The 553,896-nt window shown below is 45.9% G+C and overlaps 4 protein-coding genes and 2 pseudogenes across 10 annotated transcripts; 4 read left to right on the forward strand and 2 right to left on the reverse strand.

The window, feature by feature from the left end:
* The first annotated feature begins 21,397 nt into the window (after window positions 1-21,397).
* On the forward strand, window positions 21,398-51,868 carry NSG1 (neuronal vesicle trafficking associated 1). 3 transcript variants are annotated; one of them, XM_034951972.4, is made up of 6 exons: window positions 21,398-21,683; window positions 22,159-22,213; window positions 22,644-22,798; window positions 26,507-26,623; window positions 44,323-44,433; window positions 50,045-51,868. In XM_034951972.4, exons 3-6 carry the CDS (start codon window positions 22,670-22,672, stop codon window positions 50,243-50,245), a joined length of 558 nt encoding a protein of 185 aa, XP_034807863.1. In that variant the 5' UTR covers window positions 21,398-21,683; window positions 22,159-22,213; window positions 22,644-22,669; the 3' UTR covers window positions 50,246-51,868. The 3 variants fall into 3 exon arrangements, with proteins under 3 accessions (XP_034807863.1, XP_034807864.1, XP_054967145.1); XM_034951973.4 differs by lacking the exon at window positions 22,159-22,213 and having other exon boundaries at window positions 21,400-21,683; XM_055111170.3 differs by lacking the exon at window positions 21,398-21,683 and having other exon boundaries at window positions 21,976-22,213.
* Window positions 51,869-52,287: 419 nt separating this feature from the next.
* STX18 (syntaxin 18) lies at window positions 52,288-174,593 on the reverse strand. 4 transcript variants are annotated; one of them, XM_008969538.4, is made up of 11 exons: window positions 174,257-174,593; window positions 104,103-104,170; window positions 91,843-91,958; window positions 89,880-89,978; window positions 89,669-89,735; window positions 71,235-71,350; window positions 67,607-67,695; window positions 58,007-58,065; window positions 56,359-56,428; window positions 53,714-53,794; window positions 52,288-52,960 (listed from the first exon to the last, which is right to left on the reverse strand). In XM_008969538.4, the coding sequence occupies exons 1-11, from the start codon at window positions 174,422-174,424 to the stop codon at window positions 52,865-52,867; spliced, it is 1,029 nt and encodes a 342-aa protein (XP_008967786.3). In that variant the 5' UTR covers window positions 174,425-174,593; the 3' UTR covers window positions 52,288-52,864. The 4 variants fall into 4 exon arrangements, 3 of the variants coding, with proteins under 3 accessions (XP_008967786.3, XP_003816527.3, XP_063459752.1); XM_003816479.6 differs by having other exon boundaries at window positions 89,901-89,978; window positions 174,257-174,526; XM_063603682.1 differs by lacking the exon at window positions 58,007-58,065 and adding an exon at window positions 86,100-86,152 and having other exon boundaries at window positions 89,901-89,978; window positions 174,257-174,525.
* LOC100990831 (small ribosomal subunit protein eS7-like) lies at window positions 139,547-140,574 on the forward strand (annotated as a pseudogene).
* A 2,635-nt stretch (window positions 174,594-177,228) lies between the features above and the next one.
* On the forward strand, window positions 177,229-402,526 carry LOC100991167 (uncharacterized). 2 transcript variants are annotated; one of them, XM_055111168.2, is made up of 5 exons: window positions 177,229-177,358; window positions 280,772-280,904; window positions 281,168-281,337; window positions 392,471-394,003; window positions 396,175-402,526. In XM_055111168.2, exon 5 carries the CDS (start codon window positions 401,787-401,789, stop codon window positions 402,519-402,521), a length of 735 nt encoding a protein of 244 aa, XP_054967143.1. In that variant the 5' UTR covers window positions 177,229-177,358; window positions 280,772-280,904; window positions 281,168-281,337; window positions 392,471-394,003; window positions 396,175-401,786; the 3' UTR covers window positions 402,522-402,526. The 2 variants fall into 2 exon arrangements, with proteins under 2 accessions (XP_054967143.1, XP_054967144.1); XM_055111169.2 differs by lacking the exons at window positions 280,772-280,904; window positions 281,168-281,337 and having other exon boundaries at window positions 177,242-177,358.
* Window positions 402,527-491,306: 88,780 nt separating this feature from the next.
* MSX1 (msh homeobox 1) lies at window positions 491,307-495,567 on the forward strand. Its single transcript, XM_003816493.7, has 2 exons — window positions 491,307-492,015; window positions 494,339-495,567. Exons 1-2 carry the CDS (start codon window positions 491,547-491,549, stop codon window positions 494,779-494,781), a joined length of 912 nt encoding a protein of 303 aa, XP_003816541.5. The 5' UTR covers window positions 491,307-491,546; the 3' UTR covers window positions 494,782-495,567.
* Window positions 495,568-525,881: 30,314 nt separating this feature from the next.
* LOC100989126 (L-lactate dehydrogenase A chain-like) lies at window positions 525,882-526,891 on the reverse strand (annotated as a pseudogene).
* Between the last annotated feature and the right edge of the window lie 27,005 nt (window positions 526,892-553,896).

Consider the following 553,896-nt stretch of genomic DNA (forward strand, 5'->3'; position numbering starts at 1 on the left):
TAAGGCAAGGTGTTGGCAGGGCTGCACTCCTGAGGCCCTGGGAGACTCCATTTCCAGCTCCGGGAACTGCTTTCTTCACATTCCTCGCATTCCTCAGGTGGCGACTCCTTCCTCCATCTTCAAAGGCAGCAGCGTCACATCTTGCTCCAGTTTTTCTTCTGCATCAAACCTCCCTCTTATAGGGACACCTGTGATTACATTCAGGGGTCATCCGATAACCTAGAATAAGCTTTACACCCAAAAACATTTAGCTTGGTCTCAGCTGCAAAGTCCCTTTTGGCATATAAGGTAACAGCCATAGGTTCTGCAGATTTGGACGGGGATAACCTTGGGGGCCATGGTGCAGCCAAACACAGCCGCCATTAAAAGCTTCCGCTTCCCTTGGCAACATCAGCTCCTCACCTTCCCACATGCCCCATCTAGCCCTGCTTAGATGTGCCAAGGGGCTGCTCCTTCTGGAATGTTCTCCCTGCCCTTCCTCAGGGCCCTTCTGTCTGGAGACCTCATGAATAACCTCCTGGTGGCAATTCTCAGGCACCCCCAGAGCATCGTGTCTGCACACCTCACCTCTCATGCAGAATCTGAATCCTGGGCCAGTTCAGGACTCACACCAGAAGGGACACATTGATGAGGAAGCACATGTCTTACCTGGGGTGACCCTGAAGGTAAAAGGTTAGACAGGAAGGTACAGCTAGGTAAAAACAGTTGGAGGTGCTGAGAATGCCTGGAGAAAAGAAATGCCAGGGGCACAGTCTCTGATGGGTTAGCACGAGATTAAAACTCACAGCTGACACTGGGCTCTTACTATGTGCCAGCCACATGGATGATTCTAACTTCATCTTCCCAACATGCCCAAGTGAAACTAGTATTAGGTCCATTTTATAGGTGAGGAAACTGAGGCACAGAGTTTCAATAACTTCCACAAGGTCACACAGCTGGTGACCTAGAGCAGAGCTGGGCTCTGATCAGGAAGCCTGGTCCCAGGGATGGCACCATCCAGCATGATGTGACAGAAAAGAAGGCATGGAGGTAAGCCTGGAGCCCAAGGGGGCAAAACTCAGTAGAGGGGAGTGCCCAGGGAGTGGCTACCAGAGTCACACCTGAGGCTGTCACCCAACTAGCTGTGTTGCCACTCTTGGTAAGTGGTAGCAGTTATTGCCCTTGATGGGAAAGTTGCCAGAAGTAGAAACAAATGACATGATACAAGAACTCAGCTTCCAATGAGAGGCGCATGGAGGCAGCCTGACCACCATCCAGTCTTCCTAGAAGCACCCAGGAAGGAGCCTCTACCAGGGGTCACTGAAGGGCCCTCCCAACTCAAGGATCTCCAATTCTGTAGGACAGGAGTGAAGCCATCAAGTGCTGAGGCTCAGAGGAGCGTCACTGCCAGAGGAAGAGAAAGGAGGCTGGGAGCTGGAGCATCATTGCTAAGGGGAAGAGAGAGAAGCTTCTAGCAAGACTGGCCAAGGAAAAAGAGAGAAGATATGTTACCAAGACCCAGAATGAAGATGGGTAATCACTACAGGTCATACAGACATTAGCAGGATAAAATGGATATGTCTCATATGATATGGTTTGGCTGTGTCCCCACCCAAATCCAGAATTGTAGTTCCCACAATCCTCACATGTTGTGGGAGGGACAAGGTGGAGATAATTGGATCATGGGGGCGGTTCCCCCATCCTGTTCTGATGATAGTGAGTTAGTTCTTATGAGATCTGATTGGTTTTATAAGGGGCTTCCCCCTTCACTGGGCACTCCTTCTTCTCCTTCCTGCTACCATGTGAAGAAGGACATGTTTGCTTCCCCTTCCACCATGATTGTAAGTTCCCTGAGGCCTCCTCAGCACAGAGGAACTATAAGTCAATTAAACCTCTTTCCTTTATAAATTACCCAGTCTTGGGCGTGTCCTTTTAGCAGCAGGAGAAGGAACTAATACGCCACAAATTTTACATGAACCAATTCGTTGAAATCTACAGACTACCAAAAATCACGCATGAAGAACTAGACCATCTGAATAGTCTTATATTTATTCAATAAATTAAGTTCAAAATTAAAGATATCTAATAATGACATTTCCAGGCCCAGATGGTTTTGTTGGCTAACTTCACCAAATATTTGAGGATGATAACTACTCTGCAGAATCTCCTTGAGAAAATAGAAGAACACTTCCCAACCCATCTCATGAGGTTAGCATGACTCTAATACCAAAACCAGACAGAGACACAACAAGGAAACAAACCCCTACAAACCAAGATTCTTCATGAACATAGGTGTGAAAATCAACAAAATATAGCCAACCAATTTCAGCGTGACCTGGGCAAGGCACTTAATCTCTCTGAAACAAAATTTTCTTTGGCTTAGGTGAGGACTGAAGCCAGATGAGGTGGCACAGGCCCACAGTTCCAGCTACTTGAGAGACTGAGGCAAAAGGATTGCTTGAGCCCAGGAATTTGAGAGTAGCCTGGGCAACATAGTGAGACTCTGTCTCAAAAAGGAAAAAAAAGAAGGTTGATGACGTCTTTGTGACATCATCATGAGATAATAATGCACCTTAGAATACTTAACATAGAATTGGCATAAGTGTCCAGGGAATTTTGTGTTGCCTTTAGTTTGGCCTAGTCATCTTCCTCACACCACTCTGGCACTTGTCACATGTTGTGCTTGTGAACTTATTGGAAGACAGAAGCTACTGCTACTGAAGTGGCTTTTGCTGTTGATGCAGGAGCCCTGTGGAGCTTCAGAGTATCCCTCCAGGTCACCTGGGGAGACCTGGGCTGGAGCCAGGTTCAGCACACTCCAGGAGTGGCACAGTTGTCAATTGTGTCATTGGGGCAGTCTCTGATCAGTGCTGTTTTATTAGCAAATACTGAATTCCACTCCAAAAGATATGGCCTGAGCTCAGAGTTTGTTATGGATAAAATCATTCTTCATGAGCAGTAAATATCTATCTCTGGGGGTATTCAGCATCTTGAATGGGCTGGCTTATGTCTCTCTGTGAATCGATTTGGGTCAGCCCTACTTCCTACCCCTCATTTCCCTGAGCCCACTACGCTCCTAGTTCCCAAAGCCCCCTGATAAATTATTGCACCTGCCTCTTTTCTTGATGGTTTGGGAATCAATAGATTTGTTTTCCTTTCTTCCGCAATGGCTGATATGGTTTGGCTGTGTCTCCATTCAAATCTCAACTTGAATTGTATCTCCCAGAATTCCCATGTGTTGTGGGAGGGACCCAGGGGGAGGTAACTGAATCATGGAGGCCAGTCTTTCCCACGCTGTTCTCATGATAGTGAATAAGTCTCAGGAGATCTGACGGGTTTATCAGAGGTTTCCACTTTTGCTTCTTCCTCATTTTTCTCTTGCCGCTGCCATGTAAGAAGTGCCTTTCACCTCCTGCCATGATTCTGAGGCCTCCCCAGTCACGTGGAACCATAAGTCCAATTAAACCTCTTTTTCTTCCCAGTCTCAGGTATGTCTTTATCAGCAGCTTGAAAATGAACTAATACACTGGCTCAGAGTGCAACTGGGTGATATCTCTTTTTAAAATCCCATAGCCTGAAAAACACTTCCTTAATGTAGGATCCAAACCCACCTCCCCACTCCCAGGGCTGGGCTTTGGTTCACACATCCTGCTGCCCACCTTTTCCTTTCAGCCTCTCTGACCCAGAATCAAGCCATTTTCCACCACCGACCCCTGGGTTTGAAAAGGTCCATCCACCCTTACAGTCACTGAGGGCTGGCATAGAGCTGCAGGGGCCTCTCTGGACATGAGTGTTCTCACCTATAAATTGGAGACACTAATACTCCTCACCTCCTAGGAGGAGCTGAGAGTCACGAGAGATCAACCAGACAATCACCAAGGACAGGGCCTGACCTATTATCAGTGCTCAAGGAAGGCTAAGACTTATTATTGTTATTGTTTGGGGAAAAAATAATGCTTCCTGTTGTGTCCATAGTGCTTGTGAGTTTGCAAAGTGCTGATTTGTTTTCATTCCATTCCAGCTGGGAGGCAAGCTTGCAAGGGCGGGTCAAGGAGCGGGAAGGCCTCTGATCACAGATGAGGAAGCAGTGCTCCAGCCCCATGGTGGAGTGGGACGTAGCCCAGCGGGGCTGCAGGTCGAATGCCTGACAGCTTCCCACATTTCTCTAGGGGAAGGACTGGCCAGCCCTTTAAAGAGGGAAACTGGGACTTCCGTGATGGGGCTTGGAGAGCAGAAACTGCACCTATTCATTGTGTTCCTGATGCCCCGTGCTGTGCCTGGTTTGAAAGGATAGACCCTCAGTAAAATATATTGGATGAATGAATGAGTGAGTGAATAAGGGCAAGGCAGGGTGGCTGAGTCAGGGATGGGAGATAGTGGCAATGGAGGGCGTGTGCTTAGCAATACCCTAAGCCCACTGAGTGCTGGGCATAGAGCCACACTGAGCCAGCTTGCATGACATCATCACTGGGATCATCAGTCCCGTTTTACAGATGAGGAAACGGAGACCTGCTTACCAGCAGGGAGTCAGCGAGTCCTACATCTGAGATTGAGTTCAGGCCTGTCTGATTCCCATCACACTTCCCAAATATCCCAGAGGTGTATGTGATGGCAGTTCATCAACGTTCGAATCAGGGCCCTGTTTTCTGTATAACTGCAATGATCCTGCTCATGGGAACATAAGCCTGAAGCCCCAGATCAAGGCCCGGCAGGGTCCATTTCTGGTGAGGGCTCCCTTCTTGGCTTGCAGACAGCCACCTTCTCACGTTGTCCTCCTGTGGCGGAGAGAGAGGGTGAGCTCTGCTGTCTCTTCCTCTTCTTACAAGGGCACAGCCATATTGGATCAGGGCCCAACCCTGACGACCTCATTTCACCTTTATCACTTCCTCACAGGCTCTATCTCAAAATATGTCACAATGGGGATTAGGGCTTCATCACAGGAATTTGGGGGAGACACAAATATGTAGTCCAGATTCTGAGGTAGGCTGAACAATATCCCCCAAAATCTGTCCACATCTTAATCCCCAGATCCTACAAAAGGCTTCTTAAATGGGAAGAGGAGCTTTGCAGACGTGATTATGTGGAGGACCTTGGAACAGAAAGATGATCCTAGGCTATTGAGGGGGGTCTGATGTCATCCCAAGAGTCCTTATAAGAGGGAGTCAGGGGGAAACAGGCAGAGGGAAGGGCAATGTGAAAAGGGAAACAGAAATTGGAGTGATGTTGGCTGGGCATGATGGCTCACGCCTGTGATCCCTTGCACTTTAGGAGGCTGAGGTGGGCAGATGACTTGAGGTCAGGAGTTCAAGATCAGCCTGGCCAACATGGCGAAACCCCATCTCTACTAAAAATACAAAAATTAGCTGGGTGTGGTGGTGTGTGCCTGTAATCCCAGCTACTCTGGAGGCTGAAGCAGGAGAATCGCTTGAACTCAGGAGGCAGAGATTGCAGTGAGCCGAGATTGTGCCACTGCACTCCAGCCTGGGCAACAGAGTGAGACTCCATCTCAAAAAAAAAGAAAAAAGAAAAAAGAAATTGGAGTGACGTATTTCAAAGAGGGGGGAAGAGCCACCAACTAAGGAATGCCAGTGCGCCCAGTAGGCAGTGAGAAAGGCAGGGAAGCGACTCTATCCCAGCATCTCCAGAGGGAACCAACACCTTGTCTTCAGCGCAGTGAAGCTGAGTTTAGGCTTTGAGCTCTAAACGGTAAGAGAATTCGTCTGTTCTGGGGTCAGCCTCTCCATTTGTGGTAGGTTGTTACAGCGGCAACAGGGAACGAATACAGCCAGGATTAGGTTTGACAGTGAGCAACAGGAAATCCCAACTATCAGTGGCTTCAACAAGATAATTGGCTACAAAGTCTGTAGGTGGTCCGGGGCCATGGAGGGAGGGGCGCTGCCCCCTGGGGTCCTCAGGCCTGGCTCCTCCCAGGACCCTGCTTCACCATCCTGGGTGGGAATCTTAACCTCATGGCCCAAGATGGCATCCACCCAACAGGTGGCACGAGGGAGAAGGGGACAGCAAGACAGGGAGAGGGCTGTGCACCAGTGTCCCTTCTGGAAGGTCACTAGAGCTGCTGCATACTTCTGTCATCCCTCTTGCCAGAATGTCATTACAGGGCCACACCTTGCCAAAAGGGAGACAGGACAAGGGAGTTCTTATTTTCTGCAAACGCATGCCTGGAGGGAATTTTTATTGCAATGGAAGAAGGGGAGAATAGACGTTGGGGATAACCCACATCTCTGCTGTATTTCACCTGTCTGAGCCGATGCCAGTTAGGAATGTGCTCAGTATCAAGGAGCAGAAATCCTGCCCCAAAAGGGCCTAAGCAAGTAAGACTTCGTTATTCTCACTGAGCGAGAAGTGTCTGGGGGGTGGTACAGTGCAGTTGGCCCAAAGATGACCACACTTTGAGGGTGGGTTTCCAATCTCAGATCTGTAGCCTCAGGGATGGAAGAAGGCAGCTGTGGCTCCAGGTGTCATTTCTTTTCTTTCTTTTCTTTTTCTTTCTTTTTCTTTTTTTTTTCTTTTTTTTTTTTTTTTTGAGAAAGAGTCTTGATCTGTCACCCAGACTGGAGTGCAGTGGCACTATCTCGGCTCATTGCAACATTCGCCTCCCAGGTTCAAGCGATTCTCATGCACTTGCCTCCCGGGTAGCTGGGATTACAGGTGTGCACCACGATGCCCAGATAATTTTTGCATTTTTAGTAGAGATGGGGTTTCACCATGTTGGCCAGGATGGTCTCCAACTCCGGACTTCAACTGATCCGCCTGCCTCGGCCTCCCAAAGTGCTGGGATTACCAGTGTGAGCCACTGCGCCCGGCCCAGGTGTCATTTTTACATGTAAGGCAGGAAGAGGGATGAAGAATACTGCCAGACGTGTATGTCCCTTTTCCACAGGAGAACAAAGGCTTTCCCACACACCCCCAAAGACTGCATAGAGTCCCATTGGCCAGGAGGGGATCTCCTGGAACCCCTCTCTGCAAGGGAGTCTGGAAAGCCAAGGATTTAGCTGTCTAGCCTCTCTATTACATAGTAGATGAAAATCCTTATACCCTTGGCACACTAATTCCATTTCTAGGAATTCCTATACCAACAGTTTCTATCAAAGATGTGCACAGAGAACATGCCCAAAGCTGCTCACTATAGCGTTACTTATTGTGAAGAACCCTAAATATCCCAAATGCTCACCCTGTGCTGTTGGGTCCCAAATTGGGTCCCAGTCATTCAGTGTCTGGCCCCAGCACCTCAGTTACTTAATCTGGAAAATAGAAGAAAATGTGTTTTACCTGTTAGGACGATGGTGAGGACCAGAGATAAGAAACAGAGCTTGTGTGTAGCTGGACACAGTGGCTCACGCCTGTCATCCCAGCACTTTGGGAGGCCAAGGCGGGCGGATCACGAGGTCAGGAGTTTGAGACCAGCCTGTTCAACGTGTTGATGCCCTGTCTCTACTAAAGATACAAAAAATTAGCTGGGCGTGGTGGCACACACCTGTAATCCCAGCTAATCGGGAGGCTGAGGCAGGAGAATCGCTTGAACCTGGGAGGTAGAAGTTGCGGTGAGCCGAGATTGCACCATTGCGCTGCAGCCTGGGCAACAGAGCAAGACTCCATCTCAAAAACAAAACAAACAAACAAACAAAAACGAAAGAAATAGAGCTTGTGTGGTGCATGGTTGCTGCTCAGTCTCCAACCCTTCCTCCAGCACCAACGCATCTTCACCAACCAAAAATATGGGGCCAATGTCAACATGTTCGAAGCACCTTATTCTCTAAGATCTCAGGAGAGTGGAACTCCGCCCTCCAACTCTCTAGACTCTGGAGTGAGAGTTATCTGTGTGACAGCGTGGGGACAACACTGGCTTTGGGGCAAGCTGTCTAGGCTCACATTGGTGGTTAGGTGACTTCATGTTCTCTAATCCTATGGAGGGGCCACTCAACCATCTTATCTGTATAATGGGGCAACAGTCCTGACCTCACAGGCAATTGTGAGTTTTCACACACACAAAAAAAGTGCCCCCAAACAGGGTCTGGAACCTAGTAAGCCCCCAAAGAACCACTGGCCTTTTGACTCCTGACAGCCGGTATTGGAGGAAGCGCCCATCTCCTCTGACACAGAGGCACCCACAGTAGCAGAGGGAATGCTGTAACACAGAGTTTCCATTCCAGCTGGAAGTTTCCTTGGCCTAGGGCATCCAGGGCTCCTGGCTAAAAGGTGACCTAATTATTAATGAAAGCTCCAGAGATGAAAGCTAAGACATAATCCGCCCCTGAATGGACTCGGAAGGAGCAGATAATGGGACAATAAAATTAATCTTGTAGAAAAACACAATTAGCTGTATCATTTATAAATCTCATCTCCTTCCACATGGGGCAAAGAAAGAGCAGCACAGTCACAGCGCTCTCGGCACAGCCTCCCATTTCGCACGCACAGATGCCCCTTTTCCTGGGACAACATTTTCCTTTCACATTCAGGGGTCATTGTTGGAGGTTTAAAGACAATCTTCAGAAACCAAGATGACCCAGAGAACAAAGTGAATGGCGCCATCCTATATCCCCCCCGATTTCTTGCCCGTTTTCCGTCTCTTCAATGCAATTGAAGGACCATTTAATGAGAACATGGTGGGGAACAGGCCCTGCACTAGGCCAGGTCCTGGGGGAATGAAGGAGCTCCCTTTCTGCCCTCCCAGGGCTCACAGACCAGAGTGGGGAAAGGAGAGGGACAGAAAGCTGGAGACAGGCAGACCCAAGCCCAGCTCCTCCCTCCCAGCTGTGTGACCTTGAGCAAGTGCTTCACTTCCCTGGGCCTCAGTTGACTCACAGGTAACATGCAGCGAATGAGGGTGCCTCCCTCACTCCCACAGCTGGGAGAGGATTAAAGGAGATAAAGTCTGCAGATCGCTCACCGGCACAGGACAGGCCCACGGCAGGCTCAGTCGCTGCAAGTTCAGAGTGATCCTCATCCCTGCCATCCCTTGTCTTCCTCCTCATTTTACTTCGACCATCTCTTTTGAAAAATTAAGATACACCTGAGGTCAGGAGTTTGAGACCATCCTGGCCAATATGGTGAAACACCGTTGCTACTAAAAATACAAAAATTAGCTGGGCATGGTGGCACGTGCTTGTAGTCCCAGCTACTTAGGAGGCTGAGGCAGGAGAATTGCTTGAACTCAGGAGGTGGAGGTTGCAGTGAGCTGAGATCATGCCACTGCACTCCAACCTGGGCCACAGAGGGAGACTCTCTCTCAAAAAAATATAAAGTCCTTAAAATGACCTAAAATTATTAAAAATTTTCAAAAAAGAAAAAAATTGAGATATAACAATTCACATACCGTAAAAACGCACCATTTCGAGGCATAGAATTTGCTGGGGCTTTTTAAGAGTGTATTTTACGGTCATGCACCTATCACCACTATTTAACTCCAGGATAGTTTCATCATCCCCCCGAAACATCCCATACCCAACAGCAGTCACCTCCCACTCCCTCCACTCATCTGTTTTTTGTCTCTGTGGATTGGCCTCTTCTGCATGCTTCACATAAACAGAATCACACAGCATGAGGTCTTTTTTGTCTGGCTTCTTTCACTTAGTCAAATGGTTTCAAGGTTTAATCATGTTGTAGCATGTGTCAGTGCTCCATTCCTTTTTTATGGCTGAGTAATATTCCATTGTACAGCTAGACCACATTTTGTTTTTCCCTTAATCAGTGTATGGACATTTGGGTTCTTTCCACTTGTTGGCTATTATGATTAATGCTGTCATAAACATTCATGTACACTTTTTTGTGTGAACTTGTTTCAATCCTCTTGAGGGTATACCTAGGAGTGGTGTTGCTGGGTCATAGGATGACTCTATGTCTAACTTTTTGAAGAACTTTGTTACTGTTTTCCATAGTGGCTGCACCATTTTACATTCCCATCAACAACGTATGAGAGTTCCAATTTCCTTGCATCCTTGTCAACACTTATTATTGGCTGGTGTTTTTTGTGACCATCCTCTGACCATCTCCTGTGTCTCTCCCTCCTGTCCATCTCCATGGCCTTACCCTCATTCCACCCTCACCTTCTCCAGCTTGGACTGTGGGCGCCACCAAGAGTTTCTCATTCCAGAACTGAGCTCCTGAGGATCTCAGGGTTCCTAGGTCCTCCCATGGGCTTCTTGTGCTTGCCTCCAGTAACGGCAAAGGCTTCTGAGCTGCCCAGTCACTCAGCAGTCAGTAGCATTGCATGGTTCCTGGAACATACTCATTCCCTTTTGTGTGCCTCAGTTTCTCTACCTGTAAACTGAGGTATTGAACTGGATGAGGGGCTCACACTCAAGCACCCACAGGGCCAGGCAGGCTGGGCAGCCACGGTGAGTGAGGCACAAGTCTCACGTCTAAGGCAGGAGAGGGAATGGTGGGTGCAGGAGGTGGGCAGCCATTCTCCCCATGGAGCTGATTTTTGCCACGTGGGAATGTCTTTGTTGTGAGGTCTCTTAATTTTTCAGAAGGCAGTAAATTTGCATGTTTCATGAAATCTGGTTTTTAAGTGTTTCCAATAAAGGCAATTTCCTTCCCTCCCTTCCTCCCTCCTTCCCTTCCCTTCCTTTCTTTCTTTCCTCCCTCCCTTCCTCCCTTTCCTTCCTTCTTTTTTTTTTTTTTTTTCTGAGACAAGTTCTCATTTTGTGGCCCAGTCTGGAGTACAGTGATATGATCATAGCTCACTGTCACCTCAATCTCCTGCACTCAAGTGATACTCCCACCTCAGTCTTCCAAGTAGCTAGGACTACAAATGTGCTGCACCACTAAATTCACCCGATTGTTGTTATTATTATTATTATTATTTTGTAGAGACAGGGTCTCATTATGTTGCCCAGGCTGGTCTTAAACTCCTGGGCTCAGGCAATCCTCCCACCTCGATCTCTCAAAGTGTTGAGATTATGGGCATGAGTCATCGCACCCAGCTGGCAATTTTCAAAACATACAAATGAGTATAGCTCACCCTGCAGAATTCCCGTTTACAAACCCAGAACCGATGATTCTGAAACTTAAGTGTGCATCAGAATCTCCCTGGAGGGCTTGGTAAAAAGCAGTGTTCCTGATTCAGCAAGTCTGGGGTGGGGCCTGAGCATCTGCATCTCTAACACGCTCCTAGGAAAGGCTGATCTGCTGGTGCGGGGACTGCACTTTGAGAACCAGAGCCCTGGACTAATGCTTTCTGGGATCCACCCCAGCTCTCCAATGCAGGTTTATGATTCCAAAACCCAATGTAGAGGCACTGTGCTCAGAGAGAAGAAGCACCACATGCTGGCTAGGCTCCAGACAAGTGCAGCAAGACCCATCCCTGTCCTGTCCTGCAAAGGCCACCAGGGAGGGACAGCAGCATTGAGCGGGGACCATGCATCTTCCCTCTGCTGAGCTCTAATCAATCTGGGGAATTTGGACTCGTGAAATGCTTCAAAAACTCTAAACAATGCATATGATGTCCAAATATGTAATATATTCAAACATAAAGGGAAAACACATTAAAAAGTAGAAAAGCTATCTGGGCTCGAGAACCTCTGTATTCATTTCCTGGGGCTGTCATAACACATTACCATAAACTGGGCAGCTTAAAACAACGGAAACCTACTGTCTCAGAGTTCTGGAGGCTGGAAGTTCAAAATCAAGGTGTCAGCAGGGCTCCGTGCCCTCTGAAGGCTCCGGGGAGGCTCCGTTCCTTGCCTCTTCCTTAGTTGCTGGAGGCTCCTGGGGATCCTTAGCATCCCTTAGCTGTGGCCGCATCCCTCCAGTCTCTGCCTCTCTTGTCCCACAGCCTTTTCCCTGTGTGTCTCCCTGTGTCCTTTCATTTTTTCTTTTTTTCTTTTTTGAGACAGAGTCTTGTTTTGTCACCCAGGCCGGAGTGCAGTGGTGCTTTCTTGGCTCACTGCAACCTCTGCCTCCTGAGTTTAAGCGATTCTCCTTCCTCAGCTTCCCCAGTAGCTAAGACTACAGGCATGCACCATCATGCCTGGCTAATTTTTATATTTTTAGTAGAGATGGGGTTTCGCCATGTTGTCCAGGCTGGTCTCAAACCCTTAGCCTCAAGTGATCTGCCTGCCTTGGCCTCCAAAAGTGTTGCGATTACAGGCTTGAGCCACCACACCCAGCCATGTCCCTTCTTCTTATAGGGATACTAGTTATTGGATTGAGGTCCACCCTACATCCAGGATGCTCTCATCTTAAGATCTTTACCTTTTCTATCTGATTGGACGTATTTCCATAAGGTCACATTCTGTGGTCCCAGATGGACATGAATTTTGGGGGGACACCTTTCAACCCAATACAGCCTCTTTCAGATGTCATTCTGATAAGTTCAGCAATTTGGACTCTCTGCCCATAGCAGATTAGAAACAGTGCACTGGAAAGAGCGAGGGGTGCACTATGAGGATCGCGTCTGCAACTGCTGTGGGGACGGCGGCCACAGAGGCAGCGACAAGGGCAGGGGCAAGCCTAGCCAAGCCCACAGCCTGTGGACAGCCAGTGTAGTACACGAGTCCCGGCCCATAGCACCCAATCCAGTTGGGTCTATGGTGTTCATGAAGCTGACCTGATTCTTCAACAAGAGGTTAAATTCTTTCCAACGTCCTCTGTTTTGGAAAGCAGGACGACGTGCTCTGCATTTTAGAATGACTCTGGTCCAAAATGAGGAAAATTAGACCTAGAGGGATAAAAATTCAATCTCTGGAAAATCTGCTCATGAGGACCCCACCCTTATTCCTGAGCTGGGCCTGAGAAACAAGGGGAGAAAAGGTGACAGATTATGAACGTTAAAAAAAAAAAAAAATCATGTCATGGCCAGAAGTTGCAGGACAGCTCAGGGCCTGTGGATCAGGGCTGGCCTAGGGGTTACGTGCTAATTTCACTGTGCTGTGGCCACCAAGCCCCAGCCCCAGCTGCACGGATGGAGGCATTCCAGACGGAAAAGCCCCAGTAGGTCATCGCTGCACCGCCTGCAATGCCGTTCAGCCTTCCGCTGTGTAATCTCCAGCACACTCCGGGGAGCCTGTGAATTTTAGACACTCTCCCAGGGACCCTGGCTCCACAAAGCATGAAATGAATTGCATTCATCCATCTGTGGGCTTTTAAAAAATTCAATAATTAATTCAAGCGTATGGCGGTATCACTGTTATTAGAATTTGGCCTTTCTGCGGTTCTTCACTTTGGCAAAGTGCTTTTATAATCATTTACTGGCTAAATAATTTAATATGAGTTATTGCTACAAGCTCGAAATCTGGTACTTAGCTGGTGCTGAGGGACATTGGACTGCTTATGAAAAAAGCAGGGGAAGGGCGGAATGGAATTATGTGGCCTTCGTTATTTATCCCCCCGGTCACGCGTGGTCACTTGCTTGACCTCAGTGTGTCCTCGATAACTTTGGATCTGATTCATCCTGGGCCATTCTTGCCATCGTGACAGCGAACACAATGGAGGGGGGGCACTTCTCAGGGGGAGGAGAATTAAGTTATTCTAGTCCAAACCCCTCATTGTATGGAAGCGGAAACGGAGGTGGGGGCACGCTTTGCCCAAGGCCACATGGCTAGTATGAGGACTAGCATCACCTCAGGACCGGAGGAGAGTATTCGGCTTTAGGGGATCCTCCCTCCCCACTTTATTACAGTCAAGAAGGGAAAGAGAGGCATAGCTAGGTCTCCTGTCAGCCAGCATGGGCCGAGAGCAGGGCTGGGCCTGGGGACAGTAGGGGGCTGCATTGTTGCTCGGGAGTCCACCCCTCTGACCGAGTTCTTTCTTTTTTTTTTTTCCTTGAGATGGAGTCTTGCTCCTTCGCCCAGAGTGGAGTGCAGTGGTGTGATCTCGGCTCACTGCAACCTCCACCTCCTGGATTCAAGTGATTCTCCTGCCTCAGCCTCCCGAGTAGCTGGGATTACAGGGGTGCACCACCATGCCTGGCTAATTTTTGTATTTTTAGCAGAGATGGGGTTTTGCCATGTTGGCCAGGCTAGTCTCGAACTCCTGACCTCAGTGATCCTCCCAACTTGGCCTCCCAAAGTGCTGGGATTACAGGCGTGAGCCACCGCACCCGTACTCTGACCGAGTTCTTGAAGTGCTTGGTTTTCTCCCTCCTGCCAACATATCTTCCCAGCATGTTCTCTTTTTTTAATGTTTTTATCTGCATTATTATTTTTAATTTAATTTAATTCTAAGTTCTGGGATACATGTGCAGGACATGCAGGTTTGTTACATAGGTAAACCTGTGCCATGGTGACTCGCTGCACCTATCAGCCCATCACCTAGGTATTAAGCCCCGCATGCATTAGCTATTTATCCTGATGCTCTCCCTTCCCTCGCCCTCACAACAGGCCCCACTGTCTGTTGTTTCCCTCCCTTTGTCCGTGTGTTCTCATCGTTCAGCTCCCACTTATAAATGAGAACATCCAGCATCTTCTTAATAATCATCTGTCACCCAAGCCTCGGTGGCCTTATCTGAGAGATGGACTATGAATAGAAACAGCCCTAGAATGTGGGTTGAGGGCATTGGGAGAAATACCTAGAAAGCACTTTGGTGCTCCCTCTGTATTCCCTGATGACACATGCTATTAATATGGTCATTTACACCAATGATGATCGTTACCTTATCTGAAAAATGGGTGTAACAGTATCTGTCCTTTCTACTTCAGAATTTTTGTGAAGCTAAAAAAAACTAAGATAATGACAGGGAAGGTATTTCATGGTCATCATCATCACCTAATTTTTCGCCTGGAGGATGGTTAAAGGGGGTTTCCTCCTTGAGGCTCTAGGGGGCTTCAGGGAGCAAGAAGTATTCTCCTCAGCATTTGCATCAGTCAAGATACCAAGAGGCTGCAGGGGCCACGCCAAATGGGGTCATTTGAGGAGATGTATTTCAAAGAATTGTCTGCAAAGGTGGCCAGGGTGTAGGGCTCAGAAGAAGCGTTCAGTGGCCTGGGCTTGCAAGGGGAGCTATTACCATCCCTGGGCCAGCAGGACGAGGGAAGGGGGTGAGACAGGGTTCTGGAAGGGCTGAGGCTGCCTTGGAGGAGAGGTGGCGTTTTTTGAGGAACAGGGTCAGCCTGAGGCAGCCAGGGGACAAATGCCTGTTGGCCAGAGGGCAAGGGAGTCCACTGCAGCGGCCACAGTCCATCCAGCCCAGCTCCTGTCCTAGAGACAGGATCTGCCGGGCCAAGGGCAGAGGCCCGCACAGCACCATTGGTGGATCAGAACAGCGAGGGTGCCTGGGGGTTGCGAGCTTTGCTGTGGAGGCAGGAGTCTGGCCTGGTCTGTGAGCCCCCCTGCCGTGGCTCACTGGGGGTAACTGAACAGGCAGAAGTCCAGGGACAGGCTCCACCTCTCCTCTGAGTGGCCGGCAACAATGCACCTTACTCCCTGCTGGCCCAGGTATAAAATGAAGGCATGAACTAGAGGATTATTCAGCCTTGGAAAAACCCTTGACCCTAACATAATTGTTCATTCAGTCCACATTTCGCCCCCTCCCCTCTGCAAGACTGTAGAGCTCTATCTTCTGAATTTGACCCTCTCCCAAAAAAAGGCATATTGGATGCACTCTTTAGAAGTTCACATGTGCGGCTGGGCGTGGTGGCTCATGCCTGTAATCCCAGCACTTTGGGAGGCTGAGGCAGGCAGATCACTTGAGGTCAGGAGTTTGAGACCAGCCTGGTCAACATGGCAAAATCCTGTTTCTACCAAAAATACAAAAAAATTAGCCAGGCGTGGTGGCAGGCACCTGTAATCCCAGCTACTCAGGAGGCGGAGGCAGGAGAATCATTTGAACCTGGGAGCTGGAGGTTGCAGTGAGCCAAGATTGTGCCACTGCACTCTAGCCTGGGTGAGACAGCAGGACTGTTTCAAAAAAAAGAAAAAGAAAAAGAAGTCCTCATGTGCCTCCCTCCCCTGCCTCTGCTGGGTTTGGGGGCTGGGCTGCTTCTCCACCCTCCCCTCCACCCTCTCCGTGACGGAAATCCTAGACAGGGAGAACATTTCTTGACCTAAATATTTTTCTACTCTAATGTCCTTAATTTTAGAGTTGGACAGGTTGGATTATTTGAAAATAGCCTGGGTTGTGAGAGGAAAATGAGCAGGCCAGAGGAATTTGGAGCTGCCAGCATCTTGGAGGTGAGCATCCAACCAAAGAACACTCAGCTTCTGCTGCCTTTATGCCCATCGATCACCCCACGTTGCAAGGTTCTCATCACAAATCCAAAAATAGGACTCCAATGGGGAGTATTTGTAAATCATCTTTTCTTAGATACCAAATCCTGGAGCTGAAAGAAAACATGTGTGACCATTCTTGTCAATTTACAGATGAGGAAACGCAGGCCACAGAGGGCTTTTCACCAAAGCCTTTGGCTGTCTTTTTCTTGCTCCCACTCCCCCAAGGTCAAGTGCCTCACAGCCAAAGCAAAATGGATCTTAGCAATAATTTGGGAAAATCAGGAATTGCTGAGTGGTTCATTAAGACTATAAGACAAAACAGCAACAACAAGCAAACAAAATCCCCAAACCCCCAAACTAGACACGCAGACACAATTCTGTTTAAATACATCATCGGTCATCAAATGATTCTGAGCCCCATAATCGTATTTACCCAGTGAAAGCAAAGAAGTAGAGTGAGTCCATTCATTTCTTAGCCATTTACTGAGCGTCTCATGTGGCCAAGCACTGGGAAACACAAAGGTAAATAAAATGCTGGAGAGCACTAGAAACTATATTTATGATTTCATTTATATATTATGTATTTTAAATAATAACATTTGGGGTTTTCCAGAAATGGGTATTTTGCAGTAAGGTGAACTCTAAGAAGAGAGCATCACAACGATGTCATGGGCAAACCTGCCTTCGGTTTTAATTAGACCATGAATTTGCTTTTCTTTCTTTTTTTTTTCTTTTTTTTTGTTCTTGCTCTGTTGCTGAGGCTGGAGAGCAGGGTGCAATCACAGCTCACTGCAGCCTTAAACTCTTGGGCTCAAGTGATCCTCCCACCTCAGCCTCCTGAGTAGCTGGGATCACAGGTTTGTGCTACCACACCTGGCTAATTCTCTCTTCCCTCCCTCCCTCCCTCCCTTCGTTTCTTTCTTTTTCTTTTTCTTTTTTTTTTTTTGTGGGGGTCCACTTTGTTGTCCAGGTGGTTCTCAGACTCCTGGGCTCAAGGGTTCTTTCCACTTCAGCCTCCCAAAGTGCTGTGATTAAAGGGATGAGCCACCAGGCCTGACCTGACTTTCTTACTATGCACTTGAATTCGAATTTACACCCCTGATGTTCACGTCTTACTTTACTGTGAATGTAAGCTAAGTGGATGCCTATTCAATTAAGCAAACATTTCCTGATTACTAGGCCATGCTCTAGAAAGGGGGGATATGGAAATGAAAGATTAAGTGGTTCTGCCTGATTTGCTCATGATCTATATAGAAATGTAAATACCCAGACTCCGGGAGAGAGGAGCATAAAGAAAGGCCAAGCTTCAAAGAGGAGGCAACATTGGATCTGGGCTTTGGAGGATGAGGAGCAGTTTGCAAAATGGATGAGGAGTGGGGAAGGCAATCTAGGCAAGAGAAGCAGCATTTGCAAAGGCCTGGAGGCAGGCACTTGGGGGAATGGAGAATTTGGCTACAGGACAGGGTTTAAGGAGAAACAGGGATGACTTCACCCAGGTGGGCTGATTCTTCACATTGCAAATGGATTGTCCCATTTGCAGAAAGATCCAGAGCCTAATGTCTCTCCCGATTCTGTGTCAGTGTGCCGGCTGATCCCAGTGTGCCGGCTGGTCCCAGCGTGCCGGCTGATCCCAGTGTGCCGGCTGGTCCCGTGGATTGAGAAGTGGACCCAAGAAACTTAAAACCATCAGAGATGAGGATGTGTGCAGGGAGTGACTGCTGTGGGATACAGGTTTCTTTACGGGGTGATGAAAATGTTCTGAAATTAGTGGTGATGATTGTACAACCTTGTAAATATACTAAAACCAGTTAAGCGTATACTTTAAACTGGTGATATCTGTGGCATGTGAATTACATCTCAATCTAAAAACAAGACATTTGGATGAAGCATCGCTGGATCGACGTGGCCAGGCTGCAGAAAAACAGAGCAGAACCTCTGCTGATCACCTGCCACTGAACCTCCATAGGCTGACAGCACTGGGTGGCCACCCCCTCCCAGCAGGACGTCATCCATCCTGGAGATCTGGCTGGCTGTGGGAGGCCTGACTAGAGCCTGCAACCCATCCCAGCTCTGCAGGGAAGCCTGTGGCTGTGGACTCATCATTTGACTTCTGTGACCTGCAAAGAGGCTCATGAGGCCTCTAGGGGAAGAGTCACCTTAGTCACTCTGAACACTTGTCACGTAACCAGGAAAAGTGTCTATCACCTCGCCCTGGCTCCAGCACCGGCTGCTAAGAATAGAGACCACAGGAGTACAGAATTAGAGGTCAAAGCAATAGTAATACCTAAAACAGGCACTTAAAAAAATAAGAATAGCTCATTTGATTCTCACAACACTGCTCTGATGGAGGTATCATTATCTCCATTTATAGATGGGGAAACTGAAGCATAGAAAGGTTAAGCAGCTTGCCTGAAGTCACACTGCTAGGAAGAGAGAGACAGGATTCAAAATCGGGCCACGGCTTAGCCACTGTGTCACATTGTCTCTTGCTGTGACAGTCTGGACTTCAACCAGTGGGACAAGGGAAGTTGCTAAAACGCTTGGACCTGGAAGTACCAGGGTCATTAGAGAGCAGCGCCTGGCTGCCCTGAGGAGAGGGAGCAGGGTAGGAGTTACAATCGTACAGGCAGTGATGGGTCTGTGCCTGAGATCAGCAACCCTGGAAGTATTCCTAAAAGAGTCATTTAGGGCCAGGTGCAGTGGCTCACGCCTGTAATTCCAACACTTTGGGAGGCTGAAGCAGGTGGATCACGAGGTCAGGAGATCAGGACCATCCTTACCAATATGGTGAAACTCCGTCTCTACTAAAAATACAAAAATTAGCTGGGAGTGGTGGCACGTGCCTGTAATCCCAGCTACTCAGGAAGCTGAGGCAGGAGAATCACTTGCACCAGGGAGGCGGAGGTTGCAGTAAGCTGAGATCACGGCACTGCACTCCAGCCTGGCGACGGAGCAAGACTCCGTCTCAAAAAAAAAAAAAAAAAAAAAAAAAAAAAGAGTCATTTAGAAAAACTGAGTATGTGTCAACAATCTTCTGTGGCACTTGGATTTTAAATTGTTGGTGCTGGGATGAAACTGGTCCGGGGGAGATCGCATCCCATTGATTTTCCCTTTTTGTATGTTGTGAAAATACCTGACATCTGTTTGACCTGCAACCACCATTGCAGCCTCAGCCATCCCCATTTTGGTGGCTGTGGCTTCTTCAACCTAATTTCTGCCACCCTCGGTGAATGACTTGGGTTCTCCAAATCACCACACCCTTGCAAGCTTAATGCCTGTAGTGAGCTGAATGGCGACCCTTAAAAGATATGTCCACATGCTAACCCCAGGAACCTGATTTACCTTACATAGTAAAAGAGTGAACATTATCTTATACGGCAAAGATAGGATTAAGTTAAGGATTTTGAGAGGGAGCCCTTATCCTGGATTATCCCAGCAGGCCCTAAATCCTATGATGAGTGTCCTTATAAGAGACACAGAGAAGAGGAGGAGCCAATATGACTGGAGTGACATGAAGGCAGAGATTGGAGTGATGCAGCCACAGTCAAAGAATGTCTGGAGCCACTGGAAGCTGGAGGGGGAAAGAACAGGTTCTTCTCTGTGGCTTGTAGAGGGAGTGAGGCCCTGCTGGGACCTAGACTTTAGACTTCTGGCCTCCAAAGCCAGGAGAGAACAGGTTTCTATTGTTTTAAGCCAAATTTGTTCCAACAGTGGCAGGAAGCTCATATACTGTCTTAACACATTCTGTTCTCCTACCTGGAATGCCTTCCCCTCTGCACGCACCTCTCTCAGGCCCACCTGTAGGACGCTTTATCCACAGTCTTTACCCACAGTCTCTGGATGTCCTCCCTCCTGGCAAGAGGCAGAGGCCACTCTCCCACAGGGCCACTGCTCCCAGCAAAGACTTGCCCTTGTCCGTAGCTCCCTGCGGGTGGCGCTGTGTCTCATGCATTTTGCATTGTCCATGCCCTTCACAGGGCCCAGATACAATCAGCAGAGGAAGAAAAGCACAGGATGAAACAGTCCCAACGACCAGCACCAGTCAAGACCCAAGACAGCACAAAAGGCCAGCTAGCAGAGAAACATGATTGTTCACCGTCCATCTCTGGGACAACCTAGGTCCTGCTTGCCTTTCTGTTCTCCTCAGTTGACAGAGTCTTTAAGGGAGGGGCAGGGCCTCCACTTTGCTCCTCCTGGTGTGGAATTCTGACCAAGTGTGTGTGTGTGTGTGTGTGTGTGTGTGGGTGGGTGCGCGCGTGTGTGTGTTGGGTTCTGTTAAATGCTTCAGCCTGAGACGGGGGGGGGGGGGGGGGGCGGGAAAGCCATTTCCTTGCTTAAGCCCAAAGGGTTTCTCCTGACCAGTGGGTCACTCTCATGGCAGATGCCTGGGCAGATTTCTGAAGTGGAGCAAGAGAAATCTTCTCTTCTTCACCTGCTTCAGGGAGGCATCAAAGTGCCAAAAAGGTGGGTTCTGTGGGTCCCTGAGGCCCGTGGCAGGGGCCAGAGTCTGACACCCGCTTTCCCTGGGTTGGGGGCGGGGTGCCTCTGCCAGGAGCCTGGGTTCAGACCAGGCTGGCCTGTGGTCAAAGGCACACTTAGACCCTGGCTGGAGAGTCGGGGCGAGTTACGAGAGACCCACTAGGTCACCTGTCAAAGACGGCTAGCCCTCCTGGGGATTTTGAAATCAGGGCACCCGCGGCAAGTTCCCAGGCTGTGCCTGGGGCTCAAGGCGGTGGCTGCTCCTGTGCTCTGGGCTTATTCCCAGGATTCTCAGACGGCTGACGGAAAACGCCCCGGACCCTCCGTAGTGCCGCGGGGAAGTCCCCGGAAAGGGTGTGAAAAAGTATCGAATTTGGGTGATGCCTCCTCCTCGTCCAGCGCCTGACAGGGCCCAGCTCCTGGCCCACGTGCCCAGGAGGCACCGATCCCCGCAGCCGGCCTCCTCCCGCGCGGGCTCCACTCCCATTTCGGCCTCGCCCCCACACCCCATAGTCTTTCATCCGTGAGTCCTGCAGGCAGGACGGGTTGGAGGTCTGCAAACAGGACCCTCTCTGGGAAGCCGCGACAGCGGCTGAGCTCGGGGTTTGGGGGCGCAGGTCAGGCTAGAACCACCCCCCTTCTCTCTGCGTCCGGGCATCGTCCCAGCGGCCCCTCCTCTGTGCCCAGGATGCTCGGGCGGCGGCTGCAGTGGGACCTCCGCCTTCTCTGCCAACCAGAGCGGAGGAACCTTTCCGCCTCCCTCCGCGCGGCGCACTGAGCGCTCTTTGCCTAGAACGACTTCCCTCCCGCTGCCTGGGGCAGCCTCACCCTGGGCGCCCACACCCCAGCCCTGGGAGAGCGCTACTCCGCCTCCCGCACCACCGAAAACCTCCTCCTCCTTTTCGGGCCGCGCCCCCTTTATACGCGGACGCGCCCTCTTTTGGTCGCCCCCTCCCCAACCCAGCACTAAGGAGCGCCCTGCTCTGGTCTCCGCCACCACCCAGCGCCTCCTGGACCCATCCCCCCAAACCCTTGAACGTCCTCAGGACCCCCAGGTGAGCGCGGCGCGCTGCGGGCGGGGACCCTCTCTGCACCTCCCCGCACCCCTGGGGGTCGCTCTGTCCCTACGGTCCCCGCCTCCCCTTTCTCCTTTCTAAGCGCCTCGCGCCCAGGCCGCCGCCCGGGGTGGCGCAGCCCGCAGCCCTCCCGCTCCGGGCGCCCTCCGCCGCTCCGAGACCCCCTGCGGGCGCGTCCTCTCCCGCTCCCCTGTTCCCTCCCCCGGCTCAGGGCGGGCGCGTGGTCCCAGGGGAGGCTCCCGCCCAGCCCCGCACTCCTTTGTGCGGCCGGGCGGGCGCTGCGTCAAGGCGGAGGCGCGGCCACACGCGCGCACCCACCCGCGCGCACCCAGCCCCCGGGAGAGGCAGGAAGGGAGGCGGCGGCGCGAGGAGGAGGGAGCGGCCGTGGAGCCCAATCGTTCGCTCCCCTTCCCCGGTCCGCGCGCGGCGCCGCCTCCGCCATTGCTGCGAGCAGGAGCAGGAGACGCGGAGCTCGGAGCGCTGAGCTGACCTGCCGGAGCCGGGCGTGGGTGAGTGCGGCCGGCCGCGCCTGGGCTTGCCGAGGCCAGACCTTGCCCGCCCAGGAGCAGTGCCCGGGGGATGCCCATCTCCCCGAGTACGCGGGACGGGGCTGTGAACAGCGGGTCGCCCGGGTGCGGCGGCCCCAGGACCGGGGACCGGGTCTGGAGGTGCTGGGCAGGGGCGGCGCCCCCTTCCCTGGCCGCGGTGCGCCCTTGCGCCCGGCGCTTGGGTCCTGCGAGATGAGGGTCTAGAAATACACAGCACCACCCGACCCCCGCATCGGGCCGTGACCACCGCGTCCCCGCGACCCCTCCCCGAGACGAAGCGGGGCCGGGGAGCTCGCGGACGCCGGGACGCCGGTGGGTGTGGGTGCCCACTTCCCCCCCGCCCCGCCCCGGGTCTTGCTTGTGGTGACTCCCCCCGGCCCTCCCGCCGCAGGCTGCAGCCTCGGAGCTCCCGGAACGATGGTGAAGTTGGGGAACAATTTCGCAGAGAAGGGCACCAAGCAGCCGCTGCTGGAGGATGGCTTCGACACCATTCCCCTGATGACGCCCCTCGATGTCAATCAGCTGCAGTTCCCGCCCCCGGATAAGGTAAGCCCCCCCACGCCCCTCCACGTTGCCGGGTGTGCACCCCCAAATCTCGCACGGCGGGCGCAACAAAAGAAACGCGCCGCGTGCGCTGGGTACGCGAAGTGGGGGCGGGCTCGGGAGGCCGGAGGGAGCGCGGCGAGGACAGTGTACCCGCGCGGGATTCTGGATCGCGGGATGCTGGGCGGGAGAGGGGAGCCCTGCCTTAGATGATATTCTCGTCCTGACAGTGGAACGCGGTGGGGCAAGATTCCTTCGCGTTTTTCCTGGGAGCCTCATCCGAGAGGGCCCTGGCCCCGCAGCTGCCCTGCTCCTCCCTTGCCCCGTGGCCCCAGGGGCTCTGGATCGGGGGTGAGCCTAGGGGCGGGCGAGGCTGCCCCTGTACCTTCCCGGGTGTGGCAGTTCAGCCCGACTTGCCCCACCGAGGCGGGGGAGCGTTCTCCTTGGTCAGATGGCCCCTCCCCAGGGCTGAATTGTTCTCGCCCTTTCTGCCTGCCCCTGCCAGGCTGGCGCTAGGTGCAGGAGGGTGTGCGCGCTCACACAGGGTCTCCTTCCTCTTTGTTCCTTTTGTGAAATCTCCAAATAAGTGCCCGGGCTCGCTCAGTATTGGTGTCACTGGGAAAAACCATTCATCAACCTTTCCCCAAAGTGTTTTCTGCTGAATTTAAAGAATTCTTTTTGAATGTAGCATCCAATTAAGTAGTTTCTGTTTGCTAAGAATAATATTTCCAAGAGTTAACACTTAAAAATGTAAATAGATCTTTGCATGTCTAGGCAATTGTACTGTAAAATTCACATCTAAGACCATAGACACAGCATCTACTCTCAGCATCTTGCTGCCGCTTACAAACCACCACAGCCACGAATAATTCCCGGAAGTGCTTTTCTATTTATTTTCTCATTCAGTCCCTGGTGAAGGGGCTCTGAGCCAGGGCTCTGTCTTCGTTCCAGCAAGTTGGTGATTGCTGACGGGGTGGGTGTTGTGGGGTGGGGGTGTCCTGGTGGGGGCCCTGACCCCTGTGAAGGTGTCCTCCCAGCTTTATTGTGTGTGTTGTCTGGGGAGGGAGGCAGGAGCCGGGAAGAGGCTGGCAGCGGGGGTTTCAGTTCAAGAAAGGGGGATCAGCCGGCCACACCTGTGCCCCCCAGGCCACGGTGGTGCCACTCTGGGCCACTGATGGTCCAGGCTAGGCTTTGCAGGAGGGGAAGGGCTGCCTGAGGCCTCAGCTTCCACTCCACCCCTCCCTGTCTAGGCATCAGACTCGTCCAGTTAGCAGGGCCTGGCCCCGAGGCCCCCACACCCCCTCCTGCCTGGGCCCCCAGCTGCTCGGCTGAGGAGCAGTGGCGCCTGTGCCAGGAACTCCGTGTCCTGAGGCAGCACCTCTATCAGGTGATTCCCCTCACTTGGCCTGAGCCTCCTCTCTTGTCCTCAGTCTGTTCCATTCCAGAACCATTTGGCACGGTTGGTTTATACAGGGAGGAGGGTTTCAGGCAGGTATGAAATCCTCACCAACTAATTAGGTCGACCAGGAGTAGCCTAGGCAGCTCGGAAAGGTGATGAGTCTGCTCTCTCTGCAAGCGTCCAAAGCGGGGCAGCCAGCAGGGATGCTCTTCTCGGGTCCAGCCAGACCTTCCATCCAGGACTTCCAGCCGGGACTGAGTGTGGGTACAAGGGTTATGGCTCTTGGGATCATTTTCCAGAAGGCTTCTAAGGCCACAATGAGGAAACTGAGCCTCAGAGCATTTATGGGACATACCCAAGGTCACTGGGCTGAAGGTTACAGTCCTCCAGGATGCAAAAGTTTCTGGCAGTGCCTCTTACTCCACCGTGCTTGGAGCCAGATGTCTCTCACGTAAGACCTCTCTTAACCTGAACAACAGCAACGTGTTGCTAACAGTCAGAGTTCAGGGAGGCGATGTCACCTGTTTCAGGTGACATGGCTTCTGAGGGGTGGTGACACAGTTGGGTTATAAATGAGAATCTGTTCTGAGAACGTGTATGGAGTGCTGAGGTGCTGGGGTGCAGCAGTGACAGCAGTCACAGTGCTGGCAGCAGAGTCAGGGCTGGTCTCCCCTGACATTTGCCAGACACTTATTCTGCACCAGGAACTATTCTGCCAGTTTTACAGGTTTAAATTCTTTTAATGTGTTGATAATGCCATGAGGTCACTACCATGTTACCCCCATTTTGCAGATGTGGAAATGCAGGCACGGAGAGTTTGAGAATTGCCCAAGGTCACCTAGCCTGTTAGTGGCAGGTGGGGATACAATCCAGGTCGACAGAATATTGATGGGGCCCCCACATACGGGAGAGGTTTCCATGGGTTTCCTCATCCTCAGCAGTAGCCTTATTTCCCATTCATTGGCCAGTCTAGGCCTGCGTGCTCAAGGTCACATGGCTAGTTGGGTCCAGTCGGGGTTCGAGGATGGCAGGGTGACACCCAACCACTGGCTCAAGCAGAGTGCCTCACAGGGGTGGGTGCCCAGGCCAACCCATGCCAGGCACCCCTCCCTCTCCACCGCAGGAGCACTGGGTGGAAAAGGAGTTGGGGTCGGAGGCCAAGAGTGTGGTTACAAGGTTTATGGCTCTTGGGATCATTTTTCAGTGACCCTGGAATGGGCTCCGCTGTTCTTTCTCCCCAAGGCTGGCTTTGGGGGTCATAGCACCGGATGAGAGGCCCTCTGGCTGCCCGCCTGGGGCTGACCATCCCCAGTTGCTGGGGTCTCTTTGTTCTGTCCTGGGCCCCACCATCGTGGAGAGCAGGTGACGGACTGCCCAATGAAGGGGACTTGTCCCTCGGAGGAGAAAGAGCTTGGAGGTGGCTGGCTGTCTCTAGTGCAACAGCCTCTCCTGGAACCTGGCTTGGGGAGTGGGGTTTGGGGATTAGAGACCTATAACACCTTGACACTGCTCTTGAACACCTCCCAGTCCAGTGGGACAGAGAAGTAAACAGTCCCTGGCAACGGGTGTGGTGAGTGATGAAGGCAGCGCCGCTGAGGCCAGGGCCGTGAGTGTCCAGGGCTGGGAGGCTTCTTGGGTCCATCTGAAGCTGCTGGGGTGTAGGGCAGATGCAAGGGCTGGTTTCCAGGTTGGACAAACATTGTTCTGCTTCACAGTAGGGGTGGAGGGGAATGAGAGCAGGGAGATCCTTTGGGGGCTGTGGCAGGGGTAGGGGGAGAGGAGGATGTGGGGGTGGAGACAAAGAGGTTGATCCTGGATCTGTTTCCAGACAAGCTGGTGGCAGCTTCTCCAGCCAGTCCTGGAGGGCTGTGGGCAGTACCCTCAGACCTCCTCTTCTTGTGCCCATGGTGGCACAGCAAGGCCAGTGAAAAGGCAGGTGCAGCCTCCCAGCTTCCTGGGCCAAGCCAGGCTTTGGCTCTGGTGGGTGGAAGGAGCACTGGGTTAGGAGTCAGCTGCCAGGCTGCATCCCCGCCCTGCCGCCTATAAACCGCATGACCTTGGCCAATGAGCTTAACTTCTGTGCCCCTCGGTTATAATATTTCCCTCCTGGGACTGCTATCAGGATTATGAATGGGTCATTTCTCTGAAAGTCCTGCCACAGAGGAGATTTCCAAAAAGTAGTGGCTGTTCTCGTTCTTGTGAATTTCTTCCTGGTAAATGGTGACTTTGAATATGGGAGTTCCCAGACCCACCCTCTTTGGGCAGATATGTCTGAATGCATCTGACTTTTGTTTCTCTGTTTCCTGGATAAGGTGGTCGTGAAAACTAAGACCGAGTATGAACCTGACCGCAAGAAAGGGAAAGCACGTCCTCCCCAAATTGCTGAGTTCACCGTCAGCATCACGGAGGGTGTCACCGAGAGGTTTAAGGTGAGTGGTCCTGTGCTGGGTGAGATGCTGCTTTTGCCCCCAGAAGGGGTCTGCTGAGCTGCATGGATGCCCTGCAGGGAAGGCCAGGGTTTGACGCCGTTTGTCTGGGCTCATCCCAGCTGTGCACACCCAGTAGCTTGTAGCTGCCTGCCAAGATGTTGTCCTTGTGCTTTTTGTACATTTCTTTTTTCTTTTCCTCTTCCAAAATGATCACATATTACTTATTTTTATAACAGGGAAAACCCACCCACAAACTGTCTTTTAGGCAAAGATTACAAACATATGAAAAATCACTTATCAAACATTACAATATTTACTTAACAGTTCCAGGAAGGAAGCAGACAATAACAAAAAGATAACGCACAGCACTGATCACATGCCAGAAAGGGGTCCCAGCCCTTTACCTAGTGAGCTCATCTGAGCAACCCTCCTGGCACACCAGTACTATCGGTATAACCCATTTTACAGATGGAAAGGTTGAGGCACAGAGTGGTCACAGCTCTACACAGCAGAGCCAGGATCCGATCTGCAGGGGGTCTGGCTTTGGGCCTGTGTGTATCCTCCATCCTTCCCCACATCCCGATGGGATGAAGGGGTGCTGCTGAGAGCGGGAGGGTTCCAGCCTGTCTCGGTGGGAGGAGCCTTCTTGCCAGCCTGGCTGCCTTCAGAGGCCACGTTGGTTGAAGAACAAGTTGGGATATTGATCAGGAAACTCATTCTTTGGGAAACGAGAGAGAGAGAGTAAAGCGGTAGCCTCATCCAGATTCAAGGAGGTGAATTGAGAGACATCAGTGGGCCCCAGGCCTTGCAGAGTGGCCCTGTCTGGCTCTCTGGTCACCCTCCACTTGGCAGTGTGAGCAGTTTGCTTGTGCTGGGGGCACAGGGACTCCCACCCCCACCCGCTACAGTTTCCAGAGCCCCTGTGGGTATGGCATCATATTGGATCTCTGTGACAACCTTGTGGATGACAGAAGGTGGGACTGGGAGCCATCCCTGGTTAACAGATGAAGCCAAAACCACAGAGTGACTGGGGAAGCCAGGGCGTAATCTGACTTTCAGTCCCTCCTTCTTCCCGTTGCCACACACTGCCTGTCAGGGCCTGCCTGGTCCAGCGGGTCCCATGAGTGTTGCTGTGGGGCAATTACTTGTGTCAGCTCAGCAAATCCTCCCAGCAGCCCTCTGCCGGCTCCCTACTAATAGTAGGTACTATTTGTATTACCAGTGTTATAGATGGGAAAGTCGAGGCACAGAGCAGTCTGTGTCTGTCCCTGCTGGTATGTAAGGATGTCGTGTGTGCTGAGAGGCTCTTTTGGTGGCTCCTGGCTCGGCCCATCGTACGTTTTTGAGGTTCTTGGCCAGGACCAAGACATAGTGATCCGAGGTCAATACCTGTCTTCTGCGCTGGCCAGTGGGATTAGCGTGTGCCTTATCTGCTGCCACTCACCTGTCCTGCCCCATTTGCACCCTGGGTTTGGCTGCTGCCCCTGGTTGAGGCAGGAGTGGCCTTGATTTCAAGGTCACGGTGTCCTCTGTCCTGATGGCTAAACGCTGTGTGAAGTCTGAGTGTGTCTGGGTTTCTCAGGCCCCACTTGCCCTTTGCTTTCCCAGCCCCGGCGTCTTAGGTCCCCACAGAGCAGGGCGCAGTGCGGCACTTGAACAGCTATTCCTTCATCTGTTGAGTGTCTATGATGTGCCAGCCTCTGTGCCCGACCTCTGGTGTTCTTCATTTGTACTTTTCCCACATGACCACCTGAAGCAGGTCCCCACGTCTCTTGCCTAAGGAATGGGTGATGCATATTTGTCACCAGGGCCCTTGGCAGCCTTGGCTGGGACTCTGTGGTTACCTGGCCCCTGTTGCCCAGAACCTGAAGGCTCAGAAGACCATGGGTGATTATGCTCATCCCAGTAGACTGGCTGCTGGCAGCCGAAGCCCTGCCTCATCTCCCTGCCTCTACCTCCTGTGGCTGTCTGAGAAGGCGATGTATGCAGTAGGTGCTCAGTACATGACTGTACTGGACTAAGTCTGCTGGGTGTGTTCCTCTGCTTAGTTTTCTTTTCCTCCTTTATGATTCACAACTGCCCTAAAGGGGTGGCATTGGCCCCTTTACACGCAAGGCTGTTGAGTCCCAGGTGGCCCCAGGGTGGCTGGGGTGCTCCCTCTGTGACTCTCTAGCTTCAAAGCCAAGGCCTTCCCACCATACCTTGCGCCACATCCCTCCCCACTCCCATGGGACGCCTGCTGCTTCCCAGACCCCATCCCTTCCATCTCCTCCCAGGGCAGGTGCAGATCACACCTCTGCCAGGAAGCCTCCTGGGTCCCTCTCATTTGCAACAAACCTCACCGTCCTGTTTCCAGTGCCTTTTGTAGCCAGGCTGCAATGGCATCTAACAGTGACGGAGTGATCCATGAGCTAGACTCTGCTTCACACTCCTAATGCTCATATTATCTCATTTAATCTTCATAAACACCTCAGGAGGTAGGCGCCCTCATAGCTCCATTTTACATAGAGGGGAAACTGAGGCAGAGAGCCTTGGCAGCCTGCTCTTGGCTGTGGCACCAGAGGTCCTTGGTTTCTTGGAGAGGTGGGTTTGTGTGGGAGCACTCACCCCAGGCGCCATCGCTGTTGAGCCATTCCACTTCTTCAAATCCTTTTCCTTTGTTGATTCAAAACCCTTGCTCTGCTGCCTTGAGCCACACAGAATGTGCGGCGCCCTCCTTCCCCATCCCCAAGGCCTTCAGAGACATGGCAGGCACAGGTACCCCGGAAGCCTCCCCAGTGTACAGCTTCTTTCTCTCTTGTGTCTTCCTGAGTCCTGGTTTCCACGCTCCCTTCCCCCAGGTGCTCTCTTTTGAGGGTCTGGGTTGGGCTGTCTTCTCTTTGGGTGTGAAACCTGTGACTGGGTGTCCTGGCAAGGTCCATTGGTGTGGCCCTTCCAAGCATAGGCCCCCTCGACCTGAACTGGTGACCCGAGGAGGGGAACAAGGCCATGGAGACCCCCTGAGCCAAGAATGTCAGCCAAGAATGAAGGCTTAGGGACTCTTTGTGCAGACAGAACTTACTCATCAGCCGCTCTATGCCAGCCACGGTAAGAGCTCCTTGATATCATCTCTCTGGCGCTTCTTGCACACACAGTAACAGCTTGATAAGTAAATGGATGACTAATTGTGCTGCTGGCCTCCCATGAATGGGGGACTTGGCGAGATTTCCTGGGTCTGCCCGTGGGTCCTTGCTTGTTGAGTAAGTTCAGCTGGCAGCTCATTGGATTGAAGCCTCTCTCGGGGCCATGCTTACGCGTAAGCCTCTAACAGGTGATGCCTGTCAGCTCTCACCAAGTCAGACAGGTGACCTGCTCAAGACCACACAGTCAGTGAGTGGCAGAGGCAGAGTAGGAGCTGGGCAGCCGGCTCTAGAAGCCTGTTGCTGTGGCATATTTCAGCCCACTAGCTTGCCCAGGAAGCCTGCAGGCTGGACTTTCGCAGCTGAACAACTTGCATTCTAAGGGCGTCTCTTCTCTGTGTCTGCTCCGAGCCCCTTCTCAACTGGGAAGGAGATTTACCTAGCTCCCTGCCCGCTTGCTGTGGGGTGGATGTGAGAGGCAGCCTCCAAAGTGCTGCTTCCCCAGGTGTTTCTGGAGCCACCTGAGTCAGCATCACCTGAAGTTTGATTTTAACTCAGGGACCCTGAACCGCAGGGAGATGCTTTTTGACAAATGCTTTCCAGGTGATCCTAATGTGTCCTGAGTTTTCGAGCCTTTCCGATGGGGGTGCATTCTAGCACAGAAGCTGGGAAGGATGAGGAGGGCTGGTGCCTTTTGGGAATGCTAAGGGTGCCCACCTTTCTGGAATGTTCTCCCAGCTTTTTATTACCCAGTTAGATTTCTGGCATCCCTGAACGCGTGCACACAATGAGGCGTGTGTGAAGCTGCAGCTGGTTGAGGGCTGGGCGGGTCTCTCTTTCTGAAACGGGAGCATATGGGGAGCAGGCTATGCTGGAGACACGGGCATGATGGAGGGTCCAGAATAGAGATTCACTCTCCCTGGCTTGTGTACCCCCCTGCCAGGGCCCAGTCGAAGCTGTGGTTGGGACAGAGCATCTTCCTCGTCCCACTAGTGACTGGACAGCTTCTGTGCAGCTCCCTGGCCCAGCCATCATCTTAGCTCTTTCATCTCCGTGCGTGAATTGCAGGAATGGAGTCTCGCCTTTCCGATCTTGAAGTGACAGGTAAATCGTTTGTCCCCTCCTCTCTCCAATTTGTGTAGCTCAGAGGTACCTCATCTTTATAGGCGTTTGGATGGCATCCTTGAAACGGAGTGTCTTTTTGCATGCAGCTTTCTGATTGTCACTTGGGGATTAATCTCTTGGCTGTGAGGTTGCTAGGCTGGTTGCTAGGTAACTGCTGACTGGGAGAAGGTTCTGAGAGACTCCGCCACACAGGATGGCAGGAGGACTCCCCCAGCGGCGGCCAGCGGCTTGGGCTTCCAAAGAGGTTCTTGTCAAGGAAAGCAGTCGCTTAATTAACTGGAGGCATATTTACGGTGAGAATAAACACTGGCTGAGATGTTTCTCAAATTAACCAAATCTAAACATTTTTGAAATTGCACTTCCCCACTGATGCCTGCAGAGTGGCGGGTCGGGGCTGCTGGGGCCGCTGCTTGCAGTTCTCCTTCCGGTCTGGAGACTGTCATTAGGGGCCGTCATCAGGCAGGTGACAGGAAGGCTCCCTCAGGGCCCGCTCCAGCCCTTCGTGCTTCGTGGTTCCGGTGATGACTGGTTGCTGACGTTGGAGAGGTCTCCACACCCTGTTTGCCTGTGATGTGAGGTCAGGTTTGGGTGGTCCAGCCTTGACCCTCACCGGGTACCATGTCACCCTGGGGCCTTGAGAGATTTGAAGGTTGGCTTTGCACAGAACACCTTTCACCACCAGCACAGGGCTGGGGAGCGACTTGGCAGGAGAGCCCTCGTTAGTCTGCGTGGTCCTCCTGCTTGGCAGTCCAGACTCTGGTGGGGATGTCCCTCTGCATCCTGTCGCAGAGGACTCTGTGGGTGGTTTGTGTCTTTTCTTCACATCCCTAATGACCTTGAGCTTCCTGCGTGCCCATCTGTTTCCACACTCTCCAGTAAGCCCCTGGTGTGTTTCAAGATGCATTTCTTAAATATTTATGAACAGTGATGCCGTTTCCTTGGCATTCAGCAGTGGGGGTGGGGGTTCTTCCCGTGGGGGTGGTATTGGAGACCCTGAAAGTGTGTGTGGACGCCCCCTCACCTTTAGCTATGCGAGCATCTTGTAGGATCCTGGGGCTGTGGTTGCAGAGCCCACCTTCCCCAGGCTAGCTGTAGTGTGGGGGCTTCGGCTGGATCGGATACCACGTGGGTTCAGTCATCTGTGTGTGTGTGTGTGTGTGTGTATGTATTCACTTTTGTGTGGGTTACCTAAAATATTTAGTGCTGTAAACGCTTGAAGATGTCGGGATTCATCTTCTTTTTCCAAGTTTTTTCCTTTTTTTTTTTTAAACTGAATTACTCAGCAGAAATGCTCATTTCCTTCTCCCTCCGCCTGAGGGTAGGAGGATGGGGAGAGTAACAGCAGCCACCCAGCGCCGTCGACCTGGCGCCATCGACCCGGTGCATGCCTGGGCTTGGGGCGCCATGAGCACTGTCTCGTTCACTGTTAGTCTCTGATGGTTGACCCTGCTGTCCTGATTTTGTAGGGGGGGAAATAAGGCCAGAAAGGTTAAGGAACAGACCCAAGGTCACCCAGCTAATGAGGGTGACACACCAAATCCCACTGTGCTCCATCCTCCATGCCAGTGGGGTGTGCAGGGCAACTCCCCTGCGGACCCTGAGCTGGGCAGTGGCCCCACACCTGAGAGGGCAGACGGGAGCACAGCCAGTGCTGAGGCCGCTCACGCTTCCCTGTCCAGACGGTGAGCGTTCCGAGAACAAGGCCACGGGCCAGTGCCTTTCACGTGAGTGACCATGTAACTCCTGGCCCAGGTGGGGCCCTTCTGTGAGTGACAGGAGACACAGTGAGTGGCCAGGATGCTGGGTGGCGGCCATCACCCAGGACCCCCAAGCCTCGAGGACACACATTCCCTCCTTATCAACTCGTTATAAACGCACCCTGAGGCCCAGATCCTGTTTGTATTTCTCTGTTCCCGGCTGTTCTTTCCAGAAAACACTCTTCAGGTCTCCCTTGCCTTCCACTGGGGCTCATGGCCTCTTGTCAGCACCCCCACAATAGTGTGCGACACCTTCAGCCTCCCGCCTCTCTCCTCTGGCCCATTCTTTATTTTTTTCTTTTTCTTTTTTGAGATGGAGTCTTGCTCTGTCACCCAGGCTGGAGTGCAGTGGCACGATCTCGGCTCACTGCAACCTCCATCCCACCAGGTTCAAGTGATTCTCCTGCCTCAGCCTCCTAAGTAGCTGGGATTACAGGCACCTGCCACCATGCCCGGCTCATTTTTGTGTTTTTAGTAGAGATGGGGTTTCACTATCTTGGCCAGGCTGGTCTTGAATTCCTGACCTCACGATCCACCTGCCTCGGCCTCCCAAAGTGCTGGGATTACAGTTGTGAGCCACCACGCCCGGCTTGGCCCATTCTTTAAATAATTGTGGTAAAATATACAAAATATAAAACTTACCACTTTAAGGTAAGTGCCATATTAAATTCAGTGCCATTTAATACATTCACCATGCTGTCCAACCACCATCACTAAGCTAGTTCCAGCACATTTTTATCACCCCAAAAGGAGACCCCATTCCCATTAAGCAGTCACTCCCATGTCCCTCCCCCCAGCCCCTGGTTAGCCACAAATCTGTTTTGTGTCCCTGTGATTTACCTATTCTAGACATGTCATAGAAATAGAATCTTGTAAGATGTGATGTGACCATCTATCTGGCCTCTTTCACTTAGCATGCTATTTCAAAGCTCAGCTACGTTGTAGCACTTAAAACTGCTTCATTCCTTTTCATGGCTGAGTAATATTCCATTGTACCGATAGACCACATTTTGTTTATTGATTCATTGGTTGATAGACATTTGGGTTGTTTCCACATTTGGGCTGTTGTGGGTAGTGCTGCTGTGAACATTCATTTACAGGTTTTTGTTTGAATACCTGTTGAATTTTTGGGGGTATATGCCCAGGAGGAGAAGTGCTGGGCTGTGTGGTAATTTGATATTTACCGTATTGTGGAGTTACCAAACTTCTCCACAGAGCTGTACCATTTTACATTGCCATTAGCAATGCACAATGGTTTCAATTTCTCCACATCCTCACCAGCACTTGTTTGTTTTTATTTTATTTTATTATAGCCATCCTAGTGGATATGAAGTAGTATCTCATTGTGGTTTTGATTTGTATTTTCCTAATGGCTAATGATGTCCTGCATCTTTTCATGTACTTGTTGGCCATTTGTATCTCTTCTTCAGAGAGATGTCTACTCAAATCCTTTCTCATTTTTTAATCAGTTTGTTTGTGTTTTTATTGTTGTTGTTGTTGTTTTTGAGACAGGGTCTCACTCTGTCACCCAGGCTGGAGTGCAGTGGTGGGATCTCAGCTCACTGCAGCTTCGACCTCCTGGGCTCAAGTGATCCTCCCACCTCAGCCCCTGGAGTAGCTGGGACTACAGGCATTCACCACCACACCCAGCTAATTTTCATATTTTTTGTAGAGGTGGGGTTTCACTATGTTGCCCAGGCTGGTCTCAAACTCCTGGACTCAAGCAATCCTCCTGCCTTGGGCTCCCAAAGTGCTGGGATTACAGGTGTGAGCCACCTCACCCAGCCATGTTTTTGTTGTTGAGTTGTAAGAGTTCCTTATATATTTTGGATACTAAGCCCTTGTAAGATATGTGATTTGTAAATATTTTCTACCATTCTATAGGTTCTTTTTTCACTTTCTTGCTAGTTTCTTTGATAAACAAAATCTTACATTTTTGGTGAAGTATCATTTATTTTTTCTTCTATTGCTTGTATTTTTGGTGTCATAGCTATCTAAGATAGCGGTCCCCAACCTTTTTGGCACCAGGGACTGGTTTTGTGGAAGACAGTTTTTGTACTGACCAGGGAGCAGGGGATGGTTTTGGGATGAAACTAGATCATCAGGCATTAGATTCTCATAAGGAGAACACAACCTAGGTTCTCATAAGGAGAACATAACTTGCATGCACAGTTCACAACAGGGTTCATGCTCCTATGAGAATCTAATGCTGCCACTGATCTGACAGGAGACAGAGCTCAGGCAATAATGCTTGCTCACCTGCCACTCATCTCCTGCTGTGCAGACCAGTTCCTAACAGGCCATGGACTGGTACTGGTCTGCAGCCCAGGGGTTCGGGACCCCTGATCTAAGACACCATTGCCAAATCACATGAAGATTCTTCCCTTGTGTTTTCTTCTAAGAGTTTTAAGGCTTAGCTTTTATATTTAGATATTTGACCCAATTGAATTCGTTTTTATATATGGTATGAGGTAAGGGTCACATTCTTTTGCATGTGGTCCTAACAGCATTGTTGAAGAGACTGTTCTTCCCTTATTGAATGAATGGTCTTGGCCCCCTTATTGAAAATCAGTTGACCATGGACTTATAGATTAGTTTCTGGACTCTCAATTGTATTAGATGGATTTATATATCTCATCTTATGCTAGTACCACTCTGTTTTGATTATCGTAGCTTTGTAGTAAGTTTTAGAATTGAGAACTCCTCCAATTTGTTCTTTGTTTTCAAGACTGGTTTTGAAAACAGTTTTGGCTCTTTACGGTCCCTTGTAATTTCCATTTTCTGCAAACAAACAAACAAAAAGACTTTTGGGTTGTTGACAGAGATGGTTTTGAATCTGTAGAACAGTTTGGAAAGTGTTCCCATCCTAATAATAATATGTTTTTTAATCTGTGAACACAGGGTATCTTTCCTTTTATTTATATCCTCTTTAATTTCCTTCAAAAATTTTTTATAGTTTTCAGTGTACAAATTCCTTCACTTTTTAATGTAGGCAGTAAACCACAGAGGTATTAGTAGTACTTGTGACTTTGTCACCAATGCACACCAGGTGTTTTTATATCACATTGCAGCTGTGGGACAATGTGATCTTGGGACAGTGCTTATTGCTCATGGTTCCTTTGAAGCCACAGTATCAGATCTTGTTCAGTGTGTTAATAAATGCATATATATCACAAATTTATATTTTTGTAATATTTCGATACCAGTATTTCAGTATAATCAGTTTTCCTTGCAAGTGTATGTATTGTGTTTTATGCATTTAAAACATCATTCTAAGGATTTGTGGTTTCACACAGCTGCCAAAGAGGTTAATGACACAAACCTGGTGGAGCCCTGCACCCGCTGCTCCAGTGCACTATCCCTTAACACCCACAGCAGTGGGGGCTGGGCCACCTTGGGCCACCGTGGGATGCACAGCAATGAGTACAAATCCCTGCCCAGCAGCTATAATCCCATTGCCCCTGCTTTAGAGCTTTTACTGCCAGCTGCACAGAAGTGATGTAAATTTTGGGATAATGTAGACCCTGCTGTAATACACACATGCATGCATATCAGTGGTAGGCATCTGTCCTTCAGATGACTGCTTGTGCTGTGAGAAATGCTAGTTTGTCACAAAGTGGCAGTTGCTTCCTGGGGTCCTGAAACACCCAGGACCTGTCTGCTTCCAGTGTCTTGGTGTGGCAGACAGGCATCTTTGTCGCCGGGCTCGTGTTCCCTCTCCTGCAGGATGTGCGATGATGCAGCCACACTGGTCATAGACACTGGGTTTTTTGATGCTTCAGGCCCGTGGCACAAACCCTTTCTTCCTGCTGGACTCCCATTTCCCTCCTCCCTGGTAAGCTCCTCCTCCTTTGGGACATGGACACCTCCTCCCAGAAGCCTTCCCTAGCAAAGTTAGCGGGGCTGGCTCTTAAGCAGTTCTCGGCCTGTGTTGGGAAGAGTTAACACCAGGGTGACGCTGCGGGACCCTACAGCCCTGCAGGGCTGCTCAACCACGTCAAATCACCTGAGAATGTCCCCTGGCTGCCTGGGGATTCCAGTAAGAAGGAAGAAGGCAGGGCCTTTTGGGACTGAGGTGCTTTGGCCATCATGGACCCCTTCCTTCATTAAAAAAAGAGAAAATTTTGACTGCTTTGATCTAAAGATGAATATAGTCCAGGCTGGGTTCCTCAATATAGATTCACCAGTGTCAGTATGATGATGATGATTTTTTGAGACAGGGCCTCGCTTTGTCACCCAGGCTGGTGTGTAGTGGCACCATCTCGGCTCACTTCAGCCTCAAACTCCCAGGCTGAAGTGATCCTCCCAAATCAGCCTCCTGAGCAGCTGGGACCACAGATGCTTACCCCCATGCCCAGCTAATTTTTTTTTTTTTTTTTTTTGGGCAGAAATGAGTTATCCCTATGTTACCCAGGCTGGTCTCGAACTCCTGGGCTCAAGTGATCCTCTCGCTTCGGCCTCCCAAAGTGCTGGGATTACAGCATGAGCCACAGCACCCAGCCTGGTTTCTTATTTTTTCCTTTGATTTTTTTTTTTTTTCGAGATGGGGTTTTGCTGTGTAGCCCAGGTTGGAGTGCAGTCCATGATCTTGGCTCACTATAACTTCTATCTCCCGGGTTCAAACGATTCTTCTGCCTCAGCCCTCCGAGTAGCTGGGATTATAGACACACACCACCACGCCTGGTTAATTTTTGTAATTTTAGTAGAGATGGGGTTTCACCATGTTGGCCAGGCTGGTCTCGAACTCCTGACCTCGGGTGATCTGCCTGCGTCAGCCTCCCAAAGGGCTGGAATGACAGGCCTGAGCCATGGTGCCCAGCCTTTCTCCTTTGATTTTGAAACAAAAACTTGAACATGTTCATGGGTTCCTGCAGGCATGGTGGGCCCGGGTGTGGGCCCCGCACTTCCTGTGCCTGGCGGAGACATGCGCCCTGGAAGAAAGGCCCAGCTTCTAAGGAAATGCGCTTCTCCCAACCTAGAGACTGCCTGGCCCACCTGGAGAAGCCAGGCATGGGAATCAGACACTGTCTATCAACCCACGGGGCGTGGATGGAAGAGCTGCCCTGGATCTGCTTCCTTCCCAGGCGAGATCATTTGCTTAATAAAACCAAGACAGCCAGCACCTCCTGCAAACTAAATCCACGTTCTGTTCGATGTGTAGACGTTATTCTGGGTCGGCTCCAGGTGCCCAAGAATTGTTCAGTGTGTGTTCATTAGGAGATGGAGTATCTGCTGGTTGTACTCACTCACTCAGTCACTCACTGAACGTGCAGGAGGCATCTTCTCTGTGCCAGATGTGTGAATCACAGCCCTGCCCTCAGGGGCTCCATCTGTGGGAAGATGAACTGAAAGGAGAGGTGAGTGTAACAAATTACCACCCATGCCATGGCTGAAGACGGCGCACGGGCATTCTCCCCAGGCCTGAAAGTCAGAAGTCCTAAGTCAGTTTCATTGCACCAAAATCAAGGGGTGTGCCGGGCCCTGCTCTGTCCGGAGGCTCTTAGGCAGACACTGTCTCCCTGCCGTTTCTGTCTTCTGGAACCGCATGGGGCTCATGGTCCCGTCCTCCGCCTTCATATCCTGTAGCGCAATGTCTTCAAGCTTCTCCTCTTTTCTCTGTCTTCAAGTCGCCGCCGCCTCAGCAGGGGCACCTCCCTCTGCTCCCCTGCTAGGAGGACACCTGTGATTACCTTTAGAGCCCACCTAATCATCCAGGATAATCTCTTCTCAAGGTCCTTGACTTGATTGAATCAGCAAAGTCCCTTACCATATACATTTCCGGGAGTAGGACCTGGGTGTCTTTAGGGCCGTTATTCAGCCAACGACAGCCAGTTTGCCTGGGCCCAGTCATGTACATCTGAGCCTCAGTTTCCCCATTTGTAAAACACAGTCAGTAATACTGCCTTGCAGGTGTTGTGTAAGGAGTACGCAGACTTTAAATGCTGACCAGAGTGCAGAAGGCGGCGGACGTCTCCACAGCTCCTCCTAATGGTAGTGTTTTGTTGTGAGAATATAAAGTCTGGTGGGGGGTGTAGCTCGAGAGCCCCCAGGAATTCTGCCCAGATGTGGAATCCTTTGTTTATCCCCTTGCTTCCAGCTTAGGCTACATGTGGGAGGCATCTGGAGAGTTTTAAACTTGCTATGCCGCTATCGCTACTTGGAGTGGAGTCCAGATGTTGGGGACATTAGAGCCTCCCATGATTCTCATTGGCAGCCACAGTTGAGTCCATTTTGTACCCAGGCTGGAGTCACTGCGAATGGCCGCCACCTCTCTTTTTGCATAGCCAACACCGGCCTCTTAGGATCACCTGGGTCCTGTTGGCCGACTTGGAGGTGCTGCCTTTTCAATGACAAGGCGTTTGTTATGTGTAAAGAAAGGCGTTGAATTGGACGGTCTCCAGCTCCTGCCCAGCATGGAGACTGCAACATTGTGTGGGAGTGGGGCTCCCATAGGGTAACAACGGCTCACCCGGCTCACCGTGCCCACTGTTTGCCAGCCATGGGGTCTCCTGCACACCCCATCATAGATGCAGGTGCTGGGCCGGCATCCCCCTTTCACAGGAAACCAGGCGTTGGGGCGGATGCCCTTTGCAGGGTCACTGCGTGTGGCCGAGCAGGCCAGGAACCCGGGCTTATCTCACTTTTAGTCCCTGGCAATGAATGGCTGGTTCGTCCATCAAGTATTTTCAAATTGGTTGAACGATGGAGTTGCTGGTGGTCATGGTTCTCCAAGATGCTTCCGATCATGGCATGTTGTTGTAGAGGAAGCTTAAAAGATACTGCAAGGTCCTGGCGGAAACGCCGATGTCTGGCTCAGTAACATCATCCATTGTTCCAGAATTCTTCTAAGTATCTCATGGGGAGGGGGCAGGGACTTAGGAAAGTCTCCAAACTGTGACACTTTTATTTCACTTTAATTAGGAAAAAAGAGATGCTGGGCTCCTTGGTGCCTGCATTCACGATTGGTGTCCCGATAGAGGCTGGGATGTTCCAGAGCCTTCCTGGGGCAGGGGGCCTGGCCAGGGCTTTGAAGGGCAAGGAGAGAGGGCAGGGCAGCCTGTCATGGCGCGGAAGGAACGGGGTAATGGCAGAGAGAACAAGTGTGGGGGAGGGGAGCCGGTCCTGACCCCTGTGAAGTCACTCTGCTGTTAGGGGCCCTATAACAAACTACCACAAACTGGGGGGACTCAGAGCAACAGAAATTTACTCCCCCACTACTGGAGGCCAGAAGTCTGAAATCAAGGCTTCGGCAGAACTGTGCTCCCTTGGAAACCTGCAGGGGAGACTCTGTCCTTGCCCCTCCTAGTTCCTGGAGGTTGCCACCATCCTTGGCTTTGCTGTGTAGACACAGTGCTGTAATCTTCCGTCCTCACGCGGCCCTCTCCCTCTATGCGTGTCTGTCTACATCCAAATTTCCCCTCTTTATAAGGACACACCAGTTTGGTTGGATTAGGGCCCACCCTTATGGCCTCATTTGCAAAGATCCTATTTTCACATCAGGTCCCCTTCACAGACCCTGGGGGCTGGACTTCAGCATCTTTTTTTGAGGGGCACAGCGTGCTCTCAACTCGTGGTCTCTTGTCCTTCTCCTGAGATGCGTCAGGGTGTGAGGCATGGTTCCCCCACTTCGGTGATGAGATGTGGGGCCCAGAGAGGCCAGGTGACCTGTTCAAGATCACACAGGCAGCAGCTTACAGGATTCAATTCCGAGCCAGTTTCTGGAGAGGCCCGTGGCCCTCTCTCTCCTTAGGCCATGGACGCCATGCTGTGCCCTGCAGTGGCTGAGGAGACCCCAGCTCCAGAGTCTGCACAGGGCAGGGGGAAGAGAGAGCTCAGCCTGTAGGGGAGCTCTTTGCCACACCACGGGCCGCCCGCTGACTCTCCCTGGATGTATTTCTTTGCCCTTCTCCCCTTGACTGTTCCAGGGACTCTCGCGTTCTCATTGCATGGTTCAGCTGGCTCCGCAGCCATCGGGCCTGGGATCCTGGAGGAAAGCCTTGGCCAGGTTTCGGAGGACACCCCCGAGGAGGTGGTTCCCCCACAGCCCTGCAGGAGAGAATGGGGGTTCTTTTTAAATCTAGACAAGTGAGGTGCCAGGAGCCAAACTGATGTGGCTTCCCAACTGGAGAAACAGGTTTAATGATGCCCCATCTCTTCAAGGACTTGAAACCCTCTTCTTTTTTTGAGACGGAGTCTCACTCTGTTGCCCAGGCTGGAGTGCAGTGGCGCGATCTTGGCTCACTGCAACCTCCACCTCCCGGGTTCAAGCGATTCTCCTGCCTCAGCCTCCTGAGTAGCTGGGATTACAGGCACTCACCACCACGCCCAGCTAATTTTTTATATTTTTAGTAGAGACGGGGTTTCTCCATGCTGGCCAGGCTGGTCTCGAACTCCTGACCTCATGATCCACCCGCCTCTGCCTCCCAAAGTGTTGGGATTACAGGCATGAGCCACCACGTCTGCCCCTGAAACCCTCTTCTAACAGGACATCTTCACCTGTGGTGGCTTGGGTCTCAGAATAGTGTTTTCAGATGCACAGAATAAAATACAAAGGGTTACGAAGGAGGCCAGTTAAATGGAACCAAGTCCTTCTGGACCACCCTGAGTGAGGCAGCCCTGCAGTGTAGACTTGGAGAAAGGCAGGTAGCTGGAGCCTAGGCAGGGTGGCCCCGGGTGAACATGCGACGGGGCAGCTGGTTAGAGGGTTGAGAGCCCGCTCTGCTGTCTGCCAGGCGCCACCCCAGGGCCAGTGAGGAGAAGAGAGTGAGGATAACAGCAGCGACAGCAGACATCCGTCATGCTCCCCCCCCACCCAGGTGCTGTTCTCAGTGTCCCGTGACTGTCCCTGGAAGGCGTTCCTTTCACTGCTATTCACAGGCTGGAGCCAGGTGCTAGACTCCCGGCCAGTGAGCTAGAGCCGCAGGGTCTGTGCTCCGGCCCCTGTCCAGAGCCTGTCCCAACCCCAGGCACCATCAGGGCTTGCGGCTATCATCGCCAGGCAGCCCTCCCTGGCTGGGCTCCTGCCACTGCCTCTGGCTGCCACGTGCCTCAGACGGCTGCGCCTTCTTTCTCCGGCCAGCTCTGCCTGCTTCATCACAGCTCTGCGCTCTGCTGCCCTGGCCCAGGTGCTGTGCGCTGGCCTGTGCACTGCAGCTGTGATCTGGACTAAACGGCGCCTTTCCCTGTGGGCACTGTGGCCCTGGGGAGCAGCCTGGCTCCATCCTGTGTCCCTTGTCAGGCACAGGCTCCATATGCACTGTAGGCCATCCCAGTGGACTGGAGTTTCTCTGGCCCTTAGAGAGGGTGATGGCCCTGAGAAGGCAACCTACGGTCGGGGTTGGGGGAGTGGAGGCGGGAGATGTGACTGAGGAACTGGCAGGACCTGGGGACCAGGAGGATGGGCCTCCTCAGAGGGGATGTGAATCTGCCTGCCAGGGGCCTGAGGGGTCCCTCCCTAGGTGAAGGGACACAGAGGGGACAGGTCTCATTGGAGTTGTAGTGGGTGTGAGCTGGGGAGATGGGAGGGCGGGCGGTGGGATGTAGGAGGTAGCCAGGCGGAGTGCGAGAGCAGCCTGGGCTGGGGTCTCAGGGTCTTGGTGCTGCCCTTGTCCTGCTCCGGGCACTGTGCTGAGAGCGCCTGGGACCGATGAATCTGGCAGCACAATGGACAGGAATCTGACTGCAGAGAGGCCACGTCCTTCAGCTCTGAGCCACCCCATTCAGCTGGTCCTGTGGCCAGGGCTCCCTGCAGTCAGGATGCAGGCTCGGGGACAATTGTGAGGCCTGGAGATGAAGACCTCCGGGAAGTGGAGGCAGGGGATGAGCTGCAGTGACTAGTGTGGCTCTCCAGGCATCTGCAGCCTTGCAGAGACGGGGAGGTGGTGGAGGTGTCGTCCCATGTCATAGGGAAGGAGTCTGTGGCTCAGAGAGGTTAAGGGGCTTCCAAGGTGGTGAGGCTGGTAAGCTGCGAAGGTGCAGAGCTGCAGGCAGAACCTGCATCCTGGGCCCTGGTGCTGGGGCCTGAGCGGCTTGCAGGGGGTGCATAGGGGCTCCCAAAGAGAAGGAGGGTTAGCCTCAGCATTCACGGCAGGGTGGCCGCCCGTCTTCCAGGTGACCATGCTGCGCGGCTGATAGGACCCTTTCTCACGCACATCTCCTGCTTCCCCAGGACCAGTGCCTGGGATGCCCTTGGTCTCCTATCACAGATGGGAACTGGGGACTGCATGGTGTTAGGGGACTCCAAGCCTAGAGTTCCTGAAGCGGGCAGGGCTCAGGAGGGCACTCTGCTGGAGGGTCTACCCAGCTGAGCTTCGGGACTGCAGCCTTAGGAAGCAGCAGAGCTCCCCAGTTCTTTAACCTTGTTGGCTGTAGGGTCTGTATGTGGCCAGGGGAGAGTCCCAGCCCCTTGCAGCCCCCAGGCTGCTGGGAGGGGTGGTGGGGAGCGAGCAGCTCTGTGCATGTTCATACGATTATGGAGGCCCTGCCACGTGCTGGCACCTGGCATACTCCCACCCGGCCAGGGAGCCCCATCGCTCTCTCTGCCTCTCTGGGCAGGCGGAGGGCCATCTGCACGCTGTTTTAGCTTTTTATTGATTGATTTATTTTGAGGTAGAGTCTCGCTCTGTCATCCAGGCTGGAGTTCAGTGGCACGATCTCAGCTCACTGCAGCCTCTGCCTCCCGGGTTCAAGCGATTCTCCTGCCTCAGCTTCCTGAGTAGCTGGGATTACAGGTGCGCACCAACATGCCCGGCTAATTTTTATTTTTAGTAGAGATGGGGTTTCGCCCTGATGGCCAAGCTGGTGTCGAATTCCTGACCTCAGGTGATCCACCCACCTCGGCATCCCAAAGTGCTGGGATTACAGGTGTGAGTCACCACGCCCAGCCCGTTTTGGCTTTGAGACATACTCTCGTCCCTGCCAGGCTCCTTGGCAGCCGGGTGAGTGCCTTCAAGGTCCGGGTCCAGTGTCATCTAGTGACCCATGCCCCACGCCCTCCAGCCGGGGCAGGCTGTCCCCCTCCAAGCCAGCTGTCTTGCAGCTGTCGTGAGTTCATCTGTAAACACCAGCTGAACACCTACTGTGTGCTGGGGCTGTCTAGTGCTCAGCATACCATGGTGAAGAAAACCGAATCCCTGTCCCTGAGGACACTTAATTAACCACATGGGAAACCGCCGAGGGCAAAGGCCAGTGGGGCTGCAGAGGTTCTGTCTTTCCTGGTCCCACGCAAAAGCAGGCTGGTGTCCATGCGACACTGCGTCCCAGCACTGAGGCCAGGGCTCAGGACACATTTGCTGAGCGGATGCTTGGCTGGTAGCTGATGCACCACCGCCGTGATGGGGCAGTGGGCAGCCCAACCCCACTTCTCAGACATGTGTCTTAGTGGCCCGAGAGCTGCCTGGGCAACAGTGGGGCTTCTTCATATCTGTATCCTGAGCTCTCTATGCAGGACCTTGGGTACTAAAAATAACTAATTTAAAATGAAGGTCACTTATGAATATGGTGAAAAATTAAAATGTTACCAAAAAATTGCCCAGTGAACAGTGATGCTTCTAACCTCTCGTGCCCAGCTGCCCTTCCCAGGTTCTTCCAGAGATAGTCTCTGCACATGCTGTGTGTGGGGGGGCCTGCGTGTGCGGGTGTGTGTGTGTCTGTCCTGCTGCCTTCCGGCCACCCCTGACAGTCCTGCCTCTGCCCACAGGTCTCCGTGCTGGTCCTCTTCGCCCTGGCCTTCCTCACCTGCGTCGTCTTCCTGGTTGTCTACAAGGTGTACAAGTATGACCGCGCCTGCCCCGATGGGTTCGTCCTCAAGGTAAAACTCCGTTTTCCCCCAGAGGCCCTGGGACGCCTTTGCACCCCATGTTCTCTCTCTTGAACTCAAGGCTGCTCCTGCCGTCTCCCCCAGCTGGCCCAGGGACAGGCCTTAGAGCAGCAGGGGGCCAGTGTCAGGAGTGTCCCTGCGGAAGGCCCACCTGGAGAGCAGGGCAGGTAGGCAGGGGGCACATGAGACCCACAGGAAGGAAACTCCCGGACTTGGCCCCTGGGAGCTGACCTCAGCAGTCCGGGGAAGGGCCCTCCTCGAAAGTGGGCCCAGCCAGGGTCTGCCGTGGGAAATGCCCAGGATGACACCTACCGGATCCCGGCGGATTGCTCTGGGGGAGGGAGGGAGAGAGACGGGACCATGTCCGCCACATGAAAGAGGAGAGGATGTACTGGGGGAAGCCAAGTCCCACAGAGAGGAAGGCCTTGCCCAAGGCCACGCAGGGAAAGGGGAGCAGGGCTGGGGGGTACACCCACCCTCCTGACCCGTGTCCCTCTCCTGCCTGTCCCACCACAGGAGCCACACTGGTGCTGGGCTCTCTACAGGCATGGAAATGCTCGCTTTGCATATATAATGCTCATTCCCAAAAGCCCACAAGTGACATGCAAGGCAACGGGATTAAAGGGAGGGGAGATAAGGGTGGAAAGAGAAGACGGAGCCAGGGGAGGCCTGGCCACGCATCACTTAGTGACGGGAATACGTCCTGAGAAACGCGTTGTTAGACGATTCCATCATTGTGCCAGCCTCACAGAGTGTCCTGTACACCCACGCGGCCCAGCCTGCTACACACCCGGGCTGGAGGGTATGGCCGACTGCTCCTAGGCCACAAACCTGGACAGCATGTTGCTGTACTGAACGATGTAGGCAGTTGTCACACGATGGTAAGTATTTGTGTATCTAAACATAGAAGAGGTCCAGTAAAAACACGGTATAAAAGATAACACATGGTCCACCTGAATAGGGCAGTTCCATCATGAATGCAGCTTGTAGGACTGGAAGCTGGTCTGGGTGGGTGAGTGAGGGAGTGGGTGGTGAGTGAATGCGAAGGCCGAGGCATGGCTGTGCACTCCTGTAGACGAGTGAGCGCTGGACATGTGGGCTACACTCCATTCATAACATACTCTTTCTTCAGTAATAAATTAACCTGAGCTCACTGTAACCTTTTTACTTCATAAACTTTTTGTGTGTGTGTGACGGAGTCTCGCTCTGTTGCCCAGGCTGGAGCGCAGTGGTGCGGTCTTGACTCACTGCAACATCTGCCTCCTGGGTTCAAGCGATTCTTCTGCCTCAGTCTCCTGAGTAGCTGGGATTATAGGTGTGCGCCACCACCCGGCTAATTTTTGTATTTTTAGTAGAGATGGGGTTTCACCATGTTGGCCAGGCTGGTCTCGAACTCCTGACCTCAGGTGATCCACCCACCTCGGCCTCCCAAAGTGCTGGGATTACAGGCGTGAGCCACCACACTCGGCCAATAAACTTTTAAAATGTAAGTTTTTGACTCTTTTGTAATAACACTTAGCTTAAAGCTCAAACATGTTGCACAACTGTATATTATTTTTCTACATGTGTTTTTTCTATTAAAAAATTTTTTAATTCTTTTTTTACTTCCAACACATTTTTGTTAAAGCTAAGGACACAGACACACACATTAGCTAGGCCTGCACAGGGTCAGGATCCACAGTATCACCGCCTTCTGCCTCCACACCCTGTCCCACTGGAAGGTCTTCAGGAGCAGTGACAGGCACAGGGCTGTCATCTCCTAGGATAACAATGCCAGGCCAGGTGCGGTGGCTCACGCCTGTAATCCCAGCACTTTGGGAGGCCTAGGTGGGTGGATCACCTGAGGTCAGGAGTTTAAGACCAGTCTGGCCAACATGGTGAAACCCCGTCTCTACTAAAAATACAAAAATTAGCCAGGCATGGTGGTGCGTGCCTATAATCCCAGCTACTCAGGAGGCTGAGGCAGGAGAATCGCTTGAACCCAGGAGGCGGAGGTTGCAGTGAGCTGAGATCGCGCCACTGCACTCCAGCCTGGGTGACAGAGGGAGACTCCGTCTAAAAACAAAACAAAACAAAACAAAACATTGCCTTCTTCCAGAATCTCTCTTGGAGGAGCTCCCTGAAGCTCTTTTAGAGTTAACTTTTTTTTTTAATAACTAGGCATGCACTCTAAAATACTGATTAAAAAGTATAGTATGGTAACATAAACAAGTAACATACGCGTTTATTGTCACTGTCAAGTATTATGTTCTGTATGTAATTGTATGTGCAAGACGTTTATACAGCTGACAGTGCAGGGGGTGTGTGTATACCAGCACCTCCGCAAAGTGAGGAGTGTGTTGTGTTCCGTCTACACAGTGGCTGCGAGGTCACCAGGCGACAGGAGGTTTCAGCTCCGTGACAGTCTTATGGGGCCACCGTGGCATGTGGTCCATCGTTGACCCGAATGCTGTTATGCCGCGCGTGGCTGTAAAACGCACTTGCTGGTTCCCCACAGGGAGGAGGGGGTGGCTAAAACTGCCTTCCCTATCCTGCAAGCCCAAGTCCCGCTGGATACCTGGCCTGGGTGGGAGATGACCCAGGAGATGAAGCCCCAGTCCTGTGTCCGGCTGCAGATGAGACTGGCGGCCACAATGGAAGGGGCCTGGCACCTTTTGTTTAAAAGGCGCTCCAGGTGATTCCCATCCACAGCCAGCCTTGGGAATTGAGAGTCCCCTGATAAGTTGTTCTGGAGTGATGTCCTGTGGGACTTTGGCATTTTCCACTAGCATCTAATGAGGGGGTGTCCTTTCCGGAGAAGGCATCTAGGAGGGCCAGGGAGCTGCTGGTCTGTATCCAGCTGCCCTTGGCCGAAGCTGGAGAAAGGAGAGGCGTGAGCTCATGAAGTCCCCTTGATCTCTTTCCTCCATATTTGTGCGTGTGTTTGTCACACACCAACGCTAGGCAGCTTGTGTGGGGCTTTTACACCTGTTGCTCACGGAATGCATCCAGAAGCCCTGTGAGGTGGATGCTGTTATATCCCCATTTTACCAGTGGTTAGAGGGTGTACAGAGGCTCTTTGTGGAGCCCAAGGTCACGCCCTTCAGTTCACTTGGTACAGTCAGCATGTACTAAGTACCTCCTACTGTGTGCACACTGGACTCGACACCTTGAGGGCAGGGACCTCAGAGCCCCAGGCAGTGGGGAGGGGACAGGCTCTTTCTGGACAGCCACTCCCAGTGGCCCCAAGCTGAGGCATTTCGTGAGGAGGGTCAAAAAGGCAGACGTGGCCCGAGAGGACACTAGGTTTCTACCTCTGCCTTTAAAAAAATAAAAAAATAAATAAAAAAAATAAAACCCATGAAATTACTACATGTTTTATAAAAAAGTTTTAAACATAATGGGGAAAGTGCCCCAAATCCCACATTTTTATACTGGCTTTTCCCTTTATATTGGCCATTCTTTTTTTTCATGTAGACAGGTTACACGTTCTTGCTATGTTGCCCAGGCTGGTCTCGAACTCTTGGGTTTGCTCAAGTGATCCAACCTCAGCCTCCCAAAGTGCTGGGATTATAGGCATGAGCCATCGCACCCGGACCTTAGTGGCTACTCTTTTCCAGTGCTGACTGAGTGCTGGGTGCTGGGAACACACTTACTTAGCTACCTCAGTCCTCCCGTGCCCCACAAGACAGGTCCGTCATCAGCTTCACTTCACAGGTGAGGGAATGAGGCCCAGAGAAGTTGGGGAACCTCCCCAAGCTCCTCCATGTGCAGGCCCAGCTGAGTCACGCTCCCCTCGAGGCACACACCCCACAGGTGAGGGTGGCTCTGTATGAGATGGGTTTGGGGGGCGGCAGGAGCCTCTCAGAAAGCCTTCCCTGGCCCATGTGGGCTCACGGCAAGGCCTCTGCATTCTGCTTCCGCTGGGAAGCCCTTCACCCCCTGGGGTGCTCGCCACCATGGGCACCAAGGTGCCTCCCCAGCCTTGCCTTTGGGCAGCCACGTTGTCTGGGAGGCATCTGGGGACTCCATCTGTCCTTTTCCCTGGGCGGGGCACCTGTAGGGCAGGGCCGTTTCTGAGCCATCTCGTATGCCAGCCCTGAGCGGGGCCGCCACTCCACAGGTGTTGGCCGCATCAGGTCTTGCAGGACTCTGCTGGGTGCCGAGGTGGGAGGGAAGAGGGGAACCCGTGGTCCGTTTCCCTGAGGGATGACGAGCAGCAGATGGAGAGGACAGCGTGAAGGGGCGTGGCGGTGAGGCTGCAGGGGAGTTTGTCTGGCCTGCAGACCCTCCTTCCTGATGCACGCACTGCCGGTCTGAATGGGCTGTTTGTTCTGTAGCGTGTCAGGTGCTTCCCGACGTCCTGGTGGGGCTGAGATCAAGACGCTGTTGATAAAAGGGCTGTACTTCAGTGGTGTCTTTTGGCTTTATCTTTTCTGTCCACACTGTGACCTGGGGCACATCCTGGCTTCTTGAGCCACTGTGCATTGACTTGAGTCCTCAGCAACACGGTGGTGTGACTCATTAGCCGCATTTTATAGGTGAGGGACCTGAGATTCAGAGAGAAAACACTCCTCACGTGAACTCAGCTGGTACGGTGGGCCTGGCTCCAAAGCTTCCCTTCTCCTGTAGCGCCGCCCTCCTGCCAGTGGCAGCCCCTGAACACTGGATGCGGGGCAGTGTTGGTGAGAAGCACATTCCATTTGTCATTTCTCTTCTGAAAATAGCTCTTTGTTCACAAGGGCCTTGCAGGTATAAAGTATTCTCATCTTTAGACTTCAGGGTTTAATGAGCTGGTAACAGAGAATGGATTCCCCATGGGGGCTGGGTGGCATCAGGAGCTGATCCCTTTACACCTGCCTTAAGCCCGTGGAGGTGAGCCACTCACCTCAAGGACAGGCTGCAGCCACAGCTGCCAAAACAGGGAAAACGCCCCCGGCCCTGCCTGAACCACAGGGCCTGGCCTGCAGGGAATGGGGGTGTGGATTTGCTGCCAGAATCCGCTTCCTGATAAACCTCTGTAAGACCCAAGTGCTGTCTCGCACACCCCCAACCCACGGCCCCTCCCTACCCCCTCGCCATCTTCCCAGCCCCTAGTCGTGACCACCTAGTGGCTCTGTGTGCCTCTTCTGACTCCCGCCCCAAGGCCCCTCTCTGCTCTGGTTTCCTTTGCCTTGAGTGCTGCCCCTCCCTCATCTCACCTAGCTAAGGGCTGCTGAGAACCTAGCTTAAGGGAAGCTCTTCTCACTTCCCTTCCGTCCTCATTTGAATTGGTTGTTTTGGGATATTTCATAAGTGTTGTTGTTTTCCAATTGATTAAAAATGACAACTAGTGCAAGATCTTCAGTGAAGTAAGGCCTGCTGTCCCATTACACTGGCACCCTTGGAGCCCAAGTGCCCATCTGCCATGGCACTCACCAGCCAGTCTATTAAGAATAATCAAGGCCAGGCTTCCCCTGTGCTGTGCTCTCTGAGGGCAAGATCCATGCCCGTTTTTGCTCATCACTGTATCTATTCCTCCAAGCTCAGGGAAGGTGCTCAGTAACTGTTGGCTGCCAACTGGAGACACACTGGCACCCCGTCTTGCACCGACGCGTGCTCTCAATGGCCTCTTGTCTTTCAGAACACCCAGTGCATCCCAGAAGGCTTGGAGAGCTACTACGCGGAGCAAGACTCCAGTGCCCGGGAGAAATTTTACACAGTCATAAACCACTACAACCTGGCCAAGCAGAGCATCACGCGCTCCGTATCGCCCTGGATGTCAGTTCTGTCAGAAGAGAAGCTGTCCGAGCAGGAGACTGAAGCGGCTGAGAAGTCAGCTTAGCGGGATGGGCAAGTTCCTTACAATGTGTCACTTGCAAATAACAAAGGGACTTTGAGGGACATTTCATTAAATATAATTACTGATACTTTAGAGGTTACTCATTTACGGTGCAATTGCTTCTGTTTGCTAATGCTGCTTTGCAAATAAAACTTGCTGCCGACCACCCACGGGCATAAAATCAAGTGCATTTCAGCATTGCCTAAAGAGCTCTGACACCACTTTTCATGTTAAGATCTTCATTTAGCTCCTTTACTGGGATTTATTGGATGCTGTCAAAAAATAAATTTACACTGGATATGCCAAGGGTTTGGATCTCAGATAAATGCATTTTGTGGAATTGATTTTCTGAACCGATCCTGCTGTCTGCAAACCTTCCTCCATAGCCATATCTAGAGTGATCTCTCGCTGTGCTAAGAGCAAGCCTACTTCGCATTTCTTCCTCGGCCATCAGCGGGTAACAGTGCTGACTGCTACCAAGGTGCACTGTAGTAAGTAAGTGGCATAGAGAACGAGGAAAAAGACCCACCCGCCCCTCCCTGTGCTGACTCCTGAGTCAGGGTGGGACGGCCCTGCAATGTGGCAGGCTCGGTGTGGATTGACTACTCCCTCCCCTCTGACTCTGGCATCTTGGTAAGGAGGGAGGGGCACCACCCATCTGGGTGGAGACAGCTGGGGTTCGCTCCAGTGTGTGTAGACTGGCAGAGCATATGAGGGAGAGGGCTGGGAAGAGACGGCCCTGGGCCCGTGAGGTGCAGAACTCTCCCTGCAGGTAGTCTGTCTGCTCTGTGATGTGCTGATAGGAAAGAGCCCCCACTGGCCCTCTGGTTCACTTCTATTATGAATAAATTTGCACCAATAGCCCCATTAGTTTTTAAAGAAATGAGCTGGGTGGGAAAAGTGGAAATGTAATTTCTGGTAAGCTTGAGCTACTTTAATTTTTATTCTATGAAACTGATATCCCTTGATGTGGGAAACAGGCAGGAAAGGCTGTGGGGTGGGGGTGGGGGACTGGTGTGGCACCGTGCAAACAAAATGACAAATTTCAACTCACGATCTTTGTAAGAAAATTGTTCCAGTTTGAATCTTGATATTAAAGTTTATGTTTACAAAATTGCCAGTTAGATGAACTAAGTGTGTAAAACAAATAGAAAAGACATTCGCAGACATTTCTTCTATGTTATTGAATGTGTTGTTTCTGGTGTATATGTCAAAAGTTTCAGTTTTTTAGATCAGAAATAAACGACAAATAGTGTGAGATGTGTTGTGAACAGGCATGGTGACTGTGGTCAGCGCCACTCTTGATTCCTGAAATGTGCTTCTAAGACAGAAAATGTATTTTCTCATCAAGGGTGTCTGGAGACACAGACCGTGACCTTGGCGCAGCGGTGTGCATCAGAGGCGTGTGCTGAGAAGGGTGGTGTTCAGCTGTGGAAAATGACTCAAGAGCAATAAATCAGTGCCAAAGCTTCCCTGCGCATCTGAATAGACACAAGTGAAGCCCGTGTGCGCACAGTGCAGAGGCCGAGCCTGTATTTCCAGGTAGACGTGGACTTTATTGACTGTGAATTCATTTACATGTAACTTCTGACATTTCACTCTGTGCAAATAAAGAACATGAGGATACCTGTGCTGCCCAGTGGACTGTCTGTACACACACGCATTTCACCAGGCGCAGTGCAGACTGTCTCATGCCCATGTGGGCGCTGGGATGCTTTCTGTACAGATGTCTCACGCCTTCAGTTACACATAGGTGTTCCTGTTTACAGTTCCTGGAGGTCAGAAGCACAGGCACGGGAGAAGCAGGCCCGTTCTTCCGTGGCCCACTTCTTCCTTTGAACAAAGGCTCCTTGGACCCCGTGGCGGGAAACTGGCCCTCCCACACCCCCTGCCTGCTCTGGGGGCAGCAGTCTTTGGAGGAGTAATGCCAGGCAGCCCCTCACTGAGGGCCCCAGTCTCCCCTGCATTTCTTCCCTGATTGATTGATAGGAGGTGGCTGGGCTGCCACTGAATTTGTCAACTTACTTAGACTCATTGACAACACATTAAGGGGCTGTAATTATATTTATTAGATTAACAAGGCAGATGTGAATTTTCTCTTCTATAATCCAGTAAGTCTGTGTATTCGTTGACTCAGACAGACAAGAAGCCACAAGGAAACAAAGAAGTAATCATTTGTTGAGAGACGTTATTAACTATGATCTTCCCTGAAGCTACCGGGATGGGAAAGGTCAGTGTCTTCCTTTGAACCCTGAGACAATTAGGGGCTCTTGAGGCCTGCTGTGCCCCTGCTACTGGAGCAGCCCCCCTGCCAAGGCAGCCTCAAGTTCAGGAGCAGCTAATCACCTGCTCCTGCATTCAGTCTGTCTTGCCTGATGAGGGCTACGCAGGCTGCCTCCCATTGGTGTGCACTGTTTCCTTTTTCAGCTGCTAAATGGGCTGAACACCATTGGCCTGGGGTATCCCTTTTTGGGGAATACGTCTGTCTGTCTGAACTCCTTTCCCTTCAAATGGCACTGTGATAAAATCTGGTCATACCATGCTCCAGCACTGGAAGTACACGAAAGCACGCAGTCTGTGAGTGCCCATGAGGACTCTCCTGCTGGGCCCCCGTGGCCCCGGCTAGCTGTCGTACCAGTCGAGGAAGAGCAAGGAGAAGGAACACATCACGAGGAAGAAGAGGATCCACACGCGGAAGCCAGCGTTGTTTTTAATGGCCTGGGCAGGGACGGGAGCACAGGTGTTTTTATCACACAGGATTTTGGTTTGAGCAGCCCTGAAATGCCCCCCTCTTCCCACGTGCTCTCCTGATCCTGGCTGTAACTATGGGTGTCGTTCCATCTGTGCTTACCTTGAATAGATGGCTTTTGAGATCCACCAGAAGACAAATGGGTTCTATTTCCCTCTGTTTGGCCATCATTTGGGTCCTGCACAATTCTCCCTCAACACAACTCTCGGAATCACTCCCTTCTGTCCCAGGGTTAAAGGCCCCGAGCAGAGTGTGACCGCAAGCTTTGTGTTTCCCAGTAACACGATGTCCGTGGTGACCCAACCCTGAGGACTGAGCTTGGGAAACAGTCCCCTCAACAGGATGGCTGCAGAGTCCTCGGTAAGCAAGGGCCAGGCTCTGACCCCTCGGTGGGGCCAGCGAGCTACCCATGTACACCCCTGGACATGAAGAGCTGGCCTGACCCTGCCAGGAGTACCCCACCCACCCTGGATGGCTCTTTTGGAGGCTGCTGAGCCACTGCCTCTCGAAAGCAGCTGGAGGTGGGCGACAGGTGGTGGGTCTCATGAACACACGCAGCTCCGCTGGAACGGACCGTGGCCTCACGGTCACACAATTTTGTGATCAGCCCTGTGAGCTCTGCCCAGCAAGGCTCCTGGGCAGCTGTGCCGGCGAGACTAACACCCGCTGCTGGGACTCAGTGCTGCGCCACGTCGCACCTGGGGAACCTACACAGTGCCTACCTCTCTTATGTCTTCGTTGCCTTCCTTGATATTTTCAGTTGCCCCCACAACTAACTGGTGAATGCTGTCAATCTCAGCTTCCTGTGGAAGAAAAGATAAATACAAGTTGAGTATCCTTTATCCAAAAACCTGAAACCCAAAATGCTCCAACGAGCATTTCCTTTGCGTGTCATGTCAGCACTCAGAAAGTTTCAGAGTTTGGAGCACTTAGGACTTCACATTTTGAAGTTTAGGGATGCTTGACATATACAGCCACTTCCTCCACCCTGAAGCGTATATCATGACAAGAACAGTAGCCGTCACCAAGGGCTAACGGCTTTACTTGCATAGCCACAAATCCTCACAGCACCCCAAGAAGTAGGTATTTCCTCTATTTTATGAAACGGAAACTCACGGCTCAGAGAAGTTTACTAACTTGCCCAAAGTCACATCACACAGCAACCAAGTGGCAGGACTGAGACTTTTTTTTTTTGAGACAGGGCTTAAACGATCCTCCCACTTCAGCCTCCCAAGTAGCTGGGAGTATAGGCATGTGCCACCATGCCTGGCTAAATTTTTAACATTTTTTGTAGAGATGGGGGTCTCCCTATGTTGCCCAGGCTGGTCTTGAACTCTTGAGCTCACACCATGCTCCCGCCTCGGCCTCCCAGAGTGCTGGGATTACAGGCATGAGCCACCGCGCAGGGCTGAGACCCCATCTTGTTGCAGTGCTCCTTCCGCCGCACCTACCATCCCTCCTGCGCCACTCGCTGGTGACAGGGACAAAAACCTAAGAGCTATTGTTTGTGGAGCAGCCACCATATGCCAGGGGCTTCCCTTCTAGTCTCTCATTTCTTTCTGAAGTCCACAGAAGTAAGCTTTAAAATGTATGTGCTTCGAAATACATATGCTAGCTTCAAAAATAGTGCTTTGTGTTTTACTATCATATCTCTTAAAAAACAGGCTAAAATTTAAAAATCAAAATAGGATGCAGGATGCTTACAGAAAACGTTTACTCCAAACAAAGCCTTGAAAAGCTTGAGAAGCGTGGGATAACACAGGGGGCGTCTGGCCCCGCAGGAGCAGAGACGGTGCTAGACGTCCTTACAAGCAGGAGTGCCTGCTTCTCTCCTCCTTTCGGTGGTGGTGAAGCTGCTTCCTAACAGGGTCGGGGCAGAATGAATGCTAGTGTGGGTTTTTAGAGAAACCTGACTGACACATTGTAGGGAGGAAGGCAGTATGTGGCCTCTGATTCCCAGCAATGAATATTACCGGGATGGCTTTGCCTCATCATCACCCCTTTTTAGAGAGTCTCAAAGTGTGAACTAAGTGACCACTGCCAAGGTTCCAATGAGAGAATCAATATGAACTACAATGCAACACTGATGGAAAAAACAAGAAAGACACATTGTTCCTCAGGACTTAGGAACTCCCAGTGGGCCGGGCGCAGTGGCTCTCGTCTGTAATCCCAGCACTTTGGGAGGCCAAGGCAGGTGGATCACCTGAAGTCAGGAGTTCGGGACCAGCCTGGCCAAGATGGTGAAACCCCGTCTTTACTAAAAATACCAAAATTAGCCAGGCGTGGTGGCATGCCTGTAATCCCAGCTACTCAGGAGGCTGACTGAGGCAGGAGAATCGCTTGAACCTGGGAGGATGAGGTTGCAGTGAGCCAAGATAGCAACATTGCACTCCAGCCTGGGCGACACAGCAAGACTCTGTCTCCAAAAAAAAAAAAAAGAAAGAAAAAAAAAGAAAAGAAAAAGAAACTCCCGGTGAGCCAAGGCAAGGCTCTGCCTATGCTCTGCACGCCCCTCCCAGGCCCCCTGGAGCCGCTGGGAGGTTTGAAGCAGGGTAGTGTTATTAAAAAGGGCAACTCCTATGAACCCGAACTTCCAAACCACTGTTAGACTTAATGTACCTCATTTACAATGATTTCACTCTGGCTGTGTGGTTTATGGAAAGTCATTTTGTGAGTGAAGTATCTTAAGTCAAGTAGTCCAGTTTAAAATACTGGAGAAAATTTTGTCTTTCAAACGTTCCCATAGTCTTTGGGTGCTAAAAATAAAAGGGCAAATTTATCAGGTCTTGAAAAGTTTTGCCAGTTATTGGCTGGAAGAATTTCAGAAAATTCACTTGAAAAGAACAATCCTATTTCCCACGCAGACACCATCCCTGAGGTGGCATGGACCGTGCGTTGTGAGAGGCCTGGGTCTGAGCTCCTGTAACCTACTGACTGAAAAGCAACTGCCCGTCAGCATCGTGCTGGGTGCTTCTGCAGTTATCTCTCAAGAGAATAACCCTGCAGGAGTCCCTCCCTCCTATAGATGGGAAACTGTAGCTTGTCGGGGCTACCTAGCTTACCCAGCACATCCAGAACCCTGCCTGCCAGGCCTGGACTCTCCTCCCACGTGCCACCGCATGTGCCACCACATGGGGTGGTCAGTGGGTCCCCTGTGGGGAGCTCCTCCTCCATCACACGTGTGCAGAGGCAGCTCTGGGTAGTGAGAGCTTTTCCCTGAGAAGCTCTGCGCACACACACCTGCTAGCAACACATGGCTCTGCTCCTGGCTGTGTAGAGCAGCAGCCTTTGGGAAAAATGTGTCGTGCTCTCAAGTACATTCCCCTTTGAGTGAAAACATACAGCTACTTTGTTTTTGTTTTTTTACCTGTTGCAAAACCTTTTCCGTGAATATCTCTTGGAGTCTGGAAATCTCAACCACTCTCCCTTCGATTTGCCTTCATAAAAAGAATAGATTACATATTAACTATTAGCACTTGGTAATCTAACAGGACTGTTACACACTTCTAAAGAAATCCTATCTTCTACGTGAAGGTGGGAGACACAGAGGGGGCACACAGTGTCGGCTGGGGGAAGAGGAGATGGGAGAGGAAGGCGAACTCTCCTTACTGGGTCACCTTCCCTGTCTTCTGGCATAGCCTAGCACACTGGTCTTTTTGGAAGTCCACTCTACCATGCCAACTGACCCTCAGTCCCAAGAGGTGGGTGTGTGCAGTGCCCTTTGCATTCTGTGTCACTGCTCGGGGAATGGGGAGGGCCTGGTTATGCCCCAGTTACAGAAAGCAGTCTCCAGTAAGTTCTCTGCCTAGCCTCATCACCATGGTAACACATGGTGGGGATTCAGAAGGTCAGAATATGCTGATGATCCAGCTTTGTTAGTGCTCAGCAGGTTAAATAAAAAAGTGTATTTACCTTCAAACCAACTCCCTGTTCCAAGAAAAAAGCTCCTCTGATTCATTTAGAAAATGCCATGTCTTGGTTTGGCAACGGAGTGTTCTGTCGGATCTGAAACACTTGGGCTAGCCATCTTCCTGGTGTCAGGGGCAGCATGGGCTACCCTGGGGGGCGGGTGGGGGCACATCTATTTAGAAACAGAAGCTGGCCCAAGCTGAAGTCAACTGCTGTTCCAGCACAAAGCAGCGACAGGAAGTGACAGGAGGCAAAAAGTGGTGGGAGCTGAGCTCCTGGCCAGGTGGAAGCAGTGATGAATCCCAACAGTATCACAGTGGCAGGGGGCAGGGGAGGCGATGTGGGAAGAAAAGCCAGTGAGTATCTGGGCATGGGGGAGTAGCGGGGTGGGGGCGGTAGTGGGGCAGAGAGTGAAAGCTAGGCTGTCAGAGGAGGACTAGGAGGTCCATCTCTGAGGGCAGAAGGCGAAGAGCCCCTTGGAGGCTGACACCTACACTGAGAAAGTCCTCAGGCTGTGTGAGTGCAGCATCAGGATTGATTTTATTTGGGGGACATGTCCACAATACAACAGGCTCTGCAAAGTCCTGGGCCTTACTTTCAGCATGCTCCAAGCCTTCCCACAGAAACTAGAGGCTAATGGGTGCACGTGTGAGTGACCAAGGCTTTGCCTTCTGCATTCCTGACTCCCTGGTGGGTACAGGAGCAGGCAGACCCCAGTGGAACCATTTGCAGAAGAGGGCTTCCCTTGGTTAGCTGCCCTTCATGAGGGCCCCATTTCATTTCAGAGTCGCTGCGTGGAAACAGCCCGAATGGTGGTGGAAATTACACGCAGGTAATCTGTAGTCACTCCTGTATCTCTCGGGGTGGGAAGCACCTGGGCCCACCGCAGCAGTGGCAGCAGGCAGGAGGTAACCCACAGGCCCACAAGCTGAGGGAGTTGTGGATTCAGGACACATGCCCACCCCAGCCCAGTCAAAATGGCTGAGGGGGGCTGCACCAGCCCAAGGGCCCCATGGGGATGCCTGGGCACCAAGGTAAATAAAGTTCCTAGTTCCTGGAAAAGTTGTAAAGCAGGCTATCAGCTCACAGAGGAGCTACAAACATACCTCACTTCATCAAACAAGCTGTTCATTTCACCAATTAGTCGCTGATTTTCCTGTTCAAACTGTGAGGAAACAGACACACTCAGGATGACATCATAGTGAACTTAGGCAAGAGTCTAGCAAGAAAGCGGACCTACGCTCCAGGAATCACTGCCGAAGCCCCCATTTCCAGCTGCAGCAACGTGGCAGCCGGTGCTGGACGACCGTTAGCATTAGTGTGAACAACGTCCCTGCTTTCAGGAGAAAGTTTTAAAAAACAGCTGTGCTGCCTGGTAATTGACTTCTCCATCTCAACCACTGCACTCCAGGGGTACAAGCTGACTGCTATGGCTGTAGCTGTATCTACCTACCCGCTCTCCCCTGGGATCCCACGGCCTGCTTCCTGACTCTGGTACCATTATTAAGAAAATTCTTTTGTTGTTGTTTTCTCTCATGAACTATACTGAAGGACTATATATATTTTTTAATATGGAGAAGGATCTGGTGTGGGGAGGGTCTGGAGAGGAAGGGGAGGTGGGCAGCTTGGCCGAGCTGCCTCTGGGCCCCTCTGACTTCAGAGCCTGGCCACTCCACTGCTCAACAGGGACAGAGGCCCAGAGCCAGAGGAGCGTGTTTCCCAGTGCTCAGGCTGGGTGAGGACGGGTGCCCTGACACCAGGGATACATGGGAGCTTCTTGGAGCTGAGTGAGCTTGGCACAGACAGTTGCTCTCCCAGCCATTCTTGCCAGTTTGATATGGGCCAAAGAAAAGGATGGAAGCTCCTGAAACTCAGCACAGAGAATGGACAGGAACAGCTCCTTGCCCTCACTGCAGGCCCCCACAGCCCTGTCCTCGTGTGTCCACTCAACTCCCGCAATGTGCAGGGAGTCAGGGGCGTCCTGCATTTCCTCCCCGATGCATCCCGCAGGCCCCACTTCTCCAGGACACCTACCCTGGCCCCTAAGCTCAAGCTTATTTCTCATATTCCTATCCTTGGCCTACCATTTTCTGAAAATATCTTAGGATAGTAGCACCCAACGGTCCCTTTCTGCCTTGTAATAAACTGTGCCCATCCCAAACTTCCCGTGTCACCCTGAGCTTCCTGAGGGCGGGAACTGGGTGGAACGTAACTTTGCAAAGGCATTCCAGTTATTCTTTCTTTCTTATAGATTAAAGCTGCCATCAAATCCACAAGTATTTTCTGAGGCATTCTGTAAGCAGGAGTGGGAGGGATACATACAAGCAAGCCTCTGGAGGCTCCGAATCGATGGAAGATCTGGCTTATCACTTGCTTAGTAAACCAAAAATACAAGGGAAACAATGGTTATGGGAGGCAGCTGACCACCACGGGCTATGCTGGCACTTCATGCAACAGCCTGACCTTGTTGCCATTGTCCTAGGGCGGAAATGAGTTGCAGGGTCTCCCCAGCAGCCTCCTTCCCACCCAGGACCCCTCCCCTCCAAGTACCCCAGCTGTGCTCTATGCAGGCGCTCTTCACACACACGCCCCTTCCTAAGTCCACCAGTTTCGCCCCTGCACATGCACTTGCTGTATTCAGCCCTTCCCCTACCGTCCACATTCCACCCTCACCGTTTCTCACTTGCCTCCAACCTGTTATCCAATCCTTGGTCAAAGTGATCTCAAGTGCTGGTCATGCCAGAATGCCTCATGGTGGCCTTGCCCGCTGACCCTACAGATCAGGTCTAGGGCACACTGTTATCCATGCCCTAGCCACGTGACATCTCCCACCTCAGCTCTGCTCTGACAGGCTAGTTTCCTGCCTGGCTGCAGAACTCCACGTGGTCCCTCAAAACCCCAGGCATCTTCCTAGCGATCTGATACCTCAGGGCAAACTGAATCACCTTCTCTTACTTCCTCACTCTTGTTACCAAGTTCCCCTGTACTTGGCTCTTCAAGGACATTTCTCACACTTGTTCAGGGGGCTTGTCTTCTCTCTGTGGAAGGCAGCTGTCCTCCGTTGGACCCTGAGCCCAGCCCAGGGCCTCACACATGACAGAACACCAGTTCTCGGCCCCAGCTACTCAAAACACAAGGAGGCATCTGCTGCACTCCAGACCCACCGGGCCAGAAAACGGGGAAGGGGCAAAGCTCTGGGAAGGGCGGAAGTGCCAGGAAAGCTCCCTGCAGGACCACCTCATCCACAGCAGGGGGCTGTGCTGGCTGCTGACACAGAATTGCTTATGGCCCCTTTAATTAGGCAAGACAAAGGCTATTTAAGAGAGTAAAACTTTCACTTTTGAGTTTGAAAGTATCCGCTCTGTTAACTTCAACAGTTACTTAAGAGGACAGTATTTAAGGAAAACATGTAATTACTAAAACATGCAGGCGCCAATTCACTTTGGCTAATTCAGGTACTACTCAGCTTTTCCTGGGTGGCGGCATTTTCTTGAATTTTTCTAATGACAAAATATGGCCCTGGCCCTGACCTTTTAAATCCACAGTCCCTTTTATGCTTTGAAACTGTTCCTAAACAAAATTAACTGGTGGTTTGGGGTGATTCATTCCTGGACTGTTCCTTGGGAACAAAGCTTTTCTTGTTTCCTCCCCAACTTGAGGGCCTGTGGTATAAGGCACTTAGGTGCGGCACCTCCTCTTAGGCCTCTTCGTAATTGTTACTTCTGATAGCTCCATGTCCACCCTCCACTGCACTCAGGAGTGGGATCAGATGCTGGCTCTAATTTCCTTCCACCCCACCTGAAAAATACCTAGTCCCTAGAGGAAGAGAAGCAGGTGCCTCAAGATCCGGATCAAAGGTGCTAAGGGCTGAGGAGAGAGGTTTGCCAACGGCCAGGAGTTTTAATGGAGAGCCGCCTCTGTGTTTAAAAAACAAAAGGCCTATTTCCCAGACAACTACAAGGTCACTATTACTTGAGGCTGGCAGGGCCCAGGACAATTAGGTCATGGCAAGGCTGCTGACAACACTGACTTGTACCAGGTTTCAGGATGGCTTCCAACGCTGTCTAAATGGCAAACCTGTGTGCCTCCCTTCGTCTGTTGCCAGGTGGCAGGCATAGTGGTGGATGTACCACGTGGATATGGGAGCCAGTTCTGGGGGCCTTATAGGAACCCTGGGGCAATGCTGGGCCAGTCACTGGCTTCTGGTGGGCCTGTCAGTTTCTTTGGGGACAGATGTGGTGATTCTTATCCTTTTCTGCCTGACCCTGAGGATGCAAAGTCACGGCTGGACTTCCAGCCCCTCACCTTCTAAGCAGTAAGCTGTTTTGGAGGTAACAATCTCTGGGCGTCTCTGTCTTTGTCACTAAAATGGGGATAGTAACAGTACTTAAGTAGTGGGGTTGTTAGAAGGAATACATGAGTGAATACATGTGAGTTGTCTACCAAAGTGCATGGCATATAGTAAGCTCTCGGTGAATGCTGTCTATCATGATTTAATCTCTTGGGTATCAGTTTCTGGATATGCAAAATGAGCGGTCAGATGCTGTGGGACCCGTTCTACCCTCTAGTCTCAAAATCCTAGAGGCCTGCTGTGGCTCTCAGCCATTTCACTCTCCCAGGCACTGGGAAATGCACCCATAGCATCTTCTTCCAGAGCTCGCTGAGCCTCACTAGCTAGTATCTGTCTCTTTGTGGCCACACTTCGCAAGGTGCGGTGCTGAATGAAAGACCTGGTCTCCAAGGTCAGCACGACAGATGGGTATCTAGATGCTTTGTGAAGACAAACCTGAACACAATCAAGGAAATTCTTATTTTCCTATGGAATTGCAAAGGAAGGTGAGAGGCCTAGATGGTGGGTACGGTGGGCAGGTTGGGCCCTCCATGCATGGTGGTTGCCAGCCGCTGCTCTGGGCTCCCTGCATTGGCCCATCTGCTCTACGCTGTTAAGGTCTCCTACCAAAACACAATGCTTTCCTTCAGCTAGACCAGCACTCTCCCCCACCCTCCAACCATGGCAGCACAGCATCATGTTGAACAGCCTAGGACTTGGGACCTATGTGACCTAGGGCTGGTGACTTAAGCTCTCTGTAAAACGGGGCCAGCAATACTCTCTCCATATGGGTTGCATAAATGAACATATGCTGAACGGCTCAGAGCAGTACTTGGCACATGGTATGTGTCACATGCGCGTTAGACAATATCATTATTCAACTGCTTTATCCCATGTAGAAGTCAGTTAGACTTTCCAATCAAGCCCTGCTAAAAGGTTTCCAATCTGGTTTAAAGGATACAAATTCACATTGTGAATATATTGTTATAGAAATCCTTTTCTAATCTAATCCTCTTTACTATAATTTTCAAAAGAAAATCACTCCTACAAAGGCCTTTGAGTATAAAATGACGCCAAGAGAAGTATTTGTGTCACAAAGAGCCAAGAAAAGCTGAGGAGCACAGGGGGACCATCCCAGAAAGCCCTCTGGCCCTCATAGCTCAGGAGTCCCCTGCCCAGCTCCTTCTGGACTCTTCCAGACGTGCTTTCTCTGTACCAAACCCCTTCACACTTCTGGCTGTGTGACCCTCACCTCGATCCCCTATGATCCCCATAATGTGACAGTAGACGGACTCTGCCGTATCCTTCTGGTGGAAGCCAGCATTTGCTGTGCCCCTGTAAACCTGGAACCTCCCCAAGGTCTGTCCAGCTCTCACTATGTGGTATTCAGATTCCACCAATCCTTGTTCTAGATGCATGAGCTGAAAACTGGCGAGCCCTGCCAGCCAGCCACTGGGGGTTTCTACAGGCCTACCTCAGGGGACAGGGCCTTGGAAGATGCCTTTCATGTGGATTTAAGAAACAGAAGCCACATTCATGTTTTAAAAAATTATCCCAAGGAGTACATCAATAAATGCAGGTGGTTTTACCTGAGGCAAGTAAAGTGAATGTGTGTTTAGAAAGGGAGAAATTTTCTTGATGTAACTTTGGAAAACAATTTGGTTCCACTCAGCCTGACCACAAACACCTGCAAACTCAAAGGCATTAATATACCTGTATCATGAGTTATATACGGAAATTTATTGTGCAAATCATATAATACCCTGCAACCATTTTGAAATATGTAATAACTGTTCCTTTGGGTGAAACAATGAATTATATTGCTATTATTGGGCTTAATTCATTATTTTACCCTGAGGAAAAATTCCGAAACAGTGATTATGAATTATGACCACGATTTGCTACAATATTTTCCAATTTAAAACCAACAGTGTTGTATTTCTTTCTCTTTATTTTCAAAGTTAAGCCTTTTAAATAAGATTTGAGTTAGTCAGACTATAAGATATGGTACTTAGCTATTATTCCCAATTAAGAAAGAAGTTAACTGGACATTAAATAGCCTGTCATAAAAGTACTGAACATTACAGCCTTCTGCCCGATCCTCTTGCAGTAACACAATAAAAATTAGGAAGTCCTGCTGATTCTGATTGCTTTAGTCATTGATACTACCATGCTAGAGCTACCAGTGTTACTGGGAGTGGCCGCTGGTGTCTTTAGACAATGACTCGGGACAGTGGAATGAAACAGAAGCATGCTGCATCAACCTCAATGTGGGAAGAGGAGCCGTACTCTGACATATCAGTTGCTAAAACACGTGCAGGGAATGCCACAATGCACAGACATGGCAGTATCCTTCTGGTGGGAGGGAGTCACCATTTGCTCTGCCCTGCCCTCTGCTGGGTGCTCTTACAGGTGCTACTGCATCCAGCGCTTGAGACAATTCTGTGGGGTATTGATTCTGAAGAGATCACTGATGGCAGTGATTTCTTGCCTCAGCTTACAAAGATAGTAAGTGGTATAAATTCATAGCCAACTCTGTCTAGTCCCAAAGCCTATGTTCTTTCATCATCCCTCCACAGGATGAGAGCATCAGGTGATTACGAATATCCTCACTGCTAGCCTTCCTCTGGTCCAACTCTCACACCTACAGGCTGCTAAGTCACGCAGCTGTAAAGGTTAACATACTTAGCTCACCATTGCCTGCCAGAGAAAGGCAAAAATCCTCAGACAAACAACCCACACTATTGTTATTCTAGCTATTTCCTTTATGAAGAGTGGTGGAGTGCATTAAAAAAGAAAGAAAGAAAGAAAGAAAAAGCCCAACACAGAAGGTAAACTCTTCTTAAATACAAACGTATTCTTTCTTAATGAAGAGACAGAGCTGTACACATTTTTTGTCTAGCAAAGAAATGGGGCAATGGTATAATATTTGGGGAAACGACTCATTTCCACTAATACAAGGATTTCATATAAACCGGTGAAAACCTAAGAGATTTTTAAGAAACTTCTGCCATTATTTGGCTGTAGGACGGGAATATGATCCAATCCCTCTTTACATTCCTTTGTTGGCTTCTCCGCCCCAGCCTCCCTCCAGTGGAGTGTACCCCAGGGTGGTGTCCATGACCCCTTCTCCTTTCTCGCTGTTCATTTTGTTTCTAGAGAGCCTCACGCAAGCCCATCCTTCAAACATCAGCTGTAAGATGTCTCCCACATGCGTTTCTCTAGCCCGAGCCCTGGAGCCCATAGACACCTCTCATGAATGTCCCACAGGCGCCTCAAACTCACACCTGTCTACATGAAATTCATCATCTCCTCCTCAGCCCCAGCCTGCCCACCTTCTGTGCACCCTCCCTCCTCCTGATGACCCACGTCAAAAAGCTCAAGGTTCCTTCCTCATCTCACACTTCAGTGCAGGCCATTTCCTACACCACAGCTCTCAACACTACCTTCACTGCCACTCCCGGCTCAAGGCCCTCCTCATCTCTCAACCTGACTGACAGCAATGACTGCTTGGAATCCCTGCAGCTGTCTTCCTCTAACCACCGACTATACAATGTGCACCTCGAGGGCCTAGGTCCCACATTTGCTGGATTTGGTGAGCACTTATTTCAAGTCATAAGGTGAATTCTGGAACATGAAAGAAGCTGGAAAGGAAGGCAAGGACCTTGCAGGGCACTTTAAGGTGTTTGAGTCATTTTCTTAGTTCAGAATTATTTTTGTCTGTAAAGGACAAAGACAGCTCTGCTTAGTATTCCAAAGAAAATATCACAGGCTCTGAAGGAGAACCCCCAAAGCAAGTCTCAGGAAAGTCAGGGCTAATGGTACCATCACTGGAATCAGTTTCAAGCTCCCAAGGCGATGATTTTAAAGGGGAAACCACTCATCTGAGTGGATAAATCTGTGTGAAACTGAATTGTATAAGAAAGGCATATGAAAATGGTCTGAGCTCCAGCTGCCATCCTGCATGCCCTGACCCTGCCATGATGGCATGCACGCCACAGTCCTTCCCTGCTCATGGCACACGGGCAGCTATGCCCAATCTCTTCCATCCTGTGCAGTGAGAGGCTCTTCTGCCTCTTTGTACAACCTGCCACTCTCAAGGCTAAAGGAAGGGGAAACAGAATTTTTCAAGCACCCCATGTGTCTGGCTCTTTGTTGCATGCACCTCATGGGCCAGCTCACTCAAACTTTAGCCCCACCTGTGGGGTGGCCATTTTTTGCCCATCTCACAGATGAGGGAACAGAGGTCCAGAGCAGTGAGAGGGCCCAGGGCTGCAATGATGAGGCTGCGTGTGGACTCCAGTCAGACAATACACTGTTCCCACTAGGCTGTGCTACCTTTTGGCTTTTTTGTCTTCACATGTCCATGCCATTTTTAGGAAAGAGATTTGGTTTCCGTCTTTTATTTCAGGCATGGAGAAGAAACAGGAAGTCCAAAGAGCAAGAGGATGCTGAGCCAGTCCTCTGCCCTTGGCGGCCAATGCTCACGAGAGCAGACATGTGGACCTGGCCATCCCTGGAGGTCCCCAGCCTGCACAACTATGCTTACAATGACACTTCAGTGGGCCGGCGCGGCTGTTCTGACTTCTCTGCCTGGCTGGCCTGTGTCAGTGTGCCACGCTGCTCCTGTGCAGCAACACTCGCCTAGACCACCTGAACCAACTGGAAAAAAAGCACAGGTTGGAGCCAAAGGTTGGCTCTGCTGCTCTACTGGTTCTGTGACGTTGGGTAGGGCTTTAGTTTTTGTGCGTCATTTTCTTCAACTGTGTAATAGTGATAATTCCTACTTGACTGGATTGTCATGAAGATTCAACAGGACAACATATGCAAAAGGCTTGGGATAGAGAAGGCATTCATAAGTATCCATAATACTAGTAATAACTGAACACTAGAACATTCTAATAGTTATTACTGATGATCCCATTTTACCATTGAAAACAACCTATAGCTTTTATGTTATACTCATCAAAGTCACTCATGCATTCAACAAAGAATTCCCCTGCGGAAGGCCGCAGGGTCCTCTGCCTAGGAAAACCAGAGACCTCTGTTCACTTGTTTATCTGCTGACCTTCCCTCCACTATTGTCCTATGACCCTGCCAAATCCCCCTCTGCGAGAAACACCCAAGAATGATCAATAAAAAAAATAAAAAATAAAAAAAAAAAAGAATTTCCAAACACTGTTCTGGGCTCTGGGGGAGGAAAACAAGACAAGATTCTGCTCTCACAGAGCTTGTGCTCTATGCAGGAAATCAAGTAGGGTCATGGGACACAGTATCTGGGAGCTGCTGTAGGTGGGGTTGCCGGGTCTGTCTGAGGAAAAAACACCTGAGACCTGTAAGACATGCCAGGAGTGGATAGAGAGAGCTTGAAATTTCAGGTGGCTTAAGCAGCAACACAAACGCCTCAGTCTGAGAAGCTCAAGGCTGGGGAAAGACTGGATCCCATTCTTCCTCAGCAGAGCTGTCTTCACGCTCCACTTCTTATCTTCTTGAGGGCTGGAAATCCAGCTCTTCCCTGATTAACTAGGGGACTCTGGGCAAGACCCTTTGCTGCCTTTTGCCAATGTTAAAATGAGATGCTAATGTTCCACCACCTCTTTGTGCAATTATTAAGAGTATCATGGATAAAATGAGAATCAAAAAGTTTTGTCTACTGCAAACTGCTGCACACTTAAAATGCTATCACTTGCCAGGCAGAGTCACTGGAGGCATGCCGTGTGGTAGTCACATTCCCCACGTCTTAGAGGACAGTGTCACATCCTAGCAGCTCTAGGTGACATCTATTCCCACACACAGATAGCATATTCCATCTGGCTTCTGTCACACCAGTGTCCAGATGAGCTGCACACAGACACTGCTGGACATGAGCTGGCAGGGGCTTGGCAGACCTATCAGTTCCTTTTGAAACCCACCCATAGATGGCAAGCTATAGCAGCTGGAAACCAGAGGGCAGGTAACTAAAAGGAGGTGCTATCAGTAGTTAAGGTGTTACTCTTTTCACTTTTCAGTCATTATCTTACTTTTTTCACATTACCATAGCACTAGCAATTCAAAAATTAAAAAGCATCATAGTGGCATTTATAAAAGACCCATTTAGTCTAGAAGACTATTTTACTGTTGTCGAAAAGACATCTATTATTAGTAAAATTCTTCCAAGGCAAAATGTCTTCTTTAATTATGCTACTGCAAATTTAAAGCATATGAAAAGCACAGTAAGAATTAGGAAATCAAATGGGAAAGTGTATATAAAATACACATTTATAATTTTTAAAACTCAGTATAAAAATAAGGGCAAGGGCATTGAGGATGAGTTTCTCCTCAGTGAAACAGTCTTATGAAAACCAGTTAAAAATAATTAGGCAGAGAATAGCATTACCATTTGTATTTCTTCTGGGGATAACTCATCTTCGCCTTTGCCATCTCCCCACGTTCCCAATTCAGGTTGTGTTTCAGCCAAAATCTTTTCTGTTAAAAAAAAAATTGAAAATAGAACACCAAATATGTGTTTTAGAATAGGCTGGCTTAGGATGTAGTCATAACACAAACAAGAGATGGAACAGAATCTTACAGCTTTGTCTATATATTTCATGATCTTTGGGCTAATATTCAGGCACTGCAGACATGATTCTTTCACAACATTTAGGCTTTAAATTGTCTTTGTGCAGGCACGTGCATGTGTGTGTGTGATGGGGAGGGGGACCTATGCACGATTTCAGTATCGCACTGATGTCAGCAATGGCTGCAAACTAAATGGACATTATTCAGAATGTCTTCAGAATTCTTCAGAATGAGTCTTAAAGTATGTTTTACTTCAAGACACATACACCCCTGTCTACTTTTAAAGACTGTAAGACATATTTTTATTGTAAAAAATACATATGCATATATACATACATATATATATATACAGGAAGTGATATACTGTTCTCCAATCCTATTCCTCTCCCAGAAGTTACTGCTTTGATGTAGCTTCATAGATTTTATCTAAAGATATTCCCATACAAAGATATATGAGTCCCTGTCTACCCATGAAATTCAAGTAATACACAGTTTTGTGTGTATGGCGGCTTGCTTTTCACACAGATATCAATAGTAACATGCTGTTCTAAAACTTGCTTTGTATGATTTATTGATACATCTTGGAGATGGTCCAAGTAGATCTATCTTGTTCTTTTAAATTGCTGCATGATATTCCATCGTGAGGATACGCTGGTCTTTAGCCATAACTACGCTGACAGACCTCAGTGGTTTCAGACTGTTCGCTGGTGTCATGGTACTGTGTCCCGGTCTGTGCTTTGTGCACATGCTGGAGTGACTCTCTAGGACAGATACCCGGGCATGGAACTGCTGAAAGGGAGCGTAGGAACATTTTAATCTGGAGAACTTTTTCATTATGATCAAGGAAAGGTGATGCATCCTCCATTGAAGCATGTCAATACCACAGGCCCCTAGAAAGGACTGCTGCCGCCCAGGATGACGGTAAGAGGTCTGTGCAGTTCATCAACGGGGTAGGGTTGGGAGCAGAGGGGAGAGGGATGGCAGGGATGGATCCTCGGGGGAGACTGTAATGAAGTCACTTTGTGTCTGTGTCTCAGTGGTGTCTCAGGGCTTATCAGTGAGCTTCCAAGTACTCAAAGGCAAATACTGCTTCTTTTTCCTTTTTTCCTCAATCTCAGTAAATTTCCTGTAGTCAGTCTCAGCCCCATGAGATGGCAACAAGTCCAGATCTTTAAATAGGGGAAGAGAACGTAATGATAGCAACAATGTAGAGAAAGCTCACTAGGCAGGCCATGCCTGAAAGTTATGGTTATTTATTAGAAATATATCTTTACAAAAAAAACTCCATGTCATCCACAACTTAGTGCATGCAGGCTTTTAGAAAAATGGCTGTTTTTACCAGAAGTGTCATTATAGAAAAACATGTGTTTGTAAAAGGTTGGCTAAAAGTATCTTTAGAAATGATCTGGTATTTTCCTGAGATGACATTCTTTGGGTAGGAACATTTGTACTTTCATCTACCCCCCACCCCCACCTTATGAGCTGTCTCCTACTTGTCCTCATTATGGTATCCATTTCAAGCTTTTACTGTTGTTGATTTCTTTTTTAAGGAAAAAAACATCAAAATTAGAAACAGAAACCTTGTTCATATCTGAACCAAGCATAAATTAACTCTGAGCTAGAATGGGAAAGTTTTCTTAGCAGAACTCACACTCTACAACATGCTCATTTGTGGCCATCAGAAGCCTTCTTGACAGGCTGCCCTAAGCATCAGCCTGAAGCACAGCACCCACCATGCCAGTCCTCTGCCCAGGCCACCCGTGCACCCTGGTGCCACAGAGGCAAGTCCAGACTCCCTACTCTGGCATTCAAGGCCCTACCCACCCTTCCAAGCTTACTCCCACCTCTCCTCCCACTGATGGGCTTCACTGATCCCTAGGGGTCTCCTTTACTGACTATATTCCACCCAATCTCCAGGCTTTCTGGCCTCTGAGCATTTGCTCGTGCTGCTGCCTCTGTCTAGAACTTTCTAAGCTTTCATTTTTTATTTTTTCAGGTCCAGACTCACTTTTTTTTTTTTTTTTTTTTTTTGAGACGGAATTTCGCTCTTGTTGCCCAGCCTGGAGTGCAATGGCATGATCTTGGCTCACTGCAACTTCCGCCTCCCAGGTTCAAGTGATTCTCCTGCCTCAGCCTCCTGAGTAGCTGGGATTACAGGCATGCGCCACCACACCTGGCTAATTTTGTATTTTTAGTAGAGATGGGGTTTTTCCATGTTAGGCTGGTCTTGAAGTCCTGACCTCAGGTGATCCAACCCGCCTTGGCCTCCTAAAGTGCTGGGATTACAGGTGTGAACCACTGCGCCCGGCCCAGACTCACTTCTTAGTGCCACCTCCTCTTGAAGTCTCCCTGGCCCTCTGCTCTCTCTTGAGGTACTACTTACTTTCTCCCAGGGGCTAGAGTCTTATCTTTCCCATCAACTGTGAGCTCCCTGAGGGCAGGAATCACATCCCTGAAACTTATTGAGCTCCAATGTGACACCCAAAGGAAATACTCATTGGAGCTTTCCAGATTTTAGTTTTCAGATTAGAGATGCTCAACTGGTAAGGACAATGCAAATATGCAAAAATTTGAAAAAACCCTAAATCCAAAACACTTCTGGTCCCAAGCATTTCAGATAAGAGATACTCAACCTGTAATTTCTGTGACATGTCCAGGACCATGCCTAGCATCTGGAAGACAAGAGTTAATAAGAACTGCCATGAGACTACGGAGAAGGATGCTAAAGGGGACTCCCAGGTCTCTCCTGGCTCCAGCACGCCATCACCCTGTGATTCACACAAAGAACCCTGCTCCATTCTGCCTTTGAGATACGGCAAACTATGCAGGCATCCCTACGCAGGGGTACCAGCCAGACACACAGATCGCAAACATCCATGACCACACTGTGTATGTCCCCCTACATTTTCGGACTTCATGGAGACCCTGTATTTCTTCTGCATCTCCTGTGCATCAGGAACTATTCTAAGCCATGGGCCCTCTAGTATCTGTGGTGATAGGCAGCACATCAATTCAGATTTGCATTTTGTCCTGTTGGTTTGACTGGCTGTGAAACGCTGCTGAGGTTATACACTCTACCCGGATGCAGGCCTGGCAGCTCAGAGCTGACATGCAGGGCATGGCTGCCAGGGAGGCAATGCTGCCTCTCCTGAGGCCGGCACACAGGGCTCCTGAGGCAGACAGCTCCCGGCCTCACCCCTCCAGCAGGCCCTTTCTCCCGGACCCCGCCAGCTCCCAGGTGACTGGGTGAATGCACCCCCCGCCTCCGTGGCACTCACGAAGATCAACTGACAGACACAAAGGCTGCCGCCTCCTGCTTCCTTTGCTTTATGCAAATACAAACACCAAAACATGTCCGAGACTGTGCTACTTCGTTCCTGTGCTGTACTCTTGCCAACATGTCACAAGGAAGAAATGCAAGGTGAGATTTTCATCTCAATTCGTACCTGGACGTTCTTCAGTGGCAGGGTTTTCTTCAGAGTCTTTTGAAGGACTCTGTGAAACTTTCTCAGAAGATGTGGATTCTCTTGTCTTTGTATTTGGTTCTGGTTCCAGCTTAGATCTAAAAATAAATAATTAGCCGGCAGGTATTTTATTTCCATAACAGGATTCCTTTTTGAAAACAGAAGGAGTCACATGTGACCCTGCGCTTTTGCTCTGTGTCCCTGTACTGGAGAGCAGTCACTGCCTCTGGGCCCAGTGGCCATCCGGATACACCTCCACTGGGGCACTTAACACTGGCATTATTGCCTGCAGGGTAGAGATTGTGCATGCCCTCTGCATTTGCAGCCACAGCACAGTGACCAGCATGCAGGGGGAGGCTGCAGTCGGTATGTGCTGAATACACTCCATAGACTGACACACCGCACTCAACAAACCCAGGAAGCTGGATTGATGCTTACCCAGTAGTTGACACTAATGCAAAAAGATTGCTGAGTATGTTATTAATAATAATATATAATACATATTATACATATATTCATATATATATATACCCCCACACACATATATACCCCCAACACATGTATACCCACACATATACACACACCACACACATATATACCACATATATATACCCATGCACACATATATACATACCCTCCCACATATATACCCACACACATATATACCACACATATACCCCCCCACACATACCTCCACATGTATACACACAATATATATACCACATATATATACCCCCACACATATATACCCCCTACATACACACATACCCCATATATATACATACATGCATGTATATCCCCCACATATACACACACACCACATACATACATATATTCACATATACTCACCCACATAAACACACACACATATATACACACACATATACCCACACATATACATACCATATATACACACCCACATACATATACTACATATATATACCCCCCACTCACATATATACCACCTACATACACACACCATATATGTGCAGATATGTATATATACCCCCCACATATACCCTCCCACACACACATATATCTACATACACATATATACATACACACACACTCATATATACCCCCACATATACACACACATATACTCCCACATACATATACTCCTACATACACACACAGAAACACACACATACCCCCACCCATATATATACACACACACACACCCCCACACACATACCCCCCAACATATATACTCATACACAAATATATATATACCTATACCCACACATGTATATGTTCTAAGTCACATCTTAATATAAGTTAGCTCTGAAAGCACAGGTCCTTAAATACCCACTTGAAGGCACAGACTCGTTTCAGGACTGAGTCCTCTGCACTTGGCATTCCCGTTTCTTCCCCATGGGCTCTTCCCAGGGCATCGTCTTCCTTCCCATCTACAGGGCTGAGCTCAATTTCACCTACTCAGAGAGGCCACCTCTGACTCTTCTGTCAAGGAAAGGCCGCCTCCCACTCCTCTGCATCTGTTTTCTCCATAGCAGTTATCACAGTCTATAATCCCCCTGTTTATTTATCTGTTGGTTGTCAGCCTTGCTCCTAGATCCCAGATTCTGGATTAGTGCCTGGTATTCCATTGCATAAATATATGTTGAATGAATGAGTGCATTATAAATACAAGTAACTGGTTAATAAGAAAACATTTTGGTTATGCAATAACAGGCTTTGTAATAGCTTTACTAGAATCTACATAAATGCTATAAAATTATAGGCAGAGTGCTATCTAGGATAAATTCCATATTGTTAGGCAGAGAGACTGTAATTAAAGGAACAATGTAAATGCATATTAGGGTGATATTACTAATGCCAGCTAACATTTGTTAATGGCTCATAGAGTGGACATTTTTTCTAAGCAATTTGTATGGATAAATTTATTTAATTTCGAATATCCCCATCAGGTAGGTACTAGTATTAACAACCTTTTAACAAAGGAGGAAACTGAGGTGTAGAGAAGTTAGGAAACTTGCCCAGGTCACAGTCAGCAAATGGCTGGGCTGGGACATGACCTCAGGGAACCTAGCTCTGAAGCCCATGCTCGTAACAACTGCTCCATGTGGGGTATATTCTACCCATCCTGGGCTGTGGGAAAGGACTTCTGTGGTCGAATCAGTCTGAGAAAGTTGAGTCAAAGCTAGATAGGTGTTTCACTATATAAGTTTTCAGAGCCTTTAATATGCTCAAATACATTTTGAATTTCCAAAAAGGATGGTATTTGCAAATAACCTGATTGCAGACACTCTCTTCACAGAGTTTTTTGAGAGCAGTTTTCTCAAAAAGACTATTTAGGAAATGGTCCTCTACAAAATTTAACAAAAAATTTTTTCAAAAGTCACTGTTATCAATCTTTTTAATTGTTCTGGTTACTACAGCTGAGTCATAAAACTTAGTGCCTTGAAACAGTGAGATTTATTACTGATCACTGCTTCTGGGGTCAGGAATTTGGGAACACCTTGGCTGGGTGGTTCTGGCTCTGTGTGTCTCAGGAGGGTGCAGTTAGAAGGCAACTAGGGCTGCAGTCATCTGAAGGGCTGACCAGGGCTGGAGGGTTCACTTCCAAGGAGGCCACACACATGGCTAGCAAGTTGGTGCTTGCTGGGAGCCTCATTTCTTCTTCATGGAGCTGCAGGAGTGTGTTACTGGTGGCTGCCTGCAGGGCTGGCAGTCTTAAAGACTTTGGTGGAAGCTTCAGTGCCTTTCATGACCTAGCCTTAGAAGTCAGAAATCATAATTCTGGCCATATTCTACTGCCCAACACATTCACGATTGTCCACTGGAGTTCAAGGGGAAGAAACACAGACTCCAATTTGCTTTCTCAGTGGAGCAGTAACATCACTTTTTAAGAAGAGCATGTGGTATGGGATCTATTTGGGGGCAGCTTTCTTTGGAAAATATAATCTGCTATTCTAAGTATCACAAATATGCACAAAGGTAAAGTTATAAGGATATTCACCACAAAACTGCTTATAACAACAATAACAAAATGACTTCAATGTTCATGATAATGTACCTCATTTACAGTTGGAAGATATAATGAAAGAGAAGATTCTACTTGCAATAGCCAAAACAAAACAAAAGATAAAAAACTAACAATATCAACAAAAACTTTAAAATAAACTTAAGCCCAAAGCCCATATGTAAAAAACCAAAAAAGATTCCTGAAAGACACAAAGGAAAGGACACATCATTCTTGGACAGAAAAAGAAATATAAAGATGTTGGTTCTCCCTAAGTTAATTTATAAATGTAATGTGATCCCAATAAAAAAAATCACCAGGTCCCATCCTGAAGCCGGAAAAATCAACTATGAAATTCATCTGGAAATAAGCAAGAATGGTCAGAAAAACTGTAAACAAATATTGAACTCTAGTTAATGATATGCATACTAAAGTATTGAAGGGGAAGGGCACTGTTTGCAGTTTACTCTGAAATCTATTTTAAAAAGAGACTAAATGCATATGGAATGATAGGCAGGTAAAAGAAGCAAGTATGGTAAAATGTAAATGCTCGAATCTAGGGTATAGGTATATGGGTGTTCACTGTAAAATTCAATTCTGCCATATGTTTGAAAAGGTTTATAGTGAAAATATCATGGAGATTAGGAAGGGGAGGCAATAATAGCCAAGATAACCCTAAAAAACCAAGTGTGGTATTAGAGCATGAAAAGATTGACAGACCAATGAATAGGATATAAAATTCAAAACCAGACTCAACTGCATATATGTATTTAATATATGATATGGTTTAATAAGTTGCACTGGGATAATCGGTAGTTATATGAAAGAATAAATGTTTTCCCTCTCCCTACACTGTACACCAAGGTAAATTCCAAATGCATCAGAGATATACACATAAAAAAATGAACCACACATATGAAAAAAAAAAACATGGGTGAACTGGGTGCGGTGGCTCACTCCTGTAACCCCAGCACTTTGGGAGGCCGAGGAGGGCAAATCACTTGAGGTCTAAGCCCAGCCTGGCCAACATGGTGAAAGCCTGTCTCTACTAAAAATACAAAAATTAGCCGGGCGTGGTGGCACGCACCTGTAGTCCCAGCTACTCAGGAGGCTGAGGTGGGAGAATTGCTTACGCCTGGGAGGTGGAGGTTTGCAGTGAGCCGAGATCACCTACTGCACTCCAGCCTGGGCGAAAGAACGAGAGTCCGTATCAAAACAAAACAAAACAAATGAAACAAAGCACCATGAGTGGTGGGGCATGTTGATGGCTATTGGTGGTGAAGGCTATTAGTGTATTGGCGGGTGGGGAGGACAGTGAAAGAGGTATATGGGAACTCTTGGTACTTTCTGCTCAATTTTGCTATGAACGTAAAACTGCTCTTAAAATAACAAGTTTATTAAAAAAAAAAAAAAAAAGCCCCACCATAGGTAAAGTAGACAGAGAAAAAGACCAACAGCCCTACAGTAAACTAGGCAAGAAAGATCACACAAATGCAAATGGCTTTTAAACACATGAAAAATGCTCAATCTTCCTCATAAGAAGATGATGCATATTAACAACTACACTGCGTCATTATTTCTTGCCTACTGGGACTGGTGAAAATACCCAAATGTGAAGACATACTGGGTAGGTCAGGCTGTGAAGTAGGCACTTCCGTATATTGATGGTGAGAGTGCCAAACAGTGTGACTCCTATGGAGGGGACCTTGGTAATATCCTGCAAATTAACATGTATTTAATCTCTAATCCAGCAATCCCACTTATGGGACTCTATCCCAAAGATATAACAATAATATGAAAAAGTTATTGATTATAGCAATTTCGTAATTCAATTTTAATATGGCAAAGGCCTAGGAAAAAATCCACATGTCCATCAACATGGAACTGGTGGAAGACACTCTGCAGTACTATGGAGCTGTAAAATAGAATGTATACCTTTATACACTGCTCTAGAGCAATCAAACAAGATGGGGAAAAGCATGTATAGAAGGGATCTTCCTTAATCTGATAAACACGTACAAAATCTACAGTTAGCATCATACTTTATGATGAAAGCCTAAGTGTTTTCCCTAGGATGAGGAACAACGTAAGGACCCAGTAGATCTGAACAACAGAGGAAGAGAAAACAATTACAAAATCATTTTATGAGGCCAGTATCACCCAGATTCAGAAACCTATGAAGATATTACAAGAAGAGAAAATTAGACACATATCTTCATGAACATAAAAGCATCCTTAATACAAACTGATTTTAGCAATATGTAAAGACAATAATGTATCATGACCAAATGAGGTTTAACCCAGGAATACAAAGTTGGTTTAACATTTGAAAATCGATCAATGTAATACACCCCCTCAACAAAAAAAGAAAAAAGCCTATATGATCATTGCATTAGATGTAGAAAAAGCATTTGAAAAAGTCAAGATCCTCTGATGATAAAAACTTTCAGCAAACTAGGAAAATAAGGTATGCAGTAAAGGGATGACTCAGCAGGTTTGTGGTGTTCAAATTCTGCACATTCCAAGGAAAAAACTGGCCCTTGCTTGGCTCCTGGGAGATAACCTCTAAGCTCCTAGTACGTCTTGTCTGATGAGAGTATCTTTGTATACCTGGGGGCATTCCAGATAGTTTATGCTAACAGAGTGATTTATGACTGGGGGCCTTGGGCCACTGTATCAGTGCATGGCAGACACACTTGATGGCAATTTAAGTAATGAGGGCTGCCATGTGGAGGTTGCTTGGCGGGAGGGTGGCTAAGTGAATGTGTATATAAACTACATTCTTTTTACAAGCAGTAGTGGTTCTCCTGTCCAGCCCACTGCCACTGGACTGCTCTATAAATAAGTTCCCCCAAATAAACTCTGTTTTGTTTGTTGGCTCGGGGTCTCTTCTTCAGCCTCTTTGAACCAAGTGCCATCCCTACTGAAGTTAACAGGGGTCTGGCATGACCATCATTTTGACCTCTGGAGGGGCTGGAGACTGAGTTAACTACGGCCTGCTATGCTAGCACTTCACATCTACATCACTGACCCCCAGTGAAAACCCTGAACACCAAGGCTCAGGTGAGCTTCCCTGATTGACAATACATGGTGACACAGGTATTGGGAGTCACATATTGGGAGAATTAAGTGCTGTCTACACTATTCCACTGGGAGAGGACAGCTAGAAGCTTGTACCTGGTCTCTCCTGGAGTTTGCCCTATGTGCCTTTTAGCTTTGGTGATTTTAATCTGTATTCTTTCACTATAATATACTGTAACTATGAGTATAATAGTGTTTCTGAGTTCCGTGAGTTCTTCTAGCAAATCCCTCAATAAGAAAGGAAATTTCCTTAACCTGATAAAGAACAGCTACATAATACCTACTTCTGTGATATACACATAAAAAAATGAACCACAAATATGAAAACAAACAAACAAACATGGGTGTGCTGGGTGCAGTGGCTCATGCCTATAATCCCAACACTTCATACTTAATGGTGAAGTATTAAATCCTTGTCCCTTAATCAAGAGCAAGGAAAAGATGTCCATCCTAACCACTTCTATTCAACATGGTACCAGAGGTCCAGGCCCTAGCCAGTGCAATAAAACAAGAAAGGAACAAGAAATAAAAGGCATAAAGATTAAAAAGCAAAACTACTGTTATTCACATATGGTATGATTATGTATGTAGAAAATTGATAGAATTTACAATAAAAAGGTCACATGCAGTGGCTCATGCCTGTAATCCCAGCACTTTAGGAGGCCGAGGCAGGTGGATCACCTGAGGTGAGGTCAGGAGTTCAAGAACAGCCTGGCCAACGAGGTGAAACCTTGTCTCTACTAAAATACAAAAATTAGCCAGGCATGGTGGTGGGCGCCTGTAATCCCAGCTACTCAGGAGGCTGAGGCAGGAGAATTGCTTGAACTCGGGAGGCGGAGGTTGCAGTGAGCCAAGATCGAGCGATTGCACTCTAGCCTGGGCAACAAGAACGAAACTACGTCTGAACAACAACAACAAAAACAAAAAACAAAAAAAAAGAAAAGAATTTACAAAAAAAGCTACTAGAACTACATGTAAATTAATCAAAGTTGTAGACAGGTCAATATACAAAAATTAATTGTATTTCTATATACTAGCAATGAGAAACTGGAAAATAACATTAACAAAATGGTATCGTTTACAATAGAATAAAAAAAAAATCCAGGAATAAATCTAACAAAAGATGAGCAAGATGTCTACACTGAAAATAACAAAATATTGCTGAGAAAAAGAAATTTAAAAATAAAGTGGAAGACAGAAATAAATGCAAAGATATACTATGTTTGTGGATAGATGTTAAGATGTCCATTCTCCCCAAATTGATCTATAAATTCAACATAATCCCTATAAACATTCTAGCAGATTTTCTGAAGAAACCGAAAAGCTGATTCTAAAATTGATATGGAAATATACAAAAAATCTAAAATAGCAAAAACAATACTGAAAATTTAGAAATTTGAAGGATTTACAACTAGCTGATTCCAAGACTTATGATAAAACCACAGTAATCAAGACAGTGTGGCAGTAGAATAAGGACAATCAGACCAATGATACTGAATAGAGTCCAGAAACAGACATATACATGTTTGGGTCAACTGACTTTTGATGACGATGCCAGGTCAATTCAATGAGAAAAAGAAAGTGTTTTAAACAAACATTGATATAATAAATAGATATTTATATACAATAAAATAAACCTCAACCCCAGTTATTTATATAGAATAAAATAAACCTCAACCCCATTTCATCCTATCAAAAAGTTGGTCTGAGACAGATGATAGACCTAAACGTACCACCCAGAATCATAAAGCTTCTAGAAGAAAACATAAAAGAATATCTTAGTGACCTTGGGGTAGACAAAGTAAAAATTAATAAAATTCAACTTCCTCAAAATTAAGCATTTCTGCTCACCAAGAGACACCATTAAGAAAATAAACAAACCACAGAATAGGAAAAAATATTTGCAGCATGTATATAAGGATATGTATGCAGAATATACAAAGAACTCCTATACAAATCAACAGCCAAACAATCCTCCAATACAGAAATGAGTAAAAGACTTGAACAGATACTTCACAGGAAGAAAATGAATAGTCAATCAACACATGAAAAGGTGATTAACAATATTAGTCAGTGAGGAAATGCAAACTAAACCCACAATGAAATACCACTCCACATCAAGTAGAATGGCTAGAAAAAATGGCCAATGCCAAATCCTGCCATGTGGAGGAACTGTAACTTTCATACATTGCTGGACAGTGTGTCAAATGGTGTTATCACTCTGGAAAACTTAAGACAGTTTCTTACTAAGTCTAAGAAACATCTCTACTATGACAACCCACTTTTAGTTGTTTACCCAAAAGAAATGAAAAGATAGATCCACACAAAGGCCTATAAAAGAATGTTTACAGCAGCCTTATCCATCATAGCCAAAAAAATGGGAACACCTAAATGTCCACCAACAGGATGGATAAGCCAGTGGAGTTACTTTCATGCAATGCAATATCATTCAGCAATGAAGAAGAACATAGCAAGGGTAACTCTCAAAAATAAATGTGTTAAGCAAAGGAAAAGCCAGTTAAAAACCTAAAAGAGAAACCTATTTAAAGATAAACTGAGGATCTGCTCCATGTTTGACACTAGGTATATACATATGATTATTAAATTTAGCATCTATGACTTAATATTTTACCTCAAATATTAGTTTTGGGATGTAGGAATTGAGCAACCTGACACATTAGCAAATTTTCAAACTAGCTTGACAAGATACTCATCTGCCAGAATTTTCAGATTTTTTTTTTCCAGTTACTAAATGACAAATAGCAAAATTTCTTAGCCTGTTTTCCCACCTATAAAATGGGGCTCTGACTATCTTTCTTGTTAGAGTTACTGCTTTATATGTAAGTGCTAACTCAGCACAGTCTACATCACATAGTAAGAGCTCAAAAAATTAGCTATTACTACAACGATTACACTACTGCTGCTGCTGCCATTATTACTGTGAAATAACAAAAGGCAGAACGGTTTAATAAGATAATTTTTTTTGTGAAGTCTTAAAGCAATATACATTTTTTTCCACTGATAAGATGCAGACCGATGGAGGAACAGAAGAAAACTGCTGAACCAACCCATAAATAATGCAAATAATTCAGAGAAAAGAGTACACTTGTACAATCTGTACAAGGGACTTAGCAGGGTCTTCAGTGCTGGCCCAACTAGCTGCTGATCTTCTGAATGTCACTGTGAAGAGGGAAGGACTGAAGGAGCCTTGACAGAGTAGCAGGGCAGTGGCCTAGGGTGGTGGCCAAAGGCTACTCGAGTGGTGGGGGGCTTTCTCCTTGGCCACACTGCACAGCAGACTGACCTGATGCCCTCCCAGGCTGTCTTGGCTGTCAGGTTACTCCAGCAATTCTGTAAATCCCATGGCAGTCTGGAGATGAGACTCCTTAAACCACTGGTTTACTGACTGCCTTGAAAAAGACACATTTACGATGGGATTTGGAGCCAACAAAGGGCTTAAATTCTAGAATGCCACTTATTTTTAGTGTGGCCTTGGATGGGTTTTATTTTATGCTTTTTTTTTTTTTTTTTTTGACAGAGTCTCACTCCATCACCCAGGTTGGAGTGCAGTGGCACGATCTCAACTCACCACAACCTCTACCTTCCAGGCTCAAACGATTCTTGTGCCTCAGCCTCCCGAGTAGCTGGAATTACAGGAGGGCACCACTACACCCAGCTAATTTTTGTATTTTTAGTGGAGGTGGGGTTTTGCCATGTTGACCAGGCTGGTCTCAAACTCCTGATCTCAAGTGATCCACCTGCCTCGGCCTCCCAAAGTGCTGGGATTACAGGCATGAGCCACCGCGCCCAGCCAATTTTATCCTCTTTGTCTAAGTTTTCTTCATCTGCAAAATGGAGAAAATACTATCTTTCTCAAAGAGTTCTTTCAAAGATTAAATGAGATCACCCATGAGAAAGTGCCTGGCATGAAGCCTGGCACACAGTAGGTGCTCCCCTGGTTTACCACCTAACCTCTAGGCCTTGGTTTTCTTAACTGTAAAATGGCTTTCAGTATCTTTCATTCCAACCCAACACCACAGGGTTCATTCTGGCTTTATCCCTTTCATTTTTCTGAGTGAGAAACCTGGCTGCCAATATCCTTCCAACAATATCTACTACTAGAGTTGTTGCAAACACTAAAAAAGTAGTAGACCAAAAAAAAGTTATGACAAATATTATTATATTACTTCCATTTCTCCCTTGGACCCCATTCTTTTTTTTTTTTTTTTTTGAGATAAGGTCTCACTCTGTTGTCCAGGCTAGAGTGTAGTGTTGTGATCATAGCTCACTGCAGCCTTGAACTCCTGGGCTTAAGCGATCCTCCCACCTCTGCCTCCTGAGAAGCTGGGACTACAGGTGCATGTCACCACACCCAGCTAATTTTTAAATTTTTTGTAGAGATGGGATCTCACTATGTTGCCCGGGTTGGTCTTAAACTCCTGGCCTCAAGCAATCCTCCCACCTCGGCCTCCCAAAGTGCTGGGATTATAGGTGTGAGCCACTGCACACGGCACCCCCCCACCCCACTCTATTTTGACCAGTTATCTCAGTAATATCCTTTATAACAACAGCATCACACACTGCTCCTAACTAGTACTTCTCTTCAGTCTCCTTGTTTGGAACAGCTCTTCAGTCTCTCCTTGAGTTTCACGGCCTCAACACACAATAATGTGTCACTTATTCTGTAAGAGATCTCTGAATTTGAGTTTGATGTTTCCTCGCGGTTGGATTCAAGTCATGCTTCTTTGGCAGAAATCACAAAAGTGATGCTTTCTTCTTGCTGCATCCTATTAGGTTGTGTGTGATTTCCCTTTGCCCACTTGATGAAGGTGGTGACTGCTAGGCTTCCCCACTGTCAAGTTATTCTCTTCCCCTTTGTAATTAGTAAGTACCAGGGGGAGCAGTGCTTTGACACTATGTAAGTATCAATTTCAATCTTTCAATTTATTCATTTATTTATTCCTATTTAGATGGATTCATAATGTCCTATCTCATTGAATGTGTTATAATGTGCTACTGCCATTTATTTTTATGCTTAAGTTATCTCTAATTTGGCCAGTAGACACCGCTTCAAATTGATGGCTGTGTCCTTTAGACACGTCCTAACATTCTGAGCCCTTCCTTGTTCCAGGTTTATATGTTCCCTGCTCCAGTTTAAGAATCAGCCATTTCCCTAAGAGGCCTGGCTCCCTGAAGGTGAAGTTGGTATTTAGAAGACAAGATCTGAGTGCTAACTACGCTTATTGCTATTACAGTGTCACTGTTTCCAGGCCTCCTCGGTGGCCAGAGCAAGAAAATATATGCATGCATTTTCATACACGCGTATAAATGTGTACATACGTACACATTTACAACCATAGTTACTTCTGTATTGATCTTTGGAAATTGAAAACCGTGAATTCGTGCCAATCTTTCATTTCCACCCAAGACCACAGACAGGGCTTTTCCCCTTTCACTTCTCCTATAGTGAGAAACCTAGCTTTCAATATCCTCCTTTATTTATTTAGAGACAGTGTCTCGCTCTGTTGCTCAGGCTGGAGTGCAGTGGCTCAATATCAGCTCACTGCAACCTGCACCTCCCGAGTCAAGCGATTCTGGTGCCTCAGCCTCCCACATGGCTAGGACTATAGGTCGTGCTAATTTTTGTTTTAGTAGAGATGGGGTTTTGCCATATTGCCCAGGCTGGTCCCGAACTCCCGGCCTCAAGCAATCCACCCGCCTTGGCCTCCCAAAGTGCTAGGATTACAGGCGTAAGCCACTACATCCAGCCTCCTTCTGTATTTATTATTTGATCTATTCTCCTAAATGTAACCACCCGCCTCTACCACCCCTCTCCATCCCTCTCCAGCACGGATCAGTCCCTCTCCTGGCTTAGGCTATGACTGCCCATGCTAAGCCACCCTCTCCTCCCTGCCCTGGAAAACTGCTGCTCCCCACGACTGCAGACGCCCACCTTACCCCTGCCTCACTGCATGGCTTCAGGACTGACTTCTTCAGGAAGTCAAAGGGCTTCACTGACTTTTAAAATAAAGGACTCCTTTAATGTCTGTCATCCTTTGTGTCCAGAGGATGCTAATGTACAAGTTTCCAATTTAAAAGGAATTAAAGACTACAGTGCAGCAGACTTAGACAAAGTTGAGTGCCTTTCTTTTTTTAAGTGATAAAAACAGATTCTAACTATATACAGAATGTCTACTAAAGTCCCCAGGGAAATTACAAATTAACTAGTTGAAGCCAATTTGGGGGAAAGAAAGCAATTTTTAAAAAGCCATCAGAAAGATCAGTTTATGCCCCATGATTTATTTAAACTGATTTCTCTGACTGAAGGCTGAACATTTCAGAACTGCAATCAACACAGTTTCTACCTGGCCAGCATCTGCTTCCAGGTCCCTTACTTGAAAACCCTCAGGATTTTATTTAAAATTTAAAGAGAACATAAAGAGACAGAAGAGAGACAGATTTTTTCAGTTTTGAAACAAGAAAATATGTGGGAAGTTTTTGCAAACCTTAAATACAGCCTGCTATAATTATTAGACAAAAGTAATTGTTTCAGATTTCAGCGTGGCTCTTATACAGCCATACCTTGTTTCAGTATGCCTTGCTTTATTGCACTCTGCAGATATTGCATTTTTTGTTTGTTTTTACAAATGGAGGGTTTGTGGCAACACTGCATGGAGTAAATCTATTGATGCCATGTTTCCAACAGCATGTTCTCACTTTGTGTCTCTGTCACATTTTGGTAATTCTCAAAATACTTCAAACTTTTTCATTATTATTATATTTCTGATCTGTGATCAGTAATCTCTGATGTGACTTTTGTAACTGTTTTGGAGTGCCACAAAGCACGTTCACATAAGACGGCGTACTTCATAAGTGTTGTGTGTGCTCTGACTGGTCCCCGGCCCAGCTGTTCCCATTTTCTCCTCTCTCTCCCTCTCCTCGGGCCGTCCTATTCCTAGAGACATAACACAGGCCAATGAATAACCCAGCAGCGGCCTCTAAGTGTTCAAGTGAAAGAAGAGTTGCGTATCACTCACTTGAAGTCAAAAGCTAGAAATTATGAATCTTAGTTAGAAGGCAGGTCAAAAGCTGAGATAGGCTAAAAGTTAGACCTCTTGTGCCAAAGAGTTAGCCAAGTTGTGAATGCAAAGGAAAAGTTACTAAAGGAAATTAAAGTGCTACTCCAGTGAATATCCAAATGATAAGAAAGCAAAACAGCCTTATTGCCGATGGGAGAAAGTGTGAGTGGTCTGGAGAGATCAAATCAGTCACAACATTCCCTTAAGCCAAAGCCTAATTCAGGGCAAGGCCCTAACTCTCTTCGATTCTGTGAAGGCTAAGAAAGGTGAGGAAGCTGCAAAAGAAAAGTTGGAAGGCAGCAGAGGTTGGTTCATGACATTTAAAAAAAGAAGTCGATTCCATAATGTAAAAGTACAAGGTGAATTAGCAAGTGCTGACACAGAAGCCGCAATAAGTTATCCAGAAGATCTAACTCAGATAATTGATCAAAGTGGCTATACTAAACAACAGATTTTCAATTTACATAAAACAGCCTTCCATTGGAGGTAGATGCCATTTAGGACTTCCATAGCTACAGAGGAGAAGTCAATGGCTGACTTCAATGCTTCAAAGGATAGGGTGACTTTCTTGTTAAGGGCTAATGCAGCAGATGATTTTAAGCTGAAGCCGATGCTCATTTACTATTCCAAAAATCTTGCGCATGGTGGCACATGCCTGTAGTCCCAGCTACTCGAGAGGCTAAGGTGGGAGGACTGCTTGAGCCCAGGAGTTCAAGGCTGCAGTAAGCCATGACTGCCACTGCACTCCAGCCCGGGTGGCAGAGTGAGACCCCAACTCAAAACAAACCAAAAAACCTCTCATTTCATAGGCTATAGCTGCTATAGATAGTGATTCCTCTGGCAGATCTGGGTAAAGTAAATTGAAAACCTTCTGAAAAGGTTTCACCATCTTAGACGCCATTAAGAACATTCGTGATTCATGGGAGGAGGTCAAAATATCAACTTTAACAGGAGTTTGGAAGAAGTGGATTCCAACCTTCCTGAATAACTTTGAGGGGTTCAAGACTTCAGTGGAGGAAGTCACTGGAGATGTGGTGGAAACAGCCAGAGAACTAAGATTGGAAGTGGAGACTGAAGATGCGGCTGAGCTGCTGCAATCTCACGATCACACTTGAATGGATAGAAGCTGCTTATTATGGATGAACCAAGAAAGTGGTTTCTTGAGATGGAATCTGCTCTTGGTGAAGAGACTGTGAACATTGTTGAAATAACAAGGAAGGGCTTAGAATATTGCATAAACTTGGTTGACAAACAAGCAACAGGGTTTGAGAGGACTGACTCAAATTTTGAAAGAAGTTCTGCTATGGGTAAAATGCTATCAAACAGCACTGCACACAATAGAGAAATCTTTTGTGAAAGGAAGACTCAGTTGATGCAGAAAACTTCATTGTTGTCTTATTTTAAAAACTGCCACAACCACCCCAACCTTCAGCAACCCCCACCCTCAATCAGTCAGTAGCCATCAACACTGAGGCAAGGCCCTCTACCAACAAAAAGATTACAACTCACCTAAGGCTCAGACAAACATTAGCACTTTCAGCAATAAAGTATGTTCTGATTAAGGTATGCACATGATTTTTTTTAGACATAATGTTATTGCACACTTTATAGTATAAACATAGCTTTTATATGCACTGGGAAACCAAAATGTCTTTGTGACTTGCTTTATTGTGATATTCACTTTGTTGCTGTCTGGAACCACACCTGTGATATCTCCGAGGTATGCCTGTCCTTCTTTTATGCCTCCAGCAAAGGCTCTGGGTAGAAAGAAGATATTTTTGATATATAATATCATAGTACTATAATTTTAAAACTAGCTTTCAGACAAATGTGTCCACTCAGGCACAGGTACCGTGGACCCCCAAAGCAGGAGATGCTTCACACTACCTCAATGAAGCCACCTTCACCACTACTCACTCACTGAACAGATATTTACTGGGCATACACTACATACTAGGTGACTTTCTAACCCAGTGCTACTCCAAGTGTGGTCCATGGAACAGAACCAGACCATGGACTGTTTGTTACTGGTCTGCTACAAGATAAGTACAAAAATGAAGAGTAAGCATCTAGAAACATTTATAGCATAAATGACACTGCCATTTAATCAGTGGTCTCATTTCGCTGGACCGAGTATAGACAAGCTCAGGAGTTGTCACACCACTGTGGTGAGTTACTGTGGCTGTTGTCCAGGCACATGCCATACTGTCTAGCCTTTGTAAGACATGGAAGCAAGGGAGTGATAAAATCACATGTACATTTTAGGCAGATGCCTTCTGCCTAAAGATGAGGAAAGGACAAGAAGGAGGGCGCTGAACTACATTGTGAAGGGTCACATCATTATTTCCCTCAAGGTCTTTTGTGCAAAGTAATTGGCACAGGGCAGCTAACTATGTGGCAGGAGACAAGGCTATACTTCGCTGTCTAAATGAGAACAATTCCCATCTGACTGATACTAATTTGTATTTTAGTCAAGGCCTCTGCTGAGAAACAAGAACTAAGGTAGCAGCAAAAATCTCTTCTTACTTTACTTGGGTACCTGTGAAGTCCACTTGGGATAGTGAAGGAGAAATCCGCATTCCTCTCCCTGGTGAGTGTGAGACCCAGTGACCACCACAACATCTTGATGACAAATCATGCATCATCAGAGGCCTACCTCCTTCTCCGTAATGTCTTGGAGCTAACTGGTCTCATTGTGCCCCAGATCTTCAGCTCAAACTCTTCCCCAAGTCTGGACTGCTTTCTATCTCTCTAATTCACACACCCAGATATTTTTCTTTTGACAGCCAACACAAATCCCATTGCTTGAGAAATCTGCTCCAGTTACCCTGAGATTCAAATCTTGATTCAGCTGTGATGCTGGACAGCTAACCCAAATTTGCTGAGCCCCAATATCCTAATTTAGAAAATGAAATACTAATATTTAAAGATATGGTGGCTTTTTGAGGATTAATGAAATAAAATAATATACTGCCTGGCACATGGTAAATGCTTAGTGGTAGATAACAGTACAAATTAACATTTATTAACTCACTGTAAGTGTTTTATATGTATCTTCATTTTGTTCTCACAACAGCACTGCAAGTTAGGTACTATGAGTTTTCCCATTTTATAGGTAAGGAAACAAAAGCCCAGAAAAGTTAAGCAACCTGCTCAAAGTCACACAGTTTGAAAGTGGCAGAGCCAGGATTCAAACACAGGCTGTCTGGTTGCAGAGTCTGGCTCTTAGGCATTATACTATGCCACCTGATCGTACCATTTCCCCCTCTGAGCTTACTACCGATTTCACTAATTATGACATATCCTGATTAAGCTGACTAATTTTTCATGTTTAATAGCAACCCAGCCTGCTTCTAAGCTCTCTAAGCACAAAGACTTAATCTATGCCTTCTCTCAAGCTACCCTCTCAGTGCATTATATAATAGTAGCTGTTGCTGACAGATAACTTGACTGATCTGCTTACTATCTTCCACAAATGCTTCTATTTGTTGGCATTAACAATTTCACATCTGTTTCACAAATGTGCAGAAAAGGGTTCATGTAGTAGGCCTGAGGCTGCTATCCTTAGAAAGGCCTGCTTGCAAGGTTAACCCTTGCCTGGCGTCTGAGAAGTTGGACTTTGGCAGAGTTCATGCCATCCTAATTGATAAAAACAGCTCGCCGTGCCTGAACTGTTTTGCAAAACATGCGGTTTGAATGCAGTTCAGTGCTGAGCACCTGCTTTCCTCCTGGGAGTCTAGAGTTTCGGTAGATGCCAGGTGTGAGGTGCCTATGTGACCAGCCCCTAACAGAATCCTTGGGCAATGAGTCACTAATGAGCTTCCCTGGTAGACAACACTTCACGTGTTGTCATAGGTCACATGCTGTGTGACTCCACTGGGAGAGTACTCTTAGAAGCTCATGCCTGGTTTCCTCTGGACTTTTGTCCCACATGCCTTTTCCTTTGCTGTTTTGCTTCGTATCCTTTCAGTGTGACAAATCATAGCCAGGAGCAGGACTGTATGTTGAGTCCCATGAGACCTCTTAGTGAATCCTAGAACCAGAGAGTAGTGCTGGGGACCCCTGACACAGTAAGAATTTAAAAAATGTGGGCCAGACATGGTGGCTCACGCCTGTAGTCCAGCACTTTGGGAGGCAGGGGGATTGCCTGAGCCCAGGAGTTTGACAGCAGCCTGGGCAACATAGTGACATCCCACCCTTATAAAATAAAATTAAAAAATAGGCAGACATGGTAGCACACGCCTGTAATCCCAGCTACTCGGAAGGCTAAGGTGGGAGGATTGTTTGAGCCCAGGAGGTCGTGCCACTGCACTCCATCCTGGGAGACAGGGTGAGACCCTGTCTCAAAAAAAAAAAACAAAAAACAAAAAAGAAAATGTGTCCCCAAACAGTTATGTGATGTTATCTTCTGAAAGAACATCCTAAAACATTTCTAAAGCTAGTCTAGAAATGGTCCAGGTTTGGATACTTGCTCACTGATGTATTCCATCTCCAAGACTGGCTGAGTTGCAGCGGGAACGACTGTGAGGACACAGCTCTTGCATTCCAGATGCTCATGTGAGCCCAGAGGGGAAAACAGGCAGGCGCCATGGGAAATACAGGAGCCTGGCCCTCCTGCTTCCTGTGGCCTTGGATGAGTCATTTACCCTGCTGGAGCGTCAGCGTCCTTACCTGCTGACAGGGCTCCTAATAGTGCCTGCATGGGACAGGTAGTGGGGTTGGAGGGAGGTGTGCACTCAGAGCATGTGGCATCGAGCAAGTCTGTCACAGGTGACCTGAGGACAGCCTTGTGGTGGCCTGCTTGTTGTGCCCTCGCTCTTCTCTCAGGAATACACTTTCAGGGACGACAAGAAGGGGTATGGGGGTCAAAGAGATTGAGGTAAAATGGCTCAAGGTGTGCCAGCCTCATCGGGTTAAGAGACAAAATGGGCAAGAGCACAGATTTTGGACCAACAGCCTGGGCTCAAACCCCAGCTATGCTACCTGTGGGACTGTGGGATCTAGGGTGAGTGGCCAAGCCTCCTGAGCCTCAACTTCCTCATTTGTAAAATGAGGGAGGAAACAGTACCTGCCTCATGGGGGTTTGTTGTGGGCCAATAAAGTGGCTGGCATGGTGCCTGGCACACAGTGAGTGCCCGGCAGCGCCAGCTATGGCATTTTGTGAAGAAGTTCAAACACGGTACGTTGCATAGGGTAAGTGCTCTACAAACTTTAACTGCTATTATTAGTAGTACTATTATTAATTAAGAAACACCAATGAAAGCAATACTTACAATCTTTTCTTATCCACCACTCTTTTAACTCGGATGGCTCTCTGTTCTGAGTAAAGTTTACATACTCCTGTTGCAGAAGAAAATACCAGAAGAGAGATTGCTTAAAACAGCTTCTCAGGCAAAGCCATCATTAAATATAATGAGATACTACAGTCTTCAGCTAGCAAAGCTAAATTCTGCATCACATCTATTGTGAAATGTTACGTTTGACCTTTAAAAGAAAATGAAATACTTTTCAAGTAATCTTCAATGAAATCCAAAACAGCGGTCCTGTGCTCCTTCACTTGCTGGGAATGTATCTCCTTGTGAGCTGTAACAGAAAAAGATAATGTTCAGGCCTTCGCACTCAATTATCCTAAAGAGCAATTCATCAGCTTCCTCACAACACTTTCTTTATTGAGAGTATTTTTTAAAACACAGCTATAAAACAAGTCTTGTGCCAAGTGACACTACATTTTTAAAAGAGTAAGATGTATCAGGCTTCGCAAGAGTGAAAGATTAAACCGGTAGAAAATCTATAGTCAAATAATTTATGGTTTATCAGAACACTTAGGGATAGTATTTGATGCAGCCACTTCTTGAGTGCTGACCCCATCTGTGTTAACAGCATCCAATGCTCAAGCTGACCTTCAGCGAACATGTTTAAACAACTGAAATCACACACTCCTCCCTGCTTGAACCTGTGCTGCTTTTCAGCCTGTAGTGCCCTATCCTCTCCCCTTGGCCACTCACATTCTAAGGGTCCCTTAGACAATGAGTCAAACTTTCTGTCTCCAGGAAACCTATGACTCCTAGCCACAAAGATGCCTTTCTCCTGGGAACTACCACACAGAAGTGTGCTAAAAGGCCTTACCAGACCTAAAGTCTGTGCCACTGGTTTTGGTAAGATAGTGACCACTGACTGAGAGATTGAGTGCCTACTGTGTGCAGGTACTCTGCTAGCACTTTACATATGTACTGCTAGTAATTACAATAGCAATTCTGAGTTTCCTGATTTTTACACGTGAAGAAACTAAGGTTCAGAGGCAATAAATAGCCCAAGGTTAGATGGTTTCATATGTAAATGTAGGTTTTGTTAAATATTCCTGTGTATTTTTTAGGTCTCTCAATGAATGTATATGCCCTTAAGGGTAGAGGGCATGATTTCTGCCTTACTATAGGGCTGCTTAACCCAAGATTTGTGTGGGGGACTCAGGAGCTCTGTGAAATTGCATATAGAATTTTGTGTATGTACATTTTTCTGGCAAGAATGCCTATTGCTTCCATCAGAGTCTCCAAGTGGTCCATCAGCATTCTAATAAAAACCTCCCCAACAAAAGTCTGTGTTGTGAGCACAACAGCATCTGGCAGCTTTGAACTCTACTTACTATTTAATGTACTCTGTATCTGCCTAAGCAAATTAAAAAATAATCAAGAAAGAGGCGTGACTTGGGAAGCCATCTCATTGTCTCAGTGAGAATTAAACATCAACGAAAGTGAGATAATAAGCGCTCTTGTGCCAGACACAGTTCTAAGCATGCTGTAGGAATTTAACTTAATGCTCATAACAACCCTAGAGATACGTTCCCTAATTGTCTGCATTTCATAGACAAAAAACAAGGCCCAGGGAGATTAAGTGACTTGCAGAGGGCTATATGGCTCGGACGGGTGGAGTTGGGGTGCAACCTAAGCAGCCCTGGCTCCAGAGCCTTCCTCCTAACCTTGAAGGTTTGATAGGAAAGTTTACTTGAATATTACAAGTAGAGCTTAAGTACCCCAGGCTGCTGTCAACTCCCATCCCACTAAATGCCACATAGAACAGAGGCACACATGTGCATACACACATACACACCCACACACATACAATTTGCCACACAGAACACACACGCGCACACACACACACCCACACACACAAATTTGTCTTCACTGTCCTTGGCCCCTAGATATATTTTTGGTTCTGTTTGGAGAGGTCCTTTCCATCTCCCTCCTCTCATTGGTTTAACTTGAATGATACAGCCTTTTCAGTACTTTTAACAGCTTTGGTTAAAACACTGATCAAGAAAGAAAAGATTTTAACGTTTTAAAACCTAAATCGAAATAAGAAGAGGGAATTTTAACTGGCCGCACCATATGCATCTTGTTTAACTACTTGCTATATTCATGGTTGCCTGTTTGCATCTTTCAGAGCACTTTACCTTCTGTTCGTAGTTGTTGAATTGCTTCTGAACAGGTCCTCATGAATATCTGGGCATCCTGGTCTATCTGGTCTCGTTCTGTGTCTGTCATCCTCCCATATTCAGACATGGTATGGCTAAAAAAAGACAGCAAAGGAAAGGGCAGCAGCAAATGAGAACATAATATAGTCTGAGTGGGATGGGAAGAGAAGAAAAGGCCTCCCTGATCAGGTGACATTTAAGCTGAGACTTGAAGGGTGAGGAGGAACAGGCCAGGTGAAAAGGTGAGAGAACCATCTAGATAGATAGTAGAACACATATGAAGGGTGTGTGGTAGAAAATCCTCCAGAATAGACCCAACTGACGTAAGCCAGATGGGGAGAGGGAGAGGGAGAAGGAGCGTGGAGTCAGGGCTACAGCATAAGCTAGGCTTATGAAGAATGTAGGCTCCGCTTTTGAGAACAATGGCGCAGCTACTGAAGGGTCTCACACTACAAAATGACTGAATCAGAGGGTGGAGGGTGTTCCCTAAACATTCCAGGCACACTTCCACCTCAGGACCTTTACATGTGTTGGTTGTCTCCTCCTTCTGGAATGTTCTTTCCCCAGATAGCTGCATCAATGCATCCCTTACTTCTTTTAGGTGTTTACTCCATGTTGCCCTCTTAATGAGGCCTTCCCTAATCCTTCTTTATAAACTGTCCCCGCCCTGACATTTTCTATCCCACTTCCCTTCTTCCTTCCCCGTAAAGATACTTACCCCACTCTAACATTCCATATATTTTGTGTAATTATTTCTTTTCTTGCCTGTCTCTCCCCTCTAAAAACGTAAGTTCCACAAAGGCAAGGACTTCTGTTTGTTCACTGCTGTATCCCCATCATCAAGAGCAATGCCTAGCATTTTTAACAGGCTGATCAATTAATAAATCAGTAATAAATACTTTTGAATGAACGGAACCAATGAATGAGCCTGAGTTGGAGAATATGCTTGATACACAGCTACGACTGTGCTCCCTAGTAAGTTCCTCCTAAACCGATTTTTCCCCCCACCCCAAGACAGGTAGGCATCCCCCTCCCAAAGCCTTCTCTAGGAAACTTAAGGCACAAACAAACAGGGAATACATCCATCCTGAGGACAGGCCCTTCTAAAAAAGAAAGGGGTGAGATGAGCACGAAGTCCTTCTCACTCCCAATCACCAGATAAGCATCCTCTCCTCCCTTGGAGTCACCCCTATCCCACGGCCCCTACCCCACTTCCGTATTTTCTAAGGAAGAGTTGGAAAAAGAAATCCCACAGCCTCCAGCCTCCTAGGGAATAGATGATCCTCTCTCAGTGGAACTTGAAGAGTGACATGGAATTAGCTCCTTATTCCAATGCTCCTTAGGATCTTGTTCTATTAGTTACTTAGGCTTGGGATGGCAACCATGAGAGAATGGACTCTGTCCGAGGGAAGACCCAACAGTGAGACAAAGGCGCTAAGCCAGCAAGCTCAATCCCCTCTCCCCAACCCCAGCCCACCTCCAACACCAGATGAATGGCTTCCCTCTAGGGAGGAGCCAGAGTGGCAAGCAGAGGGGCCAAAGCCTTAGGTTCATCCCTACTAGGAACCTTCTCATCGGAAATAGAGGCTAACGGGGTCAGGGACAAATGAGTCAGAAAGGTACCAACTCAGTGAATATGTACCCTGCAGACAGAACAGACCTAGAAATGACTAGTTCCAAGAACATTCGATTAACATCCTCCTACTCTATATTTTGATTTAATGGAAACTCAGCTCAGTGAAATTGAAAAGGTCTAAAGGTTAATTTGATAAAAGTGATTATTTAATTAAAAGGTAATGTTCCTTTAGGAAACATTACATATATACATTAACCTTCTAAATTGAAAATTGACAGTATGGTTATTCTATTAGTAAGAACAACAGAAACCAAGAAAGTTTTTTCTCCCAGATTGTTTTGTTGCCAGGATATTGTGGAAAAAGTCCATCTACCAGAAGTGGAGACATTATTTTTAATTAAAATCATTCAGAGATCTAGCCACAGGCTATCTAGGTTACATGCTGTTCTGCTCTAGTAAAATGTCATTATTAAAAAAAATTAAATGGGTCAATAAAGTCTGAGCTCTACATTCTGGAAAAAATTACAGCTTCCTAATTATGTCAAACTAACAAAGCCTCATAGGTCTGAAGGCAGTATTTCTACACATATTCTTTCAATTCCATGATCATACTCCACATAAAATGTTCCTAGGAGCAGGCCAAGGCTAGCATATTGCACTGGGAGGGCAGAAGAGTAAAAAAGAAAGGCTTTAAGCAGTCTACCACCTTTGGGAGGGAGAACTTGATGAGAGACAATAAGGGTGGCCTTTCTCCACCTGGACAGAACCTGGGCTACCGGGAGGAATGCTTATTCCCTAATCCTCATGTTTCTGTGGGAACCAACTTCCCCAAATGACACCTTGCCTCCTCCCAGAGCCTCCTCCCTCTGGCCCCCTGGCAGAAAGCATGGGGTGTGCATATAGTCACCACACCTTTCTCTCCTCTCTTTTGCCTACTTAGAGACAGCAGAGGTTCTGCTCTGTTCCTCTCTCTCCTATGTTGCAAAGGGGCCTGTCCCTGCTGTCTGTGCTCCAGGGGCTGCGGCTGCTCAGTGGCACTAATGCCTGAGTGTGTCTAATTCAAGAGCAGCGTATCAACAAGGCCACCCGCCTGCAAACCAAAGCTTTGTTTGCTGACCTAGATTTTACCAATGATAAAGCTGATATGACACGTGGGTCTCCACTGTGTTGATCTGACTCCTGCCTCCATTTCTTTCTTTCTTTCTCCCTCCTCCCAACTCTCTGGCAGGAAACAGAGGTGGATTTTGTCTTGTTCAATAACCAACACCCTCCAACCCCCTGCAACTGCAGCATAGGTCAAATGGGGTTCCAATTCAATTATCATTCACCAGGAGACTTCTATGTGTCAGGAACTCTCATACCCACCTAATTTAATCCTCACGAGAACATCATCCACATTTTATAAAAAAGAAAACTAGCACAAAGGCGAGTTATATTCATTCACATGATAAATACATGGCAGGATTGGGACTGGAACTTAGGTGTGACTGACCCCAAAGCCCATGCTCTTTCACAGGGACCAAAACAGGGGGTGGAGTAGAATTCAGTGTGCATGAGTTGGCAATGAACAACTGGCCTCGGGAAAATGAGTAAAAGACTGAGTTTCTAGCTGGGTATCATGTCATATGCCTATAGTCCCAACTATTCAGGAGGCTGAGGCAGGAGGATCACTTGAGCCCAGGATTTTGAAGCTAACCTGGACAACATAGCAAAACCACCTTAAAAAAAAAAGACTGAGTTTCTAGAATGAGGCGATGGACCTAACAAAATGAAGAATGCCTCGGGGACAACAGTTCTATCTTCTGAAGTTATCTGCCCTTAAGTGGCAGAGCTGGCACTGGCCCCTAGGGAACCCAATCCTCAGTCCTAGCATTTGCTGCCCTTGTAGCTGGGAAAGGGGAAGGCTTAGGCCCTTCTTTACTGTACTAAGATGAGAATCCATGCTGCAGTAGTCTGGGAACACTGAAAAACAGTGTGCAGGAGCCTCCTTTTGCTGTTTGAGTATAATAATTGCCTTAACATCACTATTACATCGAAAGCTTAAAACAACTGCAAAGTTGCAGAAGAACACCCGGATGCCACTGTGTTGTTCTTTTCACATTGCATTTGAATCATACTGTCGGCTTTGAACCTCTCAACTGCTTCCTGAGTGAGTATCCCTCCCACTGTTGGCTTTGCAAACTTTTTCTGAAAAGGGCCAGAGAGTAAACATGTTAGACTTTGTGGGCCTTGTAGCCCATCACAGCTACTCAACTCTGCTGTTGTAGCATAAAAACAGCCCTAGACAATATGTAAACAAATGAACGTGGCTGTGTGCCAATAAAACTTTATTATGGACACTGAAACTTGAATTTCACATAATGTTCACATGTGATAAAATATCCTTATTACTTTTTCCCCAACATTAAAATATGTAACTACATTTAAAAGTATATTTAAAATGTAGATTTGGCCTGTGGCTGTTATTTGCTGACCTGTAGCATTAGAGGAAGACACTGAGTTTCACAGATTCACATGGTTCGTAAGGAGTGGTGTGAATCAAACCAACACTCTAAGCATTTACTTTGCTGGTTTTCTTTTCAAGGAAAAGGGAAGTTAATAAGCGATTTGTATGAAAGATATTTACAACCACCTCGTCAACCTAACTTGTCAGATACTAAAGAAAGAAGCTACAAATTGAGAGCTTTATACAAGTTTTGTAAAGTTTTACAAAATCGCTGTAGCTTCCATTTTTTACAGCCTATCAAATCAGTATTTGATACACATACACACCTTTAGAAATAAAATTGACACTGCGATCTAGTGTTAACCAACTATTTTAACTCAGAGCTTAAAAATAAGGTTTTCTTGGTACTATGCATCGGAATAATTATTTTAGTACACTCCAAAATAATGCAAATGAAGTGCATTTAAAAGCATAAAATTGCCTATGTATGTTAAGTGCAAGTAGACAAAGCATCAAGGATTATTTAAAATTCAACTAGGGTATTATTATTTTTCTCTGTTGGAGAATTTATAAGAAGTATTTCCATTTTTGCATATATTGACAAAGTTTAAAAAAAAAAAGCAGGATTTATTTTATATTCTCTATCTTTGTGACAGGAATGCTTCTGAAAGGCAACCACCCCTCGTTTTATAAAGATGAAATCCTAAAAAGATGCTCCTAATGATGTTATCTTATCTGTCAAATCCAACTTTTTCATTAATTTACATAATACATTTGAAGATGAGTCCTACGGTAAAATGCCATCCTAAAGCCAGTGCAAATGGAGCTAGGGGAAGAGACGAGACAAGACACCTGTACTCCCACTGTCTATGGAGAGCTGGAGTCTATTCCAGAAAGCGTTTTAGAAGTGTTGCTTATAATGTCTTTTTCTCTTTTTCTTTCCAAATGGCATTTTCGATGACTTGCATCATTCCTTCATCTGCTCGATAAATATTTAGTGTGTGAGAAACTATCTTTTTCATCTCTGCATGTTTCACTATAGGACAGACGCTGTCCGCAGCGTGTATGCACGTGCCAACCCCTTTGCATTTGGATTCCCTTCCTTCCTTCTTGCTTTACCTAGGTAACTCGTACTCCTTCAGAGCTCAGCTCAAATGTCACTTCTTTAAGGACACTTTCTCTGACAAGGCTAAATTCCTCAAAAGCTACCTGTTTGCAGTAGTTTCAAAGAACTTCTTGATTTCTGCCTTAATTTCATTATTTACCCAAGAGTCATTCAGGAACAGGTTGTTTGATTTCCATGCAGTTGTATACCTGTGGGGTCAGTGGTGACATCCCTCTTAACATTTCTAACTGTGTTTATTTAAATCTTCTCTCTTTTCTTCTTTATTAGTCTAGCTAACAGTCTATCTCATTAATTTTTTCCAAAAACCTGGATTTTTCCAAAAAAGTGGCTCCTGGATTCATTGATTTTTTCGAAGCGTTTTTTTTGTGTGTGTGTCTCTATCTCCTTTAGTTCAGCTCTGATCTTGGTTATTTCTTGTCTGCTGCTAGCTTTGGGGTTTGTTTGCTCTTGGCTCTTGTTCTTTTAGTTTTGATGTTAGGTGTTAACTCGAGATCTTTTTAGCTTTTTGATGTGGGCATTTAGTGCTATAAATTTCCCTTTTAACACTGTGTTAGCTGCATCCCAGAGATTCTGGTATGTTGTATCTTTGTTCTGTTGGTGGGAGCATAAATTAGTTCACCCACTGTGGAAGACAGTGTGGCGATTCCTCAAAGACCTAGAGGCAAAAATAGCATTTGACCCAGCAATCCCATTACTGGGTATCTACCCAAAGGGATATAAATCATTCTATTATAAAGACACATGGACAAGTACGTGTATGTTCATCACTGCATTATTCACAATAGCAAAGACATGGAATCAACCTAAATGCCCATCAATGAATGATAGACTGGATTAAGAAGATGTGGAACATATACATCATGGAATACTATGCAGCCATAAAAAGGAATGAGATGATGTCCTTTGCAGGGACATGGATGGAGCTGGAATCCATTATTCTCAGCAAACTAACGTAAGAACAGAAAACCAAATACCACATATTCTCACTTATAAATGGGAGCTGAATTATGGGAACGCATGGACATGAGGCGGTGGGGAACAATACAAACTGGGGCCTGTTGGAGGGTCAGGGGTGGGAGAAGGGAGAGCATCAGGAAGAATAGTTAATGGATGCTGGGTTTAACACCTGGGTGATGGGATGATCTGTGCAGCAAACCACCATGGCACACGTTTACCTATGTAACAAACCTGCACATCCTACACATGTACCCCTGAACTTGAAAGTTGGAAAAATAAAAAGCTATCTCTACTGTTTTTGCAGTACCTATCATATCTGCAATGTTACCTGTTGACATGAATACCTTAGCAGCTCCATGAAGGCAGGGACAACCATGTTTGTGTTTGTTCACTATTTTATACTCCATGCCTGGCATAGTCTATGGCACATGGTAGGCACTCAATAAATAACTGCAGAATGAATAAACTGATTAATGAATCAAATTGATCAAACCATGGCACTATAAACATGCAGAGATGAGTAGGACGCAGTTTTTCACCTCAAGAAATGTGGTAGAAGTGATTATGAACAAATTACTCTTGACCAGGCACATGCGAAAAGTACCATAAGAAAAGCACAGAAAAAGAGCTGTCAGTATTCAGAGGCAGGAGAGATGGCTTTCAGATAGGAAGGCAGGGCCAGGGCAGGCTCTACCGAGAAGGTGGTGGTGATAAATGGGTCTCTCAGGATGGAAGCATGTGAACATGTGACATGTGTGGATTGGAGTGAAGAGCAACAGGCCAACCTGATAGTGTGAGTAGAGGCCTGGAGGCAGAACAAATGTTAATTCTGAATGCAGCTGTAGGGCACATGAAGGAAAGGGGTAGGATGGAAAAGTGGGTGAGGGTAATGAAAAGTCTTGCTTATCTAAGAAGTACGGATGGGCCACATCCTGCAGGCAGAGAAGGGATTTGAAGAGGGAAGCACGTGATTCCATCTACGATGATAAGGACTACACCTGTGCCTTCCAGACAGACCAGGAGAGGAAGGGACAAAGAGCAGGGAGTTGAGAACAAAGAGATCAGGCAAGTGACAAAGGCTGCACTGAAGCACTCTAGAGTGGATGGGAGGAGCGGGCAGCATGCATGGGAACGGTGCTGCTCACAGGTGCTGGCCGAGCAGGACAGTGGCAACGGGGACTGGGAGAAGCCTGTGCCCATGACATGCATTTAGGAACAACTGTAATTGCCCAACAGGTTCATCTTGCCCACCGCCCAGATAGAGCCGATTTATCAAGACAGGGGAACTACAATAGAGAAGGAGTTAAATATACATAGAGCTGTCTAAAAGGGAGACTGGGGTTTTATTATTACTCAAATCAGCCTCCCTGAAGATTTGGAAGCTGGATTTTTAAAAGCCAGTTTGGTGGGCAGGGGGCTAGGGAATGGGGAATGCTGACTGGTTGGATTAAGGATGAAATCCTAGGGAGTCGAAGCTGGCCTCTTGCACAGAGTCAGTTTCTGGGTGGGGGCCATAAGACCAGATGAGCCAGTGTCCTGGTCTGCATGGGTGCCAGCTGATCCATCAAAATGTGGGGTCTGAAAATACCTCTAACATCAATCTTAGGTTTTATAGCAGTAATGTTATCTATAGGAGCAAATGGGGAGGTTAGCAGTCTTCTGGCCTCTGGCTACATGACTCCTGAGCCATAATTTCTAATCTCGTGGCTAATTTGTTGGTTTTACAAAGGTGGCCTTGTCCCCAAGCAAGAAGGGGGTTTGTTTCCAAGAGGGGCTGTTATCACATTTGTTTCAAAGTTAAACTATAAATTAACTTCCTCCCAAAGTTAGTTTGGCCTATGACTAGTAATGATCAAGGGCATCTGAGAGGTTAAAGGCAAGACGGAGTTGATTAGGTCAGATCTCGTTCGCTGTCATAATTTTCTCACTGTTACAACCTTTGCAAAGGTGGTTTCACTACTGGCATACTGGTGAGAGAGGAAGCCACAGTAGGTGGTAAGAATGTGTGGTGGGCAAGGGCAAGGATTCCATGGCCAGCCCTGGCTCAGAGCTCACCAGCTGTGATCTTCAGGTTATGCCATCGCTATGCTTTCATTGCCTGCCTGCCACACAGGCTTAACAGCAGTGCCTTCCTCATAGGGTTGATGTGAGGAACAAATGAGATAAACTATGAATAACTGGTGCTTATCAGAGTACCTAACACAGAATAAACATTCAGGATGGAAAGATAAGGTGGGCATGGGGGGTGGGTGGGAGGGTAGCTAGGTAGGTAGATAGAACTTTTTTTCTAAGCAAAGTAGAGACAAAGAAAAGAAAAGGGCCTGAAACAGAGCCCCGGAGTTCTTACGGGACAGATGAAGGACAAAGAGGCAAAAATGAGTGGTGAGAGGAGCCAAAAAAATACTGTAATGGAAGTCAAGGGAATAGGAAATTTCAAGAAACTGATGATGGTCAACAGGATCAAAGGCTGTGGCAAAGTAGAAGAGCTGAGAAAAAACCATCAAGGCGCTTAACACCGTTCTCATTAGAGAAGGACACACTTCAAGTACAGTGACTTGCCATTTCACATTTGTCACTGGAATTAGACAGGCTAGCCTGAAAGTGCACTTTAAAACTTTTTATCCCTTTTTCTCTTTTCTCCCTAGTCTCAAGATGTAATCCTATGGCTTACTGCAGAAACCCTTTTTTTCCCTCCTTAGTCTTAGAATACAGCCTTGAAACGTACTTTCTCTGAAACACCACGTCCCCTCCCTTTCTCACCATACATTCCCTTACACCACGCACATTTACCTAACTGTATGTATCTAATTATGTGCTTACCTGGAAGTTGCAGGGGCTAACTTGAAATAGACTGAGCACGGAGACCTAACTGCAAAATTCCAGAGATTACCTCAAGGCGGGTAGTCTACAACCCGGCCATTGCTGACATGTCGCCAGCCTGCGATGATAGCTACCAGAAAGAGACACACAGACCTAGTACGCAGCATCGCTCCTGCCTTCCCACTGCTTGCTCTGGAAATAAAGTCACCTTCCTTTCGTCCTTGTTATTGGCTTTGCAAGCGGTGAGCAGCCAAGCCTGTGCTCGGTTACATTATCATGGTTAAAACTGAAAAGCCTATTTACACCAAATGTTGGCAAGGATAGGGAGCAATTATAACTCACATGCATTGCTACAAGGAGTGAAAAACCACTTTGGAAAATTGCTTGGTAGTTTATTTTAAGGCTAAGCATGCACCTACCATTTGTATGACCCACTAATTTCACCCCTAGGTATTTATTCAAAGGAAATAAATCAGTATGTCCACAAAGAGACTTGTAGAAGATGCTACTCACAAAGGCTTTATTCCTAATAGTCTCAAAGTGGAAACAGCCCAGTATTCTCTATTAGATAAATGGATAAGCAAACTATGGTAACGTCACACAATGGAATATTACAAATAATAAAGCAACAGAAAGGAACAAACTACTGGTATACACAACATGCAAGAACCTCAAAAACATGTGGAGTAAAAGAAGGTAGACACACCAGAGTGTGTACCATACAAGTCTATTTATATTCCCCTTGAGGAAAAGCCACTGGATTTGGTGATTAGGAAGTCACAGATGAGCATTAGGAGAAAAATTTCAGAAAAGTGAGGGAAACCGAGCCATATGGTTGGCGCAGAGTAAAAGGTGAGGAAGCAGAGGTCACGTCACCTGCAGTGTGTAGGCCAAGTCTAGCCTGCAGGCATGGCTCCCTATGGTCTGAGAACTAAGAATGGTTAAAGGTTTTTAAAGGTTGTAAAAAAAACAAAACAAAAAATATGTGACAGAAACCATATGTGGCCCACAGAACCTAAACTATACTACCTGGCTCTTATAGAAAGTTGGCTGATCCCTGATTAGACTTTCTCCCCATGTTTGGCACTGACGTGAAATGAAGCGACAGGGCCTGTGGCTTAAGGAGCAAGCAAGGTCAAATGTATAAACTAAAAGGAAGAAAAGAATCAGATGACCAAAAATAGCTGGGAATCATGAATACAGTAGTACCTGAGAAGCGGTGTGAGTGATGAGATAAAGGATGTGCTTGTACCACTTAATGTATAAACTAAAGGGAAGAAAAGAGCCAGATAATGAAAACTGGCCAGGAATCATGAACACAGCGGTACCTGAGAGGCGGTGTGAGTGATGACATAAAGGATGCACTCACACCACTTCTCAGGTACTGCTGCATTCATGATTCCCAGCTATTTTTGGTCATCTGGCTCTTTTCTTCCCTTTAGTTTATACACAAGTAGGACAGTATCCTTAAAAACAAAGAGAGGGGTTTCTCTATGACAGGTGGAAAGAAGGTGATGAGGTGAGGAGGAAACTGAGAGATCCTATTAGAGGTTCCAAACTTTACCGAGGAGTAGGCTCTGATGCCACCTCAATGGGGCCTTCCTGACTACTCTGTGTAAGAATCACAAGCTTTCCCAGCACTCCCGATCCCTGTTACCTTGGTTCTACTCTTCCTTTTCTTTCCATAGGACCTATGACCTAATGTACTATACACGTAGTGCTTGTCGTTGCCAGCCCACGAGAATGCAAATGCCATGAGGGCAGGAATATTTGTATTTTATCCCCAGATGTGCCCTAAGCATCTAGAATTCAATAAACCTGTGACGAACCAGGAAGTTTAATCTGAAGTGAGGGGTCAGGCTGCAGCAGGGGATCTCAATGTCAGCACCTCCTCAGTTTTGGGCCGGGTAAGTCCCTGTTGTGGAGAGTTGTCCTGAGTTGTGCACATTCTTGGCCTCTACCCACTAAATGCTAGCAGTACTCCTCTTCCTAGTTGGGAAAAACAAAAATGTCTCCAGACATTGCCAAATGTCCCCTGGGGTGCAAAATCACCACAGTTGAGTGCTGCTGGGCTAGTCATGGACTTTAGGACTAGGAGGAAATCATTCATTCAACAAGTATTTACTGAGTGCCAAATATGGGTGAGGAACTATGGAAACACGATGGAAACCTGACAAGGTCCTTGACCTCATGACATGTACAGCCTGGCGACAAAGACAGATAATAAACTGTAACTATTAAATAATTACAAATTGTGTTTTGTTACTGAAGAAAATATACAGGGTGGAGAAACTAACAGAAGAGACCTACTTTATAAAGGGTAGTGAGAGAAGGCCTCTGGGAAGAGGGACTATTAAGTTGAGCCTTTAAGTTTGAAAAGGAAACCACCATGGGAAGAGGAGGAACAGCATAGGCCTGGGCCCTGCACCAGGGAAGGGCATGGCACCTTTAAGGAAGGCTGGCATGGCTGGAGCACCGTCGTGGGAAGGCGGTGTTTGAAATAAGGCCAGGGGCTAGATCAGGAGTGGGGAGACCGCAGTGTAGAGGCTGGTATTAATGCTAATTCCAATGCAGTATTCATGGTGGGTTTACTCAGGTGGTGACATAATCCAATTAAAGTTTAAAAAAGACTCTGGCTACTGAGTAGAAACTAGACCTAGCCACCAGAAGGAATGTCAACATGAGTAACATTAGGGGATGAACAGAAGGATTCAGCAAAAGTGCCCTAAGAAATGAAGGCTATGCCAAAGTGGGTGTGTAGCTGCCTCTAGCAGGTGTCAAAAGCCTGGGAGAAGGACAAAAGAAGAAAATGGCCATCAGGACTCAGGACTGGGAATTGGCGAGGGAGGCATGATCCAGCGACATGAGGGTAAGGACTGAAATGTGCTCATGAGAACGTCACCAAAACAGCAAAACTGGTGTCACAGACTGGGACCGCAAGAGATGGGCAAAAATAGCTTAGCAGAGGCTTGAAAACTTTGTTCTTCCACAGGTTGAAGGCATACAAATACATGTGTCCCCAACTTCAAATACAGCTCTGTAAGTACTCATGGAGTGTCATTTGACAGGAGATAATGGTACATAGAGAGATATAAATAGACTGGAAGATATTGCTGTTGTGATTTCATGACTTTGAGGACATGGAGTACAGCAGAGCCTTTTGCTTTGAGGAGATTTTTCCACTGCCAAACTGGTCTTCCTCATTACAACTCTGAGTTATTAAGAAAAAGGTGAGGGCAAAAAGTGCAAAAGAAATATAGGTGTAGAAAAGAACACAGTCACCCAAGTCCTGGTAAAAAAAAATATGTACTTACCTATAAGCATTAATATAATCTTTCCTGTGTTCCAGAAGAAAATCTCTCAGTTTGCCAATGTGAGAAATCTAAAATTAAAAAAGAAAGCCAGCAGTTTATATAGATATGTTACACTCATGTAATGAATTTTAAATTAATAGAGAATAAAATGCAAATTGCAGAAAGATTCTGAAGCTACAAACTGAGCACCGTCGGTTTTGGACTCTTGTACAGTCACAAATTAGTTACCATTCCTGGGCCTCAGTCTCTCATCGATGGTTCCTTCTACCTCTAATTATTAGGACCTATGACACTATGAGTAGGTGATTTCTAGGTAAGTTAAAGACGAAATGAGATAATGCACGTCTAGTAATTACATAGCATGTGTTCAATAAGGTTAATTCCTTTTCTTTTCTTATAGCTAAAATTGCACAGCAAGTATTCCTTCTTCCAAGTGTTCTAAGGGACAGTTCTAAAGCTGAAGCTGTTGGGTTTGTAAATAGGGCCCATGCAGAGCAGCAGAGTTAAAGCAAAGATTCAGGGGTAACAATTTATCCCCACATAGCAAATCTCTGTCTTTCCTATGGGCTATTTCCATGGATGAAGAAAAAGAACTCAAAGGTACAGGTACAAAGCACTGTGTTTGTGATGGCTGTTTCTAGTATAATAAAAACCTATTCTAAAGCACCTACTACATGCCAGGTACTGTGCATGGAACTAGCAATTTACAAATAAATAAAAAGTGGTGGGAAGAACGCTCAGACCACAGTCAATAGGGACAAACGTGTTTCCAGAGGGAGAATGATTACTAGCCAGTGGCCTGCTGGTCCTCTGACGACGTCTTACTCCAGCTTCCGACTCACACACTTTGCACTCGTTCCAAACACACGTGGCCCCAGCCTTGCAAGGTCTGCGGAACTTTCATCTCTTCCATGGAAGTTTTTCTGTCAAGGCCAACCCAGGCTAATTTTCACTTTGCTCTGATCTTAAAAGGACTTCTGCACACCACACTCTTGGCACTCAATTATTCATGGCCATGTACTCTGACCTAACTTTTATATACACACTTCTTTGTCAGTGGCAGAACTATGCAAGGAGGGGCTGCCCAGCTTTCCCTACAGTTGTAAGCACAACAAGAAGCACAGAGGTGATCAATAAACACTGTGGAATGAGTATATGCCTAAATACAAAATAGCATTGATCACAAAAGAAACATCCATGGTTTGTCTGGAGATATGTCAGTTTGGGTTCAGCTAAATTTCCCACATAGTCTAGACTCTTATTATAAATGTGATTCAGAAAAACACCCTAAGGCATTGTAAGTAAACAAATCAAAGAAAAAGAATTAAGTATGGTCACAATATTCATTTATTTCACAGATAGCAAATCAGGACTGAGAGACTGTCCACCATCCCTGACACTGCTCAACACTTTCACGTACATGGCCTATTTCTCTTCCCAACAACCCTGCTGTGCTATGATTCTTACTGTTCTCATTAACCAGTTTGGGAAAAGCTAAGTGACTTGTCCAAGGTTACACATTTAGTATGTGAGCTTGGTTTCAAAAGCTCAGGACTGAGTCCAAATTCAGCGTGTTTCCCAGTGCACCACCACGCCTGCTTGCCTTACAATCCTGTTCCTGCTTTCCACTTAGGCTGCATCAGGAAATCTGACTTTTTTTTTTTTTTTGAGATGGAGTCTTGCTCTGTCACCAGGGCTGGAGTGCAGTGGTGCCATCTCGGCTCAGTGCAAGCTCCACCTCCCAAGTTCACGTCATTCTCCTGCCTCAGCCTCCGGAGTAGCTGGGACTACAGGCACCCGCCACCACACCCGGCTAATTTTTTTGTATTTTTAATAGAGACGGGGTTTCACCATGTTAGCCAGGATGCTCCCGATCTCCGGACCTCGCGATCCGCCCGCCTCGGCCTCCCAAAGTGCTGGCATTATAGGCGTGAGCCACCGCGCCCGGTCGGAAATCTGACTTTTAAGTCTGTTGGGAAAAAAATTAAGAGATACGCAAGCAAGGGGTTCATTCCATCACATACAAGATTTGACCAAGCTACTCCTCTGTTTCAAAACCTTCAATGGTTTCCATCTCCTTACCTCCTTCCCCTGCCTACCAGGGGTCAAACACTCAACTACTTCCAGGGGCCATGTGAACAGCATAAATGAGCAAAGCAAGGGAAATGCGTGGGTAGAATACATTCGACAGTGGTGAATTCTGGTTTCAAAATACACTGCAGTTAAAGGAAGCAGCTCTGCATGCTGATTTGCCAAAGGGAAGCCAATGAGTCATCTCAGTGTCTAAACAACGGGAAAAAGTCCAAACTCCCAAATGCAGCACTCAAGGCCCTTCACAACTCAGCGCTGAAAGTCCCTGCAGCACACCCCGCACCATTCCAGCCTCCATCCCGCACCACTCCAGCCTCCAAGTCCCAGGCCTTCCCCTCACTTGCATACTCATATGGTTCGCCCTTTCCCTGGAACGCCCTACCCATCATTCTCTCCCAGGCAAATTCTTCCTCCTCATTCAAGATTCTCTTTTCCTCCTCATACTCACCCTACACTCCCAGCTGCAGTCAGATCCCATTCCCGCACAAAACGCTACATGTGCATCTATTTCAGCACCTGTTCCTTCATGATAACAATGACTAGTTCATAAACTGATTTCCCTTCACCAGACTGCAAGCTCTGAGAGGGCAGAGAGTCCTCTCTCTTTCCCCAGAGCTTGTCAGGCACAGTTCCTGGCACAAAGCAGACCCTCAGAAACTTTTACTAAATATTGAATAAATAGTGGGTACTGAATAATCCCAGAAGGATTATACCTGCTACTGTAGGCAGAATAATGGTTTTCCAGCTTCCCCAGGCCCATCCCCCTGTAAGATGTCCAACTCCTAATCGCCAGAACCTGTGACTATATGGTGTTACATGACAACAGGGCATTAATGCAGCACATGAGTTAAGGTAGCTGATCAGCTGACCTTAAAGTAGAGAGATTATCCTGAATTATCTGGGTAGGCTCAATCACAAGGGTCGGTAAATGTGGAAGTGGGAGGCAGAAGGGAGAGTGAGAGTAATGCAATGTGAGAAAGACTCATTCCAATGTTGCTGGTTTTGAAGACGGGGAAAGGAAGCCAAAGAATGTGGGCAGCCTCTAGAAGCTGGAAAGGGCAGGGCAATGGGCCTTCCTTAGAGCCTCCAGAAAAGAACACGGTCCTGCCAACACCTTGATTTTAGCTCAGGGAGTCCCATTTTGGACACCTGACTTATAGAACTATAAGATAATAAATCTGTGTTGTTGTAAGCCACAAGTTTGACGTAATTGGTTACAGCAGCAATGAGAAACTAATACACCTACTAACAGCCTTACTATCCACAACAGGTGTTTTTTTAGAAGCCATAAAGTTTTCCATACAAAGTTTTGAAAAGTCCAGAGGAATCTACTGTACAGGTTACATCCAGCTGCCCACCCCTACTTTTAGTTAGTTCTATTCTACAAGGGAGGGATGGTGCCTAGGGATGAATGCCAGCAGCAAGCAAGCTCCACAGAGGCCCACAAGCACATAATTATTATACAAGAGGTTGCAGTTAGTCTAACAAATGGGATCCCAACTTCATATGCTCTGTAATGGGAAATTTCTATGAAACGAGGTTATTAAAACAGAGTGCAGGTGGTTCAGGATTAAACAGAATTCTCGATAAGAGGTGTGTTAAGTAATTACTGACTAAATAACATCAGTATAATAACTCAATACTTAACAGGAACACAATGTATGATATTTTAAATGCTGAGAATGAAAAAATAAAGGAACATTAAAATTTCTTTAGAAATTTGAGAGCTCTGAATTTTCTATTAATTTCTTTAAAAAAAAAACAACAAAAAAAAACATGACAAATCAACAACAAAGAAAAAAGTTCAACAGATCTTTGATTTATCTACATAGGCATACCTAAGTCCCCAAATAGCATAATACAATTATCTCTGCAGAGAATGATTTGACTGTTTAATCACATGACTACCATTAACTTTATAAAGACTCTTGGCCAAGCTTAATCTATTTACTGTTAGGCTCAGTCCTATTTTTCAGAATAAACTGGCAAAGACCGCGTATTATAGCGCATACAATTCTGATGTGCTCATTACATTTTCACATTTTTAGAGAGGTTAAGTAGTTGTATGCTTTGGATTTTTCTTTTTTCTTTTTTGTAGATATGGGGTCTTGCTATGTTGCCCAGGCTGGTCTCAAATTCCTGGGCTCAAGTGATCCTCCCCCCTTGGCCTCCCAAAGTGCTGGGATTACAGGCATAAGCCACCATATCCGGCCTATGTTTTGGACTTTAAATGTTTCCACATGCAGTGCTAATTTTGGAAGAGTCACTTAATATGATAAAGTAGGAATAAGTATATACATAAAGAGAATGCCTCTTACTTGAGGTGTGTTCAGAAGGTGCAGCATCACCATGTAAAATCTACTAAGATTGGGCAACCTAACAGCTTCACAAGATCATCTGTCCTCACAAGTGAACAGTCTTCCATCAGACTGATGGTCTACCATGGAAAAGAGTTTTCATCAGTGAGCTACGGTTTGATTACACCGCCATATTAAATATGTCTCCATCAGAGAGGAAGGGTATGGACAAAGAATAGAGAATTCTGTATTTCTAACATAAAGTGTAGTTTAAAACAAGAATTGAACTGTAGATAAAAGAAAAAGGAAAGGAATGTAATATTTATTTAATGTCTCCTCTATACTAGTTACTGTAAATGAGTTATTTCACTTAACTCTGATAACCTGTGGAAATAGATATTCTTAGTGGAAAGAAACCAAAGCTCAAGACTGACTGAGCTGGAACTAGAACCCTTAATCATTACGGGGAACTAGCATGGGCTCCCTCAGTACTGTTAAATTAATAAATATGTTGGTGTTTTTTAGTTTTATTTGATGTTAAAGTCGTTTTAATGTCCACTGTATATTGTTATTTCACTAAAGAATCTCCTACTTAATATTTAGTGATATTAAGGAATAATAAATTTCATTTAGGTGTCATAATGATATTATGTATTAGGATTATGTTTTCATTTATCTTTCTGTTTTTAGAATCCTTATATTTTATACACAGAACAACTTACAAGTAAAATTATACAATGCCCAGGATTTGCTTCACAATAAGACAGGGGGAGGTAACAGATGCAACAGGATGAGTCCTGAGTTGCTCAAGGCTGAAGGTGAGTACATGCTTATATGGGGGGTTCCTTGTGCTATTCCACTTTAGTATATATTTGAAATTTTCCATAATAACATGTTATTTTAAAAAATCTCGGGGCTTGGGCAGTGGCTTAAGCCTGTAATCCCAGCACTTTGGGAGGCTGAGGCAGGCGGGTCACCTGAGGTCAGGAGTTCAAGACCAGACTGCCCAACATGGCGAAACCCCGTCTCTATTAAAAATACAATTAAAAAAAAACAAAAAACCAAAACAACAAAACAAAACAAAACAAAAAAACTAGCCGGTGACGCACATGCCTGTAATCCCAGCTACTCGGGAGGCTGAGGCAGCAGAATCACTTGAACCTTGGAGGTGGAGGTTGTAGTGAGCCGAGATCGCGCCACTGCACTCCAGCCTGGTGACGCAGCGAGACTCGGTCTCAAAACAAAACAAAACGAAACAAAACAAACTCATGTAGTACTTTCTTCTTTTAACATTTTTAGTCATTTTGAGGTAGAGATTTTCTGCTACCAAACTAGGAACAACCCTTACTTAGTAACAACTAAATCCCAACAATCTCTGGCTACTTTATTTCTAAGTACTTGCAATCTTTGCTTAAATTCCATGTAACAGGATCAATGCCACCAAAAAACAACAACAAAACTTTCACTGGGACCTCACTCCCAGTCAGGCGGAAGTCCAAAAAAGCTCTGTGTGCGCTACTCACCCACTTCTCCCAGCAATGCCCAGGAGCAGTGACAGCATCATGGCTGCCCCATGGATGAGAAAACTGAGTCAGAGAGAGGATAAGGAATTTCCTCAGGGACATGTGGGTTGAAGCCTGGATCCAATCCAGCCAGTCTAAGTACCAGTCTTGAGTTCTTAACTGCCAAATTTACACAGAATCCTGGCAAGTCACAACTACAGTTTTCCAGTGCTATATTTGCAAGGAAACACCTGGGAACTGAGAAAAAGCCTCCATGTGGGCAATATCAACATCAACCTGCTCTTTTCTTTTTGTACTACATCTCTATTCAACATGCAGTACACGCTTGATTTTACCCAATCGTGATCGCTACTTACAGAGCACCCGCCACGTGTGTGCCAGGTAGTGCATAAACTGCTTGACGTGTGCTCTGTGGTTTCCACCCCTCCATAACGATCGTACGAATTAGACATTACCTCCTCCTGCCCCACCTAGTAAACATGGAAACAAACCTAAGCAAGGTCACAAGGCTAATAAACGGAAGAATTGGCATTGATCACAGATCTGTATGACTCACAGTGTTCATGTTATGTTTAGCTTAGTTAGGTCTGAATTTTTCTTCATAGAAAGAAACTGAGCTTCATGAGAGTATTTGTATTTGTATATGTTGATTTTTTAACAAATTAACTACACTGGATACAGAAAGATCGGCAAAAAAAAAACGTTTTCACTGATTGACATTTGTCTCCTCTGAAGTTGGCTACTACTGTTCCTTGTGTTTTACGACATGGGGGGCTTTGGATTGGCAAGCCCATAGGGGTATTGAGAAGAAGGTTCACAAATACAGCAAGGAAAAAGAATGGTCAGAAAGACTGGCAGTACAACGGTGACCAGTGCATTTTGAGTATCTATCATCAAGCCACCTGAAAACATGGTTTAAACAAGTAATGAAAGCAACATCCAGGATTGTTCATTCTCCCGTTTGAGTTAATCTATATTCAGTTTTTAGCTTAGAATAGGGTAGAGGGCAGAGGAGAAATTCTGGGCAAAAGACTCTGTGGGGGGCCTGGATGAATCAGGGTGGACAAAAGAAAGATGGGCATGAAATCCAGGGAGTTGGCCAAGGTGCCTGGGTTCTACTCCCTGCTTTGCCACTTACTGTGAAGGGATTCCTTATTCCCCACTGCCATGCATTGTGTGGAGGGACTTCAGCTGGACCAGTCTTCCTGGCCTATCTCCCAACCTTTATTCACTCTTCTTAGAGGGAAGAGGAGAGAGCTGTGTTCAGATTTCGAGAAGGGAGAGCATGCTGCCCTGTCCTCTCCTCTTTTCAGATCGACCAGCCAGCAGAGAGGGTATATTCTGGCCCATGCCCCACTCGTATTGGGCCATAACTCTAAAGTCAGGTTCTCCACTTGGCTTTTTCTTCCTGACTCCTGTATTTTTCTTTCAGGTAGTTCCACTGGACTGGGAAGAAAGGGATATATTTTACAAGCTCCACTAAACTTTTAACCTTTGCCAGCTGAAATTTTGAGCAAGTTGCTTAATCTCCGTGGGCTTCACTACAAAAGGGAACTGGGTAAAAACTATTTTTAAAAAATAGTAGTGGTACAAGTTAATAGTCAATTTTTATTGAGTACTACATACTATACCAATCTAAATGCTATGCATCTGATTTGCTTCTCCTAACAATCCTTTAGGGTAGGTATCATTATTACCCTTTTGCAGATGAGAAGACAGTAAACTAACACATCCTGTATAAATGGTTTGAAATAAATACAAAAATAAATTTTTGTTTGGTATGTCTCAAACCGAGTGCCTGTGTGCTTTTAGCTTCTGCAAGTCTACCCACAAAGATGACTCTGCTGTCCCATCTGAGTACAATTAAGTCACTGCAGGTCACATTTACCAGACCTGTAGAAGGGACATAGTGAGATCTAACTTGTTCAGGTGAAAGGCACTGTCTATAGCTATGGGCCAGCACAGAACTAACAGCCACAATCCAGGATCAGCCAGGCTCTGGCTCCTTCATTAGGCTAATACTTAACCAAACAAGTTATTTAAACTCCATTCTAAAACTACAGGCATTCATCTGACTCATCCCATTCTTTCTCCAAAGATAAATCAAGTTTACTTTTTAACTAGCTATATTTTAATGACGCTAATTTCCTAGATCATCAAGACATTGAAATTCTCCATAAAACCCATCTACCATAAAACCAAATTAATTATAAAACAGCAGTATGGTCCCTACATGAGATGCATTTGACAGGGGGAAAAAAAGACTCTCTTACATTATCTGCTCTTATACACATAAAGGTTTTACTAGGAAACACCAAACAAAACAACACAGCATCCCAATAGGCAAACAGGTCTCCTGTGAGAGCTGGTCCTATCAGTGGATCTACACAGTTGACATGGACTCAACACCAGGAACTACTAACATGGATGAAAGTCCCATAAGCATATTACCTAGTGGGGAAAAACTGAGACAAAACAGAGGTTGCCCAAAGCATGTATGGTGTGACCCATATGCGTGAAACATAGGAAATGCACACCTAGAGCTGTATACATACATAGAGGGGAATCTAAAAGACTGCTCATCAAGGTATCAATGATTGTAGGTGGTAAGATTTGGAGACTGCTTTCTTCTTCATACTTTTTGCACTTTAAAATTTTTCTACAGTTACTACGTAAAATCCTTATAATCAGATAAAACATGTTATTAAACAATCAAAAAGGGTGAATCTTCCCACATACTTCCTTGACTAAAACTGTACATTACCTTCCCCTTTAACCCAGGATAAGCCCACATCCTCATGCCCAAGGCCCGCCAGTGCCCTACGCTCTGCTGCTGTCTCCAGACGCAAAGCCCTCCCTGCTTCCCAATCCTGTCTTCTGACTCACTCCTATGCATGAGGCTCTGCTCAGGTGTTACACCTCCTAAAGGCTTCCCTGCTATCTCCAGGCCAGGTTAAGGATCCATCTTGCAAATATATCCCTTGCAGAGATGTCACCATCTTGTGAGTTTTTGAATTGTTTTCATGTCTCCCTGACATAAGCTGCTGAGGCATCTGCCTAGCCCAAAGTGGCTCCTCAATAATTATTTAATGCTCCACATGGGATTTTCTTTTTTAAAAAAACTTTTTGAATTGATTTTCTATCCCCTTCAAGAATCAGTAATAGGGTAAAATAAACTCCAAACATACTAAGGCAGCCACATACTTCCCATTATCCACTAGATGGCAACACAAGTATTAGAGCAGCAGTAATAACAGGACCTCTCAAAAACAGCACAATTTTTTCCCAAGGACTTTAAAAATTTATCTGATTCTTTTGATCTGGAATCAAAGGATTAATAAAGGTTCACCATTCTGTGCAGGAGGAAGCTGAAATGAGATTGTTTTTAAGCATACATATGCACTACGGATGAGTTGAGTCCAGGAATATTCTGAAACACTGCACTCTAGGCAGATTCCACACAAAGGGAGCTCTGGGAGCATGGCTGCCAGCTGCCATCCCAGGCGGCAGGCCCAGCTTTGTTTTTATGTGTCACCCACAGAACAGCCTTGCTAGCTGTTCCTTCGTGGGTGTTTTGTGAATTACCCAAAGCACGATATACTGTACAACAAAAACCCTGGTACAAAATGATGGGATTCTTCTCAAAGAGCGACCGCATTCTGACTGTGGGGAGAGTTCAAAGCAGTCGGCAAGTGTCCTTTGCTGATCACAGCAGTGGTTTGACTTGCAAACCCCCTCACCCTTCCCAGGATGATAGAACTTCTGTTCTGCTGGCACTCACAACACTTCCAACAAAGACCTGATTGATTATGGAACACTAAGTACTGATTTGCATAATTTGCCTCTGCAAGAAACAAGCATTGTTCAAGATTAAAGAGACTCCACTAGGTCCCTCTGGCATATTGTAAAAAGTTCCCTGTAACACAAAATCATTATTTTTTTTTCATTCAATCAGTGGACACAGCTTGCTGTTCAGTTAGTATGCAGCCAAAGGCACAGCCAGAAAAACCACTGCTGTATGTTTGCCAACTATTGACAAGTTAAAGTGATTTTTCACAAGGATCATGTACCCAAGTTTAATTTGGAGCCCACTGACTAAATTCCGAGTCTAACTCCTTTCACTCTTAATTGAAAAATGCATCAATAGCAATTACTAAGTCAGAGCTAAAAGTTCAGAACTAACACACCTCTGGAGCATGTTGACCTGCTGATGTCACAGTGGGGACTGTCTGAGTCCTATCCCTGTGCAAAAGAAGCTCCCCAGTGACCAATCACCCACAAAAGAGGCTAGCACAGCCACAGATATTCCACTGTGCTCAGGACCACAGCAGCAAGTTTGTTGAGGGAATACATAAAGGAACTGTTCCTTTCTCGCTTTCTTCTTTTCTTTCAGCAGTTGTTGAGTAAGCAACTCCTGTCACTTTCCCCCAATTCCTACTGAGGGGGACACTCTTCACCAGGCCTCACCAAACTCGGATGGCTCTCCTCCCTGCTCCTGCCTCCTCCTTCCTTGTCCCCTCCTGAAGCACTAGCCTCCCTCGGGTTCCAGAACACCACTGTCTCTAGGCTCTTTTCTAAAACCTATAACTCCTTTTCTTCACCTTCATTCATTCCCTCTCTGCCTTTGTTAATCTCTGAAACTTCTTGTAAGTTCAGCCCTTGGCTCTTTCTTTACATGTTCTTGCTAAGCTCACTCATTCCAATCCATAGCTTTATTTACTGTCTACATGAATTGTCCACCCAGCCGCTGCCTCCCTCCTGTGTTCAAGCTGAGTGTATCCAAATGCTTTTTAGATACTGCCACTGTGTGTCCCACTGACGCCTCAAAAGCAATATGTCCCAACGGTATCCTCATGCAGCCACTCACACCCTCTGGCTTACTCCTAGTCCCTCCTGTTCTGACGGCCCCAAAGAGAAAGTCTTCATCCTTTCTAGATTCCAAGTTAGAACACCTTGGCCATTTTACACTCTTCTCTCTTTTTCGCCCTACAAATGAAATTGGTCAGTCAGTCCCATCCACTCACCTTGTTAAACATTGGCTAAAGGAGCCAGCTCCATCTACCAGCTTCTGTTCCTGCACTTCCTGCAACCACCTGCGTGCCAGACCACAGAGCCTTTCCTTAAGCAAGCCTGCTCTTCTCTGCCCTGCACTCTGGCACCTGCTTCTCTCTGCCCAGAATGTCTTCATTCCCATCACTCAACTTCTACTCAAAATTGCGGGCCCAAGGAGGCTTTAAAATATAGTATTCTGGGTTCACTTTCCACCTTCCTTGAGGCAAGCTGTAAGTGATAAATGTTAGCTGAATATATCAAGTTCTTTATTCCATCAGTCTGGAAATCTTACCAGAAAAAATAAGTAAGGCCATCTTAACCTAGGAAAAGTATAATCAATAGCTAAATAACCTATTGCTAAGAACCAATACTAATCTTACGGGACTGCGGCTTCCAGAATTCAGCATATGTCTTTTTAGAGACAGAAGGAGAGAAAACATGTGCACAAAAGAGGAGACTGACTTTTCTAGATCCAACCTTCTTACTGCAGAGAGTCTCAAGTAACAGACAATGAGGCTGGTTAACAGGGGGGCATCGGTGGTTAACACTAGGTAGGTGGATTTAGCAGTCTAATTTCTCATATTAGCAACTAACTTTCTAACAACCTGGAACGTATAGCTTCCTTTCTAATATTAAGCCCCTATCATCTTTAAAGAAACCCAGAAATTAAAAAAACAAAAACCTAGAATCTTAGTGTTGATGACACAAAGAACTCATGATTTAATTTCAAAAGTTGAGTGGCACCTTATAATGCTTAAGATTCCCATTAAACTCAATGCAACTTCCATTTTAAAAGACTTCTAGGACTCTTACACCCATAGAAAAAAACAAATGTTTATTATGTACTCAACTCTTCCTCCTCACTCCTTCTTCCAGCCCCAACTTACTAACTTCAATCTAATTAAACATCTTCATTCCCATTCTTCTAGTTCCCCAAACTACAATTATTTGGCATTACTGAACACATTCCCACTATTTCTGAAGCTCTGTCCACTCCCGGTTTACCTGACCTTACTATTAGCCTAGAACAGGCTAGATGACACACAGAGCAGTGACTACCTCCCTGCTTGGATGGTTAAGACTAGCAAGGATCTAGAAGACACCTGCTTTGCCAAAAGAGCAGCATGATAGGGCACCCACTGCCTCTCCCTGGCCATCCATTTCACCTCAGACAGTAAAAAGTTCTTTCTTACTCTGAATCGAGGTCAGCTACTGTGATCTACTCCACCTGAGTCTTCTCTCTTCTCCAAGCTAATCATTCCCAATCCTCTCAGAAATTTTTTTTTTCCTTTTTGAGACAGAGTGTCGCTCCTGTTGCCCAGGCTGGAGTGCAGTGGCGTGATCTCAGCTCACTGCAACCTCCACCTCCCAGGTTCAAGTGATTCTCCTGCCTCAGCCTCCCGAGTAGCTGGGACTACAGGTGCGTGCCACCATGCCCGGCTAATTTTTTTGTATTTTTAGTAGAGATGGGGTTTCACCATGTTAGCCAGGATGGTCTTGATCTCCTGACCTCGTGATCCGCCCACCTTGGCCTCCCAAAGTGCTGGGATTACAGGTGTGAGCCACCGTGCCCGGCCCCTTCCTCTCAGGAATTTTTTATATGAAATACATCTGTGGCTTCTGGCCATACTTACTACCTCTGAATATAGTTCATGGGCCTCCCAAATAAAATAACAGTTTCCAGAATAGAATCAATACTCTCTGTGTCAGCAGGAAGTGCAGAGGAAAACAGAACCATTGCTTCCCTTGTTCCAGACTCTGGGCTTCTAGTAATGCCACTTAAGGGCATGCTCACTTTCATGTCACTGAGTCGAGCTGAATTTACATCGACTAAAATGACTTTTTCCATGAGTGCTGCTGATAAACTAGGTCTTCATTATATGCACATTTTTCCTGGCCTCCTGTTATTTGCAATTCTGATCATTATGGCATTAAAGACATCTATAACGAAAAATCATCATTCAAAAAATGAGATGAAAATGGGATATAAAAAGTAGCAAAGAACCAGAGACCCCTCCCTGTAGACAGCCAGCTCAACTAGTCATGAACACCCTAAGGGTCTATTTTAAAAACATTTCCTCCACAAAAACATCACGGAGAGGCTTTGCTAACTACTGCCGTCTAAAAACAAATATTCTCCTCCCTTACCTGCCTAACAACCCAATCCAAAACTACACAATAGGCTGGAAAGACATGGCTCAGGCTTCTGAATCCCTGCCGGTTAATAATGACTACTTTCTTTTCTGTGTGCTTGGAAAACTTTCTTTCATTTGTTCACTTGACAAATATGTAAGACCCAGCATGGGCCAGGCACATTAAGGAAGGAGGTAATAAAGAGGAAGGGAGGAGGGAGAACAGAACAAGAAGTTCCAACCCAAGCATCCGACCCAACTTCGCACTGCTTTGCGTTTCAATCCAAACCCCATCTGGTCTGGAGGCTGTGTGTGGAGAGTGTGCATGCATGCTGCATTCTTCTGAGTCTCCATACTGCAAAGGATGAAACCAGGTAAAACAGACCTGGGTTCAGATCCCAGCTCTGCCACTTACTAGTGACATGGCTTTGTGTCACTTAACCTCTTCCAGCCTTCATCTCTGAGGTATAAACTTGAGACAATAATAATGCTGAAGGTGACTACAGGTCACTGATGAAAATAATGTCTGTGAAGAGTCTGACACTGTGTCTGGCACACAGTAGGTGCTCAACTACTCTAAGTTTTCTTCTTCATTTCATCACTATTTCAGTCTCACCCATAGGGCAAGGTGAACTTTAGTGCATAAGGTGAAAAGCATACACAATTCAAATGACAATTTTAAAAGGCCACAAGGCCACTCTGGACTTCAACACATTCTTGCAATGGGTTCAAACCAGCCAGTGCCCCCAGCCCAGTGTTGGAAAAGACTGCCATTTCTTCAGTTGTGAATCAGAGGAAGTGGCTGGTTTGAGTTTAGGAGACATGATGGCAGTGAAAATGCTAGACTCGCAGGCAGTAAGCAAGATACTCTTAGTAGAAGAGGCCCTAGGGAACAAAACCAATGATGGGAACGGCAGATTCGCAAGCCCCATCTCGCCCTCACCCCAGAGCTCACACACGCTGGGTGGACGGCAGGCACTGCTGAAACAGGCATTTCTTTTCTGCCAAGCACACATAGATAACCTCCTACCATTAGGTTTCTGTGGGATGCACCTACAGCGTGCAGCCTGTCCCTGCCCTGCCCCCTATGCGCTCTCCTCCATATCTTTTCTCCTGCTCCCAAAGCTCTCCTTTTTCTCGATGCTACTGGTACTTTCCTGCACGGAACAGTCTTTGACTCACCACACACTTTTTCTGGGATCACTGCTTATACTAGAATTCCATGAGCAGCCTATATCCTTTGCTCTCTTAGAAGTACGAGTGGTGGATGGTCAGCACGCAGGCAGAGGGCGGGGACAGCGCCTCCAGGCACATGGTAACTCCCAGCTGGTTCTCTGACTTTGGAGTCACCGGGTGATGTGCAATTCCTCACTTGTGTGATTTGAAGGTTGCACGGAAAGAACCCCCAAATGCTTTCCAGCTCAGAAATTCCAAGATAATTTTTGGGTGTTCAATCAATTTGAAAGCTCCTACCACCAACCCCGTCAGTTTCTTTCTACTTTTATGCTTTCCAAAGCTTCCAAAATCATTCTAAGGCTCCAGGTACATTTGGGATTCTAGTTACTGAGGTTATCAGACTTAGGGCAATTCAGCTGCAGAACTTTGGAAAGTCTGCTCATAAGAAATTAGAAATGTCATTCACATGTCAATAAGATGGAGGTAAAATAGACAAGAAAAGAATTACCTTGACAATTCATAACAGACAACGAATGTGGATACATTATAAATGTTTTTGAGTGAATATGCAACAAAAATGATCACCGCAAACACTATTATAGTACTTACTATATGCCAAGAAGAATTGTAAGGGCTTTTTACAGATTATTGCATTTAATCCTCATTATAAACTTAGGAGGCAGGTACCCCTAGCATTCCTCTTTTACAGAGAAGAGAGGCCAAGTTAACTGGCTTGAGGACTCATTAGGAAGTATCGGAGCTGTATTTGAAATTAGGTCTACTCCATAGGCTGTATTCTTAACTTTTCCTTGCTCTTAAAATTCTTCAGAACCTTGAGAAGAGGGGCGAGAGGAAAAAACATTTTACTCATATTTGAGTTCCTCAAAATATCAACTCTATCTTTAAAATTATTTACATATCTTCAAAAACAAATAGTGCAAAATTCATATTTGAGTTTCACTTTCTAAGAGGGGACTATATTTTAAATTTCTCCAGTGGCCTTACACAGAGTCACGAACATCTAAAGTATAGTTCTTGACCTTTTTAGGGGCACAGATGCCTTTGAGATGCTGACAAAAGCTATGAATCTGATCTCTTCTATAAAAGAAATAAACATATACACAGAAACAAAAAACTTTCTGCCTGTCATTTTGAGTTTCAGAGGCTTTTGGTTCATGGAGCTCAGGTTAAGTGCCTCTGATTGTAAACACTGTTCAACACACACACACACACGAGACACACGAGGGTACACTCTTTCTGTAAACATCATCTGCATAAGGAAGAACTTTGAACTTTCTAGCTCAGCACCCGCAGACATCTGCTGGCCATCAGTGGGGGTTTGTCTGCATGGTCACACTAAGCAGGGATCTGGGGCCTGCAGGTGGTGGGGAGACTGAGTGCACCATGAGAACCACCTACACTGAATCATCCAAATCATCATCATAATAAACTTCCAAATCATCATCATAATAAATCATATTGAACATTTAGTGTTTCCTATGTGTCGGACACCGTGTTAAACCCATTGTATAGACTATCTCATTGAATCCTCACAACAAATGAGAAAACAGATGAGTACACTTGCCCAAAGGCATACACCTGGCAAGTTGAAAAGCCAGGGTCCATACTCTGGAATAGACTCTAAGCCTGTGCTCTTAAATTCTTCACTCTATGCCTCCAAACTTGGGCTCTCCGAGGATAAAATTCAGTGAAGAACGAAACCAAAGAGGTGTTACCTGCAGCCTTCTGTCGCCTCCCCCCTGCCAAACCCATGAAAACAAACCCATCAATTTTATTTAGCAGTTTCTTCAAAAGCATTTGCTAAATGTCAGAAAATATTAAGCAAAAAAATGTATTTACACCCCAACATAATACATCCCACATCCCAGGAATACGCTCACTCCTTTTTGTGTTGAAGAATTTTAAAACTTTAAAAAATTCTAAGTCCAAAAAGAACTATGTCTTCTTCACTTTGGATTCCCAAAGCCTGGCATAGTTCCTAGCTCAACAAATGTCTAAGAACATTCAACAAACGAAGAGGTGATACATTTTATCAAGAATTTGACATTCTAAAATAAATATCAAGGAATGGCTGTACCTAAAATTTGTGGTCATGATGTGTTAAAAGTTGTTTATTTTTTAAATGTGGAATTGTTTCATCTAATTTTTGCAAATATTTTAGTACACTCAAAAGGCATATAGTCTCTATGACAAGCAGGTAACAATTTATGACCTACAGTTTATAATCAGCAGCAACTCCTCCTCTCGTGAGGTGAACAGATTAGCAGCATAGTATAAAGTTTGTGGCAACAAACAGCTTCTATCCAAAGCCATCTCTTACTACCGAGGTTGAACATAAGCACTCAAAAACACAAAATTCCCAAAGACTAAATACTACCCTACTGACATTTAAAAAAAAAAGTTTTGTTTGAATTATAATATCAGCTTATAAGAATGTGGAGATGTCAAGCACCAGTACATACACCTATAGAAGTGCGAAAACTACAAAGAAAACCGACATATCTCACAACTACTCCCAATCTCATTCTCCTGGGGTCCTAGTGCTAGTTAAAAATATGTGCTAGGACGATTAAAAATCACTTATTTGCCAGACAAGGGCAAGAGTTACATCAATGTAGATGAAATCTCCTACACAGCCCATCAAGTATGGGTCCCATCCACTAGGTGGTGCTCTCCACCACACTGTTCCTCAGTGAGCAGTACAATACATCAAAATGACAACAGCCTAGTTTTAAGATGATTTGTCTCTTGAGGATATACATTTGGTTTAAGTTTCTACTGCAAAGTTAAAGTTCTTAAGATAGGTCATGCAGACCAATTGCTCCTGTAATCTGAAACTCAAAAGAGCAAGTAATATCTAAACAAGGGGAGGGGGTGGCCCTGAGCTTATAAGGGTCTCTAAGAGCCAGGAGACAGTCAGCCTGGCTACCTCTAATCTCACCATCAAAACTGTTACCTTGTTCATTTTCTGCTTCACATCAGCAAAGAGAATAGCAAAAGCAACTTCAAGCGGCCCATAGCAAGAACATACATTCAACATCCATTCTGCTTGATAGATGTCAATAATTTAATCTCAACTGCTTTGTTATCATTCAAACCCCAAAAGTAGAAATGTTTTTGCTTTACTCAAACTGATTTTTTTTCTCTTTTAGCAAAAACAAAAGCAAAGGAATGAATGTTCATTTTATCTCGAAGTTCTGAGAAAGAGGGTTTGGTAACAAGACATATGTGCTTGCCTCCAAAGTCATCTTTCAACTAAGTGAATGGGAATAAAATGCAGAGTATGCTGGCCTTGACCAATAATACAAATGTCCAAATTCCAAGCAAAGTCCAGGGTCTTGCTTCATCATTCCCTGTCCTCAAAAATATACAGATCCCTTTTTTCCTTTTTCCTATAATGAGGAAAGTCATTATGATCGTCTTTGGAGTGAACAAGGCAAGAAACTCAAAGCACTTCAATACACATGCAAAATAATTTTTTTTTTTTTTTTTTTTTTTGGTAGAGACGAGGTCTTGCCATGTTGCCCAGGCTGGTCTCAGACTCCTGGGCTCAAGCAATCTGCCTGCCTCAGCCTCCCGAAGTGCTGGGATTATAGGCATGAGCCACCACACCCGGCCAGAAAATATTATTTCAAGAGATAAGTTACAGAACGTTCTAACATCTTGTTTGGAAAAAAATGAAAAGGTAAAACTTAGTGGTCTCTAGAATTTAAAGAAACTAGCAAATTGCCAACAGCTTAGTTTTACAAAATGAGGGCTCAACTGCTAAAAATGGATTGCTACTTAAGTGTACAAAGTAACACAAAATAATCACTCCGTAACATAACATTTGCCGGAAAAAAATGTGTGAAAACTACTAGAAAAATAATAGTTAGGTCCTGAGCAGTATATTAAAGATCTTGATTTTGAGACTCAAATTATATCTTTTCATTCTACATGAGTTCTTACTTTCTTTGGACAAAAAATTTAAGGTCCTGTATCTGAATTCAGCTCAGTGTGAAAGCTTTAAATGTAAAACGAGTATATGCAATTTAAATCCCCTTTAACAGTTTTTCAGACAAGTAATTAGGTAAAGCATTTGAAACACCATACAAAAAATTTTCATTCATATTGCAATGAATTTCACTCAAAATCACATATCAAATTGTAATAAATTTATAATAAAAATGTAACACTAACTGCCCCCCACAAATACATATACACTTTTAAGAGATACACAGTCATGTACCTAAGAAAGGAAAGTAAAACTTCACAATGTTCAAGAAATCTTTCGAAAGCTCTACAGCATTAGTCAGCATTATCTGATCAAATATTAGCATGACCACTATTTTCAAAAGGGCCCATATGTAACAATAGCCAAAGGGGCATCTTCCTAAACTTACAGTATTGCTCTAATAGAACAGACAAATTTCCTTAAGAATTGGAGTTGTACTGAACACAAAATGCCAATTTGCAATTATGAGGTCAATCTCCTAACAATGAGATTTAAAACAAATTTCAGATTACGGTTTTAAATTTCTATTCATTCTCTATACAGTGGTATATTTCAATAATTACATAAACTGAAACGTTTTCCCTCCTATTTTTTCTCCAAAAGATTCTCTACAGATGCTTACTTCGTAAAATGCAGCTTAAAATTTATTGGAAACTAAGAATTTTTTTACATGGAATCTATAAATACATGCATAATTTCTGTGCCCATAATTGGAAAAGGGCACAGAGGCTCCTATAACAATCACTAAGGAAGCTCTTAAAAACAAAAAACTTCATCCATGTTCAGGCTGAAGAATTCACATTTAACCTTTATTTTAAATTACAGCCAAAGTCTTTGTTTCAAATCCACATAAATCACTGTTCTTCTCTCTGCAAATACATTTTTAGAGAAAACATTATTTAATGTTACATCTGACTTTAATAGAGTTTCCCATTTGCTTTTGCATGTTTATTATCAAACTCTAATCATGACATTTCCAAACTTATTTATACTTTCACACAAACTTCCAAAGTTTTCCCAACTTAAATAAAAACCCACAAAAACTGTGGGAAATGTTTTGCTTGAAAGATAAAAGCAACGTGGTCCAAATGTACATTTGTAATAATCAGTGTTTACTTTTGTTGTTCAAACATTCGGCTTATAGCACTTTCAATATACGCATTCAACTTAATTTTCTTGTCTCTTAAAAAGAAAAAAAGAAGGAAAGTGTTTTCTTTCCCTGTTTTGCTCTCAAAATATAAACTCATTTAATGCAAAGCATTCCCGGATCAGGCATGTTTTAAACTACGAGCACGTCTAGCCTCAACAGCATTCATCCATATTATATACAAAATGCCATTTCTTTCAAAACTTTAGTCTGGACATTTTATAAATCTAATTTCACTTTTCCTAAAAACATGAGGATATTTTACTATATAAGGCTCAATTAAAGTTTTAGTAAATAAAAATAACAAAAGAAATGATACCATAATACTAACGTAGGAAAAAGGATATATATTAATTTCATTTACTGAAAACGTTGAGGGTTTTTTCCTTGAAGTGTCTCTACTATAGATTTTACACTACATTTATTAAAATATGACAAACCTTTAACCTGGGAACAATTTACCAGTTAACATCATCTACCGAAAGAGGAAGTATACTTTGGGTAAGTAAGACACTGGAAACGATTTATGCCGCCTTTTTTCAAAGCTGCTTAGAAAATGGCTATGTACTTTTAAAAAATAATCATTAAAAACAGTCTAACGGTTGTCTTGTGATATCGTTGATCATAAGCCTAGCGATGCCATCTAATTCTAAAGACTGAAATGTGCCTCTCAAAGGGATCTAGCGCAGCCACAGTGTAATATAGGTTAAAGGTAATGAAACTAAAAAGTAAGATTTCCTAATAGAATGAACATATTTTAAAGTTTTTATGATTGACAAAAGACTTCTTTTTTTAGCCATTAAAAAACTAAAAGTATCCTGACAAGAGATTCTGGTTTTGAAGTATGTCACACCCCGGTTACCCAGCCATGAATCTCAGTTCATTTTTTAAAATGAGGTCTATTTCCTGTAATTTTAGATATTTTAGAGTACAATTATTTTACATTTTTATGATGCCTTTGGGGTATCATTACAAATATTTTTATGTGTTTAAACTTAGGAAAGAAAAATTAAGTAATAGTTTCTCTTGTAGGGAGCTGTCAACTCTCTCCTGGACAAAAATCTTTGTTTTAAAGCAATCTAGAGATTTATATCCCTAGTAACCATAGAAATTAATCTTAAGCTTTAGAAAAAAATTGCATAAAATGCTCTTTATTTAATTAAAATCAGAGCTCATTCTTAGAAATAAGAACCTTCTTTTGAACAGAAAGAATTTTCCACAGAGTATAGGTGGTACTCTTTGTGATAAATGAATCACGCACATTTAATTGACTTTTGAATTGTGTGCATAGAAAGTTAAGTACTTTGTTGGAAAGGATTCGCTCAGGGACTATATTCACTGAAAACTTTTCATAAGAAAAGAAAGTGAAACACAGGATTCAAACAGTGTTTGTAGATTATCTGAGTGTGAGCAAGAAAAAAAGCATAAAGAAAAGCATTTAACAATAACAATTAGGAGAATCACTCATGGGGAGGTCACTTTGTTTTTATTAGGAAACTGAAAATATTTTTCAGCGTGCCTTAGTATGACGATCCATCAACACATCATAAATCAAATTTCATTTTGTGATGACTATCACTTTCTATTTCACATGCATTAAAAAAGGGACATGTTCTGAATTCTGCTTATCACCATATGACTAAGAAGTTTATTTCAGATTTAGAAAACAGTCGAGGATGTCTGGGGCAGTCAACAATGCTCTGCTTAGCCACTCTCTTCCCTAGCAGTCTGAAAAAAATGTGTGCATTTAAGAGATGGTAATGACAAACTCCTCAAATATTTTTAAAATGTCAAAGTTTTTAAGGCTTATAAAATTCAGATTCTGGGCAAATCTGTGTACTTCCAAATTTAACTTACATGAGATTTAAAATTCATGGCTTCAGATTTTTCTCTGCATAATAAATAATTTTAAAAGTTAGCCACATTCTGATTCCATTATATTTTTAAAAACCCACTTATTTGGAAAAAAAGATATTGCTGATCATGTCATACAATATTAAATATCCATAAAGTGCTCAGAAAGTGTACTGTAAACACCAAGTAAAGTCAAACTGCAAATATTTCTGCTTTCAGACAATCAAAGTCTTTGGAGAGGCCTGAAATAGGTGTTTCTCTACACACATTTAGGCACCACTAAAAATGCTAAACATTATCATTTTCTCTAAGCAACCCCAATTTTTGGAAAAGGCACAGGCATTCCCAACGCCCCCTCCACTGCCCATGGTTAATTTCATAGTCCTACAAAGAGAAAATTTACTAGGCACTTAAGGGAATCAAGACATCGTGGTACACGTAATGAGTTGCAGAAAGAGACAGAAAGTGATTAGGAATTGTAAATAGTAAGAATAGGTAGTTTCCACTGTATTTAATTGACACCACAGCATATTCACCTGGTAGTTCTAAAAATGATTCCTCTATGATTAAAAAAATTGTTTTTGTTTAGGTGGGAGAAATATTGATTCAAATGACGCATCTTATTATCTTCATTGTAGGCTGCACACTTCCACAGCAATTGGTCCTCCAAGTAAACAGTACCTATGATGAATTTTCACTTTTAATTCAAATTATAATAATCAATGATACTAGAAATCTAAATCTATACTAAAGCATCAATAGAAAATATTGTTAATAATGGTTTTAAAATAATTGCAAAGCATAATGCTGTTTTGAAGTTTTTACAGTATGCTTAGAAAAACAAAATGTAGGTGTTCTACTAGAAATGTAGCTGGAATATCTTCATTCCCCTCTGTTTTTAACCTTATACATGCAAGAAATTATGAAGATACAACAGCCTCATTTTCATGGGAAAACAGAACTGGAAAGAAGTTCGTGGGCTTTCAATCACATGTGGTTTGAATGTCTTTAACTCTTTTCCCTCTCATGCAAGAAAAGTCAACAAGGTAAATATATGTTATTTTTCAGTACCTCCATAAGCCCATATCCCATGGTGGTATCCTTTAGGATTTTATCTCAAAGTCTTACACTGGGGTCAGGTAAGCTAGGCCTACAAAATTGTTTTGAGGGTTACATAACATATACATGAGCACACTGAGGTGATAGAGAAGACAAATGCTACGAAGTAAAAACTGATAATGATCACAGCACCAAGAAAGTATTTATTAACTATTTGTACACTACATATTGTACAGTATATATATTTGGGCTCACAGTGTACCCTTGGTCAAGTTCCTTCTCCAGGCTTCAATCCTTGCTAATAAAATGAAGAGACTGCATTCCCTGATCCCTAAGGTCTAGTCCAGCTCCCCAAATTCCCTGGCTTCTTGCATTTGACTGAAGACTGAATAGTATACTTTCAAGTGATTTTTCATATCCAAGTCTCGGTGCTGTGCTTCACTTACAAGGCAATGGATTTAGCATTCATTTCTGATGACTACATTACAGAGCATATTCCATATTTCATTGAATCTTCACAAAAGTCCTCTAATATTATCACTTCTCCCATTTTATAGGTAAGAACAGTGTGGCTCAGATATGTTAGAGTTGCTATTTAATCCTAGATCAAACTATGCTTGTTCTTCCCCTGATGCAAAAATAACAATATATTGAAACACATGCTGAGGAATTAACAATCAAGCTCCAGGTTATGTGTAAAATGCTTTGCGCAGGTTACATACAGGTGGGAAGCATCTCCCTGTCTCCATGGTGCCTGTCTTACAGAGCTAAACCAAAAAGCTGTGTGTCCTTAATTGCAAAAGGTCATTAGGAGCCCCACATGTGCCAAGAAATCAAGGAAAGAAGAGATTACAAAGGTCTAGAAAACAGAGAGAGAGTGACTTTTAACCTGAAAGCAGGAGAAGAGGGAAGATCTGATTGGTCTCATGTAGGGCCCTGTAAAAATTATTTATCCCTTCCCCGCCCTGCTCCATAAGGCCCCCGGATGATTCTAATGTACAATCAGGGTTGAGAACCACTGATGTAGGAGCCAGAGGAAAGAGGTTGAGCATGGACTTTGGAATCAGACTGCCTGGATCTAATGCAGGCTGATATTCATGAATTATACAGCATTCCAAACTTACTTAACCTGTCTTTGCCTCAGTTTCCTCACTTGTAAAATAGGAAAGATAATAGTACATGCCTCAGAGTGTGTGTGAGGATGAAATGCAAAGGGCCTAGAAAAGTGCCTGGCATATATAATTACTAGGCTAATATTGGAAGACCTCAAATGTCTAGTGAAGGATTTCTGTAAGCCAACAATGTTAAAATGTTCTCTTACAAATGATGGAGACGCAAGATGGCAGCTTTTCTTCTTTCTTTTCTGTCTTTCTTCTCTCTCTCTTTCTCTCTGAGACAAGGTCTTGCTCCATCACCCATGCTGCTGTGCTGTGACATGATCATACCTCAATGCAGCCTCAAACTTCTAGGCTCAAGCAACCCATCTGCCTCAGCCTCCCAAGTAACTGGGACTACAGGCACGCATGTCTGGCTAATTTTTTTTCTTTTCTTTCTTTTTTTTTTTTTTTTTTTTGAGAGACAAGGTCTTGCTATGTTGCCCATGCTGGTCTCAAACTCCTGGCCTATAGAGATCCTCCTGCCTTGGCTTGCTTTCTTTTATATTTAAATTGTACAATTAAATGCAAAAACAAAGATAATCTTGTATTAGTCCACCTCCAGCACCTCCCCCAGACCAAATTTTTAAACAGGAAAATGATCTAATAAAATTCATTTTTAGGCAAATGAATTTTGTTGAGTAAACTCAAACAAGTTTTTAATCCTAGTGCAAAGAAATGGAACAAGTTAAAATGCAAAATAGAATAGCAGAGCAGTGGTACTATCTGTCCATATTCACATTACAGGCTCTAAAAATTATTCATGTTTGAAATACTGGGAAGGTGAATAAGAACATCTATGATTATCAGATAACGCAATTTTTTAATCCTATAGTTGAACTATATTTCCTCAAATAATGTACCTTCATTAAGACACGTTACACTTTCCATATACACTTTCAAAAATGAGATTTCTCTTTTTATAAATTCTTTACATTTCCAAGAGAAAGGTAAAGCAAACAATCTAAGATCCTCCATTTAAAAATGAAGAAACTGAGTGTCAGAGGGACTTGCCAAAGCTGCCAATAAGCGAGATGAACACTGATTTCTTAAATAGCAACGCCAGTGGTAAGGTAACAGAGAGGCCTAGGCAGCAGGATGAACTAGCACCCAAAAATCGCTGAGGCTCTCACAACTTGATAATCCCCCATCTCCAAACACAGCCCAGTGAGATCCTGTGTCTTGGTTATGAGAACAACCTCACAGCTGATCACTGTCTCCTGCTGAACCATTGCAGCCAACCCACCATCAAGTCCTCTAGCTTCTACATCTTTAAGGGCTCCTAAATTCACCCCCTTTCGCTCACCCCATCAGCCTCGCTCTTGGATTCCTCACTTGTGGCCCTGTCTTTGCAGTCTCTACCCTTTCTAATGCAACATCCACTCTCCCACACCACCCACTGAGCTTACCCAAGCCTTTGCGCTAAGGAGGAAAAGCTGAGGCCTAACATATTTGTGCTATTTTATAATCAGGAGCTTCTGCATGTCATTCTTCAGCCTTGGATGGTGCTGCCCAATCCAACTGTGGGTAGAAAGGTTGACATCTTCTCTCTAATCCTTTCTATGCTAAACAGCTGTCTCACCATGAGTTTGGAGAAAAAATTACCACCAGTCATGTTACACTATGGTGTCATGCAGGAGACTAAAATTCAGTAAGCTTTAAGCACTTAGGATGCAAAAAAGAACAGATGCCTGAAATAACTACATGATATGCATGGGAAGCAGCGACTTACACACCATTTCAAGGAGGTGGGGAGAACTCCTTCATAAGGCCAGGACAAACTAGCCTGCATCTAAGGAAGACTTAAGTAGAGTGCCTAGACAATGTCAGGGTGGGCTTCCTCATGTTTTACGCGAAACAAACCCCACAAAGCCAGCGTTTCAACCAGAGCAGTTTGTGAGGATGATGGCTCCGAATCTAGGCCCTGGATTGGCTGTACTGGCCCACGGGGGACACTGTCCAGGCTCCCCCTCCAGCTCCAGGGCCAGGCGAGGGCAAGACAAGATGACTCCCACACTCCCCAGTACAAGGTCTCCTTGGTATGGGGTCAGGATAGCTCGACCTCCAATTTGCTCTCAGAGGCACAGGGTGAATTCCCAGGATTACTGGACAATATGCCAAGGAGGAGCACAGACTTCTGTTTTCTAAAATGCTTATAATGCACCATCAGGGCAGAAAAACCAGGGGGAGAAATGTTGTACTTAATCATCACTGACTGATCAGGCCCTGGAACTAGAACATGTTACTTTATTACAACATGTGATTAAAACCGAAAACAGCAATGAATTAACTAAATGTCTATTCACTCATTCAGTATCACTTATGTAACGCTATGCACCAGAGTTTTATACTGTCCTACAAACATTAACTCATTTAATTCTCATTAATGACCTAATAAGATTGTCATTATTTTATACATGAGAAAACTGATTATCCTGATTTTACATAGGAGAAAACTGAGGCCCATAAAGGTTAAGTACTGTGCTCAATATCCCTCAGCTAGTACATAGCAGAACCGGATTAAAACCCAGTTAATCTGTCTCTAGAATCTTTACACCTAATTACTGTCCATATTGCCTACCATGTTATCACTGTCTTAAATACAAATAAGGCCTGCCAGTAAAAAAATGTGTTCGCCGATCCTCAGGATCACCTTGTCCTATTTTCCTGAGATATATCAACTGTATTTAGAATAAAATTTGTCTTGTTCCTGCAGAGGTAAACTAACATCAACTTTACCTTCCAAGACACAAGAATGTAAGGAGGTAATATGCCTCTGTCCAGAGAGAATGTATTCACAGGTGCCTCCGTCTAAGGCCTATAGTCTGTCAAAGAAAGGGATGATTACCAATTCATGTAAGTGGGCGATGTTGTGTTTTCCTACGTACTAAAAACAGTCACATAAGACTTTAATAACGATATTAATTAGGAAATTCAAACTGAGTCATCCTTTTCTAGATAAGGGGAATTCTTGTTCCACAGACACTCAGTGCATACTGTTTCTCATAAAGAAAAACTTACAACTCATGTATGTATGTCTTCCCTAAAGTTGAGGGCTTTTTTTCTTTTTAGATTTTTTTTTTCCCTGAAGGGAGGCACTCCCAGCAAAAAGAAGCAAGTAGATTTGCAGTGACTTTTCTTCGCAAAATAGTACTGGATAATAAGATCAATGATGATAATATACCCCCCAAAATAATATTACTGCCAATATATCAGAAAGGTGTCCTTATTAGACTTACTACATCTTAAAACACTAAATTAGAACACAGTAGCACTGGTGGTTTTTGTTTGTTTTGTATCTTCAATCCTCAGCCCAATGACTGGCACATAATAGGTACTCCATTAATATTTACTGAATAAGTAAATTAAAGTAAGCACCTGTGTTTGGACTATCTATATCATTGCTCCAATCCAAAATCAAAGACTTCATTATCTCTCCAAGGAGAACAGTTTTGTGATACTAATTCGCTGGTGTACAAACACTATTGTCAGAGCAAAACTATCAACTAATACAAAATAGGCAGTCAGGACATTTAAGGAGCATAATAAAAAATAGATTATATTCATGTAAGCATAAATCAAATAGCAAAGCAGTTTAAGTTTTAAGAAAAAGATCTAGGTTTTTTTATTTGATAAAAAGAGAGAGAAAGATGTGGACAACGAAAGAAACTAAACACTAGGAAGAATACAGAATTTCTTTCTCTGAAGGTCTTTAGAATAAGTAAGACATCACCTGTTTCACAGAATTTAGGGTTATTTTTGCAAGAAGACAAAGTTCACCTAGATAGCATATACTAGCTCTAGAATTCCTTGGTTATGGCATATGAAACAAAACATACAACTAAGCCAAACCAGCAAATGAAGAAGCTGAAAGTGCCACTTCTTAGGAGAGGAATAACAATTTGAGGCTATCGTGAATTTACATAAGACAAACATTTCAAAAATTTATCCTAGTGCCTAACAAACTTTCCTTAAAAGATCTTTTCTTTCAAATTAAAAACAGTAGCTTTATTAATGCACAACCCATTTCAAATTTGAAACACAACTCTAAACCGTACCTTGTGGAATGGAAAGCCATAATTGTAATGTGGAATGAGACCAACTGAAATCAATACAAGAAATTTGAAGTAAGTAAATACTTTTCTTCCTGGGGGTAGTATAAAATGTATGAAATTACAGTAGTAAGAAGTTATTAATCTGAAATTATAAAGTGGAATGGAGGACTTCAAAATATTCAAAGATTTTTCAAAGAATTCTGAAAGCAAAGAAAACCATACTGTGCTCTGGAAAAACTTACCTTTTAGAAAAACAGCATTTCATATGCACAGATGCTTGCCCACGTTGTACTGCAAAGAAACAGCAAAATGGATCCCAGCAAGCCTAGCACTGATTAAAGCTGCATTTTCAGATTCATAGGTATTCACTGACTGGCTTCTACACAAACATTCATTATTCAATAGCTAATCCAACTTAATCATTAAACCTGAACCAGGTGAGAACAGGAACTGTCAAGTTACTTACACAATAGAACATTCTATCAACGAGATTTATGAAAACTTCAACAATCACTGGGCAAAAAATCACTAGTAGCAGAATGTTATCTTCAGGTCAGAGGAACTAACTAGTAGGCACTCCGAACTGCTTGCTAAATAAAAGAATAAAAGAATGTGCGTTCAGTCGGGGGAAATGGCTTTTCAAATCGACTTTTTTTTTTTTTTTCAAATAAAATGACTGCTGTTTAAAACAGTTATTTGTGGACTTGACCCAACTGCTCATGTTCCAAATGGGTCACTGTCCCTGACCACTGGGATCCTCACCATGGGGGCAGAGGTGAGGCAGCTGTGTGTGACTATCCCAGCACAGGCATCAGGGACTATGTGTCTATGATCCTATCTTCAATGGGATTTTTAGAGTTTTCTATCACTTGGTGTTACAAAAAAAATTTAGCTCGTCAATTCTTATTTTCTCCAACCTTATTTTCTGCTTATAGTGGAGAGTTTACGAGATATGCAAAATATAAGGGGGAAAATAAAATCAGTCCATAATAACACCACCTAGAAAGAAACTCTTTTATCACTCTAATAATATATTCTTTTCCATTTTATGCACATAACTTGACCCTGTGTATCCATGGGTTCCACACCCACATCCGTGGATTCAACCAACCATGGATGGAAAATATTTTTTTAAAAAGGATGTTGCACCTGTACTGAACATGTGCAGATTTTTTTCTTGTTACTATTCTCTAACCAAAACAGTATAACAACTATTTACGTAGTACATACATTGTATTGGGTTTTATAAGTAATCCAGAGAAATAAACAGTAGGATGTCTGTAGGTTATACACAAATACTGCACCTTTTTACCAGCAACCTGAGCATCCACAGAGTTTGGTATCCAGAGGGAGTCCTGAAACCAATCCCCTGAGGATACCAAGGGATGACCATATAGCCCTCATATAAGTTAAACCATATTATATGTAATTTCTGTATTCTACTTACTTTACTCAACACCATGAGTACATGTAATTACAAATTCTTCTAAAAAATTACCTTCAATGGCTACATAACATTTCATTGCTTAAATTTACCATAATTTGGCCAGGCACGGTGGCTCACACCTGTAATCCCAGCACTTTGGGAGGCCAAGGTGGGTGGATCACCTGAGGTCAGGAGTTCAAGACCAGGCTGACCAACATGATGAAACCCTATCTCTACTAAAAAATACAAAAATTAGCTGGGCGTGGTGGCGGGCGCCTATACCCTCAGCTACTCGGGAGGCTGAAGCAGGAGAATTGCTAGAACCTAGGAGAAGGAGGTGGCAGTGAGCCGAGATGGCGCCATTGCACTCCAGCTGGGGCCAACAACAGCAAGACTCCGTATCAAAAAAAATAAAGTAAAATAAAAAATTTACCATAATATAACAATTTCTCTGTTGTTGGACACCTAGTTTGTTTCTTCTAATTTTTCACAAGGACAAATTATGCTGTAATGAACATCTTTTTGCTAAACTATACCAGAGTATTTTTGTTCACTGAACCTGTGTCTGATTTTGTCATTCCTTAACATAACAGCTTTAAAAAGGAGTTACAAAGTTAAAAGTTAGGAGCATTTCTAAAATATAGCCACATTTTTGCTACATGGTTTCTCATTCTGTTTGCCTCACAGCACCCCTCCCAGCCTCCTAGGCAGGCAGGCCACACTCCAGGACCATTGCTGCCACCTCTCTCTCACTGTCGGTCAGAATGACTGCATTTTAAAACAGTAAACAACATGATTATTCTAATGCAATTAAACCCAATTCTTTCACTCGTTAGTGATTATTTTATGAGGGAAAATCTATATGAGGGAAAATAAGACCTCAGTTTCCTCATCTGGAAAATGAGGGGAGTCACACTACATGACCTCTCAGACTGTTTTGCGTTCTAACATTTTATGATTCTTATCTTTTGCTGTGGAGATACCGAGTGTTTGGGATCACAGGACACTAACAGAATAACAAAATGTAACCTATTCACTTAAAGCTGTTCAGCTGTTATTTAATCTTGCTTCTCTGGAAGCAGATCATGAACAATAACTCTGCAAATTGGAAATACTTAAATACGAATGCCATACTGTTTTATAAAAAGAAAGATAACATTTACTTCTGGTATTTAAATACATAACCCAGTTTTTGATTCTCAATTCAGGCTCCATAAAACTAGATGCCACAGCTGGAAATTCTGATTCAAACTTGCAACCTCACAGAAAACCAGATGCTATATTAAAGATAAGGTTTCCTGGAGAAGTATAGCATTTTAAAAGGCAACTGAAAATCTGTATTAGATTTTCTCAGAAAAACAGAAAGCTCCAGGATACTCCTAAGCATTAAAAACCTGCACATTAATGGAAAGATGAAGCTGCCAATCTGCAGTTAATATGTCTAAACAGCATAGAACATACTCATTTGATGTACACACAAAGACCTCTATTAGGTGTAATATACCTAAAAGTATCTGCCAGATACCTCGAAAGCACTATAGGCAAAAGGGAAACAAATGACAGCACTTTTTTTTTAATTTGGTGAAAATTACATTAGTATAAAATGTACCAAAACCACCCTAACATTGTTTTAGTAAAGAATTTGAGTGGAACCTTCTTATTACCTGAAAAACTAAAAATTACCTAAAACAATGTAATTGGGAAAACAGAGAAAAAGAATTTAGGGAAATGGGCAGTGTTACTAAGTTAGCAAGAAGCTAGGAGTCAATAAAAACTGTCCTTGTAAAAGAATATTTCTGTTCTTGAAAATTAACTTCATGGCATAAAAGACTACTCAAGGATAAAACTTTTCCTTTTATATCTTTTCAAATGAAACTGAAAAGGTTCACAGGTTTGGAGTCAAATTTTACATAGAAAGTTTTTCCCTGTATTCAATATCAGTGAAAAAAAAATATTGAGTTCTTACTGGATGCCTTGAGTTGAGGAAACTGTGTTGAAGAAAAAAAAAATACACAGCTCTTTGCCCTGTTGTAGTTGTCAGCAGCAGTCCACACAACGGAGGGATGGGTATCCCTGGAAGTGGAGGCTGAATTGCTAAGGTGTGTGTGTGGCACATGTAATTTCAAGGGAACTGATGTCTAGGTGCCTAACCTTCATCTGTCTTCCTACGCAGATCTGCATGAGAATCTGCCATGACACACACTTCATCGGCTCTACTTTCCCACATGCCCGATGCAATCTCCTTCTCCTACTTCAGAAAACAAACACAGAGTTCTCACCAAACCCAACCCCACTATGCTGCACTGTCCCGGATATAAAAACCTCAAACAAAACAACGCTCAGAAATCCTGGGGAAGCTGAGAACGTGAATGACTCTAATGACTGGACAACAGAGCCTCTCACAAGTCAAGGGCTCCCAATTTTTTTCCATCCAACAAAATTAATAGAGAATCTAACTGAGTTGTCGTCTGGCAGGTCACTAAAAAAAGTTAATGACAGTTTCGGCATGTAATTCAGAGGAAGTTCCAAGAACTGCGTGGGGTGGCAGTGCCCTAACAAAAGCTCCCTTCTTATCTCCTTGTTTATGTAAATGAGGGTTCTCAGCTCTTAACGTCACTAAGAAATGAAAGTTAAGAATGAAATTGATATTAAACCTTGTCAGATTCTTTAAAAAAGTAATATTCATCTACTTGCACACAACATCAGTAGAAAAAACTAAACCTATGCATCACCTTGAGAGGCTCTTCTGATAAAATAGTGTATTTTTATTGTTGTTGTTTAATCCACACACACTAGTAATAATTACAAAGGTAACTCAACACAGAACAACTCAACATACAACACTTAGAGACTTTCGGTCATCACTGGAAATTTTTTTAAAAATTAAATTTCAATTTGCATATCTATTTCTGTCACACAGAACTATGATAAAATGATCAATAAAAGATTTCTGGGTCACAGGAGCACCAAAATCTCAGAAATCACCACTAAAGAACTTATCCATGTAACCAAAAAACCTGTTCCCCAAAAATTACTGAAATAAAAATTTTAAAAATATTTCCAAGCATAAACCGGGATAGGATATTATGTGGGGAAAGTGAAATGGAAATGTGAGTTCAAGGAGGAAAAGGTTGTAAAATTGATGACTGTAAAGTTTTTTGAGAATGTTTTTTTCAACAAATGATGGTGGATATCAAATACGGTATTCAGATTCCATGAGATATATTTAAAAGAGTGATAAAAACTTCCACTTTAAAATGTCAAGTTTTATAGCACACTGAAAACTATATCCTTTGCAATTATTTAAACTTACAGTAAAGAATTATAGATGTCAGATTAATAGATACATATGAGCGGTTACTCAGTTTTTTTCAAAATTCTTTTAGGGGATACATGAATAAAAATGTGTAAAGGTCACTGACTTACACATCTGGTAGGGAGAAAAACACTAAACACGTATTTACAAATAAAATTCTATGAAGCAAAAACATAAGCATACCATGAGAGCTGCCTGAAACAGAGGAACAGCATTTGTAAAGGCTGTGAGGTGGAGGAGAACATAAAATCTTCAAGGAATCAAGCTGGATCATGCCATGCTTTCTAATCTAGAGTAGAGATTACTTATTTTTTTTTCTAAAGAGATATCTGGAAGGGAGTGTTTTAATCAGGAAAATGATCTATTCAGATTTACTTCTTATGTATTTATTATCTCTCAGAAAAAAATCTGTTGCTTACCAGTAAAAACAGGGAATTCATTCATTCATTCATCCATCAAATCTTAACTGAATATCTGTTTTGTGCCAGACTTTATTAGGCACTCAGGATACAGGAGTACACAGACAATAAAGCTCTGATACCTCTCGAAACTTAGCAAGAAGTATTTACTTTCAGAGAAGGAAAAGTGAAGTTAAATGGGAGACTAAGAGAAAATATTTGCAAATTATACACATGACAAAGGACTTGTTGTTCAGAATGTATAAAGTACTCTCAAAGCCAAAACTAAGAAAACAAAAAACTAAATTAAAAATGGGCAAAAGACTTGAACAGACACTTCACTAAAGAAGGCAAGGGGGGCACATGAAAGATGTTTGGCCTCATTAGCTATTAGAGAAATGCTAATTAACAATGATGTATCACTACACACCTATTAAAATAGCTGAAATAAAAAATACTAAAAATACCAAGTGTTGGTGAGAATGTGAAATAACTAGAATTCTCATACATTGTTGGTGGGAGCACAAAATTGTACAGCCACTTTAGAAAATAAGTAGCTGTTTAAAAAAAAATAGTAGCCTTATTAAGCCCTAATTCACATAGCAAACAATTCATCCATTTAAATTGTGCAATTCCATGGTTTTTAGTGTATTTGAAAGTTGTGCAATCATATTTCCACAATCTGTTTTAGAACATTTTCATCACCCCCAAAATCCCATACCCATTAGTGGTCACTCCCCATTTCCCCCAACACCCCCAGTGCTGGGCAACCGATTTACTTTCTGACTCTATGGATTTGCCTGTTCTGGACATTTCATATACAGCAGTTCCTTCACTTACCGTGGGGTTATGTCCCAATAAATCCATCATAAATTGAAAATATGGGAAGTCAAAAATGCATTTAATACACCTAACCTACCAAACATCGTAGCTTAGCCTTGCCTACCTTAAGTGTGCTCAGTACACTTACAGATGTATTTACCTACAGTTGGACAAAATCATATCCAAAGAATGCTGGCAACACAGTACACTGCAAAGTATGGGTTGTTTACCCTCATAATTGCATGGCTGACTAAGAGCTGATGTCGAGCATCAAGAGGGAGTGTCGTACCGCACATTGCTAGCCTGGGAAAAGATCAAAATCCAAAACTCGAAGTATGGGGATGGGTGTGGTGGCTCACGCCTGCAATCCCAACACTCTGGGAGGCCGAGGCAGGTGGATCACTTGAGGCCAGGTGTTCGAGACCAGCCTGGCCAACATGGCGAAACCCCATCTCTGCTAAAAAAAAAAAAAAAAAAAAAAAAAAAATCAGCCAGGCGTGGTGGTGCACATCTGTAATCCCAGCTACTCAGGAGGCTGAGGCATGACAATCGCTTGAACCTGGGAGGTGGAGGTTGCAGTGATCTGACATCAAGCACTGCACTCCAGCCTGGGTGACAGAGACTCTGTCTCAAAAAACAAAAACAAAAACGAAAAATCGAAGTATGGTTTCTACTGAATGCTTATCACTTTTGCAGCACTGTGAAAGTTGAAAAATCATGTCCTGAACCTTAGTAAGTTGGAGACCATGTGTAAATGGACTTATGCAATAAGTGGCCCTTTGTGCCTGTTTTTTAATTTAACTTAGCATATTTTCAAGGTTTATCCATATTGTAGCAGGTACCAGTACTTCATTTTTTATTGCCAAATAATATTCCATTGTATGGATATACATTTTATTTATCCATTCATCAGTTGATGAATACTCAGATTGTTTTCACTATTTGAGTATTATGAATGATGCCGCTATGAACATTTGTGTACAGGCAGTTTCTTATACCATTAAACATACACTCACCAGATAACTTAGGAATCCCCTAGGTATTTGCCCTAGAGAAATGAAAATGTATGCTCATGCAAAAATCTGTATACAAACATTTGTAGCAGTTCTATTCATAATTGTCAAAAACTAGATACAACACAAATGTCCTTCAACAGGTGATAGATAATTGTAGTAACTTCATGTAATGGATACTACTTAGTAATAAAGAAGGAACTATTGATACACACACATCTAGAATCAACCTCAAAGGCATTATGCCGACTAAAAGAAGTCAGTTTCAAAGGGTATATATGATCTCATTTATATGATGTTATTGAAAAGACAAAATTATAGCAATGGAGAACAGTTTGTGGGTTCAAGGGAGTGGGTGTGACTACAAAAGGACAGCATGGGAGTTTCTGAAGGGAGATGGAACTGTTCTGCATCCTAATAGTGAAATGGTTATACAAAACACACATACACACACAGGGACAGAGTACAAGACCCCCAGTGGATGCCTGAAACCAAGGATAGCATTGAACTCTATAGATACTATGTTTTTTCTATACATACATACCTATGATAAAGTTTAATTTACAAATTAGGTAGAGTTAGAGAATAAATGCAATAATAAAAAAATAGAAGAATTCTCACAAGTTATGTGAATGTGGTCTCTTTCTCTCCAAGTATCTTATTGTACTGTACTCACCTTTCTTTTTGTGATGAAGTGAGAGGATAAAATTCGAACCACAGTTGACCATGAGTAACTGAAACTAGAAAATTAAACTGTGGATAACGTGGGGGATGGGACTATTGTACATAAAATGCTAAAATTCAGAGAACTGTATTAGCAAAAAGGTCAAGCTTACTGTATGCTAATCTACAAATAACACTTAAAGTTTTAAAAAGCAGCTCTTCCTAAGCCAGTGCTCAGCAAGGAGAAGGCCATGTTCAGTTGGAGCGCCAAGATCGTGAAGCCCAATGGCAAGAAGCCAGATGAGTTCCAAAGAATGCTAGCAACACAGTACAAGATGGCACGACACTCCCTCTTGATGCTCAGCAGCAGCTCTCAGTCAGCCATGCAATTATGAGGGTAAACAACCCATACTTTACAGTGTACTATAAAGAGTCCGGCATCTCCCAGGCTCTTCTGGAGCTGGAAATGAACTCGGACCTCAAGGCTCAGCTCACAGAGCTGAATATTATGGCAGCCAAGGAAACTGAAGTTGGTGGTGGTCAGAAAGCTATCACAATCTTTGTTCCCGTTCCTCCACTGAAATCTTTCCAGAAAATCCAAGTCCGGCTAGTATGCGAACTGGAGAAAAAGTTCAGTGGAAAGCATATTGTCTTTATCGCTCAGAGGAGAATTCTGCCTAAGCCAATTCGAAAAAGCCGCACAAAAAATAAGCAAAAGCGTCCCAGGAGTGCACTCTGACAGCCGTGCACGACGCAAGCCTTGAGGACTTGATCTTCCCAAGCGAAATTGTGGGCAAGAGAATTCACGTGAAACTGGATGGCAGCCGGCTCATAAAGGTTCGTTTGGACAAAGCCCAGCAGAACAACGTGGAACACAGGCTGAAACTTTTTCTGGTGTCTCTAAGAAGCTCACGGGCAAGGATGTTAATTTTGAATTCCCAGAGTTTCAATTGTAAACAAAAATGACTAAATAAAATATATTCACAGTAAAAAAAAAAAAAAAAAAAAAAAGTTAAAAAGCGGCAGCTAGCTAGAAAAATATACGAGTCTCCTAGTCCCTTATGTTCTAGCCTAGAAAGGAAGCATTCCGTATTTACTGCCTGCTTACCACTGACTGGTCACCATGCCACAGAGGCAACCTCAGAACAAATGACCTTGGCTATCCTAACACAAAAGTAAAAGGTATTCTGAGTCCAATTATAGGATGTTTTAACTTCAACACTAGCTGGCCTTCCATCACTGCTCAGGAGAATTATTAATCACTATTAAATAAAATGGATCATGGCTGACACTCCCCCTAGTGCACAGGACACTGAAGTGCCCGTGTGAAAAGCACCTGCTTTTAGGACTTCAACTTAGGGCTCATATCTGAAACCACTGTTACTTTGTTTTTGTTTTTTGTCTGTTCATGGTGTCTTAAGTATGTCATATGTGGACCTCACCATATCCCCCGTTTTTGCTTCTCTAGAATACAACAACCTATCTCTTTGAACTGTCCCTTCTTGCCTCCCATTTATGGCATATATCCTATATTTCACTTGAGAGGATCCCAAAAATCTGGTGAAAATCTTGTGTTTTTTGTGTGTTGCACAAAGATTATATATAAAATATACATGAGAAGTTTGTTACTTGGAGACCAGGAGTGCCAGATTCTAAAATGTCAGGATTATTTTGAAGTTAACAAGAAGGAGCTGCTGTGTAACAACAAACAATTTTTTTTCTTCAACTTTTATTTTAAGTTCTGGGGTACATGCGCAGGATGTGCAGGTTTGTTACATAGGTAAACATGTGCCATGGTGGTTTGCTGCACAGATCATCCCATCACCCAGGTGTTAAGCCCAGCATCCATTAACTATTCTTCCTGATGCTCTCCCTCTCCGTAGTCCCCACTTCGACAGTCCCCAGTGAGTGTTGCTCCCCCACCATGTGTCCATGTCTTCTCATCATTCAGCTCCCACTTATAAGTGAGAACAGGCAGTGTTATAAGGTTTTCTGTTCTTGTGTCAGTTTGCTGAGGATAATGGCTTCCAACTCCATCCATGTCCCTGCAAAGGACATGATCATGTTCCTTTTTATGGCTGCATAGTATTCCATGGTGTATATGTACTGCATTTTCTCTATCCAGTCTATCATTGATGGGCATTTAGGTTGATTCCATGTCTTTGCTATTGTGAATAGTGCTGCAGTGAATGTATGCATGCATGTATCTTTACAACAGAATGATTTATATTTCTTTGGCTAGATACCCACTAATGGGATTGCTAGGTCAAATGGTATTTCTGCCTCTAGTTATTTGAAGAATTGCCACTGTCTTCCACAATGGTTGAACTAATTTACACTCCCACCAACACTGTAAAAGCATTCCTTTTTGTCTGCAACCTCACCAACATCTGTTGTTTTTTGGCTTTTTAGTAATCGCCATTCTAACTGGCATGAGATGGTATCTCATTGTGGTTTTGATTTGCATTTCTCTAATGATCAGTGATGCTGAGCTTTTTTTCATATGTTTGCTGGCTGCATGTATATCTTCTTTTGAGAAGTGTCTGTTCATGTCCTTTGCCCACTTTTTAAAGGGTTTTTTTTTTCTTGTAAATTTGTTTAAGTTCCTTGTGGACTCTGGATATTAGACCCTTGCCAGGTGGATAGATTACGAAAATTTTCACCCATTCTTGTGACAAAAAGGCTGTCTTGTAACAAAAATTTAACTTGGAGTCGAAAGACCCTAATTTAAATGATCATGGGTTTTGGTTACAATCCAGCCATATTTTAGACAAATAATAAACAATAAGTATAATCAATATGTTAAAATCAATAATAAGTGTGTTAACAAAGTATGGTAAGTGGTGAAAGTGTTACGAGACAAAAAGCAAAAGTAATGTAAAGTAAGGGAAATCTAGGAAGAGTGTAGGGAAAAAAGTGAATTCTAATTTTCAACAGGGTGGTCAGGATGAACTTATTGAAAAGATGACATATAAGAAAATGTTTGAAGGAGAAGTAAAAGTTATGCAGGCAGGTATCTCCAGGCAAATACTTGGGGAAAATCATTCCAAGGAGAGGAAACAATAAGTACAAAGGCCCTAAGACAGGTGTGTATCAAGCATGTGTGATGAACAGCAAGGAGACTGACTGTCTATTAGATACTCAGGTAACAGAAATAATGTCAGGTAGGTAGACAACTATAGATGTTTCTAAGTGTAGGGTTTCAAAGAGGTCTGACCTGGAAATATAAATCTGGGAGTTTCTGGACTACAGAGAATATTTAGAACTAGCGGGCTGCAGGAAATCACCACGCATCGTTTTATGAGCATTTTATAATGGGTGCCTACTATGTGTCAACTGTGTGCAAAGGAGAGAGACACAAAGAGAAACTTAGCTTCACAAAATACTCTGCTAGTTTAATTTTAGTTTAACCAAAGCAATGGAGGAAGGCAGAGGAAAAGAAACACAGATCATCCCCAGTCATAGTTTTTAAAAAAAATTAGTCAAAGAAAGTTAAGAAAAAAAGATTGTGTGTAAAATATAAGTAATCTTAAATCTGGGTCTTAATGTAGGTGATTAACTGCAGGTACCTGCTACATGTCTCAGATCCTCCTTGTCAAGTTATTCATTAACATTCTTTTCATCAATCTGTCCATCAAGAAATCCATGACATGCAATTATTAAAAAGTCAGGAAACAGAGATGCTGGAGAGGCTGTGGAGAAATAGGAACGTTTTTACACTGTTGGTGGGAGTGTAAATTAGTTCAACCATTGTGGAATACAGTGTGGAGATTCCTCAAGGATCTAGAACCACAAATACCATTCGACCCAGCAATCCCATTACTGGGTATATACCCAAAGGATTATAAATCATTCTACTATAAAGACACATGCACAAGTATGTTTTTTGCAGCACTATTTACAATGGCAAAGACATGGAACAAACCCAAAGGCCCATCAATGATAGACTGGATAAAGCAAATGTGGCACATATACACCGTGGAATACTATGCAACCATAAAAAAGAATGAGATCATGTCCTTTGCAGGGACATGGATGAAGCTGGAAGCCATCATTCTCAGCAAACTAACACAGGAACAGAAAACCAAACACCACTTGCTCTCACTCGTAAGTGGGAGTTGAACAAGGAGAACACATGGATACAGGGAGGGGAACAACACACACTGGAGCCTGTTGTGGGGTGGAAGACAAGGGGGAGGGAGAGCATTAGGACAAATGCCTAATGCATGCAGGGCTTAAAACCTATATGACGGGTTGACAGGTACAGCAAACCACCATGGCACATGTATACCTATGTAACAAACCTGCACATTCTGCACATGTATCCTAGAACTTAAAGTAAAATTTAAAACATTTAAAAAAAGAAATCCATGACATGGCTTGAATGTAGGTTGGAAGATGAATCAAAGGTACAATGCATTCTGACAGTTTCAAAGAGGAATGTAGCTTGTCCAGCCTATGCTAATGTGGACTCTCACAGTTCCTTGTGCCAGCAATGCTTTATCAAGGACTTCATATGACAGCTATGTTTTGTTCTATCAAACTGAACACTTGATTTTTATCATAATCATTCCTAAAAATAGTGATTTCATCTCTAATACATGAGTTGAATATTAATCATAAAACAAATCTTAGGGAGGACAGCATAATTTTGATGCAATCCTAGTAGCAATTTCTGAATAGCCTTTGCTTCAATAGTTTGGAATATGTATTGTTTAGGTACCCAAGGCAGTCTAGAAGTAGCTATTTGAATCTATGTGGTAGGGGAATCAATAGTCCTTCTAAACCTGGGTGATGGTGTATTTGTATACTAGGGCAGCTATAAACTGAAAAATCTTAAATATGGGACTGAAAATACATACAATCACCAAACAACACTCATGATTAGTGTGTGTGTGTGTGTGTGTGTGTGTGTGTGTGTGTGTGTGTGTATGCCCCTAGGTTAAGGTCCTCTTAAGCATAAACTAATTCTAGCTAGCTTTCCAAAACAGAAGGAGAGGAGATTTGAAAAATACTAAGGTAATATATGAAGGATGGGTTAAAGTTCAGGTTTTATCAACCTAAGCCCTATTGACATTTTGGGCTGGATAATACTTTGTCTGGGGGCGGAGGTGGGGGTGTTTGTGGGAGAGCTGTACATTGTAGAATGTTTAGCAGCATCCCTGGCCTCTTTCTGCTAGATGCCAGTAGTAGCCCCCTAGCTGTAATAACCAAAAATGTCTCCAGATATTGGCAAATATCCCCTAGAAGCAAAATTGCACGAGCCACTGGTTTAAATGATCAAAAGATGGGAACGGCAAGGATACAGCTAGCCTCTGCAACAACTAAACCAGTTATTTAAAACTCCTCTAGAACTCTCTTAACTCCTACTTGTTTTGTCTGCATTTTAGCCTTAATTTTCTCATTGCAGCTCAGCAATGAAAACTGGCCACCAACAGCTCCTGAGCTTTGTTTGCTGAAATCCAGGCCTCCGGACTAAGAATAATTCTTTTTCCTAATTCCAATTAAAAAAAAAAAAATCTTAGGAAACGATTCTGATTGGCCTGATTTGAGTCTGGTTGCTACCCCTGGTCCATGACTTAGAGAGTAGAAGATACTATGGAAACACAGCAGCTTGTACTGAAACCACTTGATTGAAGCCAGAGTGGGGATCAGTTCCCAGGAAGAAGGAAGGCACTATTGTTGACAGAAGGGTGGTTTCAGGACCAAGAATAGGTATGTGCCACAATCATCTACTGCTGATTAACAAGCACACCATAGAGCAAACAGCCAGGACATTACCAGTCCTGTATAATACTGAACTAGATTTGCTTTTCTGCATTTGAGGCACGTTTGTGAGTTAGGTACTCTGGGAAGCATGAGTTGGTAAGCAGGTAAGCAGAATACACAATATCTAAGCTTGAAGGCTTTTTCACCAACGTATCTTACAGTGACTTCCTGGATGACACATTTAAGTAATCCACAGATGAAAACTGGGAATATTGTTACTAAATATTGCTCAAAGTTAGACATGGCAAAAAGCTGGCAGTTGGTATGCTTTGTGGGCTATTAATAAAATATACTTTTAACATGCGACTCTGCCTCAGTCAACAGAAGACCATAATTGACCAACCATTGCTCAGTTTGTGGGCTGACAGAAAACCAAATGTTTGCCTTGAAACTCCAACTGGGTTCAAGAATAAAATCCAGGAATATAATAATAATATACATATCAAACGGACATAAGGGTATTCAACTTAGAATTTAAAGAAGGAAGCAGTCTAAGCTGAAAAAATTTAAGACTTCCCAGAGAATGAGAGGAGACAGACACAGGAAATCCTTCCCTGGTTGTCTCTTTAGGAAACCTCAGAAATTCGGTTCTATGTTAAGTAAAGAAGTACCTGTACTTTGAGAGTGGAGATTCTGATAGAGGGGGGGACCCTCGTCTGGCCTGGATCTCAAATCTCAGCTTTGCCTTAGGCAAGCCAGAGCTCATGGGGTTTCCCATTCATCTGGGATCTTCCAGTAGAAGTAGACTCAAGCGCCTGATTACAGCTTTATCCCAGAAGCAGCACCACTTTATCCAGCCAGGAGCCAATCATAACCAAAGGATAGAGAAAAAGGCTTGAAGAAAGAAAGGAAAGTGTGGGGGATTTCAACCAACAGAGTCAAAGACTGCTTCGTGGAAGTCATCTAATGGTCATGGCCCTCACTGCTCTGTTCTTGGATCTTATGGTTGCTTTTAGAGGCCACATTCCCCAGTGAGCAACATACTCAAATAGACACTACTATTTTCAAAAGTAGATTATTTAAATGTGACACACTGAAAATCTCTAAAATCAAGTTAGTAAAAATCACACTGCTACATCTTAAACAGATACCCGACAAAACAGCATGGCCAATGAAATCTTTAATGCTGAGTAAAAACTACCCCAGCACTCAATCTTGACAGCAAAGCCAGAGGTCTGGGATATCTCCTTGCTACTGCAGTAATGAATTGCCAGTTGACTGTGATGAGACAATCATAAACTTCTATTTTTTTCTTATAAAGACTGATGTTCCATCACTGCTTTTATAAATGATGTGATTTCTTCCCCTTTTAACCTGAGGGCAAGGGTGTGATAAAGACACTGAAGTCCTTAGTGGGGGTAAGGACATGCAATTACGTTAAGAGTCAATACTGGAGAAAGAACTCTTGAGAGGGCACCTTCCATTGCAGGAGAGAATCCAGCCTAAAGGAGACATGACATCAACCACATACTTCAAAATCCACATGGCCAGGACTTGTATATCATGGCTTCACTGTATCAAGCGGCACCTTGAAAGTAGTAAGTATTCAATACTGTTTACTGACTATTTCTGCAAGGCTTCTCCAAGAATCATGAAGAAAAGGATATACGTAAATATATGAATCAGAAAAATGTTTCTCAGTCTTCTCACTGCAGATGGAGAAAGCAGTTCCATAAAAATTGCCATAAGTAAAGCTATCAACTTGTTAAGCACAGCAACAGATAGTGCAGCTTCAATGGAAAATGGAGACTTCATGAATATAATTCATTCTATCATTGGTCTCATTAAAAACATTTAAAGTGAGAAATTTTAAAAAGTTCTATTTTCAGTTATTTCGTTATGGCAAAAAAGAGAGTTATATGTTATTTAGATGTGATTTCTACTAACTTTTAAAAATTCTTCACTCCTACCTTTCAATACTAAGATTCCGAATGGATGATCCACTCTGTCCTCATTTGGTCAACAAGGAGCAAGTGCCTGTTACAAGCCAGGCACTGTTTTAAGCAGTAATACAATGGGATAGGATAACATCCATCTAGTCTTTGATCCGAAGGAGCTTACAATCCAATAAAAGTGGCATAAACAGGTTAATCAGAGAATATAAAATCCAAACCACCAAAGGAGGTACCCATACATTAGGTAATGAAAGCAGGAACTAGGAGGGGGCTCTGGTCTGTGGGAAAAAAAAAAAAGAAAGACTAGAGAACTCTTTCTTTGGATCAGATAAGGGGGTATATGAGAGAGGATCCAAAGGGTCTCTCAAGTTCCTAGTTAGGAAGACTAATCTTTTGCTTTCTCTATGAAGATCCTAAGAAGCATACAATGGAGGCTAATTATAACAATAGTTCCATAAACTATGGGGAGAGGAAGGAGGGAAGGAAATCATATTATCCAAGTTTCACAAGTAAATGTCTCATGAAAACATTCAACATAAGGTACTTGTAATCCTCTTTAGGTTTCACTTTCTCCATAAAATTCTCAGAAAGTACATTCATGCAACCAAATAAAACTGCTTCTCTCCCCAATGACAAAGTCCTTAAAAGTTCCAAAGGATAGTGAGACCTAAATGAATAAAACTTTAAAAAATAATAATATAATATACTAGGAATGGTTGTAAAATTTCTAGAAAAATTCATGGTCTAATATGCAATGATTACTTCTAATAAATACCTCAAAACATTTGTTTCCAGTGATAATTGTAATGTGAATAACTGTAAATACTAAATAATGGAAAAAAAGAACTTTGACTACCACATAAGCAGTTCTAAAAATTGTGGTCATCATTTGTTTGCTTTGTGTTTTAAGGAAAACTTGAATAGCCAAGGTTCCTGGATAAAATTTAAATACTTTGAACTGGCTGTGGTGGTTCATGGTAATTAATTCTCACTTAAAGATTCATCAGATCATAAATTGACTTTATTAAGAGACATGATTTGAAATGGACTTTGAATACTATACACTGTATTTTATACTGGATACCAGTCTGATTAGTAAATGCAATAAAAATGTGTACCTAGAAAAAACGATAAGACATTTGACAAAAGAGAGACACACGTGCTTTAGCAGTCTACATGTATTTTTGGAGACATTAAGTGTACAACCCAACTGGAAATTACCTATAGTTTTCTAAATTTAAGAGGAAAATAAATTATTTTTTCCTAGCACATAAAAAAGAGTTATAGTCAGCAGCAACATTTTAAAGGCTACTTAAGAAAATACTACTCACTGGTAAAATCCCCTCCCCCACCCCATGCAGTCTTTTCTGCAGTGCAAATTATTGATTTGCAGGCAAGAGTAAGTATTCCGAAAACAGCATCTGATTACAGCATAAGCTATAGCTGATACAAAAGCTTTTGTGATGAGAAAAGGCAGTACCTCAAATCTAAGAAGGTAAAACACCAAGTAGCAAAAATGAATCCTTTAAGAACTATCAAACCAAACAAAAAATAAAATTAGATATAAATTCAACTTTTAGACTGTGGTCAATTGAGGTCTAGACAAAACCCTATGTTTGTTCATTGCCTAGTCTCCAGTCTGCTCCAACTTTGAAAAGGTAATTGAACACAGTCTATAATTACTGGATTAGACACAGATGGGCTCTGTACATTTCAGGGGGAAAAAAAGCACTGTTTTGATTCATTTTATGATTGCCTGTAAGGTCAGACTTTTCAAAATGTACTTTCATCTGTTAAATGGTTTCTCAAATTCCCTGGGGTATATCTTCAATAACTGTGATGTTTTAAGCAATTTGGGCCTATCAGATCCAGTCTTTGAATATAACTAGCTGCCCATTTTCTAGTATTATAAATGTGCATGTAGGTTAATTGCTACATCTCGTACATATTTTCTGAAGTTGCAGTTTTGGAGGAAAAAATTGAAAAATTATGGCTCTTTTCTGACAGGAATTGGCCATATCGATGATTTTCATGTAAGAAAAAAATCTTTAGCTTATATACAAAGTCCATGAAAAATATTTTCTAACTGACTCAAGTGAAAAACAGAAACAAGGAAACATCAACATTCTGCATTTAAGTTGTAAGTAAAGTAATCTTAGATACTTGCAACTGAATAATTTATAAAACAATACATTCTTGACTAACGTGCTATGCATTTTTATTTAATAACTATAAATAAATAGGAAATATTTTGTCTGTGCTAACATTAAAACTATTTTCCAATCTAAAAAAAAAGAGAAAAACTCCAAACATAACATTTTGTATCACTTGCAGTAACAATGATGTTGTTATATAACAACATATTATAAATTCATGGTGAAAAACAGTATCTAACTTGGAGAATTCAGTATTTGGTCCCTTCAATGTAGTACCTATCTTATTTCCAAACATCCCATATTAAAACGATTTATGCAATAGCGCTATGCACAAAATTTTTATGAACATTTGTGGCATACTCAGTAGCATCGGTTACAATGCCACAGTGTCTTCTTTGCTTAGTATGCTTTATCACAGAAGGTTGGTTCTCAGGCTTTAGATTTGGTCACGGGAGCTCCCGACTGTATCAAACAATCCTTTGGAAAACAGCTATAGAATTCCCAGGGCTGTTCTGAACCAGCGGTATTGGGGCTCGTCAGTACATTCTTCCCCTGATTCCCACCCACATCATGACATTAGGTGCTTCTGTTTTTTCAAAATCTCCTTTCCAATTATAGCTTCATTTTCTATTCCCAAAATTTACTTCAGTTAGCTACTGTGATACTAAATAGAAACACCCCAACATCAGAAAAATAAAAATAGTAAGACAGTGTAGAATAAAGAACAATCCCAAAAAGTTTGTATATTTTAGGAAGTTGGTTTCTTGTTGGTGTTGTGTTTTCACACAGAAGGAAAAGGGGAATTTACAGTCACATAATTAAAACCTAAGTTGACATTCTTCATAAAGTCACACATGTATGTAGAAAGCTTTATAATTAAAACAAAAAGATTTACAACCATGTTCAAGAAAATCTAGCAATTTTACTAACACTCTTTACAAAATGCATAAACGTGATTTACTTATAACCTCTTCCTGTCATAAAACCAAGGAGTTTCTAAACCACACAGATAATCTTGTGTTTTTAAAAACCACTAATTTCAAAAGAAGATAATATTTTACAGAGACAAATGTTCATATCACTACCTACATGAATACAGCAATCATCATTCCCTTTATAAGTGTTTTTTTTTCTTTTTTTTTTTTTTTTGAGACGGAGTCTCACTCTGTTGCCCAGGCTGGAGTGTAGGCGTGGTCTTGGCTCACTGCAACCTCCACCTCCTGGGTTCAAGCGATTCTCCTGCCTCAGCCTCCTGAGGAGCTGGGATTACAGGTGCCTGCCACCACGCCTGGCTAATTTTTGTATTTTTAGTAGAGATGAGGTTTCACCATGTTGGCCAGGCTGGTCTCAAACTCCTGACCTTCTGATCCGCCTGCCTTGGCCTCCCAAAGTACTGGGATTACAGGCGTGAGCCACCACACCCGGCCTATATGTGTTCTTATAAAATGTTGCAAATATAATGATCTCGCATGTGCTAAGGAAGTGGCTTTAAAACTTAAATCTATTATAAATGTGTTATATCTTCATGCAAAATGAACAACTGCCCCAATTTATATTTCAGATATATGTGGATTTTCTTATAACGGTTTGTTAAACGTAAGATATACCTGTATTAAGTGACTAAAAGCACAGAGAACCATGTAAATGTTGTAGAAAATTATTAACAATGTTCGTCCTTACTCTCCTGAGAGCTCATGCACAAAGCCAAGATAATATCAGAATAAGGCATTTGTATAGAAAACTATGACAGAACTTTGGCCTTGTTATTGTGCTGTTTAATTCTTTCTTCGAAAGGGTGTATACAAACTGAGTGCAACAAGCCAATCTAAATGGTAAAACTCCCAAGAGAGGAAAGTTTCTCTAAGTAAATCTATTTGTGAATTTAAATGTGAGTTTCACAGGACTGGTTACCAAAAATTGTGCCTTAACGTAGATTATAAACACATCACTACTTAAGAAAACATAAGGGTTTTAAAAAAAAGATATACAAGCTATAAATTAATTCCTTCCTCTCTCTTTTCCTTTCTTCCTTAATTTCTTTAATTTCATTTCCAAAGTCACAGAAAACATATCTTAAAAGATTATAAAATAATGAATTTGATATTATCTGCATCAACAACACCCAGTTCTAGCCTAGCTCTAGCTCACAACGGTTTACTTATACACACGTGCACTTTATTTTATGACATTAACGCTCTAAATAAATTGGGAGCTTAAAATCATAAAACTGACTATAAGAAACAAAAGAAAGCCTGGAAAGATTTCTTCTTAGCCTTTCTCGAAAAAGGTCTTTCCCTTTTTAAACAATTTACATGATGTTTTATGGTTCTTTTAGAAGAGAATTATAGTAAATGGCACTCCAAGTGGGTTGTGTGAACCCACAAACCACTCCTCATAAAAACTGCTATAATTTTCTAGGACAGAGACAATAAAATATCATACATAAGCCAATGCAAAATCACGGTGTGACCACAGTAACAAACACATTATTTTCTTGAAAATTAAGCATGATAAAGCTGACAAAAAGATGACAAAGAGAAAAATCTTGACAGTTTACTCAATATGCTTAACACACAAGCATTTACAGAATTTTCCACCATTCCCTAAGTGACTTGAAATACAGGTGCTAATCTAGGACTGAAGTTTTTATATGTAGTTCATCTATTTTTAATAAGAGATTAAGAAAATTATTAACTTCATCTGTAGCTCAAGGAACACTTTAAATAACCTAATCAATCTATCTAAAGCTACTAACATTTTTGTTTCTAGTCAAATGTTAAGCTTTATGGAAAGTCCTGATGAAATTTTCAGGGGATGCATTTCCCATTTCAGACCACTAGGGACCAATAGGTGCCTTCCATTCCCGAGTCAGTTACTGAACAGTTAATAGAATTAACATGCTGCGAAAATAAGCATGTATTACCTTCTCCCTAATAGAACCAAATCATTAGCTGTAAAATAGCTGAGAAGAACTGAACACTATATAGGCAAAAAAGGGAATGCTCACATGAGATTTTAAAAGGACGACTAGTTCAAATGGTGTAGTTGTTAAATCATCATCTACTCTGGAAAACTTTCTACTTTCCCTTTCCCCATGGTAGAATTATTGAACAAGAAAATTGAAATACTAAAACCATGCTTTTCTAACTTAAAGGTGGATGAAACTGCAATACCACACTGATACAGAAAAATAAAGCCTGCCTAATACAATTCCCTGTAGCTGATCGCAGCAGTTTATTGCTAAGTCAGGCATGATACTGAAATTAGGATTGGTGAGCCAAGCCAAAATATCTATAAAAGAATATCAGTTATCTTACGATGCAGGAATAACAGTAAAACAAAACAGCATTTTCTACTTAAACCTGTTCATAATTACAAATTCCAGTTACAACAGATGATTTAAAATATTTGCAACATTCCTTCACAGTAAAACATTGGAAGAGAATTGAAGTGAAATAAACATGAAGCCCAGAAACAAGCTAACTAGTACAAACCTTAACAGATACATTTTATTGCTTTTCAGACTCTTACATTAAAATGGTTGCTCATAACGAATTATGCTGAAATTAAATAGTATTTTTGCATATAGCTCAAAGATCCCAACTCTTTCCCAATAGGGTGCTGTTAAGGAGTATCTCAAATTCCAGGAGAATATGGCAGTGATTCGATTAAATCTGTTAAGACATTTTACACAGAAATTTGGTCTCCTTCCTTCCACACACACAAAATATAATAAGTGCAATTCTAAAACAGTGAGCTAGAGAACAAAAGTTGAAGACATGAAATGTGAACTCATCAAATCCTTTCACATAAAAATGCACTTTAAATATTTTTGCTTCTATATCAGACTTAAAGGAATAAGATACCTAAAAAGCTATACTATTAGATGTAAAGAACAAATAGCCACTTTTAAATAATGTGCTATTAAAAATGAATTCATTATTCTTGAAGTTAAAGTTTTGTATTATAAAATACATCATTGTACTTGTTCAGACAGTCTAGCTGGCCTTTGTTTGTGTTTACTGAAAATGCCTTCCATATATATACTTAAGGCCCCAAACCAAAGCTTCCCAAATGGAATCTGCAGAGAAAAAAAAAAACACTGATTCCAAAAAGAAGACTGTGCAAACAATACATAGTTCCAAGATAAATAAATGTACTCAAAGCAACAAAACTTCCTCCAGGTTAATCAAAGACTCCTGCCTAGTGAAATATATCTTTCAGAAAACATAAGATGTCCACATGTTGAAGACTTACAATCAAAATGATCTTTAGTATCTAAAAAAATTCATCATCCCAAAAACAACATTGTACAATTTATCTAGTCTTCCAAAAAGACTTGAACAATCTTTGAAGATGCAAAACATTTTCACCACATCCTACAAAATCCCACCTGACTTCATTTACCAAAGACTACTCACCCATCTAACCCACCCCTCCAACCCACTCTACAGCTCTCACTAGACTCTGTTATTTGTCCAATAAAATGCAAAAGTCTGGCAAAATCCTCATAGGCAAAAAGAAAAAGTTACTGAATCTCTTTTGACTCCAAGGCCTGGTTTCCTTTAGGTCCCCTCACTGACATTTCTTTGGCCCCACAGCATGGGGTACAGGCCGATCTGCATGGCTGGCTATACAGACGTAAAATGCAGCCTTTACAATTGACCACACAAACACAATACCACAATGTAGGTCAGCTTCTGCGCTCAAATGCCAAAGTGAAGCTTATAGGGAAGTAAACTACAGACATAAATCTGCAAGGGTAGAATTCCACCCAATGATCCTAAAATTATTTCAAGGAATCAGTCTCCAAGTATGCATCATGAAATCAGAAGAGCCCAGTTGAGCTTTTAGAGGGGGGGGATAAGGAAGAAAGAAAATGAAGGACTTAAGAAGAGGCAGCAGAGGTTTCAGCAATCATTACATCACTGAGGGGCTCAAACTACAGATGAAGTTAGAATGCAGATGATTGTAGAAAGCGTATTTAAAATTATTAACTGATCAAAAATTTGTAGTTGTCATTAAAAGAAAAATACAACTTAGCAATTCAGTTCAGAAAGAAGAATATCCCCAGGAACATACACATCTGTTTAATATTACAAGCCAACTGTCAACATCCTAAGTGAAGTTTTAATTTAATATTTTTTCTTTCTTGATGTTTTACCTTTAATCAATGCCTCATGAGAGTATCAACTTTCTATAAGAAACTGTTAAATATAAAGAAATGTTATTGTAGCATGTTTATAAAATCATAGTTCGAGAACTTTTTATTTTTCCAAAGCCTGACCACAACTTAATTATCTGCAGGACATTCCAGGCTCACAATTGCAAGCTCCAGTTCCCAAGCAATTTTAAACAATATCTACTGTACAGGACAGAGGGTACACAAAAGACCGCAACATGGTTATATTTCCAAAAGTCAGCATTAGGCCCTTTAGACATGGTTTTTATTTTCATTAAACAATATTTGTTTCCTCACTAATCATTAAATGGTTTTCATCACTATTGCCTGCTTTCCTTTCACATGTCAGTTGTTAGCATCAGTGTTTGTGTTCATAATAAATATAAAAGTAATCCACCCCATCATTTAAAAATGAACACACACGACGTCTGGTTCAATGAGTGTTAAGAGACTTAGCAATACACTCACACCCTGAATACTGATCTATTTTAATCTAGACACTTAAAAAAACGTAATGGAGTAATAGACTATACAGCCCTCTCCTTTAAATCAGATTTAAGCTTCGTGCCTGCTTATGTTATTGTGGGCACACAGATCTAATCAGTGGTTCAAGACATTTACTTGGGAAAATGAAAGAAGAAGACAGTAAGTTCATATCCCCGACCATAATGGGGAGGAGTTGAGAATATTGCCAATTCCTTTAGATGCATGAGAAAACTAGCCTGATTAAAAGTAACACACTAGAAACTGACCGAAATGTGGAGGAGCAACTCACAGAGCACTCCAGAACTTTAGGAATAATTCTGAGAAAGTAAATTTTAAAAATAAATAAAAGCTGTATGCTATAAAGTATTAGGAACAATAAAAAATATGTGAAGTGTGGAAGAAACAAAGAAAAGTATAACAAAGTCAGAGGTAAAATTAATCATCAGTAGAAAAAAATAATCCAGTAAATAATCTGGAAAACCTTCAAGAAGTCAAGATACTTGCATTGTTGCATTGGAACTAGCAGAGTTTCCAGAAAATCAAATTATTTAAGTACAAATAAACTAATTTTGGATTTCAGATTAACTGGCCAGCAGCTATGTGAGTGCAGAGAGACAGAAATGTACAAACACATGTGTTTACTGGCGTATGTGTTTATCAAACATTCTATAGCACTTCTTATGTGCTAAGCACTTTCAAGGTGCTTTACTCAAATTAATTCTCCAAAATTAGGTACTACTTTATTCCCATTACATAGATGAGGAAATGAGGTTAAATATTTTACCCACAGATCAGTTGCAGGAGGTGGTAGAGCCCAGAGTCCATGCTCTTAACCATCATGGCACAAATCATTCCAGGTGACATTACCTCTAATCCAAGTAAAAACAAGCTTATTACTTGGAGGGATCCACAGGCCTACGTTCTCCATAGCTGCCTCCTCAGACTTCTTATTCTCTGCTGGCTTCTCAAATGTAGTCTTTTCCCAGGGACTACTCTGAGGCCCTCTTTTCTTCTGACTTGAAATTCCCCTTGGGTGATCCCACTCTTTCCTCAAGGCTTCAATCTCCATTTACATTCTGATGTCTTCTCCAGTCTAAATTCCTGGCTTAGAAATCTCTCCTCCAGTACATTTCTATATTTACAACTGCCTGGGAAACGTGTCCCTTGGGTGTTCAGCAGGCACCTCAAGTAACTACAAAACTGAACTCATCTTAGCTACCTACCTATCACAATGAAAACCTCAAAGTCATCTATAACCACTGATTCACATCTCCTACATTGAACAAGTCCCAGCTCTTCTCAAATATATCGAGTCTACTCCCTAGCTCTATAGTAACGAGCTGAGTTCAGGTCCTTGCTGTATCTTGACTAGACTTGATTACTGCAACAGCTCAACTGGTCCTCCTCCTTGCTGCCAGTCCTTCTCACCTCTGCCGAATCCACCAACTGCCAGCAGAATGATCTTTCTCAAATACATACCTAACCACATTAGTCCCCTACTGAAAACTCTTTCTAGTGCACCATGGCCTTCGAGATAATGCTATTCCTCTCCCATTCTAGGGGAATCTCTTTTTACCCTTCAAGGCTTAACTCAAAACTCACCTCTCCTGTTATGCCCTCTCCCTTTAACCCCTCCCACTGAGTTCTTCACTTCCACCTGTGTCCATAGACACTTTGATAGCAGCACTTATTAGAACATGCTTTAGTTATGTGCCTCTAAGTCTATTTTTTCCCTAGATTATGTTTCTCAAAGTCAGACATTGTCTCACTCACGTTTGTACACCTAATACCTAACCTAGTTGTATGCCTGGCATATAGTTGGTGCTTAACAGTAAGTGACTATGAGTAAGTGAATAAATAATTCATTCTCAGAGATACCTTCAGTTCAAAGTGGTATTTATAATGCCTAAAGCAGAGTGAATGGGCACAATTTTGAATGCAATGTACATCTCTTGTTGGCCACCCCCATGCATTGCTCCCCTCCTTCTGGGAACAGCTCCCCAAATTTCCTTTGGAAACAATTCGTCCCTGATTCTCAGCCAAATGTATTGGGTGGAAGTAACATACTGCATCAGATGCAGAGCTGGGTCCTAAATGGACCAAGCTAGGCAGTATATCCTTTTACTGGCAACAGGAGTGGATTGAGGATAAGAATATCACTCAATCTGAGCCAGTAAGAGAAAGTGAAACCCAGTCAAGGAAAGAGCCTCTCTCTTCCTCCAGAGGGGGCATTATGAGAAAGTGAGGCCTGCAAGTGCTGCAGCTCAGTGGCTGCCACAAAGCAAGGGCGTTAGAGGCGCCTTAAAGGCGCCAACACTGTGTGTGCAAGGCAGAACAGAGGGAGTAAGAAAAACCAGGCCTGTGGTGACACTGTTTGGTTCACCGAGTCCAGCCATGCCAGAGGTTAGTCATACCACTAGACTTTTCAGTGATATAAATCAATAAATTCCTTTGATCACTTAAGCTAATTTGTGTTGGATTCTCTGTAACTTATAACCTTAGTAAGACTTCTGATAAAGCAAGTTAGTGTTTATGGGAAGAAAATCAAGCCACACATTTGAAGAAATGTACAGAAAAAGGAGACAAACAGGGAGAGGGTGAGAGTGGACCGCAAATTAAATTTGATAGGATACGAAGAAAAGAAAAGAAAAGAAAAGAAAAGAAGCTAACAAGGTACAACACAAATAGAAGAATGAGATTCCAGATGTGGAAGGAAAGCTTTCCATTCCAGACAGCATCAGTAAGGCCCACATAGGGGTATCCTGTGGTACATTTATGAAAAGAATAAAGTTTTATAAAGAGCTAGAAAAAGAAATTTTAAAAGTAACCAATGTTTCTTTTTGAAAAGGCCTTTATGAGAAAAAAGAAAAGACTTTGGGATAATTTAATCTGGAGAAAGCGAATCCTAGAGGCAATTTAACTTGTTGAAGGGTTATTTATAAGGAGGTGACTAAACAGCTGTTCTCCAATTTCACAGGGAAAAGAATGAGAGGGAATTGATTTAAATTTCAGTATGAAGCTCAAGGCAGGCAAAGGAGAAGTGCTTGAGGGAGAAGTGTTAATGATGAAAAAAACTAAATGGAAAACTGGATTTTTATGGCTTTTAAAAGATGGAAAATTACCTGTGTTGATTCATTTAGTTTGGGGGTAAAACTACTAAACAAATATTTGAGGTGTGCCTTCTGTTCATTTATTCAAATGCCATGTATGAATCCCTACTATGGGCCAGATGCTCTGCAAGGCACTAGGAATACAAAGACCAAGAAGATATGGTGTCTGTTCTGTCTAAAGGCTGTATTACTGGGTACAAGAGCCACTGTGCTAAATACAAAGAAGCATGAAAATAGAGTCCTGCTCTCTCCTTTTCCATCCCCTGTGCCCAATATAAGCCCACAAATAAACAATATCATTTGAGAGATAACACAATCGCAGCTGAAAGGTTAAGTGACAATGTTATTACTAAATAAAAACACAAAGTAATAAGGCAAGGGATGTCACAAGCCATACATATTTCCATAGTAAGAATACAGGCAGCAAATGCTTTCAATTCAAGAGGAGACTAGTATAGGCTAGAATGTGCCTTTCAAGATCAATGGAATTTGAGAAAGTGAAGGAGAGCAAGCAGTCCAGGCAAGAGAAATAGCAGGAGCCAAGGAAGGAGGCAAGAAGCTGAGGGGACTGCTAACAGAGCAGCATGGTGAAAACTGGTGGGATGATGGGGGAAGTGTGGGGTTTAACACTGGAGGTGGGTAGGCTAGCTTTATAAAGACCAAATATCTGAGAATCTTTGCGTGGAGAATGAGTGGTACTGAGCGCTTCCGAGCCAAAGTAATGATGAAAGCAACATTTTCCGTGCAGTGGCTTAGCTTGGAGAGGGACTGAGGGCTCACCGTTACTGTGTGAGCTCAGGCACAAGATGGTAGGAGTCTGAACTCCTATGGTAGCAGCAGAATGGATGAGACGGAGAGAAAGTGCAGGTGCTTATTCACTTAATTGATTTCCAAATACTATGTACTGAACTGTGCTCTGTGCTGTGAGGGGAGTGGAACACAGTGTCTATCTTCTTGGGCTTGGTAATTAACTGGATAGAGGACAGGAAAAGGGAGAATGACAGATGTAACTGCAAAAATGGCAGTCAGGGTGGAGGAGCTCTCTGGTGAGTTCGAATTCCTAAATTTTTATTTACACAAGCTGGAACAACAACAAAACGTCAAAATGTAAACAGGAAAACCAATCCTCCCAATATACGACTTCATGTGCACCATGGAAGATGCTGATTTTATCGCAGTTGAGTCAACGGGAATGTATAGAAGCAAATATGCTTGTAGTGGTTGAACTGTACCAAGTAATGAATATTTGAAAAGACTTCTGAAGCCAGGCATAGTGGTGTACATGCATAATCCCAGCTACTCAGAAGGCTGAGGCAGGAGGACGCTTGAGCCCAAGAGTTTGAGGTCAGCCTGGGCAACATAGTGAGACTCTATCTCCAAAAAAAAAAATTGAAAAAATAAAAAAAGGCTTCAAAGATAAGAAGTAAGGTATTTTTTTAGGACTGAAATGTTTCCAGATTTCATCTTTTGACATAAGTGAGATATATTCACAGATTTTCAATCATTTACCCACAGATAGGTATTTAGAAGCTTTCAGGAAATTCATCACCTCTCCTTGATAGCTCTTCTTTTTCTTCCTTCTCTTAATTTAATTTTGATTTAACTTCCTCTTGTCATTGCTTGCTTACAGATCACTGCCTCTGTGTCTGGAGCCAATTAGGGCTGTAAAGTACCCCACGACGCCTTCATCTGGGGACCTATTTATATATATTTTCTTATTTCAAGAGGTAGAGCTAGCCTGTAACTCCAAAAGTTTCCAATCAACCATCACATTCTATTCTTTGGAAAAATATGCTTCTCTCCACAGTTAAGATGACATCAAACTACATATTTTGCAAGAATATTTCCTTTCTACCTGTATAAAGATGAATTGTGCTTTGGGAATTCACTCACAAAAAAAGGGTTGAGTGTGGGTAATAAATGCTTAATAGCAATAGCATTTTTTAAATCTTTCTACTAGTTAAAATTAAATGTAATTTCCTTATTACTTTAATGGAAACTTTTGGAGTTGAAGTATTTAACTAGTCTCTTTTACATCAAGTGTTCATTATATAATTCCCTTTTAATATTAGGTATGTAAACTGTCCATTGACAGAATAAAAACACACATTTCCACTGAAACAAAAACTGGAGAAGGACAAGGCAGCTTGATTCAGGATCTGATAATGGGTTACAGATTCCATTTCAGTTCAGATTTACAGTCAACATGCCACAGAGTCATTTACCAGGTCATATTTGGAGGGAAAGTATGAACTGCCACGTCACTGAGAGAAAAATCTGTGTGAGCCTAAAATACTTGACTTTTCCCACTGTAATGCTGAGCCTAAGGAAGAAAGCAAGAGAAAAAAATTATATATATATAATTTTATATATATGTTTTTATATATATAATTATATATATGTTATATATATATACACACACACACACACACACACACACACACACATATATATATATTAAAAACTACCTTAAATTAAAAGGCAGTGATGATTTGGCCCAAGTTCTGGGCATGGGGAAGACATCCCTTTGCCACTGTCTTTCAGGGTCACCCTGAGTGAGGCTGCAATGCTGCCTTGTCCACTGCTGGCTGGTACTAGCCTACTGGCTAAATCATCCTAACCCCCAGGATGCTAGACTTACACAGTGGAAAAATTCTAGAGCTGGTGGGCAGACACCTAACCTGAGTCATGGGCTGTGGATGCAAAGCTTCTACCCAGTTCCCAAGCCAACTCCTCTTTTCCAGCCTTCCCATCTCCTGCTGGAGCCTCCCATTAGTTGACCCCTATCAGAAGCCAGGGGGCAAGGAAACCCCACTATGCAGCCCATAAAGATCAGCCTCTTGATGTGATCCCCAATATTGGAGGGGGGGCCTGCTGGGAGGTGTTGGATCATGAGGGTTGATCCCTCATGAATGGCTTAGCGCTGTCCCCTTGGTGATAAGTGAATTCTTGCTCAGTTCACACAAGATTTGCTTGTTTAAAAGTCTGGGACCTCCCCCTTCTCTCTTCTTGTTCTCTCTCACCATGTGACACTCTTGCTCCCCCTTCACCTCCTGCCATGATTGTGAGCTTCCTGAGGCTTCACAGAAGCAGATGCCGATGCCATGCTTCTTGTACAGTCTGCAGAATCATGAGCCAAAATTAACCTCTTTTCGTTATAAATTACCCAGCTCCAGGTATTCCTTTATGGCAATGCAAAAAATGAACTAATACAGGTTGTGTGGCTAAACTGCATCTTTCGGATTGAGGCCCCCAGGTACTAGGAGAACTGCCTGCTGCTGGCTCACAGCCGAGTGTGTCTCAAGCAGCAGGAAGGTGCCTCACCCAACACTAGGGCCCTTCCCTGGGAGAAGCCCACAGACAATGGCTGGCCAATGCAGTGGTTAAAAAGCCCTGGCCCTTTGCCTCAATTGGGCAATTCTAAAAAGCCATCTCAGCTCCAGAGATCTCCACGGAACTGACCATTTAATGAACAAATAAAATCAAAAACTGGTATCCCAACAACAGAAAAGGGAATTACAATTTTTTTTCAAATGTCTATAATCCATAAATTGGGTCTCCTTCCCTCTCAATGATTTTACCAACTAAAACCACAAATCCTTTTCTTTTTCCTCAAAAGCAAACCACAACAGTTATCTTTAAGAAACGCATGGTTGGCCAGGTATGGTGGCTCACACCTGTAATCCCAGCACTTTCGGAGGCTGAGACGGGCGGATCACGAGGTCAGGAGATCGAGACTATCCTGGCTAACACGGTGAAACCCTGTCTCTACTAAAAATACACAAATTAGCCGGGCATGGTGGCTGGTGCCTGTAGTCCCAGCTGCTCAGGAGGCTGAGGCAGGAGAATGGAGTGAACCCGGGAGGCGGAGCTTGCAGTGAGTCAAGATCGCGCCACTGCACTCCAGCCTGGGCGAGACTCCGTCTCAAAAAAAAGAAAGAAAAGAAATGCATGGTCACAAGGTAATTGTTGATAAAAGAAAAAGGTTGGTTTGGAAGCAGCCATATTTCCCCAAAAGTTAGTCAAGCACTTTCAAATATATAATGTATGCACCAAAATATGCTCCTAAAGACAGCAGATGATGTGATAACATACTAAAGAGCAAATCCCCAGAGGCGTGGTCTGTGGAATGCCAAGTGGAGCACAGTTCCCAGCCTGGGACACACTTGCCACAGGACACCTGTGCATGCCCAAGAGCTGGGGAGGCAGCAGGCAACCGGAGAAGCACAGCACACACGTGCCATGACTACTCATCTCACAGCACCAGGGGCGTCATCTTGGGAGATAGCTTACCCTTCTGAACCTCGGTTTCTTCATGAATAAAGGAGCCTGACTTGAAAGGATAGTCAAATAAATTATAAAGCTTTTACCACAGGGCCAGGTACAGTAGGTGCTCAACAAGTGGTAGCCATTATTATCATTTATTATGCTTTAGAATAACAACCAGAAACTAAGACATCAATGCAACATTTGTGGATGATTTTCTCATATAGATTAAGAAAGTCTGGATTGGAAATCCAGCTGAGTTACAGGAAAATTACTCCCTTTACAAAAGATTTTACCACAGACTTCCTTTAAATAGCCCCCACCCCTCCACTGCACATTTAATATAGAATTAGATATTGCTTGCTCATAACATTTTTCTAATCAAAAGCTACTAATTCTCCATTTCCTACCACAGCAAATAAAAACTCATCTGCCAGGAGTTTTACTTGTTCTGTTTTGCTTTTCATTTCAAAAGTAAATGTGCTCATTAAAGAAATTCTGGATGATAGAAGCAGAAAAATAAATCACCCAAGTCCCATCACTCAGAAAAAGCCATGGTTAACATTTTGGTGAGTTCCCTTCCAGTCATTTCCATGCCTAGAGTTTTTTGGGTTTGCATACATAGTTTTAATTGTAATTGGTTTGGGTAGTTATTTTTTTAAGCTAACATAATAATATAAGCATATATTAATTATATATAATAATATATAATTCTCATGTCATGACATACTCTTCAGTATGTCACATTTACCTAACAATTTCTCTATACTTGGGAATAATGCTGTAGTGTCTCTATGTAAGGTACTTGTGACAGCTGCCATCACCATCATCATCAAAATCATTATTATTGTATTATTAAGGCTGCTGCTGTTCTGTGAACATTTCTAAGGCTTTGTGAAAAAAAGAAAAGAAAAGAAACACTGCTGCTGCAAACTTTGTTTTGTTTTGTTTTTCCTAGCTGGAGTGCAATAGCACAATCTTGGATCACTGCAACCTCTGCTTCCCGGGTTCAAGCAATCCTCCCACCTCAGCCTCCCGGGTAGCTGAGATTACAGGTGTGTGCCAAAGTGGCAGGCTAATTTTTGTATTTTTTTATAGCGATGAGATTTTGCCATGTTGCCCAGGCTGGTCTTGAATTCCTAAGCTCAAGCGATCCACCCACCTCAGCCTCCCAAAGTACTGGGATTACAGGCATGAGCCACCATACCCGGCCAAACTTTTAAAACTCAGAAAGACTTCCCACTTCTACAAAGTATGTCAACATTCATCTTCATTTTCTTCAGTTTTGTTTTTACAGTTAAATCTTTAGTCCATCTAGAAATTTATTTTAATGTATGTATGAAACAAGGAACTAAAAATTTATTTTTTTTCCCAAAGCGCTAACCAATTACCCCCAATCACTGAATAAATCTTCCTTTTCTTACTGATTTACAACACATCCTTTGGCATGGATAAAATTTACACACACACACACACACCCTGGACTAATGGGTTTCACTAAAAAATTCATATATGCATATATTATTTTTTGGTGTTAAAATGTTTTGGTATATATGCTGCCAAAGTGAGCATTAAAGTAATAATTGATGTGTTGACAACACTTTTTCTTCACTTCCAGGTACACAATACGTGTTTCTATTTATCCAAATCTTCTGTATCTGTCTACAAAATTTTGCAGTTTGCTTCAACTAGGTCATTTACATTTCTTTTTAAGGTTATTACTAGAAACTCTTTTTGTTGCTACTATAAATGTTTCGTTATATTCTAAATGGTTATTAATTAGATATAGGATCGCCATTGATGTTTGCCCACTAATGTTATACAATGGCTCTCGAGGCCTCTGTAATCAGGCCACAGCACCTCCCCGTTTCACACTGCTGAGTAAGAAGCCCCCACTGGCCTTGTTATGCTGGTTTCCTTACTGTCACTGAGCACACCAGGCTCATGTTCACCATCCATCCACTTGACTTGCTCTTCAAGGATCTGCTCCCAGGTCAAAGCTTTCCTAAGTAGACTGCCTCTAATTACATGCCTTTTTCTATACTCATCCAGAACTGGTAATAAGTCCTAAAACATTTAATACTTTCAAATAATATAGCAATAATTTTCCTTTTATCAATACTAGGACATTCAATTTTTTACATTTGAGAAAAGATTAAACAAAAAACAAACTATATTTTTTGTCTTTTTAAGAGGCTATGATAAATTTGAAACAAATTTGGTAAAAATATACTGTTTGCTTAAAATACTAATAAACTAGAAGCAGCCTAAATAGCTTTCAACAGGGGTTCAGATAAATCAATTATTTATTACTATTTTTAATAGCTATGCAGCCAAATAAACTGGTGGTAAGAGCAATATATACTGATATTTAAAAATTTCCAAAATACATTGTTTTCTACAATACTGTTATGTAACCCCTCTCTACTCCCCCAAGGAAGAGGGGAGGGCATATGGAGAGGGATTACATAACCGTATTGTAGAAAAATCCTGATTTTATTTAACAGAAAAAATGTTTGGAAAGTTAAACACCAGAATTTTAACTATGGCTATTTCCTGACACTGGTACTAAATGTGAACTATTTTCTTCTTTATTCTGTTTAATGAGCACTTACTAATTTTATAATCAGATTTTAAAATAGTCAACTTCAAAAATGTGCCCTGCTAATAAAATTCCATTATAAAATTATATAACCACTTTTAAATCAAATACATTTGTGAAAACACACCAAAAATGCTAACTTTGAAAACAACAACAACAACAACAACAAAACAAAACAAAACAAAACTCACCCTTTCAGAGACTCAGGGAAAATATCACAAGGTAATGGGCAGTTATCACTGCAAAAAGTATTTAAAAATACATCCTGGGACTTTCAGATAAAGAGTACTGAGTCATGCAACCATCTCATTGAAAAGGTCCTTATGGATTATCTAGTCAAAACCTCTCATTAAAAAAAATCAGAAGAGTGACACCCAGAGAGGTTAGGTGAGTTCTCCAAGATCACATAGTAAGCTATTGGCAAAGGCCAAAAGTATTTACAATTCGAAACGTACACTTTTTAATTCCTTTCTCAATTCCTCTGAGTTAAGATATGCTGTAGCCTGTTACTTCTGCTAAGACTATAGAATTCACTGCTGGAGAAAATGTCCAAGAAAAGGCAAGTGTTCATTTCACCAGAGTTTTCTTATCATTTGACTACAAATTAGATAGAAATGTTACAATATTGTGAAATGGAAAGTGTCTCTCTCTTGGTTAAATACAGCTTACAAATTCCATGGTAAGAACATTTTGACAAACAGACATATGTTAGATGGTGATAAGTAGAAGCTGGCAAACTTTAGTATTCATAGACTTTGAGGATCTGAAATTCTGTAACAAAGAAAAAAGTATTGCCGGGTTTAAAATTTCAACTGTGCTGCAAGCTTTCCATATCTGAGTTATTGGGTTCATTCAATATATCATACTTTCATTCCTCTGGTTTATTCACGTTCTTTTAGAGGAGTTTTGAAGTTGCCTCTTTTTAAGTCAATATTAAATGTAATACGCTTTAAACATAAAATGGTTTTCATACCATAAGCCATAATTAACATGTATAGACTTCACTGATACTTTACCCACCAGAGGGAGTCCATGTGGATTTCCATGTAGTAAGAGACGTCAAACATCAAGTTTACATGAATTCAACCACATTATTCATAATACAATCAATATTATAAAATCACTCAATAATATATTTCTATCCCCTGAAAAAGAGAAAAATTAAATGAGATCGGGCACATAAAGTCCTTAACCGAGTTCCTGACCTATAGCAGAAGCTCAAAAATGACTGAGTTTCCAAAATCTGTATTCTTCTGCACATTAGTTACAGTGCTTACAACAAATTAACTGGTATTCTGACTTACACACAAGTTGACGTGAGCTTGGCTGATATCTGCCCTAACAGATGGTTCTAGCCTCATTATGTAGAAAAATCTGGTTCTTGGGCCTCCAAAATGAAGCCAGCCCCTGATGGGAAGAATTCACTAAAAATGTCACACTGAGAAGACGTGTTTCTGCAGCCCTACCCTAGTAGGTGAGACACATAATAATTGGTCAACTGCCAACTCAAAAGTGAGGAAAGAGGGAACTCTTTGACACACTCCAGATTCTTCATGGAATGCACGAGAAAATGAATCAACTATCCCTGAGAATCATGCTTCTACAACATGTGATATAATCATTACCCCCAAGATGAGTTTCATTCAAGAATAAAGAAAGCAGAACTGAGAATAACAGGAGAGAACCTGGCATCCACACGGGCCATCCTAAGTTTCTACCTCCTTGTACTTCTCGCCACCATAAGTCCCAGCCTAGTGATGGCCGTATTGCTGAGACAGGTCTCAATCTCCATGCAACTGGCTGGGCATAGGTACATAGGCACTGGGTATCTATTTTGTACTCAACTGTCTCCAAGGTCTAAATGTGGCAAAGCTGAAGGACCCCATTGAGTTCCTCAATCCAGGTTTATCAGTAAGCACTGCTGCTGGGGAGTTATCCACCACATGCTGTCTTAATAAAACTCCAGTGTCCACTGGGCTCCTTGGATCTATTCTCTACTATTTAGAATTAAGAAGAAGGCATGAATAACTGGCACTCAACTCTAACCCTGAAAACTCTGTTATTGTAATCTTCTACCATTTAACTTTTCAACCAGAAAGCTGGAAATTATTCTACCTCCTCCTCTTTCTATTTCCACTAATTAGTTACTAAGTTGTACTAAGTTTGTTGAGTCTACCTACTAAATACTAAATACCTACTTCATCTATTTTTCTCCCATCCAACCCTACTGTCACCGGCTCCTCAGTTTCACCTGAATTACTGCAACAGCATCCTGCTTAGCTCTCCATGTCAGTCTTGTTACATTCCAAACCCATCATCAACACTGCGGATTAGTTTAAAATACAAACATGATCCTTTCATGCCTCTGCCGCATAGCCCAGAGCATAAAGTACAAACTCCTCAGCACTGCTAACAACGCTCTCATCTAAGAGTTGGCAAACTTTTTCTCTAAAGGGTCATACAGTAAATATTTTAAGTTTTGCAGGCCTTTGCAGGCTATCGCTCTGCTGCTACAGCATGAAAGCATTCTTGGCCTATATTTAAACAAATGAAAATGACATATTCCAATAAAACTTTATTTACAAAACTAGGCAGTGGGCCGGATTTGGCCTGTGGGCCAGTTTATGGACCCCTGCTCTAACCTACTTCAGTACAACCTCACCCCCTGACACTCTGACCCTCACCCGGGCCTCCTCCCGAAAAGGGCTCTAGTCACACCAGTCTTGCCTCTGGCCCCAAACTGCCCTACTGTTGTGTGCCACTGCCTTTGCTCACACCCATCCCTTCTACCTACGTCTGGTGGAATGGTTTTTCTCCTTAAAAGCCAAGTTTGATGATCACTTTGAGGTTTCCACTGATTCTCCCCTAAAGAGATTTAGGTATCCTTTATCTATCTTTTCAAAGAACAGGTTAATATGCCTCATAGTTTTTTTATGGCCCCACAATGCCTGACACACCAGATGTTCAGTGTTTATTGGATGATGGTATAAATCAATTATTGAATAAACACATTTCAAAACTTACAGTCCTCCTAAGTCTTGGGCAAAATTCAGAAGTGTAATCCACACAAAGGACTCACAATCTCATGAAAACTCTGCAGTGCTGAGCTCTCCTTATAGTACACACTCAGTTATTGCAATCCATAAAAACACAGCATCATGAAGCTAAAAGAGGCCCTGGAGAGCATTAAAGCAGTGGTTTTTAAACTGTGTGTCTCTGGGCCCTCTGGTTGGTTCCTAGGGGTTCCTCAAGGAGAGGGGGAAGGTAACAGAAGGGTAGTAGGCTGGCGAATGAACCTCTCTCCCCAAACCTCTCACTCCAGCTTTTACCAAAGCTGCTCCTCATTTCATTAGCTAAAAGGTTCCTGCCATATTTAAAAAGAAATCTATGTGATTCAGCACACTCATGCTCTGTTCACAGCTTGCATTCTAAACCTCCATTGTTTCCCAATCCTACTTCTGTATGGTTTGGCCCTATCTCCTGTCCTTCCTGCCTCTCATGGACTCACTGTACCTGTTGCATGATACTGCTTCTTTGAATCATGCTCCCTCAACTGAAATCCCCTAACTATGATTATACTCAACCCTTGGGTAAAATTTATAATCCAGGTGGTCCCAGCTCAACCTTTGGGTCCCAACACTGGCACAGAAAGTCAACACTGCCTCTGACAAGGAAATCAAGGAGGACCTGGGGAATCAATGCTAAAAAAGTTACAGTTGTTACTCATACCTGAGTTGTTGTGCTACCTGTGTCTGCTTTTCCACTAGAATGTAAATGTGTTGAGGGAGGAACGGAATCTTAGTAATAAAAGCTACTATTTACTGAATGTTTACTCTTAATACCGGACTAAGTATAAATGTGCATTATGTAATATTCAAGAATCATGTGAGGATCACAGAGCTTTAGAACTGCAATGAGCCTTGGACAGAGATCACCTAGCCCCAAAACTGAGAGAGACACAGTAGATTAACAGTTATTCATTAATTCAAGAAGTATTTATTAAGCACCTGCATCCCCACACTGTTCTAGAAGCTACAGATTCAGTGCTAACAACACAAAGTTCTTCATTTTCAGAAAACATATATTCTAGTAGACAAACAACAAATAAATGGATATATGATCTGCTAGGGGAAGGGACAGAAAAAGGATGCCACTTTATGCAGGGCATTCAAGGAAGGCCTCACGGAGGCAACATTTAACCGGAGACCTGAGGAACTGAGAGATCAAGCCATATGGAATCTAGGAGAAAAGTGTTCCAGGTAGAGGGATGCAAAGGTTCTAAGGGGGAAATGTGCCTGATGCATGTGAGAAAATGAAAGAGGCCAGAATAGCTGGAGTAGAGTGAGCAAAAGGAGGGGGAGAGGAGGTGAGGCCAGAGAGGGAGCAGGGCCAGATCATCCGGCTTTGGGCCACTCCAAGAACTCTGAATTTCAGCCAAAGATTCAAGATAATCAATTCCTAAAAATAAGTAAATAAAAAACGAAGTTTAGCTTCCACAAAAGAATGTATTATCAAGAACAAAATCTCATCTGCATGCCTAATCTGAAAATAGAGTTCCCAGCAATTCAGGATCATTATTACCTTATTTAGAATCAAAATGTCCTTATTCTACAAGAAATCTCTGCAGTTATCTAATCGAAGCTTTCAGTTTTACTAATGTGGAAACTGAGGCCCAGAGAAATCACATGAGCAGCCCACTTACTGGCAGACCTGCGGCTAGAACATGGGTTCCTGCTTTCCTGTGCGGTGCTCTTCAGTAGCCCCTGCTGCCTCCGCACAGCAGTTCGGTGCTTACGGGTTTCTTGGTTACCTGTGTGGTAGCCCCCCCTGGCTCCTGTAACCTTTATAAGTCAGTAAGAGAATAGAAGAGCTGCCACTATGAGGCATCTCTAGGCCTATCCTCACCCCAGAACCTGTCATTATAAACTCCTGCATTTTCTAGTTTCTCATTCCCCACAGAGTTGAAGACAGCCAGGCAGGCAAGGTGAAGGCACATCAGGCACTGTCCCAGGCACTGTGAGGGATGTTTTTGTTGCTTTTGCTTGCCCAACATTCCTTACTCCCTATTCCCAGACAGGGCACTGCCTTTTCCATGATTCTGGTGGGGGCTACATAGCATCCAAGCCACCTATTAACCACAGATTGAGGTGGACATAGACCTGACCAATTAAAGAAACATTCCTCTGGCTATAATGACTACTGTAAGAGAGAGCAGAGGATCAAGCAGAACCAACTAGATTTCCTTCCTGGGCTTTATGGATAAGAGCTAGAGAAAGAAGCTCTATCCCTGAATTTTCCAGTTATATGAGCTAAGGTAGTCCCACTTTGTTCAGGTTAATTTACATTAGGTTACTATTACTTGCAAACAAAAGAACTCGGACTCATGTAGGCACCTGCATACCTTTTCTTATTTCACCTAACAACTTTATAAGGTTGCTATTACTCACTCTATTTTAGCCATAAGGTAACTGAAATTAAGTGGCTTCCCCAAGTTCATATAACAGATAAGACACATTCAAATCCAAGACTTTCTGCCCCAGGTTCCATTCAGTATGCAGTATTCAGAATTAACTCAAGAAGAAGAAACTCACTGCCATTCAGAAACCAAACAAATTCTGGTTTAAAAATTACAGGAGAATGTAGTGGGCAGAGGGAGAGCAGCATTAAACCAGGTCAAAGGACCTGGCTTCTACTTATGGCTCTGTGCTATGACCTCAACTGCTATGACTTTGGGCAAGTAATTTCATTTATTTGGGTGTTAGTTTTCTTATCTATTAACAAAATGAACACAAGGTCCTTTTGAGTGAAAAAAAAAAAAACACAAACAAACAAACATGGGTCTGCTTTAAGCATACAGATTCTACTGTTACTATATGTCAAGTAGATTTCAACTTGAATGTCAAGCCTAATAACAGGTAACGGCTCCTGGGGTACAATGTTGCAAAGGATTCTGAGCTATAGGGATCCACTAAGAAATTAGCACTGGCTTCCATGATCACAAGGAAGAAAAGAAAGTAAAAGCTGCATACCTGCCACACATCTGCCATCACTGAAAGAGTTTCACCTTGGCAAAGAAATGTTACCATCTTTTACGAATGCAGACAGTACTTCTGCACCACCGCTGATTCATCAGTACCTGCTCAGGATTTTCACTCATTCCTCATGCACTTAACTAAATTAACGAATGAAAGTGCAAGAAAACTAAGTGGTTTGGAAAACACAGCTTGGTGCCACTAAAGAAAATATGTCTAAATGGCCTACATGAGGAGGGGGGAGGTAGTTTGGGGGAACGAGAATAATCAGTCTGTTTTTTTAAAATACATACATATAGACTATGTGAGTAGGGTAACTCAGAAGCTACCCTACTTAGCTTGTGAGTTAAGTAGGGTATTATCACGTCCACTTTATAGAAATGGAAAACGAGAGTCAGACTTGCCCAAGTTCACCCATTTCTAAGTAGCAGAAGCGAGATTTGAACCCAAGGCCCAGGTCTCTTTCCAATCCCACCATCCTCACTAGTCCCACACTTCAAATGAGTTAACTAATCAAATTCTCATTGCAGAGTGACATATTCATTATTATTTGGAGTTGTTCGAATAAGTTCTTCCCCCAAATAATCTGAAAAGTCGTTACTCTCCATTTGTAATTTAATGGGTAGACATGCATTTGAGTATATATAAATTTAGTAAAATTGAGCATAAAAGTTAAATGTTTAAAAGAATGATGCAGAAGCAATCAGCCTGTTGTTGGAAGGTAGGGACTGCAATAAAATTGCAGTTTCAATGCAATTTTATTCAACTTAATATAACCTCTACAACAATTCAGTGAGATGGAAATCTGGCATCAGGCATATATTTGAGGAATGGAATGGAAGAATAGAAATTGAACCAGATAAAACGCATCCTAGAAGTAACAGCAAATGCTTCAAGGAAGGCACTTACCAAAAGGCATACTATAACTTATTACATTTCATTAAGTCTGACAACCAGGGCTAAACCTGAATTAGAATATGTGCTTCTGGTATTTACCAGACTTTTCTGTATAAGGAATCCAGGCCAAACAAAATAACAGCCAAACTTTTGACATCTAATTGTAGTAAAAGCACAGGACATCCATCACTAGCTCTTCTAGTTAAACTTCCCACAAGAGAAGATGGGGAGTGGGAAACGGTTGCAAGAACAGGAGATAATACACAAAGCAATGACAACATAAAATCAAAATTGCTTAAAAGAATGTATGTTTCCTCTACGTCAGGGGGACAGTGTCCCTGAACAACACAGCCCATGTACTCACTTAAGGTGATGTGACACCTACTCACATCAATACACAGCAGAACTGCAAGTTGCATTGTCATGCGGTCCAACCCTGTGACATATGCACAAAGCTTTTCTCAAACATCTCTGAAAAGCAGTCATCACTCTGTTTAATCACTTCCAGTGACAGGGAACTCAGCACCCTATGGGACTGTTACTGTCCCTGAGGCCCATTAACTCAAAAGTCTAAAACACATTTTCACCACTCAGGGAGAGGTGGAAGTGATCACAGGGCTTTCCAAAGGGCTTGCCAACCCAACTGTGCCTCCTGTCTCTACCATTCCCAAATCCCCCCTTTCCCTGAGCAGGACTCAAAATTAGCACAGTGTTAATAAATCAGTGGTTTCAGAGTTAGAAGGGACCCTTAAAAAGCCAATACTGTGATATTCATACCACAGTTCTACAAAAGGAACCTCAAGAAGTGCTTGGGCCAAACTGGGAGGGAGAGTGTCCTGTTTCTCTTCCTCTTATTTCAACCTAGGAAGCTCCCACTTTAATTTGTTATATATAGAGGACCAAGGTAGTTTTTTAAAAGGAGGAGGAGAAAAAAAGGACCATTTACAGGTAAATAAACTGAGGTCTTAAAACTTGCTTAATGAAATCATATAGCTAATAGTTGCAGGGTTCAGACAACAACCTCGTCTCTTGGCTCCTTCTCTGGTGCTTTCTCTACCAGATAACATCTGACCATCTACAGGGCAAAATTCAAACTCTGCAATGATATACAAAGCCCTTTAAGATCCCCGCGTCCAATTTTTATGAGAGTCCCACATTCCAGTCTCACTCAAATGTTTATTGAACCAACTTATGTCAGACTGTTACCTACCTCCACAGCTTAGCGCATACTATTCTCTTAGCCTGAGATGTCCTTCTGCACTGGAACCAACTAATCCTCTTTCAAGATTTGTTTTAGGCATCATCGCCTCTATAATGCCTTTTCTGGTCCTCAGGTAGAACTGACCACATTCTTTTTGTGCCCTACACAACACCTGCAAGGCTTTATGGCACTTGTTTTATGTCTATGTCCGTCTACTCCACCACTGCTTTTACATCATATTACTCTAACACGAGGCTGGTCAGAAGGTAGGTGCTTCATAGACGGTCATCAATAGGGCGAGTGTATTCATCTGGTCCAATCCCCTTTCTAATGTTTAAGTATCCTCTGCTAACTGTCATTAATGCATGCATGCATACATTCATTCAAAAATATCTGAGTGTCTATACAGTGCCAAGTGTATGCCAAGCAGAGAAGGATTTACTGTGAAATTAATGAGGCTTAAGCTTTAGGGTCCCTCTCTTCAATCTTCCAAAGCTCTGAATCTTTCTTGGTGATTTTTATTTCTTGAAGAGGGCAGACAGAACTATATAAGCTGTAGGCCCCACAAAACCTAGATACCTCCTTGGTGTCACAAACACAAAAGGGAACAAGACAAACAGCTCTCCCCTTATGGAGTTTTCTGTTTAATGGGAAAGACAGCCATTTGTTCATTCACTCATTCAACAAACATTTACTAAGCAATGCTATGAGTCATGCATTCTGAGATGAAAACAACACTGTCCCTGCCCTTAAGGAAAAGGTTCCTGTTCCCAGGGAGATGAACGGACACCTGCTCTGATCAGGGAACAGAAAGTAGTTGAGGTGACTGTAACACTGTGTTTGCGAAAGATTACCCTAAACCCGTCTCAAGAGGAACTGAGTCCTACTTATTGCAGAGACAAAGGGAAGAAAGAGTTCGGCTGAATACAGTTTTTAATCTCAACTGGGGGTGGGAGGCAGACAAGTAAATAGAACAGGCAAATATGGTGTGGTCAGTGCTGCAAGAGGAAGCGAAGGACTGTCAGGAGGTTTCCCCTGAGTGCAAGTCTGTAGTGACGGCGAACTCTTGACCTCACAAAGCCGCCCATGCACTTTCCAGATAGAGATTTCTGAGGATCTCCTTTCTTGTCCCCCAATCCCTGTCGCCGCAAGAGAAATCTGTTCCCCAATATGCGTCCCCCTTCCTCAAAATAAGGTTGTTCCTTCCCCAAAAAGCTGTAGGGTCTCTGAGGCCAACTCTTCTGTCCCCCTTAGAGCCACCCCCTTCACACAATGCTTATGGGACGGGGTCTGGTTTGGGGCCCGGGGTCCCTGTCGCAGGACTGCCCCCTCCTCAACCCGCCGTTTCCATAGCAACCAGCTCACCACTTCGCGGGCCCGGCTGGAGAAGTCGCCCTTGGGCCGGGGGCTCCGGCGGAACAGCTCGTCCCGGCTGCCATCGACCCCGCCGCCCACCGCCACTCCCAGCGCCTTGTTCCGCGTCTTCACGGTCTTGACGCTGGCCCGGAATAGCAGCGTGATGTCCACCGCCATAGCGACCCGCACCCGCAGCCCCACACTAGGCCCGCCCACGTAAGCAGCCGGCGACCGCGGCGCGAACCCGGCCGCTGAAGGACTGGTCCTGCCCCACACGCCTCCCCCCGGCAACGGCGACGCGAGAAGAAAGGTTCCGGCCTGCGCCCTGCTACCGCGGCGGGAGGAAAAAGGTTCCGGCCTCAGCCGGCGCACCTGGCGGAGGAGGAACCTCGCGACGCGCTCTCGGGCATCGGTTTCTCCCAGCAAAGCTTGGAGGGTTTAGCTGCGCGGAGAGCTCAGCGAGCTCTTCTGTGTCTGTTTGGGGCGTGTGGGCTCCGGGAGCGTGAGGACCGGGAAGCTAGGAGGCTCCTTCCCTTCTGGTGGCTCCCTCACTGAGACCGGGCGGTTTGGTTGCGGGGGAAGTGGAGACGAGCCGCCCTTGACCTTTGACTGCAAGAACTCGCCTTGAGCAGGATAGAGGCACGTGGACGGTGACCCTCGGGATGCAATAAATGCTGAGACAGATCAGGTGTGCAAGGCACAGAGCTAGAGGCCAGAGGCCTTTCTTCTCCAACCTTCAGTCACCTCTTTTTAAAGTGAAGCCAGCATCCTCCTCGGGGTTTACTGTGAAAATTAAGTGAGCTGACGCGTGCTGTGTTTTGATGTTGCTTGGCTCCTAGTAAGTGGCCAATAAATGGTAGTAATCGTTAATAATGTTATTATTATAATCACTGTTATTTGTGGTAAAGGAAGAGGCTTTAGAGAAAAGGCGTCACCTGTGCAGAGATTTGAAGGATGAATAGGAAGTTTAGATGGAGACAAAGGTGAAAGAGTGGCCCTAATGCCGCTGGATTCTCTTCATCCTTCATGCGTAGTTTTTAATTGTACCGTCTTGAGCCATAGCTATTAAAATTGACAACTCAATCAATGAGTTTCTTCTGCATTTTAGGTTCATGTTCTGTTTTGTGTTGTTTTTTGAGACGGGGGTCTACTATGTTGCCCAGGCTGGATTGCAGTGGCTAGTCAGAGGCGCCATCCTAGCTCACTACAGCTGGAACGCCAGGGCTCAAACGATCCTCCCGGACTCAGCCTCCTGAGTAGCTGGGACTATAGGCACGTGCAACCGTGCCTGGCCTATGGTTCAGCTTTAATTCAAAATCTCATTGATTTCTTCAAGATTTCTTTTTTCATAAAGAGGAAGCACAAGTAGAATATGTATTAAAACAGCGGTTTTAATGGTCATCAGGATAAAATTTTCACAATACTAAGATGTTATTTGCCTTTTCGCTCTGATTTTCTTATGAGTTGCATACAGTTGAGTTTGCTAGAGACTGTGATATTGCAACGGAGTAAATGCAGAACAGCTGTTTTCTATTAAGCCAGACTCCAAAAAAAGACTTTGAAAAACATCAAGTTTTTGTTTTGATTTCTCATATAGTAAATGTCGATAATGTCAATATAGACAAAAATTGTTTAGAGCCCTTAATAATTTTTAAGTGTGCAAAAGAGTTGAGACCAAAAGTTTGAGAACCACTGTGTTAAAAAAATAAAGTTTATCAGAAATAGATGTCAAGAAAGTATATATTTACCAGAAAGGAGGAAGGAAAAGAATTTTTTTTTCTTTGAGGCGGAGTCTTGCTCTGTCGCCCAGGCTGGAGCAAGCTCCGCCTCCCGGGTTCACGCCATTCTCCTGCCTCAGTCTCCCGAGTAGCTGGGACTACAGGCGCCCACCGCCACGCCCGGCTAATTCTTTTGTATTTTTAGTAGAGATGGGGTTTCACCGTGTTAGCCAGGATGGTCTCGATCTCCTGACCTCGTGATCCTCCTGCCTCAGCCTCCCAAAATGCTGGGATTACAGGCGTGAGCCACCGTGCCCGGCCAGGAAAAGATTATTTAAACCCAAACTGTAGCCACTTCTTGCAGTTTAAGGAAAATAAATTTCCATACAGCTTTCTTCCACCTACTGAGGAAAAGAGAAATTACAAAATCTCTGCCAATGATTCTATCTTGCGTAAATGGCCCTTTGTTTAATCCAGACATTAATCAGTTTTTGGCCATGCGAAGTTAAGCCTGGGGTAGAGTAGAAGGAAAGAGAGATTGCCCTGCATAATAAAGTGAGGGGGATTGAATTGGGGGGAAGAAAAGAGAAGCCAGAACCCAGGGAGGGGGCCGGGAAAGTACAAAGTAGGTAACTGGGAAGGATCTTTGAGTGGGAGGGAGGCTGAACTACACCAAGCCTTCAGTGAGTGGTGCCTTGTGTAAACCGTGTGTTTGGTGCAGTTGGATATTTTGGGTAGAAGGGTAGGGACAAAGATCTAAGTTTTCTGTCTGGATTTGCAAGAGCAGAGAAGACTGTGGTGGATATAAGACCCAAGTGAGCTCAAAACATCAGGCTGTAAATCCACAAGTGACCACAAGTACATAAAATTCCTAAATAAGTCACAAAGATCTTGAGGAGGCTGCTGAACTTTCCACAGACCATGGGATATGGGGTTGTGCTTTTTACATTTTGTGTTTACTCTTTAAAAGAGCAAAGTGACTTCAGTTGACAGTTGACTAATATTAAGCCCCATAAAGCTGAGAGGGGATGTGGGTTAAAAGGATGTGCAGAAATGTTGTGAGAGTATACTACTGCAACTCCAGGGCTCAAACGATCCTCCCGGCTCAGCCTCCTGAGTATCTGGGACTATAGGCGCGTGCCACCATGCCTGGCCTGTTGGATGTAGTACACAACTGCCCAGTTGGATGTAGTATACAAATTTTGTTTTCTTTATGCATTCAGCAAACATTGAGTGGGCCAGACACTGTTCTGAAAAATACGCAGTCGACTTTTGAACAGCACAGGCTTGAACTGCATGCGGCCACTAATACTCGGACTTTCTTCTGCCTTTGCCACCCCTAAGACAGCAAGACCCACCCCTCCTGCTCCTCAGCCTACTCGATGTGATGATGGTGAGTATGAAGACCTTTACTTTATGATGATCCACTTCCATTTAATGGATAGTAAATATATTTTCTCTTCCTATGATTTTCTTAATACCATTTTCTTTTCTCTAGCTTACTTTATTGAAAGAATACAGTAGCTAATACATATGACATACAAAATACGTGTTAACGGACTGTTTATGTTATTGATAAGGATTCTGGTCAACAGTAGGCTATTATTAGTTAAGATGTTAGGGAGTCAGAAGTTAAACACAAATTTCCAACTGTGAGGGGTGGAGGAGTCATCAAGGATCAACTGTATTGGCACCCCTAAATATAGCTCACTACAGCAGCAACACCTATGCAAGGAGACTAGATGTAGGCTGCCAGTGAAAACCAACGTGTAATTTCTGGGCAGCAAATTTAAGAGCTAATGTATGATTCACGATGCTCTTTTCCCTCTGCTATGACAACCCTTAATGTTCCAATGTTCTATCAGCCTGAGTCCTTAAGTAAAGATGACATGGAGCATAGCCAACCAAGGACATTGTGTTAGTCAGAGTTCTCTAGAGGGACAGAACTAATAGGATAGGTGTATATATAAAGGGGAGCTTATTAAGGAGTATTGACTCACATGATCACAAGGTGAGGTCCCACAATAGGCCATCTGTAAGCTGAGGAGCAAGGAGAGACAGTCCAAGTCCCAAAGCTGAAGAACTTGGAGCCTGATGTTCCAGGACAGGAAGCATCCAGCACGGGAGAAAGATGTAGGCCAGAAGACTAAGCCAGTCTAGTCTTTCCATGTTCTTCTGCCTGCTTTTCTTCTGGCCATGCTGGCAGCTGATTAGATTGTACCCACCTAGATTGAGAGTGGGTCTGCCTTTCCCAGTTCACTGACTCAAACGTTAATCTCCTTTGGCAACACCCTCACAGACACACCCAGGAACAATACTTTGCATCCTTCAGTCAAGTTGACACTCAATATTAACCATCACAGACATGTACTAAGATTGAGAATTGTCCACAGATTTGTGGGTGTTTGTTAACTGCAGCATAATTAGCCTGTCCTGATTGATGACAACCCATATCTAGATATCTACCAAAACAAGAATATTAGATGTATTCTCCACTCACCATCGTAACAGTATTATTCCTCAGTGAATGAAGCATGGAGAGGAAAGAACAGTTGTGCCTAAACCTAACCAATGGAAAAGACCAGGCTGGCAGGGTCAGAGTGGCAGAAACCTTGGAAGACTGTGACCATGGCAGGGTAGAATTTATAACACAAGAGAAAAGGCCTTCAAAAACATATACCTTCACATTAGAAGGTAAACTCAATGAAATTCATTGAAAACCATTTTTCCCCCCTCAGGGACTCTGGAAAGGATCCTGACTCTAGGGGTGGGAAGCTCAAAAAAGAAACTTTTGTTCCCAAGAGGGAACCTAGATAAAGAATTCAGGGTGGATTTCTCTTGTTTTTTTTTTTTCTTTTTTCTTTCTTTCTTTCTTTTTTTTTTATTTTTTTATTTTTGAGATGGAGTTTTGCTCTTGTTGCCCAGGCTAGAGTGCAATGGCGTGATCTCAGCTCACTGCAACCTCCACCTCCTGGGTTCAAGCAATTCTCCTTCTTCAGCCTCCCAAGTAGCTAGGATTACAGACGTCCTCCACCATGCCCAGCTAATTTTTTGGGGGTGTGTATTTTTAGTAGAGATGGGGTTTCACCGTGTTGGCCAGGCTGGCCTCGAACTCCTGACCTCAGGTGATCCACCCACCTCGGCCTCCCAAAGTGCTGGAATTACAGGCATGAGCCACTGAACTCGGCCCAAGGTGGGTTTCTTCCGGCAGCTCCCCCAGAAGTTTAGCTTTGAAATAGATGTGCAAAAAAAAGCGAGGGAAAGGCAGGAAGCAAACAGGAGGTTGTTGTGATCCAGCCCTTTGAGGTGTGGCCTTTGTCCCCCCACTGCCCATTGAAGTAATATGGTTTGGCTGTGACTCCACCCAAATCTCATCTCAAATTGTGATCAGAATTGTATCCCCATGTGTCAGGAGAGGGACCTGGTGGGAGGTGATTGGATCATGGGGGCAGTTTCCTCCATGCTGTTCTCATGATAGTGAGTGAGTTCTCATGAAATTTGATGGTTTCATAAGGGGCTCTTCCCCCTTCACTCTCTTTTTCCTGCTGCTGTGTGAAGAAGGTTCCTGCTTCCCCTTTGCCTTCTGCCATGATTATAAGTTTCCTGAGGCCTCCCCAGCCATGCAGAACTGTGAGTCAATTAAGCCTCTTTCCTTTATAAATTACCCAGTCTCAGGTAGTATTTTTATAGCAGTGTAAAAATGGACTCATACACAGAGAGTACCTAAAGGAGGGGCTGCCACCACCTCATTCCTACCTGATTCTTGTTCTAGATCCTGAGCCCGTTGCCCTAGCCTACTGGCTTGTTTCATCCTACTTTCCGTCTCCTCCCACCCTGTAATGAGCTAAATGTTGGCCCCCGAAAAGATATGTCCACATCCTGATCCCTAGATCCCGTGAATCTGACCTTACTAGGAAAAGAAGTCTTTCCAGATATAGTTAAATTAAAGACCTTGAAATGAAGAAATGATTTTGGATTATCCTGGTGACCCCTAAATCCAATAGCAAATATCTTTAAAAGAGGCACACAGAATGGAAGGCCATGTGAAGACAGAGGCAGATACTGGAGAGATACAGCCACAGGCCCATGAATGCTGATGGCCACCAGAAACCAGAGGAAGCAAGGAAGTATTCTCCCCTAGAGTCTCTGAAGGGAGCGTGGCCCTGCCAGCATCTTGATTTTGGACTTTTGTCCTCCAAGACTGTAAGAAACAAATTTCTGTTAAATCACAAAGCTTGTGGTCATTTGTTACTGCAACCATAGGAAATTAATGTGTACCCTAACTCTTTTCCCTGCCCATCCTTCCTCCATTACCTATCCTCTACTTCCTGGGTGTGGCCCTCAGCCCCTGTTTGGGTTCTCAGCTCTGCAGGTAAGCCCCCTTCAGCTTCACTGGGTCTGTACCTTTCTTGTGGTTGATAAGTCCTGCGGCTGCCTAGCCTGGTGCTCTTCTTTCCTTCCCCATCTCTTCTTTGATCTCCCCTTGGAGAGTCACAACTGACCAGGCCCCCTGTCCCACAAGGAAAACTAGAGGCCAGAATGAACTGGATTTAGCCAAAAAGCACACCAAAGTGGGCTCTTTTCATCAAATGTGCAGCAGAAAGGGTGTCCATGCAACAGATATTTCACTCTCCCTGTGTGACTCAGAGAAGGCAGACATACTCAACTCTTGTTTCCAACTTCTCTATTTAGGAGCTATTCGAATGCAAAAGATAGGAGAGAGCTTGTGTGACAGTTCTGGCAGTGGCTGTGGCATCTGGAGTGTCTGCACCCAAAGAGTTGCCCTTCTCAGTCTAGAAAGACCATTCGGCCAGACGCGGTGGCTCACGCCTGTAATCCCAGCACTTTGGGAGGCCAAGGCGGGTGGATCACCAGAGGTCAGGCATTCAAGACCAGTCTGGCCAACATCGCGAGATCCCGTCTTTACTAAAAATACAAAAATTAGCGGGCAGGCATGGTGATGCACGCCTGTAGTCCCAGCTACTCAGGAGGCTGAGCCATGTCACTTGAACCTGGGAAGCAGAGGTTACAGTTGAGCCGAGATCATGCTACTGCACTCCATCCTGGGTGACACGCAAGACTCTGTCTCAAAAATGAATAAAAGAAAGCCCATTCTATTATGAGCAGTTCAAGTAAGTGCAGAGAGAGGAAGGGGACAGTTGCCCACATAGCCAAGTCAGTCCCAGGGATAGTGAACAACAAGTTGCCTCCAGAACTTCAAGATTAGGAGCCACTGGATAATGAGAGTCAGCACAGGGACAAAACAGGTGCCAAGATGTCAAGGATTCTTCTTTTGTCATCCTGAGTCCATGTGACTAAATTTCAAGAGGGCAGGTTAGAAAGAGCAAAGTTGTTGGGGCATTACCTGTGGTTTGAACTTCTACCTGTCATATTTCAGGCAATCACCATGAGGAGCTTGACTTAGGAAATTAAGGAAGACGTGTCCTTTTGTTGATTTTCACATGGGAAGACAAGGGTGTGTGTGTGTATGTGTGTGTGTGTGTGTGTGTGTGTGGTGAGACACAAGGGTTGAAAACTAACTGGTTCTCAGTTTGTGGTGTTTCCTGCCATCAGCAGTGGCCTTGGGGATGACTCCCACTCCTCCCTTCTAGCCCCCAAGAAGACTACAATTGTCTCTTGCTCCAAGTTAGTCTTCAGGAATACAAAGCCCAGCAAGTGCAGGGGGGCTCAGTGTGGTGTGCACACAGTGTGGCACAGCCCAAGAGTCCGGCTTTGGAGGCAGCGATCTCTCAGAACTAAGACCACCCTGAATTAAGACCACCCTGTCAGCATCCCCTTACTCTGACCATGCAGCATGGTCTTTGGGCTCCACAAATATCCTTGAAGCCAAGAGTCACAATTTGGGTGGGAATCGCAAGCCCAGCCAGCAGGCAAAGATGGAGGCCAGAGGGCAGCTGAGCATCCATTGTCACTGGTGTCCACTCCTAGAGCTACTTGGAGGTAGGCACTAGCGAACAAAAGCCCTCAGAAGAGAGAAGGGGACACCACTGCCCTGGTAGCCCCCATCCTGTCTTTGGCCTGTAGGCCTCTGCACACTGTAAGCCTAGACCAGCCTCAACTATATCACACATTGACTTTTTTCCTCTCTGGACAATGGTAGCCTGGAGTATTGTAATACCCATGGAATTTTTATAGGGTACCTAAGGGATATTTATCAGATCTCTGAGTTCTTTCCAGAAGTCCAGGAAGTAGTTAACAGAGGATGACTAATAGGAAACAAAAACACAACACCACTACAACCTGAGATTCAGAAATGGAAAGACTTGGGTTTGAATTCAGCTACCCTACTCACTAGCTGTGTCACTCTGGGCAAGTTACTTCACCTCTCTGAGCCTCTGTCTGAAAAATGCAGACAAACCCTATTAACCGCTCCTGATTTCTGTGAGTAGGGATTTCTTTTTCACACCTCTCCAATGGAAGCAGCCTTAGTCATCTGGTTTTGGGGCAACATCGGCCAGTCTGCATTTTTCAGTTGGTTGAAGCGATCTACCAGTTGGGGACGTTTGCTCTTTTGCCTTCACCCTTTAACCTGAGCCAGTGGGAGGCAGTGACCTGGCTGAGGACTGTGTTCTGCAGACTCATACATTACCTCAGAGGGAAGCTAAAAACCAGAACGCTGCTGGAACTGTCTCTTTCTTCCTCTCTCTTCCTCATCGTCATTATCATCTCCTCAAGTCAGTTTTCTCTGCTTCTCTGTTCCTACGGCTGAACACCAGCCCCACTCAAATCCTACATTTATTAATATATGAGATACCCGTTGATATGGTTTGGCTGTGTCCTCATTCAGATCTCAACTTGAATTGTATCTCCCAGAATTCCCACATGCTGTGGGATGGACCTAGGAGGAGGTAATTGAATCATAGGGTCTGGTCTTTCCTGTGCTATTCTCATGATAGTGAATAAGTCTCATGAGATCTAATGGGTTTATCAGGGGTTTCCACTTTTGCTTCTTCCTCATTTTCTCTTGCTGCTGCCATGTAAGAAGTCCTTTTTCACCTCCTGCCATGATTCTGAGGCCTCCCCAGCCATGTGGAACTGTAAGTCCAATTAAACCTCTTTTTCTTCCCAGTCTTGGGTATGTCTTTATCAACAGCATGAAAACAGACTAATACAGTAAATTGGGATCAGTAGAGTGGGGCATTGCTGAAAAGATACCCGAAAATTTGGAAGTGACTTTGGAACTGGGTAACAGGCAGAGATTGGAACAGTTTGAAGGGCTCAGAAGAAGACAGGAAAATTTGGGTAAGTTTGGAACTCCCTAGAGATTTGTTGAATGGCTTTGCCCAAAATGCTGATAGTGATATGGACAATAAAATCCAGGCTGAGGTGGCCTCAGATGGAGATGAGAAACTCATTGGGAATTTAAGCAAACTTGATTCTTGCTATGTCTTAGCAAAGAGACTGGTGGTATTTTGTCACTGCCCTGAAGATTTATGGAACTTTGGACTTGAGAGAGATGATTTAGGGTATCTAGTGGAAGAAATTTCTAAGCAGCAAAGCATTCAAGATGTGACTTGGGTGCTGTTAAAGGCATTCAGTTTTATAAGGGAAGCAGAGCATAAAACTTTAGAAAATTTGCAGCCTGGCTATGCAATAGAAAAGAAAACCCATTTTCTGGGGAGAAATTCAAGCTGGCTGCAGAAATTTGCATAAGTAGTGAGAAGCCCAATGTTAATCCCCAAGACCATGGGGGAAGTGTCTCCAGGCCATGTCAGAGACCTTCATGGCAGCCCCTCCCATCACAGGCCTAGAGGCCCAAGAAGAAAAAGTGGTTTTGTGGGCTGGGCCCAGGATCCCCATGCTTTGTGCAGCTTAAGGGCTTGGTAGCCTGCACCCCAGCCTCTCCAGCCATGGCTGAAAGGGACCAACATATAGCTCAGGCTGTGGCTTCAGAGGGTCGAAGCCCCAAGCCTTGGCAGCTTCCACGTGGTGTTGAGCCTGCGGGTGCACAGAAGTCAAGAACTGAGGTTGGGAACCTCCACCTAGATTTCAGAAGATGTATGGAAATGCCTGAATGCCCAGGCAAAAGTTTTCTGCAGGATGGCAGCCCTCATGGAGAACCTCTGCTATGGCAGTGCAGAAGGGAAATGTGGGGTTGGCGTCCCCACACAGAGTCCCTATTGGGGCACTGCCTAGTGGAGCTGTGAGAATAGGGCCACTGTTCTCCAGCTCCCAGAATGATTGATCCACCAACAGCTTGCACCAGGCACCTGGAAAAGCCACAGACACTCAATGCCAGCCAAGAGAAAGCAGCTGCAAAGCCACAGGGGCAGAGCTGCCTAAGACTATGGGAATCCACCTCTTGCATTGGTGTGGCTTGGATGTGAGACCTGGAGTCAAAGGACATCATTTTAGAGCTTTAAAATTTGACTGTCCGCTGGATTTCGGACTTGTATGGGCCCTGTAACCCCTTTGTTTTGGCCAATTTCTCCCATTTGGAATGGCTGTATTTACCAAATACTTGTATCCCCATTGTATTCAGGAAGTAACTAGCTTGTTTTTGATTTTACAGGCTCATAGGTGGAAGGGACTTGCCTTGTCTTAGATGAGACTTTGGACTGTGGACTTTTGTGTTAATGCTGAAATGAGTTAAGGCTTTGAGGAACTGTTGGGAAGGCATGATTGGTTTTGAGATGTGAGAACATGAGATTTGGAGGGGCCAGGGGCAGAATGATGTGGTTTCGCTATGTCCCCATTCAAATCTCAACTTGTATCTCCCAAAATTCCCACGTGTTGTGTGAGGGACCTAAGAGGAGGTGATTGAATCATGGGGCCGGTCTTTCCCACGCTATTCTCATGATAGTGAATAAGTCTCACGAGATCTGATGGGTTTATCAGGGGGTTCCACTTTTGCTTCTTCCTCATTTTCTCTTGCTGCCACCATGTAAGAAGTGCCTTTTGCCTCCCGCCATGATTCTGAGGCCTCCCCAACCATGTGGAACTGTAAGTCCAATTAAACCTCTTTCTCTTCCTAGTCTCGGGTATTTCTTTATCAGCAGCGTGAAAATGCACTAATACACCCCCAGTCACAGAAAGGGTCTAACTTGATGTATCAGTCCCAAGTCCCAAGCTGGCCCAGTTTGAGACAGACCTTCCCCTGGTCCAGTCAGCTAGGCTTTAGCAACTGAGTCATATGGGACCAACGTGACTGTCAGGATACATACACTCTCTGGCTGGGGATTTGTGGGGAGGGGATATGTTAATATTCTATTGCTGCTATAACAAATGATCACATTTTGGCTTAACCAATTTGAATTTGTTATCCTACAGTTATAGAGGTCAACAGTCTAATGTGGGTTTCACTGGGCTAAAATCAAGGAGCTGGCACGGCTGTGTTCCATTCTGGAGACTCTGGGGGAGAATCCATTTATTTGCCTTCCCCAGCTCCTAGATGCTGCCCACGTTCTTTGGTTCACGGCCCCACCCTCCTTCTCCGAAGCCAGGTATGATGGGTGGAGATCTTCTCACATCGCATCACTCTGACACTGACTGTCCTGCCTCCCTCTTCCACATTTAAGGACCCCTGTCATGACATTGGGCCCACCCAGGTAGTCCAAGATAAGCCCCCTATCTGAAGGCTAGCTGATCAACATCACAAATTCCATCTGCAACCTCAGTGCCCCTTGCCAAGTGACATACATATTCACACATTCAGCAATTAGGACTTGGACATTTTTGGGGGGCTGTTATTCAGTCTACCACAATGAGGTAGCTCCAGTAAAAAGATGGGGTGATTATGAGCTGGGCAGACACCCCTTTTGTGTCTTCCTGGAAGACAGAGAGATCCACCTACTCTTTTCCATTTCTCAAACAATGTTTATAGGCCTGCTCTGGTAATACTCCAGGGGTCTACAGAAATTAAGAAAACAGAACCTTTTCCCTTTGAGGATTTAACCTAGTAGGAGACACACCAATATCCAAACACAAAGCAATGTTCTTCTGAAATCTTCTAGTCCTTTCTACCTCTTTTAAGGTACTTATCCCACTCTGCTCACCCCATTTTAGAGGCGTCAACTCACAACAATGTGATCAACAGTCACCAAAGTTCAAGTCCTCTCTCTCCCCTCCTTCTCCTGGCCTCCAGGTTGAGAAGTTTGGTGCAACTTCTTCCCAGGGCTGACTTCATCCACCCCAAGAGTTTCATAGAGCACCTCATAAAAACCCATTTACTGGTTTCCCCAACATAATGGCAGAAATAAACCACTTCATACACACTTGGAAATCCCTTCCAGAGAACATGTGCATTGTTTTTTTGGCATGGCATCTTGGTTTCTAACTTGAATTTCCACCACCTTTGCTTTTTTGACAGTATCTTCCATGATTAAGATGGCCGAATCCTCCACTTTTTATTGAGTTGGACAGCAAATCACAGAATAAATGCTTTCCCTTGCACTTTAAAAGGATTTAATAGGAAAATATTTTTCCTACATCCTGTTTCAAGGGGAAAATGTGATTTTAAGGGGCATTTTATAGTTCACAACAGGATATTGAAGGGCATTTGGTTTTGCTTAGTTTATTATGACTGTGTTTCTCCAGCATGAAGTAGTGTTTTTTGTGATTATTTAGATAAGTGTGATTATGGTAGATAGGCAGCTATCGAATTATGGAAATTTAGGACTGGAAAGGGCCTTAAATATCATCCAGGCCAAACTTCCTCATTTTTCGGATGAGAAAACAAATGACTTGTCCAAGATCACATGTTGAGTTGCAGGGGGAAATGAGATTAGAATCTTTATCTTCCAACTGTTTAATGTCCCCCAAACAGTTTTGTGATGAGAGTAGGAGTAAGGAGAGTAGCATTTATTCAAGGAGATCCCTATGTATCTGTAAGCACTTCTGAATATGAGAATTGGAGTAACTAATATGTGTGGATTTGTGTGTATTTCATTCATTCATTCATCCATTAAGCTAGCCAGTCAGTGAGTCATATTCTAAACATATTCCCAGTGTCTACTCAGTAGGTGGCACATGCTAGGTGCTGAAAATATAAAAACAAAGCTGAAGTCCCCGCCTTGGAGCAAGTCAAGGAGTAATGGACAGACAAGTGTGTACAGACATAATTATAATTAAACATAAATGTGATAATGGAGTTTGTTGTTTTTTTTATGGCAGCTTCAAACCGTGAAATTAAAAAGCTACTCTGCAGGGACAGGAAATGATCAGCACTCCAGAAATAGAGTTGGAGAGATGCTTTCCTTGTGGTCCATTTCTGGCCATTTCATTATCTCTGTCTTGATGGGACTCTATGGAGCAGGAACCACCTCTTAGCCTGGCATTGTGGCAAGAGCCTCAGTTCTCTGTCAGACAAGCTTGGGTTCAAATCCCAGTCACTTATTAATAATGAGTTCTTTCAAGGTTATGTCCTCATCTACGAATAAAAGATAAAAATGCATCCATCAGGTTGTTGTACATGTATATTAGTCTGTTCTCATGCTGCTGATAAAGATATACCCAAGGCTGTGTAATGTATAAAGGAAAAAAAAAGAGCTTTAATGGACTCACAGTTCCACGTGGCTGGGAAGGCCTCACAATCATGGCAGGAGGTGAAAGGCACATCTTACATGGTGACAGACAAGGAGAGACTGAGAGCTAAGCGAAAGGGGTTTCCACTTATAAAACCATCAGATCTCATGAGACTAATTCACTACCATGAGAACAGTATGGGGGAAACTGCCCCCATGATTCAACTATCTCCCACCAGTCCCTCCCACAACTCGTGGGAATTATGGGAGCTGCAAGTCAAGATGAGATTTGGGTGGGGACACAGCCAAACCATGTCAATGTGTTAAATGAGATGATCCATATAAAGTGTGTAGCACAGCATCTGGTGTAGTTAGTCATAAAAAAATCCAGCCATCATGGCAATGGGGATGTTGAGGATGAAACCAGACAGAAGAAACTTCAGACTGGCAATGCCAAGGTAGCTGGAGGTGGTGAGAAGTCTTCTTTAGATTTTGGAAGGAAGCTTGGTTCCTTTCAGTCCTCTATATCACCCAACAAATGTGTGTTGTTCAAGAGCGAAGACTGAGACGGTACCTTGGACAAGTGTTTGGAATTAAAGGAAGCACTTAGAAAGTAATCGGCCACATGGTTTGGGTAAATCTCAGAGAATGTTTCTGGGATTTGGAATATTTATTCTGGAGAAGAGAAGATTTAGGGGTTGGATGAAATGAAAGTCCTCAAGCACATGAACCAGTGGTGGAGAGCAGCTGTTCCCTATTTCTGTTTTGGACTGAATGAGAGGAAATGAGCTTACATTGAAGCATGAGGGATTTAGGCTAAACATGAAGAAGAATTTCCTGGATGTGGGTGTTGTTGGACTTTGGAATGAGTTACCAAGGTGTCTACAATAAGGACAGTGTCTCTCTGGCTGCAGATCTTGAAGTGTGGAAGCATTGGCTCCATGCAGGAATGTCTACACTCACACGCTCTTTCCAAGTGGGAGAGTCTGTGACATTAACGGGATCTTCTAACGTGAGGATATGAGTCTCAGTCAACCCTAAACCACTGTCCAAAACCTTGATCTAGCATAAGAAATGGTTGTGGTAGGAGCTGGATGACTATCTCTGGCAATCTGCAGTTTGACATTCCACAAATACCATGATTGCTTATGTAGGCTACTCCAGCAACCAAACACCTCCCCTCTTTGAAATGTATCAAGAAATTCTCTGCAGGGCTTCTTTCACCAAAAGTGCATTTAATAGAGCTTGGAATTTCCTCACAATGCATTTATTTTTGTTGATATATTTTTAGGTCTCCATTATTACTTGTCTGCACCTTCCTTTGCTTTATAGGCATAAGCTATCAATAACCGGGCATTGACCACACTGTGGGGGTTCTCCCCTGCCCTCCCATGGAAGCTAAGTCTTTAGCTGTTAATTTCAGAAGGTTTTAAGCCAACCACTAGTTTTCATTATTGTACATCAAAAAGGCAGGCAAATCGCAGCAGCCGTAAGTTCAAAGGACACAAAGGTCTCACTGTGAGCATCACAGCAAATAGTTTTGGGTTCCCCTCACCCCAAAAGTAGCCCATGGTGGGTTAAGTTTTTATTTTTAAATAGATTTAGAGTTGAATAACTAGCCCTTGTAAGGGACTTCAACAAAGAGGCTGTATATTGGCACATATTAAATATGCCCCTATACACCCCAAATTGTTTTGTCCAAAATGTCTCGTTTATTATAATTTCATTGGTAAAGCCCCTGATTGTAGCCCAGGGACTTTCGCATATTGGCTGCCTCCTGTTGGACCCACAGGCCTCTATTGGTGGTTCCAAATCAGCCGTGCGTGGCCCTCGATCCCCTCCTGTAGAGGGACTGGGTGACGGTATCTATAAACCAACAGAATAGCTCTTTTCCAGCAAATACCCCCCAGAGTCCAGAAAAATATGCAAGCAGTCCTTTTACTTCAAGTTTCTACCCACACAGGGTCAACAGAGGGAGGAGAGGCAGAGGCAGCTGCCCTAGAAGCAGCCATCGTCCCAGTCCCACAGCCAGTGTGAAATCTCAGCCCTCTTTTCCTTACGGCCGTGGCCGCTCTTCTAGTCAGCACCGAAATCTCCTCCCTGAAGAGCTTCTTTCTCTTCCTCCCTTCTTCCTTCCTCCACTTCTTGGTCCACTGAAGTCCCTGGAGATCCCCTGGGTCCTGTCCTCTTTGAGTTGTCATTGTCTTTGCTTCTGTTGCTCATGCCAGGGCTAAAGGAAATTTGCTGCGCCCCCCTAGGTACTGTTGTCAGAGTGGACTCTGGGTCAAAGAGTCAGACCTTTCATTGGTGTGCTTCAGGTCTAAGCTTTGCAAGCTCTTTCTCTATGTTACGTCTGCCTCCTTCCTCTTTAGTTTGTCTTTTATTTGTCCTAGCCTTGAGGAGTGAAGGTTCCAGGAAATTGAGGATGGGAATATAGTGGAAAATCCATTCCCCACAGGAAAATATTCTGAAATTTCTGGCTTGGGTGACAGGCTGTCATTGATAGAGATAGATAATGATGAAGGTGATGATAATGATAGCCAATCCTATGTAGCACTCATTAAGTACCAAGCACTATTAAGTGCTTGAGGGAGAATAAATCATACAATCCTATGTGGCTTGTATTCTTGTCATATGCATTTTGTTGATATAAAAAAAAAAATCAAGGCACAGAATGATTAAGACACATACCTGAGGTCATACAGCTAGTAAGTTGCAGAGCAAGAATGGAACCCAAGGCCGGGCCCGGTGGCTCATGCCTGTAATCCCAGCACTTTGGGAGGCTGAGGCTCGTGGAGCACAAGGTCAGGAGTTCGAGACCAGCCTGGCCAACATAGTGAAACCCTGTCTCTACTAAAAACACAAAAAGTAAAATTAGCCGGGCATGGTGGCACACGCCTGTAGTCCCAGGTACTCAGGAGCCTGAGGCAGGAGAATCACTTGAACCTGGGAGGCGGACGTTGCAGTGAGCCGAGATCGCACCACTGCAGTCCAGCTTAGGCATCAGAGCAAGACTTTGTCTCAAAAAAGAAAAAAAATGGAACCCAAAATGCTGGGCATGGTGGCTCACACCTGTAATCTCAGCACTTTGGGAGGCTGAGGCGGGTGGATTGCTTTAGGGCAGGAGTTCAAGACCAGCCTGACCAACATGGTGAAACCCCGTCTCTACTAATAATACAAAAATTAGCTGGGCATGGTGGCAGGCACCTGTAATCTCAGCTACTTGGGAGGTTGAGGCAGGAGAATTACTTGAACCCGGGAGATGGAGGTTGCAGTGAGCTGAGATCGCGCCATTGCACTCCAGCCTGGGTGGCAGAGCAAGACTGTCTCAAAACAAAACAACAACAACAACAACAAAAAAGAATGGAACCCAGGCAACTCATCCCCAAAGTCTCAGGAAGTCATCAGGCCACAAGTGTGTGTGGACCAGTCAGGTGGAAAAGTAGAGCGGCAGGGGCAGGGACTCTGGCTTTGAGGCCAAGTGTGACCTGGAGAAGGAGCTTAGGGAGCCGTCTCACCCTTTGGGCTCCTGGCCCCACTGGGCTGCTCCTGCAGCTCTGCCTTGCTGGCTGAATCAACATCTTTTCTCCATTTCAGTTTCATTCCCTCTTGCCCACACATCTTACTTATTAAAGCCACCCGATCCCACCCCAGGCATCTCCAGGCTTAGTTTGTACTTCCTGCCCTCAAAGTTACTCCTGGTGCCAGGATCTCCGCCTCACCATTCTTCTCCTGCCTGCCCGCCCATCCTCAAGGTTCACATTGACATGCAGCATCCCTAGGAGGAATTTGGCCGAGACTAGAAAAGCAGGGGCGATGCCGCCTCCTAGGGAAGGAGCATTTTTCACAAGGCGGTTTTTTCCCTCCATCCTGCTCTGCCCCATCTCTGCTCCAGCTCCTAGAGCAGGAAAATGCAACAGCCTCATTTAGAGAATATAATTTACATAAAATCGTTTCCAAATTTATTAAGGAAGCAGACAACAAAAGGAACCCCACAATTAAAGAGGCTTTGCACGCATTCGATATCTTTCCACTGGCTGAAGTATACCATCTTCCTGAATTAATGAGGTCTGGGCAAAAACTGTAGCACAAACGTATGCTTTGCTTTCAAGACTTCAGGGCCTTTATCATCCTGGGTGGGGCAGGCAGCAGGGGTGGAATTGGCAGGGAAGAGTTAGAGGCCAATCTGTCTTTTTAAGGATGTGTTGCCGGACTGAAATGGACAGGCTGGTACTGTAGGTACAGCCTTTTCTCTGTAAAGAGGGGAAGTGCTTTATATTTGGGGACACCCCAGTTTGTTCATTCAGCAAATCTTTTTTAAAAATTTTTTTAGAGACAGGGTCTCACACTCTGTCACCCAGGCTGGAGTGCAGTGGTATGATCATAGCTCACTGTAACCTTGAACTCCTGGGCTCAAGTGATCCCCTTACCTCTGCCTCCCAAAACACCAGGAATACAGACAGGGGAAGGAGTGTGTGTTTGTATGTAACTAAGTATCCATCCATTGATTTTACTGTCATGTCTTTATCATTTACCTAACCCTTTATCCAGCCATCCACTTAACACATACTTTTTTGTTCTCAAAGTCATTCGAAGCAGGTTGCCAGAGATCTGGACCCAAGAGCAGCTGGGAAGGGAAGGGGTTGGGCAGGTTACCGGAGATGCCCAGGATGAGCTTCACTGAAGCCACATGCCACTGTCCCCTTAGTAGCTTGTGATACAGAGAGAGCCTGGCTTTGGAGTCAGGCAGCACTGGGTTTGAATTCTGACTCATTTTGTTACCACCATCGACTAATTCCTTTATCTTATTTCTTGTTTATCTTAAGAATGGAATCACAACCACAAGGGTGTTGGTGGATTAACTAGTAATGTTAGTAATGTGCTTATGATATAATATCTCTCATCGAGGTAGACAGCACATATTTTATTCATTCTCTAAGTATTGAGCACCTGCTGTGTGTCAGGCATCGCCCTACCTGCAGGAACTGTAATAGAAACTAGGATAGCCCTGTCCTCATTGAAATTTTTTCAAGTACTTTCAAATTTTTTTCCAGTACTTTTGCTGGTTAAAAACCTATACGAGGTACAAGATCAATGTACAATTTGTATAAACTTTGAAGAGCAAAGCAAATAAAAGAGAGATTATCAAGAGCCAGAATTTCAGGGACAGATGCTCATATGATTTCATTATAAAAAGAAACTAACATGGAAAGGAGGCACTCAGAAAGTAACAAGAGGTTTTGTTGTCTGTTTTTTGTTTTTTAGAAAACCTATGAGCTGCCTGTAGAAAAGAAAAAGTAAATATGACCTGATGTTTCAGCTTCAGGCATAATAGCCCAGACATTTTTGAAACCCACAAGGGTAGTTTTTACTTCTTCAGAATGTCTTTTTTTTTTTTTTTCTCCCGACAGTCTGGCTTCCTTTTCCCTTCAATGGAATAACATATACAAACTCTACCTAGGAGTGCTGTGTGAAGTACATGCCAGCCTACAAGACATGTCTCTAACCAAGTCGAAAGAGTGCAGTATTCATTCATTCACTCATTCATTCATTCAACAAATGTTTATTAATAGGTATTGTTTACCAAGCACTGTGTGTTAAGGAGAAGATGGTATGAAACAAGCAGACCCAGGCCTCGGGGAAGAGAGGCTGTTACATTCAGAGACAATTACCATACACTACAATGAATGCTTTGATGAAGGGAGGCAAAAAAAGAAAAAGAAAAAAACAACAACAACAAAAACCCCACAACGATGTGGATCCCTCCCTGTGGGGGTGAGGAGAAAGGAAACCAGCTTCAGGGATCTCCAAGCCCTTGTGCCGGCCACTCTTCTTTCCTCTCTTCCTTCCTCTGTCTTTCCTTTCATCCTTCCTCCTTCCTTCTCTTTGGACATCACTAATAAAAGAGAAATAGATGTCGGAGACGTAGACATGGGGAGGGCTTTAATATCTAGCCTTACGGAACAAAATCCTTGGGACCCAATAGAACTTAGTGTTGCAGAGCTTTCTCCTGAGTTCAGCTAAAACCAGGCTCTTGTCACACGACCAGGGAAGATGAGGCTCCCGGACACATAGAAGGGTGAGGAAAACAGAATTTATTGGGTGAAAAGGAAAAAGAAAGAAAAACTCTCAGCGAAGTGATAGGGGGTCTTGCCAACAACCTCTCTCCTCACAAACTGAATCCTAGGTTACCACAGAGGCCAGGTTCCTCTCCCCTGCAAACTTCATGAACTTCCCCTGGCTCTACCCCCTTTCCCCCAGTAAGAAGGTGGGCCTCATTTAGAGAAAATCGTTTGGGAAAGGGCAGGCTTCATCCGGGACCAGCAATCCAGTTTCTCAGCCTTCAGGCTGTTTTAGCCTTGGAGGTGGGGTTTCACCTGGGACACTTGGCTGCCCCCGTCTCTAACATTAGATGTCTCTAACATCTATTCCCATCCCTATCTTTGCTGGACACCTGACTCTCTCCTAGAGCAACCCAGCAAACATCTGTCTGTTGTGTACTTAAATACCCCCACAGATTGGGAACTGTCTCCTTTATGGGAAAGCTCTTTATATTTGGGACACCCCAGTTTGTTCATTCAGCACATTTTCTTTTCAACTTTTTTAGAGACAAGGTCTCACTCTGTCACCCAGACTGGAATGCAGTAGCGTGATCATAGCTCACTGTAACCTCGAACTCCTGGGCTCAAGTGATCCTCCTGCCTCGGCCTCCCAGGAGCTAAGGGCTACAGGCGTGTGCCACCACTCCCAGCTAGTTTTTTAATTTTTAAAAATTTTTTGCAGAGGTGGTGTCTTGCTATGTTGACCAAGTTTGTCTCAAATTCCTGGCTTCAAGCCATCCTCCCACCTCTGCCTCCCAAAACACTGGGATTTCAGCCGTGAGCCACCAACGCACCTGGCCTCATTCTCCAACTCTTTACAAAGCTTCAAAGACATCCCAGACGCTGGGAATACAGAGACCAATCAGATACAAACCCTGCCCTCCAGCTGTTCCCAGCATTCTCGCTCCTTTGCGGCCACCTCTTCTGCCCTGCTTTTCCACCTTGTCCCTTCTTCTGTCAAGTGGCTTTTGGCTTGGTCACCACTTTGCTGGTGTTTCTTTCCAGAAGTGAGTCCCAGACTTCAGGTGTGGTCTGACTCACGTCCTATCGGGTCTCTCCCTCTGAAAACCGTGCTTGTATTAAAGCAGCTTGGGAGCTCATTAATGTTCTTGGCAGCCAGGTCCTACCCCTGACGTGCAGGAGCTGCCTGTCCACTTAGGGGACCCCTGTCTTTTTCACACGTGAGTCTGTTAAGCCTCACCTCCCTCATCACCTCCATGTGTGCGGCAGTTTTCAACAAATGTTCAGAGTACAACACCTGCCCTTGTTAAACGTAATCTTGTTACACTAGTCCCCTTGTTTTAACTTCTCAAACATTTTGAGTCTTGCTCCTGTTACCCAAGAAGACCTAGAAAGCTCCACATCTCCTCTTAAAATGTGTGTGTGTGTGTGCGTGTATTTGTACGCACACCCCTGGGTACAGCTCTGAGGAGGCCACACATAGGTTTCTGAACAATCTTCCATGAATACAGCTCATTCATACACACACTTATTTATTCTGCAACATTTATTCAACATTCCCTAACAAAACTTTCATTCTTGAGCACTTTTTGCCCAAGCATTACAATGATAATAGAAGCAAACGAATCCATACTAAGGAGTGAATTATTGATAGTGCTCTCCTGCATTTTTTTAAGCAGAAAGTAGTATTTATTTTGGCCTAATTTCCACCTGTCAGAAAATTAAAACAGTGATGAATTGCATATTGCTATACTACATTTTATTATCAGCATCAAAATTCAAGTGTGCTCTGCTTAAAATTCAGAAGACACACTTTCTCATTTAGAAAAGTTCATTCTGTTAGTGACTGATCAGAATGGAATAAAAATTTCATGATGCATACATACTGATTGAATTTTTTTTCTTTTTTTTTAGAAAACGTATTTTATTCTGGATTCAAGGTGTGCATGTGCATATCTGCTACACAGGTATAATTATGTACTCGTGGGATTGGGCATCTAGTGTGTCCATTACCCAAATAGTGAACATTGTACCCAATAGGTATTCTTCAACTCTATCCCCCACTCTAATGATCCCCCCTTTGGGAGTCCCCACTGTCTATAGTTTCCATCTTTATGTCCATCTTTATGTGCCCATTGTTTAGCTCCCACTTACAAGTGAGAACATATGGTATTCAGTTTTCTGTTTCTGTGTTAGTTTGTTTAGGATAATGACCTCCAGCTCCATCCATGTAGTTACAAAGGACATGGTTTTGTTCTTCTTCTTTTTTTTTTAATGACTGCTTCACCTTCTTCTTAACTATCCCAAGGTGTTTGGTTCTTAAACTGATTGGTGAAATCTAGCAGTCATAGCAGAAGCAAGTGGAGACAAGGCTTGTTTAAATAGTATCATTAAGCTGACTCTGACAGAGGCCTTTCCATACACACCCAACCCTCTCCCCTATCAGAGCTTCTAGAGAGGGAGGCTGGCTAACCCTGGGATCCAGAAATATTTGGAGAATCCTCGGGCCGGGCGTGGTGGCTCACACCTGTAATCCCAGCACTTTGGGAGGTTGAGGCGAGTGGATCATGAGGTCAGGAGATTGAGACCATCCTGGCTGACACGGTGAAACACTGTCTGTACTAAAAATACAAAAAATTAGCCGGGCGTGGTGGTGGGTGCCTGTAGTCCCAGCTACTCGGGAGGCTGAGGCAGGAGAATGGCATGAACCCCGGAGGCGAAGCTTGCAGTGAGCCGAGATCGCGCCACTGTACTCCAGCCTGGGAGACAGAGCGAGACTCTGTCTCACAAAAAAAGAAAAATAATAATAATAATAATAATAATTTGGAGAATCCTCAACATTCTTTCTACTCATCCCAGTAACCCACTTGACAGCATGGAGCTCAGAAATGTGGGGACCCCAGAAGCCCAAGATCTTCAGCCCCAACTCACAACTTTCTCCCTTGCCATTGGAAGGGATTGAGGACCTTGGCTCAAATCTCTGTTTCTCAAAGTGATTTCTGGCTCAGCCTATATCCAGGTGGAGTAAAGCTTTTACTTATTGTTTTGGAGTAGGTACAGCTGGACTAGGGTTTGCACCCCAGGAGTTAGGTAGAATTGGAGTAGCAGAGCCTTTAGCAAATCTGATCTCTGGGAAAAGTTCTAATGTGGCAATAATACCACTTTTCCATAGGATTATTACTTAGGTTAAATGGCATAATGGCTATAACATGCTTAACACAGTGCCAGGCTTGTGGTAAGTGTTTGTAAATGTTAGCTATTATTTTAGTTAGGAAAGCAAGCTAATGCAGAACATGATACCTAATACAAAATCCTCCTTATGCTTAAACAGAGAAGGAGTTATTTTTCGCATACAGTAAGATGTCTAGAAGTAGGTAGTTGCAGGTTTCAGTTCAGGAGCTCACAAATGATGGGGCCAATGTCTCTGAAATTCTGGACATTTCTTCCTAGATGCAAGAGGGCTGTTAGAACTCAGGCAATTGCATCCTTGTTTAAGCCTGGAGAGAGGGGGAAGACTGCCTTAACCACATCTGACATCTTTCATCAGGAAAGAAAAGCCTTTCCCAGAAATCCATGAGAAAATTTTTGTTTAGGTCTCAAGGGCCAGAACTGGGTCACTAGCTACTCCCTAGCTGCAAAGAGGCTGGGAAAGTTAGGAACAGGATAATCATGATTGGCACACCAGTAATGAGCCATTGCCAGGAAGGAGTAAGCAGTTTAGATACTAACAGTGATTACCATAGTGATTGTTACCAGCTCTAGTCTGCTTTCCATCCATCTACTTCTCATTTGTAGCAAATTATCAAGTGGCCTCATGCCAGTTATAAATATTATTCATTGTACTCACAGCTCCCTGCACTAAGCCAGCTTTTCTCTTAACCTTTCCCTGTCCATCTGGATAACATTTCTTATTGTTACTCCTTCCCCAGGAGGATTTCTGTACTAGTCGCTATTGCTGATTATGCTGTGTAACAAATAACCCCCAAACATTAATGAACATTTTTTCCTACTCGCAGGTCTGCAGGTCAGCTGAGGGGACTCTGGCCCAGGATGTGGGTTCAGTTCTGCTTTTGTGTCTCTCATTCCAGAACCCTAACTTAGGGCACACCATGTACCTAGGGGATGCTCTCCTCATGGTGGATTAGGAGAGCAAAAAAGGACAAAACCACATGAGCACATTGAAAGCTTCTGTTTGTGTCGTGACCACTCATGTTCCATTGGCCATAGCAAGTCCCACAGCTGGGTCTGACGAGGAAGATTATTCTTCCCAGGAGAGGGAAGGAGAAAGCAAGTATTTGCTGAACAGGAATCGAATCCATTGCACCTTCTCAAGCCAAAACTAGGTTAGGAGTCCTCTTTGGGCACCCATGGTCCTTAATGCATCCTTCTGTTACAGCTTTGGATTCTCCATTGCCCTTACCTATTCCGTTGTCTGTCTTCCCCAGTGGATTGCAAAAAGATTGCTATGGCTGAGATGTGTAAGTCTTTTATGAGATCTAGGTGACAGCTGATAAGTGTAGTTATCATGGTCATGATGGTCAATTCTTTAACAGTTTATTAACAAAATAAGAAAAGTTACAAAATGAAAATGTAAAGGATAAGTTATTCGAGGACTATGGTTGGACTCTAGTTCTGAACATTATTTAAACTCGATGTTAACATGCTGTAGATAATAACATATCCACAGAACAGAAGCTAGGTCTTCCATTGGCCATAACATATGCCTCTAAATGCCCTACCCCCTACCAAAGTAGCATCCAGAGGTATGTGCTATTACTTGAGAGATCATTCTGCAATTTAAAATTTAAACTCGACAAATAATTAATACCATAAACATTTCAGTGGCAAACACTGAAGATGCAATGATAACACCTGGCCATCCTGCTCAGGTAGCTCACAATCTGAAGGGTAGATGGTGGTGGGAGCAGAGCAGTTAACAGATAAAATGAAAAGTAGTAAGTGGAGCTCTTATTTGTTGCTGGTGGGAATGCAAAATGGTACAGCCACTTCAGAAGACAGTTTGGAAGTTTCTGGCAAAACTAAGTATACTCTTACCATAAGATCCAGCAAGCATGCTCCTTGGTATTTATCCAAAGGAGCCGAAAACTTACATCCACACAAAAACTTCCACTCAGACATTTACAGTAGCTTTGTTCATAACTGCCAAAACATGAAAGCAACCAGGATGTCTTTCAATAGGTGAATGGATAAACAAACTGTGGTACATACATACAGTGGAATATTATTCAGCACTAAAAGCAAATGAGCTATAGAAAAGATGTGGGGGAACCTTAAATGCATATTGCTAGTAAAAGAAGCCAATCGGAAAGGCTACATACTGCAAGATTTCAACTATAGGACATTCTGGAAAAGGCACAACTATGGAGACAGTAAAAAGATCAGTGGTTGCCAGGGGCTCAGGGGAGGGAGAGAGGGATAAATAGGTCGAACACAATATTTTTAGGGCAATGAAACTATTCTGTATGATACTGTAATGGTTGATACATGTCATTATATCTTCATCAAACCTATAGAATGTACAATACAAACAGTGAACCCTAATGTAATCTATAGATTTTGGTTGATAATAATGTATCCATATTTAGTCATCAGTTGTATCAAATGTACCACACTAATGCAAGATGTTAATATAGGGGAAAGTCCGAGAAGAGGTGTTGAGGAAGTTATATGGTAACTATACTTTCTACTCAATTTTTCTGTAAACCTGCAACTGCCCCCCAGAATAGTCTATTGATGTAGAGAACAAGGTAATAAAGTGCAATAAAAGGGATATGTACAAAGTGTTATGACAACACAGAGAAAGCACACAGGGAAGCCCTTCCAGGGGAGATGGGTTTGAACTGAGTCTTGAAGGATAATAGAAATTCACCAGGTAGAGCAAGGAGAAAGGTGAACCTGGCGGAAAGCACCACCTGTACCAAGGTGTCTATGACAGGATCATCACCTGTTGTGTCCACTGACCAAGTATCTAGAGTGCTGCCTGCCCTAGAGAGGGCGCTCAATAAATATTTGTTGAGTGAACGGATGGTAACTTGACAGGACATAACACGGTGGAGCTTTATTTCCTAGCTAGGCACAAAGACTATCGAAAAGTGCAATAGGTACTTTTTTTTTTTTTAAGACGGAGTTTTGCTCTTGTTGCCCAGGCTGGAGTGCAATGGTGTGATCTCAGCTCACCGCAACCTCTGCCTCCTGGGTTCAAGCAATTCTCCTTCCCCAGCCTCCTGAGTAGCTGGGATTACAGGCATGTACCACCACACCTATCTAATTTTGTATTTTTAGTAGAGACAGGGTCTCTCCATGTTGGTCAGGCTGGTCTCAAACTCCCGACCTCAGGTGATCCACCCCACTCAGCCTCCCAAAGTGCTGGGATTACAGGCGTGAGCCACTGCGCCAGGCCAATAGGGACATATTTTATAACCTCCCCTTCCTATCCATCCTTAATGGCGAAAAGGGTATCAAATGTTTCCAATTGCTCTTTGGCTGGGGAAAAAAACATCTTCTTGATGTTGATATTCATGCTCTAAAGGTAATTAGATGCCAGAGAAGAGACCGGATTGTAGGCAATGGCAGCTTGCTTACAGTATACATTTATAAACAAGCAAAATCAAAACTGTAAAGTCTCATTTCAAGATGGTTTTGTGTTTCTCCACATTGAGCCAACAGCCTGTGGACGATATCATATACTCCACTGGAATTGGCCGCCTGGGCCAAATGAGAAAGCTATCTCCATAGAGGCTTTGAAGCAGAAGGGTTGGGCACTGGCAGGGAGGGAGAAGCACCACCCCTGCGGGGCTTAGCTCAGTCCACAGGGTCTGGGGGCAAATCTCATGCAAAACACGAGTGGGACTGGTACCAACGTCAAAGAAGAGACACTTTGGAATCCAGCCTCTGTCACCAGGAGCTTCCCCTCCAGGCCTCTGGCAGAGAGGTGTGGTCCTTCCTCCCTGATCTTTCATCTCTTGGAATCTCTAGTTGCTAGGCTCGGGTGAACAGTGTCAAAACCCAGCCCATGATGGATTTATCATTCCCCTTACTGAAAACTACCTATGGCCACATACTGTGCTTGGCACGTACACATTTTGGTTTATATAAACCTTCCAACAAGGTGCCAGGTGGGTAACATGATTGAGATTAGGAAACTCAGGCTGAGGAAAGTTAAGTCACTTACTCAGTGTCACCTGGGGATAAGTGGCAGGGCTAGGGTTAGAACTCCCATCTGTCTGGCTTCAAGCTTATGTGCTTTCCAGTATGTGCAGCCACCCTGCCAACTACTCAGCAGGGGTCTCGGCACGGCCTCCTGATGGACGCTGTGAGAGGACAAGATACAAAAGAAATGTATACAATGGAGAAGACAATGATACAAATGATACAAAGGAGAAGACAGTGGGCTTCTCCTTTGCCCCTGAGACTTCTTTTGAAAAATAATTTGCAAAATCCCGCTCCCTGTGCCTTGCTGTAGAGTTTGAAGGCTTGGGTCTGTGAACAGTGAGCTCTCAGGAGGCACAAATCGCTCCCTTAGGCACCATGCTTGAGACTTGACCACATTTCAGGCTGGCTCCGCCTGCTCTAGGCTTTGTCTCTAAAGGTGACCCCACCCCTGCCTTGCACTAAGTCTTTACTCAAGAAAATGCAATGCTACCAAACCACAAAATGTGCATTGTCCCAACCCAGCTTGCACCAAATTGTTTTCAGGAATTCTCTAGTGACCCCTTCTGTAATTTCCATTTCCACATAAACTCCAGGCCCTTTTTGTTCCCCCTTCTTCACTTCCCCAGCATCCCTTTTGGTTCTCTCTCTGTTCTCCCTTCAGAAGCCTCAGTCCCCTTTAATTGGGGCTGAGTTCTGTCTGACCTGGAATCTCCCCCAAAGCAGGAGTCTGAATAAAACCTGTCTTGCCACCTTTCACAAGTGTTTTGCGCTGTGTGTGTGTGTGTGTGTGTGTTTTTTTTTCATTGATAGTTCAAATCCTATTTCCTCTGGGTATTGTCTGTGTGTCCTTGGGTGAATCACTTCACTTCTCTGAGTCTCAACTTCCTCATCTTCAAAATGAGAACGTAGGTAGGCCCACCTTGCTGCAAGGTGATGAGGGAAGGCCCTCGCCAGGGGCCTGTCACTCCTCACTCAGGAATAATCACTGACCCGTCCCCACAGTGCTGGAACTCTTCTAGGCATTGGGAGTAGAGAGAAGCAACACAGAGTTCCTGCCCAGAGAGAGTGGACTTTCTAGTGAAGAAACAAACAACACACAGGGAAACCTATCTGTATTTGTCTGTTTTCATGCTGCTGATAAAGACATACCTGAGACTGGGCAGTTTACAAAAGGAAGAAAGGTTTAATGGACTTACAGGTTCACATGGCTGGAGAGGCTTCACAATCATGGTGGAAGGCAAGGAGGAGCAAGTCACGTCTTACATGGATGGCAGCAGGCAAAGAGAGAGCTTGTGCAGGGAAACTCCCATTTTTAAAACCATCAGATCTCACGAGACGTATTCACTATCACGAGACCAGCACAGGAAAGACCTGCCCCCATGATTCAATTACCTCCTACTGGGTCCCTCCCACAACATGTGGGAATTCAAGATGAGATTTGGATGGGGAGACAGCCAAACCATATTACCATCTTAAAATATCAAGCAGTGAAAGCATGATGAAGAAAGTTAACACAGGTGGAGGGATGCAGGTGACTGACCAGGAGGAGGAGGAGCTATTTTCCAAGACCTCTCTGATGGGGGACATTTGCACAGGGAGCACCATGTGGAAATCTTGAGGGTTCACACTCCAAGCAAAGAGAAGAGCAAGTGCAAAGGCCCAGAGGCAGGAGAGCACTGGACCTGTTCCAGAAACCTCCAGCAGGCCAATGTAGCTGAAACACAGCCAGGCACAGGGGCTGAGACAGGAGGTGGGCCAGGCCATCTAGGGCTCAGGGACCATGGTCAGGACTCTATATTCATCCCAAAGGTGATAGGGAAGCACTAAGGTTACAGTGTAACCATATCCATGTCTCAATCACCTGGCTAACTCTACTAGAAGGAGGGAACGTGTCAGTGCTGGTTGAATTGTGACTTTCTCTTGGGGTAGGGGGTGGGTTATAGGAACATGAGATATAAAACGTACCAGAAAAGGTATCCAACCTCTAGGTGTCCCCCTCCTTGGACACCTTCAGGTTCCATGGCGATATGATTTGGCTCTGTGTCCCCACCCAAATCTCATCTCATATCGTAATCTGAGCAGTGGAGTAATATGATCTAAGCTTTATACATCCTATATATTTAACACCATCTCAAATTTACAAAAAAGTTACAAGTATGGGACAAATAATTTTTGTCCCTGAGTCATCTGAAAGTAAGTTGCCAGCATGATGCCTGTCACCCCTGGACACTTTGCTATGTATTTCCAACAAACAGAGAGAATGACCATCAAAATCACGACGTTCACAACATGCATTTTTACCATTTGAACCTCAGACCACATTCAGGTTTCATCCTTTGTCCCAATAATGTTCTTTATAACAAAAGGAGACAGGGTGGAATCACACATTGCCTTTAGATATCAAGCTCCTTTAGTCTCCTTCAGTCTGAAATGTTTTCTCAGTCTTTCTGTGATTTTCATGACCTTGACTCTTCTGAAGATGACTGGCCAGTCATTTGATAGAATGTCCTTCAATCTGCATTTGTCTGACCTTTCACCCTGATTAGAATTAGGATATGCATCTTTGGCAGAAATATCACACAAATGGCAATGTGTTCTCTAGGTTGCATCCTATCAGATGCGCAAGAACTCAATTTGTCCCATGACTGATGATGTTCACCTGCATCACCTGGTTAAAGTGGCATCTGCCCACCTTCTCCATTGTGAAGTTACTATTTTTACTGTTCTTCCCTCTGCAGTTGATAATTATTTTTATATAAATATCCTGTTCCTCATGAAACCTTCAATGTATTCAGTTATTAATAACACTATGGACTCCTGTTTTCTTGTTTTATTCTGTGGGCCATAATTCTTAACTCTCATTACTTATTTGTATTTAGATTACTCCAGAAATGTCCAGCAGTGGCTTCTGTGTTCTTCTGGCATGTTTCTATCATTGTTTGGGTGCTTAATTTCTGGGTAACAAGATGTTCCAGGCTCCTTTCTGCCTCAGTCCCAGAATCACCCATTTCTTCTAGGGTGTATCTTCCTTTTAGTTGAGATGAAATTTAGAATCCAAAACCTGGGTACAATGTAGGCTCACTGCTTTTGGAATGTCAGTGCCCTCAGGTTCTCTCAATAGACAAAACTAAGGAATATATGTGTTTATATACACATCTAGTTGCAAGTATACATACATGCACACATCTTTCCTCTATATTTCTATGTCGATTTAGGTATTGAATGTCATGAGTTCCTATCAATACCTCCAATCACAATCCCCTCTACAAGGGTCTTTCCAGATTCTCTCTTTCCATATTTGTAACTTGATGCTCCAACAGCAAGAAATCTTTCTCCTTTGCTTTTAATATATTTGCCTACCTGATGAATCCCCATGGGTATAAATAATCCTCCAACTCCATTGCCGTTCTCTCCCTTAGAAGGATGTTATTCTTGGTCCACTGGGGTCCTGACAGCTGGTGCTAGGCCTTCTCCATGCATGGATGCCCTGCTCATTCTGCCTGGCCTCTGACATCTTTATGGGGTCACTTTTCTCTCCTTGGATCTAACACCCTACACTGAGCTGCCCCTTTTGGTGCTTTCTTCATTTAGCCAGAGCTCCAACACTCATGCCTGGCAGCCCTCCTCCTTGGACGCCTTCTTCAGGTTCCATGGTGATATGGTTTGGTTCTGTGTCATCACCGAAATCTCATATCAAATTGTAATCCCCATGTGTTGGAGGAGGGGCCTGGTGGGAGATGATTGGATCATGGGGGTGGATTTCTCCCTTGCTGTTCTCATGATAGTGAGTTCTCACGAGATCTGATGGTTTTAAAGTGTGACACTCCCCTCTTTCCACCCCTCCTGCCATCATGCCTTCCACCATGATTGTAAGTTTCCTGAGGCCTCCCCAGTCATGGGAACTCTGAGTTAATTAAACCTCTTTTCTTTATAAATTACCCAGTCTCAGGTAGTTCTTCATAGTGTGTGAAAACGAACTAATACACATAGCCTGATATTCTGCTCCAGGCCACTCTTTGATAGAGTCTCTCCTTACTCCACCTGTCCCACCTGACCAGCTGAAAGGAGGCACATGTATCACACCTGTTCAGTGGCAGCTTAGGCCCTCTCTCCTTGGAAGGGTATATCAATTTTCACAGTTTGTGGCTCTGCCATTTTCAAAGGCTACAGTGAAATCTGAGCAGAAAATGAAAATCATCCATTTCTGCAGTACTCCCTGAAATCATTACATCATCACTAACTTTCCCCAAGTTCCCATGTGATGTTGGAGCTGGAAGGCCCCCATTTCCCAGAACCAGATAGCTTATTTCATGCCTGTTTGCTTTTGCACAGGCTGTCTCTCTGCTTGGAATGCTTTTCCCATGTGTGATAAACCCCTCCATTCCAAGTATTTTAACTCTGTGAAACTTTCTTTGATCCCTAAATTTGACCCCAAGTTAATCATTTTTCTCCCTCTGCTACAATTTTCACATTTAGCTTTTAAAAAATATTTAATATATTGTGCACCTCTTATACTAGGCTGTGAACTCCAACTCCCTGAGACAAGCTGTTCATTCATTCATCAAATATTTATTGAGTTCCTACCATTGTAAAAGGCTCTGTGCTAAGTACTAAGGATGAAAATGGAGAACAAGATACAGCACTTTCCCTCAAAGAGCTTGCAGTCTAGTGGGGGGTTTCATTAGGTAACCAAGCCATCCTAATCCATATTGCTGGCTTAGAGTCTGACACATGGAAGATGGTGAATGAATGCTTATTGGAATTTCTAAGACTGGTGGCAAGAGCATGGAACACAGTACTCATTCCCTGCTAAAGACTGTTCTCACTGTCTCTGTCCTCAAGGAGCTGGTTGTTTACTGGGAGAGACAGACACCAACTGTATATAAAAAGAGCACTAGAGTGTTTTCCAGGCCATGATGTGGCACACTCACTGTGAGCTGCTGCAGCAGACACCGTTGGGTCTGCCCAGGGCCCTCAGATATCCTGCATGCCCTTTTCTGGCTCTGCATGCCCATCCTCCATGCTTCTGTGAGCTCCACTCTTAAGACTCACCCTGCAGCCTTCTTGGAGGGACTAACCTGGGCTACTGCAGCCACTTCTGCAATGGCAGTGAGCGTCAGCATTTCAAAAACAGACAGGCAGGAGGGTAGGACAGCCCGTGTTCCTTGCCTCCAAGCAGATGTAACCTACTCTGGGGAGCTCGGGATCAGGCTGGGACTGGGACTTCTGATGTGATGTCCTTGTGTGGCCTCTTCTCCTTTCCTCTCCTGCTTCCTCCACTCCCCTCTTGCTTTCTTGTGAGAGCACTTCCTTCATAAATACTTTTCCCAGTCATTCTCCAAGGGTTAGCATGTGGGAAACCTGGTCCAGACACTGCGTTCACAATACCTGGCCCTGCTAATGTGTAGCTCACAGGGCAGGTGTGTGCTCCAGCCGGGAATCCAGCCAGCTAAGTATCTGATATAGTTTGGCTGTGTCCCCACCCAAATCTCATCCTGAATTGTAGTTCCCATAATCCCCAGTGTCGTGGGAGGGACCCAGTGAGAGGTAATTTAGTCATGGGGCCTGTTACCCTCATGCTGTTCTTGTGATAGTGAATGAGTTCTCATTTGACAGTTTTATAAGGGGCTTTTCCCCTCTCTGCTCAGCACTCCTCCTTCCTGCCCCCATGTAAAGAAGAACGCGTTTGCTTTCCCTTCCGCCATGATTGTAAGTTTCCTGAGGCCTCCCCGGCCATGCTAAACTGTGAGTCAATTAAACCTCTTTCCTTTATAAATTACCCAGTCTCAGGTATGTTTTTATTAGCAGCATGGGAATGGTCTAATACAGTATCCAACCAATCAAGTGCAGCTTCAGAGACCTTGGGCTTTAAGAAAAGGGCTGAAGGCCAGAGAAGACTTCTCAGTGAAGGTGAGTTGAGCAGGGCCTTAGGGGAGGGTAGGTCATTAGGTAGAAAGTTGGGCATTGCAAGGCGAGAAAACAGTGTATGAGCTGCTGTGAAAGACATGGGAAGGGGAGAAGCTCAGGCTGTTTCTCCTCCACCAGAGAATGCCCTCCTCCTTCCTCCCCCTTCCTCCCAACACACACACACAACACACACACACACACACACCAGTTTTCTCCCTGAAACTGAGCTAATCCAGCCACGCCCCGACAAACATTTGCAGTGATTTTACACACACACACACACACACACACACACACCAGTTTTCTCCCTGAAATTGAACTAATTCAGCCAGGGCCCCCCTACAAACGTTTGTAGTGATTTTACTCCCAGCGTGGACTCTCCTGCCCGGTCAGCTTCAAGGATTCCTTTGGTCCCAGAAATAGCCAAGGTGGCGGTGAAGGGAGGAGCTGTTTCATTTCCGAAATGAAAAAGTTTAAGATAATTACACAGACGGCTTGAGCCTGCAATGGACAAAAAGTTTCATTATTGGACCCCTTTGGGGAAGGCGCCTCCCATCCCCAAAGGAGCGGGTTAACCGCTCGGCTGGCGCGGCCCCGCCCGGGTCGCCGTCTGAGAGGGACGGTCGCGCCCCCTTTGAAGTGCGGCCGCGCCTAATGAGGGACTCGCTGGGCCTCGGGATCAAGTGTCAGCGCCGCCCCAGACGCCGCAGGGCAGACAAAGGGCGCGGGCCGCCTGGCGGCGCTGGGAGGAGCGTGCGGCCCGCGGCGCTGAGCGGGACAAAGGCGGAGACGGGCGCGCGGCGGGGTCCCACGGGCAGAAGAGCCTGGCCTCCAGCGCCCGGCGCCCGGTTCGCTGCCTCCGGAGCCCCCAAGAGCCTCTCTGAGGGCGGGAGCGGTAGCGCAGGCCACGCCGACGGCGACCACAACGCGCCTGCGCCAAGCCCCGGCCCCAGCGTAACCTCGTGGGTGACAGTGTGACCTGGGTTTTCTCCGATACGCGCGATGTGCCCGCTGAGAGCAATATAGCACCCGCCTCACACCTCACCCTTAGGCGTGCCAGGCACTCTTCTAAATCCGAGCTTCTATTAACCCATTTCCTGTCCTGGATCACTTTGCAAGGTGGGTGGGGTGAGTAGCCCCATTGTCCAGCTCACTCCATTCTACAGATCAACCCATTGTATAGCTCACCCCACTGTCCAGCTCACCCCACTGTCCAGCTCACCACATTGTACACATCACCTCATTGTACACATCAGCCATTGTACAGACCACCCCATTGTACAGATCACCTCGTTGTACAGATCACCTCATTGCACAGATCACCCCATTGTACAGATCACCTCATTGTACCGATCGTCCCATTGCACAGATTGTCCCATTGTATACATCACTCCATTGCACAGATCACCCCATTGAACACATCACCTCATTGTACAGATAACCCCTTTGTACAGATCACCTCATTGTACAGCTCGTCCCATTGCACAGATCGCCCCATTGTACACATCACCCCATTGTACAGATCGCCCCATTGTATAAACCACCCAATTGTGCAGATCCCATTGTACAGATCACCCCATTGTACAGATCTGTGAAGCGAGGCGCAGAAGGAGTCCCAGATCACAGAGCTAGAAGGGATGCTGCTGGGCAGGGTGGCCTCAGAGTCCCAGACAGATGTTTAAATATTTGACATTTTTGTCATCTTGTGTGTGTATGTGTTTTTAAAAACCCTTCATTTATTTATTTAAATTTAGAAATATATTTACTTCGATTAAAAATATATTACATTAAAGTATTCTTTATCTTGGTTATTGAGATTTTGGGCGCCCTCTTAAATTTTGGGTCCCAGGCGAGTGAGGCCCTGTCTGGCTTTTATGCCTCTTTACTGCCTGGGTCGAGGCTTTGGATCCTCACAACAAGCTCTCGCAGGCAGGGTTACTGACCCCTTGGATATTTCAGAAGGGGAAAAACTGAAGCTCAAAGATGTGAAGTGACCTGCCCAGGGATGCCCAGCAGGGAGCGTGACACCAGCTAGTTAAGGTACCAAGTCAGTACCTTGCAGGCCCTTAGCTACCTTTGTTTTGTGGAGCCTGGCCGTCATCATAGCAAACTTCAAAACACATTACATAGGGCCTTTTTATTCCATAATATCTGAAACTATATTTTAAAAATAATTTTGATTTTGCTTTTAGTTGGCTACAAGGCACTAATTTACAGTGGCTGTGATTTCACAGAAATGATTGGGTGTACTGGGAAATTCTTGCAAAGTGAGAAAATTAAATCCTTTTCACATGTAATGAAATTTTTAGGAATAATTAATTTAGCATTTTAATGATGTTGACACAGTGCTACCTTCTGTAGACATTTAATTAGACATTTATTAGTTTTGACTTTGTAGTTTGCTTTCCTCCTGGTGGAGCCAAAAATTACTTTTCCAGGTCTCCAGCATTTTTGTTGGAAATCCCTTCCAGCAGCATGGGGGTCCCAGGCAACTTTCTTAGTGTACCCAACCCCTAGGATGGTCCTGCCCACTTCAGTCCCCCACCTCCTCCCCATGCTAGGGGTGGGGCACCTCCCATCTTTCTAGTGTCCTGGCTTTCATGTGAGCAGGACCTTCTCAGGTCAGGCCCTGCTAAGCTGTAGATTCCCTGGAGTCCAGTGTGATTGTAACCATGTCTCAATCACCAGCCTAACTCTAATAGAAGGAGGGTACTTGTCAGTGCTGAATTGAATTGTGAGTTTCTCATGAGGGGTTGGGGTAGAAGGACATGAGATATTAAGTGTACCAGAAAAAGGATGGGTAGTTCTGGTGTGTTTCAGTCAGCTCTGGCTGCTATAACAAAATACCATAGCCATAGGGTGGCTCAGATAACATAGACTTCTCATAGGTCTGGAGGCTGAAAGTCCAAGAAGTAGGGGCCAGCTGATTCTTGTCTGGTAAGGGCTCCTGTCCTGGCTTGCGGATGGCTGCCTTCTTGCTGTGTTCTCACATAGTGGAGAGAGAGAGGGAACAAGCTCTCTGGTCTCTTCCTATAAAGGCACTAATCCAGTCATGAAGATCCCACCCTCATGACCTCATCTCAACTAAACTATCTCCAAAGGCCCCACCTCCAAATACCAACCTTGGGAGTTAAGGCTTCAACATATGAATATGAAGGGAACACAAACATTCTGTCCATAACATGGTGCTACTACTCATGTTGTGTGTCCCCAGGGAAGTTTCTGCACCTCTCTGTTCCTCAGTTTCCCCTTCTGGAAAATGAAGGTGGATCAGAAAATTTCCTATCTGAAGCTCCTTTCAGTGCCATCATTCTCTCATATGGGTTCATGGAAGAAGCAGTTTGGTTTCATGCAACTGAGCATTAGGGAAAGGTAAAGTTCTAATGGCCTACTTTCACAAATGGGGTCAAATAGATATTTTCTCCAGTGATAGCCTGTGATTCTCTGTGATTTTTTTTTCTGGGTGCACTCTCCTCACTTTTCCTTGAATCCTTAGCAGACACTGCCATGGTCTTTCTGTGTGTCTCATGCCATTGTGACTTGTGTGACCACCAGGCATTGGGCTTGGCATGTGGCAGGTGCTCATTGCAGGAGGGAACATCTTTTCCAGATGAGGAAACTGAGGCACAGAGAGGTCTGAGTCAATGCAAAAGCAATCTAACTGCTATGATGTTTCTGCACAGCCTTCTCTGGAAGAGGAGAGATTTTATATATCTGCAAATTGCATGGACTTTCTTCTTACCTGTACCCAAACCACAGCTGCATGAGGTCAGTGAGGGACACTGTGTTCCCACTAGAACAGCTTTCAGGGCAGAAGACAGCTTTCCTCCTTACAAAGGAATCTCACATCCAGTCCTCCACAACCTATTTTACCCAAAGGCTTCTGACTAAAGACAGCTGTCTGGGGGCCCAGGAGCCAGAGTGCCAGTTCCAGCCCTGGCACAAGCATTCTTTGTGACTTGGAGCAGGTCCCTTACCCTCTTGGAGCCTTTGTTTCCTCCTCAGGGAACCAGAAGTCTGGACTAGAGCAGAGCTTCTCAAATCATCCGAGGATCCTGTTAAAATGTGGAGCCTGATGAGGAGACCTGCTGGGGGCAGACATCCTGCACTTCTAACAAGCTCCCAGAGGATGCAGTTACTTTTGCCCATCTGTGGATTCACTGAGGAGCAAGCAGGACTTCTAAGGTCACCTCTTGCTCTGAAGGGACAGACCTTGAGCCCTGGCAGTGGGCACAAAGAGAGTGACAAAAACAAAAAACAAACAAACAACAACAACAACAAAAACCCAGTTGCCCAGATTTGGGTCAGCCAGGAGAGCACAGAATGTGAAATGATTCCAGAGGGATCCTTCCAACCACAGATACAAAAATCAACATCGTCATCGTCACCATCAACAAACATTTGTGCAGTGCTTTCCCCTGTCCTGAGCAGCTGTCACATCCTTGAACCCAGTTGACCCCTACAGGCACCCTGGTGGGAGAGGAGGACACTGCTGAGGAATCCATTCAGTCCCGGTGGAGGAGCTGGGCAAGAGCACAATAGTCCCTGAAAGGATTGTTTCCATGCAGCCCTTTGATTTTCTTAGCATTTTTTTTTTTTTTTGGTGCCTGCTTTCTGACCCCTTCTTCCTTTGTCTCCTAATGCACCCCCGCCCCGCTCCTAATTCTTCCCTCCTCCAACACACACACACACACACAAATGTCAGGAGGAGAAAATCAGTGTATCCACCCACAGATTTCTCACTTTGATCCTTTCCTGTCTCACCGCCTGGAACCCAGCTTCAGAGACCAGGATTCTGGCTCGTTTTGGGGTGACCCAGTCACTTCCGCTCTTCTCACTTGTAACTATGCAATTTTCCTTAAGGTGACATTTGTGAAGGATATATGTTGTCTGGGCACTATGCTCAGTGACTTCATTCTCACTTCACCCTCGGGAGTGGGAACTCTTAACTATCTCCACTTCATTGGTGAGAAAACTGAGCCTTTAGGAAGTTTGCCTGCCCAAGGTCACCTAGTTAGTAAATGATGGAGTCAGGACATGACCTGACCTTGGCTGACTGACATCAAAGATCATTGTAGATGAACACACAGTTGTAAGAAATAATACAGAGAGATTTGTGTAACTCTTATCCAGTTTTCTCCAAAGGGAGCATCTTGCAAAACTGTACTACAATATCATAACAAAGATATTGACACTGATAAAATCCACCAGCCTTATTCAGATTTCCTCAGTTTTACTTGTCCTCATGTGAGTGTATTTAGTTCTTTGCAATTTTAACATGTATGTAGGTCCATGTATGCAGCGCCACAGTCAAGATACACAACAGCTCTGTCAGCACAGGCTTGTGCAGGCTTTAATAATCACATCTACTTCTCCATGTCACCCTGCATCCCTCATTCTTGTAACACTAAACCTGTTCTCTATCTCTATAATTTCATTATTTTGAGAATGTTCTGTAAGTGGAAGTATATGCTTCTGGGATTGGCTTTTTGACTCAGTATAATTCTCTTGAGAGTCACTGAGTTATGGCATGCATCAGTAGTTTTTTTTTTTTTTTTTAATTTTAACTGAGTGGTGTTCCATGGCATGGAAGTACCCCAGTTTCTTTAACCATTTACCCACTGAAGAATATCTGTGTCCAGTTTCTGGCCATTATGAGAAATGCTGCTGTGAACATTCACGTACAGGTGTTTGTGCAAACATAAGTTTTCACTTTTCTGGGAAAAATGTCCAAGGGTATAAAGTCCTTGCTTTTACTCCCAACGTTGTGTGGCCCTCTAGGTTGGTTGCAAAGATCTTTTTTAAAAAGAGCAATGTAAGTTGAGATCTTACCATATATTTGATACTATGGTAAGTACTTTGCATGGATCAACTCATAAGTCCACAAAACAACCTTAGGCTTAGGTACTGGTGTTATCCCCATTTTGCAGATGAGGAAACTGAGGTGTAGAGAGGCTACATAGTCTAAGGACACACAGAGTGTAAACAGTTGAGCCAGGATTTGAGCTCAGGCTGCCTGACTCCAGATCTGGCTCTTTAACCAGCCTATGAATGAAGTTTCTTGTTTTGGCGAGGGGCAAACTTCTTCTGAAAGTAGAACTTGTATCCAGCAATTTGCATAACTCAAGTGCCCAGCACTAAGAACTTTTACAAAATGATGAATATCCCCTTGGAACCACCACTCAGATCAAGATATGAAGCCTGATAGATGCCCTGAAGTCCCCCTCCTATGTGCCTCCTGTCATTATCCCCTAGGAAAGGGAACCGCTATTTGTACTGCAGTTGCTGTATATTAGTTTTGCTCATTTTTGGATTTTATATAAATGAAACCATAGAGTAGGCTGTCTTTTATATTTGGCTTCCTTCATTCAACAATGTGCGTGCAAGATTCCTCCCTGTAGCTGTGTATAGTAGTCATGTGCTCTTTCTTCTTGCTGCCCTGTATTCCATCGTATGGATATGCCACAGCTTGTTTATTTCTTCTCCAGTTGAATGGCATGTGGTTTGCTTCCGGTTTTGGCTATCATGATTTATGCTGCTATACACACATAAATATAAATATTTAGAGTTTTCCTAGTTATGTTATTATTGATTTCTAGCTTAATTTCACTATGATCAGAGAGTATAACTGTATGATGATAATCCTTTCAAACTCATTGAGATTGGCTGGGCATGGTGGCTCTCGCCTGTAATCCCAGCACTTTGAGAGGCCCAGGCAGGAGGATCACTTGAGCCCAGGAGTTTGAGACCAGTTTGAGCAACATAGTGAGACTCCATTTCTACAAAAAATTTAAAAAAAAATAGCTGGGCGTGGTGATGCACATCTATGGTCCTGAGGTTGGGGGGATAGCTTGAGCCTCAGAGATTGAGGCTGCTGTGAGCCACGGTTGTGCCACTGCACTCTAGCCTGGGCAACAGAGTGAGACCCTGTCTCAAAAAAAAAAAGGGGGGGGGAATATGTAAACTGCAGCTGTTGGTTGCATTGCTTTTTTTTTTTTTTTTTTTTTTGAGACAGGGTCTCATTCTGTTGCCCAGGCTAGAGTGCAACGACATGATCTCGGCTCACTGCAACCTCTGTCTCCTGGGTTCAAGTGATTCTCCTGCCTTAGCCTCCCCAGTAGCTGGGATTACAGGCACGTGCCACCATACCTGGCTAATTTTTATATTATTAGTAGAGACAGTGTTTCACCATGTTGGCCAGGCTCGTCTCAAACTCCTGACCTCAGGTGATCCACCTGCCTCAGCCTCCCAAAGAGCTGGGATTATAGGTGTGAGCCACCGTGCTCGGCCAGCTCTATTTATTTTTATTGGCTCCAGTTCATTAATCATGTTAAAATCTTTTATATCTTTACTGAATTTCTGTCTGCTTTTTCTTTCAATAACTGAGAGATGTATTTTAAAATCTCCACTAGGATAATGGATTTGACTGTTTCTCCTTTTGTCCCACTTTTTTTGAGGCTATGTTTTTTGCTGCATGCAAATTTTAAATTATTATCTTATTAAATGACTTTTTGATATTATAAAATATCTCTAGTAACAAATCTTGCCTTACAGAATGTATTGTCTTTATATGTTATATAACTACATATGTATGTGTTATAATTATGTACTGTTGTTATTAAGTATATGTTAATGTAGTTATGTATCAGCTTTTCCTGTCCTTTTAATTTCAGTTTTTCAGACTCCTTATCTTTAAGGTAAATGTTTCATATAATCACAATGTAATTGGGTTTTGCTATTTTAGATATCTGATAATTTTTGGATTGCTAAAAAAATTTTGAAAATTATTCCATTTTCCCCACCCTGCTAACTTATTCGTTATGCATTCTGTATTATTCCTGTACCTGTTCCCGTAGAGCAGTGGTCCCCAATCTTTTCCGCACCAGGGACCAGTTTAATGGAAGACAATTTTTTTCATGGATCGGGGGCAGGGGAATGGTTTTGGGATGAACCTGTTCCAGCTCAGGTCATCAGGCATTGTTAGATTCTCATAAAGAGCCTGCAACCTAGATCCCTGGAATGTGCAGCTCACGATAGGGTTGGCGCTCCTATGAGAATCTAATGCAGCTGCTGATCTGACAGGAGGCGGAGCTCAGGCGGCAATGCTCTCTCACCCCTCACTCACCTCCTGCTGTGCGGCCTGGTTCCTAACAGGCCACAGACTGCTACCTGTCCATGGCCCAGAGGTTGGGAACCCCTGCCCTAGAGAGTAGAATACTCATTGTTGGCTTGTTACATTCTGTTTAGTTTTGGATGTTACCATGGCAAGTGTTGTTAGTACAACACCATTAGTCCATTTCTCTCCTTCTGCTTTTTGTGCTATGTTATCATGTATTTAATCCTACATATATTTTAATTTCCTGAGAACATTGTTACTTTTGGTTTAAGTTGTCAGAATTTACTTATATTTACCCATATACCAATATATTTACCATTCCCAGCACTCCTCATTTATTTCTACCTTTTTGTGTTTCTATCTTGAATCATTTCCTTTAATACTTCTTTTAGTGTTGGTCTACTGGCAATGCATTTTCAAAGTTTTTTCTTGCCTAAAGTATCTTCATTTTACCTTTATTTTATTTTTAATTGGTGTGATGGTTAATATTAGGTGTCAACTTGATTGGATTGAGGGATGCCTAGATAGCTGGTAAAGTATTGTTTGTGGGCGTGTCTGTGAGGGCGTTGCCAGAGGAGATTGACATTCGAGTCAGCGGGCTGGGAGAGGCAGACCCACCCTCAGTCTGGGTGGGCACCATCCCATCAGCTACCCAGACGGGGTTTTACTATGTTGGCCAGGCTGGTTTCGAATTCCTGACCTCAGGTTATCCACTTGCCTCGGCCTCCCAAAGTGCTGGGATTATAGGCATGAGCCACTGCGCCCAGCCCAGACTATATATTTTTATGTTTCATGCTAACAGTTTTCAGATCCTACCTACCTTTCTTCCCCTTTTACTCCACATCTGGGCTTTACCTTTGTGATCTAATCACCTCCCAAAGCCTTCACTTCCTAATACTATCACCTTGGGGCTTCGGTTTCAACACATGAATTTTGTGGGAGGACACAGACATTCAGAACCCAGCACCAAACAATGAATCACCACAATCTAGTCAAGTTGACACGTGCAATTCGCCACCAACTGCTCCATTTTTTCTCTCCTGTATTCTTGCGCCTCCAATTACATGTTGTTAAATATCTTCTACTTGGTCCCATATATATGTCTAATTTTCTGTATTTTTATCCTTTTTCTCTCTGCTTTAGTTTGAATATTTTTATATTCCTATTTTCTGGTTCACTTGTTCTCTCTTCTGATAGGTATACTGAGCTAACAATTAACATTTTACTTTCTATTGTATATTTTTCAATTTTAGGATTTCCAATTGGCTATTTTTAAATAGATGCCAGTTTCTGGGGATTTTCTCCACCACTCTGCCTGTCTTTTGGCATTGTAATCATGGCTATTTTAAAGTTTATGTCTGGAAAGTTCAATACCTGGTTCTTCTGCTGTCTGTTTTTACTCTCCATTTTTCTCTTGATTTTCAGCATTTAATCATGTTGCCTGTCCTGCCTGGTAATTTTTTATTGCAGGCTGAAAATTGCATATGAAAAGTTATAGAGCTTATGGTTGGTGTTATATTCTTTCAGAAAGGGTTTAATTTTCTTCTTATTGGCACATAGAGTATGGCCAAATCATCTTTATCTAGTCACAGCTGGCCTGTTTCACATTTCCTCTTATTCTAACCCTTTTTAGGGTTTCGGTGGAAAGCTCGAGGTGTTTGTTGGGAGCCCTAATCCTTAACTTGCTGTGAACTCCAGTTTTTATTTCCCCAACCCCATGAGACTGCCATGTTCTCTGCTCATCTTTTAGCTTTAGAAGTTGCTTTATAGTGGGGTTCTCTGGGCCTCTTTCTGTGATTACACAGGATTTAGTGCATTTCTTGGGGAGAAATCATATACAGACTGTAGGACTCACTTCTCTGTGGTTCCCCGTCATCTGGTATCTAGTCCCTTATGTCATGGCCACTTTTTACTCCAAACTCTAATTTTTCCAGTCTGCAGCACAAAAGAGGGTCCTCATCAGAACCAGACCATGCTGGCAACCTGATCTCAGCTTTCCATCTTCCAGACTTGTGAGAAATGAATTTCTGTTATCTATAAGCCAGCCAGTCTGTGATATTTTGTTATAGCAGCCTAAACTGATGAAGACCAAAACTGGTACCAAAAAGTGGGGGTGCTCCTATAACAAATACCTAAAAATGTGGAAGCAGTTTTGGGTAATGGGTAGAAGCTGGAAGAGTTTTGAAGTGCCCACTAGGAGAGGTCAAAATTGTTAAGAGTTTTGAAGTGCATGCTAGGAAAGGTCAAAATTGTCACTAAAAACAAAAAACAAAAAACATAAAATCAGGATCTTGCTTTGTCACTCAGGCTGGAGAGCAGTGGTGCAATCATGGCTCACTGCAGCCTTGACTTCCTGGGCTCAAGTGATCCTACTGCCTCAGCCTCCCCAGTGGCTAGGGCTACTGATGTGTACCATCACACCTGACTAATTTTTTTTGATTTTTAGTAGATAGATGGTCTTGCTATGTTGCCCAGGCTGGTCTTCAACTCCTGAGCTCAACTATTCTCCTGCCTTGGCCTCTCAAAGTGCTGGAATTACAGCACTTTTGGCCACTGTGCCTGGCCAAAAGTACTTTTAAAGATGATTCAGAAAGGAAAGATGAGAGGTATTGAGAAAGCTTCTGTCTTCTTAGAGAATACATAAATAATCGTGTACAGAATGTTGGTGGAAATATGGCTAATAAAGGCCATTCTGATGAGGTGTCTGACAGGAATGAGGAACAAATTGTTAGACAATGGAAAAAAGGCAATCCTTGTTATAAAGTGGCAAAAAACCTTGTCTGAATTGTCTTTGCATTCTAGTATTTTTGTGGAAGATAAAACTTGTGAGCAGTGAAAGTGGATATTTAGCAGGGGAGATTTCTAAGCCAAGTGTTGAAGAAGTCACTGGCTTCCTCCTGACCACGTAAGGCAAAACATAAGAAGATGGAAATGGCTTGAAGATGGAATTATCGAGCAAAAGGAACTAGAACTTAAAGATGTGGAAAATTCTCAGCCTACTCATATTGCAAAAATGGAGAAAGTGTGTTTGGAAAATAACACTAAGGGTGTGGCTAAGTGACCATTTGATATGGAGGTCAGTATGGGTGTGAACCATGGACTTAATCAACCAGCAGTTTCCCAGCAGGACAACTGTCAGTTTGAACTAAATAGGAAGGGGATGGTAAAGAATGAAGGAAAGTTGTTGGACTTTTTGGATTTGACAGGACAGGACTATAGAGCTATTCAGTTGTGAATGTGTGCTTTTGTTAAAGACAAGGGGAAGAATGAACCCAAGGGCAATGCAGAGGTCAGTAGGTTACCTTCTTAGTTTCAAAAGGAGGGACCATTGCCTTGCTTTCAACAGAAATGAGCTCCACCCAAAGCTGTTGGGGATACCACCTCCTGGCAGAGCCCTGGAGCTGCAAGTCCTGTCCAGCAGAGCTTTTTGGAGAAGACCACCTCCCAAGTGGGTCTGCAAGACTGTACCTCTGCCTCAGTGTGTCCAGTGGCCCTAGAGGGGAGAGCATCAAGCCAAAGAGGATTATCTTCAGCCTGAAGACCTGGTGAAAGTTGTCTTGTGAGGTTTAGGACTCCCTTGGGATCTGTTAACCCTTCTTTCTTTTCTATTTCTCCATGTCAGAATGGGAATGTCTATCTATGTCTGTCTCACCACTGTATTTTGAAAACATGTTTGGTTTCACATGTTTGCAGCTGTGAATTTTGCCTCAGAATGAATTGTACTCTGAGTCTCACCTTATCTGATTTAGATGATACTTAGATAAGAGTTTGGAGTTGATGATGCTAGAATGAGTTAAAACTTTGAGGGCTTTGGGGATGGAATGAATATATTTTACATGTGAGAAGGATATGATCTTTGCGGGGTTTGGAACAGAATGCAATGGACTAATGTTTGTGTTACCTCCAAAATTTCTATATTGAAATCTTAATCCCAATATGATAGTATTTGGAAATTAGGCCTTTGGGAAGTGATTAGGTCATGAGGGTAGAGCCCTGATAAATGAGATTGGTGCTTTTATAAGAAGAGGCCATTTCATATGGAACCAAAATAGATCCTGTATAGCCAAGACAATCTTAAGCAAAAAGAACAAAGCTGGAGGCCTCATGCTATCTGACTTCAAAATATACTACAAAGCTACAGTATCCAAAGCAGCATGGTATTGGTACCAAAACAGACATATAGGCCAATGGAACAGAACAGAGACCTCAAAAGGAACACCACACATCTACAACCATCTGTTCTTTGACAAGTCTGACAAAAACAAGCAATGGAGAAAGGACCTCCTATTTAATACATGGTACTGGGAAAACTGGCTAGCCATATGCAGAAAATTGAAACTGGACCCCTTCCTTAAACCTTCTACAAAAGTTAACTCAAGATGGATTAACGATTTAAATGTAAAACCCAAAACCATAAAAACCCTAGAAGAAAACCTAGGCAATCATAGGGATGGGCAAAGACTTTGTGAGGAAAACGCCAAAAGCAATTGCAACAAAAGCCAGAATTGATAAATGGGATCTAAGTAATCTAAAGAGCTTTTGCACAAAAAAAGAAACTAGCATCAGAGTGAACAGGCAACCTACAGAATGGGAGAAAATGTTTGCAATCTACCCATCTGACAAATGTCTAATATCCAGAATTTACAAGAAACTTAAACAAATTTACAAGAAAAAACAAACAACCCCATCAAAAAGTGGGCAAAGGATATGAACAGACACTTCTCAAAAGAAGACATTTATGAGCCAGCAAACACATGAAAAGAAGTTCAACATCACTGATCGTTAGAGAGCTGCAAACTAAAACGACAGTGAGATACCATCTCACACCAGTCGGAATGGCAATTATTAAAAAGTCAAGAAACAATAGATGCTGGTGAGGCTGTTGGTGGGAATGTAAATTAGTTCAACCATTGTGGAAGACAGTGTGGCAATTCCTCAGGATATAGAACCAGAAATACCATTTGACCTAGCAATCCCATTACTGGGTATATATGCCAAAAGGAATATAAATCATTCTACTATAAAGACACATGCACATGTATGTTTATTGCAGCACTATTTACAATAGCAGACATAGAACCAACCCAAATGCCCATCAATTGATAGACTGGATAAAGAAAATGTGGTACATATACACCATGGAATACTATGCAGCCATAAAAAGGAATGAGATCATGTCCTTCGCAGGGACATGGATGGAGCTGGAAGCCATCATCCTCAGCAAACTAACACAGGAACAGAAAACCAAACACCGCATGTTCTCACTTATAAGTAGGAGTTGAACAATAAGAACACATGGACACAGGGAGGGGAACAACACACACTGGGGCCAGTCGGGGAGTGGGGGGCATTAGGACAAATAGCTAATGTATGTGGGGCTTAAAACCTAGATGATGAGTCGATAGATGCAACAGAACACCATGGCACCCATATACCTATGTAACAAAACTACACATTCTGCACTTGTATCCCAGAACTTAAAGTAAAATTAAAAAAAAAAAAAAAGGACTGTGATCCAGCTAGCTTTCTTTCCACTATGTGAGGCTACTAGTAGAAGTTACTATGCAACCCAAAAGAAGGCCCTTACCATAACCTGACCATGCTGGCACCCTGATCTCAGACTTTTAGCCTCCAGAACTATAAAAAAGAAATGTCTGTTGTTTATAAGCCAGCCTTTTTTATAACAGCCAGAATGGACTAGGATGATTCTTCTTATCCCAGTAAGATGCTGCCTCATGCTCTAGCTCACTGCTTTCAGTTAGGTCTCTGTGACTCCACATTGTGAAATATACTGCAAGGGATGAAACCCACAGGGGATGCTGCACTCACTTTAATGTTTTTCTCTGGGGTCTTGATCCCTTAAGTCTGGCCTGCCTGGGATATTTTTTGATGCCTTCAAACAGACCTTTTAAAAAATTTTCAGCTTTTACAGTGGTTCTTGGTGACAAGTTAGGTCTGATAACAGCAACCTATCTTCAGGCAGATGCAAAAGTTTGAATTAAGTTTTGCATAGTACTTGGCATGTAAGAAGTTTTTTATTCAGTGTGGGTTCTCTTCCCTGATGAAAAAAGGTTAATGGTTTGTCTGGACATGAGAGGAAGAACACCCTAGCATTCTTTGATTTTTTTTCTAGACATGCAGTTGTTCTCATTGCCCTGAAAGGAAGCTCACATTTGAGAATAATTGGTGTAGAGTCGTTCGTTGCATGCATCATGCGTAAGACCAGGGTGGGGAAACATTAAGACTAGTAGGCACTACAGAGACCACAGGGGGTTCAAGGACCCTCTCATAATGTTCTTTAGTGTGTGCCTCTGAAATTTCAAGCAGAGATTGGGCCTACCTGCACATGTGTTTTTATCAGATTCTCAAATGATCCTTGAGACAATGCTAAGATCCAGCGATCTAATCTGAGGAACTGAGGCAGCATGAGAGAAGGTGTATTCACCTGCCTTGCTGTGACAACACACAGCCTTTCCCATGTGCACATGGAGAGGGGGAGTTCTTTGGTGTCTCTTCCTCCTCTTCTTCTTCTTCTTTTTTTTTTTTTCTTGGCGATGGAGTTTTGCTCTTGTCGCCCAGGCTGGAGTGCAATGGTGCAATCTTGGCTCACTGCAACCTCTGCCTCCTGGGTTCAAGCGATTCTCCTGCCTCAGCCTCCCGAGTAACTGGGATTACAGGCACCCACCACTATGCCTGGCTAATTTTTGTATTATTAGAGACAGGGTTTCACCCTGTTAGCCAGGCTGGTCTTGAACTCCTGACCTCAGGTGATCCACCCACCTCGGCCTCCCAAAGTGAAGGGATTACAGGCATGAGCCACTGTGCCCAGCCTCTTCCTCTTCTTCTTCTTCTTCTTCTTTTTTTTTTTTTTTTTGAGGCAGTGTTTCATTCTTGTTGCCCAGGCTGGAGTGCAATGGCATGATCTCAGCTCACTGCAACCTCCGCCTACAAGGTTCAAGCAATTCTTCTGCCTCAGCGTCCCAAGTAGCTGGGATTACAGGCTCCCACCACCATATCCAGCTAATTTTTGTATTTTTAGTGGAGACGGGATTTCGTCATGTTGGCCAGGCTCGAACTCCTGACCTCAGGTGATCTGCCAGCCTTGGCCTCCCAAAGTGCTGGGATTACAGGCGTGAGCGTCCATGCCCGGCTTTCTTCCTCTTCTTATAAGGACACCAGTCCCTATTGGATTAGGGCCCCACCCTTATAACCTCATTTAACCTTAATCACCTTCTTAAAGGCCCTATCTCCAAACACAGTCACCTATTGAGGTTCTGAAGGCTGGGGCTTCAACACATGAAATTTGGGGTAGATAATTTAACCCATAACAGAAGGACTAACCAAGATTATGGTTAGTGACAGCACTGAGGCTGAAGACAGACAGCCCCTAGTGCCTCCTTGACCCCCAAGAAGGAGGCCCTCAGTGGAAGGATGTGTTTTCTCAAGTCCACAGCTTCTGTGCCTACATAGTAGGTGCTCAATAAATATCTTATGGATCCCAGGGGTTCTAACTGCAATCTCCTCTCAGTGCAATATATACATTTTCCCTTCCCTAAATGTAATGACTGGGGCCCAGAGTCAGCAAATGATTCACCTGTGATTACACAGTGACTTGGTTGCAGAGGGAGGGCTAGAACCCAGGTCTCCTGCCTCCAAACCCAGGGCTCTCTCCACCACCCCCAGGTGGGCCTCCTGCCCTCATTGCTAAAATCAGAGAAGAGGGAGCAAATCTGTGAGTCTGGGAGTCAGCACCGACTCATTTCCTCTTACAGGATATTTGTATTTAAATCTGTGTGCCAGGCCAACGAAGAGAAATCGAAGCCATGTGTGTGCAGTGGGCTCCCAGCAGCCTGGAGGACCGGGGAGGTCATGGACCTGAGGCCGTGAGACAGGGTCACACTGGGGAGGGCTGATTCATTTGGCCTCCTGACTTTCCTGTCCTCCCACCCGACTTCATTTTGTGATGCTGCGATTGTGTGTGTGTGTGTGTGTGTGTGCGTGCATGCACACAAGCACACACATGCAGAAAACTTGAAAGAATTGGATGAGGTTTCTGCAACACTAAACTAAACTAACTAGTGTCTGCAAACTAACATGTGAGTTTTCCAGCCTCAAATCCCAAATGAAAGAAATGCCAAGTTAGCTCGTGTCTTCATATCTGAGTTATAATTTGGAATAAAAATGAAAGTGAAATATTCTTAAGATGTTGAGAAAAAAGTCTTTCCATTCTGTTTCCAGAATAGAGTTTAAAACAATGCAGCCACAGAGGCGGACAGCTTTCCGTGGAAAAGAGTAGATCTTTCATGGATGGTTGAAGTTGACAGGCAGGCATCCTGTCTTTCAGGGCTGGGGCTGGGAATGGCGTTTCTGACTTCGCCATTGATGGGCTAGCTGGTGCTTGGCATGTGACTGTCATCTGGAACAGTGATTTTCTCATCAGCTTTGGTTTGCTCATATGGAGGGAGTAGCATGTGTTGGGAGTCCCATCCCTGCCAACTGTTTCATACACATTGCAGCATTTCATCCTCACACCCACCCTGTCATGTGGGTATTACCATCCCATCTTATAGGAGGGAAAGTAGGTACATGAAGGCACTCAGCTTTGAAGGATGAAGCTGGAAGACACCACCAACTCTTCTGCCTCTGTGGTGATCTTTGCAGTTTTTTGAGCAAGGATATCTGCATGATCTTCGGCAAGACCTTTAACATCTCTGTACTTTGGTGTCCGTGTCTGTAAAGGAGACTGCTGGAGACCAGAATATGCCACCCCAAAACATGAAGGACTGTTGAGCCAAAGACAACTAAGAAGTGGATGCAGGAAGGCTCTCTGCCCTGCCTCTATTTGCCTAAAAGCAGGACATAGATTTACAAAGACAAGAGGTATTGCACCTCCACTCTGCAGGGAGAACAAAGGGTAACCATGGAAGACAATGTTAGAGCCCTATTGTCTGGAGATGGCACCAGGTCCAGCTTCATTAATCCACCTTGATCTGCCTGTTATTGCCTTCCCACAAGTGGCTACCCCTAGAGACTCAAAGTCCTTTTTCCCTTTGTCTTGTCACTGTCTAAAAATGTGCTGGGTTTTTTTGTTTTTGTTTTTGTTTTTTTTGTTGTTGCTGTTGTTGTTGAAGATGCTATATAAGCTATAAGCAGGAATCCAAAGCCACCTTGAGAACTACTCATTCCCTGGTTGTCTGCCATATATATGTGAAATATACTTGATAATAAACTTCGGTTTGTTTTTCTCTTCTTGTTAGTCTGTCTTTTGTTACAGGGGTCTGCTCCAACTAAGAACTTATGAGGATTGAAGAATAAATTATTTTTCTTCTTCTATAGGATCATGATAGTATCCACTTTAGGGGCTATGGGGATTAAATAAATAAAGCCCTGGCGCTTTATTAAATCAAAAAGGTGGCACCTGGCACATAGTAAGCACTGAATTCAGTATTAGCTGCCACCACTAGTCCTATCATCCTTCAAATCTGCACTGTGAAGGGTGGAGGCAAGTCCCTTTAGCTATAAGCAACAAACACCAACTCCGGCTAACAGAAGCAAAAAGGCAAGCTCTAGGGAGACTGTCCTAGCTCTTAGATTCAGGGAAAGGCTGACAAACCAGGCTTCAGAAGGACAGGACCTGCATGCCTGGGAGGATATGGGGAAGATGAGCAACTCAAAGCCCATGCTGGTGTCATTCAGCTCCAGCTTTCCATTCTGTGTCACACCTCTCTGTTCACGACTGAAGTCCAGGAGAGGGAGAAAGAGGCTGTATAAGTTTCCCATTGCTGCTGTAACAAAATGACCACACATCAGGGACTTCAAACAACACAAATACTTTCTCTCTTATAGTTCTGGAGGTCAGAAGTCTGAAATGAGTTTCCCTGGACCAAAATCAAAGTGTCAGCAGGCCTGTGTTCCTTCTGGAGGCTCGAGGGGAGAATCTATTCCTTGCCTTTTCCAGCTTCTAGTCTCTGCCTTGGCTCTTGGCTCATTTCTCCATTTCCAAAGTGAGCAGTGTAGCAGCTTCTCTCCTATCTGACTTCTGCCTCCATCCTTACATCTTCCTGTTAAGAGACTTGTGATTACATTTGGTCTTTGTAGTTAAGCCAGAACAATCCCTCAGCTCAAGATCCTTAGTATAATCACATTTGCAAAATCCCCCTTGCCATGGAATCTCATGTATTTGCAGGTTCCTGTGACTGGGACAGGGACATGTTTGGGAGCCACCATTCTGCTGACTGCAGTGGCCACCCAAGTCCTTTAATTTACATACCTACCGCTGGCAATGGCCTATGTCAGAACCACTGGGAGGGCTTGTTGAAATGCGGATTGCTGGGCCCCACTCCCAGATTTTCTAATTCAGTGGGTTTAGGGAAGGACCTGAGAATTTGCATTTCTTATGGATTTCAGGGTGATACTGATGCTGCTGTTCCTAGAATCACATTTTGAGACCCCCTGGGCTAAGAGAAGGTAGAATTCCTTGACTTGGTTTCCCACAGAGCCTACATATTTATGGGGAGAGCAATTTCCTAAAAGATCCATGGGAAGCAGAAGCCAGGAGAGAGGGAATGGTTGCATGTGGCAGGGACTCCCAGGTCCAGGTTGTTAGGGGCTTCTGCTCTGGAAAAATGTGTGATGCACCAAGGAAGGTCTAAGAGGAAGGTGCTCAGAATGATAGAGGAGGGTAGAGAGAGGCTGACCGGGATCTTGGTGGTCACTGAGACCCACGGGGTGGTGGGTCCCGAGTCCTGGCTGGGTGCTCCATGGCCTGGCCACCAGTGCTCTGCTTGGAATTCTGGCTCAGTGGGACCCTGTACCGTGTGGTCCCAGAGATGCTGTTATTGGGACAATTTTACCTGGATCTTGGAGCCAGAAAACAAGCCAGAGGGAGAATCTGCTTTTAATTCTGAGAAACGAGGAGGTTGGATCGAATGACCTGTGGGACCAGCTGACCTGCCTAGCCTGCGATCCTACACACTCGAGTCCCAAAGCTAATGATGTCATAGCCCTGGGCTGCGTCCGATCTGTGTAGTTAGGTTGATGGGATTAATCAGCTCATGTTAACAAGCTGATGATCATGAAATAAAGATGACCATTTCAATAGGATACTCGGGGCTGAGGGACTGAAGTGAAATCATTTGGACTTCTACAGAGGTCATGGTTGAATTATCACAAAACTTCCTTTACTCAAAGCAGATGCTTATTAAGATTAATTTAGTGTGAAAAGTGAACCAGACTGAGTATAAAGGACATTGTCTCCTCAATTATGTAATAAGACACCTCCTCATTGTCCTGTACTCACTGAAGATGATTGTGCATTTCCTCAGGGACATTTCAGCGCGGTGAGCTGAGCCACTGCGCAATCCCTCTTCTGGGGATGTTCAATGAAATCTCAGTGTTCACACAAAGACAAAGTGGGCAGACACAAAAGGGAACATCAACTGGGAAGGGGAAAAGGGGGCTGAAGACAGACCCATCTTTCTGCTAAAACCACACATTCAGCAATTCCAGAGATGTCCCTTGTCTGAGGATGAAAAAAAGAACTGGGGAATGACTTTGCCTTCTTGTAACGATGGTTTGTGCCAGTGACGGCTCATGGCAGTGGTCCCAGTATCTTGGGTCCAGAGAGCCTGAACAGGACTACTGGCTAGGACCACAGCTATTGGACCTACGTCGGCTCTAATCGTCTTTCTGGGCCTCTGCGGGGTTGGTCACCTTCTCACTTTTTTTTTTTTTTTTTTTAATGTCAGTAAGCTCTATTCCTCTTGTTTGTCTGTGTTACAAAAAACTCCATTTTAAAACTTTTTTCCCTTTGCTCCCTAGACTTCCCCTGCCCAGGCTCTCCTCCCACTTTTTGGCTTCCTCTTCTAGTCCCTTCCCTGGCTCCTCTTCCAATGTTGATTGCATGACTATTGCTGTTCCCAGGGCTCTAGCCAGTCTCAGCTCTCTATTTCTACTCATGGAAACACTCTCTTCCTCAAGTTAGTTCATCCACCCACATGGCTTCTTCTGTCATTTTAAGCCTAGAGATACCTGAGAGGCAGTACAGTACCTCCCAGTAGTGGTATTTTTATTTAATGAAATAAAACCGAGAATCTCCCAGGTCAGTACTGAGAGGAGAGCTTCTTGGTGAAATGGGGCAGCTGGCCACATGGCCCTTGTCTGAGTTTTATTTTCTTTGGAATTCTTACTTTCTAACTCCCCACTCCTCTGGGGCATGTCAGGAACAACCTGCTTTCTTGCAAATGTCTGACTTACTAAGTAGAAGCAAATTCCTTTCCCTTAGTTTTCCTAAAGCATGGTTGAGATGGAAAGAAGCTTTCCTCATATGTTCTAAGCACAAAGGGAAACACAAAGAGGAAAACACAATGAGATCAGGAAAGGTAAACAACTTGGCTTACAAGGTATAAACTAACAGAGCTTGTATGAATTGTCTGTTGCTGTGTAATATAATTTATAACATAAAGTTTAATGTATAACATAATCACATATTATACTAATCATTTCCATGGATGGGTCAGGAATTCAGGAAGGCCTTAGATAGGTGCTTCTCACTTGAGATTTTGCATGCAGTTGCACTCATATGCCAGTTGGGGCTGCAGTTTCATCTGAAGGCTTGACTGTGGCTGGAGGCTACGTTTCCAAGGTGGTTCACTCACATGGCCAGCAAGTTCTTGCTGGCTATTGGCTGGAGGCCTCATCTCCTCTGCCCATGGGACTCTCCACAGGACTGCTTGAGAGTCCTCATAGCATGATGACTGACTTTCCCTGGAGGGAGCCATCATTGCAGGAGCAGCAATGCTTTTCATCTAACCTCAGAAGTCACACATTTCCATTTTCTTAATATCTGATTGGTCACAAAGGGGCAGTCCTGATTCAATATGGCAGACGACTACACAGGGCGTGAATATTGGGAGGCAGAGATCACTGGGCACCATCTTAGAATTTGGCTATGACGTGAGCCAACTTTTTCTTCAGGATTTGCAGGACTGTCCCACTCCATGAGAATCCCTGGGAAGAGAAGCTTTTTAGACCATTACTTTTTGATTTCACCCATAGCCACAAGTTAAGCACTAACTTGCCAAGAGCATTTAGGGCCACCCCTTCTCCAGCTTTATCTTTGGACATCAGAGTGGATGATTAATCAGTCTTACTTCTCAACTTATGGTATACTTTCATCCTTTTTCTATATGAGGCTCCTTTTTTGCTTTATTCATTTATTCTTTTTTTTTTAATCTCCAGTCTATACTTGTACTCTCTCTCTTGCACCCCCTCCCTGAGAACTGCCACAGGCAATCACTTTGAAATGTTTGATGGCTGTCCTTGCGTTTTTATGCATGCTTATAAGTATGTAGCACTGTTTTGTCTGTTCATGGATTTGTCTGTTCATGGAGTTTTCATGAATATTGAACTAAAAGATTTATTCCGTATCTCATTTTGTTCATTATCTGTGTGCTCCAGGAAGGATGTCTGTTACATTTCTGTCATCCATCTTCCTAGTGATGGATGGATACCCAGATTGCCTCCAAACCCTCTGTTATAAGTGATACTTCAAAGAATCCCTTGTCCCTTCAGGTTCTGAGTGAGTATTTCTCTGGAGTTTCCATCCAGGTGAGGGTCCCTGGGAAGGCATGCTCATACTCCATGTGACTACAAAACAGCAGGCAGCTCTCCAGGGCACTCTCTTCTCCCAGACTCCAGTCCAAAGAAAAAGGATGTCTGCTTATCTCCCTTCCAGCCTTCCTGCTCAGGTCCAGGGTTTTGATTGAGAAATGCAGCTCCTCCAGGAAGCCAGATGAACTGTGGCCCACACAGGGATGACAGTTCACCCTTACAGGTGCATTTGCAGGATATACCCTCACATGGCACCCAACATCTCCAGAAAAGGACTGCCATTGCCTTGCTCTGAGAAGGCATTTCCTCCTGCTCCCAACTGCATGTTTCAATCCCTTACCTCTCTGCTGGAGGTCTGACCTGTTTATCCCATTCCCTGCAACACATCCCCCTTTGAATGTTCCAAAGGCCCCTCAACTGCAACTTGTTCATACAAAGACTCTGCCTTCATGGCAATTAGTTGACCCAATGACTGCACAACATATTAGGTATACACGGAAAAGAAATGAAAACAGATGTCTACACAAAAACTTGTACATGAATATTCATGGTGACATTATTCTTTTTTATTTTTATTTTTTAAAAATGGAGTCTTGCTCTGTCACCCAGGCTGGAGTGCAATGATATGATCTCGGCTCACTGCAACCTCAGCCTCCCAGGTTCAAGCCATTCTTCTGCCTCAGCCTCCTGAGTAGCCAGAATTACAGGCGTCCACCTGGCTAATTTTTGTATCTTTAGTAGAGATGGAGTTTCACCATGTTGGCCAGATTGGTCTCAAATTCCTGACCTCAAGTGATCCACTTGTCTCAGCCTCCCAAAGTGCTGGGATCACTGGAGTAAGCCACAGTGCCTGGCCTCATAGTGGCATTATTCTTAATGACAAAAAAAAAAAAAAAAAAAAGCTGGAAACAACCTACATGTCCATCAACTGATGAATGGGTAATCAAAATGTGGTCTATCCGCAAAGTGGAATATTATTCAGCTGTAAAGAAGAATGACTTACTGATACATGTTACAGCATGGACAGACTATGAAAGCGTCATGCTAAGTGAAAGAAGTCAATCCCAATGACTCCATTTTCATTTCATTTATATGGAATGTCCAGAACAGACAAATCTATAGAGGCAGAAAGTAGATTAGTGGTTGCCTGGGGCAGAGGGGGATGGGAGATCATGGGTAATAGCTAAAAAATACAGGGTTTCTTTTTAGGTGTGATAAAATGTCCTAAAATTGATTGTGGCAATGGTTGCACAACTCTATGAATACACTAAAAACCCTTGACTTGTAGACTTTAAATAGGTGAGTTGTATGGTATATTTAGTATATTTTATAATATACTACCGTGTGCCAGAAATATGGTATAGTTGGCTGGGCACAGTGGCTCATGCCTGTAATCCCAGCACTTTGGGAGGCAGGTGGATCACCTGAAGTCAGGAGTTGGAGACCAGCCTGGCCAACATGGTGAAACCCCGTCTCTAATAAAAATACACAAATTAGCTTGGCATGGCGGTGTGCACCTGTAATTCCAGCTACTCATGAGGCTGAGGCAGGAAAATCGCTTGAACCAGTGAGGCAGAGGTTGCAGTGAGCTGAGATCATGCCACTGCACTCTATCCTGGGCGACAAGAGTGAAACTCTTTCTCAAAAAAAAAAAAAAAAAGAAATATGATGTAGTTGTGATTCAAGCACTGGTTTGGATAATTTAACACAGTGATTCCACTATTAGATATATACTGAAAAGAAATGAAAACAGATGTTCACACAAAAACTTGTACATGAATGTCCATAGTAGCATTCTTCTTCTTTTTTTCTCACTTCATGGGACACCAGTCTGTTCTGTTCACCCATTGGGGTGCTGCTCAAGTTGAAACCAACTTTGAAAACTGCCTTCCACATGTATAAAACCCTGGCATAAATCCTTGTGCCGTAAGGAACTTTAGCGAGCACGTTGTCTGTTGCCTACTCATTTTGCAGATGAAGAAATAAAAACTCAGAAATGTCAGGGGACCTGCTGATCCCATGCAGCAGGTTTGCAACAGAGCTGGGACTAGACCCGCTCTATGCCTGACAATTTCTGCTGCTTAAACATTTAAGCAGAAGGGTCTGGTCCTCATCCTTCCCTCCTTGCAAAGTGAGACCCGAACTGTAGCCCTGGAGTCCTGGAGGAATGAGGCAGGGGTAAAACTGTGCTCTGGCCAAGAAACTTGTTCGTTACAATGGAGAAGCAAACCATGTCTATCGCCTTCTCCTGAGCAGGCACCTCTGGGCCCCTGACCCCATTTGAAACCACAGCCTGAAACACGCTTCGTCTTTGCCAGGACAGACAAAAACTCACATTAAAGAAGCAGTGGGCTGCTGCCCACGCTGAGGTGAGGAGTGGGCAGGAGGCTGGGATATGCCTCCACTCCCAAGGGGCAGGGGCTGGCCAAGGCCAAGGGCAGGTGCAGATGGTGAGCGGGGAGGTGAGCCGAGGGTCACTCCAAGGAGAGTGGGGACTTTTGTCCCTTTTTGTCAGTGGGAGGCTGGGCTGGGAGAGGAGGCAAGGAACAGCACACTGTAGAAATGGAGAGTGAGGAATGGGAGAGGCCCAGAGCTCAGTATGCAAGCTGTGTACAGCGGAGGTTGCCGGACTGTCTCTGATGGGCTGCTAGTGGGGTGGGGCTGGGGAAGGTTGACTCGCTAAAAGAAAGGCTGCTGCAGTCACATGTTATAGGGTACATCTGTGAGAATTAGGGAAAGGAAATTGCTCCGTGTCAATGCAGTCTTACCCAGGGCACATGGCTTGGGGATGATGTATGAAGTGGACTTTAGTTCCCTGGGTTTAGTTCCCTTGTTGTGCAGTGCACGGCTTGGACAAATACATGGGTGGCCTTGACTAAAAGCCTTTGGTTCAACCAGGTGCTTTTCTCATCGCAGCTTAACTCCTGGCTTCCTAACACTCCCCATTCGAGGCAGCCCCAATTCACCTCTAACCCTGGGAGGTGCCAGGAAACAGAGTTGGAGCTGCATCTACTGCTTGACTTCTCAATGCAAACTTAACTATTTTAAAGTGTACAGTTCAGTGGCATTCAATAAATTCACAATGTCGTGCATCCACCACCTCTGTCTAGTTCCAATACGTTTTGCTATTGCCTCAAAGGAAACCCCGTACCCACGAGGCAGTCACTCTCCATTCCTCCTCCTCCAGCACCTGGAAACTACTAATTTGTTTTCTTTTCCTATAAGTTTGCCTATTCCGAACATTTTGTATAAACAGAATCAGACCAGATGTGACCTGTTGCATCTTGCTTCTCCCGCTTAGCATAGTGGTGGAAGATTCACCCATGGTGTAGCATGCATCAGTACTTGACTCCTTTTTATGGCCTTAGGACAGGCCAGGGCATATGTATCCCACATTTTACCACATTTTGTTTATCCGTTTATCTGTTGATGGACTCCTGTGCTGTTCCCATCCTTTGGCTGTTGTGAATAGTGCTGCTATAAATATGCATTTACAAGTTTTTGTTTGAACACCTATTTTCAGTCCTTTGGGGATACAGAGCCAGGAGTGGAACTGCTGAGTTACACAGTAATTCAACATTTAACTTTTTGGAAAACTGCCAAACTGTTTTCCACGACATCTGCACCATTTTACGTTCCTGTCAACAATGTGCAAAGGTTTCCATTTCTCCACCTGTGTCAACACTTGTTATTTTCCATTTTAAAACATTATAGCCACCCTTGTTAGAGTGAAGTGGAATCTCATTGTGGTTTTTGATTTGCATTTCCCTGATGACAAGTGACATTATACATATTTTCATGTGCTCATTGGCCACTTGTGTGTCTTCTTCAAAGAAATGTCTATTCAAGTCCTTTGCCCATTTTTAAATTGGTTGTTTGTCTTTTTTTGTTGAGTTGTAAGTGCTCTTTATATATTCTGGAGGCTGACTGACTTTTATTCTTCTAAGTCAAAGGTGCTTTAGCCCAAGTCCTGTCACTCAAAAAGAAGGCTGGGTGCAGTGGCTCTTGCCTGTAATCCCAGCACTTTGATAGGCTGAGTCAGGAGGATGACTTGAGCCCAGGAGTTTGAGACCATCCTGGGCAACAGGATGAGACCTTATCTCTATAAAAAATGTTTAAAAAATTAGCCAGGGACGGTGGCATACTCCTGTAGTCCCAGCTACTCCAGAGATTGAGGCATGAGGATTGCTTGAGCTTGGAAGGTCGAAGCTGTGGTGAGCTGTTGATTGCACCACTGCACTCTAGCCTGGGTGACACAACCGCACTGTAGCCTGTCTCAAAGAAAGAAAGAAAGAAAAGAAAGAAAGAGAGAGAGAAAGAAAAAAAGAAAAAAAAAGAAAGAAAGAAAGAAAGAGAGAGAGAAATTCTAAACATAAATATTATCCCTCCCTTGTTTACTCTTGAAAACGTCAACAAGCTGCTGGGCAATTCTGTGCCTCAGTTTCCTCATCTGTGCAATGAGGTTAATAATAGTACCTGTTTCCTAGGGCTGCTTTAAGGATCAGATGGGATCATGTGTGTAAGGTACTTAGAATGGTGCCAGCTGTACAATGCAAGGTCGCCATAAATGTTAGTTATTGTTATTGTTATCATTATGATAAACTAGCACAATCATGATCATGGACAGCTTCACTTTAGGTCCTAAGGCCGGGCAGAGGTGAGGGAAATGACCCCATTTGTGAGGTCCTATTATACTCTAGTCACTTCCCTTATATTTTTTAGATTTCTCCTCCCCACATCCCTTTGAGGTAGATAAAATGGTGTTCATTTAAGGAAACTAGGCTCAGAGAGGTTGGGTGACCTGCCCAAGATCCACAGCTCCTTTGTAAGAACAGGATGGACATGGATCAGCTGCCCAGGTCTCTCCCCAGTCCCTTTCCATGGTGGCCTGCATCTGGCAGATCAAGGTAGGGGTGTCCCGGCTCTGCCAGCATGGTCCAAAGCAGGACAATGCTGAAGAGCTGTCCCAGCTCCAGAAGCAGCCCCAGATCATCCAAGGCCATGGCTGGACCTACACTGCAGTTCAGCTTCTCTCTCTGTCCAATCCTGATTCCATCTTCTGTCTCCGAAATAAGCATCCTGCTCATGCATATGTAGGTGTGGGTTGGACTGACAGCTTTCTCGGGACCGAGAACTTTCAGCACCAAAACTGGGAATGTCCTGGGTGTACTGGGAAGAGTTGGTTCCCTGTGCATGCTGAACTCCACCAGAGTCTGCCTCCTGGGGACCCCTTCTGTGACTGCAGCTCACAGCGAGCTCAGTCTGGTGCTCAAGGTCAGGCTGTGTCTGCTACGCACCCCAGAGAAGTTGTAGAAGGAAAAGAGAAGCTCAGGGCTGCTGCTGCTGTCCACTTTGCTACCTTATGCTGTCCAGCTTGGGGCAAGACTCGGTTCTTTCCCAGATTGAGGTGAAAGTCATCAAGGCACTAGAAGGTGAACTCGCGAGGTCCAGGGCTGGGCTGCTGCTGCAGTGTTCTTAGCTCCTGGCACGTGGTAGGGGCTACAAATTCGCTCAAGAGGAGGGCTGCTCCCCTGGCCCCGACAGAAGGTCGGGGAGCAGGAGGCCCAGGCAGTACAGCCTGTCACCTGTGCTTCATAGCCAAACCCCCAGGCTTTTCTGGAGACTTGAAAAGCAGCTGAAATGGTTTTCTGAATATCCCTCGTCTGTCCACTTAGGCTCCAACTGCCCAGGCCGACTTCTCTGTTAGAAGCCAGCTGATCAGTTTGCTACAAAGCTGTATAAACAAGATAAACGAAGCTCACTGTTCCCAGATTGTCTGTAAGGTTCCCCTCATCTCTTTTCTCTCTTTTAGACCCTGGGTTTTTTTCTCTTTGTTGTTTGGGGTTTTGTGGGGGTTTGGGGTTATTTTCTGCCTTTGTTTCCCGACAATAGTGTATGGCTATCTCCCTTACGTGTGAGTGTATTGTCAGGATTCTTCAATAGGATATATACGACATATAACATGTCGTATATATCCTAGTATATGTTATATATCCCATAAACCTATTATATATTATATATATCCTATATATATAATATATAACATTACACACACACACAAAATAAGAAATTGGCTAATTTGATGATTATGGAGGCTGAAAAGTCCTGACCCAGGAAACCCAATGTAGAGTTCCAATCTGAGTCTGCAGGCCTGAGAACCAGGAGAGTCAATGGTGTAAGTTCCAGTCCAAGTCTGAGTCTGAAGGTCAGAGAAGACTGGCGTCCCAGCTCAAAGGCAGTTAGATAGAGACAAAGAATTATTTCTGACTCAGCCTTCTGTTCTGTTCAGGCCCTGAACTGGCCGGATGAGGCCATCCACACTGGGGTGGGCAATGTTCTTTCCTCAGCCTACGGACTCAAATGCAAACCTCACCTGAAATGCCCTCACAGGCACACCCAGAAATAATAGTTAACCAAACATCTGGGCATCCCCTGGCCCAGTCAAGCTGACACATAAAGTAAACCATCAGAGCGAGTGGATGGGCATGCAGCAGTGTAATCTGAATGCGTCTGGGTTGTTCTTTGGCCATGCTCAATACACAGTTATTGACTATTGACCCAATGACCAGTTACTCAAAGGGGCAATTGTATCAGATATCTGATACTGTTAGGATGTGGGATTTGGGATGGACAATCTCAGGGCGAGTTGAGAGTAGTTATAGTCCCAGAAACTTGGATCTGTCTCTGGGTTGGACCGTGTACCCTAAAAACTTCATGTCCACCCAGAACCTCAGAATATGGCCTTATTTGGAAGTAAAGTCTTGGCAGATGTAATTAAGTTGAGGTCATCCTGGATTAGTGATGATGTCCTTATCAGAAGGGGACACAGATACACATACAGAGAAGACAATGGCATGAAGGCAGAGGCCGAGTGGAGTGATGCAGCCACAGCCAGGGAATGCCAGGAACCTCTGGGAGCTGGAAGAGGCCAGGAAGGATCCTCCCCCGGAGCTTCTGGAGGGAGTGTGGCCCCACCGACACCCTGACCTCAGCCTTCTGGCCTCCTGAACTGTGAGAAAATAAATGTCTGTTGTTTTAAGTCCCCTAGTTGGTTGTTGCATTATTCCGTTTTCATGCTGCTGATAAAGACATACCAGAGACTGGGTAATTTATACAGAAGAAAGGGTTTAATGGACTTACAGTTCCGCGTGGCTGCAGAGGCCTCATAATCATGGCAGAAGGCAAAGAGGAGCAAGTCATATCTTACATGGGTGGCAGCAGGCAAAAAGAGAGCTTGTGCAGGGAAACTCCCCCTTATAGAGCCGTCAGATCTCCTGAGACTTACTATCACGAGAACAGTACAGGAAAGACCTGCCCTCATATTCAGTCACCTCCCACCGGGTCCCTCCCACAACACGTGGGGATTCAGGATGAGGTATCAGTTGTCATTCCTTGTGGCAGCCCTAGAAAATTAGCACAGCCTCCTTCTTGCATAAGCATCCACTGGGCCTTTTTGCCCCTCAAGGGTGATTGCCTGATGCCATTTCTCTTTCTGGAACACTCCAGCAGTTTGGCAAGATTCCCCTGTCAGGGGCCTTTCCCCCTTACCTGTAGATGCTGGATCCCTAGTGTCTGGCTTGGCTGGATTTTAGTAGACCTTTTTTAATTTTTTTATTTCACAATTGCTTATCAGGGCAGGAGGTTCAGATTAACTTTGAGGAATCATTTGTATTTGAGATAGGAAAGGCCTGCTAACTTTGAATGACTGCAGGAGGCGAGAGGGGAGCTGAAATCAGAACCCATTTGGGTCCTTGAGGGTCATAAGGGAAGTTTTCTTGCAGGGGGGCACTGCTGAGTAAAACCCCGTGACCTGGGGAGGTTTATGGTGCCCATCTTGCAGAAGGAGAAGTCACACACAAATGCACTGGGATCTGCAGGCCTCCAGTCCCTCCCAGAATGTAAGCTTTGCTATTTTTTTCTTACTACAAAATAAATATGTATTCACTGGGAGCAATGCAGATGAGAACTAAACTTTTTTTCTTTAATCTTGCCCAAATTCCTATCTAAGGGGTCTGGGGAGTCATGCCCTACAAATCATAAATTCTCATCAGATGGGTTTTATTTAACCCTATATATGGTGACTTACTTTCCATCCTGACTGGTATATCATTACAAGACAAGGAATCAAAATATTTTACTCCAAAACATGTTTCTTTGCCATATTTTGAAATGGCCCTGCAAAGCTGTTCTTTATGGGGGAAAATTTGTATCTGTAAAGAATCTCTGTTAACACAGCTAGATCTTTTTCTTCCAGACCCTCCCAATCCTGAAGAGATTAACTAAGATCTGAATAGGAAACATTTGTCATCTATTGTCTCTAAGGGCAGCCACTATAAGACTTCAAAGAACTTTGGTCTCTGTAATGTTTATCTTAACCTGAACATTCCCTTCCTTTCAATCTCAGGTCTTTAGACAAACTCAACCAATTGTCAACCAGAAAATGTTTAAATTCACCAATAGCCTGGAAGCTCCTGCTTTGAGTTGTTCTGCCTTTCTGGACCAAACCAATGTATTTCTTCAATGTATTTGATTGATGTCTCATGCCTCTCTAAAATGGATAAAACCAAGCTGTACCCTGGCCACCTTGCACACATGCTCTCAGGGCCTCCTGAAAGCTGTGTCGTGGGCCATGGTCACTCATATTTGGCTCAGAATAAACCTTTTCAAATATTTTAGAGAGTTTGACTGTTTTGGTTGACACAGACCATAAGCATAAAGGGGTAAAAATGCTCCTTACTGTCTTCCTGCCTAACATGAACTTCCTAGCATGAACACCGCATCGGCTGTTTTCCAATTCCTCCTGTGTGCTCATCCATACCCATAGATGCCTTCTTTGCCTGTTTTGACGTTAAGAACCATGTGCACTGCACATACCATCTTGTGAGCTGCCTTTTCAGATTATGACATATTGTGCACATCGTTCCATGTCCATAATTATGAACTGACATCATTTTATTTATTTATTTATTTATTTTTGAGAGAGAGTCTCGCTTTGTCACCCAGGCTGCAGTGCAGGGTGCGGTCATGGCTCACTGCAATCTCAAACTCCTGGGCTCAAGCAATCCTCCCACCTTAGCCTCCCAAGTAGCTGGGACCACAGGTGAGCGCCACCATGCTCAATGAATTTTTTTACTTTTTGTAGAGACAAGGTCTTGCTATGTTGCCCAGGCTGGTCTTGAACTCCTGAACTCAGGCAATCCTCCCACCTCAGCCTCCTAAAGTGCTACCACGTCCAGCAATATCAACATTTTAAGTTTCCACCACAGCATACCAAAGTGCTGCCATGCCCGGCAATATCAACATTTCAAATTGCTGCGTAGTTCATTGTTGCCGGTGCCTCCTTCCTTTCACACTCCCCTGCTGTTGGGTTTTTAGTTAGAGTGTGCAGGTGGGGAGGATAGACACGTATCTGGCTGAGGAGTTTCAGCCTGAAACCAGTCAGTGTTAAATTGCTTTTCCTTGTGACTTTGTTTTCCTAGATGTGAAATGGAAGCATCTGTGTTTTTGCTGTGATCAGAGTGACAATATGCTATAGAAATGAATGAGAGATGGCGATTAGCTGGTTAGAAAGTCCTGGATTATGAGTTCAAAGTTCTCAAGTGGGGTGTGTGTGTGTATGTGTTGTTTGGTGATCTTTCCTTCATCAAGGACAATCAAAGAGGAAGCCGTATGGAAGCATGTTGTTTCCTGTTGGGTAGGCTCTAGCATTTGCTTGTGTTCTATCTCCAATGGGCAAGTGGGGAGAAGGGAGTCTATCTCCAATGGGCAAGTGGGGAGAAGGGAGTCTCTGGACCCTGGAGCACTGCTGTGTTTAAAGTTCAACCACAACGACTAGCTGAATAAATGGGGGTGAGAGGGGGGTTATCTGAGCTTGGTTTGCCTCCGTTTCCCCATTGAATTAGTTTCCTGTGGCTGCTGCAACAAATGACAACAATCCGGGGGTCTTAAAACAATGGCGATTTATCCTCTCACAGTTCCAAAGACAGAAACCCAGAATCAAGGTGTCAGCAGGGCCGTGCTCCCCCTGAAACCTCCAGGGACAAATCCTCCCCAGCCTCTTCCAGCTCCCGTGGGTTGCCGGCATCCATGGCGCCCTTTGGCTTGTAGCTGAGTCACTCTGATTTCTGCCTGTGGTGTCACATGGCCTTCTTCCCTCTGTGCTTCTCAGTGTCCAAATCACTTTTTTTTTTTTTTTTTTTGTGATGAAGGCTTGCTCTGTCGCCCAGGCTGGTATACAGTGGCTCGATCTTGGCTCACTGCAACCTCTGCCTGCCGGGTTCAAGCTGTTCTCCCACCTTAGCCTCCCGAGTAGCTGGGGTTACAGGTGCGGGCCAACACATCCAGCTTATTTTTTGTATTTTTAGTAGAAACAGGGTTTAGTCATGTTGGTCAGGCTGGTCTCGAACTCCTGGCCTCAGGTGTTCGAGCACTTGGCCTCCCAAAGTGCTAGTATTGCAGGTGTGAGCCACCGCGCCTGGCTTTTTTTTTCTTCTGATAAAGACATTAGTCATTGGCTTTAGGGCCTAACCTAATCTACTGTGACTTCATTTTACCTCGAATACATCTACTAAGATGTTGTTTCCAAATAAGGCCACATTCTGAGGTCTGAGTGGACATAGATTTTGGAGGGACACTTGCTTAACCCCCTAGTAACATTCTTTAGGAGGAGATGTAATTTGGGGAATTAGTTAATACACAGAAAACACTTAAAACAGCAACTGGCCCAATGACATCCTCAAAAATATTGGTGGATGCATGGTTGAGACCTTCGAAAGGGCTCAGGAAGCTGATATGGAACTCCCCGGGGAAAGTCACCTCCTGACCAGGCATCCCCCGAGTCCCCACCCCCACCACACCTTTTGAGTCTTTATGTCTCATACACCAGAATATTAGGTTTTCCTCTTGCAACCCTGCCATTAAAGAATGGTTTTCTGGTGAGTTGTTTATGCGTGGAAAATACATAAAAATTTATAAAATAAACCCATTTACTTCCAGGTGAAAGTTAGCGTTTTGCCCAGAGTGAATTTTTGTGGCTGAGCTATAAAATTCCGAAAATAAGTGTTTCTAATGAAACTGCGCTACCCTTTAATGAATATCACTGCCCTCGCTATAACAAAGAATGTACAATATTTAGCATGATGCACTCTGGAAAAATCGCTTAATATGTAAAGTGAGTGATGGCTGTCTTTGTGAGCCAAGCTCTGTTTTCATTTTGTGGGAGTAATTCAGCTCAACAAATATTTATCAAGTGCCTACTAAGTCCCAATCACCGTGCTAGGCAGTGGGTATATAAAGTTACCCCCAACCCCAAAATGAGTGGGGGGGTCCTGTTTTGTAAACACTAATGAGCTCTTCAATGGGCACATGCTGGGCACCCTGCTGGTGTTTTATGCACATTAACCCATATCATCCTAACAGGGTTCCGGCAAGGGAGGCCCACTGTCTGTATCCCCATTTCCAGATGGGGCACAGAGGTCAAAGAAATTTGCCCACTATTATGCAGCCAGCAAGTAGACAGTCAGGGTTCAAATCCAAGCCATCGGTTGCAGAGTTTCTGTTCTTAACCGCTGTCCCATACAGCAGCATCAGAGTCACAGCACAGGGAGGCGAGTTCAGTGCTACTGGGGTCAGCCCAGGGACTGCGGAGGCACAGAGGAGGGGCACCTCTCCCACATAGTCTAGGGGGTGCAGAGAAGGCTTCTTGGAGGGGTGGGTGTCCTTATGGGGAATTAGAGCCGGGGCTGGGAGGAGGAGAGGGGACAAGCGACACAGGCCCTGAGCTTAACGACAGCATGGCGTGTGTGTGCTCGCGTGTGGTAGGTGTGGCAGGCTCCTGCATCGAGGGTGGGAGATAATCAAGAGATGAATCCACAGAAGTGGGCAGATGTCAGCCTGAGGCACAGCGTGGGCGCTACCCACTGGAACTCCAGAGGAGGGCGGGAAGGAAGGCCTGAGTCAGGGTTTTTAGGAGGAGCAGTAATTCAAACATTTCAGGATATGCCGCCTGGAGGTTCTTTGCAGGGATGAGGGGGAAAAAAAGAAATATAGACGAGAAAAAATACAGATTACTATTTCAAAATTCCACTCAGCCTGCTTTTTTTCCCCTCTGTCATTAGATCAATTTGTGCCGTCTACTTAAGGGTGGAGGGTGGGAGGAGGGAGAGGAGCAGAAAATATGACTATTGGGTACTGCACTGAATTCCTGGGTGAGGAGATAATCTGTACAACAAACCCGTGTGACGTGAGTTTACCTATGTAACAAACCTGCCCATGTGCCCCCGAACCTAAAAGTTAAAAAATAAAAAAAATTTAAAAATAAAAAGGCTACAGAGCATTGGAAAAAAAAAAGATCTATTTATGCCCATTTCATCATTTAGCCCCCAAAGTCTGAGGTTTTTATGTTTTTTGTTGAGTGCGGGATGTTCCTGCTGACATAATAATAATAATAATAATAATAATAATATCAGCCAGGTGTGGTAGCTCTCACCTGTAATTCCAGCACTTTGGGAGGCCGAGGTGAGAGGATCACTTGAGGCCAGGAGTTCAAGACCAGCCTGGGCAAGCTAGCAAGACCCCATCTCTACAAAAAATACAAAAACTAGTCCCAGCTACTCAGGAGGCCAAGGAGGGAGGATCACTTGAGCCCGGGAGTTTGAGGCTGCAGTGAGATATGATGGCATCACTGCACTCCAGCTTGGGTGACAGAGTGAGACCCTGTCTTTAAATAAATAAATAAATATGTAAGTAAACCAACACTTGCAAATGCTTCTTATGGGCTGAACATTGTTGCAAATATCTTACATGTTTCAACTCATTTAATCTTCGCCAGGACTCTGCGAGGTAGGCACCACTGGTATCCCCATTTTTAGATGGGAAAATCTGAGGCACAGAGAGGTCCCCCAGCATCATGAGGTAGGAGGGGTTGAGTTAGGATTTGAGTCCTGCCAATAGCTCCTTCGTTCAGCTCCATCATTGCCCCTATTGGAGTCTTCCCATAGGCAAGCCGTACCACGCTTGGGCGTCACTGGCAGGATTCAGGTGAGCTGTGGACTGAATTGCGTTCCCCACAAATTCCTATTCTGAAGCCTCAGCCCCCAATGTGATGGTATTAGGAAGTGGGGCCTTTGGAAGGTGATCCGGTTTTAGATGAGGTCATGAGGCTGGAGTCTCAGGATGAGATTAGGGAGCTTGCTCTCTCACCACCATGGGAGGACACAGCGAGAAGACGGCCACCTGCAAGCCAGGAAGGGGCCCTAGCCGAGACCAGACCGTGCTGGTGCCCTGACCTTGGATTTCCACCTGCAGAATGGTGAGAAAATCCATTTCTATTGTTTAAGTCACTTGATCTGTGGTGTTTTGTTACGGCAGACAGAGCAGACTAAGACAGGGTGTTCCAAGACACTGAATCTAGTAGCCCTCAGAGTGGCTACTCTGATGCAAGCTCGCCAGCTGCTTCTGGCTGGAGCAGCCTCCGTTGTGGACCCAGTGAGCCACTAGATAAAATATATGTGTGTGTGTGAGCCATAGCCAGATCAAGGCAGTGCTTCACTGTGTCCTGCTTTAGAATAAAGGGTGTCGTTAAACTCATGACAAATGGTACTTCCTGTTGGAGGTGTGACCTTGGGACAGATACTCAGGGGCAAAATCCAGCTCTGCCACTCCCAGGGTTCTGTGTAAACTTGGGCCTGTTTAACCTCTCTGAACCTCGGTCCTCTCACCTATAAAATGGGGGTACTGATACTTATCTCTCAGCATTGATGTGACAATTACATGAGGTACTCTAGGTAAAGTGCCCAGCACCTGGTGAATGCCTAATAGGTGGCGGGGATTTACATTCATATGATACAGTTTTCCCTTCAATACCCAGCTCAGGTATCTCCTCACCTAGAAACCCTCCCTGGCTCTGCTGTCCCCTCTGTGCCTCACACACGGTGATGGCCACGTCCCACATTTGGTTCTGCGTGACCTGCTGACATGTTCACCTGGCTGCCCAGTTGCACAGACAGATTCTTTAACATAAACAGGGATGGGAGAAGGGCTGTAGCTATGTGCCAGGCAGAGGAAGGAAGGAAAGAAGGGCGTTTCAGAACGAGGTAGAGAATTGTGCCAGGTGGCAGTGACTGGGAGGAGAGGGGAAGCTGGCGGGCAGGGACGCTGGCTGGGTGGCGTAAACAAGGAGGTTTTAGGATGAGCAGGGCACTGGGAGCTGGGGCTTTGTCCTGAGGACATGCGCACATACCCCTGTGGAAAATGGCTTGTTTGGATTTGCTAATATGTTGACAGGAGCCGTGACTGCAGCGTGGAGATGCCCCACATGAGTGAGTGTGGAACCAGTGAGGCCAGGCAGGCTGTTGGGGTGACTATGGAGAGGAGCCTGATCACATGGTGGCTGGCCATGACCAGCATGCCCCGGGGGCTGGGAGCACAACTGTCTGGCTGACACAGAAAGTTCAGGTAGAGGATTAGGGTCGATAATTGCCCTCCCTGGCAGGCAACAGGGGTCTCCAGACCCCTCTCCATAGGACTCGACTCTTCTCTCCCCATCCCCAGAGGTGTGATGGGGAAGCAAGGGCTGGAATTTGGAGGCTTTTTTCCTTTTTTTTTTTTTTTTTTTGTCCCGTGATCATTAGGGTTGCTGATAAGTGGGAATTATTAATTAAAGGGATAAAGCATGTGCTTCCAAGGGTGATTACCATTACTGTAAATCAGACTTAATGGCTGCAGAAATTCATTAGGGATTCATTTCCTAATGATAACGAATGGGTTTGAGCAGATGTCAGACACAGCCGTGACCGTAATTCTAATGCCAGGTGCAAGGAGGGAAAAGTGTTATCCCTGCCCTATCCTGGGGCTGGGACTGAAAAATCAGGTGGCTTCTTGGAACTTTGGGCCTCAGCCATGGGATTGGTGCCACAGCAGCCACTGGAACTTGGGCTTCTCTGGAAAAAATTCCCAGCCTTCACGCTTGCTGTGTCTTCTTCCAGGAGCAACGTTCCTGCTACCACTTTCCTTGAACCTCACTTTTCTTGGAAGACTTCCCTGACTGCTCACAGGTTGGGTCAGGGGCCCATCTGAGATCCCAAAGCACTGAGCACATTGTGATGTCACTGTCTTCACCACCCGGACTCCCTTGGAGCCAGGCACTGGCTTAATCCTATCTCCATTTCCCCTGTGCCCAGCACATAGTTAGTGCTCCAGATGATGGGAGACACAATGGAGAGACACGTGAGTGGATGGATGTTTTGCTGAAGGCATCCAATGTGGCAGAACCTGCAGCAGCAAACTGATTCTGTCTGGAATTTGGAAGCCAGGGAGGAACAGCCTAGAATGGACAGGGTAGGCCCCCAGATTGTCTGGAACACTGCACCCCACTTCAATCTGGCCTCCCCAAGTGGACCTTTGTGAGCCCAGGTTCTTCTCCCAGGCACACTGATGCCTGGACAAGGCAGGTCCTGGGGCTCATGAAATTCACAGGAAATTAACCCAGGCAGCAGGAGCTAAAGGACACCAAACCAGCTGCCAAGCCTGGGTTTCCTCACCTGTGAAGTGGGGTCTCAGTGCTCATTGTAAGGTCTAGATGAATTAATACACATTAAGAGCTAGCACAGTGCCTGGCACAGGGGAAACAGTGAACAAATATTAGCCATTATTATGATTATTATTATTTTGCTGAACTGATGAGACAGAATTGCCAACTTTGTGAGCAGGAGGAAGGTAGATAAGGACCCACGCTCAGGATGACAGACCAGGCTTTGGAAGGGTGCGGTGCATATGGGTAGGAAGGGAAAAAGAGAAGAGAACAGCAAGTATATCCCAAGAGGTGCCTTGTGGTCAGGCCTCCTGGAAAGGGTAGGGTATGCCGAGTCAGTGCAGAAGGAAGGACAGACAGGCTGCCCAAGCCCTGCTCGGCTCATGTAGCGCCAGGTGGCCTGGAGTGGCTTAAAGGTACAGCCTCCGCAGCCCTCCAGAGCAGCTTGATCAGGAAGCCCAGTGTCGGTGGGGTCTTTACTTAAGCAGACAGAAGAGTTATCCTCAACACGTGACATGTGTCTAGCACCCACTGTGTCTGCTCGCTCCAGCCAAGTGCTTGCAAAGTAATTTTATTCCAGGTTTGGGTCCTTTTATGAATGAGTAACCGAGCTTGGCAAGGTTGAATGACCTGCCCACGGGCACTTAGCCAAGACGCAAGCCCCATCTGCTTGCTTCCACACTGTCTGGAAGCCTCACTGGCTGGGTTCAAAAAGGGAGGGGCCAGGCACAGTGGCTCACGCCTGTAATCCCGGCACTTTGGGAGGCCGAGGCAGGCAGATCACCTGAGGTCAGGATTTTGAAACCAGCCTGGCCAACATGGTGAAACGCTATCTCTACTAAAAATACAAGAATTAGGTGGGTATGGTGGCGTGCACCTGTAATCCCAGCTACTCAGGAGGGTGAGGTAGGAGAATCACTTGAGCCTGGAAGTGGGAGGTTGCAGTGAGCTGAGATTGCGTCACTGTGCGCTTGGGTGACAGAGCAAGACTCCGTATCAAAAAAAAAAAAAAAAAAAAAAGAGAGGGAGGGCTCCTCTCCAGACATCAGGCTAGTTTTGTGCATCCCAAAGGGAGGAAAGTGCTTTCTGATACTGTACTTCCTTTGCAAGACCTGGACTTAATGTTTGGGTCCTTGGGGATTGCCAAAACCTCTTGAAAATGTAATCTGCAAGTATCTATTAACATTGAGAAATACACATTCCCTTTGATCCAGCAACCCCACTTCTGGGAATCTCTCCCACAGAAATGAAAACCCCAAAATGTAAGGACATAGGAACAGGATGTTTATTGACACACTGTTAGTGGTGGCAGAAACCTGGAAGCAATCTGAAAGTCCACCGGAACTGGAAAGGTTGAATACGTTATGATACATGGCTTTTTGGAATATCAGTCTTTCCAAAATTAGATTTCTATATAATTATCTGGAGGGCTCTTCCTGACATGTTATTAAGTAAAACAAACAAACAAATAACCAGATAACCACCCCCCGAAGTTGGCCAGTAATATGAATTATACAATGCCGCTTAAAAAAAAGACAAGTTTTGAAATGTTATCCTATTTTTATTTATGCATAGAAAAGAAGTGACAGATATTTACAAACACTCACAGTTGCTTGATTGAGGAGGGATGAAATAGTGTGGTTAAGGCCGACATGCACACCACTGGTAGAGCGCTGAATGCTAAGACCCCACCACTGTTTCCTTCCGCTACTTAACGACTGTGGGAGTTGGTAAATATCCTACCCCCACAGAACTTCAGCTTCAGCATCAGTCCAATGGAGCGAATCATCTGCCTGCCTCATAAAGCCTCCCAATATCCATGTTTTAGTGGGAAGACTTATCACTGCATCATCCGTTCATCCATTCATTTGTTCTATAAGCCCTGGCAGAGCAGCCACCATGGCCTGGCCCTGGGAATGGGCAGAGTGGTTTAGAGATGGTGAAGATTTATCCTGTGCCCCCTAGAAATTTGCAGATGTGCCTCCACTGACTACAGAGGAGAGAGAGGGAGGGATGCTGTTGACTTTGAAATCAGAGAGGGCTTCCTGGAGGAGGTGATGTTTCAGCTGGCGCTTAAAGGAGGAGGGAGACTTCACCAGGTGGAGTGTGATACAGATATATATTCTGAACCAAGGGAATAGTTGAGGGTGAGTATGGGGACTTGAGACACAAAAGTATTTTTTGAAATCGGGGAGTAGCTTGCTGTTGCTAGATTTTGCACGGCTGTACATGCCTGGAAATTATTAAGAATGGAGGCAGGAAGGAGACTGGAGCCAGGTTGCGTAGTGCCTGACACTAGAAAATATGACTAGGAGAGAGAACACACAGGTAGCTGTCAGGAGCCAGCCATGTCTTAACTCAGTGAGTTCTCACAACAGTTTTTTTGTTGTTGTTGTTGTTTTGTTTTGTTTTGTTTTTTGAGACAGAGTCTCACTCTGTCACCTAGGCTGGAGTGCAGTGGCACGATCTCAGCTCACTGCAACCTCCGCTTCCTGGGCTCAAGCAATTCTCGTGCCTCAGCCTCCCCAGTAGCTGGGATTACAGGTATGCACCATTACACCCAGCTAATTTTTGTATTTTTAGTAGAGACAGGGTTTCACCATGTTGGCCAGGCTGGTTTCGAACTCCTGACCTCAAGTGATCCACCTGCCTCGGCCTCCCAAAGTTCTGGGATTACAGGCGTGAGCCACTGTGTCCAGCCACAACATTTTGATGAAAGGGGATTTGTCCCATTGTACAGATGAGGAAATTCAGGCACAGAAAGATTAAGACACTTGCCAAAGGGCAATTGGCCAGCTTGTTGTAGAAAGAGAATTCCAACCCAGGCAGGCGTGCTCCGGAGGATCTTTGGCTATCATGTCCAACTGTCTCTGTACTGGGCAGGCTGTGCTATTCTCACGGATGGTCTTGACCAGAGATTTTGAGCCCCATGATAACAGCAGCTCAGTCTGTGTTTCTGGTGACAAGTCCAGCATCTACAGTTGAGCCAGATCCCTGGCAGAGACCTGCCCATTCTTCAGACTTGGAAAAAATGAATGAACTTTGTGAGAGAGGGAGTACTATGCCCATTTGACAGATGAGGAAACTGAGGCCTTGGATAATTAACCATCTGCCCAAAGTCTCCCAGGAGACGGCATGCCCAGGATTTCTCTACTTTCCCCATGCTGCTTCACAGGGCTCACAGCAACTCCGTAACATCAAAGGTGTTGCACCTTTCCAGATGAGGAAACTGGGGTCTGAGAAGTTAGGAGCCTGCCTGAGTTCTCATGGTTAAGTGGAAGGAGAGAATGGTCTCATTTGGTGATGTTGGATCTGGCCTAATTCCTCAGGCACGTTGTTCTCGAGACACATCTGGATCTGGTTGGGGAAGGCCCCTCGTGTGGAAGGCTTTCTTTCCGAGTGCCTTTTTATAGACTTGGAATGAAATTCTCCTGTGCCTTGCAGATTCCAGCTTGCTGCTTCAAAGATCATTTCTTCTCCAAACGGAAGACAGAGGCTTTTTGTTTATTTTCACAACAGCAGTAGAGACGGGTGTACCTCTCTTAGACATCTCCATTGCTGTTTGAAAATGAGTCTTTACATGGTTGGGGGCAGGAAATAACAGTTGCAATGGGAGAAACATCGTGAGATGTGCTTTAGCTGTGATCTCACTTAATGCTCCTGATATCTCTGCTGGGTAGGTATTATGCCCCCATTTGATAGAATAGGAGACTGAAGTTCAGAGACAGTATGGTTATTGCCCAAGAACAGATGATGGAGGCAGGCAGGCCATGATGTTGGAATATGTCTTGCACCTGGTACCCTCCTTAGCTGTTTTCTATGTGGCTGCTCTCTGGGTCCAGGATGCTTTCCACCTCTCTTCTGGTCCATTGCACATTCTAGTCTCTGTGCCTCGGATCTTGCCCTCTCCCCAAAGCCTTCCCCTCACTGCCTCCAGATTTTCCCAAACTATACATCTCTTTAGCCATTCTCCTGCTTAAAACGCCAATGAGTCTCCAAAAGCCTTGGGAGGAAATTGAGTTCATCAGCTCCACTTCTTCTCTTTGGCATTGGAGCTTCTTAAAAATAAGTTTTTGGCTAGGCGCGGTGGCTGACACCTATAATCTCAGCACTTTGAGAGGCTGAGGCGGGTGGATCACGAGGTCAGGAGATCGAGACCATCTTGGCTAACACGGTGAAACCCCGTTTCTACTAAAAATACAAAAAATTAGCCAGGCGCGGTGGTGGGCGCCTGTAATCACAGCTACTCAGGAGGCTGAGGCAGGAGAATGGCATGAACCCGGGAGGCGGAGCTTGCAGTGAGCCAAGATAGCGCCACTGCAGTCCGGCCTGGGCAAAAGAGCAAGACTCCGTCTCAAAAAATAAATAAATAAAAAATAAGTTTTCATAGGAGTCTCCTTTTAGAGAGAGGATTTTATGACAGAACAGATCATGAGATAGAACAATAAAAATTGGCCAGGTGTGGTGGCTCACACCTGTAATCCCAGCACTTTGGAAGGCCGAGGCGGGTGGATCATCTGAGGTCAGGAATTTGAGACCAGCCTGGCCAACATGGTGAAACCCCGGCTCTACTAAAAACACAAAAAATTAGCCGGGCGTAGTGGCAGGCGCCTGTAATCCCAGCTACTCTGGAGGCTGAGGCAGGAGAATCGCTTGAACCTGGGAGGTGGAGGTTGCAGTGAGCCGAGATTGTGCCATTGCACTCCAGCCTGGGCAACAAGAGCGAAACTCCATCTCAAAAATAACAACAACAACAACAAACCCAAAAATTAGTCAGGCATGGTGGCATGCATGTGTAGTCCCAGCTACTTGGGAGGCTGAGGCAGGGGAATCGCTTGAACCCGGGAGACGGAGGTTGCAGTGAGCTGAGATCTCATCACTGTACTCCAGCCTGGGTGACAGAGTGAGACTCTGTCTAAAAAAAGAAAAAAAACAAGAGAGTAAGGTAAAACAATACTAATAACAAGCCGAATGGTATCACAGATTTATACCCCACTCCTCAAACAGGTGAAGAAAACGAAGCTTCTATATTTCCTGTAAATGGCCTAACTATGCTGCTGGGTAGCTGTGGAAAGGGAGAGGGACATACAATTTGATAGTCATGATAGCTCCGTCCCTCCCACAATTCGTTGTCTGCTTAGTCTCCGTCAGCTGCGTGCTCAGATGTGCAGAGTTCTCCTCCTATCTAAGATGGCAGCCACAAGGATTGGGGGAAGACATGGAGCAGTATCTGGGCATGCAGGTCATTGGGCTGTCCCTGGATCTTCTTAGCTCCTCTCTGGCATATCCAGTTTGGTATGACTTGGCTCCTGGGCCCCTGTGTGGAGTCCCGTGAGAGGCAGCTGAGTCCAACTGGCCTTTTGGGGTATCATCAGGGCACTCTTGCAAATAGTCTTGGCCATTTGCTCCTGCCCTCAAAGTCCCTGAATTCCATGGCTCTGTCCTTCTGACTTGGACTCTGCTGGTCCCCTGGTCCTCCCTCACCTCACCAGGGCACGTGGGAACCTGCATCCTCATTGATCATGGAGAATGAGCAGCACCTCCTCAGGGCCAGTGTCTAGACATTCTCTTTGCTGATGCCGCACTATTGCTTTCGGCCATATATTGGAAGTTGAACCAAATGCAATGTGCAGATTCTCCTAGAGGCTTGGAGTCTCCTCTGGCTCTGTATGAGCAAGCAGCTCATAAGCCTAATGCTCTCTAGTTTTCTCAAAATTATTTACATACTTTTACCTCAAGGTCATGGGCACGTCCTGTCCTACCTCCTTCTTCCTCCTCTTAGAGAGCCAGGTGGGTTTTATCTTACTCCCCTTCCTGTCTAGCAAGAACTTCTAGGTCAAGCCCTCTTCTTCTTCTCCTATTCCCTAAGGCTCTAAAGCAGAATGGCTCACAGGCAACAACATTTGCAATAAGGTAGAGAGGATAAAAAACACATCTCTATGATACATCCAAATATTATTCATGTTATAGTAAATCAGATGAAGCCTTGGAGCTTCTCAGCAGCCACGTAAGGCTTAAATATGAGGGAACAGGGGCTCTTAGAAGTGAAGTGACTTCTGAAAGATGCACAGAGAATTAGGAAAGAGTCTGAAATCAACCCTGGAACCCTGACTTTCAGGTGAGTGCCTGGCCCACTAAAGAATGACAAAGCCATGGGGAGTGGCATGGAAAGCATGAGCTTTGGAGTTAGACAGGCCTGGGTGTGAATCCTGGTCACCCCAGTTCTGTTAAAGACCTCAGAAAAGTTACCTAGCTTCATTAAGCCTGTTTCTTCAGCCAAAAATTAATGGTGTTAACACTTACCTCTCAGGATGGGGGTCACAAATAAATAGAACGACATAAAGTACATAATACATCAATCAGTTAGGATGTATTTGGCTACAGGCAAAAGAACAGCCCTCCTCAACTGGCTTAACCAACAATCAACCTATTATCTTACATAAAAGGGAGTCTAGAAGTAGGGATGTTCCAGGTTTGGCTAATCCAGCAGCTCGACCATGTCAACACAGACTGGGTTTTCTCTGTCTTGCCTTTTTGCCATTCTCAGTGCTTTCATGGGCTCCCTTTATGCTTGCAATATGCCAGCTGCAGCTCCAGACATCAGCTTCTCACATACCTATATCCAGAAGCAGAAGAAGGACATTTCTCCCTTGTGCATTTCTACTGAAGACTAAATATTTGCTGCTTGGCCCCTATCAGTCTTCTCCTCAAGTTTTATTTGCTAAAACAGGTAACATGTTCTGGGTATCTGTAGATGGGTCATTAAAAAATCATCCCAAAATTTAGTGACTTATAACCACAAAGATAATTTATTTTGCTTACAAATTTGCATTTTGGGCAGGAGTCAGCAAGGGCAACTTGATTTTGCTCCATTTCTAAGCTGAGGTGGTTCAGCTGGAAACTGGAGGAGGGTCCGATTTCAATGGCTCATTTGCATCCCTGGCAAGCTGGTGCTGGCTCTTGGCTGGGACCTCAGTTGGGGCTGTGGGCCAAGGTCTTGGTTCCTGTCCATGTGTACTTCTCCACAGGCTGCCTGGGCTTCCTCACAGTATGGTGGCTGTGTTCCAAGAACAAGTATCCCGAGAGAACCAGGTGGAGGCTGTATTATCTTTATGATGTAACTTCAGAAGTCACATTGAATTCTTACTCCATAGACACAAGCCTACCCAAATTCAAAGGGAGACAACCTAGACTCATCCTCTCAATGGGAGGTCACATAGTTGAAGAGCACGCAGGATGGATATCTACTGGTATGATCATTTTTGGAAAACACAGTCTGCCACGTATGCTTACCTCTTAACAAATTAATAACAAGGAGGATGAGCTCACCATGTGTAGCTCGGACCTGTCTGCCTATCTGGATTTACCAGAGTAATGGTGGCTAGGGCCTTGGAAGAAATGGAAAATGGCTGTTAGTCAACCCAAAGTATTTGCCTGTAAAGCTGCTCAGCAAATGATAACATGTTATTGTCACTGGTCATCTAGCTCTAAGACCAGGCAAATATGTGTTGAGAATCCTGTGTGCAGCTAGTTAGAGCAGAAATGTCCTCCAGAAAGAGTTTCTTTTTATTTTTTATTTTTATTTTTATTTTTTTTGAGATGGAGTCTCACTTTGTTGCCCAGGTTGGAGTGCAGTGGCACGATCTCAGCTCACTGCAACCTCCGCCTCCAGGGTTCAAGCGATTCTTATGCCTCAGCCTCCCTACTAGCTGGGACTACAGGTGTGTGCCACCACCCCCAGCTAATTTTTGTATTTTTAGTAAAGACAGGGTTTCACCATGTTGGCCAGGCTGGGCTCGAACTCCTAACCTCAAGTGATCCACCCGCCTCAGCCTCCCAAAGTGCTAGGATTGCAGGCGTGAGCCACTGTGCCTGGCCCCAAAAAGAGTTTCTTGAGAGCAGCTGTACATGCTAAGTTTACTCTTCTCCTGCAGTTCCCTGCCCCATTATGAGCTATCTTCACGGCTTTACTTTCTCTCATGCCTGAGGGCCAATGTTTTGTTGGTATGGGATATTCTAGTTTGACAAGTTAGTGACCAGTAGAGGCTGTTCTGAGGCGACTGCTGCCATTGTTCTTTCATGGCTGTCTATTTTTCTTGTAGCTGTTTTCTGGTGTTAGAAAATTGGATTAAGCTTTAATCACATTTCCTCCTAAACACAAAAGTCCAAAATTAGTAGCATATTTCTGACAGACCTCACTTAAAGCCACATCAAATTAAATAGGGCCTTTTAAGATGGGTCCTCCTGTATGTGTGTGTGTGTGTATATATATGTGTGTGTGTGTGTATGTATATATGTGCATACATGTATGGTGCAGCATGGATTGGAAAAGTTTAGGAAGTGAGGTATGTTTGTAAATACTGGAAAGCTCAAAATTATTTGACCCTGTGATATTTGACCCATATTCTTGCAAATTGTATTCAACTTGGAATTGCCATCTTATGGATTTGCAGCCCTTAACCCCTGCATATTGCTTTGGAATTTCATTACAAGCTCTTTTGATGATGTTCTGTTTTTATAAACCTTGATGTTATCTGAGCTTGCATAGGATCAAAAGCTATTGAGGGCAGAAGCCTCCTTTGAGAGCTCCTATTTAGCCCCCAGAACCCTCTCAACTTAGACATGGACAAACTGAGGCTCAAGGAGGTGAAATTAATTTATCTAAGCCACACATGGTGGTGGTGTTTGGGTTGGATGTTGAATTCAAGGCTCCTGATAGCAGAATGGGGAACTAGAGTGCAAGCATACTTTGAAGGTACACAGGCAGGTCTGAATTCCACACCAGCCTACCTTCCTTACTAGCTGTGTGACCTTGGCTGGGTTGCTAATTTCTTTGCACCTCAGTTCCCTCTGCCCCTGCAAAGTGGGGACAAATGTCCTTATCTCAGGGTGGTTGCAAGAGTGAAATGAGATAAATGTGAGGCACAGAGCCCAGAGCCAGGCTCCTAGAAGGTACCTGTCTTAGTCCATGTGGGCTGCTATAATAAAAATACTGTAGAGTGGATGGCTTATAAACAATAGAAATTTATTTCACACAGTTCTAGAGGCTGGGAAGTCCAAGATCAAGGTGCTGGAAGATTTGGTGTCTGGTGAGGGCTCACTTCCTGGTTTATAGATGGCACCTTCTCACTGTGTTCTCACATGGCAGAAGGGGCAAGGGAGCTCTCTGGAGTGTCTTTTTTATAAGGGCACTGATCCTCCTCATGAAAGCACCACCCTCATGAGCTAATAATTCCCCAAAGGCCCCACTTCCTTATACCACTCTGTTGCCCAGGCTGGAGTGCAGTGGCACAGGCTCAGCTCACTGCAAACTCCACCTTCTGCGTTCAAGCGATTCTCCTGCCTCAGCTTCTTGAGTAGCTGGGATTACAGGCACCTAACACCACGCCTGGCTAATTTTTTTGTATTTTTAGTAGAAATGGGGTTTCATCATGTTGACCAGGCTGGTCTCGAACCCCTGACCTCAGGTGATCTACCCGCCTCGGCCTCCCAAAGTGCTGGGATTACAGGCGTGACCCACCGTGCCCAGCCTGGGGGTTGGAATGTTGAATGGGAGAAGGTGAGGATTGATTTAGTTGGTCAAAGACCAGATTCTTAGTTTCAGGTGCCCAAGAAAAAGTAAGAGGTTTTGGAAGGTGGGTGTCACACGATGATTGCACATTCAGGTATCGAAGCCCTGGCAGGCGGGGAGAATAAGAGGCTGCCCCTCTGTGCCTTCGCCCATGGGAAATCTTAGACTCTATTCATTTGTCAAGATCAACTCAAAGATCATGTTCCTAAGAAGTCCTTTTATCCTTTCTCCTTTGTGTACCTTGGGCATTATGCACTGAATTAGGGACTATGGTTGACTGCATGCAACAGAAATATTACTGGAGGACCTTAACTAAATTTTTGTTTCTTCATATAACAGGAAGTCTAGAAATGGGAAGACCTGGCTGCCATAGCAGCTCAGTGGTGCTCCCAGAGGCTCGGGCTCCCTGTGTCTTTCTGTTCCATCATCTGCAGTACATGGCACCCATTAACACGGTTGCTTCCTCGTTACAAGATGCATGTTTCACCCCAAGTTTTCCATTTGAGTTCTAGGAAAAGGAAGAAGAAAGCAATAGTAAAAACAATGTAAAATCTTTTCTAAAAATCCCTGGCAAGCTCTACTTACATGTAATCTTAGATTTAAGATCAACCACCACCCTCACTGAGAGGGAAGGCCTATGTCCTCTCCCTTTGAATGCGGGTAGGGTCTTTGACTGCTCTACCATTAGAATATAGCAGAAGTGATGCTATGCTAGTTTCTAGGTCCAGGCTTTGAGAAAATGGCAGCTTCCAGTTCTTCTTAGAACCCTTGCTCTTGAAACCTAGCCACCATACCGTCAGGCAGTCCAAGTTACCCAGTGGAGAACCCCATGTAGAGAGGTACCGAAACCCCCAACTACAGTTTCTACCCTACAGCCAGCCACGGGAGTGAACCACCTTGGAAATGGATCTTCTAGATGACCTGCCCCAGTTGATGCCATTGTAGGGCTAAGTGAGCCATCCAAGCTGAGCTGTGCCCACATCAGATTTGTAAAGTAAATTACAAACTGCTTTAGGTGATTTGCTGTTTAAAATGAATAGGTTTTGGATTGTTTTGTTGCATTTTAACAGATAATCAGGACTTATGCCATTGACCATAAGTGTGTCACATGGTGACCTCTTAACTGCAAAAAGATGCTGAGGAATATAGAATTTTAGCAAACACATTGACATCCAAAAAGAAAAATCAGAGCTCTCTTAGTAAAGAAAAAGAAACAGATAGAAAGCCGGCAGCCAGCATTGCTCAACTGGTACCTGTAATTTTTTATCTGCTTCATTATTGACATGTCTTTCATCCTCTTTGCTGCTGTCTGCATTGAAAAAAAAATGTTGTTTACCCCATAAAAAATTCAGCATGCACTCCATGTATTCGCTTGTCTAGAAATTATATATTTATACCTACGAATATATTATGAATGTTAAAAACCTTACACAAAAATAGAAATTTCAAACCTAGGCACGGTGATATGTGTCTGTAGTTTAAATAATCAGGAGGCTGAGGCAGGAGGATTGCTTGAACCCAGGAATTTGAGGCTGCAGTGCATTGTGACTAAGTCTGAGAATAGCCACTGGACTCCAGCCTGGGCAACATAATGAGACATTGATAATGGTTTGGCTGTGTTCCCACCTAAATCTCACCTTGAATTGTAATAATCTCCACGAGTCAAGGGCCGGGCCAGGTGGAGATAATTGAATCATGGGAGCAGTTTCCCCCATGCTGTTCTCATGGTAGTGAATAAGTCTCATGAGATCTGATGGTTTCATAAAGGGAAGCTCCCCTGCACATGGCCCTTGCTTGCCACCATGCCTTTGCCCTTCCTTTGCCTTCTGCCATGATTGTGAGGCCTCCCCAGCCATGTGGAACTGTGAGTCCGTTAAACCTCTTTTTTTAAAATAAATTACCCAGTCTCGGGTGTGCCTTTAGTAGCAGTGTAAAAATGGACGAATACAGGCATCATCTCTAGACAATTTGATTAATTTAAAAATAATAACTATAGCCAGGCACAGGACTCACGCTTGTAATGCCAGCACATTGGGATGCCAAGGCAAGAAGATCGCTTGAGCCCAGGAGCTCGACACCAGCCTGGCAACATGGTGAAACCCCATCTCTACAAAAAATACCAAAAATGAGCTGGGTTTGGTAGTGTGTGCCTGTAGTCCCAGCTACTCAGGAGGCTGAGGTGGGAGGATCACCTGAGCCCTGGACATCGAGGCTGCAGAGAGCCAAAACTATGCCACTGCATGCCAGCATGGGTGACAGAGTGAGACCTTATCTCAAAAAAACAAACAAGCGATAATAATAATGATAATGATAAATAAAAACTTCAAAAAGAATTTTAAAAGATACTCAAAAAGAATTTTAAAAAGATTTAAAATATTCTTTCATTGTGTTCATTCATAGTACTAAAACGAAAATTATTAATAATGTTTTGGGTATTTTCACATAATCTTGAATATCTCCAGACACAATATATAATCCTTTATGGAGAGAATTATTGCTAATGTTAGTGGTGTTGCTAACGTTGCTAATGTTAGAGGTGAATTATATTCAGCTCTTTTCTCAATGAGCACTCTCTCTCTCTCTCCCTTTCTCTGGTTGACTCCCACTGCCTCTGATTAGATTCTCAGGGGTTGTACCTAAGGGATGACAATGAACTCATATTTGAAGGACAAACACCAAATCTGCTGTTTTCTTGTTCTCTCAGGCTTCCATGTTTACAATTGTCTTCAATCCATGGCTCCCTTGCAGGAATTCTGTTCATCTGTGGCTCCACAATGAGAGTTCGTGTGACTAACTAGACAATATAAAGTTGCAAATTCTCTTCACAAAGCACAGATAGCCACAGAGCACTGAGCAGGCTAGTGGATGCAAGGCGCCCTCACCGCCTGGGTACCCCAGCCTCTGTGAGGAGCTCTCACTCTTCCTATCTGTATTAGTTTGTTTTCACACTGCTAATAAGGACAGACCCGAGACTGGGTAATTTACAAAGGAAAGAGGTTTAATGGACTCATAGCTCCACGTGGCTGGGAAGGCAGAAGGTGAAAGGCACATCTTACATGGAGATAGACCAGAGAGAGAATGAGAACCAAGCAAAAGGGGAAACCCCTTATAAAACCATCAGATCTCATGAGACTTATTCACTACCACGAGAACACTATGGGGGAAACTGCCCCATGATTCAATTATCTGCCACAGGGTCCCTCCCACAACATGTGGGAACGATGGGAGCTACAATTTAAGATGAGATTTGGGTGGGGACACAGCCAAACTATATCACCGTCAGATGCTCTCAAACGCCCACCAGACATAGTATGCTCCTGGGCACCAGGGTTGACCCTCATAATAAATACAGCATGACTCAATTTCCTAACTCCTGCTACTTATCTGATACAAATGAATATAAGCAGAGACTTGAGGGCTTCCCCACACCCCAGCGCATCATCTTGCCTGTCCCTAGCATGCATTTTCCCCCACTTTGGAGACCACTGGCCTCTTAGATTATGAGCTACTTGTGGGCAAAATGCATGTTGTGCTCACCTCTGGGTCCCTTCTGGGACTGTTCTGGCACCCAGAAGGGGCTCGCTCAGTGTTTGTTGGACACATGAATGAAAGAATACATGACCAGGATCAGTCCATGAGCAGTCCTAGAGCAGGACCGAAGCTCTAGGGTGGGGCTCGGGGTGACATTCTGGAACTGGGAGGGCGAGCTGAGGGTGGGGACCTGGGAGCTCGTTAGAGCCAAGGGCACAGAGGACCCACTGAATCTCTTCCCACTTAGCTGCTTCATCTGTAACTGAGAATCATCATGGTAATACACACCACACCTCTTGTCCAGAGAGTCCAGGAAACAATGTACAAGAGAATGAATGAGGAGCCTTCTGGGCCCTGACACTGTATGTGCTCAGTAAACATTTGCTCCTTCCCCTGGGAAAATGAAATAAAATATAGTGGCAAGGCCAGTGCCTGGAGGCAGCTACAGTGTGTGTCTTAGTGTTCTTGGCTGCCGTAACAGATGACCACAGACACATTGGAGGTCAGAAGTCTCATGTGCCTCGCATTAGGCTAAAGTCAAGCTGTCGACAGGGCTGGTTCCTTCTGGCTCTTGCCTGTTCCGGCTTCTAGAGGCTTCCTGCATTCCTTGCCTTCTGGCTCCTTCATCTTCAAAGCCAGCAATTGCGTCATTGCAACCACTGTTTCTATTTTCATATCTCCTTTTTCTGACTTTAACCCTCTGTTTCCCTCTGATAAGGATCTTTGTAACGACTTTGGGCTCATGCAGATAATCCAGGATAATCCTCCTATCTCAAGGTTCTTAATCGAATCACGTCTGTAAAGCCCCTTTTGCCAATCATAGTTTCCAGGATAAGGGCGTGGACATCTTCGCAGTGGTGGTGCTGGTATGCTATTGTTCAGCTGATCACAGTGAACAACCAGCCCGATGTGCCTGGGACTGCCAGACTGATTAACTGATTTAATTTATAGATCGTCTATACATTTTCACTCTGTCACCCAGGCTGGAGTGCAGCGGCGCCATCATCGCTCACTGCAGCCTCGACCTCCTGGGCTCAAGCCCTCCTCCCACTTTAGCCTCCTGAATAGTTGGGCCTACAGGTGCGAGCCACCACACCCAGCTAATTTTTTTTTTTTTTTTTTTTGAGATGGAGTCTTGCTCTATTGCCCGGGCTGAAGTGCAGTGATGCAATCTCAGCTCACCACAACCTCCACCTCCCGGGTTCAAGCGATTCTCCTGCCTCAGCCTCCTGAGTAGCTGACATTACAGGCATGTGTCACCACACCTGGCTAATTTTTGTGTTTTTAATAGAGACGGGGTTTCACCATGTTGTCCAGGCTGTTCTTGAACTTCTGACCTCAGGTGATCCACCCGCCTCGGCCCCCCAAATTGCTGGGATTACAGGCATGAGTCACCGCGCCTGGCCCACCCAGCTGATTTTTAAACTTTTTGTAGAGATGGGATCTCACTGTGTTGCCCAGGCTGGTGGGCTCAAGGAACCCTCCCGTCTCAGCCTCCCAAAGTGTTAGGATTACAAGCATGAGCCACCATGCCCAGCCGGGGATGGCCATTTGAACACTGAAAGTCCTGTGTGCTGGAAAACCCCTCAGTCCCATTCATACTGGGCCCGAGGGTCATGCTAGCAGGCAGCATAACATTAGTGGCTAACAGAATGGGCTGTGGAATTAGAGACCTGGGTTAGGATCTCCCTCCAGCCACTAACTGGGTGTGGTACCTGGTGCAAGTTGCTTTAGTCTCAGTTTCTTCCTCTGAAAAGTGGAAATGATAACAGCACCAACAGGTTGATGGGAGCTTGAAATATGAAAATGTATGTAATGGTGACACATACAAGAGTGGCAGCTATTACTGTTTTTATATGAAGAGGTCTACATGGGGTGCTATGGAGCCCAGAGGAGCTGCTCCCAGCCACAGTCCCTAACCCCTCAGGCCTGAGTCTCCTTTCTCCTCCAACTCCAGCCCAGCCGAGCATGGCCCTGGCTCCCCTGTTACCTCTTTTCCCATGGTCCATGCTAGGGCCTGTGCTCAGTGAGGGCTGGACACTCTGTGAGCATGGCCAGGTTCTGGTGGCCCCAGAAGACCCCTGGCAGAGGAGAAAGGCTGCAGCAGGTAAATCAGCTCCACTGTGCTGAGCTCAGTCCTGCTCCTGGGCTGTTCGTCGGGGCGGGCAGGTGGGTGGGGTCTTCCTGAGTTGTGAGCCCACCAGGCCTCTCAGCCAGCAGTTGTGGGTGTGGCCAGCGGCCTTTGCAAAGCTTCTAGCAAGAAGGAACCTTCCTGGGCATCTTCCCTGCTTCCCTTCAAAAGGAAACAACACAAGGAAAGAGCTCTCCACATCCACGTGTCCAAACATAACAGCTTATTTCAGTGTATTGTGAAGTCATTGTATTTCACTTTGTGCTGTTTTGCGGGTTGGTATTTGTTTAGCTGGCAGATGTGCTCTGCATGAACAAGTCAAAGGTGTTTCCATCCCTGATTGGCTCATCAGGAGGGGGCTGTAGAATCTGGGGGCAGTGGGATCTTGACCTTGGAGGAGCAGGAGCTTGAATGAGATAATTCTGCAGGTGCCTTGTGCGTGTATCTTATCTGAATTTTACTTCCTGCCTTGACATTTGGAAGTGCTGAGCAGTCCAGAGATGGCTCCCTGCATTAGAGTCCCTTGCCTTGTCAGGCCTTTGAAATGAGGGTTTGCCTTGATGGAACAGACAGCTTTCATGATGCACTGTCTGATATATTCAGACTTGTAATGTAGGGTGCCTAGGGCTGTGGGGTATAATGGGGGAGCCTGGGAGAGCATAAGCTCCTGAGGCTCCCTCTTGGCCTACACTAAGTTAGCTGCTGGGCCAGGATGGTGAACAGACAGACCCAGCAGCCACCCTCCTAGAGCTGACAGTCTAGCAGGCAGACCCCCTGATTGCAGAGTTACACAAATAATTGAATAAAAATCACAAGTGTGGAAAAGCACAAAGCAAGAGAATAGGCCTGGGGCTGGATGATGTATCTCTGGTCTCAGCAGGGTGACAGTCCCCTGCCCAGCTTCACTCCTGGTGCTCCTGGCATACCCACTCTCCCCCTGCCAGGATGAGCAGCTTCTCATCCTCTGAACAGATCAGCCGTGTCTTTGCTTGGGCTGTTCTCATTGCCTGATAAACTCCTACTCATCCTGCAAAATTCAACCTAGGTCTCACTCCCTCCAGGAAGCCTTCCCTGCCCTCCTGCTGGCCCTACACTTTAGTTATTCCCTCCCCTGAGTAACCTGCCATTGCCCTAATCACACTTTATTTTAATTTACCACATTTGTTTTTAGAGTAAATTTTATTGCAATGTCATTCGCACACCATAAAATTTATCATTTTAAAGTATACAAGTCAGTAGTTCGAAGTATATTCACCATGTTGTGTAATAACCATTCCCACCAATTCAGAACATTTTCATTACCTCCAAAAGAACTCCCATGCCTATCAGCAGCCCCTCCTGATTTCCTCCTCCTCCAGCCCCTGACAACCACGAATCTGCTTTTGTGTCTCTAGATTTGCCTATTTTGGACATTTCATATAAATGGAATCATACAATGTGGGATATTTTGTGTCTGGCCTCTTTCAATTAACATAACGTTTCCAAGGTTTACCCTCACTGTAGCATGGGTCAATGCTTCATTCGTTTCTATGGCTGAATCATATTCCATTGTGTGGATGTATTGCATGTTATTTACCCATTTGTCCATTGATGGATGTTAGATTGTTTCCGCTTTTTGGCTGTTATAAATAATATTACTATGAATATTCACATTGAGGTTTTTGCATAGATATATGTGACATGGTTTGGATGTTTGTCACCTCCAAACTTCACGTTGAAATGTAATTTCTAATGTTGTAAGTGGGGCCTGGTGAGAGGTATTGAATCATGGGGCAGATCCCACATGAATGGCTTAGCACCATCCCCTTGGTGAAAAGTTCTCATTTAGTTAGTTCACATGAGATCTGGTTGTTTAAAAGAGTGTGATGCCTCCCACCTCCTCTTTCTTGCTCCCACTTTCACCATGAGATGCTAGCTCTCCCTTTGCCTTCTGCCATGATCGTAAGCTTCCTGAGGCTTCACCAAAAGCCAAGTACATGTTGGTGCCGTGCCTGTACAGCCTGCAGAACTGTGAGCCAATGAAACCTCTTTTCTTTACAAATTACCCAGCCTCAGGTATTTCTTTACAGCAACACAAGGACGAACTAATACCATGTGCTTTCAATTTCCTTGGGTATATACCTAGGAGTGGAATTGCTAGGTCACATGGTTACTCTTATATTTAACTTTTTGAGGAACTGCCAAGTATTTTCCAAAGCAGCTGCACCATTTTGAATTCCTAGCAGGAGTGTATCAGGGGTTAATTTTCTCCAAATTGTCCTCAACACTTGTCATTATCTGTCTTTGTGATAAAAGTCATCATCTTACTGGAGGTGTCGTGTTATCTCATTGTGACTTTGATTTGCATTTTCCTGATAAGTAGAGACATTGAGCATATTATGCTTATTTGCACACTCCATTTGCATATATTCTTTAAAAAACTATCTGTTCAAATCTGTTGCCCATTTTATTTTATTTGAGACGGTGTTTCACTCTTCTTGCCCAGGCTGGAGTGCAATGGCACAATCTCAGCTCACGGCAACCTCTGCCTCCCGGGTTCAAGTGATTCTCCTGCCCGAGCCTCCCAAGTAGCTGGGATTACAGGAGCCTGCCACCATACCTGGCTAATTTTATATTTTAAGTAGAGACAGGGTTTCTCCATGTTGGTCAGGCTGGTCTGGAACTCCCAACCTCAGGTGATCTGCCTGCCTCGGCCTCCCAAAGTGCTGGGATTTCAGGCATGAGCCACGGTGCCCGGCCTCTATTGCCCATTTTAAAAATTATTTTTTATTGTTCAGTTGTAAAAGCTCTTTGTATATACTGGATACTAGACCCTCATTAGATATATGACTTGCAAATATTTTTTCTCCCATTCTGTGGGTTGTCTTTTCACTTTCTTGTTGGTGTCTTTTGATACAGAAAAGTTTTAAATATTGTTGAAGTACAATTTATATATATTTTTCTTTGATTGTTTGTACTTTAGGTGTCATATCTAAGAAAACATTGTCTAATCCAAGGTAATGAAGATTTATACCTGTTTTCTTCTAAGAATTTTATAGTTTCACCTCTTACATTTAGGTCTTTGATATTTTTCGGTTAGTTTTTATTGATGGTGTGAGGTAAGTGTCCAAATTCATTCTTTTGCATGTGGATGTACAGTTGTCTCAGCACCATTTGTTGAAAACACCATTCTTACCATTTGACCCAGCAATCCCATTACTGGGTATATACCCACAGGAATATAAATCATTCTATTATAAAGACACATGTATGCATACGTTTATTGCAGCACTATTCAAAATAGCAAAGACATGGAATCAACCTAAGTGCCCATCAGCGATAGACTAGATAAAGAAAATGTGGTATATATACACCATGGAATTACTATGCAACCATAAAAAAGGATGAGATCATGTCCCTTGCAGGGACATGGATGGAGTTGGGGGTCATTATCCTTAGCAAACTAACACAGGAACAGAAAACCAAATACTGCATGTTCTCACTTATAAGTGGAAGCTAAATGATGAGAACACATGGACACATAGAGGGGAACAACACACATTGGGGCCTACTGGAGGGTGGAGGGTGGGAGGAGGGAGAGGATCAGGAAAAAGAACTAATGGGTACTAGGCTTAATACCTGGGTGATGAAATAATCTGTACAACAGACTCCTGTGATACAAGTTTACTTACATAACAAACCTGTACATGTACCCCTGAACTTAAAATAAAGGTTTTTAAAAAAGAAGGAAAAGATCATTCTTTTCCCAGCAAATGGTTTTGGCACCTTTTTTGAAGATAAATTGACCATAAATGCAAGGGTTCCTTTCTGGACTCACTCTTACTCTGTTGATCTATATGTCTATCCTTATGTTAGTGTCTCACAGTCATGATTACTGTGTGTATTTTTTTCATTTTTTGGATTATTTATTTATTTAAATTGTGGTGAAGTATACATGACATAAAATTTTTCCTCTTCATAATTTTTTAGTGAACAGTTCAATAACATTAAGTACATTCACACTGTTAGGTAACCATCACCACCATCCATCTTGCAAAACTGAGACTCCGTACTTTTTAAATAATAACTCCCTGTTCTCCATCCTCCACCCCTGGCAACCACCATTCTACTTTCTGTTTCTATGAATTTGACTACTCTAGATATCACATATTGATTATTATAGTTTCATAGTGAGTTTTGAAATTAGGAAGTCTAAGTTCTCTGACTTTGTGTTTTTAAAGTTTGTTTTGGCTTTTCTGGGTCTCTTACATTTTCATATAAATTTTAATAGCTTGTTTGTTTCTGCAAAAAGGGCAGTTGGAATTTTGATAGGCATCATATCAGATGTAGATTAATTGAAAAATATTGCCATCTTAATAATATTAAGTCTTCTAATCCATGAACATAGGATGCCTTTTTAATTATTTGGGTTGCCATTAATTTCTTTCAACTATGTTTTCTAGTTTCAGTATGCAAGTGTTGCGCTTCTTTGGCTAAATTTATTTTTAACATTTTGTCCTTTTAGATGGTATCAAAACTGGAATTGTTTTCTTAATTTTTGGGCGAGGTTATGAGCCACTGGAGGGCAGAGTCAGTTGGCACAGGCAGCCAGCTGTGCATCAAACCTAGTTTCCCTTTCCCCAGGCAGCTACCTGGGGCCCTGTGTCTGTGCCACTGGAATGTGAATGGAAATGACGTGGCCACTTCCAGGACAGGCCAGCCAACCTCCTGGTATAATCCTACAGATGATCTTCTCCCACCTCCTAGCCAGAGGTCAATTCCCAGGATGACTGTGGAAGCCACTTTGTGACATGGCAGAATTTCCATCAGCCTGAGCTCCTGAATGACCCTGAGGAAGAGAGCAGACAGGTGTATCTGTGAGGGAGTGAGAAATATTTCATAAAGTCACTGAAATGTGGGAGTTTACTTGTTATAGGAGGTAATATGATGAAAATGGATACAATCATCCTTGTTTCTGAATCTCTAGCACCAATATGTATCATACCTAAGAGGTACTCGATGAATTTTTTGGAATGAGTGCGCTTTAAGCTTTCCTGGCTTTTGGCACTTCAAAGATGTCTTTGATTTCCCCTTTTCCCTCTTCTCCTACAGTTAAGCAAATGTCCGTTGACTGAATTCATCCCAATGTTGCCTGCAGTACAACAAAATAATATTTTGGGAAAGCATCAAAAAGTGGAAATCTGTAGATGGTAACAAGCATCCTTTCATTTGCAAAAACCTCTTAGGTAGAGTTTAAAAATTGTTTTTACTATGTTTTATCTTCTGATCCCATAGTATTCTTATGAAGTAGGTACGACGGTTGCTATTGAGAGTCAACTTGATTGGATTGAAAGATGCAAAGTATTGTTCCTGGGTGTGTCTGTGAGGGTGTTACCAAAGGAGATTAATATTTGAATCAGTGGACTGGGGAGAGGCAGACCCACCCTCAATCTGGGTGGGCACCATCTGATCAGCTGCCAGTGCAGCTAGGATAAAAGCAGGCAGAGTAACATGGAAGCACTGACTTGCTGAGTCTTCTGGCCTCCATCTTTCTCCCATGCTGCATGCTTCCTGCCCTCCAACATCGGACTCCAAGTTCTTCAGCTTTTGGACTCTTGGACCTACACCAGTGGTTTGCCAGGGGCTCTCAGGCCTTCCATCACAGGGTGGAGGTTGCACTGTCAGCTTCCCTACCTTTGAGGTTTTGAGACTTGGACTGGTTTCCTTGCTCCTCAGTTTGCAGACAGCCTATTGTGAGACTTCACCTTGTGATCGTGTGAGTCAATACCCCTTAATAAACTCCCTTTTTTATATACAGCTATCCTATTCATCCTGTTCCTCTACAGAACCCTGACTAATACCGTAGGTATACCAGCTACCCCATTCAACTGATGAGGACACTGAGGTCCAGGAATATGAAGTCACTGGCCCAAGGTGGACCTAGGTATATGGGCCCAGGAACATGTCTCATTCCATCACCTCCCTCTGAGCATCAGGGGTCACACTAGAAGGGGGTGGCCATGGTAAGTGTCTTCCCTCCCTGTCATTGCATATACTATTTCCTCAGCCCAGAGCATCTTCCTTCCCTTGCTGATTCCTACTCCATCCACACAATTCATCTTAGGACTCCCACCTTCAGGAAGCCTTCCTGGATGCCCCTTCCCCACTGAGCTTGGGGTAGCTGCCTTCTCAGAGGCCATGCAGTGCTTTCTTCGTCAGAACCATCACTAGAGTAAGTGAGAGTGTGGACTCTAGAATGGACTTCCAGAATTTAACTAGTGACTTCAAGTGACTTTACTGTCCTCAGATGCCAGATGGAGATGGTCCTAATAGGACGTAGCTTGTGAATTTGTCATGAGGACTAAATGAATGACACATGTGCAGCACTTGGAATGGTGCCCCCGACATGCAAGTGCTCAGCAAATGGTGGCTTTTCTCTATCATACCACAACCTCATTGTCTGTTTATGTATCTCTTGACTGTGGCTCCTTGAGGCAGGGACCTGGTATGTCGTAGGTGCTCAGTAAATAGCAGTAAAATTGGATTAATAATTGCAAAATGGCCCAGGCGCAGTGGCTCATGCCTGTAATCCCAGCACTTTGGGAGGCCAAGGAGGGAGGATTGCTTGAGTCCAGGATTTTGAAACCAGCCTGGGCAACATGGCAAAACCTTGTCTGTACAAAAAAATACAAAAAATTAGTTGGCATGGTGGTATACACCTGTAGTCCCAACTACTCAGGAGGCTGAGGTGGGAGGATCACCTGAGCCCAAAAAGTCGAGGGTACGGTGAGCTGTGATGGTGCCACTGCACTCCAGCCTGGGGAACAGAGTGAGACTCTGTCTCAAAAAATAAAAATAAAAAATTGCAAAATGAGCAGAGCTCTCACCTCTCTGGCTTACCTCTCTCAGTGTGTGGGTTAAATGCAGGAATGGAAAAGAGCTCTTTGCCATTGTTCAAGTCCTGTAAAAATGTAGGAGATTGGGATTACCAGAATAATTTTGTATCAATATGCCATTGTTAACAGTCTTGTCCCTTGGGTTTGTTTAAGAATTAACTTCCTACTTGACAGCATTCGTGGACATGATCTTCTCAAAGACAGAAATAGAAATGGAGAACCAACCCTTTGATTCAACTTTGGTTAAAGCGAAAAGGAACGGGCCGGGCGCGGTGGCTCACGCCTGTAATCCCAGCACTTTGGGAGACTGAGGCAGGCGGATCACAAGGTCAGGAGATCGAGACCATCCTGGCTAACACGGTGAAATCCAGTCTCTACTAAAAATACAAAAATATTAGCTGGGCGCGGTGGTGGGCGCCTGTAGTCCCAGCTACTCTGGAGGCTGAGGCAGGAGAATGGCGTGAACCTGGGAGGCGGAGCTTGCAGTGAGCCGAGATGGCGCCACCGCACTTCAGCCTGGGCGAGAGTGTGAGACTCCGTCTCAAAAAAAAAAAAAAAAAAAAAAAGTGAAAAGGAACGAGATCACAACTTAATTGGATAAACCTGGGACAGAAGAATTTGATGATGATGAGTACTTGACAGTTTCAAAGTGTCTTGCTGGTGAGGTGAGGCTATTTACATTCCACAGCTGCAGGAGCCCAGAAAACAGAGATTTTCCTTAGGAGGGGAAAAGGTCGGTTTACACTTAATTTTATAGAAAGCCTTTTGTCCATGTTTTCTGAGATGGAGCAAAAACTTCTTGGAGAAACAGTAACTCTCAGTTCTTTTTGGATTCTCATTCATTGATAAATGGCGAATTCTTGCTAAATCTCTCCAGAATGTCACCATCAGTCTCAAAGCATGTGTACATCATTGCACATTAAGCTATCAAATATTCTATTTGCACTTTAAGCTGTGAGATTTTTTCTTTTTCTTTCTTTTTCTTTCATCTATTATTATTATTATTATTATTATTATTATTATTAACAGAGTCTTGCTCTTGTTGCCCAGGCTGGAGTGCAGTGGCACGATCTTGGCTCACTGCAACTTCCGTCTCCTGGGTTGGTTGAAGCGATTTTCATGCCTCAGCCTCCTGAATAGCTGAGATTACAGGCACACACCACCATACCCTCCTAATTTTTGTATTTTTAGTAGAGACGAGGTTTCACCATGTTGGCCAGGCTGGTCTCGAACTCCTGACTTCAGGAGATCCACCTGCCTTGGCCTCCCAAAGTGCTGGGATTACAGGCATCAGCCACCACACCTGGCCTAGATTTTTTCATAGCAGATGTAGCTTGTTCATTTATATTGTAACCAGACTCACCAGCCTTGAATCAATTGCTATATGCATGGTTTAAGCTCCTCTCAGAAAATCTTGGATCCCTGAATCTAGTTTTTCTCCTTTCAAGCTGCAGATAATGTAAAATAATGCTTCTAGTGCGCTTAAGTCCAAACAAAATGCCCGTCTAGTTTCTTCAACACGGGGGACTTCTTGGCACTTTGGGGAATTAATTTTATGCAATAAGAGATGAGAATTAAGCAGCTTAGTTGGAGTGAGACATCAGATGTAGCCAGGAACCACCAGCCAGAGGCAATGGGGTGGAGTCTGCCAGGAGGCCCAGTGCATTCACGACACAGAGAGAGGATGAGTTGCTGGTTTTCTTTTCTTTTCTTTTCTTTTTTGAGATGGAGTCTGGCTCTGTTGCCCAGGCTGGAGTGCAGTGGCGCCATCTTGGCTCACTGCAAGCTCCGCCTCCCGGGTTCACGCCATTCTCCTGCCTCAGCCTCCCGGGTAGCTGGGACTACTGGCGCCCGCCACCACGCCCGGCTAATTTTTTGTGTTTTTAGCAGAGACGGGGTTTCACCGTGTTAGCCAGGATGGTCTCGATCTCCTGACTTCGTGATCCGCCCGCCTCGGCCTCCCAAGCTGGTTTTCTTTCAAACAGAGGCCAGCTAGAGCCAGGGACGGCAACTCGGAACGTGTCTAACGAGATCCTTTCTCAGTTGTTCACTCATTCTTTATTTCATCTATTCATTCACTCAGAAAATGTTTACTGCATATCTGCCACATGACAGGCATTGGTTTAGATATTAGGGAAACAGTGTATCTAAGACCACGATTCTCTACTCCATTATTTGAAATGGCAGGAAAGGGAAGAAGAAAGTAAACCAAACCCACAATGACTCCCATGTAAGAGACAGTAGTAAGTGCTACGAAGAGAAACAAAGCAGTGAGGGCCAGAGAACAAGGGGTGCTCTTTTAGACGGGGAAGTCCCCTCTCTGGAAGGTGACATTTGTGCAGAGCTAGGAATGAAGTGAGAGGGTGAGCCCAGAGGTTATCTGGCGGAAGAACATTCCAGGCAGGGACTCAGCAAGTGCAAAGACCCTGAGGTGGGCGTGTACCTGGAATATTGGAGGAAGAGCAGGGAGGCAGATGTGCTGGAGTGCAGGGAGTGAGATGAAGCCAAAGGGAGCTGGGACCAGCATTTCCAAGAGCTTTCTCCGATCTGGACCTAGGGGGATATGTGGGAAGCACAGAGATCCTATCGCCCCCATCAGCACCTCGGATATGGGCTTCAGACACTCCTACCTGGAAGATGGGCAACTGGCAGAAACGCCTTGAGCTGGAAGCAGGAGCGTCAGGTTTGAATCTCTGCTCTTTCCTTTATCAACTGTCACTCGGCTGAGTGGACCTTTCTGAGCCAGAGTTCCTTTATGTATAAAATGGAGATCACCACATCTACTTTTGAAAAACTGATGGAGACTGGGCACAGTGGCTCACGCCTGTAATCCTTGAACTTTGGGAGGCCAAGGTAGGTGGATCACCTAAGGTCAGGAGTTCGAGACCAGCCTGGCCAACATGGTGAAACCCTCTCTCTACTAAAAATACAAAAATTAGCTGTGCGTGGTGGCAGGCGCCTGTAATCCAGCTACTCGGGAGGCTGCGGCAGGAGAATCGCTTTAACCCAGGAGGAGGAAGTTGCAGTGAGCCGAGATCACGCCATTGCACTCCAGCCTGGGTGACAGAGTGAGACTCTGTCTCAGAAAAAAAAAAAAGAAAGAAAGAAAAGGAAAAGAAAGAAAAAGAAAAGAAACCAATGGAGCACAGTTTGTTCTCTTCATTCCTCAGGGAAAATCCATCTCTTGCTCCTTAACGCTTGGCCTGGTTCCTGCACTCTAAGCTGGGAGATAGTTGAGACATAAAATTACAAAGGTGGCATGCAGAACTATAGAACTTACAGAGCTTTATACATCTCCTTCAGCTCTTCCGGCAAACAGAGAGTGATGGATGTATGTATTATTGGTAATTATTATTTTCCTGTTTTACAGATGAGGAAACTGAGGCCTGGGACCTGATGTGAGTTGTTCAGGTGGCCAAGGGAGGAACTGAACTCAGATTTGTGTGACTCCAAAACCCAAGTATTTGGGCTGTTTTTTTCTCCTTTTGGTTTGTCACTTATAACTTGCCTGTCCCACATGTGGCCATAACTCTGACTTTCAGTTCACCTGTGTCCCTCTGCCCAAACCTTTGTTTGTCAGCCTCCCCCATTAGACTATGAGGTGCTTGAGGACAGGGGAAGGTGTCACCTGTCTCCACATTCCGTTGAACAAACTGGATAACACTGAAAGAGGTTGTGTGCTGCAAAGAGCACTGGGCTGGGAGTCTGAACCCTGCCGGCAGGTGAGGCTCCTTCTTAGCAGACGTGACTCATTTGTGGAGTAGTTGCATTAGTCAGGGGAGGCTAGGCCATGCCAAGGTGACAAATTAACAGACATCTCAGGGACTTGACACACCGAAAGTATATTCCTCGTTTGTGTCACACGTCAGTGCTCTCCTGCAAGTGGTGACTTGGAGGTCCAGGCTTCTTCCATCTTGGGACATCATTGTCATCATTGTCCTAAACACATGGCTGCCAAGGTCACTTTGGAAGGTGCAGGGAAAGTGAGGATCAGCCAGGATGCTTTTTAAAGACCACCACGGCTGAGTGGCTTTCACCCCTCTGCCATATTCCTTTGGCCATAACTCAGTGCTATGGTCTCCAGTCTAACTGCACAGGAGGCTGGGAAACGCTGGCCAGGATGTGCCCAGGAAGGAGAAATGAGTGGTGGGCCTCAAGGCTTGTCTGTGCCACATTCACCCAATTTTTCAAATCTCACGTCTGGACAAGAGTCCAACAAAGCTAGCCATCTCATGGAGACAGTAGGGCAGGAGTTTTGCAGTTGGTATTTCGGGACTTACTATTGCCAGAGTCTCGGGGCAATTCCTTTTCCACTGTTGAGACTTAATTTTCCCCTTGATAAATATGTGGTTGTTCCCCATCTGTGGCCTGTGGATCCCAGTGGGGGTGAGGGGACTGCATAATTATTCTGAGTCTTAGCATTCCCCTATAAACCAGCACTGTGGTAGATGGAGTGTAGATGCTATAGGTACCAAATAGAGGCACACTTATTTTAAAACCTCGCTGTTTTTGTCATACATGTTCTCAATTAATATAAACATGGAAATAATTTATATCAGGTGAATAATTGTGAAATACTTTAGGTTAAAGGTCTTCATAATGAAAAATATCTAGGTTGGGAGCTGTGGCTGATGCCTGTAAGCCCAGCACTTTGGGATGCCAAGGCAGGGGATCATTTGAGGTCAGAAGTTCATGACCAGCCTGGCCAACATGGTGAAACCCTGTCTCTACTAAAAATATAAAAATGAGCTGAGTGTGATGGCAGATGCCTGTAGTCTCAGATACTCAGGCTGAGGCAGGAGAATTGCTAGATTGGGCAACATAGTAAAAACCCTGTCTCTACCAAAAAAAAAAAAAAACGTGGGGCAAAAGACTTGAATAGACATTTCTCCAAAGAAGATATACAAATGGCAAAGTACATGAAAAGATGTTCGACATCACTGCTCATCAGGAAAATGCAAGTTAAAATTAGAATGAGATATTATGTCACACCCATTAGGATGGATATTATTAAAAAACAAAAAAACAGAAAGCAAGTGTTGGTGAGGATGTGGAGAAACTGGAACCCTGGTACATTGCTGTGGGAATGTAAAATTGTGCAGTCACTGTGGAAAACAGAATGGCAGGTCCTTAAAAAATTAAACATAGAATTACCATATGTATTAGTTCATTTTCATGCTGCTGATAAAGACATACCCGAGACTGCACAATTTACAAAAGAAAGAGGTGTAATGGACTCACAGTTCCACATGGCTGGGGGGGCCTCACAATCATGGCAGAAGGCAAAAGGTATGTCTCACATGGCGGCAGACAAGAGAATGACAGCCAAGTAAAAGGGGTTTCCCCTTATGAAACCATCAGATCTCAGGAGGCTTATTCACTACCATGAGAACAGTATGGGGGAAATCACTCCCATGATTCAATTCTCCCCCACTGGGTCCCTCCCACAACACGAGGGAATTATGGGAGGTACAATTCAAGATGAGATTTGGGTGGAGACACAGCAAAACCGTATCACCATAGGATCAGCAATTCCACTTCTGGGTGTATCCCCAAAAGAATTGAAAACAGGGACTCAAACAGATATTTGTACAACCCTGTTCATAGCAGCATTCTTCACACTAACATTAATTTCCACCAAAAGGTGGATGCAACCCAGTGTCCATGACAGCTGAGTGGATAAGCAAATGTGGTTTGTACCTGCGATAGAAGAGTATTCAGCTTTGAAAAGGAATGAAATTCTAACACATCCTACAACCTGGTTAAACCTTGAGGACATTATGGTAAATAAAATAAGCCAGGACAAATACTGTATGAGGTACTTAAAGTAGTCCATTCACAGCAACAGGAAGGAGAATGGTGGGTGCCAGGGGCTTGTGGGGTGAAGATGGGAATGTTAGTGTTTAATGGGAACAGAGTTTCAGTCTGGGAAGATGAAAAAGCCCTGGAGATGGATGGTGGTGACGGTTCCAAGACCATGTGAATGTGTTTAATGCCGCTGAGTGGCACATTTGAAAATGGGTAAAATCGGCCAAGCTTGTGGCTCATGCCTGTAATCTCAGCACTTTGGGAGGCTAAGCTGGGAGGATCATTTGAGCCTAGGAGTTGGAGACCAGCCTGGGCAAGATGGTACCCCATCTCTATAAATAAAAATAAAAATGGGCCGGGCGCAGTGGCTCACGCCTGTAATCCCAGCACTTTGGGAGGCCGAGCTAGGCGGATCACAAGGTCAGGAGATCGAGACCATCCTGGCTAACACGGTGAAACCCCGTCTCTACTAAAAATACACAAAATTGGCCGGGCGTGGTGGCAGGCGCCTGTAGTCCCAGCTACTCGGGAGGCCGAGGCAGGAGAATGGCGTGAACCCGGGAGGCGGAGCTTGCAGTGAGCCGAGATCATGCCACTTCACTCCAGCCTGGGTGACAGAGCAAGACTCCGTCTCAAAAAAATAAATAAATAAAATAATAATAATAATAATAGGGTAAAATGGTAAGTTTTATGTTGTGTATATATTATAAAGTGTGGGGGAATAAGAATGATTAAGGGCTCCTGGGAAGGCCAAGTGCTTCCCTGTGAAGCAGGGAGCCTGTGGGGCTCGGAGGGTGGAGTCAAGCAAGCGGGGCACAGCAGCGGGGGCCTCGGGGCTTTGAGGGCGCTGGGACTGACCTTTCTCCGATTTGCTCCTGCTGAGGGCCCCAGAGGCCAGCTCGGCCTGGCCTGAGGTCTCAAAGGCATTTCTGAAATGCCTCACTCCAGAGGGCACCGCTTCCTGCCACAGTGACATGGGGGATGGTCCGGGGAACTCATCCCAGCTAAGTGACCTCTCTGGCTGGCTGGCCTCTGTCCGATGCCAGGCATCATCTGGAACCTCTAAAAAGTTCATTTAGCACGAGGGCAGAGGCATGGCATTCAGGGTCTGCCCCTTAATGGGAAACCAACTGTCCTTTAGAAAAAGGAATTAATTCAAAATCAGTCCGTGGGATCATAAATCAACAGACACGTTCCAAAAATGTTCGAATCATTGCAACTTCAGGGGGATCTGAAAAGCTCTCCATTGTAAACAGACAAATTGTTTGGGATAAAAGGAGAGAAGAAACTCTGGTGATCCCAACTTCACAAGTGAACTGGCTCTTTTTTAAGCCAGAAGGGGTGTCTATTGTAGGAATTTTTGTTTCCTTTTCCCTTTTGTATCTTTGGGCTTCAAAGGGGATGGCGAGAGGTTAAAACACAGCGAGAGAGGCTGCCCTTGTGATTTTTCAGCCTGCTGGAAACAGAAAGATACCAGGAATCTACTGAGGTGATGCAGACATGGGGTGTTGGCTGGGATTCCTCGCGGAATCTGGGAATCATATCGGTGTGTGGAGCCGTGGGGCCTGCAGCGCTTTACAGGTTTCCCGAGAGGAAAGCAAGGCCCAGGAAGCTTGAGCACCTTATCCAGTGCCACCTGGCTACTAAGGGCCAGTCCATAGTGGTGGCTGATTTGCCTCCAAATGAATTTTCTGATGTCCGCATTTCGCTGCAAGAAAGACACGAGGTTAGAACGTGCTGAATTTCAATCCCGGAGCCTCCCAGGAGGAGGCGTTCATTTGCTCCCCAAACTTTCACTGTGGTGGCCAGAGTTCTCAGCCCAGGACACCTCCTGTTGAGGACCTGGGAGCTGTCTGGGATGTTTGCCTGTTTCTCACTCCTCCACCCCTTCCCTCCCCTCCAGAGTACCCAGTTCACCTTTAACCAGTTTCTTTCAGGCGCGCAGATGGTATTTCAACTTCAGAGGGAGCGACAGAGTTGGGGGGCCTTAATGGATCTGTGACCCCCGGCTCTTTGAGTTGCACAAACTAGCTCTCCCCCACCCCGGTCCAGCGGCTGCCAGCCCCAGCCCCCTTCAAAGGCCGGCTGGGTGCCACGCAGCAATTTCCGCTGCCGAATCTGACAGTGACAGTTCACTGGGACCTTCTCTCGCTCTCTCTCTGTTCTCCGTGCTGGGGCCTTCTCAACTTTAAGTCTGATAGGGTCTTGTCACAAAGTCTGGCTGGAATGGGCTGAAGGGAGACAGAAACTGATAAATTTTCTTTTGATCTCAGATCTGCAAAGCCGCTCAGAAAAAATAAATCGCAGCAGTGGGCCCACGGTGTTGGTCAGAGCCAGAGAAGCCAGAAAAGGTTCCTTCTCCAGCTCAGGGTTCCCTGATTCCCCCTGGTACATTACATATCAAAAGGAGGCGGGTGCGCTGGGGAGGGATCCCTGGCTCAGAACAGGGCAAGGAACCTAATTAGGTGAAAATCATTTAAATGGTTTTCACAGCATCGTTTGACTTAAAGCATTTATCACCACCTAACGCGTAATTAACAGCAGGACAAGCGATTGAACAAAGGCTCTCTTCTACTCAGAGGGATCATGTTAATTTTCATTAATCTTATATATTACCATCTCTTTCCAAATGAATGTTATCTTAAAGGCCCAAATGCCTTCTTTGATCTTGGGGAAAGGAAAAAAAGAGAGAGAGAGAAGAAAAGATTGTAACCTATGTTTGTTTGGAAATGACATTTTAACAACAGGCTCCAAGTACAGGATCAGAAGTTTTTGGTATTCAAGAGTTAATCCAGCCACAAAAAGAAGGAAATTCTGTGTGGAGGAACCAGGCTCTGCGCTTGCCTGGAAACACAGGATTGGGCCAGATGGGTTGTCTGAGGTCTCCTTTAGTTTGATTGTTTATTATGGTTCTAAGGGAATATACTCAGATTCTGCCATAACATTCTCACGTTGTTGGACGTGTCTGCCCCTTGCCATCCTAGCCCAGAGGGTCCCTTACAATAATTTTAATTTAAAAAAAAATTAGTGAAGACAAGCAAGTACTTATAGAAACTGGCTTAATATGAATAATAACCACACACTGTGCTCTTCATCTGATAATTAATTACTTGACCTGTATTATGTCATCAAATCCATACCACAGCTTGATTGTCATCCTCACATTGCAGATGAGGCAACTGAGCCATGGGGGAAACTGAGGTAGCTTGTCTCAGTTAATATTTGGGATACTCACCCAGGCAGGTGGCCTCTAGAGCCTGTTCTCTTGGCTGCTGGGCTGCACGGCCCGCCTGCGTGGTTGGTCAGGAATCTTGCTGTAACCCGTCTGTCTGGGCTCCCATCTCAGCTGTGTCCCCAGCTTCGTGTGCAAACTTGGGCAAGTGTCTGTGCCTCTGGGGCCTCAGTTTCTTCATTACCAACTTCCAAAATATCGGTCTCCATGCTGGGCTAACAGCTTGCATTTATGGAATGCTTTGTTGAATGCTGGTGCTATTGTTTCCCCATTTTACAGATGAGGAAACTGAGATCTTAGAGGCCCTGCCAGGTTCACACGCTGTGAGTTGTGTAGCTGGGATTTGAACCCAGATCAGCAGATGTTGAGCCTTTTCTTAATCTTTATGATCTGTTGACTCACAAAATCCAACTAGGGGCATTTCTAGCTTTAAATATTTTTTTTGTCTTTTTTTTTTTTTTTTTGAGACAGAGTCTTACTGTTAGAAATGCTTGTTCCTCGGTGCCATAAAGAAATAGCACTTGAACATAAGTTTAATTTCCTCAGCAAGGCCTTTTTTTCCTTTTTTTTACTTTCTGTAGAAAGGGTACACTCGTCAGCAGTTTTGCCACGAGAGTGCACCGAACAAAGGAGACAGGGTCATTTATAACCTGACGTGTCCACCTTACTGCTGTGTCCGGTTTCCATTGGCTGGAACCGGGCTTCACATTCTGTATTTGTCCTGATTGTTTTGTGCAATGCTGAGAAAGGTAAAAACACCTTCAAATGAGGAAGAGGAACATGCTATGACCTAATGCTTGCTTGGACCAGTATAAGCATGCCAGGGCAAATATTTAGGCTAAATTGTGGGAGCCAAGAACATAAAGTACATTGATTTCTTTATTACGGCTAGCAGATATTTAAGAATGTTAGCACAGGTCTTTGAATAAATTTTGCTTCTGAGAGAAGTTACTATTTATTCTTAATTAGATGGGGAGGAAAGCCTTTGAAGAGGAAACTCTACTTTTTGCATTGCTCTGTCACCCAGGCTTGAGTGCAGTGGCGAAATCTCAGCCCACTGCAACCTCTGTCTCCCGGGTTCAAGCAATTCTTCTGCCCTAGCCTCCAGAGTTGCTGGGACTACAGGCGTGCACCACCACGCCTGGCTAATTTTTGTATTTTCAGTAGATATGGGGTTTCACCATGTTGGCCAGGCTGGTCTCGGACTCCTGACCTCAGGTGATCTGCCTGCCTCAGCCTCCCAACGTGCTGGGATTACAGGCATGAGTCACTACGCCTGGTCTCTAGCTTTAAATAAATGGGATTTCTATGGGGTGGGGGGTGGGGGGGGATTGTGTTAGATCTATTCAGTATCTTGACTGTGGTGGTAAATACACAAATCTATCCTGATGAAATTGTGTAGAATTTAATACACAGACACTAATACAAGTAATATTGGGAAAGTATGAATAAGATTGGTAGATTAAATCAATGCCAATATCCTGATTGTGATATTATGCTATGGTTTTGAAAATGTTACACGGGTGAGCAAAGTGCATAAGGAGTCTTTCTGTATTATTTCTTACAACTTCACATGAATCCACAATAATCTCAATCAAAACATCAATTTAAAAAATAGAAATGGGTTGGGCACGGTGGCTCATGCCTATAATCCCAGTATTTGGGGAGGCCAAGGCAGGCAGATTGCTTGAGCCCAGGAGTTTGAGACCAGCCTGGGCAACATGGAAAAATGCTGCCTCTACAAAAAATACAAAAAAATTAGCTAGGCATGGTGGTGTATGACTGTGGTCCCAGCTACTTGGGAGGCTAAGGTAGGAGGATCACTTGAGCCCAGGAGGCAGAGGTTGCAGTGAGCTGACATTATGCCACTTCACTCCAACCTGGGCGACAGAGCCAGACCCTGTCTCAAAAATAAATACATAAATAAATAAACTAAAAAATATACAGGATTCTCTCTATAAACACACTGAGTAACTTTATTCTGTGTATGTGAAATGTTTGGAATAAACATAAGACCTGGTTCTTGCCCTAGAGGAATGTACTGAATTAATCATAATAGTAATAATTTTTAAATGACTACCATTTATTGAGTGACCATGTGTCAGACACAGTCCTGAAGTGCTGTATTAATTTCCTCAGCAATCTTTTTTTTTTTTTTTTTTTGAGATAGGGTCTTGCTCTGTTGCCCACGCTGGAGTGCAATGCAACAATCAAGGCTCACTGCAGCCTCAACCTCCTGGGCTCAAGTGATCCTCCCACCTCAGCCTCTCAAATAGCTGGGACTACAGGCACACACCACCATGTTCAGCTAATTTTTGTAATTTTTTTTTTTTTTTTTTTTTTTTTTTGTGGAGACAGGGTCTCGCCATGTTGCTCAGGCTGGTCTTGAACTCTTGGGCTCAAGGAATCCGCCTCTTTCCACCTCCCCAAGTGCTGGGATTAAAGGTGTGAGCCACCACGCCCAGCCCATTATCACTTCTTTACAAGTGGAAGAAACTGAGCTTCAAAGAGGTTAAAACTTGCCCAAGATCACCCAGCACATAAGTAGTAATGTTGGTGGGCATGGGTCCAAGCCTCACTCTGGATCCCACTCCTCAGCTGAGCCAGAGTTCCCTGAGCACCTTCTATGCCAGCACATTCCAGTAAAATAGTATCATTCTGCCCTGGCACAGTTTGGCAAGGCAGGCAATATCATCCCCATTTTGCAGAGGAGGAGACTGGGGCTCAGAGTTGGAGAAGACTTGAATCCAGCTGCCTCTTTTTCCTCCTACAAGGAAGAGACAGAGCTGAACACAGGTCTCACAGCACTATGAGGTCATTCTGGGGCTCAGGGTATGCCTCAAAGAAGAAGGTGTCTGGGCAGGCCTGGGGTATGTGTAGGGGTGCCGGGGAGTAGGCAGGACCTAGATAAGTGAGTTTCAGGAGCTAAGAGCAGGGTGTGAGCTGAGCCTGGAGCTGTTTATTCAGCTTTAGGGGGAAAGATTTCATCCAGGGCCCTGGTTGGTGATAAAGCAGCTCTGTTTTCAAACCAAACATGGCCTTTCCTTCGAGGACTGGGAAATTTGGGAAGAAAGATATTGCATGGCTCTCCTGTGGATCTTTCCGGCCCTATCACCAACGAAATATCTCACTGGACTCTTAGGGGAAAGTTGAAATGCACTCCCAAAGAGATTCAGGCCACTGCGGGTAACTTCAAAGGACGATCCTCTAGAAAGCTGAAATTTAAAAAGTCCATGACAGCCCTTTAAAGGTGGCCTGGACACACATTGTTGGTCTGGCGCCCATTGTCCCTGACCCTGACCAAAAGCCTCACAGAGCTGCAAAAATGTCTGTGGGCAGGACTGGCTCTAACTCAGGCCTGGGAGGCAGGACTGAGAAGAAAACCCACGTAGTGAGCCTGCACCAGGTCCTAGGAACTTTCTACACTTTCTCTCTCTTTAAGACTCATAATAGTTCTGGAAGAGAAGAAGTCTCACTCCCATGTTCTAAATTTACAACCTAGGGGAAGAGACAAGAAGGGTCTCATTCACGACCACACGGCTGGGAAGTAAGAGATCTGAGATTTGTCTGACTCCAAAGAACTGAGTTGTAGTGGCCTGGGGGATCACAGATCATGACAGTGATGATGACAACTACTATCACTTATTATTATACAGATAATATTTTCTAAAGATGGCTGTGACAATATCTCCCATTCCACATGTTCTTCTTATAACGTGACTTTGACACTCCTCCCACTGAGTGGTGGGGGTGCCTGTATTCCCTCCCTTTGAACCTGGGCAGGCTTGCGACTATGGCAGAAGTGACACTATGGAACTTCCAAGAAAAGCTTATTAGATTATAAAATGCCGTGCATTTCTACCTTACTCTCTTCAGTCTCTCTTGGAACCCAGCTGCCATGCTGTCAGGAAGCCCAATCTAGCCCACATGGAGAGAGCACGTGTTCTAACCAAGAGCCCAGCTGAGGTCCCAGCTGAAAGGCAGCATCAATTGCCAGCATGGGAATGAAGACACCTCAGAATGGCTCCCACCCCTGAGTCATCCCCAACAAATTGAGTCTCCTGTGTGCCAGATGTTGGGGAACAAAGACAAACTGTCTCTGCCCAAATTCCTGACCCAGAGAATCATGAATGTTATAAAATGGCTGTGCAATGCCACTACATTTTAGGGTTCATTTGTTAGTTAGCAACAGTATGTAGAACAAATATAACAACAATTGAATAAGGGCTAACATTGACCAAGTACTTGTTGTGTGCTCAGCACTGTATTAAGAGCTTATACAGTCATAGGAAGAAGGAGCTTTGAAACTCAGCTTCTTCCATTTGTAAAGAAGTGATAATGAGACTGGGCACAGTGGCTCATGCCTGTAATCCTAACACTTTGGGAGGCTGTGTAATCCTAACACTTTGAGGCGGGTGGATCACTTGAGGTCAGGAATTCAAGATCAACCTGGCCAATGTAGTGAAACCTTATCTCTACCAAAAATACAAAAATTAGCCAGGTGTGGTGGTGTGTGCCCCTAATCCTAGCTACTCGGGAAGCTGAGGCAGGAGAATCTCTTGAACCCAAGAGGCAGAGATTGCAGTGAGCCGAGATCACGCCACTGCACTGGAGCCTGGGCAACACGGCGAGACTGTCTCAAAAAAAAAAAAAAAAAAAAAGTGATAATGGACTAGGCTTAGTGACTTATGCCTGTAATCCTAGCACCCAAAACAGGTGGATAACTTGAGCTCAAGTGTTCAAGACCAGCCTGAGCAATGTGGCAAGACCCTGTCTCTACAAAAAAAAAAAAATTAGCTGGACATGGTGGTGCGTGCCTGTAGTTCCAGCTATTTGAGAGGCTGAAGTAGGAGGATTGCTTGAGCCCAGGAGGTTGAGGCTACAGTGATAGACAGAAGTTTTTTTGTTTGTTTGTTTGTTTGTTTGTTCTTGGTAGGCTGGAATGCAATGGCACGATCTCAGCTCACTGTAGCCTCCACCTCCCGGGTTCAAGCGATTCTCATGCCTCAGCCTCCCAAGTAGCTGGGACTACAGGCATGCCCCAACATGCCTGGCTAATTTTGTATTTTTAGTAAAGACAGGGTTTCACCATGTTGGCCAGGCTAGTCTCGAACTCCCGACCCCAAGTGATCCCCCTGCCTTGGCCTCCCAAAGTGCTGGGATTATAGGCATGAGCCACTGTGTCCGGCCTACACAGAAGTCTTGTGTATACTCCTGGGAAGCCTTCTGAAAGAGAGATTTACAATACTGGAGAGATGAAAAATGTAGGTTTCCAGGCCCCATCCCAAACCTGCTGAGACCACATTATGCACAGTATCCCAATGGCGAAGGCAGGGTAAGACCAAGCCCAGGAGAAGGGTCAGGACAATGTGATTCCATTTAATGCAGCAAATATTACTGACAGCCCTGACTACATGCCAGGTGCCTGGACTTCCCTCAGCTACTCAGGAGGCTAAGTCTTGAGGATCACTTGAGCCCAGAAGTTTGAGGCTGCACTGAACCATGATCACACCACTGCAATTCAGCCTGGGTGACAGAGCAAGATCTTGTCTTTAAAATAAAATAAAATAAAAAGATTATTATAATGAAAGAATTTAAATAACACACAGTGTTGTAGAATATAGAATACATGGATATAGATGACACAATGCTGATGGGGATGACAGTTCATGATCATCAGGCTTGTACTGGGCACCCTCCTGGGTTCTCTATACACAGATTCTAGTCAATTACCTTCTCACAACTGCTCCCCCCACCCCGCCCTTTCTATTTTTTAGATGCAGAGATTCAGAGAGTCTAAGCAACTTTTCTAAATCATCTAGCTGGAATTCAGTAACTGAGCCAGGATCTACCCCAGGTCTGTCTGACTCCAAAGCCTGTGTCTTCCAGCACACACTGCTGCTGCCTGGGGTAAGAGCTCAACATTATGCTTGGAAAAAGGAGCTTTTCTAGCTCATTGTGGAGGGCTGGGATGTCTCCCGTGTCCACGCTCCCTTCTTCCTTAGTAATGGGCACGTTACTGCATTCCCCAGCCTCTTTTGCAGCAAGGTGACCAAGTGAACACTTTCTGGCTAATGAGATGTACATAGAAGTCTTGTGTAATACTTCTGGGAAGCTTTCTGAAAGAGAGCGAATATACTCTTCTCCCATTTTCCTCAAAAACCTTCTAGCAGGAATGTGGATATGATGTCTGGAGCTCTAGCAACCATATCAGACCACAAGGATGAATGTACACCCCAGGAATGGAAGACAGGAAAGCCAGAAAAAGACTCAGTCCCTGATGGCTGAAGAGCTACCATACCTGCCCCTAGATCTTCTATTTCTGATCATCTTCTATGCAAGGGTGAGTGAACTCGTATTGTGTTAACGTCACTGTGATACTGGGTCTTGTTTCTTGCCAGTTGAATGTGATCCTAAGTGGTACAATGGGTCAACTGAGAGGAAGAGAATGAACTTGGGTTGGGATTTGAAAGATGGGTAGGACTGAGACAGGAATGGGGGAAGAAGTTCCTTATAGGTGCTGGGAACAGCAAGAGTGAGAAGTGTCCTTGAGGTGGCATGTGGAGTATAACAAGGAAGATGTAGGAGCTAAGCAGGGTTAGAGCAATTGTTTGTAAAGAGCTTTGGCTGCCAGGCAGTGAAGATACAATTTCAACTGTTAAGCACTGGGGAGCCATAGAAGGTGTTTGAGTGGATAAGTGATGTGTTTGGTACTGGATTTTGCCTTGATGGAGATCTGTAGGCAGAACTGAAGAGGAGGAAGCCTGGGCCAGAATTGGGGCCCTGTGGGCTGGGAATTGCTTGGAAAGGAGGTTTGGAGACCAGCTTAGGCAATGGTCCATGGGATCACTATTGCATTAAACAGTGGTGTGCTAATACTGTGGATGATTTGGAAGCCACTGAAACGATGATGCACAAGATAGCATGATAACATGTCAAGTTGCTCACGGTATATTGTTATATGACAAAAATAGGTCTCCAAACAGTTTGCGCAATATGATGAGTTCCTGAAAATTCACTTCATGCATTTTATTTAAAAGCCAAGAAGGTTGTTCTCCAATTGTTAATAATAGTTACTGCTAGGGGGAAGTTTTCAGGGATGATTTTTCTTTCTTCTTTTGCTCACTATTTTCTAAGCTGTTAGTAGTAGTAGTAGTAATAATAATAATAATAATAATAGCTAAGCACTCCTGAGGGCCCACAAAGCTCAGTGCCAGCCTCATTCTCTGTGTTAATTCATGTATTTAAATCCTCATAGTCCTCCATGAGGGAGGGAGTTTAATTTTCTTCTTTTTATGTTTGAGGAAACTGAGATTCAGAAAGCAGGAGCCTATGTCTAGGGGAGAGCACCAGTGGAAAGAGAAGTGACAATGAGGATCTGAGAGAGGGGACGTCCTAGCTGGATGGAGGAGTCAGGGAGTGAGGAGGGAAAGGCCTTCTCAGAAATCCCAGGGGATGCACGCATCGGCCTTTACAGTTTATAAAGCACACCCTGTACTTCCGCTCTTAAAATGCGCTTGTTAGGAATTATGATTGCTACTTTATGGGAAAGGAAACAGGCTCAGAGAAGTTAAGCAGCTTGCTCAAGATAACAAGGGGGAGAGTTGGGATTTGAACACAGCGCTCTGTGCCTGACTCAGGTTCTATCTCTGCCACACCCAGCCAAAAAAGGGGGCTAGTTTCAGTGTGTATTGGAAATCTGTCTGTTGGACCCCTTGGCTCCCTTAAGCCAACAGACTTTGTGTTAGCAGCTAAACCACTTAAAAAGAGCAACACAGCAAGACCCGGAAATTTTTTTAAAAATTAGCCAGGTGTGGTTGCGCATGTCTGTAGTCCCAGCTACTCGGGAGGCTGAGGCGGGAGGATTGCTTGAGCCCAGGAGTCTGAGGCTGCAGTGAGCCATGATCACACCACTACACTCCAGCCTGTACCACAGAGTGAGACCCAGTCTCTAAAACAAAAAAAAATTTTAAATAAAGAAATAAAAAGAGGTTATTGACCCCTACCTTTTGGCCGAATCTTAGTCTTGAATGGCTTGCCTGAACTGTCCGGAATTTCGCGGCCCAAACTGACCCTGATTTCAACCAATTCTGTTCATTCCTGGTGCCCCACCATCCATCCTGCTTCCTTAGCTGCCTTCTTGACTGAGTCTGGGCTGCCTTTGACCTCCTGGGGTAGTGCTTCTGAGACAGGAGAATAGGGTCTGGAGGCAGGAAACCTAAGGTAGTTTCAGGCCGACTTCCTAGAACTAAATTGAAAGAAAAACCCGGGCCAGGCGTGGTGGCTCACGCCTGTAATCCCAGCACTTTGGGAGGCCGAAGAGGGTGGGTCACCTGAGGGCAGGAGTTCCAGACTAGCCTGGCCAACATGGCGAAACCCCGTCTCTACTAAAAATACAAAAATTAGCTGGGCATGGTGGTGGGTGCCTGTAATCCCAGCTACTTGGGAGGCTGAGGCAGGAGAATAGCTTGAACCCAGGAGTGGGAGGTTGCAGTGAGCCGAGGTCCTGCCATTGCACTCCAGCCTGGGTGACAAGAGCAAAACTCCGTCTCAAAAGAAAACCCTAACTTTCCACGCCTAAGTAACAAAAGGACCAGAGGCTACTCCTTTTGCAAATCCCTTTTCCACCAGGCAGATGGGAAATTGGCTGTCCGCAACCAATCAGACTGATTGAGAGCGGAGTCTTCCTTTGCATAGAAGTGGAACTTTGTAACTTCATCTTAACCTTTGATTGGTTGCTTTTTGCAGCCAATCAGGTGTTTGCAGAGGAGTGTGACTTTTGTAACTTCACTTCAGCCTCTGATTGGTTGTTTTCTGCAGCCAATCACACGGATTGTGGGCCACCACTTCATTTACATAAGGGGGCCAATAGGAAACCTGTAGTGGGTATTTGGATCGGAGAAGATTCTGTATCTGGGCTCTTGAGCCGCTGGTTGGGCCCCTCCCACACTGTGGAGGGTACTTTTGTTTTCAATAAATCCCTGCTTTGGTTCTTTCGTTGCTTCATTCTTTCTTTGCTTTGCTGGGCTTTTGTCCAATTCTTTGTTCAAAGCGCCAAGAACCTGGGCAACTTACAGTCAAGACCCTCACCGGCAACACTTCTACCCCGCCTGGCCTGGGCCCTGAGCTCCCTCCCACAGCCCAAGGCCTGGCAGGTGGCTTCCCACCGCCTCTTCCCTATCCAGGCCCAGCCAGCTGGGGATCTGGTTTTCCCATCCTCCACTCTCCCTGCCTTTCCCAGCCACATTCCACGCCCACCAAGGCCCCTCCAGGAAAAGGCCCCAGAGAGCTCTCTGTCCTCATGTCAGACGTTTCCCTAATTCCCAGTGGCTTGATCTTTTGCTGTTTCAATTTATCACAAATGATTTTCCAAGCCAGTGGATTTAATTATATTATACACTTAGGGAAATTGGTGCCATTTCTTAATTACTTTTATAGTTGAAAAGCAATTACTTAGCAATCACATGAAGGGCTTCTCGTGTTTCCTGGAGTTCTGTAGAGAACCAGACCTGGTTTGAAGAAGTTGGGTTTGCCCCGGGGGTAACCCAAGGAACTGGGGCAATTGGGTTTGGGGAGACAGGTAAGCTTTGTGGTATAGAATTAGATAAATAAATATTTTTTAAAAAATCATGATCCACCCAGTTGCTTAAGCCAATGTCTGACAGACACCCTTAACCTCTCCATCTTCCTCAATTCTGTGTATGTCAACACTGGTGAAGTGCTTGGATTCCACCTCCTGGTACCTCTCAAACCTGCCCATGACTCTGCTTCCTCCTGTCCAGTCCAGGCCACCACTGTCATGCACCTCTTAAGTGATCCTCCCCTGTCCACCCTGGCCCCCTGAGGGGGGTGGAATGGTGGTCTCCAAAAGATCCATTTACCCCGAACCTAGGAACGTAACCTTATGTGGAAAAAGGGCCTTTGCAGATGTAATTGAGTTAAGGATCTTGAGACAAGAACTTCCTGGATGACCTAGGTGGGCCCTCAATCCAATGAGAAGTGTCCTTCTCAGAGGACAAGAGGAGAAGACCCACAGAGGGGAAGCCATGAGAAGATGGATGCTGAGGTGAGTGATGTGCATACAGGCCAAGGAGCACCAGGAATGGCTGGGAACCACCAGAAGCCAGGAGAGAGGATGGGCAAATCCTCCCTCAGAGCCCCCTGGAGGAGTGAGCCTGCCCATCACTTTGATTTTATTTAATTTATTTAATTAATTTATTTATTTATTTTGAGATGGAGTCTCACTCTGTCACCCAGGCTGGAGTGCAGGGGTGTGATCTCAGCTCAATGCAACCTCTGCCTTCCAGGTTCAAGTGATACTTGTGCCTCAGCCTCCTGAGTATTTGGAATTACAGGTGCTCGCCACCATGCCCAGCTAATTTTTGTATTTTTTGGTAGAGATGGGATTTCATCATGTTGGCGAGGCTGGTCTTGAACTCCTGACCTCAAATGATCTGCCTGCCTCAGCCTCCCAAAGTGCTGGGATTACAGGCCTGAGCCACTGTGCCCAGCCAATCACCTTGATTTTAAACTGCTGGACTCTGGAACAGTGAGTAGTAAATTTCAGTTGTTTGAAGCCACGCAGATTGTGGTTATTTGTTATAGCAGCTCCGGGAAACTCACACAGCCCCATTTAGTCCATTTTTCAACACGTCTGTCCGTGCTAAAGCCCAGTGGCTCTCATCTCCCTTAGAATAAAGAATTGCATTTTCCTGATGACTAATATAGAGTACCTTCATATGCCTATTGCTATTTGAATATTCTCTCTTTTTTTGTATCTGCTCAAGTCTTTTGCCCATTTAAAAAATAGGATTGTTTCTTTTTCTTATTGGTTTATAGGCATTCTTTATATATTCTGGATACTACTCTTTTGTCAGGTGTATATATTGTGAATATATTCTCCTCTTCTGTGGGCTGCTGCTACACTCTTTTAATGGTGTTTTTGGATAAAGTACTTAATTTTAATATATCCCACTTTATTAGTTTTTAATATTGTAGTTAGCACCCTTTTTGTCCTATTTAAGAAATCTAAGGCCAGGCGCAGTGGCTCGCGCCTGTAATCCCAGCACTTTGGGAGGTCGAGGCGGGTGGATCACGAGGGAGATGGAGACCATCCTGGCTAACACGGTGAAACCACCATCTCTACTAAAAATACAAAAAAGTTAGCTGGGCATGATGGCACATGCCTGTAGTCCCAGCTACTCAGGAGACTGAGGCAGGAGAATCGCTTGAGCCCGGAACGCGGAGGTTGCAGTGAGCCGAGATCGTGCCACTGCACTCCAGCCTGGGCGACAGAGTGAGACTCCATCTCAAAAAAAAAAAAGAAAAAGAAATCTCAGCTTACTCTGAGATCATGAAGATGTTATTCTGTGTTTCTTCTAAAACATTATTGTTTACCTTTCATTTTATTTAATTAATTAATTAATTAATTTTTGAGACAGTTTTCCTCTTGTTGCCCAGGCTGCAGTGCAATGGCGCTCGGCTCACCGCAACCTCCACCTCCCAGGTTCAAGAGATTCTCCTGCCTCAGCCTCCCGAGTAGCTGAGATTACAGGCATGCACCATCATGCCTGGCTAATTTTGTATTTTCAGTAGAGACAGGGTTTCTCCATATTGTTCAGGCTGGTCTCGAACTCCTGACCTCAGGTGATCTGCCCGCCTCGGCCTCCCGAAGTGCTGGGATTATAGGCGTGAGCCACCACGCCCAGCCTACCTTTCATTTCATATTTGGATCTATAAGCTATCTGGAATTGATTTTTGTGTATGCCGTGAGATGGAATTCAGCTTTGTTTTTTTCCCCACATAGGCATTCAACTGACTGATCACTGAAATGCTATCTTTGACATAAGCAGATGACCGTGTATGTTTGGGTATGGTAACTGGTTTTTAAGTTTATCCTGCCCCTGGAATCTCAGCTCCAAGGCAACAGTAAGCTTTTATTGACAGGAGGAGGCCAATCCATAGCCTTGGGCTGCAGGACTGATGAGGAGGAGGCAAGAAGGGTGGGGCTCTGGGTCCCTGGTTCTTGTCAAGCAGATCAACTCACAAGGTGTCTGGGTTCCTCTTTGGCTTAACTCGTGAGCCTGCTTGGGGAGGTGGTTGGTCCCAGGTTTGCAATGGCCTGTCACTTCTATAATCGGAAAAGCAGTTCTCAACCTATGGATAATTAGGAGTTGATAGTAACCACATTTTGATCTGTAAGTGCTTACATTTTAGGCCCTTTCCAGGCCCTCTAGGGTGGTGGTAGGAGCAATAATTCCTTTATCAGGAGTATAAGGAGGCACGAAGGAAAGCTACGAACAGGGGTGCCATTTGACCTAGGCATTGAAGGATGAATAGGAGTTTTAATATTAAAAAAAAAAAAGAGAAAGAAAGAACCAACAGGAAGGGCACTGCAGGCAGCACAGGGAATAAGCATGGGCAAAGGCAAGGAGACATGCATGAGCTTAGTAGGGGAGCAGGGTAGGCCCGCCATGGTGGCTCACACCTGTAATCCCAGCACTTTGGGTGGCCAAGGTGGGTGGATCACCTGAGGTTGGGAGTTCAAGACCAGCCTGACCAACATGTAGAAAACTCGTCTCTACTAAAAATACAAAATTAGCCGGGCATGGTGGCACATGCCTATAATCCTAGCTGCTCGGGAGGCTGAGGCAGGAGAATCGCTTGAACCTGGGAGGTGGAGGTTGTGGGGAGCCGAGATCGCACCATTGTACTGCAGCCTGGGCAAGAAGAGCGAAACTCCATCTCAAAAAAATAAAAGGGGGAGCAGGCTGAACCTTTTAGGGTAGATATAATAGCAGAGGATGTAGGGAAGGGAAGGAAAAATGCAAAGCAATGTGAGTTTTAATAAAAACCACATGGTTATCTGACCTTAGAAGACGCTGTGGTCTGAATGTGTCCCCCAGATTCATACGTTGAAACTTAATGGCCAACGTAATGGTATTAAGAGGTGGGGCCTTTAGGAGATGATTAGGTCTTGAGGGTTCCACTCTCATGCATGGGACTAATGCCTTATGTTTTAGTCCATTCTCCCACTGCTATAAGGAAATACCTGAGACTGGATAATTTACAAAAAAGGTTGGACTGGCTCATGGTTCCACAGGCTGTACAGGAAGCATGATGGCTTCCGAGGAGGCCTCAGGAAAGTTTCAAACATGGCGGAAGGTGAAGGGGAAGCAGGGACATTACATGGCTGGAGCAGGAGGAGGAGAGAGACAGGGAAGGTGCCACACACTGTTAAACAACCAGATCTGAGAACTCTGTCATGAGACAGCTCTAGGGGGATGGTGTTAAACTATTAGAAACTGCCCACATGATCCAATCACTTCCCAGCAGGCCCCACCTTCAGCATTGAGGGTTACAATTCGGCATTAGATTTGGGTGGGGACACAGATCCGAACCACATCACCTTATGAAAGAGGCTTCATTGCATATGTCCCTTTGCCCTTCTCTTCCTCCCACCATGTGAGGACACAGCCTTTATCCCCTCCAGAGGATGCAGCAAGAAGGCACCCTCTTGGAAACAGAGCAGCCCTCACCAGAACTGAACCTGCTAGTGCCTTGATTTTGGGTTCCCAGCTTCCAGAGCTTTGAAAAATACAATTTTGCTCTTTATAAATTCACCACTCTCAGGTATTTTGTGATAGCATCAGAAATGACTAACACAGAAGGCTTAGAATGGATGCAACCCTCCCACCTGCCATTCCTCCTGGCCATGGAAGCCATGTGCTGTCAGTAACAACAATAACTACAATCTGCACATTGACAGGGGGCCAGGCCTATCATTTCATGCATTTGTGTTTTTAAATCTCCATTTCGCAGAATTGTTCAATGACTATTAAGCTTGGGTGTTTGGCAAACTTGGGTCTCACTTCTATTCATGGGCTGCGTGAGGCACTTACTGAGCCTCAGTTTCTCCATCTGTGAAGTGGGGTCACAGTGTTACCTACTTACTGAGCCTCAGTTTCTCCATCTGTGAAGTGGGGTCACAGTGTTACCTACTTCATGGATGTCGTGAAGATTACACTGAGCGGGATCATTTAATCCTCATACGCAGGAGACCCTGATCCTAACTTATCCAAAAACTTTACAAGGAAACTGCTGAGAGCCCAACCACTTTAGGGCCTTTGGTTGGCCTCTCTAAGATTCTTCTGACCTTTCCCACACAGTCACAATGTGTCAGCCTGGCTCTGAGCATCATCTCCTCACCCAACAATAGCACAGTAGGAAGGGAGTGACAGGCAACGCTCCTCTCTCCTTCCTCAGTGACGAAGAACTGTCCCAGAAGCTTCCCTGCCCTGAAAGACATCACTGATGTCTCACTTAGCAGACCTAGGACAAGAGGCCACTCCTAGTTGTCAGGGAGGCTGGGAATACAAGCATCTAGCTGGCGGTCTCGGCTTCTCTTGTGGGGCTGGTCTCCAATGAGAAAGCAGGGAGGGGATGGGCTGTGGGTGTATTTCAGTGTTGGCTGTTCTGAGGTAGGAACTGAGCAGTTGAGAAAGTTCTGTGCATGTGTCTCAGAGGTGGAGATGACAGTGGGGCTGAGAGAGACAGAGCAGAGAACTGCTGCTGTCAGACGGATATGGGGGCTTAGACACAACAATGCCTCTCCAGTCATTTTATAGAGGAGGACCCTGGGGCCCGGACAAGAAAAGGATGCCCACTCAGTGCATGGTAGCCAGGGGAGTCAGGGGACAGGGCTGCCTGGAGTGGAGCTTGCAGGATGGGAACCAGTGGAAGATGAAGTTAGCGTGCTAGAACAGCCTCGGAGGAGATGCACAGAGTTGGGGCAGAGACTGCTGCCCACTCTACATCTCTTTTCTTTTCCTTAGTAACAAAACCTAATGAATTCAGGGCTATAATATGCCCAACTAAAAGACTGTACTTCCTGGTTCTCTTGAAGGCAGGTGTGGTCATATGGCTAAGTTCTGGCCAATGAATGAAAGCAGAAGCGTCAGAGGGACTTCTAGGAAGATTCCTTAAGGGAGCTGACTCATCTCGATGGAGCATTCCTTCCTTCCTCCTTCCAGGTGTCTGGAATGCAGATGTGATGTCTGGAACTCTAGCAGCTCTCTTGTATCCTGAGAGGACTTTGGGTCTGGAAGCCACATGCTAAGCTGGGGGGACAGCATGATGGAAAGAGTCTGGGTCCTGAACTTTCACATGTGTCTTCCATGTGGTCTTCATGAGATAGTGGGTATCGTCGCCTGCACTTTACAGATGAAGAAACTGAAGGAGAGAGAGCCAAGATTCCTATCCCCAGAAAGGCCGAGATTCAAACCCATTCTGTCTTATGTCAGAACTCCTGCTTGTATCAGTTGGAATTCTGTTTGGAAAAGTGGGTTTATTTTTCTCATGCAACAGGAAACCCAAAGGCAGGTGATTGCTGGTGTTGATTTAGCAGTTCAAGGGAGTAGGACTGACATGTCTGTTTTTCTCTTCACTGTTTTCTCTTGGTTGCAAGATGGCTACTGCTGCTCTGACCATGACATTCCTGTTCAAGGAAGAAAGAAAGGGGAACAGGGGCAGTACCAGCAACATGTGAACCCTTTCACTGAAAAAGTCAAAGCTTTCCAGAATCTGCTAAAGGCTTCTGCTTAGCCCAGCATGGCAGATTGTATTTTCCAAAGATGGTCCCAGCGATATTTCCCATTACACACGCTCTTCTGCAAGGTGCCCTTGCCACTCCCCCATCGAGAGGTAGGGGCTGGGCCGAGAGCGCTGGCTCATGCCTGTAATCCCAGCACTTTGGGAGGCTGAGGCAGGTGGATCACCTGAGGTCAGGAGATGGAAACCAGCCTGGCCAACATGGTGAAAACCTGTATATACTAAAAATACAAAAATTAGCTGGGTGTGATGGTAGGCGCTTGTAATCTCAGTTACTTGGGAGGCTGAGGCAGGAGAATCGCTTGAGCCCAGGAGGCAGAAGTTACAATGAGCAGAGATCATACCACTGCACTTCAGTCTGGGCAACACAGTGAAACTCTGTCTCAAAAAAAAAAAAAAGGTAGGGGTTGTTTCTCCACTGTCTTGAACTTGGGAAGATCCTATGACTACATAGAACACAACGGAATTGCCTGTGCACAGCTCCAGGTGTGGCCCATAACTGGCTGGGAGCTTCCACCTCCTCCCTCCGCTCTGCAAGAAGTCAGATAACTCAGAGGCTGCCATGTTAGGAGAAACTCTGGAGGAGGAAAAGGCACCTGGAGAGATGGGGGAGCTCAGGGGTTCTGAGGCTCCAGACATGGGGTGAGGCCATCCTGGAGGTGGGTCCTTCAGCCCCAGCCACCTTAACTGGGCCCATGTAGAGCACAGACAGCCACCCAGCTGGCTCTTCCCGATTGCCTGACCCACAAAACCATCAGCAAAATACAGAAGTTGTCCTAGGCTCCTAAGTTAAGAGGTGTTTGGTTGGACAGGGATAGGTAACTAGAACCTCCACAGTGGCCGAAAGGTAACTGGCAGCAGTAGATCACTGGAACCTCCACTTGGCCATGCCTGACCTAAAAGGAGGTTAAGAAAACAAATATTTAGTTTTTCCAGCCCCAAGATACATGGAGGTAAAGGAGAGGCTCCTCCCACCAGGCGCCCCTGCTTCTCTTTACTTTTGTGATTGAACCAAATAAAAACATCCACCACGCATTGGGCCCTATGTGTCAGGCACACGCAGCTTCTTTCACAAGGCAGGCGGTATTTATGGCTCCCATTTTGCATATGGTAATTACCCAGATTGTCCAGCTAGGAAGAGTTTGAGCCTGGCTTTGGACCCATGAAGGTCAATGCCTTACCCACCTGCTTTGTGGCTATAGCTATAGTGGGGAGTGAGTAGGTTAACAGCTTGGGGAACAGCGTTTTTGGTAGAAGGAACAGCCAGAGCAAGGATACACAGAATGATGACACAGCGAGGCTGGGGAGGGAACAGGGGTTGTGCAGGATGTGAGTCAGAGACCAGGCTGTTTTGCGGCCTCAAAATCTTGGACTTGAACCTGGAGGCAGCAGGGAGCCACTTCAGGGTCCGTTTCTTTAATTAAAATATTTGAATCAACAATAGAGTCACATGGCTCACAAACCAACAAATATACAAGGGAAATGGAAAAGTTTCCTTTTGACGTCCCCACTCCCATTTTCATTAGTCTCCCAGGTTAGTTTTCTGTGTCGCCTTTCAGAGTTTAAGTGAAACAATGGTCAGTGAAGATTCTTATTTTTCCTGTTAACACAAAATATTATGGTGTCATTCTGCACCTGGCTTTTTTTGCTTAGTGATGAAAAATTTACCCTTTAAAGTGTATATAGTTCAGTGGTTTTTCAGTATGTTTACAGAGTTGTGTAACTGTGACCACTATCTCATTCTAAAATACTCTCATCACCCCAGAAAGAATCCTGACTTTCTATTTCCTTTGTTTTTTTTTTTTTTTGAGATAGAGTCTCGCTCTGTTGCCCAGGCTGGGGTGCAGTGGCACAATCTTGGCTCACTGCAACCTCTGCCTCCTGGGTTCAAGGGATTCTCCTGACTCAGCCTCCCCAGTAGCTGGGATTATAGGCACCCACCACTACTCCCAACTAATTTTTGTATTTTTTTTTTTTTTTTGAGAGAGTCTTGCTCTGTTGCCCAGGCTAGAGTAGAGTGGCACGATCTCGGCTCACTGCAACCTCCACCGCCGAAGTTCAAGCAATTCTCTGCCTCAGCCTCCCAAGTAGCTGGGATTACAGGCACCTGCCACCATGCCTGGCTAATTTTTGTATTTTTAGTAGAGACAGGGTTTCACCATCTTGGCCAGGCTGGTCTTGAGCTCCTGACCTCATGATCCATGAGGATCATGGCTTCCCAAAGTGCTGGGATTACAGGCGTGAACCATCGCACCCAGCCCAATTTTTGTATTTTTAGTAGAGACAGGGTTTCACCATGTTGGCTAGACTGGTCTAGAACTCCTGATCTCAAGTGATCTTCTGCCCCAGCCTCTCAAAGTGCTGGGATTACAGGTATGAGTCATCATGCCCAGCTCTTTCTATTTCCTATATTGCCCTGGCAACCATGAGTCTCTTTTCTAATAGTTTATCTTGCAGATCTTTGCATATCAGAACACAGAACACTTTTTTTTTTTTTGGAGAGAGGGTCTTGCTCTCTCACCCAGACTGGAGTGTGGTGGCACAATCACAGCTCCCTGCACTCTCCTTGACCTTCCTGGCTCAAGCGATCCTCCTGCTTCAGCTTTCCAAGAAGCTGAAACTACAGGTCCATGCCACCATGCCTGGCTAAGTTTTAAATTTTTGGTAGAGACAGGGATCTCCTTATGTTGCTCAGGCTGGTCTTGAACTCCTAGGCTTAAGGGATTCTCCCACCTTGGCCTCCCAAAGTGCTGGAATTACAGGAGTGAGACACCACACCTACCTAGTCTTTCCTTTTTTTATTTGAGTAATAGGTAGGGTCTCAATGCACAGGTATATTGTGATTTATTCACAATCCCATAAGCATAGCTATTGGGTTATTTCTAGTTGTTCTCTGTTATACACAGCCCTGCACTGAATAGCACTGGACCACAATGGATAGCAGCATTGTGCCTGCACATAAGCAGCATAGTAGGACACGTTCCTAGATATATAATTGCTGGGTCAAGGGCTCCATGGGAATTTGCAATTTTGATATATATTTCCAAATTGCCCACCACAGGGTTGTACCACATGGACTCTCAGATATGGAGGATAGATTGGGGCCAGTGTGGCTGTGGTGGGGTGGCAGGGCTGGTGGGGAGGGGACTACTGTGGCATTCCAGCTGAGGGATGAGGACCCTTGGAAGGTTAAACCCAAGGGACAAGGACATGGTGACTGGTTAGAGACTGTCTGTGAGGAGAGGATGGTGAGAGTTACGATGATCCCTGGAGGTGGCATTCCCCCACTGTCCCCCACTATCCGTTCTCTCCTGCTTCTACAGTAATTGAGTTCTCAGCTGGCGTGTGGCTGCCTAGCTGATGCCTACTTTCCCAGACCCCCTTGCAGCCAGGTGTGGCCATGGGATCAGGTTCCAGCCAATGAGCTGTGAACCAAAGTGATGTGTGCAACTTGCAGGGCATGTCCTTCCTCTGCCCCTTTTCTTCTCACTGGCTGGAGTGCAGATGTGAGGGCAGGAGCCAGAGGAACCATATTGGGCCATGAGTGGGAGTTTCCTGTTAGGCACAGCAAGAAGACAGAGGGAGTTTGGGTCCCTGGTGAGAGAGAAACAAACCTCTCTCTCGAGGTTAAGCCACGATTATTCTGGGTCTCTCTTAGAGTCACTATACATGAATGACAGTTTCTGTCCTCCTGCCAGTGTGTGCCTTTCACTAAACCAGAGGCTGCAAAGAGACAGCCAAGCTGTTTTTACTTTCTGGATATTGAATCTCACTCTGTGCCAGGTGTGGTCTTGGGTGCTGGAGTGTGGTGTGGCCAGGGCAGATGCAGTCACCTTACCTGGGGACCATCACACAAGGGCCTGCAGGAGGGGCTGAGCTGGAATGGGGCTCAAAGGTCTCCTGAGGAGGTAACATTTAAGCTGAGACCTGCAGGAGGCAGGGCCAACGCAGGAAGGGAATTTAGTGTCAGGCAGAGGAAACAAGAGAATGGCAAATTTGCGGCTTGGCAAGAAGTTGTGGATGGAAGTGGAGAGTGCAGTGACACGATCAAGGCTGCTGTGTCGCCGGCCACTTTGTCCAGGACAAAGTTTAGGATAAAAACTCTCACACCAAGAGAACACAGCCTGCCCTAACTTCCCCTTCTGGGTAGGCTGTGGTCATTGGGAAATATTTAGTGATTGGCCGTTTAACTTTTAGAAAGATTCTTCCTAGATTTGGGACCCCGTGAGAAATTAAACGGCAACCTGCATCTGGAACTTTTCTTCCCAGCGTCAATGTTACGAAGTTATCCAGCGGGTCCCTCTTGGTCATCCTAAGCTAACCACCCTCAGGGAATTAATCATATCGCTGTTCCTGCCAGCAACAATATTCATTCAGGAGAAAGCAAACAGTCAAAATTGCACACTGAAAAGATGGGTTTGGAAGCTCATAAAGAAGAGAATTTTCTACAGCTAGGCAAATTATAATTTTCTCGCCGGGCACGGTGGCTCACGCCTGTAATCCCAGTACTTTGGGAGGCCGAGGCGGGCAGGTCACCTGAGGTCAAGAGTTCGAGACCAGTCTGACCAACATGGAGAAACCCTGTCTCTACTGAAAATACAAAATTAGCTGAGGCAGGAGAATCGCTTGAACCGGGGAATTGGGGAGGTGGAGATTGAGGTGAGCTGAGATTGCGCCATTGTAGTCCAGCCTGGGCAACAAGAGCAAAACTCCATCTCAAAAAGGAAAAAAATATATATAATTTTCTTAATTTTCTTACATGCACACACCAAAAAGCAAGGGCTCATGAGGCATGTTTCATGTCCAGCTTAAAGGGAGCCCAACGTAGAGAATTTATAGGGATTTTCCCCTTTATTTATCTTTGCTCTTTTAGGGGACTGAAGGCCTTGCTGGTTTCCTTTTCTCCTATTTCTGTTCATATGTGGGGATATGACCTTTGAGGTGAAGTTGGGATTCATATGGATGCACATTTGGGGAGACTGTTGAGATTTACTCAGTTATTTATGGAGCATTTATTCATTTTAAGCATTTATTCACTCAACACGCATCCCATGCGTCATTGGCTGGCAGAGGGCTGGGGGCCCGGGGGTGGGTGGTGCATGACCCCTGCCCTCAGGTGGTTGTGAGGGAGTCCTGTGAATGGACAATGACAGTACTGTGTGACAGGTGCTATGCGAGGGGCTGTGGGGACACAGAGGGAGGCCCTGAGCCAGGCTGGATGGGGCTTGGGGAAGCTCTGTTGGAGCCTTGAAGCAGGGTCCTTTGAGTTGGGTCTTGCCAGTTGAGTGAGAGCTGGCCAGGTGTAGAAGCAGGATGGATTCGACAGGGAGGGAGAACAGACTAGCTGAGGGCTGGGGGCTGGCAGGGCATCCCAGTCCCAGTCCAGGAACATGCAAAGACCCAGGGTAGCTGAGGCTAAGCAGATGGGGCCTGGGGGCTGGTGATGAAATGCAAGAGGTAGCTGGACACTCGTGAGCAGGGCTCATATGTCCAGCTGAGCGAGTGCAGGCTTCACTGCTCATACTGAAGCCCTACTATGTGCCAGTAAAGAGAGCAGGCAAAGCTGTGGACAACCTGGTCCCCACTCCCCCTGTTGCTGACAGTGTGCAGGACATGTCACCCCAAGACATAGCACCTCGGAAATGGAGAAAACAGCAGAAGCAGGAAGGCCACTGTCTGCCTTTCCCAGGCCTTGCTGTATGACCACTGGCGTGAAAGGATTCTCTGACCCACTCCCCTGAAAGTAGAGACCCTCATGTGACAGGTGTCCTGACCTGTACCCAGAGGAAAGGAATGAAGACACGGAACTGCCAAGACGCATCTGAACAAACAGGGCCTTGCTGAGCACCTCCAGTTTAGGACCCTGAGATCACACCCCCTCTCTCCAATCACACAACTGTCCACTCTCCAGCAAACCTAGGCAGAAAAATGCATCGTTTTCCTGTGTCTTTGAGTCTTGATTTCTGAAGGTTCGCATGTCACATAAAACTTAGATGGAATCAATGCATCGCACTTTTCTCTTGTTAATATGTCTTTTCTTATAGGGGTGTCTGCTATGAAGCTTGCCATGGGGGAGGAAAGGGTATAGTTTTCTCCCCCTGCAATGCTCGGAGTGCACTTGGGAAACCATAAGCAGGTGATTATCATTGAGGCTTTAGGAGGTACGTTAGTTTCCTGTGGCTGCTGTACAAAGTGCCACAAACTGGGTGGCTTAAAACAACAGAAATGATTCCTCCCTAGTTCTGGAAGCTGGAAGTGAAATCCACATGTCCTGAGTCCATGTTCCCTCTGAAGCTCTTGGGGGTGGGGGATCCTTTCTCTCCTCTTCCAGCCTCCGTGATTGCTTGTAATCCTTGGCCTTCCTTGGCTTATGGCTGCCATCTCTGCCTCTTTCTTCACATGCCTCCTTCTTTGTCTGTTTCTGTGTCCAAATCTTCCTCTTCTTATCAGGACACCAGTCATGGGATTAGGACCCATCCTAATTGATGTGACCTCATTTTACCTTGATTGCATCTGCAAAGGGCCTATTTCCAAGTAAGGTGACATTCACAGGCACTACAGGCTAGGATTTGAACATATCTTTTGTGGAGACACAATTCAACCTGCAGTAAGATGCTAACCAAGCACACCCCTCTCCTCTGAATCTGCCTGAGCTCTAAATCCACTGAAGTCAGGTGGACAGCACCAAAGTATCCACTGTGCTCTGTCTAGAAGCTGGTGACTGTGTCGGATAAGTGCTGCACCAGTGCACCTCCTCTGGCCACCCCAGAATCAGGCAGGTTCACCCATGCAGTCCAAGCCACCCTGCAAGGCAGGAGGGATGAGAACGGCCATGAATGTCCCTTTCATGGAACCTGGATCATGCAGCCAGGACAGGAGGTTGCCCTATCCTGAAAATTCCAGATGATGAGCATGGGCTGTGCAGTGCGCAATGGGAACAGAGGACAGACACAGACATCCCCAGACATGGTGCTTGGGTCTGTAGAGGGGTCCACAAAAAGAGATGATTGTAAATGGGACAGATAGGAAGGAGTCAGAAAGAGTGGAAGGTTGCAGGAGTCTTGGCAGAAACCCTGCAGTGAGAACTCCACTGGATGGGGGAACAGCATTCCCCCTGCCCCCCACAACACATTCCCCTCACATCCTTGCTTCTGGGACATGTTCCTTTCAAATTGTCAAAATGTCAAAAGGAGGCAAGCATGCATGGTCGGTTACGCGTCCAAAATGAAATCGAACAACCCAAGGTCCTCCTGAGAACAGCTAGGTCCCGACCACTTGCGCATTTGAATCATTTCTGATCTGGGTTTCTGGCCTGGGCTCTGCAGGCCCTAGCACCCAAGGAGGCCAACTCACTGAAGTAGCCTACACTTCAATGTTTGGCAGTTTGCATTTCTTGACAAAGGAAATTTGTTGGGCTTAAGTTGCCAAGGGTTTGCATCTGGATCCTATGATGTTTGGCTTTGGGAGGGCTGTGCGCAGAACTGGCTCTGGGGCCTCCACCGGCCTCCATGTAATTAACTTAAGTGCTTCGAAGATGAAAGCTTATTTGCCTGATCCTGGATTATGGCATGTGCCGTGAAGGTAGGCAGAGCAGACCTCGCCAGTTATCTCTCGCTATTGAAGTTTCCAAAGAAACCAGTGGTGGACAGTGGAAGTCAGGAAGTTTGGGCATGTTGGAATTTATTAAATTTGCAGTTAAAAAAAAAAAAAAGTTCTGGTTGCCAGCACAAAGAGGTTAAGTGGAAACAACTTTACATAATGAAGTGGTTAATCATATTTTGCTTTAGAAACACTAATATCATAAATTGGCCTCATACTTTTGTGCTTCCAGTTTCAACAATAGAGCAAAGACATTAATTTCCTGGTTTGGTATAACTTCTGGGATTTTCCTTCTGGGCCTCCTCCTCCTTCTCCTCCCTTCTCTCCCCCCTCAGCTGGAGTGAGGAAGATAGCTTTGATCCTAGATGCTCTGGAGGCCTGGGGGAGGTGAAAGGGGGGATGGTGAGGATTCCTACAGGTGATTTTTAGGCCTGAATTCCATTGTGACAGCAATGATTTATTTTAACTACTAACCCAGGAAAGCAGGCGCCACCAGGATGAATACCTCCATCAGCTTCTAGCAGACTAATTTTACTGTTTATGAATCACTAATATGTTTAAGAAAAAAAAAGGGAGTACTATTTTAGATAACTAAAAGTAAGACTTCGAGAAAAGACCTCATGGTGCTCAAACAGTTCCACATGGGAAAGATGACTTTGGATTACAAGATAGAGAACACATGGGGTCCAGAGAGCTGCCCCCAACCTCCGCAGCGGGCAGAGGCTACTGGCAGATGAAACACTTTCATCTCTCCTAGGGAGATAAACAGGCCGGTCTGGATGGGCCTCTTTATTTACAAAAGAAAATTAAATCCGTTTTAACACTTGCACCATTCATAGGAAACACATGTTGGCTGGTAATTGTTTTGAACTCATTTTGAGCTGGGCTGCACCACGTTGGGCTGCCCTTGCGTTTTCGCACTGGTTTGAGATGGCCGTGGAATTTGCAAGGAATTTTCTTCCCAATTCCAGAGGCTCCACGAGGGGGCCGTTCCTTGGCCAAGCTGGCAGAAGAGCACTGTTTGGCTTCCTGCCTCCTGGAGGGAAGCACTTTCCCCTTATTGGGAGAGGGCTGCCCCCAGCGCCCCTTGGCCCCGCATTCTTATCGGGAGATTGGAAAGAATCAAAGGGTCTCACGGCCCTAATTGAGCCTGAAGGGCTTCCTTCCCTCCCACCTGGGAGTTTTCTCAGAAGAAGAAATAAAAGGTTGGGTGATTTTCCCAAGAGTTTCTGTTGGAGTTTTACAGCTGCAAGGAGGCGTCATTCCGAATTTGGGTGTCACCCAGCTTTTCGAATGCTAATATGCATACGATTTCCTGGGGATCTCGTGAAATGCAGATTCTGATTCAGTGGGTCGGGGGTGGGGCCTGAGATTCTAACATTCTCGCTGATTGGGCTGATCAGAGTCCCATACATGACGTTCTCAGACCCTCCCTTCCAGCGCATCAGAATCAGGGCTCGTTAAAATGCAGATCGCGGGGCCCCTCCTGCAGAGGCTCTCATTCCACAAGTCTCGGGTGGAACCTGAGGATTTGTGTCTCTAGTAAGCTCCCAGGTCATGCTGATGTTGCTGTTTGGGGAGAACACTTTCAAACCACTGTCCAAAACCAATGCCCTGAGAAGAAGCGAGCGCGTTTTTCCATGGGGTTCCCTACTGTCCAGGCACCAGGAATGGCTCTGCTTGAGGGCAGAAGATGGGGTTTGACTGAGAAGGTCTAGGCTGCCGTTCTCCATTGGACGTATTTTCTGGAGCTGTTCGCTTACCCTGGAAGGCCCCTTTTCTTCCTCTGTCTCCAAATTGCCTCCCACTCATTTCCAAAGCTCAGCGCTGGCGTCACCTCCTCCAGGGAGCCTTCTTTTCCTCCAGGCCTGAGTTTGTTTCTGCAGTACATTTTGCATGTCTGTATCATCACTTCATTTCACCACAGTGACCTATTTGCAGGTAATAGATAGTGCGGGAGGTCCTCTCTGAAACCTCAGAGAACAGGACAGAGAAAGTAGCAAGCAGATATTTCTTAAATGAATGAACAAATATCTTCCCAGTGGCATCTTTGCCTGCTGTGTGTCCTTGGACAGGTTATTTAACCTCTCTGATGCTTGGGTTTCCCATCTATAAAGTGAAAATGGTAATGTCTACCCCACAGAGTTGCTGTAACTAGTTCTAATGTATGTAAATGGGCCAGTCACAGACAAGTCATAGATGAAGCTTTTGTTGTTTTTGATATTTTTAGTGTGAATTTTTATTATTGTCCTCAAGGTCAATATTTTTATCCTTAAAGTCACTAATTTGACTGAGGTTTTGCCCTAGTTGACATAAAACATATTGTGAGGATGTTAAGCCATTGGGGGGAGATACGAATATGACTCATATGTCTTCAGCACTTTACAGTTTGCCTGACAATTTTGCCACAAGTTAAGTCATTTAATCCTCACAAAAGTCCAGCCTAGGAAGTACTATCAAGTTGAGGCTCAGAGAGGGGCCGGCGCTAACCCACGTTCACACGCGGCCCTTTTTCAACCTCGTTGCCTCAAAGGCGGGGAGCTGTGCTCATTGAGGGCTTGGTCTGCTTCCCCAGGCCCACAGCTCGAGGACGTGAGACCTCACTGTCTTTTCTAGCTTAGAAAACAGCTCCTGCCGAAAATCGCAGAAAACCCTCCTTTCTGAGGTTCCAATGTGTTTTCTGAGGACTGTTTATCCTGGATATGTGTTCCCTCTCCCAGAATTCTGGGGTCGGCTAGGCTTAGGAGCTTGGTATCCTCCGCCTCGTTCCCGAGGCCCTAGACACCCCTCAGTGAGGAAGCCGGCCTTCATTTCGGGAGGGCTCAGCGTTTTCCGGACTTCACAGCTGTGGCATTCCCGTTCCTCGACGCCAGTGGGCGCTCTGCTCGTCCTTCGCCCTTCCTCCCAAGCAGCCTTGGCTCCGTTTTCAGTATGTTCTTCCCACCGCCTTTGGGATTTTGGAAGGCCGTTCTCCCTTCCCCACTATTTCTAGCTTCCTCTAAGTCTCTGAGCAGAAAGGCCTTTCCTGACCAGCTTATGGGCAACGGTGACCCCGCCCCTTACCTGTCACCCTCCCCCATTTTACTTTCCTTCATAGAACTCATGACCAGCCAGCTGACATGGTTCCTGTTGTATTTTTGTGGTCTGGCTCTGCCCAGTAGGATACAAGCTTCATGAGGGCTGCGACAATTGTACTTTTTCTCCACTGTTTTCCCGGTGCCTACAACAGCACCTGGCTCATTGCAGGCACTCAATGAACATTTGTTGATGAATGAATGAATGAGGCTGGATTTGGTCAGAGGTGTTGGAACCAGAGCAACTCCATCTTGAATAGGGGCTGGGTAAAATAAGGCTGAGACCTGCTGGGCCGCATTCCCAGGAGGTTAGGCATTTTTTTTTTTTTTTTGAGACAGAGTCTCGCTGGGTCACCCAGGCTGGAGTGCAGTGGCGCAATCTCGGCTCACTGCAAGCTCCGCCTCCCAGGTTCACACCATTCTTCTGCCTCAGCCTCCCGAGTAGCTGGGATTACAGGCATGTGCCACCACGCCTGGCTAATTTTTTGTATTTTTAGTAGAGACGGGGTTTCACCATGTTAGGCAGGATGGTCTCGATCTCCTGACCTTGTGATCCGCCCGCCTCGGCCTCCCAAAGTGCTGGGATTACAGGCGTGAGCCACCACACCCAGGTGACGAGGTTAGGCATTCTAAGTCACGGGATGAGACAGGAAGTCAACACAACAAACCGATCATAAAGACCTTGCTGATAAAACAGGTGGCAGTAAAGAAGCCAGCCAAATCCCTCCAAAACCAAGATGGTGATGAAAGTGACCTTTGGTCATCCTTATGGCTCATTATATGCTAGTTATAATGCATTAGCATGCTAAAAGACACTCCCCCCCAGCACCAGGACAGTTTACAAATGCCTTGGCAACGTCAGGAAGTTACCCTATATGGTCTAAAAAGGGAAGGAATCCTCAGCTCTGGGAACTGCCCACCCCCTGGAAAACTCATGAATAATCCACCCCTTGTTTAGCATATAATCAGGAAATGACCATAAAAGTGGACAGCCAGCAGCCCTCAGGGCTGCTGTGCCTATGGAGTACCCATTCTTTATTCCTTTGCTTTCCTAATAAACTTGCTTTCACTTTATGGATTCAACTAAAATTCTTCTCGAGCAAGACCAAGAACCCTCTCTTGGCTTCTGGATCAGGACCTGTTTCCAGTAACAGACTGGCTGCATGAGTGTCACTCAGCATCTTCCCAGTTGGCTCTGGCCATGGGCATCTGGCACCCAGATCCTAGTGCTGGCTCCTTCCAGGCCCAGGCCTGAGCCCTGCCACAGAGGCAGCCCTGGAGAGGCAGAATTGCACCTCAATGTGATCGGTTGTGTTCAAGAGGCAGGCGGCATAGAACAATGAAAAACCAAGAGCGTAACAGTCAGGCAGATCTGAGTTCAAATCCTGGTTCTTCCTCTGCTTAGCATTGTGGTCTTGGTCAACTTACTTTGGTGTCCTGAGCCTCAGGCTGCCATTGTTAAATAATGATTCCCACCTGGCACGGTGACTCATGCCTGTAATCCCAACACTTTGGGAGGCCAAGGCCGATGGCTTGCTTGAGCCCAGGAGTTCAACAACAGCCTGAGCAACATGGGGAAACCCTGTCTCTACAAAAGAGGAAATGTGTTCTGTATCCTCCTGCTGGCTCCCAAACCTACCTCTAGCTTACAAAACCCAAGCACTTTGTGCTACCCTGGACATGGTTAAAGCTAATTCTTGAAGCAGAAGTTGGCGGAATGTAAAAAAGCCTTTGCTAAGGACTTGACCAGGGGAAAACTCCAAGCTTGGAGGCCTCCTAACTGCTGCATTCTCAGAGCAGTCTCCCGCCCAGGGCGAGAGCTCCTGCCATTCAGGAGGGACCTTTCTCTCTGGTGAGCTTTGAGGATGGGCCTGTGACCTTTTCCCAGCACCTTGGCTCCAGAAAAAATGTGCAGAAGCCTTTTTTCCTAGAAGCCTTGTGATTACTCTGAAACCAGTGCTCATGGGAGTGGCTGCAGGAATGAATCTTGAAGATGTTTATCCTGAAAATTCCAGGTCTAATTTATGTCCTCCTCCAAACAGCATCTTGGCTTGCCAGCCATTAGGGTCATCATACACGGAATAACATCTCTGGGTCTCAGAGCATAAATACCTACTGTCAACTGGGCTGGGAGAGGGCAGGCTCTTTATGGATGGGGGATTGGGATTGAGGGGTCTGCTGGGCTTCCAGTTACCTTCCAGCCCCCTCCAGAGGAGGTGATACTGCTTTTATCAACTCTTTGTAAGATGAGATTTAAACCTAGTCAGTCCCTAGGATTCTATTGACAGCAATTTGTAGGGCTGGGTGGAACACCCACAAACAAACCCAATTAGAAGAAACCTCTGACATGTTAGATAAAGATGACAAAAGGCCCGTCTCAGGCACCAAAGTTAGTCACCGTTGCTGAAAACATGTCTGGATTCCTGGGAAGTTCTTCAGGGTTTAGTTACTTGGGGCAAAGAGAAAACTTAGCAGCTGAGTTTATTTTACAGAGACACCCAGGGAAGGGAGTGGAAGGAGCAGATAGACCTGGATATAAACCCTGGCTCCCTGAGTACGGGTGTGGGCCAGTGTGCAGGGCACAGAGCCTTTCTGTGTCAATGTGTGCTCAGCCTTGCACAAGCATGCATGTGTGTGTGTGTATGTGGGTGTCTGTCTGTCTTACGTGGACAGGGAGTGCCTGATACACAGTAGGTCCTCATGCTGGCAAACCCCTTTTTGCTGGTACACTTTTCTTTCTAGAACCCTCATTTTTCTGCCCTTCAAGTGAACGATGTGATTGATTGAGTCACAGATTGACACATTCATTCGTTTACTGTTCAGTACATTCAGTACAAGTTTACTGTGTGCTTGCCATGTGTTGGACACTGAATTCAGCAATGGGCAATATTCCAAGTATTAGGGTCTTTCTCCATTATTCAAGTGCTGTTGACTCCAGTGAGGACACTGTGGGCAGGCGTGGAGATGTGATGTACCCTGAGCAGACAGACACTTGAGTTTCCATTCCCAGCACCAGGGTGGTGCCAAGTACACAGTGACGTGCCACTCCCTTTGGACACGTTTATTACATTTACTGTCCTTTGTTCCCCCTGGAATGCAAGCTGCACGAAGGCGGGGATCTTCGTCTGTTTTGTTCACTGATATCCCCAGAGCCTAGTGCCCTGCTGATATAGTAGGCATTTGATATGTATTTGTCGGATGAACGGGTAATATAGTCACTCACAGGCAGCTTTCAGGATGAGAATGTTTGTCTGATCCTCTCATTTATAAAAATCCTCACAACAACTACTCTCCACCCTGTCCCCAGTGTTGAAAGAATCTATAGAGTAGAAATAATCAGCCCATTGGCTATTTCAATAATATATTTAGTTCTGAAAAGCTCTTAATTGACTCTGACTCCTCTCTGAGTCCTTTCCTTAGACCTCCCTTAAAACTCTAGCCTGGTTTGTTCACTGTAGGACAAAGGAGTTTGTGAGACTCTGGCTCTGAAGGCTGCCTAGGAGCTTGGCAAAAGCGTCTGTCCGGAGTCCTGCAATAACCACGCCCCTCACCCCTTTACGACCACACCCACTTATTCCCGACCACGCCCACGCATCCCTCCTTTAGTCCCAGCCCCTGTCCCCTTCAGGACCACGCCTACCCCCTCCCTGACCACTCCCATCCCTATAGGACTAGCCTCTCCTCCCCTCAGGACCACGCCCCACTCCCATTCCAGGCCACGCCCACCCCATTCAGGACCTCGCCCACCTCCTCCTCGGACCACGCCCATTCTCCTCACGCCCACGCCCAGCTCATCTTCCATTCAGGTCTTCCACTCCGAGTGGACTTTTGGAAGCCTCTTTGATGGTTGCAGCATTAGTAGTATTTCTCTGCACACATTATCCTGACGCCGATTCAGACCACGTTCCCTTACCCCCTGACTTCGCTCAAAGACACAGATCTCCATACTTCTTCCTTCCATTTGCTATCTTAACTCCACCCACCATCATCACACGCATATTGTAGGAAATTTAGAACATAAAGGTGTAAAAAGCTGAAAAACTTCTATCCATTTATTCTACTACTCTGAGGACTGGAGATAATCTTTTGGCCCGTTTCTAATAGTCTATTTCTTTTTCTTTATGAGTTTATTAGTAGGTTATGCAGACAATTTTGTGTTCTGTTTTTATCATTTAAAACGATCTCCATATTACCCATTTCTTTAAAATAGTTTGTAAATCTCTCTCTCTCTCTCTTTTTTTTCTTTTGAGACGGAGTTTTGCTCTCGTTGCCCAGGCTGGAGTGCAATGGCGCGATCTCGGCTCACCGCAACCTCCGCCTCACGGGTTCAAGCGATTCTCCTGCCTCAGCCTACGGAGTAGCTGGAATTACAGGGGCCCGCCACCACACCTGGCTAATTTTTTGTACTTTTAGTAGAGACGGGGTTTCTCCGTGTTGATCAGGCTTGTCTGGAACTCCCGACCTCAGGTGGATCCACCCGCCTTGGCCTCTCAAAGTGCTGGGATTACAGGCGATAGCCTCCGTGTCCGGCCAAATCTCATTTTTAAATGGCTGCTTAATAATTCATGGTGTGAATGAGGCATCATTTCTTAATCAGTCCCTAATTTTTTGGACATTTATATTAATTCCAGTTAACAATTAGGTGACACATGTAATTGTGCACACTTCTTTGTCTGCATTTTGACATATTTCCTAAGGATTGATTGCTCTAAGTAGCTTTACAAGGGGTCAGAGAGCACTGATGTTTTTCTTTTTCTTTTTCTTTTTTTTTTCTATTGTGGTAAAATATATATAACATAAAAGTGACCTTTTAATTGTTTTTAAATGTATTGTTCAGTGGCACTGAGTACATTCATATTATTATACCACAATCAACCCCATCCATCTGCAGAACTTTTTCCATCTTGCAAAACTGAAACTCTGTCTCCATTAAATATGAACCCTACCCCTGCTCCTCCAGGCCCTGGCAGTCATCATTCTGCTTCTGTCTCTATGATTTTGACTACTCTAGGAACTTCAGACAAGTACAGTATTTGTCTTTTTGTAACTGATTATTTCATTTGGCATAATGTCCTCGAGCTCTACCCATGTTGTGGCATGTATCAGTATTCCCTTCCTTTTTGAGGCTGAATAATATTCCATTGCATGTGTATGTATTACTTTTTTTTAAATTTTTTTTTTTGAGACCGAGTCTCTGTCGCCCAGGCTGGAGTGCAGTGGTGCGATCTCATATGTATTATGTTTTATTTATCCATTCATCTGTCGTGGACATTTGGGCTGTTCCCACCTTTTGGCTCTCGTGAATAATGCAGTTATGAACATGTGGGTGCACCAGCCTTTTAAAGATTCTTAATAAGCTTTATCATCTGGAAAAGTTGTACCAATTTCCATGTCCACTAGCAGTGGCTGCATGACTGCCTATTTTACTATATTCAGCACTTGACAGCAATTTTCAAAATGGAAGACCTGTGAATATTGAGGGGGACATGCTGTAATGAAATTACATGTAATAATAGGAAAAGGCTTATTCTCTTTACCCACTCACCTACCCTTCTTCCTTCCAAACACCTACCCATCCACCTATCTGTCCACCTGCTCACTTACCCACCCTTTCTTCCACCCACCTATCCATCTACCTATCCATCACCCACCCACTTGCTCACCCATCTACCCACCCACTCACCTGTACAGGTATCCACCCACCTGTCTACTGGTCTTACATATTTAATCCACCTGCCCATCCATCAGTCCATCCATCCATCCATCCATCCATCCATCATCTATCCACCCATCCATCCACCTATCCAGCCATCCATCCACCCACCTATCCATCTACCCATCCATCCATTCACCCATCCGGTTATCCACCCATCATCCATCTATCCACCTGTCCATTCATCCACCCATCCACCCATCTTTTCTGTCTTTTCCAGCTCCATCTTCTTGAAGCTACTCTCTTATTTGTTTACAACACAACAGAATAAGAAGATGAGAATATCTAAGAATCGTTCTCTCTCTGTCCTTTATTCCTGCAGGGGCATCTGAAAGGTCACACTTTATTACCTTTCTAAGTCATTCCCCTGCTCCCTGCCTTGGGCCCCCAGTCTCTTTGAAATTCCTCCATTGAATCTTTGAATCTTTTAAATAAAGATCAAATTTCTCTGCCTCCTCCCACCTCCTAGTTTGCACCATGTTATACTTTCAATTGTTACTGTGGAGTTACAGTTTCACCAAGGAGCCTCCCCTGCTTTTGTTCTTTCCTAAGCAGGTGGGTTGGTGAGGTGGCTGCCTGTGATTCTAGTGGCTTTTATGGGGGGCCTTTGGCAGAGGAGGAGTTTCTGAGCTCTGAAATATCTCCTTTTGTAGATAGCATCTTGGGCCTGGAGCTAAGAGAATTAAGAGGTATTTACAATGATTTACAGCAAATGTTATACTATGTTACAGTCTCACTTTGTCCTGAAATTTGTAAGGCAAGATCTGGTGTGCGTGTGTGTGTTTTAATGTAAGCATAATGATAGGCATATTATATGGGGGTATTTCTATAAAAAGTAGAAAACAACTATAATATTTATCTCTCTATTAATTCCCTGGAAATCACTCTAGGATGGATTTAAGAAGAGAGGCTATCTCAAATAAATGGAATAAATAATAAGCAAAAAAGCATTTTAGAATGAAGCCGAATTGGCATCCAAAATAAAGTGAGGGATAACAAGAAGATCATAAAGTTGGCTTAACAAATGCTTTGATCTTTTACAAATGGGTTTCTCAGCTAAAAAGAAAATAGAGAGAAAGGTGTACTGTCATAGAGTTCACATTTTACAAAGCAGATCATTTCAGACTCTGCTGGAGGGTGTGCTGCTCCCCCAGCTGGAGTCTGCACTGACTTCAGACAGGAGTTCTAACGGAGGGCACGTGGCTCATGCACACTGCGTGTTTCTCCATCATCTTTTATAGCGGCACCCCCACTTCCCCAGTTGTTTACTTTGAGGGCAATTTCCATATCAGTCCAATAGGTACTTGAGAGAGAGAAGCCCTTTTATAAAATTTAGCTTAGGATTAAGCCAAAAATACCACCATGTGGGGGAAGATTCCTGTTCCAAACACTACCTGTGTGTGTATCCATGCACAAGGCTCTCGGCTTCCAACTGCCATGGGGAGTTCACGGCAAATACCGTCCATTCCCAAGAAGCCAGCATTGATCACTGTCGAGCACTGAGGAGATTGGAAACAGGGCGCAGTTGTTATTTTAGAAGCAAACTACTCCCTTTCCTACTGACTTTCCTAAGGACTCTCTTGTAGTTGGGTTTTCCTGGGGCTATTTCAGTTCTTTTGGGCCCTCTGACCAAAAAAAAGTTCATTTAAATTTTCTTTTTTCAAATTTTCAAATGACATTTGGAGAAAAGAGGAGGGGAGCTGAGGTAGGACAGTGTTTGCCTCAAAGTAAACAACTGAGAGTGGGGGTGCTGCTATAAAAGATGATGGAGAAATACACCCAAGTGTGCACGAATGAGAATCCACATCTTCCCCCAAATCCATATAGAAGAGTTGGCTTCAGGAGGACATTTCCAGAACTTTCCAGAAAGGTCTTCACCTACCCCTTGAGAGAATCTTCACAGCCATTTCTTCTCCAGGGGAGCAAACTTATTTCCCACAGCTTCCCATGAGTACCAGTGTCACAGCCATCCTCATGTAAGTGGCACTCTGCATGGCGGCCTCATGCAGAAGAAAGGCTACTCTTTGAATAACTCGTGTATTGTCATAGTTTTTACATCCTTCCCCCTCCTCCTTACCTTCTCAATTTCACTCTTCTATGTCCTATTCTTTAGTAATGTTTTTTTTAAAATTCCCTCTTTTCTTGTCTGTCTTTTCCTGTTCTTAAATATGTCGTGTTACTGGCAATTATGGATTTGTTTACGACTAGGGTCATATCTGTTGTGAGTCTTTCCCAGTGCCTTGCCTTCCTCCCCACCAAAAAAAAAAAAAAAAAAAAAAAAAAAAAGGCTCTGACTTGATAAGAAATTCTTTGACATTTTTAGCTGGGAAACTTCATTCAGCGGGATATTGCCGGCAGGAGGTCTGCCGCCCAGCTTAGGGTGCAAGCAGGGCTGGGGTGTGGGCGTTTTCCTGGGAGCTCCTGATTTACATCGACCTCAAGTATGAAGCCAGTAAAAGTGCCAGCGATGCTGTGTCTTTGAGGTTAAAAAATCTCTTGTGTTGATATGGCTAATTCTGGGCCACAAGTAGCAAAGTCCGCAGAAATGTATTTTCAGACTCAGGAAATCTCCAGGCTAAATTTAAATGCTCTACCTGAGTGCGCTTCTCAGTGAGGCTTTTGAAAACCGAGATGTGAAATGAATCGCAGATCACTTTAAAATGCGTTTATTCATCTTGGAAAAAGTCTCTCCGCTGAATTCTTTAGCTTCTCGGAGCCAAAATGTCTGTGCTGCATTAACACTCCCCGCCCCCACCTTTAGCTCCAGCAGCTTTCCAAGTGTGTCTTCTCTTTTCCTTAAAAACAAAACATTCTTCCCTTTTTCCCATTATGCAATTCAAGCTGGCAGTTAGCAAAGGCTGTAATTACCGAAAATATCTGAATAGCTTCATTACCGTGGACAAGTTATTGTCAGTACCGTGTATCAGTTTACAGCCATCTTTTCTCACTTTTCCCACACCGCTAACAATCCAGCAGTTAATACACATCTTTTATCCATCCGATGTTGTTTGAGATAGTTGTGGTTGACAACAAAGAAGAAGTATTAGGAAACATACTTTGCAAAACATGTATTCCCCTTTGCAAGATGTAAAGGATGCGTTTGAGCAGCGGTGACCGCAGTGGGCTTGTAGTTCTCAGGTTCTACACAAGAGGGCACTTTGGTATCCCCTTGCACAAGACCCTGAGAATGACAGGGTGCTGTGTGGTGGTAACTTTCGTAAAAGTATTTCATATCCACGGCCTGCTTACTTTTGGCAAAATTACTTCCAGCCACAATTAAGAAAAGGGAAAGTTATATTTCTACAGAGTCCTTGTTTTACTTACGTGCTCAACTTGCTTAGATGACTTAGTTTCTTAATGACAGCTCCTTCTAAGGAAGTGACGTGGATTATCCAACTAAGGTCGTGTCACTTTTGCGATCAGAGTCCACTGTGGGCAAAACCAGGGAATGTTCAAACGTTGTCCTTCAAAAGTCATCTCATCTCAAACTGTTACGCAGGTGGTAAAGGTTCTAAATGAGCACTATCCCCTTCCTGTTTTTCATCCTTATCTCGTTAATTAAACCCATGATCCATACCAGCACCTGCACCCCAGATATAGCTTCTCAGGTAGAGCTAAGCCAGATTTTGAGAAAAAATGTATGGCTGAATTATTAATAATTCCCACTGAGACATGAACTAATCCTTCCATTCCTACCTAAACTCTTTTCAGAATTAAAAACAAACAAACAAAAAACAAAACAGTTCAGGGCCAGGCACAGTGGCTCATGCCTGAAATCCCAGTGCTTTGGGAGGCTGAGGCAGGAGGATCGCTTGAAGCCAGGATTTCCATTCTGGACAACATATCGAGACCCTCTCTCTATAAAAAACTAAAAAATTAGCTCAGTGTGGTGCTATGTGCCTGTAGCTACTCTGGAGGCTGAGGCTGGAGGATCACTTGAGCCCAAGAGTTTGAGGCTACAGTGAGCTATAATTGCACCTCTGCACTCCAGCCTGGAAAACAGAGTGATAGCCTATCTCTAAACACACACACACAATTAACAGTTCAAAAGAGGGTACCACATTTAATCATTGTTAATAAAATTCAGACTAATGAAGTAAACACTGGTATAGCAATGTGGATAAAAGTTTTTATATTATATAGATATGGGTTGAAGTTCAGATCTTCCCACAAGGTGACTTTGGAGTAGTCACTTTTCAATAATGTACTCAACAAATTTTATTGAGTGCCTACTGTGTGCAAAGCACAAGGGATGCAAAGATGAGCTAAACCAGATGGGCCCTATTCCTAGGAGTCATAGTCTAGCGGAGGGGTAGATATTCATCAGAGTCACACAAATATGTGGACATTCAAAACTATCATGGCAGTTACCAGGGATGTCCCCTCATTTCCTTTTTTTTTTTTTTTTTTTTTTTTTCGGTGGTGGAGTCTCACTCTCTCGCCCAGGCTGGAGTGCAGTGGCATGATCTTGGCTCACTGCAACCTCCGCCTCCCGGGTTCAAGTGATTCTCCTGCCTTAGCCTCCTGAGTAGCTGGAACTACAGGTGTGTCCCACCATGCCTGGCTAATTTTTGTGTGTGTGTGTATTTTTAGTAGAGACGGGTTTTTTCATTTTTATTTTTATTTTTGTATTTTTAGTAGAGACAGGGTTTCACCATGTTGGCCAGGCTGTCTCAAACTCCTGACCTCAAGTGAGCCATCTGCCTCAGCCTCCCAAAGTGCTGAGATTACAGGCGTGAGCCACTGCACCCAGCTTGTCCCCTCATTTCTTGTTGGACACATGGTATGATTGTACTTACCCACCCCATTTGAGGTTAGGCATGTCCATGACTTGTTTGGCCCATGAAATGCAAGCATAAGGGCCATGTGTCTCAGTGATGGGTAGAAGCTTTACAAGCCAGTGCACCGTTTGCCACGTTCCCTTTCCACTGTGGCAGTGAGTGTGGAAGCGGGTGTTAAATTAAGCCTCTTCTAGGCTTGGGTCCCAGAGTGGCTCTGATGAATTACACTCCCACCCCCTGGCATCCCACAATGAACACATACCATGAGGAGAAATAAACCTTTGTTAAACCACTGAGATTCAGAGCTTGTTTGTTACTGCAGCAGAGCCTGGCCTATCCTGAGTGATGCAGCTGCGAGACAGGCAGGTACCTGGTGTTGTGAAAGGCTATCAGAGGGCGGATGGGCTGCTGGCAGGGTAGAAAAATATCTCTGAAGATGTGAAAACAAAGCTGAGGTCTCAAGAAGATAGGTAGGGGCCCCAACGGAAGAGCATTCCAGAGTTTGGACTAGGGGTAGAAATGAAGGTGGAGAGATTTGTAGGGATCAGCCTCGCTGAGCTCATTGGTACATGGGGCTCATAGATTTGTTGAGAAGATGAGCAATAACAAGGCAGGGTGCCCAGCCTGGGGCCTAGAATGAAGTAGGTGCTCAATGCATAGCAGTAACTAGCAATATGTGCCACATACTGTGTTAAATGCTGCACATATAGGAACTCATTCAATTCCCACACAGTCCTATTCTTTAGGACCGATTATTATCCAGCTTACTAACTGAAAGACAGGGAGGTTAAGTAACTTGGCCAAGGTCACTTAGTTACTGAGTGATGACACCTGGTTTTGGACTCCAAATCTATGCCACCTGACTTTCACTGTTGGTTTTGTCATTACTAGGATTTTAGTCATAAAGGCAAAAGGCCTATCTTCCTCTCTCAAGCTATAACAGGAGCAACTGATTACCAATTTAAAGCTGTGTGTGATGATGTACAACTACTTTTAAGTCCCATTGATAGCCTGTATTAGTCAACTCTTGCCTGGTAATGCGGTGTAACAAACAACCACAATATTCGGAAGCATTCAACAATCAATATTTACTTCTTATGGGGGTAGAAGTCATCTGGGGCAGTGCATTTGGGCTGGCCTCAGCTGGGCGGTTCTCCTTCAAGCTGGGAGTCTGGTGGCTGAGCTTGGCTGGGATGGATTTGCTCTCTGTGTACTCATTTTTCGTTATCTCTGAAGGAACATCAACTACTTGGGGACTCTCTTCTCAGGGTGATGGCAGAAATGCATCGAGAAGAAGTGCAAACCCATGATACATCTTCAGGCCTTGCCTGGAACTTGCAAGTGATTTGCTCAAGGAGGCAGAGCTAGGAACTACCAGGGCCAGATTCATACCCACGTCTGTTGGACTCCAATGCTGTAGAAAACTCCACATCGTGCTGCCTTGCTTAGGTGCAGTATGATCCTTAGATGGCATCCAGGACAGAGGTGGTCACATTACATACATTTATATATTATTACATTAATAAATATATAATTTATATATATACTTATTACATACATACACTTATGAATGTCTATGTTTCCATAAAATTGCTGGATGTGAAAGTACCCAGGATTATCTGAGCAGGGGGCGGCCATGGGAGGTACTGTGGACGGAGCATGGCCTTTGGCATCTAAAGCTCTTTGCACTTATGTTTCATCTGGGAGACCGTATGGCTGTTCCTGGCTGAGAAATTTGACTTTGACACCACGGCTGCAAAAAGTCCTGCAGACTTGAGCATCCCATGTTGATTTTTATCTAAGTGATGTGTTAGCTGATGGGGTTACTCTAACCGTAGAACACAGTACTGTGCTTATTTCTTTAAAGTTTTACACTTTTCATTTCCGTTTCATTCTCTTTCTTTGTCTTTTGTTTTGTTTTTGTTTTTGTTTTTGTTTTTTTCTCTTTGTGGAGAACAGGATCTCGCTATGTTGCCCAGGGTGGTCTCAAACCCCTGGGCTCAAGCTAGCCTTCTGCTTCTGCCTCCCTAAATGCTAGGATCATAGGTGTGAGCCCCTGTGTCCAGCCTTCCCTTCGATTTCTGTTGATTGTCTCTCTTAATAGTTTCATTGGCTAAGTTAACTCAAGAGTGATTTCATTCAGTTGGCTTAGTCATAGAACAGGAATAGCATATCTACCCCACGGGCTTCTTATGAAGATAAAATAAGATAATGTTTGCCCAGGGCAGGATGGGGATAGTAGTCTGCTGGGCCTCCCATGACAAAGTACTACAGACTTGGTGGCTTAAACAATAGAAGTGTATTTTCTTACAATTCTGGAAGCTAAAAGTCTGAGATCAAGGTGTCCACAGGGTTGGTTTCTAATGAAGACTGTCTCCTTGACTTGCAAACAGCCCCCTTCTCCCTTTGTCCTCACATGGTCTTCCCTCTGTGTGTCTGTGTCCCAAAATCCTCTCCTTATAAGGACACCAATCAGATTAGATTAGGGCCCACCCTAATGATATAATTTAACTTTAGTTACCTCTGTAAAGGCTCTATTTCCAAATACACCCACATTCTGAAGCCCTGGGGGTTAGGACTTCAACATATAGATTTTTTGGGGAACACAAGTCATCTCCTCACAGCAGGTGATGTGAAGTCATGAGCTCCACCCTGGCCCCTTAGTAGCCACATCCTTGATCAAGTCCCTTCCGCTACTGGGTCTCAGTTTCCTCATCTGGGAGGTGGGATTGATCCTAGGGGCTGTCAGTGGAGGAGGCTCAAGGAAGTCCTGTAGCTTCCAGCAGAACAAGGGTGTCCTTCAAGCAGCTCCTCGTGAGCAGAGGGGCAGCTGTCCTTTTTCTGCCATGTTTCATTTGGGGCTGTCTCTTCTGCATGCTCTGGCTGGAAGGGACCTCTGAGGTCAGGTCAGGTGGTCTAGGTGACAAGTGAGGGTGGTGATCAGTTGACCTCTGTGACAGCTGCCACTCTCCTTCCCAGCCAGACTCTCCCAGCTATGCCTGTTTCAGGAGCAGGAATGGAGTGCAATGGATGGGAAGGCAGGAGAGCTAGGGGCCGAGGACCCAGCTGCAGACTTAACTCCCAGCCATTCATTTCCAGAGACAGGGCAAAGACCTTTATATTTTTTATTTCCTTCTTTTAACTTAAATGTCATTATTATTATTTTGTTTTGTTTTGTTTTGCTAAGAGATGAGTTTTTACTATGTTTGCCTAGGCTGGTCTCAAACTCCTGGCCTCAAGCGATCCTCCCGCCTCAGCCTCCCAAGTAGCTGGGATTAAAGGTGTGAGTTACTGAGCCTGGCTTAACTTAAACATTTTTGTGAAAATAGCTAATATAGTCACATAAAGCAAAATCAAAAAAGTCTAAGCAAATGTACAGTGAAAACTTTCTCTGTAACTCTCTCCCCAGCCTCCTCATTCCTTTCCCAGAAGGCTTCCAATGTTCCAAGTTTCTCATGTATCCTTTGAGAGATGGGTTCTGTGCACACAAGCCAATATACGGCTATAGTCTTTTCTTCCCCTTCTCCCCTTCTGCTGTGCACTTTGATTTTCCTGCCTAACTCTCCATCCTGGAGGTGGCGGGAGACCAGCTCATGAACTTCCTTTATTCTGGTGGTCGCTGCGCCTTTATCAGATGCCAGTGTGGGCTATACTGCAATTTAGTATCGATGCCTTATTGACAGACATGGTTGTTTCTAATATTTGGGGCATTACTTTAAAACTCTCCTGCCTCAATTTCCTCATCTATAAAGAATGCAGAACAGAGCCTGGCACAAGACATTCAATAAATATTGAAGAGTAATATATAAAGAGTAGCTCTTTTGGTCATTATTCTCCCTCTTTTTTCCATTTTATTAATTCATTCACGCATACTCTGAGCCTACGTGCATGCTGTTCCCTCTTTCCTTCCATGCTGTTCCCTTTTCCCCTCCCTTCTATACCCTCTTCCTTGGGTTGCCCAGCCATGTGGTGTTTTAGTGCCTTGTCCTTCCCCTAATCAAAAGCACAAGAAGCAAAAGCACACTGAGCAGATAGCAATGAACTAATTGACAAAAATAAATAAACAGGCCAACCAGACATTCATGTTATCATGTTATTAATTCATTCATTCAAAAAATATTTTTGGGCACCTGCTGTGTGCCAGGCCCTGTGGTAGGCACTGGGGGTGAAATGTGACCCAGTGGTCACATGTCCTAGCTGAGGTGCCAAGACAGAGTTTATTAGACAGTGATAGAATTTGCAAGATAGGCCAGGCGTGGTGGCTCATGCCTGCAATCCCAGCACTTTGGGAGGCCAAGGTGGGTGGGTCACCTGAGGTCAGGAGTTTGAGACCAGCCTGGTCAACATGGCAAAACCCCGTCTCTACTAAAACTACAAAAATTAGCCGGGCGTGGTGGCAGGCGCCTGTAATCCCAGCTACTTGGGAGCCTGAGGTAGGAGAATCACTTGAACCTAAGAGGCGGAGGTTGCAGTGAGCCAAGATCGCGCTACTGCACTCCAGCCTGAGCGACAGAGCAAGACTCCATCTCAAAAAAAAAAAAAAAAAAAAATTTGCAGGATCGCCCACCACAATGCACATCTTGACAGGAAATATCCAAGAATGGCTACTGGACCTTTAGTCTAAGGCAAGGACATTAAACAGATCAAGAGAGTGGAAATGGGAAGATATTTTTGAAGAAAGTTGTTGGTGTACAGGGCTGGGGATTGGGAAATGCTCTGTACAAATCCCAAACCTGGTAAAAAAAAGGCACCCAAAGGATCATCGGAGGGCTTGCTGTGTGCCCTGTGGCTGGGCACAGGGCAGTGGTGCCTGCCTCTTGCTGAAGGCAGCTGAAGGGGCCTGTGGCAGCAGCATATGGGGGGTCACCTGTAAATATCCGTCAGGTGCAGAGAGCAGGAAGCCATCTGACAGCAGCACCCATCACAGGAATATTTTTCTGGTTTTCTTCCCTCTCCTCCCTCTTTTTTTTTGAGATGGAGTCTCACTCTGTTGCCCAGGCTGGAGTACAGTGGCTCAATCTTGGCTCACTGCAACCTCTACCTCCTGAGTTCAAGTGATTCTCCTGCCTCAGCCTCCTGAGTAGCTGGGATTACAGGCACTCACCACCATGCCCAGCTAATTTTTGTATTTTTAGTAGAGATGAGATTTCGCCATGTTGGTCAGCCTGGTTTCGAACTCCTGACCGCAAGTGATCTACCCGCCTTGGCCTCCCAAAGTGCTGAGATTACAAGCGTGAACCACTGTGTCTGGCCCCTCCCCCTACTTTAACCCTGGTGGGGTCAGGAAGAACAGCCAGCACGGGAGAAAGGGAGAGGGCAAAGGAGGATGGATTCCTCTTCCTATCTGGAGCCAGCCTGGGCTAGGGAGAAGAAAATTCCAAGTTTAAATTGAGCTCTGAGTTTTGGTTATTACCAAATTGGGATTGGCTATTTCATGCCGAATTGAAACCAGGATTATGGCTTAGAGTGATGGCAGAACTTTCTATTGCCTAAGAAGGAGCAGGAGAGTTGTGGAACTACGGAGTTTTCACCGGGACAGGGGATCAAGGGCAGGCAGGCAGGGACTTCAAGAAACAAAACTGCAGCTGCTTTTCTGATTACACCACAGGAATCCTCTGTGTTCAAAACTCTGGTTACATAATTTACATGAACGTGCTCAGGTCTTTCATTAAAATGCGTGTCCTTCTTCAGGCTCCCTGCTCCGTGGGGGCAGGGGTTAAGTCTGCATCGCTCCCCATTTCATCCCCAGGGCCTGGAGCATAGCAGATGCTCGGCAGCGTTTACCGAGTGAATGGATGAAACCAGGGGCAGCCTAGATGTCCAGCCACGGGAGAGTTCATTTCTCATTGTAAATTAACACTTGGTATCTCAACCACATGCTTCGGTCCCTTGGGACTGTAAGGAATGTGCAGGCTGCTGGGAGGCCGGTCAGTTGTGGGGTCTACTGACTGGCTCATGGGTCTGGATGCCTCTAAGGTGGAGGCCTAGGTGAGTGGCAGGTGCCTTCTGGCAGGACCTGCCTCAGTGCTCAGGTGTGCTGCTTGCCTTGGGCAAAAATGAACCAAAACTTTCTTCCATGAGGAAGAAAGCGGAGCCTCGAGAGGAAAGTCCAGGCAGATCTCGGCTCCACCACTGACCCTCTGTCTGACTCAGCTTCCATAGTTGTAAAACAAAAGGGTTTTATGACATCCACCTAAGGGGAGCAATGGGAAGCAGGGGTTGTCCCAGGTTCAGGTCTGAGCTTCTGTTCCATGCACTGGCTAGAGTGTGATGACCCTGGGCAGGTCACTAAAATAGTAAATAACCCTTATTTATTACTACCTACTGTGTGCCAGGGGTGTTTAGTGCTTTTTATATAGAGATATTCACTCATATACTCTTTACAACAGCACTATGAAGTCGGCCACTTCATTTTACAGTTGAGGAAATGGAGGCACAGAGAAGTTAAGCAACTTGTTCAAGGTCACACAGCTAATAGTGATAAAGCTGATATAGGAACCTGTATCAATGTACTTGGGCTGCCATAACAAAATGTCACAGACTGGGTGGCTTAAACATCAGAAATTTATTTTCTCACTGTTCTGGAGGCTGGAAAGTCCAAGATCAAGGTGTCAGCACAGTTGGTGTCTCCTGAGGTCTCTTTCCTTGGCTTGCAGATGGCTGCCTTCTTGCTGCATTCTCACATGGTCCTTCTCCTGTGCATCACACTCCTGGCATCTTCCTATTCTCACAAGGACACCAGTTCTATTGCATCAGGGCCTTGCCCTTATGGCTTCATTTGCTTCCTTCCAGGCTCCCAAGTTTCAATTTTATCATGTATAAAAAGATAATTGTGATGATATCTACATCAGAGAGCTGTCAGAGGATAAAATGAGACAACATACAAAGGCCTTTTAAAACAATAGGACACTATTGTTACATGAAGATATTAAACAAATAAACCTCATAACCCCCAGAGTTTGAAGACATGAGGGTTGACGCTGGGGACCACATATTGGCTGGCTCAGTTGGAAAGACACTCTTTTTAATTGTCTCCTGACAGAATTCACGTTAACCCTCCTTGAGATGTCTATCACCCCTTGTCCATCCCTCCCCATCATCCTTGCTGTATTAGGCCATCTCCCACTGCTTGTTTGAGACTCAGTTCAAGTGTTGCCTCCTACAGGAAGGCCTCCTGGGTTTTCCTGGACTGAGTGGTTACCTTCGTTTTCACACAGCCTCCTGTTAGCCTTAGCACACACCACAGGTACTAGACAGCCTGCTACTTTTCAGCCTTTCCCAGACTGAAGCTCCTGGGTGGGCATGATTTTATCTTATTCTGCTTGTGCCGCACTGGGCACGCAGCGTGTGGTCAAGTGAAATGTTTGGGGAAATGGACTGAATTTCTTATTTTCCAAAATACTTTTTCCTTTCACTTTTCCAGCTTTCATCCTTTATCTCGCACCCCCGCCACGCCATTTTTTCTTTCTACATTTCTAAACATTTTTCTGATTTCAAAGCATAGCATGCCCTTCCTAAAAAAATTGGCAAATTTGAAAAAAAAAATCACATGTAAAATAAAAATCTGTGATTCCAGTACCTGGATGTTTTCCTTTACACAAAGTTCCATCCAATCGTTTTCCCCTGTATGTATGTGTGTTTATATAGCTATATCTACATCTATATAATACATATATGTATGTGTGTACATAAGTGCATGTATGTAAGTGTATATATTGGTGATAATAATCACATAACTACATACGCAATTTTGCCGCTTTTTCCTTTTCTTCACTTCTTATCAAACACATTCTCATGTCATTAAAATACCTTTGTAAACACCGACTTCCATGACAGCTGCACATTCTGTTGTTTGTGATATCGTTGATTTTCCCCTCTCTGTTTCTGAGGGCTCCTTCATAAACCACCTGTGGGTTCCCATCGTGTTCCTGCGTTCCCTCCTCCCTGGCTCCACGCTCCTTCAACATCTCTCCCTTCAAGCAGATGAGTCACTTCTTCCATAGCTTACAAATTGGTCTGGGCACTTTGTTCCTGGAGAATCACAGAATTTCACGTCCACAGATTCTTTCATCTTGAGGAACTCAAAGGCCTTTTTAAAGATGGAGACAGCTCACTGGAGACTTACCTTGCCTGGGACGCTCGTCTTTATTCATCCCTAGTGCTTCCATCAAGTGAGCAGGTGTATAACATAGACAGCCCCATTTATGGATGGAAACACCAAGGCCCAGAGTGACTGTTTGCTTTTCCCGAGAAGTGGACTGTTGCTTTCCAGTTGGCTGATGCCCGGGTCTGCTAGGCTTTCATTAAGGATCACACCACCGTCTTTGCTTTTCCTTTCAGTCTAAACAAAGCCTAAAATAAAGTGCCTCCGAACACTGCATTCTTTCTAACGATTTCAAGAGGGCAGCCCAAACAACCTCTAGAGAGGCAGCTCCCTGGTTCGTTGCAATGTGAGCTCTCCCACTCCCTCCGATGTCTGCTTCCCTGTCTCCCCATTTCTCATCCCCACTCCTGCTGTTGTCCAGCTGTCTCCTCTCCCTGGAGTCGTTTCTCCTTTCTCCCTGACTAAATTCTTAACCTCTGAGACTCCTCTCCTGGGTCGCTTCCTCTGGAGGCCTTTTATCCTCTCCGAGTTGGAGTTCAGGGCCTCTCCCTTGGTTGGCTCTGCCCGTACTCAATCCTCCTGTCTGTGCTCACATCTCCACCAGGGTCGGCAAAGACCGTGAAAACAGGAGGAGAAATGTCCTACTCGTGTCTGTATTCCCATTGCCTAGCACGGTGCCTGGGGGATGCTAAGCACACGAGTGTGTCCGAATGAAGCCCCTCAGTCACAGCTATCTACCATGTGGATTTTTGTGACATAAAATGAAAAAAGAGACGAGGGGAGATAGGAACTTTAGGAGAGGAGAAGGCAAGATTAAATCAAATTGCAACAATTATCCATACACAAGACATCAGGCTGACTCCACCTTCTGGACCCCCGTGCCAGTTACCTTCCTCATTTTAAAAGGGTACTTGGGGCCAGACGCAGTGGCTCATACCTGCAGTCCCAGCTCTTTGGAAGGCTGAGGAGGTCAGATCAATTGAGCCCAGAGTTCAAGACCAGTCTGGGCAACATAGCAAGACCTCGGCTCTACAAAAAATAAAAATAAAATAATTAGCCAAGCATGGTGGTGTGCACCTGTAGTCTCAACTACTTGTGAGGCTGAGGTGGGAGGATCACTTGAGCCTTGGAGTTTGAGGCTGCAGTGAGCCGAGATCACACCACTGCACCACAGCCTTGGCAAGAGAGTGAGACCCTGTCTCAAAACAAACAAAACAGAAGAGAATTTGACATGCAGTTTACCCATCCATGTCATATGTGTTGACCCCAGTGAAGCAGTCCTCCTCCATTCTCCAGCCTGGCCGCCTCTGGGCACCCTTTTCCAGGTGGTGCCATTGGGACACCATGACCATGTGAAGCTGTGCGCAGACAGCCAGAGGCCTCCCCCTGGAGCACCACACTCCATTGCCTCTTGCTCTCGGTCTTTCCTCACTCAGGTGTTCACCAAGTATTGCAGAGAGCTTCCAAAGATGACCCCAATGATTTCCTCCTCCTGGTAGTCACACCCTTGTGTAAGCCCCTGCCCTTGACTGTGGGCTGGACCTAGTGAATCATTTCTAACCATAGAATATGGCAAAAATGATGGGATGTCACTTCTGTGGTTAGGTTCGAAAAACACCATGGTTTCTGTCTTGCTAGCAGATTCTTTCTATTGACTTCTTGGCTTGCATCCTTTGATGAAACCAGCAGGAGGCCCATGTGGCAAGAAACTGAAGGTGACTTTCAGCCAAAAATCAGTGAGGAACCGGAGCCCCCCCATTCAGCAGCCACATGAAACTGAACGCTGCCAACAGCCACTGAGTGAGTGGACCCTTCCCCCTTAGAGTCTTCCCATGACATCACAGCCCCTGGACTGACACACCTTCGTGGCATCAGCCAGAGACTGTGAAGCAGAGCACCCAGATAAGCTGTGCCTGGATTTCTGACCCACAGAAACCACGAGATAATAACTGTTGTTTCAAGCCACTAAGTTTTGGGGTAATCTCCTACACCATGATCAATAACTCACACAGCACCCACTCTCCCACTCTGTGCCATTGTTCTAAATGTCTTCTTTGGACAATTTGCATCTATTTGTACCCCTTCCTATGAACTTCCCAACCCTGCTATTTCATAGGAGATGAAATGTATTTCCTATGTTCCCTTGTTGCTAGGGTTCTGGATAAAATTTAGGCTCTGCCAGCCGGGCACAGTGGCTCACACCTGTAATCCCAGCACTTTGGGAGGCCGAGGTGGTCACATCACGAGGTCAGGAGATTGAGACCATCCTGGTCAACATGGTGAAACCTTGTATCTACTAAAAATGCAAAAATTAGCTGGGCATGGTGGTGCACACCTGTAGTCCCAGCTACTCGGGAGGCTGAGGCAGGAGAATTGCTTGAACCCAGGAGGCGGAGGTTGCAGTGAGCCAAGATCAAGCCATTACCCTCCAGCCTGGGTGACAGGGTGAGACTCTGTCTCAAAAAAAAAAAAAAAAAAAATTAGGCTCTGCCAATGAGAAGCACATGTGCAACATTTGGAAAGCAGAATTTGCTCTGGCAGTGGCAGCTGGTGGGCAGGCTTTGGCAGGAGTGAGTTTTGCAGTGGTCATACTCTCTATTTATCAGTTCATGGGTAAGGGACTAGTGGGGCATCAGCTGGAATTGCCTACAGTATCCTGAGTTCAGAATCAAGCAGAGTGACCTTGAAGCCTAAAGCCCAGTAACAGCCTTATCACTTTCACTCCTCCAGCTCATCCAACAGTTTTCTAGCACCTATTTATTTCCTCATACTAAATACCTCGCTGCCAAAAATACCTAGACACATTTCTGTTTCCTTGACTGAACTCTGCTGATAGAGCCATTCACTATGCAAAGCCCTGGGGCTACAGGTGAACCTGACATAATTAATTCCATAACACGACACTCACACTCTAGTGATGGAGACAGAAAGTTAGAAAGTAATGTCACTACAATGTACCTGTCTGTTAGACCCCACTCAGAGGTGAGTATACAGTGAAGCATGAAGCTTAAGCTTCAGTGTCCGTCACTTGCATAGGTCTCTACCCAGGTCTGAGAAAGGCCTTGCGATTTTGTTTTCACAATTTTCTGGGTTTTGTTTCTCTTTCTTTTTCTTTTCTTTTCTTTTCTTTTTTTTTTTTTTTGAGAGAGTCTCTATCTGTCACCCAGGCTGAAGTACAGAGACGCAATCTAGGCTCACTGCAACCTCCACCTCCCGGGTTCAAGTGATTCTCCTGCCTCAGCCTCCTGAGTAGCTGGGATTACAGGCACCTGCCACCAAGCCTGGCTAATTTTTTTGTATTTTTAGTAGAGACAGGGTTTTACCATGTTGGCCAGGTTGGTCTTGAAAACTCCTGACCTCAGGTGATCTGCCCACCTTGGCTTCCCAAAGTGCTGGGATTACAGGTGTGAGCCACCACACCCAGTCTTTTTTCTTAATAAGCTGTTCCCCATTCCCCAAATTTTATAAACTCTGGGCCCCTCAAAATCTGGCTCAGGTTTGGCCTCTGGGGACCCTCACCCACTCTGATGGCTTTGCCCACCAGCTGTTTGGGCAAAAACCTCTCGGATCCATTCAGTCAGCTAAGCCTGAGCTTTATAGCTCAAGCCACCCTGAGGCATTTCTCCCAGCAGTGCCTCAGGACCTCCCGCTCAACACTTTTTCCAACCAGCTCTTCACCCTGGGTGTTCCCTTTGTTAAATGATATCACTGTCCACCCAGTGGCCCAAGGCAGACATATGCTGCTCTGTGAAGTAAAATGCCCCTGAGTGTTGAAGAAAATAAGTGAGAATGAGGCACATTTGGTAATCCTGTCGCCAGAAGGCTGGCCCAGGGGAAGGCGTGTCTGGGTTCAGGGTCTGAGGGATAGCACCTACCTAAGTGACTCCAGGCAGTAAATGTGATGTAGGGACCTTGGAACTGGCCCCAAAGTCTGATCTCGATGGCAAGGTGTATTGGTCAGGGCTCTCCAGAGAAACAGAATTCACAGGATGCGCGCACACACACATACATACACACCGACACACACACAAAATTTATTACGAGGAATTGGCTCAGATGATTATGGAGGCTGCGAAATCCCCCACACTGGAGACCCAAGAAAGCTGGCGGTAGAGTTCAGGGCAGTCCAGAGGCCCAAGAACCAGGAAGGCTGATGGTGCATGTCTCAGCCTGAGGGCAGGAAAAGCCCAAGTCCCAGCTCAACCTGTCAGGCAAAGAAAAGGGACACATTCTCCCTTCTTCCACATTTTGTTCTATTTGAGCCTGCAACAGATTGGACGAGGCCCACCCGCACTGAGGAGGCCCGCCTGCCTTTCTCAGTTCACCCATTTAAATGCTCATCTCATCCAGAAACACCCTGGCAGGCACACAAAAAATAATGTTTAGCAGAATATCTGGACACCCCTTGATCTAGTTAAGCTGACACATAAAATTAACCATCACGGCCAGGCGCAGTGGCTTATGTCTGTAATTCTAGCACTTTGGGAGGCCGAGGCGGGTGGATTATTTGAGGTCAGGAGTTCAAGACCAGCCTGGCCAACATAGTGAAACCTTGTCTCTACAAAAAATACAAAAAATTAGCCGGGCATGGTGACACGCGCCTGTCCATGTGTCACCCACATGGACAATCCCAGCTACTCGAGAGGCTGAGAAGCATGAGAATCAATTGAATCCAGGAGGTGGAGGTTGCAGTGAGCCGAGATTCTACTACTGCACTCCTTGGGTGACAGAGTGGACTTGGTCTTAAAAAATAATAATAATAATTAACCATCACACAAAGTGAGAAGGAAAGTGGAAACATGTCACCAGGTGAGTACCCAGATAATTGAAAGGGGTGCAGGCCAGGCGCGGTGGCTCATACCCGTAATCCCAGCATTTCGGAAGGTCGAGGCAGGTGGACCACTTGAGGTCAGGAGTTCAAGACCAGTCTGACCAACAAGGGGAAATCCTATCTCTACTGAAAATACAAAATTAGCCTCGCATGGTGGCACATGCCTGTAATCCCAGCTACTTGGAAGGCTGAGGCAGGAGAATTGCTTGAATCTGGGAAGCAGAGGTTGCAGTGAGCTGAGATTGCGCCATTGAACTCCAACCTGGGCAACAAGAGCAAAACTCTGTCTCAAAAAAAAAAAAGAAGGTGCAATCCAGTGGCAGGAAGAAGTTGAGAATGAGTCAGAGGTGAGGCTTTGAGTGCACATGTGGCCTGGAGCTCCCCCTGCCTCTTTCTTTTGGGGGTTCCCCTTTTGCATGGCACCTGTTACTCACAGGATGGTATCTAAATTTAAATTCCCTCCAAACAGATCCTGAGACAAGGATTGGTTCAAGCAGTTTATTTGGTGATGATCCAGAAAGCACAGGGAAGGAAAGGAAAGTGAGGCAGGAAGGGAGGGAAAGTCAATCAAGGGGGGAGATGGTCAGGTCTTCAGTCTTCGCTGAGGGCAACCAGGGCTTAGCCCCCTGGGAGCCTCTGCAGGAGGATGTGGAGGCGCAGCTCAGAACTGTCCCATGCAGAGTGAGGAGCATAGTGTGTTTATCCCCCAACTCTTGTCCCTCATTGGTTGAGGGTCACTCCTAGGATGTTCACTTCCTGGCACTTCCGACTTGCTCTGTGTGCCAAGCCAAACAAGCCCCTGCAGCCAGAGAGAGGGGAGCTCATGGCTTGTTTGAGAGTGATCTGCAGTGAGCTCTGGGCTGTGGAATGCTGTGGGCCAGGCATTGATTGCTCCTAAAGGCTGGCCGCCTTCCCTTTGGTGCAACCAGTCTGTGGGAATGCCTACCTATTCGACCTTGATGGTGGGAAGTGAGGGGGGCACACCTCTTCTCCTCGGGTCACTAAATGGCTTCTGGGGTCGTGCCATGGCCAGGAGCAGGAATAGTGCAGGCTGAGAAGAGGACTCACTAGCTTTGAGTTGACAGACCTAGATTTAAATTCTGTAATCACCTCTGGAAAGCCCGTTGCAATTTCCTTATTTTTGGAGCCTCGGTTTTCTCCTGTGTGAGGTGGGGCTAGGCCCAGCATCTGCTCTGCAGGCCTGTTGTGAGAATGACAATGGATCCCCATCAGCCCCTGTCCCCTAGTGGTGGTTGATGAATAGCAACAGGGATTGGAGGATTCTGCTGACTCAGTGGCTTCCCCCTGCCAGCCCTGATCTTGGCCTGAGGGCTTCCCCCAGTTCCCAGCTCCTGCTGCCGCTCAGCTCTAACTCTCCTTCCTTCGCGTCTGTTTAAAGTGGGCCTTCCAGGGTAAAAAGTCCATTCTGTGCAGGCTGCAGGAATCACCACGTCTGCTGGACAAGGACATCAATGTCTTTGAAGTGCCCTGGCTGGCAGAATTCCCTGCCGTTTTGCAGCAGCATGGTTCTCTCTTCTCAGCTCATGGAATGACAAGCTTGCAGGAGGCCTCAGTGGCCTTGGCAGCTGGCCAGTGTTTAGACAGTTTCTCGTACTGTTTTAATAAGAGGCACGGTGGAACTGGGCCTTTGCCTCATTACCTCTCCTGTGACTGGGCAGCCTGGCAGCCTGGAAGCCCGACATCTGGAGCTGCGTGCAAAGCTCCCCTCAGCTCCTGAAGAAGCTTTATAGGTGAGGAACCTTCCAGAAAGCACCAGGGCTCTCTGTGCCCTCCCTTTTTTTGTAGGCAGTTTTCTTTTGAATTGCCTTTTTGGGCTTCTGAGCCTCCAGGATGGCTTTGGAAAACATTTGCCCTGGAATGTTATCTCTCACCAACATCCATAAACCATAAACCATAAAAGAGACAGAATGGCCCTCACATGTTATTTTGGAGACTTAGAGAGATTAAGTGACTTTTGCCCAGTTGCACAACCAGTTAGTGACAGAATCAGAGCTAGACCTCAAGTTTGCTGACTTCAAGTCTTCCAGTATCTGGGTTGTGTTAGAGTCCAGGTGAGGGTGAGACTCACCTGAACCCACCTTCCTATCTTTTGAGGATTCATGAGATGAAGACTGACTGAGGCAGCACCACATGTAGCTCAAGCCAGAAACAAAGGTGTTCCCTCCCTTCCCTACCCCAGACCCCCAAGCACAGGGCAGGGTCTGTGGGTGGTATAATCTAGTTTCTGTGCTACAAGTTTAGGAAGCAATAAATGACACCAGGGAACTTAAAAAGAGGGAGGAGCATAGTGAAACGGGCCAGAATCTTGCAGTCTTGGGCCTAATTAACTGTGTGATCTTGAACAAGTCACTTCCCTACTTCAGGCTTCTGGTCACTTGAAGAGGAATGGGTGGATTGAGCTGGCCACCTCCTTGTAGTTCTGGAATTCTGTCCATCCATTCCCTCATCCATCCTTCCATCCATGCATGTATCCATCCATCCATCCATCCATCCATCCATCCATCCATCCATCCATCCATCCACCCTTCCATGTAGGTATCAAGCCATCCATCCATATTTCCATCCATCTACCCATCCATCCATCCATCCATCCATCCATCCATCCATCCATCCATTCATATATCCACCCACCCACCCACCCACCCATCCATCCATCCATCCATCCATCCACCCACCCATCCATGCATGTATACATGCATCCATCCATCTGCTCATCCATCTCTCCATTCACTCATCTATCCTTCCATCCATCTATCTTTCTATCCATTCACCTACCCATCCATTAACCCACCTATCCATCCCCTGTGCCATCCCCCAGTGTTTGCATCAGAAAACAGATTAAGAAGCCTATAGCTAGGTCTCCATAGTTGAGGAGCTTACAGTTTTGTCCAAGGTCAGTGGGCCAGGATTCCATCCCAAAGCTGCCTGAACCCTGAAGCCACTAGGCTTCAAGGTACCTTGACCTTTGGACCCTTCCTGCTTCCATGAGCTGTCAGATCATAAACCATTCTTCTGCCCTACTCTGTGTCCCATGCAGGGATCCCACTCCACATGCATTTCCACTTCGCATGCTCATGCCAATCTTGTGACATGGGGCTTTCTCTACTCACTTAAAAGAGGAGAAGACTGAAGCTCTGAGAGACAGAGAGCTTAGTCCAGGGCCTCATTTGTGACATCTGTCCTGTGCTCCCACTGTAATTCTGATGCCTGGTTCAGATCTTGGCTCTGCATCTTGGGAAAGTTACTTCCTTCCCTAAGTCTCTGTTTCCTCAACTGTGAAATGGGATAATAACAGTCCCCATCTCATCAGATTGTTGTGGGCATTATATGGTATAAGGCATGTGAATGGCATATTGTAAACACCCAAATGTTGGTCATCACAATCATTATACATAGTATATGCTTCCAATCAAGGTCAGAGAGGTAGTAGGCAAATTTCAAAGGGAGGACTGACTGCTTCATAATATTTGACGGATGGAGGGTGGAAGGAAGGAGGAAGACTTTCTCTGAAGGCCACAGTTAAGGCCAGTGTGTTAGGAGCAGGTCCACAAATGTGCAGCCAGAGGCTCCATCTTCTGCTGTGGGAGGCAGGCACGGGAGCCACAATTAATTTCTTTTACCACCAAGCAGCAGGCATCAAGCCTCATTACCCTGATGAGTCCATGAGCCGGGGGATTTGTGTAATCTTGTTTTCCCTCCAGCCGGCCTCCCGGAACGCCATTGTGCTGGCACTGAAGCCTCAGTGACCCCACCGAATTGCCCGTGCCCGACGGAAGCCTTGCCTCACTAAGCCCTGTCTGCTTTCATGAGAGCCCCACAGATCACCCCTCTGTGCTCAGTCTGGTCAGGCATTTCCAACCCCTCTCAGCCTCCTCCATCCTCTACTCCTGGGTCAGGCAAAGTGGGATGAAGCCTTTCCACACCCTGAAATTGCCAAGATATATTCAAGCAAATTGTGAAACTCTCAAAGTTGCACAGGACTGAGAACAAAAGGGAGACTTGTGTTCCATGAATGTTTCCTTATGCCAGTGAATTGATACCCACTTAATATCCAGAATGTGGAGGCCCCTATCAGAGTGACTTCACAGACTACAGGGGATCACTTGGAATCCCAGAGGATGGAACTGCAAAGGTCATGGAGAGGTTTTGTGTCATGTTGGAGTTGACTCCTGACTCCCTCTCTTCTTGTCTGGGAGACCTTAGACTATTTTCTTGTCTCTGTGAGTCTTTTTTCTCATCTGAAAGCTCTACCTCCCTGAAGGTAAGGAGGAAGAAATGAGACCATAGCTTGTAGGAGGAACTCAAAAAATATTGGTTCTCCTCTTTCTCATTTGTTCATGTGACAACTTGGAACTTACTAAATGCCAGGCCCAGTGACAGCAGTAAACTGGACAGTCACAGATGGCTCTTCCCTTCCCTGTTATCTCATGGGAGTGGTGGACACCAAACAGTGAATTATACAAATCATTTACGAGCCACCAGTGTGAAAAGTGCTACAAGGCAGCATCCACAGGCGGATAAGAGAGCCAACCCAGAGGGCACCAATCTGATGGGGCCTGTCCTGTGGGAGGTCAGATCTATCTATCTATCTATCTAAATATCTATCTATCTGTCTGTCTATCTATCTGTCTGTCTGTCTATCATCTATCTATCTAATCTATCTATCATCTACCTATCTGTCTATCTTATCTATCTATCTATCTATCTATCTATCTATCTATCTATCTATCTATCTATCTATCTATCTATCTCCCTGTCTATCTATTGACTCACTCTGTTGCCCAGGCAGGAGTGCAATGGCAGGACTGCAGCTCATGACCTCCTCAGCTCAAGTGATCCTCCCACCTCAGCCTCCTGATTAGCAGGGACTACAGGCAGGTGCCACCACACTCAGCTAATTAAAAAAAAATTTTGTAGAGGCAGGGTCTTGCTCTGTTGCCTAGGCTGGTCTTGGACTCCTTGCCTTAAGTTACCATCCCACCTCAGCCTCTCAAAGTGCTAGGATTACAGGCATGATCCACTGCACCCGGCCAGAGGTCAGTTTTAAACAGAGACTGATCTACTGATTTTGGAGAATTTGCCCCAGTGGGGTAGGGGAGCAGTCCACCAAAGAGAATGACCTGTGTGGTGCTGGAAGTAACAGAGTGTAGGTGTGATGCAGTGCAGTGGGGCAGAAGAGAGAAGGGTGTGAGAAAGAGCTGGGGAAGTGGGCAGGGATTCTGCAGCCCTTTCCCCACATGGCCTGCCTCCAAGCCTCAGGAAGCATTCTCAGGATAAAGCTCTGCTAACAAATCACAACTTCCCAATAAAATCCATCACTGTTTATTTTTGATGGATTGTGTGGCTGGCAATATCTCCTTGGGCCTTTGGATGTTGATGTTTGCAAACTGTTCTTTCATTTCTCTGCAAGTCTGTGTTGTTAAAGCCAGATATTTCATGCCAAAAGCACAAATGTAATGTGTTCCTGGTGGACTCTGGCTCAGAGCAGGGGGATGAACTGATGAAGGTCTTCCCATCACAACACTGTGAGTCCTGGAATCATGTTCCCTCCGAAGCCAAAGGTCTGATGATGCTCAATGATGGAAAGCAATTTCTTCTAATGGGTGGGTCCCCAGTACTTTATGGAACTAATTCCATTGAGTTCCCCTCCACACAGGTGGAGCTGGGATGATCTCACCTTTCCAGATAAGGGAAGGTTAACTCACTCACTGAGGGACATCTAGCTTGAGAGCTAGAGTAAGGATTCAAGCCCAGGTCTCCAACCCTGAGCTTTAAGCATGGCGCTCTGGACCAGGTCAGTCAAACAATGTGGGTGGTTAAGAGTTATGAGGGTCACTGGAGAGGCTGAGAAGTGTGTTTGGGTTTATTTCACACATAGGGAAATTGTCAATGAAGTGTTTAATAGAGAAAGTGAACCAGCACTTTGGTCTCCCAAGCTCAGCCATCAACTCCTTAAGCACAGCCTTTAGGGCTGGGAAAGACATAATATTACTTTAGTTTGAGCTTCTGTCTATTTGTCGATGAGGAAACAGACCCAGGGCGGTCAGGGAAACTGCCAGCTGCTATACAGCTAGTTGAGGGTGGAGCTGGGCTGGAGGGTAGGATTTCTATGTCCCATTGGGTGAGCTTCCCATCTCACCTCAAGCACATCAAAATTGACCTTCCAGAGGCAGCCATTTCCCACCTCCCACCCTTCCTTAGTGAAATATCTTAACAGATAATCCTGCCATTAGACACTCATTAAATGACATTTCATCCCTGGGATTGGTGTTTAAGTAACATTTGATTTGAGGTTTCGAGCTCTAAATCCTTCATATGTCAAGACGTATTTCACACTGAAACTTGAAACTAGGGGAAGGGTGGTAAATACAAAAGTAAGAGTCAGAATGAGGAATCTTAAAGCATAGGTCCAATTCAGACCCACCAGTTGTATGAAGTTGGGTGAGCCATTAAATCATGGAAGCATTTTGTACTCATCTACAAATTAGGGATAAAAATAGTTTCCTTCCCCTTGACCTCACATGGTAGCCATGGCAATTAAATCCATACATGTATACAGTAGGTGAGCAGTAATTGCAGTCCTAATGTGAAGAGCGATTTTTCTAAAGCATTAGTATGAGCAAGTTCTATCTTTTATTCAAATTCTGCGGTGGTTTTCTTGTGTCTTCATTCATTCATTCACTTATTCAACATTTACTGAGCATCTAGTATGTGCCAGGCACTGTTTTAGATACCAGGGACAAAGGAACAAAACAAAGTATGTGTTTTGAACTTACAATGTAACAGAGAAAACAGACAACAAACAAGATGAATAAACAAAAATGGAATAAGTAAAACAAATAGTAGAGTCCTGGAGTGATTGGGGAACACAGGATGCCCTTGAGTCTAGAGTGAGAGAAAGAGTGGGACTATAAAAAATGAGGACTGAAAGACAGTCAGGGGTTGGGGGATGCAAAGTCTCATGGCTTTTACTCTGCATTAGATGGAAAAGTCTTTGGAAGATTTTGAGCAGAGGAGAGACATGATCAGATTATATTTTAACAGAATCACTCTGATTGCCAAAGTGAACGCACTGCAGTGACAACAAGGGCAAAAGCAATCATCCCAGGTGAGGAGATGGTGGCTGGGACCAGGTGTTGTTAGGAAAGTGGCGAGAAACAGTAGGATATGATAGTTCTGTTATTTGCACTTGGTTGCGTCTGTCAGCTTGCTGCCACTGTTTTGTGATTGTGGTGTGTGAGCTTATCTTCAGCGGACATACCTTGCAGCTAAGGTTGAGGGATACATCTCCAAGGAAATTTTGCATATGCTTCTTCTGGGCATCTCAGACACTCATCCTCATCAACACTGGGCTACTACCTTAATTTCGAAAACAGTCAACAAATATTGATTCATGAGATGAGCCTGGCCTTTTAGGTAAATTTCTCTGCTTCAAGATTCATCAGCTACATGGGGAGTATCAATGCTAATAGTAAATATGAATGCAGACAAGCTATGGGTATGAAATCTTTTTTCTAAATTTTTTTTTAAATTTTCATAGGTTATTGGAGAACAAGTGGCATTTGGTTACATGAGTAAGTTCTTTAGTGGTGATTTGTGGGATTTGTTGCATCCATCACCCAAGCAGTATACACTGCACCCAATTTGTAGCCTTTTATCCCTCACCCCATTTCCCCCTGAGTTCTCAAAGTCCATTATGTCATGCTTATGCCTTTGCATTCTCATAGCCTAGCTCCCACTTATGAGTGAGAACATATGATGTTTGGTTTTCCATTCCTGAGTTACTTCACTTAGAATAACAGTCACCAATCTCATCCAGTTTGCTGCAAATGCCATTAATTCATTTCTTTTTATGACTGAGTAGTACTCTGTCATATATATGTGTGTATGTATATATATACATACATACACACACACACACACACACACATATATATGACATTTTCTTTGTCCACTTGTTCGTCGATGGGCACTTAGGTTGGTTCCATATTTTTGCAATTGCGAATTGTGCTGCCACAAACATGCATGTGCAAGTATCTTTTTCATATAATGACTTCTTTTCCTCAGGGTAGATACCCAGTAATGGGATTGCTGGATTGAGTGGTAGTTCTACTTTTAGTTCTTTAAGGAATCTCCACACCGTTTTCCATAGTGGTTGTGCTAGTTTACATTCAGTGAGTGTGAATTCTTTTTTTTTTTTTTTTTTTTTTGAAACTTGCTCAAATGCTGGAGTGCAGTGGCATGATCTCAGCTCACTGCAAGCTCTGCCTCCCAGGTTCACACCATTCTCCTGCCTCAGCCTCCTGAGTGGCTGGGACTACAGATGCCTGCCACCACGCCCAGCTAATTTTTTGTATTTTTAGTAGAGACAGGGTTTCACCATGTTAGCCAGGATGGTCTTGATCTCCTGACCTTGTGATCTGCCTGCCTCGGCCTCCCAAAGTGCTGGGATTACAGGTGTGAGCCACTGCGCCCAGCAAATTCTTAAAGGATGACACAGTTGAGAGAGACCAGCTTGTTGGGCAGCTGCTGGGGCCAGTGGGAGGGTTTTTCTAACCCACTCTTCTCCAGGGTTATAATCTGTTGAGGGTCCCTGCTTTATGGTGATGTCCTCAATTCTAACTCCCCATCATGCATGGGCCTCAGGTCTTGTCTCCTGACCTCAGCTGGCCCATGAACACCCCAGCCTTTAAGTTACCAAAGCCTACCCTCTAATCCCTGCCCCAGGGCAACCACAGGTAAGCTCACGTGGATTGCTCTGGTGGTCAGTTCCTGCCACTCCTTTGTGCCCTGCAAGTTTCCTTTATTTGACTTGATGAACTTAACTCTGCATTTAATTAAGTTTTGCAGTTTTTCTTAAGCAAGTAGCAGGAGGGTTTTCAGGTTATCTGGTCCATCCACTATGCTGCTAGAAAGCCACTTGATTCCCTGTGTCATCATCAGTGTCTCTTGACAGGATTAATTTAAGGTCTATCAGCATCAGACTCACCTTGGGAATGTGTAGTTAATAAAATACATATTCTCTGGTTTCACCCTAGGACTCTCAAATCACACTTTTGGGAATCTGGAACTTGCATTTTAACAAATGCCCACGGTGATTCTGATGCACACATAAGTGTGTGAGCCACTGTGCGTCTGGAGATTCAAGCTCCTGAATTAACCCAACACACATTTATGAAACACCTTCTATGCCCCCGGCACCACTCGGTCTTCATGGGATGCAGACATGAGTAAGATTATTTGTTTCTTTGAAGGGCTTTATAGCATAGGTCAGGGGCCGGCAAAGTTTTTCCGTAAAGGGACAGATAACAAATATTGGAGGCTTTGCAGGTCACGTAGCTTCTTTCACAAAAGCTGCAACAGACACTATGTAAACAAATAGGTGTGGCTGCGTACCCAAAATTTTATTTAAGAAACAGGTGGTAGGTTGGGCATGGTGGTTCACACCTATAATCCCAGCACTTTGGGAGGCCAAAGTGGGCAGATCACTTGAGGTCAGGAGTTTGAGACCAGGCTGGCCAATGTGGCAAAACCCCGTCTCTACTAAAAATACAAAAATTAGCCAGGTGTGGTGTCAAGCACCTGTAGTCCCAGCTTCTCGGGAGGCTGCGGCAGGAGAATCACTTGAACCCAGGAGGCAGAGGTTGCAGTGGGTCAAGATTGTGCCACTGCACTCCAGCCTGGTGACAGAGCCAGACCCTGTCTCAAAAGAAAGAAAGAAAGAAAGAAAGAAGGGAAGAAACAGGTGATGGCCTGGCTCACCTGTGGTTTGCCCACCCCTGTGAAGCTAAAAGAAACATGCCAGAGAAAGGATCCTAACGCAAGCAGTTGCTAGGGTGGAGGTGTGCGAGGGATTTCAGAACCAGAGAAGAAGGAGTCTGAACCTGCTGGGGCTGTCAGCAAGCCTTCCCTCGTGAGCTCCCACTGGAGATGAGTCCCGAGGGGCCATCCATCACTGGACGTTTAGGTGTTTCCATTCCTTGGTCTTATAAACAGTCAGAACAAACCACCTTCCACTTTGTAGGCTGGTCTGATTCTTCCCTTAGCCTGAAGGCACAAAAGGCTTTGGTAGCCCATTTGCAGGGTGCCTTCTAGAAAGCTCATACCACCTTCACACCCTCCAGGAGCATACACTTTGGCCCTCCGCCGTCATCAACACTAGGCTACTAATTTAATTTCTAAAACTAATAACAAATATCAATTCATGGAAAGAGTCAGTGATATGTTTTGACCATGTTCCTACGCAAATCTCATCCTGAATTGTAACTCCCACAATTCCCACATGTTGTGGGAGGGACCTGGTGGGAGGCAATTGAATCATGGCGGCTGGTCTTTCCCGTGCTATTCTCATGATAGTGAATAAGTCTCATGAGATCTGATGGTTTTATAAAGGGGAGTTTCCCTGCACAAGCTCTCTTCTCTCGTCTGCCACCATGTGAGACGTGACTTTCACCTTCTGCCATGATTGTGAGGCCTCCTCAGTCATGTGGAACTGTGAGTTTATTAAACCTCTTTCTTTTGTAAATTGCCCAATCTCAGGTATGTCTTCATCAAGAGGGTTAAAACAACTAATACAGTTAGTCTGATGTTTAATCACAAAACTAAGAACGTAGACTGGACAACTTTGCTTGCCTTACTTCCCTGAGATATTCCAGTTTTTATTTCTTCATATCGGGCAATGAAGACTGTACATTTTTGGTAGCTTGAAGGGTTTTCCTGGGTTTGGGTGTGACTCCTCGGAGTGTGACCTAGCAGGAAGGTCAACATCCAATCTCTCCTTTGCTGTGTGAGCAGTGCAGTCCGCCAAGGCCACTCCACTCAGCAATCAGCCTTTTCCACCGTGGCTAACCGCGCGTCCACATCAGTAGAGAGGAGGCCCTGAGGAGCATGTTTGATCTTAGTGGAAAGCTGGCCCAGGCTGGCATTTTGACATTTGGAAACAGTGAATACAATTACCCATCTGCAGACCAAGAGGGATTTTTTTTCCCCTTGAAGGGAGTTGAAGGTATTGTGCCCTGTGGTAGTTTCTCTCTTAAGACGTCCCTTCTGACTTGAGTAGTGTGGAGAATCTTCTTCCAGATTTAATTCAGAAGAGTGTGCTCCAGGAAGAGAGGACAGGCTAGTGCCCGAAGCTCCATCTTCCTCTGGAGTTGACCTTTTAATGAGAGAAGGGTGGAAGGCAGACCAGCGAGAGCCACACACCCTTTACTGCAGGCTCTCTGCTGTTGCAGACATCGTTTCCTCTGTCTCTAACCTCAGCCCTTGAAGAACGTGTGGTTATTTCATCATCAGCAAATGGGGCGAATGAGGTCAGACTTCATGTGGTTGTCCGAGGTTCCACAGCCAGCCATGCAGGGCTTGGACAGGAAGTCGAGTTTCTTGCCTTCAAATTCAGTTCTTTTCCCACTTGTTGTGTTTCTCAAAATTTATATGCTGTAGTTCTAACCTCCAGTACCTCAGAATGTGATCTTATTTGGAAATAGGTTCATAGCAGATGTAATTATTAATAATTAAGATCAGGTCATACCAGAGTAGTGTGGGCTCTAAATCCAATGACTGGTGTTCTTCTTCTTCTTATTTTTTAGAGATAGAGTCTTGCTTTGTTGCCCAGGCTGGAGTGTGGTGGCATAATTACAGTTCACTGCAGCCTCAAACTTCTGGGCTTGAGCAATACTCCTGCCTCAGCCTCCTGAGATTGGTGTCCTTATTTTTTCAAAAAGCCAAGCTGGGCACAGTGATGGGTACCTGTGGTCTCAGCTACTTAGGAGGCTGAGGTGGGAGGATCACTTCACTGAAACCCAGGAGTTTGAGACCAGCTTGGGTAACACAGCAAGACTCTACCTAATAAAAGCCACATGGAGAGACAGAGACACATACAGAAAGAAGACAACGTAAAGACACAGGGAGAAGATGGATGGTCATTTACAAGCCAAGGAACTCCTGAAGCTACCAGGAGCTGAAGAGAGGCATGGAGTGGATCCTCCCTCACAGCCTCCAGAAGGAACCAACCCTCCCAACACCTTGCTTTTCAACTCTTAGCCTCCAGAGCTATGAGACAATAAATTGCCACTGTTTAAGCCACCTGGTCTATGGTTCTTTGTTACAGCAGCCCAAGAAATCAATCTACCACTCGTCATGGTAAACACATTGTAGTTCTTAAGACAATACAATTTATTGAGTGTGTGGCAATAGAAGTTATGGAGACTTGTGTTGTCTCTCTGTCCCAAACATTGTAGAGCAGAGATGGCTAACTGCTCTCCAGTACACATTCTCCTTCCTTTTATTAAGAGAAACAGCCTCCCTGATTTTAATAGCCAGAAACCATGTTTCCTGGCTTGCCTTGCAGTAAGATATGGCCATGAGACTATGTTCTCACCAGTGGAATATGAGTGGAAATGTCGTGTGCCAATTTCAGCAACATTTTCCTAAATGAAAATTGTTTGCCTTCCAATTTATCTCTCTTTCCCCTGGTTGCAGCCTGGAATGTAATCATGGATAGCCATGGATGATCAGCTTTCATCATGTGGGCATGGAACAAGATGGAAGGAAGCTGGGGCCCTGAGTGACCTGTGGAGCAGAGGCCTTTGCCCACCCTGGGCTGCCTGATTTCCCCTGGACTATCATGAGACAGAAGAAAAAGCTTCTGTCTTATTTGAACCACTGTGTTTTGGGAACCTTGGACTAGAGCAGCCTAGCCTTCATACACTAACAAGGTGTATGTGTCTGCTCTTTGTTGCTTTTGTAGGTGGTTGTGTTATAAGCCTGAATGCAGAAGTTGTCCTCCAGACTACTGGATTTGCTGCCTTTTAAAACAGGTTTATTGAACTATAATTGACATACAATGAACTGCATATAGGTAAAGTGTACAATTTGATAAGTACACTTTTTGAGCAAATCCACCCTTTGTTCTGGAAGAAGACACTCTATAGTCTCAGGCTGTTTCTTTACCAACATCAACAAGCTAGTCTTAAACAGAGGAACCTCAGTGCCTCACTTTCAAGACAATCAAGATTATTTCCCAACATTCTACTAGTAGAGGGTCAGAAACAGAGTTAAAAGTTCTCAGACTAGAGGTAGAATTGAAACCCCAGCTGAGAAGTATCAAGGCGCCCTCCTTCCCCAAAGCTACATATTCTTGTGTCAGGATCTTACCAGGAAATGGAAGGCACATTTACACAGGGCAGCCCAAGAGACTGTTTCAAAGGAAACCAGCAAGATGTGACAAAGCACCCCAAGACTAGTGACACTGGGAGACCTTCTCACTTGACTTAAAAGGCTGGGGCAGGAGAGTTACAGGACCCAGTATTAGCGGTAGCCAAAGCCTGGGCAGGGCCACCTAACATGAGCTGCACCCTTCTGTAGAGCAGCACAGACCTTGTGCATCTGAGGCCCAGCAGGATGGGGCCTTGCTCATCCTTCCCTTGCAGATCTTGCTAATGCTTCCTGTTGCCTGAACCCAGCTGGAAGCCAGAGGGCAAGGGAAATCAATTGAGACAGATAATGGAGGTAATCCCCTGGGCACAGGGCAGCATGGCAGAGGTAAGGAGTCTGTCTAGAGCCACAAAGGAAGAGGACTGAGTCCAGAGGTGAAAGCAGTCAACGTATCCCCAAAGACACCTGCTACACATTTGGGCTTTGATTTATCAATGAGAAGGCTTGAGGGACAGTGGGAAAAATGATGAGGAGTCATTAGGTCCTTGCGGAAATGGTGCCCTTGAAGGATGAGCCTGTAATCACTAGGTACACGTGGGTGGATGAATGCTGGTGAAACAGGTGGAGGGAATGAAAGGACAGAGAGAGCACGAGAACACTGTAAGCAGAGCAGAAGTCCATGCAAAAGCCAGAGATGTGAGACAGCAGGGGTACATATAGGGACCCGCAGGTGTTCTGGAGTGGCTTTGCTGTGGGTTGTGATGAGATATCCACTGTGTTGGAACAAAAAGGAGGTCATCTAAGCTGGTTGCTTCTGTTTTTTTCTTTTCTTTTTTTTCCGGATGCATTTCAATTAGGTGAGGGGTACCAGGCAGAAACCCCTCCTGAATATAAACCCTCTGTCTTATTCTACCAGTTAAAGATGAACGATGGCTCACTTCCTATTGGGTACTATGTTCATTATTTGGGTGACAGGATCAATAGAAGCCCAAACCTCAGCATCATGCAATATACCCATGTGACAAACCTGTATCCCCTGAATCTAAAATAATAATAAAAAAAGATGTACCATAGCTCTTAATTGCTCTTCAAATCACCCACACCATTAGAGAAAGCTATTTCCACCCCAATCTGAATTAAAGAATTCTACAATCTCCTACAGTCCGAAAGAGAGACTTCAGCTAAAGAGAAAGCTGGTGCTCCTCTTGCTAGCTGAGTGAATTCTGATCCTCTTTTTCATTTTTATTTTCTTGCTTGAACTCTGCTTTGTTAAATCAAACACCAGCCCAAAACTGAGCCCATGGATCACCATATTGGCAGCCTTATCCTAGAATCGCAGGGCTGGAAAGAACTCCGAGTACAGCATTCTCCAGTGTTGGGTGTCAACAGGAGCAGAGTTGGTCTCTTTCGAGAGCTTCCTGGAGAGTCTATAAAAGCCTGGCTTTGGAACTCTTATATTTGGAGGCTGAGATTCAGAAGGCCTGGGGTGGGGCTTGCGAATATAAATTCTTAAAAAATTTTTTTTTCTTTTCCTTAGATAAATCTTAGAAACCAAAGGAATTGAATTCTTAAGAAGACTTGAAAATGATTCTAATATAGTCGGGTTAAGGGAAATCTGGTCTTGAGCTTTTTCTTGGGAGATGTGGTGAGTCCAAGGCAAGCCAGGCTTCAATTCTGAATCTACGCTCTTCCCACACATCTATGTGGCCTCTGTGCAGAGTCTGAGTTTTATGTTTTACAAAGAAAACTAGGAGAAAAACTGTTATTCTTCTGATTAACAGGAAAGTTGTCCAACTGGCTACACTTGAATTATATCCCCTGATTATTAGACTCAGGCTTCTTTAGTTTTCATTTATTTTATTTCATTACATGGAGATGTTTTAAAAGAGGAAGGCAAGGGGTGTAGGGGAAGGATTCTGGGATAGCGACCATTCTCACCACATGCAGAAGGCCAATACTGCTTCCAGAAGGAGACACAAGGAATCCTTCACTGAGTGAAAGCTTTTTTTCTTCCAGAGAATATCAGTATTCCTACTTTATAACAAGCCAGGAGCTTTTTCTGCTTCCTGATTTAAAAATTGATTCCTGACTGCATAGTTCTCACACAATAGCTTCCTTCTCGCAGGGGCAGTGTGATTGCCTGGAATATAAATTCTTAGTGGGCCGACCAGGGATCACGAGCAGTTATTATGTTCTCTGCTGCTCTTAACATGTTGTGATTCTCAATAAATAATCCAGAGCCAAAGCATGGTGTTTTGTTTTGCTTTGTCTCAGTGAGTTTTCCAAACTGTATTTACTATCTCAAAGTGAGAGCATCGCAGTTTTCTGAGCCAACTGCAGCAATTTTCCAGATCTGGAGAGTATTTTTGAAGATTATTTCTTTGGAGATTTTCTCTCTTATTTGGTTTGTTTCCTCTTTGATAATTTTTATTATTCATCTGTTGAATTTTTTGAGCAGAGCTTTAATTTTCTTATCTTTTCTCCTCCTTTTTTCCATTTTTTTCTTTGCCACTTTTCTCCACCTTCTGGGATATTTTCTCAAATTTTTTCTTCTAAACTTTTATCTTTTCTGTGATTATAATTTTAAATTCCAAAATACCTTTTTTTGGAGGAGGGAGTGGAGGGAAGTGTTCTCTGACTGTTCCTTTTATATAGTAGCCTGTTCTTATTTCATGGATGTAATATCTTTCCTCTTTCTTTTATAGTCTGTTTCCCCCAAGTTACTTTTTCCCCTTGTTTGTTTATCTGTGTCTCTGTATTTCATCTCGGAGCATTCCTTAGGTGTTTGGTGATTTCCTCCTTCTCCCTCTCTCTGCTCCCTGCATTGTTATAATTATCTCTGAGCTGACCTCCCAACTTAGGTCTTTCTCATTTTCTAGTAAACTTGGCATAATCCTGTGAAACCCATCTTTTTTAAGCCCCCAATTCAACATGTGATTCTGTTGGTGAAAAGCCTTCAGTGGCTCCATATTTCCCACTTCATCAGAACTTAACTTTGCCATTTTTGACATTTTCAGTCTCTGACCCCACTCAGGCTAGGCACCATACCTCTTGCCTCAGAATGTGGATACTCTTGTGTGTTCAAAGTTGGAGATTAGGAAATAATACTATTAAAAGTAATAGCAATCAATGATGATAAAGCCTTCATGTGCTTTATTCACAGACATTACTGACTTCTCCTGTTAGCTCTGTCATGCTTACATCATAATGCCCATTTTTCAGGTAAAGAAATAGTGGCTCAAACAAGGTAAGTGGCCAAAGATAACATAGCTCATATGTAGCAAAGCAGGGACTTTGATCTGGGTCTCAGCACTTTGTCCACCATGGTGTCCACTGGTTGACTCAGGTGATTCACCTGGGTAACAAGGCTTCCTGAAGGCCACCTGCTGGTAAATGTCATTGCCAGTTCATTGACCGGGAGCCCCCATGTGTTTCTACCAAGACCCCGCTCCTCTCTTCACATACAGTAATCTGTCGTATACACTTTGTACCTCACCCACAAGCGTGTGAAAAGCCTTAGCTGTTCTGGTGCCAGGACTAATGGGAGCTGCTTACAGTCTATGAGGACAATCAGACTTGGCCGCCTGCCTTCTTTCCATATAATTTTTAATAAGCCAGTAATATCTCTCCAAGCACTACAGACCTCTGGCTTGGACCAGGAAACCTGGAACTGTTTAAGAGAACATTAATTTCCTTTGAGCTAGGATTACAGGCCATCTGAAACTTCTTAATGAATGGCCACACTGCCTTTTTGAAGCATTTGTGTATTTGCCAACACAGACTCGAAGGTTACATTAGATATTGGGAGTTGTCTTTTCTGGAAGTTAGGGTCTTCTAGAAGCTGATAGGCGATGGAGGCCTGATGCTCTGCCATTTCTTTGGTGAGACCTCTGGACTGCTTCGTTCATAGTCCTCTTTCCCACATATGCTCCCCTGATGTCTTACTCTTTTATTTTATGGGTTTTTGGTAACTGAAACATTTTAAGACTCAATTCCGCCACTTTGTTGAAGATAAAATCAAGTTCAAACCCTGCTTTATTTTATTTTTCTTTTTTTTGAACGGAACTAGTGAGGAAACTGTGTGTGCAAACCCCAGAAAACCCACTTGAGACCTGATGCTAATTGGCTGGATGATGTTCAATAGGACACGGCTCCACTGAGCCTCAATTTCCTGATGAGGGTTAAACTGATGATTCTTAACTGGGTCTGACATTCTGTAAATTAAGCATACTTGCTTCTGATTTCACAGTTTCCATGGGATCAGAGGATTGAAATGTCAAGGAACCTCCCTTGATGTCCCCCTAAGACTCTAAATTGAACTGTGATGAGGACCCTTTTGGGAATCTTTCAGTGATCCCCTTCTCTAGGAAGGAAGGGTGAAGTATGCTTTGTAAGAGAGATTGTCTATTTGTCTTTTATCTCCTGATTTCAAACACAATGGTTCCGCTAAGCTGCATCTTTTTTGTTCTTTTTGCTGTGAAAATAATTTTGTCAGAAAATGTAACCAGTGCAATTATACTGAAATTTCATATGAAATGTTAATAAAATGGATGTGTGACCAATAAAATACTTGATGCCAAATTAAATGGACCAAAAGGGAATTCTGCTTTGTAGCAAACTTCATGGGAAACAGGATAAAAAAGAAAATAATATCTTTGAGCTACTATATGAATTTCCCCAGAAATAAAAATATTGTTTATAATAAGTTGCTAATCTTTGGCTTGCTCAGAGGGAATAAAACATAGTGGCCAAAGATGTGGATTCTAAGGGCAGATTTCTTAGGTTCAAATCCCAACATTGCTAGTTCTTATCTGCTAGCCCTGGGCAAGTTACTTAACCTGTTTGTGCTTCAGATCGCAGTCTGTAAATTGGGGCTAATAACAGTATTTTCTGCAAAGTGTTGTTGTGAGGATTGCGTTTATACATATAAGGCAGTTGGTAATGCGTGGCACATAGGAAGTATTCAGTTTGCATTAGTGATTATTATTAGAAAGTCACAAACTTGAAATGAAAATGGTTCTCGAGTGTGAATATGAATATGTATGTATATTCATGAATTCATATGTATTCATATTTCTTCTCTAGGGAATAAGGTTTGCTTCCATATTTTACCAAGAGGGCATCTGGGACCTTAACCTATTGAAAGATTTTCCCAAGGCCACATGGCTGATCTGCAATGGGAAGAAAGAAATATTAGCGTTTAGCTTGAATGACCTACAGATACCATAGTTAGCACTCCTTTGTGGAGCAACAAATTGACAATTACCCAGAATGCTTAGAAAAAAACATTCTGGTTAATTTAATCTTCTGGCTAGCCAGTGAAATTTTTCTAGCATATCTGGGTGAGTACATTACAATAATGGCTGCAAAAGCCTCTGAAAGCAAGATAACTAGAAAGTTCACAAATTTTAGGAAGCTCAGCAATTATACTTTAGAATATCAAATTAATAAAATTTAGAAAATCCAAATAAAATGCCAATGAATATAAAAAACTGTGGGATGCAGCTAAGGGTATGCTTCGAGGGAGATTCTTAGTCTTAAATATTAGAAAGAAAGAAAGGTTGGAAATGGAAACATCTGTAACAGACACTGTATTGCCCAGGTTCTCCCATTCAGGACTGAAGCCCTCATTGCCTCAGTTGTTGGGAATGCCTGCAGCCAACAGCTTTCAGTTGAGTCTTCTTTGGGAAACTGCCCTTGAGTAATGAAAGCCACCTTGTCCGGGCCACATTCTCTTCTCAGGGATGGTCTACATCCAATAGCTAGTTGATGAGAGAATAAAGGTCTGGCCGCATTCCTCAGTCATACCTGTGGAATTTTAATTTATGGAGGTGATTGGGGGCCAGCACAGAGAGGCCAATGCCCTGAAAGATTTTTGTTTTCTCTATATTTCTTTATTGTTTCATTAGTAGCAGAAGAACGTATTGTTATATTTTTAAGATTTTAAGTTTTGTTTTCAATTCAAATGCAATACTCAATTACTGTTAAAAATCAAGTACTACAAAAGAAAATTTAAAAATTTTGAATATCATGCCTTCATTTCATTTCCTAGAGGAAATGACTATTAACAGTTTGGTATATGGTCCCCTTGACAGATTTTCATTGCTTACGTTTCCCAAGAGGAGGGGGCATGCCATGTCACACAGGGCCATGTGGGGAAGCACCTGGATTAGTCAGGACATACAGCAGGAGCGAGGACCAAGTCTAGGCAAGAGATTGTATTAGAATTTCTGCAGGAAAGGGAAGGCAGAGGCAATGGCTTAGGATTGTCTAGCTTGAATAATTCTGGCAGTCCTTGGGCCACAGGGGCTGTCCTAGTTGTCTGGTACCTGGCCCTGGGTTGATTTAGGGCAGGGAAATATTGACTGGTGTGTGAGTTAGATAGAGAAGTGGTTCAGAATGAGCTCTGAATCTCAGGGCAGCAGGAAACAACTCGGCCATAAGTTTGGTCTGTGACTAATGGATGCCACATGGACAAATAAAGAATATCAGAAGACACAGAACACCCCTTGAACCAGATGGCATATCCCAGTACCAGTGCTTGACCCTTTGGGCTTGGCAGAGGCCCTTGCTGGGTCTGCATTGCAGTTCAACTTCTCCCTCTGCCCCATCCTGGTTGTTTCCCTCCCTTACAGGGACTGATCCTACAGGCACGTCCTGTACCCAGATCTTAGAGGGAGCTTATCGTGCAATAGTATTTGCCTAAGTAAGTTAGTGCCTTCATCCATTTGGGCTGCTATCACAATCTACCATAGACTAGATGGCTTATAAACAACAGGAACTTATTTCTCATAGTTCTGGAGGCTGGGAGGTCCAAGGTCAAGGTGTTGGCAGATTCAGTGCCTGGTGAAGGCCAGCTTCCTGGTTTGTAGACATGCTTCTTGTGTTTGCATGACAGAAGCAACCAATGAGCTCTTTGGGGCTTCTTTTATGAGGACACTAATCCCATTCAGGAGGGGTTCTACTCTCATGACCTAATCACCTTCCAAAGGCCCCACCTCCAAATACCATTGCCTTGGGAGTTAGGATTTCAACACATGAACTTTGGGGAGGACACAAACATCAGACCACAGCAGTTACACAACAGACAAAATAAACACAAATAATGCAAAAGGGAGGGAATAATAGAGGTGGGAGTCGTAATTACTACAATAGAAAAGAAACATGCAATAGAATCAATAAAGCCAAGGGTTTGAGATTTGAATAGGCCGATAAAATTGATAACGTTCTTATAAGACTGATTAAGAAAAAGAGGATTACAGTGTACTACCAGTGCTTTGAAAGTCTGAGATGGGAGGATTGCTTGAGGCCAGGAGTTCTGAGACCAGCCTGGGCAATGTTGCCAGACCCTAACACTAAAAAAACAAGAGAGAGAGACAGAGAAAGACAAGGCACAAATTATCACTCAGAAATATCTACAAATCCTATAAACAAGAAAAACACAACACAGGAACATTATGAAAAATCAGCAGCAAATATACCAGAGTATTAATATTTGTTAAATTTCGGTAGTGCGAACATAGGTGGTTATTACATTAACCTGTATATCTGATTATATATTTGAAGAGTCTAGTGTTATAAAGTAAATAAACACTTTTTTTTAGAAAAACAAATTCAGTTTTCCAGTACTTACCCAGATTTTCTTCTACTATTAATAATATAATCATTTTCCTTCTTTTTATAATTATTATAGGTGAATAATTCTATTCTAATTCAATTAGAAGTATTTTCTTCTACTAATAATAAAGCCGTTTCCTTCTTTTATAATTATATTATAATTATTGATGAAAAGAGCAAAGTCGTTTTTTTTTTTTTTGAGATGGAGTCTATTTTTGTCGTCCAGGCTGGAGTACAGTGGCATGATCTCGGCTCACCGTAACCTCCGCCTCCCAGGTTCAAGTGACTCTCGTGCCTCAGCCTCCCGAGTAGCTGGAATTACAAGCATGTGCCAATGCACCCAGCTAATTTTTGTATTTCTCATAAAGATGGGGTTTCGCCATGTTGGCCAGGCTGGTCTTGAACTCCTGGCCTCCAGTAATCTGCCCACCTCAGCCTCCCAAAATTTATAGGCTTAAGTCACAACACCTGGCTGGAGCAAAGAGATTTTTGAGCTTCTATTAAGCAGTGGGCCACTTCTTGAGGAACTTTCCCTGAACTTCACTGAAGCCTCATGACAATGCTATGAGGTCATAACTATCCCCTTGGAAACAGAGGAGTCAGCGGAGACTAGTCAGAGACTAGTGGGCCATGGTTACCAAGCTATAGTGAGTGTAGGAGCTGAGATCTGAATCCATGAATTTGATACCTGAACCCCAAGTGATTAGTGATAAAAGTGTATAATGCAATTCAATAAGTACTCACCACACTCTGGGGATATGGGATGCACAAGGCTGATGTAGTCCCTGTGTCATGGACAGATGATTAAGTGGTTCCAATGGGGGAAGCATGCTGAGCCCTCAAATCTGAGAAGAGCAGAATCCTCTGTTCTGCTTAGTGGGGATAAAGTGGGTTCAAATTTTCATGTGTTGGGGTCAGTGTCAATTTTCTGTGGCTGCCTTAACAAATTATCACAAACTGGTAGTTTGAAAACAGCAGAAATTTGTTCTCTTGGTTCTGGAGTCTAGAAGTTCAAATCAAGGGGTTGTCAGGGCTGCACTCTCATGAAGGCTACAGGGAGAGCTGGTTCCTTGTCTCTCCCAGTTTCTGATGGCGGCTGGCAGTCCTGGGGTCCCTTGTTTTGTAGCTCAATCACTCTAATTCTCCCTTCATCTTCACAAGTCCTTCTCCATTGTTTGTGTGTGCGTGTGTTGTGTGTACATTGTGTGTGCATGTGTTGTGTGTGTATTTTATCTATAGCAACCTGTTGAAGTGTTCAAATTCAGAGATGGTTGAGTATGTATCATTTTCCCCCAATACAATACAATTATTACAAAATGAAGGGCAGTTCCAATTTTCTAAATGGAGTCACATACTTTTTTCACATACTTTAATATAAAAAACATACACAGTGTCGAGTCCTTTCATTCCCATGATATAAGGGATGAGAGTGTATGGACTTTGAGTCAGACCTGAAACTGAGCCCTGGCTTCACTCCTTTCACTTGTGTGGCCTTAGGCAAGTCTCCTGGCATTTCTGAGTCTTAAGTTTTCTCAACTGCTAAATAGGCCACTTTCCTGGCAGGGCTATGATAAGTCCTCCGGCCTAATGCCTGGCCACAGGAAGACTTCACTCATGCTAGGCTCTTCCCCTGGCTTCTTAGGCACTCATGGACCAACATAGAAAGAAACCATCCTGATGCTCACGAGGTGGAAGGAGGATGCAAGCTGATGTTTGACAACTGCCAGTGCCCCTGCGAGGGTAGAAATATAGACAGAGATTTAAACCAGTTTCTTCTGATTGCAAGTAACAGAGATCCGCAGGCTCCCTCAAGCATCAAAGGGGGATTTATTGGGATGATGGGGAAGGGAAAGATATCTCATGCAAACAACAGGCAGAAGCACCTGCTCTCAGAATAGGATGAGCAAGGGTTTTCAGCCTAGGAGCTACGGATGCTCAAGGGTTGTATGTGGAATTCTGGGGAGCTCTTACACTTGAATGAAAAGCATTGCATCTTTAGTTTTATTAATCTTTAATTGAAATTTAGCATTTCCTCCACTTATGAATATAGACAACAAACCAGAGCAATATTAGCAATACCTGTGAATTTGTCACAAATAGAAATCACAGATATTTCACATCACATGGTTATGACCATTTGTGCCCATCACTGCCTCAAAATGAGCACCTTAGCTCTGATGCTGGATGGTGTCTTCTAGTGTGATGAAGAAAGCAGCACATATGTTACTGTTTCACAAATGCATTTTTAAATATTTTGATAATGGTATCTTACTATAATTGCTTTCCTTGATAATCCTCTTTATTTTATTTTAATTAATTAACTTTTTTTGAGACAGAATCTCACTCTGTCGCCCAGGCTGGAGTGCAGTGGTGTGATCTCAGCTCACTGCAACCTCCACCTCCCTGGTTCAAGCCATTCTTCCATCTCAGCCTCCCAAGTAGCTGGGATTGCAGGTGCCAGCCACTGCACCCGGCTAGTTTTTTGTATTTTTGGTAAAGACAGGGTTTCACCGTGTTGGCCAGACTTGTCTCAAACTCCTGACCTCAGGTGATCTGCCTGCCTTGGCCTCCCAAAGTGTTGGGATTACAGGCGTGAGCCACCATGCTCAGCCCATTTTATTTTATATGTTACCTTTCCCCACCCCCAGAAGAATCCCTAGGCTTACACAGGCTGCTAAAGAACTCATGACATCCAGGAAATTAAGAACCCCTGGGTCATACTCTCTGTCCATGGCTCCACTTGGTAGGTCGAATTCATAGTCTGTTTCTCCTTTTCTTTCTCTGGACTGGCTTATTTTGCTTGTCAGTTTGCACAGTAAACATAATCTCTTGAGAGCTGTGCTAAGCATTTTCTCACATGCCATTCCTGCATCACCGCTACAAGGTTCTACTCTAAGTAGGTTCCACTCTATTCCTTGGAGGGTCTCCATCAGGACTAAGCCCAGGTGCCACAGTGGTGACCTTGTATTAGCACACCCTCTGTTGGCTTCTCCATCATCCCTATTTCAGATGAGGAACAGTGATCCGGAATAATACATCCACCCCGGGGAGGTGGGTGGGCAGCTGGTGGGATTCACTCCACAGTTGAGACCAGATTGCGTGCACGAACTGTTAAGGCATTTGATGAGTATTCTCTGTCCACAGCCTGAAAAAGGTACTGGCCTCTTGCGTTTCTCTTCTAGATAAATCTCCAGGATTCTATCCAAGAGTGGAGAGTCCAACATGCACAAAGGAGTTTTTACTGTGTACCTGGCCTTGGATTCAGTGCTTGGACACAGCTGTGCACCAGCCCGGGCTCTTGCCACATGGAACTCCTGACTAGGAAACAGAAACACATATCACATGTATAACTCATGCAGCACAGCAGACAGAGTGTGGCCAGATCATTTGACTTTTGGGTCTGCACACCTTTGCTCCAGCTGTTTCCTCCACAGAACACAGCTGAGGGAGGAGAAGATGAGATAGGGAAGGAGAAGCCAACAGGGGGTACGCTAATGCTGGGTCACCACTGTGGGCCCTGGTCTCCACCTGCTCCCCCTCCACAGGAAACAGCAGGTGCATCCTTTCTCCAGCTTCTCCTCTTGGTGAACTTCCACTCCTCCTTCAGGATCCAGCTGGACTTCTTTCTTTTTGGAAATCTTCCCTAACTCTTCGCCCCTGTCCCCATGTCCCCATGTCCCCATGCAACATTAGTGGCAGGGACTTCTCCGTTCTGCTGGCATCCGGGCTCTTCTCTGCCATAACGTTTTGCTCACAGCATTATCTCTTAATTTATCTCTCTCACCTGGAAGAAAGAACCTCTTTATGTTTCTCTGTTCAGAACCCGGTCTGCCACAGATAAGGCATTCAGGAAGTATTAATTGGTTGAATCAAATGACTAATTAATCTTTTGGCCCTGTGGAATGGATTCCCAGTGTGTGCACAGTCACCGGAATGCAGCAGGTCTAGCTGACGGAATGTGCTGACTGCACAGTTTTTCCTCCGTGCCCCGGCATCTCCCCCACCCCAGCTGTGTACCAGGCAGGGTTGGTTTGCATGTGAAGGATAACTCAAGGGATGGCTCTCCTTTTGTCCTCACTCAGCTCATGTTCCACAAACCCAAGGCAGGCAATCATTGATGCCTGGGTGTCATCCCTGGGCTCCTCTGAACTCTCCTGTGGCCATGGTGGACAATTCCAGAAGAGTCCACTTCTCTGCCTGGGGCCTTTTGGGGTGCCCTGAGACCTGGTCTGTTTATTTGCAGGACAGCTGGGAAGTCCAGGGATTTAACATCCCCCAGTGAAAGACAGGAGTTGGTGGATGAATACCCCAACTTCCTCATGGCTTGTTGGAAGAGCTCTAGGTGGATTCCTCTCTATTCCTTGGCGGGTCCCCAGCAGGACTGAGCCCAAGTGCCACAGTGGTGGCCCAGCACTAGCATACCCTCTGTTGGGCTTCTCCTTCCCTATCTCATGCTCTCCTCCCTCAGCCAGCTTCCCTGGACCACCTCCCAAACACAGCATCTGCTGGCCCTATCTCACTACCTGCTTCCAGGAGAACCCAACCAAGCCACCCTCCTGAACTGTTCTGTGTCAATGAATGAGTGTCTCTCGATGAGTGTAAGCTGGAGGGAAACAGGACTCTCTGGCCGCTGCACACAGGCCCTCCCATCCACAGGCTGCCCCTTGATTGCTTTTGCACATCTTAAAAGATGGGGTTTGTTTCTCTCCCATCATGTACTCCTCAGCAGAGTGGAGTATGCTGTGGTCTGTCTCCTTCTGAAATGCCTAGAGGTCCAGCAGGTCTGAAGGCCTCTCACAGGTCCATGAGGACAAGAGGCAAAAGCCTGGGTGGAGGTTCCAATTTGGGGTGAGTCCCTTCTCCTCCCTGGGTCTTAGTGCCCCATTTGTGAATGAACGAACAGACCAGAGGGTCTCTCTCTCTCCCCTTCAGGTCCCTCGGGGTGTACCACAGAGTGTATCTGTTACTTAATTGACTGGTTTGAACCCCAGTTTCCTAATCAATAAAATAGGAATAATAACTGTTGCTTTGCAGTGGGATTATGCAGAAAACGCCTGGCTCTGGCTTCCTCCACTTGTGCCCTCCCCTCACTCACTCTGCTCTGGGCTCTGCGCTTCTGCAAGCATGGTCACCTGTGGCTGCACACGCAGGGCCTCTGTGCTGCTGGTTCCCTCTGCTGAGAGAACCTTCCCTGATAGCCGTGGGGCTCACCTCCTGATGGGGGCTGCATTGTGTCCCTTCGCAAATGATACATTGACGTCCTAATCCCTGGTGTCTATGAATGCAACCTCATCTGGAAATAGGGTCTTTGCAGACATAACCAAGTTAAGACGAGGTCATACTGGAGTAGGGTGGTGTCTTAGTCCATGTTGCGTTGGCATAAAGGAATACCTGAGGCTGGGTAATTTATTAAGAGGTTTATTTGGCCGAGGATTCTGCAGACTGTACAAGAAGGATGGCATTGGCACTTGCTTCTGGTGAGGACCTCAGGAAGCATCCAATCTTGGCAGAAGGCGAAGTGGGAGTGGGCGTGCCACATGGCAAGAGACGGGGCAAGAGAGAGATGCTGGGTTCCTTTAAGTAACCAGCTTTCACATGAGCGAATAGAACGCAAATTCACTCATCACCAAGGGAATGGCACTGAGCCATTGGTGAGGGATCCACCCCCATGAGCCAGTCACCTCCCACCAGGCCCCACCTCCAGTACTGAGGATCACATTTCAGCATAAGGCTTGGAGGGGACACACATCAAACCATATCGGGTGGTGCCCTTATAAGAAGGCTGTGTGGAGACTCAGGGACACAGAGACACACCATGGGAAGGAGGAGGCTGAGATTGACAGCAACCACCAGAACTGAGGGAGAGCCTGGAGCAGGTTCCCCTGCAGTCTGCAGAAGAAATCCGCTCTGCTGCCACCCGGCCTCCAGAATGGGGAGGAAGAGAATCTGTGATGTCTGAAGGTGTCCGGTGTGGCCCTGTGATGCAGCAGCCCCGGGAACCGAGTACAGCCCCCCATTGCCTCCTGAAGCAGGCCCACTGGACCATCTCTTCCCACTGCAGGCCACCCCCACTCTTCTCCCAGGCCTCCCAATCCCCCTATGCCACTGTCATTTCTCTCCCCTCCTGGAGCCAGGATAGATTCCATAATTGGCAGGGCCCCAGGCAAAATGAAAATACAGAGTCCCCTGTTCAAACATGATTTAGAATTTCAAGATAGAGACAGCAGAGCATTAAGCCAACCTGGGGTCCCTTCTGTGCACGGGGCCTGGTGCAACTGCTCAGGTTACATGCCAGGAACACTCGATACATCATATGCAGCTTCTTATTTTTTGATGTTGTGTGTTGGGTCTTGTCTGTTTCATTCCACAAGAATATAAACTCCTCACAGACAGACATACCCTAATCCTTCAGAACAGCTCCAGGTGTAGGGTAGGTGCTCAACAAAAGTGGGTTAATGGTTGGCATATTGGGAAGCAGGTTATAGTTGGGCATTGCTCTCATCTTTGGCCAGGGTCCGGATTAGAGCCCAGGTCTGCCTGTCTCCAAGCCTGAGCCCTCTCCCTTCTATCAGCACAGTGCAGAGCTTCAAGCAGGCATGTCATGAACACTTGCTGATGGTGATTAAAGCATAGCACAACTTAGCATCTCCAGCTTCAGCATCCTCATCTAGAAAAATGGGGTAATCATGACACACACCTCTTGAAACTGTTTGATAAGTAAACAATACAATACATGGAAGCACTCAGGACAGTACCTGGAGACCAGCTGCCTCTTCTCACTGGCATCTGGACAGATCTGTGCCTGTGAGTGTCCCCAGGGACAGAACAGGTAGGGAAGGGTAGCGGTTGTGGGAGGGGCGTGGTAGTGAATCTCTTCCCAGTGTTTGGAGGGTGATTAAAAGAGGAAAAAAAGGGAGAGGACAGCATGTCACACAAGTGAATACAATGTCTAGGCATGTGTCCCCGGGCAGATGCACCAGCCGTGAGCCTGTGAGTCGCATCTGATGACAACCAATAGGTGGCTCCACTCCCTGGCCCTGCAGGAGCCTCTGTTATGACTTAGAGGACATGTTTTGAAGACTCCACCAAAAAGCCGAATAATTGATTTTGAAATATTTGAATTCTGGAACATGAAACCTATGAAGCTTTCATGTACCTTCCTCTCCTCCATAACCACATGGAGCTTATTTCAAACTCCAGAAATAACAAAAAGAACCCGGGGGGACCACCCTCTTAGAATAACTCCCCATGGGTGATGAAAGGAAGGCATATCAAATTCACTTTAGGAGAGAAGGGATTCTGAGAAATGGATTTTCATGATGTCCAAATGGAGCTGGCCTATAGATGTTCCTCTGGATTATATTGGCCTGCTTTGCCTTCAGATAAGCACAGATGGTCACATTCATGAACTGGGGTTGCTGAAAACACATTTTTAAGGGGGCTCGACATGTTTTAAAACAACAGGAAGTTCTTGAACAAAATTACTGGTCAGCCAAACTGGTTTTTTGTTTGTTTGTTTGTTTGTTTGTTTTTGAACTAACAGGCTATATGTTTTAGAGCAGTTTTAGGTTTTTAGGAAAACTGAATGGAAAGTACAGAGCTCCCGTGGCCCCTCGCCTCCATTCCCAAAAGTTCTTATTATCAGTGTCCTGCATTCACTTGATGCATTTGTTACAACTGACGAGAGCCAATATGGCTCCTTTATTATAACTTAAAGTCCATAGTTTACATTTGGGTTTATTCTTTGTGTTGTGCATTCTATAGGTGTGGACAGATGTATAATGATACAGATCCCCCGTGAGAGTGTCATACAGAATCATTTCACTGTCTTAAGACTCTCCAGGGCACCATCTGCTCATCCCTCCCTCTCATCCCCAACTCCCAGGAACCACTGATCTTTCTACTGCTTCCGTAGTTTTGCTTGAAGTTTTGCCCTGCATGGCTTATTGTACCTTGGGATATAAGCCAATAATAGTAGGACATGTAATGAATTTATAAAGAAAATAATCAATATATATTAATGGTGCAAATTTGTTTTACTAAATGAGGACCAGATCCAAAAAAACATGGAGACTACTGTCCTAGAGATGAACTGATAACTAAACTACTTTCTATAAGGGTCTACAAGCTATTTTACAATTTGAAATAAAAAATTCATATTTTAAAGATATTATATTCTAAATAAGAAGTTAGAATATTTTACCACTGAGGGATGAATTTTTGAATTTGCAAAGTGTCTTTGCCTCCGTTTTCTCATTTTACTCCTTTGTGGAATGAGAAAGCAAGGTGTTTTTTATCTCTTTAGTGGCAATATTTAAGTGACTTTCTTGGCCTGTCTCCCTTTCTTCCTCTCCCTCTCTTTCTCTTTCTCTTGTAGTGATATGTGCAATAACAGAAGTTTTTTTTCCATTGACCTCAGCTTATCTTATGACTCTCCCAGTTTTTTCATTGGGGATAAATGTGTTTTTGCCAATTCCAGATAACTCAGTCACTCCTGGTTTAAAACACAGCCTCTGTGGGGCCCAGTGCATGTGGCCCAAATTCTGGATTCTCATCTTCCTACCAAATCCTTTTCCCACCGCTTGGGGGTAATATAAGTTCCAAGGCTGCTATATTATCCATATGAGTATTGCATTGTCAATGAATCTTCCATGTCCAGAACCGTATCTTGTACTCAGTAAACACTGAACAATGAACTCAGTAAACATTGAACACCTTTCTCTTAGGAATTGGCCTGGATAGTTAGACTTTAAAAGTCCCAAACTGAACTCACGTCTTCCTCCCATGATCCCTGGGCCAGTGCTCCTTCTCCAGGGCTCCGCATCTGAGATGTGACACCATCTACCCAGTTGTTCAAGCCAGAAACTGGATCATACTGGAGTTAGCCCCTGGGTCCCTGATATATCTTGGCTTTCATTGCCTATGTGCAAAATCTATGGGCTATACAATAACAACTCTCATTGGTAATCAGTCCATAGAACAGTAGGGACAGCCATTGGTGCAGACTAATGTTTTTCATTTTTGCAAATCTGCCTTTGTAAACATCCATGTTTAGTATAGACTTCCTTGTGGGCCACCGGAGCCCTACTGGCTAGTGCTTACCTTGGCCATGCCTGAGTAGACAGGTAGGAAAGAAGAGGAAACTTTAGATGAGTGTCCCAACTCTTTTCCCCAATTTTAAAGATGACTATCCTATCCTTCAAACAAGTTCTGTCCTCTAGGGCAGTGATCCCCAACTTTTTTGGCATCAGGGACTGGTTTCATGAGAGAGAATTTTTCTACAGACCAAGGAAGACTAGTTTCAGGATAAAACTGTTCCACCTCAGATCATCAGGCATTAGATTCTCAAAAGGAGCTTGGACCCTAGGCCCCTCACGTGCACAGTTCACAATAGGGTTTGTGCACCTATGAGAATCTAATACTGCTACTGATCTGACAGGGGGCATAGCTCAGGCAGTAATGCTCACTGGCCCGCTGATCACTGCCTGCTCTGCAGCCCAGCTCCTGACAGGCCAGGGACTGGCATCAGTCTGCAGTTCAGGGGATGGGGACCCCTACTCTAGGGGTCAGAGAAGAACCTGCTATAGAGGTGGGAGCACATGTTGTGCTGGTTTTCTTGCTTCTCTGCTACAGGGACTGTTGTTTGGAAGACTGGGGCTATGCTGTCCTGGACACAGCTGCCCCGGTACTACTGGCCATAAGGCTCTCCCTTTCCACTCCATTTCCCTCTCTCTGGGAGCTTGTAAGATGTGTGGGGCATGGCATTTTGAAGATATACATGTATATGGAAAATGGATCTTAGAAATCTTCCAGTTTTAGTCCTTCCTGAGACTGTGAGAAAAGAACTCCCCAAGCTCCTAGAAAATAAACATTCTGGGTTTCAAGAAATGTGCATCAGACACAGGCGAGGGGAGCCGTGGTAGCCAGGGTAGAGGCTCAAGACCTCGCACAACTGTCCCTCTGTGACTCTCCCTTTCTCAGGCTAATCCCATGAACCCCCTTTTGGATCTGGGATGCAGAAACTGGTGCAGCTCCTCGGGGGGCTGAGGACCCTTGACAGAGGAGTCACACTTAGCAGCCTGGAGTCAGTGTGTGTTGGGAGGGCAGTGTTTGCATAGAAACCCTGCAATGGTTGAGGACTTGGTGGCCAGGCAAACTTGTTTCCAAGTGCTTCTTTTGGTGAAGCGTTCTGCCTTGTAGCTTTATGGCCTTTTAAAAGAATCTGTTTCATATTTTTTAATGGTAGGCTTTGGGCCAGCATTATCATCTCTACCTTACCAATGTGGAAAATGCAGATAAGGAAATGCCAAGATGTTAAATGAGTTGTCCAAGATTTTGTAGCCAATGGCGGTAGAGCCAGGATCAGCATCTGGGCCTTGTAAACGCTCTGATTGTGAAGGTGTTACCCATATTGGACCGTGTCAGGGCCTCCATCTCTCCAGAGCAGCTGTTTGCCCCTGGCTGAACCCCGAGGAGGTATCTGCAGAACCAGAGGCAGATGGACCATCAGACTTGGAAGGGACTTTAGAGCAGCCTCTTGTTTTTAATGAGACTTAGAAAGATGAGTGACCTTCCTCATGTCCTATATCTAGTTCATGGCAGACTGATCCCAAAGATTTAGAACACAGTCAGAACATCGTCCAACTGCTTTCCCATAAGAACCAGATGGAGTCAACTCGGAGTTCCTCATAAACTTCATTCAAATACAAAAAAGGCAGAACAGAGAAAATTATTACTTTTCCCATCTGGAAAAAGCATGGCAATTAGGATTTCTGGGCCTCTATCCATTTATCATAAAGAGATGATGAGGGAACAATATGATAAATAATAGATATTATCAAACTTTCATTTTAGTATCATGGTTGACTTCTGCTGGAAGTTAATAGCTTGGCATTGCTAAGCACACTCCCTAGAAGCCGTTTTTTTCTTGGCTGATCAATCCAAAAATGGTTTTAAAAGTTTGGAGTGTAGTCTGGTCCTAAGTTAGCTAAGATGGGCTGAGGATTAAGGCACAAATCCAATTTTACTTTTCTATTAAGAAATAACACTTGTATTAAAACATTATTACAGATTATAAGGGGCATATTAACTTTGCCACTAACCGGTTATGTGACCTTGGAGAAGCAACTCACCTTGGTGTTCTCATTGTGCATGTAAAACACCCACCTCCCAGGGTGAGCAGAGAATTCAATCAGGTGAGAAAATTTATGCAAAGTGCTTTTAGCAGGCCCAAAACTGATCTGTCTGTGATGGCTTCTGGTTACTAGAAGCTAATCTGGGATTCTTGGCTCCTAAGAAGTGGGCAATTCATCTCAGAGCAGATCATCTTTGTCCAGGAAAGAATCCTTTGGGAGCCTCTCTTGGTTTGTCAATGCAGTATAAGGCAAATAGACCTTCATTTTTAGACAATGGTGTGGAAGTTACCATCTTGCATACAAAGCCCAGGGACCGAGTCTACTGTCAGGAAAGATGGAGGTCACCTGATTATGATCTGCAGGTAGAGAAAGCATCAAAGGCTGAAGGAGAACTTGTGTGACAGTCAGGAGAGTCAGATTGAAGTCTCAATATAGGGATAGAGGGTTCTTCAGAGACACAGCACCAATAGGATGTGTGCGTGTGTGTGTGTGTGTGTGTGTGCGTGTGTGCATGCAGAGAGAGAGATTTATTTTGAAGAACTAACTCACACAATCACAATTATGGAGGCTGGCAAATCCAAAATCTGCTGGGTGGGCCTGCAGGCTGGAGACCCAGGGAAGAGCCAATGTTGCAGTTTGAATCTGAAGACCATCTGGGGTCACTACTCCCTCTTGCTTAGTGGGGAGGTTAATTTTGTGTTCTATTCAGGCCTTCAACTGATTGGACGAGGCTCACTCTCGTTATAGATGGCAACATGCTTTACTCAAAGTCCACCAACTTAGATGTCAACATCATCCACAAACACCCTCATAGGAACATCCAGAAAAACGTTTGACCAAATACCTGGGTACTATGGCCCAGCCAAGCTGTTGTGTAAAATGAACCATCACAGAGTGTTCACAGGGAAGGAGCTGCTTTGGGCAGAAGTTGAGATCTATTCAGAAAATTATTTTGGACCCAGTCACCCTTGCAAATGGTGTGTTCGAGGGAACAATAGCTAAGCAAAAGATATGGGAATGTGAACTGCAAGATTTGTATTGTTGATGCCTAGAGTGAGACAGCATGGTAGCCTCCATAAGTAGGTGCAGCCCAGCAGCAGGAGCAAGTGTGTTAGGCAAGTTGCACAGAGTTTGTCTTCAACAGTGACACCTGTGGCCATGCAAGGCAATGACAGCAGTAAATAGATCAGACTCCGCTTCTCCAGGTGAACCTCAGAAGCAGGAATGACCCCTTCTAGACTGAGCAAGCCTCTAAGTATTTCAAACGATTATGATACAGGTGCAGGGTGGGTTCAGGTGTGTGGAAAGGTGACCTCAGAGGGAAAAGAGCTTCTGCTAGTTGGACACAAAAGCCTTTGGTGATTGACTGGCAAAGTTCAGAGGTGTCCACTGTGCCCGGAGTTGGTAAAACAAAGAATACAGGTTGCTACATAAAAATTAACAAGGGATAACTTCCTCCCCTCACTTTCCAGCATTCATAAAAATAGCAGAAGCTTTAGCAGAGTCCCCCATGCTGTAGGTGACAGAGCTTTAGCAGTGACTTCTTCTTGTTTCCCTTCTGGCTTTTCCCAGGAGGCAGCTTAGGTTTGAAGCAGCATTTCACTTTCCATCTCTAAACAAGCACCATATGTTTACAACTTTGGGAGTTCTCACTCCTCTTTCTGGAGTCAAGGGTGTTCCCTGGGTGGTGAGGGAAAGGGTGTGTGCTTTGGAAGTTCGGGAAGGTGACATTTATCAAGTGTCTGCCATGTGTCAGGACAAAGCTGGCTGGATGTTTAACCTCTATTATATCTTGATGTGTTTTTGATGTGTGCCCCACCCAAATCTCATGTCGAATTGTAATCTCTAGTGTTGAAGGTGGGCCCTGGTGGGAGGTGACTGGATCATGGGGGTAGATTCTTCATGAATGCCTTAGCACCATCCCCTTGGTGCTGTTCTCATGATAGTGAGTGAGTTATCACAAGATCTGGTTGTTTAAAAGCATGTAGCACATCTTCCCTCTCTTCCTCCTGTTCCAGCCACATGAAGACACCTGCTTCTGGTTTGCCTTCCACCATGAGTACAAGCTCCTTGAGGCCTCCCCAGAAGCAGAATCACCATGCTTCCTGTACAGCCTGCAGAACCATGAGACAGTTAAACCTCTTTTCTTTATAAATTACCCAGTCTCACGTATTTTTATAGCAATATGAGAACAGAGTAATACATATCTACATATCCTCAAACCACCCGAGGAAGTGGGTCCTCATGACCTATTTTACATGGGGAATTTATAAATTACCCAGTCTCAGGTATTTTTTATAGCAATATGAGAACAGACTAATACATATCTACATATCCTCAAACCACCCGAGGAAGTGGGTCCTGATGCCCTATTATATATGGGGAAGCTGAGGCACAGAGAACTTCAGTAACACATTCATGGTCACCAAGCCCACAAGCATCCATCAGAACCTGGAAAGGAGATGATTTTCTGCACTGAAGCTAACCTGGAAATGTATGAATTCTGTGGATACTTTCTTAGGAACCATGGGAATGCTCTCATCCCCCAGAAAGAACCCCTTGGCATGCAGACAAGAGTCTTTCCACCACAACAATTTGCTTTCAGGATTTCTTCTCTGAGGCCAGTGGAGGAACATGGGTAGGATTATTTTTCATGGCTCAGTTACCCAGCAATCTGCAATTGCAAGATGGTGGGAAGGACTCCTCTTACTTTGTGGTAACCTAGAGCAAATCCTGGGCATCTCTCTGAGGACTGGGCTTAGTGACAGGTAATGGGCTTTTCCCACCTCCCCCTCCTGTGCTGTAGAACCTGCAAGTGTACCCTATAACAGATTTCATCACAGAGAATCACATAAAAATAGCAAAACCACTTATGAGCCTGTTTTGGAAAGGAAATAACTTACAGTTTGGGAAAGGTTCCTTATATTAAAATTACCAAGCTGCTTCCTTCCCATAATTTTTTCAAATTTAAATAATTTTATCTCCAAATAAGAAAGTCTTGCAGGCATGAGGTAATACTTGCCTAGGATTTGAGGTGAGATTTTCTTGATTAAAAGTCTGATGTACTCTGTACAAGACTGGACAAGTCAGTGAATTTCTCTCAGCCTCAGTTTCCTCATCTCTGAAAGGGACTGTAATGTCTGTGCCTGGTTGCTGTGAAAGCCAATTGCATTTGGGGAGGTGAAAAGTCCATAAATTGTCAAGAGCTGAACTCATATGAAGTATTATTATTATTCATAGTAACAATATATAGATCTTAGGATATCATAAGGGAAGTTTTGCCCTTCTGGGGACTGGCTGAGTAGATCACAAAATACATGGCAAAAGGCTGTACGAATTCCTCAATAAAGGGCTCAGAATCAGCACCGAAGGGCACTGGCCAGAACTGAGCTCCTTTTCCCCCTGTGGCTCTGAGCTGGCATGGGTAGGGGCGGGGGTGGCTGAGGCTCCTGCCCCCAATCACCCGGGGCAGCTTTGCAAATAGGGTGGGATGTCATGGCTTGCCACAGAAGTGGGGGTGCTGAGGTTAGGCGCAGGGTCTCTGGAGTCCACCTCCCTGGATTCAAAGCCTGACCCTTCTATTTTCTAGCATTGAGGCTTTGGGCAGTTGATTTTTACTTCCTGGCTCCTCATCAGCAAAATGAGGATGCAATGGTAATAACAGAATATTCCTCGTAGGGTCACCATGAGGATGAAGAGCTTCAATAAGCACAGTGGGCACTGCCCATTGTGGCACAGGGGCAGTGTGGAGAGTGCTGGATTTCACGCAGCCCTTTCTCTAAGTGTCCATATCCAGCATGGCTCCTGGCTGCTGCCAGTCACTCTGTAGCTCCTGTCCACTCCCCACCCTCAGTGCCAGGCCCTTTCCTCTGTGACAATCTGGGAAGCAGCAGGGTAGAGTCCACCCTTCCCTGATCCCCCTGCCTGGGAAGCATCCCCCAGTGTACACAGGCTTGTGTAGAGCTCTTACCTGGGTCAGGGCAATCCCTTGGGGTCACAGAGGATTACGTCCCGTTAGGGGTGACACTCAAGACCGGGTTCCACTTGGGTTTTCCCTTGCGTTGCTCAGGGCTTGAGCCTTCTGCAAGGGGACCCCCGCCCCACCCCTGTCTCATTGCCCTGTCTAAGCCCCATCCAGTTCCCTCTCCAAGCCTCTCAGTGTGAAACTTTACCCCTTTTTCTGGGAATGGATTAATGGTGCAGCAAGGGAGTCATCCATGGGTATCCTGAGCTCGGCAGTTGGGAGATGTGCAGCAGCCCCAACCTGGGTGGGCGCTGGTGCTCTTTTCCGCTCATGAATCATCTGAGCTCAACATTGGCTAACGTGCCCTACTGGAACCTGAGCTCCCACCTCAATCCCCACCCCACCCCCAGAACCAGCGGCAGGCTGGCAGCCCCTCTTCCTGTGATCCATCTTTCAGAGATGTGTGCGGCTTGGCTTTGATGACCCCATGGTCTATTTCCATCTCGAGAAAAGATGATTTTCCCTGTCGGTAAGGCTAGGACCCTGCCCTTGGAAACAGTGGGGCCTATTATGCCCATGAGGAGCAACTGAGTTAGCAATTGAGTTAGGGATTGCTCTGAGCATGTTACAAAGACCAGAACCTCCCTCTGCTGCTGCTGGCTTTTGGGGACGTGCAGGCAAATCATGAAATCTGACTCCCATCTTCATGCTCCTGCCTTCTCTTAGGGGCTTACCTTGGAGAATGGCACCACCGTCTCATCAGTTACTCAAGCCATGAACCTGCTGCCATATTTGAGTCTTTCCCCTCCCTCGGAGCCTACATCCGACTGCTCAGTGGTGTCTCGTGTCGTCCTTATTTTGTCACTTGACAAGCATTGGCTGAGTCCCTGCTGTGTGCCCTGCACTGCACTGGACATTCAGAGTACAACACAGTCCCTATAATCAGGCTCTTGCAATCCCGAGGGATCAAGATGCAAAGATCGTTGAGTCCATCAGCCCTACACCCTGCATCTCCTGCTATGGGAGCAGAGTGGGAAGGACACCAAGGCTCACAGAGGCTGTGCGCAATCATGTGGCGTCAGCAGCAGAGCCCCGTGCCCAGGCACCTGGAAATTGCATCCATCCCTGGACTGTGGTGGGTCCATGGGGCTCAGGGTGGGGATGGGGCTCCTTCCTGGACTTCACAGGGGTGGGCTCAGCCACCCCCGTGGGCTGTTTCAGCTCCAGCATTCTCTGAGCCAAGATTAAACGTTAATTTGTAATGGGGTCTGCTGAAGGTATCTTCGGTTGCAGCCTCGAGGCAGATTACTCTGGAATCTCAGTGGAATGAATCAGAGGCCTGCTTTTGGCAGTAAGCATCTGAAGCTTAACCAGGGAAAGATGACAATTTATGCTGCGTCGAAGAGGACGATAGCTTTCTTGTTTTACTGCCAGAAGAACACCATGGGGTAGGGGTCTGAAGATGGAAAACCAAAGCTGTGTCGGCTGTAAAACTTTTTTTTTTATTTATGAGACTGATTTGTATATGTTAAGGACAATTGGTAGAAATTGGCCCATTTGCAAATTGGCAGACAGAGAAAAATCTTGATTTAGGACTAAAAGCAACGAAGCTAAGACAATAAAAAGAGAATCATTTTCATTAAGTTAAAAAAGCAGACTCCTATTCAAGCTTTTTTTCCCTTAAATTCTTAACTTCTCTAATTGCAAATGAGTTTGAGATGGTTTACAGAGACGCAATATGATAGGATAAAAATAAATAGATTAAGAAATCAGGACGAAGGGAAAATAAAGAAAGGATAATAAAATAAAGCCAGAGAAAGATAATAAACCGAACTACATATGATACTCTTGGGAACATTAAAAATAATATTTAAAAAACTTTTAAATTGAGGTATAACGTGCATATAAGTAAGAAAGTCTTAAGTGTTTAGCTAGCTCAATGAAGCTTGTGGCCCAAAATTACCTGAGACAGGTCTCAACCAACTTAGAAAGTTTATTTTGCCAAGGTTAACAGCCTCAGGAGGTCCTGACATGTGTCCATGATGGTCCAGGTACGGCTTGCTTTTATACATTTTAGGGAGACATAATACATCAATCAATACATGTAAGATTTACATTGGTTTGATCTGGAAGGAGGGTACAATTTCAACTGGGATGGGGGGCACTTCCTGGTCATAGGTAGATTTAAAATGTTTCTACCTGGCAATTGGTTGAAAGAGTTACTATCAATAGAAAGGAATGTGTGGGTTATACTAAGGGGTTGTGAAGGCCAAGGCTTTATCATGCAGCTGAAGCCTCCAAGTAGCAGGCTTCAGAGAGAAAAGTTTGTAAATGTTTCTTGTCAGACTTAAGGTCTGTGTTGATGATAATTCTGGAGGGTAGATGAGGCATGTCCGATCCTCTCTTCCATCATGTCCTGAACTCGTTTTTCAGGTTGACTCTGGAATGGCCTTGGCCAAGAGGAGGGGTCCATTCAGATAGTTGATGGGAGGCCTTAGAATTTTATTTTTGGTTTACAGGTTTTACATGTGTGGCCACCAGGTGACCACCACCAATAAAGATATAGAACCCTTGTAGATTCTGTTAGGCTTCCCCTTCTCATCAGCACCTCTGAAGAGGTGGCTACTACTCCAGCTTTTCTCACCATATATTAGTTCTGCCTGCTCTTAAGCCTTCATGTAAATTGGATTACATGGTAAATACTCCTTTGTATCTGTCTCCCTTCACTGTTACATCTGTGAGTTTCACTCACGTTATTGTAGGCAGCTGTACCCTCCTCTCCCTCACTGCTGCATAGTACTCTTTATATCTCATGTGAAGGACTTATCCATTCTACTGGTGAGGGAAATTTGGGCCATTTCTACTTTTTGGCTTTATACATGAAAGTGCTGTGAACATTCTTAGGCATGTGGTGTGGTTTGGATCTATGTCCCCACCCAAATCTCATGTTCAATTGTAATGCCCAGTGTTGGAGATGGGGCCTGGTGGAAGGTGATTAGATCATGGGGGTAGAGTTCTCATGAATGGTTTAGCATCATCCCCCACTTGGTACTGTATAGTGAGTAAGTTCTCATTGGGATCTGGTTGTAAAAATGTGTGGCACCTCCCCCCACCTAATCCCCCACTTTTCTCCTGCTCTGGTAAAGTAAAGTGCTGGCTTCCCCTTCACCTTCCACCATGATTGTAAGTTTCCTGAGGTCTTCCCAGAAGCAGATGCTGCCATGTTGCCTGTACAGACTGCAGAACTATGAGCCAATTAAATCTCTTTTATTTGTAAATTACCCAGTTTCAGATATTTCTTTATAGCAATGTGAGAAGAGGCTAATATAGTATGACTCTTGGGGGGACATAAACACTCATTTCTGCTGGGTATATATACCCAGGAGTTGGGTTGCTGGGTCATATTGTATGTGTATGGTTAGCTTTAGTAGAAAATGCCAAGCATCTTTCCTATGTACAGTACAGGCATACCTCACTTTATTGTGCTTTGTGATACAGTAGTTGTACCATTTTAGACTTCTATCAGCAGCACACAAGAATTCCTGTTGTTTCATATTCTTGTCAACACTTGATGTTGTCAGTCTTTAATTTCAGCCATTCCCATGGGGGCATGGTGGTTCTAGAAGACTTTTCCCCCCTTTTCAGCAATCGTTTCCCCTTCTTTGGATGAAGGCATTGATTTCCAGTAGAATCCATCATTCGCTAGCCCTGAGGGGGATCACATGACCCAGATCTAAGACCGGGCATCACTTTGCCCTAACATAGTAATTGGTGTGGTTTGAGCCACTTAGGTAGATGCCTGAGCTGATCCAATAAGAGTGAATCTCCAGCCTTTTGCCAGAATTTAGGTAGCTATTCTGTAGCTCTGAGGGGAGAATTGGTCTAAGAACAGAGTTAACATGAGAGAGTGAGTCAAGAAGACAGAAGCAAAAGCAGCTTGCCAATACTGTTTGACATCTGTGGTTGTGTCCGGAACTACATCTACCCCTAAAGGCTATATTTTCTCTTTTATGCTTCAGCCAGGTTGAATCAGGTTTTCGATTATTTGTCACCCAAAGAGAGTACTCTTTGGATGGACAGTATTCAATGTCCATCAAGTCCTAAAAGCCCACTTCAGCATTATTCTGAATACAAGAGGCTTCCTCACTTGTGAATCTTTTCTCCACTTTCAGAGTCTCTGCAGGGGCTATGCCCTCCCCAGAGAATGCTCTTGCTCTCGCAAGCCTGGATCCTTCCCATTCTTTAGGGAAGAAATGTCCCCTCCTCCAATATTCTCTAGCATAGTTCCCTCCTCTTATTTCTGCAAGGCGCTTGTGCTGTTCTTTCACAATTTCTCATTTGTTTATTGGTTATTGATGGAATTTTGCCATCTCTCTGTGATTTTCATGAGGTCAGACACAATCTCTGTTTTGTTCTCACCGGAAACCTTGTGCCTAGCAGAGTGCCTGGCCCATCAAGGCATACAATAAATGTTTGTTGAATGAATGAATAATGAATGAATATAACTGTGTCTTAACCTTGGTCTGGGCTCACATCGACCTGGCCTGGAATGACCCAGCTGTCAGGTTAGTTCCCCTGGGCCCATTCCACACATCTGAGTTTGGATTCTCCCAGAAGCAGAACCTGGGACAGACTTGAGAGGAGGTGGGAAGTGAGATAGGCAAGGGGAGCCAGGCAACCAAGAATGTGTTAGAAAGCAGGTGTGGCTCATGCCTGCAGGGAGCTCTGAGAACAAGTGTAGTCAGGCAACCCAGACTTATCTCACCCAAGGGAGAGGGAGCTGTGGTATTTATACCCCAACTACCCCACATCAGTGACTAAGGGCTATTTACTGGGAGGTATGGATTCCTGACACTTCTAGCTTTGCCTGTGGTGGTCAGAGAAAGCTATCAGGCAGGAAAATACAGGGGCAGCTGTTGGGAAATGGGGCAGCATGATTTGCAAGGTAAGGGTGAGGGGATAAAGGTGTGACCCCCATAGCATCTGAACCACAGCCTTATTGAGGTTCTTGCCATTACCTGCTGTCCTGGGGAAGCTACTCTGAAGGGCAGAGCACCTGCTCTGTACCTAGTCTGAACCTACCACCTCCTTTGTTGCTGTGTGGCTTTACCCAATTCTCTTTACTGGGATGGGCTTCAATTCCCTCACCTATGAAATGCAGATAGCAGGCCACACCTGCAGTGTTGCTGGCAGGACTTCAGGCATGGTTAGCTGCTCAGCACCTGGCAAAGGTTCTGGCCATAGCAATTGTTCACAGCTCAGTTTCCTACCTCTCTGCCCAAGGGCTGTTCCTTCTAGCAGGCTTGCACTCTACTTGTCCTCAAGGACAAGGTGCAAAACTGAAGCTCCGTGTGACAAGTCTGAAGTGAGGGTTGTTTAAAGTGCTGGTGGCTCCTGAGCATCCCATCTCTAGGCTCTTGTAATTGTGCTTACTGGAGGACATACCTTTCCCACTGACGTGCACTGGGGGCCTACGGCCGGGGATGGCCACTAGCCAAGAGAGGATTAGACCATTTTTGAAAAGTCTTAAGCAAACAAATAAATAACTATCCCCACCACTCCCCTGCCATGCCGGTGGAGAATGCCTTCTCAGTTTAATTTCAAACAGCTCCTCTTTGTGGGCCGACCAGCCACAGGCCACATTTTTTGAGGCACAGGAGCCTGAATAGACTTCCCTTTGGATCCCAGCGAAGACTTTGCCTGGGGGACTTTTCCCATTGCCAGGAAGGATAAAATTGCCATGACTCGACCCAGAGCTCAAGCCCTTGACAGTTCTCAAAACCCTTTCTTGTCCAGCTTCTCTTTTGATTTTTGAAATCAGCCCTACTGTGAGCAGGCCAGAGTGGCCTCATTATATCAACTTTGACAAAGATCAAGGGAAGCCCAGAGAGGGAGAGCTACCTGTCTAGCATCACACAGCAAGAGCCAGAGTAGAGACCTTGCCTGCTGGCTCCTGCTGGGGACACTTTCCCCAGCATGGCCCTCTGCACCCCAATATCAAACCCCCCAAGTTCCGGAAGGGAAGCGACGCCAGGCCCTTCCTGCCTTTTAAAGAGACTTCTCTTCTTCTCTCCACCCCCTTCTTCTTTAGTAAGTAGAACCATTAGTTTTTATTGACGGGACTAATGCTTTTCATTTAGGGCCAATTACAATAGGAAGGGAGACGCTTAAGGGTAACTGGGTGATGAAAGGCCCCCATTAGGGAACAAGCTCAGGAGCTGCTGTTTCCCATTTGTAATGCTGGTTCCACATGCGAGTCATATTTAAGCCATAAACGGTGGCGCCCAGGGAGCACTCGTGGATTGCCTTGAGAAACCCGATACTTTTATCAAATCTCCAGATGGCTGTGTATTTGAGAAACCATTTATTTATTTTTTCCCCTTAGAGATGCTTAGATTCTCAGAAGCTGGCTTCACCTAACCCCATGGACCTTCCAGTAGCATCTATGCTCCTGCTTGAAATAATTGTCCTCTAGGTTTTACTGGCACCCCAGTGGCGGCTTGTAAACTCTTGCTCATTTTTTTTTTCCTTTGCTTTTTGCAATTTTGCTCCGCAGGGGAGAAAATAAAGATGTGCTCAGTGCTTTCCTGGTGTTGGGTGCTGGGTTCCACCCTTCACTTACCTTAGATCATTTGGTCTGTGTAGGACCCCACCAATTACACCCATTTCACAGATGAGAAAAGAGAGGCTCCCAGTAGCCCCTTTGCTTGCCTAAACCAGGAAGGGCAGAGGAGGGACGCCAGCCCAGGGTTGTCTGCCTCCTTTCAGGGTTGCAAATAATTTGCAACCTACACTGAAAATTTCTAATAGCCTGATATATTGTCTATTTACAAAGTATTTTTCCCCCTTTAAACCAGAAACTTGGCAGGGCCCCGTGATTACGTAGTGGTTCCCCAGATGATTATGATGCGGTGTCTGGACTTCGTGGAAAGTTTTGGCATTAGTGGCTGCCTTTTGTTTTTTCTTTTCTTAAGGTTTGTGAAAGTAAACTGGCGCTTGCCCTGAGGGGCCTGGGCAAGTGGGGGCTGGAGCTGCTGAGGGAGGGTTAGGCAGGCTGCAGGCCCAGGAAGGGAGGGTGAACATAAACAGAGAAATGAGAGCGTAAACAGCAAATCAGCCTGGGACAGACACTCAAGGGATGGGTAGGAAGGGAATTCTGTCTGGGGTTGGTCGAAAATGAAGAAGGAAGTTGGAATCTGCTTTGAATCCTTTGAATCCTGCAGGCGGACTGACTTCAGGAGGGTGGGAAAGTCCAGAGTGTGTGGGGAAGTCTCCTGTTCCTGCTTGAGATGTCATTCCCAGGGTTGGAGAGTGCCCATGCCCAGCCCGGGAACTACAAGGACAAATGCCCTTCTCCTCTGACGAACTCCAACTAGGGGCAAGGTGCAGATGAACAATGGAATCAGTGCATTCAGTATGTTCTGCAGCAGATAACAGTCCCACAATTGTGTTCCCATTTCATTTTACACTGCTAGGCTTTACAGTACCAATACTGGTCTCATTTTAGGGACAAGAAAGTTGAGTTCCAGGAGGCTGTCATTGGCTAAAATCTCCTAAAGTGTGAGTGGGAGGCTGAGATTCAAACCCCTTTTCAGATTCCAAAATTGGAGAGTTTCAGCTCTCATCATTGCACAGAGCCACCTCTCTGGTAGAAGGCAGAGAATGGAGGAAAAGGCACCAAGGAGGGAGGGGACCACCCAGCTTGAGGTCAGGGAAGGCTTCCAGGAAGAGGTGATGCTGGAACCGAGCATTGGCAGGTGGAAGGGGCAAGTATTCTAGGCAGACAAAATGGACTGGGCAAAGGTCTGGAGGCTTCATCCTACCCAGAGTGCATGGGGGGCTGACCAGAGTTTGGAGAGGTTGAGGCAATGGAGACTTTGGTGGTGGAGTGAGGAAGGTTGGAACCCCAAGCAGCCCTGCCTGTCACCAAGCCCGGGTGACATGAGCTCCTGATTTTACCTTTGACATGTGTTTTGTAAGCGAAGTCTGATGGGACAGTGGAGCATGCACATGGGCAGAGGAGCTCCATGCTATGTGTGTGCCCAGTGTTCCTGTGACCCTTTTTGCACAAAGCATCTGTGAGGCCCCAGAGGTGCGGGGTGCATAGGAATTCAGCAGGACTCAAATCAAGTCCAAGGAAAGCAGGTTACATGTGTGGCTATGGAGGTCGTGGGGTGGGGGGCAGTAAGAATAAGCTACACTTTCTGTTCCAACCAGGATGTGCTTCAAGTGCAGAAAGAAGTCAATGACATTCTAAGCGATGGGAATGACCCATTCTGTCCTTGCCTTTTCCTGCTACATCCTTGGTATAAGACAACCACCTATGCTGACAATGATGACAAAGAAAGAAAAAGAAGGATAGGGAAATCACAGGCTTTTTTTCCACTCAGTACTTCCTTAGTCCTCCATAAGCTGAAGGTAGAAAGTGGTGGCAGAATGCATGCATCTCAAGACGTAAACTAAAAACAGCTGAATTGGCTTTGTGCAGTGTTTCCAGTTTTGGAAAGAAGGACATGAACAATACGCCACACAAATGTGTGATTTCTGCGATTTCACCTTCAAGTTAATTACTCTTATATGTGCATTAAAACTGGCATCACACGCTATGAAGTTGAACCATGAAATTCATGCTAATAATATGAAATTTTAATTTAAAAACTTACAATGTCATTAAATAACAAATTAAAATACACCACAGCAAGTCCAGAGAGACTGCAAAAGAATGGAAAACACTTTACATTTCTGTACATTTTTTTTGTTGTTGTTCTGTTTTTACAAAAAGGGGCCCTGAGCTCAGCTCCTGGGGGGGCTGTTTGCTTTTAGGCCATGGCTTTGTCTGTTGGGAAAGGAATCTTCACAAGTCCTGACACCTCTCCAGGCCTCAGTCTCCCCACTGTTAAAATCAAAAGAGCAGGAAAATAGATCAGAATTGTGGACAGAGACTAGACTTGGTCAGACAGAATGGAGGTTGGGACCCTGGCTCTACCAGCTCATAGCTGTGGGTTTGGACATATTGTTTAATCCCTCAGAACCTTGATTTCTTCATCTGAAAAGTAAGGCCACCCATGCTCACTTTGCAGTGTGACTGTGCTCATTGACTGGGCGTGTGCTGACTCTGGGGGCAATCTTGAGCAAGTTGCCTGACCTCAGCTTTAATGTCTTCATCCAGAAAATAAGGAAAATCATACTCCATAGAGTTGTCATCAGACATTTAGCGCCATAGATGGCAAAATACTAAATATTTAGTAAATGATTTGGTGCTATTATTTTAAATTAATTAAAATTATTTGAGACAGAGTCTTACTCCCTCACCCAGGCTGGAGTGCTGTGGCCAGCCTCGACTCCCTGGGCTCAAGCAATCTGCAGGCTTCAGCCTCCTGAGTAGCTGGGACTAGAGGCCTGCGCCACCACACTGGCTTTTTTTTTTTTAAAGTAGAGAGAGGGTTTTGTCATGTTGCCCAGGCTGGTCTCAAACTCCTGGGCTCAAGCAGTTTGTCCAGCTGGGCCTTCCAAAGTGCTGGGATTACAGGTGTGAGCCACCACACTGGGCTTTAAATTAATTTTTAAGATACATAGTAGATGTACACCCATGGTGACCACCTTTAGTCTTATGTGCCAGATCCCTGCCCACACAACTTCTTGGTACAGCACCTATCTGTTTCTAGAATGTTCCCATCTTCCCATTATGTGGTTTCCAGAGGCAGCCATGTTCCCAGGTGATTCCTCCCGTCTGGCCACTGTTGATTAGTCTGTGGGTGTCCCATGACCAACTTCCAGAAACGTGAAAAATAAATGTCTGTTGTTTAAGCCACCCAGCCTACGGTATTTTGTTACAGCAGCCTAAATTGAGACACCTACCCCTACTACCCACATATGTTCAACTGATTTTCAACAAACGTGTAAAGATAATTCAGTTTCATCAAATGATGCTGGAAAAACTGGACCTCTAGATGCAAAAATATGAGCCTTAATCTATACCTTGTATCATACAGAAAATGCAAAATGGATTATAGACATAAATGTAAAACTGAAAATGCTAAAACATCTAGAAGAAAACATCATGGAAAATCTTTGTGGCTTTGCTTTATGCAAAGATTTCTTAGATACAACACCAAAAGCACAGTGCATAAAGAACAAATTGATGAATTGTACTTTATTAAAATTAACAACTCCTGTTCTTCAAAAGACACTGTTAAGAGATTGAAAAGGCAGAGATTAAGAGAAATTATTTGTAATCACATATTAGTAAAGGTTTTGTTTTCAGAATATGTTTAAAAACTCTTTAAAATGAGAAAATAAACATTGGGGAAAATATTTGAACAGACACTACACCAAGGAAAATATGTGTATTAAAAGATGCTCCCCGCTATTAATCATTAAAGAAATGCAAATTAAAACTACAATACGATACCACTGCATGCCAACTGGAATGGCTAAAATTAAAAAGACAGACCATCCCAAGTGTGGGTGAGGATGCAAAGCAACTGGTGGGTTCTCAAACACTGGTGGTAGGAATGTGAAAGGGTACAACAACTATGGAAAACAGTTGTTTAAAAAGTTAAACGTACACCTACCATATCACCTACTCATTCTATTCCTGTGTATCCCCAAGAGGAACAATGGCATCTGGGCACACAAACGCTTGTACAGGAATGTCTATAGCAGCTTTTTAAATAATAGTGAGAAACTAGAAACAACCTAAATATCCACCAATGGGAGAATGCATAAACAAATTGTGGTACGTCTATACAATGGAATACTTAACAACTAAAAGGAATGAACAACTGATGCATACAACAACATGCATAACACTCAAAAGCATTATTGCTAAGGTTTGAATATTTGTCCCCTCCAAAACTCATGTCGAAGCTTAATCCCCACTGCAGCAGCATTGAGAGGTAGGGTCTTTAGGAAGTGATTGGGTTCATTCATGGACCCAATGGGATTAGTCCATTTATGAATTAATGGATTAATGCATTAATGGATTAATGGGTTATCATGGGACTGGGACCAGTGGCTTCATAAGAAGAGGAAGAGAGACCTGGGCCAGCACACTCAGCCCCCTTGTCATGAAGTGCCCTGTACTGCCTTGGGACTCTGCAGAGAGTCCCTGCCAGCAAGAAGACCCTCACCAGATGAGCTCCTGGACTTTGGACTTCTCAGCCACTATAACTGTAAGAAATAAATTCCTCTTCTTTATAAATTACCCAGTTTCAGGTATTCTGTTATAAGCAACAGAAAACAGACTAAGACACTTATGCTGAATGAAATAAACCAGACTAAAGAGTACACATGTATGATTTCATTGATGCAAAATTCTGGAAAATGCTTATTAATCTACAGTGACAAAAAGCAAATCAATATTTCCCTGAGTAGGGGGTAGGGAGGACAGGAAGAAAAGAGTACAGATAGGCATACGGAAAGTTGGGGATCATGGATTTGTTTACTCTCTTGATTGTGATAGTTCACAGGTATAGAAATATGTCAATTGTATACAATTGTACACTTAAAATATGTGCAGTTTATTATATGTCAATTATACCTCAGTAAAGATATAAAGACAAAATTGAAGCAATGCTAAGCACAGTAAATGTCAATGATCGCTAATATTTTTCCTGATAGGATAACTGAAGCCCAGAGAGAGATGTGACTTCATCTCACATTTATTCTATTCATTCACTCATTCATCCTTTTACGCACTTTTTTGCCCCTACAAATATTTCTTGTGCACCTACTATGTCCTCAGCCCTGGTTTAGGAGCCTGAGATGCAAAGACGAATGGAAAGGCATCCCTTTCCCCTCTGGACCTCTCAGTGGTCACAAGTTAATGATCCTAAATGAGAGACAGCCCTTCAGCATTCCTGGGCCTCAGTGGCCTTGCATGGGACACACACAGATTACATTAGTTGCTGAGAATCCTAGAGACCTATTGGTCCTCAGATCCAGATCTCACACTTCCCCTGATTTGCTCGGTATCTACAGAGGCTGACTCCCGCAGGCTGCAACTCCCAAACTCCATGTCAGCTTAATGGAAGGTTCAACTAATGGAAGGTTCTGGAAGGACACTCAAGGGAAGATTCAGGGAGGAGGAGTGGTGCAGGATCTCTCCCCTTCTTCTTTGCCTCACTGCGTCTCCAGAAGCAACCACACCTCCTGCATGGCTCAGCTGCCATCCTGGGATACAGCACAGCCCACTAGTCCTGGCTCCACTAGCACCATCTCCCTTTGCCTCTGCAACGTAGGGGTGCCAGTGTCTCCTGCTGTCGCAATCTCTGTACATCTGCACACATTTCCTACCTTGTCAAGTCTGAAAGTGGCTTCTACTTTCCTGGTTAAACCCTAACTGGCGAAAATCTCTTCTAAGGTTTCTTCTGGATTAAAAAAAAATTCAAGAACATACTAGAATTTCAAGCAGGGTGTCAGGCAGGGAGGGAGATATTTGGGGGTTGGGAGGGCCTCCTAGAGGCCTCTGCAGGCTCATCACACAGACAGCTGCATTCCTTCATGGCAGGACCCCTGAGAAATCGTGCCTGGGGCCTGAATCCAGCCCCAAATCTGTAGTTCAGGGAAGCATTCGGCAGGAAGCTTAGATGTGTTTCCATCCAGAGTTCAACACAGATCAAAGTGGTGTGGCAACGCCATGCCCTGCCACTTCAATTAAAGTGATCCCAAGGTGCGTTGGCGGGACATATTGGGTCCAACCAGACTCTGCCATCCAGTATCAGCTGGGAATTTCAAGTGGAACAGCTGCTGTGTCACTGTACATGTGTGTCTCTCTACACTCACGTGTGCGTCCTCAAGTCTAGAAATCCTATTGATCCTGTGTAACTCTTGGGAAACGGAGATGCCCAGGACTGAATGTATGCAAAATGTTTTGCTTCTTTTCTTTCAAAGAAAGCTGTTACTAAATCCATGATGCTTCTGATAATTGATGGTGCCTTAGAATTGAGGAAATAGAGGCTCCCCTCCCCAAGAATACCACTTTGGTTAATGTGCTCCCAGGAGGAATCTCCTTGGTTTTTAATATCCAAATTTTATAGACTATCTATATCTCATAGTACTTCATTTTGAGGGATGAGTGTTTACATTTAAAAGTTATATGTATGTCTAAATAACTCAACATAACATTTTCCCTAAATAAAATGATGAGTAAGAAAAGTCTCCAATTACATCCCAAATAAAATCTGCAGACTCTCAGAATCATATATACACATGTCAACCAAAGGAGTGTGTGTTTCAGCTGATGTTGGCACTGAAGGAGGCCTTCCATATTCTGCCCGGTGTGAGCCATCTGTGCTGTCGTGTGCTTGTCCACAGTGATGTCAAAGTGCGCCCTTGCTTTTGCCTGGTGTTAAACAATATGTCCCCTCAAGAGTTAAGTATTATGGCGAGGAAACTGGTTATGGTGGAAAGAAAGATGCTATCCAACAAGAAGTACATCAGCCAGCTATTAAGTAACAAATCACCCCCAAAGCTCAGTGACTTAAAATACCAATCATGCATATTCAGGGTGGAGGTTGGCTGAGCTAGGTTGGGTGCAGCTGGATATTCTAGGATAGAATTGGCATTTACTGGGAGGGGAAGACACTAGAAATGACAGGTTTGTGGGTACAGGGAGCTTCAGTGGTTGGGTCAAGGGCATGTTCAGTTTGAGAGAGTGAGTAGACTTCCAGATAAAGGTGTTAAGCAGGAAGTTGGAGAATTGAGCCTGGGCCTCAGGGGAGAGAACAGGCCTTGAGATTCAAGTTTGGGGAGCATCTGCTGATATTTAAAGCCATCAGATAGGGTCAAGTCAGCAAGGGCATGAATATGGACAAGAAGAGAAGATACCCAAGCGTATCCAGGACAAGGAGGATCTGGTGCAGTGTGGATTTGGGAATTCACAGAGCATCACTCCACTCCTAAGTGACTGAGGGCAATGATAAGCAGAAATCACTGCTGCCTCGACTGGCCTCCGAGTGGTGGCCCAAGGGCTATAAAGTAGCCCAGCCCAGACATGTGTTTTCTCAAACTTCATAGTGTTTTTTCAAAGAATTTGAATTAGCAACTGGCATTCAAAAATGGAACAATTTCCCCAAAAGGTCTAGATGTTCAACTTCTATTGACAGATTAGAAGCTCTGGGCATCATGGGCCTGTATTCCTACCTGGCAACTCTCAGCCAGAGCTGAGAAGTAGTTGCCATGGAGGCAGGCCAGAGCGGAGACGTGGTTGCCATGGAGACAGGCCTGGGCACCTCAGTTTCCCCAGCCCCACCACTCCCTATTGCCTTACACCCACTGCACTTGGCTCATTTGTGTTTCCTGCCTAACCCCTGTGGGCCCTTAAGTGTGTAAGTCCCTGGCTTAGTCTATGGAAGTTCTCTGTATATCTGCACATCATGTCCCCAGGATTCCTGACCTCAGAGAAGATTTGGGGCTTCTTGAATCTGTGCCCCCCATAGCCATGGAGCCCATGGGGTGGCCAAAGCCTCCTGGATACCTCACAACGTATCTTTGGAGCATTGGAGCATGAGTTTGCCATTGAGGACCTAAACTGCAAGGCTGTGTAAAACATTTTATGTGAGAAGTGAGGAGCTTTCCTTCTCGGCTGTAGTTGGGCTATGTCAGAGCCAAGTCCAGAGTTCATGTCATGGACTAAACTCACCCAGAGGCCTTTAGGAAATGAAGGAGCGGCCGGGCGCGGTGGCTCACGCCTGTAATCCCAGCACTTTGGGAGGCAGAGGCGGGCGGATCACGAGGTCAGGAGATCGAGACCATCCTGGCTAACACAGTGAAACCCCGCCTCTACTAAAAATACAAAAAATTAGCCGGGCGTGGTGGCGGGCGCCTGTAGTCCCAGCTACTCGGGAGGCTGAGGCAGGAGAATGGCGTGAACCCGGGAGGCGGAGCTTGCAGTGAGCCGAGATCATGCCACTGCGCTCCAGCCTGGGCGACAGAGCGAGACTCCGTCTCAAAAAAAAAAAAAACAAAAAAAAACAGGAAATGAAGGAGCAAAGTGAGAAGGAAGGAGCTGGGCACTTCTTTGCATCGTCCAGGCCCCTTGCACGCCCTGCCAGCCTTCCCCTGGGACACTTACCTTTTGTGGTACATCAGGGTCTTGAATGACTACAGCGTGAAAATGGCAAAGCAGACATTTTTCCCAAGCTCCGTCCTCAAGGCACAGAGGAATTTTAAATGGCTCTGGGTTGGGGTACTTGGCATAATTTGCAGCACTAAATCCAAAACAGATTTGAGCAGCCACAGCCACAGAGCCACAGTGCTGGGTCCCAGGTCTGGAATGTCATTGGAACAGAAGTTGCCCAGCTTGTGCTGGAAGAATGAGGAGCACTGGTGGGAGAATGGAGTGGAGGCTACACAGCGTTCTGGGCACCAGATGCAAGGTGGCCGAGTCGCAGCACTGCAGTCATGGGCAAATCACTTGGCTTTTCTGGACCTCACTTTTCTCATCTCTGAAATGGGAGAGGGGTTTCAGTTGATGATGCCAAAGAATTACAATGGCTCAAGGAAGTGGTGTTGAGAGGATTCCCACCTTGGCCCTCAGCAGCCCTATGGGACACTGGGGAGTAGTGTTTAAGGCACTTGGCACCAGACTGGATGAGACTGAGTCCTGCCTCTACCACTTATGGGCTGTGTGGCTTTGGGAAAGTAACTTTACCTCTCTGTGCCTCAATTTCTTCCTCTGCAGAATGGGGATGATCATAACCCCCACTGTATAGGTTAGCAGTGAAGATCGGTAATAACGCTAAGATCATGGATGCTTGCCATGGTCCAGGCTCTGTTCTAATTGCTCTGCAGTTTGTGGAGTTAAAACTTGTTGTGAGCTCAGCACAGCCATGACATGCCACCTCTGTTGGATGCAAGCTGGCCATTGTACTGGGTTGAACAGTGTCCCCCCAGAATTCATGTTCACCTGGAGCCTCAGAATGGGATCTTATTTGGAAGTAGGGTCTTTGCAGATTTAATTAGTTAAGACAAAGTCATACTGGATTAGAGTAGACCCTAAATCCAATGACTACTCTGCCTAGAAGAATCTGTAGGAAGACAGAGGCAGAGACTGGTGGGATGCTGCCACAAGCTAAGGAATGCTAGGAAACCCCAGGAGCTGGAAGTGGCAAGTAAGGATCCTCCCTTGGAACCTTCAGAGAGAGCATGGCCCTGCTGACACCTTGAGGCCAGTTGCTGGCCTCTACAATTGCCAGAGAATAAGTTTTGATTGTTTAAAGCCACCCAGTTAGTGGTGTTTTGTTACCACAGCCCTAGGAGCCGTGTTTATTACTTTATGAATAAAGACAGGGATAATCAGAGATGGGGTGGAGGTGGGCTGAGGTGAACGTGAATGCAGAACTTAGCAATTTGCCAGGTATTTGGGAACTTAAAAAAAAAAGTAGAAGGGAAAGAGGAAGGAAAGTGCTACTTTTTGAGTATCTCTGAAGGATTAGGCAAGATGTGATTTTATTCCTATTATCCATAAGAAAATCAGGGCTCAGGTAGATGGAGCAACTCACTCCGGTCACACATCTAAGGGAAGGAGGCTGAGTTTCAAACCTTGCCTTGGTGACTCCATTGCCCTCGTACTGTCTACTGCCCCTCACTCCCTTCTGCTCTGCTAGAATGCAGGCTTCACTGGGACCAAGGCAGGTTTGAATTCCCTGTGACTGGCACAGAGTGAGCCAGCTGTAAATATTGGCTGATGAATGAATGAATGTCCAGAGTTCCCTAATAGTACTGGAATTCTAGGTCTCTAATTTTTCCTGTTTCTTAGTTCCGATTTTTATTCCAACTTCAGTCTTATGATTATGACTCCTGGGAAACAGGAAGGGGATTTTCTTCCCAAATATAACTGTGCCCCCAAAGTTGTGGTCATGCTGGCTGCGGCCCCTCAGATCTCCCTGTGTAGAGAACCAGCCATGAGGAGTGAAATTGGGTGCAGCCCCTGACTGCTGAACCTTTGGGATCTGCTGCAGTGTCCACACCATGGCCACACTCCCCCAGGTGGCTCCTGGACAGTGACCTCTCAGAATGGGGCTAGGAGAGCTGGTCATTTCTACCCAATGTCTGCCTCCCTGCTCTTGCTTTCAACTTTTCTTTTTTCTGTTTAGATGTAGAACCCTTTAAAAAATTTCAAATAGATTCTTATATAGGGTTCTGGTAAAATAAAAGCTATATGAATGGCATTTTATTAGTCTACAATAACATTTACTTGTAAAACTGTACAATGAGGAAAATGGAGTGGTTACAAACACAAACGTTTAAAATAAGGAGTTATGTCTGAGACGGTCTCTCTTAGCCTCCAAAGCTAATTTATTTCTGATTTCTGAAGTTTGTTTGGATTCACTGTATTGCAAGTACAAATGCTCATTCACAAAAATAAATATATGCAAATGGTGACATCCTTCAAACATCTTGTCTCACTGTCTCAGGTAATGCATTAATTAAATACAGATGAAAGGAGGGGGTTTTTGAGGTGTTTCTTTTTCTTAAGTCTGAATGAAACCTAGTTAACCTGGCAATCCAAGTTATAACAGATTTGTGGTGGCCCCCAGTGTGTTAAAATCTGTCTCCATCCATTGGATTGTATGTTATTTTTTATTCCATTTTTAGAAGGGTTGACAATTCTATTAAAACATTGAAATATGAAACAAACATCTGAGAAATTCTTAAAGAACAATTTAAAATCACTGGCTGAGATTTTATGAGGATCCTTCCCAGCTCAGACATGCTGTGGTAAGGGGGCTCTGTTATTTATTACCACAATAAAGCTGCATAATAACACCACCCTCAGTGGCTTAAAAGAAGAAAGCATTTCTTTCTCTCATGAGTGGCTGTTGTTTTAGGCTGGGCTCAGCTGGGCGGTTCTTCTGGTCTTGGCTGGAGTCACTTTCATTTTTGGTGACTGGTGGTAGGCTGGCTAACCTAGAAGAGTCCTTGCTGGGGCAGCTGGGGAGATGGGCTGCTCCACGTGTCTCCCCATCCAGCAGGCCAGTCCAGGTATGCTTTTGCAGCCAAGGCTGAGAACAAGAGCAGATGGGAAACACATCAGCACTCTTTCAAGTTTGTGCTTATGTCAAATTCACTCCCATCTCTTTGGCCAAAGCAAGGCACTAAGATGAACTCAGACCTAGGGGTAGGGAGACGGGCTCAGTTTCTTCAGTGAGAGGAACTTCAAAGTCATGTGGCAAAGGATGTGGGAAGAGGTAGATCATCAGGGTCATCAATGCAGCCGTATACCATACTACCTTCCCCAAGTTCTTACCTTGACTCACTGGAATAAGGAAGTTCAACCAATCCCTGTTGGGTATATTAGGTATATTAGTTTGGGGATAGTGGGTATAATAGTTTGCAGGAGTTTCCAAAACAAAATATCACAAACTGGGTGGCTTAAACAACAGAAATTAATTTTCTCATAATTCTGGAGGCTAGAAATCCAAGATCAAGGTGTCAGCAGCTTAGGTTTCTTCTGTGACCTCCCTAGGTGGCTTGTAGACAGTGTCTTTTCCCTGTGTCTTCACATGGTAATCCCTCTATGTGTGTTTGTGTATCAGTCTTCTCTTCTTATTAGGACTTCAGTCATATTGGATTAGGGCCCACCTAATGACCTTATTTTCGCTTAATCACCTCTTCAAAGACTCTATCTCCAAATATGGCAATATTCTGAGGTACTGGGGGTTAGGACTACGACATATGAATTTTGGATTGGACACAAGTCAGCCCATAACAGTTAGAAGAGACTTTTTCTCTTCTCACCACCCCTTATAGGCAAGATTGGACTAGGGGCTGGGGTTTTTACACCATGCAAAAAGCAGGCTGTGCTGCCTCTCTCTGTGTCTTCTGTTCTCTGAGAATGCCTGTCCTTGGCCAGAGTGAATTCATTCTGCACTTCTTGGCTCCAGAAAGGGGGCCTCCCATAGAACCTTCCCAGCCTGTAGAAGAGGAAGTTTTCTCCAGCTTCATAGCCCATACTTGCTGGATAAGACCCAAGTGCAAGAGGAGTGAGCTCCATTAGACCCTTGAGGCAAAGCTATTGTTCTCCAACCCAGCTTACCAGGGGTAACGCACTTTGGGTCACAAAGTTCATGCCACAAGCAGGAATTAGCCCAGTTCTTGTATCTTCTACCTGGGAGGTGGGAAGCGTAGCTGATAGCCTACTCTAATCTGTAACGTCTCCAAGACCGTCACAATGAAGCCTCTGGGCACGTCCCAGGTGCCACCAAGTCAATGAGGCTAACGTGCACTTTTCTGAGCCCTGGTTCCTCTCTCCTGTGAAGACAGCTATGTGATTAGGAGCCCTGGCTGAGCACCACACCATGATCCCTCCAGTTCTTGCCACTGCCAGAGCCAGGGAAGTGCAATGTTGGCAGAAACCATGGGAAATACTGGGATGGAGCCATTTTTGGTAGTAGATGTGATCTTCTTCTCTTAATACAGCTGTAACATAATGGAATGGCAGGAGGAAAACTAGATCGTGGCTGGAATTCTTCCAGAGCTCTTAAGGCTAAGGTGAAAAGTGGAGAAATCCATGAGATGACCACAAGGGCTCTGGATGGCCATGGCCATCCAATGTGGCTCTTTGCACTCTCTGTCTCCCTGAATGCCTGGCTTAATATTGACTGTGTAAAAACCTAATATGTCACTTTAGCAAATTTGTTGGAGCAATTTTTATGAATGGGATGGATGGGGGGTGGGAAGCAGAATGTTGGAACAGGAAGGTTTAATTGACTTATTTACATTCTATTATTTCTAAACTTCTACCTCACATCAAAAAGGATTTGAGGCCAGGCATCATGGCTCATGCCTCTAATCCCAGCACTTTGGGAGGCTGAGGCAGCAGGATTGCCTGAGGCTAAGAGTTCAAGACCAGCCTGGCAACATAGTAAGACCCCATCTCTAAAAAAATAAAAACATAAGATTAGCCAGGCATGGTGGCATCCACCTGTAGTCCCAGCTACTTGGGAGGCTGAGGCAGGAGGATTGCTTGAGCCTAGGAACTCAAGGCTTCAGTAAACTGTGATTGCACCAACTCATTCCAGCCTGGGTGATGGAGCAAGACCTCAACTCTTAAAAATAAATTTGAAACATCATGTTAATGTGTATTTAATACCATAAGAATGGAAACAAAATCAAGGGCATTTAGTACAATAGGAAAACAGAAGTAAGAAAATAAGAGTGAGCCAAAGCTAAGTTCGGTCTTCGGAGGGAAGCATACCATAGGTAGTGTGTATTTGCCACAGCCATGCTGAAAGGTCGGTCTCTGTGGTTCCTTGTGGCCAAAGCAGAAGGTGAAAATGATCAGATACAAGATTCACAGAGACTCTAAGACAAAAACATTTGCTCAAACGTTTGAAAACATTTGCTCAAAGGAAGCTCAACTGCTCCTGGTACAGAGACCTATGAAGAAATTTTTCCTATAAGTCCTCAGAAAGCAAGCCTCTCCAGCTGAGCTCCACAGGGCTGGGGATTCAGGCCTGTCCTGCACATTGCATGAAGCCAACTGAAGCAAGAGGAACGCATGGAGCAGAGAAGCAGAAAGAGGCAAAGGAAGAGGCTGTCTCTGCATCATCAATCACACAGATGCAGAGTCTACCCTGTCATGGGGGTCACTGTGGCTTAAGCATGGCTTCCAGACCATTTTTTTTCAAGGTTGGGCAAATGTTTGAGTCAAAGGCGGAGGTGGGCAGCCAAGCCTACCTTGGCCCTGCTGGGGAGGAAGGGGCAAATTAGGGGGGTCTCTGGGTCTCTGGAGCCTTCTAGGTGGGAAATTCCCATGAACCCCCTGACACCAGGCAGGCAGAAGCAGTGAGGTCTGGGAGTTTGGGGTTTTGTTTCTTGGGGGAAGAGGTGAGTTCGTTCTAAGTTTGGGGTGAAATGTTTGCTGAATATTCAGAGTCCAAAAAGGCAGGCTGTGGAGTCACTTCCTCTCCTTGGTGAGCACAGTACAGGAGTCTCTCCCTGCTTATCTCGGGGGGATATATCAGATGACCCCAGTGGATGCCTGAAACTGCGGGTAGTACAGAACCCTACGTATACTATACACAAATTTCTTTTTTTTCTTCCTAATTTCACAGATAGAAGATTCATTCTTTAAAATATCTTGGCAACCTCAGCACATATTTTTTTCTCTTTCCTTATAAAGTCCGGAACTTCACCTTTTTGCTTGGAGGAAACACTTTATGTGCTCTTTTGCACATCTAAATGGCCAGCATCACCACTCCGTGCTTTGGAGCCACTGTGAATAAAGCGGCTGTAGATCTGATAACTGAGGCAGCTACTAAGTGACTAACAGCATAGTGTAGACAGCATGGATACCTGAAGGTTGCAAATTTCATCAAACGAGCAATTTAAAACTTATGAATTGAATTATTTGTTTCTGGAATTTTTCGTTTAATATTTTCAAACCCCTGTTGACCATGGGTAACTGAAACCACAGAAAGGGAAAGGCAGTTAAGAGAGGACTAATGTACTCGAAGCCCACACTTTCCAGTCCTCCCCTCCCCTGCGGCCGACCCCCGTGCTCCCCCACCTTGTCCCGTGGAGTCACATTACTGGTTCTGGCCAATGGATTAGGAGTGGAAGGAAGCCACGCCCCTTCCCAAGCCACACCCCTCCTGGTCAGGTGTGACCCACCTACTGTGCTCTTTTTTGGACCAGGTGGCCCAGTAACCTGAATGCCTGGAGGTGACCGGACACACACCGGCTATCTAACTCTCCACATCACCTTTTGTAAGGGCTGCTTGGAGAGCCACCAGGCCAACCGACTTTGTGTCTTTAAGATTGAACACTTAGTTTATTACTGCCACAGATACGGTGGGGGCCAAGGCAGACAGGATAGTAAATCTTAGCACACTCCATTGCTGTGGGGACTAAATGAGAAGGCTCCAGCATGCTCTGGAGCCTGTCGGCTTGGGTTTGAATCTCAGCTTTGCCCCCTACTAGCGCTGTTACTTTGGGCAAGGAATAGCACCTCAGTTGCTCCACCCATAAATGGGGATAATCATAGCCCCTGCCAAGAGGGCTGCTGAGAGCTTTCACAAGACAGGAGACGTAGGCACCCAGCTCCTGCCGAGCACTTCAGTTCACACGTAATGTAAGGTGCTGAGCACAGTGTGGCACAGCTGCTAGCTCCCTGCCCCCAGTCCAACATCCCCACTTCTCCAGCCTTCCCCACCTTGTTATGTCATCCTGCATGGAGCGGAAGAGCCAAAGATGAACAATAAACAAAGCTAGCCCAAGGGGGTGTTCAGTCCTAAGTGCCCGCAGAGGCTGCACTCATGTGCTGTGTAACCTTGAGTAAGTCACACAACATCTCTGTGTGTCAGTTTTCTCAGCTGCGGAATGAAGGCTGTGCAGGAGTGTGTGTTGTGAATTTGGCTCCCTTCTGCGGGATGGGAACTGCATTTCCCAGAACTCCCTCCCCTATATTGTCCTGTAGAGTTGCCCAGGAAGGAAGCTCCGAGCGGGATGTGAGAGATAGAAGGGAAGCTGAGGCCATTGATCCCGGATGATCATGTTGGCCACACTTGGTGCCAGACTCAGAGGTGTGTGGTGGGCTTCCGCGTGTCCTCACTGTCCTGCTCTCTGCATCTAGCTCATCTTCCCAAGTGACAGTCCTGCTGGCAAACATCAGCCCAAGCCTGCCACTAGGAGCTTAGTTGCAGGCAGCTTGGAAGGTGGCAGCTCCCAGAGGAGCCAGGTTCTCCAGGCCTCTGCCCCTCAGGTGCCCTTCTCCAGACGCATGCCGCTTCTTGGATTTTCCTGCAAGCCTTGGCCTGTCCAGCCCTGCTAGTGCCGGACCTGTGTGGCAAGGCGCTGAGTGATGTCTCTCTCAGGTCCTCAGGCTGCTCCTCCAGACCTCCCCTTCTGGGCGGCCCTCATCTGCGTGCAGGCTAATTCCTGTAAGAAATTCCCTCTTCCCTTAGGACTCCTGCAGCTCTGCTGAACCCTGAGTGCAAGGGTGACCCCCGGCCCCAGGGCATCATGGAGACAGCCAGGGGAGGGTTGACTCCCTCCTTGCCAACCTTGCCGCTGTTCCTGCTACAGGGCCGGGGGTGGGGGTGCCCCTTTGGCATGGTGGCATGCCTTTCTCATGTCACCACAAATTCTTTACAAAGATAAATATTGAATGGCTGCTTAGTGGTCCATTGACTAGATGACCCTTAGTTTATTTAACTAGTCCCCCATGATTGGACATTTCTGTTATTTCCAATCCTCTAATATAATTAACGCCATGGTGGAAGCTTTTGTTCCTGATCTTTATTCAAATATCTGGTTCTTTCCATATGATAGGTTTCTAGAAGTGAAATTCCCAAGTCAAAATTGTTTGAGACTCGTTGTATGGACAGTCGAATTACCGCTAGAAACGTGCCTTTATTACAGGGCTGCAGACATGGAGCCCAGGGAGGGGCGAGCTGCCTGGACTCACAAAACAAATCTGGGCAGTGTAGACAGGAAGGCAGCCGGCGCCTGCCAGCAAGAGAACCCAGGAGTTTGCTGGGGGACATGGGTGATGACAGAGCCTGGGATGGGGTGGGATGCAGCCAGGGGAGATTGCCGGGAGCTGACAGGGCCTTATGCTGTGGGGACTAAAGACTCTCGGGCATCGTCTGAGCCGGTCATTTTCAACATTCGCTCTGGCTCCAGAACCAGGTGTGTGTGGGGGTGTGTGCAGATCAGTTCATTTCCTCGAAAGATGGGTAGACAAGCAGACTTGTGCAAAGACTCATCTCAGTGTTCACCTCAGTGTCATCCATACCAGACAAGGCTCAGAAATCACCACTACCATAGCTCTGGTGACTGGGGTGGGACCTGAAGCCCCTCCCACTCCCCTGCCATGGCCACGAGGTCCCTGCAGCCCCACCTGGAATGGTCATGGTGCACCCTTGCCTCTGCTTCCCTGAGCTGGCTCAGAACCCATTCCTGGCTGGGCCCTCCCCACTGCAAGGCTTGAAAGGCCTGGAGAGAGGGGACAGACACCCACAGACATCCCGACCAGCTCAGCACATCCTGGTTCAGGGTGACTTCCCCCTCTCCATTAAAACAGCCCTGGCCCAAAGACAGACAAGCATCCCGAATTTATGGTCCTGTTAGCACGACAGCAGCGCAGCCAGGCGTTCCTTCTGGGCCACGCTCTGCAGAGGGCTCCCTGTAGGTCTCCCCTCCTATTGGAGAAATGTCCCAGCCAGGCCTGCTCCCCCTGCCCCCAGTTAACTCTGGGGGTCTCAGGCCACTCCCAAGGGCTTGTTCTGTGTGCACCAGCTGAACAGCAGCCTCTCATTCAGTATGCGGGTTAGGGAGAGGAGAAAAACAACCAAAGTCGCTTGGGCGGAAAAAACCAGGACACGATTGATTCCCAAAGGCCATATTTTATTTGCACTGTTTCCTTCAAGTCTGTGGCCCAGGCAGGCAAGGAGTAATATATTAGCTCCGTTGGTTTAACTGGACAGCAGCATGAGCTTGTAATAAGGATGTGGTAATACACCATGAGAATCTGTAGGCTCATAAAACTTGACCTTATAAATCTCCAAGTGTATCAATTCCATACAGCAGCCACTCCCTGCAGTGGAAGCCACAGACTTATAAAGTGGCCGTTGATAACAGAATAGTCTACCCCCAACCCACCTCCCTTCTTTAAAACTCCCCAAGATAGACTAATCAGGGCACATTCATAATTCCTCCTGAAACAGGAATGCCACATCAAAACATGCAAGACCCAAACTGGTCTCTAGGATCAGGGAGTAGGAGCCCAAGAGGTTAAGCAAGCTCATTAACAATTGGGATAAAATGTTCCCTAGACAACTTCCTCTCTCTTCCCCCTGCCTGTCTTCAGCCTCTTTGGGTGTGAGGGCAGTGGTGCTACTGCTATATGCTCCCTAGATCAGGATTTGTGAAACGTTTTCTGTAAAGGGACAGACACTAGATATTTTAGGCTTCTGGGGCCATTTGGCTTCTGGTGTCTCTCATAACTACCAACTCTGCTGTTGTCGGGTGAGAACAGCCATAGACAATGTGTAAACTAGTGGGTGTGGTTCTGTGCCAATAAAACTTTATTTGCAAAAATAAGTAGGCAGGATTTGGCCCTCGGGTTGGCGTTTGCTAACCTCTGCTCTAAATGGTGCATCCTCATCCTTAACATCCTCGTCACTGGCAACTCGCCCTCCGAGTGATAAGGGGGCTAGCCTGCAGAATTCAAGTCAGCACCTGGGATTCCCAGCAAGGGCTCCTGACACCCAGAGGTGTGTCAGACTGTTTTCCACACCTCATCTCATTTGAACTGGGAGAGGGAGGTGTCATTGCCTCTTCCTATTCCACAGATAAGAAAACTGAGATCCAGAGAGGTTAAGTGGTTTTCCCAAAGTCATAGAACTAGCATGGGTCATGACACGATTGGAGCCGGCAGCTCCGGTCTCACATGCTCAGGAGAAGGGCAGGGAGGTAGCAGTGACCATATGTGAGGCACTACGGTGACATCACTTCATTTGCCCCAGAATAACGTGCTTGGCATATTGTGTCTGGTTTTCTCAAATCCTTGCAAGCTCTCGGGTCTCCCGTCATCAGCCTTCCTCCTGGCTGTCACCACATCCCCACACTTATGTTTTATGTGTCTGTCATAACTGCTCTTTTAGAGTTGACGGGTCCTCGCTCCTAGCTGTGTAGACTTGAGCAGTTACTAAACCTCTCTGACCCTCATCTGCAAAAGGACATAGAAGAGCCGTACTGCAAGATCGTCACAAGGATTAAACAAAACACGCGGGAAAGTTCCTGGGAAACTAAAAGGCTGAGTAAATGTTAGTTTATCTAATTTTCTTAAAGAGTCTGGGCAGATGACTTGACAGACCTCTTTTCTGAATTAAAAGGCTCTATGTTGGCAGCTCCTTTCTGCAGTCCCCCATCTTGGCATGATGACTCTGCAGGTGGAGCTGAATGTGAATCTGATTATAGTCCCCAGCTCTAAGCTGAAAGTGGACGTGAGCTTTGCTCGCCCCGCTGGCCCCAAAGGGAAGGACTCTGAACCCATTTCGAACAGACAGGCCGGTGCAGGGGGCAGCTCCCTGCCGGCCCTTTAGAGGAGGCTCCCAGAAGCATGGGGTTCTATTTAGGGAAGCTGTTTCCCTGTCTGGGCAGATGGCCTGCAGGAACGGGGGCTTGGCTGATCTGGTTTCAACTAATTCTATTAAATGAAAAGTTCTGTAGAGCAGATTCCTTCGCAAGCCTCTGTCCACATGGTGATTTAATCGAGTAAAATTAAAACATTGCTGCTTTCTGTCCAAATTGCTGCTTTCTGCGGTGGCCTTGTAGAGGACTTGGCGGGGGAGGAGGGGAAGTCTGGATCTGGGGTGGGGGTTGGCCGGAGGTGGGGGTGCTGGATGCTCCTGGAGACAGAGGCAGGGCTGAGACGGTGGAAAGCAGGTGGCAAGGAGAGGACCCTGGCGAATTTAGGGTTAGGATGGCAGAGCTCACGGGATGCTTCAGACCATCCAGTTCACCCCGGTGGTGCAGATGGGGAAACTGAGGTGCAGATGGGGAAACTGAGGCCCAGAGGGGAAGTGATGTCATCAAGATCACCCAGGGACCTGAGAATGTGCAGCGATTTGAGCAAATCAGACACAAGGAGCATTTCTGCTCCTGGAGCCGTTGCTGTCTTGGGAGCCTGAGGAGGCCCATGTGGCATCATCACACCCTGGGGAAACGGGATTTGTTTCATCCTTACTATTCTTCAAGGAGCTTGGATTCTTCCCCTTCTAACTCCTGTTCAGCAGCTCTGCCTAGGGCTGTTTAGGGGATTTGTGTCCCCACTAAGTCCACCAGAGGCACTGTGCATTGTTGAGCTGTGGCTTTTAAATTTCTCCATCAAGAACTAGAACTCTCTTGCACTGAAACCTCACAATTTACCAGGCCAAAAAGAGCAGAGTTGAGTTGGTGGACCCTAAGCTCTGCCCTCCTTGACCTCCCTTTTTGCCTTCCCCTAGAGGTGACCCTTAAGGGATGTCCCCAGGCTCCTCCGGCTCTTTGGGGCACTGCGGGAAACTCACTGAATCTGGAAAAATTCGGACTTGGGGTTTGCTCACTCCTTGCTATCATATCAGGGGAGCCACGTAAAGATATGTTGCCTTAAATTCTCTCATTCCACAGTATTCCTATGAAATCAGGATGTCTTTGATGGACATGCCTTAAATTCTCTAATTCCACAGTATTCCTATGAAATCAGGATGCCTTTGATGGACATGCCTTAAATTCTCTCATTCCACAGTATTCCTATGAAATCAGGATGCCTTTGATGGACATGCCTTAAATTCTCTAATTCCACAGTATTCCTATGAAATCAGGATGCCTTTGATGGACATGCCTTAAATTCTCTCATTCCCCAGTATTCCTATGAAATCAGGATGCCTTTGATGGACATGCCTTAAATTCTCTCATTCCACAGTATTCCTATGAAATCAGGATGTCTTTGATGGACATGCCTTAAATTCTCTCATTCCCCAGTATTCCTATGAAATCAGGATGTCTTTGATGGACATGCCTTAAATTCTCTAATTCCACAGTATTCCTATGAAATCAGGATGTCATTGATGGACATGCACTTCACAGTTTGCACTTCACTTTTACCCATCATCTAATTTCCTGCCTCCCACATTCCTGTGAGATACTCAGGCCAGCTTTAGGGTTGTTCTCATTTCGTGGATGAGGAAGCTGAGGCTCAGAAGGGTGACCTGAGGGCCCGAAAGCTCAGATTCCCACCTGGTTGTGCTATCATCTGTGCAGCTATCCATAGCTGGGGACAGAGTGGCTTGTGATGGCCCCCAGCAGGGGATGAATAAGGGGGTGTGGGGTCAGTAGAGGGTCAGTCCTAGACAAAGCTGCAAAGAGAGAAGATTCGGGTTTCTGTGTCCCTCCCCTATTCACTGCCATGCCCCTCATCTAAGCCCCATTTTTACCACGTTGTCCTCAGGGTTAGTTGATCTCTAGGCTGCTGGTAGTTAGGAAGGGCTTAGCAAGACTCCAGGTGGGACTCACTGCCAGCAGAAGGGCAGCGACTCCCACCTGCCGTGGGGAAGCAGCTTTGCTCGTAAGGGCAGAGGCCAGCCTGGGGTCACCTCCTGGCCCCTTTCATTCTGCTGGTTGCTGTGAGAATGTGGAAGAGAGCAGGCAGCCCCAACCCTCTGCAGGTGCCTTCACTTCCGAGAGCCATTCTGTAATCGCCGTCTGTGCCTCCTTCTGCCAGGGCTTTCATGAGAACCTGCTGAGTCAAATGATCCAGTGGATCCACTTCCACCATCAGTGTTTTGACCTTACTCATTGTCATCACAGGGTGGCCTGGATGGATGTCAATCTTCTCATCCCACCCCAGATTTCACTCTAGCATCCAGCAACCTTCTATTCTTTATAGGAGTCAGGATCTCTTTCTATTGCTATGTTTAACAGGAGCCAGGGCTGTGGTGCACATGGAGAGGGGATCTCAGCGTGGGCCGAGGTGGCGTCCACAGCTCATGGGCAAAGATTTCTGGGCACACCTGGCTGCTTGCAGAGGAATATACCCAGGTTGAATCTGGGCAGCTGAGGGTCTGCTGAGGAGGAACACAATCTTAGCAAACAGGGGCTGGGATGCACCATTTGCTTCTGCATGTATGGCCATTGGAGAGAACCACCTAGTGACGAAGCCCAGTCATTAGAGGACAGTAGCCCAGGGTTCAGGTAACAACTCAGTCAAATCCATCCCCTGGACAGACCCACATGTGGCTCTAGAAGGAAGACAGCCTCTAGAAAGAAAAATGGCAGCACTTCCCCCTGTGCTCCAGGTCCCCCTGGGACCTGAGCAGCGCAGGCAGGGACCGTATAACAGTGTAACTGAAGTAGGGGCAAGGACGCTATTCCCCAGCTCTTACAATGGGGCATAGTCTGCCTTGGCACGCTGAGAACTTGGTGAATGAGCTGGAGCCACCATGGACACAGAGATGCCAAGCAAACATGGGGAAGTGAATTTCAGCAGCACCTGGAAGGAAAGAACTTAACCTGAGATCTCTCCTGCAGGCTCTTGACAGCGCTGGAGTCTCCCTTTGGAGGCTGAGGGTGGGGTTGGGAATCTCAGGGGATGTCTTGAACTGGGCAGGGGTGAGGAGCTAGTGACATGCTAGGGTTAGTAAGGGTGCGAGTCCCTCACCCCTTAGGATCAAGACTTGGGGAAATCATGTCTCTAGATCATTGAGACTTGGGGGAAATCAGGTTTGCATTGGGGCATGATTGTTAATCCATGCGGCAACCCTATAAAATCACAGATGAGGATCCTGAGCTTCTCCATTTGGGGCAGAACTCACTGGGACATCTTGATACCTCGAAATGTTAGCATGACGTGCACCATGCAGGCACTGAGAAGCAGCACAAGGCAGCAGTGCAGGTGTTTGCAGGATTGAATCTCAGCAGCCACTTGTTACTCTGAGGCCTTGAGCGAGTTCCTTGACCTCTCTGAGCATCAGTAACCTCCTCCACAACACAGGATGTTGATATCTAATGTCTCAAACACAGCCCAGAGATAAACAAATGCAAAGTGTCAAATGGAACCTTGGAAGAGTAGAGTGCAGCCTGGGAGGCCAGGCTTTTTCTCGCACTCATAAGGACAGGACTGGATTTGGCCTGTCAGAGAGAATAGTGGGAATTTCTGTTCTTTTCTTGCATAATCTTCTGGCCCTGGTTAATGAATCTGGACAAAATGTCACTTAAAAGGCACACTGGTCCTTTGTTGCCAGAAGGGTTCGATTCAAATCTCTTTGCTGGGCCAAAGCAAGCCATATTTATGCCTTTGGTTCAGACATGGAAGAAACAGAAAATTGATTATGTTCCTGTTGGTTTCATCAAACCCATCATATTCCTGGTATCCTCTGACAGTCTGCAATAAAGCAGTGAGATCTCAACCCTTCCCAGGCCATGGGGATGATGGAATCTGGGAAGCTGGCATCTTCAACAGCTGCTCCCAAATTGGCTGGGCTGTGAGATGAATCCTATCTCCATAAGAAGACACACAAGATGCTTCTCTCTTCCGGACCCCCTTCCTGCATCTGGGTCACTGAGTCCCTTTGTAGGGAACAAAGTCACACAATGTTAATTCTCTCAGCTTGTCACTTCTTCCGTATTCATCGAATGCTAAGCAAGTGTAAATGGCATCAAGATTTCGTTCTGCAAATGCCTTACATATGCAATTGCTCATTTCAGAACCACTCACCTCGCACACGCCCATGATCTGAAACAGGTTTCTCAGTCGCCTGCTCCTGAAACAGCCCTACAGGTGCCCTGGCTGATCTCTGCAACCTCGGAAGGCTTAGATGCTTTCCAAGGCTTCCCTGAGCTGCCGTTGTGGTGTGAAGAAGCTGGAGGAGGTTGGTTTTAGAAGAAAACAACCCAGTGGTCCAGCTCTGCCACTTTTAAGTTCTGCTTCATGCTGGAAAACCTTTTTCTTCTGTCAAATTTCAAGCACTAAATTTCCTCAACATACTTTCGAAGGCTCGTGTTTTATCCGTTTTTAATTAACTCATTTTGAAGCTTTCATACTTGTCCCCAAAATATTTTCTTGGCATTTCATGGTCATTGTTTTCCTTGGGAAGGCCGCCGGTGCTGCGGAGGAGGGTCACCGAGCAACATGGCTTGGCATTTGGACACGCTTTTGTTCCCTTCTCCCTGCCAGGCCTCTCTGGGGCTCTTGCATTTACTGTTAAAATATTACAGAGGCCCACACCCGAACGTCCATAATCCCCGGTGCTAGACTGTCTCTAATTGATTTAATTATTCATAATTGCTCAGCTGGGCTTATGCATACTTGTGCGTGATTATAGTGAACAGATGGGTCTGTGGCGGATGATGTGTCCCTTCCTGATTAGCGGGTGGATCTGGAGTTTCTGGGGGCCTGTCATGGCCTTGCGGACACTTGGACAGCACCTTTAGAAAGTTGGGATGAAACCCCTTAGCTTGTTGGCTTTAGTGTGGTGCCACCCTCGAACGTTTGCTTAAAATGTTTGGGAAATTAGAATTCTTGGTGCCAATGGAATTTAAAAACAAAAGACAGACAGAAACATTGGCAAAGGGTGGGGAAGGGCAGGGGGAGTTGGGTTCAAAGGAAAGGAAAGTAGGAAAGCAAGACATGGAGTAATGCAAACAGACACCTGTCAACTAGATAGACCCTCAGCTCATCTCTCACGGGGCTGTCTGTCTGTCCATGTGCCTGTAGAACCACAAATCCAGCCCTAACATATACCTGAGATACTTTGGGAAAAAACAAACCTGCTGATATCTGGGGGCATGCAGGGAGGCAAATGGGATGCAGAAGCAAATTCCATCCCAACAAGATGAGATATCATCAGCCTGAGGGTCCCCTAATTGTCCCCATACGAGTCTTCTTAATTAATTCAAGACAAGTAAATGATACGAGGCCTCATAGGCTTCGCGGGGCAGCTTCCTGGTGACTAATATTTGAAGCAATAAAAGGAGCATTCCTGCTTCTTAATGGTCTCCAGTTATCCCCACCCTCGACCCAGCCCCACACAGCCCCAGCCTCCTCCGGCTTGGGTCAGAAAATAGCATGGACCAACTTTGGGATGCTTCTGGCTTTCTGGTCATTTACAAAGTGCGTTGGCATCTTTTCCCTTGTCTGAGCCTTGTGTCAAGTCAGGTAAAAAACAGGAGATTTGGCAGGGCAGGGAGTATGATTCCCATGATACACGGAAGGGAACTGAGGTTCTGGGAGAAAAGTGAGTTGGTGGAGCCACACTGCGGGAAGAGAAGTGAGGACTGGATTCTAGGCCTGGGGAGATGCTTTCCTTTCATCTCTTCCCTCCCTCCAAGTAGAGGCTTGTGAAGAGCTCACCAGAATATCTCATTCTGGGTTCTGTGTTCCTAGGGAATGATGGTGGTCAAAGAAGCCAGGTAACCCACAGATCCCGGTACCCACGGATCCCGGAAACAGCCCCTCCAAACCACGGAGCGGAGTGAAGGAGGCAGTGTCCAGATCGCAGAGGGCTTTCATGCCCACTTTCTCCCAATGGCCTTTCAAATGACCCTGCAAGGCATGCATTCACCCAGGTCAGAGCTCAATAAATACTTGTGGTGTGAGTAAATGAGCCCCAGGTTATAACTGGGGAAATTGAGGCCAGGAGAAACCAGGTAAAGTCATAAGGAAGAGCCAGAACCCCACGACCAGTCATCTGATGCTCCCTCCACCCCATCACCCCTCAAGGGCCTCTGCAGGCAGCAGTTTAATCTGAAGCAAATCCTAAAATAGTCCTCAAGAAGATGAGTGCATCCCAGCTCTAATTCACCCTCCAAGTGCCTCGAAAGATCTTTTCTAACAAAAACACAGAAATGATTTTTACAATCCAACCAACCATCAGCTCCATGAACCTTGAGAGAGACGGGAAGGCAGCCGCAACCTCTGCGGACTGAAATTTATTATTAGAAGGATGTAATTACAAGTATTTATGTACACTGATTCTGAACCAGAGAATCCCGGGATGGCTCTGGGGCCAAAAAAAAAAAAAAAAAGAGAGAGAGAAAAAAAGAGAGAGAGAGGGAGAGAGAAAAAAAGGCTTAAAAACTCCTGACAATGAGCAATTCTTCATGGAACAAAACTATTACAATAGCCAGCCTTTGATCTTGCCCGTCTCCTGTTGCCAATTGTATTTTGTCACCATTGGACTGTCACCCGCGAGGGAGCACTTTTGAATTAAGCAGTCTACAGCAATTTAGTCTGCACTGGCTTTGAAGTGCCAACATCAGTCAGGCCAGGACTAACTTTTTTCATTAAAAATTTTTCAACTTCTCTAAGGGAGCTTTTTGCCTTTTTTTTTTTTTTTTTTTTTAAGCCTGCCGGGACATTTAGATAAGTTGAGCCTCCAACCCGTGGCCCCAAGACATCAAAAGGCGCGGGGTCCAGTAATGCTGGAGGCAGCCATCACTAAGCCCTAATGGAGTGCTTCATTAAGATCGCTTCAAAGGCCCCCGTTTACAGACTCGGAGATTGACTAATTTACACATTGTGGGAAAATTGCTACCAGCTCTGCCCACACCCCAGCAGGGGGAGAGACGCCCTCTTTCTTTGAAAGGCAAGAACTGCAAAAGGCCCCTCTAATTGCAGACTGGCCTTTACAAGGGAAAAACCCAGGCCCTGCCCTAAATTTTGCATTCGTCTGCCTTAGCACTCCGCGTCCTCGCACCGACCCTGGGGTCCTGTTTGTCCGGAGACAGCGTGGCACCAACCCAGCTGTGTGTGCTTTGGAGCTGGATACTCCTAAACATGTTTGGGTTTGAACTCCAGCTCTGATCCTGCCAGCGAGGAGCCTTAGAGCAAGTGACTTAACCTTCTGGGCCTCAGTTTCCCTCATCTGAAAATGGGCGTGATCAAGTCACCTCCCAGGGATATTTTCGAAGATGAGAGGTAAGGACGGCAGGAGAAGCTCAATGTGCTGGCTATTTTTACCTTAGCGTAAACATATAAGAGAGCGAGAAGGCATCCCTGAAACTGAAGCCATGTTTTCACAAGCTGTCTTCACGGCTTATTGATTATTTGAGATGTTTGCACACAGACTGGGGCATGAGGTCCATAGATAGGTGCGGGTCAGGCCCGTGGCTGTTTTGAGAACTGTGTTATGTGGCCTCAATGGCAGCACGTAACAGCATCAATTCATTTATTAATAGTTTTCCTTTGTCGTAAAAGCAAGTTGGGAAGGGCGTGATGAGGCGAGCTCTCTGGGATGCTGTCAGGTGGATTCACCCACGGGTCTGAAACCAGGGCTGGCTATGGAAGGGTGGTCACCAGAGGCCCTGTGGGAAAAGCACCAAGCTCAGGGTGCAGTCACCCTTCCAGTCTGGCTCTGTCCCCAACGTCCTGAGCAACACCAACCATGCCGCCTGTCCTCTCTGGTCAGCAGGGTTCTCCTGGGACTGAAAGGGCAAGGCCTAGGTATGCCCAAAGCCTCCTCCCCAGCCTGATGACTCGGGGTCTTCACCCCGCTTGAGGCCTCAGCATCTCTGGGACCTTGTGAGAGATGCATGTTCATAGGCTGCCCGGCCCTCCTGAATGGGAATCTGCATTTGGAATGATCCCTGGTGATTCGGGCACACAGTAAAGTGGAGGAGCTCTGCCCCAACACTTCTTTGGCCCAGGAAAACACAGTGATGCTTGTTTCCTCAGGGGATCCAGCCCGGTGACTTTGGCCTGGGAAGTCATGATTTTTGGGACTAACAGCCTGGCAGGCCCCTTGCCTACCACCCAACTGGGACTCATTGTGTTTACATCAGTGTCATGCAGCTTTACTCTCTAGGGTCATGTGGGGTCCCAAGTGAGGTAAAGGAAACCGCTGCATCATTCATCGGGCACCTACTGTGTTCAGGCATCCTGCTGGGTGCAGCGCACCTGATAAGTAACTGAGATTGTGAGTCATTTGGTCTTTTGGTTGAGTCATTGAGGAAGAGATTGAGTGACTGGCCCAGGGTCACACAGTCAATGAGTGGCCTCCTTCCAAGCACCCCCTGCACCACCCCCTGCACCAGGCTGCACAGAGGAATCCCAGGGTGCCCATTTCTGGAGGTGCCCCCCCGGAGAGGCTGGTTAGATGGGGACCCAAGGGGAGTTCTGAACTGCCACGTCCTCCGGTATTGTCCCCTTCCCCTCTACTTTCTATTTGCCCATCTTCCTAATTAGAGGAAAAAAATCTACACTCACTTCCTCTATTCAACCTTTCACTTAAAAAAAAAATGCAACTCCCACCCCCCTGGTTCCCAGCCTCGAAGGGAAGCCACCCTGGCCAGGGGCAAGCATCGCAGCAAACCACTTAGCAAACCGCAAATTTCAGAGGCCTCGTCACATCTGCATTTTATCAGCTTTTTCCGGATAGTATTACCCTGAGCAATTGTCTGCAGATCGGCCGACAGCTGAGACGTTCAAGCTCTGAATTACGGAGAAAGGGCCGGAGATAAAGCCGAGCACATGTATCCCATCAAAGTAATGAAAGCCGCCTGCCGCCAGGACGCCCTGCTGCCTCCTTCCTAGCCGCCCTGCCGCCCCGCAGGAAGGCTGATTAACCCTTGCGAGGCAGGGGAAGAAGAGCAGCGGTCATCCAATACTCAGGCTAATCAGGGTCCCAAGAATGGGAGGGAGGCAGAGGGGGTGGGCCGGAAAGAACAGCCATCGCAGAGGGCCACTCTGACCTCAGGATTAGACCTGCTGCATTTCCTGTCACAGGACTTTGGTGGGATGGCAAAAAGGTAAATGAATAAAGGACTTGGTGTCCACAAGGTCCCAGAGACACTGCCTGGGTATTAAGCATTCCTAGAGGAGTGAGGGCAAGCAGTTTCCTATGAGTAAGCCTTGCCTTGCTGTGAACGGATGCCATGTTTGCGAGAGTTGGTAATAATGTTTGCTGAGCACTTACTGTGGACTGGGCACCTTTGTTCCCCTTGCTTCCTGTCCCACCCCATGGTGTGCTAAGCCTGGAGCTCACTGCATTGAACTCCAGTGTTTCCTAGTGAGCGGTGGATGCCAGGATGTCCCCAGTCCTCTGCTCCCATGACCAATGCTACTTGGATATCCGTGTTCTGCTCTTCTAGGGGCCTATGTGACAACTTCCCTGGCATCCATACCTCCACAGCCCAGAGTGGGGTCTCCGGGATGTGAGCTGTACCCAGGCCTAACTTACGTCCGGACTGACCAGCACGCCTTCAGAAAGACTCTCAGGTTTACAGTACACGAGAGTGCACAGCTCTCCAAGACATTCCAAGCAATGTTACTTCATCGACTTATGGAAATTTGCCTTTCTTATAGTAAGTCTAAAGCAACGCTGCTGCTTTAAAAACTACCAGTCCTTTTTGCTGAGGAGTTTGAACATCTCGTTATCCTTGTTAACCATTTAGACCTCTCTTCTGCCTTTCACAACCTGTGGCTATTTTTCTATCAGATCTTTGATGTTTTTCTTATTGTTTGGTAAGAGTTCCGTGTATATTCCAAGTAGTCACCACTCACCAGTTTGACTCTTTGCAGCAGCATCCCATGCGTCCTCTGTCTGCTGCCGTGGCCGGCGGTGCCCTGGGTGGACGGGAATCCTTAGTTTTCACGCAGTCCAATTCTTCATATTTGTCTCCTTCTGTCTTGTGCTCTTAGGGTCTTTTGGAGTAGAATCATTCCTTTTTAGGCACAAAGATATCTCCTTATGCTTTTTTGATTGGCTTTATTATTTTAGCATTCACATTTAGGCCTTTAATCCATCTGGAGCCCACCTTTTGAAAGGCTTAAGGAAGAGATTATCCATTTTTATTGAAGTAAGACAGCTCTGTCTGAAGCAGCATGCTGTTGGCTTAACTGGACCTTTGATTTCCCAGCAGGGACCTCAGCTTGCTCTGGGGCCTTGTCCTGCACCCCAGGTTCCCCATCAATGTCTTGGGGTGGGGAGCATCACTTAAAGTCTCATTTCCCTGCCACCTTCTCCACTTCCATAAGCTGCTGCATAGGTTTGGACATCTTCTCTCTGTTTTGTATTCAACCACAATACACACAAACTAAAGGAGGCCAAGATGATAGAAGATGGTCCTGCAGTTAGGACCCTTCCCACCCACCTTCACCCCAGCATTGCAGCCTTGTGTGCATCCTTGCCAGGGATCTTTGCCATTGCAGATCCCTCTGCTGTGAGGGCTTTTCTTTCTTCAGTCCTTCCCATCTGATTGGCCATCTCTCCCCTCAAGAGTCAGCTCATTTGTTCACCAATCTGTGTGATCTGTGCACTAAAGAATAATGGATATGCTGTATCTGCCAGAGTTTTCTGGGGAAAAGCAACACAGATGGACGCCAGCAAACCTCATGCAACAAAAGGCGCTATTTCCAAGATTTGGAGTAGCTCACAAAAGTCAAGAGAAGTTGAACCATCAGGCTGCAGGAAGACAGGAATTGGGTGGCTCTAGGTTTCTACAGAGCAGGAAGTAAGGGGAGATCAGAAAACCTTGGTGTCAACTCTTATCCCGCCTGGTGTCGCTCTCTCATGCCTGAAGTTCTCAGCAGGGAGCACAGAATTCGTTCAGCTTGGGTCATGTGCTCAAAAAGGGTCAGACACCATGACTGACCCTCCACCAAGACCGCTTGCGACAGGAAGGAGCTGGCTCCTGGAGGAAAACAACTCGCAAGGCTTCTGGCAGCCCAGACACGGGTCATCCCTGATGGGCTCTTTATCCCAGATGTGGCCTTGATGAGTGCCGGACCCCTACGTGGGTCCCACAGTGCCTGCTCAAGGACCTCACAGCCCAGTGGAGGAGGCTAGTTAAGTAGAAAGTGCTCGAAACAAGGTAAAGAGTGCTGTGACAGAGGGGGCACATGGGTAGGACCCCCTAACTCCAGGCGGGGCATCAGAGAAGGCTTCCTGTAGGAAGCAGTGCTGTGCTGGGCATACACAGAGCTGCAGGAGCTGGTTGAATGGAGAAGCGGGGGAGGGTGTTCTGAGCAGAGGGTGAGCAAAACACGCAGTGAGAAATAGACAAGCAGTTGATGTGGGAATGCATTTCCTCCTGAGTAACAGAGGGGTCCTGGAATGTTCCATGTGGCCTCAGGGTCTCTGGGGCCCCACTCAGCGTTGGGTTGGAGAAGGCTGAATGCTGGGTGGAAGGAGATTTCCTATGTTTCTGATCTGGCTTGAGAGCTTTTTGATGGCTGGGAGGGCCGGGTACTCTTTCTTAAGACATTGATATAACAGCCCCAAAGAGCTGACTTGATCATCAGGGCCAGACCCCTCACCTCGGAGTAGATGAGAAACTCCAGATGAAGGGGAATCTATCTGAATGACTCATCTTTTCCTCCCCTGGGACTCCAGAAAGGATCTGCACTATTCCATTTCAGTGGCAAGATATCTCCGTCCTCTTCTCTCTGCCATTTCCACAGAGCTCATTTGAGACACACTAATCAAAACCAACCGGATCATGTTACAGAGGGGAAAACTGAGGCCCAGAGAGAGGAAATCCTGGCCACAGTCTGTTCCTTGAGTCTCCTTGTTGAGCTTACAGAGGGTCAAGGCTGTGGGGTCAATGCTTGTGTTAAAAAAAAAGTCACATCCTACCTTCATTTGAAAACCATGTTGTTATCCATTCACAACCACCAGGCTGGCTAATTTAAAAAATGGAAAATAAATGTTGGTGAGAATGTGGAGAGATCAGAACCCTTGGGTGTTGTTGGTGGGAATGTAAAATGGCGCTTCTGCTGTAAAAAACAGTTTGGTGATTTCTTAAAAACTTACACATAAAGCTACCATATGACCCAGCAATTCCACTCCTAGGTATATGCCCAAGAGAAAGGAAAAGCGATGTCAACACGAAAACTTGCACGTGAATGTCCATAGCAATGCTACTCTCTACTGCCAAGAGGTAGAAACAGATGTCCATCACTGATGAATGGATAAATAAAATGTAGTCTATTAAGGCAATGGAATATTATTCAGACATAAAAAAATGAGGATCTACAGTGTGGGTGAACCTTGAAGATATTGTGCTAAGGGAAAGAAGGCAGACACAAATGGGTAAACATTGCATGATTCCATTCATATGAAATTTCCAGAATTTGTCCAAGAAAATCCATAGTGGAAGACAGCTGATGAGTGGTTTACAGGGACTTGGGAGAGGGAAGAAGGAAAGTGACTGGCGAATAGGTATGGGGTTTCCCTTTGGGGTGATGGAAATGTGTTGGAACTAAATAGTGGTGATGGCTGCATAGCATGTGAGTTTAATGTACTAAATGCCATTGAATTGTACACTTTAGAATGGTTACTTTTATGCTAGGTGAGTTTTACCTCAATAAAAATTAAAACCAGGCTGGTTGCTTACACCCGTAATCCCAGCACCTTGGTTGGCTGAGGCAGGAGGATCACTTGAGCCCAGGAGTTCAAGACCAGCCTGGGCAACATAGGGAGACCTTGTCTCTAAAAAAAAAAAAAAAAAAAAAAAAAAAATATGCCAGGCATGGCAGGCGTACCTGTGGTCCCAGCTACTTGGGAGGCTGAGGTGGGAGGACCAGCTGGGCCCAGGGGGGGTCAAGGCTGCAGTGATTCTTGATCGCACCTCTGCACTCCAGCCTGGGCATCACAGTGAAACCCCAGCAACCCCAGCCTCTAAATAAATAAATAAAACCCTGTTGTTTATGTCTGAGGAACTTTTGAATGCCATTCTTACACTGTGTCGATAGAGGATGATGTGAAGTCGCAGCGGAACACTTACCAGTGTATGCCCGGTTCTGAGCCCTTACAGCTCCTCTAGTTCTCACGGCAGCCCTGTCACAAAGCTATCCTCATTATTGCCATTTTACAGAGGGGGAAACTGAGGCCCTGAATGATAAAGCAGATAGCCCCATGTCATCAAGGAAGGGTGGAGCTGGGATTTGAATCCAAGCAGTTTGGCTCCAGAGCCCATGCGCTAAAGCGTCACAGTGAGACCCTGACTTCGAGTAAGAACCCACACCGCTCTGAGCCCTGACAGTGCAGTGTGGATCAGAGGACTAGGGTGGCGGTGAGAATGGATACCTGGGCCTTAAAGGTGCTCCGCCAGGCCCAGAGCCACCCTCCCTCAAAAGTGCCTTGCTTGGGCTTGGTGGGCCTTGAAACAACAGTTTGAGGCTTCCTATCCATCCCCGAGGGTTCCCTGGGTAATCATGATTAATGCCAGAACTAGGAGCCGGGTGCACTCAGGGCCCTGCTCAGTGATTGGCCCTGTGATCACCCACCCCGGCCCCTTGTTACCGGCCCCTGCTCCATAGTGGGCAGCCCGTGGATTCCCTAATGAATTCTGTCAGCCCAGCGTGCAGGAGATGGACAGATAGAGAGGCCAAATCCCAAAGTGGATTTATAAGCGGAAATCCAGGGATAAATGCGGGGTTGGCGTAGGTGAGGGGAGTTGACCACATCCACTGCTAAATCTCAGATTCCAAGAGGAGCTTAATTCGTAAGGCTATGTGCTAGAAAAGTCTGCATTAGCCACTTTGGCGTGAGTATATCTCTAAAACCACTAATGAAATTGTGCTTTGGTCAATCAACATTTCTGGGGCCAGTGGCATGGGTAATCACTGGGCTTGCGTTGTGCTTTTAGACAGGGAAGCCAATGTGGTCCCTGGAACACGCAGTTTTCTTCAACACCGGACGTTTGTTTTTCCATCTTGTGGGTAGTGAGTCTTTCTTGAGCCAAAATATATGTAGCTCACCCATACAACTTTATTTTGTAGAAAAGGGAGGATAAAAGCTCCATTGACCAAGCATCCGTCTCCTGCCACATTCTGCCTGAGGCAGGCCCATGTGGATTATTGCTTGAATCTGGGAAGTGGTTATTCTTGCAGGTGGGAAACTGAGGCTTTGGGAGATGGGGTACCATGTGCAGGGTCACAGAGCAAGTTGGGGTGAAACAAAAAACCCGATTCAGTGCTGTGAGCCTGAAAAGTGAGTTCTCTCTGCTTCACCAATGGTTCCCGGCAAGTGCCGTGGACCCTCAGGGAGCTGGAGAGCTGAGACTGTCTCAGAAAGCCGGCTTTGGAGTGGATGGGGTGTAGGGAGTGAGTGGCAGGAGCTAAGTACAGGGCAGCTGGGGCCCAAATGCCTTGCTCAGTGTCTGCAGTGTCCATCAAACTGTTTCCCTCTCCTGGCCACCTGGGAGAGGACTCTGGAGTTTCTTGGATTCTGGAGGTCAAACCATCAGGCATGCACTTCCAATAAGGCCTTACACCTGCACATCAGTTGAAACTCCAAAAGCTGCACAGATCTTTGGAGGACACATCCTGGTATGGCCACTCACAAGCTGTGTGACTTTGGGGCAAGTTGCTCAGCTTTCTTCTCCTACAAACTTAAACCCTGATCTCAGTCTATTGTCAGCCTAGGAATAGCTGCAATAACAAAATAAGGAAAAGAAAAGAAATTACTATTGGGATGGATGGAAAAGAATACATCTCAGCCATGTACCAGCTGTGTGCCCTTAGTCAAGTTACTCAGCCTCTCTGCACTCAGTTTCCTTACCTGTAAAATGGGCATATTTTACCTACTTTGAAGGTATTGCCTGTCATTAAATGAGATGACACATTTAATGGCATTAAATGAGTGCTCATTAAAGCACTTAGCAAAGCTCCTTGCATATGATGTTCAAAAACCTGGCTGTTTTATTGACACCATCATCATCATCATATCATCACTATCATTATCATCATTGTCACTGCCATGATTTCCACTCCCATCACAGTTAGCATCAGCATTATCATTTTCATTACCATCCTTATCATTGTCATCATCATCACCACCATCACCATCACAGCCACGATCATCACCAACATTACCATCATAACCATCACCATCATCACCATTATCGCCACCATCATCATCATAATCATTAGCATCACCGTCATCACCACCACTATCATTACCAACATCACTTCTGTAACTATCACCATCACCATCATCACCATTACCATCATCATCATAATCATTAGCATCACCATCATCATCACCACCACCATTACCAACATCACTAATGTAGCTATCACCATCACCATCATCACCATTACCACTGCCATGATCGTCACAATCATTACCATTACTATCATCATTATCATCATCATCATTATCACAATAGTTACCATCATCATTGCCATGGTTTCCATTATCATCACAATTAGCATTAGCATTATCATGTTCATTACCATCCTTATCATTGTCATTATCATCACCATCATCACCATTACCAACACCATCATCATAATCATTATCATCACCATCATCTTCACAACCACCATCATCACCAATATCAACATCATAACTGTAACCATAACCATCATTGTCACAATCATCACCATTACCACCACCATTGTCATCACCATCATTTCTATTATTGACATCATCGATTGTCATGATCATCGTGACAATCAGCATCATCTTCATCATTATCAATTGTCATGATCATGATCATCATGACATCAGCATCATCTTCATCATTATCATCCTTTTCGTCATCACCACCACCATCATCACCACCACCGTTATTACCATAGATGGGCTGTTGGTGTTTCCATGGGACAGATCTGCCATAGTAAGTCTGTGTGATGGTTTAGGACTTGAAGCTGATTTTTTTCTGGCTTGTGGTAGTTAAAAATACTATCCTGACATTCTCTCCACTGTTTATTGTTTTAGAAAATCTATTAGAAAATTGCTTTCTTCCCAGTATGGTTCTCAAATAGCCAGCATCAGGATTTTCCACTGGCATCTTGGAATGTTCTCATCAGAAATCTCCTGAAAGGCATGATCGTTGAAGATGGGAGATTTGCCCAAAGGCTGTCTGGGAACAGAGTTTCTAATGCCAATATTATTTGCTCATGCCCAGCTCTTTCCAGCAAACAGAGGCCTTTCAAACTATTAATATATAAACCAACAGCACAAGCACTTTGAAAGAAGAAGGGTGTGGGGGCAGGGTGCATTCATCTATCTGAGCTGCCATGACAAAATACCAAGGACTAGGTGGCTTAAACAACAGAAATCTATTATCTCACAGTTCTGGAGGTTGGAAAGTTTGAGATCAGGTGGCAGCAAATTTGGTTTCTGGTGAGGGCTCTCTTCCTGGCTTATAGATGGCTGTCATCTCACTGTGTCCTTTCCTCTGTGCTTTCGTAGTGTTGTGGGGGGTGGGACGGTGGGCAGGGCATGGGAGAGAGAAAGGGAGAGAGAGAGAAACCTGGTGTCTCTTTCTCTTCTCATAAGGACACCAGTTCTATCAGATTAAGGCCCCACCCTTATGACCTCACCTATCATTTATTATCTCCATAAAGGCCCCATCTCCAAGTATAGTCTCATTAGGGTTGAGGATTCAATATGTGAATTGGCCGGGGGACACAAATAAGTCCATAAGAGGAGGAAAGGGCATATTAATGAAGCATGTGCCATGTGCCAGGCATTGAACCAGACACTTTCGTAGATACCATTTCATTTGAGTCTCAAGAGGACTCCGTGAGGCAGGCAGCATAATCTCCATTTTATGAATGAGGAAGCTGAGACCTAGTGAGTGTAAGCAAATTGTTCAATACCACACAGCTAGTAGGACCTGGGTTTTTAGTTCAGGTCTATCTGACTTCAAATACCACACCCTTTTTTAATATCAATTATTCTCAGCGAATGGCCCATGGACCCCTGGACATTCTCTGAGGTCTATGAGGTAAAATCTTGTGTTGATAGTAATATTAATATTGTATCCTAATGTTAGTATTAATACTAATACTACTAACACTAAATTATATTTTACTCTGTTGACTTATCACTGATGATACAAATCCAACAGTGGGGAAAACTGCTAAGGCTTAACTCGAATCAAAATGCTGGCCCCAAACTATGCTATGCTATGCTATGCTATGCTATGCTATGCTATGCTATGCTATGCTATGCTATGCTATGCTATGCTATGCTATGCTATACTATACTGTGCTAATAGTTACGGTATTGTTCACCATCATGCAGTCAGTAAAACATAAACACATAATCTTCAATGAAGCAATAAAATTCGTTAAGGATTGTCAAATCTCAATCTTTGAGAATGTCTTTTTAGCCTTCTGTGTAACAAAATGGGAAGGCTGCATAAAGCACTTCCGCTGCAGATGGAAGAAACACAGTCGTGCAGTCATTTGAGTGGTAAGCGAAACTCACTGCCTTCTTCACGGAGTACCCTTTTCATTTGAAAGAATGATTGACAGGCTAACCATGGTTATTCGGACTTGTGTTTTTGGTAGACAATTTTTTTTTTTTGAGAAAAGGACACTAAGGTTTTAATAAGGGGAACAAAAAATTGTTTTCACCAGTATAGATTCACATTACAGTACACCAATATTGACAGCATTCTCTTGTCTATTTTTGGTACAGAAGATGGTATCTCTCGGTAGACATTTTTTGAGAATGAACAAAGTGAGTCTGTCGCTTCAAGGTGAACAGCTAATAGTGTTTATCTGCAGAGAGATCTGAGCCTTTTTTTTTTTTTGAGACAGAGTCTCACTCTGTCACACAGGCCAGAGTACAGTGGCGCAATCTCGGCTCACTGCAACCTCCGCCTCCTAGGTTCAAGCGATTCTCCTGCCTCAGCCTCCTGAGTAGCTGGGACTACAGACACACACCATCACACCCAACTAATTTTTGTGTTTTTACTAGAGACGTGGTTTCATTATGTTGGCCAGGTTGGTCTTGATCCCTTGACCTCATGATCCACCCACCTCAGCCTCCCAAAGTGCTGGGATTACAGGCGTGAGCCACCGTGCCAGGCCGAGATTTGCACTTTTAACAAAACTTAGAATTTTAGAAAACTTGTATCCATCATTGTGAGCTTGTTCTCCAAATTTAAAGACTTTTTGATGATAGTATTAGCGAATGTGCTTTCTTTTGATGTTGTAAAATTCAATGTGTCAACATTTGGCAGATCTTGTAAGTCAGTGAACCAGCATTTTCCAAGGACTAATGCATGATGTTTCAGAATCTCACATAGGCAAAAGATACCTCCAAAGTGCTAGACAGACTAATGGATTTTAATGTGACAAAGAACAAAATGTTCACTGATGTGTTTTCAGGTTCCACATTAAAATACTATACTACTGCTTGTCAAGTTTTTTGTGGTATCAAGAAATTATCTGAAAAGCCTATAAAAATACTTGTCCTGCATCCAACAACATATCTGTGAGGCCAGATTTTCTTTATATACTTCAACCAAAGAATCTATCTCACAACAGATTGCAGAAGGAGATAGGAGAATTCAACAATCCTCTAGTAAACTAGAAGATAAAAAATTTGCAAAAATATAAGACAATGCCACTCTTCTCACCGATTTTTTAAATAAAAACAAGTTATTTGTGTTAACGCATACAAGTTTTGTTATTATGGTTTTTAAGTGAATTAATAACTATTTAAAAATATTTTTAGTTTTAATTTCTAATGCTGGTAGATTTAGTACATAAGCAAAAGCTATTTAGGGGTCCTCAATAATTTTTAAGAGTACAAACGAGGCCAGGTGCAGTGGCTCACACCGGTAATCCCAGCACTTTGGGAGGCTGAGGTGGGCGGATCACTTGAGGTCGGGAGTTCAAGACCAACCTGGCCAACATGGTGAAACCCCATCTCTACTAAAAATACAAAAATTAGTCGGGCATAGTGGTGGGCACCTGTGATCCCAGCTACTCAGGAGGCTGAGGTGGGAGAATCGCTTGAACCTGGGAGGTGGAGGTTGCAGTGAGCCAAGATCACACCACTGCACTCTAGCCCGGACAACAGAGCGGGCTGAAACAACTGTTTCAGAGAAAAAAAAAAAAAAAGTACAAAGGAATCCTGAGATCAAAAAAATTTGAGAACCACTGGTTAGTCCATTTTGCAGCTGAGGAAACCAAAGCTGGGAGAGGCTGGCGATGTGGCTGAAGTCGCCATGCTGGAAAATGACCCAACATGATGGCAAGGGCTGGTGATGCACTGCCCAGATTCCCCAGCTGTTGGAAGATGGAACTCAGCTGTTGGCCCTCTTTCTTTGGGGATTTTTTTGGCTGAAGAAAACTGAACCTGGACTTGGGCTGGAGTTATGCAAACTCACGCCCCTTTCCAGGGTCAGCTCCATCCATGGCCTGTCCAGCTGGGCATCAAGGCCTGGCCTCTAGTCCCAACTGGGATGGCTCTGAAGGGTCATCCCTGATACAAAACCCTGGGGAAACTGCACTGCAGTTCCATGCCTCCCTCTGCTCAGCCTGCTCCCTCCTCGCCCACCCCATAGGTGTGGAGCCCCAGAACACACCCTAAGAACCATCCTGCTCACTTCCTGGGGGACCCACTGTGACAGCCAATGGGAATGCAAACTGGGCACCTCAGACCCCAGTCCCAGGCTCTTCCACTCGAGGAAGGTCTCACAACATCAGCGGAGGGTTTGGTTGACACTGAATACATTTGTCCCATCCTTGATTTGCAAGCCACCACAAAGTCAGCTCCTGAGACTCCATTGTTTGATCGACAGGGTGAGGGAAGCCACACAATATTCAGGATCCTTCATACTGGTGGGTCACTTGAAGAAAAGACAGTCCAGTAAAGTGCTGCCTAAAGGGAACTGATTCATTACCCAACTTTTCTCTGTGTACCTCCTGTGTGCTAAGCATCTTGCCAGACCCCAAGGAGCTCTGTCCCCTTTCTGAGAGGAGCCAGGGAATGGGGGAGAGAAACCTACAGCTACCATTCTCTGCTTTCCAGTTGAGTGTTCTTTTCCTGAGAACCCACAGTCTACAGTTTGAGGTGTAGCTTCAGAAGCCAGCACTCTGGTCCTCAAACACCCCTCTGTGACTCTCTGCCTCAGTTTCCTCACCTATAAACTGGTATAGTGATGCACCTACCTCCTAAGGTTACCTTGAGGAACAAAGAACACATAACAAACCTTTTGCCGATGTGAGCTATTATTAGAACTTCTCCATCCAGCCCAAGTCCAGACCCTGCATCGGGGAGATTTTAGGTCGTCTGTAAAAGGATGGGGAAGGGTATTCTGCTGTGAGGGGCCAGCAAGAGTGAGGGCCTAGGGCTGGAAAGTGTGTGGCTCCATTAGTCTACCAATGTTCCTCGAGCGTCTGCTCTGTGCCGGGTCACACAGCAGGCAGGAGGAAGCAGACTTGGCACCAGCTTCACGATGCTAACAGAGTTATGCTGGACGTGGCATCAAGCAAAGCACTAAAATAGTCACTGTGCAGCCGCCACCGTGGCTATTCAGAGAGTGAAGAGGAGGGGAGGGACTGGCTGGGACTGAACTTAGGCCTATGTGGGGCTTTGATGGGATGTGGAGGGAGAGGGGTGGGGAGGGCCCAGACCAACTACAGTCAACTCTGAGTTCAGATGGAGGAATGCAGACCTGATACTCTGCTGGCACTAAGTAGCATTCATCAGGTTCACAGCTCTCCTCTGCCTGGGTTTGAGAGACTTCAGGGTCAAGGACAGAGCACCTACAACTCAGAAGAGCAGCTTTGAGCCTATAATTCTGGCACTTTCTACCTCCTTTCAAAGTGCATGAGAGATGAGAACTGAGCTCTCTAAATGTGCTTGTGTATAAGAGGGGAGTGGTTATCTGATCAGAACCTCGGTCTCTCAGAAGTAGGAGAAGCCTGTGCAGCCATTCCTGGATGCATGAATCCACCCTAGGACTTCCCAGACACAGGTACGTGCAGCCCTGCTTGCACACCTCCAGCGACAGTGAGCTCATTACCTCACTAGCTGGGAAGCTCTCTCCATTCTCCTGCTGAGGCTAAGGCCTTCCCTTTGCTAAAGGTCTTCTTCTTCTGTCTCTTGCTTTTATTGTGACCGATTTCCCTTCCAGACTTGCTTCTGGTTGACTTTCTCCTTATGTTTTGCCCTTTTACTCTTCTGCTTCCTTCCTGCCTGTGTTCCCCAGGCCTCCCGCTCCCGTGCTTTCCCTGCATCAAACCCCTGGAGTCCCATTCACTCACCGTTACCTGAGCCTCTCCTGCATGTCACAGGAACAGAGGGGTTAACTGGGTCAATCCTTGCTCTCACGAAGCTCATGGTGCACTGGGGCCCTGCCCACGTGGTGGATGAGGTGTGAGGGGCGAAGGAGAAACCATTTATAAATAAATCTCTCCTAGCCAGAAGACTGGAAAATCACAGCATGAAATGAACACGGAATTCAAACCCAGATCTGCCTGAGTGTGGACAGATCCCATTTCTCCTGCCCCTGTCTGTGTACACCAGTGACTTTACTTTTCTGAGCCTCAGTTTCCTCATCTGGAAAGTAGATAGATTACGATCTACCTCTCTGGCCTGTTGTGAGGATAAAATAAAGTCTGGTGCGTGAGCCCCTGGCACGCAGTAGGTACACAGCCCCAGTAAGTTGGGGTCCTCCTGTCCAAAATCAGCAGGGCCTTGGAGCAGCTCCCGAATTCCAACGCCTGGCAAGTGGCTGGCGGGTCGGATTAGGGACATATGTTAGCAACTTTCTGGTCAGCAGAGGTCGGCCAAGCAATTGGCTCCACCAGACTCTGGGCTTCCCTTAACCAATTTGGACACAAGAAACAGCCACAGCACAGACCTTGGCGTTCCTCATGTAACCCCAGCTCCCACATACCCAGGGAGGAGCCGTAGCCTCCAATGGTGTGGCCAGGCTAACCAAAGAGGGCCAATGTGCGCTGGGCAGCTGCTCCTAGAGGTGAGCCCATGCTACCACTTGAAGGCCAGTGTGGCTGAGCCCGGTCCTTCATGCCCAGCTGTCTAGGGCCTGGGGCCTCTCCCCACCACCTGAAAGGCTGGGCCTGGGCTCTGGTGTCAGATGCACCTCGATTTAAACTCCCTGCTGCCATTTTCTAGTTATGGTCCTCTGGGCAAGTCACGTCACCTCTCTGACCTCAGTTTCCCCTTCTGTAAAATGGGAGTAAAACGATGCACACTCCACTGAATCACTGTGAGGATGAAATGGGAGACAGGATACTTAGCACTGCACAGGTGGTCATTTGGGAAATGCTATTTATTAAGGTGAGTTTTCCCACGAAGGCCAATGCCAGGAACAGAGCTGAAGAGAATCTGATCGCTCACATCTACAGGAAATGATAAAAAATGGAGCAGGACCTAAAACCATACCCAGGGGGTAACAGTGAATAGCTGGCAAGGCTTGGCCTGGCAGGGGGGAGATGCTGGCAGGTGGGAGGGGCTCAGCACATACCTGTTGACTAAAGGAATGAGAAGTCACTCAGGAGGACTTGATCTCTGCCTTCAACTATATGTGAGAAGGAAAAGCCAGCTTCATCTCTGAGGGGCTAAGAGGCAGATCAAGATGAGAAAGATGTGAGGAGGCAAGGCTCAGGGTAAGGAAGTCTCTTCCTGCAGCCAGGGCAGTCCAAAGATAGAGAACGAAGCTTCTGGGAAAGTGAGCTCCCCGTCACTGGAGGTGTGTAAATCTGGTTGGAAGAATTCTAGGCAGACATGTTATAAAGGGATTCCTGCACTGGGTGGAAACTTTATCTCTGGGATGTCCAAGGTACTTTCCAACCCTGAGAGCCTATGATTCTAGGAGAAATTTTTTCTTCCAACTCCAAGATTAGTGAAGGTAGCCTAATGCTGTTGCCAACAACCTCGTCATTCATTGCTTCATGCGGTGGAAGTGTATTTCTTGGCCAAGTAACAGCTCCATGCAGGTACTTACCAGTGGCCTTCCTCCAGGCAGTGACTCAGGCATCAAGGCTCCTTCCACCTGTGGTTCCACCTTCCCTTGAGTCTCTGAGTTCTTAGATGGATCCTGTGCATATGGCTACACAATGTGGGAAAAGAAAAAGTGGAGGATCACACGGAAGATTTTCACCGACCAACCTTAGAAATGGTGCACTTAATGCCTCCCCATAGTCCATTGGCCAGAACTGCAAGGGAGGCTGGAAAATGCAGTCTAGCTGGGTGCCCAGGGGAAGAGGAAGTGGGCGTGGTGAGCAGCTAGTCACTACCTTAGGAGCTGGGGCTCTCATTTGTGCATTCATCCTTCATTTATCCATCCAGTGAGCGCTCAGTGAGCACCTACTGTGTGCCAAGCCTGTACCCTGAGATATAAACATGAATCGGACACAGTCCCCTCTCTGGGAGTCCACACCTAGGTTCGCAGCCCAGGCACATCCACCAGCTATCGCCTGCAGTTTGGCAGTGACAACCATGATCTAAAGACGGGATAACTGATGACCTTCATCCTAGCACCACCATGTGATATGGAAATCATCTCTCAGGGCCCATGCCCTCATCTGTAAAGCAGGAAGAATACTACTGAGCTGAAAGGATGATGCAATACAAGCAAAGCATGGGAAGCCCTCTGCAAATGGGAGTGAATATTCCCTATGTCCACGTCCTCCAGTATCAGTCCTCTCTGAGTGTTTTGGGTTGGATCAGGAGATGCTGGGTACCACAGTACAACAGTGGTGGCCTTCCGCACACCCCGCAGTGTGGGGAGTGAACATGCATTTAGTCAGGGATGCAGGAGGCTTTTGTCCTTAAATCCTTGGCAGGTTGGTAGTGACCCCTCTGTCCTCACAAAAAGTGGCCTGAACAGAGGTGCCCAGTCCCAGCTCCACTCACTTCAAGGACTGGAGAGGGAAGAGTCTGAAGGGAAAAGTACCTGGAGCCAATGTGTGTATTCCTCCATTTCTCAGCGCATCAGCCTCACTGGAAAGAATAATCCAGGGCAGTTTCTCTTTTATCTCAGAGCCTAAGCTCAAAGAGTTGCATTACACAGCCCTGGGGGAGTTTTCCCAGAATGGAAAAGCTTAATATCAGAGAGGTTTAGCAAGCTTCCTGCTGTCGCAGAGCTGAGTGGAAGAGCAGGGATTGCCACCCAAGTTGGCCTGCTTAATGACATCTTTAGGGACATGAGTGTCAAACTCCCAGGGGAAACCCTGGTTCTAGCTCAGCCATTTTTGCCTCCTGTGTGAGCACTACTCACTTTCTTTGAAAACAGAGATGACAGCAATGTCTTCCCATCTGGAGAGATCAGTGAGAAATATTTTGTGTAAAATCTTGGCCCCAGGTCCAGCATGTAGCAGAGAACAAACTGGAAGGTGGTACGGTAAGGTAGTTAGGTGCATGGACACTGAGAGTCAGCCTCCACCGCTTAGTAGCTGTGACAACTTATGCAAATGCATCTTCTTTGTGCTTCAGTTTGCTCATCTGTTAAATGGAGATGATGAAATACCTAGTAAGTAGCACGTAGGCATAGTTTTATTCTCATCTGTACACTGATGAGGTTGATTCCTATTAGTTTGTTAAGCTACCTACTCTTTGCAAATAGATAAGATGAAGGTGTCTTAAGCTAGAGTTTTGCATTTTTACTTTATGGTGCCTGGAAACGAGTCCAGCAATCTCAGCTCTGGGAAGGATGTTTGAGTAGAGAGAAGATTGAGTCTAGGAATTCAACTTCCTCCACTTTACTGATGGGGAAACAGAGGTCCAGAAAAGGAAAGGGGTTTACCCAGGAGCTTGCAACTCACTCAGTGCTACCCTTGTACGCTTTGCCCACCTCTTTCTGTCTTAGAAAATGATGCCAAGCCTTGGCTAATGTGTGTGATGGAAACCTGCAGAGGCTCTGATGAAGCAGTCCTGGGCCATGATGGGGAAGCCTTGTGTGTCCGATGTTAGCCTGGGCTTTGCATTTATTCTCAATGTGAGTCTCCTTTCTTCTTTCTGTCTTATGCCCCGCACATCCCCTCTCAGGCTAAGGCAAACAAGTTGGAGAATTTTAGAATTGTAGCCACATAGACCCTCAGGCAGCAAGAGGTTCTAGACTCCACATTTCAATCCTACAAACATTTATTATATTAGGCGCCAGACCCCGAACTAGGGGGATTTAGTAGTAAATAAAACAGACATGGCTTCTGATCTCACAGTCATGCTGGGAGACAGATGCTAAACAAACACAAACAGGTCTGGGCTGGGTCATCTTGAGCAAGTTGCCCCTCAAGCCTCAGTTTCTCCATTTATAAAATAAGATGAATGACCCCTGCTTTCCAGAGTTGACCTGAGGATAAAATGAAGTGGGTTGAGACATAGGCCACCACATTAGTAGACATTCTAAAAAGTGGAATTATTTCCTGCTCTCCCTGATTGCGGAGGGAAAGACTGCACTTGGGTTTCTAAGGCTCCTCGAGTCGCTGAAAAAGAAGAGGGTGATACAAATAAACAGAAGGGTGTGCTCTGTGCCAGTCCGGGCCAGGGCCCTCTTGGCATGGCAATTCCACTAGGTCTGAGAAGCTGAAAGCAAAGGTTATTAGCTGAAAATACACCACTGAGCCTGTTCGTTCTCCAGATAATCCAGTTTATGTATCTGATAAAATGGGATCAAAATGAGAAACACATTTCCAAAAGGAGTTGGAAACAGCATTGTCCTTCCTCCAGAGCACTTTACAACTGCAAAATCACAGTGATTCATGACTATTCCACATGATCGATCCTCAAGCAGCAGCGAGTGCAGCACTGCAGTTACCCAGACCAGGGGTGGACTCCGGCTCCACCACATGGAAGCTGGGCAGCCATGTGGGCGAGTTACAGCTTCTGTGAGCCCTGGTTTTCTCAACTATAAAAATGGAAATAATCATATCTGATGAGCAATGCTACTGGCATGTAATTGAAACTCAAAGGGAACTTCAGAATGTAAGCTTATGACAGGGAAGATTTGGTCTATTTCATTGTGATACCTGCAATGTTAAAACAGTACTTAGAGCATACTAGGTGCTCATTAAAATGTTCATTGAATGAACAGTACACAACGGTGCTCAGCGAATACTTGCTGAATGAATAATTGAATAGATATAGTCATATAAGTATGTCTTTCTAGCCTCACAGCATTTCCTGGAGATCTTTGTTTGTTTGTGGGTTTTTGTTTTTGTTTGTTTTTTATTTTGGTAGCTGAGACATTTCGACTCAGAGAGGTGAAGTAATGCATCCTGGTCCATGCACCTAATTAGGGGCTGCCTCTTACCTTTGAACCCAGTTGTGTTTGGTCCCATATGCCTTATGTTTTCCATTGCATCTAGAAGTTTCTTGGAAGTTGTATCAATTAGGAATGCTTTCAACAGTATCTTAAGCTATAAAGCGTAACAGTAGCTTAAGCGATAAAGATGGACTCCTCTTCCATGAGGAGAAGTGGCAGATGGCAGTTCAGGACTGGGGCAACAGCTGAGCATTGGCATCATGGAACCAGGCTATTTCCAGCTTTCTCTTCTGTCATCCTCCACCAGATGGCTTTTTGTCCTAATGGTTGTTGCTTTATGGTCACAAATGGCTGCTACAGCTCCAGGCATCACAACCAAGTTCAAAGGCGGGAGGCAGGAAGGAAGGAGGGGGTGGCGAGTTTCCTGAAGTGCTTTCTTCTTATATTAGCAAAGGAAAAAGGGAACCAGAGGCAGCTGTCTCAGAAGACTTTCCTTTAAGCCTTGCTTGTTAGTTTGGCCACATGGCCAATCCTGGCTGCAAGGGCGGCTGGAGAAGTGGGCCTCCAGCAAAGATGGACGGGATGGCCAGAGTCGCCCAGGCCAGTCATGATTGTTCCACAGGAACAGGCTCACTGCTGCTCTGAACAAAATTGGGGCCAGATGGTGAGGGGAAGGGAAAGCGGTTGCTCCCTTCGAGTTTCAATTACATGCCAGTAACATTGCTCAGCAGATATGATTATTTCCATTTTCATAGATGAGAAAACCAGGGCTCACAGAAGCTGTGACTCGCCCCCTCGGCTGCCCAGCTTGCGTGTGGTGGAGCCGGAGTCCACCCCTGGCCTGGGTAACTGCAGTGCTACACTCGCTGCTGTTTGGGGGTCGGTCACATGAAACATTCATGAATCACAATGATTTTGCAGCCGAAAGGGAAGGGAAAGGGGGTGTGGAAGCCCTGACAGACCTGGAAGAGAATTGGCCACACCCTCATTTAACAAGCCAGGAGACCAAATCCAGTGTGACTGCCCAAGAACAGGATCTGGAGGAGATCTAGCTTTGTACTGATTTTTGGAAGCAATCTCAGTGGGCAGGGTTCCTAGAAGGCGCCCCACATGAGAGTGTTGATGTTCTCTGCGTGCTGACACAGCATTCTGCAGCCAAGCAGGAAGGGAGAGTCCCCTCATTCAGTCTGCTTTCAGTTCTTCAGATCACATCTTGGAGAAATGATCAGTAAGTGCAATGAGTGATCCTTGATGATTGCTGGAATTTGCAAAGAAAAAGGATCTAAAGAGTATGATTGGGTTAACTGGGAGGAAATTTGAATGTAGATTAAGAACTACATGATAGAATTGAATGGATTTTAAATTTTCTGGGTGTGAGAATCATTGCTGTGGTTATGTAGAAGAAAGCCCTTGTGCTAGGAGATACCTGCTGAAGTATTTAGGAGACAACAACTCATGTTTGTCTCATACTTGTCTACAAATGGTTCACAAAAAATATTTGTGCGCTTTTGCACTCGTGCCCACGTGTGCGCACACACACACACACATACCAGTCCCCCCTTATCCACGGTTTCGCTCTCGTGGTTTCTGTTAGTCTCAGCCAAACATGGTCTGAAAATATGAAATGGAAAATTCCAGAAATAAACAATTGATAAATTTTAAATTTTGCAATATTCTGAGTGGCCGTGATGAAATCTCATGCTGCCCCACACCATCCTGCCAGGACATGAATCATCCCTTTTTCCAGTGGGTCCATGCTGGAGATACTACGTACTGTTAGTCACCGAGATCGCCTGCTCCTGACATCCAGCCATCGACATCATCCTGTCTCTATGATACAGGATCACCCAAAGCGGGTGTTCCTTCTTCCAAAGCATCATCAGAAGGTAACAGCAGCCTAACCTCCCTTCATCTCATCACGCAGGCGTGTTACCAATTCACATCACCACAAGAAGAAGCGGGAGAGCAGTACAAGAAGACACTTTGAGAGAGGGAGAAAGCGTTCACGTAACTTTTATTATAGTAGATTGTTATAACTGTTCTATCTTTTATTAGTTGTTAAACTCTTAGTGCACCTAATTTATAAATTAAACTTTATCCTAGATATGTATAGGAATAAAACATAGTATATATAGGATTCGGTACTATCTGAGGTTTCACGTAGCCACTGGGGGTCTTGGAACATATCCCCTATGGATAAGGGGGCACTGCTGTAATCAACTGTGCACATATCTGTATATATACACATACATATAAATACATATACACATATATATACACATGCAAAGAGAGAGAGAAGAGGGTGAGACAGAGAAAAAAGCAAATATCAGCGTTAACATCTAGTGCATCTAGACTCTAAAGAAAGGCCATATAAATGTTCCCTGTGTTATTCATGCAACTCTTTAGTAGGCTTGAAAATTTTCAAAATAAAAAGTTGGAAAAATAATAAATTAAAAATTTTAAAAGTGAGAAAGCTTAAAGAAAGTATCAAGTAAACTCACAATGTGTTAGTGGGCATTAAACCGAGCCCTGCTGTGGGGCCTCCAGGTGGCCAGTAGATCCCACATTCCAGCGTCAGTCGGCCCCAGGTCTGAGTCCCTCCTATGCCAGATGGGGATGAGGTCAGTCACGGCCTCACAGGTGTGTGGTGAGCATTGTATGAATGGATACATAGAGTCCTCGGCACCAAGCCTGCACCAGAAGCCAGGTTTCAAAGAAGGGTGACTGTGGTGTGGGTCCCTGTAAGTAGTACTGGGCTTGGCACATGGCAGGCAGGAAATTGGATGTAACCTGTGGGAGACCCGAACCGGGTGACTTCACCTGTCTGAGTCCCTCCAGAAGGGGATAGCTGGGGATTAAAGGCACGAAAAGACCCCCCACCTTATCCCCACCACACACACACACACACACACACACACACACACACACACTCTCTCTCTCTCTCTCATATCTCCTCTTCACGGAGTTCCTGTCCATCAGCTGAGGAGTTGGGGCTGGGTGAGACAGCTGGCCTCTGTGCACTGGGATGGAGCTAGTTCCATTTTCCAGTCCCTGTGTCCCAGCACTGGGGTGCCCCCTCCTCCGGGGCAGTGGCCAGCGCCTGGCAGCTCAGAGGAACACAGAGCTCCTCTTCCCTGGCCCTCTCGGGCAGACCTGACAATCCCCGCTGCCGCGGGGAGGCTCTGCCATCCTTGTGCTAATCCCATTACCCACAAATGAAGATGTAATCACAGCCCTTTCAAAGGGCTCCCAAGGCAGATCCCTCTTTGGAAAGAGAAAAGCAAGTGCAATTGTCCGAGCCACTGACTTCTGAAGCTCCCGCTGGGAGGAGGGGATGCAGAAGTTATTTGGGGCCAGCAGCCTCTCAGCTGGGAAGGGACTGAAATGGCGGTCAGGGCAGAGACAGCCCGAGTGTGGGTGACTAGTTAGGACCAGGTGGTGGGGTGAGGTGTGCAAGGGGCTGAGGCCTCCCAGCTCCCACACTGACCTTACTGCGACCTCGCTAGAGCTACAAGCCTATGCCCTGGGATATAAACATGAATAGGATACAGTCCCCTCTGTGGGAGTCCACGCCTAGGTTCATACCCAGGCACATCAACCATACCTCTGTTAGCACCATGAAGCTGGGGCCAAGTCTCCTTCCTCCTACCTGGTGTGTGACCCAGCACAAAGCAGACACTTGAGGAACATTGATAGACTAATGGAGCCACACGCTTTCCAACCCTGGGCCTTTGCTAATGCTGGTCCCTCACTGCAGAAGATCCTTTCCCATCCTTTTACAGATGACCTAAAATCTCCCCCTTGCAGGGTCTGGACTTGGGCTGGATGGAGAAGTTCTCATCTTTACTGCAACCTCAGCTAGAGCTACATAATTTCAGCGCCTCCCACTGTGCATCTTTCAAATGGGTGCAAAGGTCTTATCTGATATGTTGTTGAGCAGCTGTGTGTGGAGGTGAAATATAAATGGTGACATGGGCACAGACGTGAGGGCCCCGTTGATGTCAACGTCACATTATATGAACAGTAGTAAACTTTCCTCAACACTGACTACATGCCCGGCACTTTTGTGATGCTACTTTCATTCCCATTTTACAGATGAGGAAACTGAGGCACAGAGTGGCCAAGTGCCTTTTTCAAGATCATAGGGCTGGAGAATGGTGACTAGTTTTAATGGCCAGCAAAAGCGGGAACAAAAGCTACCATCTGCTTGGAACCGTCGTTACTTTTGAACAGAAACTCTGGTGTCTGGCAGACAGCAATGAATTCATCTACTTTTGCATAGGAGTACGGTTATCTTGCCCTTTGACTGTGCCCTTGTGGGCCAGCAGAAGTTCTGAGATTCAAGGTGGATGAAGGGATTGAACCATGACCTGCAGTGGAAAATGCATCCTTGGGGCTAAGTATGTCCTCTGTGCCCCGGGCCTGGGCTCCACGTGGCCCTCACTGCCTTCTAACAATCATTGCTGACTATGTGTGAAGCGCCCTGTGCTAGGTACTGTCCTGTGTGAAATCAGTGGCATGCTGGGAAATGTCTGACAAACAGCCCTTGGAGATAGAACTCCCATCCACAGTATTTCTCCTCCGTGGTGTAAATAATCCCACTTCCCACCATGGTGGATCTCAAGCTATCAATATGAGGTTATTGACAGGGAATTGGGAGGGTTTACGCACAACTGGGTCTTCTGTGTGGCTCCAGTGCACTGATTCTTAAGAACTCACAGCACCCTGATTGGGGGACAGCACTTTTATTATGCCAGTTTTATAGATTAGAGCATTAAGGCACGGAGAGGTTAAGACAAGCACTTCCCAAGATCACCTGTCAAGTAAATTCTGATGCTGAACCCTTGTCTCCAGGAACCCAGATGAAGATGCTGCCCTCTGAGCAATGGCCTGTGTCCAGCTCCTCTCTTCCTGATCTTCTCAGGGCCAAGTCTACCCCGAGTTAAACTCTACTCTCCTTAAGGGCAAGAATCCCAGCACAAAGCATGAGCACCAGGCACACACTAAGCAACAAGGAAATATTTGGAGAATTGAATTGAATGCTTTAATTTCAGTTGGATCAACAACCTTGTCCAAGGTCACACAGGGAGGAAATAACAGAGCCCATGACTGGAACCCATGACTGGAACTCATGATTGTTGACTTTGGATATGAACCCTAAGTAGCACCTTCAGTGTCAATTCTGAGATTATTGTCACATCCAAGCACGGACATGGAGAGTTCTGTTATTCCTGGGAGGGGGCAGAGGGGCCATGGCTTCGTACTTTGCATTTTCAATGCACCTTTGTCCCCTTTCTTTTGTCATGAAAAGCATGACCCTTCACCTTGTATGTGTTGGAGGCTGGGCAAGACCAAGGGCACCTGGAGGGAGGAGGTCTGAGATTTATGGGATACTTGATCATTTTCAAGGTTTTTTTTTCATTTGCTGTGGACTGAATGCTTGTTTCCTCTCAAAATATGTATATAGAAGCCCTAATCCCCAATGGGATGGTATTTGGAGACGGGGCCCATGGGAGCTAGTTAAGATTAGATGATGTCATGGAGATGGAACCCCCATGATAGATTTTGCTCTTGCAAAAGGAGAAAAAGACAGGATAGGTTTCTCTCCACTGAATGAGGATGCAACAAGAAGATAGTCTGCAAACCAGAAGAGCACTCTCAGCAGACACCAAATCTGCTAGTACCCTGATCTTGGACTTCCCAGTGTCCAGAGCTGTGAGAAATGTTCGTTGTCTAAGCCACCCAGTCTATGGTATTTTGTTATAGCGTCCAAATAGACTAAGACACATGATGTCAGTGTTTCCTAAAGTAGCATTGCACTGGGGGCAACCAGTGTAACATGGTTGGTGATATGTGAATGAAACTTTTAAAATGTTAATACTTTTGCATTTATTTTAATATGTGTTAAAAATATCTCTAGTGTATTATATCTGAAATAGTTTTCACTGCAAACAACAAGACAAAAAGTAAAGAAAACAACAACAAAAACCAGTGGCTTCAACAGAAGTTTATTTTGCCCTCTGCTGTAAGTCAGGGGCTGGCATGGCATGTGATATGGTTTGGCTCTGTGTCCCCACCAAAATTTCATCTCAAATTGTAATCCTCAGTGTTGCATGAGGAGCCTGGTGGAAGGCGATTGGATCATGGGGATGGTTTCCCCCATGCTGTTCTTGTGATAATGAGTTCCCACAAGATCTGATGGTTTAAAAGTGACACTTCCCCTTTCTCTCTCCCTTTTGCTGCTATGGTAAGACATGCCTTGCTTCCCCTTCATCTTCCGCCATGATTGTGTTTCCTGAGGCCTCCCAGTTATGCTTCCTGTTAAGCCTGTGAAACTGTGAGTCAGTTAAACCTCCTTTCTTCATAAATTACCCGTTCTCAGGTAGTTCTTTATAGCAGTGTAAAAACAGACTAATACAGAGAATTGGTACCAGGAATGGGGCACTGCTATAAAGATACCTGAAAATGTGGAAGTGACTTTAGAACTGGGTAATGGGCAGAGGTTGGGACAGTTTGGAGGGCTCAAAAGAAGACAGGAAGATGTGGGAAAGTTTGGAACTTCCTAGAGACTTGTTAAATGGTTTTGACCAAAATGTTGATAGTGATAGGGATAATGAAGTCCACCCTGAGGTGGTCTCAGACAGAGATGAGGAACTTATTGGGAACTGGAGTAGAGATCACTTTTGCTATGCTTTAGCAAAGAGACTGGCAGCATTTTTCCCCTGCCCTAGAGAACTGTGGAACTTGAGAGAGATGATTTAGGGCATCTGGTGGAAGAAATTTCTAAGCAGCACAACATTCAAGAGGTAACCTGGCTTTTTCTAAAAGTATATGCCATATGGGTTCACAAACATAATCTGAAATTGGAACTTACGTTTAAAAGGGAAGCAGAGCATAAAAGTTTAGAAAATTTGAGGCTTGACCACGTGCTAGAAAAGAAAAACCAATTTTCTGGGGAGAAATTCAAGCCACTGGCTGCAGAAATTTGCATAAGTAAAGAGAAGCCTAGTGTTAATAGCCAAGACAATGGGGAAAAATGTCTCCAGAGCATTTCAGAGACCTTCATGGCAGCCTCTCCCATCAAAAGCCTAGAGGCCTAGGAGGAAAAAATGGCTTCCTGGGCTAAGCTCGGGCCCCACTGTTCTGTGCAGCCTCAGGACACTGTGCCCTTTGTCCCAGCTGCTCCAGCTCCAGCCATGGCTAAAAAGAGCCAAGGTACAGCTTTGGCCATTGTTTCAGAGGGTGCAAGCCCTAAGCCTTGGTAGCTTCCATGTGGTGTTGGCCCTGTGGGTACACAGAATGCAAAAGTTAAGGTTTGAGAGCCTCTTCCTAGATTTCAGAAGATGTATGGAAACAACTGGATGCCCAGGCAGAAGTCTGCTGCAGGGGTGGAGCCCTCATGGAGAACTTCTACTAGGGCAGTGCAGAGGGGAAAATGTGGGATTGGAGCCCCCACACAGAGTCCCCACTGGTGCACTGCCTTGTGGAACTGTGACCCCTCCAGACCCCAGAATGGTAGATCCACTGACAGCTTGCACCTTGCATCTGGAAAAACCACAGGCACTAAATGCCAACCTGTGAAAGCAGCCTCAGGGTCTGTACTCTGCAGAGCCACAGAAGTGGAGCTGCCCAAGGCCTTGTGAGCCCACCTCTTGCATCAGCATGCCCTGGATGTGAGACATGGAATTAAAGGAGATCATTTCAGAGCTTTAAGATTTAATGACTGTCTTGCTGAGTTTCTGACTTGCATGGGGCCTGTAGCCCCTTTGTTTTGGCCAATTTCTCCCATTTGGAACTGGAAGATTTACCTAATTCCTGTACTCCCATTGCATCTTGGAAGTAACTAACTTGATTTTTATTCTACAGGCTCATAGGTGGAAAGGACTTGCCTTGTCTCAGATGAGACTTTGGACTTGGACTTTTGGGTTAATGCTGAAATGAGTTAACACTTTGGGGGACTGTTGGGAAGGTATGATTGTGTTTTGAAAAGTGAAAAGGACATGAGATTTGGGAGGAGACAGGGGACAGGAATGGAATGATATGATTTGGGGCTGTGTTTCTACCCAAATCTCATCTCAAATTGTAATCCCCATGTGTTGAGGGAGGGCCTGGTGGGAGGTGATTGAATTATGGGGGTGGTTCCCCCATGCTGTTCTCACAATAGTGAGTGAGTTCTCATGGGATCTGGTGGTTTAAAAGTGACACTTCCTCCTTCACTGTCTCTCCTGCCGCATGGTAAGATATGCCTTACTTCCCCTTTGCCTTCCACTATGATTATAAGTTTCCTGAAGCCTCCTAGTCATGTTTCCTGATTAGCCTGTGGAACTATGAGTCCATTAAACCTCTTTTCTTCATAACTTTCCCAGTCTCAGGTAGTTCTTTATAGCCAAGTGAAAACAGACTAATACAGTATGCCACAAGATCAAGGTCCATCTCTTTCTATTTTGTTACTCTGCTATGCAGGGCTTCCATTCTCAAGGTCACCTCATGGTCTAATCTGGCTGCTGCTGCTCTGGCTATCATGCCCATATTCCAGACAGCAGGAAGGAGAACAGGAAAGGAGAAAGACACATTCCTCTCTTTTAACTCACACTTACATCCCACTGGTGAGTACAAGTTATAAAACCACACTTAATGAGATGGGTATGGTGGCTCATGACTGTAATCCCAATACTTTGGGAGGCCAAGGCTGGAGGATCACTTGAGGCCAGGAGTTTGAGACCAGCCTGGGCAACATAGCAAGACCACATCTCTAAAAACATTTACAAAAACAAAAAACCCACACTTTTCCTTCTAAGAGAAGCCAGGACTGGGAATCTTTATTCCAAGCTACTCTGTGGCCAGCAAAGAAATAAGAGGTTCTTCCACAGGGAGGAAGGGGAGAGCGATTATTGTGGAAAAGACACTAGTCTTTTCCACACACATCCAAAGTGTGATTTCATTGATATTATTGCTTGGGATGAGATTAGAGTATTTAAAAGTTGAGGCCATTGAAAGAAAATGATTAAGGACATTAAGTCCAGGTGACAGGTGGGTGTGGTAACCATCATGAAGGCAGTAAGAAATGGTGAGCCTCTGCATTACTCCAGGATCTGGAGTTGGTACCATTAGCATAGCTTCCTTCCTCTTGCAAAGGAGGCAAGCCTAGGCTCAGAGAGGCTGGGCGGCCGGCCCTGCTGCCTCCAAGGCCAGGGCTCACACCCTCGCCTCTTCCCAGGATCGTGGCAGCCACTCATCCACGGCTCTCCCAACAGCACAGCTTCTTTCTGGCCCAACATCCATCACAGAGGCTGCAAAGATGGAATCCTCCCTTTCCAGCCTCCCTGGAAGCTCGGGGTGTGCCAGGGACCTGATGTAAGCATTAAAGCATGAAACAAGGTAGGGAATTTGGGACTGTCGTTGATATTGATTTTGACTCTGGGTTCTCATTGATTTCAGAACCACATATGTCCTCAGGAACTAGCCACAGGTTGCCCGGCCACCTGAAAAGAAACTCATCCAGCAAGTTCAACCTTGAATGATAAAAAGGAAAAAGTGCCAAGTGCAGTGCTTGACACGCAGTAGGCACTTACCATTAGTTTACGCTTATCAGTATTCCACACCAGGGCATTCCAAGTGTATTCATTCTTTCCTCAAATGCATTTAATGCATGGAAAGACTTAAGACTTGTGCCAGGCATGGAAAATACTCCCTAAGCGTTAGCCACTATTCTTATGATTATCATGGCATTGTTGTGATTGTCATCATTCATTCATTCAACAAACATCTATTGCACCCCCATGTGTGCCAGGCACAGCCTTGGCACTGTGGAGTCGGCAATAAAAAAGGCAGAGTCTCTGCCCTGCTGGGAGCCCAGCCCCTAAATGATTCATCCCACACTTAATGAGCTTGAGTTGTGATTCATGCCGGGGGTCCTGAAAGCATGAAGCAGGGCCACTGAGCTTACCCGGGGCTTCCCTGGGGAGCAGCTGTCATGAGTTGAGTCCTCAGGAACCAGCTGGAGTCAGCCCAGCTAAGAGTGGAGAAGAGCTCATGGGGCTCCAGAGGCTCATCCAGGGCTGCTCAGCAAACCAGGCATGAAGGCCAAGGCCCCTCCGTGCTGGCTGCATTAACCAGCTTGTCAGGCCTCGGCTCCCAGGCCCAGAGTTTGGGACGGGGCCAGGCAGGCTCAGAGCAGGCCAGGCATTGGCAGATGCCTGTGTGCTGAAGGCAGGGTAGCGCTGCCTGGCTGCCTCCCTGACCTCCCAGGGCATCTCCTTTGTGTGGCAGCACTGTCCCCCATGCCGAGCCCCTTGGGATCCAGTTTCTGTGGAGGCCAACTTGCAAAACCCGGGGTATTGTCTTGTAACAGCAGGCTCTGGGGTGGGTTCAATGAAAATCCAGCCCTGCATGTCTCTGTATTCTAACCTGAAAAGAATTATGTTACATCAATAGATGATACCCATTATGTGCCAGCATCCAGGGCTCTTAATTGACTGGGGCTTAGTTAATGATTGGGAGAACATCCACGGAGAGCCTGAGGCTCCAAAGGGAGAGGCTGGGGATAGATTAGTAACATAAAGGACTGGATGGAGACACTCCGTTCAACTGCTGCTGGGCCCTGTGTGGAGCTGGCTTTGGCGTGTGACAGTACAAAGTGGGATGGGAAGATATTTGATGAGAAAATCCCTCATCTTACGCTGAGAGGACCTGCTCCTTCCCTGCTGCTCAAATCAGAAGTTACAGCTTGAGACACATCTGCTGCCTTGCCTTCTCACCACATTTAGTGAAGACACCCACTCTAAGAATCCTTGGACAAAGTGACCCCAAGGACTGGACCCGTCTTATCTTCGATAGTTTGGAGACTCGTTAGTTTTTGCTCCCAAGGAATTCTGCAAGTTTTCTTGGAGTCCTTTCTGTGGTTTCTAAGATAATTTAATGCAAGTTCTGTGAACATGTTTTTGGAATTTTATTAGCATGCCATGAGGGTTAGTTAAGAATTCCATGGAAGCTGGGGGACTATTCCAAGTAAGAATTCCACGCTGTTTCTGTGAGAATTCCTTAAGGATCACATGGCAACTCTGAGAGATTTTCATGAAAATTCATTGAGAACTCCATAGGTCTTCTATGAACATTCCATCAGACTTGTGGAAAAATTCTATGAGAAGGAGACACAGCTGACATGAACATTCTAGGAGCAGCTGAAGAAAGTGCAGCAGAACTTATGGGAGGGTTTATAAAAGATTCCATGAGGCTGCCTTGCAAAAATTCCATCCAAATGTTTCAAGATTTCCGTAGGAGTTCTTTGGAAGCGTGTCAGAACCTTAAGCACATCCACAGCAGAATTTTCTGTGGGAGTCACCACTGCCTTAGCACTACGTCCACATGTGTCAGAGCCCCAGCTCCAAATCACCAATCAGGGAGGCTCCCTTGAAAGAGATTCCTACTTTCTTTTTCTTTCTTAGTTTCATTTTTTAAATTTCTTTTACTAAAACGAAAATCAGTTTGTTAGAAACATACTCACTCTGGATACCTGCTGAGGGTCTAAACACAATGGATAACTGACTATGGAAACATACCACAAGGAAATGGAAGAGTTAGGACCACTCTGAAGAGGAAAGAATCTTCAAATCTTTCACTCCCTATGAATCCTGTGAAGAATGTGTGCTGATTGACAATATTTCTCACATGGTCTGGTATCAGGGGCAAGAACATGGGAGTGGCAGCCAGGAGTACCTGGTTCTAGTTCCAGGTCTGCCATTAACTCATTGTATAAGCTTAGGCCAGTCTCTGGGTCTCAATTTCCACTTTTGTAAAATGAGAATTTTTAGACTAGGAAATCCCCATGGACTCTTCCTACCCTGACAGTCTGTGGTTCTGCAAAGTAATAATGATGGTGCTGGTAACGATGATAATGGTGGTGATGGTGATGTTGGTATTGATTTTGTTGGTGGTTATGGTGGCGATAATAGTGGTTGTAATGGTGGTGATGGTAATGATGGTGACAGTGATGGTAGTGATGATGATGGTGGTGATGGTGGTAATGATGGTGGTGATGGTGGTGGTGGTAATGGTGGTAGTAACAGTGGGCTATGGTGATGACTGATGTTGCTGGTGGTGGTGATAGTGATGGTGGTGATGGTGGTAATGATGGGGGTGATGGTGGTGATGGTGGTGACGGTGCTGATGATGGTAGGAATGATGGTGGTGATAGTGACGGAGATGATAGTGATGGAGGTGGTGGTGATTGTAGTGATGTTGATGATGGTAGTGGAGGCTGTGGTAGTGATGGTGGTGGGGGTGGGGGTGATGGTGGTGGTGATGGTGGTGGTAATGGTGACGGTGATGATGGTGATGGTGGTGGTGATGATGGTGAGGGTGATATTGGTGGTGATGGTGGTGGTGGTGGTGATAATGGTGATAATGTTTGAGCTGATGGTGGTGGTAGTAATGATGATGATGATGATGGAGGTGGTGGTGGTAACAACGGTGATTACCATCCCTGAGCATTTATACTATACGGTCTACTGCTGTGCTAAGCACCTCCCATTCTCTTCTTAAACTCACATATTCAACCACTTGAGATAAGAACTATATTTATCTCTCCTAATTTATAGAAGAGGAGATTGAAGCCCCCAGAAATTTGATGAAAGTCACATGGCTGATAACCAGCAGATTTAGCATCTAATCCATGATTGTCCTACTTCCCAGCCTTCTCTTAGGCACCACTCCACACTGTTTCTTCTAGCACTTGCAGCTCTAATCTTTTGACTTTCAAGGAAGTTCTCCAATGTATCATGCAAAGGACCTGTGATAGCAAAAGCCTCAGGCTGCCTGATTTGTTCACGTTTTGTAAACACCTACTTTCATCCCTCATCCCTGCTACATCATGATCTGCCCTTTTGTTTGCTTATCCCTGATCCAAGATTCTAATCATGTACCTCTTCTCCCATGTGGTCTATCCTGCACATACCAGGTGACTTTCTTGCAAACGATATGTACCATCACAAAATCCTTATGCTCAGAAATTTTTAGTGGATTCTCCTAGTGTGAAGGACTAAATAGACTAAGCTAAACTTTTGAAAGTCCCTTAGGACATCCTTCTAGGACCTCTAATATCACAGTCTCTGTGATAGCTCCTTAATGCCCTGGGCTGAATTCCATCTCTGTGACTTTGTTTATGCACATACTGCCTGGAATGCCTTCCTCCTCCCTCTCCATCCTGCTTCTTCTGAAAATGAGACTTACTAGACTATTTTAATCTGCAATCTAGAACATTCACACATTCTTCATCATGGAGTAGCACGATCTAAGGTTGGGCTGCAATGAATATTGTTTGGACAGCTCTTCTCACACTGAATGGACAGGGCAAGTCACTAAAAGCAAGGACCACACTGTGTCAGAGCCATGCAGATCTGACCCTGCTGCTGACCAGCTACATGATCTTGGGCAAGTGGCTTTACCTCTCCTGGCCAATTTCCTTATCTATTACAAAATGGAATGGAAATAATAAAATCTTAGTGGGCAGAGGTATGGTGAAAAATGAAATGAGAGACAGAAAGATCTTCCTGATAAGCTTTAGAAGTTGTAAAGACAATCAGGAATGTCAGGCACAGAGCACACTGCCTGGATTGGAAAAGGTGTTTGGGAATGTGACTTGATTGCCCTCCCCTACACATCCTCAAGCACACTGCGGAGCACATGGTGCTGTAATAATCATTTAGAGCCCCTGTGCTCCAGGCATTGTGCCAAATCTTGGCATCAAGAGTGCTTTTAATCCTTTTTCTCTCCTTTAATTGTTCTGATTCTTTTCTGCCAATATCCCTGTGTTACAGCATATATTGAGGCTTACAGACAGGATTCAAAGCTGGGTTGGCTCATCTGATTCTTAGCCCCTTGGCTTTGCTGCCCTTCAGCAGCACACACTAAATAGCTATGTGCTTCTTTTCTTTCCTTTTTTTTTTTTTTTTTTTTTTTTTTGACAAGGTCTCACTCTGTCACCCAGATTGGAGTGAAGTGGCAAGATCATGGCTTACTGCAGCCTCGACCTCCCAGGCTCATGTGATCTTCCCACCTCAGCCTCCTGAATAGCTGGGACTACAGGCATGTGTCACTACATGAATAATTTTCTTTTATTTTTTGTAGTGATAGGATTTTGCTATGTTGCCCATGCTGGTCTCAAACTCCTGGACTCAAGTGATCCACCTGCCTTGGCCTCCCAAAGTGCTGGGATTACAAGCATGAGCCACTGCACCTGGCCGCCATGTGCTTCTTGACCAAGCAAACTTCCTAGCTCCTCAGGCCTGGAGTGCCTCCATGCACACAAATGGACCACATCCCGCTCCTCAGGGAGAGCTTGTGGTTTGTGCTTGCACGGGAAATGGTTTCTAATCAACAACAGTAGAGGAGGCTGACCTACAGGTCAAATTTAAATGCCCCTTGTTATGGAGGGGAAGGAAATTTCCATGTAGTTTTACAGGGAGGGGGTAAGTCAACAGCAAGGCCTTTGGAATCATTATTGCAAAGCTAAGGAGAAAGTTAAGGTTGATAAAGAGCTTAGACCTTTGATTCTGATGGAAAAATGGGTTCAGAGAGAAGGAGTGATTTGCTGAAGCTAGTGGCAGGGCTTGGGGGGAATCTGGAGCCTGATTCCCTGTTCACTGCACCACATCTCGACCACCTCTCCTGTGTCCCATTCCCTAGAGGCCTGGCTCTCTGCCAGGACTAACCTGGCCATCTCCTCCATGTTCTAATGGCGATGGGTGATTGTGTGACATTTTACACTTCCCAGCTATCATTTTCTGTCATTTTTATTTATAACATCTTCACCATGTTTCTGGCCTTACGCTTGTCTCTATGAAAATTATTGAGCAGTGAAGGAGTTGAACCACGAATAAGACAAAGTCATTGCTCTCCCTAAGGGTTGTAGTGACACATGGCCAACTTAAAGAATTATAAAAATCAAACAAGTAGGACTCATTTTTCTCTGACATAAGAATTCTGGAAATAACTGGTCCAGAATCCAGGGCTCCTTAGGACCCAAGACTCCTCAACTCACTGATGCCACAATCCATAGCCTGCAGTTCCTGTACTCTTGGTCACAGGGCGGACCGTCCTCCACCCCCACCATCATAATGTCTTTCTGAGCAGGAAGAAGGGGTAAATGTGAGGGGCAAAAAAGCATATGCCAATTGGTTCATCCCTGTTTAAGGTCTTTACTAGAAAGATCTTCCCCATACATCCCATTGGCTACTGCAAACTGCAAGAGAGGCTGAGAATTAAGTTTGTATTTGAGTTGGTATACTGAAGGCTCCCAGTAAAACTAAAGTGCTTTTAGAAAGAAAGAAGGGAAGTGGATATTGAATAGACTACCAGCTGTCTCTGCCACAGTGGAGTTAAAGACTTCCTAAAATTGTATGCAAAATGAAGAATATATACATGTGATTTTCAGGGAAGAGAGTCTACAACATTTCTTAAATTTTCAATGGGATCCCTTGGGTTGAGTACCTCTAGTCCAAACAAAGATCTGTGCAGCAACAATTCTAATAGCTTAACATTGGTTCTTCATGCCTACACCCAGTCAATTTCCTCAGCATTAAGAGCATGGGAGGCATTAGGAAAAAAATGCAAGGCTCCCAGGCAGGGATTCTGCTTTACCAGCCCAGAGCTTCCACATCACAACTGCGTGACCATGGGAAATCCCATAACCCTTTTGAACCTCAGTTTCTTAGTCTATTAAAAGGGAGGGAAAACCTACCTCAAAAACTTGTAAGAGGATATTTCTGCTTCTTGCATAGAAATAGGAACAGGAACCAGATTTATTCTCCCTCCTGAAACAAATAAAAACCAAGACAAAACATGTTAAAACTGGTTTTCAGATATTGGCCATCAGGCAGCACAAGACCAAAATCCTTGAGAAAGAGAAAACAAACAAGGCTACAATTGCCCAGCCTATTGCTTGGACACCATTTCCTGAGATCAGTGCAGGGAGGCTATCTTAGTAAGTTTTATCCTGCTACAGCAGAATACCTGAGACTGAGTAGTTTATAAACAACAGAGATTTATTTCTTACAGTTCTAGGGGCTGGGAAGACCAAGATCAGGTGGCCTCCATCTGGCAAGGGTCTTTGTGCTGGGTCATCCCATGGTGGATGGCAGGAGGGCAAGGGAGGGTGAAAGAGAGCAAGAAATCAAACTCTCAGCCTCAAGCTCTTTTATAATCAGCACTAATCCATTCTTAAGAATGTAGCCCTCATAGCCCAAACACCTCCCATTAGGCCCCATCTCCCAACACTGTTGCATTGGGGATTTGATTTCCAGCACATGTGTTCAGAGCAACACATTCCAACTACAGGAGAGGTCGAACCTAGGCAGCACTTGACCATCTCCACGAGCTGAAGTGGTGGAAGTGAGAGTACAGGGAGTACGAGATGGCTAAAATTCACGCAGAGTACCAGAGGTGGAAATAACACAGAAAGGGCTGCACAGGGTCCCTCCTGAGTCTTCATCTGATCCTGTAAGTACTTATCAGCACTTGCATGAGAGGAAGCTACCCTCCTCCAAAGAATTAGAGAAAACATCCCTAGAGCGCAAACAGACCAGGAATAGAGCGTTTTCACCAGCCACAGCGGATAAGCCTCAGAGTTAGAAGGATGTCAGAGTACTACAGAAGGTATTTATAGTCTTAAAAGTGGGCAAAATTGGCCCTAGACTAAAGGCTGCCTTGATAGCATCTAACAAAGATTAAAAACAAAGCTTGAAAGTAACAAATGGCTCCCAAGTCATTTAACCGTGTTGCAGGAAAAAAATCTCAAGAATACTTACAGAATATAAAAATGTCTAGCACACAAGAAAATACATATCATCATATGTGGTATAAAAGAAGCAATGGCATGCAGAGAAACTGTAAAATAAAATGCATGATGAGAGCATCAGTCAACAGAAACAGAACAAAAAATAACACAGGTGATAGCATTAAGAGACAAGGACCCTAAAACAGTTATTACAACTACATAACTATGTCTAAGAAAGTAGAGAAAAAATTGAGCACGTTGAGACATAGAAGGTATAAAAGAATCGAACTTCTAGAAATGAAAATTACAATGCCTGAGATTTTTAAAAAATAAAACAAAACACTTTATGAGATTAACAGCAGATTAGAAACTGCAGAGAGAAAAGATATGTGAACTTGAAGACCTAGTAATATAAACTATTCAAAAATGAACTACAAAGGAGAAAAAAACTGAAAAAAATCAAACAGAGCATCATTGAGTTGCGGTACAGATTCTAGTTTGCTAACATATGTGTATTATAATCCACAAAGGAGAAGAGAGAAAGGGAGAATAGAAACAATATTGGAAGAATTAAGAGCTAAAAAATTTCCAAATTTGATGAAATCTTTAACACACAGAGCCAGTGAACCCACTGCAAAAAAAAAAAAAAAAAAAGAAGAAGAAGAAGAAGAAAACATTATCAAGGTACATCATAATTAAATTGCTTTAAAACAGTGATAAGGAGAAAATCTCAAAAGGACCCTGTAACAAAAAAGACATTACATATAGAAAAACAATGATAATAATAGCTGCAGATCTCTCATTGGAATCAATGTAAGCCAGAAAGAAGTGGAGCAAAATATTTAAAGAACTGAAAGAAAAAAAAAAAGGGTTGGATAAAAATCTTATGCCCAGCAAAAAGTTCTTTATAAAGAAAGGGGAAATAAAAAGAGAGGATTGAAAAGGACATACAAAAATTAAAAGCAGCAGAGCAATATTACAAGAAGTATTAAAGGAAATTATTCAGGCAAAGTAACATGAGATGGGGTGAAAACCTGGATCTACACAAAGAAAAAATGAACAGCAGAAATAGTAAATGTGTTGGTAATGTAAAGGGTTTCTTTTCTAAATTTCTGACCACTTTGAAACATAATCGGCAGTTTATATTTTAAAATAACAACCGTGTGGTTTATAACCTGTAGAGGCTGAGTATGTAACAACAGCAGCACAAAGGCTAGGAGGTGGTTCATTCTTATACTACAATGTGAAGCGGTGCAATACTACTTGAAGGTAAACCGTGATAGGTTAAAAATGTATACCATCAACACTAACGCATCACTAGAGAAAGAAAGCATTCAACTTTTGCCAAGGTGCCAAGGCAATTCAATAAGGAAAAGATAATCTTTCAACAAATGATGCTGTAACAATTGGATAGCCATATGCAAGAAAATGAACCCTGACATTTACGCTAAAGCTTGTGCAAAAGCTAACCTAAACTATATCATAAATCTAAAATGTAAGAGCTGAAACTATAAAACTTCAAGAGGATAGCATAGAAGAAAATCGTAGTGATCTTTGATTTGTTAAGATTTCTTAAGTAGGACACAGAAATTTCCAACTATAAAAGAAAAGCATCTAATTGTATTTAATCAAAATATAAAGTTTTTGCTTTTTGAAAGACACTCAAATGAAAAGGTAAGCCACAAATTCGGCAGAGTTTTTTGTGAAACATATATCCAGGAAAGGACTCATATCTAGAATATATAAAGAATTATCAGAACTCTGTAAGAAAAATAAACTAATTTTTAAATGGACAAAAGACTTAAATAAGATATGTGGATAGCAAATACTGACATTAAAAGATGCCCAACATCATTAATCACTGGGGAATTAAAACTACAAGGAGGTAGGGCGAGGTGGCTCGTACCTGTAATCCTTGTGCTTCGGGATGCTGGAGCCGGAGGATCACTTGAGGCCAGGAGTTTGAGACCAGCGTGGGCAGCATAGTGAGACTGTGTCTTTAATTTTTTTTTAATTAGTTGGACATGATGATCAGCGCCTGTAGTCTGAGCTACTTCAGAGGCTGAGGTGGGAGATTCACTTAAGCTCATGAGTTAGAGGCTGCAGTGCACTAAGATGGAGCCACTGTACTCCAGCGTGGTTGACAGAGTGAGACTCTGTCTCAAATAAAATAAAAAATAAAACCACAAGGAGATACCACCACACACACATGCTAACATTAAAAAGACTGATTAACCAAGTATCAGAGAAAATGTCAAACAACTAGGGCTGTCATATGCTTCTAGGAGGAACATGAAAAGGTACAGTCTCTTTGGAAAGCAGTTTGGGAGTTTCTCAAAAAGTTACACTCATACCCCCAAATGACCCACCATTCTACTCCTAGGTATTTAGCCAACAGAGATGAAAGCATACAGAACTGCACACAAATGTTGGGAACACGTTGAGCAGCTTTATTTGCAATAGCCCTGAACTAGAAACTATCCGAATGTCCATCAGCAGGTGAATAGTAAACTGACTGGGTATATCTATGCAGTGGAATACTACCCAGCCAAAAAGTAATGAATGGTAGTACATGCACACCATGGACAGGTATCAAATTAATTATGTGGAGTGGAAGAAGCCAGACCAAAAATGCACATATTGTAATGGTCCCATTTACATAAAATTCTAGAAAATCTGTCATAACAAATAGAAGATTAGTGGCTCTCTGAAGTATCCAGCGGGGAAAGCAGGAAGGGATTATAAAGATGCCCCAGAAAACTTTGGGAGATGATGACTTTTACATTAACTAACTTCATTGTGATGATTGATTGATTTGTGTTCGTATGCATCTGCTAACATTTTATCAAATTTTACGCTTAAAATATATGCAGTATGTCAATTATATCTCAACAAAGCTGGGATTTTTTTAAAGCTCGAAAGAGAAACTGAAATACTAGACAAGAAGGAGGTAACTGCATGAGTTATGCATTCCAGACATAACATTCTTCCAAGGAAGATGAAAATGGTTCAAAAGAAAGTGAGTTTCTAAGAAGACAGCCAATAAGATTAGACATGTAAATGCTTTTCCTATGGCAAGCTTTGCTCTTAGTAGTATTCCTGAGCTCACTCATTGCAAGTTCTCAACAATCTCCTGGGGGAGGGACTGTACTGTCCTCATTTTATCGATGAGGACACAGGCACAGAGAAGTGAAGGAACTTGCTCAAGGTTACACAGCTAGAAAGAGGTTGAGTCCGGAAGATGAACCCAAGCAATTTGGCTCAGTGCCCTGGGCTCCTGTTCCTGCCACTCCCTTCTGTCCCTTGTGCCTTGTCCAGAGAGCTGAAAACAGCTGCAGTTCTATTCACAGCCCTAACGCCACAGCCGGGGTCTCTCGGAAGCTCTGTGGTTTTGGCCCCCTATGAGAGCTGTAGTACACGTTCCTTCGTTTTCTTCCCCAGCCTCCTCCCATTACCACTGTACCCCTTAGGAACATCTTAAGAGTTCCAGAACTTCCCAGGACCTTCAAAGCGGTTTTATGCCACCATGCCTGCTTATGACCCTCCTCCAATACGCATGCCCTGTTTTGCCAGCCAAGCCAGCACCTCACCTCAGGCTCAGCTCATCCATGAAGTCTTGACTGACTCAAGTCCCCATCCCCAAGAAGAATTGGCCCTGTCCTCCTCTGCTCCCATTCCATGCCTCGTAGAGGCTCTGAACCTGGCCGCAGTTCAAGGGCAGGAGAGCCTGGCTGTGGAGGATGCAGGGTTCTGGAAAGGCACCAAAAAGTCATAGCAAATAATGTGGGACAGGGGAGGCTGATCAGGGCTTAGCTTGCAAATAAAATTTAAAATTGTGAAACAGATTGGGCATGGTGGCTTACACCTGTAATCCCCACAATTTGGGAGGCCGAGTCGGGGGGATCATTTGAGGTCAGCAGTTTGAGACCAGCTTGACCAACATGGTGAAACCCCATCTCTACTAAAACTGCAAAAAAAAAAAAAAAAAAAAAAAACCAGCCAAGCGTAGTGGTGGGCGCCTGTAGTCCCATCTACTCAGGAGGCTGAGGCAGAATTGCTTGAACTTGAGAGGCAGAGGTTGCAGTGAGTTGAGATCATGCCACTGGGTGACAGAGTGAGACTCCGTCTCAATAAATAAATAAATAAATAAATAAATAAAATAACATTGTGAAACTGTTTATTTTACATTTCACAACATTTAGTCCTATGATACCAATGGACTGGCTCCTGGGACCGGTCAAGATGAGATAAGAGTTGATCCTTCTGGAGATCCTGACAAATTGTAGGACACCAGGATGCGTCAAGCCAAGAGCATCATTTTTTACAGCATTTGAGGAGCTCATCAATGCTCCCAGGAGCCTCTCTCAAGTTTGGATATGCACATCCCTCCTCTGGAAGTGCCTGTGCTGTCCTGATTGAGTGGATCTACTCTTCATCAAATGTTCTCGGAGTTAATCCCACCAGATCCTCCTGTGTCTCCAGTTTTGCTTGTGGCAGAAGAAATTCTTGAAAAACATTGTGGCAGGTAGAATAATGGTCTCAAAGATGTCCACGTCCTAATCCTTGGAGTCTATGAATATGCCACCTTACATGATAAAGGGGACTTTGTGAATATGATGAAGTTAAAGACCTCGAGATGGGGGAACTCTCCTGGACAGTCTCGGTGGGCCCAAAGTCATCTCAAGGGTCCTCGTAAGAGGGAAGCAAGAGGGTCAGTCACAAAAAGTAGATGTGATGAAAGAACCACAAGTTGGAGTGATGTACTTTGAGGATGGCAGAAAGGGCCACGACCCATGGAACACAGGAGGCCCCTAGAAGAAGGAAAGGGGAGGAAATGAATTCTCCCCTAGGAGGAACACCATCTTGCCCATACTTTGATTTTAGCCTTAGGGAGACCCAGTTCTGATTTCTGACCTTCAGAACTGTAAGGTAATAACTTTGTGTTCTTCAAGTCACTAAGTCTGTGGTCATTTGACACAGCAGCAGTAGGAAACGAATGCCATTTTTATCCACTTCGAGGAAATCGTGCATCTTTGAAAACTTTGAAATTTGCTTTGCAGTCACAGTGGGAGCTGGACGCATGGTTGATGTTCTGTGTCTGCCCCTCCAGTCATCCCACCCAGGCCCTCATTCTCCTATGAATGTCACACAGCCAAGTCCTCCCTGGGAACTGCCCTCTGCAGAAGATAGCAGCCTCACCCAAGGTTATGCCCCCTCTCCACTGGGGCAGCCTGCATTGAATGAACAGTCAATCCCAGGGGACAGAGTCTGGCCTTGATTTGGATAGTTTCAGGCTCATCCCAGCTTCAGAGCTCCACGTGGTGCTCAGTGGTGGCTGCATCATGGTTTAGCTTCTCCCCTGTCTAAGGTGCTCCTCTCTCTCCCTCCTGGGCATTGCTGCCCAGAGCACTCTCCAGGAATTTTCTGCATGCAAATCAGCTCTCAGACATGTTTCTTGGTATACTCCATGTAAGACAGCAAACATTTAGATTGTGTTGCTTGCAGTCAAGGGAGTCAGATGGCCTCAGGCTGGTCTGCCTGGAGCAGAGACAACGTTTGTAGTTTTAACAAGATGATTGATGGAGGTGAACAGAGAAGGCCGTTTGCTGGGGATGACAGTATATGTAGTCCATTCACTTGTGAGGCTCTTCCTCTTACAAAGACCTATGTTTGTTTCCTTTGCTGCACAGTACCTGTCAGGACTTGGATAATGAACCCACATGTAAAGGGACTGCGTAAACTTGTCTTTCTGTGTCTGCACATCCCCTCCAGACAAGCCCAGCTCAGCAGCCTGCTGGATACCACTAAATAACCCTCATCAATGCCAAATAAACCAGAGAATCATCCTGATGAACCCTGACCCCTCACCCCCAAATCATGACATAGAATAAAATGTTTTGTGTCACTAAGTTTGGGGCTGTTTGTTACACAGCAGTGGAAACATGGAACAGTCATTTGGACTGACCTTTGGACAGTCATTTGGAGAGGTGACATCATATTAAATGAGTAGCAAGTACCACTGCAGGAATTAGTGGGGGTGGAGGGAGCACCTCCAGATCGGAAGGGCAAAAAGGAAAGTTTTGAGACTGTACTAAGTGCCAAGCCTCAGGCAAGGGCTTCCACCTCTGCTATCTCGAAGAGTCTTACAGTCCTTGGGTGAGGTGGGAAGCCCTCTCCCCGTTCTACAGAGGGGCAGATGAAGGCCTGGAGAAAGGTAAGGTGACTTGTTCAAAGTCACACCACTAGTTCCTTGCATTCAATTATTTACAAATTAATTAATTAATTCAACAAGTATTTCATGAGTGTCTGCTATACGGCAAGCTCCATGCGAGTTCCTGGGGAAGCATCATGAAAAAAAGAAAGGGTAGAGTTGGTAACAGGGATTGGGAGTGCATTTGGGAGAGAGGGCTGCAGATGCAAGTCAGGTGGTCAGAGTGGGCTTCTCCAGGAGGGAACACTTAAGCCAGTATGGAAGGGGATAAGGGTGGGAACTTGCGGTCTAGGAAAGCTTCCTCCACAGCTCTGGGGCTCAGGTCTACAGCCTGCAGGGCATAGATACTCCTGAGCTTTCCGGTATAGAAACCTGCACCGCCTTCAGCTGTGTTGGGCACTGCCTGGGCCCTCCATTGGAGGCAGGGCAGGGCAGGCAACGTGGCACCAGATAATGATGCCTCTGTGTCGCCCACACTGGCCGCACCAGCTGCAAGAGCCATCCGGTGGCTCCAAGTTAATTGCTCCAGAGCACAAGGGGCTGTATAATTTGGATCAAAGGGCCCCTCTCTTGAAGTCTTAATTGTGGCACTTCACGCTGCCCTGGGGCGAGCTGAGCCACAGCAGCACTGCCTCTGGGGTGGTGCCTCTGGTCTCAGCTTTGCCACTTGCCACTGTGTGTTGTCTACCTTTCCTGGCCTCAGTTTCTTTGCCTATAAAATGGAAGTGAAAAGATCCTCCTTCCCACTACCCCCTACCGTAGGCGAGGATGAAGCCAGGAAGTTGGTAGGCAAATAATGTCATAAATACGTCTTGAATCCTAAGTCCTACCTACACTGGACAAATTGCTGTTCTTTGAACTCACCCTGGTTATTGATCCATCCATCCATTCATTCAGCATTGCCTGTGTGCCCATTTTGTGCTAGGCATGGGTTCTGGGGTTGCAGAGGTGACCAAGACACCGTCACTGGCCTCTATGAGCTGACTGTCTGGAGACGGGCAAGGGTTGAGTAGAGAACCACAGTCCTGCTGGGAACGGGGTCTTTGGGCTGGGCTTTGAAGCTCACACAGGAGTCTGCCCCCTTTATGCGAGGACATCCAAGCGGAGGAAAGTGCACATGCAGAGGCAAGGCATGATGCGGTGTGTCAATGGGGAATGCTCACTGGACAATGGAGGCAAGGGCTTTACAGGCCAGCAGGGGAGTCTGGACTTGAGAGCCATAGAAGGGTTTTAAGCAAGGGAGAGATAGATCGGCTTTATCTGGGGGGAGGGATCTCTTGTAGCAATATGCAGGCCAAAGAGTGAGAGGCTGGGGGCAAAGAGATCAGGAAGGAGGCAGTTGCAATGGCTTAAATGAGACTTCATTCCTACACTCCGTGAATACTTTTTGAACACCTACTGTAAGCCAAGCACTGGGCAGGCTCTGGGAAAATGTGAGAAAACGTTTGCACTCTAATGGGGAAGAAGACAATAAATATAAATATGTCAGGAAGTGTCAGATGCTGACAAGAGCTCCAGAGAAAACTCAAGCAGACGTGAAAGGGTCCCTGGGGTAGGCAGGCCCTTAGCATCCCTGCTCTGTGCCTTCTGCTTCCTCTTCCTGGACTTCAGGGACTGGAAAGCTAAAAACTACATTTCCCAGACTTCCTTGCAGTTCTGGATCCAAGACAAATTAGGTTCCATCAAATAGATGCATCTGGAGCCCTGGAAGCACAAGCAGGGCGAGGCCTTCTTTCCAGCGCTTCAGGCTCCTTTTTGTTGGCAGCCAGGGCACGTTTCTGCCGCAGTCAGCGTTCCAGTGGAGTGTGGTTCCTGCAGGTTCCTAGAGGGTGAGGGGCAGTTTTAGCAGTGGTTGCAACCTTCTGATTTCCTCTCCCTGATCCCTGATTATAGCCATAGCTGTGGTCCTTTACTGTTGAGATCTAACCTCCTATATAAAGTGTGCAAAAGTGAATTCTTGATTAGTTTTTTACATGTACACATACATCCATATAACCACCCCATCGTCTAGCTATAAAGCATTTCCATCTGCCCAGTGCCGTGGGCCCCCTAAGCTCCGCAGTCGAAGCGGTGACCTTCTGGTTTCCCATCTTACCATGGTGGAAACCTTAGTAGCCACCCTGGCCAGTCACTCCGAGGCGGTTCAGCCTCCAGCTCCTCTTTAGCCTTCCCAAGAGGTTTGCAAGCACCTCATCCCCTGTTAAGTCTCTGAGAAAACAGAAGGGGCCTTGGGAGTTGGTGTTGCCAGATGCAGCACACAGAGGTTTGGGATGATGCCTCCTAATATGCTGTGCGGTTCTGGGTAGGCAGGAGGTAGAGAGAGGGGATGGGGGCATTTGGTGGTACACAGAACAGAGGAGGTAGAACCAAGGCTGCTCCCTGTGCAGTTTCCTTGGCCAGAAATGCCCTCCCCACTACTGCATTGTGAGTAGGAGAGTGGGTGCCACCTTCAAAGCTCAGACGCCACAGCTTCCAGAGGTCTGCTCTGACCCACTAGGTAGCTAGATCAGCACCTCTGCACCTGTGAATCTGGGCCAAGCAGTGCTTTGTTATATATAATTGTAATTGTGCCTTGTACACAATTCCATCTTTAGGACAGTGCGTCCTGGCAGGGACAAAGGGCAGGGATGCTGTTCTTCCTTTGTGTTCCATTGTTCACCACCGTACCTGGAGTATCAGTCATCTCAGCTTGACCGTGAGTTACAGGTTCTCAGGGACGTCGTATCTTAGTTATCTGGGTCCCTGCGGACCAGCACAGGTCTCATCCTTCTCCATTGCTAGAGAGAATATCAGGAGCCATGTGGCCCAGGCAGGGGGCAGCCTCTGTTACCCAGAGCCATAGGCACTGCAGGGAAGCAGAATGAGGAGCAGGACCTCAGGGGATCCATGTGGCCGGTGCTGCTGCCCAGGGCTGTATTCTACATGCTGCAGGCTTTCCTGTGCGTGGCCCAGGTATGGGGTTTCAGGAGGGCCAGGGCTGGGCTGGCTTCGGCTTGGCCACTCAGTGGGTGCTCACTGACAGTGAGTGTTTAGCTTTATGTTCCTGGGGAATCAGATGGCCTCAGTTCAAATCCCAGCTCTGCTACCTGCCAGCTTCAGGGCCTTCTGTGAGTCTCTCAACCTTCTGTGTCTCCGTTTTCTCATTTCTGAAAGAGGGACAGCTATTCATAGGGTTTATCACAGGTCTGGTTCCTTGGGAAACAGATTCTGTGATTCTTGTGCCCAAGATTTTAGTGGTGCATCTGAAGGAACAAGTGAAGCAGGGCTCAACAGCATGGCAGAGGTGACAAGAGTCAGGAGAGGCCGCTCTGCAAATGGAGCAGATCCAGCCCCTTGGGGTGGATTTGGGGCCACTCCTCCTTCCTGTCTTGGCCAACAGGGCTCTTTAGTTAAAGGCAAATATGGCGGAGGACTCAGGAATAAGCCTCCGCCACCAACACGTACTGCAACACAGAGCTGTGTCCCTCCTGAACCGTGTCATCTGCCATAGCCTTGCTGTGAGAATACACAGTTACTGTTTTTCTGTGTTGGTGAGGCCAGCAGTCACAGCTCTTCTGGTGAGAAATGTTGTTATATTTGTGGGGAGCGGCATTCAGGACAGCTCATGCAAAACCATGCTAACCAGGCCTACAGGTGAGGGAGAGGCAGGAGGCAGAGATCACAGGTGAAAACAATCTGTGCCCAAATTCTGGATGGGGCCTTAACTGCAAACGAAGATCCCATCGGTTTGGTGTGTCCCAGGAGGCAATGCCAGGGAGAGAACCGGTGGCTGGAGTTGTTTTGGCTCTGTCCATGTTTCCCAAATAAAAAAGTTGTGCACCAAGCAATTCCCCATTTAAAAAAAAAAAAAAAAACTTGATTTCCCTGTGGAACATAAACTGTAGCTTAGCATTTCTTGGCAGCCAGTGGTTTCCAGAATTTCATGCAGGTTAAAAATAAAAATGCAAAGCATTGTGATAATCCCTTCTGTTCTCGCGGCTCTTTCCACTTTGCCAAGTATTTTCCCAGCCATCTCACCCCACAGATCCCCACCACAATCTTTCCAGGCTGGGAGTTTTATTCCTAATGGTAGATGAGAAAACTGAGGCACCCAAGGCCGCAGAAAGGGAAGCAAGATCCCCCAGACTCAGGCCAGGCCCGTTTGGTTCCACATGGAGCAACCTTCTACTCGGCCACTTGTCTTCTTCTTAATGTATCAGGTGAGATCGGGAAAAATACTAAATATCACATCACTAACGTGTTCAAAGCCAACTGGTATTCCCAATAGGGTTGGAATTGATGTCCTCGTCCTTCCAGCTTAAACCTGGGGGACATTTTCCTGTCTATGTCTTACTTGGTGTTACCAGTCAGGGTCCAATGGGAAAGAGTATTTTCAAGTATTTAATAATGAGACTGTTTATAAGGGCTGGGTAGTATTTGCAAGGGGATGAGTGTGGAGCTCATCCTCAGCTACAGCCCCATTTGGGGGTCAGGGTCCAAGAACTCAGGGGACTGGGCCACTGTCCTGGAGGAGGGAGAGAAGGGGGCCTGTGAGCTCAGTGAGGGAGACTGGATCCTCTTCCCACTGACCAAGACTGTGTGGCCTGCAAGACTGGACCCAAGGTCACAGGCTCATGGCAGCTGGGTTCAGGGCAGCTGGGTGTTGAACAAATGAAGGGCTTGCCAGGATTCAGGTCTCCAGAAATGGCAGCTCAGAAAAAGGTCTCTCCTCCAGGTGGAATCCAGCAGAGAATGTTACCTGGGGCCATCACCCCCAGGCATTCGTGGAGGCCCCCGTCTGACCACCTCCTTGCAGAGCTGTTAGCCCATCTCACAGTCTGCTCCACCACTTGGTAGCTGTAGCGGTGTCACCATGCACCTGTTACTCAGTGACTTTGAGCCCCAGGCTCTAATATACAGCAATAGACTGGGTGCTTGAGGTTGTTAATTTGTGAATGCAAGATATACCTAGAGTGTGCTCATAAAGTAATCTTCTGAGAAAGAAATGCCATGAAGGGAAATGGTGGCATGGTATCATGGAGCTGAGCCACACACAGATACAATATCATATAGTTCCTCTTGCTTCTTCCAGGAAGTCTCCCCAGACTGGTGCTACCCTCCGTCTGGAATGAGAATCTCCTTTGGGCTCCCACATTCTTCGTGCCTCTATCATAGCATGTATGAGTCCACATCTCTGGGTCCCTTATTGGCCATTCCTCAAAACTGTGAGCTCTTTGAGAACAGGAACCTTGTCCTTTTCTCCCCTATAACCTCAGATCTAGCATATTTCCTGGCACATAGGAGGTGTTATAGACAATGTTTGTATGTCCTCAACATTCATCTGTTGAAATCTTGTCTCCATTGTGATGGCATTAGCAGATGGGGCCTTTGGGATTGGGACTTAAGGGTGGAACCCTTATGAATGGGATTAGTGCCCTTATAAAACAGAACCCAGAGAGCTCCTTCCCTTTTCTGCCATGTGAGGTTACAGTAAGAAGAAAGGCCATCTATGAGCCAGGAAGTGGGCCCTCACCAGACAACAAACCTGCAGGCACCTTGATCTTGGACTTCCCAGCCCCCAGAACAATAAAAAATAAATTTTTATTGCATAAGCTGCTCATGTTATGGTATTTTGTTATAGCAGCCCAAATTGACCAAGACAGAAGGCCTATCCCTCATCAAATAGTTGTTAAATGAAGAATGAATAAATGAATGAATGAATGTATCCTTCAGCAATGCTGTGAGGCAGGTGGAATAGACAGTATTGATCCATCTTATAGAAAGGGAAACAGATTCTGAGAGTAGAAGTCACTCACCCAAGGACACAGCAGCAAGTCTGTAGTTGACCTTGCATTAGAAAGTTTCAAGGGTTTTGTAGGATGATAAATCCTGATCTTGTCTTTTGTCTAGCTGTCTTCTAAGAGCACAGCCCTGACCCTAGAGAATTCCTCCTGTTCTGCAAAAAGCCAGTGGAGGCCCAGGGACCTGAAATAGGCCAGGGGAGCAAGGAAGGGCTGTTTCTCACTCAGAAAATAATGGCACCCAAATCCCTGTTCACCTTATTTAATGCTCCAAATTTTCTGAGAGGTCTAATTGAACATTCCTCCGTGGAACCCTCTGGGTGGAACAATTAACCGGCCTCTTAGCAGCGAGTAGCTCCCTGGGCAGGCCCCAGATTTATGTCTCCTGGGGAGGCAGCCTATTAGCTGTGGCCATAAATCTCGGGGCCCTGGCTGGCAAGGTGGATTTTAATAAAATCATAGGGGACGGAGCCAGGCTGGGGCAGCAGATTTCCGGGGGGAGAGCCAACATTTGCCTGTAATTAATCGGGACGCCTTTGAGCTCTGGGGAAATGCCCAGGATTTTAATGAAAATTCAGGAGCTGGAAGCAGTGACCAGTTGGCAGCCACATCAGTGTCCCAGCTGGGATTGGGGATGCAAGGAACCTGGGGGAGCTGGGGCCACCCCTGCCAAGAGGTCTTGACATGGGGTGTTATTCAGGGGACACTAGTACAATTATCCTGCTTGTTTAACTGTTAGAATACTTACATACTAGTTGGTAAATTGTTTCCTCAGCCCCCTATGGGCCTCCCACTTTCTAGGCACCCTTGCACAGGAATCCCTGGGCTTCCTCGTAATCCCAAAACAAAAGGGTAGATGCCTGGCCCAGCAAGGGGCTTCCTGATCCTTCAGTCTTCTTGGTCAGTGCTCAGGGCCTGAACTTGGCTGTCCTGTTAGCCAGGTCTGCACATGTTAAGGTGCCCTAGGGGCCCACCCAGGTGACCCTCTTTTCATCTCTCTTCTCTCTACATTCTCCTGCCCATCTATATCTCCAGTTCATCCCCCTCTCTTGAGCTGCAGATTCATATCCTCAACCACTTCCTTGACGTTTCCTCTGGAAATCACGGACATCACCTCTCCAACACATCCAAAACCAAACAGCTCCTCCCCAAACTTGTTCCTCCCTCCTCCCTGGGCCCTCCATCCTGATCTTAATAAACGCCACTACTTTTGCTTCATTTACTCGTTCAGGCCAAAATCTCAGGGGTATTCTTGGATGCCTCCCTCCATTTCCTCATCCCTCAACAAGTCTTGCCAGCTCTTCCCCCAAAGGTCATGTCACCCAGTTCCTTCCTGGTCCTAGCTGCCATTGGATGCTGCCTGGATAGCTGCCATCAACTCCTACTTTGTGTCCTTGCTTCCATTCTTGCCTCCCTGTCTTCTCATCCACACAGTGGCCCAGGAGAGCTCAAATGCCACTCCCAAGAAAGACTTCCCCAACCATGCTAGCATCGCGATAATGAGCGCTGAGGCTTCCTGAGCACCAGGCCCTGTCCCAGGTGATTCACATGCTCCTTGTTCAACCCTCTGGACAACCCTGTGACAGCATGTGCTATTGTCATCCCCATTTTTCAAATGAGATACAGAGATGTTAAATAATTTGCTTGAGGCCACACAAATGGTTGGTTTCAAAGTCTGTGCCTCCTGTTCCAAGGAGACCTCCCCGCCCCAACCTCCTCCTGCCCCAGCTCTTGTCCCAAGTGTCCCCTGTCTGCTGTTTATTTCCGTTTAATCACACCTGTTTGCTATCTGACCCCCAAAGCCTGCGATCTCCTGGAAGTGGGACCTTCACTCTTGTTCACCAGCTCCTGGCACACAGTGGGTGAACCATAAAGATGTGTTAACTTGAACCCATTTTGTTGTCAGCAGATAGAAGGTGGGAAACTATTTTGGAAACCACGTAGTCCCCACATGTGTCCCAGATTGGCCAAAAGGTTTTTCCTCTTTGGGAAGGGATCAGCTGTCATGCTGTATGGAGCAAGTCCCCGGAATCCCACCCTGGGGCTAGACATATTCTCTTGTTACTTTTTATTATGGGAGGCAGGGGAGAAAGATGCACGCTGTCAAGGATAAGATTGGGGATTTGCTGAAAGGGTAGATCCTGTGTTAAGTGTTCACATCACTCAAGGAAAAGGACAGAGGAAAGGAGGGAGGGAAAGAGAAAAAAGGAAGGAAGGGAGGGAGGTAAGGAAGAAAGGAAGAATGGAAAGAAGGAAGGAAAAGAGAGAGAAAGAAGGGAAAGAAGAGAGAGTGAAGAGAGGAAGTCAGAAAAGTTTGTAAGAGTGGGAAGGGACCTTAGAAATCATCTAATCATTACTTCATCTATATTGTAAATATCAGTGAACCTGAGACCCTGGCGAGTAAGTGACTTGCCCAGGGTCATGTAAGTTCCTGGTTAAACTAAAACTACTTAGGAGCCAGCTCTCCTGTCTCAAAATCCAGGGTACGTTGTATGTAGCAAAGAGTTCTTCTTATACGACAACACTAAAACTCAATGTCTGGCTTTTTTCTCTATCCCTGGAGAGGTAGTTAAGTGTATCTGGATAAACCAGGCCATGTTTTGGGGAAGGTGTTTCAGAGAGAGGAAGATGAAAACTGTAAACAAGACTAGTCTAAAATCCATATAACATAGGCCACTGCCTGGATGGTGGAACTTCAGGATCACAGCAGAGCTTTTTCCTCTGACTGAAAACATCTCCATGATGTTGTATCCTCACAATTCTTTATCCAGGACAAGGCTTTTTATTCCACAAAATTTGATGTTTACTTGTAAATGCCCTTGGTAGGCAAAATATACCTGAAAAGTTGCACTGGGCTTAAATGCCTGTTACAAGGTGTCTTCTTGAGAACAGCTCATGATAGAAATAGTAGAGAGTCAGTTAGTCAGTTGAGAGATGGGGGTCACAGGGAAGTAAGCAAAGAGTTCAGGATGAAAAATTAGAGGATGTAAGGCAAATGCCACACTTTTACAATTAAGAAGCACTTGCTCTAATGTACACATCTAAAAATCAGTCACAAAGAGACAGCAGAAGGTGGTTACTCAACAGAAAAGCCTGAGGTTGAATGTACATGAAGTTTGAAGTGAACAATGAAGCAGTGATCTAAACAATGCCAGGAAGACAAAAAATTGATTTTTATAAAAACTTTAATTATCTAGACATTTTAGACAAATAAAATTGCTCATTGTTATTTAAAAGCAAAAACAAGACAAAAGAATCACAACCAATAAATGACTCCTATTTGTTTAATAGCTTTGTTTATGGAGTATATGAAGCAGACCTAAATCCAGTATGCAGTGTACAGATTCCAGACTTAAATCTCCAGAGGGCAGAGGAGACATCTCAAGCATCTGGGGTCTTCTGTGCCTGGGAATTGGGGGCACCAGGCAAGTGATCATGGCAAGAAAATCATTCCCTGCAGAGAAGAGCTTTTACTACAGTCTAACAGAAAATTATCCTAAGATTTCTTTTGTTGGTCTCTCACCACTCCTAGTCAACCAAGTATTGGAAGTTCTAGCCAGGGTAGTCAGGCAAGAGAAAGAAATAAAGGGTATTCAAATAGGAAAAGAGAAAGTCAAATTGTCTCTGTTTGCAGACAATGTGATTTTATACTTAGAAAATCCCATCATCTCAGCTCAAAAACTTCTTGAACTGATAAGCAATTTCAGCAACGTCTCAGGATACAAAATCAATGTGCAAAAATCACAAGCATTCCTTTACACCAACAATAGGCACACAGAGAGCCAAATCATGAGTGAACTCCCATTCACAATCACTACAAATAGAACAAAATACCTAGGGATGGAGCTAACAAGGGATGTGAAGGACCTCTTCAAGGAGAACTACAAACCACTACTCAAAGATATAAAAGAGAACACACAAACAAATGGAAAAACATTCCATCCTCATGGATAGGAAGAATCACTACTGTGAAAATGGCCATACTGCCCAAAGTAATTTATAGATTCAATGTTATTCCCATCAAACTACCATTGACGTTCTTCACAGAATTAGAAAAAACTATTTTAAATTTCATATGGAATCAAAGAAGACCTCATACAGCCAAGACAATCCTAAGCAAAAAGCAGAAAGCTGGAGGCATCACACTACCTGACTTCAAACTATGTTTGATACCAGCATAGTACTGGTATCAAAACAGACATATAGACCAATGGAGCAGAACAGAAACCTCAGAAATAACTCCACACATCTACAACCATCTGATCTTTGACAAATTTGACAAAAGCAAGCAATGGGGAAAGGATTTCCTGTTCAGTAAATGGTGCTGGGAAAAGTGGTAAGCCAGGTGCAGAAAACTGAAACTGGACCCCTTCCTTACCCCTTATACAAAAATTAACTCAAGATGAATTAAAGACTTAAATGTAAAACCCCAAACCATTAAAACCCTAGAAGAAAACCTAGGCAACACTATTCAGTATTGAATAGGCATGGGCAAAGTCTTCATGATGAAAATGACAAAAGCAATTGCAACAAAAGCCAAAGATGACAAATGGGATTTAACTAAACTAAAAACCTTCTGCACAGCAAAGGAAACTATCATCAGAGTGAACAGGCAACCTACAGAATGGGAGAAAATTTTTGCAATCTACCCATCTGATAAAGGTCTAATATCCAGAATTTACGAGAAACTTAGAGAAATTTACAGGAAAAAAACAACCACATCAAAAGTGGGCAAAGGATATGGACAGACACTTCTCAAAAGAAGACATTTATGTGGCCAAAAAACGTGAAAAAAAGCTCAACATCATTGATTATTAGAGAAATGCAAGTCAAAACCACAATGAGATACCATCTCATGCCAGTCAGAATGACGATTATTAAAAAGTCAGGAAACAATAGATGCTGGTGAGGCTGTGGAGAAATAGAAATGCTTTTACACTGTTACTGGGAATGTAAACTAGTTCAACCATTGTGGAAGACAGTGTGGCAATTCCTCAAGGACCTAGAACCAGAAATACCATTTGAACTAGCAATGTAATTACTGGGTATATACCCAAAGGAATTTAAATCATTCTACTATAAAGACACATGCACATGTATATTTATTGCAGCACTATTTACAATAGCAAAGTCATGGAACCAACTCAAATCCCCATCAATGATAGACTGGATAAAGAAAATGTTGTACATATACACCATGGAATACTATGCAGCCATAAAAAGAATGAGATCATGTCCTTTGCAGGGTCATGGATGAAGCTGGAAGCCATCATCCTCAGCAAACTAACACAGGAACAGAAAACCAAACACCACAAGTTCTCACTCATAAGTGAGAGTTGAACATTGAGAACACGTGGACACAGGGAAACAACACCCACCAGAGCCTATGGAGGGTTGGGGGTGAGGAGAAGGAACTTAGAAGATGGGTCAATAGCTGCAGCAAACCACCATGGCACACATATACCTATGTAAAAAACCTGCATGTTCTGCACATGTATCCTGTTTTTGTTTTTTAGAAGAAATAAAGGGGAAAAATATCTCTTGTTGGGCCCCTGAGCTGCAAGACTGACAGTCCCTAGAGATGAGCTGGAAGGATTTGCCTTTCCATCCGTGCTAACCCTCTGACCTCGGTTTCTTTATCTATAAAATGGGAGCAAAGTTCCCTACCTCCAGGCTTAATTGTAAAGATAAAATGGTTGAGGAGTAGATGTTTCATCTGTCTGTCCAGGGGGTACAGATGTGGAGCACACTGATGTTGGTCCATCTTGCTTGGAAACAGAGGGTCTGACAGGTAACAGTTCTTTCAACTTGGAGACAGAGAAATGCCTTTTATGTCCGTGTATGGAGTCTAAAAAAGGCAATTAAACCTGAGCAGTTGGGAACGTTCAGATATCTCTAAGCCAAAGAACAGCAGGGATTGGGGTAGGGTGGCTGGTATGAGTGGACAATCATTTTCAAAGCAATTCTGAATTCCTCCGGGTTCCGAAAGACCCTGCCCATGCTCAGGGACCTGACAGATCATCTAAAGTAGTCAGATACTCTCAGCTCTGCCTATGAAGAAACTGAAGCCCAAATAGGGTGAGCAGTTTTCCTGAGGCCATCTGGGCAAGCCAAAGTATATTTGTGCAATTGTGTTGCTATAAAGAAATACCTGAGACTGGGCAATTTATAAAGAAAAGAGATTTATTTGGTTCACAGTTCTGCATGCTGTAAATGAAGCATAGTGCCTCAGCATCTGCTTCTGGTGAGGGGCTCAATAAGCTTCCAACCATGGCACAAGATGAAGGGGAGCCAGTGTGTCACATGGCAAGAGAGTGAGCAAGAGAGAGATGCCAGGCTCTTTTAAACAACCAGCTCTCACATGAACTAATAGAGTGAGAACTCATTACCATGGTCATATGGTTTGACTCTGTGTCCCCACCCAAATCTCATCTTGAATTGTAGTTCCCATAATTGCCATGTGTTGTGAGAGGGATCTGGTGGGAGGTAATTGAATCATAGGGTCAGTTACCCTCATGCTGCTCTCATGATAGTGATTGAGTTCTCATGAGACCTGATGGTTTTATAAGGGGTTTTCCCCCTTTTGCTTGACACTTCTTCTTGCTACTGCCATGCAAAGAAGGACATGTTTGCTTCCTCTTCTGCCATGATTGTAAGTTTCCTGAGGCCTCCCTAGCCATGCAAAACTGTGAGTCAATTAAACCTCTTTCCTTTATAAATTACCCAGTCTCAGGTATGTCTTTCTTAGCAGTATGAGAATGGACTAATACACACAGGGAAAGCATTTCATGAGAGATCCACTTCCATGACTGGAACACCTCCCACCAGGCCCTGCCTCCAACACTGGGTATTACACTTCAACATGAGATTTGGAGGGAACAAATATCCAAACCATATCACCAAGTATCCTGGAATTGCCAGGGGCATAACCCTGCCATGGGGTGTGGTTATAAATCAACTCTTACTTTGGATTTATCTTTGAAGCTTCCTCTGATCCCTAGTGTTGAAGTTTAAATGTCACTTCTCAAAGAAACATCACTGACCTCTCCCAAGGGAACACTTTCTACTGTCCTCTAGTGATGCCTTGCACACTTTCTGGAGGCTCCTCCATTAAAATCTACTTTGCCCATGAAACATCAGCCTCCTCTCTATTGGTGCTCACCTCTGGTCATGGGGACCTTCCAGAGTGTTGCTGAGCAAACGAATGCATGAATCTCATTGTTACACACCATATAACCAGAAGTAGAATTGGACCAAGTAGGTTCTTTAATGCTATGTTTAGCCCACCCTGGATGTGACACTCTTGTCTCTTGGTGTTCCTTCTCTTGAATTCCTGTGGACATGCCTGGCTCCTGCCCATCATTCTTAGAGCTGGACCTTGTCTGACTCACCAGTTTCTCCTGAAACCCCTGGCATAGTTTCCTGCATATAGTAGGTGCTCATGGAACAGTGGGTGCAAAATGGTGGGGTTTGAAGAAGACCTAGTTTTAAATCTTGACCTCTATAGGTCTCTTATAAAGACTTGACCTCCCCCACAGGTGGATCTGGATATTCCCTCATTCACACCCCACTGACCTGTGCCTCCATTTGTTTGTGTGTCTGTGTCCCATGTCTGCTTAATCATTGTGTCTCTAGGTCTCAGCACAGGCTGGACATATGAGTGGGCCTTGGGTAGTCTTTCAAAGATCTAAAGGACAGAGAGAAAAGCCCAGGAGTTGGTGTTCCATTCGATACACCCCTAGGTCAAACAGTTTCATTAAAAAGTAGCGACACCTCACTGACTCCGAAGTTTGCCAACTTAGCTCCCTGCTGGAGTCTTTTTCCTCCGCAAACCCAACAGAAGCCCCCACCCCATCAGCAATGAAGAATCAGGCCTTTACCAGCTGCGGGGGCTGCATAACAGTAAAGCAGCATAATTATATCTTAATAATTGTTTTGCAGCATAGGATTTATAATTACCAAATGTGTGATAACTGCTCCTTAAATGCCCATGCTCTTTAAAAAACCTAATTTATAATTTAAAAAGCTGACACTTCTTGGAGCGCTTTATTTTATCTTGTCGGGAGTAATGGAAGAGTAAGTTATTGAAAACCTTTATTTTTCATTAGCCTTAAATTCAACGACAATTAATGTGCCCAATTTGATTATAAACTGCACAAATTAAACAATAAAGAGCTGTCTAATGAGAAATTAATTATGAGGAAGGGAAGGGGAGCGGGGCGGGATAAAAGCAATCACTTATGGCCCGTGGCAGCATGTGTCAGGTTTTAAAGGAGATGAAGGGCCCTCTCCTCAATGTGTGTCTTTGCTGATAGGACCCATCACAGATCAGTTGATCCAGAAACCATAACAGGCTAGTAATTGAAACTGCCAAAATCAATAGTGCTGACAGCCTTAATTAAATTAAATATGGCTGTGATGGGCTCCCAGAGCCCGGCGTCTGCGGGCCACTTGACCCTCTGGCTGAGCGCGCCTGATGGAGTGCAGCCACCGCGTGATGGATCTCACCCCAGGGGACAGTTGGGGACCAGGCTCCTGCAGACAGAGGCTCCAAAAGGAGTGAGGCGCTGCCCGCCCCCTGCTGCCTGGCCAGCCCGGTGGCTGAGGAAGACTCGGACATGGAGCCAGGATGCCTTTCCCCTCAAAGTGTTGGCTCTGTTTTGTCGGGAGTCAGGAAGTCTGTGTCCTGTGGCACCTAATTTAGGAGTGCAGAGGAGCCCCATGCATTAGAGAAGGGGGAGCATGAAAGGAAAAGACAACGCACCAGTGAATCACTCCTTGACAAATGTGACTGTTTACCACACCCTTGGATGAGAGGCATTCGTTTTTCACGACAGCCCTGGCAGGAGAAACTAGTCAGATAGGCCAGCCTCACTTTCCTCTTCTGTAGAATGGGTACATGTGCTGAGAGAGTTGCAGGAGTTGGATACATAAAATGCACAGCCTGGGATGCAGAGCCCTGCATGGGGTAAACAGCTGATGAATGGATAAAGGAGCGAATGAACATGTCGCTGCCATTGCCACTGCCATAGACTGTCATCCCATTTTGCAACAAACAAGCAGGGGCCCAGAGAGGGAATGTGAGTCCTTCAGACTACACACTCAGAACCTCTGACCCAGACCCAGGGTCCTTTCCTCATCAACATGGTGCCGCCCAAGCATGAAGCATGTTTAGTTTTGGCAGATACTTTTTCCCCATACAGATCCTGCCCTGCGAGAAAAGTTATGGGGATTTTCAACTCCATTTAACAGATGAGCAAACTAAGCAGCTAGGCAACTTGACCAAGGTCACTCTCTTGGTGAGTGCCAGAGCCAGGGCTACAACTCAGCAACCCATTAGAATGACGCCCAAAACTGAAGCCAAGGACTGACAGAGGGACCCAGACCCTTGGCTGGGAGGCCCAGGGAACAACTTGGCACTACAGAGCTGCTAGAATCTGGGACCTAATCTCTCCCCCAGAAGCCTGATTTTTTAAAAAGGTCTATTTGCTAAGAAGACAAAGTACAAACCCAATAGCAGCTCTCGAAGTTTTGTTTTTGTGGTTGTTCCTGTCATTCTTTTTTCTCGCTGCCAAAAAATCATCAGGTTAATTTTTTTAAAACACATGGAAAGATCTAGGACACACATGTCCCCTCCTGCCATTCCTGTGAATTTGGGGATTAATACATGGGGTTGCTTAGATACCTTGGAGCAAGTAACCCCAGCACAAGGTAGTGGAAAGAACTCTGGAGTTTTCACAGAAAGCCTTCGTTGGATTCAAATCCTGACTCCATTGTTTATTAGCTGTGTGACCCTGGGTGTGTCACTCAACCTCTCTGCTTTCTTTCCCTACATCTGCCCATGGGGACAAGACCTCCCTTCCTCTCGGAACTGATGCGTTATTGAAGCAGTGATGCCCAAGAAAGGGCTTTGCAAATGAGAGAATCTGATGTAAATGGCATATCCTCTGTTCATGATCAGACACTGTTATTCCACTTGCTTTAGCCACAGGTTGAGTGAAGGAAAGAAAATTGCACATGATCATGTTCTGAGATATTGTTCTTTCCTTACAAAAAAAGAAATCAATGACTACAAAAAAACTGGCCTCATAAACATTGGTTTTCACCATAGGAAGCTGAACAAATAAATATCTTCACAGTTTGCTCGGCTGTCGGCAGGCTTGAGCTGACTTCTTAAATGACATGAAATAGGCGGCTCGAGTTCCCCAATGTTTATGTCAGCACTAACAAACTGTCCCTTCATTACAGGCCTGCCGGAGATCAGAGGCCCAGATTATTGAAGGAGACGCCTATGAGATGCCCAAGCGGTTGCTATGACAACTCTGCTGGAGGGCGGGAGGCGGCGAGGGCGGGCAGCTGACTGTTGGCTGTGGACAGGCTCCAGGCGTGCCAGGCCAGAGTGGGGATAATCCCACCCCAGGTTGCTTAGCTGAGGGTTCTCTGCACATTAAGCACCTTAACTCGCTGCCCTGCTGCACCCCAGCCACAGAGGCCTTGGTGAAGGTGAAATCTTAGAGAATAGCTGGGAAGCCAAAAGGCCAAGCAGTTTGATGACTATTTCCTTAAAGCTGATGAAAAAGCAACGTGGATAATATTTCCTAACAATAATGGCCAGCAGTTAGTGTTCACTGCCAGGCCCCTGCACAGTACCAAGAGCTCAGGTTTTACATCAGCATGACGTGACCTATGTGGAATCCCTGGCTAGCTCTGTGACCTTGAGCAAAGTCACTCAACCTCTCTGAATCTCAGGCACTAGTGTTGACCATGGACACAATAACACCTTCCACCTCGTAGGTTTGCTATGCAGCCCTGGGGCACTCCTGTGCCAAGCCCCACGCGGAGCTCAAGCATGGGGTCTCTGGGACCACACTATCAGGGTTCAAACTCCAGCTCTGTCACTCTCTGGCTATATGACCTTGGGCCAGTCACCTAATCTCTTGAGCCTGGTTTTCTCATCTGCAAAATAGAGATACCAGCACCTGATACGATTTGGCTCTGTGTCCCCACCCCAATCTCATGTGGAATTGTAATCCTCAATGTTGGAGGAAGGGCCCGGTGGGAGGTGACTGAATCACAGGTGCAGACTTCCCGCTTGCTGTTCTTGTCATAATAAGTGAGTTCTCATGAGATCTGCCTGTTTAAGTGTGTAGCACTTCCCACTTTTCTCTCTCTCTCCTGCTCCACCATGTGAAGATGCACCTGTGTCCTCTTCACCTTCCATCATGATTGTAAGTTTCCTGAGGCTTCCCCAGCCATGCTTCCTGCACAGCATGTAGAGTTGTGAGTCAATTAAACCTCTTTTCTTCATAAATTACCCAGTCTCAGGTAGTTCCTTATAGCAATATGAGAATGGACTGATACAGAAAATTGGTGCTGGGAGTAGGGTATTGTATAAAGATACCTGAAAATGTGGAAGCAGCTTTGAAACTGGGTAAGGGGCAGAGGTTGGAACAGTGTGCAGGGCTCAGAAGAAGAAGGAAGGTGAGGGAAAGTTTGGAACTTCCTAGAGACTTGTTAAATTGTTGTGACAAGAATGCTGACAGTAATATGGAGAGTGAAGTCCAGGCTGAGATGGTCTCAGATAGAGATGAGGAACTGGAGCAAAGGTCACTTTTGTTATGTGTTAGCAAAGAGGAAGGCATTGTGCCCCTGTCCTAGAGATCTGTGGAACTTTGAACTTGAGAGAGATGACTTGGGGAATATGGCAGAAAAAATTTCTAAGCAGCAAAGTGTTCAAGATATGGCTTGGTTGCTTCTAACAGTGTATGATCATATGTGTGAGCAAAGAGATAATCTGAAACTGGAAACTATATTTAAAAGAAACACAGAGCATAAAAGTTTAGAAAATTTGCAGCCTGACCATGTGGTAGAAAAGAAAAACCCATTTTCTGGGGGGTTTTCAAGTTGGCTACAGAAATTTTCATAACTAAAGAGGAGCTGAATGTTACTAGCCAAGACAATGGGGAAAATGCCTCAAAGGCATTTCAGAGACCTTCATGGCAGCCTCTGCCATCACAGGACTGAAGGCCTAGGAGGGAAGAATGGTTTTTGTGGGCCCAGTCCACAAAAACCTGTGCAACCTCCTCAGGACACTGCTTCCTGTGTCCAGCCACTCCAGCTCCAGCTGTGGCTAAAAGGACCCCAGTTATATCTCAGGTGGCTGCTCCAGGGGGTGCAAACTGTAAGAAGCCCTGGTGTTAAGCCTGCAGGTACACAGAGGGCAAGAGTTGAGGCTTGAGAGCCTCCACCTAGATTTCAGAGAATGAAAACATCCCGAAGTCCAGGCAGACGTCTGCTTCAGGGCAGAGCCCTCATGGAGAACCTGTACTAGGGCAGTGCAGGGGGAGAAATGCAGGGTTGGAGCCCCCACACAAAGTCCCCACTGGGACACTGCCTAGTGGAGCTGTGAGAAGAGGGCCACTGTCCTCCAGACCCCAGAATGATAGGTCCACTGACAGCTTGCACCGTGTGCCTGGAAAAGCCACAGGCACTCAACACCAGCCCATGAAAGCAGCCTTGGAGGCTGTACCCTGTGGAGCCACAGGGGTGGAGGTCCCCTAGGCCCTGGGAGCCCACCTCTTGCATCAGTGTGGCCTGGATGTGAAAGAGTTGAGTCAAAAAATATTATTTTGGAGGTTTAATATTTAATTACTGCCCTGCTGGGAAGTATTTAACATTTATTTTTTATTTACTATTTATTTAACATTCAACTACTCCCCTGTATGGGGCCTATAATCTCTTTGTTTTGGAAGATTTCTCCCTTTTGGAATGAGTTGATTTACCCAATGCCTGTACCCCATTATACGAATATCTTGGAGGTAACTAACTTGTTTTTGACTTTACAGACTTATAGGCAGAAGAGACTTGCTTTGTCTTAGATGAGACTTGGGACTTGGACTTTTGAGTTAATGCTGGAATGAGTTAAGACTTTGGGGGACTGTTGGGAAGGCATGATTGTGTTTTGAAATGGAGAAGAACGTTAGATTTGGGAGGGGCAAGGATCAGAATGATATAGTTTGGCTTTGTGTCCTCACCCAAATCTCATGTCGAATTATAATCCTCAGCATTGGAGGAGGGGCCCAGTGGAGGTGATTGGGTCATGGAGGTAGACTTCCCCCTTGCTGTTCTTGTGATCATGGGTTTTTGTGACATCTCGTTGTTTAAAAGTGTAGAGCACCTGCCCCTTTGCTCTGTCTCTCCTGCTCCACCATGTGAAGATGTGCCTGCTTCCCCTTTGCCTTCTTCCATAATTTTAAGTTCCTGAGGTCTCCTCAGCCATGCTTCATGTACAACCTTCAGAACTATGAGTCAATTAGACCTCTTTTCTTTATAAATTACCCAGTCTCAGGTAGTTCTTTATAGCAATGCGAGAATGGACTAATACAGAAAATACACTCAACTCAAATGAATATGTAAAGTACTGGGGTAGTTAATAAATATTTACTATGATTTGATATTCTCAGAACTATCAGACAAGGAGGGTTCTGATGCTCACAATCTATGCATGAAGACTGTGAGGCTCCAGGAGGTTGGGTGCCCCCTCCAGGGCCCACACCTCCTGACCGAAATCTCATCACTGGAATTTACATCCCAGCCAGCCTGAGACAAAAACCTGTGTGCTTTCCACTGTGAGCCACAGTGACTGCTTTGGGGAGTAATACATCACACACATGTGTACATGCATATACACACTCTGCCATATATCATGAATTGCTGGTGAAATTATGAGTCCACTGGGCACAAATTACAACAGGGATAGATAAAACACCTTCTTCAAAACAGAGCCTTCCACTGGAGAACTGAGCTGGCTGACCCTGTCAGAGCTGGTTCCAGGCTGCTCTGGCCCTGTGGCTTTTCCAGATTTGCAGGATGATGGGGGAAGATGTAGTTCACTCCCCCAGTCCAGTGCTGTGTGAATTGCAGTAAGGGAATGCAGAGGGGCAGGTTAACTCAATCAGGTGGAGGGCTATTAACTGAGGTGGGCTTACTGAGGTCATCTGAAAATATCTCAACTGACTCATTCACTCATTCATTCATTCATTCATTCACACATTGTTACTGGGTTCCTGCTCCTTGTAGTGTTGCACCAGGACTGGGGAGACAGGCATGTAAAACATGGTTCCTTCCCTCTAGATCAAAACCACAATGAAATATCAACTCACACCCATTAGGATGGCCACTATCAAGAAAACAGAAAATAACTGGTGGGGTTGGTGAGGATGTGGATAAGTTGGAGCCCTTATGTACCTTGTGCACTGCTGCTAGGAATGTAAAATGGTGCAGTCACTGTGGAAAACAGTGTGGCAGTTCCTCAAAAAGTTAAACATTAAAAAAAGTCAAACAGAAATCCAGAAATCCCACGTCTGGATATACCCAAAGAATTTAAAGCAGGGATTCAAACAGATATCTATACACTCGTGTTCATAGTAACATTATTCACAATAGCCAAAGGGTGAAAACAACCTAAGTGATCACTGACAGATGAATAAGTACAATGTAGTACACACACACACACGTGAATATTATGCAGCCCTAGAAAGGAAATTCTGACACACATTACAACATGGGTGAGCCTTGAGGACATTATGTTAAGTGAAATAAACCGGACACAAAAGCACAAATTTGTGTAATTCCACTTATATGAGGTCCCTAGAGTACTCAAATTCATAGACAGAGAACGTGTAAGGGCAGTTGCCAGGCGCTGGGGTGCAGGCAGAGAAGAGGAGTTATTGTTTAATGGGGACAGTTTCAGTTGGCAAAGATGAGAAAGTCCTAGAGATGGATGGTAATGACTGTTGTACAATAATATGAATGTACTTAGTACCACTGAATCATACACATAACAATGGTTAAAATGGTAAATTTTATATATGTATATTTCACCACAATAAAAAAAATCTGGACAGGAAATAAAATATACAGTGAATAGAAGGGCCAATTCTAAATATCAGGGACAGGGCAGAGATCAACTAAGCAACCCATTGGAATTTATTTCATGCCTCTTGTGTGGGAAAGCAAGCAGGCTAGCTGGGACCATGAGTGAGGTGATGTATTAGTCTGTTCTCACACTGCTAATAAAGACATATCCAAGACTGGGTAATTTATAAAGGAAGGAGGTTTAATTGACTCACAGTTCCACATGGCTAGGAAGGTCTCACAATCATGGCAGAAGGTGAATGAGGAGCAAAGTCACATCTTACATGGTGGCAGGCAAGAGACAGTGTGTGCAGGGGAACTCCCCTTTATAAAACCATCAGATCCTATGAGATTTATTCACTATCATGAGAACGGCACAGGAAACACCTGCCCCCATGATTCAATCACCTCCCACTAGGTCCCTCCCACAACACGTGGGAATTACGGGAGCTACAATTCAAGATGAGATTTGGGTGGGGACACAGCCAAACCATATCAAGTGGGATACTACCTAGGAATAGGAAAGGAGCTCCATGCCCGCACTGCTTGGGACTTGATGAAATGTGGTTGCTGATTCAGTAAGGGACCCTGGGTCTCTGCATGTCAGCCGGTTCCAGGTGATGCTGCAATGCTGCTGCAGCATGGGGCACACTGGGCATGGCCAGTGCAACTCACTCAGAGGGGCCATGTGAGGGAGGCAGCAGGACAGCAGCTTGGTGTGAGATGCCCAGCATTTGAATCCCTGCCTTGTTGTTTGTGCTGTTAGTTAGAGTTCTGCAGAGAAGCAGAACCAATGGGAGATGATGTCTCTCTGTCTGTCTTGTCTGTCTGTCTCTCTCTCTCTTCTCTCTCTCTTTCTGTCTCTATCCATCCACTCATCTACTCACCCACCTATCCATTTGTCCACCAACCCACCCATCTATCAATCCACTCACTCACCCTTCACCTATGTATGTATGTATGTATTTAACTATCTACCAATTCATCTATTTATCCATCCATCCATCTTTACCTGTCTTTGTATCTATCTATCTATTCATCCATCATACCTATATTTATCACTCTCTCATCTTTTAATCTACCCATCCGTCTATCCAACCATATCTATATTTATATGCCTCTCTCGTCTATCTATCTATCTATCTATCTATCTATCTATCTATCTATCTATCTATCTCTCTATCCATCTATCCATCTATCTACTTATCAAAACATTTACCTGCAAGCTGGAAAGATGAGAGTTTTTTTTTTTTTTTGAGACGGAGTCTCGCTCTATCGCCCAGGCTGGAGTGCAGTAGCGCTATCTCGGCTCACTGCAAACTCTGCCTCCTAGGTTCATGCCATTCTCCTGCCTCGGCCTCCTGAGTAGCTGGGACTACAGGCGCCCACCACTGCGCCTGGATAATTTTTTGTGTTTTTAGTAGAGAAGAGGTTTCACGATGTTAGCCAGGATGGTCTTGATCTCCTGACCTCGTAATCTGCCTGCCTCAGCCTCCCAAAGTGCTGTGATTACAGGCGTGAGCCACCATGCCTGGGCAAGACAGAGAGATTTTAAGGAATTGGCTCATGCAATGGTAGGAGCTGGTAAATCTGAAATCTTTAAGACAAGCTGGCAAGCTGAAAACTGAGGAAAGAGTTGATGTCATATGGTCTTCAGTAAAAATCTGCAGGCTGGAAATTCAGGCAGGCTTTCTAGGTTGCAGTCTTGAGGAGAGTTCTTTCCTTGGGAAACCACAGTCTCGAGTCTCAAGGCCTTCAACTGATTGGATGAGGCTCACCCCTGTTTTGGGAGGTCCTCTGCTTTGCTCAAAGTCTGCTAATTATCAAGGTCATTCTCATCTACAAAATACCTTCATAGCAACGTCTGGACCAGTGTCTGTCCAAATAAGTGGGCACCGTAGCCTAGAAAAGTTGACTCCTAAAATTAACCATTGCCTGGCTCACTGGCTGTATGAGCTTGGCCAGCCACTGAGCTTCTCTGGGCCTCAGCACCTGCCTCTATAAAATGGGGATAACCAAGCCAATGGCATGCAAGGGTTAGCAGGTTTCAAACCAAAAGTGAATTTGCAGTGCTGAGCATAGTACTTGGCACACAGGAGGTAAGAAAGACACATTCAGGCTCCCAGCCAGGTGTTATGAAGGGCCATGTGTCACGAGTGGTCACATGTCCCCTGTGCTCAAGGACCCTAAGACAATCTGTGAGAATCAGGCCCAGGCTGACAAAGGCAGGGGGTCTTCCCTGGAGCAAGGGCAGAGGGCCTCATCATCTTTCAGAGACAGATCCTCCGCAGGAATTAAAAAAAAAACAATCCCAGACATCAGAAAAAGGAGCTGCCTCTGGCCTAACCACATTTCTTCACCTTAATTGCTGCTGAGGAATAAATCTGTAGGGTGTCAGAGGGCAGCAGACACATCAGGGAGGATGAGGCCAACGTCTTCGAATTCAGCCAACCCTTCAGAGATCAAAATCTAATGCCCTGTCTGCATTGCTCTGCAAGGGAATCTGCCTGTGTTTCCTGAGAAAGCCGTGTTTGTTTACAGATTTGCAATCGAGGTCCAAGGCTCTTTGCCTGGCCTGACAGGTCCCCCATAACCTAGCCCCTGCCTACCCCTCTAGCCCATCTCCAACCAGCACCTCTGCTTGTCTTAGAAGGAAGTCTCAGTCACACTGAGCCATTCCACTTATACTGGGTTCCGTAGTGTCTCTCCAAACTTCATGTCTTCCTGGAACCTGTGAACCTTATTTGGAAATAGGGCCTTTGTAGATGTGATTAAGATGAGGTCACACTGGATTGGAGTGGACCATAATTCCATGTAACTGGTGTTCTCATAAGAAGAGAAGAGATGCAGCCATGGGAAGAGGGCCATGTGACGATGCGGGCAGAGACTGGAGGGACACATCTGTAAGCACCACCTGTGTTGTTGCCAACCACCAGAAGCTGGAAGAGACAAGGAAGACTCCTCCCCTAGAGCCTTCCTAGGGAGCACAGCCCTGCTGACACCTTGATTTGAGGCATCTGGCCTCTCAAACTATGAAGGGGAATGTTTCTGTTGTCCCAAGTCACCCAGTGTGTGGTTATTAACTACAGCAACCACAGGAAATGTGTACACCATTCATCACGGGCCAGCAGAGCTCCCCGCCCACCCTGCTGCAGCCTGGCTAGCCCCTTCCAATCCTCAGGAGAGACATCACCCTCCAGGAAGACCCCTGTGGGCCTCCAGCCCCAAGCACTTCTCTTTGTCTCAATGCTGATGACAACCCTGTCATTGCCTGTACCCCTCTGCCTCCCCGCCGGACTATAAGGGTCTCCAGAATGAAGTTCCCACTGCACTCATCCTGGGTGCTCAGCACTGCGTGGCACGTAGTAGGGGTCACCTAAATGTTTGTTCTTCCCCACCATGACCTAGAGTCTAGAGGGCAGACCTCTGCACAGCACCTTTCTAGGGCCTGGGCTCAGTTTTGAGGCCATGACAAAAATGTTTATTTCTGGCATCGGTGGCCTGGAGGTGTAAACACATACCTGGTTGAGACACAGCCATTCCTATCTTGGACTTCAAAATAAACTCATCTCCGTAATTGACAGTCCCTGCATATTACAGGCCCTTATTAAGCCTGGCAAGACCTCTGAAGGGCAGGGAAGGTCACCCCAGGGCATGAAGAGGAGGCTCCCCACTTCCTAGGCAGAGTCCCATCCCCTAAGAAGGAATTCAGCTCCCCCCGCTTCTCCCTCTCCTCCTCCTCCTCCTCTGCCTTCTCTCTTTTCCCTCTCCTCTATTCTCCTCCCCTTCCCTCCTCATTCTCTTTCTCTCCTTATTCTTCTCCTTCTCCCTTTCCTTCTTTCTTCTCTTCTCCTCTTTCTTCTTTTCCTCCTCTACTTACTTCTCCTTTCCTCCTCTCTCCCTCCTCTCTCCTCTCCTTCCTTTTCTCCCTCCTCCAGCCTCTCCTGGCTTACGGGGGACCACCATTATCTATTTACTCCCCGGGAGCTGTGCAGGCATCCCCTGCACAACTAAATCAGCCCATTGCACAGCCCTGTCAATCCTTCTGTCCCAACCTCTTTCGGAGCTTCCTCCCCTCTCCATCCCCACAGCCCTCCCTGTATCACGAAACAGGTTCCCACCTGCTCCTGCTGCTTTCTCACTCCTGATCCAGCCTCTTCATTGAGCCACAGGTGTCTCTGTCTAAGAAAACCTCATACCTCCCCACTACATGATCCCTTCAATGGCTCCCCACTGCCTTTGGGTTAAAGATCTGAGTGTTCACCCCCACCTACAAGCACTTTGGGAAGTGGTTCCTGCCCCTATCTACACTCACCCCTCAAATCCCCAGCCATCTCCAGATGCCACCCTCATGTCCTCCTTCCTCTCCATCCAGAATTAGTTATGCTGCACAAAGTGCAGGTCTAAACCCCAGGCCTTTAACAGTGCTGTTCCCTCTTCCCTGCATTTTCCCTGTTGATTAAACCCCTGCTTAGCTTTCCAGACCTGGATCAGATGTCTGCCCTTTCCTGAGTCCCTCTTACCCCAGAATTATGCATCCATCCATGGCATTCCCAGCTCCCTTCTTGGAAGGAGGATGAGGGGTGCAGATCTTGCTAGCAGGGTACCCGTGTGGGCCAGCCCCTACAGCTCATTCTACCTGCCAGTCGGACTGCATCTTCCTGGTGTGACAGGGAGAACTTGTGGTGTGCTGACAATGAGGAGTGGCTGACTCCAAGACCCCTGGCCTGTCCTGGCTCATCAAGGCCCTTCCTCATCCTCAAGGGGAATGGGAAAATAGCTGGTTTATCCTTGCATCATCAGAAGTTAGGCTAAGCCTGGAACAAAGTGTGTGAGTAAATATTAATTGGATAACTGAGAAAAATAATCAGGAAGATAAAGAACAGACAAAAGATGAAAAAGAGTCGGCAGGGAGGATGGAGAAAAGAAAATTGAGGATGAACCTATACTCAAAGCTCAAAGCATGCTCCTAAAGGACCCATGAAGATACCCATTTTAGAGATGTGGAAACTGAGGCCCAGAGAAGTCCTGATGAATTGCCCCAAAATAGCACATCTGTTTGAATCTGAAACCCAAACCCGTGTCTGTCTAATTCTTTCAGTTATTCGAGGTCATTGTCATGAACCTCTGCCAAGCCAGGCGCCTCTTCTCTCATTCCTGTGCAATTGGGTTTTCCAATGCTGCTTCTAATTTGCAAATACAGTTTTTATTCCTCATTATAAAAGTTGTATGTGCTCATTTTAGAGAACCAGGAAACTAGAGAAAAGTATTTAAAGCAGCAAATATAATTTCTATTATTCCCATCACTCTAGGACAATCCCTGTTAAAATTTTAATAGTTTCTAGCCTTTTCTATGTGTTTATATTTGCTATATACGTGTTTAGATTAGATTTCTAATGCCATTTAAAATTATGCTTTTTTCACTTAAGACCACATCCTCAGTATTTCTCTACATCACTAGAAACTCTGACACTTTTTAACTTTTTTATTGAGGACTTACTAAGTGTCAAGTCCTGTTCTAAATGCAGGCTTATGTTCACATTTGCTATACTAGTGTACGATCACTTATTTGGCCTTGCCTCTATGGTTAGGCATTTGAGTGGCTTTGATTTTTCACTCTAGCAGTAATTCCACAATAATTTATTTTTGAGACAGGGTCTCACTGTCTCCCAGGCTAGTGATCATGGCTCACTGCAGCCTCAGCCTCCTGGGCTTAGGTGATCCACCCACCTCAGCCTCCCAAGTAGCTGGGACCACAGGCACACACCACCATGCCTGGCTAATTTTTTTTAAATTATTTTTTGTAGAGATAGGGTTTCACATGTTGCCCAGGCTGGTCTTGAACTCCTGGGCTCAAGAGATCCTTCCACCTTGGCCTCCCAAATTGCTGGGATTACAGGCATGAACCACCATGCCTGCCCAACAGACTTTTATGGGCAAAAATTTCCACCCATACTTGGATAAGCAATTAAGTTTTAAAAGTTTAAATATGGCTATGGAGGAACTGTGTCAACCCAAAAAATTTGTATGTTGAAGGTGTAACCCCAGATGTGACTATATTTGAAGACAGGGCTCTTAGGAGGTCATTAAGGTTAAATAGGCCGCCACAAGGGTGGAGTCGGGATCCTATGGGACTGGTGTCTTTATAAGAAGAGGAAAGGGCCGGGCGCGGTGGCTCACGCCTGTAATCCCAGCACTTTGGGAGGCCGAGGCGGGCGGATCACGAGGTCAGGAGATCGAGACCATCCTGGCTAACATGGTGAAACCCTGTCTCTACTAAAAAATCCAAAAAATTAGCTGAGCCTGGCAGCCGGCGCCTGTAGTCCCAGCTACTCGGGAGGCTGAAGCAGGAGAATGGTGTGAACCCGGGAGGCGGAGCTTGCAGTGAGCCAAGATGGCGCCACCGCACTCCAGAGGAACAGAACAAGATCTGGAGGAAAGGCCATGTATGCCCACAGTGAGAAGGCGGCCGTCTGCCAGCCAGGAAGAGAGCCCCACCAGGAGCCAGCCCTGCTGGCATCTTGACCTTGGACTTCTGGCCTCCACAATGGTGAAAAAAAATAAATTTCTGTTGTTTAAATCCCCCAGGCTGTGGAATTTTGTCATGGCAGCCAGAGCTGACAAAGACCAATACCATGCTCATGACTTTGGTTATGGTGAAGGTTTCATGGGTGTTTACATTTGTCAAAACATATCAAATTGTACACTTTAAACACAGATATTTTAGTGTTTTCTATCATATCTCAATGAAGCTGTTTTTAAAAGTTAATATCGGTGCTTAGACTGAACTACACCATATTTTATCCTGATAAGCCTCTCCTACCCATTGGAATCTGTGGGGATCTCTGTCGGATTTCACACAAGCTCCTCCTCGTCTGCATCAGTGTTTGCAGGCTGGCTCATGCCTTCAGCCACAGTACTCAAGACTGGGCTGCCCACAGGCTCTGCCACTCCCCAGCTCGGTGCCCTTAGGCAATTCCTGCCTGTCTCTGAGCCTCAATTTCCTCATCTGTAAAATGGGGGCAATAACGTTTTCCTCTTGGGTCGCTAGGAGCTGAGAACTGTTAGTCACTTTGGCAGAGAGCTTGGTGTATGAGAAGTGCTTGAAACTGTCTGCTTTTAGAGTATTAATCATGAGGAAATTATGAGGCCCTGTCAAATGCCAAATTAAATACAAGCCGACTAAGCCTTCCACCTTCCCTGAATTGACCGTCAGTTTCCTTAGCGAAAACTTAGACCTGTGTTTTCAAAGCGCAGCCATTGCATCGGAATCACTCAGGAGGCTTGTTTGTTTATTAATTTATTTATTTCAGTAATTTTGGGGGGAACAGGTAGTGTTTGGTTACATGGATAAGTTCTTTAGCAGTAATTTCTGGATTTTGGGTTTCAAAATAATGGCATTTGCAGCAACCTGGTTGGAATTAGAGACCATTATTTTAAGTGAAGTAACTCGGGAATGGAAAACCAAACATCGTATGTTCTCTGTCATAAATTGGAGCTAAGCTATGAGGATGTAAAGGCATAAGAATGATACAATAGATTTTGAGGACTCGGGGGAAAGGGTGGGAGGGGTGTGAGGGATAAAATACTACACATTAGGTACAGTGTATACTGCTTGGATGATGAGTGCACCAAAATCTCAGAAATCACTGCTGAAGAACTTCTCCATGTAACCAACCACCACCTGTATATATACCTGTACACCACATTTTCTTTATCCACGCATTGATTGATGAGCACTTGGGCTGGTTCCATATTTTTGCAATTGTGCTGCTACAAACATGCCTGTACAAGTGTCTTTTTCATATAACGGCTCCTTTTCTTCTGGGTAGATACTTAGGAGTGAGATTGCTGAATCAAATGTTAGATCTTCTTTTCCTTCTTTAAGGAACCCAGGGGGCTTATTTAAAATGCAGATTTCCAGTGCTGGAATAGGATTGCTAAAAAAATTAAAAATTGCAGGTTAAAGAGCTCTGGGCCAGATATACTGAATTAGGCTCTCTAGAATTGGATCCCTGGAGTAGGCATTATACTACATACCTGGAGAAATTCTAAGACCTACCTCCCTGGGAGGGAGTTTCATTAATTACATTAATGAGAATATCACCAGCTACTGTTTAGGAGCATTTGCCTAGCACATTTATCCAACTCAGGAATAGTGCTAAGAATACAGTGTGAATGATCTCAATAAATCCATGTAACATCCATGTGAGGTGGGTCTCATAGTGTCCCTGTTTTACTGAATATGAAAATGGGGCCCAGACAAGTTGTCACTGGCTGAAAGTCACATTGCAGGGCTGAGTTTCCAATCTGAGTCTGTCTTGTTTTGAAAGGCAGTGCTGTTAATTACTACACTATTTTATGCATCCGTTCATGAGACCAGTATTTATTATTTACTAAGTGTCAGGTATTTACTAAGTGTTTAGATTTGAAAAACTGTATTAGATCACAAAAAATTCTCCTATTGTGATTACAGCAATATTGTAGGTTACAGGTTAATATACAAAAGTCAATTGCTTTCTTGTATGCCCGCAATGAACAAGTGGAATCTGAAATTAAAAACACAAAATGATTTACATTTGCACCTTCAAAAATGAAATATTGGATATAAATCTAATAAAACATGCGTAAGATCTACTTGAGAAGAACTACTCAACTCTGATGAAAGAAATCAAAGAAAAACTAAATAAATGGAGGCATTCCATGTTCATAGATAGGAAGATTCCATTTTGTGAAGATGTCAGTTATTTCAAACTTAATGTGTAGATTCAGAGCAATCTCAGTCGAAGCCTCGGCAAGTTCTCTTGTAGCTACTGACAAGCTGATTCTAAAGTTTATATGGAGAGGCAAAAGACTCAGAAATAGCCAACACAATATTGAAGGAAAAGAACAAAGTTGGAGGATTGACACTGTTCTACTTTAAGACTTGCTATAAAGCTATAATAATCAAGAAGGTGTGGCATTGGCAAAAGAATAAACAAATAGAGCAATGTAACAGCATAGAGAGTCCAGAAATAGAGCCACGTAAATACAGTCACTGATCTTTGACTAGGGGGAAAGTCAATACAATAAAGATCATCTTTTCAACACATGGTACTGGAACAACCAGACATCCACAAGCAAAAAAAAAAGAAAAAAGAAAAGAAAGGAAAAAGAAAAATTAACTCAAAATGTATCATAAACCTAAATGTAAAATACAAAAGTGTAAACCTCCTAGAAGATAACTTAGGAGAAAACCTAGATGGCCTTGGGTTTGGTGATGACTTTTTAAATATGACACCAAAGGCATGATCCATGAAGTAAATAATTGATAAGCTGGATTTCACTAAAGGTAAATATTCCTTCTCTGCAGATGATAGTCAAGAGAATGAAAACACAAACCACAGACTGGGAGACAATATTTGTAAAAGATATATCTGATTTAAAAGAAACATTATCCCAAAATACAAAGAATCTTAAAAAACTTAACAATAAGAAAACAAACAACCTGATTACAAATGGGCCTAGGGCCTTAACAGACATCTCACTAAAGAAAATACAGAGATGGCAAATAAGCATATGAAAAGATGGTCCACATCATGTGTCATTAGGGAAATGCAAATTTAAACAACAAGGAGATAACACTGTCCATCTATTAGATGGATAAAATTTAGAACACTGAAAAGACCAAATCCTGTAAGAGTGTGGGGTAACAGTGTATTTTAATCCATTTTCATGCTGGTGCTAAAGACATACCTGAGACTAGGCAATTTATAAGGAAAAACAGGTTCAATGGACTCACAGTTCTGTGTGGCTGAGGAGGCCTCACAATTATGGTGGAAGGTGAAAGCCGCATCTCATAAGGTGGCAGACAAGAGAAGAGAACTTGTGCAGGGAAACTCCCCTTTATAAAACCATCAGATCTCATGAGACTTATTCACTATCATGAGAATAGCATGGAAAAGACCTGCCCCCATGATTCAGTTATCTCCCACTGGGTCCCTCCCACAACACATGATAATTATGGGAACTAGCAATTTGAGATGAGATTTGGGTAGGGACACAGCCAAACCGTCTCAAACAGGAACTCTCATTCATTGTTGGTGGAAATGCAAAATGGTACAGCCATTTGCCAACACAGTTCAGCAGCTTCTTACAAAACTAAACATATCCTAATCACATGATCCAGCAATCATGCTCTTTGGTGTTTACCTAAAGGCATTGAAAACTTATGTCCATGCAAAACCTGCAAACAGATGTTTATAATAACTTTATTTGTAATTGCTGACACCCAGAAGCAACCATGGAGGTCTTTAATAACTGAGTGGATAGATAAACTCTCCGGAACATCCAGGAAATGAAATATTATTCAGCACTAAAAAGAAATGAGCTATCAAGCCACAAAAAAGACATGAAGAAAACTTATATGCACATTACTAAGTGAAAGAAGCCAGTCTGAAAAGACTCCATATTGTATGATTCCAACTATACAACATTCTAGAAAAGGCAAAACTTGGAGACAGTTAAAAAGGTAAGTGATTGCCAGGAGTTACAAGGGAGAGAGAGATGAATAGGCAGAGTATGGAGGATTTTTAGGGCAATAAAAATACTCTGAGACTGGGCGAGGTGGCTCATGTCTGTGACCTCAGCACTTTGGGAGGCTGAGGTGGGCAGATGGTTAAATCTCTGGAGTTTGAGACCCACCTGGGCAACATGGTGAAACCCCATCTCTACAAACAATACAAAAATTAGCTGGGTGTGGTGGTGCATGCCTGTAGTCCCAGCTCCTCAGGAGGCTGAGGTGGAAGGAGGCTTGAGCCCGGGAGGTCAAGGCTGCAGTGAGCTGTGATCTTGCCACTGCACTCCAGCCTGGGTAACAGAGTGAGACCCCATCTCAAATAATAAATAAATAAATACAAAGCAAATACTCTGCATGATACTACAATGATAAACACACTATACATTTTCCCAAACCCACAGAATGTACAACAGCAAAAGTGAACTCGAATATAATCTTTGGACTTTGGGTGATAATGATGTGTCAAGGTAGGTTCATCAATTGTGACAAATGTATCACTCCGGTAGGGATGTTGATAATGGTGGAGGCTATGACATGTGCAGGCAAGGGGCATATGGGAAAGCTCTGCACCTTCCTTTCAATTTTGCTGTGAACCAAAAACTGCTCAAAAAATATTGTCTTTAATTTTTTTAAGTGTACCAGTCAGGTAGGATAGGTTATGCTGCTATAACAAACAACCCCTCAATCTCCATGTTTAAAATAACAAATTTCTCACTTATGCTGTATGTCCACCGTGGGTCACCAGTGGGCCTCTGCTTACCACTGGAGGTGGTGACCAGACTGCTGGAGTAGCCAGCTCTCAAATATTCCAGGTCACCATGACCATGGGTAAGAGTGTTCTGGAGGATCTCACAACAGCTATTTTTTTTTAAGAGACAGAATCTTGCTCTGTCACCCAGGCTGGGGTGCAGTGGTGCAATCATAGCTCACTGCAGCCTCAACCTCCTAGGCTCAAGTGATCCTCCCACCTCAGCCCCCCAAGTAGCTGGGACTACAGGTGCATGCCACCATACCTGGCTAATGTTTAAATTTTTTTCAGAGATGGAATCTCACTATGTTGACCAGGCTGGTTTCAAACTCCTTGCCTTAAATGATCATCCTGCCTTGGCCTCCCAAAGTGCTGAGATTGCAGGCGTGAGGTACCATGCCCAGCCACAAATGGCTGTGAAATCTTTTACCTGCAGTGACACAAGTTACTTCTGCTCACAGTCACATAGCTGAATCCACTCATGAGGGACAAGGAATGGCTATCCTCCCATTCTCTCTTGGAGGTGGAGAGAATAGCACTGTTGGCTACCACAAAAAGCAAACTGCTGGCAAATGAAGATCATTTGCAATCATGATAACTTCTGTGAAGAAGTGAAAGCAGGGTTTTTGGGTAACAAGAGATGGAGGAGCCTGGTGCAGGGAGCTCCTTTAGATGGGACAGTGTGGGTAAGTGACATGTGAGCTGTTGGAGTAGTAATTTTAGGTTAAGGGGGGCAGGCGACTGCCTTGCTAAACTTTTTCTGGTTGTTTGGAGAACCATCTACACTTACCAGATTCAATTGTTGAGAAACCCCAAAAGATCTTGGCTCTACTCCTCATTGGGTCAATCTTTTCCTGAGAATCCCTGGAAAAGCCGCTGTCCTTTGCGAATCTCAGTTTCCCTAGCTGTGAAATGGGCACACTGGCCCTGCTAAGAGGTCCTAAATTAGCTGCCCCAAGGGCAGATCTAGCCTGAAGAAACATTGCTCTTGCCATTAGTTCAATTAATGGCCAGCATTTAAAATTGCGGGGTTTTTTCCTTGAAAAAAAATTTTAAAATGAGCTATTTCTAATAAAAATTCAGGTCTCCAGCTTCTCTGAAAATATCCGCAGAAAGGGTGAGCCCAGGTCAGGACTCCCACACAGCCCCGTGACTGCACTGAGTGTTGGCTGCCTCCTTCTTCAGTCTCATCCGGGTCAGCAGAGTCACACATGGCCCAAGTCAACCTGTCCCAGACCAAGTGAGTTTGCCGTCCCTGAGTCAGAGGGCCTCTGAGGTTCCTGGTAGCTTTAGCAATCTTGGGTGTCTATAGATTTGCTCTGTTAGAGCCAAAGAAGTTCTCTGTGTGTGTGTGCATGTACATGAAAGTGTGAGTTGTGTGTTTGTGTATGCATGTGTGTATGTGAGTGTAAGAGTGTGAGTGTGTGTTTGAGTATGTGTGTGTCAGTGCCTCAGTGCATGTGAGTGTCTGGCTGTGCGTGTGCATGAACATGTGAGTGAGTAGCATGTACGTGTGGCATGTGTGCATGTATACAGGTGTGAATGTACGTGTTAGGGCATGCATGTGATGGGTGTCTGAGCGGGTATGTGTTTTAGGGAGGAAGGTATCCAATATTGAAGTTGGAGGCTGCAAACCAAGACTATGGCTGATTGACTCAGAATAAAAACGTTCATTTCTGAGACCCAGAGCAGGGGCAAGAAACACTACACCTCTTTTCCTCTAGTTCCTTAATCAAGCCTTTTAACCCACGTAAGCTTATCCCCTATCTTGCAAATCGTAATCCTGACTCATTAAACCTCAGAACTGAATAGGGAATGGAAGTAGAAGGCATTTCTCTTTGAAAGGGCTGAAGTGATAGCAGGTCTGTCTCAGGGGAGGGGCAAGGATGGAGAAAGGGACAAGTCCCAGCTGATGAAAGAGGCCAGGCGTAGCCACCCTCCCCCTCACAACTGTGTCTCCAGAGAGCTCCTGGAGCAGGAATTAGGCAAACAGGTTTGGATGAGCCTGCCGGCCTCCAGGTCTGCACTGCTTCAGGGCAGCGCTCCTCACTCCAGCCCTCCGCAGAGCCCCTGGGCCTGGTCACTATAAACCCCACTGCTGCTGCTGGATGAGAGACCCCAGGAGTTGCAGAGGGTGGTCGCAGGCCTTGGAGAGCAGCCTAAGTCACATAATCCTCTGACGCCAGCCTTGGCGTGAGTCCCTCCTTCCTCCTGTACCCGAGAGCTCAAAGACTCAGGCCTGGGGCCTGGAAGTGGGAGTGACAGAGGGCATTGCAGGCTGCCCATTTTGGGGGCTTCAGGGGACACCCTGCCCTACTCCAGAGGAAGGAAATCAAGCTTCGAACGTGGCCACTGACAGAGCCGCCTTGCCCAGATTCCAGGCCTGTGGTTTTCTCTTCCTATTTGTAAGCATTTTGATGAGGTCAGAATTAAAATCAGTTTCCATGGCGAGGAAGGAGGGAGAGACTTAGAAACAGGGACACAGACAGGCACAAAGAGAGAAACAAGAAAAGGGACAGCTGGGAGGGAGGGAGAGAGACAGAGAGACAGAGGGAGAAGAGAGAGGAGAGAAAGGCGGAGAGGCTGGGCCAGGGTAGGAGGCTGTGTCCACCTGCACACATCTCCCACAGTTGGTTTTAGCAAATATGTTGACATGACCCAGATGAAAAGATATCAGGAAGCAGTGGAGATCGAGGCTCTGGATCCACCTGTGAGAAAGTGAGCAAGGGAGAGGCCTTTGCTCCCATGTGCCCACCCCAGCTCCCAGCTGTGTGTGTCCCTGAGAGAGGGTGGGGCAGGAAGGGAGAGAGGAAAATGCGGAGAGCAGAAACAAGGGAACGGAAAGATGGGGGAAAAGGGAGCTGAGACCAGACAGAAAAAAAGGCAAAAGGGCAAAAGGGGCTGGAGAGCAAAGCTCTCGAAGATGATGGTGAGGCATGAGCCAGTGGCCACAGTCTCAGCCAGGAGAGGACTCCCCGCCCGCCCCTGGCTGTGCAGCCTGCACCCGGGCCTCGGGACGCCTTGCTGGAAATCGGAAGGAGCCTGTCTGTGCAGTGGGGATGGCAATAGGGCTGATGTGGGTGGCGGGTTTGAGGATGCCTCCCCACAAGTCTCAGGAATTTCTCCAGCTCAACCCCTTCCCCATGAAAGCCCCTCTTGGGGTCACTCAGCTCTAACCTGAATGAACCCACTGAGCGTTTACATCCACACTCTGAAGGAGCTTGGTTCAGTTACCTGCCATTGTGGATGCGTGACCCAGAGAGGTTGAGAAACTGACCCAGCGTCACACAGCCAACCGGTGTTAGAGTCAAGAGTCAAGCAAGAACTCCACTCTGAGAAGACAGAGCCCTTTCCCCTGGCCCTGGCCCTGCCCCACCCTGTCCTTCTGGAGCCCTTGCCAGGACAGGACAGTCCAACGCCAAGGGAGCCATAGCTGTCGAAGGGCTCTGTAGGCTCTGCTGAGCTGCCTTCTCAGACTTCAGAAAGCATCCAGTTGCTTGGGGGTCTTACTAAAATGCACATTCCATTTCAGGGGTCTGGAAGGGGCCCCAGGATTCTAGCCATTCCTGGCCAATTGCCAGGTAAGGCTGATGATGCTGGTTTGGGGACTACAGTTTGAGCAGAGAGGGACCAAGCCATCGGACGAGTGGAGTTATTCAGGTCTACGCACTGATTTTTCAAGTCGTGCAGACACTAAAGTGTGTGTGGGGTGGGAGGGGGCCCTGAGAAATGCCCAGCAGAGCAGGGAGGGGTGGAAATGAGGAGGAAGAGGGTCTCAGGATCAGGGGAGGCTGTTAGCTACCGTCACCCCAGGAGCACGCGCTGTTGGGACACAGGCATGTCCATTTGGGATCCTGGTGCCCCCTTGATGCTGAGTGACCTGGGGGAAGGCAGTTAACCTCTCTGAGCCTCAGCCTTCTCATCTGTGTAATGGGGACCCGTATACCCTCCTTACAGCATTCCTCAGGGACTAAAACAAAATCTGAATTCATTTCCTAGGGATGACATAACAAAGTATCACACATGGGCAGGCTTCAAACAACACAAATTTACTCTCATCGTCCTGGAGGCCAGAAGTCCAAGACCAAGGTGCTGATGGGGCCCTGATCTGTCTGAAGGCTTGAGGGGAGGATCCGGCCCGGGCCTTTTTTCCTGGCCTCGGTGCTGCTGCAGTCTTTGGCATCCTGTGGCTCGTAGCTGCGACCCTCCAATCTCTGCCTGTCGTCACATGGCCTTCTCCCTGTGTCGCTGGTCCACAGCGGGGACTCAGAAACAGTCGTTCCCTCCCTTCCTCCCCAGGCGTCTGGTATCAGTTAACTACACATCTCCCTGGCCCCAGCCCTACCGAGGGCAGCAGCATGCCCTGTCCGTCTCTCTAGGGGAAGGCAGATCTAAGTGAACAGGAATGAACCAAATACAACGTGGAGGATCACCAACTGCATGAGTCCCCACCAGGGTCCTCCCCTTGGGGCTGCATTTCCTTTCTTGAACCCCAGATGCACCTCAGGGAGGGAGTGGGGGACTGTGCTGCTCTGTGGGCATCTGGAGCTGCAGCCCCCAGCCCCTTGGCTGCAGAACACATACTTCTTTCGGGCCAGGTCTTCCCTGTCAGAAGCATACTCATGGCCTCATCATCTCAGCATAGAAGAAGGGACCCCGGAGTCCCCGTGTGCCTTGCTTTGCCAACTGCTACACCCACATTATCTCCTGTACTGCTCTCAGCAATGCTCCAGGGCAGTGGACTGCAACCTTGAGTGTGCATGGAAATCTCCAGGAGGGCTCCCTCAGCACAGGCTGCTGGCTCCATACTAGGGTTCTGGATTCAGCAGGTCAGGGGTGGACCCAGTGATTTGTGTCCCTCTCAAGTTGGCAGGTGATGCCCATGCTGCTGGCCCAGTAAGGTGGGTGCTATTATCTCATGGTAGAAATAAATGGGGAATAGCAGGCTCGAAGAAGTCAGGTGATTTGCCCAAAGCCACCTGGTTGCTAAACGCTGCGTTCACATGTGGGGTCATCTCGCTTGGATTATGGACCAATCCCCAGCTGATCTTCCTGTTGGCCTATGAGGTCCAATACATCATCTAACCACTCCCCACCCCACACCCTCCCTAGTACCAGGCATCATCCCCCACTTCCTGGCCTCTGTGCTCAGAGACCACGGAGCCTCTGCCCTGAAGGAGAAGGAACAGACTGACAGTGAACACAGCCACTCCAGTGCCAGGTGAGCAGGGCGGGTGCTGCAGACATAGGCACCAGCCAAGAGCTCTGGACACACCTGGGAAAGGGACTACTTCCAGATAGGAAAGAGCAGAATTAAGGAGGGCTTCCCAGAGCAGAGTGGATTCCACGTAATATTTGCCTCCACTGCAGCACACTGCGTTCTAGGTCCAGCCTCCTCCCCGTCCCACTAACCTGGATAGTCTAGCTTGAGTGCCCAGTCTTAACCAGTTCTCTCAAGGCCCCCAGGCACAGAAAGGAGGGAGGGAGAAATGAAAGGAGGGTAGGCTGAGGTGGGTGGAGCATCTGAGTTCAGAAGTTCAAGACCAGCCTGGCCAATATGGTGAAACCCTGTCTCTACTGAAAATACAAAAATTAGCCAGGCGTAGTGGTGGGCACCTAGTAATCCCACCTACTCAGGAGGCTGAGGCATGAGAATTGCTTAACCCAGGAGGCAGAGGTTGCAGTGATCTAACTTCGCGCCACTGCACTCTAGCCTGGGTGATGGAGAAAGACTCAGTCTCAAAAAAAAAAAAAAAAAAAAGAAGAAAGAAAGAAAGGAGAGGCTCTGTTTCTGGGGTGAGAGCCACTCAAGGGTGCTGCTGCAGGGCAGAGCTCTGGTGCACAGTGACTTTGCAGCCACCCTGGGAGCCACTGTTGGTTTGCAGGACTGGTGGAGGTTAAACACAGCCTCAAGTTGGAAAGCCGTTCTTCAATTTCTAATAAAAACCCTGAAGTAGGGATGACGCACAATAAATCAGCCTCCAAGAGTCCCATCTCAAGGTAATCTTTTCAATTATCTGCTGGTGAGGTATGCAGCTCCTGAGATGATCAGAAGTGTGCAGCAAGGATGCCAGCCCTGGCCAGGAGACACCGAGCCTGAACCATGTTTGGCTGAGGGGCCCAGCTGCGGAGCCAAGGGGCCAGAGTTAAAAGGTAGATGAGTGGTAAGGGCAGATCAGACCTCCAAGGAGATGGCTACCAGGAATGGAAAGAAGGCTGGGGACCAGGTAACAGTCCTTTGGGTCAGAACAGGGACTGGTGCATCCACAGCATCTCAGAAAGATGTCTTTGAGCACCCACTAGTTTCCAGGGGCAAGGCACAGAGCAGAGGCAAGGCAAGGCCACCCCCACCCCCCGCCATCATGGAGCCGGCCTTCCAGCAGTGGAGAGGCACAAAAGACACAGGACAGGGAGCGACCGAAAATAGGCCAAGTGAGATACACAGAAGTGGTCCAGGAAGGCCTTTGTGAAGATCAACATTCGAGCTTCTCCAATCAGCGCTACCACTTATGAGCTGGGTGACTTGGAGGACGTTAGTTAACCTCTCTGAACCCATGTGAGGGCTCTGCAAAGGAGAGGAGACATCAGGATGTGGTGAGGGCTGTGGAAGACAAGGGTGTTTCCCAGTTGCTTCTTCGCTCACTTCTTGTGCCCAAATCCTCCTCCTTCAAAGAAAGGTCGCTTTCTGCTCTGGCTTCCCCTGATTTCTGAATGGAACATAATTTCTCCTTCCTCTGCCATGTCCCGTTCTCCGAGACAGCCTGTGAGTTCTACTGTGCATCACACGGATTTGGGTTCATGCCCCCACACCTCTACAAGGCTGAGTGAGAACTAGTTTGGACCAAGATCCCAGTGTGACTTGGCCCTCTTGGCCTAGCACAGGATGTGGCTCAGAGACACTCAGCCACTGTCTGCTGCCTGGATGGGTGGGTGGAGAGACGGGTGGATGGTGGGTGGGTGAATGAAAGCCAGGACTTGGGAAAATAAGATCAGAATTAAGGACACGGGGAAAGAGTAGCTTTGCGAGAGAGAAAGAATATTTCTTCCTCAATGACAGAAGAAATTTACTCCAAGGAATAGAGGGGGAATGTGAGCAAACACCTTCATTCATCTTTTCCTTTACTTCAACATGCATTTGGGCTGTATGCTGAGCTTTAGGCATCTAAAGAGACAGGTTTCACGGCTGAATAGGAAATACAACTGAATAGACAGTGACTATGTGCTGTGGTCAACACTATTTTGTGCAGAAAGTTTAGGAGACTCGGAGGAGGATCTGCTGATCCCCCCACTAATTAGGCTGCAGACAAGGCCCTCCCATCACCAGGTGACCCCGCATTCCCAGCACCTCAGTCCCGGCAGCGAGGTGACTTGGCACCATTGCTTTGCCATCTTTGGGCAAGCCTGCCCATGCCCGGGCCTCAGCTCTTGAGCTAATGCCTGCCTGGGGTTCCCAGGGAACTGCCATGAGGCAGATGCTTGCAGATACGTGGGATTTTCTCTGGCTCTGCCATTTGATCCACAGGGGGATGGAATGACTCCCCCATCTCAGAGATGGGGCCAAGAAGCTCAGAAGGTGAACTGTTTTACCCACAGTTACCCAGCTGCAGGGCCAAAGAGCCAAATTTTTTATCCAGGACAGGTGATGCTGAACCCCAAGCCCTTCTCACCAGGCTGGGACGCTGCACTGCGTGGATGTTCCGTCTCCGTTGCTAGGGTAACCTCCCTCCCGGCCCAGCAGCCACCCCTCCCGGAGCGTGATTCTTGCACCTGACAGCATAATCTTCTGTGACATCTTAATCAGCACCCCGGCAACCGACAGAACCCGGACACCAGCATCACACTCAGCGCTCCGGGAGCCAGCAGGGCCTGGAGGGCCCACCTCCTCCTCAGCCTTAACCCTTGCCTGCCCACCCCAACCCCTGGTGGAATGGGGGGATGGTGGTTGGTTTTGAAGTCAAACAGATATTGTTTCAGCTTTAAGCTTTACCATGCCACGTTTCTAAACTTCTGTTTCCTGATCTGTACAGTGGGGATAATGATGCCAGTCCGGCTAGTGTACAAAATTGGATAAGGGCATTGCAAAAGGACGTGAATGGGCCACAACATCTAAAGGAACTGGGGCACCTGGGAGTTTTCACTTCCATTATTTCACTTGGAGCCAGTGGCTTTCAGAGCGGGGGGCCAGTGGCACCACAGAGCTGCCTGTGAGTAGAAGGGGAGATGCATCTGTCCTGTAGTGGGTTAAATTGTGCCCCCCCCCAACCCTCCCCTGCCACAGAAGATATGTGAGAGTCCTAACCCCTGGGAACAGTGACCTTATTTGGAAATGGAGTCTTTGCCGAAGTCATCAAGTTCAGATAAGGCCCTATTGGAGTAGGTAGACCCTTCATCCAATATGACTGCTGTCCCTCAAGAAGACAGAAATGTGGAAACAGACACGCAGAGGGATCGCCATGTGGGATGCACAAGGGAACACCATGAGAGACCGAGTCAGACACTGGAGTGAGCAGCTACAACCCAGGGAACCCCAAGGAATTGCTGGCCACCACCAAAGCCCAGAGAGGCAGGGCAAGCCTCTACCCAGGGTCTCAGAGGGAGACAGCCTTGCCAGTCTCTTGGTTTCAGACTTCCAGCCCTCAGATTGTGGGAAAGCACATTACTGCTGTTTTCAGCCATACAATTTGTGGTACTTTGTTAGGACCACCTTAGGAAATGAATATGCATCCTAATAGGACAACTTCGATTCCAAGCCTCGTGTGGTGGGGCCAAAGAGCCCTTGCCCCGGAGTCACACAGACCCTGATGTGCAGTGGGGATCCCACCATGCTGAACGACTTGCCCCATTCTCCCAGAGCTATGGGACCACGATGCCCCCCTCACAGGTTGGATGGAAAGAGTGAACGAGGTCCGGGCATGGTGTCTCTCGCCTGTAATCTCAACACTTTGGAAGGTCAAGATGCGTGGATCACTTGAGGTCAGGAGTTTGAGACCAGCCTGGCCAATATGGTGAAACCTCATCTCTACTAAAAAACAAAAATTAGCCAGGTGTGGTGGTGCAGGCCTGTAGTCCCAGCTACTCGGGAGGCTGAGGCAGGAGAATCGCTTGAACCTGGGAGGTGGGGGTTGCAGTGAGCTGAGATCACACCACTGCACTCCAGCCTGGGTGACAGAGCAAGACTCCATCTCAAAATAAATAAATAAATAAATACATAAATACATAAATACATAAATAAATAAAAGTGAATGGCATCAAGTCAGTGAAGCACTGGCCCACTTGGCAAGATTGTTAATTATATGACATTATCACAATCGCTGATTTATTTTTCTTTTTGAGGTGCAGTCTTGCTCTGTCGCCCAGGCTGGAGTGCAGTGGTGTGATCTCAACTCACTGCAACCTCCGCCTTCCTGGTTCAAGCGATTCTCCCACCTCAGCCTCCTGAGTAGTTGGGACTACAGGCGTGTGCCACCACGCCCAGCTAATTTTTGTATTTTTAGTAGAGACAGGGTCTCACCATGTTAGCCAGGCTGGTCTCAATCTCCTGACCTCAGATGATCCGCCCCCCTTGGCCTCCCAAAGTGCTGAGATTACAGGCGTGAGCCACCGCACCTAGCCACAAGCACTGATTTTTTAAAAGCCCTCATTGGGAGGCCCTGAATGCCCCATCTTAGGGCCTTGCATTCAGTAGCAGTAGGCTGAACGCCTCAAGGGTTCCTCTTTGAAGGCGGCAACCCCACATAGGCCCCCACCCCACTAGGGCACAGCAGACCCCGGTGGATCCAGGAGGCGGGTGGCTTTGATGCGCCTTCATTTCCTCCTCTTCCTGCTCCATCTTCCTCCCTCTCTCTCCCTTTCATCCCGGCTCCTTCCCTAGGGGAGACCCAGCCCCTGGCTTGGGATTTCAGAGCAATTCTGTCCCGCCTTTGATATCTTTGCACATGTGGAGAGGGGGCAATCCCAGGGGGCTTTTCCTGCCAGGGAAAAAGGCAACAAAAATGTTTGTTTCCTTTCATTGTACTTTCACAAGCCTGCCTAGTCTTCCCTACAAAGGGGCAGCTTCCTCTTGGAGGAGACTCTTTCAGAGGCTAAAGTCCTCCCTTCTCTTCCAGTAGTTGAATGACCTTGGGTGAGTGACTATTCACCCCCATTATATTCTCCATCTGTCAGATGGAGACTGTGATGTAAACCCCATGTGGCTGGGAGGACTAACCAAGGTAATGTGTGTAAAGAGCCTGCCCCTAGTAGGTGTTTGGAAGCTTCATGGTGGTAATCATTATGCCATTAATTTTCTCCACGTTCCTCACATGCGAGAAGCAAACACCATTCAGGAGGACTCTTGCCATAGACCACAGACTCTTGTGCCTCTGTTTTCTCATCTATTGAATGGGTTCATAGTGCCTGGGTATCAGGGTTGCTGGACACATTCAATGAGATACTAACAGTGCCTCACACTGAGCCAGCATCACACCTCTGCTTTCCCTTCTCACCACCTGTCTTTGAATTGTGAAGGCAAAGCCTAAATGTCAGCCCAAATTTGCCTTTCAAGACAGAAACTCCACAACACCCCCCACCCCCACCACAGGCAACCGGGGGCTACCAAGATCACTGCCAGCCCCAGGAGAGTCCCAGGGAGGGTTTGCTGTCTGCACCCAGAGTGCAGAACTGGCACTCCTGCCTAGGAAGCGGGGAGGGGCGTGCTGGGCTTACTTCTGTTTTCTGGAAAGCTTGTAAACAGGAAAATGAAGGCTTGAGCAGGCAGCTGCAACGACTATCATTACAGGGGAGATGGAGTCCATAGAAGCCCACAACGGCCCCCTGACCTCCTCTGACCAAAGGCTGAGTTGGTAGAAGTGTCAGAAGCAGGGTGGGCTGCCGGAGCCTTGGGGTCACTCACACCCTGCATACCCTGCACCCTCCACCTCCCTGCCTTTGTCCTTTCACCTGCACCTGCTTAGCCCCCTCCACTCAGCTTGGCCAAATCCCGACCCTTCCTCCAGGTCCACATCTCCAGGGCCGCTCTTAGCTCAGAGTCTTTCTGAGGGAAACTGCCTGGCACCAGTCCATGTTGAAGGTGTCAGCCTATTGGAACCTGCCCTCTCAGATAGGTAAGATCCAAAGATGTCAGCCGCAAGCTTCCAGTCCCTGGATGAGAACTTAGAGTAGGGCCAAGAGAGCTCTCTCAGGTATGTGAAAGAGCTGCTTAGCTGTGTGACCTCTGGGTTAGTGTGTTGACCTCTCTGGGCCTTGTCCTTCCACTTACAAAAAGACCTAAACATCTCCTGGCCAGCTCATAGAGTCACTGAAAGGCTCAGATAAAATACAGGATGGGAAGTGGCTTTATCTTCTGGGGTGAATGATAAAAACCTGGAATTAAGGTTGACCCTGCTGCACTAACTCCACTCAAGAGCAGAAACCTTCTGGAAAGTCCACTCACCTTTTTTAGTCAGGAAAAAAAAAAAAAAAAACAGTTCTGCAGGTTTCCTTGGTGCCAGGCACTGCACCACACCCTTCCCATGTTTTCTCTAGTTTATTCCTCACAACAATATAAGATGCATAGACTTATTAGGCCCATTTTACAGATGAGAAAACTGAGGCTATAGAGGCCATGAAGTTACAGTGCGTATGTGAGAGATTTATTCAGTCATTCAAAAATATTTATTGGGCCAGGTGCGGTGGCTCACGCCTGTAATCCCAGCACTTTGAGAGGTCAAGGCGGGAGGATCGCTTGAGCCCAGGAGTTTGAGACCAGCCTGGGCAACATAGCGAGACCCAGTCTCTTTTTAAAATTTTTTATTAATTATTTACTATGTGCTGGGCTCTGTGCTGACTACTGGGGAGACAGCCATGAGCAAAACATAGTACCTGTCCACATGTGGCTGAAGTTCTAATGGGGAGAGATAGATAAGCAACTAACCAGAGATAATAATAAAATGTTGGATGGCAATGCATACTCTGGAGAAAGTTAAAGCAGGATTTTGGAAAAGATTGCCTGGCTGGGGAGAGGGTTGTCTATTATTTTAGTGAAGGTGGTCAGGGAAGCATTCTCTGAGGACATACCCACTAAGCAGAAACCCTGAAGGGAGGGATCAGGAGGATATCTGTGGGAACAGCATGTCAGGCAGAGGGAACAGCCACACGGGAGTCCTGAGGCAGGAGTGTGCTTGGCATGTGGGTCTAACTGCAATCCAAGAGTGTGACTGTTGGATTGAACCAGACATGGTGGTAGAGGTGGCAGGGAACGGGAGATGCAGAGTAGGGAGGACGGCTCCTATAGAGACCTGAGGCCCAGGACTTCGGGACTGGGAGGAGGAAGAGGCCAAGGACTTACATCCCCAGATGCGCTGTGCTCTGCCGCTGCCTACACTGGGCAGGTGCTGGATCCTGACTCAGATCCTAAGTTAAGAGCTATTCAGTGGCCTGGTGGGATAGAAAGAACACCTGCCTGGGGCCACAAGCCTGGGTGGGGACACAGTCTCCAGACATTGGCCAGTCTCAGGCACTGGACCTCTCTGGCCCCTGGCTTTCTCGCCTGTAGGGCAGCACAGGAGTAACCACATTCCGGGGCTGTTGTGATGGCAAAAAGGACTTGCTGGGCACCTGGATTTTCAGATCACTGAGCCCTGAGTCTGTGCCCACACAGCTCCAAGAACTTTAGAAGTGTTCATGTTCATTGAATCCTCACCATAATGGCAAACCAAGGCCCAAAGAACGTCAGTAATTTGTCCAAGGCCACAAAGCTGAAAGGGGTGGAGGCAGGATTTGAACCCATGGAGCAAGCTCCAGAGACTCCTCTGTGTTCTAAGAGCGGATTCACCCTGCTCTCCCCACACCACCTTTGCCTCCTCTGTGCTCTTGGCTGCCCCACCCACCATCTGAACCGCTGTGCCTTACCTGGCTACTGCCCTCCAGGCTGGCTCAGGTTACTGAAGGCCCTGAGGGGTCTGTTTAAACAAGTGTGTCTGAGCAGGAAAGTCAAAGAGACAGGGACCCTCCGGGCGCTGAGGGGACCACCCCAGGGACTACAGCCTGAATCTGATAAGGCCGGATCTATTTTCACTTAATTGGACTGTGGCCAAGGGTCCAGCATTTGATCAGATAGGGGGTCTCCCCAGGGATGGAATCTTCCATCAGATGGGGTGGTCCTACACCCTGGCTGGGACAGGAGAAGCTAGAGGGGGTTGGGAGAACCCTAGACTGGGGAGAGGCTGTCAGGAGAATAATTCTCTCTCCTCCACCAGAAAACCCAGGGAGGGAAACCTGGCCTTCCTGGAAAGACGGGGCCACTGGATGACAGACGCTGCCACATCTTCCTAGGGGATGCTCAGCCCACCTTCCACTCCCACAGCCCAGCTCTGGACACTGACGAGGAAGCAAGCGGCTGTGGGAGGTGCCTTGGGCAGGGGCAGGCTGCCTTGTGGGGACAGCCACTGGGCTTGGAGGTCACACAGATCATTCTGTGTGACACCAAGCATGTTGCCTGACCTTTCTGGGCCTCAGCTTCCTTTTCAGTGGAGGAAGGGGTAGCTAGACCCATCTTCAAGTGCAAAGGAGATTTAGGCCAGGCTCAGGGGCTCCCACCTGTAATCCCAGCACTTAGGGAGGCCAAGGTGGGAGAATCGCTTGAGCCCAGGAGTCTGCGACCAGCCTGGGCAACATAGTGAGACCCAGGCTCTACCGAATACTTTTAAAAATTAGCCAGGTATGGTGGTTGGAGCCTGTGGTTCCAGCTACTCAGGAGGCTGAGGTGTGAGGGTCGCTTGAGTCCAAGAGGTTGAGGATGCAGTGAGCTGAGATTGTGCCACTGCACTCCAGCCTGGCCAACAGAGTGAGACCCTGTCTGGATAAAAAAAAAAAAAAAAGGAAATTTAAACACAGGAGAATAAGCTACCGAAGAGGGGTGACTTCAGCTTTCTTTTTAAAACGTCATTCAAGAAACCTGGGACCAACACTCCAGTGGATTGTCCCCACCCCTAACCCCCAGGCTCTGCCCTCAGGCCTTACCCACCACCCGGGTGCAGCTGCCCATATGTATAGGGTGCTCTGGGTTAGGAGCCCAGCCTGGTTGATGAAGGGTTGACTGCCTGGTAGTCAGCCATTCATCCCCCTCTGAGGTCCCCTCTTTATGTCAGGCTTTGTACTGGTCTCAGGGACCCATATGGGCTCACTCTGAGGAGCCACCCCATGGCCACACACAGGGATTGGCACTGGGGCAGCGAGAAGCAGCCTTCCCTGCCTTTCCTCATCAGGAAGTCCACAGCAGGGAGTCTCCGAAGTGGGACTCATCCCTGAAAATCCCGAGCGCCAGGAGACGTCTTGTTTTATGCTCCTTTTTGCTCGTATAAACTGTTTAACTCGTTTCTCCTGCATAACCTAGGGATAAAAATAGAGTTGCTGTGAAGATGAAGTAAATGAAGACATGCTGAGAACTCAGAACAACGCTTCGCAACAGTAATTGTTTAATACGTGCTATTATTAACAAGTAATAGTCTTTCCCATCCTGGTATTCGGCTCCTTGATTTTCCAGTCTCCTCGGACTCAGATCCTCCTCACCCAACTTCAAGGAGGAAGACAGAATGGGGCTTAGCAGGTCCATTACACGGATGCAGCAACTGGGATCTGGGGATGGTCACTTGCTGAGGTCAGAGGTGGAGGCTGGCACCCCCACCCCCACCCCCTCCCGCAGAGCCCAGTGGGGTGAGGTGGAGGGTGGGGCTTCTCAGGGAATCACTGTCCTGCCCCTTCTGCATGCCCAGGGGACCTGCGAACACTCTAGACCTGGGGGGCCCAGGAAGTTCGAACCTCCCTGACCTTCACGGTACAGGGAAAACCAAAGTCTGAGACGTTTGCAGCCCCCAGGGCCAACCCACCTCATGCAGAGGCTAGAAGGCCTACAACCAGAGCCCCCCTCCAGCCCGTGGTACACGGGAAACCACGCAATGGCACCTATAGGTTCCAGTCCTGGTGGTCCCTATGCACAGCTGCGCTGCCAGGACCTCGCCGCTTCAACTCCCGGGGTGTCCACTTTCTCATCTGAAAAGTGGGGTGCTCACCTCTGGACTGTCATGAGAATTAACTTTGGTGGTGCATGTGAAGCACCCAGCAAGTAAGAGGAGCACGTAGTCAAAGTAGGTTTTCTCCAGGCACCCCCTGCTCCAAGAACTGAACTCGGGCCCCTCCTCCCACACCAGGGAGCAGAAGAGATGCTCTCTGAACCTACCGGGCCAGAGTGCTGCAGGGTGCCCCACACTTTACAGCCTTTTGCACCCCAGTCCTCACGAATGGGCATGGCCCTCTGCGAGGTAGCGAAGGTGCAGGCCACATGGCACAGGTGGCTTCTGCTTAGAGAGGCTGCAGAATGCCCCAGGTATCTTGACCTTCCTGGGGACGGGGAAGGATAAGCACCAAGTGGGGGTTGGAAAACCTGCGCTTAGTATCAGTTCTGCCAGTTTCTGGCTCAGAGACCTCCGGGAAAATGACTCCTGTTTGGGCCTCAGTGTCCCTTTCTATGGAGGATGGATGTTGCGCCAAATGTCTAGTTTCTTGCAACCCCGGTGTTTTTTTTTTGTTTTGTTTTGTGTTTGTTTTGTTTTGTTCTCCTGGGCCTAAAGGAAGGCCTGCGGAGGAGTGAGCATGAACATCCCGCCCCTCCCCTCCCCTCCCCAGTCCCTCAGCTTGGTCTCAGCTGTGTCAGTGACCCTGGCTCAGAAAAGTGCAAGGACCAAAAAGGATCACACAGCACCCACACCCCACCCCGGGGTGGGGAAGGACTGCCCTATTCTCCATAGCAAACCCAGGTTGGGGTGGGGGCTGTGGTGAGCAAGAGGCGGTGGCTGGGGGAAAGAGGCAAGGGAGGAAGAACCTTGTCCAGGTCTCACCGAGGTCACAGGGACCCTGGGTCATTGGTTCTCCACCTCCCCAACTTTCCCCACTGAAATGCAAACTCAATGGACTCTCCCCTTCCTCCCTTCATACTCAGCGAGCACTGATTGAGCACTTACTGCATGTGGGAGGCTTCCCAGTCACCGTCTCCTCTGGACCTCTGTTCTCTACCCAGAAAGGCCCTCCGGTAAGGTGAACACCCCTCCATCTCACTCAAGGGCGAGGAAAGTCAGGCCCAAAGATACAGGGCGTAGGCCTGCTGCTGCCTATCCTGGGCCGGCTGAGGTCTGGGCGGTAAGCGCAAGAGGGAAGAGGGCAGAGACTCCAGGTGGCCGGGGCTGTGGCTCTTCCAGCCCTGAAGACAGGGAGCCAGCAGCCAAAAGAGAACGTGCTGGGGTCCAGCCTGGGTGCCCTGAGCTGTGCCAGCTGCCCCTCCAGAGAACAGACGCTGCCTGCTGCCTCCAGGGGTGGGCTGCCTGTGGGTTCCCGGTGACCCTTTCCCCCTCCTGGAGATGCTCTGCATTGCCCTGCTCGCACACTCCAGTTCCCATCCTCGTGTTCTAGGACGGCAGGGATTAATCACTATAGGCTGGCTCTCTCTAGCTCAGCCCGGCCTGCTGCGGCCTGGGGCCACTGCTCCTGGGTCCTCAGGACTGCCTGGAGGAAGGTAGTGCATTGTGCAGCGCGCGGTCCAGAAGTGAAAAGGGAGGCGCGGAGATAAGCTGCCGGCAGAAGTTCCCTCTCCTGCCTGGGCCGACCCGGCGCTTTACTGCTTCTCACGAAGGTGCGCCGGCTGCTCCAGAAATCGCAGACTGCCTCCAGGAAGAACTTGCTGGAGTCACAGCAGCTTCTCAGCGACTTGACAGCAGTGATTCAGACTTAAACTTAGGCGGAGGGGCGGGGGAGGAGACAGAGATTTCCAGAGAAAACGACTGAGCGGTAGGGCGGGGAAGAGAGACCGAGCCACGCGCCTCGAGAAGCAGTGCAGAGTGCGGAAGAGACAGAGGCTGCGAGACCTACCCGCAGAGACCGAGAGAGACGCTCGGAGGGGAGACCGCCTTAGGCGCAGAGATTCAGAGGCAGACAGACAGGCAGACAGAAGGATACAGGAAAGGAATGTCGCCGAAAGGCAGGGACACACCTGAGTCCTAGAAAAATAAGAGACTCCTCCCACCCGCCAGGCTGTCCGCGGGCCGCCTTGTCACAGAAAGGCAGCTCCCCAGCCCCGCAGAGTCCCGACAGCTGCCCCCGCGAAGGTGGGGCGAGGGGCGGCTTTTCCGGGGGAAACTCTCTCCCTGGACGCCCCTCTTTTCCAGCCTCAGCTGTGGCCTTTCTCGGCATCCCCAGCTTGCCTTCAGTTTCACTCAGTATCTGGGTCTCTCAGAGGCGTTCTCTCCGTCGCCGTGTCCACGGAAGGACCCTCCCCAGCCCTCTGTGGCTCCGCGCCTCTTGGGGGGGGCATCTCTGTCTTCCGGAGTCTCTTGATCATTGCTCCTGCCCGTCCTCGCCCATTTCAAAGACGACAAACAGAGGCTTAGAAACACTGGCCCTCCACCCTCGGCTGGTTACCTGGCTCGCAGCCCTGGGTCTGTTTTCTTCTCAGAGAGACCTGAGATCCTCGACATTTCCTAAATTCATGGAAAACCTCCACAGTGTTCAGGACTCCCAAAGAAGGTGGTGGGCGGGAGGGGGAGGAGCATAAGAGAAAAGTAGCGAGTACGGGCCCAAAGACCCATTTCGTGGATTGGGGGAGGGACGGGGAGGCTGTTCCACGAAAATACTGCGAGCATCCTATGGTTTTTTGTTTGTTTGTTTGTTTGTTTTTGTTTTTTTTTTGAGATAGGGTCTTGCTTTGTCACCTAGGCTGGAGCAGTGGAGCGATCGCGGCTCACTGCAGCCTTGACCTCCTGGGCTGAAAAGATCCTCCCGCTTCAGCCTCCCCAGTAGCCGGGACCACTGGCGCGCGCCACCACTCCTGGCCTTTATTTTATTTTATTTTATTTATTTATTTATTTATTTTTTGGTACAGGCGAGGTCCCTCTATTTTGCCCAAGCTGGTATTGAACTCCTGGGCTCAAGCGATCCTCCCGACTTTCAAAGTACTGGGATTACAGGCGTAAGCCATCGTCCCTACTCGCTATATTTTAATGCATTTCCTCTTTTGAAAGCGCCCTGAGAGAGGCTGCACCCAGGAATGAAGGGAGCGGATTCCAGGCGTTCAGACCCACCTGCGAGCAGATCCTGATGCCACTACTAACTAGCTGTGTGACCCTGAGCAAGACACTTAACCTCTCTGATTCTGTTCTTTCATCTGAGGGGGAGCGGGGGGAAGTCTGACAATAATACCTACCTCCCAGAGTACAGAGTAGACAGGATTATAAAGAGATAAAGTTTGTGAAACCTCTGACAAGGGGCCTGACACCCAACTCAATATAAGTCAGTTATCTTCGTCTCATTCCCTCCCACCCCCTGCCGGAACTGAGATGGGGCCCACGGCGGGCTGCGCAGGGCAGAGCTGGAGGGGAGAAGGGCCAGCCTTCCTCCGCCGGGGGTGGGCAGAGCCAGAATGGAAGACGTTTGGTCGACCCTGGAGCCTCGGGGTCTGCCTGACATCTCCGGGCTTAAATAACCGTGCGCCTTTGTTATTCGTCGGCAGCAAAGTGGTTCGTTACGCCTGATTGGTCTAATTGCTTTGAAATGGGATATATTATCTATAATTATAGAGCTCTAGGAGAGCCGGCCGGCCTCTCCTTTCATCTTCCCAAGTGCACCCTCACGTCGCGATCACATTAATTTGGGCCATTTGAAAGGGAGGGAGGTTGGGCCTCTCTTCTCCTGCTGATCCTGGCCCTGCTCACCCCCTTCCAAATTTAAAGACACAAGGAAGCCCGGGCCTGGGACCGCAGGGAGAGCAGACAGTGGGGGAAGGGGGGGATGGGGGCAGAAGCCGGGAGTGGGGCTTGTCAATTTCGCCCTGGCGCCGGGTGAAATCCACTCCACGCGGACTGTACCACCGCACAAGTTGCACCCACTTTGAGGAGGATTTAGCAAGAAGGAGGAAACATTTTCACAAAGAGTTTGTATTTTGACTTCGCTGTTAAAAGGAGGTACCAAAACTCCTGAAAAGCGCAAGTTCTGCCCAGGTCTCCGGAAAGCAGAACGCTGTTTTTCTCCAGGTCTGTGTCGTGGATCTTCAACCAGTAGCTGAAGACTCCCTGGAGTTCTCAGGGCTCGGAGTTTTTCTCTGGAAAGCTGTGAAGTCCTCCCGAAGTTAGTGACTCCCAGACAGTTTGCTGAACCTGACTCCCAGCCCCTCACTTCTAGGCGACAGAGGCCAAAAGAGTGGAGATGGCTGGGTCGGGAGGCCCCCTTCGCAGATTGGGAGACCCCGTGACAGTGCTTTCTGTCTGCCCGTCAACCCCCACCCCCTCCCCGGGACAAAATACCTCCTCTCTCTCCCCCTCCGTCGCCCTCCTGGCGATTGGTGAATTCCCACCAAAATAAATCGTTCCGGGTAATCGGTTTTCATAGCACATTCATTCTATTAAAGAGGACTGTTTGGGGCTCGCTAATTGCCGGGGGATCCCACTGAGCTGCACATTTTAAAAAATGCACGCTGGATTCCTGGGCCGAGGTCACAAAATGCAGTGGAAAGAGAGGGAGGGAGCATAAACAAAAACCCGACGGAGGCGACAACAAATGCCGAAGTGAGAAGTCAGCCTCCAGGCTCTTCCAACCGGTGCAGCAATACCCAGATAGGGATAACCGTCTTTAGGACGGGGTCCTTCTAAAAATTAATCTTTGCACGGGAGTGGTGTATACTTAGCAACACCACCATCCCTGCCTCCATCCCCCCAACCCCCGCAAAATTTTAGGAAAAAAAAAAAAACACCTAAACCCACCACCAGTTTAGTTGCCCAGAAAGTAGACGAAGGATAATCCATCTTCAGGATCCGAAATGCAGAGAGGCCCTCTACTTGGGGGCGGGGAGTGCTTTAGGATGCCTGAAAATGAGGGGAGATGGAGCGAGAGGGGAGGGGAGAGAAGTCTAGAGGATGGAAGCGGAGCGCCAGTCCCCGAGCTTTATCTGCTGCGGGCCAGCCCTGCCCTTGCCAGGCATGAATTACTGCCCGGCTTTCTCGGCTGCAGCGGCAGCGCAGAGAAATGCCGGGGGTACAAATGCCTCGAGGTTAGAGCTGGCGGCGAGATAACAGGCTCAGCCCCCGGGCCTGCCTGCTCGCTGAACCCCTGGGCCGGGAAATCGGTAAAGGCCTAGACAAAAAATAACTCAGAGAAGGCTCCCTCTCACTGTCCCTGTAACTCGTGGCTTTCCTCCCGCGGGAACAAACAACGCCCTGGGAAACAGGCAGACATTTTATTTCTTTTATCTGACTCCTTTCTCTTGAGACTGCCGGCACCTTTCTCTCGCAATCCAGGGGCAGAGCAATGGGAGAGCCCCGCGCTTTTCTGACACGGAATCCAGTCTGAACCCCCTTCTCTGCCGATGCACTCTTCTCGCCTAGCAACGTTTACACGCGGTTAACCTGCCGCGCGGGGCGACAGCAGACACGAACCCAGGCCGAACCTATAAAGAAGACACCGTGGCGTTCGGACCCGGCTCGGGAAGCCGAGGGGCCGGCTGCGGGGCCGGTGCTGCGGGGCCAGGCGATTTGCTCCCTGGAGGCAGGGGCGCGACTTCAAGGGCCCGTGCGCCGGGTGCAGCCTTTGATCCGGCCGCCGCTGGCGCCTTAAAACAACATCCTAGTCTGCCTATTAGGCGCGCTGAGGAATCGTGACACATTGTTTATCCCCGCAATTAGCGATGCGGCCCTTTTCAGGCCGCCCGCCCCCCGGCCACCCCCCACCCCCCCGCGCAGCGGAGTCCAGGCCCTGCTGCGCTCCTCAACTGCGACAGCCGCAAGTTCCACACTAGCCCCCGCTGCACCCTGCGGCTTCACTCTCTGAGTTCAAGCCCCCGCTCAGCCCTAAAGCAGGGGTTCTTAACTGGAGGACTCCACTTGGGTCCAGAGCCCCCGAAGTTGTCTGCCCCGTTGCTTGTAATGTGTTTTTGTAGATGTGCATTTTTCTAGGGAAGAAGTTCTTGGCTGTATCAGATTCTTAAAGAGACCTGGGAGCAAAACATTTGCAGAATGAGGGCGAGGGCGGAACTAAGCAAAGACTCGAAAAGGCACACTGCTCGCTTTTTATATGGCCCCAAAAGCAGATAGGCCTCTGTTTCCTCTCCCCCTTTAACCTGGCCACAAAGGGAGATTCTGGCTGGGTGCGGAGGGGGTTGTTCTGACGAGAGTTTGATTAGAAAGGGAGCAATAGAAGTTCGCCGTCCTGGAATCGCTTGAACCTGGGAGGCGGAGGTTGGAGTGAACTGAGATCGCGCCATTGCACTCCAGCCTGGGTGACAAGAGCAAAACTCCGTCTCAAAGAAGAGGAAGAGGAAGAAGAAGAAGGAGGAGGAGGAGGAGATGAGGAGGAGGAGGAGATGAGGAGGAGGAGGAGGAGGAGGAGAAAAAGAGGAAGAAAAAGAGGAAGAGGAAGAAGAAGAAGAGGAAGATGTTGTTGTTCGCTGTCCTGGCTGGGCTACCAGGAAGGTATTTGCCCTACGGCCTTGCTCAGCCTCAGCGAGCTGAGCTTCAAAATTGGGTCTTAAGGTCTTCTATCCTTGTACCCTCTCGGGCAAACCTCCGGAGGCCCCGGTGCCACCGCGCGTCCAGCCTGCCCAACTCGAGCTAGAAGCCCCAACCACTGCCCAGTGCCTGAGTTGCAGTCTTGGGTCCTTTAGAAACCTGGAGATGCGCGTAAAATTCAGATGCAGGTATTCCCGAACTTCCCCAGGCCTCAGCATATCTCCACGGCCTGTGGACAGATGGGAGGCTACCAATCGCTCCGGCGTCCGCAGCCCGACCCCTGCCGCCAGACCCCGGACGTCTTCCGGATAATAAAGTTCCCGCTCTAATTCATTTTCCCTAATCTGGACGCCCCTAATCTACAGCTTTTATTGCGCCCAGTTAAAAGTCGAGGGAATTCGCTGTCCCTCCGCGCTCGGATAATTACCCCTAAATGGCCACGGCAGCCCCTTGTGTTTCCTGGAGATTAGAACCCCGCAGTCATCAATGGCAGGGCCGAGTGAGCCGCCAATCACCTCCGCTCACTCCCTGAGAGCCGCTGGCCTGGGCCGCGGGAGGAGAGGCCATAAAGCGACAGGCGCAGAAAATGGCCAAGCCCCGACCCCGCTTCAAGCAGATCTTGCATCTCCCCTGACCCCAACTCATTTTTTCTGTCTTTATTATTATTATTAACAGCAAACATTAAATCACGTTTTCTCCGAAACTGGCAAAAGAAGAGTTCTCAAGTCCCACACTAGAGTCCACCTCCAGGAACTTTCCTCTTTTCCCAGCCCCCTCCCCCAAATGTGCCTCTCCCCTCCAGGATCAGCGACCCAGAGATAGGGACATGTCATTGTTTCCAAGGACGCGTTGTTTGAGGTCACCTTAAGGCCAGATCGGTGTTTCATTGACGATTCTGTTGGTTTTATTTCAGTAAGTTCTATATCAAAAGGATCTGGCAGCTCCTTTCCCCGCCCGGGCGCTATAGGTGTTGTGACCCTTGGGACAGAAGTTCAGAGCGAGGGTGTGGGGGGGGAAATACACATCGTGTATGAAAACCGACTGCAGATTCTAGATAATCTTACGTATTCTCACATCCTTGGCACTACAGGAAGCTAGCTTCTTCCCGCAAGGTTTACTCCAGCTCTAAGTTAGAGACAAAGGCCCACTTTTACCTCGAGGTAAAGTTTAGAAGATTTCAGAACAGGAAGAAAATGAAGGTTTGGTTTTGTTTCGTTTCTTGAAAAGAAGTTAATAGTATGTCTTTCTCCTAGGATAAATAGCCATGCGTATTTTAAAAAATATATATAAAAGGAATGTGTAAGAAATAACCTCAACTCAAATTATTGTGGTAGAAGAAGAGGGGGGGTCAGACAGTGGAGAGGGGCACAGGGAAACCCAGCCACAGACTAAAGAGAAAGGTAAAAGAAGCAGTAGAGGAGAGAAACAAGGACGGGGGAAAAAAAGAGGAGCGGAAAAGAGGGCTGAGGAGGGGAGGGGAGGAGAGGAGGGCAAAAGAGAAGGAACGAGAACAGGGGAAAATTCCCCGGGAACACAGAAAGATAGAGACCCAGGGGACTCCCGCAGAGAGGGCCTCTTGGGCTTCAGCGCAGAGGAAAGTTTCCCGGGCACCCCCTCTCCTCCCCTGCCCTCTGCCGCCTGGGCCCTGCCCTGCGTGCCCCCAGGCCCAGCGCGCCTCCGGGCGAGTCCCCAGGAGCGCGGCCCAATGGATCGCTCCGGGCCCGCCCCCTCGCGCGCTGATTGGCCGCCGCCCCGCTGGCCTCGCCTTATTAGCAAGTTCTCTGGGGAGCCGCGGTAGGGCCCGGAGCCGGCGAGTGCTCCCGGGAACTCTGCCTGCGCGGCGGCAGCGACCGGGGGCCAGGCCCAGCACGCCGGAGCTGGCCTGCTGGGGAGGGGCGGGAGGCGCGCGCGGGAGGGTCCGCCCGGCCAGGGTCCCGGGCGCTCGCAGAGGCCGGCCGCGCTCCCAGCCCGCCCGGAGCCCATGCCCGGCGGCTGGCCAGTGCTGCGGCAGAAGGGGGGGCCCGGCTCTGCATGGCCCCGGCTGCTGACATGACTTCTTTGCCACTCGGTGTCAAAGTGGAGGACTCCGCCTTCGGCAAGCCGGCGGGGGGAGGCGCGGGCCAGGCCCCCAGCGCCGCCGCGGCCACGGCAGCCGCCATGGGCGCGGACGAGGAGGGGGCCAAGCCCAAAGTGTCCCCTTCGCTCCTGCCCTTCAGCGTGGAGGCGCTCATGGCCGACCACAGGAAGCCGGGGGCCAAGGAGAGCGCCCTGGCGCCCTCCGAGGGCGTGCAGGCGGCGGGTGGCTCGGCGCAGCCACTGGGCGTCCCGCCGGGGTCGCTGGGAGCCCCGGACGCGCCCTCTTCGCCGCGGCCGCTCGGCCATTTCTCGGTGGGGGGACTCCTCAAGCTGCCAGAAGATGCGCTCGTCAAAGCCGAGAGCCCCGAGAAGCCCGAGAGGACCCCGTGGATGCAGAGCCCCCGCTTCTCCCCGCCGCCGGCCAGTGAGTAGCCAGAACCCAGGCGCAGAGGGAGGGGGCCGGGCGGGGTGTGGGACCCGAGGGCTCCTGGTGGCCTCCGGCGCCTGCGTACCTGCAGCCGGTGCTAGGGAACCGTGGGCTGCAAGGCCGGGTCTTGCGCCTCCCTCCACTCCCACCCAGGAAGAAGGTTCCAGACCTCCTCGCCTTGGCCCAGAGACGCTGCGGGTGGGAGTTAACGGATAGGACACCGATGTCTGGGCACCCTGTCCTCCTGCCCCCACCAAACGACCTCGGGGGTCCATGATCCCTCATCTGATCCCAAACTCTGTTTCATCGGCTTCACCCCAGCGGATGAATGTGTGTGGTGCGGTATCTTCCCTGCACCCGGAGTTTCACTTTCTCGCAGTAGGAGCTGGCGTCCCCCAGCCCCTCTTCCCTTTCAAGTACCTCTTTGCCTAGAGGTTCCGAAGCTCCTACAGAATTCTACCTCCCCATGCCCTTTGAGTTTGAGGCAGATAGTTGATGCTTTGGGCGGATGGATGATTCAGGGGTGGGGACATTCAGGTTCCAGTGGAGGGGGCGGGGCACCAAGTCAATTAGGGGAAGGCGCCCCCGCTAATCCTATGGGAAGCTCCCAAACGTCTAGGACTGAGCCATTAAAGTGGACTCCAGGTGCCCAAGGCGGTTCGCTCCAAGGCCTCACGGCCCCCTGGCTGCTCTATTCAGAGAACACGCTCGGAGATATTTCAGGAGCACGGGAAATTCCCAAGTTTTCCTCGTTTCCTCCGATTATTTTGCTCGGCATAATAGCAGCCAGATTTCAATGGCGTGATGCTGAGGAATGATTTTTATCTGGGGATTAAACGTCTTTGAAAGGCCAGTCCCTCCCTAAGCCTAATGGCCGGAGAAGGTGGCCCCGCTCTGGGTTGTCGCCGCTGAAGGGAGTGACGTTTCTCTCGGCGCCCGCCCCTCGGGCGGCCCGGCGGAAAGCTAGTTGGGGGCCAAGCGCTTCCCGGACTCCCGGTGGCCTCCAGCGGGGAAGAAGCGGGGTGTTAACACGAGATTTCGTTTGACTCACATCCTGGTGGTCTGAAAGTCCAAAGGATCGTTGTGTTTTCTTTGTTTTTTTTTTGTTTGTTTGTTTTTTCTGTTTGTTTGTGGTTGTTTTTTAGAGAGGTGTGAAAAAATGCATACTTAGGCAAAACCCGCGTGGTGAAACATCTTCGATTTGAATTCACTTTCTGCCGGGAAAGCTGCTGCATAGGCAAAGTGTCCTTTCCAATGCTTAGGGCCTTGGGCCCCAAGACCCCGAAGTCAAAGCGATCCCGGCTGTGTTGGGATAATTTGTTCCACATTTTATCCAGGGGCAGTCCCCAGCGGACCCCATCCCCGACCTGCACTAGTCCTGCGCTCTGATGCTTCTTCACTGTCCACCCTTGAGGTTTATTTTGAAGCCAAAAGAAAAAGACAGCTGGGCATGTTGGTGTCTGCTGACTATGCCACAGGGTGAGGGGAGAGGCGATCTCAACACTCCCCCCGCAACAACATCAACACACACACACACACAAACGTTTGAGTGGGGCCAGAGGGCCCTGGCGCCAGGGGTGAACGCGATCCAACAGAGGACTGAGACAATCTAAAGAAAAAGCCCATTAGAATAAAGCAGCCCCTCGTTCTCCGCTCCAGATGACACTTTCTATTTCTAAGAGAGCTGGCCACAGTGCACCCTCCATGATGGTCTGCGCTGCTCCATCTCTGGTCTGCGGGAACTACTCCTAGAATCCCGTAGGAGCGAAGTGTTCCGGGGAAAGTGTAGAATTTGATTTGGATTCTATGCCACAAAACTGCCTAGCCCCACACTGAAGCACTCCGTGGGCACTGATAAATGTTTGGCCAACGCGTAAAACTAAATGTGCCCTTGGGCTGGGCGCAGGGCCTCTTTCTGCATGTTTCGTCAACTGTATTAACATCCACCTTTCCTCTGGATGGCCCTGGGAGGAGGCCCGCCATGAAGGCCTTCCTAAGCCGCCGGGCAGCACAAAGGTGATTCCACATCTTCCCAGCTGTTTAGGCCTAAGATGTGGACATCGAGCCCTTCAACATGGGTATTTTTCTCCTGGAATCTTAGCTTCTTCATTTGCAAAAAGTAGACAGGAACTTCTCCCCTGCGGGGTTGCAATGGGAATTGGAGAAAATATATTTCAAGTGCCTTGCGCGATGCCCGGCACCGAGGCACTTGGCGGCACTCAATATCTGGTATTGTTTGGCTATTATTACTACTTCTTGGGCTGATCATGCTCCAATGCTTCTGTCTTAACCCCTTGCTTTTTTTTCTTTCGGCCCTCAGGGCGGCTGAGCCCCCCAGCCTGCACCCTCCGCAAACACAAGACGAACCGTAAGCCGCGGACGCCTTTCACCACCGCGCAGCTGCTGGCGCTGGAGCGCAAGTTCCGCCAGAAGCAGTACCTGTCCATCGCCGAGCGCGCGGAGTTCTCCAGCTCGCTCAGCCTCACTGAGACGCAGGTGAAGATATGGTTCCAGAACCGCCGCGCCAAGGCAAAGAGACTACAAGAGGCAGAGCTGGAGAAGCTGAAGATGGCCGCCAAGCCCATGCTGCCACCGGCTGCCTTCGGCCTCTCTTTCCCTCTCGGCGGCCCCGCAGCTGTAGCGGCCGCGGCGGGTGCCTCGCTCTACGGTGCCTCTGGCCCCTTCCAGCGCGCCGCGCTGCCTGTGGCGCCCGTGGGACTCTACACGGCCCATGTGGGCTACAGCATGTACCACCTGACATAGAGGGTCCCAGGTCGCCCACCTGTGGGCCAGCCGATTCCTCCAGCCCTGGTGCTGTACCCCCGACGTGCTCCCCTGCTCGGCACCGCCAGCCGCCTTCCCTTTAACCCTCACACTGCTCCAGTTTCACCTCTTTGCTCCCTGAGTTCACTCTCCGAAGTCTGATCCCTGCCAAAAAGTGGCTGGAAGAGTCCCTTAGTGCTCTTCTAGCATTTAGATCTACACTCTCGAGTTAAAGATGGGGAAACTGAGGGCAGAGAGGTTAAGAGATTTATCTAAGGTCCCCAGCAGAATTGACAGTTGAACAGAGCTAGAGGCCATGTCTCCTGCATAGCTTTTCCCTGTCCTGACACCAGGCAAGAAAAGCGCAGAGAAATCGGTGTCTGACGATTTTGGAAATGAGAACAATCTCAAAAAAAAAAAAAAAAAAAAGAAAAGAAAAGAAAAAAAAAAAAGAGACTAGCCAGCCAGGGAGATGCATCCTAGCTTCTTCCATTGGAAAATTTAAGACAAGCTCAACAACAAAACATTTGCTCTGGGGGGCAGGGAAAACACAGATGTGTTGCAAAGGTAGGTTGAAGGGACCTCTCTCTTACCAGTACCAGAAACACAATTGTAAAATTAAAAAAAAAAAAAAACTCTTTCTATTTAACAGTACATTTGTGTGGCTCTCAAACATCCCTTTGGAAGGGATTGTGTGTACTATGTAATATACTGTATATTTGAAATTTTATTATCATTTATATTATAGCTATATTTGTTAAATAAATTAATTTTAAGCTACAAAAATTATCTCTTTACTGATTGAGTCTTATTTTAATTTTGCTTCTTGCCATCTCTTTATGTGTACAGTTGCTTTTCAGTTTGACGGTACTTTTACGACAGCAACTTTGAAAGGTGATAACAGGGTATGCAGGGATAGAGGGGGGTGTCTTTTTGAACACACACGACAGATCTGCATTAGGAAAGTCAAGTGGAGAGTTGAAGTAATTACCTAGGATAATTAGGCTCAATTTTCCAATTCACTTTAAGCTGAAATCGACACTTACTCGGGCAACCTATAACCAACTCTTGCTTTCTTTCTCTCCTTTTAACCTGTCTATGAAAACAAAGCAAATTGCCCAAATGGTTTGATGAGTGTGGACAGCTAATCCAGACAATTCCCACCTCCGCAAATCTGTTTTTCCCACGGGAGGCCAGGTGGGGGATGGAAGCGATTGCGTTGCCTCTCTAAATTACCCCCAGTGTAGACGCGGTTTGTGGAACTAATTTTGAGCTGCCAGAATATAAGAACCTTCTCACCCCCTATTCTGGCCGCTAAAAACACAACACAACCTAACAACGTTTACAGAAAACCCAGGGCCACCTTCCACTCTCGCCTGGAAAGTCCTCTGCAGGAGCCCTGTTTCCAAACCCTCACAAACTCGGTTTTTCTTAAGATCAGTCTTCCAGGAGAATATATTTGCACACGCGCCAAGTTTAGCTTTCCGGGGAATTCTGCAAGGACGCCGAATGCAGAAAATTACCCCCTGATTAAATAAAGCCTATTAAGCTCCAGGCACCGCTCTGTTGTCTTTCGTGTTCGGGCGGCGGCAGACCTGCGCATCCCTCTCCTCCTTCAGCCTCTGTCCCGCGGTGACCCGCTCCTCCAAATTCCACGCGGGATAGCGCCGGACAGTCTGCAGTAAGCCGTTAAGCCGGAGGTCAGTAGACTAAAGATGGTGCGAAACCTGGGTACCTGGCGTTGGACTTGAACAGGGGTGAACAGCTTCACAGATAGAGACGTTAAAAACAGAGCCCCAAGGGCAGCGCGCGGTTTCTAGCCCCAGGACCCTGAGGTCGGTCTAGGAATTCCCAGCGAGCCCAGGGTTGCGGGAACGCGCCCTGGGCAGGTTCTGCACGGGCGCCGGGCACATTCCGGGGCGTCCTGGGCTTCGGATCCTCCAGCCTCTGCAGCTCGGGCAAAGGTTCTGTCTTCCCTGGCTGGAGCTGCAGTATGAACTTGTTACAACCCCGCTCCTTAAGAAGAAAAGCTTGCTGTGGAGGGCAGTTTCGCTCCTGGGGAGCCCCGGAGCTGTTGCCCTCGGCCTGGGAACTTCTAGAAAAGCACCAGAGCCCGGGTCTGGGCCTTTTCGCCCCCCAAAGGGGAGCTATGCATAACAAGGTCTCAGACTCCCACACCACGCAGCTCTCTAAAGGCGCTTTAGGGCTGAAGTGCCTCGCCGCGTTTTTTTTCTTTTTTCTTTCCTCTATAAATTAAGTAACCCTCGAATGACGGCGCGCAGGACGCCCGGCTCTGGCAAATCTGGGTTCTTTTCTGGAACACGCTAGAGACGTCCTCGTCGTGGGGTTAGTATTGAACTTGGAGTCAGAGAGCCAATGTGGCTCAGTGTGGATCAAGCCTGCCACTTACTATAAAAGATCATATCATCTCTCTGCACTGCCGTTTTCTCGTCTGTGAAATGGGCCTTGGACTCTTCCCCCTACACCCCAGGATTTGGGGGAAGTGTCGACAAGCCCCCGCGCGGGAGGGCACCCAGGGAATACCGGGTGCATCTGACTTTTCTTGGCTTACTGCGCGTCCGCAGCACTGAAGTTTTTTTCCGCGCGTCCGTGATAGGGAAATGGCAGCGCAGGATCGGGTGTCTCCCCCGGCCCCGGCTCCAGGACCTCCTGGCTCCTTGGAGTTTGGCAATTTAGGGTAGAGGCAAATTTAGAGCAACATAATTGCGGTAATGAGCAACGGCTCACGCTCTGCAGACGCGTCGCGGCTCCAGCGAGGCGGTAGCTGCAGGCGAGGCGGGCACGCCTCCCCGCCCCCTCCCTGCGCCGCAGCCCGGGTGCGAGGGCCCGGCCGCCCTGGGACCCCGGCCCGCGCGCGCCTCCGCCTCTGGCTGCTGGCCTTGGATAGGGGCTTCCTTCCACTTCTGGGCCTCCGAATCTCCCCATTTTTGTTTCTGTCCGTCTAGCCCATTCTTTGCCCCCCTTTTGTTTCCGCATTCCCTCTCTGAACAGGGTGTGCACACAGAAGGTGCTCGATAATTGTTTGCTAGATCGGAGCGGCACGCTGGTGTGGGGAGAACACCCAGAGCCACAGTCAGCCGGGTCCGGCCGGAAATCGCGGCTGCGCTTCCGGCACTGCTTCTCATCCATCCCAGTCCTTCGAACTGTGTTCCCTGGTTTATCAACCGAGGGCGGAGTGGGCAGGGGTTTCCTGGGTCCGTTCCTTTACGGACCAATTTCCTTCTCTGGCAAGAAACATGGGATCTACCAGGCGGAGAGGTCGGCCACCTTCCGCGCTGGGAGGTAGTGATGGAGCAGTCTGCACTCACAGCCTACTGTGTGCCGAGAGTTCCCGCTCACGCTGACTCCCAACAAACCTAGGAGATTTCTATAGCGCAAAGGACTGCAGCTCAGAGAGGTGACATGGTTTTCCCAAGGTTACACAGTTAATGAAGGACATAGCAGGAATTCCAACACGGATTCCACTCGAGGATCCGGTTTTTCCCGCATTGCCCATCTCCATCTGGTTGAGGGTCACCTGGTGCCTGAGCAGCTCTCCCGCGAAGTGCGCGTCGCGCTGGAAAACCGAGCGCAGAATCCGGGAACTAGTTCTGAATTTAACTCCTTGCGCTCTAACCACGAACAGGCACTGTCCCTTGAGGAATGAGAGGGGCGTCTCACTGGCCCTGCACGCTGTGAAAGCGTTTTCGTATTGTTGGGGAGGAGACCGAAGCCTCATTTTGCAAATTCAGCTTCTGACCACGCAGTCAAGACCAAAGCAGTCCGTGGCGTGGAAGCGGGGCAGAAATGAGGTTACCTGGCGGCAAGGGACCTGGGGCGCCTGGAGCTTTGAGCATAGGTCCGCAGGGCCGGGGCAGTTGGGGACCGGGAGGCTGGGGTGGGGCTGAAGACCTCGCGCTAAGAGCGCCTTACTTTAAGGTTAGTTTCTCGGATCGCTGAACCCGGGGCTGAAGGACCAGATTGAGCAGGAGGCCCAGTGAGGACAGTTACTGGTGAGGCAGGGGCCCCGAGTGCGAATCCTACCGCTGCGCCCTCCTTAGTGACCCAAGGCAGGGAGGTGAGCCCAGCCGGGTCCAGGCCTGCGCCCCGCCTAGAGCCCTCGGGGGCGCAATAGGAAGCGGCGAGGAGAGGCCGCGGCCGCCTTTCAACTCTGCGGCTGGCGCCGGCCTGGCCGGGCCCCCGAGGCCGCGCGGCCTCCAAGGTTCCGTCCCGCCCTCCCAGACGCTCAGCTCGCATCGCCCCACAGTGGAACAGTCCCCCGGCCCCGACGCCGGACTCCCTGGGAAGCCCCCGACCCCCAAGTGCCACCACCAAGTGCCCACTCTCCAGAGCACTCCCAGGCCCCCACTCCAGACTTGCGGAATTTTTTTCCGCTCCACTCAACAGCTCCCACGCCTGCCGCGCACTCCGCCCCCTTCCCAGGCCTAGGGAGACCCTGCCTCCACCCGGCCTGCCTCCCCCACAGCGCCCTCCCGCGGCCCTCAGCTCACAGCCAGCTCTCCCAGCGCCTGCTCACTGTAGTTCCGGTGCTGGACGCTGGCCTTGGCTCCCTGCGTTACAAGTAGATCCTCAAGTGCGCACACGCACACGACCAACACACGTCATCCACACGACATACCAACACACACCGAAACAGACACACATGACACTCACATGCAACACACATGTATAACCCATATGCAGACACCAACACACGCGGTACACACAAACGAATCAACACACATCACCCACCACACATACCCAGCACATACACACAAGGCTGACAAATACAAACACAACACATAAATCAACATGTATCACCAACACACCCAGCCACGCACAACTAATACATGCTAGACACAAAACCAACACACACCCAACACCCACAATCAACTCTCACATCCCACACCCACAAGCCCTAGTTATAGAGGCAACCATACACACTCAAGGCCACTCTCTAACATCTTCCACAGGGGTTCTGGTGACACAGACACAAATAATATTGGGAGAAAGGGGGAGGGAGACCCCAGAGATAGACATAGATGGGAGAGAGAAACCAAGGAGGTGCTGCATTGAGAGGCTTTCAGACTCAGGGACTCCAGGGAGGAGGAGCAAAGCCACGCGAGACCTGAGCGGCGGAAGCTCAATACAGCAAGCGAGAAGCTCAGCTCAGAGCACAAGGCGTGAGAGCGCTGGGTGCTCTGCTGTGCTGACACCAGAGGGTAAGCGCGGATTCTGGCTCCACGCACGTGGGGTCAATCCCCGGACACAGACCTTTTACTGGAAGGCCTGGAGAATCGCCTGAGGGAACGCTGGGAGCTCCCCCTCCCTCCCCCCCTCAAGAACAGCCAGTGACTTCAGCTCTCCTTTCTCCCCCTGGGTCCCCTCCTCTGGGACCCCCTTCGGCCCCACCTCGTCCTGTACACCCACCTTCTCCCATCTAGGCAGAGGGTTTCAGAATGCCTTGATCAGACCCAACACCCTGCTCATTCTCCACGGACCAAAGCCAGAGATCAGGAATGCCCATCCCACCTCCCCTGGACAGAGAAGGCGGTACTTCAAGAAGCAGTCGCAGACCCTGGTTAGGGCGGGTGTCGAGTCGCCGGCCTGGAGTCAGATCATCTACTTATAAATTCTGGTTTTGGTACTTACTGTGTGACTTCGGGCAAGTTCCTTAACTTCACTGAGCCTCACTTTTTCCGTATAAAGTGTGGAATCGTCACAATTGCTTCTATTGTTAAGGGAATAAAATGAAATGCTCTGTGAGATGCTTGGCCCTGACAGCAATTAACATTGATTATGAGTTCTGCACTTAGACACTTAGATCAATTTCAAAGGCGGGAGGGTTATGTCTGTAGCTCCCTGGAAACTCCCAAAGAGTCAAGGCCGGCCATTGACTCAGACATGGGGCTCGAATCTAGGTTTCCCCCTCAGGATGAATCTCTGCCCCTAATGCCAGGCTCGCAGGGGCTAGCGCACCAGCGGGGTGCAATAAAGATCGGCCCTTGTGTGTGTGTGTGGTGGGGGGGAGGAGTGGGGGGTGGGTAGTTAAAAGCGAATTCAAAAGCCCGCCCTCAATTTGGGGCCTGATTAGGGGCAGATGGAAGGAAGGGTCCCCGACCCTACGTGGCAGCCTTTGTTGCACATTTTACAGGCGAGGAGACAGTGGTGGGATCCAAGCCCGCTGCTGTGGGACCTCAGGAGTTGCTTTCTCCTTCACCAGCTGGGTGCAGATTTTGATGATGCATAGGGCGCGGCCTGACAGTGCGTGTGTGCGCCCACCGGGCGCTGCTGCCAGAGTTTGCGGGGTTCGGGGAGCGGGAGGAGGGTCTGAGAGACCCCAAAGCCTCCCCTTTGCGAGACCACTCCTTGCTTCCCCCGCCTGGCGCTTTCCATAACCCTCTGCGGCGCCCTGCCTCTTTGTTGCCCCTTAGATGAGCTGCCCCAAGGGCGGGCTGGACTCTAGTGCTTTGAGTCGCTGTTTCTCTGACGATGCTGCTTTTAAAAAGATAACCCCGTTTCCTCTCTGATGACTCTCGTGGCCCCCGGGTGGCAGCAGGGGCTTCTCCACCGGAGAAACAGCCACATCGACTAAAAGGGAATGTGTGAGGCAGGCTGAGACCTTGGGTGGGACCCCCCCACCTCTCGAGTTTTCCAAGACTCAGGTTCCATCTCTGTTAAATGGACACAATCATGACCCCTGGCAGGTCCTGAAAGAGTAGAAGGGAAGGGGTTCTCCACGGGCTGTACCATCACTTGCGTCCCCAGTTTGGTGATGGCGGTGAGGTCATCACAGTTGTTCCGCCTGCGGTGACTGCAGCTGACATGTATGCGCGCTTGCCTACGGACCACAACCCTTAGAATCTAAGTTTTCCACACGGGTTATCCCAACGAATCCTCACTACCAGGTGGGCACGTGCCATTGTGACCCGTGTCATAGACTGAAGCATAGAGAGTTGAATGACTCAGACAAGATCACACAGCTAGTGAGAGTGAAACAGAGCTTCCAACTCAGACAGCCGGTGCCACCATCTGGCGCCCCTAAATCTCAGTTCCCTGGTCCGCGGAATGGGAACACTTTCGGGCTGGTGCAGAGGAAACTATGGGTGACTCCAAAGGCAGCGCGCGGTAAGAACTCCGGGTGAGAAGGGGAGCGCGCGAGGAGAGCGCCAAGCGTAGCGCGGAGCATAGAGGCAGGATGGTGACCTGAGCGATCTTTGCTGGCCGGCTCCGCTCTCCCCAGCGCCATTGGAATTCCTTACGCTCCAGTCCCCCGAGGGTGTGTGTGGGTGAGGGGAGGTCCCTGGGGCGGAAGGGATGAGCAGAGTGGAAGCGGAGGAGAGTGTTCTTGCTCTTGGAAAGTGTCAGGAAGTGCCTGTGCGCCACTCTGGACCCGGAATTAAGACACCTTCACCTCTTTTAGTCTTCTCCCTATGACGCAGACACTCTTATTAATCTGTTTCAAGTGAGAAAACCGAGGCACAGAGAGCGTATGTGACTTGCCAAATGTCACATAGGTGTCTAAGGCCCGGCCTGTATTTCCCACCAACCTCTGCCGCTGCTTCTGGCATGAATGCAGAAAGCAGCCAACAGCCGACCGGCAACTGGGAAGCAAGCGCCCAGGCCAGAGCCGGTTCCTATACTTGGCAGAATTCCCCTTTGGCCATGGTCAAAGTTGACCAAGTTTGCCTCACTCTAGATGCTGGCTGAATCCTTAAACCCACACTGGACTGGGAGAAACTGCTCTGAGCGTTACCTGAGTGATGCTCCATTGTCACCAATGGGCCAACATCTTTCTTTACGGATGAGATACTGAGGCTCAAAGGGGGTTCGTGATTTGGCCGAGATCCGGCAGAAAGGCTGGACAGAACCGGCATCCCCAATTTTAGTCCAGCTTCCTTAAATTAATTCATTCGGCGGCGTTGAACAAGACCAGCACACTAGGAAATACGAATTCGGGTAGAGCTGAATGCTTCTAAGGGGAAAAGTAACAAGACGGGGGCAGGAAGCACAGTCGGAGCCTATTTTTGGCGGAGCGGTCAAGGCAGGCCTCTCGGCGGAGGCGACTTAAGGGTTGAGACTTGAAGGGTGAGGTGGGGCAGTAGTTTGAAGAAGGAATCTCCCATTGAGAGGGGTCGGCAAATGCAAAAGCCCCAAGGAGAGCTGAGGCCGGCGAGGCTGGAACCGGCCTTAGGCGAGTTTGGAGTAGGCTTAGCGTTTTGTGATGCTCTGGCGGCCACTTGGTGGAGAAAGATGGGGGCGAGGTAGAAGGGGCCGCGTGCCCTTGTAGGAGAGGGAAGTGTCAATGGCCGGGACCAGGGGTGGTTGCCTGAGACGTGCCTCGTCTTTGGTGATTCCCCTACCCCCAAATCAGAGAGGGTTCCGGAAGAAACTTCGCAGCCTTGCAGAGTGAAGCATCGCCGGGACCCAAGGATGTTTCTCTTCCCTACGGAGCTCACCCGGATTCCTTGGCGCCCAGCTGCGGCCCCGGAGTCCCCGAACTCGGCTGTGCCAGCCCGGGGCGGGGCCAGCTGAACCTCAGCTGTGGGGCGGAGTCCGTTGCGGACACCCTCACCCCCCGGGCAACCGCAGCTCCCAACTCCGCTGGCTTTCCCCTCCCTCTGACACCCTGCGCGGCTCCTGCGACCCAGGTGCGTGCCAGCTGTAGGAGCCTGCTCCGCCTGCCCTCCTGGAACGCAGTCATCCTCCAGGCCCTGCCCGCGCCCATTTCGCGGCCCAGGAAACTGAGGTGTGGAAGCCTGTGAAGGGAGGGACTGCTACCTATCGATTCGTACCGGATCCAGACCCTGTGCTGAACGCTCGGCGTGCATGGTGCCCCTTAATCCTCACAAAAGTCGAGCGACTTAGGGAGGAATATTATCCCATTGCACACATGAGCACACTGCTGCGCAGACGCACGAAGGTACCTGCCCAGGGTCTCAGCTAGTCCCATTTCCAACCCAGGAAGGCAAGGGAGCAACCCGGGAAGCAAAATGTAAGGAGATACTTTCAGGGTTGTGCAAGGGGTGGGCACCTGGAGAGAAGGGAGGAGGGATGAACTATCCAGAGAGGAAGGCACGCCCGGCCCCGACTTATCGGGATAATTGTCTCCATTCTGCTTCGGCGGTGTCTGTTGTGTCCATTTAACAGAAGCAGAACGTGAGTCCGTATCTGCCCCTCGCCACCGCCACCAGCACCTGGGATTTGACTCACACTTCAATTCCTGCCCGAGGAATTTATGCCAGCGCCCAGTATGGCCCCGCGTGGGGAATCGAGCGCCCCATCCCTCGGTGAGGGCTTACTCTGAGCCTGAGTCTGTGGCAGGCCCCCCCCCCCATAGCTACTGTCTGCCTTAATCCACGCCAAGGCCTCTAAAGGAAAACATTGCCTTGGTTCTTTTTCACAGACGTGTCAACTGTGGACCAGAGATGTCAAGCCACGTGCCCAAGGTCACCAAGCAGTTTCTGGGTGAGCCCTCAGGGAATCCTAAATCCCGACCCAAACCCGGGATTTCCCCTCGCCCTCGGGGCCTCCAAGGGGAGCTGCGAGAGGCGGGGACGCAAGGAGGCGCTGGCACCAGTTTGCTCTGAGTGCTCCTGCTCCGGACTGCTCCTTGGAGAGGCGGGGCCTTGGGCAGCAGAATCCCAAGCTCCTCCCGGTGGGAAATCCGGCAGCTCCCGTCTGAGGGTAGGGCCAGCAGACCACCTGGCCCAGTAAACTCCGCCGGCTTCGGGGGTGGGGAGTTGGGGCAGGTGCGCCCCAGGGGCTCGGTATACAAAGCCATGCCTGAGCCACGTCCTTAATTTCCAGGAGGAGAGCCCTGGATTTCCTGACAGCCGGGCTGGGGGAGGCAGGGGAAGCAGGCGGAGACCCCTAAGAGTACTTCTTCCTGCCCCTCCATTTCTTCCCTAAGTTTCTTCTTCCTTTATTGTCTGTCTTTTCCCTCATTTTATTTTAATACAATGACTATAATTTCTTATATTAAAAGGTGTGGCGTGGGCAGTGGTTCCCGGGACGCTGGCTCATTCAGCCACTCCTCCACATGCAGGGTCAGGGTGAGGTGCTGAGGCCCCTGCTGTGCTGGGAAAGGGTCCCTGCCCCGCAGCAGCGCAGGATCTGAGTGGAAACTGGTGGCACCAAGAAGGAACGGAAAAATAACACTACCAAGCCAGGCAGTACATAAAACAGAGCGGCGAGATAGCGATCGGGGTGGGGGTTTTCCCGAAGAGGGAACATGGGGGACATTTGAATGGAATAAAGGAAGTCCAGGCCACGGGACCAGCAAATGCAAGGTTCCCCAAGTCAACGAGTGGGCAACATTGTGAGGCTGTGACCAGTCTTCAACCTTCAGGTGACCCTGGCATGATTTGCCTCGCTGAAGGGACTCTGTGCTGTTCATGTGAATTCACAGACCTTGTCTCCTCTGGCTTTCATCATCTAGCAGGCAGCAGGGACGGGTTCTCACTGTGCCCATTTTCTAGATAAGTGAACTGAGGCTCTGTGACCTGTCCGTGAGTGAGGAGGTCAATCTGGGATGAGAAAGCAGGCCTTGGTCATTCCAGGACACCCAGCTGACTCCAGGCAAACAGGTTTAGGAGAGTGCTGAGGTCTATGGCTGCATCTCACCAGCAGCTTCATTCCAGGAGGAACAGGGCGGTGGTTTGGATGAGCCGCAAGAAATGTTCCAGAGCATGGCGCACACAGAACACATCACCCTCTTGCTGAGAGGGAGGCCCCTGGAGGAGATCAGGAACTGTTGGTTTCTGCAGGATCATGAGCTGTTGGTTTCGGAAGGGCGTTGATCTCAGGGGGTCTTTCTTTTTCCTGTATATGGTCTGCCCTACCTGGGTGGGATTCCAAAGATGTTTGGGTCCTCGTTCCTTCTGGGAGAAAGCACCTGCCTCTGGGGTCCATTCACAGTCAGGTGGGACCAGCGTGCACCTGGCCAGGCTCACCGAGATTGTGTGGGGTCTCTGAAGTCATTTACCTGAATGAACCCCTGACCACTGCTTGGGGAGTGGCAGGGCCCAGTCTGATTTCATTCCCCCATGCTGGCTTCATGGGCATGGGGCCTGCACTCAGAAGGGTGCCACGCTTCGGGTGTAGTGCTGCAGTCACTATCTTGGAGTTCTTAGTGATTTTTATCTTTGAATTTATGCATTATAAGTGATGTTTGATGGGACAATGGAGTTTGTTCTGGGCACTTAGACCTGCCTCAAATGCCTCCCTGGGACAATTCTTGGCTGCTTGCTTTCCACTCCCTGGGAAGCCACCCCCTGCCCAGCCTCCAGCTCCCTGTCCCCAGTGTGACTGCTGCTGCCTTCCACCTGGCAGGGGCCTGGGTGCCAGTGTGAGGAGAGTCAGGGCTCAATGTTCACACCCCTGGCATCACCAGGTGAGGCATGGTGGGCACTGACCGTTCTTGCCCTGGGCTGGCAGTGACATATGTTTCATTGGCAACGTGGGTAAGGGTGAACCTTTCACCCAGCCCTGATCCAGGTACCCAGCACATCCTAGCACTGAAATTGCAATGCCTTTGGAGGTTACCCATCTGCCATGGTTTGGGGCAGTGGCCTGAGGGAAGAGGAGGTAGATGCTTGACTTGACTTCTTCACCCTGGGTCAAATTTGTCAGCTGGTGGAGAGCCCTGTGCTCCCATGCCAAGTCACTGTTTGGGGCCCCTAGGTGCCTGCAACAGTCTGCACTCACTTGCGAATATCCCTGAGAATGCATGAGTGAGTGTGGCATTAAACAGGAAATTTAAAAACAACAACAACAACAAAAATCATGACAGGTCAAGAGCAAGACCACAAAGAAAGGAAAAAGCTTTACATGAGAATACTTTTAGCAATGCTCCCCCCACTACTTTAAAACAGAGGCCCTGCATTTTCCTATTGTAGTGGACCCTACTGATTATGTAGCTGAATCCTGCCCCCATGTACTGGGTGTCTTGACCTGGTCAGTAGGGCTGAGCCACGAGAGGTCTGGGTACAGGCAAGAGCAGCCTCTCAGCCAATAAACATGTCTTCATAAAATAGGATGCCTCCCTTCCTCTGGGACCCTAGCTTTACAAGGAGACACACTTGGCAGCATGCCAGCAGGAAATGCTGCCTGGTCAGGGCTGACATATCTGCAGCAGGGACTCTGGAAGTCCCAGGCTCGGAATCAGAGAGCTGGCAGGGCATGAAAACAGCCATGGGTACATGTCTTGAGGGGCCACCGGAGGACACTGAGGTTAAGAGGAGTTGGTGACAGCATTACACAAGGAGGTGGAGCTGAGCGGGATAGGGCACTCACGTGGTCTGGTCCAATTTCAGCCTCTTGCTTCACAAATCTACCCAGAGAAGGGACGGCACCCCAACCCCAGTTCCTTCTGAAGTCATCGAGGGAGGAAAGCATCTTCTAGCTGGAAGGGATTCTCAAATCCCCCGACTTGAAGAATCCAAGAGCCTCTTTATTTGCACCTTTTCCAAGATCACATGGGGTCCTCTGTAGCTCCCGGCATTACTTCTCTTACTCCTAGCACTCATCATCCCCAGACGTCATCTATTGTTTCCTGTCTCTTTTAGCCCCACTGGAATGTGCAGGGGCTTCCCAGTTTCGCTCATTGCTGTGACCCTGTGAGTCCTTAGGGCTGATACATGGGGCAGCCCAGCAATGTTTGTTGAGTGAATAAATGAAACCAATCTCTGCTCTGATGCTTTCTTGTACGTTTCCGGGTATGGGGCACTCACCACCTTGGGGAAACAGTTAATTTTTCTGTCTATCTATCCACCTATTCAGTTAGCATTTATCTTACCCATAATGAGCACCAACCACTTATTGAGCACCAACTATGTACCCAGGACCTGGGCTAGTGCTGGGGACACACTGGCAAAGAGGGACAAAAGCAAGATCTCTGCCCTTATGGAGGCTGGAGTCTGGGTGAGACAGATATTAACTAAAGATTATGAAAATACACTTCAAATGTTCATCTTCGTAAGTGACACTGTGCTGAGAGAAAACTCAACATATATTATTTAATAATCACCTTGGACATGAGGTCACCACAGCACATGAAGACATTCTTACCCCTGTTTTATGAGAAGGAACACCAAGGCCAGAGAGGAGGAAATTGAAGTTCAGAGAAGGCAGGTCACACAGAGGGAGCTGAGCTGCAGAAGCTTCTTTTTTTATTATAAATTTTTATTTTACTTTAAGTTCCGGGATACATGTGCAGAACGTGCAGGTTTGTTACCTAGGTATATGTGTGCCATGGTGGTTTGCTGCACTTATCAGCCCATCACCTAGGTGTTAAGCCTCACATACATTAGCTATTTGTCCTGATACTTTCCCTTCCCCCGCTGCCCCCTGCCATTGAAGCTTCTTGATGACTTATTTTATTTTTTGAGACGGAGTCTCGCTCTGTCGCCCAGGCTAGAGTTCAGTGGCGCCATCTCTGTTCACTGCAACCTCTGCCTCCCGGGTTCAAGTGATTCTCTTGCCTCAGCCTCCCCAGTAGCTGGGATTACAGGCGCCCACCATGCCCATCTAATTTTTTTTTTTTTTTTTTTGCATTTTTAGTAGAGACAGGATTTCTCCACGTTGGCCAGGCTGGTCTCGAACTCCTGACCTCAAGTGATCCTCCCGCCTCGGCCTCCTAAAGTGCTGGAATTACAGGCGTGAGCCATCATGCCCAGCCAATGACTCATTTTATAGATGGGGAAACAGAGGCTCAGAAAGCTTAGAGAATTTTTCTGAGGTCACACAGCTATTGAATATAACAGCCATAGTCTGAACCTTGTCTGGTTGACTTTGAGGCCTGGTTCTATACTATCCTTTGTCCTCCTAAGTCTTTTCTTTTGCTAAATGTTCCCCTTCCTCCAGTGTCCCTTACCCTGGCCTGCAAGTCCCTACAGGATGTAGCTCCCCTGCCTCTTGTGACTTCAATGACTGATGCCATTGAGTGATTCTGGCTGTCTCTCCAGCACAGTGCACACATCCCTGCCGCAGGGCCTTTGAACTTGCTGTTCCCTCTTCCTGGAATGCTGTGCCCTGGTTATTTGTGTGATTCTTTCTGTCCCTTTTTTACCTGGCTCAAGTACCTGCTCGGTGGCTCAGAGAAGCCTTTCCTGACCCCTTGCCTAAAACTGTGTTGTTGTGAGTCTTTACGATCCCTCCTCACCTTGCTTTGTTTTTCTCCATTTAAACCACTCCATGGCAGCAGAGGTCATGCTTACACATTTGTTTATTCTTTATCTGTCCCTCACTAGGCTCTGGGCTCCGTGAGGGCAGTGGCTTCATCTGTGTAATACCCTGATCTTCCCAGCACCAGGAACAGCGCCCAGCACGCAGTAGGACTTTGATATTTGTTAAGTGAATGAAGGATTTTTTTTTTTTTTTTTTTGAGACAGAATCTTGCTCTGTCACCCAAGCTAGAGTGCAGTGGCGTGATCCCGGCTCACTGCAACCTGTGCCTCCCGGATAGGGTTCAAGCAATTCTCCTGCTTCAGCTTCCCAAGTAGCTGGGATCACAAGCACATGACACCAGGCCCAGCTAATTTTTTTATTTTTTAGTAGAGACAAGATTTCACCATGTTGTTCAGGCTGGTCTCGAACTCCTGGCCTACGTCAAGTAGGTCTGCCTGCCTCAGCCTCCCAAAGTGTTGGGATTACAGGTGTGAGCCACTGCTCCTGGCCTGAAGGATTTCTGTCCTTGTTCTGCACAATAGGAGCCTGAGGCTTGGAGGAGCCTCAGGATGGCAAACTGGGCCCTGCTGAGCTCTGAGCCCAGCTCTAGGGCCTGTCCTTCCTGCCATCAATACTCGGAGGAGGCCCCACGGAACCCAGGGAGGCCCAGGAGGCATGGAGGTGGGTGCCGAGAAGTCAGCAGCCTCACCCTTGACAGCTGGCCATGGCAGTCAAGTCCCTGGAACCTGGATTTGGGGGAAAATGATAAAGGTGAAAAAGTTGGCCCTCATTTCCATGTAGGCCTGCCAGCTCCACAAATATCTTGCTACTTACCTGTCCCGACCAGACACAGGACACTTCGAGATTCCAAGAGATGGACAGGCTCAGGGTGATGGGGCTTCCAGGGCTGGTGCTGAAGGGAAGTGCCAATCTCCGAGGACTTCCATAAGCCAGAATGTTTATTTTCTAGTTCAATCCCCACAGTGATCCAAGAAGTTGGAATCTTAATACCACCTCCCCTTGGCTCTGAGATGGTGTGTGAGGATCCACAGTTCCCCTTCTTTTCCTTCCATTTGGGAAACTTCTCTCAATTTTCCTAAAGGTTTACATTTTATGGTGTGAGAGGAAGTATGAACACAGGAATTGGCTGAGTCTGGGGGCTCAGGAGCCAGGAAGCTTGAGTTCAAATCCTGGCCCCTCACTCCCTGGCTGTGTGACCTTGGGTGCATTTCTGAACCCCTTTAAGTGATCACGATCAGTTTTTTCATCTGGATGATGGGCTGTAATAACTCCTGCCTCTTAGGATTGTTCTGAGGATCAAATGAGTTGATGCACGTGATGTGCTTAGAACAGTGCCAGGGACTTAGTGAGGCTGAGATAAGCTGTCTCTCGTGGGATTCAGAAGCCGGAAGCCCTGAGGGCTCTTTCCTGTCCTCTCACCCTACAGAGCCAGGGTAGGAGCAGAAAAGAGGAGGCAAGGAAAAACTGGAAGAAAAGACATACAGATAGTACCCTCACCTGCTCCCTCACCTTGTAAACCTCGCCACAAACCAGTGAGCTTGACAAGGCAGGGGTGTGATTCCCTTTAGCCAGATGAGGAAGCCACAGCCCGGAAAGATGGCAGGATTTGACCAAGATTGCACGTGAGGGATAGGCCAGAATTGGAATCAGACATTTGGATTCCGGGGCCAGTGCTATATTCTGGTCACATTTGCACATGGCACTGCTTTTCCTTGGATCTGCTTTCTGAATGGCAATGGACTGATCATGACTCAGATGAGCTAGAACCTGAAGACACGATAGGGAGTTGGACCCTGTTTTACTGCTAATCTTAGGTCAGAGCACAGCCACTGAACTCCAAGGCTTTTCTAGAAGCTTTCAGCAGGCACTATCAGTCTGTAATAGCCGTGAGATAAGTATGGACAAGGAGTTCCAAGAAATCCTGAAAATGTAGGTGGACGGATGAAATTCCACTTGGACACAATTGTGGTAAAAGTCATTTAAGTAATTAGCGTCTGAGTACTTTTCTGTATATGTGGATGGGGGAAAGGAAGAGTAATTTCTGTTTGCTAAGTACCTAGCAGGTTCTTCAAGTCTGTTCCTTAATCAATTAATTAATTTTTTTTTGAGACACGGTCTTGCCCTGTCACCCAGGCTGGAGTGTGGTAGCACAATCATGGCTCACTGCAGCCTGGACTTCCCAGGCTCAGGTGATTCTCCCATCTCAGCCTCCCGAGTAGCTGAGACTACAGGCATGTGCCACCACACCTGGCTAATTGTTGTATTTTTATGTAGAGACAAGGTTTCATCATGTTACCCAGGCTGATCTTGAACTCCTGGGCTCAAGCAATCCCTCCGCCTTGGCCTCCCAAAGTGCTGGGATTACAGGCATGAGCCACTGCACCCAGCCTTGTTCCTTAATTTACTACTCACATCAATAGCTGGGGAAATGAATGTCTGGTTCCAGTTTTTCAGGGAATCCTGGAGCCCAGTGAGAATGAGTCAGCTGCTCAGGATCACACAGTTAATAAACCAGTATCTGGAATTCAAATTAAGTTCTGTGTGTCTCTAAAGCACATGCCCTTTCAATCCACTCACGCTGAGGGACCTACACTTGCATAAGTGCCTTTTTAACACATAAATAAGCTCTAAAGGCAGTGTGGAAAGTGGTTGCAAAAATATAAATCAAATAATATGCTTAGAGGAAGAACAAAGAATGTTAACTGAAAAAAATAGCAAACAACGAACAAACTCTGAATCCTCTCTTGGTGTTGATGACTTTCAGTGGAGATCATAAAGAAATAGAAACTCTTAAAACCAGTCATTGGACTTGTTAATAATGGGCTGGTAGGAGAATGCTAATGAAATGTGATGAGTTTTTTTCTTGTTAAAATCTCATTTCAAATAACTCCGTTCGTCATCCATTTTTTACAAGGAACGAAAACAAATGTTTTCCAAAGCTTCAAACCAAAATCTCTGTGTGGGTTTCTTGTTTTGAGCCAAATATTCTGTGTCTTTTCCCAGCTGGGAATTCCCTCCCCCTCTTTGTTGGTCCAAGTCCTATGTGTCCTGCGGGTCCAACTCCTCCCTCCACCGTCCTCTGACAGAGAGTCAAAGTCCTGGGTTCAAATCCAGTATCCACCCCCCCCCTTTTTTAATTAAAATTTATTTTTTGTTTTAATATAAACAGTTTTTAAATATATTTCCCCTGTAAAGGGGTACATATGTTTATAAAGCCTGTTTCCACTTCTCCCTAGAGGTTGTTTTTAAAAGTTGTTTGTAAAATTAATTTTGATTTTTTTAATTAAAGAAGTCATATATCATTTTAAAGGTCAAATGGTTTTCAACAGCATATAATGAAAAAGAGCAGCGCCACCCTGTGCCTGCCCAGCCCAAATATTTTCCCCAGATGGAGCATTTTCAACCTTTAGTTATTTCTTCTGGCATTTTCTTACCTCTTTCTAAATCACCTCTCTGCACTGATAATCCTTGATTTTTTAGTATTAAATATTATTGATGGACTTTCTGTTACGAAGATGAAGATTAGCTCTTATGCTGCTTTCCCAAGTACCCTCTCACCATTCTCATAAGGGTATCATTTTTTGTTAGATCAATATTCTGTGGTTACTATTATGACCACATAAATAGTGTCCGTAGTTATGCCACATAATATGCTTTAATTACATTTCCTGTCTTGTATAACCTTTTTTTCTTGAAGTTGATAATTGCCTTTATGCTTTCTTTAGTTACCTATGTGCTTGTCATTAATTTCACCTCTTCACTCTCTCAGAAGTGGAGAACTATTCTGAGCAAATTTACACACGCCAGTTAACATCCCCATTCCCTTTCTCCTCTCGGAGACACTTCTCTTGGAGAACGTTGCCCTCCTACCACTGGTTGTCCTGGAAGCCATCAAACAGCTGTCAACCCTGGACTTCCCTGCTCCGTCATCTGAGAAGTCCCCTTTGCCCATTTCCTGAGTTGGAGCCCTGATTTCCTGGGTTTCAGGCCTTCCTTTTGCTTCACTGATTTCCTTTCTTGGAGCATCTCCTTCAGTAGCTTCCTGAGAGAAGCTGCATGGAAGGTAACATTTTCAAAGTTTTGCATGTCTGAGATTGTCTTTATTCTCCTCTTACATTTCAGTGATAGTTTGCTTGGATGTAGCATTGTACCTCCTCCAACCGTGGAACCATTTCTCTGTGATCTTGTTTCCAGCTATTGATAGTCTGATGTCATTCTAATTCTTATTTTCTTTCCCTGTGGGGTTTTGGATTCTTTTCCTTATCTCTGTTGCTTGGGAATTTCATCATCCTGTGCCTTGGTGTGGTTCTATTTTGTTGTTTGTGCTGGGCCCAAGTGAATCCTTTCAATCTGGAAACCTGTGGCCTTCAGTTGCAAGAAAGTATAGGTTAAGCATCCCTAATCTTAAAATCTGAAATCGGAAATGCTCCAAGATCTGAAATGTCTTGAGAGTGGAAATGATGTCACAAGTGGAAAATTCCACATCTGATCTCATGTGACATGTCACAGTCAAAATACTGGTGCACAACACGTCGTTTATTTCATATCCCCAAAGGAAAAAAAGGCCTTCTCAGCCCGCTTCAGCGGTGATGTATCTTTTCCACGCACATCCAGGTTCCCTCTGCCCCTCAAGCACTCACACAGGGAATAAAATAGCACTTGCACAGGCTGAGGCACCAGTAACACGTTCCCCACTATGCCCCACATGAAGCCAAGATCTACCTGCATTACTCACTTGGTTCTTTTTCTTATTCTCTGCTGTGTGGTGTAAAGTTATTGATTAAGGCCAGGAGCGGTGGCTCACACCTGTAATCCCAGCACTTTGGGAGGCTGAGGCGGGCGGATCACCTGAGGTCAGGAGGCCGAGACCAGCCTGGCCAACATGGTGGAATCTCATCTCTATTAAAAATACAAAAATTAGCTGAGTGTGGTTGCGGGCACTGGTAATCCCAGCTACTCTGGAGGCTGAGGCAGGAGAATTGCTTGAGCCTGTGAGGCGGAGGTTGCAGTGAGCCGAGATTGTGCCACTGCACTCCAGCCTGGGCAACAAGAGCGAGACTCCATCTCAAAAATAAATAAATTAATTAAATTAAATAAAAATAAATAAATAAATAAATAAAGTTATTGATTAAAATTTTAAAGGCTTGCTGATACTCCCATGGGCAAAAAAAAAAAAGAAGTGATAAGAAAAAAAGGAAGCATTTGTGTTTATCTATAACATGGAAAGTCAAGCTGTTGGAGAAGCCGGACAGTGCTGCAGATGTAAAACATCAGATGGAAGAGCTCAGTGTTGGAATGACCATGGCACATGACCTGAAGAAACAGAAGGATGAACTGTCAAAGTCCTATGCCACAAGAAATGAACAGAAGTTAATGAAACTAGAAAAAAACTGCGTAAAGCTAAAAATGAAGATCTCAGCTATGTACTGAGAGTGACCCCGTCAGTGTTGTATGATGGTACCCTGATCATTAAACAAGCAAGGATCGGTCAAGCTGAACAAAAAATTAAAGGAAACTGTGAACATTCAACAGGCTGGATGCAGAAATTTAAGAAAAGACAACATTAAGCTGAGCTCGGTGGCTCATGCCTGTAATCCTAACACTTTGAGAAGCTGAGGAGAAAGTGTTGCTTGAGCTCAGGAGTCTGAGCCAGCCTGGGCAATATAGTGAGACCTCGTCTATACAAAACATGTTTTTCTAAGATTTTTTATTTCCACTGTATTTTTATTTCACATCATCCCAGATTCTTTTTATCTCCTTAAAACACTGACTTACAAGATAATTTAAATATTTTTGTTAAAGCAGTTACGGTCAATGCCCCACTGTGTCTGCAATGAAAAAATACATATCCTGAATATTTGGGGATGAGATTTCTGTTTTGATTTTACTCCAGAAAAACCAATTACTATACAAAACTTTTTAAAAATTAGCCAGGTATGGTATGTGCCTATAGTCCTAGCTACTTGGGAGGCTGAGGTGGAAGGAAGGCTTGAGCCCAGCAGGTTGAAGCTGCAGTCAACCATGATTGCACCACTACAATCCAGCCCAGGTGAGAGAGTGAGACCCTGCCTGTCTCAAAAAAGAAAAGAAAAAATACCAAAATTAGCTGGGCATAGTGGCTCTCACCTGTTGTCCTAGCTACTCAGGTGGCTGAGGCAGGAGAATCACTTAAACCTGAGAGGCGGAGGTTGCAATGAGCCCAGATCACGCCACTGCACTTCAGCCTGGAGACAGAGCGTGACTCCTTCTGGAAAAAAACAAAAACAAACAAACAAACAAAAACAAAAAAAAAAAAGGAAAGAAAAGAAAATTAAAGACAGCATTAAATTCTTAAAGATATGTGGTGATAAAACATTTGCTGATCAAGAAGCAGTGAGGAAATTCATTAATGAGTTTGCCAAGTTCATCACTGATAAAACTCTACAGACACAAGAGCAACTCTACGACGCTGATGAAACATCACTGTTTTGCTGAGCTTGCCCCAGAAAGACACTGACTACAGCTGATGAGACAGCCCCTGTGGGAATGAAGGATGTCAGGGGCAGAACGATGGTGCTGGGATGTGCTAATGCAGCAGGCACGCGTAAGTTTGAGCTTGCTGTGATGGGCAAACACTTGCACCCTCACTGTTTTCATGGAGTAAATTTCTCACCAGTCTAATTGTTATGCTAACAAAAATGCATGCAGCACCAATTCTGATGGATTTCACAAACGTTTTGTTTTTTAAAAACTCGATTTAATTTAGTTTAAAAAAATAGAGACAGCGTCTCATTATGTTGCTCAAGCTCGTCTTGAACTCCTGGGTTCAAGCAATCCTCCTGCCTCAACCTCCCAAAATGTTGAGATTACAGGTGTGAGCCACTGTGCCCGGCCTATTTCACAAACATTTTGTACCAGTGACTTGTGCTCAGGGAAGCTGAGCTAGATATGACTGCAAGATTTTCTTATTCCTTTTATTTTATTTTAATTTTTTAGAGACAAGGTGTCTCTCTGTCACCCGTGCTGAAGTGCAGTGGTGTTATCCTAGCTCACTGCAGTCTTGAACTCCTAGACTCAAGTGATCCTTCCACCTCAGCCTCTCAAGTAGCTAGGGCTACAGCTAATTTTTAAATTTTTTGTAAAGACAAGATCTCATTATGTTGTCCAGGCTGATCTCAAACTCCTGGGCTCAAGCACTTCTCTCACCTTGGCCTTCCAAAGTGCTGGAATTACAGGCATGAGGCACAAAACCTGGCCAGGTTTTGTTATTCCTTGACAACAGTTCTGCTCATCTTTCAGCTGAGATTCTCATAAAAAATGCTTATGCCGTGTACTTTCCCCAAATGTGGCTTCATTAATTCAGTCATGTGACCAGGTTATCCTTAGATCAATGAAGAGTAAATATAAAAACCCTCTCTTGAACAGCGCGTTAGCAGCAGTGAACAGTGGTGTGGGTGTGGGAGATTTTCAAGAGGAGTTGAGCGCAAAGGATGCTGTAAACACTGTTGCCAATGCTGAGAACACAGTGACTAAAGACACAGCTGTGCATGCCTGGCACAACCTCTGGCCTGTGACTGTATTCAGTGATGATAATAAACAAGCTGGTGACTTTCAAGGATTCCATAAGTCAAGTGAGAAAAAAAAATCATGTCTGACCTTATATGTGCAAAATATAGACCTTCAGAGTTTATCAGTAAGCTGGAAAAAGTGAATATAGAAGTTTTTAACATTGAGAATGGGCTCCAATTGTAAATTTATTGACTGATGGCAAAATAGCTGAAATGTTTCTAAATCAAGGTGATGGTGATAATAGTGATGATAAAGATGATGTTAGCACTGCAGAAAGAGTGTCTACACACGACATGATGAAAATGCAGGATGGGCTTATTGAAGGGCTAGAGGGCTGCACATTCACAACAGAACAAAAAAATCATGTCCTTTGATAAAATCAAAGACAGACTCGCAGAAAAAAAACCTTATTAAGGAGGCAGAGGACTCTGCAGGAAATGTTTAAAAAGCCATCTCACAGAATGTGTCCTCATTCTGCCTGGAGGACTCACTTTCTTGTTCCTCAACTGCTTCTCATGTTTTTCTTCGCCCAAAACAAACCAAAGCAAAAAAAACAACCAAAAACAGTTACTGGGCCAGGCACTGTGGCTCACGCCTGTAATCCCAGCACTTTGGGAGGCCAAGATGGGTGGATCACCTGAGATCAGGAGTTTGAGACCAGCCTGGACAACATGGTGAAACCCCATCTCTATCCCAGCTACTAGGGAGGCTGAGGCAGGAGAATCGCTTGAACCTGGGAGGCGGAGGTTGCAGCGAGCCGAGATCACGCCATTACACTCCAGCCTGGGTGACAGAGCAAGACTGTCTCAAAACAAACAAACAAACAGACAAAACCAGTTATTAGTAACCTTTTAATCAGGCAACGCGTTGCTGGTGAAGTCGAACGCCGCCTTTGCTGGCTGCTGCTGGTTAGCGGTGATGCAGGAGTTCTCGTGATGCTGCCGCATGGGTGCCCTGAACACATGATTTTTCACTGTATTAATGGCATATCTTTTTTTTTTTCCTGTTAAAGTACTCGTGTGAATAAGTGTAAGAAAATGGTTATTTATTGGTAGACTATAAATTCAGAGTCAGGAATGTTGGTGATGCCAACCAACCACAAATTGTCCACATTGGTGGCTGAGATAATTACACCGTTGCTTTCTTTCTTTGTTTATTTATTTGTTTATTTATTTATTTGAGATGGAATCTTGCTCTGTCGCCCAGGCTGGAGTGCAGTGGCACGATCTCAGCTCACTGCAACCTCCGCCTCCCGGGTTCAAGCGATTCTTCTGCCTCAGCCTCCCGAGTAGCTGGAATAATAGGTATGCACCACACCATGCTAATTTTTGTATTTTTAGTAGAGACAGGGTTTTTCCATGTTGGCCAGGCTGGTCTTGAATTCTTGACCTCAGGTGATCTGCCCTCCTCGGCCTCCCAAAGTGCTGGGACCACAGGTGAGCCACTGTGCCCATTCCCTGCACCTTTGCTTTCTGATGTTTTAGTGTACACAAACTTTGTTTTCAGCCCAAGATTATTAAAATTATTGCATAAAATTACCTGCAACCTCCCAAAGTGCTGGGACCACAGGTGAGCCACTGTGCCCATTCCCTGCACCTTTGCTTTCTGATGTGTTAGTGTACACAAACTTTGTTTTCAGCCCAAGATTATTAAAATTATTGCATAAAATTACCTGCAAGCTATGTGTACGAGGTTTATATAAAACATAAATGAATTTATTGTTTAGACTTGGGTCCCACCCCCAAGATATCTCATTATATGTATGTAAATATTCCAAAATCTGATAAAAAGTCTAATATGGTTTAGCTCTGTGTCCCCACCCAAATCTCATCTTGAATTGTAATCCCTACATGTTGAGGGAGGGATGTGGTGGGAGGTGATGGGGTCATGGGGGCTGTTTCCTTCACGCTGTTCTCATGATAGCGAGTGAGTTCTCACGAGATCTGATGGTTTTATAAGTGGCAGTTTCCCCTGTTCCTTTCCTCTTCTGCCACCATGTAAGACATGCCTTGCTTTTCCTTCGGCTTCTGCTGTGATTGTAAGTTTCCTGAGGCTTCCCCAGCCATATGGAACTGTGAGTCAAACCTCTTTCCTTCATGAATTACCCAGTCTCAGGTATTCTTTATAGCACTGTGAAAATGGACTAATACGAATCCTAAATGCAGAGCACTCCTTGTTTCAAGCATTTCAGATAAGGGATACTCAACCTGTACCCTTAATTGCTAATCATTTCTCTTCCCAGAATTCCTATTACTTCCTATTATTTGGATGTTTTGCTGATTAGATCAATCCTTTAATTTTAAAAAATCTTTTAAAATCTCTCCTATGTTCCATTCTGAAGATTTTCTGCATTTTATCATTCATTCATTTCCTTGATGGTTTCATTTCTGCTGTCATATTCGTAGCGTTTAAGAGCTCTTCCATATTCTCTGAATGTCACCTTTATTATAGCATCCTGTGCTTGTTTCACAGATGCAATATTTATCTCTCTGAGGCTTGGAATTACAGATTTTTTAAAAAATAAGTTTATTCTGCTTGCTGCATTTTCTCTCTTTTCTCTGAGTTCCTTCTCTCTCTCTCCCTTTCTGCTTTCATCTTCCTCTTTTATATCAAGAGATGCTTCCCAAATGACTGGTGACATTTGCCCAAAAACATGAAATAAGAGCTCTGTGGGCATAATCTGGATTTGTGGGCAAGTCAGGCAATGAAGCAGCAATCCGTCATTTCACTGGTGCTGCCGAAATGGCAGTTTGTGTAGGTCTTTCCCCTTATGCCAGTGGGTTTCCCTAGAGGGGGATCCTTCAGTTTCTTCCCAGGGGAGGGCAGCAAGGGCACAGCCTGGCTGCCAGGTTTCTGGGAGCCAAGTTGAGAAAGGTGCCCAGAGGTCTCACCATTGTGAGTGCAGATTTCCTCCACATGTTCTGGGATTAGCCAGGTGTCAGGACACCTCCTTCAGATGTGTTGGTGTTCCTGAAGCCAAAGCCTGTTTGGGGCAATTCCTCCAGACAGGAAACCAGAGAGGTGGCTCATGAGGACGGGTGGTACTCATCTCGCTGCCTGTGATGAGGACCTTCCCACCAGGCCTGTGTGCTCCCCATTCGTTTCCTGCCCCTGGACCTCTCATTCCTGGGCTATTATTCCTGGATCTAGGCATAAGTGGCTTACTTGTGGCCACTCCCCTCAAAGGCTGGGATGGAACAGTGAGAGAATACATTTACCATGTTAAAAGACACCCAGCTTGTGGTTAATCGGTCACAGCAGCCTCAGGGAACTAATGATGCATTTGGGAAAAGTTTTCACAACAAAAGTATGAGTTTAGAACATCTCAGGATTCTCCCACACATGACCAACTGGATACCTGCTGAAGTATGACCTGGTTTCTAAAGATCCAGGGCAGCAATCTCAGGCTGATGTTTCTTTCCAGCTTAGGCTTGGTTAATTTATTGCAGGCTCTGCAGTTTTCAATGCAGGGTGTATGTGGAAACCACCTGGTTTCCATCCCAGAAGCTACCTGGTCTCCATCCCAGGGCATTTTAAAAGAGGTTCTGTATGTGCTTCAGGTTACACGGTCCTGGTGAAGAGTCACGGCTCTGAAACCAGCATTGGCCCCCAACATACAGGATAGAGGAGAGCAGACCTAGAGGGAGTCTCCTGGCCTGTTCTTGAACTAGGGAGACCTCTGGGAGTGTCAGGGAGGAGTGCTTTGGGACCCAACCTTGTGATTGAGAAACAGAGACCCAGAAAAAGCAAATGACTTGCTAAACTCATGAAGCTGGCAAGTGATGAAGCTGGAATTTGAACCAAGCTAGAAGTTAGGTCTCTTGACTCCAACCTCTGGTTTTCGTTTCCTTTGGGCATGTATCTCTGAGACTGGAAAATGTAACCTAATGGATCTTCATGGTCTGGGGCCATGTGGCCAAATCCCACGTAGGTCCCCTCCCACAGAGCCCCAAGGTAAAGAATAAGGCAGAATAAAATGAACTAACTTTAATCAAAAGGAAATGCTCCTTGTGCCTCCTCTATGCCTGGCCGACACTGGGTGCTGGGACTAGGGAGTGAGGTGGTCCTTGCTGTCAAGGATGGAGGGAAGGAAACTCCCTAACAGCAGCCTGTGCTGAGCCCATGACACGTGCACCAGACACAGACTCAGGGCCACTCAACTAGCAGCAGGTGTCGCCACTGAACAGGTAGGAAAGCCAAGGCTCAAAGGGTAACAGATCCTAGCAAGGGTCACCCAGGTTTAAAGTGGGGTTATGGGTCAAGTGCCTGTCCATATTCATATGCTGAAATCCACAACATTATAAAAATCCTAGTTCCCAGGTCAAGAGATGCCTACATAGCCCACAAACAAGCTCAAATTCATGTGCTGAAATCTAACCCCCTATGTGACAGCATTTGGAGGTGAGGCCTTTGGGAGGTGATGAGGTGTTGAAGGCTGAGCCCTCATGATGGAATTCGTGCCTTATGAGAAGGGACCAGAGAGCCAGTGTCCCCTCTTTCCACCATGTGAGGATCCAAGGAGAAGTCAGGATTCTGCAACCCAGAAGGGGGCCCTCGCCAGACCTTGGCCATGCTGGAGCCTTGATCTTGGACTGGCGGCCTCCAGAATTGTGAGAAATAGGCATCCATTGTGGATAAGCCATCCACTGTGGTACTTTGTTATAGCAGCTGGAGCTAAGACAAATGGTGAAGCCAGGCTAGAACTCAGCTCTCTCCGATTTACAACTTGTTGGGGCAGAGGGAATGAGAACAGGTCATTGCAGCCTTCCCCAAGATGTACTATCTCAGGTGGTCCTTCTTCCCCAGGAATTCTGCCCGTCGCTAGCCCCAGGGGCTAGGATTGAAGGAGTGGAGGGGAAGAATGATGTGCCCTCTGAAAAGGCATCTTCCCATGCCTGTGGGCAAAGGTAGAGCCTGTGTTGAGTTACAGGTCTTTGGCATAAGGTGTCACAGAACTGGGCTGTGTTTATGAACTACCTAGGGATCTCCTGACCTGGGAAGCAGGGTTGTTATAATGCTAAGCCTGGGGAAGGCAAGGGGAACAGGGGTGATCAGAGGACACCTTGGTGGGTCTGACTCAGTCTTCCATGTCTGTTTCTCAGACCTACTGAGTTCGCTGAGAAGACCCTTGAGTGAGCGGATGGCAGGCAGGTTGCTTCCTCACAACGAGGAGTAAGCCAGCCCCAGCTGCAGCAGGCCCTGCCCACCTGCCCTCAGCGGGTGAGCAGAGGAGCCCGGCGCTGTCCCGAAGGAGGGCATCTCAGACGTAAGGGCAGGCACACCTAGCTTCTGGGCTGCCCTGTGTGCTCCTCCACTTCTCTGAGCCTCAGTTTCCTCATCTCCAACATGGGATGACTCCGATGATAACACAGTAATGCCTACCTTACAAGGTTTTTTTTTTTTTTTTTTTAGAAGATTAAGAACTGCAGTGGGGGAGCATGTTTTGTAAAAACATCAAATCCAAATAAACATCAGATTTCCCTGTCTTGTGCGCTCCCATGGCCCCTTCCATAGCACTGAAGTCTGCTACGTCACTGTCAATTTTACTGCATGTCTCCAAGGTGAGGATGAACGCTCTCTGCCAGCAGGCACCCAGGCTACTCTGCCCATTGTCAAATTCTTGCCTGATGCTTAGGTGCTTAATAAATATTGCCTAAATGACTACATGCAAATGTTATTGTTAATATGATTGCACTCTGATAGGATTAATACATCTTTTGTCTTATGAATAGAGCATTCTATACTAGATTTTGTCTTCTAGGATATACATAGGGACTCCTCGACAGTCAATATCTCTCTCTTTCTTTCTCACCCTCTTCAAATTCCACCTCTGTCCATCTGTCTGTCATCCCTGAGTCCAACCCAGCACAGATCCTTCTTCCTCAGCCCTCCCAGGCAGCTCCTGTCCTTTCTCACAGGGAATTTCCAGGCCCAGGCCTGGCAGAGGTCAAACTATCTGGACCTGGGACCCTCTTGAGTCCAAAGGCAGGCTCTGGTCTGACCCAGTACCGGTCTCAGTGATGGACTGAAGCCATTATAGGCTGTGGCTGGGCACAAACCTCCTGATCAACATGAAAAAGACGTCAAGTATCTGAAAAAATCTGTGTTTTGGCTGCAGGCTCGCCTTAACCCCTCATGAGCTGCCTCTGTTGAAAGGCTTTTTTTTTTTTTTAATTTTGTTTTGTTTTGCGTGCAGATTATCTGAGAACTGCTTGGCACTTGGGAATTTTCCACTGGCGCGAGCTAAGCCTGCTAATGCCAAGAAAGGAGAGAAGAAAAATCAGACAAAATGGGTCCCGCTCTCCTGCCAGTCTCAATTTGGGAGACTTTTTCCATCCTTGGGGCCATTTGTGAAAAATCAAGCTCTGAGGCCTTCTAGGGAAAATCTCTGGGCTTTTGATTTTCCAGTGTGGAAATTCTCTGCATTTGAATATTAAGTAGTGAAATGAGAAGGGTGTGGGCTACTGATGCCAAAACAGTTGTGTGCACTTATTTATTTATTTTTTTCCTTTATCATGGGGAGGCAGCGTGGTTTCTGTAGTCTGAGAAAGCTTAATCAAACTGTGGCTTCGTTAGTTACTGCGTGGGTTGGAGAAATTACGTTGTTTCCCGAGCCTCAGTTTACTGCTCTGTAAAAAGAGCTAATGGTACTCATTTTGATGAGTTATTGGGAGGAGTTACTGTGTGGATTCTGTGTGTGTTCTGTGGTCTTCTTCTTCCTAGGGGGTGTGTGTGTGTGTGTGTGTGTGTGTCTTTTATGAATGAGGGGCTAGGTGGAGATGGTGTTTTCCTGTAGGGGTTTCTGAGCCCCACTACCTAATTATCTCCAAAAGGCCTTTCCAGTGTTAATCAAATGAAGAGCTGTATCTTCAGCTGGGAAGCTGAAACTTGGAGGGTGGGCCCTGGGCTGGTAGCAGGGGACTTGCCTGAATCACTTCAGATTATCATTCCTCAAGGGCAGGTGTGTCTGGCAGGGTGGTCTTTCGGGCAGTGGGTGCTAAGATGGTAAGCAGAGCAGGTCAGAAGCCAGGATGACATAGCCTGCTGAGATGATGCTGTTTTATGTTCCTCTCCATATTTATTTTGGACTTCAGGGAAAAAAATCTTAATAAAATAGAACCTTTTATTCATGTCTCAACTGTGCTGTGGGATTTTAAAGGGAAGAATCTCTGTAAAGACAGCGAAAATGTGTAGGGGCCCTGAGCAAGCAAAGAGTTTGTCCTCCAAACTCATGTTCCCTAAATGTTGCCTTCATATTCATCTGGGGGTAGGAGTGGCAGATATGGGGAAGTAGGAACCCTGATTCTATATCTCTTCTGCTGTCAGAACAATTCTGCTCTGGCCCAAATTTGCAGGCTTTACAGAATAAAATAAAACTATAATTAACTCAGGCCCCTCTAATAAGATTAGATCAACCATCTGTTGATCATCAAGCCTGCCTTTGGGGGTCTTATTTTTCAATCCAGGAGGCCCCTCAAAGAATTCTTTCCTGTCACACTGCCCTGGAGATAATTTTGCTAAATATAATTCCCTCCATCTTACTTTCCCTGGAATGATCTGGTCCCTCTCATAGATGGCTTCAGAGACATGCTCAGCTGTTGGTTCTTTTTTCTCTCTTTCCTTTTATTGACAGGGTCTTGCTCTGATACTGAGACTGGAGTGCAGTGGGGCAACCGTAGCTTAGCTGAGACCACAGGTTCATGCCACCATGCCTGGCTAATGTTTTTTTTATCTTTGTAGAGGTGAGGTCTCACTGTTTCCCAGGCTGGTCTTGAACTCCTGGGCTCAACTGATGCTCTCACTTCTGCCTTCCAAAGTGCTGGGATGACAGGCATGAGCTATCATGCCTGGCCTTGTTGGTTCTTAATCTGGCTCTGTGAGGCTGTCTAAGGGGGACAACCCATCTCCCCTAGGCCAGAGAGGTGGATCATGGTAGCAGAAACAAGCATCATCCATGAAGTCAAGAGGATTGGGACTGTGAGGTCCCAAACCCCTTCCTTGATGGAGATTCTGTGTTGCAAACTTGAAAGTTAAGGGTTTCTTTAAATTAAGGAAACTGCTAGCTTATTATAGTTTATAAAAGAGCACAGGACTGGCATGTAGTAGGCATTACATATGAGACAACATGGTGCAGTGTTTATAGGAGGGGGTTTTAGACCAAAACTCTCTGGTTTCAAATATAATCACTATCAGCCATGTGACTTTGGGAAAATTACATAAGCGCCGTGTACCCCATTTCCCCATCTGCAAAATAGGGATGATGACAGTACTACTTTACATGGTTGTTCTGATGACTAAATGAGATAATACTTTAAAAATGCTATCAGTGGGTGTGACATGCTGCGGTAGGCAGAATAATGGCTCCCAAAGATGTCCACTTCCTGATCTCCTGGACCTGTGACTACATTAGGTTCACGGCAAAGGGGAATTAGGGCAGCAGGTGAAATTGAGCTTGCTCATCAGCTATCCCTGAGATGCAGAGCTCATCTGGGATGATCTCGGTGGCCTGATGTAATCGAGAGGGTCCTTATAGGTGGAAGGGGGAGGCAGAAGAGAGAGAACCAGACCCATTGTAACCTGAGAAGATTGTGGCCCACAATTGGTGGTTTTGATATGGAAGAGGAGGTCATAAACAAAAAAATGGAGGTGACTTCTGGAAGCTGGAAAAGGCAAGGAAACAGATTGACCCCTGGAGCCTCCAAAAAAGAACATAGTCCTGCTGGAACCTTGATTTAGACCCGTGCTGGATATTTGACCTACAAAACTATAAGAATATCTATTGTGTTGTTTTATTTTTATTTTTTTCACTGTTCAAGGTTTATTGGGGATTTTAGTTGGTATGACACTTGGATAGTTGGTTCCATTGTTTATATGTAGATGTTTCTTTTTGCACTATATGGCAATGTGTACGACTGATATATATCGTCCACAGAATAAGATCCTTTGGAACAATTATGCACAAGACATGCAATATTGGATTTATACACTGGATCCTAAGATGTGACTGATTGGAAAAAAATGTTGGACTAGGCATGTTAGGTGAAGGAGCCAGGAAGTTATATAACACACAGTAAACATCCATCTGGCTCAAGGGGTAACTGCAGCATTTGCAGCATTGGCAGTGGTGCCTCAAAGGTGGTAGACTTATAGGACTACGCGAGATTAGTACCATGAAGCATCAGGATACAGCTGTAGGATTTTACAAACCATGCCTCTTTCTAACTTTAGGAATTGATACTTTTCCCAGTCTGTCTTAATATTATTGCTTTAATCACAGATCAGATAAAAAGGACAACATGCACAACCTCCAACTAAAATCCTGTTGTAGCCTAGACAGTGAAGTGGTGTGACCTCAGAAAACTTTAAAATTGCAGCTCTTTTTGGATCCCCCAAAGTATCTGCACTCTTATTCAAACAGGCCTCTTCCTCAGGAGTCAGAGTCACCTTCACAAGGTCTGAGATTCCATTCTGTCCCAAGATGCAAGGCACACTAAGGAAGACATCATCCTTTATTCCATAGAGACCCTTAATCATGATGGAAATTGGGTGTCCCACCTAAGATTCATCATACTCTCCGCCAAATCTGCCACAGAGAGTCCAAAGGCCCAGGAAGTGTAGCCTTTCAGTTTAATCACCTCATAAGCACTCTTGACCACCTGCTTTTGAACCTCTTTCCACCATTCCTTATCTGTATCAGTCCCTAAATCTGGATGCAGAGTCCTCAGGGAGACACCAGCAACGTTCACTCCACTCCATACAGACACAGTAGAGTATCCATGTTCCCCAAGGACTCGCCTATGACAGCTTAATGGGTGAATACCCAGCCTTTCCTCCATCAGGTAATGGAATTGGGCTGAATCCAGACTGCAGCCACTTCCAATAACACGGCTTTTGGGAAAGCCACTTATCTTCCAAGCCACATAGGTCAAGATATCCACTGGATTTAAAACAATAAGCAACTTGTAGTTGGGCTGTATTTTACAATATTAGAAATGATGAATTTAAAGATGTTTACATTACACTGGACCAAATTAAGAGAGCTTTCTCCTTCTTGCTGATGTGCCCCAGCTGTGATAATGACCAGCTTGGAATTTGCCGTTACATTATAGTCTTTGCCAGAGACAATCTTTGGCATTCCAAGGAAAAGGCTTCCATGTTGGAGATTCATCATCTCTCCCTTCAATTTGTCCTCCATGACATCAACAAGAGCAAGTTCATCTGCCAAGTCCTTCACTAAGATACTGATGGCAAAGGCCATGTGAACAGCACCAATCTCAACAACTATAATCATATTCTGGGGGGCCTGTTCTTCCTTTAGAAGATTATGAATCAGCTGATCCTTGAGAATTGCCATATTGGACTTCAAACCAAAAGGAATCAGGAATGCACATCGGGTGGCCATCGGGGGCACATGGCAAGGAGATCTGGACTTGGTGGCAGCAGCTCCAGACATTGTGTTGTTTTAAGCCACAAGTTCTCTGTAATATGTTACAGGATCAATAGAAAACTAATCACATATGGTAGGCATTGAAGAAATATAAACTTTCAATTTCCCTTTACAACTGTTCAGATGTTTCTTTTCTCACCCCCTAGAGAGCAGACATCGTAAATTTATTTGCAATGACCAGAACCACGCCAGGCATACAGGAGGCACTCTAGAATAGATGAAAAAACAAACTAATGAATATGGGTGTCTTGGTAACTAGCATTGGTTGTGTTCCTAAGGTGTGATGATGTGGTAGGCTGAATAATGGCCTCCATACATGTTCATGTCCTAATCCCAAGAACTGGTGAGTATGTTACCTTATAGGCAAAGGGAATTCGCACCTGTGATGAAATTAAGGTTTTGAGATAGCATGATGGTTAATTTTATGTGTCAACTGACGGGGTCAAGTGATACTCAGATAGCTGGTAAAACATTTCTGAGTATGTCTGTGAGGGCCTTTCTGGAAGGGATTAGCACTGAATCAATAGACTGAGTAAAGAAACTCTGCCTTCACCAGTGTGTGCGGGCATCAGACAATCTATTGAGGGCCAGGTAGAACAAAATAAGTGGAGGAAGAACGAATTTGCTCTGTCTTCTTGAGCTGGAACATCCATCTTCTGCCCTTGGACATTGAAGCTCTTGGTTCTCGGGCCTTTGGATTCCAGGACTTGCTGGGAGTTACACCATCAACTTCCCCCGGATGGGGGTGGTCCCGGTGGCATAAGTCCTGGAGCCAATTCCCATAATAAACCTCCTTTTCTATCTCTCTATATATCCTACTGGTCTGTTTCTCTGGAGAACTTTGACTAGTACACACAGTATTAGTTTTCTGTTGCTGTGTAACAATGTTACCGCAAATTTAGCAGCTTAAAAGGGCACACATTTACGAACTATCCTGGATTATCTGGGTTGACCTAATGTAATCATAAGTGTTTTTATAAAGGGACACAGAAGACTCAGAGTTAGAAAAGTGATGTGATGATGGAAGGAGGGGTTTGAAAAAGCTACACTGCTGATTTTGAAGATGAAGGAAGGGGCCATGAGCCAGGGAATAAAAATGGAATTTAGAAGCTGCAAAAGATAAGAAAATAATTCTGCCTTAGAGTCTCCCCAGGAGTAATCAGCCCTGCCAATGCCTCGATTTTAGCCCAGTGAGACTGATTTCAGAATTCTGACCTCTAGGACTGCAAGCAAGTATATTTGTGTTGTTTTAAGCCACTAAGCTTGTGGTACTCTATGAGAGCATCTATAGAAAACTAGTACAGCTGAGTATAGGAGAATGGCTTCCTTCCCACTGGCTGAGTGTACATCTGAAAGGTGGTGTATTTTGCCCATTTTCAGAGTGGGAAACTAAGACTGTATTAGTTATGTATGATGGTGTTACAATGTTACTATAAACTTAGCAGCTTAGACCACTTCACATTTATTATCTCATAATTCTACGGGTCAGGAGTCTGGGCACAGAATGGCTGGGTCCTCTGCTCTATGCCTTCACAAAACTGCAATCAAGATATTGGCTGGGGCTGTGATCTCATCTGAGGTTTGACTGGGAAGATGATCTTCTGTGCTCATAGGTTTTGGCAGTTCCTTGTAGGCTGCTGGACTGAGGGCCTCACTATCTTTTTTGGATGGAGGCTGGAGCTGCCCTTAGTTCACTGCCATGTGGCCCTCTCCATAGGACATCTTACAACATGGCAGCTTGCTTCTTCACACCCAGCAAGAGAGGTTACAATCTTTTGTATCGTAATAATGTGCATCTCGTCACAAATCATAGGCCCCACTGACACTCAGGGCAGGGGATCACACAAGAGTATAAATGTATTAGTTGTTTTCACACTGCTATAAAGATACTACTTGTGACTGGGTAATTTGTAAACAAAAGAGGCTTAATTGACTCACAGTTCCACATGGCTGGGGAGGTCTCAGGAAACTTACAATAATGGCGGAAGGTGAAGGAGAAACAAGGGCTTTCTTCACATGGTGGCAGGAGAGAGAGTGAGAGGGGGGAAATGCCACAGATTTTTAAACCATCAGATCTTATGAGAACCCACTCACTATCACGAGAACAGGAAGGGGGAAATCCACACCCATGATCCAATTACCTCCCACCAGGCCCCTCCCCTGACATGTGGGGTTTACAATTCAATATGAGATTTGGGTGGTGACACAGAGCCAAACCATATCAATAAACATCAGCTTATGGGGCCACCCCAGAGATTGTCGACCATAATGACCCAGAGAGGGTCATTATGAGTTGGAAGAGTTGGAAGCAGGAAGTTAGTGGCTCTCAAAGGGAGGTAGTGTGATAAGGGAGTCAAGAATATTTGCCCAAGGAGACTGTGTTATATCAAATTCCAACTATGGCACTTCTTGACCTTGAGAACATTACTTATTCTGAGCCTCAGTTTCCTCATCCGTAAAATGGGAATGATAGAGCACAGGCCTCATAGGACAGCTCTGAGGTTACTAGTTGATCTGAATGTAAAGGACTCTGCTCCTTGGAGGCCCTGAATCAATGCCACTCATGTTCACTATATTTCCTCCAAATTGGTTTGTTTTGCATGGTAGGGTGTCTGTAGTTGTAGATTCCTGAAAGCAGTTTGATTGGCAGCAGAGGATGCTCTTTTCTCCCAGTATCCATCAATCCAGTTTCCCTTTGATCATGGGATCCACCAGTTTCGGTTGGGTACGTGGCCATATAGCTGAAACCACTTTTCTTAACACCCCTTGCAGCAAGGGGTATGACCAAATTTTGATAACAAAATTTTGTGTACAAATTTCAGTCAAAGGGGTGTGAGCAGAGCCCATAAAAGGAGCACTCTTCCTCTCCTCTCTTCCTGCAGGTAGGAATGTGACAAGAGCACGCTTTGACACCAGTCATGGTGACAGCTGAGAATGAGCTAGAGTGCCCTGCTTCCCAGCTCCTCACCAGCCCTGGGCCATCTACTCAGACTCTACACAAGTGAAAAATAAACTCTTTCCTTTTGAAGTCACTGTACTCAAGGTTGCTTGTTAAAACAGCCTCATCTGGATCTTATTTAGTACATAGTTGTTCACTGGCTTTAGCTGTGAAGAACAATCACATGCAGCCCGATGGTATAGCCCCTGCTTTAGAATCATGTGTGAATCCTGCCTGAGCCTGGATTCTCCAAAAGCAGAGCTGGAGACAGAAGCTTTTGTTCGAGGACTGTTAGGCAGTGTGGTCCCAGGATCAGGTATGGGACAGCACGTGAGGCTGGGTGGAGGAGTGCCTTGGCTCCACCTTCTGCGACTTCCTGATCTCCTCCAATGATTCCATGAGAATAGTCTCAGAGCAATCATTCAAGGTAGAGAGAGTGCAGAAATTTTCCACTGACTTGAAACTCCTGTTGGTTAAAGGTTAGCCTATTTGATGTTTATTCCTCACTGTTCTAAATAGTGCATGTGCCCGGCCAAGGAGGCTTCCTGCGGTATCCTGAGCGCAGTATTAATAAACGTTGGGTGAGATGCTGTCAGGTCACTGTTGCAGGAAGCTGGGCAGAGCCTGTGCAGACCTGGCCACCACAGCTGGGGCTATGATCATAGATAGATGAGGCCAAGAGGAGCTAAGGTGGTGCACAGGAGAGGGCCCTGGGAGTCATCAGAGGTGGTGGGTCAATGAGCCAAAAGCCATGCTCACTTTCCCCTGAACTCAAGGTGTCAGCAAGGCTGTGTTCCCCCACTCCCAAAGGCTCTAGGGGAGGATCCTTACTGCCTCTTCCAGCTTTTGGTGGCTCTAGGTGTTCCACGGCCTGAGGCTGCAGCATTCCAATCTCTGCCTCCATACTCATATGGCCTCCGCTGTCTGTATCTCTCTCAATGTGGCTTCTCCTTTTCACTGTCTTATGAGGACTTGTCATTGGACTTATGACCTACCCTAATCCAGCATGAACTCACTTTGAGATTCTCACCATAATTACATCTGCAAATATGCTGATTCCAAATAAGTTCACATTCTGAGGTTCTGGGTGGAAATTTCCTTTGGAGGCCACCCCATTCAACCCACCACATACACATTTAAAAACCATCTGGAGGTTTTCTGTTTTCTGTTTTAAGGGTCTGAAACCCAACTAATTTACATAAGACAAGGGCTGACATGAGACTGGGAAGGATGGGAGTGGACCTGACCTCAGACATGATCAGGCAACCTTTTTTTCTCTGTTTCTCTCCATTTCCTTCCTCTGTGCCTTGGCCCTATCTTCTCCCTCTGACAGTGAGCCTTGTCCAAGCAGGAGGAGAAGCAGAGTTGCAGGCCACTCCAAGCTCCAGCCAAGCCAGAAAGGAGAGACTTCCTCTCATGGTGACTATAATGAAGTCCCAGGCAAGGATTCTCTTGGCCCAGCTTGGGTCACACTCCTGAAAGGAGAGGCATGCAAGGATGCTGCGGGCAGCAGGTGCCCACAACCTATCAACTGAGTGTTCTAGATGCCCAGTGTTTATCTCCTGACTCTCCCACTGCACCTAACGGTGTTCTTCCCAAATCCTTCACGCTGTCTCCCCACTGTGCCTGGCACATACTGTTTTCTCTGTGTGAGCAGTCTTCCTGGGGAAGTCTTACTACCCTGCCCCTGCCCGCAGCCCCCAGCCCTGGCTAAGCTGGGTCTCTCCTCAGTGCTCCCTTGACCTGCTTTGTTTCCAGCAATCACCAAGCTTAACACGTGTGTCCCAATGATTCAGTGTCTCCCTCACTGCGCCTGAGCTCACCGTGGCCAGGCACCAGGTCACAATATCCTAGCGAGCAGGAGCTTAGGGAATGTGCACTGAATGAATGGAGGCATGAGTGAAGGAAATCTTGGGCAAGCTGGGAGACGAGTCATGGCTGGAGGTGTGGTGGGCAGTTCTGGGAGGCTGTATTCGTTTCCTGTGGCTGCTGTAACAAATGAGCAAAAACTTGTGGCTTCCGACAATAGCAATTTATTTGCTCACAGTTCTGGAAGCCAGAGGTCTGAAATCAAAGTGCCTTCAGGGTTAGTTCCCTCCTGGAGGCTCTGAGGGATAAATCATCCCATGCCTCTCTCCTGGCTTCCAGTGGTCATCAGTGATCCTTGGTACTTTCTGGCTCATAGACAAATCTCTCCAGTCTCCACTCCATCCTCACATGGCCTTCTCTCTGTGCTTTCACATGTCTTGCCTATAACAACATCAGCCATTGGATTCAGGGCCCACCTGAATCCAGTGTGTCTTCACGTTAATTTAAGTAATTACATCTACAAGACTCTATTTCCAAATACGGTCATATTCTGAGGCTCCAGGTGGACACAAATTTTGAGGGAACATTATTCAATACAGTATAGAGACCTTCTATACACATTTCAAAAGGTTCTCTGAGACCAGAAAGCACACCCTCCCCCACTTCCTCCTGCTTCCTGGGGTCACCTCCCAAACAAACTACCCACACCCAAGCTCTGTCTCAGGCTGTGCTTTGGGGGGCACCAAAACTAAGATGGGGTAGAATGCATACCAACTTCATATCTCTTTTTAGTACTGGCTGTTGGGGCCACCTAGTTCCCCACCCTGCAGCTAAGTCACCACAAACAGCCACAGACCAGAGACTCTATGATTACAGTTAAAGTCAATTGGAGACTTAGTATGTACAATTACTATTGTCCCCACTTTACAGGCAAGGATACTGTGGACCCGATCCATTCTATCACTTGCCCAAGGCCATACAGCCAAGGAGTGACAGAGCCAGGTTGAATCTAAGCCACTCACCTGCTGAGCACAGGTTCCTGCCCTCTGTGTCTCCAGGGACCCCATTGAGCACTTGATTCCCTGTGTCCCTGGGCCAGCCACGTGACCCCTTGACCTGCTGCATGTGGCCATTCACATCTGCCTTGAATTTCGCAGAGGTCATGGCTGAAGACCAGGATTCTTGCTGATGTCCTCAACAGGGGAGGCTCAAGAAGGAAATTCGTGAGTTGTTTCCTTTTCACGCTTTGTTTTTTGCAATTAAAATTGTTATTTACTTATTTAATTGACAAATAATAGTCATATATATTTATGGGTATGAAGTGATGTTTCAATATATGCATACACTGTAGGAAGTTTAAATCAAGCTAAATAACATATCCATCACCTCACTTATTTATTCTTTTCTCATAGTGAGAAAGTTTAAAATCTACTCTTTTAGTAATTATAAAATATACAATACATTATTACTAATTGTAGTCACCATGTTATGTGACAATCACAAAACCAACTCCTCCTGTCTAAGAGAAACTTTGTTTTGACCTACATCTCTCCTTTCCCCATTCATGACTCCCTCTCTAGCTTCTGGTAACCACCATTCCACTCTGTTTCTATGAGGTCACCTTTTTTTTAGATTCTGCAGGTAAGTGAGCCCATACAGTATTTGTCTTTCTGTGTCTGGCTTATTTCACAGAGTGGAATGTCTTCCAGTCTCATCCATGTACTTCCATGCAAACAACAGGATTTCCTTCTCTTTTTAAGTCTGAATAGGATTCCACTGAGCATATATGCCACATTTTCTTTATGTATTTATTCATTAATGGACACTTTAGTTACTTCCATATCTTCACTGTTGTGAATAATACTGCAGGCGCACAGATACCTCTTTGACATATTGATTTTAATTCCCTTGGGTATATACTCATTACTAATCCATTTTCATACTGATATAAAAAATTGCCTGAGACTGGGTAATTTTTAAGGGAAAGAGGTTTAATTAACTGACAGTCCAAAATGGCTGGGGAGGCCTCAGGAAACTTACAATCATAGCAGATGAGGAAGGGGAAGCAATGCGTCTTCTCCACGAGGTGGCAGGAAGGAGATGTGCTGAGCGAAGGGGAAGGAGCCCCTTATAAAACCATCAGATCTTATAAGAACTCACTCACTATCATGAGAATAGCATGGGAGAAACTGCCTCCATGATTGTTACATCCACCTGGTCTCTCCCTTGACACATGAGGAATATGAGATTTGGGTGTTGACACAAAGATTTGGGTGTGGACACAAGATGAGATTTGGGTGTGGACACAAAGCCTAACCATATCAGCTCAGCAGTGGTATTGCTGGATCATATGGTAGTTCTATTTTTCAGTTTTCTGAGGCACTTCTTTTTTTTTTTTTTTTGAGACGGAATCTGGCTTTGTCGCCCAGGCTGGAGTGCAGTGGCGCGATCTCAGCTCACTGCAAGCTCCACCTTCCGGGTTCACGCCATACTCCTGCCTCAGCCTCCCGAGTAGCTGAGACTACAGGCACCTGCCACCATGCCCAGCTAATTTTTTGTATTTTTAGTAGAGACGGGATTTCACCATGTTAGCCAGGATGGTCTCGATCTCCTGACCTCGTGATCCGCCCGCCTCGGCCTCCCAAAGTGCTGGGATTACAGGTGTGAGCCACTGCGCCCGGCCAGTTTTCTGAGGCACTTCTATACTGTTTCCTTTAATGGCTGTACTAATTAAAATCCCAACAGTGTGCAAGTGCTTCCTTTTCTCTCCACCTTCACCAACACTTGCTGTCTTTTGTCTTCTTGATAATGGCCTTCACATTTTTTTTATAAGGTAAATGGTGGGTTTGAAAAGATGTTCTTGCCTTGATGAAGATCCTTTGTACCCAGAGCATGGCATAGGGATGAAATCTCAAATTACAGTCATGGGCACCCCTCCCCTCTGCCCTGTGCCTTCTCAGGATTCTCACTTGCTCTGGCACCTCTTAGGCTCTTGTTTTGCTGACCATGTTGAGGGGTGGAGAGGATGAGAAAAGGAGGAAAGACAAGAGGACTGATTGGGAGCTGGGGGATTGGGAAGGGGAGGAGAGAGAGAAAAAGATAATAGCAATTGTCATTAGACTTTGGGGACAGAGACAGCAAAGAGCTTATCTTATTCTATTTGTGGAATAAACTCCCCTTTCATCGTTCTTTCAGAACCTCCTTTAGAAGAGGTTGACATTGCTGGCCAGTGGATTGGAGCCATATTTCTGCTTCTCTTGGTGATGACATGTTGAGAAGGTCCTGCAGGAATTAAGACACAATATGCTGCAAACATCAGAAGGCTCATTCAAGGTGGCTTAACCTGTAAGGATGGAACATATTGGCTCAAACACTGGGAAAGCTCACAGGTAGAGCAGGCTTCTGGGTGGGTCCACATATCATCAGATGGAAGCTTAGTTTCTGTATGATCCTCTTGGTTCTTCCAGTCTCTAGGGATCATTCATCAGGTTTGCTCTCAAGCTGGCTTCTTCCAGGGAAGCCAAGGGGTTGCTGGAGGCTCCCAGAGCTACATGCTTTCTCCTTCACTGGAGAAGAGAACAGGATTCTCTTCCCTTAGCCACCAAACAGAAGTTCCAAGCTTTATTCAGAATGGACTAACCCAGGTCACCCACCCATAGTCCGTAAGCATGGCTTGGAGGTTGTGGAAATTCTTCAGTTAGCTCAGTCTAATCCGGGCCCACCCTCAGACCTGGGTAGAATGGAGTGAGTCTTCATCAAACCACACAACTGCTATGCAGTGGGGTTTGAAAAGTTGGGCATTTATGGCTGCCTGAGCCCTTATGGTGCCTTTACGTATATTAGGAAAATGTGCCACAATTTGTCCTTTACTTTGGGGGGATGCCCCAGCATACCCTAGATCAGTGAACCTCTCAAAACTTCACCTTTGTGGCAGTTCTCACCCTTTGAAGCCCATACATCTTAAGGAGGAGTCAGTGTGGTGGACCAATATGATATTCTGGGTTGTACCTAGATGGTCCAGGGTACTTCAGCCTTTCTGTTGCAATAGAAAGTAGGAAAATGAGACTACTCATGCAACAGAGAAAAGCTATGAATGTGTACTGATACCCATCCCTTGTGAATGCATGCTGTTTCTAGTACCTTTCCTAATGGATATAAAAAATAATGCATTCTGCACATTAATAGCCACATACCACATATTAGAAGCTGCATTAAATTTCTCTAGTAAAGATACAATGTCTGGCACTGTGGCTGCAGTTGGGTCATTAATTGGTGAAATTTGTCATAGTCCACTGCTGTCTGCCATGATCCATCCAATTCTTCCAGAGGTCGGGCTGCTGAATTAAATGAGGATATGATGACCATCTGTTTACTCTTAACGTTTTTGAGGGTGGTACTAATCTCGCTACATGTGAAATTGACTTTGGTTTACTATCTTCACCAAAGGCAGAGTTGTTTCGAAGGCTTTCCCTACTATAATGGTTTCCTCCCGGATTTTCCTACTACAGTAACTTTTACTCCACAGGTAAAGGAACCAGTATGAGAGTTCTGGCAAATTGTCTATTCTGACTATACTTTTGGGAACTGGAGAAATGACCCAGTGGACATACTATGATATGAACCTGAGCCCTGAGTCCATTTATACCTGACTCTCACCTGTTTCTACCCTCATGGGGGAACCATGATGGCCCTTTGGCATTTTTCAGTGTCAACTTGGACCAGGTATCAAACAGTTCTCAGAAGACTTGGGCATTTCCTTTCCTTGGTGTAAGATCAGCCAAAATAATGTCCAGAGGCTTTTTTGGGAAGATATCAGGGAATCATTTCTGTATACTCTTCAGTGTTACATGGTCTCTCATCATGGAAACAGGACTCTTTTTTAATGAACAAATTCTAGAGAATCCATTCTTAAAAATGGGCAAAGGATTATGACTTTCCATGGGAATGGCTGGAATCAGAATTCTGCTCATTTATTTATTTATTTTTGTTGCTACATAGTAGATTTGCATATTTCATGGTGCATATGATAATTTAATACATTTGTATAATTTACAAAGATCAAATCAATGTAATTGGAATATCCATCACCTTAAATATTTGTCTTTATGCTAGAAACATTTGAATTATTCTCTTCTAGCTGTTTTGAAATATGCAATAGATTATTGTTAATTGTGGTCACTCTATTGATCCATCAAACACTACGTCATATTTCCTCTGTCAAACTGTATATTTGTACCCATTACTCAGCCTCTCTTCATCCTCCTTTCCTCACTACCCTCCCTAGCCTCTGGTAACCACCAATCTACTCTCTATCTTCATAAGATCCACTTTTCTTTAGCTCCCACATATGAATGAGAACTTGTAATATCTGTCTTTCTGTGCTTGGCTTATTTCACTTAACATAATGAACTCCAGTTTCATTCACGTTGCTGGAAATGACAAGACTTCATTCTGTCTTATGACTGAATAATATTCCATTGTGTATATGTGCCACACTTTCTTTATCTGTTCATTTGTTCGTGAACACTTAGGCTGACTCCATATTTCAGCTACGGTGAATAGGGCTGCAATAAACATGGGAGTGCAGATATCTCTTCAATATATTGATTTTCTTTCTTTTGAATATATATCCAGTAGTATAATTGCTGGGCCATAAGGTAGTTCTATTTTTAGTTTTTTGAAGAGCCTCCATACAGTTTCCCACAGTGGCTGTACTAATTTACATTGCCACAGTAGTATATGAGGGTTTCCCTTTCTCTACATCCTCACCAGCATCTGTCTTTGATGACAAATGATAAAAGCCATTTTAACGAGAGTGATATCTCATTGTGGTTTTGACTTGCATTTCTCTGATGATTAAGGATATTTAGTATTTCTTAATATACCTGTTGGCCATTTGTATGTCTTCTTTGGAGCAATGTCTATTCAGATCTTTTGCCCATTTAAAATCAGATTATTATTCTTCTTATTATTATCATTATTATTCTTTGCTATTGCATTGCTTGTGCTTTTTATATATTCTGGTTATTAACCCCTTGTCATATAGATGGTTTGCAAACATTTTCTGTCATCCAGTAGGTTGTCCCTTCACTTTGTTGATTGTTTCCTTCATTGTGCAGAAGCTTTTTCGCTTGATGTAATCCTATTTGTCTATTTTTGTTCTGGTTGCCTGTGCTTTTGAGGTCTTACACAAAAATATCTTTGCCCAGACCAATGTACTGGACTATTTTTCCAATGTTTTCTTCTAGTAGTTTCATAGTTTCAGGTCTTAGATTTAAGCCTTTAACTCCTTTTGACTTGATTATTCTCCTGCATATGGTTATCCAGTTTTCTCAGAACTATTTATTGAAGAAACTGCCCTTTCCCCATTGTATGTTCTTGGCACCTTTGTTGAAAATGTGTTGGCTGTGAGTACATGGATTTATATCTGGCTTCTCTATTCTGTTCCACAAATAGATATAACTGACATTTGCAGAACATTTCACCCAGCCGCTACAGAATACACATTATTTCTATCAGCACATGGAACATTCTTCAGAATAGAACATATGTGAGGCCATAAAAGAAGTCAACAAATTTCTAAAAAATAGAAATTATATCAAGTATTTTCTCTGGCCACAGTGGAATAAAACTAAACAAGAGGAACCTCAGAAAATACACCAACACATGGAAATTAAGCTACATGCTCCTAAACTGTAAGATGTCAATAAAGAAATTAAGAAGGAGATTAAAAAACTCCTTGAAACAAATGAAAATGGAAATACAACATCCCAAAATCTATGGGATAGAGTAAAAGAAATACTAAGAGGAAGTTTATAGCAATAAATCCCTATATCAGAAAAGTAGAAAGATTTTAAATAAACAACCTAACAGTGCATCTGAAGGAACTGGAAATGCAGGAATAAACCAAACCCAAAATTGGTAGAAGGAAAGAAAGAATAAAGATCAGAGCAGATATAAATGCAACTGAAATTTTAAAAATACACAAGATCAATAAACAAAAAGTTGTTTTTTTGAAAAAATAAAATCAATAAACCTCTAGTTATACTAAGAGAAAATAAAAAGAAGACCCAACTAAATAAAATCAGAAACAAAAAGGGAGGCATAACAACTGAGACTACAGAAATACAAAGAATCATTAGAGACGATTACAGACAACTATATGCTAACCAACTGGAAAATCTAGAAGAAATGGATAACTTCCTGGTTACATACAACTTACCAAGTCTGAACCATGAAGAAATAGAAAGCCACAACAAACTGATAACTGTAACAGGATAAAAGCCGAAGTCAAAAACTTTCTCATCAAAGAAAAGCCCAGGGCCTGACAGTTTCACTGCCAAATTCTACCAAATATTTAAAAAAGATCTAATGTCAATTCTATTCAAACTCTTCCGAAAAAATTAAAGAGGAGGGAATACCTCCAAACTCTTTCTACAAGGCCAGTATAACCTTGATACCGAAACCAGACAAGAACATAATGAAACAAGAAAACTACCAGCCAGTATCTCTGATGAATACAAATGAAAAAATCCTCAACAAAATACTAGTAAACTGAATTCAATAACACATTAAAAATATTTGTATCATGAAGTGGGATTCATCCCAGGAATGCAAGGATTGTTCAACATACGCTAATCAATAAACATGATACATCACATTAACAGAATCCAGAACAAAAAACAAATGATCATTTCAATAGATGATGAAAAATCATTTGATAAAATTCAACATCGCTTTATGGTAAAAACCCTCAACAAACTTGGCATAGAAGGAATATACCTCAAAATAATAAGGACATGTATGACAAACCCACAGCTAACATATTACTGAATAGGGAAAAATTGAAAGCCTTTCTTCTAAGATCTGAAACAAGACCAGGATGCCCACTTTCACCACTTTTATTCAATATAATACTAGAAGTCCGGACAGAGCAACTAGGCAAAGGAAAGAAATAAAGGGCATGTGGAATTGGAAGGAAGAAATCAAATTAGCCTTGTTCACAGATGATATAATCTTATATTTAGAAAAACCTGAAGACTCCATCAAAAAAAGGTTACAACTATTAAACAAATTCAGTAAAATTGCAGGATACAAAATCAACACACAAAAATAAGTAGCATTTATATATGCCAACAGCCAACAATCTGAAAGAGAAATCAAGCAAGCAATACCATTTACCATAGCTACAAAAGTTATAAAATACCTAGGAGTCAACTTAACCAAAGTAATAAAAGATCTATGCAACAGAAACCACAAAACCCTGATAAAAGAAATAGAAGAGGACACCAAAAATATGGAAAGATAGTCTATTCTCGTGGATAGGAAGAATTAACATTGTTAAAATGACAATGCTACTCAAAGGAATTTACAGATTCAATGCAATCACTATCAAAATACCAATGACATTGTTCACAGAAATAGAAAAAATAATCTTAACATTTATATGGAAACACAAAAGACCCCGAATAGTCAGAGCAATCCTGAAGTAAAAGAACAAAGCTGAAATTAGCCAGATGTGGTGGTGCACACCTGTAATCCCAGCTATTCAGGAGGCTGAGGCAGGAGAATCACTTGAACCCAGGAGGTGGAGGTTGCAGTGAGCTGAGATCATGCCACTGCACTCCAGCCTGGGTGACAGAGTGAAACTCTGTCTCAAAAAACAAACAAACAAAAACAAAACAAAACAAAACAAAAAAAACAAAGCTGGAAGTATCACACTACCTGATTTCAAAATAGACTACAAAGCTATAGTTACCAAATCAGCCTGGTACTGGCATGAAGACAGACACATAGACAAACGGTCATTCATTCTTGTTCTCTTTTGATTATACATTGTGATACCTATTCTTGGTTTTCTAGCTATCTTACCTTAGGAATGCCATATTCTATTAACTATGTCTATAGGTATTTGTGGATTAGGGACCCCTGGTTTCCTATTTAGGGTAATTATCCTGACAATTAAGTGCTGCCCCTCTACTCTGCTATTCTGGGATCTTATCATCCCCATTGCTACTAAGTAGCCCAATTTATCATAGCATCTCTCACCATTGGCCCAGATTACAGAGGACAGTCACTAGGAGCTTAATGTTATTTCTGCTGCTCTTCCTAGAGCATTTAATGCAGTCTTGGTAAATGGAGCATCCTTCAAAGCCTTCCTGGAGAACAGAGTTAAAGCCAATAGGTTTTCTTGTTTGATATACATATCCATAAGGCATGGACACTTTTGTTAATCTCTTGATCCCTTCTTCTAGAACATCCTATCACAGTTCTGGCATCTCTAGTTCATATAATTAGGTCCATCACTTTTCCTGAGAACCTAAAAACAGCATGTTAGAAACTTCTCCTGGGCCCCTTGCCAAGATATTAAATGCTATAAAATGAGAGAGTGTCCCATGCCAATAAAATCCCCCGTACCCAGCTTTATATTCCAACTTTTCAATCCAGCACCTTCAGGGTCTGCTCCTGAGAAGATGCTCAACTTCCTGCTGGTATATATTAGCCAGTCCAGAAACTTCATTGGGACCTATTATCCTGGTCATCCTTTAGAATACTTACCACTTCCCTACCTGGGTCATGCTGAGATTTGAGGCTACCTATTAGTCTGATGGCTAGAAGAGGAAATGAGGAAGATTCTGAGGAGGTAAAGTGCTGTCTTGTAGGGCATCCACCTCACTAGACCCATGTACGGTCTTCAAGCTGTGGACCCCCATTAACTTCCAACAAGGGGGATGGGCCACTCTGTAGGGTCAGAGGGCTCAAGGGAATTTCAAAGTTCTCGGTTACATCTATGCAAATATCTCTAATCCAGGTCTCAAGATTCTACTCTGTGCTTCTGTTCCTCTATGTCACAGAAGACTCACCTAGGCTGAGCAATCAATCTTCCTTGAAGTTCTGCTATCTTCCAGTTAAGTCCCGTGTCTGGTCTCCAGCTCAGTCCAACTCCAGCTGCAGAGAAAAAAGTCACTGAAACCTTGCCAAAGAGATCTTCTGATTCTCACACTCATCTTTTAATTGGTGATTTATCAATCTGAGCCTGTGGTTTTCTCCCTTCCATTCATCTGTGGCAGGGGTCCCCAATCTCTGGGCTGTGGACTGGTACCGATCCTTGGCCTGTTAGGAACTGGGCTACACAGCAGGTGAGTGGTGGGTGAGGGAACATTACTGCCTGAGCTCCCCTCCTGTCAGATCCACAGCGGCATCAGATTCTCATAGGAGCATGAACCCTACTGTGAAGTGTGCATGCGAGGGATCTAGGTTGCGCGTTCCTTATAAGAATCTAACTAATGAGGGATGATCTAAAGTTGAACAGTTTCATCCCAAAACCATCCCCTGCCACCACAGTCCATGGAAAAATTGTCTTCTATGAAACTGGTCCCTGGTGACAAAAAGGTTGGGAACCTCTGATCTATGGTGTTTAGCAACAGCTTCTCAGTTCCACAGATCTTACCATTACTGTTTCTCCTATATCTCTTGTTTTAGTCAGTTTGGGCTGTTATAACAAAAATGCCATCTACTGCGTGGCTTAAACAACAGAAATCTGGCTGGGTGTGGTGGCTCATGCCTGTAGTCCCAGCACTTTGGGATGCTGAGGCAGGTGGATCACCTGAGGCCAGGAGTTCGAGACCGGCCTGGCCAACATGGTGAAACCCCATCTCTACTAAGAATACAAAAATTAGCTGGGCATGGTGGTGCACTCAGGAGGCTGAGGCTGGAGAATCGCTTGAGCCCAGGAGGTGGAGGTTTCAGTGAGCCAAGATCGCACCATTGCACTCCAGTCTAGTTAAAATTTAGTTAGGAGAAAGAAAAAAGAAAGCCGGAAATCTATTTCTCACAGTTATAGAGGCTGGGAAGTTCGAGGTCAAGGTGCCAGCTGATTTGGTTCCTGGTGAGGGCTCTCCTCCTGATCTGCCAACAGATGCCCTCTGACTGTATCCTTACAAGGCAGAGAGAGATCATTTCCCTCGTATTTCTTTTTTATAAGGGCACTAATTCCATCAAGACAGCCCTACCCTCATGACCTCATCTAAACCTAAGTATCTCCCCAAGGCCTCACCTCCTAATATTATCCCCCTGGGGATTCAGTCTTCAATGTATGAATTTGTGCCGATACAAACATTCAGCCCATAGCACCTCTCAAACTTCAGAAACATTGCACAGGTAAGTGAATCGCCCTTTCACCTATATATTGCCCCAGTGAACACAGATGAGACTCTTAGCAATTGCACTGTTACAGCATGCCAGGGATGCCCCTGTTACCAGTGATGGGTTCCTCATGGCCATCGGGCTGGCGAGGGATCCAACTCCAGATTCCTGCCCTTAGGGTCTGTTTCCTAGAGCTGCTCGGGTACCACATGTGCTGGGTTGGGATCCCCAGGAATCAAAGCCTCGGACAAGGGATCTGGTACAATTGAGATATTGAGGGAATACTTTCCGAGAAATTGGGAAGAGAGTGAGAGAAGCAGCACAGGGTAGGGGAGCAGCTTGGCAAAGTCATGGGTTCAACTGAAGTCTGGCCTTCCCTGCATCCCATGGGGAGCCCTGGAGTGTCTCATTTTGAGGCAAGGTAGAGAAAACTTTGTATACATGTTAGTCAGAAATTGGCTCAGGCAGACCCTGGCCAGCCTGGGGACAGGGTGTAGCTCCTCAAATATATTCCAAAAGGCCAAGGGCCATTCTCCAGAGAAGAGGACAGCTGAGAGACATTAGCGGTGTGGGCAGGGTGGGGTGCCCACCTTGGTGAGTGGGGTCTGGATGAGCAGCCTCAGCGTCTCTTACTGTTTATCTTTGGGCAAGTATTATTTGGTTTTCTCATCTTTTAAAGTCAGTGTCTTCATTAGCACCTTTGATTTTAGTCCCAGAAACCCTAAAATGATGTGAAGTGAAATCCAATGATGAGCAGGAAAGTAGGAGGAAAGCTGAAAGAGGAATTGAGCTGGGCTAATAGAAATGCTTTCACTCGGCCAGGCGCGGTGGCTCATGCCTGTAATCCCAGCACTTTGGGAGGCCGAGGCGGGCGGATCACGAGGTCAGGAGATCGAGACCATCCTGGCTAACACAGTGAAACCCCGTCTCTACTGAAAATACAAAAAAATTAGCTGGGCATGGTGGCGGGCACCTGTAGTCCCAGCTACACAGGAGGCTGAGGCAGGAAAATGGCGTGAACCCAGGAGGCGGAGCTTGCAGTGAGCCGAGATCGCACCCCTGCACTCCAGCCTGGGCGACAGAGACAGACTCCGTCCAAAAAAAAAAAAAAATGCTTTCACCCTAAAGCTGTTTCTAGCTGTTAACTAAAAGTCGCTTTTATTCCTCAGCAGTTTACTGTTTGCAAAGCACTCTCAAATCTTTTTGATTCGGATGATCTGCACGGCAACGTGTGTGTGTGTGTGTGTGTGTGTATGTGTGTATGTGTGTATGTGTGTGTGTGTGTGTGTCTGTGTGCAGCATCTCACTGTTCCCAGAGGAGTGAAGTGTCTATCCCAAGGCGAAGGGGCTGGTAGGTGGCAAAGTCAGAGAGAGAAGCCAGGGCCCAGCACCTTCCATCAGAGTTAGCCAAGTCCGTCCACTTCTACATGTTCACTTAGGCGCTATCACTCGGTCTCAAACGCGTACTTTTTCCTTCACTCAGAGGAAATACAAGCTAGTATGGGATGTGATATTCTTGAGCTGTAACCTAATGTTTTAGGGTTACAATGTGAATATTTCCAAGCTTTTAAAGTTAGCCACCTAAGTTTATTTTTTTCTCTGTAAAGGTGAAAGGGCCTCGTGGTCTGCTTAGCTGCCTTTCTATCTGCCCACCCCTTTCTGGGTTTAAATCAAGCTTTGCTTCTCTCTCCACTTGAGAAACAGGCTGGATGTTTTGACCAGTGAAAACATTTGGTTCCGTTACCAGCTGACAGCTGTTTGGCAGCACCAGGTGAGGTGATGGACTTCGCACACAGTAGGCAGGTTTCTCAAAGTTCTCAGGTTGGAGCAGAGCAAGTTGGCGTGTCCAAGAAGCTGTCTCCCGGCCGCTTCATTATGCGCAGCTGCAAATCACTACAGTATGTCATGGACATTTTCCACTCTGCAAACTCAGCTTGTGACCGTACTTTTCCCCCCCTCCAGATGATAGACGACTACAGACTTTCATAGCCAGGCCAGCCATCCTTCCTCCCTTCCTGGCTGCAGAATTCCTCCACTCTAGGGACCTCTCTTTTCACAATCTGACCACGTCTCAAAGGTTCTTTGTGATTATCCTGCCAGACCCGTCTGTTCTTGAAGCCTGCACCTCTGAAATTCAAGCATCTCCACAGTCACTGTCTCAACAGTTCACTTTAATTCTCTTCCTTGCCCTCAGTGTAATCATTTTTCCAGGCTATATATTTATGCCATGTCTGCTTCCCTTACTTAGGGGCAAGCTGTATGAGGGCAAGCACTGGGCCTGTCTTGCTCACTGAGGGCCCTGGCACAGAGTAGGTGCTCAATAAATACTTACTGAAGGCAGGCCTCATGCTTTGCATGTCTTACTCCCTGAATCCTGCCCCACCCCTGCCAGGAAATGAGGAGGCAGGCTGGGAGATTAGATGATCCTCCCAGAGTTGCACAGCTGATTCTACCTAATTCCTCCCAGAATTCCACAGAAGAGGGGTTCATAGCCCCTGTCAAGTTCTGCCTCTAGTGGGCTGCATGCCGTTATCTCCTCCTGGGAACACCCACTCTATACCGAGAGTAAACCCAGACAATGGGCAGACATCCGCCAGATAGAGGTTTGTGGATGCTTTATTTATTTATTTTTAGAGACAGGGTCTCACTCAGTTACCCAGGCTGGAGTGTCCTGGCGTAATCATAGCTCACTGCAGCCTCCAACTCCTGGGCTCAAACAATCCTCCTACCTCAGCCTCCCAAGTAGCTGGGACTACAAACACACACCACCATGACCAGACATGTTAATATTTTTTAGTAGAGACAGGGTCTCACTATGTTGCCCAGGCTGGTCTTGAACTCCTGGCCTCTAGCAGTTCTCCCATCTTGACCTCCCAAAGTGTTGGGATTGTGAATGTGAGCCACTGTGCCTGGCCTCATGGATGCTTTATGATGGACAGAATGTCAACGGAGAAAAGTGAGGCAGGACTGGGACAATGTTAGAGCTAACACTGCACCCACACTGCATCATCTCAGCAAGATGCCAGGTGAAACCAGGGCACTGTGATTCAGTGGACATGAGCAGAACACCCCTAAACGGAAACCAGATCCCCGGCCTATGGAAGAAAAGCTAGTTCTAGTCCTCATCTGCTAGTGTTGGTGTGGCTTATATTGCATAGGAGAAGAGGATAGCGTTAGCATTGAATGTGTGTGTCTCCCCCAAATTCATAAGTTGAAACCCTAGCCCACAAAGTAATGGTGTTAGGAAGTGATTAGGTCTTGAGGCTGGTGCCTTTAGGATTGGGATTGGTGTCTTTATAAGAAGAGGCCAGAGAGCCAGTGAGCTCTCTTTTCACCGTATGAGGATTCACAGAGAAGTTGGTGTGTGCAACCCAGAAGAGAGCCTTCTTCGCCAGCACCCAACCATGCCCACACCCGGATCTCAGCCTGCCAGCCCCCAGAATCGTGAAAAATGAATGTCTGCTGCTTATAGGTCAGCTCTAAGGTACCTTGCTTAGCAGCCTGAACAGACTAAAGTGGATAGAGATCTACATTTGTTTGAGCACACGCTAGGCACCATCTTCCCATGGCATATTCCATATTGATTTCTTTGTTGCCCTATCTATTTATCATCTAACAACCCATCGCCAACTTCATCCTCAGATGAACCAAAGTGACTTGTCATGTTCAAAATCCAATTTGGTTAAAAACAAAGCTGAGAGAAAAAAAACAGGTCAAAGAGGCAGTGAGGGTGAGGAAAAACAAAGGTAAGCCAGGGTGAAATTGGCGTGTGAAATTTTGACAATGAGGTCGGGAGACTTGGTAGAGCTGGGTCATAGATTTTGTGCTGACCTCTCTAGCAGCCAATGCTGAAAGCCATGTGATCAGGCACGTGATTGTGTCTGCAAGGTAGCACTAAACGGGTTGCTCAGAAGCCCATATGGTGCTAAGAGTAGCAAGATTATTTCTGGTACTAAAGCTGGGCCTGGTTGGGCACAGTAGTTCATGCCTATAATCTCAACACTTTGGGAGACTGAGGTAGGAGGATTGCATAAGCCCAGGAATTTGAGACCAGCCTGGGCAACATAGTGAGACCCCATCTCTACACACACACACACACACACACACACACACACACACACACACACAAATAGCTGGGCATGGTGATGCTTACCTGTGGTCCTAGCTACTTGGGAGGCTAAGGTGAGAGGATCACTTGAGTCAGTCAGGTCAAGGCTGCAGTGAGCTAAGATTGTGCCACTGCTCTCTAGCCTGGGTGACAGAGTGAGACCTGTCTCAAAATAAGTAAATAGGTAAATGAAATAGAGCTGAACCTTCTCCCACAAGTCTTCATGAATGACACATGGGAGGATGACACTGTGTGAAGCAGTGAGCAATGTCCTCAACAATGCCTGCCCAGTGACCACAGTGGGTGATTTCTTAAAGCAGCTCAGTTGAGGCCCAGGTAGAACAAAAAAGTGGAGGAAGAATGAATTTGCACTCTCTTCTACATCCATCTTCTCCTGCCCTTGGACATTGGACCTCTTTGTTCTCTGGCCTTTGGACTCCAAAACTTACAGGAAGTTACACCATCAGCTTCCTGGTAGTATAAGTTCTGGAGTCAATTCCTCTAATAAGCCCCCTCTTATATCTTTCTATATATCCTAACAATTCTGTTTCTGCTGTTCTTAGCACTGAATTTATCACACCAGAATGAAACATCATAACCTCTTTTTTAAGGGGTATTAGGTGGGATAAAATGTAGACTAGTTAGGAGAATGGGTAGACTCTAACTTCTCCATCAGTACTTTGTTTTCTTCTCAACTGAGCTTCTAACCCTGCTGCATGGTGGTCCCTGTAGTTCTATTCTTTGTTGCCATTGAGGTGTTCACCTGTCCATTTGTACAGCCATCCACACCAATCTGCATTAACACTCTCTCCAACCCTGTGAATTAAGCCTTACTGTCTCCATTTTCAGTGGGGCCAAGAGGACTGAGTGACTTGCCCAAATTACCCAAGTACTAAGTAGCAAACTTGGGTTCCAAACCCCCATCAGCCTGATTCCAAAGCTTGGATCTTTCCCTACACCGTATCAGTTGGATTCTTGTCCTCCAGGTGACAGACCCAGGGAAAGTAAGAACTGAATGGTTTTACTAATCTTACAAAATGGCAGCCAAGCCATGTCCATTCAGATATCAACTTCCTCACTCTCCAGTAGTCCCCAGGAACCCATGGAACAGCCTGTTCTTTTGACTGGATGGCAACCAGGAGGAATTTCTGTGTTTTCTAACCAGGCCTCACCCTTCTCACCCTTGCCTTTGTTTGCTGCTCTCTAGTTTCTCAAACACAACCCCCCTGATTGACTGTGGGTGGCTGCCAAACACATCTGGCCCCAAGGAAGTCCAGAATAGCAGTCAGTCATCCAGGTGTTAGGTAGACCTAGCCAATGGGTCATCTGCGGTCAACAGTGCCACCCCCTGATTGGCCTGGGTCTGGCCCTCCCCCCTCTTCTTTGGAGCCTTCCTCCTGAGGACAGGCCCTGGGGAAGGGGGAGGGAAAGGGACTGGGCCAAACATTTGGAAACGCTTGCCTTTCAAAGAGTCAGCCAAAAAAAGAGAGATTTAAACATTTCTTCTACCACACAATTGAGGAAAGCTTAGCTTGAAATTTCATAATTTTTATGCTTCATTAAGATAAAGTGTCATAGATAATGTGCAGAACTTTGGTTTGTCTGCAGAGGTAGAACCCACCATGGACCCCTAGCATGGGGAAGCTGCTGGGAACCCTGGAGGGTCCAGAGCATACTCCTCTTATGTAGATGTGGAAATAGCCCAGAGAGGGAAAGGGACTTGTTACACTACAGGGTGGCCATGCTGGGATTTGACTCTGGGGATCAGGAAAACCAGTGCTGTTCTTTCCCTACTCCTGCCTCTCAGCCTCTCCAGCCTGTCCATCAAATGGAAGGGGTCTCCAGGATGGGTGGTGCAGACTGAGCAGGAGGAGGGGCACAGAGTACCAAGGCCTTGTTCAGGAATGGGCAGTGACACTGTCTGAAGATCACTGGCCATGCATTTCCAGAAAATGCCATTGTTTTACAAATCCTACTGTTGTTTAAGTTCAGGCTCCAGGCAAGCCAGTTTGCTGAGCGCCCTTGGCTAGGTGCTTGTGGGATTATCATGACTGACCCTGTCTGTTGGCTCTGTAAGGTTGCAGATGAGGAATCCAAGGCAGAGGGAGATGATGCAACCCAACAATGAGAGAAAAGCCAGGATTTGTACCCAGATGATTCCTTCCTTCCTCTGGGCACCTGCAAGAGTTTTCAACAACAAAAAATAACATTGTATGTAGCCAAGGTTTTGTAGGAAGCAGAATCCTACCCAAAAGGGCCCATAGAGGCAAAATTTAATGAAGGAACCATTTACAGAACTGTGGGCAGGGTTAAGGAAGCTGGCAAGGGATGTAGAGGCTCTCGGTGCTGGTAACGCAGGAAGTCATCACCTCCTTTGGGTCTGAAGAGATGAGGGAGGAAGTAGTGGTATTGGCAGCCAGTAAGAACTATGGCAGGGACCAGGGGTTGCCCTGCTGCCAGCCGCTTCTGGGATTTGTCTGGCCCCTGAAATTGTTTAAGTTTGCAACTTGGTCATCAGAAAGCAAATCCCCTCCCTCTCTCCTTCTTCTCTCCCACCACCCCCAACACCTGTCAGTGTCCTCACTGGCTGACCCCACCTGGAAGGCAGGGTGCAGGGGACCCTGAGTGCTGCAGCCTATGGATTAGATCCCAAGGATACACCTGCTTTGAACCATATGGCATTTTCTACAAAAAACAGGCTTCATTGCCAACACTTAGAAGTTGGAGCCATCACATAAAATTCTGTATTTCTGGCTTCTTTTGAGGAAGAGAGAAGATTTGTTATCGCTGGAACAGTGTTCCGTTTGGCAGAGGGAGGCTGAAGTTGAACCACCGCCCTGTTTAGGGCTGCTGTGTTTGCCAGCCCCACTCCCTGTCCTCTCAAACCCTACCCCTTTTTGTCCATTGATGACTCCCGCCTGGGCCCCAGAGTTGGTCATGTGCATGGAGGGAAGGTAGAAAAGCAGGGCCAGGGAGGAGGAGTGACTCCGCCAGGGTCACCAGCACCAGGACTGGCACTGAGGTCCTCTCTCCTGCAGCCCCAGTTGAATGTTCTTTCAAGGCGTATGTTGCTGTCTTGTGGGGGCTTTGCCTACTGCTGTGATTCCCCCCAGTCCCAACTGGATCTGGGACTCTTCAGCCTGTGCCATGGGGGCACAGACCCCTGCAGAGCCCACCCTTTTCTGAGTTCATGTCAGAGGATTGGGTTTCATTTCAGGGTCAGCATCTCCCAGGCGTGCAGCTGGAGGAGGAAGCCACCAGCATGCAGGCAGATCTGCAGGTGGCTGGGCTCCAGGTTTAACAATGATCCCTCCCATTTATCCTGGTGTTTCATACCTCACAGTACCCTCACAGCCAGTGTCCTGTGAGCTCTGGGATGGCCCCGCCAGATGAAGGAAGAGGGCTCCAAAGGGGGCTGCTGGGTCGGGGGGCAGGTGGCAGCGCTGGGGCTGAGCTGGGATTTGACCCCCTATGTAGGTCTTCTTGTCAGGAGCTCACTGCAGCAGTCTCCCTGGAACTGGGTCCGACTTGTTGTGAGGAGGGGTCACCAATTTAGCTTTGGATTTTTCTAGATTGGCTGCATGGTAGTCCCAGATCTGGTCACTGAATGACGGGGCACAGGAGTCTACACCCAGACTCTTAGAGAAGCTGGGCTCACACTTTGGTGCCCTCTAATGCCACCACCCCTGCCCATCTATGGCCTACATTCTCAACTGAGGCAGCAATAATCCCAGCTCCAATCTGGACTCTGCTTCCTGGAGTGGCAGGGTCTGTCCTGCTCTGGCAGCACCTGCCCCTGCAACTTCGTTCAGGGATCTCCTTCCTGCATTTCTTGTCCAAGGCTTGGACTCACTCCTCTCAGCTCCAAAAACCCATGTCTTCCTCATTTCCAAGGTGGAACAGGGGCTAAAATCTTTTAAGCCCACTCCCACAGAGTGAGGGCAGAAGAAGAGTGCTCATTCCATATCACAGGTTGTGGAGTCCCTGGAGAGTCAGATCTGCCCTCAGCCACTATGTAAAACCCACCTCCTGCACAGTTCCATTTGTCTTCAAAGCCTTTGTCATCATTTGCAACATGATACGTTAACTTGCTTGGTTTTCATTGTGTCTCCCTGTTCTAATGATAGTGAGTGAGTTCTCATGAGATCTGGGAAAAACCACTCCCATGATTCAGTCATCTCTACCTGGTCCTGCTCTTGACACATGAGGATTGTTTGATTCAAGGTGAGATTTGAGTGGGGACACAGAGCCAAACCATATCATTCCACCCCTGGCCCCTACCAAATCTCATGTCCTCGCATTTCAAAACACAATCATGTCCTCCCAACAGTCCCCCAAAGTCTTAACTCATTCCAGCAATAACCCAAAAGTGCAAGTCCAAAGTCTCATCTGAGACAAGTCTCTTCCACCTATGAGCCTGTAAAATCAAAAGCAAGTTAGTTACTTCCTAGGTACAGTGGGGGTACAGGCTTTGGGTAAATACACCCATTCCAAATTGGAGAAATTGGCCAAAACAAAGGGGCTACAGGCCCCATGCAAGTGTGAAATCCAATAGGGCAATCATTAAACCTTAAATTTCCAAAATTATGTCCTTTGATTCCAGGTCTTACATCTAGGTCATGCTGATGCAAAAGGTGGGTTCCCATGGCCTTGGGCAGTTCTGCTCCTGTGGCTTTGCAGGGTACAGCCCTCCTTTCTGGCTGTTTTCACAAGCTGGCATTGAGTGCCTGTGGCTTTTCCAGGCACATGGTGCAAACTGTCAGTGAATCTACCATTCTGGGGTCTGGAGGATGGTGGTCCTCTTCTCACAGCTCCACTAGGCAGTGCCTTAGCAGGGACTCTGTGTGGAGGCTCCAACCCCACATTTCCCTTCCACACTACCCTAGCAGAGGTTCTCCATGACAGCCCCACTTCTGCAGCAGACTTCTGTCTGGACATGGAGGCATTTCCCTACATCCTCTGAAATCTAGGTGGAGGTTCTCAAACTTCAATTCTTGACTTCTGTGCACCTGCAGGCTCAACACCACATAGAAGCTGCCAAGGCTTGGGGCTTTTGCCCTCTGCAGCCATGTCCTGAGCTGTACCTTGGCCTCTTTTCACCATGGCTGGAGCTGCAGAGAGGCAGGGCACCAAGTCCCTAGGCTAAAGCATAACAAGAGTCACCTTTGCACCTAAGAAGTTCCCAATAAGTTCCTCATCTCCATCTGAGACCACCTCAGCTTGGACTTTATTGTCCATATCACTATCAGCATTTTGGTCAAAGCCATTCAACAAGTCTGTAGGATGTTTCAAACTTTCCCTCATCTTCCTGTCTTCTTCTGAGCTCTCCAAACTGTTCCAACCTCTGCCTGTTACCCAGTTCCAAAGTCACTTCCACATTTTCAGGTATCTTTATAGCAGCATCCCACTCCTGGTACCAATATACTGTATTAGTCCATTCTCATGCTGCCATAAAGAACTGCCCAAAACTGAGTAGTTTATAAAGAAAAGAGGTTTAATTGACTCGCAGTTCCGCATGGCTTGGGAGGCCTCAGGAAACTTATAATCATGGTGGAAGGTACCTCTTTACAGCACAGCAGGAGACAGAATGAGTGCCAAGCAAAGGGGGAAGCCCCTTATAAAACCATCAGATCTTGTGAGAGCTCACTCATTATCATGAGAACAGCATGGGCAAATTTGCTTCCACGGTTCAATTATCTCCACCTGGTCCTGCCTTTGACATGTGGGGATTATTACAATTCAAGGTGAGATTTGGGTGGGAACACAGAGCCAAACCATATCACTTCCCCTCTACATGATGTAAACTTTACAGGGGTGGGGACTGAACCTGTTAAGGTTCAGTGCTGTATCTTTTGTGCATGGAACAGTGTCTGGCATATCATAGGTGCTCCAAAGTATTTGTTAAATAAATAAATGCCCAAACATTGTTTGCCTCCTGTGGGGTGGGTGTCTGCCCCTCATCTCTCCCGTGTTTACCTGTCCCCACAGGTGCTGCCCCCACTCTGAGCTGTCAGCCCCACCCCCTGGCCACTCCAAACTAAACTGTGATGCTGCTACCCCCATTGATTCTGGGGGCTGCTACCTTGTGTAACCCCTGACGTCATGCTCCCTGCTGGACTGGGCTAACATGGGCCACAAAACCTAGATTAGTTAATAATGCAAGAAACACTTGCCCTGGGACCCCAGGGGGTAAGGGTTTGCCTTCTAAGTTTACAATCTAGGGGTTAGAGGGCAGAAAAACAAACATGGCACCAGACATTGGGTGTGGCCTGGGGAGGACAACAATGTCACATCCTTCAAGGGCGGGATCTTGGTGAGTTGTTGGGTGTCTTCAGTTGCAGATGTCAGAAGCCAAATGTAACCAGCTTAAGTCCAGGAGGAACGTCTATTGGCTCAAGTCCTCAAAGATGGAAAAGGAGCCTGGACGTTGCAGAAAAGCCAGCTCAGCCGGAAACAGAGTGACATTTTCTCCACAAGAGTACCTGCTTCTGTTTGCACACTATGGCTTAGTTTTCTTCTGCTGCAGTTAACTGGGGAGACATGCTCCTGGAGCCACATCTGACTCAAGAGGAAAGGGTCTTCTGTCTCCTGCTCCCCTCTGGAAAATCCTCTGGAAGGATGAGGTTGACTCCCCTGGGGTACGAGCTCCCCCTTGGGCCCAAGACTGTGGTCTAAGAGATGAGGCACCAGGCAGCCAGGAGGTCTCACACGCACCTCTGTGAGCAGAGAGATGGGGGCTGCTACCAGACAAGGAGGAAGAGGGCAGGGATTGCACAAAGGGCTCTCTCTAGGCACTCCCTGGGATCTGGGTCTGCAGCCATATCACACCTCCCTCTCCTTGGCCCGCCTAGTTGGGCTTCTTCCTGCCTGGTGGCCCATGCTGCAGAAGACCTTCATGCCTTGCTGCTGAGACTGTACACGGTATCACCC

This window comes from Pan paniscus, chromosome 3 (assembly GCF_029289425.2).
Source record: "Pan paniscus chromosome 3, NHGRI_mPanPan1-v2.0_pri, whole genome shotgun sequence".
NCBI lineage: Eukaryota > Metazoa > Chordata > Mammalia > Primates > Hominidae > Pan > Pan paniscus.

Excerpts from the sequence above, each read along its gene's own strand:
- NSG1 (XM_034951972.4), top strand. The coding sequence starts at position 22,670 with ATGGTGAAGTTGGGGAACAATTTCGCAGAGAAGGGCACCAAGCAGCCG. Across the intron at positions 26,624-44,322 it reads GTGTCACCGAGAGGTTTAAG|GTCTCCGTGCTGGTCCTCTT; the intron begins GTGAGTGGTCCT and ends CTCTGCCCACAG. Across the intron at positions 44,434-50,044 it reads CCGATGGGTTCGTCCTCAAG|AACACCCAGTGCATCCCAGA; the intron begins GTAAAACTCCGT and ends CTTGTCTTTCAG.
- STX18 (XM_008969538.4), bottom strand. The coding sequence starts at position 174,424 with ATGGCGGTGGACATCACGCTGCTATTCCGGGCCAGCGTCAAGACCGTG. Across the intron at positions 56,429-58,006 it reads AGCTTGTTTGATGAAGTGAG|GCAAATCGAAGGGAGAGTGG; the intron begins GTATGTTTGTAG and ends CTTTTTATGAAG. Across the intron at positions 53,795-56,358 it reads CGGAAAAGGTTTTGCAACAG|GAAGCTGAGATTGACAGCAT; the intron begins GTAAAAAAACAA and ends TTTCTTCCACAG.
- LOC100991167 (XM_055111168.2), top strand. The coding sequence starts at position 401,787 with ATGATTTCCACTCCCATCACAGTTAGCATCAGCATTATCATTTTCATT.
- MSX1 (XM_003816493.7), top strand. The coding sequence starts at position 491,547 with ATGGCCCCGGCTGCTGACATGACTTCTTTGCCACTCGGTGTCAAAGTG. Across the intron at positions 492,016-494,338 it reads CTTCTCCCCGCCGCCGGCCA|GGCGGCTGAGCCCCCCAGCC; the intron begins GTGAGTAGCCAG and ends TTCGGCCCTCAG.